This window comes from Candoia aspera, chromosome 6 (assembly GCF_035149785.1).
Source record: "Candoia aspera isolate rCanAsp1 chromosome 6, rCanAsp1.hap2, whole genome shotgun sequence".
NCBI lineage: Eukaryota > Metazoa > Chordata > Lepidosauria > Squamata > Boidae > Candoia > Candoia aspera.
Window position 1 is genome coordinate 57308681 of NC_086158.1, and position 490750 is coordinate 57799430.

At 39.1% G+C, this 490750-nt stretch overlaps 5 protein-coding genes and 1 long non-coding RNA gene across 6 annotated transcripts; 4 read left to right on the plus strand and 2 right to left on the minus strand.

Moving 5' to 3' along the window:
* Nucleotides 1–5291: 5291 nt before the first annotated feature.
* Nucleotides 5292–262137, minus strand: GFRA1 (GDNF family receptor alpha 1). The gene is made up of 9 exons (XM_063307209.1): nucleotides 261709–262137; nucleotides 260179–260481; nucleotides 258159–258242; nucleotides 105741–106080; nucleotides 63262–63371; nucleotides 55601–55735; nucleotides 50120–50298; nucleotides 8823–8876; nucleotides 5292–6748 (listed from the first exon to the last, which is right to left on the minus strand). Exons 1-9 carry the CDS (start codon nucleotides 261746–261748, stop codon nucleotides 6578–6580), a joined length of 1416 nt encoding a protein of 471 aa, XP_063163279.1. The 5' UTR covers nucleotides 261749–262137; the 3' UTR covers nucleotides 5292–6577.
* A 43198-nt stretch (nucleotides 262138–305335) lies between these two features.
* CCDC172 (coiled-coil domain containing 172) lies at nucleotides 305336–344094 on the plus strand. The gene is made up of 8 exons (XM_063306143.1): nucleotides 305336–305414; nucleotides 308747–308832; nucleotides 313081–313197; nucleotides 314006–314171; nucleotides 316009–316110; nucleotides 317717–317819; nucleotides 342084–342171; nucleotides 344023–344094. The coding sequence occupies exons 1-8, from the start codon at nucleotides 305336–305338 to the stop codon at nucleotides 344053–344055; spliced, it is 774 nt and encodes a 257-aa protein (XP_063162213.1). The 3' UTR covers nucleotides 344056–344094.
* Nucleotides 344095–417668: 73574 nt separating this feature from the next.
* LOC134500475 (pancreatic lipase-related protein 3-like) lies at nucleotides 417669–435130 on the plus strand. The gene is made up of 10 exons (XM_063307811.1): nucleotides 417669–417719; nucleotides 418490–418615; nucleotides 419143–419277; nucleotides 420766–420895; nucleotides 422214–422327; nucleotides 428954–429076; nucleotides 430712–430830; nucleotides 431666–431795; nucleotides 433091–433202; nucleotides 434959–435130. The coding sequence occupies exons 1-10, from the start codon at nucleotides 417669–417671 to the stop codon at nucleotides 435128–435130; spliced, it is 1212 nt and encodes a 403-aa protein (XP_063163881.1).
* A 16773-nt stretch (nucleotides 435131–451903) lies between these two features.
* LOC134499478 (inactive pancreatic lipase-related protein 1-like) lies at nucleotides 451904–470379 on the plus strand. The gene is made up of 13 exons (XM_063306144.1): nucleotides 451904–451917; nucleotides 452079–452127; nucleotides 453138–453292; nucleotides 455083–455208; nucleotides 456950–457084; nucleotides 457945–458053; nucleotides 459218–459337; nucleotides 459417–459536; nucleotides 464165–464283; nucleotides 465854–465983; nucleotides 467087–467198; nucleotides 468339–468506; nucleotides 470258–470379. Exons 2-13 carry the CDS (start codon nucleotides 452079–452081, stop codon nucleotides 470319–470321), a joined length of 1407 nt encoding a protein of 468 aa, XP_063162214.1. The 5' UTR covers nucleotides 451904–451917; the 3' UTR covers nucleotides 470322–470379.
* Nucleotides 470380–475481: 5102 nt separating this feature from the next.
* On the minus strand, nucleotides 475482–484781 carry SPMIP5 (sperm microtubule inner protein 5). The gene is made up of 5 exons (XM_063306171.1): nucleotides 484724–484781; nucleotides 482233–482454; nucleotides 479599–479785; nucleotides 477562–477653; nucleotides 475482–475642 (listed from the first exon to the last, which is right to left on the minus strand). Exons 1-5 carry the CDS (start codon nucleotides 484779–484781, stop codon nucleotides 475482–475484), a joined length of 720 nt encoding a protein of 239 aa, XP_063162241.1.
* Nucleotides 484782–488999: 4218 nt separating this feature from the next.
* Nucleotides 489000–489395, plus strand: LOC134500126 (uncharacterized). Its single transcript, XR_010068217.1, has 2 exons — nucleotides 489000–489066; nucleotides 489273–489395. It is a non-coding gene; the product is annotated as an uncharacterized LOC134500126 (long non-coding RNA).
* The last annotated feature ends 1355 nt before the right edge of the window (nucleotides 489396–490750 follow it).

Below are 490750 nucleotides of genomic sequence, written 5' to 3' on the forward strand. Positions count from 1 at the left end.
AGAGGGCAGATAATGATTGCTGAAAGCTAGACTCCAGTCTCATCAGAAGCTAACTAATAGGGTTGTGCAAAGAACCAGTTTTAAAGGGCAAAACGTGACTGCAGCATGGGTGGGCGCACACAAGCACCCCCTGAAAAGACCTTACAGCAAGTGTGCCTTTTTCTGAGCTCCCTGCCACATGATCTCAGGAAAAGACATGTTTGATTGAAGATGTTCCTGTCATGTGTTGTGGGCATTCCCACATACATTCTGAATAAGATTTTGCCTTTTAAATCGAGGTCCCTGAGCAGCCATACTGGGCAAAGTTGCTTGCCCTAAAAATATATTCAGTGCAGTTAATAGGAAATAGCTAAGGTACAAGCACAGTTCTAAAGTAAAGGGGAAATCTTGCATTTCAAGATTTTCAGTGAATCTGATCTGATCTATTTCATTTGATATTGATATTTGATATTTGATATTGATATCTATATTTGTATTTAAGAAGTATGGTTTTTTAGTGTATTTTAATCTGTATTTATTTTTAGTTTTATTGTAAACGACCCAGAGTCACTTCATGCAAGATGGTCAATGATGAAATTTGAAATATAAATAAATAAAACAAATAAAACAATTGGTTGAAAAAATAACCAAGATCTTTCATGATGTGGAGCTTTATATGGATGTAGTGAGAAGTCTGCTATGGCATTACCCTTCCCCAAAATGGGACTCTTTGCCGTGACAGAGGAGATGTCTGAGATATCCTTACTTCACAGTAACGAAGATCTGGAGATTCATGTTGTTCAATGAGAACTTAAGGAAAAAAAAAATTATTTGGATTGCCTAGCACTTAACAATCTCAGATATGCAGATGATACCACTTTGATGGCTGAAAGTGAAGAGGAACTGAGGAGCCTTATGATGAAGGTGAAAGAAGAAAGTGCAAAAGCTGGTTTGCAGCTAAACCTCAAAAAAACCAAGATTATGGCAACCAGCTTGATTGATAACTGGCAAATAGAGGGAGAAAATGTAGAAGCAGTGAAAGACTTTGTATTCCTAGGTGCAAAGATTACTGCAGATGCTGACTGCAGTCAAGAAATCAGAAGACGCTTAATCCTTGGAAGAAGAGCAATGACAAATCTCGATAAAATAGTTAAGAGCAGAGACATCACACTGACAACAAAGGCCCGCATAGTTAAAGCAATGGTGTTCCCTGTAGTAACATATGGCTGCGAGAGCTGGACCATAAGGAAGGCTGAGCGAAGGAAGATCAATGCTTTTGAACTGTGGTGTTGGAGGAAAATTCTGAGAGTGCCTTGGACTGCAAGAAGATCCAACCAGTCCATCCTCCAGGAAATAAAGCCAGACTGCTCACTTGAGGGAATGATATTAAAGGCAAAACTGAAATACTTTGGCCACATAATGAGAAGACAGGACACCCTGGAGAAAATGCTGATGCTAGGGAGAGTGGAAGGCAAAAGGAAGAGGGGCCGACCAAGGGCAAGATGGATGGATGATATTCTAGAGGTGACGGACTCGTCCCTGGGGGAGCTGGGGGTGTTGACGACCGACAGGAAGCTCTGGCGTGGGCTGGTCCATGAAGTCACGAAGAGTCGGAAGCGACTAAACGAATAAACAACAAAGCACTTAACATGCGGTTGGAGTAGAGAGAAATGGGCAAAGAAACAACAAAAACAGCTTACTTCAAACTAGTGATTCTGTTGACACTCTAAAGTGACATTGTCAATGATATTTTTTTAAAAAAAGATCTGCATTTATCCAGAGATAATAGTTAAAACCTGGTCTTTTTCTCCCTTTGCTTGTTTTACTAAGCAATTTAAGATGCAATCCCATTTCCGCTTACATGAGAGTAAGACCCACTAAATTTAATGGTATGTTTTGAGTAAACATATAGAAAACTGCTAAACTTCAGTTCTGAAGAAAATAGAAATATTATATCCTTACTGGGTTCAGCATAACAGACATTATTTCTGAACAGTAATAATAATAATGATAATAATAGTAAGTATTATTTAAATTTATATGCCACCTGACTCCCAGCAACTCTTATAGTTGATTTTAATATGCAGGGGTTCATTAGTGAAAGCACTTCTTAGGAATTTTATTATGCTTTTAAATCGAAGGCCAATTAAAACATAGGGGATCAGCATCCTTCAATTTGAATTACATAGAATCACAAGCAGAACAATCAATATAACATACACACTTCTACACATGAGCTGCAATGTTTACTTCTGAGTGGCAATCTATTTTTTTGCCTGCACAAGAGTATTTGGACCAATAATTTGGTCCAAGTGAAAGCGGTTCTTTTTTTTCCTCTCTCTACATATAAAGCAGAGGATCTGATCCACATCACCACTTAGTGTGCAGAATACAGGGTTCTGATCTGGATTGGGCCTTCTATACCTGTCCTGTAAAAATTATTTTTAAAAAGCTACCATTTATTTCATGTCTTTGGCAATGTTAATGATAAACCCAAAACTAATTTGACTTGCTCCAAATTAGAGTTGTAAGAAGCAAAAGGATTAAAATCACTAATCTGCATTACATTGAAATACCCTGAACTTTATTTTATATTAAAAATGATACAGCTGATATTCATGTTGTTAAATAATGGGTAAGTTGGGTTTCTGGGTGTACACTTGAGTAGAAAATGGTATATAAAGCTGGTTTTGAATGGAACTCATGTAATTCTTATACAATAGATACAAACTGTTTATATAATATATTTTGTGCTACTTCAGAAATACAAAGGGTGTACAAAACTCTTAAGGATTCTAATAGGCAAGTTTAAACCTTTCACTATGTTGTTTGTTTTTCTAAGAATCCTTATTTGTATCTCACAATGAAAAATATTTGTTTTTCATTTGTTGGCTTGGAGCAGCTGGGGAATTCCTTAAGAACAAGAAAAAAATAAAATTACCAATCACATCACAGTTATAAGATGCAAATTTTTGCATAATCTTAAATTGCCTGTGCTATAAAGTTATACTATAAATATGACAACAAGGAATTCAGAGGTTCAGTCACAGTACAGATATGCTATGCACATATACAGGAGGAGAACAAACCTTTAAAGGATATGAAGATTCAGGTAGATCTATAAAGTCGGGAACATTGCAGAGAAAAACAGGTCCTACATTTGGGTTGGAAAAATCAAAGGCATATGATATGGGGAACCATACTGGACAGAACTACATGCAAAAAGCATATAGACCACAAGCTGACCAGGAGCTAACAGTGGAAAGAAAAAGAAAAAAAGAACAACAAATACAATCCTAGGTTGCACCAGCAGGAGAACAGTGTCAATACTGTATAAGTATCCCATTCTGGACACCACATTTTAGAAGGACATTGACAAACCGGAGCATGTCCAGAGCAAAGCAACCAAGATCATAAGGGTTAGGGAGGAAAAACTTATGAGGAATGTTTGGATGCTCTGGGAACATTTAGCCTGGACAAGGGAATATTGTTAGCTGTCTTCAAATATATGAAGGGTGTTGGGGGAGCAAACAGGGCAGAATTATTCATAGCTGTTTCATAAGACAGGACAAGAAGCAATGGACTTAAAGTACAAGGAAAAAGATTTCAGCTGGGCATCAGCAAATGTTTCCTGATGGTAAGAACGGTTCAGCAATAGAACAGAGTATCTGGAGAAGTGCAGACTCTCCTTTGCTGAAGAAATTTAAAGAGAGGCTGGATGGCTATCTGTCACAGATGCTATAGGTGTGTTTTCCTGCATTGTATTGGGGTTGGGTTTAGATATCTTTTCCAACCTTTATGTTCTATAATTCTATGTACTGTCTTTGGAATTAAATTTAAATAATGAACTCTGTCTTATGTAGTCTTCTCCCAGTCTTGATTAAATAAAGAGCTACGCATTACTGCTCAATAGCCAATACTCCTTCACTTTAAAATCCACCAAGCCACCAAAGTTTATTAAGGCAAGTGGCTCCTATCTGATACCTGAAGGTTGAGTACTTTCTTTTAGAAAGTGAGTAAAATCCTTTTGCCTTTGACAGACCAATCAGGGACAAGACTGCAGCTCAGAATAATTGGATTGTGAGTGTTATTTCAAATTGAACTCTTTAAAGTAAGCAATAAGGATTCAGATCTTGCATCCCTTCTCTTATGCAGTCCCTCACCCATTTCAGTTAAAAAACAAAACAAAACAAAATTGTATAACTTGGTTGCAGCTGCACAGCATTATACGAATTATATCATTCAGATGCAAACCACTGCTTCTAATTCTGATTGTATTATTGCATCTGTGACATCATCTTCTACTGTCATACATTGTGCAAGCAAATGGAAGCAGGCCTATCCTATCCTTGTCTATCTGTTGCTTTCAAATTATAAGGAGCTAACATCATATGGATTGTGTTAAAGAACAGAACTCTGGCTTAGATTAAATTTTCTTTCTTTTAGAAGGATTCTTGGGTGTCAACTGATGGATCCTTTCCATCAACTTCAGGGCCATACTATAGTTTTTTACCACCCTGTATGTGGAGAAAGTGGCTACTACCATCATAACTGCACCACACATCCTGTTGTATTAAATGTAGTTTAAATGATTTAACATAACATGGAATGCCCTCAAGAAATGTCAGATGAAACCACAGCAAGAAATCCCATTTTCCAGTAATCCATCCATGAACATGGCAGATACAAAATTATCTTTTGTCATGGTCATATACATTTTTACTGGAAAATGGTACATGTCAAAAAAACACACACACACACCAAGTCAGGAATCACCTTTCCTACATGAAATATTCTTTGGCTATGGAGAATGTGTGTGTGTGTGTGTGTGTGTAGTGCTCCATGTGGAGGGTTGAGAACATCTGGACCAGCATTGTTGGGACTTTAGATAGCATTGATCAGTTCTTAAAACTGGTTTAGCAATGATTATATCAAATTCAATCTACAGTAGTGGATACCAATGCAAGGTAATTTTAATTTCACAAGAATATTTTTATTAACCCTTTCACTGACTCTTCATTCTTTGCACACATACCCCCATTGAGAGGATTAAATGCTTACCACATCTGATATATTGGCATGTGGAAAAATAAGTGGATAGGAAACTTCACATACAGGAAACTATTATGATCTGTTGAATTCTATGTGTTCACACCTTTATTGGATGCATCTCTGAAAATATAGAAATATGTTACAGCTTCTGCCTGTGCTTGTTTTCTGTATTAGGTCAAGAAAGTAAAAGCAAACAATTATACCGTACCTTTTATCTAAGAGTAAATATTAGTAGATAATGGTGTTTCTTTAAAATAATCAAGATTCAATACTTTTTATTCAATCAACAGTAAAATAACTAAACTTTATAATTATAGAAAGAAGATCAACAATGCTGAAGTTGAAATTCTTTAACAAAAGCAAGTTTCTATTTTTAAAAAATATATCCTCAGAAAGATAAACAAATTTTGGGTTACTGCAATATTCACAACAGTTGTTTCTTGTTAATGTAGTTTTTTAATATTTTTCATTAAGGCTAAATTAGCATAACCACAAAAATAAAAATAGCATTAGAAAGTTTAATATCACTTTATATTTCTGCAGAAGTTTTGAAGAAAATATGTGTATTATACTGCTATATGATTTACAATGGCTTCTCATTGTAGACTGCAAAACTACATACATATACAAACATGGAAGAGAATGCTAAAACAGCAAAATACTGATAGCCAAACATGAATAAGTTAAATTAAAAAAAAAAAAACTCTCAGGAAGACATTCGTCATCTGTCCATAGCCTGATCCACAATCATCTCAAAAGACATTTAACTTATTATTTTCCAATTTAAAAAGGCCCAAATCTACCAAGAGGTAATTTATGCAGGGTTTTCTTTGCCTGCTTTACAGCCTCTTATCTACCAAGGGAGCAGAAAAATCTTGTAAAGAACCCAGGCTTTCTACACATACATTTCAAACATTTCTAAACTGGGTCCCAACCTGTCAGGAATAAACAGACCATTAAACTATTAACCATTCTGGCAATATTTCTAACTGGAAACCGTGTTTTGTCCCCAGATTCTATCTGAGTAACACTGAAATACCTGAAACCTATCTACAAGCACCATATGATGGTGTACAGTAGTTCCCATTCATTACAATGGGCTTCGCAAAGGAGAACTTCCTGGGTAACAAATACAAATACAAAGAACTTTAAGAGTCTGGCTTCTTTCTTCTTGGTCCAATTTAAAGCAACAAGGGAAAAGAAAATGAGGAAGAGAGAAAAGAATAAAACCTGGATGATTTACATGCAAATTATTCATCTCTTTTCAAACACTGCCTGTTCAAAAGCCTTCCCTGTTTGGAATGTGGGTATCGCATCTAGTATATGCAGAGCTTCTAAGAACCTTTCCTTGAAAAAAGAAAATAATAATAACAATATAATATGATGACAATGACAACAACATTGATCCAGACCTATTTTTTAGCAGAGTGTTTCAACTTAATTCCTAGAACTATAAATTTAGATCAACAACAGAGGAGGATAGAGGACAGACAGATCAATTTCTTTTTTTTTCTTTTCCTTTCCTTTCTTTTTATGGGTCCTTTTGTTAAAGCAGATACAAGGTTCCTTCTGAACGAGGGCACCAGCAGAATGAGAATGCAACTGCCATCAGCAGCAGAAGCGTGCTTGACCTGATGCCTACACGAAGAGAAGACGAATGATCGGAAGAGATGTGACTAGTAGAACCTCCTGCCACACTTTCCTTCCCAATTGCATTCTGCAAGACAGAATAACTTTTTATTACCACATTTGTACTAGCACAGAATAATTACCACATTCATATTAGCACATCCTAGTATATTTTACTGTACCTGTCATTTCATTTATTCCCAGATCAGTATTCTGTCAGCCATAAAATCTGATCTGCTATGTTTAAAGGTCTTACTAAGAGCCACGTGATTACATGTTCTTCCAGATTACCAGCTAATTTACACTGCACAGGTGAAGGGCAAATATCATGTGACCTGAAAAATCATACTCTGCTTAATAATTAAAATATAATGGCTATGGCTGAAGGTGAATGGCTATTCTGGGCCTGGGTATACCCACCCCTCCTCAATATATATCCCTATATACAAATAATTAAAACTGTTTCAAATGACCTGAACAGGTGTACTTCAAAAATAATTGCTATGAACAATTAGGCCTATAGTCTTCACTCTTGTACACAAAACAAATGGCCATAGTTCCTTTATCCCATTGCACAGTCATATGCATAACATACATGCCCTTTGAAAATGGCTAGCAAGTTTAAGATGTGTGGACTTCAAGTCTCAGAATCCCCCACCCCCACCCCCCGGCATGTTGAGGTTGAGAAACCCAGCTGGAGAGAGTACCAGAGTCCCTCAACCACACCCTGGCATGTTATGCAGAATGATTGGTGGTTGCTAGTCCCACTGGTATGCGATTCTGGGTGGCAGGGAAAAGGAAGCTGATGAATCCAAAGATCACCACTTTGCAACCGTCTTAGATTAAGTCTGCAAGAACAGCATCACTTCCCAGCCTCGTGGTTGAAGTGAAGTAAAACTTGGCGGTTGAGACAGTCCAAATTATTTTGGACTTTTTTCCCAGCTCAAGGACAGGAGGAGTGCATCTTAATGCGGCTGTGAGGAAGTGCTCCATGCTGCTGCCTGACTGAAGGAAGAAAGGGGTGCAGCTTTTAAAGTATAGAGCAAGGAAGACCAATAGGCCTTCCCGGGGATAATGTCTGAAGAAAGAGGGTTGAGGAAAATACTTGCTGACGCTGAACTCCCAGTCCTAAATTGACAACTTATGTTGCTCTGTGGTAATGGCACTAGTAACTATACTTCACATTTGGCCTGCTCATATCACTGATCATAGATTAACCAGAGCTTTATGAATAAAATACATACATAATTTATCTCTGCCTCTAATGCATCTTCAGTAAATACTGTATTAAATTGCTATTCTATAGGCCACTTTTACCTGTTAGGATACTTAAAGTTGGAAAGAGCTCACGGTGACCCTTAGGGGAGAAAAGGAATACTTGCTGCACAACATATGCTACAGTGAATATTTGTTCCATTTTTCTCCTATTATATACTCAAATGAAGCAAGTTCAATCTAGACAATCTCAGTCTAAGTGCTACATTCATCTTCTCCAACTTAAAGGGAAAAGCAGAGGCAAAGACCATAAAGACATCTGAAATCACTATGGTTGTAGGACCTTACACTACAAAACCAAAGAATGAGGAATAGAATTTACATTCCCAAACTCAGAATAGGAAATTTCTAGTCAACATAATGAATTTATCTGAATTATTTTTATAACAAATGTTTTGATATAGGTAGTCCTCGACTTAAGACCACAATAGGGACCAGAAAGTTCATCATTAAGCAGTGTGGTCATTAAGCAAGGCTTCATGTGACTGCACCCAATTTTATGGCATTTTTTTACAGCAGCCATTAAGGGAATCATTGCAGTTGTTAAGTGAATCACGTGGTCCCCCATTGAGTTTGCTTGTCAGAACCTGGCTAGGTTTGGTTCTGCTTGTCAGAATTAGGCTAGGTTGCAAATGGCAATCACATGACTCTGGGACACTGCAACCATCATAAATACATGCTGACTGACAAGTGCCCAAGTTTTGATCACATGACTGTGGGGATGCTGCGATGGATACATGCGAGGACCAGTCATAAGCCACTCTTTTCAGTGCTACTGTAACTTCAAACAGTTGCTAAAGGAATGGTCGTAAGTCAAGGGCTACCTGTATGATTCAGAGTTATAGCTGTGTCAGAAACAATTGCTGCAATAAAGTGCAAGAACTTACCCCAGTCACACAGGGCTCTGTTATTACAGATTCATTGAAACTCTGCTTCGGTCCCTGTAGAAAAATGAAAACATTACTACAGACCTCTATTTTGCCTCTAATATTGGTGGAATACATCACTGAGCTGCATTAAAAGTTGAATAAACATTGCATCTCCAAACTATTTATCAGGAATAGATATACACACCCAGAGTTACCATAAAGATTGTCTATTCATTGTATTTCTCTGTACAACTACACAACCTCCTCTTAATAAAATAAATCCAATCAAATATTGGCTAATTTTGCCACTGGCCCAGTGGAAAAAGACTACAGTTTTCTTTCCTACAGTTACTAACATTTGTTTGAACAAAAATATATGGCAATACCTTTTGATTAAATGTACTTTCTAGAGATTTTTGCCACAAATCCCAAAGCAAAAAAACAAAACAAAACAAAACCAAAATATGAGAAAAATACATCCTAGCTAATATTCTATATTATTCAATAATTATTAAAATGGCGCAGGTATATACAGGCATCTAATGACAAATTTGGTATATGAAAGATGTTTCCCTTGAAAGAAGAAATCCTAATAGCTTCTGAGCTCTTTTTGTTCCAATCATATAACTTAAAAGCATCCTTTGGGCTAAAGCAACACAACTAAATATTTGTGCTTTTTGAAACACCACTGTATGAAATCACCATCTGGCCTTCTGTCATTTATATTGGTAAATAGGCTGTTCTTACATGCATCCAATTACTTTTTAGGACAAAAAAGGGAAATATCACAATAGCTGGGAGATTCCACAGTGTTTCTTTTCTTAGATAGCTAAGCTTATTTTATTTCCCTGCAGTTCATCTCATATTGCAGAACTTCCTTTCCATGATTATTTTAAGTTTGGGGCCTGGCCTTGGGATGGGCTGTTTTTCCTTTTGCAGAAATTCTTGCTTGATTATTCCTCCTACATGAACCTGGGAGTAGTAGATTTCACAGGTAACCTTATTAACTAATCTGATCTTAATTTACTGAAGGACTTTCTGTATTTCCCATTCTTGCTCCAAGATAATCATTAGAGTCCTTACTCCCAGTGTCCATACATCAGTCAGTAGCTTATTTATGATCTGGCTTTTTCAGTACCCTATTAGAGAAGTCTGAATAATACCTACTTAGTTGATTTTTTCTCTTTTTTTGCTACTAGTACAAGTATTTCTAGTCTGTTAAGTTTCTTAACTTGCTATACAATTGCTAGAGGGCCTGATGGTGACATGTTAAAGCATTCAATTTTAAAACCTCTTTGGATTTATTTGTTGTTTTGGATATTTTAGTCTTTAATATTTAAACTGTGGTTGTATTTAATTATATTCCATCATATAATTTGGTTAGAGACTTGTGGTACTAGTTGAGTGACAATCAACCAACCAATCAACCAAATAGATCAAGTGTTCTTTTCTTAACAGAATTAAATGGCTACCATGGCATTTAACTTTAGATCTGGAAACAGACCGAAGAATATTGGCATACAAAACAATGGAAGTTCTTAGGACAAAGGCAAAAAAAAAAATCCCACATAAGAAAACAGTTACTTTTCAATCTAAGACATAACAATGACCTCAGCAAATCCTTTTTCCTGTAAATAATAACACTTACATAAAGAGAATAAAGATACATCCTAATCTCTTTACTTCCTGAACATTTTCAGGAAGGGGAAAAAGTTAGCTTCTAAACTAAAATGTTACATGCCAAGCTTCAAATTGGACAAGTACATTTTACTGCTGACTTACAAAGCTGTAAAAAGCACTTATAATGGAAAAGCTGGCAATGACTATTGTACTAAAATGTAGCAGCCTATCCCTAAATCGCCAGTAATGGGGAAAAGTATAAAAGAGAAGATACAATAACCAGGAATTATATACTATGGGAAAAATCTTTTTTTTTTTGTCCCAATTATAGGAGATCCTGGACAAAGAGAACCTGAAACCTTTTGGGGGGAGATGGGTGGTAATAGAAATGTGAATAATAAATAAATAAATTTAATTCAAAGAAAAACTAGTATTCACATAGATATGGCTTTGCATATTAAGCAAATTCACTCATGTACTGATTAGAAGACTAAATATATTGTACATACATTCATTCACAGCAGATTTTGAAGATAAAGAACTATACAAATATACACACACACATACATATACTTACACAAGAGCCACTGTGGGTAGTGATTAAGATGCAGACTAGGAACTGTGAGACTCAGGTTCTAGTCCATCCTTAGATGCAGACAGGTTGGCTAGGTGACTTTGGGCCAATCACTCCCTTTCAACCCTAGATTGCAAGCTCAAAAATCATCTACTATATCTACCAACCTGCTCTAGACCAGTCTGGTAGAATACCAGTCTTCACGGCTGTCAATGAAGAGGCTTTCATCCTCCAGTGGACTGATTAAGGCTAACAATAACAACAATAATAATACACCTACAAACACTAAGAGAATGAGGGTATGTGGAAGAGAGGCTGAAGCACCATAACTTCTTAAATGAAAATAGTATCATTTTTAACATTTATATGTTGATGTTTAATTTTGATATCCCTATCTTTACTCTAAACGGAAGAAATAGGATGCAGTTTTTTTTTTTTTTTTTTAAAAGACTTACTACTAAGATTGGCTATTGGCTATTCCATAGGGCCTTGGGATTTGCTGTGAATGCAGAACCACCCTATTTTTGGCAACGGGCTAGGAACCAGGAGTCTGTGAGTTCTACTCCTGCCTTAGGCACAAAAGCCGGCTGGGTGACCTTGGGCCAGTCCCTCTCTCTCAGCCCAACTCACCTCAAAGGGTTGTTGTTGTGGGGAGAAGAGGAGGAGGAAGGAGTATTAGGTGTGTTCCCCACCTTGAGTTATTTATAAAAATAATAAAGGCGGGATAGAAAATAAGTAAGTAAGTAAGTAAGTAAGTAAGTAAGTAAGTAAGTAAGTAAGTGTCTTTCAACTGGGGTTATTCTTCTGGCACATCATATACTTAACTTGAAAAAAGTCTGAGATTGGAACTATGTTCTGGGATTGGAACTATGGAAGTCAATAAAATTATTAGATTACAATTGAAACACATAGGCATATTATTTATTAAATACATTAGAACCACAAACATAAAATGTGAGAATAGGTGAGTACAGTCAGTTGAACATCCTTTATCTGCACATTTCTGGGCAGCTCACATAGTGTCAGCCCCACCAGGTAGACCACACCAGGAAATCAATTCCACAGGAAGCCTAAAACCGCTTTTATTGAGACTGGCTAAAGATTGGTAACAGCTCTTGTACATCAAGGTCATCTTACTTATTTTCTTCACATAGCAAAGGGCTTGCCAGGAATGATTTAGTTCTATGTGAAATTATTATTTTATGTACTGTAAGAACTGCACTCAGGAGCATCTTATAACAATGATGTTTTCTGAAGCTCTGGATGTTTCCCACCCACTCTGCCAAAAAACAACTATTAAACACTTCCTATTCTTCCAGACTTCCATGCATTTCTATGTATTCAGTGGTTCTAACTCAAGTGATTGGTCATCTCTTGTTAGTTGCATACAGCTTAGCTTGACAAAGAGCCACCACATGTTATGGAGTGACTTGGGTGAGATAGTTGGTCATACAAATACATAAAATAATAAAAAATAAAATAAAATAAAATAAATCCTTGAGTTCTGGTTTTCCAATTCTTTGAACTTCTTCCTTCATCTTTCAGAAGATGATTATGAGTTAGTGACAGTAATGGGATAACAGTTTCTGATTAGCTATCACTCATACAGTAGGATTTTTTAAAGTTTCAGTTTTTCAATTGTAACAGTAAGGCAGTAAAGATTAAGTTCAATAGAATACACCCCACCTCCCAAAGAACATGCAAGAACAATGAAAAATCAAATCAAGTGTTGGTATAATTGGTAATTTCCAAAGACCCACTACAACTTGTCTTAAAGCAGCCTTCCTGGTCTGGCATTCCCAAGGGGAAAAAATTTCCACTCCAAAAATCTTAGCAGCAGATATGCTGATAGGGAATTTGGGAGAGTCCATAAATCTAAAGGGTGCCCAGGTTGCTAAAGACTGCCAGTAAATTTATAGATAATCAGTGATTTCTATTTATTTGATTTGTAGTCTCTCCAAATTTTTAGCACAGGCATTACTAAATGGCACAGAGACTAACAGCAGCTTTGCACTGATTGATCAGGATACATTTCCTAATGTGAAATCTAGTTACAAATCCTCTGAAAGCCATTTTTCCCCATCTTTTAATTAAAAGTTTTTACATTAAAAACAAACAAACTGGTTCCTGGATTGAAAATGGTAATGCTTTACATATAGCCTCTATGGTGAATGGATAATTAGTTAAGTATTATGAAACAAAATCAAACAATCGAAACCTAATTCCCTTAAAACTCTTCAATGTTGTTAGACAATGGAAACAAAGCAATAACTTTGTTAATACAATTCAGAAAATGCATTCATTAGGCTTTATCCACACAGGACAGAATTACTACTATATTAGTAGCAAAAAATGCAGCAAGGTCAGGAATACGTAAGGACAAAAAAACAATGAATATGCAAACTTGCAGGTAAACTAACAATCTCAGCCTGGCCAAGAAATATACAAGTTTTAACACAAAGGTCTGACACAGTGATCAGTAAAACTGATCTAGAACAGTGTTTCTCAGCTTTGGCAGCTTGAAGATGTGTGGACTGCAACTCCCAGAATTCTCCAGCCACCATGCTGGCTGGGAAATTCTGAGAGTTGAAGTCTGTTCTACCCAAAATTCTCAAATCTTGCACTAAATAAAATTAAAAATATTTCAAGTTTGAAATGTTCTTCATATCACTTATAACTTGAACATTACTTTTCCTCAATTCTGGGGTAAAATTGTCCCATGACAACTGGCCACGGAGAAATAACAACAATGGTTTTAATGTCATGAGTTTTTAATGGCAGATTTATATGGAAATTCAGTAAGTCAAGCTATTGTGCCTGCCGGTATTAAAGGTACTGCTATAGTAGTAGACTGAAAAGTTAGCAACCCTGCTACTTAAAAACTTAAAAAACCCAAAATGCAAGCATATTTTTTTTCTTTGGTCATCCTTTGGAAAGCTGCATCCTTGAAAAATTCATAGCCAATGACACTACATAATTCTATGTTCTTTTTTTGTTTTGATTAAAAAGATTTACTACACAACCAACCTGTTTTCTTAGCAGCAGGACACAAACAATAAACAGAAAAATGCATCTGAGTGCAAAAATGCAATCAGTTTAACTCTTCTGCTTTTACTAAACACCAGCTGCATCCATCAGACTTGTCAACAGTATATTCTTATTTGTCCAGCAATTCAACACCACACTACAATGTAAATTACTTTCAACTGAGAAAACAAGTAAACTACATATCAGATGCAAAGACCAATAAAAGAGAATTTGATTCAGAATAAAACAATCCTGAATTCAGAGCCACGAGGGCTAAGCACAGGGCTTTTTAAGCTGTGAAGGCCACCCACTTCAGTTTTTCAGTACTAAAAGGATCTGATCCCTCTTGGATATTGAATGAGCTCAGTTGCAGGGAAACAGTCCATAACTGGAGCATGTGAAAATTGTCTGTGGTCAATTTGCCTAAAAGTGTATCTACCTGCAACTCTCTTGGGAATAATTCCTTTTGAAGTCTTCAGTGTATGACTTGTTTTGAAGTAACATATTAAAAAAGCTGGATTGTAAGAATGCTTCGTAATTATAATTCAAGTCCCAAAAGTCATGTTTATTCAGAAGTGCCTCATTTATTTCAATGGGACTGACTTCAAAATGAGTATGCTTACAATTGTAGCTTTTCTTGGAAATAACACACACTGATTAATTTACAAGTCAAACTAACTGAGATCTGGATTTTACTGGCCTTCATCATAGCATATTTACATTAATTTTGGCTTATTACATAAAAGAGTAATGCGGACTCTCTTTAAAGTAATAACCAAGCAGCAATTCAAAGACTGTTGTATTACTTTAAACCAACAGTTGTTTTCTTATTTTCTTTCTTTTGCCTACTGTCCTGTTGCTATAGCAACAGGAGATTCCAGATGTTACAGAGCAAGTGAGGAAAGAGAAGTATGCAGTGGGGTACCTCAGGTTTCTGTCTTGGGCTCAGTACTCTTCAACATCGTCGTCAATGACTTAGATAAGAGAATACAAGGGATGCTCGTAACATTTGCAGATGACATAAAGTTGTTCAGTGGTGAGACATGCATGTTCTGCCCTTAGGCAGGAAAAGCCAGATGCACAGGTAGAAGATAGGCAGCACCTGGCTCAGCAGTAGTACTTGCAAGAAGGATCTGGTTGTCTGGTAGACCACTGAGTGAGCATGAGCCAGCACTGCGCTGTAGCAGCCACAAGAACTAAGGCCGTTTTGGACTGCATCAGTAGAGACATAGTATCAAGAGCACAGGAACTAATAATACTGTTCTATTTTCCTGGATATAGGTGGCCTGTTAATTTAGGTAATTGTGTATATTAATACAGTATAGCTACAAAAAAGTTGTTCAATTTTTACTGCAGTAAATTTATTATAATGCTCAGTAAAAAAAACAACTAATATTACCATTCATTTCTAAGACTCCTTGACGAACAAATAAAAAGATAAAGAGCACCTATGTTGTTTTTAATTCATTACTTCAGGATTAATGCAGGATATTGGGGGGGGGTTATGGTTGCAGATACAAGCTTAGAAGTGAGAACACAAGAAGTATTTTATGAATTAGGCAACAAGGAAAAAGTCATAATAAGAAGGAAGCACTTTTTGACTAGATACAGCATAACCTTTTCTATTATAACCAACACTGTTCTAACATTGCTGTGATTTTTTAAATTATTTCACTTGATAACACATTTCTATTTCACAGTCTTGCATTAATTTTGGTTCCTATTGGCTTCCACACCAAATCACTACTTTGCACTTAACAGTCTCTGATTAGTCCTTTCACCAATTTACATACATACACATTTTTATTACTAAAGCATTCCATCAGTCTCTATATACCCAAAGTTCTCTACTGCGTCTTTTGCTTTTCGGAAAGCATCCTCAGATAAGGTTTAAAACTGGTTACATTCACACCCATATTTTTAAAGCTTCAGTTCTTCAATATTAACCAATATTTTGTTTGAGAGACCATAAAGTTAGAAATATTTACAGCTAGGGGATGGGGCAAAAAGGTTGCATGTGGATCTTGGCTGCAAAGGTGCAACCCTTGGAGCAATGATGAATCACATCTCCTCTTTCCTCTGGGCAACTGATCAATGGAAAAGAACTGCTGGTTTTGACTGTCATTAGCTGAATTCCCAATATTAATGGCAGTTCAAAACAGTGATTTTCTGGGAGAAAAACAGTTTCCAAGGATTTTGATACAACTTTTGGAAACTAAATGGTCCCACCCCACCCTTATCCATCTCTAAGATTGAACAGAATCATGAGTACATCCCAACATCTGGTGACCAAGGAGCCTGAACCCACTTTTGCTTTAAAAAATATCTGTGTCAGATCAAGCAACATTGGTCTTTCTTTTCCTTCAACGGTTTGGCTGTAAATATTTCCCTAGATTTAGGGAGTTAATTATAATGCAGTATGTTATGGTCAATGCTAACACGCTTCTCTTGTGCCAGCACAACCTTAGTCTTTTTTCCCTTAAATATTTATTTATCAATTCAATATACTCCCCGGTTCAACATTTTGTTGTTATATGTTCGCCAGTTTATTTATTTATTTATTACATTTATATCACCACCCATCTCCCCCAATGGGGGACTCAGTTAAGTCTACTTTCATTTTTATCAACTTGCTTTTTCAAATGATTTCAAATAAACCCACCAAATATCATGCTGTCTAGTTTTAGTGGCCATTATCTTATATCTATCATAATATAACAAACAGCAATAATAATGCTTTGTCTCCAGCTGTCATTTGCACAAAGAAGGCACAGAAGAAAACCATAAAAATATTTATTCACAGGCTTTTGTTAGCATAACTCACACCTGGGGTGTTTTGCACTGATAATTAATTAATTAATTTTATCTTAAGTGCAATCAAAAAGACTTGAAAGTGCAACGTTCGTCTACGAAGTAATAAGTTTTATTAATTGAAAACACATGGAACAAAATAACATAAATACATGAATACTAACATGCATAGCACTAACCAATGGTGCCAATTCATATCTCAAAGGCTCTCTGAAAAAGCCCCATGTTCAATAGTTCACAGAAAGCCACCAGTGTAGGGCAGAGGCTTTTCCAAAGTGCAAGGCTCCACCTCCCTTAATTTTCAGAAATTGGGGAACCACTAGCAGGTTCTTCCAAGATGTCCACTGCCAGCCAGCACTAAGTGCCACATTCTGCATCAGTTTGGTCTTCGTCTGCTGCAATCTCAATAATTATTGGGTCCTAGTAGCTGCTACCTACATCTTTAAAATACACAGTAAATGCTTACAGAGGCATTTAATGTCATGTCTACTTTTGCCCTCTTCAAATAATCTTTTCTCACTGCTGGCATTGCTCTTTTTATACTTTACAGCTCTTTTCTTCCACTTTCCTTCTTTTCCACCTGTTTCTTTTCCATTAGTGTCATCCATTAATCTCTGCTTCCTTATGCTTCCTTTCCATCTATCTCAACATTCCCTGTCAAAAGAGTCAAATGTACTCTATAATCAGAAACCACCAAGCTTGTGCTCAGAATAAATTTATTTACTTTCTCTTAAAATATGCATTTCCGATGCTCTGGCATGAATTCATCTCCTTTTTGGTTACAGATTCCGATCTCAAATATAATTCACCCACAACATTAGTAAAATTTACCACTATTCTTTCAAGCTATCATCCCTTTACATAATTTGGATAGTCATAAAGTAATGTTTAGCAGGCTTTGTAATTTTCATATAATGAATCTGAACATCAGCCAGTGAAATCACATATAAGATATACTCAGCCCTTTTTCAATGAAAAGAAGAGTATACTGCAAATTAAAGTGCTGACAGGGAACAAGAGGGCTCTTGTATGACTTGATGGGCATATTGGCGTTCATTTTGTTTTGTTTTTTAATTTGAAAAAGATTAAAGTGTACATGTTTTAGGACCTGAATAGCTGTCCAGAAGAAGCCAGCGGTCTCTATGTAATGTGTTGTTGTTTATTCGTTTAGTCGCTTCTGACTCTTTGTGACTTCATGGACCAGCCCACGTCAGAGCTTCCTGTCGGTCGTCAACACCCCCAGCTCCCCCAGGGACGAGTCCGTCACCTCTAGAATATCATCCATCCACCTTGCCCTTGGTCGGCCCCTCTTCCTTTTGCCCTCCACTCTCCCTAGCATCAGCATCTTCTCCAGGGTGTCCTGTCTTCTCATTATGTGGCCAAAGTATTTCAGTTTTGCCTTTAGTATCATTCCCTCAAGTGAGCAGTCTGGCTTGATTTCCTGGAGGATGGACTGGTTTGATCTTCTTGCAGTCCAAGGCACTCTCAGAATTTTCCTCCAACACCACAGTTCAAAAGCATCGATCTTCCTTCTCTCAGCCTTCCTTATGGTCCAGCTCTCGCAGCCATATGTTACTACAGGGAACACCATTGCTTTAACTATGCGGACCTTTGTTGTCACTGTGATGTCTCTGCTCTTAACTATTTTATCGAGATTTGTCATTGCTCTTCTCCCAAGGATTAAGCATCTTCTGATTTCCTGACTGCAGTCAGCATCTGCAGTAATCTTCGCACCTAGAAATACAAAGTCTTCCACTGCTTCTACGTTTTCCTTCCTCTATTTGCCAGTTATCAATCAAGCTGGTTGCCATAATCTTGGTTTTTTTGAGGTTTAGCTGCAAGCCAGCTTTTGCACTTTCTTCTTTCACTTTCATCATAAGGCTCCTCAGTTCCTCTTCGCTTTCAGCCATCAAAGTTGTATCAACTGCATTTCTGAGATTGTTAATGTTTCTTCCAGCGATTTTAACTCCAGCCATGGATTCCTCAAGCCCAGCATGTCGCATGATGTGTTCTGCGTACAAGTTGCATAGGGAGGGTGAGAGTATACAGTCCTGCCGTACTCCTTCCCAAACTTAAACTAGTCCGTTGTTCCGTGGTCTGTTCTTACTGTTGCTGCTTGGTCATTATACAGATTCTTCAGGAGGCAGACAAGATGACTTGGTATCCCCATACCACTAAGAACTTGCGACAATTTGTTATGGTCCTCACAGTCAAAGGCTTTAGAATAGTCAATAAAACAGAAATAGATGTTTTTCTGAAACTCCCTGGCTTTTTCCATTATCCAGTGGATATTGGCAATTTGGTCCCTAGTTCCTCTGCCTTTTCTAAACCCAGCTTGTACATCTGGCAATTCTCGCTCCATGAATTGCTGAAGTCTACCTTGCAGGATCTTGAGCATTACCTTACTGGCATGTGAAATGAGTGCCACTGTTCAATAGTTTGAACATTCTTTAGTGTTTCCCTTTTTTGCTATGGGGATATAAGTTGATTTTTTCCAGTCTGATGGCCATTCTTGTGTTTTCCAAATTTGCTGGCATATAGCATGCATTACCTTGACAGCATCATCTTGCAAGATTTTGAACAGTTCAGCTGGGATGCCGTCGTCTCCTGCTGCCTTGTTATTAGCAATGCTTCTTAAGGCCCATTCAACCTCACTCTTCAGGATGTCTGGTGCTAGCTCACTGACCACACGTCAAAGCTATCCCCGATATTGTTATCCTTCCTATACAGGACGTCTGTATATTCTTGCCACCTTTTCTTGATCTCTTCTTCTTCTGTTAGGTCCTTGCCATCTTTGCTTTTGATCATACCCATTTTTGCCTGGAATTTACCTCCGATGTTTCTAATTTTTTGGAAGAGGTCTCTTGTCCTTCCTATTCTATTGTCTTCTTCCACTTCCGCACATTGCTTGTTTAAAAATAATTCCTTATCTCTTCTGGCTAACCTCTGGAATTTTGCATTAATTGGGCATATCTCCTCCTATCACTGTTGCCTTTTGTCTTCCTTCTTTCCTGGGCTACTTCTAGTGTCTCAGCAGACAGCCATTTTGCCTTCTTGGTTTTCTCTTTCTTTGGGATGCATTTTGTTGCCGCCTCCTGAACAATGCTGCCAACTTCTGTCCAGAGTTCTTCCGGGACCCTATCTACTAAGTCCAGTCCCTTAAATCGATTCTTCAGCTCCACTGCATATTCCTTAGGAATATTAGTGAGCTCATATCTAGCTGATCTGTGGGTCTTCCCTAATCTCTTTAGTCTGATCCTAAATTGTGAAGTAAGAAGTTTGTGATTGGAACTACAGTCAGCTCCAGGTCTTGTTTTTACCGAATGTATAGATGTCCGCCACCTTTGGCTGCAAAGGATGTAGTCAATCTGATTTCGGTGTTGTCCATCTGGTGAAGTCCATGTATAAAGCCGTCTCTTAGGTTGTTGGAAGAGAGTGTTTGTTATGCAGGGTGAGTTGTCTTGGCAAAATTCTATCAGCCTATGTCCTGCTTCGTTTTGTTCTCCCAGGCCATGCTTACCTGTAATTCCAGGTGTCAACTGACTGCCCACCTTAGCATTCCAGTCTCCCGTGATGAAAATAACAACTCTTTTAGGCGTGTTGTCCAGTAGGTGCTGCAGATCCTCATAGAACTGCTCTACTTCAGCTTCTTCAGCATCTGTGGTTGGGGCGTATATTTGGATCACTGTGATGTTAGATGGCTTGCCCTGAATTCGAATTGAGATCATTCTGTCGTTTTCTGGATTGTATCCAAGCACTGCTTTAGCCACTTGACTATTAATTATGAAGGCTACTCCATTTCTTCTGTGGTCCTCTTGTCCACAGTAGTAGATCTGGTGGTCATTTGATGTGAAGTGGCCCATTCCAGTCCATTTCAGTTCACTGACGCCCAAAATGTCTATCTTTAATCTTGACATCTCACTAATAACCACATCCAATTTGGCCTGGCTCATAGATCTTACATTCCAGATTCCAATGGTGTGTTGATCCTTAGAACATTGGATTCGCCGTTCACCACCAGCACCGTTGGCCGCTAGCCGTCCTTTCGGCTTTGAGCTAGCTGCGTCATCACGTCTGGGGCTAGTTGAACTCATCCTCTGTTCCTCCCCAGTAGCATTTTGACCATCTTCCGACCTGGGGGTCTCATCTTCCGATGGTATACCGACATATCTCTGGTTGTACTGATCCATTGAGTTTTCACAGCATGAATACTGGGGTGGGTTGCCATTACCTTCCCCAGGGATCGCATTGACTCTGACCTCTCTGTCATGACCTTCCTGTCTTGGGTGACCCTTCACAGTTTAGCTCATGGCATCATTGAGGTGCTCAAACTCCAGCACCACGACAAGGTAACGATCCTTTGCTGAAGCTATGTGATGTAAGTTTCTATTATAAGGCAAACTTTGAATTAACATGCTGAAACTGTGCTTAAGTCGATTCTCACATTAGGATATGCAGGCAAAAGTGTTAGTTACTAGTTCTTCCACTTGCTTCATTTCTTGGCATGCGCAAACAGGGTGCAAGCTTCAACTAACACTGGATTTCTAAGCCCATGAAAGAAATAGAAGTCACAGAGGAAGACTGTGATACACACAAACTTCTTACATGCTGATTATAGGCTAGTAAGGTTGGCTACTCTTCCTTCTTGGAGTACTGGAACACATCAACCTCATTTGGACTACAGCTTTACATTCATTTGCTCATATTTTCTTTGCAGAAGTCTGAGTTAAACCTTATTCGTGTGGCCAGTTATAACAGATTATCATTTTGCATTCTTCAGCTTTTTGCCTTTATTGATTCTAGTTTTGCTGTTTCTCTTTAAATCACTGTTTGTTTGTTTTCTCCTGTCACTGACCTAGGAAAGGAAGGTGATGCCATTCAATCTGCTTCAAATGGGTGTGGTGGGAATAGAATGGGGAACAAAAGCAAGAGAAGAATGGGTGCCTAAGTGGAACAGCGAGATTTTTAAAATATTGCTTCTAGTTATGGAATAATGGCACACTATTGGTGCTCTATTTGTCACAGGCAAATTTATTGGACCTGCACTGGGAGAACATGTTATGAAGTGCTCCAAATAGTCCAGTGGTGTTAGGGGTACAAACTGTCCATAATTGCAATTCATGGTGTTATGTAATATTTAAAGCTATCACTATGAGTACTGCCATCATGTGAATCCTTACTTTGTAATTGCCAGTAGACAAAACAAGGTGGTAAGGACTCTCTCTTGCCATCATGTCTAAAGGGCAGCCAAATCAGAGCTCTCCACTGATTAAGAAAAGAACCCCAAGTTCTATTTCCTTAGCATTCTCATGAAGAGCAAGAAAGACACTAGTAAGGGATGTTATTGTGCACATGTTTAGGTTTCTAAAATTCTACTGATTTCAGTAGATTCCCACTGAATCCTTTCAGCTGTGGTTAAAAAAGAGATGTTTCCACTAAACATAATTGTGTGGAATAATTATAATTGGGCTAGCATTGTACTACTGTCAGATTGTCATATGCAGATGGATTCCCAGGGTTCTCTATTAGGTTACAGATTTAAACATATTTATTAATACTGGGAAACCTCATTAAATACAATGGGTTTATTTCCATATATAAGATTGCACTGGAATGCCTTTTTAAAACCTACATTAGAGAAATATGTCATTACTTACTTTTTTGTAGTACAAACTTAGGAGAAGAGGCAATTAAGTAATATTGTAAAAATAAATATTAAGAAAGTTTTAAGTTTTTATCTAATAATTAAAATATGGCTTTGCTAAATGCCATCTTCTTGACAGTATATTATACCTTTACTCATTTATGTACCTGAATTATATTTGTTCCCCATTAATAATTTTGCATAATTAGATAATTAGAAGCATAATACAATCAATCTGGATCCTTAGTTTTGTAAAATATATGACAGATCCATTGGAAAAAATGTTTTAACTATTTTTTATTTTAAAAATGTGAGATTTCAGCTTCAGGGGGGAAAATGTGATAGCTTTTATTTCACAGAAGATAATAGAAACATTATACTATGAAAATAGCAGTACTTTATTTACCAGTATGAGAAATCGAGAATAAGAATTATTGGCCAGATCTTACTGGGAAGATAAAATAGTTAAAGAATTAAAATATAATATCCCAAGATCCAATAAATTAAGCAGTAGTATAAAAATAGAAAGCAGGGTCCTCAAGATAACATCTAAAAAGTAAACTCCTAAGTTTGATTATATACAGTTGGTATGCCCATTTGTTTTCTTGGAAACAATATCAAAGTGTTCTGCAATGCTTTCTTCAGAGATGCTTTTTCCTACCTCCCAATCCTGATCAAAACCATGGAATCTCCTGATGATTTCCCATACAAATATTAAACCTGCTTAGCTTTTTTGAGATCAACTGAAGTCAACTACAAGTTGACACCTGCTATGACATCAAAGCCCCCAAATGCCATCTCAATCAATTTAGGTTTTATCCACTGCCCAAGGCTAACACTAAGGGCTTTTGATTAACCTTGCCTGGGAAAAGTTCTAATACTTCAGTGGAGTATTAGTGTTGCCATTGCCTTAGAGTTATGGTGAAAAACACAGAACCTGGAGTTACATATGAACCCCCAGGTATAGCCTCCAGAATCTGTTCATCTGCCACTAATTTTTAGTAAAATAACTTGAAATTAAATGTATGATTTTGATAAATTTGAATAAGATGGATCAACATATGAATAAAATAAATAAAGTTTAAGGTTTTTTTTAATTGCACTTGCCCACTTTTTGCTATAACCACACTTTCTTGTCCTATTATACATTCTATGGAATTTCTACAGCTATTGACTAAAAAAAATTGGGCACCCATGGCATTAAGCAATTCCAACTTCACATTAAATAGCAAAAAGGCTAAAATCAAGTTCCCAGAAAATTCAAGGCATGTGCTTCACCATTCAGAGCTTTAGGTCCCACAGGACAAGTCAAATAAATTGCCTAAAAGGAAGACAATTACAATAGTGTGGAACACACTTATAAATCATTTATGTTGCACCTTTAATCTACAAGGTGCTGTGTAATATAACATAGTACTCTGCAACTCCTTTCTGAAAGTTTGATACAAAGTAGATTAAAATGGCATTGATAGAGGTAACAATGAAGGCAACTTTGAGGCCCCAGGAGGATGGGATGGTTTGGGCACCAATTAATTTATTAGAACAAATATATATATAATCTTATAATGCAGAGGAGGAATACAACAAACAGCATTTCAGGTTTCTATTGATTTTAAAGTCAGTGGACTAATGTGGGTGGCAGTCTGTATGCTCCAGGAGCTAAATAACAAAGTGGGGAGTGGGGGATGAGTTGGATTAATGCTAAAACCTCTTTTTCAGGTGAGGCAACTGATTAGAATATACTAGGACAAAGGTCAGTGGGGATAACATAAATATAATTTATTTCCAGTCAATGATTGTAAATGCACACTGAATATTATAGGCAAAGAATAAGACAGCTTAAAAGCTGAATAAAAATGTATTTATGTGGAGAACTTTAGCAGTACACTAATGGCTTTTATTAAGAGTGTATGTTAAACACTTCAGTTAAATGGCTGCACTTGACTTACTCTCTCATAAATGAGATCTGACTTCTGTAAAGGTTTTGGCATCCCGTGGAGATCGGACTAAGATGAAGTTCCTCTAGGTGGACTGGGTACACAATGAAGTGATTCTAACATATGGCTGGAAGCGTGTGCTTATAAACTTCTATTTTACACATTCACAGATATTTCAATGTTTATTGTTTGTTACTGTGGAAAGAAAACTGTGGTGTGATATTATACGTTGGCATGCATTACCATTCTCTCCCTTTTTAAAATGAAGGGCATACATTTCATGATGGTACTTAGAGCTTTTGCCTTCGTAGGATAAAAGAAAGGAAATATATTATTATGATACAACACCAGCTTTCAAGAGTACAGCCTGAAGAGCACAGCTATTGGTGTGTCATTCCCAGAGAATGGAAGAAAGATCCACGAAGGGCCTTTTTTAAATCATAAGGTTTCTTCTTTCTCCTTTCTCTTTGTGTGTGCGTGTGTGTGTGTGTGTGTGTGTGTGTGTGGGCAGAGACTTGTGCAAGCTTTTGGGCTTCACAATAGTTGTCAGCTACCTCAAATCTGCCCTGGCATTCATTAAATCAGACTTTCGTTAAATCAGACTTTCACCCAAGGTAATAAAGTTTAATAAATAAAATTATCACCTGAGTCAGGATGAGAGCAGCTTCAGACTTTCAAACATCCTAGAAATGTGGATTCCTTGTGATATCTGCTTTCACATTTCTTTCAAATGGGAGAGTGGATGAAGTTATAGGAAAGATCAATCGAAATGATCAAAGGACAGAAGCAGCCTCCCAGTGGAAAAAAATTACAGTGTTTGAAGGGGTTAGTTTAGAAAAAACTATAAAAGGGGAAAGTGAGGGATAGTCTTGAATTGCTATGCAGCTTCGTCCAGTCTTATGCATATTTATGTGGAACTGAGTTCAATGGAACCTTCTCCCATGGAAGTGGGAAGAAGACCAGGATCTATCAAGCTTGATAATCATGCAAGCCCTGCTTCAACCACTTGAACATACAAAACAAGAAACATGCTGTTGGGAAAGCAAATCCAGTTTTCTCACTGTCTCTTGCTGACATAAATTCTCATCTCAGACTGATGTAATACTGGAAGAGCAAACGTTAAAATGGGAGGACGAAACAGAACAATACTGTATACACAGAATTTGGTGGCAAAATCTGAAAAGATGGAAGTGATTAAGCAGAGAAGCCATCTGCTTAGGGAGAAATGATTTAGATATCCTTAGAAAGAAAGATTAATTGCCTCTTGTCACAAACATTTTGACTTAAGACCAATTTTCTCTATAATGCACAGTGAAGAAAATAAAAGTAGGAGAAATGTTCAGTGGAAAAGATTTCTGAAGTGGGAAGAGTCTTTGAGAGTTATTGGAACAATATCTGGGAGTCAAGCAATGAATGGCATGTACAAAGATGTGTGGTTAAAAAGCAGGATGATATAATGTGCATCATCATGGCATCATACAAATGAGATAAATTATATAATTTGCACCTAGCATGAAGAAAATTACAAAATTATATAATTTGCACAATGTGGGTGACAACCCTTGACTCCCATTTGTGGACCCCCTTGTGCATTTAATGATTGACAGGGATCCTGCAGTGACTGGAGTATTCAACTCTTGGATTAAATCTCCCCAAAAACATGTTTAAATCAGAGCTGCTAAGAGGAACTGAAACACTGAGAATCAGAGAACATGTACAGCTCTTGGAATCACGTAATCGTTATAGCCAGTTCCTAACAACCTGCCTCCCAAATATTCTCATAGTTTTATCATATATATTAAAATCCAGTTGAGTTACTTTTTTACCAAAATGCCTATAATGCCTCCCATATACAGTACATTCACGTCAGCAATCACAAAAATGTTTTAAAAATAAGGTTTTGGATCTTGTGCCTTTCCTCTGAAAAATACTGCCAGCTTTCAGTGGGAAGCAGGTCTAATCATACCATGGTGGTGGGATTTATCTAGGCCAGTTTTGTCCCTTTGTCAATGACAACTTCTCCCACCACCAAAGCAAATGCTGCACTAATCTGACTAGGTACCCCTCTCATTAGCCTTGCGTTGTGGTGCTGAATTGTGAGGATATAAAGCGTTCTGTAAAAGCCCAAGGCCAATTGTACATATGTTATGCATTTGAAACCTGAATCCTGTCATTCAAAACACCTAAAAAGGTGAGAAAGCCATTTCCACAATGTCTAAGGTTTAAAAACAAAAAAAGCATAAAAGGTGGCAGCCTGGAAAAAGGCAACTTTCTTTTAAGAATGGTGAAATTGAGTCCCCCAAAGGACAAGAGGACCAATTCCTCCCTACCCCTGAAAGATGCTAAAGTGAAGATACAGTATTGACTGACTAGAATTTGGATGTAACATATTCTGACATTGAGCATTTATCTTTTGTGGACTGAATGCAGCACTGAGATAATATTTAGACAATGTAAATAAAGGATACACCTACAGCAGTACATAGCTACAACAGATACTGTATCATTTATCTGGGCTAGTACTCTGAAACAAGTCAAAAGCTATTCAGTAGAAATTTTCATTTCTGAAAATCAGATGAGACGTACAACTGGCAGGTGAGACGTACAACTGGCAGAAGTAGAAGCCACTGAATATTTTTGTGTGTGTGTCTGAAGATGTTTTATTAATATCTTTCATAAATCTAAATTGCAAATACCCAAACTGTTCTTCTTCTTTTTTAATCTTTTCAATCATATCCGATTCTTGGAGACTGCCTGGACAAGTCTCTGCAGTTTTCTTGGCAAGATTTCTGGAAGTGGTTTGCCATTTCTTTCTTCCTGTCATGTTCGCCGTTTCAATGTCTTTGATACATCGTAACGTTTCGCATGTCATTAATTGGATGCGTGTTTCATCTCTGTGGGGAGGATGGGAACAGTTATCTTTTCGCTTTGCTTTGGAATGTATTTGTCTTATCTACTGAGCTCAAGGTTACTTTCCCAGGCTAGCAACTCTGACGATTGCTAGCACCTGTGCCGGGCGGGGCTGCTACGAGGGAGGCAGGATACGTTTGCACCAAGGGTTTAAGTTTGTATTTGGCGCGCTTTTGCTCATTCTCAGCTTTCTTTGTACTTGTCTTTAGTTCTCTAATAAATCAGATCTCATTTAGCAGCCTCTTGTGAGTCTGAGTATTTGGGCTAGGGCAATCATTACATAAAGCTGAGAATCTAAGATCCTAACCCCGCTGGCCCCTGTCCAGGAAAGACAAGTGTCTAACCCTGTGAGGGAGAGAGCCCGCGATGACCGAACCCGACATCATGATGATGGAAGAAGGGGAACCGGACTCGACCGTGAGGCAGTCTGGCCGACCGTCCCAAGGTGGGGAGCTGTCAGCCATCCGGGAAGAGGCGAGCTCCGCGTCGGAGAGTGAAGCCGGGGGGCTGAAAACGGCCCCGGAGACCACCGTGAATTCACCGGGCGAGCTGCTCACCTGGGATGAGACCCAAGGAGGTGCCACCGTAGCGGGGGGCCCATCCTGGAGGCAGAGATACCCACTATCCCCCAACGTGGTGCAGGTGCAGCCAACGGAGGGCTCACCCACTCCGGATCGAATCCGAGTACTGGAGTCCAAAATGGATTCGTTGGAGGCTATACTGAAAAAGCTGAGCTTGGATGTGACCTCGTTGCGAGAGGTCCGGGAGGAATCAAGCCCGAGGCATTCAACCCCTTCTTCCCAGGGGCAGTCCCCGGAACGGCGACGGGTGGTGCGGAGGCGCGAAGGGGACCAGTCGGTCCAGATGGAAATCGCAGCATCGCCAGGGCGATCGCCCCGGGGCCCCGTGCCGCCCCGAGCCAGGGAAGCACCAGCCGCAGCAGCACCAGTGGTGGGGCGCAGCCCGGCGGGAGGCGGCATGCGAGACTTCCCTGTCAAGTTTGATGGGGACCCGACCAAACTCTCGTTCTTCCTGACGAATGCGAAAACTTACATGGAAGAATGGGGGGCGTTTTTCCAATCGGAGAAGGCGAGAATCATCACCATTGCCACCAAACTGAAGGGGAGGGCGGCAGACTGGTATGTCCAGATGTGCCAGTCGGAAGCGCCTGAACTGGAAAGTTTCGATGAGTTCCTCTGGGCGTTGAAACAACACTTCGAGGACCCCTTAGCAAAAGAGAGAGCAAAGCGAGCTCTGAAGGAACTCAAGCAGGGGTTCAGATCGGTCGCAGATTATGCTTTGGAGTTTAAAGCGCTAGCTGGGAAGGTGGATGACTGGTCCCAAGCAACCATTATCGAGCTCTTCAAGGATGGCTTGAATACAGAGGTGCTGCGCTGGTCCCTGGGGAGAGACGACCCATATACGCTGTACGAATGGATCCTGCTGGCGGGGAGGGCTGAACATGCCCAGGAGATCTTTGCCCAGCGGAAGACCGCCAAGTCGGGGCGGGAGGTGAAACCCAGCCGCCCAGTGAGCACCGGGGGGAAACCGGGACAACGACCCTGGGACGAGGAGCGGGAGAAGCGGTACGCAAAAGGCTTGTGTTTGAGATGTGGTAAGGAGGGGCATCGAGTGGCAGCATGCCCGAAGGCAAAGGGGGAGGAACGGCCCGGCAAACCGTCGGCGAAGTCCCCTGCATTGCCGAAGAAGCAGAAAGCCGCGGTGGCTGAAGCCGAGGGAGACGATGTGATGTTCTACGACATTGAAGGGGAGACCGAAATCATGCAGCCGGCGGGAAACGCCAGCCACCTGCTCTAAAGGGCGCCGCTGGGCAGGTGGTAGAGGAAGGGCGCGAGCCTCCGTCGGTGACTGGCAGTTACCGCATTCTCACGGTGAAATTGAAATTGGGCTCCCAATCCAAGACTGTAGAAGTATGGGCCATGATTGATTCGGGGTGTTCCCGGTGTCTTATGCACCCCGACGTGGTAGCGGCTTTGGAGCTGCCCATTTTCCCTTTACAACGACCCATCGCTTTTACTCAATTGGATGGGTCCATGGCAGGGGGTAAACCGGTCACCCATTTTACAGGGCGCGTAGCCTTGCAACTGGGCAGCCACCAGGAAGGGTTGTCTTTTGTCGTGGCTCCTGTGGGGGGGCCCTTGGTGGTGTTGGGGGTACCCTGGTTGGTGCAGCAAAACCCCCAAATAAATTGGGTTTACCGAACTATCACGTTTAGGGATGGGTTTTATCAAGCGACCGAGGGGAAGGGTGCCCCAGAGGAGATGGTGGGGGTGGCGGCAGCTGCGACTCCGCCTTACCCGGTCCCTCTTCTGGAAGGCTTGCCGGCCGAGTACAGGATGTTTGCTGATGTATTCGGTGAAAAGGAAGCCGACCAGTTGCCCCCCCATCGAAAGACGGACTGTGCCATAGAACTGCTGCCCAACACCCAATTGCCCAAGCCAAAGATTTATTCCATGACACAAAAGGAACTGACTCTGTTGAGAGACTTTGTGGACAAAAATCTGGCGCGCGGATTCATTGAGCCGGCGAATTCACCGGTGGGGGCGCCGGTGCTTTTTCGCCCAAAAAAGGATGGGACATTGAGACTTTGTACCGATTTCCACGGATTAAACGCCGTCTCAATTTCCAACAAATATCCCTTGCCATTGATGAAGGACATGTTGTCACATCTGGCCAAGGGAAAGATCTTCTCTAAGCTTGATTTAAGAGAAGCCTACTATCGTGTACGAATCAAGGAGGGGGATGAGTGGAAAACTGCATTCAATTGCCCGTTGGGAGCTTTCCAGTATAAGGTGTTACCATTCGGTTTGGCTGGGGCCCCTGGGGTATTTATGCAATTAATCAATGAGGTACTGCATGAACATCTGTTTAAAGGGGTACTGGTGTATTTGGATGATGTATTGATTTATACGGAAACCATGGAAGAGCATGTGGCTCTGGTAAGGAAAGTATTGTGTAAACTCAGATCAGCTGAATTGTATGCCAAACTGTCTAAATGTGCCTTTCATCAGACCCGAATTGACTACTTGGGGTATAGAATTTCAGATAAAGGCATAGAAATGGACCCTGCCAAGGTGCAGGCTATCGTGGACTGGGAGAGTCCCCGCACCCGCAGGCAACTGCAAAGTTTCCTGGGGTTCAGCAACTACTACAGATTATTCATAAGGGGGTTCGCCGAGATTGCCTTGCCACTAACTGAACTGCTTCGAACAAAAGGGGTGGGAGATACTCGGAGAGTCAAGAATCCCGGGGCGCTGTTGCGCTGGACGCCTGCTTGTCAAACGGCGTTTGAGCGGCTAAAAGCAGCTTTTGTCAAAGAGCCCATTTTACAGCATCCTGATCCCTCAAAGCCTTTTGTAGTACAGGCAGATGCTCCGATTATTCCATTGGGGCATTGTTGATGCAACAAGACGGGACGGGATGCCTCAAGCCCTGTGCCTACTTATCCCGCAAATTCTCAGAAACTGAGAGACGTTGGCATGTCTGGGAAAAGGAGGCGTTTGCAGTAAAAGCCGCGTTGGAAGCTTGGCGGCATCTGTTAGAGGGGGCAAATCATCCCTTTGAAGTATGGACTGACCATAAAAACCTGGAGGCGCTTAGTGCCCCTCGAAAACTGAGCCCCAAACAGGTCCGTTGGGCTCAATTTTTCAATCGGTTCAATTTTCAATTGAAATTTATTCCGGGGAAAAAGAACTTCTTGGCTGATGCGTTGTCAAGGCAACCTCAGGACGCTGGGGCAGCGCCAGAAGTGGTTAGCACCCTATGGACGGCGCCCCAATTGGGCATGCAGGCTGTGACGCGAAGCCAAACGCGCGCGCAGCAGCCGCCCACCATGGACGCTGCCCAGCCAAGCACTTTGTCAATTCCCTCCCAGTTGCAACAAAAGTTTCTGAAAGAACTGAAAACGGATACTTGGTTGCTAGCGAATAAAGACAGTGTTACTTTTGACAGAGGCTTCGCTTGGAAATCTGACCGCCTCTATGTTCCTGAAAGCCTCAGAAAAGATGTGTTACTCCGTTCACACGATGACAAGCTCGCCGGTCACTTTGGGTTTGTAAAAACCTTGCACCTGGTTCGGAGGCAGTTTTGGTGGCCCACATTGCGTAAAGATGTCAAGGACTACATTGCCTCCTGCACTGTGTGTGCAATGTCTAAACGCAAGGTGGGCAAGCCCCAGGGGCTTCTACAGCCGGTGGCTACCCCTTCTTCCCCTTGGGAGGAAATCTCCATGGACTTCATTGTAGAACTGCCACCCAGCCAGCGCAAAACAGTCATTTGGGTGGTCAAAGATTATTTCTCTAAACAAGCTCACTTCATCCCTTGCGTGTCCATTCCGTCAGCACGGCAATTGGCCCGCCTGTTCCTGGTACACGTGTACAGGCTACACGGATGCCCCTCCCGCTTAATTTCGGACAGGGGCACACAATTTACCTCCCAATTTTGGCGGGCGTTCCTCAAGCTGTTAGGCACGAAGCAAGCCCTCTCCACGGCTTGGCATCCGCAAACGGACGGGGCCACTGAGGCTCTTAACTCTACTTTGGAGCAGTACCTTCGAGCTTTTGTAAATTATCAGCAGGACAATTGGGTAGACCTCCTACCGTTTGCTGAAGTGGCTTACAACAATGCAGTGCACCAAAGCACTGGCCAAACCCCGTTTCGGGTAGCCCAGGGTAAAGACTTTGTACCTATCCCTGATCTACCACAACCTCCGGCAGGATCAACTACTCCAGATGATTGGACGACACAACTGGCTGACTCCTGGCCAATGATTCAACAGGCATTAGCTGATGCACAAGCGGATTATAAACTGTATGCTGATCGAAAGCGGGCCCCCCACCCTCCATTCCAAGTCGGGGACTCGGTTTACCTTTCCACTAAGTTTCTCAAGTCCTCACAACCTTCAAAGAAACTTGCGCCTAAATTTGTTGGTCCTTTCCCGATTATAGCTCAAATTAACCCTGTAACTTTTAAACTTGACTTGCCTCATAACCTCAAACGCTTACACCCTGTTTTTCATTGCAGTTTGCTCAAACCGACTATTCCTTCTGACCGCTGGCATCGCCAACCTCCACCTCCAACCCCCATCATGATTGATGGTCAGCAACACTTTGAAGTTAAAGAAATTTTGGATTCTAGACGCCTTCGCAATACTTTACAATATTTAGTTCGTTGGAAACATTTCCCTCATCCAGAGTGGGTGGCTGCACCAGATGTGGCTTCCCCTATCCTGGTAGCCCGTTTTCACTCTGCTTATCCCACTAAGCCAGCTCCTTAGATGTATTTTTAGGGAGGCGGTATGTCATGTTCGCCGTTTCAATGTCTTTGATACATCGTAACGTTTCGCATGTCATTAATTGGATGCGTGTTTCATCTCTGTGGGGAGGATGGGAACAGTTATCTTTTCGCTTTGCTTTGGAATGTATTTGTCTTATCTACTGAGCTCAAGGTTACTTTCCCAGGCTAGCAACTCTGACGATTGCTAGCACCTGTGCCGGGCGGGGCTGCTACGAGGGAGGCGGGATACGTTTGCACCAAGGGTTTAAGTTTGTATTTGGCGCGCTTTTGCTCATTCTCAGCTTTCTTTGTACTTGTCTTTAGTTCTCTAATAAATCAGATCTCATTTAGCAGCCTCTTGTGAGTCTGAGTATTTGGGCTAGGGCAATCATTACACTTCCTAGGGAAGAAGTAAAATTAAATTTGGTCTTCATGGAAGTGTTATAAAGTCTGTGTGTGTGTGTGTGTGTGTTTGGATAGTGTAGTAGTTACCAGTAAGGGTCCTTGGGCTTCACCTGCCTAGCTCAAATATGAGAATGGCATGAACTAAGAGAGTCATGCCTGCTCAGACGTCACCCGGATTAACAAGGTCCATGTCAGATGTTGGGGAACCAGGACAATCTGATGGTAAGTGGGATACTGGAACAAACCACACATGGACGAGACAAGAAAACCTGGAATTGATGGAATGCTATTACAACAGCAGACCTAATGAGAGGGGATATATGAAACGCATGAGGGAACTATGGATGGACAGAAGACCTGCATCCACACTAACTGAGAAACAGCTAGTTACCCAATGCTTCAACATAGTGAAGAGGAAGCTGCTCTTACAACTTTCGATAGACCAACTATACATTATATCCCAGACTCAAGAGGACCCAGAAGAACAACTGGAGGTGCAGCCAATACCTGAAGTTGGAACATCACTGCCATTCCCTCCATTACAGAACACAGCAGCTGATATGAGGCAAAAGATCATGGATAAACTAGCTACAGTGAACTCTTGAGACTGATTACCAAGGCTCAGTGGAGAAGTACCATCAGATAGTATGCTAGAAGATGCCAACAGAGCCCTCATGACAATCTCTACTACCACTACAACTCAAACCAATGAACTAATATACGCTGCAGCCGCTATAATCCAGGAGATGCTTGGCTACATGATCAAGAAGAACAGGAGTACATATCCCACCTGGAAAATGAGGTTGGAGGCTAAGATCAAGGCAGATCAGAGAGAAGTTAGTCAGCTGGTGGAACTACAGAAGGGTGTAGAGATTAAGGATAAGACTTGGCTACTGAAAAAATACAAGGGCCTGACTCCATCTGATGCCCTAGAGACTGCTAAACAAAGGCTCACAGCACTGGCTACCAGGCTAAGGAGATACACTAGAGAAGCAGAGAGCAAGAAGATAAATGCCCTGTTCGCCAAAGAACCATCCAAGGTGTACTCCGAACTGCAGTGCAACAACATAGTAACAGTGGAGTCACCAACAGCAGAAACTGAACAGTACTGGAAGAACATAGGGGAGAAAGAGAAGACACATAACACCCGTGCAAAGTGGCTGAAGGACCTGAGAACAGACCACAGAAATCTCCCAGAGCAGGAACCAGTCACCATCACAGCAGCAGAGATCCAACAGCGAGTCAAGAACGTGAAGAGTTGGACAGCACCAAGACCGGACATGATCCACACCTACTGGCTAAAGAAACTGACAGCAGTGCATGAACATCTAGCAGGACAGATGAACCAACTGCTAGGAGCAGGCTCCCACCCAGACTGGCTAACACAAGGTAGGACAGTGTTGATCATGAAAGACCCCAACAAGGGAACAGCACCGGCCAACTACAGGCCAATAACCTGCCTCCCCACAACATGGAAAGTCCTATCAGGCATCATAGCCACCAACCTGCAGGACCATACAGGCCAGTACATGAGCACAGCTCAGAAGGGCATTGGGAACAACACCAGAGGCTCCAAACACCAGTTGTTCACAGATAGAGCAGTTGCCCAAGAGTCCACGTCTAGACAGACCAATCTAAGCACAGCCTGGATTGACTACCGGAATATTGTGGCATTGAGACATAGGAAAGCCTATGTCTCAATGCCACATACATGGACCTGTGAATGCCTGGCATTATACAAAGTCAACAGGACACTCAGGACCTTCATCAAGAACTCAATGGGACTGTGGAAGACAACACTGGAAGTCAACTCAAGGCAGCTTGCACAAGTGGCCATCAAGTGTGGCATATACCAAGGTGATGCACTGTCCCCACTGCTGTTCTGCATGGGCTTGAACCCCCTCAGTCAGATTATCACAAGAAGTGGATACGGATACAAGTTCAAGAGTGATACTACCATCAGCCACCTCTTCTATATGGATGACATCAAGCTGTATGCTAAGAGTGAAAGAGACATTGACTCACTGATTCACCTGACATGGATCTACAGTGAGGACACTGGGATGTCATTCAGACTGGAGAAGTGTGGCCATATGGTAGTAAAGAGAGGGAAGGTAGTTAAGACTGATGGGTTGGAACTACCGGCAGGCCACATAGCAGACATACAGACCACCTCCAAAAACCTTGGTATCCCACAAACACATGGGAACCACAATGAGAGGCAAGGAAGACAACAACAACCAAGTACCACCAAAGGATAAGACAGATCCTAAAGAGCCAGCTCAATGGGAAGAACAAGATCCATGCCATCAACATGTATGCCCTGCCAGTCATCAGATACCCTGCTGGTATAGTGAGCTGGCCAAAGGAGGACATGGAGGCTGCTGATGTGAAGACCTGGAAGCTCCTCACAATGTACAGAGGCTTCCACCCCAAGTCCAACACCCAGAGACTGTATACCAAACAGAAAGAGGGAGGCGGACTCTGGTGAGTGTCCAAGCCACTGTCCTGGATCAGACCCAGAGCATCCAGGAGTACATCAGTAAGATGGCACCTAAAGATGAGCTGTTGAAAGAATGCCTGAGGCAGGAGCAGACATGGAAGGAAGATCAAGCAGAGGAAGTGCCATGGCAAGAAAAGACCCTGCATGGGATGTACCATCAATAGATAGCTGAGGTGGCTGACATTAGGAAATCCTATGAGTGGCTGGAAAGGGCTGGAGTAAAAGACAGCACTGAGGCGCTGATCATAGCAGCACAAGAACAGGAACTAAGCACCAGATCCATAGAAGCAGGGGTCTACCACACTAGACAAGACCCAAGGTGCAGACTGTGCAGGGAGGCCTCAGAGACAGTCCAACACATAGTGGCAGGGTGTAAGATGCAGGCAGGAACAGCATACACTGAACAGCACAACCAAGTAGCTGGCATTCTGTACAGGAACATCTGCACAGTTTATGGGCTAGACCCTCCCAAGTCCAGATGAGAGATTCCACAGAAGGTTGTGGAGAATGACAGGGCTAAGATCCTGTGGGACTTCTAGATCCAGACAGACAGGCAGGTATTGGCCAATCAGCCGGATATTGTGGTAATAGACAAGGACCAGAAGATAGTGGTGGTGATAGATGTAGTGATGCCAAGTGACAGCAACATCAGGAAGAAGGAGTATGAGAAGCTGGAGAAGTACCAGGGCCTGAAGGAAGAATTAGAGAGGATGTGGAAAGTGAAGGCCAAAGTGGTCCCAGTGGTGGTAGGGGCACTTGGGGCTGTAACTCCCAAGCTGGGAGACTGGCTCCAACAGATCCCAGGAACAACATCAGAGCTCTCTGTCCAGAAGAGTACAGTGCTGGGAATAGCTAAGATACTGCGCAGAACCCTCAAACTTCCAGGCCTCTGGTAGAGGACCCAAAGTTGAGGAAGACACATACCACCCATAGGGGTGAAAAGGGAATTTTTGTTTGTTTCCCTTGAGCAATAAAAAAAAAATGCTGAAAGTTTCTGGAAAGCCCTAATGTACTTCATTTCCTGTGGTAAATTAAACTTACTATTTATGTTGTTCAAAGTATGCCAGACAGTTTGTAATTATTAAAAAGAGATACAGCTTAATTCACTCTGTACCTAGCTAAGTATGTTCTTATTTGAATTAACATTTCACCTTTCCAGTTCCAATGAAATAATAATTAAAGGAGTAATATAACCTACTCCCAAAATACTGTTTATCACCTGAATGAACTGACAATGTTTTACACATGAAATTAATGTTGGAAATATTGTAATAGTAATACGCTATTATTAAAAGTTGAATAATGGCTTGTATCTAATGAACTTCTTTCCATACATTTAGTCCTCCCTCTTTGTAATAGTTTTGTTCATGATTTAGCATATCCTGTACATACTATAAATGTTAGTATCCAGAAAAACTGATGAAAAGTAAGTCATAAATAGGAGGGTGCTGAAAAAAGGCTGCAGGTGTAGATGGTGTAACCTGAAACATATCAAAATATATTAATGTGATTTCCTATGGAGTGGCTATGTACCCTGTTTAAGACTGTCTGTTAAGACTGCATCAATGCCCACTGATTGGAAGAATGGCATTATTATTCCCTTATTCAAAGAATTAGGTAAGACCCATAGGTCAGTTAGTTTGTTAAGTGGATCCAGAAAGGTATTCAGCAGGATTTGGACTAAAAGCATACAAGAGGTGATGGACTTTTGGGAAATGCAATGTGGTTTTACATTGTACAGAGGATGTGTAGAACAGATATTTGGTTGCAGCATATGTTTGAGAAACATACTGCTATGAGAAAAGAACATTTATTGTGTATTTGTTGATTCAGAGAATGTGTGTGATAAAGTAAGATTTAATTCTATGTTTGAATTATGGAATGTTTGGAATACATATGGAGTTAAGGGTTGGTTGCTGAATATGATAAGAACTGTATATGATGGAAGTAAAACATGCATAAGAATAAATGGAATATTTTCTCAATTGTTCATAGAGTAAAACAAGGTTCAATGATGTCACATTGGTTTTTAATGTATTTATGGATGGGCTGATTATATATACAGAATTCTTGTGGTGACACTAGAAATATGTTGACTGGGGATGGCAATGTATGCATTGTTTTGTATGCAGATGATGCCATGTGGTTGGCTGAGAACCCCAATGATTTGCAGCAAATCTTATATTAGGGTTTCTCAACTAGGGTTCCATGGAACCATAGGGTTCCACAAGAGGTCACTAGGGGTTCCCTGGGAGATCACAATTTCTTTAAAAAATTGTTTCAAATTCAGGCAACTTCACATTAAAGAGGTAAGTTTCATTCTTTATTTTTAGTTTAAGAACACTATTAATGCATATATACAGGCCTACACATGAAACCAATTTAATAATTTTGTAACTTCTGGCCTATATTTGAGCCTGAATGTGCAGGGGCTCCCTGAGGCCTGAAAAATATTTCAAAGGTTGCTCCAGGGTCAAAAAGTTGAGAAAGGCTGTCTTAGATTATATGAGGCAATAAGTAGTACGGATCTGAAAATTAATATATCAAATCAGGTGGTTGACAGAGAAAACAGAGTGAGCAATTGCAATCAATGGCAAAACCCCAAAACAACTAGATGAATTTGTGTACTTTGGCAGAATATTTACAAAGATGGGGAAATGGATGGAAAATGTTAAGATGTATAAATCCTAGCAGAAAGGTATTGTGTAATATGCATTCTGTTGTGAGAAATGGATGTTTGTTAAAAGAAGCAAAAATGGCTTAAGAATGTACTTCAGTTCATTATGTTACATGAGAGTGAGAGTTAGGTATGTCAGGACAAACAAACAATAAGTTGAACAAAGTAGAATGTGTTATGTGATGATGTGTGTTTAGTAAAAAATAAAAGGTCAGAAATGAATAAATGCTCAATGTGGATGAAATACAAAAATGAGTGAGAGAAGAACGCTAAGGCGATTTGGTTCCACCAAGAAAATGAACAAAGACGGAATTACAAGAGAAACATATAAAGGAAGACTGAATAGACTGAGAAAAAGAAAAAGACCAAGAAATTAAAAAAGTGAGAAGTCAGTATTTAAGGAAAAGGGATATTTGAATCAATGTATGGATGGTTTACAAGGATAGAAAAGCATGGAGAGATACAGCAGATGGTGTTGGTGTAAATTAGTTTTGACTGTATTTCTCTCTATCCTTCTTATCTCATTCCTTTAGCATCTTTGGATTACTGTAGTATTTCTCACCCCTTTTCAGTTCACTGCATAATGTTGTTTACCTCAAAGGGAACAGAGTGATGGGCAACTATGTATGCTTAAAGGATATTAAACCATTAGAGGTTAAGAGTTGTATGGTGTAAAGTTAAAGTTTCATGCCGGAAACTGTAACTGGGTGGAGGATTATCCACTGCCATGAAAGTACTGACACATCAGTTTTGCACTTACTTGTATTTCTATTATTCATGTAGGAGAAGGCTGTAATAAAGTAGTTAAAACAAACAGACATTTAACTGAAATGCAACTTTTCTTTTTAGTAGGAATGATGTACAAAGTGCTCCAGGAGAAAAGTAACTACAACAATAAAGTATCACTGCTTTTTAGAACTGCTCAATAGCTTTTGGCAAAATGCTAGTTTATAAGTCATTACATTTGCTTTTAAGAAGACCAAATAAACAATTATTAAGTCATAAAACAAAACTGCATTATTCTTATTGGGGTAATCTGTTTTTACAGTTAGCTATAGCATGTTACAATTATTATAAAACAAGAAAGATGCTTAGACTATTAGAATCTCTCTTTTCTCACTCCTCTTAAAATATTGGTCACTAATACACTAATTCTACTGTTCTTAAATCCAAAAATTCACAAGTGAAAAAGTATTCTTACAAAAACATCCAAACTATAGATAATACATGTTATATGCAGTAGAGGTGAACTTGAATTAATGAGGTAAATTAAGATCTTCCTTAGGAGTATGACAAAAGCAAAATATAGAAAGCAATCTGATTGGGAGGTTGCATGGCAATCATACCTTTGGTATACATTCTATGACTTAATGTACAAAGTAATACACATATTTAAAACTCCAGTAATTAATTTATTGGCTTCCTGCTTTTATTGATTTTATTTGATTGGTACTTATGATCTGATTACCCTGAAAATAGATCAAAAGAATTCACAGGCTTTTTTTTTTTTGCTAACTTTCACCAAAATCAACAAAAGCGGAACACCGGAACAATGTATACACATAGCTTTTGAAAGTATTTGGCTACAGAAAAAATACTGGTCATATTGTGTTGCTATTTTTCCTGAGTAAAGATTCTTTATCATGAGCTTTACAGAAACAATTCCTTTTTGAGAAAAAAAATGGACACTTATGATTTCTCTGTAATAGTTTTTAACATATATGTTTAAATTAAACATATGTTTTAAGTGTGCATCAAACTTCTACATACAATGAGTATGCACAAAAATTCTAATTTTATACAATATTAATTTGTCATTTTCCAAACCTCCAAGAACAAAGTATAGAAAAGTAGATTTAATCTTAGAAAATCTGTAGACCTATGTGTTATCATACAGTAAATCCAAACCTTTTACTTGCTGCCTCTATCTCCATTTGTGGACTCTAGAATCTTTTCTGAGATTTGGTTATATGATTCTTGAAACTCACTGACACTGTTTCCTGCATTTTAAGCAGGAAACACACACACAATTATATAAATACTGTAAGCCTAACTCAGTTTTATAAAGAAGTTCATCCTAGAAAAATACAAACCTACCCACATATATCTCATGGCCTCATTCATTTTGATCATTTCTCACTGTCTTTGTCCTCTCAGAATTAGAGGTGCAACCCTTGACGACCAAAACACTGGTCATGCTTGATCTTGGCCAATACTATCTACTCCGCTTTGCTGCAGCTGTTGCCCTGTCTTTCCCACTACTTCCACCTGACCCTTTTAATTATCTATGTCAGGGGCTTGACCATTTATTTTCTAAATGAAAGACGTGTTCCGACAATCAAAAAGTGAGTGCCAGGGTTTTCAAGTAAACACCACTTTTTGACAAGTAACTTCAGACAATATATATATATATATATATATATATATATATATAATTCATTCTTCATTTCTCTCTCTCTCTCACACACAAACAGACACACATAGAAAGACAGAAAATGTTAAACAAAATCAACACTTATATCAGGTTTGCCAGAAACTGAAAGTGAGACTGTAATATTGCAAAAATATGGCCTTTTCTTCCTGGCAAAACCTCTGTTCTGTTCCCTAGTTATTTCTCGTCTAGAGACCTCAAGCTCATTCCTAAAATACCCTGGAAACAGAAAAGGAGACTACAACGTAGGCTAACAGAGCTCCTGTCAACATGCATATGAGCTCTAAGGGACATACACTTTTGCATCTGAATTTTTCTTTATTGCTGGGAAGAAAGAAAACAATTCTTGTGCAATAAACTGAAGGTAAGAATTTGATTAATTTGTATAAATGTCATGGAAATTGCCAAGTACCAACCTCCTGAGTAGTAAAGCACAGAGCATTAGGTAGCCTGCCAAACTGCCATGTCAGAATTAATTGCCCATCATAATATCAGCAAGCATAATACAGCCTAAGCCGTTATGGATGCATTTATTTCTCAGGCTTCTTGTAAGTGGTCTAATGAAAAACCAAGGAATAAAGGAGTTCACTAATTTGCATGATTCCTACTTTTGTATGCTGAAAAGCTGTCACCACTGGAACATAATGAAGTGTTCGAAGACAGGCTCACACATCAAGCCAAACCAAGATCCTTCTAAACTACAATGGCTAGGCTCTACGATCACCTAAGCCAAAACCTAATGAATGTCTAGAACGTATAAAGGCACTTCAAATTTATGTTGGAAATGTGAACAACAAGAAGGGACATTTTATCATGTTTGGTGGACATGTAAAAAAGCTAGAAATTTTTGGATTCAAATACACACATTGATTCAGACGATTTTAAAGATTAATATACAATTAATACAAAGGGGTTTTTCTTTTGGGCTTGATGGACAAACAGTTGGGAAAAGGGCATGGAACTTAGTTTTTAACTGCAGCAAGATTACTGTATGCCCAAAGATGGAAAGATTCAGCACTACACACAATGGAGGAATGGTTATTAAAGATGATGGAACTTGCTGAGATAGCTAAATTGATTTCTTTGATCAGAGAAAAGACAATTATCTACATTTATTGCTGACTGGGAACCCCTTATGGACTTTTTGCATAAAACAGAAAAAAATGAATTTATGATTTATGGTTTTGATGATTAGACAGGACAGATTATAGAAAGAAGAGAGTCATGTTGTAACCAAAGAGTAACAGGTAAATTTATAATTGTACTTATAACTGCTGTAAAGAAAATCAGAAGCTACTTCTTTGTATCTTTTTCTTTCTTTTGTATTTTTCTTTACTTTCCCCCCCTTTCTTGCACTTTTAGCTTCTCTTTGATTTCTTTCTCTATTTTCCTTATTTTTATTAGTTTGTATTAGTTTTTAATCTTCCTTTTTAAAAATCTTTAATACAATTATACAAACAAGCCAAAGCCAAATCAATCACACTGTGATTCTGCATGTTCTAGTATTGGACAGTGTTTCAAATCTGATCTCTACCAAGTGCTTCAGAGTACACAGGAGTTCAAATGTAGCACCTGTCTACAATACTTTAAAGTAGCTGCATACTTTTCTGGAATCACGCAGCCCTTCTGGAGGGCAGCCGTACAATCTTGAGAAAAGTCGTGACTAATTTAAGATGCTGAAGAGAACAGCTATCTTTCTCTTGCAATGTGCCTTTTGGAGACGGAATCTGAAATGCTTCATAACCGTCATAATAACGTTCACTAGAACTCTTATTTTGATTAAAACATTGAGCATTAATTAAATGGATCAGCTTGCTGAAAACTTGTACAGGAGACAACAGTTTCTCATATATTTGTTTATAGGTAATTTATTATTTCAGTTTTTATCCTGCTTTTCTACCCCCGAGTCCTCAAGGATGTTCAAATAAAAACTACATTTTAAAAAATTTAAAACCATAATTAAAATCATCATAACTCAATCCCCAAAGCTCCAGCTAAGTAGGAAAATCTTGGCCCCTTTTATTAACATGGGGAAGCTGCAACTGTGCGGATATTGCATAAATTCTGCCTGCATATATAGTATAATTCTTAATCCATCATAGTTTGCATGGTTACTTCATACCACAATATTGTATCTTGATCTGTTGTGTAAACAAGATGCTTAGGGACAACCCTAACTATACAAAACAAACAAATAACAAACAAATCCAAAACACCTATGTTTAATTGTTAAGAGTTGAACATTATATTAACTACACTTTGGTTCAACTGAAAGCAAAAGATTTTTCTTCAGGGTTCATGGGAACTAAGTGCAACTAACTTAGTTTGGATACTATCCATCATAGTGCTATGTCTACATGGGGCTATTAACAATTACCTAAATACTTGTTAGAAATGTAAGGCTCTGAAACTAATATTTTGTTGCTCACATCACATCCAAATGAAACATCACTGCACAGTTATATTCTATTATGAATTAAAATTACCTACTTATAATGTTTTAAAGTCTCAGTGAAACTGGAGCTAATGACATTTACCAGGTACTGGCTCTGTAAGCAAATGGAAAGCCATCCAGGATGGTCTTTATTATATCCTCAGGCCTATCACAGCTGAACAATTCATGTGAACCAAATAGTTCCCACAAATTTTGACAGCTACTTTTCCTCCATCAATACAGACATGAACCCTGAAGGAAACAGATTATCTAGACCCATTTCAGTCAGGTTTCAGGACAGAATTTAGTACAGTGACAGACTTGGTTGCACTTGTCAATGACCTGTGGCAGAACCGGGATGGTGGTGGTGCATCCATCATGCTGTTTGATCTCTCAGCAGCTTTTGATACCATCAATCACGGCATCCTTCTGAGCCAGCTCCAGGGATTGGGGACCGGGGGCACCATTTTAAAGGGGTTCTATTCCTTTCTCCAGAGTAGTTCCAGTTGGTGTTGGCTGTAGGGGTGAGAGATTGCTCCCTACGCCCTTCCTGTGTAGGGTGCTGCAGAGTTCTACTCTCTCTCTCCTCCTTTTCAACTTCTACATGATACCACTGGGTGAGATCATCTGCTGGCTTGGGGTTCAGTATGCTGATGATACCCAATTATATCTTTCTACTTGGGGCCAGCCAAAGGAGGCTGTTGATGTTCTGTCCCAATGCCTGGAGGTGTGTGGGTTTGGATGGGGAGGAATTGTCTTGGACTCAGTCCTACCACAACCGAATGGCTGTGGGTCTTTGAGCCACCCAGATCTAGGGATATTCCATCTTTGACCTTGGATGACATAACAATTCCCCCTTCAAGGTTGGTGTGCAATCTGGGGGTCTTTCTAGACTCACACCTCCTTCTCAATGAGCAGGTGGCAGCTGTGGCCAGGAAGGCCTTTGCACTGCTTCATCTGGTGTGCCAGTTGTACCCTTTCCTAGATCACGGTTTGAGTAGACAGCTCACGGCTTGACTACTGCAATGCGCTCTGCATGGGGCTGCAGAGTGGGCAATGATGGGTATGCTGCGGTATGCCCATGTAACACTGCTTCATGGCATACAGCTTGGTTACCTGAGGGACATGTCCCCATAGTATCTGCCCAGCTAACTTGATCTGGCAGGGTTGGTGTGCTCCGGGTTCCTTCAATTAAGCAATGCCACCTCTTGGGACCCTGGAAGTGCACCTTCTCTATGGCAGTGCCCGCCTTCTGGAATGAGGTTCCCCCAAGATCTGAATGGCCCCCAGCGTTGCTGATGTTTTGAAGGGACCTTCACATAGGCATTTGGTGGGGATGACTGAAGCCTCTTTTAAACCTAGGTTGCTTTCTTTTGTTTCTACTTGATTTGTTTTCCTGCCATCTCTATTCTTCTTTTTTGTTTCTTGTCATTTTTAATGTCTTCTTTTCATGTTTTTAATAATGGGTAAACTGCCCAGAAGTGGTGGTGGTGGTCATCATCATGCTGTATGGAACATTTCTCCTGCTTCTCCTTTAGGGAGAATCTGTTTAGAGCTGTCTGATGGGTTGAGCTAAAGCCAGCAAAGATGGGGCCAGAGCTCAAAATGAGTGGCAACACTGACTCCCCATGACTCTCCCCCCTCCCCCGGCATTCCATTCTCTTTCTCCCAAGCATTGTGCAGAAAAGGATAGATAGGTTTTATCAGAGATCAGAGATGGCATATTGCATATTGCATGGGGGCTCTGAAATTAGACTGTGGGTTTCATGGGGCCATAGGATCAAAAGTTGCCCACTCCTGACCTAAGAAACAATGCTGTTGATGTCAGGAAGTTAAGAAAAAGAAGGAAATACCTGAGTGGGCATGCATACTTCAACCAAGGTTGGCACAGAGAAGTCTTCAGACCATATTGCATTTGAAGTGAAATAACTGGAGATTGGGCCAAACTTCAAAATGGGTTCAAAAATAAAATAATTTGTTTCCCCAAATCTATTCTGAACAGAACTTGGATGGTGGGTATCCACAAATGTACATAACACATAGATATTTTCAGAACTGTAGTGATAACTGCAGCTGTGCAGCTGCTACATTTGGCATGAAATATAAAATTCAGTCTCCATAATATTACATATTTTAGGGCTTATTGTTTGGAAACTGATTTTTTTTATCATGTTCAGCACATATTTTTCCTATCATTTATTTATTTATCATATTTCTTCCCCACCCATCTTGTATTACAACGACTTCACATTTATATGTGAAGCATCACTTTTATCATATTGTTACTAAAAATCCAAATATTATTAGTCCAGCACAGAAACCTTCATACAATTGGGACTGGGTATGTTTTAGGCAACATAGTCCCAACAAATCCAGAAAGTAACAAATGGGGGGACTCTGTACAGTTGCAACTCACTTTTTGTGGGGCACAATGGACCCAAACACAGACACCCACATCCATTACCTGCTCTATCATTGACTTAAAATTTCCCCCACCCCTTTCCAATACCATTCTTACAGTCCATATAGGCATGCACAATAATAATGCTTTTGCATTTGCGTAGCAGGGACGTGGTGGCGCTGCGGGTTAAACCACTGAGCTGCTGAGCTTGCCGACCAGAAGGTCGGCGGTTCGAATCCGCGTGACGGGGTGAGCTCCTGTTGCTAGTCCCAGCTCCCGCCAACCTAGCAGTTCGAAAACATGCAAATGTGAGTAGATTAATAGGTACCGCTTCGGCGGGCAGGTAACGGTGTTCCGTTTAGCCATGCCGGCCATGGAAGTGTCTGCGGACAAACGCCGGCTCTTCATCTCTTGAAATGAAGATGAGCACCGCCCCCTAGAGTCGGACACGACTGGACTTAATGTCAAGGGAAATCTTTACCTTTACCTATTTGTGTAGCAGTTTTTAAAAAAGCTCTAATTGTTCAAATTTTTTAGAAGGTCAAATGCTCCCACATCTACAGGGGCAGACAGATGGATATGACAGAGCTCCATCTCTCACCTGTTTTCACTGCAAACACAGAAAGATGCATATCAACGGTTTTTACAGAATCCAGCTCTTACAATCACCTTTGTCTGAGCCCAAGTGCTGTAGTTAGAGAGTCAAAGCTGAGTAAAAGTACCCTAACATCCTTATTTGCCCAAATAGTGTCTCAGAGGACAAAAGACCTGTTTAACCAGGACATAGCTAACCTGCCAAAGGACTATCCCTGCAGAGAATGCAGCTGTGCCACTTGAATCTCAACATCTGTCTGCATCCTTGGTCAAGTACATGAAGCATATATTGGAATAGATCACACATCTTTGCATAAGACCAAGTCTTATTGCTCACTTATGGGAGAAATAATACTGTGGAACACTGCAGAGAAACACTTATCGATTGCGTGCCACAATTCATAAGGTGTATAATACAGTACCTATGCGCTTTCAGATATAATTACCTGGCATGGTGATTCAGAGTAAAGTGCAAATAAGTGTGGCTCCTCTTTGCTTCCTTAGAAAAGTATATGTGGAAAAATGGGAAGGCAGAAGAAGGATTAGTTTCCAAGAGAGGCCTTAAGCAGCAATCACAGTGGGCAGTGAAGCACTTAGCACTGAGTTCCCATCATGAGCCTTGCTGAAAATTGCAGGTGTTCAGAAGTGTGCCTGATGTTTGGAGATCATAAGCAGCTATATTAAACTCATGTGTTTATTAGTATTGTTATTATCAAACACAGTACAGGATTTCATCAGAAATTTGGCTTAACTTCAGCACAGGGCTCTGAGGTTCAGTCCTCAGCAGGTGTGAGGAAGCTTCATGGATTTGTAATTTGTAAGTGGGTGAACTTAAAGAGGAAACAGCAAGGGATGGAGGTGTTTTGCTGAAGTAAGAACAAGGGAGCAAACTGTGTATAGTCTGAAACAAAGGGTACAGTGTTCTGGATTAATCTCTCTTGTTTTACTTGCTATGATCAAAGGAGAACAGAGAAGTCAGAAAGTTGCCATTTCTATGAACTTTAATGCTGATAGTGGGGAGAGAGCAAAGAGGAGCAAAGAAAGGCAAGAGACGATATTCACTTGATTGCCTTACAGCAGTGTTTCTCAACCTCAACATCATTAAGATGTGTGGGCTTCAACTCCCAGAATTCCCCAGCTAGCATGCTTGAAATTGTTGAGGCTGAGAAACATTGCCTTACAGGATTGTTTCCCAACAATCAAAACAAGTGATGGGCAGAGGGTAGAGGTCTGCAATCTGAAAAGCTATGAGAGTAATACAAAATGGCCCCTACCCTCCTCCCTCAGCAATTTTGATTCTGTCCAGAGCTCCCAGTAGATCTGGGCTGCAAAAACCCGGACAATCGTTACAAGGCAGACCAGATCTGACAGCTTTCACATGGGCAGGATCAGCATTACCTGGAGGGAAGGAGAGACATTTGACAGGGAGACCTCCATGTTGTATATAATCTGTTATGCCTGATTTATGTCTATCTTTGAGGTATTTGTTTCATTTGCTTTTATAGCTTGAGAGTCTCTGAAAGTTACCCTAATCATGTTTATCTATTATAGAAGATGACTGTAAATGGCAAGGAGATTTAGGTGGCTTATTCCATTTTTCCCTGTAGTTGCTCTGTAGAAAGTGCTTGAGTACAGCTTTCACATCCCCAGAAGTGCACTCACCTCTACAGTCCTCACCTCCCCCTTGAATTTCTCAAGCGGTTTAGCTCAAGAATGTTATCTCTTTCTTTCAGAAGCGCTTTGCCAAGGCCAGCCACTTAACAGGCAGAGTGTGATGGAGGAGCTGCTACTATCTCACATAAACTTTTGATAACTATGGGGCAAGGAGGATAAACAATAAACATGCATCATTAGAGGGATGAATAATTGCAGGAGATTATATAAGCTTTCAGAAACCTACTTGGGGTGAGCCTCAATATAGGTCTATCCAGGAAGTTTCTTATAAACTAGCTGGATTAAACTGGGAAACATCCTTTACTGCATTTGATGAAGAGGGACTGCCATCTACCAAAGAATTATGAAATTTTGTCTTGTACTTACACACCTCTATTGCATTTTGCCATGCCTTGTTTTATTGCCTTGTCTGTAGATACTTCCTATCTACAGTACATTATATTTTGCAATTAAAGTTATTCTTTTTCTGTGCTATGTTTAATCAGTCCTTTCAGCTTTCACCTCTTTTAAGTGTTCATTGCATCTGAATCCATGAACCTCCTGCCCACATTTCAGCATAGCAGGACACTCTGAAGGAATTGGTTTTTCACCAAGTCCTTCATATTTAACTTGGGAAATGTTTAAACAATGTAAGTAGGGACATTTCTGTGGGGAAAAGAAGCCATAGCATCCTGCCTACATAAGTCGCTGATAGAAAAGGGACTATAAAATAACTAAGGTGCAATTTGTCAAGCTTACATTTATTTGTATTTGAACAACTGATGCAAGTATGTAAGTTGCAACATTTGTAAGGTGAAGTAGTCACACACTCATCGTTTGCCTCACCATCATTCCCCCCTGTAAAAGCCCAGACTTTCATGACTAACTCCTGACACTATTAGCAATCTGAAAGGGTTATTTCTCTTCCCCAAAAGATACATCAAGAATGCAGAACCACGGTTCCTCTTTTTAGAATAAATTACATCAAAACATTTAGAAAATTAGGTAAAGGTTTCTTAGTAGAAAAGATTTATACTTATCCCTTTGAATTTCCAGCTTTAGCTGACATAATGCAGTCATCAAGCTGGCACTTGTGTTTTACAGAATTTTTATCGCTGCTTTGCCCTTAAAATGCAAGCAATTTTTTCACTTGGCTTTACAGCAGCCATTTTCACCTAGAAAATGTTTCCCTTTTCAAAATAGCATCTCGCAGTAATAAAAATAAATTATATGTCATATTTTAACATTTTTGTGTCTACCTAGATTATACACGCTTCCAAGGTCAGTCTGACAAGCTATTCATATCATTCTAATCAGTCTGTGGGCATACTTTACAGAGAAGAATAAAACAGGTCCCAAGAGTTACAGTCTAAAATGTTGATACAAGAGAATCAACCGAGAAAGGGAAGGAGACTGAAGAGAACGTGCATCATAATTCCAACGTATATGTTTGGGTTGAAGAAAGTCAAGTAGTGAAAGTATACTGAACTGTCTTCAGTAAGAATACACTGAGCTGTTTTTGAAATGTAAGGTCCATTGTAATAAGTCTTGGGCGGTATAGAGGTGTTGCAATAAACCTTTCTGAGTATTGTGAAGGGAAGCCTTCAGGTCTGCAAATATTTTGTTTACCCCTTTCTAATATACACATACATTTAACCAGCTCATGGTTCACTTATATATTTTAAATGTATAAAGCAAAAATATGTGCTTACAATTTCTTGATACCTAAGAGAAATAAACTATGTGAAGTGATATTGAGCACCTCGCTGGGTGAGATCAAATCCATCATTCTATGTAACAGTCCTAGAAACCAGTAATCTGGCACTCTACTGGATTTTGTCAACAATCCACCATCTAATTTCTACTTACCATCTATCTGAACCATGCATTATTGATAGCATTCACACATGCCAGTAAAGCATAATGCACTTCGATTCTATTGTCACAGTGCAGTATGTAGACCCAGCCATTTTAGTACAACTTAGCATTATGAATTGTTTATGGTTTAATGTTATGTAAGGATCAATTATGTTTTTTTTTTAATGAATCATGTCTAAAACAATGGTAGAGCAAGAGTTAATAATCCAGCCACTGACTGACACTTAACCATAAAGATTGTTGAGTTCTTTTTTCCAAATTTGTTGCGGTTAACAACTCATCCTGCTGTCTGCTATTATAGCCATGGAAGCAGTTGATTCTAGTTCTATAAAATTATGACTGACTGGATTAACACAATCTTTTGGATGCATTGCTCCAACAATATATTGTAGATAGCATGAGAGAGAGAGATAGAAGCTTGAATTCTTAATATGCATGAACGTTTAGCAAAGGCACACCCTTCATCAGTTAGACAACCCCCCCCCCTTTTAAATAACTGTCAGATTGCAGTTATTTCTTACCTTGATGTTGGCACATGCTGGTAAGTCATTATTAGTAGGTATTTCATTGTTGGCATTCTCAGAGTCGTATGTCTTTGATCTGTCTGCTGTTGTAGTTAAAGCTGTGGTAGTTTGCACAGGTAGGAATGGTTGCCACACGTTCACATCTGTACCATTGCCAAAAGCCTGAATTGCATTTTCTGTAGAAAAAAAATGCACAGCAACTCTTAAATAAGCAAATAGCAAACTTTCTCTTTTTTTCTCCTCCCCCCCTTAACTTCTACATATTGAAGCAAATTGAAATAATTCTAGAAAATCAAATTCTGCAAAGACCAGAAACTTACTTAAAACTGATAAAAGAAAAACTCTTTGAGATTAACAGGAATGAAAGAACTACAATTTATAGTTTCTGAGTCAGAGATTATTTCCAGTTATACAAAAGCTGTAATTTTGATTGTAATGCCCATCTCCTTTCTAAACTAACCTGTTTACAACTATATGATTATAAGTTATAATTGTAAACAACTGTTTGTTTGTAGCAATGGTGTTACTGGGACAGGACTATGGAACAGAAAATCCCACTCAGTAAAATAAGCAGGTGGAACCCTAAATGTGATTCAGCACATTTCTAAAAAAAATTAAAGTCTTTTCAAGTCTTCAAACAAAATCTGCATAATTAGATGGAAGAATATGCTCATACTCAGCACTACACATGTAAAAGTTGAAAGGTGTAGTTTTTCATGGGATTAAATACTGCATTTATGGCAAGAGTAAATTGGTTGTTTTTTAAAAAAAAAAACCATACAAATGAATAGAAAAACAGATTTTAATCAGGTCCTTGGGGACTCAGCATGGATTTGGAAATTTCTTATTTCAAACTCATTGTATAAGAAATCAAAACAATTTCAGTGGAGACCTGAGCATGGTAGTTATTAATACATTTCTTCAACAGCATCTAACTCTTATTATAAATTATTTTACTTTTGCTTACCTTGAAAAGATTACCTTCATTTTAACTTAAAAAAAATTCTAATAAAAGTAGAAAATGATTCATAGATACAGACAGTTAATGAGAAAAAGAAGCCAGAAAAAACGTAAAGTTTTTCACGTCTTGCACATTTTAGGGAAAATTAAAAGATGATATCAGTGGGTTTATAGATAGTTAATCTGAACAAATAAACTAGCATGTCATTGTTCAAAATACTATTGTGCAAATCTCAGGGGCTTCATCCTATGCATGTTTCAGTATGCCTTTATTTAAAATATGATCCCATCTTTTTAGGATGGGAAGGGATGTTCTCTTTTGGGGAAAGAAGCATGTTTGCAAGAGATTCTAAATTAGAAAAAGAAAAAAAAGGAAGGGGAAAGCACCAGCACACAGATAACTATCGTACTTACCTGAAGGGGCAAGCAATCCTGAATTTGGATGACTCACCCAAATTAGGAGTAGATTGAAGAAAAATGTAAGCACAGAAGAAAAATCATGTACAAGGTCCCATCTTGTCCGCCTAAGCATATTAACTCCAGTTGAAACAAATCCTAGAAGTCCCCCCTCCAAAAAATGAGTGGATGTGACAAACTTGTACATATACAGTATCTATCTGTACCTGTCATTTCTGATCAACTGAATGAATACCCAGTACTTAGAATTAAGTGCTTGTTTCTTTGATTAATTGATCCTCTATCTGCTTATACCAATCATACTCTGTGTCATTTACAAACCTCTCACATATAAATTCCCCAACATTCCCTTTTCTCTTTCACAAAAAGAAAAAAAGAAAGGAAAGGAAAACAGGATGAAGTGAGAACAAGGGACAAGTATCCTGGAAAAGAAAAAAAATAGTAAGGAGGAACGAACTAGGTGGATATATGGGGAAGAGGTAACTGAACAGAAGGAAAGAATAAATTAGGGATTCAAAAAAGAGTTAAATTCAGCAGGCAAATAGTACCTCTCAAACAAGGGTAATCTTCAGGCTAATATTCAGAACATTCATACTAGTTCAACAGTGCTATCTGCAAACATCTGCATCTTCATCTATTCACCTGTTTTCAAAGTGTCTTCTATTCTCAGAATATAAGATGACCTCCTCCAACTTATGGCTAATTATTTGGAAAGAAAAACTTCCATTTCCTATCAGATTAGTAGCAAGTCAATGAGGACGTTAAACTAGAATTCCTATCTTTGGTCTCCAGTGTCAGTGCGCAGAGAATGATTCACTTCAGTAAGCATCTCTGCCTAGATGCTAGATCTCCTACATGTAATACCTCTACTGAGATTCTGAGCTAGTTGCCTGCGTATCTTCTGATTATTCTGAACGTATTCTTTGGCCCATTTTGTAAAAAATCCATTCAATTGTGTCTGATTCTTGGAAACTGCCTGGACAAGTCCCTGCAGTTTTCTTGGCAAGGTTTTTCAGAAGTGGTTTTCCACTTCCTCCTTCCTAGGGCCAAGAGAAAGTGACTGGCCCAAGATCACCCAGCTGGCTTTGTGCCTAAGGCAGGACTAGAACTTATGGTCTCCCGGTTTCTAGCCCATTTCCTTAACCACTACACCATACTGGCTCTATTTATATTCAAGTGGCCCAAGGCAACTTTAATCAAAAGAAGGAAAATGGCAGATGGCCCCATTCAGTGAGCCTTTGTGGGAAAGAAGAAGGGTAAATCCTTTGAGCAAGGATTTCTGCATCAATAAAATACTGTACCTGTGTTGAATTATTGATTCCCAATTAAAAATCCAAGACCATCTCAAATATACAAACATAACTGCATAATTTTTAATACAGTACATCCCTGTCACATATCAACTAAACTGTATTTTAAGATGTTTTCTTTTGGCACTATTATGCTTGAATCCATCAGGGTTGGTTTTCTGTTGCATGAACCAGACTAATATGATTTTTCAACTATTATTTCAAAAATGTGTGACTTTGCCTTATGTGTGAATAAGACATTATATATATTAAAGATAATTGTATCTTTTATTTAAAATAAAAGATTTTACAAAAGTCAATCCATTAACAAAAATGGTAATGGAACATTAATCCCTTTCAGTGAAATGCTATTAAAGCAGGGACACCTTTAATTTCTTTATGAGAAAAGGTCTCTTTGCCAGGGTAGCTATAATTTTTCCTCACACTGTCCTCTAATGTCATTGCTTTATCTTCATTAACACTTTTATTCTGAAAGCAAAAGAACAATAGAAAAGGAGTATTTCTTTTCAAAAAATAATGCAATAGCAACCAAGTTTCCAAAATATTAAAGCAATTAAGAATGTTCAGGGGGAACCTAAGCTTCTCAAAATCGGCAGACTTCTTTTTTAAAGAAATAGATATTTAACCAAATTTAGGTGGAAAATTCTAAAGCATGTTTCTAGCAGTCAATTAGCTTTTCACATTTAATGAAGATCTAAAATGCACAACTCAAGGCCATGGCTCCTCCGTAACATTTTTTTCCTTCCTGGAATTAATAGCTGAGTTTTAAAGTAATGTTAAATTATGGTCTAGCAGATTTAAGTTCATGGGCAATCTCTGCTCTGGCACAGACACAGAGAAACTTTGTAATGGGCAAAATGTTGGATAGATCATCACCACCTGTCAAATTGTTTCTTTCATGGTACAGAACAGAGGATGGATCACCTGCTATCTTACTTTCCATCTCTATTCTGCTGCTTATCTACGTAAATTGATTAAGGCCGGAACATATATCAGCCCTTTGGGCTGGCCATGCTAATTACAGTTATGTCTTCAGTGGCTCTAAAATGTTTGGTCCTTTTAATAGATATAGATACTGTATATAGATAATGTAAATTCCTGCCTGTTGTTCCTCCCTCCCTTGCTTTCCCCTGCCATTTATCCTATTTATTCAGGTAACGATTTTGATGTTTGCTGATGTTTAATGAATAAACATCGAGCTATATTTTTGCTAGCTGTACTGAGTGGTGCGTGGACTTGCTCTGATCTAGATACAGAGATAGACTGGGTGCAAACCTAATGGAAATTACCCACAGTAATTTTCCAACACAAACTGGCATTATGCAGCCACGCAGACAATCTTGGGTGTTCCAAGGTTTGCACATGTAACACCTTTGTTGCGTGAGCTGCATTGGGTCCCAGTTTGCTTCCAGGTCCAATTCAGGTGTTGGTCATCACCTTTAAAGCCCTACATGGCATGGGGCCAGGCTACCTGAGGGACTGTCTCATCCCTCTTATATCGACCCGCCCCACCCGGTCATGCAGGGAAGGCATGTTACGGGCCCCATCGATAAAAGAATTTCATCTAGCGGGGTCTCGGAAGCATGCTTTCTCTGCTGTAGCTCCCGCCCTTTGGAACTTCCTTCCCCCAGAGATGAGACAAGCCCCCTCGCGCCTGGACTTTCGCAAAAGATTGAAGACCTGGTTTTATCTGCAGGCTTGGAATGGGAGGGGGAATAATTACACCTGGGGATGGCTAGCGCCATAAAGTGATTCTGAGGGGCCTATTACACTCAAGGACTGATTAAGATCTTTTTGCCATGTAGATTTTATTATATTTGTACTTTTACTGTATTTTGTATTATAATGGTTTTGAATTTTAATCTTGTTTTATTGTAAGCTGCCCAGAATCCCCCTGTAGGGGAGAGATGGGCGATGAATAAATTTATAAATAAAATAAATAAAATTATAATTAGTTTAAACTACAGTTTGAGGAAACAATACAGGATCAGGAACTATTGTTTGTATCAAGTCAAATACAAGCAATGGTTTCTGATCCTACATTATTTCCTAAACCTGATTCAAATCTAATGCTAAATTTAGATTCAGCCAAACATTCAAATGTAATAGCTATACCAGAGAAGACCTGAATTCATGAGCCTGAGATAAAATGCTGATTTTAATTAGACTAAACATATTTTACCATGGTATACAAAGAAGCCTATTTTACATAGATGTTGTATATTCTATGTAAATAGGATATTGCTGAGCCCAAACAATGTCATACTAACAGGAAAACACATGTCAAGCTCATGTCACCATTTAAACCACAAATACTAAACATTTAAACAGAACATGTATTAGAATCTTCCTCTTTCGTATTAATTATCTAGGCTAGTTCAACTGTCTGCATGTGCTCTCTAAATACATGTAATTTTTGTGTTTGTTAACAAATGGTATGCACACCACTAGTATGATGCAGAAACAGCTTTGAGTTTTTGTTTTGTTTTGTTTTTTGAAAGATCATGGAGAGCAGATCTGAGATGATATCTAAATACAGCCATTTTAGCTTACTATAAAGGTTACAGTTCAGACTTGTTCAAAGAGAAGTACAACAAAGACATATTGTGGAGAGAGTGATTTAGACATTTTTTATCTTTAGACAGCATTTGCCTCCTTGGAATAGTGACTCTGAGAAAATAATCTTTGAATCTTTGTTATGTAAATAGGTACCACATTTGTAATTTCAGTGCACATGATTGCATTGGCCAGTCCTTAAAATATTTTTATAGAATATAAAAGTGGTACTCACTAAGGCATGAATTATCCTGGAAGAAATTCAGAAATTTCAGACATTCTTCTAGGTCATTACCGCTGTTGCTGCAATCACACCATGGCGCAACGCTGAGATTATTATAGTTCAAATAATTTGGTGTCATAACTGTGCCTATTGAAAAAAATCAAAAATAATATTTTATGTGACCATTTTTTAAAATCAGTCAATAAAACTTTATTGCATAAGTCCAAAGGGGCACTGAAGGATACACACAAAATATTTCAAGTACAGGTTCTATAAATGCTAGTTCCTACACACAAATAAAAACCAAAATAAATATAATATTAACACCACCAAATAAATGGAATATTTAAAATTTCTATTAAAACACATAGTGCTATGATAAATTAAAACTACCTTAGATAATAATTCTTACATAATAATGGCAGCCTAAAGAGACATCCTATAAGGTACTGGAAAAATAGTTGTTCAGGAATACTGCAATCCAAATATAAGGATATAAACAAATTTAGAATGGTATCAAAAGACATGAACAAAATAAAATGTTATGGGAAAGACATTCTATGTCAATAAGCCCATAAAATATTGAGGCTGGGCAATAGAAATCCAGTAATATCAGCTGTTTATACGATTTTCAATAACCTATTATTCTTTTTCCCAATTTATCATGATTAATTTATTAATTGTATATCCTATCTGTTACTAACATTATTGTTCAAGACAATGAAGAGAAATAGAAATGAGTATTATAGATGACAGAAGTAGAATAGGTTTACAGCACAAACATCATAAGCAAGCTTTCAGTCATACTCAGCTCAGAACACTGGAGGTGCGTGTGTGTGTGTGTGTGTGTGTGTGTAATATGACCTGATTGATTATGAGGGGCAGTATGAGTACAGCACAAATTGCTTTACTGCATCAGTGAAGAATGTCTGAATCTGCAGCCTGGCTAGTCTTCATATATTAAAGTACTATACTATTTTAGTTACAGAACTACATCTCAAAAAGAACATAATTTAGTCTGAAGCAATAATGTAATGAAATAACATTATAGATTTCATTTATTTTGTGGGCCTGAGGAACAACCAATTTGGTTAGATAATCTTAAATAAAAATTATGATGTGACAGGAAGCACTGTGTGAATGTAAAATATTATGAGCATTTTTACATGGCTGCTTCAGACTGGTCCAGTACAAGAAATAGCATCTGAGTTGAGAGTTGGAGAAGTATAAAAAGAAGGCAAAAATTGATGATTACTAACAAAAGTCCTTGTTTTGACCCTACAGGAGGAAAAAAGTAAACTTTATTTGCATCTTTGAAAGTACAGAACAAATAATTGACCCAGAATATCATATGAACATATGGGAATATTTCATAAATTTGGAGCAAGAATAAAGTAGCTTTCTCCAACATTATGCTGTCCAGATGTGATAGACTGTAACATCCAGCTGTTGGCCATGTTGGCTTGGAATTCTGGGAATTGTAGTCTAACAGAGAAATAACTTTCCTCAGAAGAGTTTAGCTACAGATAAATTGTTCATTATACATATTGGGATTAAAAAAAAGTAGCATAGTTAAACAGCAACTCTGGTGTAGTAATAGTAATTATGTAGTAATAGTAACATGGTTAAATACCTCTGATTAGAAAGAAATATAATAGTGTGAAATAGGAAATCAGGAAAAAAATCTGTGGAACACAAAATTTTCTGAGTTCTTAAAAAGCAAAAGCAAAAATATATTTCAGGGTTTGTGGCAAAATTACTGAGCCCTGTTGCCAATATGTTCATTAGCAACTTGTCTATTGGTTTGTGTCAGGCATAATTTCATTCACCAGGACCCTGGCCAAAATCAGATCATCCCCATGTGTAAAAGAACTGTATCACAATGAAACATAAAAATTAATAGTTGCCATGGTGTGGATGGGAGACAGGTTTATCTACAAATGGGCATAGGCATACTTACCAATTTCATGCTTTTGAATTGCTGTTAAGACTCTTTTGAATGAGATAGCAAACCTACTCTGGACCTATTTTCAAATTCTGACAAATAACTCTAGTGACGATAACTTCCTACTTTCTGTAGAAGCTTGGCAAACCTCAGTAACAGAGCTTTGATTTAATGAAATGCAGGCGGAAGGATGCAGACAAACAAACAACTATTACAAGCCCTATTAATCAAAGCTTGATGAAAGATAAATAGGAGGGAAAAATTGAAGGATGACCCTTATGCCACATGCACACCACAATCAGCGATAAAGAGGCTAATAAAGTTCTCCCATTCAAATGAACGCAGCTATAAGAGCTAAATATTTGGTGCTGGTACAGTATTTAAATCATGTAAATACCTGTATCAGAAATAATGATATTCCAGATGAAAACACAGAATGAAGTTGATGGAAACAAGAGAAGTGAGCTAGTAGGGGAAATGCTGCTAAGGGCAGTGTCAGGGCCAGCCTCGCTTCGCAATAAGACACAGACTCACTTAATGGGTATTAAGGATTTCTGGTTTATTGGAATGATAGCTGACAGAACGAAAAACGGGAACGGGGTAGGTAGTGTGGGAGTGCCCCTTTTATACCCTCCTGTGTTACCCCGGGCTTCCCCACCCCTCAATGCCTCGATCCCTCTTGATGGGACCCTTGATGGCTGCCTGGGCGTTTTCCCCGGTGTCTTCTTTGTCTCCCTGCGACGGTTGTGTCCTCCGGGGCACCATGTGCTTCTTATCTTCCTTCCTCTGACGTCTCTCCTTTCAGTTGCTTATGGGTCCATGGGTGTGGGTGCCTTTGGGTGCTTTGTTAATCCCTGGTTTGATTATCTCCTTCCCCTTTTCCTTAATGATCATGATCCACGTTGTGAGGCTCTTTGTGCCTTGCAACGAGGTCATGACAGGCAGATTCTTCACAGGAATGGAAGAGGCAAATGGATGTTAAATAAAAGAGGCGAGAACCATTAAAGTGAGGATATATCTTTTTTTAAAAAAATCATATCTCTAGAAAAGAAGAAATTGGAGGAGTTTCAAAGTGCTTGAACACCTGGTATAGCTCACCACAGTGATTTTATAGCCCATGTGGCAGGATGTGTTAAACAGTTCACTGTTCAACAAAATACAGAGTGGTATATCGCTGCTTAATCCACACATGATTTGATCAAACTGATTGTTGTGATTGTGACTGATAATTCAGATGACACATTTTCCAGATCACAATGTACGCTGGAACAAAGAATTAAGTGTCCACATACATACAAGGGTCAGTGAATATTTGACTAAATATGTGACAGACTATGATAGGATGCAGACTTCCTGCTCTTCCTCCTCACTGTGCAAATCCTTGCAAGAGATGCTTCGCAACATGTAGAAGCATATCCAAAGCATTTCTTTTCAAATCGCTGAAGTACCTATGCCCTTTTCCAGACTCTGCTAACAGAAGTGATCCTGGTTGAAGCTATTTTAATTATTCAAAGAGAGGTGCCTCATACTCAGTCCCACACTAACAGTATTATACTATGCCCCCAGGCCTGGGGGTCAGGAACACCAGGTTGAGCCTGTACATTGGTTATATTGATCTGTGATGAATGAATTTGTTTTTTACCACAGCTGCTGTTTCTATGTGTGCTGTTATTCCTGTTTTTATATTTTCTTTTACGACTGCTAGCTACCCAGAGTCATGAATTTGAGATGGGCAGCCATTTAAAATAAAATAAACAAATAAACAAACAACTATATGTGTAATCCAGTTGACATATACTGTACATTTGCTCACAAGGACAGATATTAAGCAGGAGTATTGTTTACTGGCATGTGGGGGTGTAAGAAAGCAAAGGAAAAGCTTCTGATTAACCTGGAATTTGTAGCAATATATACCAGCATTACATATTTTGTTATTAGTCTCTAACGTGACCAAATGAGAACAGGTTGGGCAGACTGTTCGCTTGTGGAGCCATTTTCTTTTTCTCTAGACCCCAGACATTCTCTAGACCCCAGACCCCAGACCTCCAACTGGAGTCAATATAGTTGCTTAAACATAGTTTAGTGCAATGGCCATAAGTTTAGCATAACTTTTGAAAGGTGGTGGTCACTGGCTTCTATCAACTATTCTCTGGTGACAACTGGCAAGGACACTTAGGAACATGGTTTTGAGAGATGGGCTTTTTTGTGGTAGTCCAGAACTTTTTTTCTGGGGAGAGAAGAAGCATGGTCCCTTCTGATTTAGAGGAATCTTATGAAATTTTTATTGTGGTTAATTTGCGGATGATTTGTATGGATAATTTGCCACTTAGTATTTTATGTGACTATATATTTTACATGGTGTTTTTTTTTGTTAACATTGGTTATTCTAAGCTATCTTGTGAGGATTGACTGATAAAATTAGAGGATACAGTATTGAAGAAAGAAAGAAATGCCAGCAAATCATGAGAACAGAGGATTTTGGCATGAATAATTGCTAGCATTTGAGCTGGAATACATAATATTGTATTCCATAATACAATGATTGTATTCCATAATACATTTGTTTCAAATGTGTCATTTCACTAAGTAGAAAGTACTTTGAAATGATATCTTCCCAAAAAGAATGTCCTTAACATGGGCAAAAACACACTATGACAAAAATGGGGCAGTTGCAATGCAGCCAAAGTATTAATATGTAACAGTACAATAATCAATTTAACTTAGTATTTAACTTAGTCTGATGGATGACCTGGTTTTCCAAAAACACAACTGAGAGAATGACTTTTTTAATAATTTTTTTTGAGGTCTGTAAATTTTTCAGAGTAATGAGAGTAGGCAAAGCAAAAACCCTTGTTTCCATCCTTGCTGTTAATAAGAAAGAAGAATGCACATTTTCCCTTCAGAATCATCTGTCTACTTCTGTTCTTTCCTCAGGATCTATTCTCCTAAACTTGAGACCAAAGGATGTTTTTGCAGTGGTGCTTCTAGCATCTGTGCAGTACCTATGGAAACATGAAAGGGCCTCTCTGCCAGTGCTACATTATTTTTAAGGTTAAATTGAAGAACAGTTCCAAGAAAATCTTCAGCAAAATCATTATATCTGGGACTACTTGCCAGCAGCTATTATTCTGAGCTACCCATCAGTACCAAACCTATTTCCTGCCAGCAGCTAGCATTTATACATCACTTCATTGGATCTGATGCCTAAGATGCCTAGTTCATTGTACAAGAGTCAATTTATTTTATCTGTAGCTAATTAAGCCATCTGTTTGCATTTGCCTTCATAAAAATCATTCATGAGATTCTTCAGAGCTATCATACATTCCCAGTCTTCCCCATGCTGTTACTTTGGCCCAAGAAGAAGACAACATTCAATGGTGTGACAGTATTTCTTTGATAGCTATTGGTTCTAGGGAAAAACATGCAAAAAGACATGTTGTTTGGTCAGGAAAACAGAAATGCCATTAACTGGAACATATTTGTATGCCTTCAGTGGATCCTTAAATGTCATACTTTCTGGCTTATGAGTATCAGATATTCTGAAATTTTTACTCTATCTCCTGTTGTCCACCAAAATCTGCCTCACTAACGTATCTTTATATGCCTCCTTTTGAACAAGTTTACCTTGTTTTACTCAACTTTTCCTCAGGTGGTATCTCATCAGAGGAGATTTGTTTAATATCTATAGGAATCTGAGTTGTTTTCTCACCTTCCAGAAGCAGTCAGAAATGTTTCATGACAAGTGCAGACTCTGAACTTGATACAAATCAAATATGTGGCCTTTATGTCACTTGCTTCTCATATTTCATTCACACACACACACATATTTTTATTCTGTCATCTGTTTTGCTCCAAACGTGCCCTTCCCCGTGATGGCTCTTTTTTACTCAGAAAGCCAAAACAATATCAAACCAAGGTCTTGCTCTGAACGACAGTCACTGAAGCAGAGGTGGCATTATAGAACTAAATATTCTGTAAGAAATGAATCTTAAAAAATGGTTTTGTCTTTGCTGGAAATATGCCAAACTGTTCAATAAAGGCAACAATAAGGGCAATAATGACTTTTTCCAGCAAAGTCATTTACAAGCAGAAGAATGGAAACAAAATGAGAGACAAATAATTTATTCTTCACCCCATTTATTAAGAAAACGGTTTGTTTACTCAAGGAGTAGAAGAAATAATTCTTATACCTATGTACAAATTAATCTAAATTGACTGGAGGAAATTCAGAAGCTTGCTATAAAAAGAGATGTAAGCTAATATTAGTTATGTGTATTCATGATGATTTTTTTTTCTATTTATACACAGAAAACAGAAAAGCTCTAACTGGGTACCACTCCTTCCAATCCAGATCCTCTTAGTTTGTGCAAGAAGACTAAAGGAAGATCATAATCACTTTCAGCCAAATATAAATACAGGCATCCCCATGACCAGGAATTCCAACTGTCCTAGATTTTTGCTGACAAAACAGTCTATAATTGCTTTCAGCCAGTCTCTCATGTGAGATGGAAGGAAGTTGTCTGCACACAATTAAGAGTTTTGAAGGCCTGTATAGTACTAACATCCATCGGAAAAACCCATAGCATGTTTTATTGTGCATTGCCATTGTAATGCTGAAAATAAAAGACTAGCTTTCATATACCACAATCAATGTTGCAATGAGAACTCCACTGTAGTTGACCCATTACATTGTGAGTTTTTGATGGATGTGGAAACTCCTAACATGATAAAGGCAAGTCACACCAAGAGTATTTGAAACCTATGCTGGTGAGAAGTCATCATTAGAACTGTCTTCCTAAATATAGAGGCCTTCCAAAAGTATGAACTTCAGGATTTTTAATCAGCATGGCCAAGGCTAAGAATTTGGGGAGCTTTAGTCTCTGTATCTGGATGTCATCCAATTTGGAGAAGGTGGTTTCACAAAGCAATGGGATGTTCTATGGCCTTGAGAGGAAGGTAAGACTGGTTCTATTGTATGAACCGATTGAGAGTTCCAGTCCCGTCTTAGGCATGAAAGCCGGCAGGGTGACCTTGGGCCAGTTACTCTCTCTCAGCCCAACCCACGTCACAGGGTTGTTTTGTGGGGAAAAGAGGAGGAGGAAGGAGTATTAGGTGTTCGTCGCCTTGAGTTATTTATAAAAATAATAAAGGCGGGATAGAAAATAAATAAATAAATGATACTCCTATATCTTAAAAACCAAGTAATCCAATTTTTCAAAGAAGATCCAGTTATATGATATCCCCTTGTTAGTTTATGTGACTGAACTGAATTAGCCACTTCCAAAGTAATAAGTTGCTAGGCTGTGACAAGATACCCTGAACTAATGTTGAATAAAAAACAATTCTTGCAAATAGTGTATGTATGTAGTGTCTTTCCTTCTTCCATCTGCAGCAGCCTTTCCAGTCCCAATCCATCCTTTTCCCTACCTGTGTTCATTTCAACCTTACCTTGTTTATGTTTGTGAGTACAATTTGGAGAATTAAGCTGACTTTCACTTTTAAAAAATAGCATGCTCTCTCTCTCTTTAGAAAAAAAAAAACTCTTAAAGCTCCTTTCATCTAGACATTGTTTCTACATAGCCAACACAGACTGATTATTTTCAATGGAGTCTTCAAGATATCTATGCATTTTGTTTTTCACATTTTTCTTTTCTCTCATGTTGATACCAGTTAACAAAGCACATTTTAAATAATAAAGAAAATGATCCTTTCCCAAAATAAGCCTTACCAATAAGCCCTGAGTAAGCAAGGAGGCAGTCAGCATAGTTCTCTTTCAGGCAGCTACTAACAGACCGTGACTCAGGCTGGCAGTTTGTGAAAAAATCTGCAAGGCGAGATCTGCAATGTGGTAAAAGAAAAAAGAGAGAGAGAAAGAAAAAAAGAAAAACATATATTTAAAACAACTATTGAACTTCCAGGTGATCTTACCTTTTGCACTTCCTTCTTTCTGTCAATATTTAATTCTTTTTTACGCACGTATACATTCAAACTGTTAAAGGGTTTCTTAGAAAGGAAAGGCACAGCGTTTATCTCAATACTGCATAGCAAAAAGAGTGTGAAGATATAAACAAATGTCGCTCTGAAAATGTACATTTTGATACCCAGCTATATTCCTGCTAAAAAGAAAGAACATTGAATCTAAGAACAGTATGTTCACAGTAAGAGTTTTTCAATCAGAGTTTGAAGTCTATCAGAAGGAAACCCATGTCAGTTCAAGCATATGGGTCAAGTGATCTTGCAATGTGTCATGTTCGCCGTTTCAATGTCTTTGATACATCGTAACGTTTCGCATGTCATTAGCTGGATGCGTGTTTCATCTTTCTCGGGAGGATGGGAGTAGTTATCTTTTGGCTTTGCTTTGGAATGTATTTACATTATCTACTGCGCTCAAGGTTACTTTCCCAGGCTAGCAACTCTGACGATTGCTAGCACCTGTGCCGGGCGGGGCTGTTACGAGGGAGGCGGGATACGTTTGCACCAAGGGTTTAAGTTTGTATTTGGCGCGCTTTTGCTCATTCTCAGCTTTCTCTGTATTTGCCTTTAGTTCCTTAATAAATCAGATTTCATAAAGCAGCCTCTTGTGAGTCTGAGTATTTGGGCTAGGGCAATCATTACATAAAGCTGAGAATCCTAAGATCCTAACTCCGCTGGCCCCTGTCCAGGAAAAGACAAGTTGTCTAACCCTGTGAGGGAGAGCGCCAGCGATGACCGAACCCGACATCATGAGGATGGAAGAAGGGGAACCGGACTCGACCGTGAGGCGGCCCGACCGACCGTCCCAGGGAGGGGAGCTGTCCGCCATCCTAGAAGAGGCGAGCTCCGAGTCGGAGGGTGAAGCCGAGGGTCTGAAAACCGCCCCGGAGACTACCGTGAACTCTCTGGGCGAGTTGGTCACCTGGGATGAGACCCAAGGGGATGCCACGGTGGCGGGGGGCCCATCCTGGAGGCAGAGATACCCATTATCCCCCAACGTGGTGCAGGTGCAGCCAACGGAGGGCTCCCCCACCCCGGATCGGATCCGAGTGCTGGAGTCAAAAATGGACTCGTTAGAAGCTATACTGAAACAGCTGAGCTTAGATGTGACCTCGTTGCGGGAAGTCCGGGAAGAATCAAGCCAACGGTATTCAACCCCTTCGTCCCATGTGCAGTCCCCGGAGCAGCGCCGGCCGGTGCGGAGGCGCGAAGGGGACCAGTCGGTCCAGATGGAAACCGCGGCATCGCCAGGGCGACCGCCCCGGGGCCCCGCGCCGGCGCGAGCCAGGGAAGCACAAACCCCTGCAGCACCGGCGGCGGGGCGCAGCCCGGCGGGAGGCGGGATGAGAGACTTCCCGGTCAAGTTTGATGGGGACCCGACCAAACTCTCATTTTTCTTGACGAATGCTAAAGCCTACATGGAGGAATGGGGGTCGCTTTTCCAATCGGAAAAGGCAAAGATCATTACCATTGCCACTAAACTGAAGGGAAGGCGGCAGACTGGTATGTCCAGATGTGCCAGTCGGAAGCGCCTGAACTGGAAAAATTCGATGAATTCCTCTGGGCATTGAAACAACACTTCGAGGATCCGTTGGCGAAAGAGAGGGCAAAGCGAGCCCTGAAGGAACTTAAGCAGGGGTTCAGATCCGTGGCGGATTATGCTTTGGAGTTTAAAGCGCTGGCTGGGAAGGTGGATGACTGGTCCCAAGCCACCATTATCGAGCTATTCAAGGATGGCCTGAATACAGAGGTGCTGCGCTGGTCCTTGGGGAGGGACGACCCATATACGCTGTACGAATGGATCCTGCTGGCGGGGAGGGCTGAACATGCCCATGAGATCTTCGCCCATCGAAAGACCGCCAAATCAGGGCGGGAGGTGAAGCCAAGCCGCCCATCGAGCACCGGGGGAAAACCAGGACAACGACCCTGGGACGAGGAGCGAGAGAAGCGGTATGCGAAAGGCCTGTGCCTAAGATGTGGTAAGGAGGGGCATCGAGTGGCGGCGTGCCCGAAGGCAAAGGGAGAGGAACGGCTCGGAAAACCGCCGGCGAAGTCCCCTGCCTTGCCGAGGAAGCAGAAAGCCGCGGTGGCTGAAACCGAGGGAGACGATGCGATGTTCTACGAGAAGGAGGGTGAGCCCGAAATCCTGCAGCCGGCGGGAAACGCCAGCCACCTGCTTTAAAGGGCGCCGCAGGGCAGGTGGTGGAAGAAGGGCGCGAGCCTTCATCGGTGAGTGGTAGTTACCGCATTCTCACGGTGAAATTGAAGTTGGGCTCCCAAACCAAGACTGTAGAAGTATGGGCCATGATTGATTCGGGGTGTTCCCGGTGTCTAATGCACCCCGATGTGGTAGCGGCTTTGGAGCTACCTACTTTCCCGTTACAGCGACCCATCGCCTTTACACAGCTGGATGGGTCCATGGCAGGGGGCAAACCGGTCACCCATTTCACAGGGCGGGTAGCCTTGCAGCTGGGCAGCCATCGGGAAGGTTTGTCCTTCGTCGTGGCTCCAGTAGGGGGTCCCTTGGTGGTGTTGGGGGTGCCCTGGTTGGTGCAGCAAAACCCCCAAATCAACTGGGTTTACCGGACTATCACGTTTAGGGATGGGTTCTACCAAGCGACTGAGGGGAAGGGTGCCCCAGAGGAGATGGTGGGGGTTGCGGCAGCTGCGACTCCGCATTGCCCGGCCCCTCCTCTGGAAGGCTTGCCGGCGGATTACAGGATGTTTGCTGATGTGTTCGGCGAAAAGGAAGCCGACCAGCTGCCTCCCCATAGAAAGACGGACTGTGCCATCGAGCTGCTTCCCAACACCCAATTGCCCAAGCCAAAGATTTATTCCATGACACAAAAGGAGTTGACTTTGTTGAGAGACTTTGTGGACAAAAATTTGGCGCGCGGATTCATCGAGCCGGCGAATTCACCGGTGGGGGCGCCAGTTCTTTTTCGCCCAAAAAAGGATGGGACATTGAGACTTTGTACCGATTTCCGCGGATTAAATGCCGTCTCAATTTCCAACAAATATCCCTTGCCATTGATCAAAGACATGTTGGCACATCTGGCTAAGGGAAAGATCTTCTCTAAACTTGACTTAAGAGAAGCATACTATCGTGTACGAATCAAGGAGGGGGATGAGTGGAAAACTGCATTCAATTGCCCGTTGGGAGCCTTCCAGTATAAAGTGTTACCTTTTGGGTTGGCTGGGGCCCCTGGGGTATTTATGCAATTGATCAATGAAGTACTGCATGAACATCTGTTTAAAGGGGTATTGGTGTATTTGGATGATGTATTGATTTATACTGAAACCATGGAAGAGCATGTGGCTCTGGTAAAAAGAGTATTGAGTAAACTCAGATCAGCTGAATTGTATGCCAAACTGTCTAAATGTGCATTTCACCAGACCCAAATTGACTACTTGGGGTATAGAATTTCAGATAAAGGCATAGAAATGGACCCTGCCAAGGTGCAGGCTATCATGGACTGGGAAAGTCCCCGCACCCGCAGGCAACTTCAAAGTTTCCTGGGGTTCAGCAACTACTACAGATTATTCATAAGGGGGTTCGCTGAAATTGCCTTGCCACTCACCGAACTGCTTCGAACCAAGGGTGTGGGAGATACTCGGAGAGTAAAGAATCCAGGGGCGCTGTTGCGCTGGACGCCTGCTTGTCAAACGGCGTTTGAGCGGCTAAAAGCAGCTTTTGTCAAAGAGCCCATTTTACAACATCCTGATCCCTCAAAACCTTTTGTGGTGCAGGCGGATGCCTCCGATTATTCCATTGGGGCATTGTTGATGCAACAAGACGGGACAGGGTGCCTCAAGCCATGTGCCTACTTGTCCCGCAAGTTCTCTGAGACTGAGAGACGTTGGCATGTATGGGAAAAGGAGGCATTTGCAGTGAAAGCCGCATTAGAAGCCTGGCGGCATCTGTTGGAGGGGGCGAATCATCCCTTTGAAGTATGGACTGATCACAAAAACTTAGAGGCTCTTAGTACCCCTCGAAAACTGAGCCCCAAACAGGTTCGGTGGGCTCAATTTTTCAATCGATTCAATTTTCAGTTGAAATTTATCCCGGGGAAAAGGAATTTCTTGGCTGATGCGTTGTCCAGGCAACCTCAGGACTCCGGGGCAGCGCCGGAAGTGGTCAGCACCCTGTGGACAGCGCCCCAATTGGGTATGCAGGCTGTGACGCGTAGCCAAACACGCGCGCAGCAGCCTCCCACTGCGGACGCCGCCCAGCCGAACGCTTTGTCAATTCCCTCCCAGTTGCAACAAAAGTTTCTAAAAGAACTGAAAACGGATACTTGGTTGCTTGCGAATAAAAACAATGTTACTTTTGACCGAGGCTTCGCTTGGAAATCTAATCGCCTCTATGTCCCTGAAAGCCTCAGAAAAGACGTGTTACTACGTTCACACGATGACAAACTGGCAGGTCACTTCGGGTTTGTAAAAACCCTGCACCTGGTTCGGAGACAGTTTTGGTGGCCCACATTACGTAAGGATGTTAAAGACTACATTGCCTCCTGCACTGTTTGTGCCATGTCTAAACGCAAGGTGGGTAAGCCCCAGGGACTGCTGCAGCCGGTGGCTGCCCCTTCTTGCCCCTGGGATGAAATCTCCATGGACTTTATTGTTGAGCTACCACCCAGTCAACGCAAAACAGTCATTTGGGTGGTCAAAGACTATTTCTCAAAACAAGCTCACTTCATCCCTTGCGTGTCCATTCCGTCGGCACGTCAGTTGGCCCGCCTATTTCTTGTACACGTGTACAGGCTACACGGATGTCCCTCACGTTTGATTTCGGACAGGGGCACACAATTTACTTCACAATTTTGGCGTGCGTTCCTGAAATTGTTAGGCACGAAGCAAGCCCTGTCCACAGCTTGGCATCCTCAAACGGACGGGGCCACAGAGGCTTTAAATTCTACTCTGGAGCAATACCTCCGGGCTTTTGTGAATTACCAGCAGGACAACTGGGTTGACCTCCTCCCTTTTGCTGAAGTAGCGTATAACAATGCAGTGCATCAAAGCACTGGCCAAACCCCATTTCGTGTGGCCCAAGGCAGAGACTTTGTCCCTATCCCTGATCTACCGCAACCTACCGGCGGATAGGCCACTCCGGATAATTGGGCAACGCAACTGGCAGACTCCTGGCCAATGATTCAAAAGGCACTAGCTGACGCACAATTGGATTATAAACAGTACGCTGATCGGAAGAGGGCCCCTCAGCCGGCATTTCAAGTAGGGGACTCGGTTTACCTTTCCACCAAGTTCATAAAGTCCTCACAACCTTCCAAGAAACTGGCTCCTAAATTTGTGGGTCCTTTCCCAATTACCGCTCAAATTAACCCTGTGACTTTTAAACTTGACTTGCCTCATAACCTCAAACGCTTACACCCTGTTTTTCATTGCAGTTTGCTCAAACCGACTATTCCTTCTGACCGCTGGCACCGCCAACCTCCACCTCCAACCCCCATCATGATTGACGGTCAGCAACACTTTGAAGTTAAAGAAATTTTGGACTCTAGACGCCTTCGCAATACTCTGCAATACTTCGTTCACTGGAAGCATTTCCCTCATCCAGAGTGGGTCGCTGCACCAGATGTGGCTTCCCCTGTTCTACTTGCCCGTTTCCACTCAGCTTATCCCACTAAACCGGGTCCCTAAGGGTATTTTTAGGGGGGCGGTATGTCATGTTCGCCGTTTCAATGTCTTTGATACATCGTAACGTTTCGCATGTCATTAGCTGGATGCGTGTTTCATCTTTCTCGGGAGGATGGGAGTAGTTATCTTTTGGCTTTGCTTTGGAATGTATTTACATTATCTACTGCGCTCAAGGTTACTTTCCCAGGCTAGCAACTCTGACGATTGCTAGCACCTGTGCCGGGCGGGGCTGTTACGAGGGAGGCGGGATACGTTTGCACCAAGGGTTTAAGTTTGTATTTGGCGCGCTTTTGCTCATTCTCAGCTTTCTCTGTATTTGCCTTTAGTTCCTTAATAAATCAGATTTCATAAAGCAGCCTCTTGTGAGTCTGAGTATTTGGGCTAGGGCAATCATTACACAATGTATGTGTGTCTTGTAATATCTTGCCCCCGGAGTTGAGACGGGTCTGCTTGCTCCCGGACTTCCGGAAGAAATTGAAGACCTGGTTCTGCTGCCTTGCTTGGGATGGGGAGAGTGATAGTACCATCTGGAGGTGGCTGGTGCCATAGCACCCCTTATTGATTATGGTTCCACCTCCGCTTGGATTTTATATTTATTTTCTTATTTATATTTTTAACTATAACTTAGGTGGATATGTTTTTACCTCTATTTTATTGTAAACCGCCCAGAGTCCCCCGTTGGGGGAGATGGGCAGTGATATAAATTTAATTAAATAAAATAAATAAAAATAAACTTAATTGTTAAGTGATTTTTTTCATTACCAGCTACTACAAATGGTTGTGTAACACTTTCACGTGCCACTTAAAACTCCTGCAAGAATTTTACATACAAAGAAGGTGCAGAATTGAATTAACATAGGTGCACTAGGATTCACTCAGATGATGGAATATAAAGATGCCATGGATTGAACGTGCATTCACTACAGCAGTGCTTAACAGAAGCACCAGCGCATAAATCCTGCAAGTGCCACTGTGACAATAATTAAAGAAAGGGATTCTTAAATCTGTGTTGAACAGTAATCCCTAATTATGTACAGGTAGTGCCAAGCCTACTGGGGATTAAATTCAGCATCATAATCCTGAAATTGTGGTTTTCATTATTAGAAGGAAGTCCATTCAAACTTACGGAGTTTCTAGGAGGATCTTTAATCAACATACTATATCATACAGTATTCTTCTATTGTTTAAAAATATATATCACCTTATTTTCTGAATCATCTCAAAATAGTTATCAATAGACAGTAAACATCAATCTAAAGCAAAAACAAAACCAGGAGCAGAAGAAACAGAAATAAATCAAACAAGCAGAATTATCCCCATGATACTGCAATAGTGACTGTTACTAAGTGTTAAATTATTTCTCCTGACCAGGAAGAGATGAAAAAATGTGTGAGTGGGAGTGCAGTCTGGAAAGGCAGTTGAAGTAAGGGTCTGATTGTGATAGAGGGAAGAAGATGAATAAGCAGCAAGATTTGCTCTGGCTTAGGGTTTTCTCCTAACCATTCTTTAAAGAAAATGCAGCAGTAATACCATGCCATATAAAAGCAGATGCTTTCAGATTTCTGGTTTATTAAATCTATTCAGTATGATCCTCAAGGACATATTTGCCTATATTCATATTGTATTAGAACAATATTTCTGATAGACTTCAAGGAAACTAGTGCAGGCTGGTCCCTTAAGTTTTACAAACTTTCTAAGTCCCACCATCAGGGTGTTCTACTGAATTCCATATATTAAAATTAGAAGAGAAGAAGGATTTCTGGTTTTCCTCAGGCAAGACAGAACCCCTGAGTGAAACAGGTGGAGAACTAAAGTGCTTTACTGAATATATTGGTGGTAGCAATGGATGGACGAATCTGCAAAAATGTAATGCACATAAAAGTCAACCGAAAGGAATCTATTCAACCAGAAAACCTAAAAATCACAATTTACATCACATCAAAGTAGTCCAACTAAGCAGAATAATACATATTTCATTATTTTTATAGTTTGCTGTTTCCCTTGGAATTGCATACTACAAAATATCAAAAAGAAGAAATAGGAGAATACTTATTCATAGACAGAAACTATATTGAGTTTGCTTGCATTATTGTTGCTTGTCCAATAGTACTGGGATTTATTTATTTATTTGTTTGTTCATTCATTCATTTTTTCTTTGCTATCCAGGATGGTGATGCATACTAATGCTCATGTATCTAAGCTGAAGCATGGTAAGAAAATAAATCTTGACCCTGCAAACAGGTTTCCTTTGTGTTGTGTTTAATCAACACTCATCAATATTTGTGGACATCACTACAGAGAAGGGTCTCTTTCTCTCTCTCTCTCGTGTGTTGGAGAAAGACAGACTATTCTTGCTTCAAGCTTCTACTTTAAAGGTTGTGACTGAAAAAGAAAAAAGTGAGGAAAAAAGCAAAATGAAATTGTAAGGAGGAAGAACTGGAGTCACCTCCATCTAAGTGCATGCTAAGGCAAGATTTCCCTTTTCCAGATCCATGCTGATATAACTTCAGCAAGACTTGTTGCTCAACTTTATTTTTTCCTTTGAGCACTGTTTCCAACAACTTGTCCCAAATAAATGTTGAGCTGAGTCGCCTATGATTTACTAGATGTCTCTTGACTTCCTTTTAAAATTGGTTGGATCCAGATTCCAGGAACACATAAAAGATATGCTTGTAACATTTCAGCAGATTTTATTATTTATTTATTTACTTAATTTATACACCACCCATGTCATTATAAAGACACTCTGGGTGGCTTACAAATAAAAAGTCATAAAAAACCATTATAAAAATACAAAAGATAGAAGAAGATAAAAGAGGAAAACTAAAAGGAGGTGAGAATATCTTCAAACCACCAAACATCCCCAAGCTATTGGCAGAGCCAGGTCTTGATGCTCTTCCTGAAGGCCAGAAGAGTGGGGGCCAACCTCACCTCAGGGGGCAAGACTTTCCACAGGGTGGGGGCAAGAGCAGAAAAGCCTCTCTCCCTTGACCCCGCCCATCAAAATTCTTTAGCCAACAGGGTCTGTAACATGCCCTTCTTGCCAGACTGGGTGGGACGGGTTGTTGTGATAGGGATGAGACGGTTCCTCAGGTAACATGGGCCCATGCCATGAAGGGCTTTAAAGGTCATAACCAACACTTTGAATTGGACCTGGAAGCACACCATCACCCAATGCAGCTCACGCAGCAGAGGTATTACATGCACAGCCCTAGAGGCACCCAAAACTGCCTGCGCAGCCACATTCTGCACCAGCTGCAGCTTTTGGATACTTTTCAAGGGTAGCCTCATGTAGAACACATTGCAGTAGTCTGTACTGGAGATGACCAGGGTGTGAGTGACTGAAAGAAGGGCTTTCTGATCCAGGAAAGGGGGCAACTGGCACACAACATGAAGTTGAGCAAAGGCCCTCCTAGCCACAACTGCCACTTGCTCTTTGAGCAGGAGTCATGAGTCCAGGGGGACCCCCAAATTGCACACCTGATCTGTCTGGGGCAGTGCAACCCCATCAAGTTCTAACAATGGTAGATTCCCAGATACAGAAGAGTGTATCTCATCTGGTTGTGTTTCCTGTCTGATCTACCTGGGAAGGTTGACATCCAAGGAGACGGACCACCGCAGCACTTTGCACATTTCACCTCCTTTTTAGGAACCTGAGATTCTCCCAAATTCTACAGAATTTAAATTTTTTGTTGTCCTCATTTCAAAAACAAGCAATACCGATTATATTTTTGTATACAAATTAGTATTCATTGAAACATGTAAGCAAAATAATCGAGACCTTTAATCCTCTTTTTATTTGGAATAGTTGAAAAACTCCTTGATGTTTGGAAATTATATGAAGCAATTATCATTATGGCCTTTTTAATGATCATTTAATTGAACTATGAGAAATTCAGTACATACTTCTTGTAAAGTGCATATTACATATTTGCAAAGGATCAAGGGCTCTGTGTTCAGCACATTATGAACCAGTTTGAGTGTTCTTTTCTTTATGACTCTGTTGACACAAACCTTGTTGACCTTAAGGTGATTCAACTACATACAAAAAGCACTGAACTTACTAAGTTAGAGGTATACTTGTAAACAAGCAAAAATGAAAGGAAAAATTATATTCTAGGTCAAGGTAGAGAAACACATGGCTCTCTTAATGTTGTTGAATTGCAACTTTCAGTTGACCCATCTGGAAGGTCACAGATTTTCCTCCCTGTAAAGGGAATGGAGAGATATGTCTGGGTATCATGCTCACGAATGAGAAAAACCTTCTAAAAGTCAGGTTGAATCTGTCTGGAAAGTGACTATTTAAGTGATTGGGTCAAAATGAGAACTTGATGAGCATTGAAGAGAAGAAGAGGTTGTATTATCTCTTATGGGGGTCGAGAGAAGAGAAGGAAAAAATGCATTAACAGCACAGCAAAAATAAAATACCATATCAAACAGGCATAAAAGTAAAAAAAAAAAGTGTTCTCCTGGAGGCAACAAGGTCTTTCACATTTTACTGCTATTGTACTAACGCCAATGGGAAGCAGCCATCCAGAGCAGAATCATAAGGCTGATCTTATCCACCATTTCAGAAATCTTGCTGAACAGTGTTACTTCTACACTGCCATTCCCAAGTAAGGCAGCTTTCTGTTTCTCAACATCCAGAGAAAATTAAGTACTAAAGCAAAATAAGCAGAACTCTCAGCATATAATGGGGGCTATAGGAAGCTGACCATCCATAATTTAAGAGATAACAACTCCCATTAGTAGGTGATCTCAATCCTAACAGAGGTTTGTTATTACAAGCTAGTTTTATAACCTATGGTTTGAGGGCTATTTACTTCAAGCAATATATAGTAATAGTAATTACAACTTATTAAGACTGATACAATGTGAAAAGTTGGATTATAAAGTCATTTTGTCTCATTTCATAATTTACCTCCAAATTTTCAAAACTTGCTTGTAACTCCCCCCCACCCCCAATCCAACTGATGCCTATAAAAACTTTCAGCCCCATAGTTTCTCCTGTATAGAATGTCTCTTCTTTATGAGAGGCCAGGGAAGCAGGCATTTTTCTTGAACTCAAATTTTACATTATATGATAATATAATATAACAGTTTCAGTAGTAAGGCAGAGAGAAATTTCTAAACAAAATGGGGAAATTAAAAATCCTAGCATTTCTCCTTGGAATTATGAGAGACACTTGTAACTGACTTTCACATTTCTCATTTTGGATTCAACTACATAAATAACAAGGCTGTAACATCAATCCTTTGGTTGACTACAACAGATAATGAAATCAGTTCAGGTACCACTTATCAAAGGGACGCAGTGGCGCTGCGGGTTAACCCGCTGAGCTGTCGATCGGAAGGTCGGCAGTTCGAAACCGCACGGCGGGGTGAGCTCCCGTTGCTAGTCCCAGCCCCTGCTCACCTAGCAGTTCGAAAACATGCAAATGTGAGTAGATCAATAGGTACCGCTTCGGCGGGAAGGTAACGGCGTTCCGTGTCGTCATGCTGGCCACATGACCCGGAAGTGTCTATGGACAATGCCGGCTCTAACAGCTTAGAAACGGAGATGAGCACCGCCCCCTAGAGTCGGACACGACTGGACTTTACGTCAAGGGAAACCTTTACCTTTACCTACCACTTATCAAGAGAGCTTTTACATAAGGGAACAATTCATCAAAACCAAAAAGAAATAAGAGTAAAATGTGAGGAAGGACAATTTCAAACTGTGAGCGTAAACTCAATGAATAAAAATGGTAACAGTAAAATAATAAACTGTGAAGGATCACTGAATCTTCTTCTTGTTAAGTAGATAATTCTCAATATCCAAACATCACTAACAATCTTTAGCAATCTTGCTTCCGTATTTAATGTTTCATTATTTATTTTATTGGATTTCTGATCAATGGCTATAATTAAGTTTTGATTTGATTTAAATACTTAGTGATCTGCTTTTTCTGATTAGAAAGTAAGAGTGGCCAGACAAGCTCGAGAGTGATAGACAGATGGCTAATCGAAAATCTCATCATCACCACTGGCACCCGCAAGTACAAAGAAAGCTCAAAACTGTTACCAGAAGAAATTTTAAAGTATTCTAGGAATGAAATAAAAATGTGAACACTTATTTCAAAGAGCTGGCACAAATGGCTTTTTAAAATTCCCCATCCAATTAATGGGCTGAAAAATAAGGCGTTTTCACAGAAATCTGCCAGGGAACAGAAAATCTTCAACAGATTTTGAAGGGATATGTTTTCTAAGCAGCAGGAGTAGCACTGCTACTGAAGTACTAATACTATGTAATAAGCCCAACAGGAGGCATTTTCTGATGAACTCAAAGTGGTGGAAATCATAGAAATGGACTCCATGTCACAACTGCTACCTAAGTATCCTGCACTGGGCCTGAACAGGACTTTGTCCCTTCCACTTCTACATACTCTCAAATCCCAGCTTTCCAAAAACAGTTAACACTGCAGATAGAGGAGCAGTGAACTGGAGACGCTAAGTTCAAAGGCCAGGTTCCCTGGTAATAGTATCTCATTGTGAGTTACCACCAAGAGGAATACTCTGAGTTCTAGGTGAGTCCATGAGGGGCTCAGCTGTGAGGAGCATCAACAAAGTTAGATTATTTACTGCAAAAGCTTGTGACCCCTGTGCCCTGTGTATAAAATCTTCACTTGTGCTTTGCTCCCTCTGGTTTATGAACCTTGCTTCCTCTTGGCCATGCTTTTCACTCTCTCCCCCTTGGATTCAGTCAAACTTTTAACTGTTGAGTTTTGGACCAGAATGAATCACTCTTTTGCCTAGTTATTTAGTGGGAAGTGACATGTGCTCTTGACCCTATCCACTTATCTCTCTCTTTGTCCACATCTCTCCCATCTTTTCCCAGAGAGTCTACAGAACAGAACAGGAACTAAAAACCGCAGTAACACTCCACTGATTAGAATTTCTCCACAATTCTTTCTCCTTCTCTAAAGAGATTTCATCGAACTGAATGAAAACTAGTAGGAAAAAAATGCATGAGAATCTCTCTCTGCACTACTTGCTGCCTCTAGCACATACTAAACAATTAACTTAATTGTTGTGTGCCACAAGGAGAACAAAGTTTCAGTGAAGTCCTGAGCTGACTTTATTTGTGGCACATGAAGAAACCTGCTTCAGATTCAGCAATGTCAGTGTCAGCACTAGACCATTCGAGCATTCACACAATGACAGTCAGGAGACCAGGATCCTTTAACTGTTTAATGAAGTGAAATGAGTAGGACAGAGGTAAAGCTGCGAATGGAGAATTCCCACTAAAACATACATTTAAAACTGCATTCCCTTGATTGCCTTCCTTTCCCACGAAAGTATGTCACCCCCCTTTCCCATCCATGTGGTATTGCTGATGTATCTTTACTGACTGGCCTTGATGTGAACCATCATAAATCTGTAGCCATAATAATGCAATTCACACTCCAACTCAACACCCCCTCCCATCCGGCGACAGAGAATCTACCCCATTGATAAGGAAGTGATGGAAGATGCTCCAATAAGGGGTTCTGTGAACCTTTTGATTGGAGGAATCTGACAGTCAGTTGTTGTTACTGCTCTGATCTGGGCCCTTATTTTTTAAAATCAGTTTTTTGTTTGTTTTTGGTTACTTGAAATGCCGGTAAAATTAAACATATTTTAGAAGGAGAAATACTATGATTTTGTTGAGTGATTCAGATAAAACCAGAATGAGCATATGTCGTCTGAAAGATGAATTTCACAAATATTTAAACACTCCTCAGACAAATCCCATCCAAAACTGAAGAAATACGTATTTGCAGTGCAATCATCTGAATGTGTATTCAGAAATAACAACTGAATTCGATTTGTCTAATTCCCCAGAAAGTGAGAACAGGATTGTAGTTTTGTGTTTATACCATCAGTATATCTGGCCTAATATGTACTTTTTCAACTGTAGGTATTATTGATTACTTAGAGAAAAACCCAAGGTATAGTAGGAAATACTTTTCATGTTGGTTTCACAAATTGGAGCATTTTGAACATGGATTTGTCATCATCAATGGAAGCTGGGATACTGGAAAAAGTGGTACCAGAGAAGAAAAAGTTGCAAACAGATTTATTACAATATTCTTCTAAAACTCTTTTCCAAATGCCTCCTTGAAGCAGCTGTTTTGAAAACAACTCCTTTCTATTTCTGCATGCAAGATGTGCAGCCTCTTCACTTCAGTAGCTGCTTTGATGATTCGTAAGAGGTACTTTATACATGCTCCTGAAACCCCTCTTTCAAAGGATTAATACAGCTGCCTGTTAGCTTCATGATTTTTTTAATTTTAATTTTATTTATGTTTGTATTTAAATATTTTATCTTAATATGTTTTACAGAAAGAAACACAAAATATAAAAATAGGAAAGAAATATACAAAAAGCTGCAAAAGTAAAACAGACAGACAAAAACAGAAAAGGGGAAAACTATCTATATATGTCAAATATTAATGAAACATCCAGCAGATTTCTGAATCTACCTTATGGGGGAAAATAAAATAAATAAAATAATTACAAAATATAATAAAAGCTCTGTCACAAAAACATATTAAGTCATTTTTTGATTAGTAGATAAAACTGCCTTTTTCAAAAACAAATACGTCCCATCTCTCTTAAATCCAATCCTTAATATCAGGAATATTACTACTTTTCCACCTTCTCAAAACACTAAGTTATTAGCTTTATGATGTTAAGTAAATAATTATGAGGAAAAAAGTCCTTTCTATGTTGGCTTAGTTCTAGAATTCTTGAAACAACTGAAGCAGTGAAATGGGCTATTTCTGCTATTTAAGATGGCAGGTGAAGGGCTGTCTTTGTATCTATGCTTTTAAAACACAAATATGATGTAATCAGCATCTGCACAGCTCCCTCCTTAGTTGCTGCCAAATCTTGAAGTCAAAGTTATTTTATTTTTATTTGTTATTCACTTGTTGCACAATTGGCTTTTTGATTTGGCTTTTTGTATTTTTAATCTAGTTGATTCCATCTTATATTGTTCTGTAACCCCCAATGAACTAAAAACAGGACAGAGAACCATAAATAATAATCCTTGCTCTTCCCCCAATGAAATTCACTTGACTTTCAGTGTGTTCTCCATATGAAAGTATTATATAGATGTTAAATAGCCACATAACATTTCGTCTTCACCACATTAGGCATATCACCTGGTTATATTTCAGGCATATTTAGGCAAGGAATCTGCCAAAAATGTGTTCTGAGCACTAAAATTAAATATGGCAAGGACAGATATTAGTCTACTTTGTCAGCAATGAGTCCAAAGGGAAATTGTTAATCTCAGAAACAAGTCTAAATCAAAATTATTTATAGTCAGCAGTGGAAAAATATTTTTATAAGAATGACCTTTAAGTGAAACCAAACAGCTTTGAGAACTACCGTGCAAATAATGAACTTGGATAATTTAATGAAGCACGAAAATGGCGATTTTCTGATGCTGTGATAGAAAACCTCAAGACCTTTTTAAATCATTTTTTTTAAGGCATGATAAAACATCTGGAAAGCATTCCACAGAAATAATAATTCTGTGTTAAATTTGTTTGGGGAGATTCTACTTCCTTGCATTAACTTTAAACATACAGTATATGTGATCCTGGTATCACTAATGAAAACACTACTCTAAAAGACCTCTGATTTTATTTTTAATTTTTTTTAACTCCTCTGAAGGTGTTGCTTAGAACCCAGAAATGTAACAATATGACAAATAGCTATGTAAGGCTATTTACCAAAGGCTACAAAGAACATTTTACTTCACTTTTCTTAATCATGTGCAATTTCATTTAGAAATTTAAGTTGTTGCAAAACAAGTTAACTAAGCTAACCAATGAGGATTGTGGGCTTTTATTATGCCAGTGTTGACTTTGCCATGCTGCAATGGCCATGCTGTGGCAACCACACCAAGCTTTAATTTTTTTAAAAAAACGTTTGTTGTTTCGTGCCATGAAAAACCACAGTGGGGAGAGAAGCAAGGGATTGGGAACATCCAGCAACCAATGAGTCTTAACTCAAGAGCGCCAAATCACATCTTTTGGAAAGATGGCAAAATCACATAGGGTGAAAAGATAATTGTACATTGGCTTTAAAATGCAGGACAAGCCAAAGAACTTGATGGTATGAATGGGGATGGACCATAAGGCAGAATGAGGCTTCAATGAAATTGCGCTCAGATTACCAAAGCTTTAGGAATGTCGGAAGTGATTTGAGATTAGGTGGAAGGTCTTGGTCAACTTGCACTCAATAAGCATGAAAACAACTTTGGGATCCTTGAATATGTGTCACTAATAACATAAACAAACAAACAAACATGCATATAGTATGAGATGAGTCAGAGTTATCATTGTGGTCTAGTTTGGGAGTATAAGGGATCAGCATTCCCTGATAAGGCAGCTGGGAAAATGAGATGGTCAGGATACTCCTTGGAGATGCTAGAGCATAACTCTGGATTTTCAGTGTTCAAAAAATGTATTTAGCATTCATGCTATGGTTCTTCTCCCTTAGAAAGCTGTTTTTCAAAAGCAAAAGGAGCTAAGGCTTAACTAGAAGGAAAGATCTTTAACTGACACCCTGTCTTAAACCCAACAAGTATGTGAATATGGTTGCTCAGAAATGAGTCAGAGAAAATAAAATTAGAGAAACATTTCTTTATGATTTTGGAGATCTTGCCATCTGATATTTGCTTTTTAAAAAAAATAAATTAAGAATTCACTTTAGAGCCAAGATTTTTTATCCTAGATTTATTTCTTTTCTTCTATCTAATACAATGTCACACAGTAGCTTATCAATTAGCCTGCTAATAACTGATCACTATATTTGTAAATAATATATATTCATAAAAAATAATTATGTCTGCATTAAGATGAAATTTAAGGTGTGTATTCTACTCTAGGGTCTGTTCATAGAATTTGATCCTGTTCAGAGAATCACATATGAATATGACACCCTGGTTGCCTTTTAATATTTCAGATTATTCAAATTATTCATTTTGTTTTGTTTTTGATATGTTATATGTTGCCTGGAGTTGTGGTATTGAAGTTGAACAGCCATATAAATTCTTTAAATAAATTAAATAAATAAATTTGCTGGAATTGTTATTTAAGTTCAACTCTCATACGGCCTTCATTCCACATAGTATCTATTGGCTGTTTCTATTGTAAACTTTCCAATAACAATGATGTGTACCATTCTAGCTGTTCTTATCCCAAGGTAGAGTGGTTCAAGAAGTTTTTAATGAGCTAAAATCTAGATCTTTCAAAGCTATTCTTTCCAACCTTTTTCCCTACCTCTGATGATACACATTATAAATAAAAAGTGGTAGGCACCTGTACAACCATGTGGATGCAGGTATTTTGAGATCTGAGACTACTTTCAGCCTTTTGTCATACTGTAAATATTTCCTATGTACATTGTTGGCATAAAAGGGGGCATGGTGGCTCAGTGGTTAAGATGCCAGGCTTGTCGACCAGAAGGTTGCGATTTCAGTAGTTCAAGATCCGAGTGCTGCATGGTGGAGTGAGCTCCCGCACTTGCCCCAGCTCTTGCCAACCTAGCAATATGAAAGCATGCAAATCCGAGTAGATAAATAGGTACCACTTCAGTGGGAAGGTAACAGTGTTCTGTGACTGTCGTGCTGGCCACATGACCACAGAAGTGTCTTCGGACAACGCTGGCTCTTTGGCCATGAAACGGAGATGAGCACCACCCCCTAGTGTTGGACACAACTAAATGGGAACCTTTACTTTTACATTGTTGGCACTCTTAGAATCAATTTGTGAGCTCTATACATTCAACTAAAATGAAGTGAATATTTTCTAAGCACAAAGTAGACAACAGCTTTATTTAGGATGCAGTTTTATCTGAGCGCTTCCACCTGACATTACTTCATTAATACACAACATAATACATAACTTGGTAAGTCATCAAAGTATCTAGAAATAGTTTAAGATTGCTCTGAACTGTTTTTGTAAAAAAATCTGATAAATTCTCTTGACTGAGATGATTTATTTCATGTTGAAAACTATAATTTCTATTATGATACACACTAAGATATACACATTTTAGAACCACAGTTTTTTTAAAGAAACATTGTACCATCTTCCAATTTTTGAAGAAAACCTGGCAGTAAAATGGATAGCTCTGACAACCATGGAAGTGTTTCTGTCATAATAGCAGCATTCCTAATAGACTATTTTGAAAGCAGAAGCTGACATTTAATTTACTCAATTAAAAATGGCAAGATGATAGTGGATGCGTTTATTCATAGAGTGCTACTGAACAATGAAAAAAGAAGACATACTGTAATGATTGCCCTAGCCCCAAATACTCAGACTCACAAGAGGATGCTAAATGAAATCTGATTTATTAGAGTACTAAAAGCAAATACAGAGAAAGCTGAGAATGAGCAAAAGCGCGCCAAATACAAACTTAAACCCTTGCTTCAAACGTATCCCGCCTCCCTCGTAACAGCCCCGCCCGGCACAGGTGCTAGCAATCGTCAGAGTTGCTAGCCTGGGAAAGTAACCTTGAGCGCAGTAGATAAGACAAACACATTCCAAAGCAAAGCCAAAATATAATCGTTCCCATCCTCCCTAGACAAATGAAACACGCATCCAATTAATGACATGCGAAACGTTACGATGCATCAAATACATTGAAACGGCGCACATGACATACCGCCCTCCTAAAATACCCCTAGGGACCTGGTTTCGAGGGATAAGCGGAGTGGAAACGGGCCACCAGAACCGGGGAAGCTACATCTGGTGCAGCGACCCACTCAGGATGAGGGAAATGCTTCCAACGAACTAAATATTGCAAAGTATTGCGAAGGCGTCTAGAGTCCAAAATTTCTTTAACTTCAAAGTGTTGCTGACCATCAATCATGATGGGGGTGGGAGGTGGAGGTTGCCGATGCCAGCGATCAGAAGGAATAGTCGGTTTGAGTAAGCTGCAATGGAAAACAGGGTGTAAGCGTTTAAGGTTATGAGGCAAATCAAGTTTAAAAGTCACAGGGTTAATCTGAGCGATAATTGGGAAAGGACCCACAAACTTAGGCGCAAGTTTCTTTGAAGGTTGTGACGACTTGATAAACTTGGTAGAAAGGTACACTGAGTCCCCAACTTGGAATGCAGGTTGGGGGGCCCGCTTCCGATCAGCATACAATTTATAATCCGCTTGAGCATCAGCCAATGCATTTTGAATCATTGGCCAAGAGTCAGCCAGTTGTGTTGACCAATCATCTGTAGTGACAGCACCTGCAGGAGGTTGTGGGAGATCAGTGATAGGGACAAAGTCTTTACCCTGAGCTACCCGAAACGGGGTCTGCCCAGTGCTTTGATGCACTGCATTGTTGTAAGCCACTTCAGCAAATGGTAGAAGGTCTACCCAATTGTCCTGCTGATAATTCACAAAAGCGCGTAGGTACTGCTCCAGAGTAGAGTTAACCGCCTCAGTGGCCCCGTCCGTTTGAGGATGCCAAGCCGTGGAGAGGGCTTGCTTCGTGCCTAACAGCTTGAGAAACGCCCGCCAAAACTGCGAGGTAAATTGTGTACCTCTGTCCGAAATCAAGCGGGAGGGACATCCGTGTAGCCTGTACACGTGTACAAGGAATAGGCGGGCTAATTGACGCGCTGACGGAATGGACACGCAGGGGATAAAGTGGGCTTGTTTGGAGAAATAATCTTTGACCACCCAAATGACCGTTTTGCGTTGGCTGGGTGGTAGCTCAACAATAAAATCCATGGAGATTTCTTCCCAAGGGGAAGAGGGGGCTGCTACCGGCTGCAGCAGCCCTTGGGGCTTGCCCACCTTGTGCTTGGACATTGCACAAACAGTGCAGGAAGCAATGTAGTCTTTGACATCTTTACGTAATGTGGGCCACCAAAATTGCCTCCGAATGAGGTGCAAGGTTTTTACAAACCCGAAGTGACCTGCGAGTTTGTCATCGTGTGAACGTGTTAACACATCTTTTCGGAGGCTTTCAGGAACGTAGAGGCGGTCGGACTTCCAAGCGAAGCCTCTGTCAAAAGTAACATTGTCTTTATTCGCAAGCAACCAAGTATCCGTTTTCAATTCTTTTAAAAACTTTTGTTGCAATTGGGAGGGAATTGACAAAGGGCTTGGCTGAGCAGCGCTTGTGGTGGGCGGTTGTTGTGCGCGCGTTTGGCTTCGCGTCACAGCTTGCATGCCCAATTGGGGCGCCGACCATAGGGTGCTTACCACATCTGGCGCCGCCCCAGAGTCTTGAGGTTGCCTTGACAAGGCATCAGCCAAGAAGTTCTTTTTCCCTGGAATAAATTTGAACTGAAAATTGAATCGATTGAAAAATTGAGCCCAACGAACCTGTTTAGGGCTCAGTTTTCGAGGGGTACTAAGTGCCTCCAAGTTTTTATGATCAGTCCATACCTCAAAGGGGTGATTAGCCCCTTCCAACAGATGCCGCCAAGCTTCTAATGCAGCTTTCACTGCAAATGCCTCCTTTTCCCAAACATGCCAACGCCTCTCAGTTTCAGAGAACTTGCGGGATAGATAAGCACAGGGCTTGAGGCATCCTGCCTCGTCTTTTTGCATCAACAATGCGCCAATAGAATAATCGGAGGCATCTGCCTGTACAACAAAAGGCTTTGAGGGATCAGGGTGTTGTAAAATGGGCTCTTTGACGAAAGCTGCTTTCAGCCGCTCAAACGCCGTTTGACAAGCAGGCGTCCACCTCAACAACGCTCCGGGATTCTTGACTCTCCTAGTATCCCCCACCCCTTTTGTTCGAAGCAGGTCCGTTAGGGGCAAGGCAATCTCAGCGAACCCCCTTATGAATAATCTGTAGTAGTTGCTGAACCCCAAGAAACTTTGAAGTTGCCTGCGGGTACGGGGACTCTCCCAGTCCATGATAGCCTGCACCTTGGCAGGGTCCATTTCTATACCTTTATCAGAAATCCTATACCCCAAGTAGTCAATTTGGGTCTGATGAAAGGCACATTTGGATAGCTTTGCATACAATTCAGCAGATCTGAGTTTACACAAGACTTTCTTTACCAGAGCTACATGCTCTTTCATGGTTTCCGTATAAATCAATACATCATCCAAATACACCAGTACACCTTTAAACAGATGTTCATGCAAAACTTCATTGATTAATTGCATAAATACCCCAGGGGCCCCAGCCAACCCAAACGGCAACACCTTATACTGGAAGGCTCCCAACGGGCAATTGAATGCAGTTTTCCACTCATCACCCTCCTTGATTCGTACCCGATAGTAGGCTTCTCTTAAATCCAGTTTAGAGAAGATCTTGCCTTTGGCCAGATGTGACAACATGTCCTTTATCAATGGCAAGGGATATTTGTTGGAAATTGAGACGGCATTTAATCCGCGGAAATCCGTACAAAGTCTCAATGTCCCATCCTTTTTTGGGCGGAAAAGAACCGGCGCCCCCACGGGTGAATTCGCCGGCTCAATGAATCCGCGCGCCAAATTTTTGTCCACAAATTCCCTCAACAGAGTCAGTTCCTTTTGCGTCATGGAATAAATTTTTGGTTTAGGCAATTGAGTGTTGGGAAGCAGTTCTATGGCACAGTCCGTCTTTCGATGGGGGGGCAACTGGTCAGCTTCCTTTTCACCGAATACATCAGCAAACATCCTGTACTCGGCCGGCAAGCCCTCCAGAGGAGAGGCCGGGTAAGGCGGAGTCGCAGCTGCCGCAACCCCCACCATCTCCTCTGGGGCACCCTTCCCCTCTGCCGCTTGATAAAACCCATCCCTAAATGTGATGGTCCGGTAGACCCAGTTTATTTGGGGGTTTTGCTGCACCAACCAGGGTACCCCCAACACCACCAATGGGCCCCCTACGGGAGCCACGACAAAAGACAACCCTTCCTGGTGACTGCCCAGTTGCAAGGCTACCCGCCCTGTAAAATGTGTGACCGGTTTGCCCCCTGCCATGGACACATCCAATTGAGTAAATGCGATGGGTCTTTGTAGGGGAAAAGTGGGGAGCTCCAAAGCCGCCACCACGTCGGGGTGCATCAGACACCGGGAACACCCCGAATCAATCATAGCCCATACTTCCACCGTCTTGACTTGGGAACCCAATTTCAATTTCACCATGAGTATGCGGTAAGTGCCACTCACCGCTGGAGGCTCGCGCCCGTCCTCTACCACCTGCCCAGCGGCGCCCTTTAGAGCAGGTGGCTGGCGTTTCCCGCCGGTTGCGGGATTTCGGTCTCCCCTTCAATTTCGTAGAACATCACATCGTCTCCCTCGGTCTCAGCCACCGCAGCTTTCTGTTTCCTCGGCAACGCAGGAGACTTCGCCGGCGGTTTTCCGGGCCGTTCCTCCACCTTTGCCTTCGGGCATGCTGCCACTCGATGCCCCTCCTTACCACATCTCAGGCACAATCCTTTGGCGTACCGCTTCTCACGCTCCTCGTCCCAGGGTCGTTGTCCCGGTTTTCCCCCGGTGGTCGATGTGCGGCTGGGCTTCATCTCCCGCCCCGACTTGGCGGTCTTCCGCTGGGCAAAGACCTCTTGGGCATGTTCAGCCCTTCCTGCTAGCAGGATCCACTCATACAGCGTGTATGGGTCGTCCCTCCCCAGGGACCAGCGCAGCACCTCGGTATTCAAGCCATCTTTGAAGAGCTCGATAATGGTTGCTTGGGACCAGTCATCCACCTTCCCAGCTAGCGCTTTAAACTCCAAAGCATAATCGGCCACTGATCGGGACCCCTGCTTGAGTTCCTTCAGGGCTCGCTTTGCTCTCTCCTTTGCTAAGGGGTCCTCAAAGTGTTGCTTCAACGCCCAGAGGAACTCCTCGAGATTTTCCAGTTCAGGCGCTTCCGACTGGCACATCTGGACATACCAGTCTGCCGCCCTCCCCTTCAGTTTGGTGGCAATGGTGATGATTCTTGCCTTTTCCGATTGGAAAACCGCCCCCCATTCCTCCATATAAGCTTTCGCATTCGTCAGGAAGAACGAGAGTTTGGTCAGGTCCCCATCAAACTTGACAGGGAAGTCTCGCATGCCGCCTCCCGCCGGGCTGCGCCCCACCACCGGTGCTGCTGCGGCTGGTGCTTCCCTGACTCGGAGCGGCACGGGGCCCCGGGGCGATCGCCCGGGCGATGCTGCGATTTCCATCTGGACCGACTGGTCCCCTTCGCGCCTCCGCACCACCCGTCGCCGTTCCGGGGTCAGCCCCTGGGAGGAAGGGGTTGAATGCCTCTGGCTGGATTCTTCCCGGAGCTCTCGCATCGAGGTTACATCCAAGCTCAGCTGTTTCAGAATAGCCTCCAACGAGTCCATTTTCGACTCCAGCACTCTGATTCGATCCGGAGTGGGTGAGCCCTCCGTTGGCTGCACCTGCACCACGTTGGGGGATAAGGGGTATCTCTGCCTCCAGGATGGGCCCCCCGCTGCTGTGGCATCTCCTCGGGTCTCATCCCAGGTGAGCAGCTCGCCCGGAGAATTTACAGTGGTCTCCGGGGCCGTTTTCAGCCCCCCGGCTTCGCTCTCCGACCCGGAGCTCGCCTCCTCTCTGATGGCGGACAGCTCCCCTCCTTGGGACGGTCGAGTCCGGTTCTCCTTCCTCCATCATCACGATTTCGGGTTCGGTCATCGCGGGCTCTCTCCCTAACAAGTTAGACGCTTGTCTTCCTTGGACAGGGGCCAGCGGAGTTAGGAACTGAGATTCTCAGCTTTATGTAATGATTGCCCTAGCCCCAAATACTCAGACTCACAAGAGGATGCTAAATGAAATCTGATTTATTAGAGTACTAAAAGCAAATACAGAGAAAGCTGAGAATGAGCAAAAGCGCGCCAAATACAAACTTAAACCCTTGCTTCAAACGTATCCCGCCTCCCTCGTAACAGCCCCGCCCGGCACAGGTGCTAGCAATCGTCAGAGTTGCTAGCCTGGGAAAGTAACCTTGAGCGCAGTAGATAAGACAAACACATTCCAAAGCAAAGCCAAAATATAATCGTTCCCATCCTCCCTAGACAAATGAAACACGCATCCAATTAATGACATGCGAAACGTTACGATGCATCAAATACATTGAAACGGCGCACATGACACATACTGGACAGCAACTGGCAACATCATTGAGAAGATTGACCACTAATGGGTTTCAGAATGTATGGATTTTAAAGGGTCTGGAATCTAAAACAGAACAAAAACACTGCACACAAACATAAACACCCACCCATCTCACAGACAAAACCAGCTCTAAATGCTCAGAGCCACTAAAATTAGGAAATCAGTGCATTATGAAATTTCTTTTATGTCACTTGCTTTAACACCTTAGAGAACTTAGCTTTGCAAAGCATAATCATCCATAACCTTCCGCTTAAAAATCTAGTGCAAACCTGCCTATTTTAGCACAAACAGAAATACGATAAAGCAAATGCAGCAGGGATATAAATATTTAACTTTCTCCTTTATGCAAATATGCATCTCATTCTTCCACTGAATAACATAAATATCATGTCCTATTTTTAGTTGTACTAAGATCTTCACTGAGCTGTTATAATATATGGACTGCCACAACCAAGTCATGAAACCCCCAAGTTTTTGGTTTTTTTAAAGAAAAGTATATTCATTGCACACACACCAGTCAGAGCAGGCAATACTGGACAGCTCCCCAGATTCTCTACGTTTCCCCAGGTACACAGCTGAACATTATTATTGTTAGTGTTGCATGTAATGCTTGGTTCATCATATGAGTGGACAAAACAAAAAACAAACTCGGTCTTCAGTTAGAGAAACTCATAGAACACTTTTTTATAGCATGTACACCTACGTAACTACTGAGACAGGAGCATTTCCAATCCTACCTGGGGAGTTTAAGAATTAGTCTTGGGACTTGTTACAAAGACAACCTATCTTTCATACAGAAAACAGTAATCTGATTTCTTCTTTCTTTATGTGGATATGAGAATTCCACAAAACGAAGTTAGGCAGCCTTGTTCAATACCATGAAGCTACTTTCAGATTACTGTCCTAGAGCACTCTACAGGTCACTGTGCACTTGCAGTAAATTCTGGATTTCACTTAGCTCTGAATCACAAAGATAATGATCAAAGTGCTCTACAATGAAAGAGGAGAATCTAATTAACTGGGGTCTCTTTATCTAACTTTCGGCTTGCTTCTGTGGCCTTTGTTTAATCGCTTGAGCATGTAAACCAATTAGAGTTTGAAATTAGCTAAACTGTTTATCTCAAGATACACCCAGATACCAACCACTGGTATGACGGATACTGCTCTTTAGATTGCCATGTTTCTTAGAAAAGGTAAAGTGCAATGAACCAGTAATGTCGTTAAACATTTTGTATAGCGGCCATTTAACTTATCCAAAAGAGTGCCACTGTCTACAAGAAGACTTAATTGGGTTTAAGATGGCACAACTGAGGTAAAAACAGCAAAGCTATAAGGTTTATAATAAACTTGGAAAATAACTTCAGCTGGCCAAATTATTTTGCAAAGCTGCATTTGCAGAGCTGCATACTTCTGTTTTGGACAATTTTGGTTCTAAGAACTTCCAGATTATTACACAAAATGCCACTGTAAAATTTTCTGAACAGTTTCACAAATACCTGTTTTGTCCAGTTCCTAAAAGCTTGAAGCCAAACCATGTGAGAAAATATTAGAAGGAACAAGGATGTGCAATTCCTAGTGATTACACTTTTGGCCTTCTTCCGTGTCTTGTCTCTCCATTCTGAAAGAACTCCATCAGTGGAGCCACCAGGCTTTTGATTTTCATGACCTTCACCAGAAGAACAGCAGCAGACTTAAGCAAATGGGAAAAGCTCTTTTATATTTAAATCCCGTATCTTCATATTTCTTTTTCAGATACAGCTCTGAAAATAATTTTACTGTATGGGCAATTATAAAAAAAAAAACAAGAAATGTCTGGATATTTGCCTCATTTTTGAGTTTGGAGATTGGTAATAAAAACAAAATAATCTTTAAATCCATTTCTTTTCATAAAGCAGGAAGATTTAATGAATTGTATCTTTGCAGATAAGACAGAGAAACGACAACATTTATTTATCTCTCACCTTTTCTCTGAGAACTCAAAGTGAGTTACATGGGGGGACCTCCTCAAAACTAGTGGTAGATGAGGAGGAAGAATATGACTTTCCCAGAGTTATCTAGTGACCACTGTGGCTCAGTTGGTCACATAGCATGGCAAGACCAAAAAAAAAAAAATGGCTGGAGAGGCCATGGGAAGTAATCAGAGGCACTCTTTGTTCAGGACACAAGTTATTCTAGAACCAGCACCAATATATCAAGCAAAATATATGGAGCCAATTCCCTTATATCAAACAAGTGCCAAAGGAATGATCTAACCTCCAGAACTGTGATATACTGTATATAATCCCACAGAAATCTCTTTTTAAACAAGGGTGTAGCTCAAGGAAACAGCACATGATTTGCATGGAGAAGGACCCTGATTCAGTCCAAGACAACTTTGGCCAATCAGTGTTGACAACAGTGAGTTAGATCACTCCATCATTTGAGTTAGTATGACAAAGCTTCCTATATTGATACATCAATGTTAGCAAACATCTTTGTTCCCTCCAAAGTTATTGGTATTTAAAGGAGCAAGCAGATATTTCTACATCTCACACTAAATCTATAAAATGGTACTTGAGCAAGCCAAAGTACTTGCCATACTCACAAGAGATGCCTGCAGGCTCCGACTGGTAGATAATTCATTCATAACTATGTGTTGAAATCATGAAAGGTGTTGTTGGTTTTGTGGGGAGGAATGCCTCTCATTGCATAGGATGACAACTTCCATCAACTTCCCCAGAAAATGGGGAAGTACAGAATAGAAGATGTGTAAGAGGATATGCAGCCTACAAAAATAACTTTTTTTTTTCCTACTGCACTTTCCTTAACTCATGGGAATAAGGAAGTATTTCTTCCTCATGAGCAATGGCTAGACTCCACAGCTTGTTGAGAAACTAAAAAAAGGACACTGTTACTAAATGTCTACATCTCCTCCTCTTCCCTTATGGCACACATAAAATCCAAGGAAGAACAAATAGTGAGATCAAATGTGGGTACATGAAAGGGAATGTTCTACAAGAAAACCTCTTGGCCTGACTACATTCTTGGCACATGGTAAATGCTCCAATAACGTGAAAATGGGAGTCTTTCAAAAAGAGGTAATGAAAGAGCTTCACACATGAAAGCTCACATTTCATTAAGAACCTGTAGGACACAGTTGTAGATTTATTCATCAGATGTTATCAAGTGTAATGGACCTTATGCTGAATAAATATATATATTTAAAATGTTTCAAAATATGCATGAACATTACAGCTGGTGTAATATTCTTTGATCTGTAGTATTAATAATTTATATTGCCTTTATAATGTACTAAGATGACTATCCTCTTTGTTTAATCTTACCTGTGATGTAGAAGGTCAATATATTTTTGATTTTGAATGGTCGAAGTCTTATTTTCTTGGGGATGGAAGACTGCAAATGATGGATAAACTGTAAATACTCATGACTAATTTATCTGTGTATTTTATTTTACCCACTGTATTCTTTCAATTATAAATCAATCAATAAAGTAAAATATTGTCTTTATTGTTAGATCAATCATTTCTTTGAGGTTAATTTGGAAACCATTGTTTAATCTATTGGATCATACAGGTTCAATATGCAGTTTTTTCTGTGCACCTATAAGGTTTTGTGTACATAGTAAAGAACAGGCAACAGAGTTTTTCTATTACTGGCCCTGAAAGAATTCAGTTGTGTTTCTTTGCCTTCTGCTAATTACAGAACTGGATTCTGTGTGTGGTTAGTAAGATCATGAATGTGGCTTCTAAGGCCAAAAGCCATGGTGTGAAAAAAGGGTTTCCTATATTTCCATAAAAGTCAGAAAAACTCTCCCAGTAATGATGTAATTAGAAAAGCTTATTGCATGGAAGCTTAGGGAGCACATCAAAGCTTCCACAGAGCTTGGGAATAGGGGTATATTGTGCTTTCCATAGCTAGCCAATGTAAATTTGCATCCTTATGGATGAGGGTCTCTGAACCGTTGCCACTAGAAAATTTATGCATTTTCAAAATAATACTGCAACTGATACTTATATATGTACAAATCTATGAGAATACTTCATTTTGGACATGGTTCTCCTTTGGGATTTTCATGGCAGATTTTTCAAATTCACACTGTGCACCTGCTTGTACTTTGCAGGAGACCTGTGCCAATAACATCTAGAAAGAACATTTGCATAATATCACTGAAATAGCATTATAAAATACATCACTTTTTTCTTTTAAAAAGTAATGTTTAAACTTTGCATTCTGAAAGTTGATTTTGGAAGTGGATTTTGTTTGCTTCTTTGGAGAAAAGGGAAGGTAGCTTATGCGACATTACGATATCCAGATACCTGCAGAGACTTATCTATAAGGACTATGATTATTTAAGTATAAAAACACATCTGGATTCTGAAACAAGCCAAGAAAAATAATATTTTTGGCTACTTCTACGTAAACTGCTGCCAAGCTTTTCTCTGACCATTATGTGTACAGCAGCTGTGGAGAACAAGATGCGAATGTGCTTTAATTACATTTTTATTTTTAAGAGATACTGAATAATTTTGTTGTACATGGTTCCCTGTTCTCTACAAATGTTTATTACACTACACAATTCCTAGTTTTTTCTACTTTTTAGATGTTTAGTTATACTGTATACTTCTGCAGTGATATTCTTTAAACATGATAATCTATACGGTTAGATAAATATAAATAAATAATCAACTAATGAAACATTTTCTCTTAATTCAAAAGCAAACCGTCAGCGAGAAAAGGCAAATAGAATAAGACAGATTTATGCCCTTCTTTGTCAAAACATGAAAAGTTCAGATCAAAATTGTAGCAAACTGGAATCATGTGATTAGTTCTTACAGTTTGGTAAATACTCTATTCCCTTAATCCCTAAAACTAGATTAAAGGGTACTTTGTGAAAAAGACCAAGATATGTTCCAAGCACTGAAAAAGGTCACTATGGAGGTGGTGCTGATACTATATATAGTGGTGATGCCTATGGTGGTATTATTAATATGATATTAATATGATAATGGTCAGACATTTTGAGAGATGTTCATGTCTTTTTCTTCTTTCTGGGTGCTGTTACCCCTGTTTTAAGACATCATAGAGGAGATCTGGCAAACAAAATTGGAAGAGAGATGATTTTTAAATACATTAGCTGAAAAAGGTGCTACCAGACTCCTCCTGATTTTTTCTGTTTTAAAAATGATTATTTCTTAATGGTACTTTTGTTGCTACTGGTGGAGATGACATTCTGAAAATGGCAGACAAGTACCCGCTGCTTGTTGGGTGACAGAGGGGAGGGTGGGTAAGTCTATTGCCTGATACTGTTGCGTGACCTGTTATTTGAGCCACAATCAAGGCTGGCTATGACCAAACAGATAATATTAAATCAGTTTAAACATTCAGTTACTATACAGGTAGCCCTCATTTAACAATGCTAGTTGGGACCAGAAATTCCATCATTAAGTGATGAGGTCATAAGTCAGAAAAATATGCTTAGCAATGGCAGTTCCAGAAGTCCTGTTAAGTGAAGACTGTGCAGGTCGTTAAATGACAATCTCATGTGACCATGAGTTCCAAGTTCCTGCAGCTTCCCCATTGACTTGTGGGAAGCTGGCAGGGAAGTTTGCAAATCACAACTGGGGACACTGTGACGGCCTTAAGTATGAGGTCTGGTCATAACTACTGCTCATTGAGCACCGCTGTAAATTTGAACAATCCCTGAACGAGTGTTTGTAAAACAAGGATCACCTGTAGTGCCTTCTCCCCAAGAAGAGCAGAGATTCTGGATGATAGGTTCCTACGCATCTGCTTTGTGGACTCTTGGAAATCTATAAAGGCATTGACAATATGATCACCTTTTGAGCAAAAAGAGCATCCATGGCAATGGATAATTTACTGCTACATTAATGTACTCACAAGACAGGAGTGAAAAGGCCATAGACTATATTTAGCAGAGATGGTTAATTCCATAACCAAGGAAATAAAGGGACAAGTAACAAGGAGAAGAAAAGTGAAAACGCAATGATGTAGGGGAAAAACAGAATGGGGAAAAAACTCAGCTTGTTCATGTTGCAGGAAGAGATGTGACAGTTAGACAGGCTTGAGGGGAAAACAGGACCTTCATCTCTTGGCATAAATATTGGGGTAGGCTTCTTGGCTAAAATCTTACCTGATAGGTATTCTGTGCAAGCACAAAACCTAGGGAAGGTGGGCAGAGGGTTCAGACTGATGAAAGCAGCAGAGCTTATGGTGCTACACTGCACCACTGCTTTCATCCATTCTGATAAAAGCAGCAAGATCCTGCAGATGCCATTGCAGAAAAGCCATATGTGTGATGCACAAGGATTACGATGAAGGATCAAGACATAATTAAGGAGCCATGCAAGTTAAATGGTTGATTCATTCTTTCACTTCAACAAGATCAAAAACAAATTTTATCTCACAACTTAAAAAAAAAGAGAAAGAAGGAAACCAATGTAGTTTTCTTTAATTAAAGACAAAAAAGTGATGTGCTAAAACTCATCCTAGATGTAGAAATTATTCAATATTTTGTATCAAATATGTTGCAATGATAATGTCTTAAATTTTGAACACTACATATAGCTAAAAATATATGATAGTGGCTGCCTGCAGGCTCATATGCTAAGAAATATAATACAAAAGGAAAAAGAAATGGGGGCATGGGGAAGAATAAAATGAAGGAATATCAGTTGAGTGTGTGCTCAGATTATTAAGCCCCAAGAGTCAAAGAAACAAGGTGGGTGACCTGAAAAACTGAATACATGCAAAACTTTCAGAGCAGAGAAGTCTCACCTTTCTGCTGCCATACATAATGAGATTCTGGGACAAGAGAGCAGCATGTTAAGAAAACATACAAGTGACTTGTTTCTCAGTCGATGAATCAATACACTCTTCTATGATATGCCTGTAAATAGGGAAATGTTACTGATAGTGAGAGATCTGTTCATTAGGATTATGGAAAGATAGCAAGGTGTATGACTGGCACGCTTAATGCATGATGACCTATTTGCCTGATGTGGATTTTTATATCCTGTATAAAAGGACTGGTAAATATGGCATAATGGCATCAATATGAATGAGAATGGGAGAAATAAATTCCCAAGGTGGAGACAATTACTTAGATAGATAGCTACTGAACTGAAGTGCAAAACCTCCCAACTTCATATTTGGAAGTGCTACCTGTTTCAACCTAGTGAAGTTTCAGGATGTTGATGAGACACATGGAGGAACAATTTAGATTCACATTGCTTCATTTGCAATGGAGGGAGGTTAGTATTAAAAAGGATGCAAATCAATCTTTAATTTATGGGGCAAAACCATTAAGAGTTTAGTACTTCACATATTTTAGTTACGGTGGTGCAAATGTTCCAGACTAAAGTGTGAATAAGGTTTGAACTTTGGAACCAATACTTAAATAAAATAGCAGCATTAAAAAAATAATTGAAGGGAAAACTTCTCATAGAAATGGAGTGGCCTATAAGTATAGTTTTTAAAACAATAATGCATTTAATACCTTAACATTATAATAATGCCAAGCTGTGTGAACTGGAGTGGCCAAGTCTACAGAGAAACAGGGATGTAGCATGCAGACCAGAAACCTGGTGGACCTACCCAGGTTTATTCCTGTAACCTGTAAAAGCCATTGTATAATTATCTGTCCTAACAGTGAGACACACGCTGAGACGAGGAGTAGTTCTCTAATGTTTATTACTGCTACATAAACAGAATCCTAAAAAACTGAATAAGCGTGGGAAAAACCCAGACATATAAACCCCAAAGGCTAAGGCGGGCCTGATCTGTGTCTCTTTGAATGGCTGCTTAATTCCTCAGTACTACGCATGCGCTTTACAGCCTGGATGGGAGCCCCCTGCTCGCCATCCTTACTCATGACATCACCCTCCCTCCAGATTCACATTCCATTTCAGCCCCCTCCCTTCCAGAGGCTTGATAAGAGTCTACGTCTCCTTCTAAGGTCCCATGGGAACTGGGCAACAATGGAAAGTCTTCAAAGGAAATCTCCTCCAAGGACAAATCAGTGCTGCTCTCCAGGTCTGATAATGCTTCTGGCCCAGGTGGCCGCTGCTGGAAAATAGCTAGATAATTAGAAGAGTCGTCCCCCCTCCCCCCTGGGAAATGCATGCCTGAGGTGGAGGGCTGTGGGCCCCCCCCTCCTCTGTAACTGGAGTCAAGGCTTCAGGCGGGGGTGGAAGGTGCAAACTTATGAATTCCTCTGCCTGCTCATCCAAGTGAGGAATCTCTGGTAGAGTGCGAGGCTTGGGTTTGTGAGGGAAAAGCTGATGGAATCGATGAACCAGTGCTGGAGCATGTACATCTCTGGCATTCTCCCACATGCGCTCTTCCTCAGGGTACCCTTTCCAGTGTATGAAATATTGGATGCCCCTTCCCCTCCTCCTAGAGTCCAGAATTTCCTCGACTTCGTATTCCTCCTGCCCCTCCACAATTACTGGAGGGGGGGGCAGTTGCGATCGTAAGGCACTTGGGGGAGGGTCTTTGGCTAGCAATGATCTGTGAAACACTGGATGGACTTTCATGGATGCTGGTAGCTGTAAATGATAAGCCACTGGATTTATCTGCTGTACCACAGTGAAAGGGCCCACAAACTTAGAGTCCAATTTCTTGGAGGGTTTGGTAGAGTTCAAAAACTTGGTAGAGAGCCACACTCTGTCTCCTACTGCAATCGCTGGCCCCTCTTGTCTGTGAGCATCTGCAGCTCTCTTGTAAGCACTCTTTGCCCTGTTCAGCTGCTCCTTTAACAACTCCTGTGCGGCTTGTTGCTCTTTAAGAAAATCAGCCGCGGCTGGAACAGCTCCCTGCTGGGAGGAGGTGGACAACACCCGAGGGTTAACCCTGTAGAGTGCCTGGAAAGGGGACATCTTGGTCGAGGATTGCACAGAGTTGTTATAAGTAAATCCTGCCATGGGGAGCAGGGCTGGCCAATTGTCTTGCTGATAAGTGGTGTAACACCTGAGATACTGCTGTAACCGTTGGTTAATTTTCTCGGCTTGCCTGTTACTAGCAGGATGATGTGATGATGACAGGTGGATCTGGACCCCTAATGACTGGAAAAGGGCCCTCCAGAACCTGGAAGTGAACTGTGGGCCTCTGTCACTCACCAAGTGATTCACCATGCCTCTATACCTAAAAACATGGTCCATGAACAACTGCACTGTGGCTTGTGCAGATGGGAGGCCCTTGCAAGGAATAAAATGTTCCATTTTAGTGAAAAGGTGCACCACCACTAGTATGGAAGTCAGCCCCTGGACCGGGGGTAAATCAGTGATGAAATCCATGGAGATTGTATCCCAAGGCCTACTGGGGGTGGGTAGGGGTTGCAAGAGTCCTGTGGGCTTCCCTGGGAGAGGCTTTGCTCATCTACAGGTATGACAAGAAGCAACGTAACCCTTTATGTCTGCAGTCATCTTAGGCCACCAGTAGTCTCTCAGAGCTCTATGGAGAGTTTTGAAAACACCTCTGTGGCCTGCCGTTTGATGGTCATGGCAAAGTCTCAGTACTGCTTCCCTCAATGAAGGGGGAATATATAATCGCCCACTATGCCAGAGGATTCCTGCCTCCACATTGAAGGGGGGGGCAGTGTCTTGCGGGACCCTCTGGAGGTCATCCATCCTGGCCCTGGCATATGGGTCCTGTTGCTGCTGAGCTCTGACTCTTGTAAATAGGTCCTCTGCTTGTCTGCCTGCTGCTAAAATCTCTGTCTGTTTCCCCCTCATAGACTGCTGAAAGTTGTGAGGTTGTAATATAGTAGCCTGTACCTCCTGGTGAGTAGCGGGGGTTGCCTGAAAGGATCGAGACAGGGCATCTGCCAAGCAGTTTTGCACCCCGGGCACATAAGAAATAACAAAAATGAAATGGGAGAAAAACTGGCTCCATCTGATTTGGTGTGGGGTGAGGGATCTGGTGTTTTGTAGAAGCTGTAAATTCTTGTGATCGGTGCAAACTTTCACAGGAAAGGTTGCAGCTTCTAGCCAGTGCCTCCACTCTTGGAATGCTGCTTTAATTGCCAGCAACTCCTTGTTAAAAACATCATAGTTTCTCTCTGCTGGTGAGAGCATGAGTGAAAAAAAGGCACACGGAAGCAATGTATTCTCGGTTTTGTTTGTATATTGCAATAACACCGCCCCAATGGCAATATCGGAAGCATCTGAATGCATTATGAATTGCTTTGTGGGATCAGGGTGTCTTAACAGCCACTGGGATGCAAAGAGTTGCTTAAATTCTTGGAAGGCTGCTTGCTCTCTCTCCCCCCAAATGAATTTTGATCCTTTCTTCAAAAGCTGTGTAAGGGGTCTAGCCCTGTCACTAAAATTCTTTATGAACCGCCTATAGAAATTGGAGAATCCTAGAAATCTTTGTACTTCTTTAACATTTCAGGGAGGTGGCCAAGAGAGAATTGCCTGGACCTTAGAAGGATCCATGGATATGCCTTCTGTTGATACCTTATAGCCCAGGAAATGTAATTCAGTTAAATCAAAGGCACACTTCTCTAGCTTGGCGAATAGCTTGTTCTCTCTCAGTCTTTGTAAGACATTACGTACATGGGTTACATGAGTTGTAGCATCCTCAGAGAAAATTAATATGTCATCTAGATAAATGACCAGATACTTATCTAGTAAATCAGAGAAAATTTGATTCATAAATCGGGAAAATATGGCTCCTGCATTAGACAAGCCAAAAGGCAAAACAAGGTACTCAAATTTACAAAACCTGGTGTCGAAGGCAGTTAGATATTCGTGGCCCTCTTTCATCTGGATCAGATTGTACGCATTCCTGAGATCCAACCTGGTAAAATTGCGTGATTTCTGTAATCGATCCAGCAGATCAGATAGTAGGGGCAGTGGATAAGTTTCTTTCTCTGTGAGTTTATTTAAAAAACTGAAATCGTGGACCACTCTCATGGGTGTCTCCTGGTTTGCATGTGCCAACGGGTCAGGCTTCTTTGGTACGAAGAAGGTAGGAGCAGACGCTGGGGAAGTAGATGGTCAGATGAACCCCTTTTGGAGATTAGAGTCCAAGTAATCCTTTAAGGTGGCTAGTTCCTTGGGAGACATGGGATATTGTTTCCTTGCTGGAATCCTGGCTCCTGGTATCAACTCAATGGTGCAATCACAGTCCCTATGGGGGGGTAGTGCTGTGGCCTCTTGTTCACTGAAAACGTCTGCGAAATCTGCATACTTGGCTGGCAACTGGACCCCCCCTGCTTCTGTGACTGCATTGGTTGCTGGAGAGCGGAGAGCGGCTTGAATCTTGTGGTGCTGGCATTCCTTAGCTGGGAAGGAGATTGCTCCCGTAGTCCAGTTCAGCAATGGGTTGTGGATCCTCAGCCAAGGCGTGCCTAGGATTACAGGCACATTAAGTGATGCAGTAACATAAAGCTGGATCCACTCAGTGTGGTCTCCCGTTGTCAGTTGCACCGGTTCTGTGAACCTTCTAATCGGCCCTGCCTTGAGGGGCTGGCCATCAATGGTCTCCACTTCTATGGGACATGGCAATTCTATGGTCGGGATGTTGAAGTCTTGTACGGTCTGCACATCAATAAAATTGGTTGAAGCTCTGGAATCCATGAGGGCCTCTAGCTTGACCTGGTGCTCTGGGTTGATGTGCATTATTACTGGTAAGTAGTAAAAGGATTGCCTGCAATCCTCGGAATGAGCCCTCCTTAATTGATTGATGATCTCCCTGCTGAGCTCTGTGGAGGGAGACCTATGGAGTTTCCCTGGTTGGAAGCAGAGGCGGAGATGGCTCTTGTTTCAGCTGCTTGCCCTGGGGCTCTTACTGAAGTTGCTTGGCTTCTCACTGGGCAAGCTCTCACCATGTGCCCCTGGGCTCCGCAGTAGAAACAGAGGGCTCTCTCTCTCCTTCTCTGCCTCTCAGCCTTGGAAATAAGCCTCCTGCTCGCCCCGATCTGCATCGGCTCCTCTGGTCCTGAGTGAGGAGATGCTACGGAGAGAGCTGGAAATCCTGGAAGCGTCCTGAGGCCCCTGCCTCTCCCTGGCTGCATCTGTCTGAGCTCTTCTAGCCTGGCATCTATGACCACAGACAACTGATATAAGGCTTCTAGGTTAGCTGGTGTTCCCTGGCGCGCTAATTCATTCTTAATTTCTTCATCCAGCCCCTGTTTGAATTGGTCTTTTAATGCACTCTCATTCCAGTCCAGATCTCCTGCTAACAGCTTGAAATCAGCAATGTAAATTCCCACCCTCTTGTTGCCTTGCTTGAGCTTCCGAATTTCCCGGCTGGCAGTGACCTCTCTGATCGGGTCGTCAAAGTGTGCTCGGAACACTGCCAGAAAATTCTGGTAGTCGTTGAGAATTGGGTCGTCGTTCTCCACCATGGGAATAGCCCATTCGGCTGCTGGTCCCTTTAGCAGACTTAGGATGAAGGTTACTCTGGTTCTGTCTGTGGGAAACTCTGCCGGTCTGCTGTCTAAAAACATTGTACACTGTGTGAGAAAGGTTCTCAACTGTCCTGCTTCTCCTCCAAACTTCTCTGGTAGACTGCCCTGGGATCTCAAGACTACTGGTGGAGCTGCTGCTTCTGGCACCAGTTGTGGGTTAATCAGAGCTGGTTGTTGTAACTGCTGTAGCATGGCAGCTTGTAATGTGTTGACCTGTAGATCTACCTGTTGTTGGTGTTGTTGTAGGGCTGCTGCCAATTGTTGGATGGCGAGCCGAATTTCTTGGTTTTCTGAAGACATTTTCCAAATGTCTCTCCTTTAATTTCTTTGTTCCTCCCTCTTTCGATGGGAGTAGGAGTTTGTTAGGATTGATGTCCAAACAGTGAGACACATGCTGAGACGAGGAGTAATTCTCTAATGTTTATTACTGCTACATAAACAGAATCCTAACAAACTGAATAAGCGTGGGAAAAACCCAGACATATAAACCCCAAAGGCTAAGGCGGGCCTGATCTGTGTCTCTTTGAATGGCTGCTTAATTCCTCAGTACTACGCATGTGCTTTACAGCCTGGATGGGAGCCCCCTGCTCGCCATCCTTACTCATGACATTATCCCTGCGTATCTACTGAGATTCAGGGAAGAGCGTATTGAAGTTAAGGTTGTGCTCAATACCAAAGTAGTACACAGTGAATAAATCTGACGACTGAAGAGGAATCAACTCCTATGTATAATCACAGTGGATAATATCTGGCCAAACAGTAACATAGTGCTGGTAACAATGTCCTAACGAAAACTCAATGTGAGATGAAATCAATGAAAGAAGCCAAGATGTAACTGTGGCACTGCTTTGTCCCTGCACATTGAGCAGGTTCACATATAATCAATCATAAGAGGCATTTCTAAATGCAATAAATTAAGAGTAAGTCAGACTAGAGGACTTCCTCATACGGAATGCCCTGGACTGATAGAACAGCTACTTATATTGTTTAATGTTTTTTTAAGAATAAAGAACAAAAATTGGTGAAAAACATTACTGAAGAGGAAAAAGAGCATCTCATTGATATTGTATTTTGTGCATTTTTAATTCAATGACAGTAATTTTTCATCAGATTGGCACTACATTTAAAAGAATATGTCACTTTATGGTGAGCTTTTGTTTAACAAGATCATGCTTCTAGTTCTCACTGGTAAATATCAGTATTTATTTGTGATATTACAAGAGAGGAATAACAGAATGTAAGAACTACTCATCTACCATGTTTTTAGTTCTGGCAGTAGTTCCTTTATGACCCACATTTTAAAAAGGTAGTCTTAACAGTGTGTGTGTATTGCTACAGAAAAAGTGTCAGTGAAATGCTAAAGGAAGATAAGTTAGGAGACTGTTTGCATGTCAGCATTTTCGAGTCCATTTTCTCTTAATGGATACTGGAAGCACACAGAGAGCCAGCAAAATAACTCTGGGATCTCAGCAATGGGCTTTTATATATTCCAAGTGTAAATTGTTCTATTTATTGTTTTAATATGTGTACCATCTACACAGATAATTATCTTTCCTAAAGACGGGGGATCCCAGTAGTTACCAAACATGCTTTTAAGAGTCCTTCAGTTGATTTATTTCCTTCAATTAGAAAACAAAATTAAACACAACTCTCAGTGTCCAAAGGAAGTGCCTAGAGGCCACTGGATATAATTATTTTCATTTAGCCCCTGCAACTTCTTAACAGACTTAGCATTTTTAGATCACAGCACTGGGACACTGGATGCATTTTTCCAACCTTTCTGAAGAGGAGGGAGAAGGCAGCAAAGGTAGTTAATGAATCTGGATGAACTTGAGCAGAGCAAACAAAGAAAAACAAGGTCACCAAAAGTTAGACTGAAAAACATCAGGCCGTTCTCTCCATCAACTGCCATTGTGAGAAGCCATTACACTGGACTGCCGTCAATGAGTATTCTGTCCTTGGGGCTCTCTGGGCCTGGCTGTCTGCTTGTAGATGTTTCATTACCCGACTAGGTAACATCGTCAGTGTGAATTTGTTTGTTCCTTTCCCCTCCTGCTTCCTTTTTCTTATTTGCCATGTCTTTTAGATCATTTAGCTATTTGCCTACTTACCTGTTAGCAGCTGCTGGAGTCTTGTATCTGAAGAGCAAAGGCAAAGTTCTTCAAATAATAAATTAAAGAAATAAGCAAAAAGAGTTATCTAAACAAGCAGCCTGAAAAGGGGATCTGGCTAATAATACAGAGCCTATTATCTTAAAAGTCTCTCTACCTGATCCAAGTAATGAAATTTTACATGCCATGCTCTAAACTTCCTCCTATTAAGTTCCAAGCAAACACCCAAAAATATAAATAAAGTCAGCCTTTATTTAGAGATAATAAATCACCATGTTTCCTATCATGAATGAAAGATGCATAAAATGAGGATTTCATGTATGCATGACTTATCAGGAGAATCCAATCAGATCTCATCTGACTGATGGCTTTTCCTTCCACTTATTGGAGTTTTTTTTTCTCCTGACATTTCTTCTAAAGAAAACAAAGGTAATATGCAAAATCACCAATCTTATGTGATGCTTTCCCCATTTATCGTAACAGGTTACGTAAATGAAAACTTCATATTGTACATTCTCTGCTCTCAATCTACATCACTGAACAAAAGATAAATGTAAACCGAAACAGAAAGTCAAAGAGGATTTTGGTAGAAAACTAGAAAAACAGAAGCACCAGTAGAAAATATAACCCTATTCAGCTGAGTGTGTGTGTTTCTAAAAGGGGAAAAAGCCATTTTCATATTCAAGTCCATCTAGTTCCAGTTTCAAACATAGTGGTTTCTGTGGAGTAAATCCAGCAAATTTATTTCCATACAATCAGTGTTGAAATGAGCAAGCTATGTTCACATGCTTGCTGAATTGTCTACCTTGATTTTCCTTCCTAGTCATCAGTGTTCCGGAAAGGTTTTTAGGAACCACATAATAATTTGTCTCCGCATCATTAAAGGAGACTAGTGGAGTTTTCTCTGCATATAAGGCCAAGATTAAGCTGAGCTCTAGTGGCGATAAGCAGCACTGATTATCAGTCTCTCAAAATACGAGAAGACATAATATTGCTGAAATTTGAAGATATTGTAGTCCTATCAATACAATAATTTAAACCACAGAAATATGAAATACAATTAGAAATAACACTGCCCTGAGGCTCTTCATATCGGAGTAGATGGATAGGGATTGGCATATGCTGATAAATTGACCTATAGGCTAAGAGCTGCAAAGTAAATAAGCCATTTTTCCATATTTCTTCAAATTAATATTCTCAATACTGGTAGCTCTCATTTAGCAAGGGCCTCGTTTAGAGACAGTTTACAGTTACAAAGGTGATGAAAAAAAGTAACTTTAGAACCAATCCTCACATTTACAGCCTTCACAGGTCTGTAAAGCAAATGAAAGCTGAAGTAAGATCATAAGCACAGTCGTGGTTTCACTTAGAGACCACTTCATTTAATGACCAAGTTGCCGGTCCCAATTGTGGTTGGTAAATGAGGACTACCTGTATTACTACCTGTATTTAGAATATAGCTTCCAGTCCACAAAGGATTTTCACTTCATGTTTCAGCTCCAGGGAAACTGCAAAAAATTAGTTCTGGGGCTGCAAGTTACCTATTTAACTGCAAAATGCTGTATTTGAAAAGTACTTTTGATGTGCAGGTTTAATCTAGATTATTATAGAAAGCAGGAAAAAAAGACGGAAAAGACAGAAAAGAATAATAATGATTCCAGAGTTACTGTAGCTACAAACAGCTCTTAAAACAGATGGAGAGAATGTCCAAATTACCACTAAATTAGAAAATACTAGACAGTCACCAGGAGTCAACACTGACTCAAAGCACAAAAACAACGAATAAGATATGGTAAACAAACCCTTTGATTTGGTAATCCTCTAACCATTAAGAACGGAGCTTATCTGCCTCTGTCCAAAGGTGTCTCACTGTAAAATATAAGTCAGCGTTGCAATTCCAGTTTTGGTAATCAGCCACCTGATATAACTTGTTTTGCACTTGCAAGTCATTACTTAATATTACAGCAACCAAGTGGTGCCCTAGCACGGAGACAATTACCAGAACAGCCAGACTGTCAAAGGTAAAACCTACAAGCAGAAGTTGGAATGGAAAGAGAGCTGCAACGGGTAACCTGCACAAAAATCCATTTTCATATTCCTGCTGCTTTCAAAAAATAGCAATAACATTTTTTTGACCAGGAAGCTGGAAAGTGCAATGATGGAGAACACAAGGCATAAAGTCAAGAAAGATGAGGGAAAGTGAGAAAATGAAATAGCATTCAGAAAGTTGGAACCCAAATGAATGAAGATAGCAGGAGTAATGATGGCACTTAAAAGAAATACATGCTGTAGTTTCAGATATGAGGCAATCTTGGTTAACCATTCAATTCCTATTTTCAACAATTGCAGAATGCACTAGCATTTTAGTTTAGTGCAAATAGCTACAGAGCTAGGAAGCATACAATCTGAACTCTTATTCAGAACTGTGTTAATCAGAATTATACATAAAGAAAAGTGGAACTTTCAAATGATTTAAATTAGAAACGAATGGAAATGATTTAAATGATTTAAAGAGCCTTACATCATAATCTGACCATTGTTGTGGTGACATAAGACCCATTTTGCTTATATTGAAATAATGGCGCTTGATTGGCACTATAAATCACTAGTGAGGAAATGGCCTCATTGTCAGAAGACCAAAAAAAAAGCACAAAAGATATGCTTTAACTTACTTCTATGTAATTGGAGTTGATTTGTTCCCAAGGTAGTTATTTTTTTTGACATTAAGGCTTATGCATGTTGATGTTTTTAGCCATTTGTGACACATTCAAGGCAACTGGCCTTAAACACTAAATAAATAAATAAACATAAAAGAGCCAGCTTACTGCAATATATAAATTATACTGTAGAGCAGAAGTCCCCAACCTTTTTGGCACCAGGGACCGGTTTTGTGGAAGACAATTTTTCCACGGACTGGGGGGGGGGAGAGATGGTTTTCCTTGGATTCACAAGGCACACGTCAGGCACTAGGACTGGCATGGAAACCAGCAGGTTCAGGCAAGGAGGTCCAGCCTGGTAACTGTTGGAGGCTTCGGCAGCAGCGTGGATGAAGCTTCGCTCGCTCACCTCCCGCCCCCCACTCACCTCCTGCTGTGCGGCCCGGGTTCCTAACAGGCCATGGACCGGGACTGGTCTGCAGCCTGGGGGTTGGGGACCCCTGCTGTATAGGAAATGGAGCATTTACAGCTCTAGCCTGGGCTTTCAAGAAGTATTGTGACTGGGAATTTTGGTCAATCCAAATATTTTTGGATGATCTGAGATTGGACTGATTCCACCACTGGGGATTTCTTTAAATACTATTTCACCACTCTCTTACAATACCAAGATTTCCTTGATTTTTTAAGGTCTGCTTCACTGATAATGAGTCATGTGTACCATATTTTGGAAATTAACCTTTTCCCCATTTAGTCTGTAATAGACCTTCTCTCTTCTTGCTTTCAGTATCAGGAGCCACACCAAGGTATGAATCCATAACCAATCACAATTTGTTCAGAAAAACTAATTATAATTGTACCAATTACCAAATTATTATTATTTTTTCTTCTTGACAAATATTTGTTGATTAAAAGTTACTGATTTATCTGCCAAGGACAGAAAAGATCACTTGTAGAATTATTTAGAAAAGAATAATACTTCATTTTCTTTCTTGTTATATACGTACACATATATAACAAGAATCAGGTATATATGTGTGTACACAAACACACACACACACACACAGAGTTCCCTGGGGTAAAAGATATTTCAGTGATATGCAAGTGTAACTGGATGTTTTTATTACTCTGTTAAAGATTACAGGTTTTCTCTCCCTACTGCCTGTTCCTTGGTGAAAATGTTATTCCCCAGCAGTGGTAATTTCAGCAGTTCCTTGCACCACCTCATTAATCACCCCAGTGTCATGTGTTATCTTACCTGCAGATGTAATTCGTCTTGCAAGTATCTTGTAAATTCAGGCAGTTTGGTTTCTCCCTGTCCTCGTATGAACACGCAGGAACAATAGTCTGCCGTCTTCTTTCTGTACATGCAATATCTCGGCAGGAACAGAAGAGCATCCCATAACTATGCTTGGGGGGAACTTTGTCAAAAAACTGCCTTAGGGCCTTGTGACACTTCCGTTTATTGCAGATTTCATTAGACACACTGTAGGTACAGGGTGTTATGTATGCCGATCGAAATTTCTTGCAGGTATCATCTAGGTTACAGGCTTTTGCAGCGTCCAAACAGTTGTTCCCTTTTGAAATGACAGGCTCCACTGCATTTAGAAGAAGAAAAAGTAGAAGAAAATATATTACTGCTGCAAGTTGAAATTTATATTATAGTTGTATTCAGAAGACATAACTCAAGGGGCTAATGATTATTGCATAAAATATAAGACATAAGGTAGCCTTTGAGAGGAAAAGTGCAAATACATATAGTTGTGATGCTCAAGCCACTAAGGGCCACTTCATAGAGTATCTTGGAATATAGATTATGGGTGCAGCAGAATATAGAAGGAAACCTTGGCTCAAAAGGATCTACCTAAACCATGTAAACAAAATGTTTGAAGCCAATTGAGATAGGCTATTCATATGATCTTGTTCACATTAGGATTTCCTATTCAGCCTTGCTGCACTCATGAGTATAACTTCATACTATAAGCTTACATGTGAACCTATTTCAGGAATTATTTGGTTCAGCCACCGTCTGTGCCACAGCATGATATTTGAGGACCAATCTCCAAACCTCAGCAAAAAACTGTGATTGGCAAAAGATAGTTGTATCATCCTACCAGATTTTAACATCACTACAGTCATGATTATATATTAAATCCCAAGTTTATTTTGTCTACAACAGTATGTGCAGAAATGCAAACTAAATCCAAGTATAATTTCCATATAATTCACAGGGCATATCATTATGCAATATAGGCATGGTAGACACTAATTACTATATGATTACAGAGTAATTACATGCCTATTTGTTTCTGGAAGGCAAATATTATGCAAAATGCCTTAAACTATGCTGCTTGCAATAAGCAGTTACCAAGATTCTAAGCTGTTACATGTCAAAACATAGATTTATCTTGGTATAATACTGCTAGAAGCATAACTCTGTGGCCTGCAGTTAAGAATGAAAGAGGGGAGTGAGGCCTCATCTGAGAGTCAGATTTTTATCATTTATACTCAGCCACTTATACTCAGCCACAAGGATGTGTAAGTCTCTCAGAAAGCAAAGCTTCAGAGAATAATCAAGTCCATCATACTGGTCTCTTCCAGTTACATTAAACAAGAACCAGGGTCTATTTTCCTCTCTTTAATATATATTTATTAAAGTTTATATGTTTTAAAAATAGTCAATATAAAAGTATTCACATTCAGGCATTATTGCTTTAACTTGAGGAGAAAGACGTCCATGCATTTGTGCACAGTGAGTGAATATTTTGCATATTTCACCAAATATTTTTTTTTTGCAATAGGGAACCTTAAACAGGACTCAAGATGAGGAAGCTGAGCATGATAACAGCATGTATGGGGATATGGGAGATCACATTTATAGGTTCAGGTGATAATAAAATCCCATAAGGCTATTAAACAAATAAAAGGAAATATTATTTGGTAAAAATAATATATACGTACAGGTAGTTCTCACCTAACAACTGTTCATATAACGACAAAGTTACAACAGCCTTGGAAAAAGTGCTTTACGACCTGTAGTCGCACTTACAACCATCTCCAACTATCATATCACCCCCATGGCCCGCAATCGCAATTTGGGTACTTGGCAGCTGGCTCCCATTTATGACCAGCTGCAACATCCTGCAGTCATGTGATCATGATTTGCAACCTTTTTTGCTGTTTTCTGGCAAAAAATGTCCATTGGGGAAGCTGGATTCACTTAACAACCACAGTGATTCACTTAATGAACCATGATTCACTTAACAGACATCATAACAATGGTCATAAAATCAGGTCCAGTCATGTGGTGACTCACTTAATGACCACAGTGCTTAACAAGTTTTACTATCCCTATTGTGGTCATTAAGTAAGGCCTACCTGTAATAGTGTTTTCACTGTCACAAATTCATGGAATTTTTAATACAAAAATCCAATATAGAAAACATAGGGAGTGCCACACCACATACTGTATATGCCTAAAAGCAAATATTACATCTTTTTCAAACTGTATGACTGCCAAGAGACACGAAGCTATCAAAAAGAGCACATGGCCTTTTTGAAGATGTTCTTTATGCATCAGCAAGTACCATTAATAGAAGTAATCTAGACTTAGGTTCTAAATTAATTTAATAATCCAGGATATCTGATATCTGTCATCTGAATCATGTTAAATATTCAGATTCCCATAAAATGTGATGAAGTCCCAGAAATGTTTTACTTCCACCAATACTGAACAATTATTGGAGCCTTGCAGGTGTTAATTCAACTTATATGTTGTGTTTAAAGTTGACTTAGAACCAAACAAATTAGTTTATTTGCTCTCAAAATAAGATTTGTAATACCTTGAAATAGATTTCCAAGATCAACTTCCCAGTCTCTTTCTGTTTGGCTAAAAAATTGAAACAGTTTGCAAAATTGTCCATGTTAATGCTTTTTTAGCTAAAATATAACCCTGCTATAACAGTGCTACAAGGGGACCATCCTCTGTATATTAGATTCTGTCCTTGTCAAGCTCGTTCAGCCAACATATTGCTTGTACATTTATGTCCATAAGCTCAGAGACTCATTTTCTGAAAAACATAACTGGTTCTTCTCCTGATTCTTCTGTATCTGTACTAAACTTCAATCAGTAAAGGCAATGTGTACGTTCCCATGAGTATCTGTTGGTGCACTGTAATGTATAAATTGGAAATAGGGCTAGCAGACATGGAGCTGGGATACCAGAGACTAATTCTTAACAAGCTTTCTCCAGTCTTAAGTGGAGCAATGACATAGGCTAGTTGCGCTACTGAGCCAACCCTGATTCTTCCATGGGATTAGAATGCTCCAGCTAAAGATTTTCCACTGATCTTCAGTGATAAAATCAGGAATTGAGAATCTTTGTTTCCTTCAATGTCAGTGAATTCCAACAGTCAAACTCAAATTGGTTATCAGGTGAGCGATAAGGGCACTCGTAATCCAACAATAGGATCCCCACCACTGATGTAAACATTGTTTTGTTTTTAAAGAAACAATGAAGCTTTTGTGCAAGACAGCTACAACAAATTAGCTGGCTGAAATCTATACAGAGACAGTGCCAGTCCTTGTGTCAGTTATTTTCATTCCAGAACAGAAAGTTCAGGTACAACAAGAACTGTAGCTCAAACAGTGACTGTAGAAACAAATACCTGTATTATTATTATTATTATTATTATTATTATTATTATTATTATTATTATTATTATTTCTCCTATAGTCTTCCACACCCCTCCAGCTTGGAACAATTATCACTAGGAAGTAGTCAAAAATCCTTGTGGATTGTCCTTTGAAGGAAACTAGCTAGGGAAAGTTCTTTCAAAAATCTAGTAATCAGGACAAGAAGCATAATATATACACTAGCTATTTTCCTCTAATGTTTAAACCAGAATGTCTTTATACTGTTATGGGGAAATTAACATCACATCTGGCACCTTACAAAAATATCTCCTTAAAAGAATTGCAAGTATATGAACCAGAAAAGTATTACTACATGTACTGCAATCCCTTTAGAGAATGTATGTTGTGATCTGCAAATTTATGATTAGTAGCAACTGAAATTTTACAAAACATTAAAGTATTTAATGTTCAGAACAATCACACCCCTTAATTTTCAGAATAGTCTGCAGATGCAAGTCCCATTAACTTTAGTTTGGAACATGCCTACACAATACTTTGAGGACCTTTCTGACAGTTATCAGGTGATTTATACCCTATTTTCTTCATAAATGAGATGAATTTTTCACTGAAGCAGATGTTCCGACTCAATGTTTATGAAAATCTATGTATCTTCTCCAGTTACACCTGTTATTTTGACTCCACATATGATCATTTGAGAATATTCAGATTAGATGGTTAATTTGTTAAAGACATTAGCAGATTTAGGACCAGTACATAACCATTTCCTCTGGTTTTATGTAAACATAATACTGCTAAGACAAGAATACTTAATCCTTAAGAAAACAGATACAATATAGCCAAAGGCACTTTATAATCCCAGTGATTTCAAATGGAAAGTTGAACATGTGACTAAATCTCTTTTCATTAGGAAAATAAAACAGCAACAATGGTATGTTTCTCTTTGCTGGATCATGTTTATAATATAGAAGAGCATTCTCCAACTTGGCACTCCCCAGATATGGTAGGGTATAACTCCCAGAGTTTTAAGCCTGCAGGAACACAGGCTTGTAATTTCAGAAGCTGCAGTCCCAACACAGCTAGAAAGTGCTAGTTTGTAGAAGGCTGAGCTAGGATCATAAATGTCAGGATTAGATGATGGTAGCTGAAGTTTTCTTCCAAAAAAACATGGATAAAGTCTCCCATTCTCCAAACTAAGCCTGGCCCGATTACAAAGGCCAAATGTTCCATCCCATAAGGCTTGGCTTGCTATGGGTTGAAAATCTGGCTAATAGCATGAGATAGAATTCATCATGACAACTGAGAGTTCATCTTAACCCATTCCTAATTATCAACATAATACAAATTTCCAGCATTTTGGTTGATGTGGAAGAATTCTGAAATATACTTCTTTTGGGGAGAGGAATGCACATAACAACTGGTACCCTCTACTAAGGGTAAACTCCCCACACCAAGAAGCAAGGGAGTATATAAAATAGATTAATACATCAGGCAAACTGGAGACTTCATAGAATAAAAAAAAATTAAATTAACAAAAACAAAACAAATCTTCAGTGGCACGTTAGACTAAAAAACATAACATAATTAGCCTTGGCTGGACATCAGTCACAAAGCTAAATCACAAAATAGACCTTTAGAACATTGGCATTTAGGTGCCCCACCCCCAGTTTGGAGTTGTGCATGCCTATATCTAATGAAATCAACAAATCAATCAATAAATAAATGATGTAACAGATATTTTCCCAGAATTAATAGAGAGGCAATAGAAATTCTGTAACATTCAAATAATTTAAGCAGGGAGGAAAGCTGTCAACTTATGTCTACATGGTGCCCAGTGACTGGTTGTGGGCACTGTACTCCATTGAACATGGGCAGTGTATGAACTCATGCATCCGCTGCCAAGTTCAGTTTCAGATTTACTTTGAAGAAGCTAGCAGCGTGGCTAATGAAACATCAGTGTATATTCACTTTCACACACAGAATTATCCTGAAGTAATTCATCAGTGACTAATGGCTGTGAATACCTGCATTCTATAATTAAATACCTCTATGAGGAGAAAATATTTTTGAAACCCCCAGACTGAACAAACGGTGTACCAAACAGTCAGCTCCTATCTACTTCAGCCTCTCTCTGTTAATGCAAAGGCCAGGATGTCATACCATGCTGGTTAAGATAAATCACCATTTAAAATCCATCTGTATGGACAAGATCAAGAGAAGGGCAGAAACATCAGTAATACGAATGTGTCCAGAACTCCTATATCAATTTAACCAGGTTTCAGGTAGCAGCATGGTAGCAAAATATCAGTGCATATTCACTGTTTCATGCTGTGTTAACTGGAAGTCATTACAGCACTGAATAATGTCCATGAAAACCTACATATTCTGAGTTGCTGGGTTGCTTCCCCTGCCATGTCTGCTCTGGGTCTGTCTTCAAAGGAGAAAATAGGGGATGAGAGAACAAAGAGGCTGGATTATCTGTTGTAACCCAAGGCTCAAGTCAGGAAATGGAGGTGGCAGCAGAACTAGATCCTGCAACATCTTTGAATTCTGCAGCTCCAATCAGTAATCTTAGATGCTGAACCTTAACTAGCACTACCACTGCCAAGTAGAGGTAGAGAGGGCTGAATGGCAGATGATACCAGACTGCAGGCTTGGGCTTCGTGGGAGAAACAAAGCCTCCCTCAGAATCAGAACTGTGAGGAACTGAGTGGGGTGACTGGGAAATCTCTCAGGCATTACAAAGGCTTACATTCATTTTAGCCAACCTTGTGCCCCTGCAGTTGCACCCTCTGCTTAAAAATCATTTTCATGGAAATACTGTTCTTCACTCAGGCTGTCATCACTCTTCTAACTCAGGGGTTTTCTCTAGCCTGTTAGTCTGTTTCTTGTGCACAGCTTTTGTTTGTTGGTTTTTGAAATTCTAAGCAGGGGAGGCACCAATCTGGCACATTTTGCAGCCCATTAATAGGAAACAGCCATTTCCACTGAGATTTTCCACAGACACCTCTCAGCTCAGTTTTCAGCAGATATGGCGCACTTAAAAGTATGAAGGGGTGGTGGCACAGCCCCACTAAGGGTAGTATTTTGTAATATCTGGACAGAAGTGCCAGGATTAAGAAAAAGGTGGGAGAACATCCTGCCACCACCTGGATAGTTGAGCAGGATCAGGCTGACTCCCTTTCATTGCACCAAGCTGTCTCTGAATATGTGGCTCACTGGATCTCCCTCTTACCACTCAGTTTGTCCCACACTTGCTTATAAACTGCTTGCTGTCTAATTTAGGTAACACCCCTGTTCTAGCCTGAACTATCTTCTTTCCAGTACAGTATTGCCTGACTTTAGACACAGGTACTGGCCTGAATAACTCTATGGCTATAGTGTCTCTTCACATATGTTTTACTAGATAGTAATTTTATTGTAGGGACCAGAAGGAGTCTCCTACTCCCAGGGCCGCAACTGGGGGGGGGGGGCAACCGGGGCATGTGCCCCAGGTGCTGCACTGGTGGGGCGCGAAAATGAGCGCTGAGGGGGTGCCAAAATGAGTGCTGGGGAGGCACCAAAATGGGTGCGGAATCCATGTTTGCCCCAGGTGACACAGACCCTAGTTGCGGCCCTCCCTACTCCTTCTGGTCCCTTGCACCTCTATGGGACAGAACATTCTCCTAGTATACATGGATGTGATGTTCATTTTCCATTTTTCACAAGGCTCTCATTAAAGAGAGAGTATTCCCAAGAGACTTAGAAAAATGACTAAACAAATGCTTAGAAAGATACCTGATCCAGAGTTAGGTAACTGTCTCATATGTTACTACATTGATGATCTGCTAATCCAGAGGGACATTAGAATGCTAAAATGTCTTCCTGTTGTGTAACTCTATACTAGAATTACAAATACATTATGTATTAGAAGAACTTTCTGTGCAATAAATTCATGTCACTGAGAGATCAACTCTGTGCATGCAATCTATAAACTGTGCAGAATTAGGAGCTGGATGGTTATTTTGGATGATTTCAGTATGACAAGTCTTGAATTTCTTTATCTGAATTATGTTAGAAATGAATTTCTTTATCTGAATTACCTTAGAAAACAGAATATAGTTAAGTGTTTTGGCATGTATTATGAATTTTATAATAAAATAAACAATAAATTTTATTATTTTATAATAAATAAATTTATCCCCTGTTCAGTACTATGTTGAAGTGTTTTTTTCAAAAGCCCCCTGAAGGGAAACTACATTCCAGTGTTATTTCAGGGAATATTGGTCCAATATATATAAAGGGTGCCTTTCATCTGTGGTCAATGTGTTTATGTACATATGTATGTATTCATTTAGCACAATTCATATGCACAATGCTTTAGAAGGAATAAAAGGTCCAGCCGCTGCCTCACAGTATTTATAATCTAATTGTGATATAAGTGAAAGAACAAAAGAAGTAGAGAGGGGTTAGACAAAGACATAAATAGGGAAGGAGATGTGATTGTTTCTCTCAAACCAACATGATATACATCTCATACTCTATAAATGTAGTTACTATGAGCGCTAGCTTATTCACATCTATCCATTTTGATCACTGATTGCTAGCACACTATCCTTACAGGCAAACAGTGTCAAGTACATTTAAATGCAATGGAGTAGGCACTGAATCTTTCTGCCTATAATTACTTTACCCATAATCTATGTCTTTTTTTTTTAAATGCCAACATACCAAGTACGACACAATTGAGATCTGGGCTAAAGTGATACTCAAGCCTGGACAAAGAAAGTATAATTAAACAGAGAGAGCTTTAGTGGGAAAATACTAAATTCTACAGATTCAAGCAATGACACAAAAGCAGTTCTGGTGAATTTGCTATTTCATGTAACTAGTGTTTTGTGGAACATTTGGAAACTTGCATTCTTCTTGGCATGCCAAGACAGATCCAAATTGGCAACACCATATCTATGCTGTATAAGTACAGATGTATAATGAGAAGATATAAAACATACAGTGTTTTACTGTATCTATTGTCTCTATACTATATCCTAAGCATGTGTCAGTACTCTGCATGGATTTCTGAACTGGGAGGTTACAGAAAGCAGTATGTTGGCTTGCAAAGTAATCCCTGGATCAGCAATCCTAGCTTATGTACAATAGCATCAGCAGTTTGGGCCCAAACTGAGCTTGTGCCATACTGGCCAGCATATGTCCAAACTGGCCAGTCCATCTTTACAATTATCAGACAATGCTGCATTTTACACAAGTGATAACTACTGTAAATCTATACCTTCTCTATATTACTAGAAGACATTACATGAAAGCGACAGACAAATGCTAAGGACCAATCTAAGGACTGATTTAGTAATGATAATGGAAGATGGAAAATTGCAATCTGGAATATACAAGGAATCAGTGGAGAATTTGGCATTTGGTAACATTCTGATTGAAAGGGTACAAGAAGTGATAATGGCCAAAAATTGGAAAGGACAATGCATCTTTATGCTGGGCAGGAATTTTGTCCTTCAGCAGGTCATTGAAGAATGTATGAAAGTCAGAAGTTTATTGTAAGTGTGTTGATTGAGAACAAGCATATGATAAAGTGAATAGACTTTTGCATGCATATGGAATTGAAGATTGGTTGTTGAATGTGGTAAGAGCTGTATATGGTAGAAATAAAGCACATATGAGTCTAAAAGGAAAGCTTAACAAAGGTATTTCCCATTGGTTGTTTAATATATTTATAGATAAATGTGTGAGAAATGCCTGTGGTAATGCTAAAGATATATGGTTGGGGATTTAATGTACACATACTTTGGTATGAAGATGCCATGTCAGGCTGAGAATCTGAGTGATGTGCTGCTAGTGTTAGATACCTTGAATATGTCATGCAGAGTATGCATCTGAAAATTACTCTATCAAAGACCAAGGTTTGAAAAGGGAGTGGAATTCTACATATATAATAGTTTAGTTTATGAACACGGGAAGAATGTTCACTAAAGATGGGATAGTGGCTGGAAAAATGTTAAAATGTGTCATTCTGGTAAAAAAGTACTATATAGTATGTCATATATTGTAAGGATGAAAGTTTGAAGAAACAAAAATAGCTTTATGCCCATCTTATTTTATGGAAGTGAGAATTGGGTATGTGAAGAGAAGCATAAAGGTGAATGCAGCAGGAATGGGCTATATAAAAGCATGAGTAGAAGAGATAAGGTCAAGAGTGAATGAGTGCTGAATGACCGTGGACTGAATACAAAAGAGAGTGACTGGTATGAAAGAAATACATTGAACTGGTTTGGTCATACAGACAGAATGAATGAGGCTCAAATCACAAAATAAATATAAAAGAAGAGTGAATGGGTCAAGAAGAAGGTGAAGAAAAGTCTTGGTTGAACAGAGTTAATGAAGTCCTCAAAACAAATAAACAAACAAGAAACACAAAATAGGTGATTAATGTCAAAAGACAATGAATGAATCAGTGTATGGACAAGGTGCCAGCATGCACAGCTTGGAAGGATAAAAAGTTATAGAGAGGTATAGTGATGGGGTTGGTGTAAACTAGTTGGTTTCCTTTCCTTTCCTTTCCTTTCCTTTTCTTTCTTCCTGGCTTAATTTATTTGACTTACTATTTCTTCTTCTTCTTCTGCACTTTGCATAACCCTGCTTACCCCAAAAGCAGTGTTATGCAAACAGTATTGTGTGTTGAGTATACATGAACATGATCCACAATGCAATAGGGGAAATGTAATGTCAAGCCAGGTGTGCTGTTGAAGACTCTGTTGCTGGATTGTGGAATCAAAAGGAAAGCTGATTTAGTACATACAAAATTCCAAAGACACACACACACACACACACACACACAGCATTTAACAGCCCCTTGCCAATTTACAGAGTATCATTCAGTACTCCTTTTTATTACTTTAGAAGTCAATTCGCAACTTGTTTCCTCTTTCCCTCGAACTTGATTAATTACCATGTTAACATAACTACTGTTCTCTTTCTTACAAATGGCCTCTCTCTAAAATGCTGCTCTTGCAAAATAAAACAGGAAAAAGCTTCTAGCTCTTTCTTTAGTACTGCAGCCCTGCCTAACCTTGCTATTTGTCAAATTTATGGTCTTTTCCAATAAAGCTTGTGTGAATATTATAGCAGATCAGATAAAATAAAGAAGTGGGGGGTGGCTCTTTAACTGATCCTTCTAGGTCTAGGGGAATTTTTCCCGCTTTTTTCTTTCCCCATCGGCTTGGTAAATATTACATTTAAATGTACGTGTTGGTATTTGATAACTCAATTTGTTGATCATGTACACTAGTTCAGAGAGATTGCATTGCTTACTGATTAATTTCTATTCCCTGGTTGTACCCCCCACCCCATGTCCAAAACCACATTAAGGCATTAATCTAAAAAGAAGCCTCCCCTTGAGCAACATTTTGAGAGTATAATAACCAAGTAGCAAATACCATAGGCTTTTCTCAAAGCTGCCATTCATTTCAATGGGACATTTGCTCAAGACTGAATGGTGTGAGCACAAGGCTAAATAGTTCGTAATGTTTTTAAAAATGCATACTAGTCAAATAAAAAAGGATTTATACTAGCTCTTCCTCTTATAGTATGGTCTTTAGAAAGTGCAAATAGTAGAGTCCTACCTAGCTACAAATGCATCATGAACAGAGATGCAAAAATCTGCTAAGCCCAGGATATTTCCTTACAAGGAGTCAAACCATTGATATATCTGGCCCACTACTAATTGGTTCAAGGTGGTAAGACGTCAAGCATGATGGATGGACTTTTTAAAAATTAGATCTTGGAGTCTACTGGGCAGAGCTAACTTTCACTTTACTCAGAGTCTAGGAAGACTAGGACAAGTTATAAAATACCCATGAATAAGTTGGAGGGTGGGGTGTATTATTATTTATTTTACTAAGATTATTTTAAACCCACCATTTAAAATGAATTAACCTCACAAAACAGTGTACTAGAGAAACGTAAGAAGTGAGGAAACTACAGATTAATCCACATGGTAACTTTTGCAAAAGGACATTAAGCAAACAAAACACAGCAAGTAGTTAAATAACAAGTCCCTCTTTTGGGGGAGATGGGCGGTAACAAAATTTGAATAATAAATAAATAAATATAAATAAATAAACAAGACATTGATTTCTTTTTTTAAGTTTTAAAGAAATATTTAAAGAAGAACTATGAGGAACTGTGTAGTTCTTGGGAAGGAAATTTCCTCAGATGTGAGCCCATCACTGAAATGACCATGTCACTGGTATCCACCTTTCTTATTTAAATTCTAATAGAATTTCAAAGCTAATCACAAAATCTGGCCAAAATGGAAATTAAAAAGTAGATTTTTGAAACATTTGAATGTGAACAGTAGTCTGTTTTCAAAACAGCATAGGAAGGATATAATTATCACGGAACAATACTCTCTGGAGAACATAAATTTGTGACCCAAATATTCTTGATGCTAGGGCCTTACTGGTCATTACTAGTGCTTATTTTATTTTAAAGAGAATCAAAACATAAGTTTGCCTCATCCTACAGAAGTGACTATCTGAGGTTTAGGAAGAATTGCCAACTTATATGAAGTTTTCTTTCTTTCTAATTAGGTTCATCACTACCCCAAGTGCAATGCTGTGATACACTCTATTGTCTAGATTACTTGGGTTAAGTTCGTATTTGGTAATATTCTTTTCAGCTTTGTAGCATGCAAATCTTAGCTCCTCCTTTAAAAAGTATTATTTGAGGCCTTATATTTATTGGAAAAAACCCAGCAAAGACTGAAATATGGAATGCCAGATCTCATCATTTTTCCAAAGAGCAATAAGCATGATACATGGTTTGTGGCCCTACATATCTTGTGGGGGAAGGCTAAGCAGAAAGAAAGTGACTGATCCAAGAATAGCTGGTGAGTAGAAATCACAACTTAATTGACCTAGCCCTACTTTACCACAATAGCTGGGAAAGGAGCAAGAAGAAAACCATGGGCTAGAGTCCATCTTTTTCTTTGTTTAACAGGACTAGATGACTCAAGGCTGCAGGGGCAAAGCAGTAATGTGACCCCTCCAAATGGAGTAGGACTGGGATTTGGGGAAAACAGTCATTTGCAGAAAACCTGAAGGTCCGGAGAACCCAGCCACAAAGCAATCCAAGAATTCCATGCAGTCATTCTGGTGGAACAATTTCTGGCATCACAAAAGAGGGAAATGAATAGAGAGGCCCAGATAAACTTTTGTGTGTGAACTTTCTCACACTCTTAAGTTTTTCTAGAAAATTTTACTTAATCAATAGGTTTTTCTGAGTAACTTTCCATGTATTTCAGCAATTAAGCAACAGGATTAATTGTTTGTGTGTCTTTAAAAAATGCTGATTTTCATATAACATCTCCCAAAGTACATTAAATTGTGAGGATACCCCTAGAGAAGAATGACAAAGAGCTGCAGATTTCATTCCCTGCTGCCAACTATTAAAAGGAAATCACAGTTCATTTTGTTGTTTTTGTTTCCAACAAATCTATATTATTTTTAATTCAAAACTGTACTTATTTGCTATAAATACATCATTCAGATAGCCTTTTTGAATGTTCAGTCCCAGGTCTGTACAATCTGGCATTTGTTATCCTGTAGACCACCAGACAAGAATGCTACGCAATACAGTTTTTGTAGGATATTCAGCTCCTGGATTTTTGTAACACATTTTGGCTTAGATCCAACAAAGCAGAAGGGTATGGGATGCCACATTCTTGCACAATCTAGCAGATGGTGCAGAACGCTGGAAGTGATCTGTAGATCAATGGCTCAGTCATCAGCAGCATCTGTGCCATGATTTGTTGTGATTATTACAGTGTATTTTTCCCATGCTGAACTGGGAAAGTTTAACTCGGGGAAGAAGTGGTGGGCTAGTTTGTTTTTTAAACACTATATAAGCTAGTGATTCTAAATATACAGGACATTACACTATTAAAAAGGAAATACTGGAAAATAATCAACGGTTTGCAAGTCATATGACCATTGATGCGAAGTGATTAATATTGCTGTTTCAGCAAATGCAATCATTACCTTTTTAATTAACCTCTTCAACCTTCTGAACCTTCTACTTTTGTTATACATTAGCCTTTCACAGTTTTGTAGTTGTTCACATTTGATTAGGGTAAAAAAAAACCAAATGAAAAATATTTTTCCAATTTGTAAAATAATCCTTGCGTCTTACAAATTAGAAGGCATTGTACATGTTTGAGAAGGAAGGGTGTTATAAATCAGATCTAGGACACATATTTTGAACTGTGGCTTTGTTCCCACCTCATTTTTATTTTGGCAGCTTACTGTTCGTTAATAGCTCTGGCTACGAGGATGCTGGCTTTTCAAAATTTCTCTCTCACCCTAATTATAATTACAATGTATAAATCACTCAATGATCAATTATACAAATCTTAGGTTCATGCATTATTTAACCTAGCATTTGAATCCACCCAACAGGAGCCCAGGAAATTCCAAAGGCTCTTTCTCTTTATATGCAGACAAGCATTTTGTGAGCATAGTAATTCCAAGTATAAAAATGCAAAAGACCAAATGTCTCCTTAAATATGAAAACATTTAAGGGAAGTGACATCATCAAAACTGAATATGGCTCTATCCCTATTACTGCCCTATTTAGTAAGTATAGGATTGTAATTCAGCCTTCATTATTGGTTTATTCAGTAAAATTCTGCAGTACTACTAATAAAGTAGGCTCAAAAGAAGAGTCTAAATAACATATTCAGTTTGTTGTACATTTGCTATAAATTTAATTTTATCACAGAATTCTAAAATATTCATCCATAATACATACAATAAAATGCATAAAATGCCAAAGAAAGAGAGTGATTCAATAATTGATCAGGATTCAACAGGAATTCAAGATAGCAATCAAAGAGAATATTTGTACCTCAGGGTTGAGCTGTGGAGTCCTTGGTGCCTTCTGAGCCTTGTTTTCTTGCAGATGTTTCATTGCCAGACTAGGCAATATCTTCAGTGCGAAAAGTAAGTACGTTTACTTTAGAGGTAAACAACATTTATATACCATTCAAAAAAGACAACAGAAAAGCTAAAAGACCAGAACACCTCCTCAATCAACACCCAGATATGCGAAGATTAACACCAGGATTAACACCAGATGAACAATCAAGAGTACACAATACCCTAATCAAGAAACAAGCAGCAAACAACCACCTAATCAAGGAACTACCAAGGAGGGAACAACACCTCCACCAACACGAGCAGGGCAAGCCACTGTATATAAACAGAGAGCAAACCCCACTCCCTTTTCACACTGAAGATGTTGCCTAGTCTGGCAATGAAACGTTTGCAAGAAAACAACAAGGCTCAGAGAGCACCAAGGACTCCATAATTCAAGATAGCCATTGATAGTACTGTAAAGTACTGGCAGTGGAAAAAAGCAGCACTACAGGATAATATAAAGTTCCTTTTATACAGATCAGTCTACACCAGTTTGACTTCACCAAGTTTGTCCAAATTCCACAATCCCTGAGTAGCATGGTCAGAGGAATGGGTTAGGAATTGACGTCCAATATATCTGGACTTAGATTTCCACCAGTGGTTGGGAAAGATTGAATAAGATGGTGGGCAAGGAGAGATGATTCGAGTGTAAGACCTCATTGGGGATCTGTTCCACTTGCCAGGAACTATAAACTATGTAGACAACTCTAGGATCTTGTTCCCCCCAGGCCTTTGCCCATGACTAATTAAGTTTGGGCTAATCAGGATATGTATTATAGTGCTAGAATTGTTGGGTGTGAGACATATAGAAGAAAGATGTGAAGCAAGACCCCAGTACAGTGGTATTTTTCATGCAAAATTTCTCAAGCCAAAGATATCTTGGGATAGAGCTAGGGAAGATAACATTTGTTTAAAATCTTGGAGAACTGCTACTAGGCAGGGAGGTAAACTTGAGGCTGCAATCCAAAACTTGGCAATCCAAACAGCCTAACAAAAACAAACAATGAGGGTTATCAAAATTGCGATTCAGCAAGGGCCACAGATAGTGCAATGTCAACATAAAGCAGCCACCTACATTTCTTCCTAGATTATGTTAAGATTATGTGCAATTTCTAGATCTGTGTGCTTTATTAAAATTGGCATTTGTGGCACACACATAGGCATGCAATATAACTAAGAATTGATTGTTAATGTAAAGTGCTGGATTAGTTACTCATAAGCATCACAGAAAGAAGCTGAGCAAGAGAACACCCAGCAGAATTTGAATACTTGCTTGCAGTTATCTGAATACTTGTTAAAATACCCCCAAGTACTTGGATGACAATTGCATTCATCCCTCTCCTGAAATGGAAAATCTGTTTCCTCTCACAGTGACCCAGAATCATAGCACTGAGCTAGCTCAGCTATGGCCAGTGGTTTTCTAAATACAGAGAGTAGGGATGAAAAAGCACAGGAATATCTCCTGGTATTTTGGAGAGGACTTGGGCAAGATGTCTTCAATGGGACCATCTCCATGGGATTTCTATCATAGCCCCAGGGTTATCCAAGGTGGTGGCAAAAAAACAAGATGAGAGGGGCAACTATGCAATTGAAGCCTGTCCTTTTCGAATGCACCTCAACTTCACACAGCCTTACAAAAGAGTGGGGCTTCAATTGTTCAATTCTACCTTTATATCCACTTGCTTCCCTTTTGCCAGATCAAGAATTAAAGGCTAAGGAAAGCTGCTACTGCTTTTTTCTTATTACCACTCTTATGATATTGAGGGCCTTTGAGCAGCAAGCAGAGCTAGGGGATAAGAGGTCAAAACGGAGCCCTTGCCTAGGTCTGCACGTTATCTAAGAAATGGGTAGTTCATTACTATGCTAGTAGCAATTCCTACAAAGCCTGTGGGAGGTAATAATACAGTATGAGTCACACCTACAATCATAAGCTTATAATACACTTATAGCTACTGCATGCTAAGATTTTAAAACACTCTCTTTCAAAGAGCATTAATATAAGATGGGGCAGATTCATGCTAACAGTCACAGCTGTGATTGCAGCTATGACAATGATTGTGACAATGACTGCAGTGAAACATGCACGGGTCAGAAATAGCAGTGGCAACCTTTGCAACAACCATTGCTAGTAACAGTTCTTTCTTTTTTTGTCTGCTAATTAAAAAAAAAAGAAGTGAGGGGAGGAACTCTCAATGTTGTTTTCAGAAAACAAATTTAAGGTGCCATTAACTGCTCTGTATTTGCATAATTTTTGTACATTAATTATTCCTTAATAACGAATCAAGAATAGAAAAGACAGAATGCAGAATACTTGTGCAGATTTGTAGCTTTTACTGCTGGCACATCAAGCCATATTAATGTTACATAGTAGAAGCCTACTGCAGGTAGCATCAGACCATCAATTTTCCCTATTTTCTATTTGACTTGCTAATTTTCCATTTGTTGCTTGAAAACAATGAATGTGATAAGGAAATCCACTATTCAAATCCGATGACAAACTAAACTTTGCTGGATTGCCTTAGGAAAGCCACATTCCCTCAGCTTTAGACTTTCCACCCTTACTGTAGGACACCAATCTATCATTCAGGTTGCTGGTAAGAATTACAATGAAATACAACACGTGAAGTTTTTTAAACTCTGCAAGGTACTACATAAATGGCTCTAAAAGTACACTGAGGTGCCTTTCCATTACTTGAGAAAACGTATCACATATTATCCACTAACTTTCTACCAGCATTTGCATGTCTTACAATTTCCCCATTTGTTTTCTCATGTTTAGTAAGCATTTTACCAAGCTACACATTCATCTGCTTGCTTTAACATTTCAGTTGCTTATGTATGTACAGCAATAGTTCACTCCATTTTTCCTGTCAGACACTACCAGGGACTTTAACAAATTGATTTTCTGATCCATATTCCTTGTTGCATCATATAGGGCAAGTCTCCTTGTCCCTGTGCAAGGAAAGCCCACTGTTTCCAGAGAAAGTGCCTGCATATCACTGTCTGTATCTCATCATTTAACCCATTACAGAGGCAGCCAGAAAATAGTTTTAGCGGCTTTTCTGGAAGTGGGGTTTTCCCACTAACCCCATTCCAGAAACTGTGTGTGGGCAATGCTGGACATACTGATGCACATGGAGAATGCAGCCTGAAATGAGGTGTTCCTTATTGACAAACCGGTGGTTCCAATTTGTGTTGTTGGTTTCCTGCAGGATTGCCCCCTTTCATATGATCTCTGACCTGTTCTCCACCCTTCAATCCTCTTTTGGCAGTGAGGGAGACTGGAACCTCAGGTTCTGCAGCCCAACCCATTTGTTTTTTTAAAAAAAGAGGTTGGTCTACCAGTGGACCCAAAGGGTGCAAAGCCGTGAAAATCACTAGACCTATGTTTCTCAGCCTTGGCCACTTGAAGATGTGTAGACTTCAACTTAAAGTTGCTGAGGTCAAGAAACACTGTTTTAGGCAGTAAAGAGGCAGTGTTGGTAATAAATATGACAGCTTTTAGAACGGGAGTAGTTATTTTTTAAGCTGCTTTAAAGGGTAAAGTAAGCATAGCAAAAATAAAGAAGTCTTCAGAAGATTTGCAACAAATGGTTCTAATAAACTACCACTGCATGTTCTTAACATGTTTAATTACTTAAAAATTTTGCTCAGCAACCTAATTGCTGTTGGTGTGGGCAAGTGAAACACATTCCCATGATTTGTGCCCTCTGATTCATCTAGCACTGAAATGGAGCCTTAGAAGGGGAAAATGAAAAGCCCAGCAGCCTTCATACAATGTCCCATGGGTAGCAGAAACAGAATCAAACTGTGGACATACTTTATGTGAATCAATGAACAGTAGTGAAACACGTCATTTACAAACCCTCATTTGGAAAACGCAGTCAGAGAAGTTCACATCTGTTACAAAAGCAGGCATGCATTTAATCTTCTCTCTCCACATTCATTCATTATTTTAAGAGCATTTTGATAAGCAACATTAATACTGTAAAAGAATGACTGCCACAGACTGGCAGCTTGCTGGATATGAGGAAAGGAGAAAGAAGCATTATTTCTTTCTTTAAGTCTCACCCTGTTAATTCTTGATAATAAGAGTAATAGCATAAAAGATGTATGTTTCCTTATTAATAGAGGGTTTTTGACAGTAAAAGGCTATCATTGAGATTTTTTTTTCCAAATGCATCATGTCTTAGTTTCTATGCTTTGCTATTGAAAATCTGCTGTCTCCACAGTACTTGGCCTAAAACGGCAACAGTTGCCAGAGTTTCAGAGATATATGTTGTGTTTATATTTGCAGCTGGGAACCAGAAAATGCAAAAACACTTTTCCACAGAGGAGTCCACTATTTCACAGAGTATTGCTCAAGAAATATTCCCTTCTACCCAGTTTGAAACTAGTTTAATACTAGCATTATGGAAAATAGATTGATTTAAATAATCTCAAGGTTGTACATGCCCCTTCACTGCATCATTCTTGTCTGTAGTGTGTGCAAATCAGTATAAATCCAATCTTTTGCTGTCCATGTTAGCCAGGCAGAATTCCAATTATTTTTTTTTAATGTAAGTCCATTTAAAATATGTATTTGTATTTATTTTTTGTTTGCAACTTTCCTTAAAATATGGAGCTTCCATATGCAAGTTCTTCAATTCTCTAAAGTTTAGATGTAAATTCCCAAAGCAACCTTTTTAATTAAAATTACTTTGATGTCATTCTTTATTAAGCAGAGTTAAGCTTTTTAATATACATTTCCCCAATATAAGCTCTCAAGCACTTTCACATTTGACTATTACCGCAGGAAGTTTTCAGAAACATACATTATTTTTCAGATGCATTTCCACAAACAAGTTGCAAAGCATGGTGAAAAGAAGCATTAGCAATCTAGTTCAATGCTGCTGTTTATGCCATAGCAGAATCTGTTCTGTAAAACCACAGAAATCCATATCTAAACAATTTTTAGCTCTTTAAGTATAAGCTGAACTTGGGTTTTTACTCCGTGTCTAAAACCTACAGTGCAAAAAGTGGAAATACACATGATCCTGCAGAAACTCTATGCAGACAGTACCAAAAGAAACAGTTACTTGAATACTATTTGCACTTATGCTCTCAAAGGCAAGGTATGACTAAGAATACTATTAAATGTGGCAGAGACTTTAAAGAACATGAATAATGATTAGCTATTCAGGTAGTTCACTGTGGAGAAGAAGGGCATCCAGAGTAGATTAGTGGATCAGTAAATATATAGAGTGTCAAAGCTCCACATATTTGACATTTGAAGAACAAAGCTATCCATCAATGTCCTGGATGCAGATCGATCAAACAGAATGCTGCTCCTGAAAACCTAATAGTATGATAATAATAATGTAGCCACAAAGCCTCTAGTCTATAATTGACTGCTTCCACTTCAGGCTAGCATGTCGAAAACAGTGACTAATGTTCACCTAAAGGTTCCACTTGCAGTGGATGACAATCAGTTCACCTCACACTATTCTAAGCAGAATGACTGTATGCGATAATGGACAATAGATGGAATAAAGGAGGAGAAAACCTATTTAGCAGGGCTATGCAGGGCTCCAGACTTGAAGGCAAAATGTGATTTGGAGCATGCATGGGCATAGCATGTTGGGAAGACCTTAAAGCAAAGATATCTGTTCCTGAGACTGCACATCAGCTACAGAGACAGGCCCTCAAGCCCAAGAGAAGGCACAGCTGCTAATAGATACTACATGCATGCTCATATGATCAATGAGTCACATTTTGCCCTTTGTAATCCCAATCTCTGCACAGCCCTTCAGTTGAAACATGGTTGTCCACAGAGAGGCCACTAGAAAAAAAATCTAAAATAAATTGATTTTTTAAACATGAATAGGAATTTATTTAAATACGAAACACAGTGCCTAGCTGCAAATGAAAACAAAGTTTCTCCCAGTGTAGCTAAAAGAAATAAATGTAAAAGTAAATGCTTACTAACGATGGAGTTCAAAACACTGATAAGGGAAGGAATTACTTTTGTTCATACTAGAGGAACATAGCCTGAATCCCCAAAGACATAATCCCCAGTTTGGGGTACAGTCTCTAAAGCCCCTCCCAAAGTTGCCACCAATCCTAATACAATACGATGCGATACGATGCAATAGTAATGTTACAACATATTAGCTACAGTAAAGGTAAAGGTAAAGGTTTCCCTTGACGTAAAGTCCAGTCGTGTCCGACTCTAGGGGGCGGTGCTCATCTCCATTTCTAAGCCGTTAGAGCTGGCGTTGTCCGTAGACACTTACGGGTCATGTGGCCAGCATGACGACACGGAACGCCGTTACCTTCCCGCCGAAGCGGTACCTATTGATCTACTCACATTTGCATGTTTTCGAACTGCTAGGTGAGCAGGAGCTGGGACTAGCAATGGGAACTCACCCCGCCGTGCGGTTTCGAACTGCCGACCTTCCGATCGACAGCTCAGCGGTTTAACCCGCAGCGCCACAGTACCTTTAATTAATCACTTGGCAATTAGACAGACTAACAAATGGAGCAAACAAATAAAGTTAATTCACTTTCAATTTGAATTAAGCTGAAACTCAATTCAGTTTAGGCATTGTCCTGTCTTCATTCTTAACTTCTTCACTATGCATGAAGCCAGTGAAGATGGTCAGTGAAAAAGTACAACTTCTGAACATGCCAGAGACCATCAATCAAGCTCTTGCTGCCTCCAAAGTCTTCCAAAACTATGCATGCTGTCCCAAACAGCCCCAATAAAAAAATTCGAGTACAAGCTCAGATGGGCTTCTGCAGTTGTTGAAGCAACTGGTCTGCCTTGGCAGTCTCTGTTGTCTTGCAGACAACACGGCAGCTTTTTCTGATGACTGAGTTCTCCAGCTGCTCTTTACTGCGTTCCCCATGGATGTCCACCTGCCAGACTGCATGGCCTGCTACGCTTCAGCCTTATGCTGTATGATTCCTTCGTATGAGGTCTCAACAGCACAGCTCCCAAATACTGATTCCTAAGAGATTAATTTGAGAGGTTTAAGTCCTTTTTTTCCCCTGATCCTCTGCATTTCTCCTAATTTAGGTTTCAAAAATGGGCAAAATATCAATAAAAGCAACCTCTGTGTCTCTGTTGGCCTGGGAACTTGTCACTTGAGTAAGGGGAATATACTGTAGGATCACACTGGATAGTACTTAATCAAGAATGCTTGATCTCCTTATCCATCATTCTATATAAAAAGAGGACAAATTATTACTCTGTACTTTGTGTTCAATAATTATTGTTTTTTGCTAACTGTCATTTGTTTTGGACTATCACAATATCATTTCCATCAATATCATGTATGAACAGAAGCCTGCCAAATAACAACCTTTTAAGTGCAGCCTTAACTTCTATAACTTGAAAGCTACAATCCACAAACCACTTACTCCAGAGTAATTAACTGAAATAAAGGAGCTGCTTCAAACTAAATGGTTTACTGATTGCAGCCAAATACCTGTCAAAATTAAAGGAGACTTTACGGATACAAGATAAAGCCACATTTTATTTTGCAATGCTAGTATAAACTGTTACTATAGAACAGCTCTTCTGAAACTTCTGGGAGTCAATTATAAGATTAAGAATCTCTGCGAGCTTTAGTGGAGCTATTCTGTCTTTATTGCCAGGGTCTGGCCCTTTATAATCTTAATTTGTATATTCTCAATACAGGAAAATGAGATAGGATTGATCATGTGGCTAAATGGTTTTCAGAACTGGGGCCTGAGTTTGTGAAGCAACCATGCTTACAAATTCTTGATGCCCCAAAGAAGGAATTTAAATAGCTTTGTTAGAGTCACTGAAGCTTTTTTTTTTTAATTATAATTAAAATGCCTGATATTCTCTAATGGACCATGAGTGTACACCAAATTGCTCTGTGGCCTTTGATATGTACTTAAAGGCAATTGACTAGTCTTACTGATGTATTTTTAAAGAGCTACTTATTGATTAATAACGCTTCCGTATTAATATAACCACTTTGTGGGAAACTGAGAAACATCAATAGTAGAAACCCACATTTACCCACAAATTAACTGTATGTAGAAATGCTGCTTCAAGCCAAATGGGGTGCATCCATTCTTTCCTTTACAAGAGATACTCAAAAACTAATAATAAAGTGGATAAAAGTAAAACTTGGACTTATTTGTCAATTGCCTAAAATGACTGCCTGCAATTCATAACTTTTTGCCCTAGTGGAGCCGAAGAATAATTGACATAAAGCATACGCTCTGACTTGCTTATATTTTTGACACACTAATAACTGTAATGCTTCACCTGATGACAGCATTTCGTACTTTTCAGAGCCCCAGAAGCTGCAACTGCTGATGAATATGAAATAAAACTTGTTCTTAAACATTGTATAGGGATTTTAGATGTGGAGGCATTAATGAATCCTACAAACCACAACGTTGCCATTTGGCTTATGCATGTTAAGAACAAATTTTTCACAAGAAAAGTTCACAAAACTAAAAGTACAAGCTCTGATTGTATGTATAGCCCTAACAGCCTCAAACAGTTCTAGGCCAAATGCAGATGTACAGTAGCTTACAAGAATAAAGCATTTCCAGCTGATAATTTCTCAGATATACTGAACAGGAAACTTTTTAATACAGTGGTGCATGCACAACCATCTGGATATTCAACTGAACATCATGCTATTTCCCTTAGCTTTAGGGAATAATATTATTTTAAGTGAAATGATTTAGTCATGGAAATAAAAATTGAAAATATTTTCAGGAAAACTGCTGCATATATATACTATGCAACTGATGCTTTGAAGATCCTTTTGATGTTTCTACATTCATATGCATAGTTCAGACCTGTAATGCTCTATAATATATTACTTGAAACAATACATATTTCATGTATAGGTTGTTCTTTCCAAACTGTTCTATTAGTGATTTTGTAACAATGAATCATGTTTGTCCTCCTAGAACTCTCAGCATGGTATCATTTGGGGTTGTTAGGCCAGGGTTAGCCTGGAGTGTCTGATATTAAGCTGGCTCCAATCTTTCCTAGCTGGCATATTCACTCAGTAACACAGTTCAATATCTGTTTCATCCTATGGCCCTTGGCTTTTCAATATTCATAAAAAACCTATACTTTTCAATATTCATAAAGATTCATAGAAAGCTTCAGACTAAAGCAGGATCATTATTTGGATGACACATAGTTTTCATTCATATTCCTGCCTAGGTGAAAACAGGTATCAAAAAGCTATTTTGAGGTGCATTTGGAAGAAAGGAAGCAGAAGATCCTTTATTTGGGGGCATTTGTGAAAGCAATTTAGCGGCTTTACCACAGGAACCCAGCTATACCCCTGATAAATTGCAATAAATCTTGACTCAGTTACTCATGTGCTGTAACATGCAAAATTGACTGTAATAGCATATAGACTTAACTGTAATTGTAGCTTATGTAAGCCACAACTGTGCAGAATGCAATACCCCAGGTGCTGAAAAATATTCAAATCACATTGCATCTATTTGTGCCAGCTACATTCACTTCCTAGCACAATTCAAAGTAGCAATATTAGCTGCAGTGATTTGTAACTCAAGCCCAATTCAGGCATTAGTTCTCACTACTCACATAGTAAGGAACAAGTCCCAGTCCTCTCCAAAGTTTCACTGGTGATCACAGTATCTGCAGGGTCAAAAATCTCTGCATGTACTTCCGTACAAGCCAGCACCCTGATAATGCACAGCTTGCATAGAAGCTAACATAGATTCATATGCATACATAAAGGCTTTCCTGGACTTCTTTACTGCATGTGAAGATGACCTTCCTAATTAAACATTACCAGATCATTCCAAGTCCATTATGTGTACTTCTGTATGTGTGTTAGCTGCTACATGAGACAGGCCATTATGTGAAGGACCTAGCCAGCATGGAAACCAATGCCAGTACAGTTGTGCATGCAGAGACTTTATCCTCTGCTCATGGAGTAAGTATTAATACCTGAATAGGGTTCAACAACTTGAAGAACTGCCATCACTCTTCCTTGCCCAGAATTAGGTCAAAGGTGAGACCCCTATTGATTTCTTTGATGTTGGTTACAACTAGAATAGCTAAGTCAGTGTTCCTCAAACTTGGCAACTAGAAGATGTGTGGACTTCATCTCCCAGACTCTCAACTCCCATGGCTGGCTGGGGAATTCTAGGAGCTGAAGTCCACACATCTTAAAGTAGCTAAGGTTGAGAAACACTGAGTAAAGGGAATATGGCATTCTCAGAAGTGGGAATTCTGCTCCCTAAGATATACATTTGGCTATACAAGTACTTGATCTCTTATATTAGTCTAGTTTTGGTTGCAAAGGTTTTTGGTCCATTATTCAGACTTCATTAGGGGAGGTTAATGGGAGCCCATGGAGTGTTCTTTGTTTATTAGATTTGTTTTTATTTCAATGGTCATTATAGGTTTTACATATTGATTGTTTTTTGCTTGTTATTTTGTATGGTGTTTTTATTTATTTTTAGCTTCCTAGAGTCACTGCGGTGAGATGGGCACCCATATAAATCTAATTAAATAAATCAAACAATAAGTTTGTGAACATTTAAATCATGAATGCTTTTACTGTTATTGTGCTCTTCTCTAGATTTTAAGTTTTGAATGTCTTTTTTGGACATTTCACTTGAAATGTACCAAATATATAAATAAATGCCATAATTTGCATTCATGCAAATCTTAACTCCAACTTTATCCAAGTTTTCTTTTTCTTTCTTTTTTCTCTATCTATTGTCTGCCTTTTTTAATTAAAGGCAACTACAAATGATTGTCAAAATTAATGGCAATTGATCAAAATCCCTTCATTAAACAATTATCAGTTTCATATAGGTCATGAATATATTACCTATCTGGGGGTTCTTATCCCATGTGCTATTTTGCAGATACCCATTTTAAATATGAATAAAATATATAAGGAGACCTCTTTGGACCTCAATAGATGGTAGTCTTTATCCCTTGGGGCAAGGTTAATACTCTTAAAATGAATGTATTTTGTAGAACGTTATATATTTTATGTGTAATCTCTCTACATAGTAAAGGTAAAGGTTTCCCTTGACATTAAGTCCAGTGGTGTCTGACTCTAGGGGGCGGTGCTCATCTCCGTTTCAAAGCCAAAGAGCCGGCGTTTGTCTGTAGACACTTCCATGGTCATGTGGCCGGCATGACTACACGGAACACCATTACCTGCCCGCCGAAGCGGTACCTATTAATCTACTCACATTTGCATGTTTTCAAACTGCTAGGTTGGCAGGAGCTGGGACTAGCAACGGGAGCTCACCCTGTCCCGTGGATTTGAATCGCTGACCTTCCGCTCGGCAAGCTCAGCAGCTCAGCGGTTTAACCCGCAGTGCCACCGCGTCCCTGTAAATCCCTCTACATACATCTGTAAAAAAAAAAAATGTACTACTACGTTTCATAATTTTTTTGTGGGGATATTCAGTTCTGAAGATATCTTTAAAAAACATGTTATCTATTAAATGGGAAGGATATTGGTTCCCAAATCTTGAATTATACAATTTTAGATATTTATTATAGTACTAAATTCTGGACAACTCTCCTTAGTGGAAATTTTCCTTCTTGGGCTCTTCTAGAATATTCATACATTATGCTTTTAATTGTATAGTCTTACAATAAAAATAAAAATATAATATATTCAACTTAGTTCCTCCTACAATTACATCAACTCAAAGATTTAGTTGATTTCTAGGAAATGGTGCTTTGATCCTTTTTTAATGTGAAATTGACAACATGGGGTTATCCAAAATTAACAAAAACCCTATTATATCAAGAAAATATTTGCTGAAATTCATAGTTGGATCAATTAATAGATTAAAATGATTAAATTTTATCATTTTCTACTATAAAGGCAAACATTATTTGCCTAATAAGGCTTAGTGGCAGTATTTACAATTACAACATCATTTGAAATCCCAATTTGGACTTGCAGCATTTTCAGCCTCAGAAATACCTGATCTACCACAAGTGATTATTTAAATCCTGTGGACCAAAAAACACACAATTACACTTTCCAAAATTCTGTTGGGGGTGAATTAATTTGATATGCAAACTTCAATGGTTGAAAGGACTAAAGAATTGGAGATTCTTAGTTTGTCTAGACAGTAAGAAGTGTTAACATTAAAACTAAAAACTGAACAGATCTTACATTAAATCTTATTCAAGAAAAACTAATGGCTTGACTAACTTGTCATGTTGTTGGAGATGCAGTAAGATAAATGTTTCATTTAAACATGTTGGTACAGTGTCCTGTAACTGTCCCATTTAGGAGGATGTTGCTAGATGTATTAATTCAACTTATATTCTCAGGAGTTAATATTCTTTTGAACTATATTCCTGTCCATGGAGATTAATATTTGGAGAAAGAAAGTGGATTCTCCATGTACTACTTACAATTAAAAGACTTACTCTTTTAACTTTGGAAAGATAAATATATGGCTTCAAATATACAATGAGCTGCAGAGTTGACATTATTAGCTATTTAGTACTGAATCACTTATTGACACAGATTAGTTATGGAAAATTATAATGAAATATGGTTATCATTCACTGAAATCCTTATATAGTATTTTTAATACTGTAAGTGTATGTATCTGTGAAGCTATTTATTTATGTATTTATTTGTTTAAACAATATTTATAATTCACCCAGTCCTATCAGACTCTGGGTCCCCAAAATGCATTAAAAACATATATACTATAAATGATAAAAAGTCACAGTTAAAAAACTGGTTTATCGAAGGGACCATTTAATTAAGTAGGTGGGCCAAACCACCTACTGAAAATAGTGCTGTTTTGGCCTGTTTTATAAATTCTTGTAAAGTAAGGGCCATTTTTGTACCTCTGTGGGAGAGTGTTCTATGAAACAGGAGTCCAAGCTGAGAAAGCCTGTTGCCAGGCCCATGAATCTCGTCTGGAGGGAGGATTCATAACAGGCCCTCTCTAAACGACTGAACCAGATATGCAGATTTGATTTTGGCAAGGTGGTGTCCGATATATGAAGGTGCTGCACCCTAATGACTTTACACATGTCAATCAGGACTCTTGAGTTGGGGCTGGAGGCCTATTGGCAACCACTATCTATTTTAAGAATAGATATAATTCTCTCTTAATGGAGTTGACCATCAGGGGTACAGCCACTGTATTTTGTATCAACTTTAGATTCTGAGTTTTCTCCAAAGGCAACCCCATGTGGAACACATTGCAGTAGTTTAGCATGTGGTAGTCAGGGCATGAGTTTGCTATATGACTTTACCATTGCCAGGGCTTCTTGGTTCAGACTGGGTTGTAAATGGCACTCCAGATGGTGTTGAACAAAGGCTATCCTATTTAAGCAAGAACTTATTTAAGCAAAAAACTATCCAAGTCATAAACCAGTTCCTTGGGGGGGGACACTACCCCATTCAGAGTAGCTACCAGAGTAGGTGTTCCAAGATTGCCCTTATTTCTATTGATGATAGGTAACTCCATCTTGGTAGGTTTTAATATGCTGTGTAGGCTTTTGTTTTTCATTTTCGCTTTCTTTCTCTCTAATTTTATATACTTTTTTCTATTTATGTTTTGTATTAATAAAAGCAAAAAAAAAAGATTGTGATAATGGGAGTAGCAGAATGTAGGGTGAATGGGTAGTAGAATAAAGGGCATTTTTCAAAAATCCTTTCTGATTTCTCCCCAAATCAAAATCAAATGCTTCAGCAAAACTCAGGGACTTTCTGAAGCAATTTATGCTAATAGTCTATACATTTCTTCTGCTAACAGATGGAGTACCTGTAGCCCTCCAGATGTGTTGAACTACAGTTTACAGCACCCCTCATATATTATGATGCTTGGAAATAGTAGGACTTGTAGTTCAGCAACTTCTGGAGAGCTCCAGGTTCTTCAATAGTGCTAAAGACCTTTGTTTTTATCTACATTCTAAAGCACCATGTGGTTGTCATGTTCTGCAGAGCTTGGGAAAAAATGTTACAAGGCTCAACTCATCTGGAGAACTACAGTTCTTGGACTAATTTTTTCTACAATCATACTTATTCTTATTTCAACAGTGATTCCTGCAGTTGTGATAGCAAATCATTAATAAGGGGAAATTTTGTTGTTGTTTATTCGTTTAGTCGCTTCCGACTCTTCGTGACTTCATGGACCAGCCCACGCCAGAGCTTCCTGTCGGTCGTCAACACCCCCAGCTCCCCCAGGGACGAGTCCGTCACCTCTAGAATATCATCCATCCACCTTGCCCTTGGTCGGCCCCTCTTCCTTTTGCCTTCCACTCTCCCTAGCATCAGCATCTTCTCCAGGGTGTCCTGTCTTCTCATTATGTGGCCAAAGTATTTCAGTTTTGCCTTTAATACCATTCCCTCAAGTGAGCAGTCTGGCTTTATTTCCTGGAGGATGGACTGGCTTGATCTTCTTGCAGTCCAAGGCACTCTCAGAATTTTCCTCCAACATCACAGTTCAAAAGCATTGATCTTCCTTCTCTCAGCCTTCCTTATGGTCCAGCTCTCGCAGCCATATGTTACTACGGGGAACACCATTGCTTTAACTATGCGGACCTTTGTTGTCAGTGTGATGTCTCTGCTCTTAACTATTTTATCGAGATTTGTCATTGCTCTTCTCCCAAGGATTAAGTGTCTTCTGATTTCCTGACTGCAGTCAGCATCTGCAGTAATCTTCGCACCTAGAAATACAAAGTCTTTCACTGCTTCTACATTTTCTTCCTCTATTTGCCAGTTATCAATCAAGCTGGTTGCCATAATCTTGGTTTTTTTGAGGTTTAGCTGCAAGCCAGCTTTTGCACTTTCTTCTTTCACCTTCATCATAAGGCTCCTCAGTTCCTCTTCGCTTTCAGCCATCAAAGTGGTATCATCTGCATATCTGAGATTGTTAATGTTTCTTCCAGCGACTTTAACTCCAGCCTTGGATTCCTCAAGCCCAGCATGTCGCATGATGTGTTCTGCGTGCAAGTTGAATAGGTAGGGTGAGAGTATACAGCCCTGCCGTACTCCTTTCCCAATCTTAAACCAGTCCGTTGTTCCGTGGTCTGTTCTTACTGTTGCTACTTGGTCGTTATACAGATTCTTCAGGAGGCAGACAAGATGACTTGGTATCCCCATACCACTAAGAACTTGCCACAATTTGTTATGGTCCACACAGTCAAAGGCTTTAGAATAGTCGATAAAACAGAAATAGATGTTTTTCTGAAACTCCCTGGCTTTTTCCATTATCCATCGGATATTGGCAATTTGGTCCCTAGTTCCTCTGCCTTTTCTAAACCCAGCTTGTACATCTGGCAATTCTTGCTCCATGAATTGCTGAAGTCTACCTTGCAGGATCTTGAGCATTACCTTACTGGCATGTGAAATGAGTGCCACTGTTCGATAGTTTGAACAAAGGGGAAATTACATCTTATATAAATGAGACGTAGATGGCAGCCAATCTTTCTGGCACAGAAGAGTAGGCTTACATCAGCCATTATCTGTCACCAGAAATAAAATTTAGAATTGATTATTCTTTTAGGACCAGGTTAGTCTATAATACCGTTGTATATAAAAAAAACGTTCCTAAGAAGGATATTTTCTCCTTTAACTAGCATACTGCTTGAGTAAACGTATTTGTATCTGCAACAAGATAAACTATGTACTATGTCACCTAAATTAATATGACATATGGTGCAAGGTCTGGTATGGTATTGCAAGCTGCCATAACATAGACAATTTTACACAGTTATGCTAGGCATTTCTAAGGAGGATTAGAAGCGTCATTAGCAGCATGAAGGATCATTTCAGCTACTAATATTAATAATATTAATATAGTACAAATGCAATTTACAACCCCTTTATCCCTGAGACACCAGCCACACTATTAGAAAAACTAGAGAACTGCCACCTTTAAACTTGAAATAGCTTTATTTTACACCTGATCTTTTAAACAGAAACTTTTATATAAGATGTTGCCCATCTTGCAAGAGGTTGGGATGGTAGGATTTTTCCTTTTCCTAAATTTATTTCTTATTTAGACGTACTGACTTCAGATTGTCTTACAGTTACTGGGTATTTTGAGTACTGTACAACTGGCAATTTAAACTTACATAGGCATGGGAAAATGGACTTGCCAATGAGGAACGACTGATTTCCTTTTTCAGGGTAGAAAGCAATAATTAGGAGACTCAGAGATGGCAACCTTTGGTCCTTTTGAAAGAAAAAAAGCACTGCAAAAGTCAAAAAAACGAGAAGAGAAGAGAAGAGAAGAGAAGAGAAGAGAAGAGAAGAGAAGAGAAGAGAAGAGAAGAGAAGAGAAACAAAACACAACAAACGTCAACTCCTATTTGCTCGCTACTATGTTCCAGTGAGGTATAGCTACCAAATGGGGAGATTAACTGGGATGTTAATTGGATTTTATTTTGTCATGTTAATGCACAAAGTAGCTGGAGCAATATGGGTTCTTTAATTCAAGGGGTATCTAGGCTTTAGGTGTGACCTATTTTGGCATAATGTCCATGAAAAGACTTCAAATCAAAGGAGCAGCAGGGCATTCTATAACATGGACTGTTTTTAGAAACAAAGAACTATCACTTTTACAAAATTGCTAAATCATACAGAAGCACAAGAATGCTGCTATTAACACACAATGGGAAGGTTCACTTGTAAAGCTAACCCATAATTTAAGGTTGAGAGCACAAATAGGCCCACACAGAATCCCAGGCTCGTATGTGCTCTGTCCCCATTCTTTCACTGTAATCAGGAAGGGAAATAAACCAGAATTTAGTTTCACTTAAGGTTTGTTGTTAGATATGAATCAGAATTTCAATTTACCCCACTCCACTGCTGAACAAGATAGCTTCAAACCTCAGATAGCTTTAATGATTTAATTTAGGAAGTAATTAGTGTTTATTTTTGGTTCGTAACAAATAAGAAACATGTTAAATAAAAGTTTTCCAAGGCGAGGACAAAGAAACCCGTATCAGACTGTGAATAACCACATGTTTTGCTTTATTCAGAAACACTAGGTAAATTAATATTTAAACTCTTTCTTACCCACATTTCAAACGCTTTTATAACAGGGGCAAGCAAAAAATGGTCCAAGGACTGCATATAAATCCAGAGGGAATTTCTAGATGCCTCGTTTCAACCTTAGAAAGGTATTTATTGCCTTTGAAGTGCAAAGCTAGGTATGGGAGCAGACAGTTCGGAAAACTTAGTAAACTGAAGTGGCTTGCATTTTCCCATCTCAAGCTGACTATACACTCTTAATTTTATAAAGCAGAATGCTGATTTTTGATATTTATGGTTCACAGTGCCAGCTACTGCCATTCAAGCTGGTTGGAAGCATCAGATGTGGAAATGAGATTTCAGGCATTTTAGTGCATAAATGGGAATAGATGCCAACAAGTAAAGTATACAAAATGGCAGACCTTGAACTGACAACATGAGGGACATCAGATAAAGAATATGGCCTGTGGTCTACCATTAGTTCTAGACGAAGACAGCAGGGATTGTCCTAAAGACGCCAACCATAGCAGCTATGGAAAACCTCTTTGAGCTGAAAGTCCAAAGACAGGGAGATGATTATGTGTATAAGGATGTTACAGGTGTAAGGTTTCATTAACATCTGCAGCAAATTGTGATGATGCCAAAATGATACATTAATGCAATGACACAAACACACAAACTACAAGTCATCCTTGTTTAGCGACTGCCTCAGATAGCAACCATTCACAGTTAGAATGGTGATAAAAAAGTGACCTTCCGGCCAATACCTGCATTTGCAACCTTCACAGGGTCTCTCTCTCAGTCACCTGTTTGCCATTACAGTCAATTGGTACCTGTTGTCCTGTGCCTGAGCTTTCCCCCTCCCCCCCTTGCAGAACAGAGAGATTGTTTGCTTTTCTCTGCAGTGCAGCCTGTGCCTAAGAAGTATTAACCACAAGTTAACCTCAGCTCTGTGACCTTAATTAGTTGATCAGAACCCTCCCACCTGCTAGCAACTGCTGCCTGAAATTGACAAGACCCTAATCAGTTTCCACTGAAGGTGTCATGAGTAATGATGGCGAGCAGGAGGGGGCCTCGATCCAGGGTGGAAAACGCATGCGTTTTCCACCCTGGATTGAGGCCCCCTCCTGCTCACCATCATTACTCATGACAGAAGGCTTTTGTTTGCCTCCTAGCAAACAAAGCACACTAGGTGAGCACACTAGGCAAACAGTCCGAGCCACTGCATTCCTTTCAGTATGTATTCCCCATTGTGTGCCTGCTTACTGTCTTGTAATCCTTTCTTCTCCAATGAATGAAAATACAAACATCAATTCTCTTCTTGCTAATCATCCCAGTGATATCCCAGGGTGAGCACTCCCAAGGAGAGGGGAGGGGGGGAAAAGGGCTATAAGATTTGCCCTTTTACCCGGCTTCCTCATGAGTCAAGTTCTGGAATCCTACCCCACTGTTCGGACTCACCTGGCTGTTTGGGATTTTATCCTTCTGATGCTGTAAAGCAAAGGAAAGCTGAAGTAAAATTGTAAGTAAGGTCCCGGTCATGTGATTTTTTTTCTTAATGACCGCTTCACTTAACTAAGTTACCAATCCCAATTGCGGTCACCAAACTAGTACTACCTGTATTACATACTTGCGTCCTGCCATCTGATGCAAGTACATATACTACAGCACTTGGATGATGACACTGTCATGCGTATATTGTCATTTGTCCCCCTTACCACTTGCGCAAACATGCATGTTAGCATGTAACAGTGAACAGATTACAAATAAGAAAATATGTTTGTGAACTTCGAAAGCTCGCCTTCTAAAAAGGCAGCATAGGTAGAGAATGAAACGGGGGGACTGCAAATTCAACAATCTAGATTACCAAGAAAATAGAGAGGAGGCTGGAAGTACAGGAGCTGCTAAAAGGCATACTGACAAAGATGTAGCAGAACAAATACTAGAAAGAAGCTAGGCAGTAGAAAAAGTGAGCTTACCAAGTAGACAAGGAGACAAGCTCTAGAAGAAGCAAGAGATGAATGAGAGATCATAAAGAAGTGAAAGTGAATGGAGTGATTTAAAAATAAAAAGTCTAATTAGCATTTTCATTTAGCATGGAAAATGAAGAATGCAGAAGCTGTAAGAGAACAGCATATTTTATTGTAAACCGCCCAGAGTCCCCCTTTTAGGGGGAGATGGGCGGTGATAGAAATGTGAATAATAAATAAATATAGCTCATACAGGAAAATAACCACAATATATTCATTTGGTAGATTAGTTCAAAGTGACTTACATGGGGATCTCTTTTCATTTTATCCCCACAAAAATCCTGTGAAGTAGGGTGAGTGAATGAGATTGACTAGCCCAAAGTAATCCTGTGGCCTTCCAAGTCTGAGGGTAAACTTAATCCTGAATCTCCCTGGTCCTAGTCCAAAGCCTTGTACCACACCAGCTCTTTCTTAACTGAAAAACAATTTTGCAATTCCTGCAAACGACACCACTCCCAACCAGTCCGAAGCCACTGGAATAGCTACAAACATATACACGAAATTCTTTAATGTAAATTTTGGTTTGAATTACATTTTCACTAGCCACTTTTTTTCATGAGAAATACGAAGCAGGCATTTGGATGTGATTTATTGGTTTATCTTCTTTTCTAAAATTATCTCTAATGCTCCCCGCACCCCCCCAGAACCAATGAAGCAGTTATACCAAGAAATGTACAGTGGTTATCTTTTGCAATAGTGACTGCTTCTGTTAGAACATCTGTTTCTCCCATCCACTCCTGTTTTTGAGAGACTAGGAAGATCTGAAGAGTAATTGTAACGAGTATAAGTTCTTAGGCAAAGTATTTGTCAAAAGGGGAGGTCTAATAATAAACTTTTAAAAAAGTGTTAGAAGCTTCACTACAGATGAAACTAAATTTGTGAATATACAGAGTGGGTAAGCAAAGTGGACTCTTATATTAAAAAATAAAATTAGTACCTGAGAAATTTTCCTTAATTTCAGAAACGTTATACTTCTGTGCCAAAAAAAAACCAAGTTAGGTTGATCTGCCTAGATTTTTCATGGCTTAAATGGATGCATGCTTTTTAAAAAACAATGCAAAAAATAATCTGTAAAGATAAGAGCAGGAACATTAAGCACAGAGAGAAAGCTTTTACTGACCAGAGAGGTAGGTAGAGTTACAGCAGTCATGTTGAGTAATACAAGTATGTCAAGAGCAGCTTAATGGCTTAAACTGCATCAGTATATTTAAAAAGCTTCAGCTCCCACTGATTCCCCTAGACAGTAAAAGGGAATAGAGTCCGACTGAAAGCTGCTATAGAAACTGGACAAAGGCAAAGCTGATACATAGCTGGGCAAAGACAAGAGCTATTTTATTCCTCCCAGCTTCAGTTTATGGACAACTACTGTACATGCATGGATCAAGCAATCAATGATTACTTATATTCCTATCACATCCATAGAGTGGTATGTGCAAATATGAACATTTGTGTAAGTATGAGGAATTCAACAATGTGTGAACTATGATTTTGCTTGATTTCTCTAATTTTCAATCTTAAGCTCAGTTTAGCCTGTTTCTACATTAGCCTGCCATTCAAAAATATCTTTATACATTTAAATCTGGAAAGATCCAGATTTCAGCAAGTTGATGCACTGAAGTTCACAGATATTTTCAGAAAGTACAAACTGGGTAAGTCTGGAACCAAAATGCAAACTGAATTTCTCACTCATCCCTAGGATGTATTTTATGAATTTCCCCATCAGCTACTTGCAAACTTTTTTTTCCAAACTAAAGTTTCCAATGTATGATTAGAAGTAGCGTTTGTCAACAATGAGGTTCATTACTCTTTTAATATCCATGCATTCTGTGCAAGCAATAAGTAGAAGTATAATAAAACCCTTCATAACAGTTGATTAGTAAATACAGCCTGCAGAAAGTCTAGCTCTCATTGCACTTTTCACATTAAAAATCCAAATGCACTGGGAGAGTTGGGATTTTAAACCCCCCCCATAGCTTTAACACAAAGAAACACATTAATAAGATACAATTTAGATTTGCATTTTTTAATAAGCAAGGGGATAAAAAAACTGGAACACTGAAGTGGTACACTACTTTTTTTGCAAACTGAAACTTCATGGGCATAGCAGTATTAAGAAAGATGATTGGAATAGAGAAAATAAATATTACTTTGAGAGAATGTAACTTGACATATTCTTACTGAAGTTCAAACACTACCTGTCTTAGTCACTGAGAAAGTGGAGATGGGGGGATAAAAAACTTTTTCCATCTGCAGTGTATCTTCTGAAGTCTATCTTCTTAGCAGCATGTTCTATTACTTGGGCCAAAGAGAGACAAAAGTAGTACTATGATAAGACAGAGAAGCTGAGTATGTATGCTGGCTACCAAAACCAGGGTTTTGTAAAAGAGTTTAGAAGTAAAACAAATAAAATATTAAAATATATAATAAAGCTTAGTAATTAAGCGTTAGCCCAACTAGGTAGACCAAACCAAGAGATCAACGTCACAAGAAGGCTACAGCTATTTTCCTTGAGATTGTCTATAATAGCAGAATGTTGCAAGTCTGATTTTGTTGTACACTCTCCCCCACCCTTCTTATACTCCAGTGAATTAGGGAGGTGTCTGTCTGAGTCACTTCTGAATGTTACCTTGTTGCTATGATCTTAAAAAATGTTTCAGCCATTTTTGCCTAGGTAAAGGTTTTTGCGTATTTCCATCAAGGCCATCTTCCTTCCTCTCTACATTAAGATACATAAAACTCAGTGATAAAAAAAGAAGCAGCTGAGAAGGTTAAAAAATGTTTAAACTACAAAGAAACATTTTAAATCCACACAGTAATTGATTAAAATGCCTGAGAGAAGAAAAATCTGGAGCGGAAAACTCAACGAAGTCAACAGTAGGTATAGCTCACCAGGGAGGGCATGCAAGGGTTGGGGGGCAACCACTGAAAAGGACTAGTCCTAGGTAACCAATACCATATCTCAGCATGGGTGGGTCCAGGCCTCCGCACATAATCTCAGGACACAGGTAAGAATATGCAGGTAGCGATTCTTGTTCAAAAACTGAAGTTCCCAAGATTTGGCAGCTGCACTACATATGGCCCTTTTGCCTTACTCTGTATATAAAACTTGATGTGGTCAGAGAAACAGATGGAGATTAGAAAAACTGATCAAAACCAACCCTGCAATGTACCCTCCTTGTCAACGATTCTCACATAAGTGATGTTGCCATGTTTTCTTCCTCTGATTCTGAAAACTTCAGAAGAGTACAAGAAAATATATTCCTTTATCCAGCACATCCAAGGCCTGCTGGAAGCTCTTCAGCTGTTATAGAGCCATTATTAGAGAAACAAGACTTAATTTCAAAGTCCTAACTTTCTTGCTTTAGAGAAGAAAGATAGCAACATGATGGGGCACTCCCTCTCAGGTGTGAGAGCCATGAGAGGGAGTACAGGTTACGGTTGAGAATGAATGTATGGAAAACTCACCTCCTGAGTGAGAGGCAGAAGGTGAGGAGTAGCGGATGGTGTGCCCCCTCTTGACTAGTGAGAGAAGCTGGGGGGGCACAGGGAATGAGTGGGTGGGCAATGGTGGGGCTATGACAGTGCTAAGAGCATGAGCTGGTGTGATCGAAGGGCCCACTATCGCACTGCAACCGATTGAGCGTGTGAGTGAGGGAGGGAGTGTTTGAATGGAGGAATCTCTATTTTCAATCAGGGATCTTCATAGTCCAAGATTGGGAGCTAATGGAGTGCAAGACTCTGGGGATTGTAGGGTGGGGCAGACGATCAAGGTGGAGACGGGCCAGGGACGTTATGAAGGGAGCCGGAGGGCAGGCCATCTATGGGGAAGACACCCCTGGTGGCGTGTTCTGACCTCCATGCTCAGACCCAGGTCCTGGTAAGCAGACCCACGGTGGCCCTGACCTTCGGCTGCTGCTTTGTAATGCCATGTCAGTTAACAAGGCCCCCCTCATTTGCAACTTGATCGCGGAGGAGGGGGCTGACCTGGTGTACATTACTGAAACCTGGCTGGGCCCGGAAGGAGGTGTCCCTCTTGCGGAAATGTGCCCAGCTGGGTTTTGAGTATGGCACCAGCTGAGACCTCAGGGTAAGGGAGGAGGGGTGGCTGTTGTCATCCAGGAATCTCTGGTGGCCTTCAAGGGCCATGCTCCACAAGTGACCATCTGTGAGACCGTTTTTCAAGTTGGGTTCCCGGGAACAGTTGGGGGTGTTGCTACTGTACCAGCCTCCCTGCTGTGTAGCAACCTCTCTGCCTGAGCTGCTGGAGGCTGTCTTGGGGTTGGTGGTGGAGTTCTCCAAACTTATGGTTCTGGGGGACTTCAATCTGCCATCCCTGGGATGGGCCTCGGAGGCAGCTCGGGAGTTCATGACCACCATGGTGGCCACGGACCTGATTCAGATTATTTGAGACCCAACTCAGGACAGTGGCCTCACACCGGGTTTAGTTTTCTTGTTGGAGCAGTGGCAACATGATCTGAGGGGAGCAGTACATCTTTCTCCTTTGTCATGGTCAGATCACGCCCTGCTGAGCCTGAGATTCTCTTATGCTGCCCCCCTCCACAGGGAGGCAAGACCCATTCGATTGGTCCACCCCTGGTGACTAATGGACCCAGTAGGGTTTCAGAGGGAGCTTGGCGTTATACCTGAGGATCTGTTGCATGGTCCAGTGGAGGCCCTGGCAGCTGCCTGGAATAGGGAGGCAGCCAAGGCCTTGGACATGATTGTGCCTATGCGGCCTCTCTTATCCCATCGAACCCAACACTCCCCGTGGTTTACAGAGGAGCTGAGGGTTCTGAAGAGGATTATGGTCACTCATGCCCTGGTCATCTCCCATATAGACTATTGTAATGCGCTCTACATGGGGCTACCCTTGAAGAATATCCAGAAGCTACAACTGGTCCAGAATGCAACTGCGCAGGAAATCTTGAGCGCCCCAAGGTTTGCACATGTAACATCTTTGTTGCGTGAGCTGCACTGGGTTCTGGTGTGATTCCAGGTCCAATTCAAGGTGTTGGTTATCACCTTTAAAGCCCTATATGGCATGGGATCAGGATATCCGAGGGACCATCTAATCCCTATTACATCGACCCGCCCCACCCGGTCATGCAGGGAGGGCATGTTACGGACCCCATCCATAAAAGAATTCCTTCTAGCGGGGTCCCGGAAGCATGCCTTCTCTGCAGTAGCTCCTGCCTTTTGGAACATCCTTCCCCCAGAGGTGAGACAGGCCCCCTCACTCCTGGACTTTCGAAAAAGATTAAAGACCTGGTTTTGGCAGCAAGCTTGGAACGGGAGGGAGAATAGCCATACCTGGGGATGGCTAGCGCCCTAGAGTGATTTTCAATGGACCTATTACACTCACGGACTGATAAGAACTCTCAGCCATCTAGACTGCATCACATTTTATTTTTAGTGTATTTATTGTATTTGTAACTGTTTTGATTTTAATTTCGTTTTTATTGTAAACTGCCCAGAGTCCCTCCTTGGGAGTGAGATGGGTGGTGATAAAGTTTGATAAATAAATAAAATAAATAAACATGATGACAAGATTCTTGAAGTTCTCAGATGGCTGCAGAAAACTGGATAAAGTTTCAGATTTGCTGTCCTTGTATCCTAAACTGACTCTAATCATGATCTCTGGTGATTAGCCCACTTGTCGGAAAAAAAAACAGAATACTTGCTATGTTTACATTTAATTATTTTTATTTATTTATCAAATTTGTATGGCCACTCATGTCACAAAAAAGTGACTCTGGGTGGTGCATAACACTTAATTAAAATATATATATAAAAACATTCATTAATAAAAACCATAAAAAGCACATAAACAAGAGAGAATGACGTTAGCCGCAGTTAAGGGAACCATCAATCTCCCCAGTCCCCTGGGACCCCAGGCCTGATGGTATAGCCAGGTCTTAGGTATTTGCAGAACATTAAGAGGATGGAGCTAATCTCACTTTGGGGGGAGAAGCTTCCAGAAGGTGGGCGCCATGGCAGAGAAGGCCCGCCTCCTGGGACCCACCAAGTGTAATTCTCTGACAGACTGGACCCACAGCATGCCTTCTCTGCCAGATCTGATGGGACGGGAAGATGTAATTGGGGAGAGGCAGTCCCTCAGATAACCCAGCCCCATGCTATGAACATAAAGGTGAAAGGTGAAAGGTGAAAACCAGCACCTTGTATTGGACCTGGAACCAAACTGGCAGGGCAGAGGCATAATGTGTGCCATTCTAGGAGCATAAATAACTGCCCACAGCCCTGCATTTTGCACCAGCTGAAGCTTCTGGATACTCTTCAAGGGCAGCCCCATGTAGAGTGCATTTCACAAGTTAAAACGGGAGATGTCAAGGGCATGAGTGAAAGTGAGCAGAGCCCCCCAATCCATGAACTGGCATACAACATGAAGCTGTGCAAAGACCCTCCTAGCCACTTGCTCTTTGAGCAGGAGCTGTGAGTCCAGGAGGACACCAAAGTTGCACACTGGGTCTGTCTGAGGCAGTGCCACCCCATCCAGCATCAAAGATGGCATAATCCTAGAACCAGAAAGCCCCAAAACCCAAAGCCACTCAGTCTTGCCAGGATTCAGCTGAAGCCTGTCGTTCCCCATCCAGACCCTCATAGCCTCCAGGTACCAGGGTAAGATGTTCACAGCATTGCTTAATTCACCAGGGGCAGAGATGTATAACTGGGTATCATCAGCGTACTGATGACACCTCACCCCATGGTAACAGATGAGCTCACCCAGCGGCCCATGTAGATATTAAATAGGAGAGAGGAGGGTACTAAACCCTGTGGCACACCACATAGTAGGGGCCAAGGGTGGTATTTCTTCTCCCCAACTACCACCTAATGGAACTGGCCCCGGAGAAAGGTGAACTAGCACAATACTGTACCACCTGCCCCCAATCCTCTGAGCCAATCCAGAAGGATACCATGGTTGATGGTATCAAAAGCCACAGAGAGGTCAAATAGAGCAAGAATGGATGGAAAATCTCCATCCTGCCCTCGCCAGAGATCATCCAAAAGCAGGACCAGTGCTGTTTCTGTCCCATACCAGGGTCTTAATCCCGATTGAAAATGATCCAGATAATCCACTTCTTCCAAGGTCCTCTGAAGCTGCTGCACAACTACCTTCTCAATCACCTTCCCCCAAAAGGGAGGTTAGATACTGGATGGAAATTGTTCAGTATAGTAGGGTCCAGTGATGGCTTCTTGAGGAGGGGGAAAAGCAAAGCCTTTTTAAGAGGCGAAGGAACAACTCCCTCACTCAAGGAAGAATCAATCATCGCTAGAGTCCACCCACACGACACCCCCTGGACTGCTTTAACCAGCCAGGAGGGGCATGAATCTAAAGAGCAGGTGGCTGAGCTCAGAGCCCTAAGGACTCTGTCTACTTCCTCAGGTCCAACTGCTTCAAACCATTCCCAGATAAGAGGGCAAGACTTCTCCCCAGGTATTTCCACCAGACCTGCAACAAGGCCGGCATCCAACTGAGAATGAATCTGAGTGAATTCCTCCAAGCCCCCCTTAACCAGGAGGGCTCATGTCACCTGAAACAGGGCCATGGGACAGCTATCTGCAGACACAATAAGAGCAGAGAAGTAATGATGCTTTGCCGCTCTTACTGCCACTAGGTAGGCCTTAATGGAAGCCCTAACCAGTGCACGGTCGGGTTTGTCCCTTGTTAAGCACCAGCAACGCTCTAGACATCTCTTTTCTTGCTTCATCTCCCTCTGTTCCTCCGTAAACCACGGGGAGTGCCAGGATCCCCAAGAGGGGAGAGGTCACATGGACACAATCTGATCCAAAGCCTCAGCCACCCCCTCATTCCAAGTGGCAACCAAGGCTTTGGATGGACCATGCAGCAGACCAGCAGGCATATTAGACACTGAACAACTATATATTAGTTGAGTAGATCTAGTGAACCAGCCTAAGTAATATTTTATGGTTCAGCATGTCATGTGAACCAGAAAATTGGGTTAGTTGAATAAACCATGGTTAAGTTAATAACATAGATTGCAAAAACAACCACTAGTTATTAAATTATAATCTACTGTTATCAAGCACAGTTTTGACTCTTTTGACAGAAAAGCTTCTTAGCTCAGGGCAAACAAAAGAAGCCTGCTGCCTGTTGAGGCCTGTCTTAATTGTTTAAAGTTCTTTCAAATGAAAACTAAATGGGGAAATGGCATGTTAACAAATAAAGCAAAGGGCCAACCTCTAGCATTGTTTTTATTTACTGTAATTTGGGGGAGGGGCACATAAGCCCTGTTGGCATTCTTATAAAATAAAACTGATAAATGGCTACAGATGGGGGTTTTGTTTGGAGGTGCGCTCACTCGCCTAAAAAGACAAATGTTAGGTCCAGAGAGCTTTGGGTATGTGTGTGAAGGCTAGAAGCAGTGATGAGCACAACTTCACTTTCCCATCAATGGGTGCTTTCTGACTAAACTCATAGTGGCTGCCATTTTGCAAATAACTAAGCTGTCCCTTGCAGGTATTTTGTGAGCAAGTTCATGATATACTTTCAAAATGCCAGAGATACCCTTCAACAGAAAAAGAAGAATCAGGCAATCTCTTTGCTAAGTAAGATGTATTGGCAAAGATAGGTATTCGTTAGGATTTGTCAGAATTCTCCTGACTATAAAATGTGCTAAATTTATTATACCTCAGTGCCACAAGTAGAAATTAGTTTAAGAAATAGTAATGATGAACTTCCCCAGTATGCACTGCTTATATCTGACCTTTTCCTCCATTCTTGACTTGTACATCTAATCAGAAAGTATAAAACTTTCATGTTCAGTATAGCTAAAAATGTAGTGTTGACATTAATTATAAGTGGCAGAAGTCACACTGCTACCCTGACCCTTGTTAGAATGCATCCTAATTTGTTCAGATAAACAAGCCAAGACACTGAATTATTCCAAACAGTATCATGGTTTGACACAATTTATTTATACTTACAATTCCATTTTCATCAAGATAATAAATAAGATAAGCCTCACAGAAGATTTCAGAATATCAGCTACAAGGAAAAATTATCATCATTATTTTCTTTGCTATAAATAACTTGAAGTCAGTAACTGTTTTCCACTTTTGCTGCAAAATAAAACTTTCCAAACTGATACTAACACACTTCCACTACAGGTGGTGGAAGAAGCAAGCAGGGAACATTTTTTAAACTATTTCTTTTCAAAACCATTAGCTCATTCTCATAAATTATAGTATTGGTCGATAAGCAAATGTACAAAAAAAAAAAAAGAACCCGCAAGTCACAAGTAATTTTTATTATATAAGAAACAATCTGTTAATTCATTGAATGACATGGGAAATCTTGGAAAAATGAAAACTTGTTGGGGGCTAGTCAAGAGAAACAAGAACTGCCCACATCTTTAACATTTTAACACTGTTTCTGTCCATGTTATGCTGCACAAGCCAGCTGATTTAATTGGCTACTATTCTCCCATTTTCAACCTCCACTTTACAATTAAAATTATGGGATAAGATCTAGATATGTTACTCTTATGATGTTTACTTAGCTATATTTGATGGAGTTATAAGGCTCTATTTGTGTTGAGTCCATCCCTCTGCTCAGTGCAAGAATCTAAATTAAAGCATCTAAGAGAGATGACTGTCTAGTCTCTGTCTAAACACATACAGTGAAGCCAAGTACCTCTCTGGATAATTGGTTCCAGTGTTGAACTGCTCTTACTGTTAGGAAGTTTCTTCTAACATTTCATCAGAACATGCCTTCCTATAACTTACTCCATGTCTTCTGTTCTGGAATGAGAGAAAACAGTTTTGACCTCTGATGTGACATTCTTCCAGGTATTTTAAGGATGTACCTTAAATACCCCTCTCTCTATCCCCAATTTCATTTCTCAGGGCTAAATATACCCAGCTCCTTAATCTTTCTTCATAGGACTTAGTTTCTACTGCCTTGATTCTCTTATTGCTGTTTTCTAAAATGTATCCAATTTCTCTAAATCCTTCTTAAAGCGTACTGTCCAGAACTGGACCCAGTATTCAAGGTGGCATCTGACCAAAGTAGAATAAAATAGATTGATTACTTCCCATTATTTGGAAATTATACTTCTATCAATGCTGCTAAAATTGCATTTATCTTTTTTACAGCCACATCATACTGCTGGATTCTATTCAGCTTCAACTATTATTCCAAATTCTTTTTTTCAAGAATCTGTCAAATGCTTTCCTGAAGTCAAGATACATCATGTCTACAACATTCCCATGCTCTAATAGAGAAGTTACGTGAACAAAAAATGAGGTGAGATTAATGGAGCCAGATTTGTTCTTGACAAATTCATGCTGATTTCTGGTAATTACTGCACAGTTTTCAAGGTGCTTGCAGACTGATCTCTTTAGGATCTGCTCTAGAATTTCTCCAGGTATGAATGCCAGACAGCTTGGTCTATAGTTTGCTGCATCTTTTACTCCATTTTTTTAAAATGGGAACATTTGTTCTTCTCCAATAATCTGGCACTTCACCAGTTTTCCAGGATTTTTTGAAGATAAAACATGAGGATTTTGGCCTGACCACTGGCTAGTTTCTTCAGTACCCTAGGATGCAATTTATCTGTCCTAGAGTTTTAAATTCAAAGTAAAGGGGTGACTATGTTTCTATCAGTTTCATACTTTAATTCTGCCCTTCCTCCCAAGCTTCATAATGTCCTGGTGGAACATACTTTTGCTGGAGAAGAATGAACCAAAATGGAATTGAACAGTTTGAGTGGAAGGAGGGGGAGCTCAGCAGAAATGGCGGGAAAAAGCTGCAGAGCTCAACCCAGAAGGAAGCCTAAAAAGAAAAAGGATCAGCTGATAGGTGGTGATCAAAGGGTGAGCTGATTGGCTCCTGCCTTGAAACAGCAGGAAGAAAAGAACGTAAAAGAACAGCCAGAGGAGGATTGGCTTGCCAAGTACAACCGTTCACTAGACTCTCCGGCCCAGCCTTGCCTCTCGCAAACGAAGGAATCTGAACATTCCCAGCCCGAGAAAAACAGAGAAGTTCCTGCCTGTCGATCCAGCCCATTGCCCGGCCCTGCCCTGTTTTGCCATCCCAATCTCCTGTTTTTGTCTCAAGGAAATATGGTTAGCCTCTGCTATATGCATCTTTTTTATTCCCAGATCTTTGCTAAGCTTTTCATGCAGCCAGGTAGCTTCTTTTGTTGCCCTCCATTTTTTCACCTCAGTGAAAAAGTGAGCAATTTTGTTTTAAGCATTTCTTTTCTTAGGAACTCCCATCAATATTTAGCTCCTTTTCCTATTAGCTTCTCCTGTCATGGGATCCTATTTATTGTTCTGAGTTTATTAAAATCCAATTTTCTGAAGTGCAAAATGTATGCTCAGTTATAGTTTTCTTTAAAATGGTAACTTCAGCATTACATGGTCCTTTCACCCAAGATGCCTGCTATTTTCATCTGCGTGACTAAGGGAGAGAAATGCATAGAATGAAGTCATTGTGCCTTCCTGCCCTTCTTCTCCCTGAAGAAGAAAGTTGTCAGGAATTTCCTGAAGGTGTCTGCTTGGCAGAGTTTCTCTCTGGGAAAGGGTCATCTAATTATCACTCCCCTTTTCATTACTATTTCATATCTTTTTCAAAGAGCTACATTTTTCTTTTGGGGCATGATCCACACCTTCTTCTTGGTTGATCTGATGATAGATGCCAACAACAGGTGAGGTTTTTTTCCCCCTTAATCTGTTTCTGTTATTTAAATCCAGATGCTATCTACTTCATTCATTTGGATTTCTGAGCAGAAATTGGTTATTTTTGACATATAGTTCAATCCTTCTTCCCTTTCTATTGTTTCTGTTCCCTTTCAAGAAATTGTATCCTTCAGTTGCTTATATTCCAATCATGGAATTCATCCCATCATATTTCTCCTATACCTAGTAATTCATACTTGCTTTTCTATACTAAGAGCACAAGTTCATCTTGTTTATTTGCCAAACTATAAGCAGATTCCATGTTGTAGGACTCTATTGGATCAGAACAGCAGAAGCCCCAGTAAGTAAGTAATTAATTAAACAAATTTATAGAGAATGAAGACCATTAACTTTATGAGCCAATATTCTCTCTAATTTTCTCCCTGACTTTTATTGAGTGGTTTAAGAGAACCCATGTCTGGAACACTTTTACTTTATACAATGCACAGGTATTTATCCAATGACTCTATTTCAGAGTTTTTGTTTATAATCCCCACAGGATGTAGTTTGAAATTCTCCTAATCAAGTTCACCATGCTTGGCCAAATATATTCTACCAGTCCTTGTGATAAGCTGTCCATCCTCTGCTAGGAGTCCATCATCTAAATAACTCAGACTATGATCTTAGAAGCTGAATCTTTCCTTTTGACATCATTCTGGATAGTTAGTTCAGTAATTAAGTTGCAATATTCTTCTTTCCCTTTCCAGTCCTCTTCAATGAACTGGAAGGATGGCTGAAAATATCACCTGAACCCCCAGGGTCTTGTGCTTTCTTTCAAGATGTTCAAAGTGAGAAGGTTTAGCTATTTACTGCATCATCATTTGTCTGTGCATATATTAGCTGAAAGGGATATTTGTCAGTGGGAAATATTCTGTGACATCTCTGATCTTTGCTTCTGGCCTATAGCACATATCATGAGCCAACAGGTCCAATTTAGAATATATTTCTTTTCAATTTCTTGTAATAATGAGTCATCAACAACCATAATTTTTTATTTTGTCCTCACAAGACCGAATTGAATCTTTTCTGGATCTAGAATCCCATCTTCTGTTCTGCAGTGGCTTTTTCTTTTCCTGCTAAAAATCATTTCTGAACTCTCACACTGCAGAATTCTTCTAAATCCCTTGCTTCTGGCTGTTCTCTCACCCAGTGGATTTGCTCCTCTACCTTCCTCATGGAGAATTGGTTCCAGTCTGTTGTGCTGTAATGCCTCCTTTATGGATCAATTATCTTATCATGTAAAGTGTGGTTATTCACTGGTCCAACTCCCTGACTTTTTTGGTGGCGGGGGGAACACAACTATGAGTTTGCATTTGCTGCAAATGCATGCCAGCTTGTTTTGAGGCAGAAAGACACATATACACCACTCAGATCTGTAGATCTTGACAATTCATTTTCACTTTTGCTTCTTAGGACACCACCAATTGAAAAAGCCTTTATTTCTTCTTGTTCTGTTCTCAGGTCTTCGTTTTAACCAAGTACAGATTTCTAACTAAGAGGGAAATATTTTAGCAGTAGTCTTTGTCCCTAGCAAGGAGTTAACATGACAAACTACTTCAAAATCTCTTTTTATCCTTTTTAAATATATTTTTAAAAATTGGTATACTACTCTTAATAGAAGAGTATCTTAATCTTTTCACAATAACAGATGCCCAGCAAAGTTCTCCAAGATATTATTCCATCTCCATTTTTTTTTGTTTTAAAAAGGCCATAATTTAGCTATGTTCTATTCTCATAATGTTCTTCCTTCCTTCCGTATGTTTGACATCTTGAACAGACATCTTGCGAAGGCTGCATTTATATCTACCTTCCCCAACCTGGCAACCTCTTGAGTTATTGTTATTGGAACTCCAGAATTCCCAGCCAGCATAAATTTTGGCCATGCCAGCTAGCAATCTTAAGACTTGCAATATAAATACATCAGGTTGGGAAATGCATTCTGGGCCAACTACCACTCTGTTGGCATTAAATAATTAAAAAGAGCTCCTTGGCATGTGAAAAAAGACTAGTAGACTGATGGGTTAATATAGTAAATATTTCATTCTATGCAAATATTTTAAAATATTATGAGGGATTGGGTTCAAAGGCTAATGCTACCTCCAGGCATATTTTGCTCATCAGATCACTGCAGGCCTCAATGATGTTGGAAGTGTTACAAGGATCTTATTTTCAAATAGATGAGCTGTGCAGGAATTATTTTTACCTAATCAACCATTCATCAAACTTAACCATCCTTGCTATTTCATCCCATATACAGTATACGGTTTCTTGAGCAAACATACTTATTATGGATATTAAATAGAAAATACACATTTCCATACATATGGGATTAAGTGTCATCCCTTATCTTTCTGGAAAAAGAATGAAAAATATAATAGAAAACATTAAGTGTAGCATGTATATTAAAAGTGATTAATGCCAGATCTATTTATTTTAAATATACAAGTAGTTGTGAAGATGCCTACCGTAACTATTGTACTCTGTCACAAGAAGGATCTCCGCAGAATTTCAGGATGAATTTAATTTGACAGTGATGTGGTATTAAATTCTGAAGCGAAGTTCCCATGAACATGTCTTCAACACAGCCCCAAAGTACAAACACCAGTGCTAAGCTATATATGTATGTGTATATGGTATGGTGTCCCTGACAGATGTGTGTGCGGTATAACACACAAACAAGCACACACACAAATATACAAATAAAAGCAAAAAGCACCATCATTTTTTCTATATTTCACATTACACTAAACAACTATAGTTATTTTAACTATTATCCACTGATTTAGCCAGAAACAATCCAGAACAAGTTTTGCAGATTAACAACATAATCACATATCACTTAGTTAATTCCTTGTTTATTTGCTTTTAGCTACCCTTGACTTGCATGTTACTGTACTGGTAAAGAACTTTGATGGGCAAAATAAATATATAAATAAGACATTAAAAAGAACCCACAGCTACAGCCAGTGTAATGGTATGTGGGAAAGACCTTGGGAGTCGGGGTGAAGAGATGCTGCCTAGGGAATGGTCAGATAAGAGAGGGCATAGCCTGCAGCTGGATGTGGGCAGAGCAAGAGGCTCAGAAGGGACCCTCCCTAGTTTCTTGGGCTGTAAAGGACATAGAAGGAGATTTGTACTTTCAGACTTGCAAGATTCTGTTAATGTAGCTTTATAACAAAGTAGAATTAGCTCATCTGGTCATGTTTCTTGTCTGGTCTACCTGAGAAGGCTGACAACCAAGCATCCCTACTCATGTACCATTGTAAACCATAATTTCAATCAGTAAGTAACACTAAGCCAAAAACTGGCCAGTGTAATGTTTAGTATATTGGACTTCAGAGATCAAAACTGTTATCCTAACTTTTTACAGAGTGGAAATAATGCAGAAATGTTACTTTATCCCAGGGGTTATTGATGCTTTTTAACTTATATCATTCTCCTCAAGAATGGTTACAATAGTAAATTCTAGGCTTGAAGTCCCCCACCAGATTTTTACCAAATAGTCATTTCAAAGAGTATTAATCCATTAGAGTTGATTTCTGCAAGATATACTAAATAGGTGATGCCATAAACTTTCTGTTGCAAGACTCCCTCTGCTCTGTCCATTCCATCTCTCCAAGACCCAGGCAGATGTGGTTATTAATGTTCCAAGTTTTTGGATGCTAGATAAGTCACTCCATTCTCCTTTTCCTACTATGAGATACTTTCATCCCTACAAACAAATCAATAAATTAATGAGACATTCTGATTCATATCCTAGAATTATATAACAAAGTCTATTCAGCCTCACCAAGTCAGGGCATACTTTGGCCAGAATTAAACACTTTTAAAGTTCATTAATCTGAGTTAAGTATATGTTTAGTGTCCTCATGTAGAATTCAAAGAGTCTGGGCAAAATATAAAACAAAGCAATATATATGGAGAAAATGTTACAGTACTGAGAAGCATTTCTTATTAGCTTTGTCCCTAATTCAACTAATACCAATTATGAGAAGAAAGCATCATAATTAGCTAAAAAACTGGCATAATTTAATAGTGGATCATTTATTTTTTATTTATGAACTATTTTTCATGATATCTGAAAACCTGTATTAGCATCAGTGGATTTGAAGGGAACCGTTTCATCTTTATCAGTACTTACCTTACGTTATCCTAATTATTTCTACTAGAATGCATTTTGGTTGTAAATGAAAATTCCAGCACAAACCCTCTTCCCAACATCCTTACCTCCAAAAGCAGATAAAATGGAACTTTAGGTAGACTAACTTCTAAGGTCTGACTGCTGTTTGAAATTGTACCATTAACATCTCAACAACATAACATCTTGAATCATATTGTGGGCCAGCTGTATCATATCTATTTCCTATTCACTAATTCAAAGCTTACACTTGATTTTTTTTTTTTCATATATGCATTCCATTTGACTGTAGATGCCACATGGCTACCTAGCAGTGCCAAATTTTATTAAAAGCATTATTCATGGCTCATCCTAAGTGAAACATCCTATAAGTACAGAACTGTGACTGGTAAGCACTGCTTGGATATGGAAATACTAAATGAGAGTAATATATCTTGGCAATGTCAATTTGATTAATGTAACAGAAGCAAATTTCAGGAAAAAAAGGAAATTACAGGTCATTAAGTGTAAATTCAAATTATATTATGGGTTTGAATGACTTTCTTCCTTTTTTTACAGGATTCTTTTTATTGTGGTGGTGGTGGTGATTTCATCTATATCTAATCTTTCATTGTATAATGCAAAACATTTTTCTTGCTTCATAGTTGAATAGTATTTTAGATTACATAAATGAAGCATGTTCTGCCAGTTTCCAAACATCTGCTGATATGAAAGAAAATGTGAACCTATGTAAAAGCTACTATAATTACCCCCACTATCATCATTTTAAAATCAGTATTATTATTCAGAAGAAATGGTTTAGCTCTTCAAGTTTGCTCAAAATTTAGAAGACATATTCCTTTCTTCAAATAAACTGTTACACAAAAAAGCAGATACGTGGCATGTCACAGCAATTCAGACTTGAAAAGCCAAATGGATAGACTTGAAAAGACAAAGGAAGGAAGGTTTGCCGGAAAAAACTGGGTTTTAAGGAAAATCTGGAAGCAGAAGAGAAGGCATCTGGCAAACGAAGGGAAGCTAGCTATTCCAGACACAGAAAATAAGCACCCAGGAAAACTATCAGAATAAAGTCAAATGAGCTTCAGAATATAACAGTTGGTTGGGGAGAACAAAGAAAAAATAAAATGATACTGGGCACATTTATGGAAAATGCTACAATTTACATATGAATAAAGGTCATGTTGAACACATCAATTTTCTCATACTTTCAGCAAATGCAGGAAAGATGCAGATGAACATTACTACAAATACCTATGCAATATGACAATGTTTAATGTTTATTGGTGTGAATAGTAATGAAATTAATCAGAGCTCGGAAAAATACATGCCAAACAGCTTCTTATTAGAGAATTTATTTCCTTGTTTGTTTTATTAGATTTTATTCTGCCTTTCTTCTAAGAGTTCAAGGTGGCTTGCATACAGATCTCCACAACAGCATTTAGAGAGACCGACTGGCCCAAAGCCATCCAATCAGCTTCCTTGACAGAAGATAGACTTGAATCTGAGTTTTTCCCATTCTAGTCTAAACACTGCACTACACTGGTTTTCTTTGCAGGTAAAAAATCCAGGTCCATACCATAAAAATAGGCATACTACAGGATAAGAATCCAGACCAATCCTTTTCAGTTAGGTGCTCCCTGGATATACTAAATTGCAATTCCGAACATTTCTAGCCAGCATGCTAGATGAAATGATGGGTGTTTTAGTCCAATATATTTGGCAGATATCGGGGAAGTATTGTATAGACCTTTTTACACTGTAGCTAAGTGGTTATGGATGATGGACTCAGCATCTTTAAGACTGCGTCTGTTCAGAAGAATGAACAAATATCATTCTTATTCATTTACATCATTCATATTAAATGATCCCAACGTAATACAATTGTGCTACAATTTAAGCAGACTAGATTACCCAGCATATCAAGCAAAACAATATGTTTGAAGTGACTGATACTGGCCACAATCACAACATCTGGACCATGTGCAAAGGTTTCAGGGTCATATCCAGGACCTTTCTCTCTTTATTTTCTTATGGACATGTGCTTAAGGCAACTTAAATTATTGTGACGCAGTAATACAGATGAAGCTTTCTATATGTTTATATCAAAACACATAAGCAGCATGTGAAAACGTAAATCTAATTCACAGAGGACTGATCTGTCTGATCTTTAACTAGGAAGTTACTGGCCCAAATCTTTTACTTGCCTTAAAATTAATTTTAGGTTAATTACTTTTTCTTACTCCTCCACTGCAGTACATTCAGTGTAAATACTTTAATTGAGTTGAATTATGTAAAGTGCTAAAGTTGTGTAAGTCAGTTCTGAAACTGTGTGGTATCGTGACACCCCGCAAATGAGAAATGAATTTTTGTAATCCTCCCATGAATAAAATTATTTCATTACTGTTATGGATCAGCAAGAAATAAATATTAAACATTTAATGTTTAAATTTTAGTCTGTATATCACAGGGGTGCTCAGACTTTGTAGTACAACAACTGTCCCCTTTGGGCCTATGCAGGTAAAGTGTCATGATCACCGTTGCGATGCTTGTGACATCGCAACGGCTCGCATGACAATACAGGGAAATGGGTCCCTGGCGGATTAAGGCAAAAGGCGACCATGAAACAAAAAGAAAGCAACACGTGCTGGAAACTAAGTAACAACCAAAGCCGGCGGCATGGAAGACAAAGATACAAAGTTGCCAAAAGGTAATTGACAAGACAACAGGAGAGGCGCGGCCGAGCTGTCAAAAGGGATTAAGAGCCTGATCGCCCGGCAATGAATCATTACCGTTCAGGAAGGCGATTGAGGTGACGCCCGGGGCACAGGGGGGCTAAACGACCTCTCACCTGACAAGGACGAAACCGGTGGGACTCGTGGGACGCACCTGGAATAAGGTGGGGTGGAGCGCTGACTGGCGCGGGCTATTTAAATCCCATTCCGGCGTGCTCCCCTCACTCTCAGCTTTTTAAAGGCATGCACTCTGTTTTCTCAATAAAGCCAGAACCTAAGCCTACGCTAGCATCTGTGTCTTTACTGGTTAGCAGGCAGAGCCTGACATAACGTGAGGATCAAACCCAGAGCTCCCACTTGCCCTGTGCAAGCCTGATCAGGTTTTGTAACCCTCCCCCGCCCATTTATTTACACTGTTCCTGATGTTCTGACCCACAACTTGAGAACCCTTGCCTGAAGTGCTCTGTGGAAATACCATTTTAAAGAAGTAGGGGGGAAATGAGTATTTCCTACTTAATAAGCAAAGATCGTACAAAAACTGGAAATAAATTTGCAAGTCTGAGTTAATACTGTTAACCCGTCCCACCGGGTCATGCAGAGAGGGCATGCCTCAGACCTCGTCTGTAAGAGAACTCCTGGCAGGGTCCAGGAGGTGGGCCTTCTCGGCAACAGCCCCTGCCCTTTGGAATAGCCTTCCCCCGGAAGTGAGATTGGCTCCCTCCCTCCTAGACTTTAGAAAAGAACTGAAGACCTGGTTCTATCATAATGCCTGGGGCGGGAGGGAGAGTAGCCATTCCTGGGGATGGCTAGTCTCTTAGAAGGACCCTGCTCTGCTTGCGAATCACACAGAACTATTAGCGATCGGGTTCTTATTATATTTATTTTATTATGTATTATAGCATTTTATAGTTTTATATTACTCTTATTTATGTAAACCTCCCAGAGTCCCTTTTGGGAGATGGGCGGTGATAAATTTGATAAATAAATAATAAAATACAAACTTCATTTTGGTTCTGGAAGTACCAACAAAAATGAGAGATAGATGAAGAGTATATTAGCAGTGTTCCAGTAATATTTCAAGAAGTTACTTATTTAATCAGAGTGTAAAATCTATACCAAATTCTGTCACATTCAGAAGCATCAATTAATCTAAAGTTTAATTAAGTATCTCATGAATAGGAACATATCACTGGAAGATTAGTGCACCTCTGGCCCTGGGAAGGGCACATCAATTAGAAATTGAACATTATCATCTCCTAAAGAGTTTAGAAAGTGGTTTCCTGATCAGTTTACTACTTGGTTGAAACTTATATTTGGTATAGGGGTGATAGATTCAAATACAATTTCACTTTTTTGTTTGCACCATACTGTACATAGTTTTTAGCTGAAACTACAAGCTGTATTCACTTTTTTACACACACACAGGCACATCGAACCCCCAACCCACGTTCTAATTATGATAATTATCATAGTGACCAGTGAATATCGTTGGATGTTTAAAAATAGCTTTGATGAAACAAGGCTGTGACAGTGTGTGTGCGTGTGTGTGTGCACATAGCCTGAGGTATTTTAGAGCCATACCCTACATAAAGTTGCTGTTCATAACTTCATTAGACTAAAAATGTAGTTCCATAATGGTTGTAGGACTGAGCAATGTGCAGAGGGAAAAGGAAGATAAATTAATATAGAATGCAAGGTCTGCTGTAATAAATGGTTGCAGGCAAATGAAACTGCAGTGGTGTCCCTTGAGAAGATCAGCATGTGTAGCTGTCACATCTGGAACTCACACTGATCTACGATTAAGGGAGGGTGTTTTCAAAGAAAAGATATAAATTATGAAGTGCTCTGAAACCAGAAGAAGATTGTTTACATAGTGAAGAGGTGGGAGAGTTTTTTTCTTTGAAAGAAAATCTGGTATGCAAATAAACTGCATGCGGAATGGCTTGGAGGATCCCTCGACTCAGACAGAAGTGATGTTCATAAGAACAAAGCCTTCTTACATCAGACAAAGTGCATGAAAGATTCAGCAGCAAGTTCCAGAATTGTCAGTAAAACAATTGCCAAAGAGTTGCTTGTTAACATTCAAAGTATTCCTTTCACAGGCTTCTATGCTATCCAAGCCTTACTGTTGTGATGAATGGTGAATGTTGCCCCTGGAATGTACCACCGAAGGGAGTGAATAAGAAAAAATAATATGATGAGTGGGAAACATTTAGCCAGCAAAAGGCTGCCTTTATGTGTAAATTATTTACTGTAGAACAGAACTCCAAGACATAAACTCTTATTTCACCAAGGGGAAACCATCCAAGCATTTAGAAGACTTGTCTCAAATGGCTGCAAAAAATTATACACAGGGAAAAAAGAGTCTATTTTTGTACCATACATGCAAATGAGTTTTACTCAATTCCTATGTAGCAAATATCTATAGAATTTTTATATTAGCTACACGTTCCCACTTGGTAAAAGAAAAAGCAGAAGAAAGGAAGCTCACCGGAAAAAATGAATGTAAAATGTGATAGCTGTAACTAATTTTTTTCCATTTTCAATTTCATTTAATATAGCTAGGCTATGTTGATTTTTAAAAATTCTTTATCTATAGTACCAGAATTGTGCTTCTTTAAACACATTGCTGAACAGTTCATGTGAAGCAAAGACTGAAATGCTAATTAAATTTATGCCTAAATAAAATATTACTTAGATCTATGACAATAACAAAAGTCTGGTTCCTGGAAATATATGCAAAAGGTTCAAACATCTAGAGGGAGTTAATTAAAAATAAGAAATAAGTTTGTTTTTTTTAAAAACTTGGTGTATTGAAACAAACAGTTCCTTGTGTTATAATTGAGCAAAAGGATAAATGAGCAATGAAAATAAGTAGGCATATACTCAATATAAAAGCAATACAACACCATACATGACTGCAAGACCAAGTTTTACCAAGATTAAGTAATTGGGTGTCTATGCAAAACTCTTTTTCTTTTTGGGGAAGTTCACTTTAGATGAGTTTATTGCCAATCAACTTTTTAAACCATTTCAGTTATTGAAGAAGAAACTGGATTGCCTAAAATTACAAAACGGCAGTACATTCCATTAAAACATCTGTTGATTTCACAATTTGGTCCAGATATATTTAGCAGCATTTGAGTATGAAGCATGGAATCCCAAAAAAAGCTGTTACTCTTCAGTGTTGTAAAAACAATGCTACTTCAGACTGACAATGTTTTATCACTGATGCATGCACTGTTTATAAAATGTTTCTCTATTGCTGTAATGGAAAATTTTTATCAGTTTTATTCTGTATGGTCAAGATTTAAAAATTACACAGAATGATTTCCCATGTGTAACATCATATGGTTTTGACATCCCTTCTTTTAGGGGTTTTTCTTTTTTCTTTGCCAATCAGTAGAAAAAGCAGGGTCTTAACCATTCTAAAAATGCCAGTTTTTAGATGAGAGCCTGCTTACAAGCCTACAAGTCTCATTCTACAAACTCCACTTGGGTTTTATCTTACTGCCTCTATAAAAAGTGTCCTCTTTTCATAGTTCCACAGAGCAACTACTGTATATCTTTCCTTCCCACGATAAACTCATTGTATTATCACTTTCTACAAAAGCTGGACATTAAAAATAGCATATACAGTATTACCTAACTGATTTCAGCCTCCCATGTAAATCTATCATTATGCTGTGATCTCATTACTTTCTTAGAAATATGGTATTTTTTGTGTTATGAGATCATGTAGGAAATATAAGGGAGGTTGCAAAGAAAGAAGAAAAAATAGATTTTAATATGCAAGTTTAGAACTAAGAATTATGACATATAAGCAAAATCCAGTAAAATTGACTCAATCAAAGGAAGAACATGAACTTCTCAGGTCAAAGCAATTTTTCTCTTTCACCATTGCATCCTCTCAGTATTGCCAAGTGGAGTTTTTCCAAATGGGTTAGATGTCTGGGGATCATACCCAGGTAGAAATCATATAGATCCAGGGTACCTCACTGCAGCATGTTGCTAGATATTTCAAAGACAAAAACAATACAATGCATCATGTCTCAGCCTCTATCGTTTCGGCAGTTCAACCAGCAGAGGTATCCACAGTGATGCTTGGCCAGATTAGTTGGATCAGCTTCAGTTTTAAGGCCTGATTATATGGATACAGTGATTATTAGAATTTTGCCAACCATGTGTTCCCTTGATGCTTGTCTCTCATTACTTATCAATTCCAGTAGGAAATGGGTGCTCGGCTGCATCCCAGAGGTTATAAAAACCTCTTGAATGGAAACTGCAGTGCCTATCATGCCTGGGAAATAAAATGGACCTAGAAGATCGAAGTTTAGTTTGTCAGCCAACTTTCCCCAAAGTGCAGTACTGATTAGATCTTGATAATTTTGGATGATATAGATTTTGATAATTTTGGATGACATAGATTTTCTAAATCTATTTCAGTTCTTGTTGATCCCAGAATTTGACAAAGAAACTGTACTAACTGCCCAGTTCACTGATTTTTGATAAGACAGAAAGAGGGGACTGCAACTCTCATCATGCAAGATGGGCGGTGACAAAATTTGAAATATAAATAAATATAAATAAACCCTATTAATTCTATGGACCTCTCAGCAGCATTCAGTACCATTGATTATGGTACTCTCCTGAAGAAGTTGTTCAACTTAAATACAGGTGGGACAGGCCAGAAGTGGTTCCACTCGTATCTGAGTGGCCATCTCCAGAAGGCTGAGAGATTTCTGTATGACCCCATGCTGCAGGGGTTCTACAATATCCCATTTATTCCCCAGGCACTTCAATGTCTACATAAATCTGCTGAGTGAAATTATTTGGAGATGCAGAGTAAAACATCAACAGTATGCTCATGCAATTCAGCTTTAACTCTCCTTTGTATCAGTTCTAAGTGAAGCAGAAGAACTGCTCAATCAGTGCATGGCTTTGGAAATGGACTGGAAGAAACCACCAAACTGAGGTTCAGTCTAGATGAAATACTAAACAGAGTTGGTTTATTTGTCCTGGTGAGTGATGTTTAATATCTTGTGGATAGGGTTACATCCCCCCTAAACAGTTATGTTTGTAGTTTGGAGGTGCCTCCAGATTTAAAGTCATCTTTGGAGGGCTGTTATCCTTAACCTAAGGTCAACTTTGAAGGGCCAGTTCATTACTGAAAGGCCTCTCATTGCTGTACTGGGAATAGTAACTCTCCAGGAATTTTATTCTCCTAGATCTTTCAATAACATGGTAAATTAATACATGGTAATTTCAATAACATGGTAATCAGACTGAAAAACTACAGGCATATCTCACTGCCATCCATCGCAAGATCTTTGCCCACGTTTTCCTGAACAGACTTGTCACTGTCTTGGACAGGAACTTCCGAAAGCTGCAGGCTTTCAGCCAGAACAGAGTACAGCAGACATGGTGTCTGCCATGAGGCAAGTCCAGGAGAAGTGCATCAAGCAGAACAAGCCTCTTTACTCTGTCTTCATTGAACTGACAAAGGCATTTGACACTGTAAAAGGGAGGCTCTCTGGATCATCCTGAGACATTATGGATGCCTGAGGAAATTTGTGAATTTGATTCAGCAACTCCATGACGGAATGATAGGATAGGTTATTTCCAACTGTGTATATCAGCTGCATTTGCCATTTTCAATGGAGTAAAACAGGGTTGTGTGCTAGCCCCAGTCCTGTTTACTCTGTTCTTCACTTGCATGTTGTCACATGCTGTCCAGGGTCTAAAGGAGGGAGTGTACATCAGGTATTGACTGGACAACTCTCTCTTTGACCTTTGATGCTTGAATGCATGGAGGAAGTGCCTCTGTACAGTCATTCAAGAAACCCTCTTTGCTGATGACTGTGCGCTCCTGGTACACAAAGACAGTGATCTACAGTTGATGCTGAACAAATTCTTAGACACTGCTATGCTCTTTGGCCTATCAGCCTGAACAAGACTGAAGTATTTTACTAGCCCATGCCAAATACCAACCACGCAGAACCCAAAATCACTGCTGACGATACTCAGCTAACAAATGTAAACAGCTTCAAATTTCTGTATGTATGTATGTATGTATTTATTATGTATTTATTTATTTGATTTATATACATCTCAAACCAATGACTCTGGGTGGCAAACAGTCATAAAAAAACAGTCAAACAAGTAAAACAGTACAAAAGAAATTTATTAATAGCAGCCAAGAGACATTAAAATCCATTGGTGTCAGCACAACCAGGAAACGTGGCCCTTCACACATGTTTGGGGCCCCAGGTCTGGGCACAAAGCCAAGGTCTTCTGAAAAGCCAAAAGGATAAGGGCCACCCAAATCTTAGGAAGGAGGATGTTCCAGAGAGTAAGCGCCACGGAAGAAAAGGCACGTCTCCTGGTCCCCTCCAGCCAACATTCCTTGGCTGATGGGACCCAGAGCATGCCCATCCTGCCAGACCAGATTGGACAGGTAGAAACAATTGGGAAAAGATTGTCTCTCAGGTAACCTGGTCCCAAGCCATGAAGGGCTTTAAAGGTGACAACCAGCACCTTGAATTGCATCCCGAAACACACTGGCAACCAATGCCGCTCCCAAAGCAGTGGTGTTACATGTGTTGAATACACTATTTACAACCCAGGCAGCTGCACCCTGTACCAGCTGAAGCTTCCAAATGCTTTTCAAGGGCAAATACTTGAGAACGACATCTTGAGCTAAGGGTCTTTGGACAAAGAAATTGACTCAGGAAGACCAGCCAGGCTCTGGAGCAGCTGCATACTAGAGCGCTCAACTAACACAACATCCACATCTCCAGAAAGCTGAAAGTCTACAGAGTTATGATTATCCCTTCTCTCCTATACAGATGTGAGTCCTGGGCTCTGTACCAATGACACATCAAACAACTAGAGAAATTTCACATGCGTGCTCTCTGCTCCATTCTTGGCATTCATTGGCAAGACTGTGTCTCCGACCTGGACATCTTGGATCACGCGGAGTCCACCGCTGATGATCAAAGCCCAGATGCGGTGGGTGGGACATGTCATCAGAATAAATGATCACCATATGCCTCACAGTTGCTCTATAGCATACTGGAGTCTGGGAAGAGACCTCAAGGTTGTCCATACAAGCGCTACAAAGACACTGTGAAAGAAACCCTATGCCACTGTGACATCCAGCCAAGGGAATTAGAAGCTACAGCTGCTGACAGAACCCCCTGGCAAGCCCTGTGCTGTGAAGCCTCGACTGGTTTGAAGACAGGCGCCAATAACTGATAGAAAACTGTGAGCAGCGTCATAGAATAACATCCACAGTTACTGCAAAAAGGACTTCCAATGCCCCCATTGTGCTAGACTCCGTGTTTCCAGACTGGGACTGCAGAGCCATCTCCATGTTCTCAGATGAACTGCACAACAGCATGTCTTCTTTGAACCCAAAGGACTACCATAGATACATGCTGTGCTGGCATTTTTAACTACCTTACTGGTACTTTTATTTCCTATTTTACTGTTCCATTGTTCATCTTACTATTTATTTATTTATTTTCTATCCCGCCTTTATTATTTTTATAAATAACTCAAGGTGGCGAACATACCTAGTACTCCTTCCTCCTCCTATTTTCCCCACAACAACAACCCTGTGAGGTGAGTTGGTCTGAGAGAGAGTGACTGGTCCAAGGTCACACAGCCAGCTTTCATGCCTAAGGTGGGACTAGAACTCACCATCTCCTGGTTTCTAGCCCATTGCCTTAACCACTGAACCAAACTGGCTCTCGTTCATTTTTTCTTGTACATCTATGTCTTATATCAATTTGTTTCAACTTATTGTTTCACCATTTTGAATGTGACTGCAAACCACTTCAAGATTTTTTAATGGGAAACAGTTTAAAAATGTTTTAAATAATACCATGAATAATCATAATATTCCATCACAGAAAGGTTCACCTTTTTTTTTTCCCCCCTGGAGCTTAAACTGTAATGAAAGCAAAGGTGCACACTGTTTGTTCCAAAGTGAATGTCTTACTTTTAAAATGTAAATTGTATATGACTTTAACAGTATGAATTTTGTCAAGTGGACCACAGAATAAATTTGCACATGGTTCAACCCAACATGAGCACATTAAATAGGATTTGGCATTAAAAAACCCTATACTAAATGGGAATTGAAAATTAATGCCCACATTCTCCCCAGAAGACTATTCAATTCGAGGCCTTAGGCATTAATTTAGCTGGAGGAGGAAGCCATGAGGGCAGCTGTTGGTAGCTGATTTGATTTGCGAATAAACAATAGCTTCATTTTAAGGGCCATTCACTTTTCCCCCATTCCAATGTATTATCAAAAACTACAAAAGGAAACAATAATTTAAAACATGAATACATATATGTGCTATTCTTTAAAAGAGGTTTCAAATCTAAAAGGTTGTTTTTTTAATTCCAGCATGGGTGGGAGAAAACATCCAACAAAACAATTTACAAACTATTAATTTTCTGCTACTAATAGTAAGAAGCCCTGTGGCTGCATCTTATACTTTACTGATACTGTACTTTTGTCTCCATATTAATGAAGAATTAAGGACCACAGGTCATTCTAATAAAATCTTTGTTCTTGTCAGCATGAATTACGTACCTTTATATGTTGTAGAAAACAGTGACAATATGATAATTAGCCTTTGATACATGTTGTTAAAGCTTATTAGAACAATCAGGTACATCATGTCCAAAGTGAGAGGCAAACCTTAAACAACTCCAGTAATTCATAAAAAATCAGAATAATCAAAAGCAGTTTCTACTTGCAGAGAAATATGATTTAACACTGAATTTTCAAGCAAAAATACAATTTTATTTAGAATGAGCCACGTTTCTCATGTTAATGTCCTTTCACTTTGTCTGGAGATCAATTTTTGGAGTCCTTCTGGGTCCTTTTTTTTGTTTGCTTTAACTTATCCAAATAATTTGATATTATCAGAAAACTTTCCAAATTTCCAAATAAACCAAATCATGATGAATTTAAAAAACTGGGATCCCATTGTAGATTTTTAGAGACTCCACCATTTACAGCTCTCACTCTGCAAAATCTATCTGCATTCTATTTTTAACCTTTTCTTGGGTTTCCTTCATATTAAACAAAGGGGGAGAAAGTTGGAAACTTCCTTGTGTATGTAATCATATACTGGTGCTTCTACAACATAGTAAGGTGTCATTCAAGATCTAACTCATTTTGGTAACTGCCTATCACAGCTTGTTTCAATGGAAATATTCTAAAATAGGCTTTTGAATTATGACACTACAGAATTGACAGATAATTAGACAGGTTGTGGAATCAAAGAAAATTGTTTCTTAGTTTTCTTTGATTCTAAATGTCCCAGGTGCTCAAATGTAAAATGAGATTCGAGGGCATACAGTAGTGGGAAATAATGAAAATAAAAAGAAAATACAAGGGAAGCTATTTCCTAGAAGGTTTTGACAGAAATAACATACAAAGAAGATCTTCAAAACCAGCCAATTTCTTTCATGTGTCATTAAGACTTATTTCCTCCTCTTGCTGGATATGCTCTTTGACCTGCCACTCAAAAGGAGCTTAGAAAATAATCAGCAATTTTAGACTAACTTTGTTGCAGGCACTGTATGGCCATCCTCATTTTAAAATGTGAAACGTTTTTTAATAAGTAAATTATGTTTGTAATTCAAAACCATCTCCATTTTAAACATTTAAATCAACCTTTAAATTGTAATTATATTCTTTATAAGATTTAATCTGATTTTAAAGGAAATTCTGAACTTAATACAAATTCTATGCTTAAACTGAAACATGACTGTTCAATGTACTCATTGAAGATTCCTTTCTGTGTTAAAAAAACATTTTTTTGCCATTTATACTAATATATGTATTGCTACGCCTTTGTTACTGAAAAAAAAAAAGCTTCATGTCATCCTGAGAGATCATCCTATGGCTCAGCAAGACATCTCACGTACCCCACATGGATGATTTTACTACTCTTTTAAGTCTTTCAACTAACTCAGCTCTGCGATGTATTCAGTACTGAAATTATGAATATTTATAACCTATTCAATCTAACTGCATGGTCATTAAAGTTCCTTCTCATAGAGAAATATTATTTTGCTCAGTAATTACCAGGCCATGTTTCTAGCAAGTAGGAATACATGAACCAGTTTAAAACTGATCCCTTACAGCGATGCATTGACTCTGCACTGGTGAGACCACCTTTGGAGTATAGTGTACAATACTGGGTACCTGTTTCCAGAAGGACATTTACATGTTAAAACAGATCCAGAGGATGGAAACAAACGAGGACTTAAGGATGTTCCCTAGGAAGACAAGCTGAAGAAACTTGGTATGTTCCGTCTGGAGGAATGACTGAAGTAATGTAAGTGTTTGGGTATCCAGAAATGTTGCCATATACAGAAGCTGTTTAGAAACTATTTCCCATTGTCAAGGGATCTAGGTCCAGAAGTAATGGATACAAGTTGCCATTATGTAGATTTATCTAAAATGTAAGGAAAAAATTCCTGATGGTACGATCTGTACAACCATGGGACATTCCGTTTCTGGAAGTTGTGGGTTCTTCACTCTGGAGTTTTTTAGGAAGACTCTGGAGAGCCACCTCTCATGGATAATTTAAATGGTTTTCACGTGCATTGCACAGGATTAGATTACGTGATCCTTGCATTTAACACTGGTGGGGAAAGTACAATGTGATAGAATTTTGCAAACACTGTCACAAAGATGATGAACTCCAGACTGAAAATATAAAGCAACACTGAAGGCAACATATGCTGACTATTTGGTAGGAAAAGGCTTTTCAGGTTACAGATGTTAATGCTGGGACAATGTTAGTAAGTCCAATAATCTTCATAGTTTTCTCATGCTTGGTGGTTCTTAAAACTTAAAAAGATGTGGAACTCTCAGAAGAATGGAAGGCTGTAGTGTGTTGTGAGGAGTTACAATATCTTTGTTATGTAGATTATGCTGAAATGGCTTTATTTGCTGAAGATTCTGTTTTAAGAGTTCTGAGCAAACTTTTAATGTTTTCAAGCATGGGGTCACTTATCACAGATTCAAGACAGCAGCTGCAGTCTTTCTTCCTCTCTCTCTCTAAGTTTTGCTACTCCTTCAACTGCAGTTAGTGGTTACAAAAATGGTTCAATTAAAATATACTACAATGGACTATGTGAACTATAGTAAGTCATGATAGTAAATCTGTTTGAACACCTATTGATGACTGACTGCTACTGCTGACTGATGGAGAAAAGAAAAAGACAAGACAAGGCTGCAATTCTCTGCCATCTCACCTATCATGAAAAGTCATTTCTCCAAATTATTAAAACAGCAGCTAACTTCCAAAGATACTTAAAAAGCTATTCAGATGACTGGTCCTGCAAAAATAGGAATTCATTCTTTTTCCAACTTTTAAAGGGGATGGTATGGTCCAGGTATCCCACTTTCTTCTACAATATTATCACCACCACCCTGAATTTAGCAATCTTCCATTTCTTTCTCTTCTTTATCTTTCACCCTAGAATTGTTATTCATGTTATCTGAGCAGTTTGTTCCCACTAATCCAATTAAAATAATTCTACTTTCTTTGCGATTGACTAAACTGCTGATAATTAACTCAACCCATTGAAAATCTTCAGCAAATAAAGCCATTTCAGCATAATCTACAAAACAAAGATATTATGACTCCTCATAACACACTACAGCCTTCCATTCTTCTGAGAGTTTTACATATTTTTAAGTCAGCCAACAGCTTTAAGGAAGAGGTTGGTTTGAAATAAAGGTATAGAAAACTAAGGTAGCTGTATTTGATAGATGAAATTCAGTGAACAGGTACAAGTGATATGGAAATGGTAGAAACTTAGAGCAAGTAGATGAATTTGTGTACCTTGGAAAAGAATTATAAATAAGGGAAAATGTACTTTGTTTCAAGGAATATTTATTGAAAGAAGTGAAAATAGCTGTATATAGGCTATATATCTTCTCACTTTCTATGATAGCGAGAGTTGCGTATGTCAGGAGAAATATAAAAGTAAGTTGAATGCAGTGGGAACAAGAAATAGGGTCAAAAATGAAAAGATGATGAATAAACGTGAATTAAATATCTAAGTGACAGTACAAAAGAACTATGTTGAGGTGCTTTTGTGACATAGAATGAATGACAGTCAAACTGCAAAATAAATATATGAAAGGAAGGTAAATCAGCTGAGGGAAGACTGAGAGAACCATGGTTAGATGGAGTTGATGAGGTCATCAAGAAGTGAGATGGAAAGACAAAGTATGAACAATGTATGACATGATCAAAACAAGGATATCTACATTGATAAAACATATAGGGAAGTATAATGAATAAACTAGATTCAGTCTTCCTTCTCTTCCTCTCATCACCAGACATTCTTCTTTTGCTTACTACTTACTTTTTTTTTCTATGCTTTGCATAGTGTGTTCCCCTCAGAAGGGGACAGGGTGATGGGTATATATTATATATCTACTCTTCCCAGTTACCAGTAATCATCTGAGGCCAGAAATGTATTCATTCACCCCTGCTCAGCATTTAGTACTACTTTTCCAGAGAATATAACCTCAAGATCTCTTGTTCATTTTGGCTGGCTCACTTCAGTTTGTTTCCCAGTGCACTGGCTGCTGCACTGAGTGCCAGGAACACCCCATCACAGAGAGGGAGAGAGAAATTTACCATTTTAAATATTTTATTTTTAAAAAAATCCTTTGGTGGAGGATTGCCCTGTGAAATATCAAAATGAGTGGCAGTCTCTCTGGCTGTTGGCCATTCTAATGTTGGTGGGGGCAGGGGAGAACAGTAAAAAAATGAAATGAACAAAGCACACATTCTTGCCCACAAGGAGTGCCAGAAGGCAGACTGCAGGGATGGTGGAACCAAAGCAGAGCAATTGTCCAGTGAGGTACCATGGTAGCCTTCCAAGTTGCTGCCAAACCACCTCAGTCCATACCAGTTTTTTTCTTAAACTGATTTAGATTTAAATTGCTATGTGGCAATACTGCTTTACAGAAGATGTAATTGAAAAAAAAATGGTGGACTGGGAAGATAATGTCTTATATTCAGTCTTATAATTTAAGAAAGAGAACAGCAGTAATTATGAATTGACGTAGCCAGATAACAGTCAAAGCACAACTGGGTATCCAAGGTGCATATTATTAGTTACATTTTACAAGAATGTGTATCTTAATCTACTCTGCCAGCCCAATTCCCTAAATTGATTTTTGAAATATGAGGAGGAGAATGTGAAAAGCAAGCTTTTAGGCTGATGGGTACCAAAATAAAGTCACTGAAGTTAATTGATGAAATAAGAGCAGAGGAATGAAAAACAGCAGGCCATAGTGAAAGACAAGAGGGAGGCAATTTAACCATTAACCAATTTCATGCATCACTCATATTATTTTAAATGTTTGTACTGATCAAATGGGTTGCAATTGATACCATAATGTTTGAAGAAATGTGATAATGAATGGCCCACTTTTCAGTATGTAAATGTCTGCTGGGTTGAAATTCAGGTCAGCAACCTACCATATATTTAATTTAAAAAATGAGAAGTGCTGAGCTCAAAAATAATTTAAAACTGGAATCTATCATTTCTGACCATGGATTCATAATCATATTGATGTCAACTGTAGTACTTCTCAATGGTAAGGGTTAAATAGTGACATTCTGGTTTTGTTTTAAATTATTATTATTCTACAGCTTCCAGGACTGAGCTATGGCAAGTGTGGAAATGCATTCTTAGGACAAAATTTGATAGATTCTAGATAAAAACTAACCTAAATAGTAAGATTACTTAAGTTACTTTTTTATCATCTGGATGACATGCCAATCGCTTTCTATGGGAGGGTTCACACACAAGTAAAACCATGGTTTATGTGGACAAGCAGAAAGGAGCCAACTTTCAGTTTTGCCACACACACCCTCCTCCTATCACACAAGCTTGAGAAAAAAACAAATTTCTGCTTACCTAGTCCATATAACAAACTAGAGTTTATATCACAAATCTGAAATAACTTCTAAAATCAGTTAAAGCAAAACAAAATCCAGATTTATTCCAGATGTACAGGAGGACAGGGGAAGAGCTGGACTCTTTTCCATTTGTAAAGTAGTAAAAAATACATTGCTTAAGAGTTATGTTGCCATGCAACCTTTAGCTTGACATTTACAAAAAAAATGCAAAATGAAAGAAGATGCTGTATACTGATATAGTTGTTTTTGTTCAATGCTTGTTGCATAGACCTTCTGCTACGCTTCTGCTTCCTTTATTACTAGGCATAAGCTGTTAACTAGTTATTCTTCAGCATTTAGGATAAGATGGAAGTCTTACCACTCTATTTTTCTCATCTTTTATCCTTAAAATACAAAGGTTTGCTATTTTTAGAGCAATAATAATTAATTCATTCAAAATCTCCTGATGACACTACAGCAATCTTTTCCTCCAACAATAATCCTGGAAACTATTTGCATCTATCATAGCCCCAAGAGCCAGCTTGGTGTAGTAGTATCATTCTAGCATCAGGCTAGAAACCAGTGCTGCCTTAGGCACAAAGCCAGCTGGGTGACCTTGGGCCAGTCACTTTCTCTCAGCCCTAGGAAGGAGGCAATGGCAAACCACTTCTGAAAAACCTTGCCAAGAAAACTGCAGGGACTAGTCCAGGCACCCTCTGAGAATTGGGCACGATTGAACAGCTCAAAACAATAAATCATAGCCCCATTCACATTCAAGGATTTGAAAGCAGAAAGAAACACTACTATTACTAGTTTCTGCTTTTTTTTTTCAATTAATAAACACCTTTCTACATTCTTGGCTAACAGACCAAAGTAAAGTAAAATAATTTTAAGCAATTAAAAACAGATTAAAGCAGCTAAAATTACTAGTATAACTCCATGGGCCTGGCTGGAAAATAAGTATTAATTCCTTTTCTGAAAGAAGATAGAATGATGGAGTGCATTCCATAGCTTGGGAGAGAAACAGGAGAAGACCCTCTTCCTCAGGGCCAATAATAAAGGCGGGCCAGAAAATTAATTAATTAATTAATTAATTAATTAGGGCTTTGAAGACAAGTGGCTTACCCTGCCAATACTCAAGTAGGCTCATACTAGGGTAGTGCAAAACCCTTAAAAGAAGTAGTTCCCAAAGTACGTTAGCCTTCCTTCCAAACCTAAAAGCAACAATATCCTTTGCAAGCTGCTTGTCCTGAGCTATTTCTACTTGTGTGTGCATGCACAGCCACTTTGCTTTGCTGGTGGTTTAAGTGGAAGAGTTATCTGAGACTGAAGATTGTGCAGGCCCCCTGGAAAAGCTTCTGAAGTGGCTGCATGAGCCTTGCAAAAGATGCAACTGATTTATCAGTTCAAAGAAAAGTGTTTCGCTAGAGCTGTCACATCTTGCAAAGCATCTCCTCTGAATGCCTTGCACAGCCCAAGTTCATACAAAGTTAGTCCATCGGATCGTCACGCAGCAAACAGTTTAGTTCTAGGCTGCTGAAAAGCTTCACTACACCGTTCAATGGTTATCACTTTGTGAGTTAAAACACAGAAGAGAAAAATTCTCAACCAATGTGTTTAGAATGGAAAGCCATCCTACCCCCGAAGTGGCTGACTTCCCCTCTCCCCAGTACACACACACTTTTGCAGAGAACAAGGAATTCCTTTGTGATTTTCCCCCTTCTCCAGAAGAAGGCTCATTCCTATTTTATTAACTTACACCATATCTGGCTGTACACAAACTTCCTCTCGTGTACTGTAAGAGGTCCGAACTATGTTCTCACAAACAGATAAGGATAGATCTACTGTACATTTTAATTGTCCCACTTCTGACTAGCATACCAGCGCTTATCGGATTTTTGTTGCTTTTCCCTTTCTCAGTTTCATCTCTTTCTCCTGAAAAATTCCATTTCTCAGAGTTTGGGGCCTTTTATACAACTAAATGCGTAGCTTTTTCCAAAGTTACGTATCTATAGATATATAGATAGATCTTTAGAACATCCTTCTAAAAAGGAACATACCAATCAAACTCAATACTGTAACCAGACCAATTCTTAATTAATGTTCCAAATACTGGTAAGTCACAAACAAGTCAGCAAAGTTTAATTCAACAACCCTACAATTCCTTGAGGAAACAGCACATTTTATCTTGTTCCCATAAGGACCCTAAAACCATCTTGCTACAATATTTATATTCTAATCTTTCTGCATTCACTTATAAAAGCTGATAATTAGGAAAGCATCTTTGATGGTCAGAAGCTGTGCACTATTTCTGTATGCATGGTGTGGATGAATCACTGGAAACACTAATCCTGTAAGAGTGTTAAAGGTCCCCTGAGACAGTAAGAGAAGATGTTAAATCTACCCGGTATTACGCTCTTCTCCACTAATCCTACAAAAATTCCTGTTAATTTCTCATGAAAAGGGGTTAATCATACATTCATTTCTGATTCAGGCATATTAGCTTACTTTAGCAAAACAACACTAATATTTCTCAATAGAAAGTGATACTGTTCCACTTCAGCATTTGATAAAATAATACTAACAACTGGGGGAGCTGGCCTGCATTATGACAGTTAGTAATGATTATCTTAAATTGTAACAGAGCATAAATATATTTTGACTATTTGGGTCTTAAATATTGTTTTATACCCTGAAGCTACTTTGTTTCCTCCATCTTCCTCTTAATGATAGCTTTAAAGAGTACTATGCCTGCCAAACCTGATCCAAGATATTGGCTTTCTTTGGCTGGATATTATTAAAGTAATAACTTGTGTAATAAAACATTGTTCTCTTCTTAAATACGTTTTAGTAATTAAATGAAAATAACTAGGCAACTTTGCAAAATACCACTCAGTTTGAATGATTTATGAACATGAATAACTACACATTTTAATATCCTTTTTGTATTTTATTGGTTATCATGAATACATTCCTTTGCATTATTTAAGAAAACATGCTTTGGAACTGTAGAAGCATAAAATAGATCTAATAGCCTGAATCCGAACATTTCCCAGTAGCATTTTATGGGGTCACTCAGCCACTGCTGTGGTGATATGAAGCCTGTTTTCATTAGTGATATACTGCCACAGCAGTGGCTAGGTGATGTTATAAATTGCTAGTGTGAAAATGCTTTAAGCCAGATCAGCTTTCATATGGTAGCAATAAGCAGCATCCTAAATTTTCAAGGGAGAGTCGCAGAACCTAGCCAATACAAAAGAAGGAGAGGAAAAATATCCTGTCTTCATCACAAAGCATTCAATGAACAAAAGTGGTACTTACTTTATCTACTTATTTATTTAATTTATATAGTGCCCAATTCTAATGGAAGCTTATCAAAATATAATGACTACAATAAAATCCAAGCTATCAATTAAAACCATAAAAACCAGCTGTATAAGATTCTAAAAGGCCCAGATCTGCTTTATACTACTTCCTAAACTATAAGACGAAGAGGGTCAGCTAATGCCAGCCACAAATTATTTAAGACAGGATCTACCAGAAGCACAACCTGCAAAAGTTCTAGGGGTGGGGGGAGAGCTATAGGTGATACTGCAGACATTTCAAATGATTATGTTTATTTGTGGCCATGCAAGTTTGAGCAGTTAAATTCAAAAGAACTGCTGTGGGTTTGGTGGTGGTGATTCTTCAGAGTCCTGGTTCTAAAGATAGTATTTGGACTCAGAGTAGCACAATATTTCACAGAGGGATAAATGAGCACAATTGAGCCCTCTCCCCATATGCATACACGTAACTGCACTCTTAATTTACTCAGTTTGGTTTGCCCCATTTAAGTTGTTCACCTTTCCCACATTGTGTTTTCTTTTGAACTATACATTTGGACTTTGATGTTGCCTCATTATATCATCCATCCAATGGGAGTTGGGAGGAATCTATTCCCCATCCCTAATTTAAACTACAAACTCTCTTCCATCTGGGTTGATCATTTGCTCTGTAAAAAACTGTATTAACAGAACTGCAAACATAGTAAGAATTAATGTTAGTGTTTCAACATCAAGCCATTGATTTGTGGGTTTAGAAACATAAACTGGAATGTACCTTAAATATAGGAAGAGTGCTGAGAAAACATAGCTAAGGAAATACTAACATTTACAGATATTTTGTTAGTTGTGACTAGTGTTTGAAATAAAATATTAAGGGCATCTTAATATTTGAGAAAAAATGGAAAATAAAAGCATTGCAATGCTATTAATCACATAGGAAATTGATGTGGGAACTGTGCCTAGTACAATATTGCACATTTTCTTGTAGCAAAGTTTTCTACCCTCTATTCTACTTTCTATTCTAAAGTTTTCCACTCTCAATAAAATGAATCCAGTTCTATTCAACACATAACAAATTTCCTGTGAACAAATGCAATATCCAACTTACAAAAAAAAAGTATTAGTTAATTCATTTGCTGCACCATCCAACAGGCCTTTGAAACCATTCTTCAGTTTAATAGCTTATGAATCTTAATTTTTTGAGAAACATTCTTTACTGTCTTAATTCTGATTTTGCAGTGTATTATGCATTACTGTCTTCTTAAAGGCTCCAAAATGAGCTGAAACACATTTTGTTTTAGCATTCTGAAATCAAACAAATAGGTTTAATTTAAGAAAATGTCTGTAGCTAAGGTCAGGCAAACAAATGGATTATATTTTCTTCCTCAGTCTATTACCAAGCCAATAAGTGTTAATCTCTTAGTGGAATGCCAACATAAAATACTACAATAGATTATCAAAGTGACTATTCAGAGCCATAAGTTATTCATCTGAAGGGTCATGCACTAGTCATAATATAAACTGAACTTTAAAAATATTTATGTAACATTTCAATATGTTTTTAAATTATTTATCTGCACAAATATTTAAAACAAAAATAATATTCTTAAAAATTGGAAGGGGTATATCCTTCACTCATACTCAAAAAATCCTTCTGTAAGTTGGTTTGAAAATGTAGGCTAAACATGTAATTATCAGTATTTCAATTCGTTTTAATTATTCTGTCAGTCAAATAAAATAAAAATAATGCATAAATGAATTTCTTGAAGCATCAGCCATGTTTCCCACATACTGAATGGCAGTTCATAATTTACTGGGTAACCAGTACATCTCCTCCTTGTAAGTCAAAAGTCTATATGAAGGACATTTTTATTTTATGTGTTAGATTTATATTTTGCCTTTCCTTCAGGAGCTCAAGGTTCTTCCTCTTCCAATGTTTTCCCTCCAACAACTCTGTAACATAGCTTAGGCTGACAAAAATAGTCATTGGCCCATCATGCCTGAGTGTGGGTTTGAAACAGTCTCTCTCCTAAACACGCCATTAATGATACATGCTAAATTAAAGAAAATGCATTTAATCATTCAACATACGTGGTTCATGTTTTCCCCAGCCTGTGATTAATCCAGCAACCTTTATTTTAACTTCAGCAACTCTTATGTCCTTCACAGTCCTAGTAATAATTTTATTCATTTTTCGTGTTAGAGATCAGGCATTGCTGAGGGAGAAAAGGACTTCCCAAACATATTTGGAAGAAAGATAAGCAAGGCTCAAGAAAATAAAGTTAACATTGTGCATATAAACCGTTTTTCTCTTAATTGTTTTGCTTGTTTTTTCCTTCTGAAAAGGAAAGTAGAATAGATGACTGATTATAGTATTCACTGTGGAGTGAGCCATCTCTTCAAGAAACATTTTGTAGCACACTTCAGAAAAAGAAATTGTAAATATTTATGGTAAGAAGTAATGATGGCTCAATTCACAAACTATTTGATCTGGTTCATGACCTGAGTAACAACAAATAATTTTCTACACTTTTATGGAACTGAAAAAGGCAACGATCACCATCTTGCAGAGTTTGGAATCTTAAATCCAAACCTATGCACACAACAGCACAAAAAATTGTTCCGAGAGAAGCCTATTGAACCAACTCAGTAAGGATGTGCAGTGCTTCAGAAATAATTAGGAATGTGCAAAGGAGAATAAACACTGAACATATATGCAACTTTTCAAAGCACCTATGTCTTGGGTTGCAGACAGATGCTAGCTCTGCATTCCCATATGCTTCAAACATTTTACAAATTACTTCTGAAGAATGCACAGCCCTAATACTCAGTACAAATCAGGGCTTATGGGACAGAATTGTAGCATATATCTCTGAATCACAATAATAACCTCTCAAAACACACTATAAAAATAACCAAGTATACCAACCAAATTAAAACATTACAAATGTGGAAAATTTTTGACTGTTTTAAAATATTGTTCTGGCTATACCTTGTTTCTGACCTTTTATTTCACATTCTCTTAAAGAGATATCATAGAATGCTATCCCAGAAAAAGAGATGCATAAAACATTTTTCATGGCTTATTTTTAATTAGAAACTTTCAATTTTCAAAATTCATAACATGGGAAGAGGAAAGGTTATGGGAAAGAAGAAGCAACTGTGATATCAGAAGAGTGCAGGAGATAACACTTTATGGAAATGGACTTAGACCATAGTTAACATATACACAGATATCTCTATTGTATATTGAGAAACAACCAATTTTCTATTTAGCATGTTGCATAATGGTACCCTTAAAGCCTTATGAATGTGATCTAGTAAAAAAAAAGAGCAACCCATTTGGGTAGACATTCCTCTTTGATTCTGCTTACATATTTTAGGAAAATAACAAGATTAGGATCAGAAGCCAAAAAATTTGGCTTAGCCTAGCAGGGAGCTATTGTGTATCCTGATACTTACTCCCTATCATACATTTGTCTGACAAGTACATGCAGAAGTTTGAGAGGCATTCTATATATTTTTTAAGAAAGCTGGGAGAGATTCCTGGTGTAAAGATTCCATCTATCTCCTAACATTTGAATAATTACAGAATATTTAATAAATACAGTATCTACTTATACTGTGGTTTAGTTATAAAAAGGAACAGGAGGAGACTCCTGCCTTTTACACTTTACCAGTCTGCAGATGGCTCCATGATGTTCTTTCTAGAAAGCAAGGGATTTTTTTTCCTCAAGGCATTTTCTGATGTGTACAATTCAACCGGTTTTAAATATCTGATTCCTGAATTGGTTCTGTCACAATGTTATCCTGAAATCCACTGGTTGCTTTGTCTTCCCCCTCATATTTACACAATTGCTTACATCAAATGCTTGAGGGGGAAAAAGAGAAGAGACATACTGCAACTATGAAAATATATATTTTGGGTCAATCATCCTGTCTGATACAATCTTAGTTTCTTATACACTATCCGTTGCCATGATGCCATCCATGCATCCAGAGCTTTTTTTTCTTGAATAGAAGGCAATGCATGCTCATTTACAGTAATCCATTTTATCTGCTCAGTTATTGTTTCTGAACAAATTTTAAATCTATTCAGACACTAACATCTTTACCAAAGCTTTTTTGGTTGTTTGAGGGGTGTAAACATTCAGGAAATGCCACCACATTATCTAAAGAAAAATCTAAGCATTCTATCTACTCCTTTTGTTATCAGGCACATTTCACATATATACAAGGTTGACAATAGAAAACTTACTTGTGGGGGGGAAAAAAGGCTGGGAAATAAATAATACCTAAACATTTCCATTGACTTTCTGGCAGACATTTAGTTCTACTTCCCATCCTGAATTTTCAGGTAGAATCTTAAAAGATCCTGTATTAGAAAAATATTAATCCGAACATATACACATACACATACATGTACACACACACACACACACACATATGCTATACGTCAAAAGCCTTTTGGGCACTGTAAGTAGCATTCTTTTAAAAGGAAGTAATACAATTCAGAGTTGTACCATCAGACCTGTGCAATAATTGGGAAGAAATTCTTTGGACCTCATACAACCATAGCAGTTCTCCCTATTCATTAAAGCAGCTAACTTTTTTCAGGCTACTATGGAAGTCTGAAAAAAGTTGTAACAATTGCATTAACTTTAAAAAACAGATGCCTTAAAATGATTTCATCTTTTCCAGACTGACACAGAAGCCTCAAAAAAATCGGGCTGTTTTAATGAGTAGCATGGAAGTATTCCATTTGTGCTCATATGAAGTTTGAAATGTCTTCCAAATCATGTTCAAGTATGCATAGCCTTAAGTATCATAGTCTTTAACAATATTTACCAAATGCTGATTTAGTAAACTAGAGGAGTAAGTATTTAGAAAACAGTGCTTAGAAAACAGAAACAAATAATATTTATGAATACAGTACATCCTTCGTTGAAATATTACAGGCAAAACCTAGGGAAGAAAAAAGGGTTTGTAATGTCACTCAGTTAGCAACTAAATGGAAACAATAAGGTTGGGGGGTTTGTGTGAAGTCATATCTTTGTAGAAAAGATTGTGCCTGTTCATAGATTTTTTTTTTTTAAAAAAATCATATTCTGCCTTAAAATAAATTAATCTTATGGTCAATCTAATCCAGTACTATTTATATTGGCTTGCTACAAGTAAAAATCTTGAGAGAGAGAGGTTAATCATAATCTGATGTGTTTTCTCCTAAGCTGCCTGAAGTTGGTGCCAGCTATTCAGCTGATATATGGAGTTCGGTGCTTCTGAGGCATCACTTAGGTGTAGTAACAGCTCAGTCACTTTGCTAAATATTTACTACACCATTGCCTCTCTGTCAGCTTCTACTGAAGTCCCATATTTCATATTGGTGGAGAAGATTTCACTTAGGTGTAAGCTTTGGTCATCAGGCTGATAAGGATCCTATTGCCACTGTGTAAACAAACCACAGCTTACAGCACCAGAGAAGAGAACCACCCGCTCACCATTTCACCGTAAGACTCAGAAAAAACAAGCTGAGAACATCCCTGCCTTAATGGCTACATAGATCCATTTTGTTCTAAATTGAAAATAGTTTACCTGCTGGAATTCTTGTATCTACTTTCATCTTAAATAAATCTTGCTAAAGAGAACTCCAATGAAAATCAATTTCAGACCAGGAACCTACCACTCTGCTCCCTTCTATTACTACATCTTGGATCCCACCTGTTTACCTACTTATCTGGATCTTAAAATACTGCCTCTGAAGCCTGTTTTCCTCTTGCTCTTCTCTGAAGCTTCTGAGCCCTTCTTAGACTAGGCAACTCATTCTGGCAGCCTGAACAACTGAAGGCTTAAACCCCCAGGCAGGTAGCATTGTGCCTCCTACAATTCTTTTAACTAATAAAAACTAAATCTCAGAAATTCTGAATCCTATCCTTATGTTTATCTCTCCATCTATCCCATTCTCAGTGTGAGAATACACTGCTTTACAAACCAGCAACAAACAGTATTAGAAAATATATAAACATATGTTTACAATTTCATGCCAAACTTTCACCAGCAGACTCAATTTGATCTAGTCTATTTAGTGCAAGTATTATTTTTAGGCCTCAGTTGATGATGTGATATTGCAAAACAGATGATATGACATGCATAGGAACTGAGCCCTGACATTCTATATTTCCCTGAATTGTGGGAGATTGCTCGGGATACTTCTTCGTTTTGAAAACAGCACTGAACCTATTTTAGAGACAACATGACATTCTTTTGTGTTTCCAGTCTTAAAATGGCAGGGAACGATGTTGACAATTTTCAGTAATTTTGGCAGAGGGGTTCCAGAAATTACAAAACTGAGGTTCAGTCAGGGAAATGACCGTGGACATGTTGACTACCTTGCTTTTGTGCCTCTTGTCCTGTTCAGACTATGAGGTGGCCAGACAGAATTATTATCAAAACTCTTTATTAAGAACAACTATTTACAGTATAAAGTCCTGGTGAATAATAAAGCAAGGCAGTTCTAATCAAGCCTACCCAGGCAATGACGGGTACAGGCAAGGATGCAGGGTCAGACTGTGGCAGAACCACATGGCAGAATTCAGCTAACTCTCTGATCAAAGCTGTCAGGATTGGTGAAGCTAGAGTGCATGGCAAAGCAGAAACTGGAGGCAAGGATCTGTGAGCTGGCACGCAGATAGGACTGGACTGACATGTGGAGGCTACTCAAGACTGAACTGGAACCACTGGGTAAGGCTTGGCTCTGGAGGCTAGGCTGGGCTGAACTGGATATTTTAGGCAAGGCTGAGAACTGGAAGCAAGGCTGAACTGGAGACTTGAGGCAAGACTTCAGGCTTGAAGCAAGACTGGACTGGACTGGAAATCCTAGGCAAGACTGAGAGCTTGAAGCACGACTGGACTGGATTGGAGTTCCTAGGCAAGGCTGAGAGTTTGAAGCACGACTAGACTGGACTGGAGATCCTGGGCAAGGCTGAGAGCTTGGAGCACAACTGGACTGGAGATTCTAGGTAAGGCCGGGGCTTGGAAGCAAGACTGGACTGGACTGGAGATCCTAGGCAAGGCTGGGGCTTGGAAGCAAGACTGGACTGGACTGCAGATCCTAGGCACGGCTGGGAGCTAGGAGCAAGGCTGGGTGCACACCTGGATCATGCTGAAACATGGCAACGAGGTCCGGAGCTAGACACGAGGCTGTGCTCGGCAGGGACGGCAAGAAAAGGAACCTCTGGAGCAGTTTGTGCAGAAGGCGGTTCTACGGAGGTAGAAGATGCTGGTGCTGGTTCCACTCTGGCTACAGGCAAGGCATCTGAGGCAGGTAAGGACTTTTCTACAATGGCTGTGAACTCGAAAGATTGGTTGTCTCTGGCAGCTTGCTCTTTGCATGTCTGCCTTTTATGCCAATTCCTTCCGCACCTTTTCTCTCCAGCAGACAATCGGGCTGCTTTCTGATTCACGCACTTCTCAGCTCTTCTGTCTTGCATGCTGATTGGAGAGTTCATATCCCCACCGGAGCTTGTCCAATCCTCGGTTGCCATTTCTCCCACTCTGCTGAGTCACTTCCTGGTTCTGCCTTTTCAAACCTCTCCTGATCAGTTTCAGTTTCCCCCTTTGACTCCGGATAAGTTTTGTTTTTGGAGTCAGATGCCGGCTGAAGCCTCACACCTCTATATATCTAAGCCAATACATATATACAAAGGGCTGCTTTCAGTTTGGCACATTGGGGGTGTTGGAAAGTAATTATTAGAAAGCTAAAGCAACATCATTTTAGAAGGGAAGTTAGTCTTGTCATTACAGAGAACAGAAGGATTAAGGAAAGAATGAAGAGAATGTTTATGCTTCTGGCAGAAGATAAGCTGTACCAATTAGAAAGTGAGAAATCAAGCTATACCTTATTAAGGAAAGTTAAACATGAGAACTTTAAGGGTAGACATACACCAATTTGTACCTATTTATAAAACAGCGCTGCACCCCTGACGAGGGACAGCCACACCAAATGCTTCTGCCTTAGGTGCTTAATAAAGCTTTGCACTCAGAATTACAGCATCTGGTGCTTTGACCTGAGCAAGAAACGAATGAAGGTGAAAATTCTCCCAACAGGGGCTATCAGTTACAAAAAACAAGAGCCAACAGGTTGCAGTAAAGTCTCAAGGGGGTTGCATGTGGTCCACAGACTGCAAGTTGCCAACCTCACTCCATTCAAGCTATCAGTGCATCTTGTTACCATTACTTGTAAATGTTGACAGCTGACTCCAATTGATTACCATAAGTTCCGTATCAAGATTAGCACAAATCATTAAAGCTACAATGTCCAAGAGTCAGGAGTATTATTTAGCCAGTTCAATCCAGTTTGTGTGAACTGGGTGTTAAACCGCTCTGCTGCATCTTCAAAAATGCCAGAAATAGGATATGCCAAACATCCTCCAGCCTAGAGAGGAAGAATCAACCCTTTTCCTCAGTTCTTTGACTGGGGCTGCTATTAGACACAGAGGAACCAGTCGAAGAGGGCAAAAATTCCTGCCTGGATTCTTGTCTAATTCAACTTCTTGTACTTTGGACAATTTAGACTGGCACGTTGTGCCACAATAGACTCCTGCCCATGTTATTATTTCACTGCTGCACAATGCTATTCTTATTGTTTGTAGTTAGCATGCCTGTTAATTTACATAATGAATATGGGTAATAAATATTTTAGTGTTGATTTCTAGTTCTCTGTATATCATGCAGTCTCCAGACATTTCCTTTTAAGTATGACAAGCATTAATGCTCTAGATGGCAAGTAAACGTCCATACTGCAATGACGGCCCTTTTTAAATGACACACAAAAAATATGAATAACAGGCTATAAATGCCTTGGTGAACAGACAGAATATACCTCCTGATGCTAATTCTATCAGGCAAGCTGGCAGCTGCATTCTGCCCTTCTTCCTCTGGCTGCAAAGTACCATTTAAGAATCGCTATATGTAAAGTGGACGACAACAGTACAGGCACATGGACATGAACAATACACATCAAAAGAAAATGATTCCCAATCACATTATCACAGAAAATGGAAAAAACCCTGGAGCTTTGGGCAACTATTGCCTTTTAAGAATCCTGACACAACTGGGATTCTTAAAAGCCTCCTTCAATTGTCAGCATGTCTTCCCAACACAATAAAGAATTCCAGTCCATTCCTATACACTTTTTCACAGTTCTTGGAGTAGCAGTGATTGCTACTGACCAGTTTAATATCGTCAACATTCATGTACCATGTTCTTCAGACAAACTAAGAAGAAGTATTGATGATATATGCTAGAAGGCACACACAAATAGTATCTTGGAAGTAATTCAGGGGATATTCATTCTTGGAACCAGCACTGCTCTCTCACCTTTATTTGCATTCATAAGTACCTTGATCCTCTATAGCTGTTAACATTTGTGCTGATTTCATCTCCCTTTACTGAAATTTTCCCAATTGTAATCCTTTCTTTTCAGTATTCATTAAAGCCGTTAGAAATACATCTCTCGGAATTCCCATATAGCATGGCCATGCTGCCTGGAGATTCTACAGATTCTACAGAATCTTAATACCTAGAAGATGCCCGGTTGAGAAACAATGCCACTGAATTTCCAAATCCACCTAAAAATCTTATTTCAAAGCCAGTTCTATTGACATCGTGGCAGATATAATACAAATTGCTACTATGGTTAGACATAATAAGGGGATTGCCTGGAGTGGTTGTTATGAAAGTGACCTATTCATGCCTATCATAAAAGGGTAGTGAGCTGTTAAGTTGTTAATTTATTATTACTTCATTCTGACTGCCAGAGATGAGACGAGGCCTTCTTTGTATCTCATGTGCCAATGTCATCTCAGTGCCCTTGAATACTATGCTCTTGAATTTAAGGCTGCCACTTAATGCCCATATACTAACTTTATACACCATAATTAAGTCTCAAAAGGAAGCACAAGAAATATATTACCATAGGAGAGAAAACATGTCCAGTCTTAAATTGTTACTCATATGAACAAATGCCATGGGATCAGAAAAACAGAAGCCTCATTCACATGCAAATTTAAGATGGCGTGTGGATTTGGGTTTGCCACGCGTGAACCCATTCATTATTGCTTAGTGTTATGTGTGAACCAAACCATTCTGGCTTGTTAAAAAAAAACCCTGTGGTTTTAAAAAAAAATCTAAGTGTTAAGAGAGAAAGAGCTGTTCAAAGCAGTATTTAAGCTTTCTCACACTTCTAAGCCACATGCCAAATGCAAGAAGTTACAGGTACTGTTGTGTTTAGAAGGCTGGCCAAAGGCTTATTGACCAAAAGCTGATTCAGAGGCGGTGCCTTATAAAATGATACTTCATATGCCTATTAGCACCTCCAGAGTGATTCTTGCCTTCAAATAATGTTTACTTCTTGATTTATAGTTACATTTCCCCTTTTCTTTTTGCAAAACAAAATGAATTCTTCCTATGGCAAATGGTTGCTCCAGCAATGACAAAATGTGTGTAAGTGCTTTCAAAACATACAAACCAAAAAAGAAAAGTTCACAGCAGAGAAACTGTTTTGTTGCCCATCCCTTTCAATTATAGTTATATGAGGTGTTGGAAGTAGCATTAGCAGCACATTTTCAGGCAGAAGTGTGATTGTTTTTTTTCCTGCAGCTGATGGTGTCGCTTCAGAGCTGTTCATTTTGGGCTCAGACAAAATGGGCTGTTTGCAGGAACACAATCTGCGAGCCACTAAGAATGGCTGGATCAATGTTATAAAAAGTACAATGAGAACTTCATACAAAGCTTCCACAGTTTCTTGAAAAGACAAGCATTAACACTAGCATAGCTTTAAGCTAGTTGTGGTTATTTATTTTAAAAGCCCTATTATCAGCAATCCACTGGTACAGGACATGGCCTTACAGACTTTTATTTCTGAATCCTCTGGGTTGTTCAGATCAGTGCAGGGTATATATGACACTGTATGCTAGCCTTCTCCAGCCATTTTTCTCCAGATGTACCAGAAGTACAATGCCCCAAATTCCTCACCAAAATTCCTATTCACAAAAGACAGTGGTTGGGAATAGATCAAAAACTATTTTAAATCATATCCAAATGGCTATTTATATAATTAACATAATGAATTAAATACATTAATTTTCTCCTTATATCACATTAAAAACTGCAAAGTGGCAACAGCTTTTAGAGGGTTTCTGGAAGTCAAATGCAGTGCCCAGATTAAAGTATACTGGCTTAAACAATGGTTTAAGACGCCGAATTCTGAAATTAGTCCTTGTTTAAACTTATTTAGTACATAATTTATATCTAATTTAGAACATAAGGTTTCCTGGGTTTGGATTTTATATGAAGCTGTTGTCCATGCTGAAAAACCGTACAATTGAAATGATGTCAAGCAATACTATGAGCAAGTGCTGTGCAATGGCAACCGTGTCTGTCATAGCTTACTTATGCAGTGTGCTAATTACAGTGATGTGAATGAGAAAAGAGGATTAACCTACAAGTGTTCCTTCTCATATGAAGAATATTCACACTCTATCAGTGTATTAATATTAAGGGTAATAACTTCTTTCCCTAATACAACAATTTTAGGACATTGTAAAAACATATTTTAATGAAGCATTATTCTCACTGCATTTCCAACACAATGATTTACCTATTCCTTTTTTCTACAAATGCAATGGGGAGCAGTAAGTCCAAAACACACTTTTTTTATTTAACAAGCCAAAGTCTAAAATCTATTGAAATCCGTGGTATGGATGTTAAGACAAGGCTTAATATTTTCAGACATCCATATTCTTTTGAACTATATACCTGACATGGAAATTTATATCTGGACAATGGAAATGAATTCTCCATAGCCTTCCTATTACTATTATTCTTCAACATTGGAAAGTATGGTCCCACTGCTCAGAAGACTGAAAACCTGATGTTACTTGCGACTTAAGAATGACTTGCTTATGGATATGTTATGTATGCTTGATTATAAAATACTGTTATCCTTTACTGAAAATAGTTTATAGCAAATGTTATGTGCTTATGTATGAGAAGCCTTACTATTGTGCTCTCTTTTTACTTTATTTTTTTCCCAGTTCTGTTTAATTAAATAAATAAGCCCCCCTCCCATTTTTTTTAAAGGAACCTGCACATCTTCACCATTTCCAGGCTGCTAAATCTTTCTTATGCAAACAGTAAAAAAAAAAGTAGCTTACAATTTAGCCAAACTTGTTTAAAACCGCAGCAACCTGTAGCACTTCAGGTATAGAACTGATGAAAAAGAATTTGAGAATTTCTTTATGTGTCTATTTTAACTTAACACCACAAATGGCAAAATATTCTGTTACACATTTGCAAAAATGATCAAAATACTATTAGCAAGGTTTTAGTAATTATAATTCTAAAATTCAGACATAAAATAAAACAGTCTAAGGGTACCTTAACATGTGAAAATATATATTGTTCTCCAATATTACTTGAATACAACTACAGAAGTTTTATTAATAAGGAACAAAACAGCAAAGAGAGAGAAAAGCATTACAGTATGTCAGATATAGACTCTGACAGTTTCTAATTATTGATGCATCACTAAACAAAGCTTTGCTAACAGCCAAATGAGTTATTGCACTTACGAAATGAAGGCATGTGGCACATCTGATTAGTCTTGCTTGTACGTTATGATATTATATAATTCTAGCAGGCCAAAGTCTCACTGTCTTTGGGAGGAGGGTGCGCTCCAGTTTTCCTATAGTGACATTAAAAGCTATATTGCTTCTCTTCCAATTATTAGTTGAAATCTTCATGCAAATAAAACACACTGAAAGCTCATATTCATGTTAGTTATCAACCTATCTATTTTCAAGTTTAACTGTAAACATTAAAGTTTGTTAGCAATGGCATACAGAGGAAATACAGTAGCATATTTTTGGCAAATAACTGAACTATAGAAGATTTTTTTTTCAAATGTATTTTTAAAATATTTTAAATTATGTTTATATATTTAAAATATATTTAAATGTTTTTAAAATACTAGATTCCATTTACTTTTCAGCTTTTGTTTCTTCTAATTTATATTTATTTGTTTGTTTAAAAAGTAAAACCTTAAAGAAGTTGAGCATGACTCCTGGTGACATGATAACTATGTCCTTGTATTTCTTGGCAATAATACAAAAGTGGCTGTCCTTGCCTTCCTGTGTTATGCTTTTTCCTAGTCTAGTCTGTAGTTCTGCAATTTCCTGGTGGTTGCCCATCCAAATACTAACCAGGTTCAGCTCTGCTTAGCTTATAGGAACAGCCCAGTTTGGCTAAGTAGAACCATCTAGCTGGACATTTATTAATACATATTAATTGCACTTATTACATAACATTTCAAATGAAAACAAAGCACATTAAGTACAATAAAAATTTAAATTCAATCATCAAATCAAAACATTTTTAAAAACAAAAGGGCTAGGCTCACACATAATATGATATCATAGTATGCTATCATAATTGAGAATATCATTGCTAGAATCATAACTGAGAATTCACACCATTAACACTAAACATAGGCTTCAAGTTGCTTATCTTTTAAGTTTCTTCGCCTCTACTAGAGACTCAGCTTTGCAAGTCCATTCCTGATTTCACAGAACAGCAAACTATGGAAGATGAACAGTCCCAATATCTAAGGATGCTTAATTATCATTAGCCAATGGCCTATAATTTCAGATCCAGCAGAAAAGCAAGCCTGAACTCTGATTCCCACACCAGTTGCTCAGATACTAATCTATCAGCCCGAAACAAACCAAAGTTGATGAGCAAGCTTGAATTCTGATACAGAAAAAAAATGGTTTAACATATCTGAACAAGTCAATAGCACAATCTCTTCCCATGTAGCTATGGCGCCTGTAGGTATTCCTACAGAACTTCATTTCCCCTTTGCACAAGAAGAATTGTGTAAATAAATAAAGGTGAATTGAGTTGTCTGCTCCTGCTTAATCAGATAGAACGGGAAATGTGAACAGGAAGAGCTCCCCATAGCATGTCTTCAGATTTATCAACAACATAGAGCAAAGGGTCTCATCAGAGAATCTATGGAGATTAACATACGGAAACATCTTATATACGGAATATCTTAAAATAGAGCAATTCCTTGCTCCATGCATCACTTGATCACATAAGACAATTCTAGGCAAACCTGGCCAGCTAACTGGAATCTGTAGAAAACCTCATTCTTGCAGGGTAATCCAGTATCAGCAAGAATCCAAACATTTTTTTACTTCTTTATATATAAATTCCAGGGTTTTTGTTATGCTTCAGTTTGCTTCCACTTCAACAAGCTTGCCACCAGTGAACGACATCAGAATCTCATGGCAATTTATCAGATTCTGTTTATGACATGGATATTGTTTTCCTGATGCTCCAGACAACTTATCTTTGTCATTCCATTTTATGTTCTATCAGAGAAAATATCAAATGACAGATGCACAGAGTGTAAGGTCAGAGCTAAATATACGTTATGATATTTATGTGATAGTACATCCAATGTGCACTTGTAAATATTTGTGAACAAAAATTAATTCATATGGCCCTGGTGTACTATGCTGTGTAGACACACACACACACACAAAATTAAAACTGTTAATTACACTTGCCATGACTGTCTATCTCAGAGATCTCTTATATGGTGCTTATTGAGATATTATTGTTATTGTTATATTTTTATCCTGCCTTTTTAAAATATAACTAAAGTAGCAAACATACCTAATCCTCCTGCCTCCTATTTTCCCAACAACAATAACCCTGTGAGTATATTGGACTGAGAGTGAGCATGGCTGGCTGGAGAATTCTGGGAGTTGAAGTCCACATATCTTAAAGTTGATAAGGTTGAGAAGCACTGGTCTACACACACAGAGAGAGTATATATAGTACATTAGTATATACTATGTTAGAGCTATACTAATGTCCTTGCTCCATATGGCTTTTTGTTTTGATTTTTCTTGTATGAATGACCATACCACTATCAGTGGATTTTCTGAATGCAAAAACCACCTACATGCATGCAGTTTCTCAGTGAGGGCAATGAAGCAAATTGGAATAGAATCTGTGGTCCAATCAGTAATAATTTATTACGTTTTTATAAGTAAAATTATTATGTTTTTGTAAGTAAAATGTCAACATGCATACACTAATATTCTGATATTTTGGTGGTGCCCAACCAAGGCTCATATGCCAAGCGTACCATTCATTTAATTGTCAGATCTGGCCACCTGCCTTAAATGGTGCTGTGGAATCTTCCACCAGCTCAGATATTCCATTGATCTCAGAAGCAATGGGAAGGAATCTAGACCTCCATGGAAGGAGAATAGTAGATTTGACACCCTTAGGAGGCCAGCTCATTGTTCTTCTGCATTCATTAAGCTATCCCAAATCCTTCCTTACATACACAGCTTTGTTTTACTCTCTCATAATACCTTTTTATTATTTTCTCTGAACACAGCCTTCATAATAAAGCCTTGAGTTATTTATAAAAATAATAAAGGCGAGATATAAAATAAAATAAAATAAATAAGTAATAACTACTAATCCCCCATAGCAGTGCATCTGAGGCTTCTGTAATAGCTTGCTTTGTTTTTGACAAGGCCCTGGGAAGTAATACAGAAAGACTGAAACCTTCTGTATAAAAAGATTCTGGGTAGCCCTCCATGACTGAAATGGCACAGCCATTCATGAGCTGTAAAAACTCAACAACAGCTCAAGCAGCTTTTTCCTTTCTCTCTTTGAATGAAGATCTGCTATAAACCTCCATGTCTCACAGCCTATTTATTCATGAGCCAAACTGCTCTTTCCGCAAGTGCAAAGACGGTTGGGAGCATTTGACTGGAAGAGACTCCAATAAATATACTCTATTAATGGAATTTGGCTGACGTTTTTATACAGTAGATTATGCCTGGCTAGTGGACAAGACTCCCAGAGCATGGGAAAAAATATCAGCAATCAATCAATCAATCAATAAATAAATAACCCAAGAATAAATGCATATATCTAGAAATGCCTTCATTACTAGTACAGCCAATCCCAACATTAGGCAGAAGTGAGGCAGCCATCTCAGACAGCTGATCTGAAATAACATAGCCAATGAATTGCTTAATTTGTCATCATTACATTTTTATACTCAGAGAGAGGGGTTGATGGAATTTTTCTGCCTCACAAGTATTTGGTTGTTGATGGGGCAAGGAAAAGCAACTTTTGTTCATGGGCCAGTCCTGATTATTGAATTCTTCCATCAGAACTTATTTGTTGTAGAGGTAATCTGTTTCATTCTTATGCAGTATCTGGCAATTGCTAACCTAAAAATATACATGTTATTACTGAGAAATTCTGCAAGCTTGCAATGCTAGGTTCATACATCTTTTATACCATGTGTTTGTTTGATCTTGGTTTCATATGTTGCATGAGCCTAGCCATAATGTTTTGTAGGTCAGGATAAACACAGTAATTATGGCTTACTCTGTAAACAATGGCAATAACCAACCATGGCTTAGCATAATCTTCAGACTTTTAAATTAATACTAGTTTGCTCTTATGCCTGCAAAATCATGCATTCTGAATAATGTTGCATCTTAAAATCAATACTGATCACACAAACATACATGCATCAACTAACCTCATTTGTCATACAGTCAACATAGAAACTGCAGACAAGATAGGGAAATCAAACTATTTTAGAGTTTTCTGTCAGCTGTGTATATATAAACCCACAAACCCTTTCCATACAATTTCCATACCAGTCTATGATTTTAAAAAATGTACAAGCAATCATGTTATTTTCATAATATCTTTCATCATGTCCAATCAACATGGCAAAGTACACTGAAGTGAGCTACAAGTTCATCAGCAGAGACCCTGCTACGACTATCCCACATACTGAGATACTCATAAAGAGATTCTGATCAGATTGCCTCCTAGAGAATAGGAGTTATGGAATGGCCTTTCTAGATATATTGACATTTTAGCTCCATTAAAATACCTTTTGATTCTTTATGACTTCTGAAATATCAATGTATGTTTAGAGCTTTTCTTTCTGGTTGCAGATTTCTGGATATTTGGAAACCATGCCTCTGATACTTATTCTCTATTTTTGTAAATTATTTCTTACCATTATTCTTCACTCTTATCCATACTTAATTGGGAGTTATAGCTGGTCTCATATTAATGGGTTTTTTAAATATGTCCTCGGGATAGCTTTGCATATATAACACCTCATCAGCTGAGTTCATTTATTAATTAATAACTAAGGTGATCAAGCAAATATGTAGTAAGAATCCTTATTATTCCTTAAATTAATTGTTTGCATTATCCTTAAACTGAGTGGGAAAATATCCTCCAAATTTTGCAAGGTGAGATTCTAAAAAAAGCTGCATAAGAGTCAAGCATTTATAAGTAGAAGAATGCTAGAATTGAAGCAGAACTTAAAAGCCACCAGAATTCCAATTCAAAAGCTTGTCATTAGGACATTTTTACTTCCAGAAAATTAAATTGCGGCCACTTCTTTGACTCTAAAGCATAGTTTAATATATAAATTGAATCTAAAACTTGTCTACTTATATCATTACAATTTAATCACTTTGGATGTTTCCTTCCCTACAGTGATGTATTAAAAAACTAACTGAATATATTCATAAAATATAGCAACAAATAAAAAGGCTTGTAAGTACAGAAGTTGTTGCAGTGTTTCTGAATTAGTCACACTGCAGTTTAAGCTATGCTTTTAAACCAATTAAATCAATTATAAGGAACAATATACATTCAAGCTGAATATTATCCAGCAGAGTTTATCTTTTGTTTGCAAAACTCTATCAAAGAAATTCATATGAGCCATTAAAAAAAAAAATCCTAGGTGAGGTAGTATTATTTTGTCTCCCGAGCCAGCATAGAGAAAAAGGGGAGGGGAAAGGGCTGAACAATGTTTTTAATCATGTAAAACACAAGAGGTGCAGGGAGAGATAGACTTTAAAATTCATTTGTTCCCTTATGGCCCAACGGGCAGAAGGCTGGTCCAGGGCGCTGTGATATCAATGTAATAATTTCTGGATAGCTGCCAGTATGAAGGTTAAAAAACGGTATTACAAGGCTTCTGCGATGACAGCCTACTGGGAGATATTTGTTGAAAACTGCTTTGCCTATCATTTAGTCAGCATAAAAGCACACAGTACTAGTTATATCTGAGCTGCATTGAGTGTGCACCTATAAATGATGCAGATCATAAGCTTCCAAAGCCCCCATACAGGTGCAATCACCATAAAAGCCTCATTTTCTTGTCCTTATTCTTTAACTCTCAGCTATATACATTTTCACCATATGCTGCTCAAATGAGTACATATAATTATAAAGGAAGTATGCACCTAAGATTTAAATTCTAGTTTCAAAAATTAAATCAAAATGTATTTGTTGACAACAGGTAATAAAGTTTTCAGCTGTTACAATGTGAATGCAGAGGCCTTCTATAGCCAGCAAATGTCAGCTAAGCTAACACATTTCTAACAATGTTTTTACTCTGTAGGAAATGGTAACACGTATTAGAAGTGCTAAATTGTAGTGTTTTAACTGCATTATATACGGCTGTATATATACATGGAAACATTTGGAAGTAATTGGTAGGAAATAAAAAGAATAAAAGACCTGCCATCTGATTTTCAACTGCTGTCTTTATGGATATTTCCTTGTACCATCCATTCAAAGTACTGAAGTTCACTGACTTAATTTCCTATGAATGGCTTTGGGAACTATTACAATGTTAATTGATTTTATGTAATAGTAACATACAAAATGAAAGCCTAACAGGCTTGTTTACTCAGAAGTAAGCCCTACTGAGTTGAATTCAACTTTATCTCAAAGATGATAGACAGACAGACAGACAGATAATACTCACATTTCTTGAAGGCTGGAGAATCTCACCTGTCAGTGCAACCTAGATATTCTGTTTCCTTGTGGTTTGGTTTGGTTTTTTTAATGAAGAAGTACTGTTACAGATAATCTTCTTCACAACATTGATTTTTAAGCTCTGATCAACACTACTGGCTTTAGGCTTTTCGATCTATATGAAAGTTCATTTTAAGAACATATAAAAGCACAAGACAATTATCTTTATTACAGAGTACCACTGTGTTACTATTTTTATGTGGGTCTTCTACTTTCCATGTAATCTTGAAAGTCTGAAAAATTCAATTGCCATTCCAGGAGAGATCAACTATTAATAACAATAAATAAGTAAATCTGGAATCATTTTACTTTGCTTTAATTATTGCTAACTTTTCATCCAGGCAACTCTCTCCCAAGATGTCTAATATTTTTAGTCAGTTTCAGAATGAAATGGGTCAGGGCAGAATTCATGACAGAATCAAGTTATATACATACATGCATACATACATACATACATACATACTGTACATACATACATACGTAACAAGGCTGAATAATGGTCCAATACAAATTCTTTAATAAGGCACAGACAGGATATCCACTAACTAAACTGAAATGAATAATGTCTTAAAATAGCAAACTTAAAATAGCAAAATTTTCCTTCCCATTTTTATGTTCCTCCACTGAGTTCTAAAACAGTCTTCCCCAACCTGAGTGCCCCTCCTATGTGGACTTGAATCCCAAGAATCCATCAGATACTATGAGCATTTCTGAAATTTCTAGAGGGCACTAGATTGGAAGAGTTCACTCTAAATGAACTCTTTTAGATGCAGGGGTGGATTCAGAGCACTCTTTTCGCAAATGGCAGGCATCCAGAAGGGGCACCTCCAAACAGTGGAGAAAATAGGTCCTAACAATTATCCTACTGCAGCTTCTTATTTCATTTTCCTTGCTTGCCTCATAACATTATTTAGATTGTCAAGTGCAAAGACTCTAAAGAAACTTAGTAAAAATCATCTTTTACCTAGCCAACCGTTTTGTGAACATCATGCCAACTACAAAGCCAACACATCCATCACAGGATTTATTCATGTATGTATGTATGATCCAGAGCCCTAAAGTTCCTGTGAGCAAATAAATATGCCCATGTATAGAGAGAGTTAACTGCAATATTCTATTCTTTCTTTCCCAATGAAATATGCTGCTATGTGCATTAACAAATTCCAAAGACAGATGAATATTGAAATCCCATTTTCAATTCTAGAATTGAATTGTACAAGAAATTAGCATAAGTTCTAATAGCAGTAGCAGTAGTACTAGCAGCAGTCTTTATTATGGTCACTGACCAGAATTTGGCAAGTTAACAAAATAATTAAAACAAATAGGTTTTCATTTTAAATAAAATTAACATAAAACAGGGTGCATCTAGTTTTACAGACAGTGTAACAAAATTTATCTACATTCAGGCAAACAAAATTGTACTGATCTGATAAAAGTAACTGTATGTAAAATAAATGAGAACTGTTTTGGTACTTTGTCAAATGGGAAGTTATAAAGCAGGCCCTACTATACCACTGAAACATGGTAATGCTAGTGCTTCAGAATTCAGTAATTTGGTTTAAATACTCTGTAAGCCAAAAAAGAGGACTTGACTGCTCAGGACACATTCTTAGTTATGGCAGATTGATCCAAGTCATAAAGCCTATTCATGTTGTCAGAGCAGTATGGAAGCTGCTGCCACATGCGTGTGTTCCAGAGTCTTTTTGGAGTGGGTAGTCTATTATTATTATTATTATTATTATTATTTAGTTGTTATAATATCTGGAGAAAAAGCAACCACACAGCTCAGACAACTGAAATGACTGCTTCTGGCACAAGCACTGCTTCTTTGCCAGAAAATTAAATGGGAAGCAACCACATTGATTATCATACCAATGCAAGTTCTTCCTAGAGTTCCTAGAAGTTCCCAGAGCAATATGGCATCCAGTTCTGTAGGAGGAGATCTCACAGTGTTCTGGAAATAAATCTGCATCTTACAGATGCAACTTGCTAGAAAAGAAAAAGCAGCTGCACTACTGTTGTCATAAGGCATGACGCATTAGCCTTTCCTCTCGACTATTCTTGAAGTGGATATGCACAGCTTTTGTTCAAAAGAGTTGTATGGGTTCACGTATGCTTACCGCTGAAGCTGCATGCACTCACACTAATATAGGAGTGCCCTCATGCATAGATTGATCCTGCTGATGTATCACAGCTATCAGCCTTGATAGCAATAGTGCACTGAAACTGAACATGACAGTCCCCCCATACGATCACAGGCCTGAAGTTTGCTATAAGGATTGGGGCATGTGAGAAGCAACAGAGATTATAATAAACCTAAAATAGCTCTTTGGGTCTCCGTGAAACAATGTAAGCTTGACAGAAATTCAAGATGCTTTCTTTTTAACTGGCTTGGAGACAAGATCTGTAATGGACTCAAACAAATCAATCTTGAGTGGCATACATTTAATATGCTTTTGATTATTGTTGCTGGTATGATGAAAGAGATTCAGCTTATCTATAACAAGAGCAAATGTATGCCCTTTCATAACTGAGGCTGAGATCTTTCTTCTGGAAATGATGACCGTGGTTTAAATTCTAATGTGATCACAGAACTTAGAGTGAAGGGAAGAAGCGATTTTTAACTGCATCACAGATGGCTTCGGAAAGGGCTGTCTCTAGAGACTGTTGCAATCAGTTTTGTAATGCTGTCGAATTGTGAGATTTGAGCAGGATTATTAAAATCAAACAAGCATGCCTAATAATGAAATAAGGCCTATGTCCCAAACGAAAATAGTGATAAAAATAATCTAGTTTTCCTGCTATGCTTACCCAGTCACATCAATATAAACAGACAGCTTGACAAAGTCTGCTATGGAAAACAGTGTTATTAACTACTGAAACAAAATACCTCCTTCCTTATCATTTCAACACATTATCTTTCCTTATCAGTTCAATACGTTATTTTTGGATTTGTTATAGTGTTGCCTTCGTGATAGGAGCACCAAGTTTGTGTTTTTTGTCTTCCATGTTATTAAAAAGTAGTTATGAGAAAAACTGTTTAACACTGACCTTGTACATTGCTGTTGTTAATAGTTCTTACAATATTTGTCCTGTTTATAGTGCTTGATAATATTCTCTCAAAGTAAAGAGATGAGCGGCTATATAAATATGATGAAATAAATAAACAAAGGCATTCATATATCTTTTCTAGAACAAATGACACGGGCCTAAGATATTTAAAGTATATTTTAAAGCTAACTTATAGAATCCCATCTTCACACTTAGCATCCAAATAACAACACACACGGAGCTACTGAACTCAGTTTATCTGTTCCTTCAGCTTGGTATCCAGAGCAAATGCCCAGTTTCTATAATCCTGTCCAAATGCCAGCCCTGGCTATTCCATTGGGCTTTAGTTAAAAGGCTGAACACTGTAATAGGATGAAATCCTTGACCATTCAATAGTGCAATAAATCTAACTAGGGGTTGATGAAATTTTCTACCTTGAAGTTCTATCAGAATTCATCCTTCCCATTGCAGCAGACATTTAATTCTTGATTTAGACCCAGAGTGTAATATTACCTCTCCAAATGCATACTCAGTTATGTATGCTATTTCCTGGCTTGCACCAAAACAATATTTTATTGTTTTATCTCACTACAGGCTATAGTTTGATATTCAGTGAAATATTGTCAGCAACGTGTAGTGTCAGGTACTTTTATAAAATCATGGTGTGCATATATATATATATATATATTGCACTGTGAATTTGCTGTACATTCATGCTATGGATACATTCATGCTATGGATAAAAAAATGTATTATATTGCACTAGAAAAGGGGCGCTGTGAATTTGCTGATTCCAAGAGATATATTTTGGTTCTTCCAATTGATTTTCATGAACTGATTCAAAAACAGAATTACTTATAAAAGGCCATCATGCTTAGAGGAGGGGAACTTCTTCTGAGGCAGACGGAGCCCAAAGTCTTAGTGACCCTCACCGTAATTAGGTTCACCAAAGAATGAGACTCCTCTTGGAGCTTACTTTATATGGTAATCAGAGTCCAGTGTTTTCCTTTTCTCTAGAAAGGCCATGGGGGTACTGCAAGGGGTTATTGGAAAACAAAACAAAAAAAGAACAACTCATATAGAACTTCTGCTGGAGCAGATGCTGACCCCATTACCCAAGGTGAAGTGGGAAGAGCACTAGGCAGGGTTAAGATTGGAAGGTATAGCACCAGCTGATTTGGGCTGGTTGCCCTTCCCCTCATCCTGGCCAGCACAGGTAATTCTCTCCCTTCCACCATATGCAATGTATGCACTGATTTTCCCACTGCTGTCACTTTCCTTGTCCAGTTGCAATCCCTTTAAGCTGAGATAAAGATGCTGTTCACATCTTATAACTAGCTCCATAACGAGCACTGTTTTTCTATATAGCCTTTAGTCTGCTCTCACTCCCACCCAGAGTTACCAACCAGGACTCCTGTGCATCCTACCTACTGCAATCCTTGAAATTTTCCTCTACCATAAATACTTACCCCTTAGTCTCAACCCCTGTCCTTACTGTTGGGTTAGTGGTGAAGGCCATTATGCAGAATACAAAAAAACACCCACAGAGCCACTCACGTGGTCCCTCTTCAGCCACGCCAATATCCCCAGAGCTAAAGACTCCTCTTCCTGCCTGCCTGGGTGTCCATTACCACACCCACCCACCCCCCACACACACTGACATTCATTTGAATGGCTACTGGGCTCTCCCTAGAAGACCTTGCAGGAGCTTCAGTTTTGCTTGCACCCACCTGCCTGCTAGAGCTTGCAACTGCTGGGCAGCAAAACAGTGCAGTTGCTTCTCTTAGCATGGAAAAAGGTTTCCCCAGCTGAACAAGAAGATGAGGAAAAAGAAGATAGGGGTGAAGGCTTAGTCATAAAAATATGTTTATGGCTTGTTTTTGGTTTATTTACTCTGTTTTAAATAAGTGGGAGTGGGGGCAGTAAAAGAAAGGAGGGGTGTTGTCACCACTGATTTGAACAGTTTTAGTGAACTGTATATATGTATTTTGAGAGCCAGTGTGGTGTAATGATTAAGGGTGCTGGATTAAGAGTGGGAAGACCCAAGACCTAGCCGTCACTCAGTGTTAGCCCTTTGAGGTAGTCCAGACAAGCAGCGCAACCAGGAGTAGTAGCAATATCTTTACTGTAAGATTACATTAACAGAATATTTTACATGCTGGCTGTCCATTCTGCAGCGCTCTCTCCTGTCTCCCAAGGTCATTCCCACATACCAATTGCATTTAGGCATGCCAGTGGGCTGGGAGACTTTGGGCCAGTGACTCTGTCTCAACGCTACATTGGGAAGCAAAAAAGGAAACAGCCCACACTGGACCAACATGGTAGATTACAGTTCACAGCCTCCACTGAAAAGGCCTTCATCTTGCAGTGGATTGATTTGGGCTGATGATGATGATGATGATGATGATGATGATAATAATAGTAATAATAATAATATAAATATTGCTAGTTTTCAATTGTTTGTTAAAGGTATTGTGATTAATAAAACACAACTGCCATTTGAAAACTTTACTCTTGATTATTCACAGTTATCTGTTTTCATTATGTTTTACTTCAGTCAACTTAACTGTACTAAAAGTACATGTGGCGGTCCACATATTCTTTAATGTTCAAATGGAGTCCTCATATTTGAAAAGCTTGCAACCACCAACACCGAAAGCCAATTATAAAATCAAGTTACTTCTGGCCCCTTTGTAGTGGAACCAGATCATCCTTACGGTTTCCAATAGAAGAGTTACTGACTAGAACAAGAGTTTACTTTTCCTTTAGGGGCGAGGATAGTAATAAGAGCTAAAAGTTTTATAACAGTCACTTGACTCAGATACCAAGTCATAAAAGTTATCTCTGGACAGGTTTTCCATACAACTGGAATTTGATTAATATAACCTATGACGGGGTGGTTGCTGTTAATATGTCAAAGACCATCCAGTAATATTTGGGCTCCAAAAAGCACTGCAAAGTCTGACTGTAGCCAACTCGGTTCTTCTTCATTACGATTTTATTCCATGCTTCTAAAAGGAGCTCAGAGCTATCTGCATGTCTCCCATCCCCATTTATACTCTCAATAATCCCATGAAGTAGAGACTGGCTCTATGTGCTCCAAAATGCCTCTTCTTCTTGTTTTTAATTTGTTTGTTTATGCAATGGGAAAAGACTCGAAAAAGGTGGCCAGACAACTGCAGGGAAGTCATTCACCAGAAGGCCACCTCCGCTGCTATTTTCTATGGTGATATCCTCATTATTTCTGACAATTTCAAAAACAGAAAATGTACCTGAATTAGGTCCTAATCAATCTGCATGCAGCCCCCTGAATCTCACCCAACCTCTTATGCCTGCACCCTCTTCCTTCTCTAAAAGAACAAGTAAACCTTACACAGTATGCAGCAGTGGTGCTTCAACAACAAGAAAAGGGAAGTGTGAAGAACTTTTTCTCTTCCTGCATTCAGCATCTGATTTGCTCAAGATGAATGGTCTTAAGAGGCTTTTGAGCTTGTGTAAAGCTACAAGTTCAAGCAGGCCTGGGAGGAAGAGAAATTCAGACCCATCACCTCTTAGTGCTTTGGAGGAAAATGGGATTGAAGCCAAAAGAAAAGCAGCTGTCTCATCCCTCTGTCTGTGCCAGTAACCTTTGGCTAGCAGCCCAAAGGATTTGTACTCAAATGTCCATCAAAGAGAAGAGGAAATTAGAGAACGACACACATAGATAGGTTTCTCTTGCAAAAACTGTCTGGCACCTTCAACTGAGCCACAATACAACTAAGAGATACAAGAAAAGGTATAGTACAAGAACTGGGAGTGACACAGGAGCTACTCTGTAAAAGAGACAATACATCAGGATCTTTGTTTTTCCCTGCACCCCACATGAATATAGACGAAGGAGGAGAAAAAGAGGAGGCTTAAAATCCATAGAATTATAGCTTTTCCATCTAAGCACAAAAAGATATTCAGAGTTTTACACAAAGTTGTAGTAAGATATGCTTTCCCGTTAGAAATGAAATCCAAGAATGCTTAATCCAGTAATGATGTACTAACATTAACATTAGCCCCAAATGGATCTTCTTGAACCTGTTACTTCATACCAGGGATCAGACAAAGGAGTTGGTGACAGTAGGTAGCAGATGACATATATCTGGTAACCAGGGAATAGCAATGATGGTGGCAGGTATTTTTTTGTGAGTGTTCTATCTCTTGGCTGAGTAAATGACAGATGTTATTAGCAGCTAGAAAAGCTGTAGCCTACACAAATTGGTGGTGGTGGTGGGGAACTGTACTGATAACAGCAGCAGCTAGAACTGGGGTGGTATGAAATGTTTTTTTTAAAAAGCACATAGGAAGGCTTTCATGAGCCAAACCAATAACTCATATATACATGACATAAAGTAATCATTGTAGAATACTCCATTAAAAGCCACATGTTTAAGGCTATTGTGTCTTCTTTCTTGAAGCCAATGATCTAGCTACCACTCCAATAAAGCTACTATGAAGGGGGAAAGTGACCAAGAATCAATCAAAATTTATTTATGATCCAAAACCAAACACAATTAAAGACTAGCATACCATACAATAATCTAAAAGGAAAATTTAAAACTGCGATAAAATCCTAAAGCGATTAGCAGCTACCAATTAATAGCATGAGGGAGGAACCAGATGGTTTCTAACAGCTATAGCTATTGATAAGAATTTTGCAATCTTCTTAGAGGTTTCTGAAGAGTGGTCACGCAGGAGAAAGGGAATGGCCTCCTGGTTGCAATGGCAATTAGAATAGTTAATAATAGGAAGCATTAAGTTTGATCACCATTGGATGTACAAAGTACATTTTAATAGCACATGTGAGACAGATTCTACCTTCAAGTCTGAACAGAAACAAGTTTGGCTTTCATATGGGAGACTTATAGATCTACCTGGACTTTAGAAGAAGGATAGGAAGAATATTGATGCTTTTGACCTTAGATGTTGTAGAAGAGTCCTGAGAATGTCAAGGACAGCCAAGAAAACAAACAAGTAAGTTCTCACTCAAGGCACAAATGACCAGGCTGAAATTATCCTACTTTGGACACATTATGTGAAGACCTAGCTCTCCAGAGAAGACTCTAATGCTAGGAAAGTTGTAAAGAAAGAAGAAGAGAGTGGCCAATAGCATGGTGGATGGACTCAATTACAGTGGTGATAGGTGTACTTTTGGAAGACCTGAAAGACCAGGTTAGGGACAGATCATCATGGAGAAAATCTATGTGGCTGCCAACAGTTGATACCAACTTGATGGCAATCAAGCAATCATTTAATCAATCAATCTATCAGTTGGTGCCATAATAAGTACTGCCCCAATTCAAGCCAGGGTACACAAGCAGGTTATTTAATGCTCCCGTCCAATTTTAGAAAATATGTATTGATTAATCGTGGAGCTTACTGCTTAACTAAGAACCTCAGGGTTCCTTTTGCTTAGCCCCTTTACTGTGTTTGTTGAGTTTTGGAATTTGGCTTATTGAGGGTACTGACAATATTCATCCTTTATCATATATACTGGAAGATGGTCTCTTTAGGAATGGACTGCTCTTTGAATCACTCAACTGATACCCATAATACTTGTTTGGACAGTGAATGAAAAGCTTCCTCCTGACATTTTAGTTCAGTTTTTCACCTGAACCGCTGTATATCAAAACAGCAACCTTGACAAACATTTCAAGGCTATTGCCTTTTATGGATCTAACCTAGCTTTCAGGTTTTTCAGCTTTTTGAAGTTCCACCATCTTTAATGTCCAGCTTAATGTCTTGCTCTTATCTGGATGCTTATATGTTGAGCAAAACTAATCTTCATTTCTTTGAAGGAACCCTTCATTTCTACGCATATTCTGACCCAATCATCCCTTTTCTGACTCAGTATCAATGCTGGGATTTAAGTGTAACAAATTTCTTTTATCAGGCATCCTTCATGGTGTTATAGATACAATCCCAGATATATTAGAAATCTTCTTTCAAAAAGCAGACATTTGTTGGGGCAAGACTGAAGCGTTAACATTGCTGAGATTTAAATATTAAATATCAATATTCAAACACCAGAGCTTATTTTTCTTTGTGCCCAGTTCATTTTTTCAAGGATGTAACTTCTCTGCCAGCTGGTCATAAGATTTTTTCTCTGATGGATGTGATCTTCTCTGTGATGGATATCTCAAAAACAAAACAGAAAGCCCTTCAATAGGATTGTCAGCTGAAGTTCACCAAGTGATTTAAACCCTTGGCAAGTGCCATAATACTGGTGCCGGAAGAGCAAATAAAAAACAAATGGCTATACAGCTTAACTTCTTCAGGGAAGCATAAAATATGGGCAAAATTGGCAATGCTGAGCACTAAGAAGACATCCTAATTTTAGTCTTAGATTTTGCATATGAAGTGCTCAACACAGCTGCATCTTACATTTCAAAAATTTTAAGTTATGTTTTAGGTAAATACAAACAACAATAGAAACATAAAAACATGTACTGCTAGTACTAATGGGATGATAATCAACAACTTAAAAGTGACATCTCATCTCCTAAAAGTAGAATACAGGTAGTAAAGCATGAAAATTTTAATCTGCTACAGTAACATTTGCCTGAAGTTCTAAGCATATAATTAGAATCCATCATAATTAAGTTTCCTTCCTTTATGCCCACAGATTTCTGTAAAGAAATATTTACTGAACACAGAAACACACACACTTGTCAGTTAGCAAAGGTTAAGCTGTTTTAATAGTAATAAAAAAAAATGAAAGCTTTAGTGTTCAAAGGTCACAGCTGTGAAATGACTAAATGTTGATTAATATGTAAACGTTTTAAATAAATAGTACGGTAAAAATTATTCAAATCAACTGCGGCCAGGATTATAACAAATGGAACAATTTTGTTTTGGGAAGAAAATTACTCGCTGGTTCTTTTTAACTCGAAGTGAGGGAGAAATTAACCAGGAATCCTGTCTGATGTATGGTGTTGTACATAATTTCAGCAACCATTGTCTAAGGGGACAAATTTTAGGCTGGTGTTTCAAGACAAAGAACAGGCTTCCAGTCTCACTGAAAGGAGCAAATGGTATTTTGCCAGCAGTGGCTATAAACAGCTGAGGCACCCCTTCAATTCTGTCAGCTCTTTGGGAAAATAACTTCAGAGATTCAGCCCCATTAGAGAAAGTGGCAGTGAGGTTTGATGATAGGTCTACAGCATGTTTGTCTCTTCCCCAGCATCATGTGGGGAAAGTAATAACATAAAGTAATCATGAGACAAAGGACTAAGATATGAAAACAAAACCATGGAATGCATTCCCAGTTATTACATGTGTGGCATTTTTTGATTCACACTGTTCTTGTTGAGTGATAAGAAACCATCCTTTTTTTAAATAGGAAAGCTTTCAGTTTCTTTCTGGTATGTGCATGATCTCATAACACTCCATACGTTGCAGAGCATATGAAAACAAGCAGTGTATCTAGTTAATTTCCTTCCTGTGAATTTCTTACTATTACTATTACTGAGAAAAACTTACACTCTCTGATAAGTTCAACTGGAATGCTATTACTATTACTACTAATCTATATCATTGTTCTTCCTATGTAAACTCCAAGTATCTGTTGTTTTTTCTTTCGTACAAGCTATCATTTGGAGCATTTTCAGTGATTGCTGAATGAATACAGGAGCTAACCATAGAGAAAAAGCCAGACTTTTGCTGCGCAGTTCAATGCTTTAGTGCAAGCTGATCACAGGATTAGAATGTCAGGCTAATAATCTGTAACTGATCTATTTCTGCATAAAGAACAATATTTAAGGCTTTCCACTTTAAACAGATATGAGTAGAATGCAGTCTGCCAGATCAGCATAACATCAAGCTGGAGTTTTTGGGTTTAAGCCAATTGTGTTCCATTTGTAGTCAATATCCATAAATCCTGGCTTATGGATTGCACTCTGTATCTTTTACAGTTAATAATTGATTGGCCAGGTTGTATATGGATTATCTTGATCTGGCTCAATTAAGGAGAGAAGAGGGAAAAACACAATCTAATCATCTTTTCCTTAGAGATCCGCATCATTTGTTTTTCATTTTCCTGTTCATTTCCATCAATGTTCTACAAACATTTCTTTAAGCAAGGTGCAGGCAACCTTTGTAGTTGTTGTCATTATCAAGGGCTACAGTCCCTTGGAGGTAATCTTTTAGGAGTTATATGGCAGCAGCAGAGAGAAGGCTGAACCTCCTCCTTACATACAGATACAGTTTATTTCCTTGCAATTCCTTCACTTTTCCTTCTGTTATTCAAGAATGTTTTTCCAGGAACCTACATCCTTGTCAGATGCTTCTGACAATCACCATCACACAGAAAACAGAATATAAATCAGAAGGCAGATACCTGTATACATAAATTCAGTGGCCTGATCTAAAAACTCTGTAGCTAGAATATGTTTCTAAAAGACTTTATGCTATTCTAACTACAATTCTATACAGTTGGGCCTCCAAGCTAATGCATGTACTTGTGCGCAGCTCTCCTGCTTTCATCATGGTATAAAATGTACAAGAAGGTAGTACTGGGGATACTTAAAACAAAGCCAAAGGCCATATTTAACATCCAAGGCATAGGTTGCCTGATTTTGCTCTAAGCTCTTAACTACAGAAGAATCACATGTTTAAAAACACCTGAAAGAGAAGCCTGCTCATATGTCTGTCCAAATGGATGGAGAGCTCAAAACAGGGAGAAAATGGACACAGTTCTGCCACCACCATATCCAGCCTCACAATTTTATATGGAGGACTGAAACAAAGTGATATTCATGTTGGCTATACCACACATACAGCTGTGCATGCAATTCAGGATTCTACTTGTTTTGGATAACACAGAGCTATAATCACATGGAAGCCAACACAAGTAGAGTTTTCCTTCAGACCCCATCTGAAAGCAAGTAGGCTGAAGAGAAGGAAGGGCTAGGCTTATGATGAGTCCTTCATGCATTCAAGCAAATACATCATCTGGAAAATCACTGATATAAGATAAACTGAATCTACATGAAAATCAGGACAGATTATTTCAATTAGATTATTTCAATTAGGTATAATACTAATATTAACTTACTGTAGTTATGTAGTTACACTGAAAAAGTGTATTATTTAGATCACTGTTTTTCAGTCTTGGCAACTTGAAGATGTGTGGACTTCAACTCCCAGAATTCCCCAGCCAGCCATTAGAAACTATATGGATAACTAATTGTCTGGAGTTCTCAGATACAAAAGTAAATGTTTTAAAACTGAGCAAGGAATTACAAAATATATATATAGAGAGAGAAGGTAAACAACTCTATTCTAGTTAAACTTATTTGAAATACAGCATCCAGTTCTGGCTGGATGTACCATAACAGGTACATCATAGGCAGGATTTCAAACTAAATAGGATCTGTTGGAAAAGGAAATGGCAACCACCTCCAATATTCTGCCAAGAAACCAAATGTATATTCACAAGTAAAACCAACAAGATAAAGGAGGATGAGCTCCCAGGTGGGAAGACATTCAGTGAGCTATTGAGAGCAGAGGACAAATATGAGTAGCACTGGTAGTTTTGTGTAGCTAGATAAAAACCAAAAGAATATCCAGCTGCTGATGTATTCAGAAGTAAAAGGGAAATTCAGTACTGTAAAGATATAGTACGTACCATTGTGGAATGTCATATTCATGAACCAAGGAAAACTTGACATTGTCAAAGCAGAAATGTCAAGATCAAAAACTGACATTCTAAGAATCAGTGAATTAAACTGGATTAGAATGGATCACCTCACATTAGAAGACCATTAGATTTTTTATATGGACAATGGAATCAGAGAAGATATGGAGCAGCCATCAAAAAGGGTGTCAAAATCCATGATAGGATACAAACCAAAAGAAGAGAATAATCTCAGTTTGAATCCAAGGCAAGGCAATCAGTGTTTTCATGATCCAGGTCCAACCACAAATACAGACAAGCAGAAGCAGAACAGTTCTATGGCAACATGTTGTCAATGTAACACCAGAAAAAATGTATTGATTATTGGAGAATGTTAAAGTTGAAATAAAATGTCTAAAATAATAAGAAAACTATAAAATGAAGCAGTGTTGTGGTAGGACGGACTGGACTAAACTTGTAGGCACCCTTTAAGTGCTTTTCCTCCCCTTTAAGCCTAACACACCTCAGCATAAGGAGGGTAGGGAGATGGTTGAAAGCCCTGGGTTTGGAACAGCTGGGTGTGATGTGGTGGTGTGTAGGAGAAACAGAAGACAGAAGGAAGCAAGGGTGAGAGCAGCACTCAAGGCTTGTAGCAAAGGTAGAGAAGGAGTAAGTGAGACTTTGTCCACTTACAGGAGAACTGGGTTCTAAAGACAGTAGTAGAATTGTTAGTAGTGTTAGTAATAGAAATAGTACAGTGATAGAATAGCTTAGTGACTACATGTATTAGTTAGAATAGACATAGTTAGAGTAGTGATAGAGATATAGATTACTTGGAAAGAATTGTATTAGTTCGTCACCTAGATAGGAAAGAAAACACTTTTATACTGTAACTAGTGGTTTTATAAGTAAAAGAACTCCCCCCCCCCAAACATACAAGGGGTGTAAGAAAGGTCTCTGTGTGCAGTGTCTCATTGTGAAAGTCTTGGTGAGTCTGAGTAAGCTACCCTTGGATATTGAACGAACGTGTGACAAGTGTATAACATGAAGCAGGAGACAAGACTAAGGTGAGCTCTTCCAAGAAAATTCTTGGAAGAGAATTTATAATACTTTCTTTCAACAAGGTAAAAGACCAAACTTCATGATATCACTGGATGGACAACACTAACTTTAAATTATATACTCTGTATATAATCAAATTATATATGCTATATACTCTGCAAACAAAGATGAAAAAAGACCTGGTGCTGATTAAGGCTTGGATCACTTAAAGTAAACAAATGCAGCAATCAACCAACAATATACAGCCTCAATAATATTCTACATGATTATGTGGTAACAGTGTGGTATGTGGCATTTTATTTATTTAGTCAATTTATATAGCCACCCTATCAACATATGATTCACGGTGGTGTACAATTGAGCAGCAACAGTACTACAAATTGTCAAAAATGTAATACATAAAATAATCATGCCAGAGGTGGTCCAACAATGAAAACCAAACAATCTGAGTGGTTTCACTATCTTAAAAGGCCTTACAGAGGCCATCCAGAATGTTGGGAAATGATGTTTATGTGTGTGAAGATGCAAAGAAATTTTAAGAATAACCAACTTTATATTCCCAGGCTCAAAAGTGCAGGGATGGTGACCACAATCAGAAGTAAAGAGTATGACACATCTGGATGAGACATTATTATGCAGAGTCATCACACTGACAATTAAGTTATGTATTGCCCAGGCTATGGTTTTTCCAGCTGTAACATATGGCTGTGAAAGCTGAAATACCAGAATGGCTGAACAAAGAAAAATTGATGCTTTTAAACAGTGTGCTAGAGAAAATTGGTCAGGATATCTTGGACCATGAGTTCTGGGCCATCAGTACTAGATGAAGTAGAACAAGTCTATTCACTGGAAGCATTCATAATAAAGCTTAAATATTTTTAACACATAGTATTCATTGGAGAAGACCCAAATCATACGCAATTGAAAAAGAGGCCATTGAGGACAGAAGCCTGAAGGAACAAAAAACTCAAACTGTTAGTGACACACAGTGCTGGTGAAGTGATGTCCATTGGATCATAAAGAGTTGAAAGTGACTGAACCACAAGGCAACAATGGTTTGCAAAGTTTGTGTGGTGTGCGTGTGTATGCATATATTGTGTGTCTGTATGTATGTGCGTACACACAGAGACACAAAGACATATATATAAAAATCCACAGTCAAACATCTGTTATATTACAAAAGGTTCTCTTTTATCATTTCACCAAAATGGAAACTGCAGGTACTAGGGTTTAAGAAAAGTACTGTGAGACAAGCAAAAACTGTTTCACACATTTGGAAATACATTTCCAGTCTTTTCTGCATCTCTTTGTGCTTATATCATCTCCCTGAGTACATACTTGGACAGTTATTTCCTTTTTCCAAGTAGTTCCCATACTTCCTCAACACCTGAATGAAATCTGGGAAAACACTTCCACTTTTTGTTTTAAAAATCATCAGGTTTAATAACAAAGCACAGTTTATACATGAATCAAACACAAATTCCAATTCCAAATGCAATTTATTCTTGGCAGAGCTTTCAGAGAAGTCTCAAAGGAATCTAAGTTCCTTTTCCTATGACTGGTGAAATTGAGCTAAAGGACGCATCTGAATAACTATTAAGCACACATTAATTTATTCATTCCAAATCTTTATTATTCACTGAGCAACTGACTTTTATTCATCAAACTACCTTAGTGTAATGCTTGTAATTTTTATAAGGGTGAACTTGTTATGTTCTACTTATTTAAATATTTATCTAACCATGTAACAGTTGTCTACTACAGCAATGACTAGTTTCCATAAAATACAACTGCTACTGCTGGTGTTGAAGTGAAACCCAATTCTAGGAAAGCTACTTGGAATTTGAATCAATGAAATATTTTATTTAAGATTGAACCTGCTGAATGACAATTCAACATTAGGTTTAAAACAAACTTTCAGTGGAATCCTTAGGACAATGAGATTTTATAAACTTGCCCATATGTAAGCATAAGCAGAGAAAACAATAAGCCCACCAACCCTATTTCTTCCATTTCCCTGCTTACACCCAGGTTAAAAGAGAGACATGAGTGCATTTAAAATCTCTTGCTTATCTTCTGCACAGTCAGGAACTCTTTAACGGGAAAAATAATTTCATGCAATCACCGTTTGTGACCTTCACAGCCGGTTTCTGACAAACAGAGTCAATGGAGAAGCCGGCAGTAAAATCGCAAGTCACGGTCACGTGATGTCTCGCTTAACCACATGTGATTTCCTTAATGACCGTGGCGGAAGTGATGTCATAAGTCTGGCACAGTCTTGTGATGTTTTCCCTTAGTGACCGCATCACTTAGTGACAGAGTTGCCAGTCCCAGTTGGGATTGTTGAGCGCGGACTACCTGTATCTCTCTGCTGCCAATAGGAGGTATAGTGGAAGAGGAGTGCTGAAGGAAAGATAGTGAAGTGAATGAAGAAGGAATCACTGCCCGCGTACACAGTGAACTTTCAGTGCTCTCAATCCTTATACAGACGGTCCATTTTACAGATGCTTTAGCATTTTGTTTTTTACTCTGCTTTTTAAATTTAATCCCAGAAATAAAACAAGAATTCCAACCATCCTTTCTGCTCAAGACTCTCTTTTTCCCCCTCTGGCTATTTTACCATTCAGACAATTGTATTCAGGCAGCAATGCAGTGGAACAAAAACTCCAGGAAGTGAAAGGTGACCATTAAGGAACTCTAAGTAATTAGAGGACTGGGGGGAAAGGGGGGAAGAGACGCTTTGTGCCTGAGCTGTCTTACCACTGGAAAGTTGGGCTGAAAGGTTTACCTTCAGACCTGAAGAGTTCTACTTACATCCCTGCCCCCCAAATCTCTGTGCACTGTCCATGCTGACAAGGCCTTGGAGTTCTAAGGGTACCAGGCTGACTACCTTTATTTTAAACCATTGGGAACCGTTTAGAAACCTTCTTACTGAGGCCATCAATAACACTGCAAAGTCATTGTTGCTAGAAATCAGATCATCTGTTTTAGCTCTTGTTTTAATTGTTCTCCATCCTAACCCTGATGCCACAACATCCATCAGTATCAAAACAGCACAGCGCCCTTACACCAGGCAGTCAAGCCCTGATTTTGGATCTGATGAGCTGCTTTCTGATCACAGAAGTTCATAGGACTGAAGAGTTAGGCAGCCTTCACCTTGTAAAATCAGTATTTTACAACAAAATTAAATCATCCCTATTTAAGTTCATTGGAAGCATGATGGCACTCAGTATAACCTAATTTTATTTCCATTTTTAGATCACAATTAAACATACATAAATTTTGAAACTAGAAATGTTATCAGGAGTTTATGGAAGTATCCCCCCTCCCCTTCTTTCACATCAGCAGATATATCTCAAACTGCTTTTAAAGTTGTGTCTCCTACTTTACAAATCAATATTTTCAGACTTCTCTAGGTAAATGCTCCTTGAGCTTTATTTATGAGTCCACTGGCTAATTTAATCATAAATATATATATTCCCAGTGGACAGCTCATAAGGTATATGACAGATCTTATTGAATGCTAACAGCTCCTAAACACAAATGCAAACATCTGCTGAGCCTGACTATATAATGTATAATTCTCTGGGTTGGGCTTTTATTTCAACTTACACTTTTAAAATAATATATAAAAGGATGTCAATAGCCATTACACCAAGACCTTGGTTCAAAAGCAGAGTCTAGCCAGACAGCCTCTGCAGGCCTGCAGTAATTAAAGATTAAACTATGAGACAGGATTCTTTGAATCTTTATTGCTGACTACACTGATTCCTAACAAATTCTTAGGAGAATTCTTGAGTGTCTCTAAAACTCAGATGAAAAAACCCACAATAAATATGATTTCATGTACAGAGATCTATCTTGTGTGCTTTAATAAGATGTTTTGCATCCCAAATCCTTCACAATTAGCATCATATTGTTTCCCATTCTATTTTGTGCCCATGATAGTCTCTTGGGGCTCCATGCACTCCCAACATCTGATATCCTCTGTGTCTAGATTACAAGGATCCCACAAGTAGACTTTTCCATAGGATCTCTGTTTTAGAAAAAGGAAGACAATAAATAAAAAAGTAGCAGAGAAGTGCCAAGGCATGGCACAACTCAGGAATATAGAACTGGTATGTAAGTAGCTTACCCATGAATAATATTCAAAAAAAGCTACAGTGGTACTTGGAAGTTTGTGAACCCATTGAAGTGAATATTTGTAGCTCAGGGCTGAACTGTGGAGTCCTTGGTGCTCTGAGCCTTGTTGTTTTCTTGCAGACATTTCATTGCCAGACTAGGCAACATCTTCAGTGCAAAGGTGGAGTGGGCCTTGCTCTCAGTTTATATATAGTGGCTTGCCCTGCTTGTGTTGGTGCGGGTGTTGTTCTCTCCTTGGGAGTTCTTTGATTGGGATGTTGTTTGCTGCTTGGTTGACTGAGTTAATAGTTCCTTGATTAGGATGTATTGTGCTGTTTGATGGTTCATCTGGTGTTAATCCTAGTGTTGATTTTTGCATATCTGGGTGTTGATTGCTGGCAAGGGAGTGTACTGGTCTTTTGGTTTTTCTATTGTCTCTTTTGAATGGTATGTAAATGTTGTTTATCTCTATGTGTCTGTTGATGGCTGCTTTGTCTGAGTGCCAGGCTTCCAGGAATTCTCTGGCATTTTTGGATTTGGCTTGGTTTAGGATGCTCACAGTTTCCCAGTTGAAACTATGGTTGAGTCTGTCCATGTGTTGTGAGATTAAGGAGTTCTCATTGTGTCTTCTGATTGCTAGTTGGTGTTCGTGGATGCGCTCTGCTAGTCTTCTGCCTGTCTGTCCTACATAGTGGCTGTTACGTCTTTGCACTGTATGTTGTAAATAACTGTTTTTTCTTCTTGGGCTATTGGGTCTTTTGGGTTACTTAGTATGTTTGAAGAGTTTTAGTTGGTTTATGTGCTACGGGGATGCCATGCGGTTGTAACAGTCTGTTGGTGGTTTCTGAGATGTTTCTGATGTATGGCAGTGTTATCCTTTTCATAGCTTCTGTTGGTTGGGTTGTAGTGGGTTGGGTGGTGATAAAGTTTTTGATAAAGTTCAGCAGGTATCTATTTTGCTGGAAGATGCTGTACAGATGATCTTTTTCCTTTTCCTGGTGTTCTTGGTTGCTGCAGTGTGTAAGTGCTCATCTGAATAATGTTCCTACACAGCTTCTCTTGTGGGAGGTTGGATTGTTACTTTGGTAATGGAGCATTTGGTTGGTGTGGGTAGCTTTCCTGTAGACTTGTATTTCTAACTTGCCATCATGTCCTCTACTGATTAGGATGTTCAGGAATGGTAGTGTGTTGTTGTTTTCTTCCTCCCTTGTGAATTTTATTCCATTGAAGATGTTGATGGTTTTGTGAGTTTCTTCCAGCTGTTTCTTTTGTATTATGACAAAAGTGTCATCTATGTACCAGATCCATACTTTGGGCTGTATGTGTGGAAGTGCTATTCTTTCCAGATGCTGCATTACAATCTCTGCTATAAGTCCTGAAATGGGTGATCCCATGGGTGTTCCTTTGATCTGTTGGTATATTTCTCCATCAAACTGAAAGTAGGTCATAAGGCAGAGGTTGATGAGGTCCATTATCCTGGGTATTTCTATTTTGGTGTATTTGGCTAGGTCAGGTGTGTTGTGCAGAACTGCAGCCATGGATTCTTTTCCTAGTGCTGGGTCTATGGATGTAAGGGTTTATGAACCCTTTTAAATTTTCAATATTCCTGCATAAATATGACATAAAACATGATCTCTTCTCCACACAAGTCCTAAAACTAGATAAAGAGAACCCAATTAAACAAATGAGCCAAAAACATTAGACTCGTTCAATCAATGAACAAGTCTAATGTTTTTGACTCATTTGTTTAATTGGGTTGTCTTTGGAAAAAATGATCCAAAGCTACATATCTGTGTGTGTCAAAAGTATGTGAACCTGTGGGATTATCAGTTCATTTGAATAGGAAATGAGAATCAGGTATTTCAATCAATAGGATGATAATCAGGTGTGAGTGTGGGAGGTCCTGCCTTATTTAAAGAACAGAATTTTTTGTATTTACTATCAAAGTCTGATGTTCACAACACAGGTATGTGGGAGTGTGTCATGGCTCAAACAAAGGAAATTTCTGAGGACCTACAAAAAACCCCTGTTAATGCTCACCAGGCTGAAAGGTCACAAAACTATTTCCAAAGAGTTTGGACTCCACCAGTCCACTGTCAGGCAGATCGTGTACAAATGTAAGCAATTCAAGACCATTGTTACCCTCCCCAGGAGTGGTTGGCCAACCAAGATCACACCAAGAGCAAGGCATGTAATACTCTGGGAGGTCTCAAAGACCCCCAGGGTACCATCTAAGGAACTAAAGGCCTCCCTTGCATTGGTGAATGTCAGTGTTCATAAGACCACCACCAGGATAACATTGAACAACAATGACGTGCATGGTAGAGTTGCAAGGAGAAAGCCACTACTCTCCAAATTGAACACTGCTGCCCATTTAGAGTTTGTGAAAGACCATGTGAATAAGCCAGAAGGCTATTGGAAGAATGTTCTGTGGACGGAGGAGACCAAAATAGAATTTTTTGACTTGGATGAAAAGTTATATTTGGTGAAAGGCAAACACTGCATTCCAGCATAAGAACCCCATCCCATCTGTGGAACATGGTGGTGGCAGTATCATGGTTTGGGCCTGCTTTTCTGCCTCTGGAACAGGGCAGCTTGCCATCATTGATGGAACTATGAATTCTGAACTGTATCAGCAAATTCTACAGGAAAATGTCAGGGTATATGTCCAAGAACTGACACTCAAAAAGTGGGTTATGTTATCATCTTTGGTGGAGTTGTGAGAAGGCTAAAAAATTCTGGGATCAAATGTGTGTTAATATCCAAAAGATCCTTAATGTGGACTTACAAAAAAAACCTGAACTGTTTCTCTTGGGACTGATGGAGAAACATCTTGAGAAACAACATGGGACTCTGCTTTTATACATGATTACAGCAGCAAGACTTTTATATGCACAAAGATGGAAAGATCCACAAATCGCTACAGTCGAAGAATGGATGATTAAATTAATGACACTGGCCCAAATGGCCCAATTAACAGCATTGATAAGAGAAAATGTATTTTTAATTGATATACAACTGTTATTGTTTTAAATCTTTTGTAAACTGCCCAGGGTCATTTTGAGTTGGCCGTCATAAAAATACAATAAATAAATAAGGGTTTTTATTATATTTGTAGATTTATATTTGTATAATGTATGTTTAATTGATATTCAACTGTTATGGTTTTAAATCTTTTGTAACCCACCCAGAGTCATTTTGAGATGGGCGGTATAAAAATAGAATGATTAAATAAATAAATAAACAACTAAAATACCATGTCTGGATTTGTTTCTATATGGCAACCACTTTTAGACTATTTGCTTGTGTCGGAAAAAAAGGAAGCTTTGATTTTGGGTTTTGATGATTAAATGGTCTGGCTTTATACAAATGATATTACTAAGGTTTAACTAACGATAAGAGATTACATTTGTAAAGGCATTTATATCTGTATTGGAGAAGGTAGGAAGTCACCTTCTTTTTTCTGTTTTCTGTCTAATCTTGCACTCTTATAGTTTTTCTTTTTTCTTTAGTTCTGTACTCTGCCTTTTCTATACCCTGTTTTGTATTTTAATTATACTTTGAAAAAGAAAAAGAAAACAACAAAAAAAGAGAAAAGTGGGTCATGCAGCAAGACAATGACCCAAAACACACAAATCATACCAAAGAATTGTTAAAGCAGAATAAAATTAATGCTTTGGAATGGTCAAGTCAAAGTCCTGACCTTGATCCTATAGAATGTGGAAATGGACAGTTCACGCACAGAAGCCCACCAACATCTCTGAGCTGAAGCTGTTCTGTAAGGAGGAATGGGCTAAAATTCCTCCAAGCCGATGTGCAGGACGATCAATAGTTATCTCAAATGTTTAGCTGCAGTTATTGCTGCCCAGCGAGAGCATACCAGTCATTGAAAGCAAAGGTACTTTTGCTACACAGAGATATGTAGCTTTAGATCATTTTCCTCAATAAATAAATGAACAAGAATGTTTTTGACTCATTTGTATCTAGTTTTAGGACTTGTGTGGAGAACAGATCACATTTTAGGTCATATTTATGCAAAAATACTGAAAATTCAAAAGGGCTCACGAACTTCTAAGCACCACTGTCTTTCTACAGATTCAAAATAAAGAAAGAGGGAGAATCTAGCCCACCAGATGGAGAATAAACCTTCCCTGGCATACAGGTCTGAGCTAGCATCCTCCAATAATTCAGCAGGTTGATCAGCAGTGTCAGTGAGAGCAATTTCTTCTAAATTATTTCTGTACACTTTAAATGGGAGAATTTCCTCATGGTCTTTGGAGAGATCCTTTGGTTGTGAGTTGTTCTCTCCTATATAATTATGTGGAAAATAAATGGACAGAAAATTGGGGGAAAGTGTGCTTGGTTAAAATGACCTTCAAGTATTTACCCACACAGGCACTTTGCTATTTATCCTAATTTGCACATGCAGTTAAGTCACATGTTAGATGCTATGGTTATACACTGAATTATAACCCTTCAGACTGCAGCTGAAGATATAACCCTTTTTCTGGATAGTTTTTTTTTTCTGTTTGTAAGAAAACTGTTTGTAATTTAGCACAAGATGGGGCAATTGGATCTGAACCATACCAGTTTAACATTGTATCATTTCTTTCCAATCTCATTATCTTGCATATGTAACCCTAACCTTTAAAAATCTCAGAAAGGAAATCTGTTTATACATAAATTTGCATATGTACAAATCACACCAGATCCAAACATGTGAACTATTTAAAAAAACATGAACAATACTCAAACTATTACCATGTATTTCCTTGTTTTAAATGTGTATTGGCTCAACATACTTGCACAATGATATTTCATTCTCGTCCACAAGAAAGTGGTAGAAGCGCCCTTGGTAAAATCACATATTGCTCTTGAGCTAGTTTATACTTTGCAATGTCACCTCTTTCCAAGCAATAGCTTTAAAATGCCATATTTACTACCATCCGACTGATTTCATGACTTCAAACAGTGAGGAATGTGATATACTGGCTAGCACTAAAAAATATCAAAAACTAGAAGTTACAGAAAACCTTGCCCCATGAAAGCAACAAAATGCTTCAGTGTTTAGACACAACATCCCAGAAGAGCAGGATGTGCTTCATCATTTCTTAACTGGGTCTATATTTTCAATTCTTTGATATGTTTTGGTACATAAAAGGCAGAATCAAATGAAAGAAACAGAAAATGTGATCCAAACCAGAAGGCACTCCACATAGATAAAGACAACATAAAGAATTATTTTTAAAAAATCAGGCTTTATCATATAGTAATAAAAATGTAGACATCTTTGGTTCATCTATTAATTAATCTTCACCAGCAGAAGATATTTAAGTGTATTACAGTCTCTGAAGAAGAAAACCTAATGCAAAATTTAAAATTCAGATATAACACATATGCCTTAAAGCCACAATTCTGAAAACACAATACCAGAATTGTGTTCAAATCCCACTTTCCTGGATAATTATTTTATTTAGATTGTAAATGTTAATTAACTCAGAACTATCCTTAGTGGTTATAAAATCCATGCTGTTCTACCTCAACAGGTTCAAATGTCCCTTGTTTGCAGTGCCACACTTATTAGTTCCTATAGTTAGAGATGCTGATTCTCTGCAGTGTTTTCTCAACTAACACACAGCCTTTAAATATGGATACTCAGGATATTTAAACGCCACACCTCCCTTCAGATGGATCTGGATTAGAAGCTTTCTGCAGAATATTACCTGCAGTCATTGAAAGGAGTCAACCTTTACTGTAAATATTTTTTAAAAGTGATTAATTCTTAGGCATAACAGGTTTAAAATTTAAAAAAAACAGTTTAATCAGTTGCCCCTAAAATAGATTGGATTCCTCACCCTCCTTGCCCCAATTCAAGTTGGAAACAGCTGTATCCTCTGAGGAGGTAATATCCATAGGCGTTGCCTTCCTGAAATCAGGGTGGTGATAACTCTATCTTGCACTCAGATTTTGGAACAAGTTATTTGTTTTTTTCAGGTCTACCTATAAAAGGGTATGTCTGCCACAGCCCACCAAAACTGGCATGGCAATTTATTGTATATAAACAAGCAGCAAACCCCACACTCACTCACATTGATAATGTTCCTTAGTTGGGTAACAAAATGTCTGCAAACAAACAACCAAGCTCAGTTCAACCCTGAGTTACATATATCTCTTCTATTGGATTCTGAAGTCTGCAATGAAATGTCTGAAAGGCTGAAATAATATTGTACTTAACTGCAACTTCTGCTTGTAGATGTTTTCTTGACATAGCTGTTTCACTAGTGATTACAATAAAATATAAAAATCCATGTATAAATAGACAAACATCCGTGGATAAATAGGACAAAAATAAATTACAGGTCATACTATTGCCAGGGCATTTAGTTTAATAATTCTAGTTGCCAAATAAAAGAATTTCCATTTACTAAATATTTTATCTCTTTGCAGCACTAAACACATTTGATACACAAAATAACCTGTGTATTTTATATCTTAACTAGCTTTCATATTTTCACTGCAGCAATAGGTTTAGGTTGACCAGTTCTGATTTTGGTAACTATGAATCAAATCAACTTCGTTAGTTATTTTACAGTTTGGAAAGTATAGGTAACAAATTGACACAAACTTATACAAATCAAAAGTTGTCTATGTAATTTATACTGATGAATAGCTTAGGCAAAACATAACACAGCTATAAACTTCCCATTCATCTCAAAATGAGTTTCAAACACAGCATGTTCTTTTCATGGAAGACAAATTGTATCAATAGTACAATGCAATATTAAATGCTGCCATTATATTTTTTATATGCAGCGCAGAGTATAACAACCTTGGTAAAGCTTTCTTTTCTTCCTCGATCTGCATTTTTCCCATTTATGTAAAGTATAAAATGTCATCATCTTCTATTCTATCATCTACACATACAAAGCATAAAAATGCCACCCTTCGTTTCTTATTTCAATTGATCTTTACATTTTCTACTGTTCAGTCAAGAAAAAAATGCAGAAAATATGCTTGTTTGAAATTTAACTATAGTATAAAATGTAACAAAACATGACAGATGTTCTGAAGTACATTTCAAATAGTAATGAGAGCTAGGAGGTTTGAAAAGTATGCCTCTGAAAAGATTTAAGTAAAAATTGCTGACAGAGATAACTTTGGTTTATTGAAGGCAACGGTTCTGCTATGCTGTGCCATGGATCAAATGATAGTTTACAATGGTTTTGGTGACTTGAAGTGACTTTGCAATTCTCTCTAGCAAGTCTCTCTTTTCTGATGCCCAGCCCTGAAGACAATGAACCAGGAAGCCCTCCAACTATGCCAAAGTCAAGCTTGTAACAGACAAACAAAGCAGCAGCCTGTCTGTGCAAACAGAAGCTTGAAAAGTTGGGTTTCATAGTTATTTACAATTGTTCCCCTGGACGGTGAGCATGTTCAGTTTTCAGCATGAACCACCATATGTTGTCTGGCTATCAAAGCACTAGTAGTTCATTAGGTTTAATTCTTCCAAAGAGCCAAACAAGAGTTCCATAGATAGTTAAACCAAAATATTTAACTGAACTAATCTTGTGGAATTTTCACATAACTGTGCTTAGGATTTTTTTCTCTCAGTATCTTTTCTTATATGGTATTTACAACTGCCAACTGATATTAAATCTCTGAAGTGCTGTAGATTTCATCTTTATGATGTACTTCTGATGTGCTTCAGTTGCCTAATAAAAGTAATAAAGGTGAGATAGAAAATAAAATAAACAAATAATAGCTCTCTGAGTAGAAAAACTGTGCACCCATTTTGAGAAATTAAAAAAAAGTTACTGGTGATAATAGCAACATTCATAGTCTAATAGTCCTAATAATTAATAATTGCAAAGTTATAATTTTATAATTATAATAACAATTAATTAATTATAATAAAAGAGCCAGTTTGGTGTAGTGGTTAAGACACTGGCCTAGAAACCAGGAGACTGTGAGTTCTAGGCTTCCCTTAGTCATGAAAGCCAGCTGAGTGACTTTGGGCCAGTCATTCTCTCTCAGCCCAACCCACCTCACAGGGTTGTTGTTGTAGGAAAAATAGGAGGAGGAAGAAGTATTAGGTATTTTCACCATCTTGAGTTACATATAAAAAAGGCAGAGTAATAATAGTAATAGTAATAATAATACTCGATAGGTGGACAAAAATGCCAATCTAGTCTAAACATGCAGCTGACTGTGAGATCAACCATAATAATACATATTTGTATATCACATGCATTACTATTTTGCATTTTATACTATGATGTGTTCTGGTACCATCTCTTGACTTTATGAATTTTGTGTGAATGGTAATTTCCCCCCTTCCCTCTCACCTTTTAAAATGTTTTTATATTGAATGTTCTAAATATTGTTGTTATTCTGATTGAATACAGTTTGCATTTTGATGTTTTAAAATAATTTAATTTACACTATATAGTGTGATGACTGGAATACTCAACTTCCCATTAAATCCAACTCATAAGTATTTACTTAGAATTGTAAAGTTCTGACACAGTTGACTCAATAAAATTCTGACTCATGCATCCAGATGAAATGCAGATTTCAGATGTATTGATGATGTGTACAGATGTTAGCAAAAAGTCGCTACTGAAAAAGTTCTCACACAGCTACCTGATAAAAGACACATAGGCACGTCAAAATCTCCTCCACCACCCCCCCCCTTTCCCTTAACAGTCCAGCATTCCACTCCTGGCTAGCTGGTATGATCTTGGATTTCTTCTCACTCTCAACAACTCCCCCCCCCCCCAATCCGGAGCTTGAGATTTGTTGCTTCAATGGCAGAGAACACAATCAACAGATCTAACAACTCTTTGACTGTGGGTTCTGACAACAATTCTCTTAATGGTGTGTAGCATTCAGTACAAAGAAAACATTGCGAATGAAAAATCCTGTGCTTTTCCCCCATTAAACATCTTCAGTGAATTCAAATTCCCCCCACTATCCATCTCAGGTATGCACCCCCCCCTCCTGCCAGTTAGTGTGAGAATCTGCAGCTGTGTTCAACAGCTCCTCACAAACAACCTTGGCATTGTAAGATAGTCCAAACAAGAGAATTTCACACTCCAACGATGTACCCCCTCCTGTGCCTTCTACTCACAAGAGTGATACATGTGTTAACTAATCCATGCATGCGAGTCCAATCAAATGTTCTGAGAACATTTCATCTTGGAGCATGATATATAGACTGATCTAAGACATTTGGACATAAAATAAGGATTTCAATTTAATTTAAATTTAGGCACCACCAACAAAACAGCTCGAAAAGCAGGGGTGTCACATAGGCATACCGTGGTATGTTCATCACTGCCCACACCACTGCATTCTGGACAAATTGAAGCTTCCAAATGGTCTTCAAGGGCGACCCCATATAGAGTGCATTGCAGTAGTCAAGCCATGAGGAGACTAGAGCATGAGTAACTGTCTGAAGGGCTTCCCAATCCAGGAAAAGGTATACCAAATGGGAATTGTACAAAGGCCTTCCTGGCCACAATTGCCATATGCTCACTGAGCTGGGGCTGCAAGTCCAGAAGATCACGAGACTGTGCACCACTCTTGCATGGCGAAGTCCAACTCCAGCCAAGATTAAAGGTAGAATATTCCCAGATCCAGGTGGTCCTAATTCCTACAGTTTTCATCAATGCCAATGCCAGAGCATTATCACAGGAAGCTGTTGTCTAAGATATATCATTACTGTTCCGAGAATCATTTCAGGTTATTTTAAAGTCAAAACAGAAGAGTTGGTAAATTCTATCAGTGCAAAAACTCCCATAAGATGTTTGCCTTGCTGAGCATGAGCTAAAATTGCTTTATAAGGAAGACATATATAATAGAAGCACATGCACACACACTCACACACTGCATACAAAATGACAACTCTTGCCTCTGCTCCTCTTTTTATGAGTACACATCTTAGTATCACATGCAAAGGCAACTCTCCAAAGCGATGGCTAGATCCATAAAATGATGTCAGCAGCTTCTCTCAATTTATGGTTGATACAGCTAAATTGTTTGCATCCAAAACTGCAGGTAATTCTTCTGAGGAAAAAAACCCTTACTACCATCAGCCACACACACTTTTAACGTTACTGATAGGTGGTATATATGTTATATATGTTTATGATATACGGCATGTTTATAAAAATGCCTATCTCTGCCTTTTTAAAAGGATTATGAGAACAAAGAGAAAACATAAAATGTTCCATTTGCACAAGTCACATCATGAAGGCTAAAGATGCCAAATAACAGCAGGATGAGGAATCAAGAACTTCTGAAGCCCCACGTCACTTTTCAGCATTACCAAAGATAGGAAGAAGAACCACTGACAGAATTTTCTGAAATAAGTCACTTGGAACATTTAGACACAGAATCAGGATTTGACTCACCATTCCTCAAGCCCATCCCTTTCCCTCCAAACTATGGTGCTTTATAGCTTTGACTAAGCCAGCAGTATTACATCTTTTTAAAATATGATATCCAAAAGTGCCTTGTTTTGTTTTAATGATATTAAGACAGAGTTACCATTTCAAGCACTGTGTATGGGAAAATAGCTTTACTGGGAGCAATGCATGCAGGAACCCTAATCTGGACACCAGTTTGTCTACAGCAGTATTTCTCAACCTTGGGAACTTTAAGATGTGTGGACTTCAACTCCCACAATTCTCCAGCCAGCCATTCTGGCTGGAGAATTGTGGGAGTTGAAGTCCACACATCTTAAAGTTCCCAAGGTTGAGAAACACTGGTCTACAGTATGGATAAATCATCTTCTACTCTCCAGGTTTTTAAATTAAAGCTTCCACAGTCTCTTATGAATGACCACACTAAGTAAGAGTGATGGAAGCTGAAGTCCAGAATATGTTAAATATACCATCTTGTCACTCTAATCTAAACTAATATTTTCTTACAGATACTTGATTACCTAGTTAAGCCTAATCTTTTTTTTCTTTTTTGCTTTATGGTCAAAAATATTGACCTCTTCCTCAGTATCAAACTAAGGCTGCAAATCTGTGCCTTATACTTGTACTTGAGAGTTAGTCCATAGCAGACATGCATAATATTGCCCTGTAAATCAGAGTCTTCTGTTTTTGAAACGGGCACAAACCAAGCCTTTTATAATTTTAAGTGGTCCAATAATCTATCCAAAATAGAGTGATAAATTATTTTGACTAAAATAACATACAGTAGCTGGGCTAATTTTGCTACATGCATATTTAAAAACAAGCAAGTTTATGATTAGATTTTAGGCTGGTGGCAAGTTTATTTACCACCTGTTCCACAACTAAAGACATATTTATCAAATTTATATTTTGAAAGTAAGCACCTGGCTATTCTCTCTTCAGTATTCTGAAAGTATACCACTCCATTAGTTGTACTCAAGTTTGCATTAACCCCATAAGTATTATGTCCAGCAATTGTGGCTTATCATGGTAAATCTTAAACCAAGTTATATCCTCGAAGTATGAAAAATCTGGATCGTTGTCAAACAGCACAGAGAGAGAACATGCAGATATTTTTTATGATCATATTAATAAAAGACAACATAAGCTCCAGTGTTCCTAACCTATTTCTCATGTTCCAAGTTCTCACAGAAGATGTCTTCCCATGGTGCTTTTGGCAGACAATGATTTGTTAAGATGACTTATCTTTCATAGCACCACATAGTCCCATATTCCCAGCTAAACCCTTCATCAGTGATTTATAGTTTTCTAGGAACATTTTTCAAAAGATCTCTGAACTCAGAAGGAGGCTCCAACTTCGAATTGGTATGCTAAAGGACGCCAATGAACAGATAGTAACTGATTCAAAGGAGATTAAAGGAAGATGGAAGGAGTATACTGAAATACTGTACAGTAGAGATACCAACATCCAAGGTACCTTAGAAGATATTCCCTACTTACAAGAACCTCTAGTACTGGAAGATGAAGTTATATCAGCAATCCAGTCATTACCAATTCCAGAGGCTACAGGAACTGATGCAATACCCACTGAAATATGGTAAGCCAGACAAGAAGAATCAGTCAAGTTTCTAACCAAGCTATGCCAGCAAACCTGGAGAATGATACAGTGATCAACCTATTGGAAGAGATCAATCTACATACCAATACCAAAAGAAGGAGACTTAACAGATTGTGCTAACTATCATACAATATCCTTAATTTGACATGCTAGCAAAGTAATTTTTAGGATTATACAATGCAGATTATGAAGCCATTTAGTGGCCTGCTAGAACCCCTGAAATGGAGCAGAGCTTAACACAGCTGAGAAGTTGACACAGAAAAAGAATATTATCTTAAATAGCTGCAATGAGCACATCAGAGAAACACAGGTTATTGATCTTACATACTTAGCCCTCCCAAGCATAAAGAATTATACGCTTAGACAGAGTAGGTTCAGAGTAAAAGTAAAAAGGGTCTTACTGACTTTATTGTTTGGTCCAGTTACATCCATGTTCAGTGGAAAAGATGAAATCTTTGTTCTTCTTTTGTCCCTAATAATATGTCCCATAATTCATCCTTAGCCCTACCGCTGCTAAGAGCTGCGTGGAACAAAGGGGCAAAATCCTTCAGCAAGGTCCGAGCACATGGCCCTGATGAATGGAGAGCAGAGCAGCATGCCTGATTCTTCAGTTGGTTGGAGGAGGAGGAAGAGAGAGAGAGGAAGTGGGAGTGGCAACAAACAGGTTCCTCAGAGTTGCATCGTGGGACAAACTCAACTTACATGCTAATGCATATGCTAATGAGGCATGCTGGATTTGCCAGGACCTCCAACAGATTAGAGCCCTACATGGAAAAAGATATGCCAGATGTTCAAGCTGGCTTTCGAAAAGGCTGAGTAACAGGAGACATTATTGCTGATGGATGCTGGATAATTGAGAAAGCCGAATACAAAAAGAGTCACTATGTGCTTCATCAATAATAGAAAGGCCTTTGATTGTGTTGATCATGTGAAGCTGCAGAATATGTTCAGAAAAATGGGAATCCCAGAACATCTCATTGTCCTCATGAGAAACTTATATACAGGTCAGGAAGCTGCGGTACAGACAGAGCATGGTGATTCCAGGTTGGCAAAGCAATGTGACAAGGCTGTATGCATTCCCCTTATTTATTTAGCCTATATGCTGAATATATATTAAGAAAGGCTGGATTGGAAGAAGATGAGCATGGTTTTAAAGTTAGAGGGCAAAACACCAATACCTGCACTATGCTGATGACACTACCCTGGTAGCCAAGAATGCAAAAGATCTGCAAACTCTAGTAATAAAAGTTAAGGAGCAAAGTGAAAAAATGGGACTAAATGCCTTACGGAAGCATTTCCAGCCATCATAAAAGCACAATGATTCACATACCATGCTAACCCATTCTGTGATTTGCTTCATTTTGACTTGTTGTGGTATCTGAACCACTCAGGTTGTTAAACACTGTTAAAGCATGGTTTCTTTCTTGGTCATCATACTAAGCCAAACATAAATTACATGATGGCTTTGTGTGATGTGTGAACAAATCTATATTACATACAGCTTTGCTATAGTTACCTCCTAGATTCTGGAATCATTCTTGATTCCTGAATCAACAGAGGGCCTAGGAGCACTTTCTATCAGTATCAACTCCCACAGTGAAATCCAAAGCTATAACATCAGTACATTTTATCATTTGAAAGGGGGGGGGAAGAAAACAAACGTTTGTCCTATTTGGTCTGCAGAAAATAATTTTAGCAACTTGTTAATCATAGCCTTTTAAATGAAGCATCTTAATTTCCTTCTCTTTACTAAGCTTTGGCACAGACACTGATTGCAGCCTGCATTCCCTCCTTTTCAATGGTTTTCTAAAAATCCCACTGAGCTTCGTTTTAGAGAAAAGATTGCTATTTACCAAATCAATTCCTTTTGCCTCAAGTCACTGTCCTGGGTATAGTTACTTATTGATTAGCTTTTTGATATGCCTTTTGCTTTGTTTTCCTCCCTCTGTGGTTGCATGCCTATATATACAATTTTCAGCTTATTTAAAACTCAGAATAGTAGATGGTATTTGCTTCACCTAATCCTAACCATATTTACTTTAAAGGTGCTTTACAATCCCAAACGTGTTTGGGACTGCAGTCTTAATTTTTTAACAAGTTTATTATTGTTTTGTTGGCTTTGAAAAGGGATTGATTTATAAAGTTCCACAGCCCATTACTTTTGGAGTTTTCTATAAATGAAATAAAAAGCAATCTACTCTCCTATTGATACCGTGAAGAATTTACAGGCTTAGGCTCCATTAGCATTAATGAAAGTCGCCTTCCTACTGTGAAGCTGTGACAGAGGCACTGGGGGACATAAACCAGTCAGTCAACTGTGACCAGGCCTGGCTTGCTATAAATTAGCCATGTAATGTCTAATTAAAACTCTTTAAAGTGACCATACACAATTGTCAGAGTACCTTAAATAAATACACACATACATACATACACGGGAGACAACATTTTTCACAAACATAGACCTGTCTAAACTATACATAAGTTATTTTAGTTACTTCTAAAAGATAAAGAGAAAAGAGGATAGTAAGTTATCAAAGAAAAGTAGTCCTGTGCTGATTTTTTTAAAACAGGTTCATTGCATTTTATAGAAAATAAATTGTTTTCTATTTTTTTCAGGAGAAGAACAAGCTCACAGTCTGGGAATATACCTTGATCCCCAGCTGGCAGCTATGATGAACATTTTTGTACAATAGTGACTAACGCACAGGTATGACCCTTCCTGCAGGTTGGATTTAGTAAAAGGTGTCCGTGCTTGGTAACCTCTCATCTTAGCTATCGCAATGTGCTTTACATTGAGGGCCTCTTGAAAAGTCCCAAAGGACGGAATTGGTGCAAAATGTGAGTGCTAGGCTGCTAACTGCTGCACAGTACTGGGGTCTATATGATACCTCTACTAGAAGATCTGCTCTGATTGCCAAGTGCTTACCAGGCACAATTTATGATGCCAGTATTGACTTTAATGCCCTAAATGGCTTAGAACCTGAGATACCAGCTCTCCAGTTACAAACCAGGAATAAAGAACAGCAGGAAAACCTTTTGGAAAATGTCCCAGTTGTTAAAATCTTATTTATCTGGCCAAGAGGAGATGGCCTTCTCCAAGCTTACAATGCACTTCTTTGTGAATTCTGTTTGGCTCACAGACACTCTCTTCCTTTGAAACAGCAACCAAACTTTTAAATGTTAATTCATGTTTACACTGTTTTTAAGCTATGTTTTTTCTTAAAAAATGGTTTTTGCATCTTACATTTTATTGAATATTAGTATCTTTAACTGTTCAAACTTAATAAACAGGTGGGATATAAATAAATCAAATAAATATTCATGACTCCCTATCTCCCAGTTGCATGTTCATCATCTTGCTTCTTCCCTCCCAATTTCTTACCTGAAACTAGCACAGAAAACCAGCCTTAAGAATCAAGTGGAAAATCTCTAAGATTAAAAAATGTCCCCGCAAACAAGCAGATTAACACAGACTAGAAGGATGTGCCTTGCAAATGATAAGCAATTTGCAGAAAAGGAAAATTGCACTTGTGTGCCCCATTAGCCAGGAAAGATTTCTTTTCCCCAGAAGCATATATTATAATGATCAGCAGCCTTCTATGCAGTTCCAGGAAATGGGGCATATATTTCCTTTTCCTAAAATATTTCATGCATAAATATGAGCAAGAAAAATCCAAGGAAACGGAGGTGTCATCATGTGAAATGTTTCTATATCATTAACAATGCATGAGACTCAACAGGGCTGTTTTGAAATGGGCAAAGTATATGGTCTGTGCAAATTTATAAAGTGAACTCCATCATTCAAGAGGAAACAGAAATACTTTGTCCAGATCATTTGGAGTAAACATGTTCAACAGGATCATGCCTGTTTTGTACAAAAAAGTAGTTAAGGAGTCATAAGAGAATGCAATATAGGAAGTGAAATGGCCATGTAGCATTAGTGCATTCAGTTTCACTCTCCTCTGTCACCTCCTGTGCTACATCCAATAGCCAGAAGCCATTTCTGTGCAGGTGCTGTCAGCTATTGGAAGTAGCTTCTGCACAAATGCTCAGCTGTACAGAAGCTCCTTCCAGCTTCTGCAAGTGCCAGAGGAAGAGAGTGAAACAGAGTGCATTAATGCAAAGTGAAGTGAAATGGCTCAATAAGACAAACTGCATGTCTTCTTCATGAGGAAGGAATCTGGGTTGGTTTCAAAGACCAAAGCACATAAGCTAACTCAAAGCTACCTCATGCAGGATTATTTGTTTTCCCTTCTGTTATTTCAAAAATGACAACTTAGTTACAACTTTTGGAAGTCTCTGGGAGCGCTAGCCAAGGTTTTGGGGGCCACATGCAATCTGAAAAATCAAGTTGTATGGTTCCGGCCTATGATGTCCACCAAGGTTTCATTTTATTCTTCAAAATACTTAACTTAGACCCTTTCTACTCTGGTGGCTTATATAGTTTTCATACTATTACCAAGCCACTGATGAAGTGATCTAAAGCCTTGGCTTTATGTTATTTTGGTACAAGGATTTTCTAGATAACTCTAGAAAATGTCCAAAGAAACTGTCCAAAGTTTGGGGGCTTAGAGTCATCTGTATGCTTATGCCACTCAACTCATTTCAGCTGACTTATTACAAATAGGTTTTAATCTCTCAGGTGCTGCTATTTCTTTTTTTTAACTGATTTTATGTTTGAATTTTAATGTTCTTTTTCTCTACATTATTGTTTCATTTGCATTTTATTCTCATTTTTCTTGAGTACAAATCTAAAGTTCATAAACTGAATCAAATTTTGGTATAAGAGCAGAAAATAAGCTGCCTGGAGGACAGAAATAAGCATAAAGGTGTGGAATAAAGTTGATAATAAATACGTGGATGCAACAGAACAGTATCAATGATAGTAATAACAACTCTATTTTTGTCACAAAAGAATATAGGTTCCGGATTTAACATCAGAACACATAATGATAGGCATATTTTTTTTATTCCAGGTTGAGTTTTGCAATGCTCATTTGAGAAGCTCTATGATATATCAAGGTAGTCATAATAAAAAGATGTAACACTAAAGATGGACACTGATAAACACAGCAGCAGAGTCACATAGATAGATTGCAATCTACATACCACATTTGATTTTATACCTGTATTTAAAAGGTTAGGCACTGTTGGCCAAATTGTAAGTATCAAAGGATGCTTAAATGAAAAGAAGGTCTACATGGTACAGAGATAAACACATCTTTTCACAGATCTAAATGCATATTAATTACATATTTGTAATTGTTTACATATCCAAAATAATAAAAAAAAATAACCATGCCAGGTACAGTAGTTTGGATACTCTTCTGGTCAGTTCTTTCCAACATCTCTTTTGGCAGAAATAATAGCTTCCAATTGCTTCTCATTCCTGGTTTTGGAATTTTGCCCTATGGTACAGAACTCTTCTAGCACAGATCTCTCTGTGGGAATGGAAAAGGCCATTCGAGAACCTTTGTAATGTTTTCTTTCCTGTAAAGGTTTTGGAATGGCCTTCGCAAAGGGACAACAGGACCCCAGAGCTCAGTTGTCAGTGTCTAAATCAGACTACAGCCTGATATTGGCGATTCTATGCAAAAATATCTAGACTAGTCATTTAGGTTAGATTTTTGTTGTTTATTCGTTTAGTCGCTTCCGACTCTTCGTGACTTCATGGACCAGCCCACGCCAGAGCTTCCTGTCAGTCGTCAACACCCCCAGCTTCCCCAGGGACGAATCCATCACCTCTAGAATATCATCCATCCATCTTGCCCTTGGTCGGCCCCTCTTTCTTTTGCCTTCCGCTCTCCCTAGCATCAGCATCTTCTCCAGGGTGTCCTGTCTTCTCATTATGCGGCCAAAGTATTTCAGTTTTGCCTTTAATATCATTCCCTCAAGTGAGCAGTCTGGCTTTATTTCCTGGAGTATGGACTGGTTTGATCTTCTTGCAGTCCAAGGCACTGGGATAGGTTGCCATTACCTTCCCCAGGGATTGCATTTAGTCTGACCTCTCTGTCATGACCTTCCCATCTTGGGTGGCCCTTCACGGTTTAGCTCATGGCATCATTGAGGTGCTCAAGCTCCAGCACCACGACAAGGTAATGATCCTTTGCTGAAGTTAGGTTAGATTACGTTGTAACTATATTTTAAGATTTTATTTCAGCTTATTTTAATTTTCTTATTTTCATTGTGGATATGCATTCTGAAAATGTGTCACGCTATGTTACATAAACCTTGTAGGTTGTGAGATACAGACATTACATTGGTTTGCCAGGTACATTAGACATCCTAGCTTGCGCAGATCAGCATGCGTATGCATGGGGTAAAACAGAGCTTCATCTGCATTTGTAGCACACTGGCCAAAATGTGCCAAAACTGACAGTACTGCTCTTATCATTAGCAGGGAATGCTCCATGTGACACTGATATAGCTATGCCTGGCAACCAAGCATATACTTTTTCTATCTTACTAAGAAGTGTTCTGTGAAATGCTTATCAAAGTCATGATAGGCAATAGAAGTTATCTATGGTCCCATATGGGGACAACAGCATATGGAAGACTGTGACTTGGAATGTAAACTGAGTAAATGATGCAGAGTAAGAATTAATAAATGTAATGAAAGAAAGGAAAATAAATATGCTGCATAACTGTGAAACTAAGAGAACACATAACAGATGTTAATGAAGGTGCTCTGATCTTACGGAGTGGAATTCCCATTAATGGTAATAGTGGAAAAAACAGAGAAGTTTTGGGAAAAATTTCCCCTGTATACAATTCAGGGGGAAAATATTCTGGTAGGTGACATGAATGGATGGGTAGGAATTAAGCCATTGAGAGACCCAAAAATGAATGAGACTGCTGACCCACTGTTGGCATATGTTGTTCTTACAGAGGATCCGCTCAGGAAATGTCTATTTCTTTCAAATATACAGTTTAAGCATGTCTAATATTTTATGTACACAGGACAAAGGAATGGATACAAACCTAAAAGCATGATTGATCTGTTTGTAATGAAATAGAATTAGCAAAGGGTACAAAGTTGAAGAGTTCTGAATATGGGACAATTATTTGGTAGCATCAGGAGAAAAAGTAGATGTATAAGAAAAGGCAAGAAATGAAAGAAATCAGAGGGAAAGTGGATTGACTGAGGAAGATAAAGTCTGAGTTTTGTAGGAAAAAGTGTAAGAGGATAGATTAATCTCCAAGAGAATGACTGGAAAGTAGGCATAAGTAAAGAGGATTTTTTTTTCAATGGTATGGCATAGCAGTTCGGTGTTCATGCTGCTTTTCTTGCTGGGAAATCCTTGTGAGGTCCAGCAGCCAGATGTGTAGACTATTTAGTCGTGACAAGTCACGTTGCCTGGGGTGCACCATGAGGAGGCTAGTCTACATTGCACCGAGTTGGGCTGAGAGAGAGTGACTGGCCCAAGGTCACCCAGTAAAGAAGATGTGGGAGATGATTGTAACAGAAGAGGACAGTTGCTGGAAATTGCCAAGGATGAAATCTCCCCTAAGTTCTTAAAAAAAAACAAAAACAGACAAGTCAAGAAGTTTAAAACAAGAATAGCCACCTACATCTGTAAAAATTAACAAAATTAATCCAACAAAAAATTAAGTAAGCACAATAGCACCCAAAAAGATAGTAACTGATTATTTTAGTAACAGCAGTACAATGGAAAATAAATTTTCCTAGAAGTAACGCTGGGTACAACCAGTGAGTTTTGTGAGATGTTAGAAAGCAAAGAGAGATTTAAGAATGAGAGCAGATAATTTAGAAGAAATATCCAAACATTTGTTGGAACATGATTACACACCACATTCCCATGTTGGGCAAGTGAAAAAAAAAAAAAATCAGAAAGATGAGAAATGTACTTGAGAAGTTTTCCACCAGACAGTTCAAAATACCACATTTTCTCTAGGGAAAACAGGAATCTTTCAAATTTAGTCCAGGTAATCCTTTTTGTGAGAATAACATTCAACAACAAATGATTGATTATGTGTCATCAAGTCATTTTCAACTCCTAGCAACCACATACAGGTAGACAGATTTTCTCCAAGACAACCTATCCCTAACCTATTCTTTCATGTCTCCCAATGGTGCACTCATCGCCTCTGTAACTGAGTCCATCCCCCTTGCTGCTGGTCATCTTCTTCTTTCTCCTTCTACCTTTCCCAACATGAGAGCCTCTTCCAGAGAGCTGGGTATTCGCATAATGTGTCCGAAGTAGGCTACTTTGAGCCTGGTCATTTGTGCCTCAAGTGAGAACTCTAGGTTGATTTGTTCAATGGTTTGTTCAATGGTTTGTTTTCTTGGCTGTACATGATATTCTCAGGAGTCTTCTCCAACCCCGAAGTTCAAAAGCATCAATACTTTTCTTCCACAAACAATATATATAGCTTTATTCAAGAATGCAACTTTTCTAAACCAAACCAGAAAGCCAGATTCTCTAGGAACCAGCTTGAAAAAAGGGGGAAACTAGGTATGTTTCTTGTCATTAGTACTGTCTTTTGAGTCCCTTTCTCTGTCAACTCAGAGCCCCCTTTTTTAGGCAGTGCTTGGATATCACTGACCTAAACTTTGGACTCTTTATCTAGCAAGTGATTGTCAGATAGGTATTTGAAGGAAAAATAATATATAGTGTCAGTAATGCATACACTAGAAAATGAACCTAGCTTCCTGGTGATGATGCAAAGACCTATTTTTAAATTCCAGCAAAAACTGAAAGCCTTGATGTGTTTACTCTTAATTGAATTATTAAATATAACCTAAACTGGCTGTTATTCATTTGTTTTTAAAGGAAATGGATTTCAGGGCTTCAGATGCTGAAATGAAATATATTAGATCAGTCTTCCCCACTCTGGTATATTCCAGATGTTCTGGATCAATCTAAGTTGATCAAGTCTAGCTTCTATTTTCACATCAAGATATCCCAGATAGCCTCCTGTTTGTTCTTCCCAAAAACTGATATTCAGAGTCGCATTGCCTATAATCCAGGAAAGGGGAGGGGGATATTGCAGGGTGTTAGATACTCTATAAAATTATTAAAATGTTCATCTGGCCTGGGCAAACATTATGAAATCATTGCTTTATTTCTTTCCTCTTCTTCCCTCAAGCCTAACAGAAGCTTTCCCCTCCTGAGTTCTTGACAGTGGGCAATTCAAAGCAGTTTGTGTTAATCCACACTTCTCCTCCAAACACATCCAAACTGCCCACCATTTCAACTCTAATATTGCAGAGAATATTACATTCCTAGTCATCTTCACAGTATCCTCTTCAATTTTGTTTTGTGAAGGTACAGCATTAACAATAGGAAGAAACATCTCACACATTGTCTGCCTTTGGGAACATTTCCTTAGAAACATATACAATTTGACCTCTCAAAGCTTCAAAGCAGCTTACTTCAACAGTTATCCAAAGATTTCCTGTTTTTCTGTCTCCTTCACATTTACACAGGCTAAAATTTTGAAATGAGTGTTAGAATAACAACAATAGTAGAAGCAACCATAATAGTGGTGGCAACCATTTTCTCACTCTGCTTTAATTAATAACTAGACTATAGCATTGCTATGACTTTTTCCGGGGGCATTTTCTTTGCTGTCCTTTGAAATTTTATTACACTGTAATATGAATGTACTGAATCCTCATTAGATTTCTAAAATGTAGCTTTTGGTAACTTTTTGGAATGGATACCACAGTATTTAGTTTAAAAGTTGTAATAAAGTAGAGCTGAATTTAATTGTGTGTTTTTGTGTGTCTTTATAAAGTTCTCCCCAAACACATATTTTTAGGTCACTCTGAAGCCTTGGCATACTGTTACTTTAGGACCATGTCCTTATTGACTGCCTGTTACCAATCAAAGACCATGTAAGAAATATGACAAACTCATGGCATCTCATAGCTATATGACAACATTTCTGTTGGGAAATGCCATCCCATAGCAGCAACCCTGGAGATAGACTGTGGCTTTAGTCTTGCCACTGGGCAGTTACACAGCATTGACCATGGAGTGATTCATAAGATTAACTGGGACTAGTTTAATATGTGCAGAAATATAAATTCCATCTCTGTGTGCATTAATTACAAAAATGGAATGTACCCAGGTGCCCATCTGAGTGTGTCTCCTCATCTATATTATAATTCAATTATACACAGACTAGATAGGAGTGGAAACATCATGTCAGTCTAATCATCTCCATGATGGAGATGTATTCTTTCTTTTTTCCCAAGCTTCCTTTCTTAAAAATAGTTCCATGCCTTTGTGTAACCTGAAGGAAAGATTCATGTGAATTATAGCTATAGAATATATTTATAAAATCCATAACTCTTCTAGCTCAGCAATAGTAATACAACCATCAATAATAATGATGACATTTCAACTGGTTCTATATCCAGTTATATAGATGGGGAAAAAAAGTACAACTGCTTTCTCAAATTTTCATATTGACAGATCTGTTCATTTAAATAGTTTTTCTGCCCTGCAAGATAGTGTCTATAATTACCAATATCCAAAATTAGCATTTCAACAGATCTCTTCTACAAAACCAGGATTTACAACCTTATGTTTGACTGATACAAACACATTATACACAGGCTAAAATTTTGAAATGAGTGTTAGAATAACAACAATAGTAGAAGCAACCATAATAGTGGTGGCAACCATTTTCTCACTCTGCTTTAATTAATAACTAAACTATAGCATTGCTAGTTTTGTTGAATGCTATCTATCTAGGCAAATATACTTAGACTTAAAAGCCAAAGGGCAGGTAACACATTTTATGCTCTTGTTCTTCAAAAGTATGAAGTTTTATAAAAACTGCCTTCAATAATAAGTTGTAGCTCTTCCAAGGATACTTCAGTAATCTCATCCTACCTGTCCACTTTATTTATTTTCTTCCCCTTCTCTTACTTTCCTCAACCTCGCCAAGCACAATCATAGCTTCTACTCCATCATCTGCTTCCATCATATACCTGAAATATCATTGCCTCGAGAGAGCAGTCAGCTTTTATTCAGTCTAGGAGTGATTGACTGGTTCTTCTAGTGGTCCATGATGTGCTCAGTAATTATCTTCAAACTCATCGTTTAAAGGTATATTATCTTCTTTCACTCTATTTCACTGTCCAGTTTTCACAACCATACATTACCACCATAAAGACCATTTCTTTAACTATTCTGGACTCTGTTGTCATTTAAGTGTCCTTATGGTAGTTTAAGTTAGTCATTTCCTCCATAGGATTGTTTTCCCTTTTACTTCTCAAGCAAACAAATGTGTCACATTCACTTCTTCACTGTCAACTGTAAGCACACTAAACATGAGGGCTGACAATGTCTTTGTCTTATTAATATTTAAAACTAACATAGATTTTTCACTTTCCATTTTTTATTTTTGTAATGAATTCTTCTTATATTCCTTAGTTTCAGTTAACAACTGGCATTGTCTATATACTTCAGTGTTCTGACCTCCAATTTTGAATCCAGATGTCGTCTTTTAAATCCTGCCACTGCTTATGATATATTTGCTGTACAAGTTAAACAGATAGAGGGACAATATGCAACGTTGTCTAATGGTTTCTTTATTCTGAACCATTCTCCTATAAATCATGTAATTGTTATGCCTGAAAAAGACTGCCCTGCATCAGAACAATAGTTAGAACCCCTATGCAAAGGAAGAGTGCATAACAATTCAAGCTACCCTTAAGAGCCTCTAGATTTCTAACATGCTCTGTGACTCTTTTGTTACCATAAATTCTCTACAAGAATTATACATCAAAACAGGCCTTCACATGATCTTGACACTTCCAACAATTGAATCAAGGCTACAGAATCAATGTACTTCATACAGTGAGGCCAAATTGGGCAAAAAAAATAAGCTGGACAATATGCAAAACATTATATAAAGTAGTAATATTCTCAGTATCTTCTGCAGTTGATCTACACAAGACATTTTCATTATATTCAAACAGTTCCACCATTTTTGCATACACATTCATGTAGATAAGGTAACATGCAAATCTGACAATCTTCACAAACTTTTCTTGAGTTTCTTCTGCCAGATAACAAGCTACCAGTACATCCAGCCAACCCTAACATCAACACATTTACCAAAATACTAAAGCACATTGACAGATTTAAGTATACTATCCCCGCAAAGTTTAGTTCAAGTAATGGAGTGTCTTCATAAGACAGATAATACATTTTTCCCTTCAGATTTTCCCTTTCACATGCAGAGGTGGTAAGGGAAAGGAAGGGCTGGAATACATACTCCTGATTCTCTTCTATGATTTGGCCTCACTGTATGAAGTACATTGATTCTGTAGTCTTGATTCAATTGTTGGAAGTGCCAAGATCATGTGAAGGCCTGTTTTCATGAATACAGATAAAGATTAAGAAAGAAGATAATTACATCTTTTCTTCCTTTCTTAAATCTCTCTCAGTGAGAATGGATCAGGGCTGAAAAGAAAAGTCAAGAGGTTATTTGAACCAAGGCAAGCTCTGCCTAGCAGGATAGTAGGCATAAGAGGGTACCAAAATCAGTCTGGCTGTCGGGGTTAAGGGGAAGAGACAATGCTGAGCCAGGAATGAAGCTCTAGTCTTTATTGTTTCTACCATGCAAACAGAATCTTGCCAAACTGATCAAAACTAGCAGGTTCTAAGGGAAAAGGTCCTGCCTGACCTTCTTGGCTGGGCGCCTAAGGTCTTCAACACTGTGTGTTTCACCCCCTGGAATGTGCCCCCCTCCTTCCTCGCCTGCAATCTCCATAGTATCACCTTCCCCCTCAGAAACACATTCCATCACATCAGCTGAGAATTGATCAAGTAGACTGGTCCTCCACTGGAGTGGACACAGGTCTGAAAAAAGGGAATGCCATGGGAATATACAAGATCTTTTGCAAGACACAGAAGACTGGAAGATAGCACTATAAAAATCAGGATGATACTGAATCAGGACTTTCAAGTGCATAAAAGAAGAAACTGAGCAATTACCCTTCATCTCAAAAGGACAAGGACAAGCTGATAAAAAAGTGTCAGTACAAATCGAGAAGTTACATACAAGCTGAAGAGCCAATTAATGCATAACAGGGTAAGTACAAAAGTTGACACGTCACCAAAAGTACAAACAGCTATTGAGTGGGAATTAGATAGTGTTATTATCTTCTAAAGAACTGATAGGAATTTCCTAGTTAGAATCGAAAGAATAAGGGATGAAAAGCAGGAGAAACATAATGCCAAGAAGAGCAATGAGATCAATGGAATTATCCATTACAGTAATGAAAAACACTTTGAGAAAACGTGAGTGCTTAATGAAGCCCCTAAACTTCAACACTAGGCGTTACACATGTGGGGAGGGGGGAAATTGTAGTGTCTCAAAACCCTAATAGAAAAATTGAATTTTGGGACAACAGGCAGCAATAGCATTCATGTAGATTGTGAGGGCAGAGATGCATCTTAGCTGCTCAAATTGTCTGATATCATCAGCTCTTTTAACAACCTGTCAGTTCTTCACATTTCTGCTCCTCAAATGGGCTATTTTCTGCCATTACACTTTTTTGTGTTGCATATCTTTCATGTTGCAGTTTTACTGGAAGAACAGTCTATACAGGACAATAATTTTGCAAATTTGAAAAAATTGCCTTTCATTCATTCGGCTTTAGCACTAAAATGCTTCAGAACAAGTAAATAACAGAAATTTTGTTAATGACTTATTTCAATAGCAATGATCCCCAGTAATTGCTTGAGTTTTAGCTACAGAGGACTCCCATATTGCTTACTTTAAGATGTTAGCAAAATGCTGACGTAGAAAACAAAAATGTTTCTGCAGCAAACTAAAGAACTGTGCATGAGATCTTTCTTCTAGAGCTTTTATTCAATAACAATATTCTTCCTTAAGTGAACTGAATCACAGCACAGTATATCTTATTTCTGTATACATTACCTTTTGGTAATGTTTGTATTTTAAGTGTTTAAAATACAAACACTTTGTCCCTAGTGTTTTCAACATATAGTCAATAATTTATGTATGCTATAAACTCTTTAAACAGAATAATTCTGGCAACTAAACATTAAATCGTACAATAAAAATATAAAAGGCAGAAAGTCAAATATTACAGAGTTACAATGATATAAAATCTATAAAACTGTAAACACATGACTATCTATGAGCTGTGATTTATACAGCTTTGCAAAAGAGATGCAGACTTTTCTGCTTTGAATTTAACCATCCCTTTCCCCCACTCTGAGTTGCACTATTTATGCATCCCCTGCTACTCAGTCTGCCTACAAACATATATCCCCAGTTCCTTCCTTCTCCATTTGGCTTAAAATAAAGAGATTGTTTGAATAAAAATAAATAAATGCATTGAAAGCATGCTTCAAAGTACCAGACTCTAACATCATCTTTATTTGCAAGAATGTCTTTGTACCCCACATAGGCCCCATAGGCATTCAAAGAAAATAAAAATTGTGGATGGCTACTTCTGAAGGCTTTGCCTGGAAATGTGCCCACCAAGTTAATTGAGAAGTGACAGGGAATATCCTGAGGTTACACGAAGCATCTCACCAGTTTGTAAATGTATATGACTGGCCATACCATCCACAGCAGCCATTTGTGAGAATGTCCACAATATGTTCTCAAAACTGCAAATGTGGCCATTGACTCCAAAAGGGTTAGTTTCTGCATGAACTTCCAAGCAGCCGGCTATCCTCAAAGTCCTCCAGAACTCATAAACTCGAGATCATTTATAAAAGGAATGGAAGTCATTCCAGAGAGGGTGGGCCAATATTCTTTGGTTATTGTGTACCTTGGTACTGTAATAAAGGATATAAAAGTAACCGTATTGTTATTGTTAAGAAGCTGTCCAGTTATGGGTATATTGACTCATGAAAGCACCTAGAATGGTGTTCTGTTTAAAAAGAATTTTTTAAATGTTCCCATACTTGTTTAATATATTCATGGATAATAAGATAGGAATGCTTGTGGTGATATTAGAGATGTGTTGGTTGGGGATGTGAATGTATTTTTGTATTGTTTTATTACATAATAGAATACAAATACTAGTCAAGTACAGTGGTATTTATACAATAGGAACTGGAAGCTATTAACATTGTAATGATTAAAATAAATTAAACCTTTCAAAATAGAAAATTTATATCAATGTTAAATATGTAAATGGAAAGTGGTCTAAATTGTACAATTAATAATGAATATAACACTGATAAAAAGTTGCAGAGTAACTTAAATGATTTTATAATATGAAAAGGTTTAAATCTTTGAGCTTAATGCTAAAGTCTCTACTGTATTGTTATTATTTATGTAATGACTGCCTACCCAGATCAACAATCAGACTCACATAGAATTCTATGGAAGTCTAATTTAATGATGAATAGTATGCAGAATCACAGGCAAAGCTGAGAATACCAAAAGCGCAGGATTTCTCCCAATTAAACCATAAGCAACCCCAGACCCCTTCCCCCAGCATCAATACAATTCCATTCCACTGCAGGTGTTCAAAATGGTTGCTGGCAATCTTCGGGTAATGACCTTGGCCAGGCAAGTTAGTCCAAACATGAATTCCTTCGCACTCACATCATCCAGCTTCCCGCCTGGTACGAACTAACAGCAGCAGCTCCCTCCTGTCCAGCAACACGTGTCAGCACCATCAGGCATGGGAACTTGTTATGATGTTTCAGGAACATTGGAACAGGAACCATGACAATTTATTTATTTTATTTGTTCTGTTATTTATTTGTTATTATTACTTAGTATTATTAATACTAAAAGAAAAAAGAGAGTAGCTTGGGAAAAGTAGATAGATATTCAGTCTCTAACTTTCCCCTTCTTTGTACTCCAACCAATTTGCAGTGTTTATAACCAATTAAACCCCCTTAAAAACCATACTGTATTTGCCTTGCTGCATGCTATGTATGGTAGCCATTCTTGCTTGAATTTGGTTCAGCTTCTGTTGTGGGTATACGCACTCCATTTATGGATATATTGACTCATGCAAGCACCCCAAATGGTGTTATATTTCAAAACTATATTAAGAATTTTTATTACAGTTTTACTAGCTGAGTGAACTGGCACAACATTTCTCTCAAAGTCCAGCAGCTTCCATCTGCCCTAGTGGCCAACTGCAACCAATCCCATTTCAAGAAAGGAGTCCCACAGACAGAGGAGTGTCTAGCAGCCTCACAGCTTGTTATAACGGCAACTTTGTACACATATGGCACCAAGCCATGGTTTGCTTACCCACAGTTTACTGCATAAACCATAGCTTCCTAGGTTCACCCAACTCACCAAACTACAGACCCTGGTCTCCAAACTGTAATGGCCAGGTTCTTACAAAACACTACACCAAAATGAAGGAAGTCCAATTATGGCCTAGCATGAACCTATCAATATATTTTCCACTTTCTTTCCGATCAAATTGAATATAATCTAAATTTCTGCAAATATTTTTTGTATAAAAATTTATCAAGGCTCTAATAAAAGAAATAAATCATCTCTGACCACAAGGTTATTTTGACTTGACATGCCATTTTACATGAGAGCATTTGTTCCATCACAAGGAGAGGGAGCTGCAGCTGCCAAAGCGAAGGAAAGGACGTGGAAAAGTTTTAAAAGAAATTGTCAGGCTGAGAGTGCCTGATATCACAAAGCCTTGAAAGAATGACTGAGAGACCAAACCTGACACAGAAATTCATAAAATACCCCAATTAGATCAGGAAGGAGTGCAAATAGGAAGCTGCTAAAGCAGTCAAGCAAAAAGACTTCCTTGGATGCAATCTGATTACAAAACAAAACAAAAAACAAGAAAAAACAGGAGTAGACGTCAGCTGTTGATCTCCCTACACAGAGTTCATAATTGCTCTCCACCCGGAACTAAATTTGGCTCCTCTATGTGAGAGGGGAATTTAATAACTGTACTTCAAATTCAAGGGAGTAGTAAACAGGAAGAGACTAACGAAAGTTGAAGACACGGATGTGGGTAACTGACCTTCTGATGCCCTGTTATGCTTGCTCACAAGAAACCGCATATGCTCCGGCAAGTGGGTTTGCAGCTGGGGAAGCTTTGCAAGTGGGGTGGGTGCTTCTCGCTCTCATAAGGATATGGTTAGAAACAAGGAACTTGCTTGCAGACAAAGGGGAAGTTAGAAAGTTCAAAAAGGGAAAGGTAAAAAGTTCAAAAGTGTACACGTGTCTCAAACTCATGGAAATAGGGAAGTGGTAGAAGCTGGCCATAACTGGCTTTCATCTGCTGATGCTAAAATGCTTATGTGTCAAATAATAAGAGGAAGATTGTGAGCCAAGCCTCCTAAAGGGGGGGGGGCAGCAATAGGGCAGGTGGGTTACGAGAAAAGGCTTGTATAAGCAGGAACGAAATTTAAGCAAGATTGTACGCCAAGCCTCCTAAGGGAGGGGCGGCAGAGAGGGAATAAAAGAGCTTGAGATGCTTAACCTGGTGCTCTCGGGACTTTGACCTACCTGCGAGTAGAGCAAAACCTGGGAGCCCAGCTTTGCAAAGACTGTAAATAAACTTCCTTCCTTCGAGCCAACGAACCGGGTGAGTGTATTTTGTTGGGTCTTTTCCCGCACTCTGACAATTGGCGAGCCAGCCAGGAGCCCGGAGTCCAGGACCGATCTCGAGGGGACCAGGAGGGGGTAAGTGGCCACCGCTTCCCATTGGTGAAGTGTCTCCACTCGGGACCCCTCGGGACCGCCGGCACTGGCGCCTTTCAAAAAGGACTCGAACGAAGGAATCAGTAGGACCCGACTGTGGAGGTGACGGGTGCCGAGATAACCGGTTGAATCAGTAGCTTGTGTCAGGGGACCGAGTGAGTATTGCCCAGTTGTAGGCCTTGACGAAGGACCGGAATAGGTGAGTTGTAAGGCTCAGAAAGTCGTGACTGACCGTGGAGCCCTTGTGTGGGTGGTTAAACAGTCGCAGTTCCTGCAGGTAGCCGTGAGAGTCCGGTGCCTCAGGTCGGCTGTAGTGTTCCCTTGGGGACGGGTTTAGAAGGAGTCAGACTTTAAAAATAGCCAGCGTCTGCTGGGAGTCTGATAAAATCTCACTGTAGGAAAGAGGGCTTAAAATTCGCATCCAGCGTGTGCTGGAGTCCTCGTAGCGAGACTGTATAGTGAGCGGTCAGTCATGGGAAAAGGACAGAGCAAACTACCTAGGAGGCTGGAGGCTGGGGTTCAGGGAACTCCCGGCTTTGAGTACAGGGGGACTCCGAGGGTGGATCCAGACGTTCCACTGGGTCAGGTCATAGATCAGTGGAACATGCCATGGCTAAAGAAGTATACAAAAGGTTTAGAAAAGTTAAAAATAATAAGTCTGTGTACAAAACAGTGGCCAAAATACCCATTGGTCGATTCCGACCGCCCTTACTTTTGGGATCCCAATGGGATGTCCAATGGGTATTGGATCACTCAGTTAAAGAATTATGTGGAAGGGCATGGTCTGACGGACCAGGTCCCTTATGTAGAAGTCTGGTAACATGTGTCTTGGGAAGGGCCAGACCCGCCCACAGGCATTTTTGTAAGTAAAGAGGACAGCAGCGATGAGGAATGCCTTTTTAAACTCGTCTCGATGCCATAGGTTGAGGTCGGACTTTAAAACTAGCCAGCGCTTGCTGGGAGGCCGGCCCAGTTTTGCCCCCGACAGTCAGAGGCTTAAAATTGCTGGAAAGCAAATCCAGCGTGGGCTGGAGTACTCTACCTTGGGTGTAAAACAATCCGAAGGTCGAGAGGAGGCTAGTGTTGATCAAGGATCAGGGTGAGAGAAGGCAGTAACCAAGATGGGTTGAGGGAAATATAGAGGATTTCTTAAAAGAAACAGAGAAAAACGTAAGCAGGAGGGCAGGATCAGGTTAGCAACAATAAGGGAGGTTATAGAACAAAGGGAACACAGCAGGACGCCGCCACTCAAAGATGAGGAAAGTATAGGTGTGGAAATGGCGGAGAAGAAGAGAACCGGTAGAAATTAATCCTGGGAGTCCTTCAGGACTGTCAGAATTTATATGAATATGTGAAAATGTTTTCTGTTTGTAGGTCTTTGTCTGGATATTGGTATGTATATTTGTTGAGGGAAATGGTGCAGAGTGTGTGTGCTCATGTGTGTGTGTGTGTGGCATGGGCATCTGTAGTGAGCAAGGAAAGAAAAAGTTAAGAGAGGAGGGTTACAGAGAGACGGAGAAAGGATGGCAAATGGAAGGAGGGGGAGAAATAGTATCTTCCGAGGTTATGAAGGAAATTCTGGAATAAGTGCATGAAGGAGGGCATTGGGGAACCAATTGTCTGGTTGAAGCAGTAAAAGGAAGTTTTGCTGCTTAACTATGTAAACCATAGCCCATAGTGTGTATTAAAAACGCTTCATTTGCTTAAAAGTCAACAAAAAGGCAGCAAGAAAGAAAAAGGGGGGCGACCGTTAGCCTCCTGGCCGTTTCAAAGGGCACAGGTAGATTATACTGAGCTGCCAGAAAAAGGGGGGTGCTGGCAGAGCCCATAAATAAACAGGGTATTTGCAGGGCAACCCCAGGAAGAAAAAAAAAGAAAGAAATGCCTTGTTTTTAGTTCAAGGTTTGCGGCCCCAAAGACGGGGAGGCAGGGGGAGTTCTCGGAAGATTGGGTCGAGGAGGTATTCCATAGAATAGAGGGCTCGAGAAACAGACAGGCGCGGAAAGGACCTGGAGAGACGCAGTTGAGTTAAATCACAATAGGGCAGTTGAGTGTGGATTGTCTCCAATAGGCATGGGAGCGGCTAGAGCTTCTGTATTCCTGCAGTGCTGTGATGAATTGCATGTGGCAACAGCCTGTTGAGGCATTGGTGTGCAGTTTTTTTAGAGTATTTGTTTGTCTGAATGTGCGCGTAGATATAAGGTTGAGAAATTGTTTTGAGTTGTGAAAAGAGAGTTGAGAGATTGTGTGAGCCTATTCCTTAGGAGGCTGCAGGTTCTGGCCATGCCTGCATCCACCATTTATTTTGAGTTTGTGTGTGTGTGTGGTGATTTGTGTGATTTAAATGCATATCATGGGAAAGTTGAAAGGTTTTTGTCAATCCTTTCCCATTTGTTTTGTTTTTTAATTGTTTGAGGAGTATGTGTGTCTCATTATTTGCCCAGTTTTACCCAAACTCCCCCCCTTCAGTCTGCCTCTCGCCTGCTTGTTACAGGCCTGAGGATTCAGATGAGGGGATGGAAGGGTGACAGAGGGGAGGGGCAATGCTTTTACAGAAGATCCTTTACTCCCCCATCTTTTTGGATTCTTCCTTTTATAATATCTTTACACACACGCAGGGACAATGCTTTAAGTTTCTCTTTCTGCAGCTGCCGCTGTAGAAGGAAATGATTACTCCTCTTGTGAAAGGGGGGAGAATGTGGGCAGTTTCAGAGAAGCAATGACTCAGAAGGGGGGGGCACCCCTTTGCTCTCACAGCTCCACTCTGCTCTGCCCCTGGCATTCCAGTTTTAGAAAAGTGTGTGTGTTTTTATAAATTTTATATGGATTAAATTTTAATCACTCCTCAACATAGCACATGATGATATAAAAACAGGAGAGGGAAAAAAATTGTGGACAATATATGGGTTTAGTAGAGCCTCCATGGACTGGTATGATTTATCTGAATTTTTGTTTTTGTTTTTGTTTTGACAATTTTGGTTATGGAAACAGTCCAAACATTAGATGGGCTCTTATGTCAATGCTTTCTTTTTGTGGTGATTGTTTTATAAGTTTTGATTTTAAGGAAGTTATTGGGAAATTAAATATTGACAAATAAAATATATAATATGGTTTTATTGAAAAAGATAAATGAAGTTGAAAATTAGAGGTTTTGGCTATAAAAGTTTTGACCCAATTCTGGGGGTTTTGGAAAAGACTTGTTGTTTAAGCATTGGGTCAGGTGACAAAGAGATGGCCAGTTTACTTATTTAGGGTGGTGTTTTGCTGGGGCAAGAAAATTAGTTTTATCCAAAGTAGTGTTTAGATATATCCCAAAACTATACCTACCAATCTAGTCACATGGGACAAACGCTATAGGGGATTGTGTGTCTAGAATATTTATTTGTCCTGAAATTTTTTTGAAAGCCAAACAGGTGTGTGTGAGAGATATGTGGTATGCCAAAAGGACAACCCAAAGACCAACCAGGTTCAACTACAGGGGAACCTCCAAAGAGGGTGGCCCAGGGGTGAACTGTTTCTTAAAATGGGTGAAAGGCTTTCTTTATAGGCTGAAAAGACACTTGGAGAGGCTAGGACCAAAGGCAGGATTAACATGGATGCAAGCCTTTGTAGTGACAATACTAAGTCTCTGGATTGTTCCTAAGAAAAGACTAGGAGTCAGTACATTTGAGATGGGTGACTCTATCTTGGAATTCTTAGTGGAGAAGTAGGAGACATGCATGTCATGGGGAAGAAATTTGTCTGCAAGTATTTAAAACAGTTATCTGCGCAAGTCTTGTCCTTGTCTCCCCTATCTACAGGAACACAGTGCCCTAACAGCAGGCACATCCTCTTAAGCCTGGAAATCGAGTTAAACCAGACGGAGGGCAGTCGGCAACTGAGTTGGGAGAAATCCTAAAGAAGACACTGGTGTTGCCAAGTATTGCTGGACACTGGACTGTGCAGCCCCAGGAAGACCAAGAAATAGGGCGCACCATGCGCCTGAACTTTTTTTAATATCTTGTGGTTTTGATGACCATAACTTCCCCGGACCTGGAAAAGAGAGTCACAGGGTTCAAGGGAAGCTTTGAAGATGTTGTTGTATTCAATGTGCCCCTGCATGTATTCAGATGGGGACAAGATTATGTGCCAGCTTAAAGTGGAGAAAGGAACATCGAATGTTGTGTGAATTTGAGACATTAAGGTACAAGAGAGAGAGGGAAGATAGACAGGGGTGGTTCGAGTCTCTGTTTAACACCTCCCCTTGGCTGACTACTCTAATTTCCACCTTGGTAGGGCCTTTAATCCTATTATTAATACTCCTTACTTTTGGGCCCTGTATTCTAAAAAGAATAATAATTTGTCCTTTGTAAAAAGGACAAATAGATACAGTACAGTTGATGGTATTGAGACAAGAATACGAACCTATAAGGCAAGACGAACAGTCTGAGAGGGATGCCGCGTTCCTGTTAGCTGAATTTGAAGCTAAGTGGCGTGAAAAGAAAAAGGGGGGAATTGTGAGAGGGGAATTTAATAACTGTACTTCAAATTCAAGGGAGTAGTAAACAGGAAGAGACTAACGAAAGTTGAAGACACGGATGTGGGTAACTGACCTTCTGATGCCCTGTTATGCTTGCTCACAAGAAACCACATATGCTCCGGCAAGTGGGTTTGCAGCTGGGGAAGCTTTGCAACTGGGGTGGGTGCTTCTCGCTCTCGTAAGGATATGGTTAGAAACAAGGAACTTGCTTGCAGACAAAGGGGAAGTTAGAAAGTTCAAAAAGGGAAAGGTAAAAAGTTCAAAAGTGTACACGTGTCTCAAACTCATGGAAATAGGGAAGTGGTAGAAGCTGGCCATAACTGGCTTTCATCTGCTGATGCTAAAATGCTTATGTGTCAAATAATAAGAGGAAGATTGTGAGCCAAGCCTCCTAAAGGGGGGGGGGCAGCAATAGGGCAGGTGGGTTACGAGAAAAGGCTTGTATAAGCAGGAACGAAATTTAAGCAAGATTGTACGCCAAGCCTCCTAAGGGAGGGGCGGCAGAGAGGGAATAAAAGAGCTTGAAATGCTTAACCTGGTGCTCTCGGGACTCTGACCTACCTGCGAGTAGAGCAAAACCTGGGAGCCCAGCTTTGCAAAGACTGTAAATAAACTTCCTTCCTTCGAGCCAACGAACCGAGTGAGTGTATTTTGTTGGGTCTTTTCCCGCACTCTGACATCTACAATAAGTAGCTGCAGTCAGAAATGTCAGTGGCACAAGTACTTCTACATATTTATCCTAGCTACTTGTGTAAAAATATTTGAAAGTGGGGGCCTGGCTTCCATGAGAAAAGGTGCTGCTGAGGTCAAAAGCATATTGCTGCAGCTTCCATTACCATAAGTTAAAAAAACAAAGTGCAAACAGTGCTCCAATATTAAGGCCACATTTATGATGTGTTGCAGTGAGAGGCAGCACAACCTTTACTGCCTTGCCTTGCATGATCTCAGCCTTTCGTACCCAAAATTAGTCTTTCCCAACCAGCACCCTCCATTCATTTCAGTTCCATCAACACCAGCCATCATGGGGAGTGAGGATGGTGAGGTAGCACTACACATTTGGGAGGCACTTGGTTGGGAAAGGACAACCCTCAATTTTATAATCAGTATAAGGTATCTCCTGCTCTGTTGTAGTCCAGACAGAAACTGTATGTTCTTCCCAGCCACTGCCTACCACACCTTCATTATCTAGCATTTCTGTAACTAAGCCACTATATTTTAATCACATTGTGATGTACTATTTCCTGGGTGGCTGCAAGCTTCCATATTTACCTACCCATTAAACCACTATTACATCAAACCCTAAGATTAACATAGCAAGAAGCTACTAGCAATTAAGTAGCTTAAGCATTTACCTCCCAATTAGAAATTTAATTTTTGTCATGAATTCTCATGTATCCTAATTCCCCTGGAGGCTTACAATTTGTGTAGGCAAGAGGTGTTTTCACAGAGTAGCTGCCACAGGAAGAGGCATGTTGCAGAGCAAAACATTATCCTCTCATGTGACCTTTATTTGCAAAAAAACACATTCTGGGCATCACGTGGGTCTGAAAGGAATCCTTAAGAAATAAAAATACAGGATGATCACAATTCAGTATTTTGCTTGGAATACAGCTACCAGATCTGCATTGCAAGAATCTGGGTAACCACTGTATGGAAGTAAACAGATGCAGAAAACTCTAATACTCTGTTCCCATCCAGTGATTGTCCAGATTTTTGTAGCCCAGATAATCTGCCTAGACAAAGTCAGCATAATAAGCAATTAGAGGTGATGGCAAGGAACAATTTTACCAGTTTGGTCTTTGATACTAAAGAGCCCCACCCTAATGGACATTTTGTGAATAACAACAAAGATCACTGACAGGCATTTTGTGTTGATGCCCTCAAAATTGCAAATGTTACAACCTACCCCAAATGATTACCTACCCCTTGGCACTACAAAATGGCTTGACCATTCTAGTAAAAATCAAGTTGGAGTCATCATTTTGCCCCACTGCAAGTCAACATAAGAAACATGGTAGGTAACCAAAATCTACAATGTACCATCTATCTATCTATCTATCTATCTATCTATCTATCTATCTATCTATCTATCTATCTATCTATATTTTTATCACCACCCATCTCCCCCATACAGGGGACCCTGGGCGATTCACAATAAAAACAATTTAAAATTTTTTAAAAATCATAAATAATACCAGTAATCAATAAATATAAAATACGATGAAATCCAAGTAACGGCAGATCTAATTCAGCCCATAAGGGAATAAGATCGGTCCCAGCAGGACTAGGGAACCAACCAGCCCCAAGAATGGCTCTTCCTCTCCCCACTCCAAGCATGGTAGCAAAACCAGGTCTTCAGCTGTTTTCTGAAGTCCAGGAGGGAGGGGCCCAACCTTACTTCTGGGGGAAGGATGTTCCAAAGGGCAGGAGCTGCTGAAGAGAAAGCCCGCTTCCTGGACCCCACCAGATGGAATTCTCTTATAGACGGGGTCCATAGCATGCCCTCTCTGCATGACCGGGTGGGACAGGTTGATGTAACAGGGATGAGACGGTCCCTCAGGTGACCTGGACCCATGCCATGTAGGGCTTTAAAGGTGATAACCAACACCGTGAATTGGACCCAGAAGCACTGGGACCCAGTGCACCTCGCAGAGCAAAGGAGTTATATGTGCTGATCTTGAAGCACCTAAAATTGCCCACACAGCTGCATTTTGGACCAGCTGTAGGTTCCGGATTCTCTTCAAGGGTAGCCCCATGTTGACCGCATTACAATAGTCTATATGGGAGATGACCAGGGCATGAGTGACCATTCAAAAGGCCTCTCGCTCCAGGAAGGGGCGTAACTGGCACACAACACAAAGTTGCGCAAAGGCCTTTTTGGCCATGACTGCCACCTGCTCTTCAAGCAGGAGTCATGAGTCCAAGAGGACCAGGTCTGTCTGGGGCAGTGCAACCCCATCCAGAACTAAAGATGGCAAATTCCTGGAAGCCGAGAGGCCATTAACCCACAGCCAATCTGTCTTACCAGGGTTCAACTGAAGTCTGTTGCTCCCCATTCAGACCCCAACAGCCCCCAGGCACCTGGAAAGGCAGCCACAGCATCACTTACTTCCCCCAGGATGGAGATCTATAGCTGAGTATCATCAGCATATTGATAATACCTCATCCCATGGAGATGGATGATCTTGCCCAGGGTTAACATGTAGATGTTAAAAAGGAGGGGACAAAGTACTGAACCCTGCAGCACCTCACAAAGGAGGGACCATGGGCCCGATCTCTCCTCTCCTATTAACACCAACTGGGACTGGCCCTGGAGAAAAGAGGTGAGTGCAAAACTACACCACCCACCGCCAACTCCCTGAGCCAACCCAAAAGGATACCATGGTCAATGTTATCGAAAGCTGCTGAGAGATCAAGAAGAGCCAGGATGGATGCACTGCCCCTACCCTGCTCCCGCCAGAGATCATCCATAAGTGCGACCAATGCTGTTTCTGTTGCATATCTGGGCCTGAAACTTGACTGAGAGGGTTCTAGATAATCCACTTCATCCAGGATCCTCTGGAGCTACAGTGCCACTACCTTTTCAACCACCTTCCCCATAAAGGGGAGCTGGGAGACTGGATGAAACTTATCTAGTACAGTAGGGTCCAATAATGGTTTCTTGAGGAGGGGGTGCACCAGGGCCTCCTTAAAGGCCGCCAGAAACACCCCCTCCCGCAAGGATGTATTTACCATCAACTGGGCTCAACCATATGTCACTTCCTTCATGGATCTAATTGACAGGTGGTGGCATTTAAGTCCAGAGGATCTTGTCCACTTCCTCAGGTCCAACAGGATCAAACTGTTCCCAGATAACTGGGTAAGTACGTTCCCCAGGAATCTCCACAGACCCTGTCTCACGCTTGGAGTCCAACTTAGAGCAAATCCAAGCAAGTTTATCTTGCAGATGCTCCAAAAATTCCTCAGCATGGCCCTGTAGACAGGGATTGGGTGATCCTAAACAGGGCCACTGGACGGCATTCTGCGGATGCAATAAGAGCGGAGAAATACTGATGTTTCGCCACTCTTACCACCACAAGGTAGGCCTTAATTGTGGCTCTAGCTTGTGTCCAGTCAGGTTCAGTCTTTCTCTTTCTCCAGCAGTGCTCTAGATGTCTCTTAATCCTCTTCAGAACTCTCAACTCCTCTGTGAACCACAGGGAGTGTCGGGTTCAATGGGATAAGAGAGGCCGCACAGGCGTGATCCTGTCCAAGGCCCCGGCCGCCTCCTTATTCCAGGCAGCAGCCAGGGCCTCTGCTGGATTGTGCAGCAGGTCCTCGGGTATAACCCCCAGCCCACTTGAAACCGCACTGGGTCCATTAGTCGCCGGGGGCAGGCCAATCGAATAGGTCCTGACTCCCTGGAGAGGGGGGTGGCATAGAAAAATCTCATGGTCACCAAGGCATGATCTGACCATGACAAAGGGGAAAGATGTAACTCTCCCCTCAGATCACATCACCACTGCTCTGACAAGAAAACTAAGTCTGGTGTGAGGCCACTGTCTCGAGTCAGGTCTCAAAGAATCTGAGTTAGGCCCATGGCCACCATGGTGGCCAGGAACTCCCAGGCTGCCTCCGAGGCCTGCCCCAGGGATGGCAGATTGAAGTTCCCCAGAACCATAAGCCTGGGGAACTCCACCGCCAACCCCAAGACAGCCTCCAGCAGCTCAGGCAGAGAGGTTGCTACACAGCAGGGAGGCTGGTACAGCAGCAACACTCCCAACTGCTCTCGGGCACCCAACTTGAAAAACAGGGTCTCACAACCAGCTACTTGTGGAGCAGAGCCCCTGAAGGCCACTAGAAATTCTCTGATGATAACTGCCACCCCTCCTCCCCTGCCCTGGCATCTCGGCTGGTGCCACACCCAAAACCCAACCAGGCACATCTCCAACAAAGCCACTCCTCCTTCAGGGCCCAGCCAGGTTTTGGTAATACACGCCAGGTCTGCCCCCAACAGAACCAGGCAACATGAGCAGTGATTATTAGTAAACATGAAGAGAAGGAAAAAGCTACCTGTACCACAGGTCCCTGTATTTCTGCAGACTTTGTGAACTACTCTAAGGTGAGGCAGGACTAATTATAGCCTCTTGAATTAGATTCTCAAAGTCAGCAGGACTTTTTTCCAATGCTCATACACAATAATGTGACTTTTAAAAAAAGTATTCATAGAAGAGAAGACACTTAAAAAGAAGTTCAAGGTATCTCACCTGCCTAGGAAAAGGAACTAAAGTATCTTCTTAAGATGATGTCACTAATTTTAAATAGCATCTCCATACTTGTATCGGTGATACACATACTAAACAACTTACTAGCTGGAATCCATTATCTAACGCAACGTAATGGCTTCCATAATACTTTAATCAATTATTGTTTCATAAAACAATTGCTTCCAGTTGATATTATTATTACTAGCACCAACAGCCTTTAGGATTTTTTACTTGTCAAGCATTCACAATGCAAATCCAAGGTATAAATGTATGCACTATATTACTAGAAGGATTATTAAATTGGAATGCTACATAAAAATTCTAATGTGCTATATGTCCAGGGTTCTTATTTTTTAAGAAGGGCATTATATAACTCTGCAATTAAAAGCTCAGCTCTGTCTCTGTGCCTGTTTATCAAAACAAATGTGCAACCATAGCATATTTCAAGAATAAATTTTTGACAATGAAAAATGGATACACATCTCCCTTCCAAATCAGGGTCCTGTACTCCAGTCCACAGCCAACTGTTATAATGCAACATTCTAGTCACAGATAAGGCTTACATATAATAGCTGATGCATATATCTTTATTGTAATTTACACCCAAATTTATAACCCACTATATCCGTGATGGATTGCTCAATTTTACCACTAGCACCACATGTCAACCCACTTGACATCGCCTCTGCTTTAGAGATGTGTGCAGATACATGGGCCTATGAGCTGGACCTTTAACATTTCATGCAGCATCAAGAAACTGCCTATGATATAGAGAACACTTCCTTCCATGCATAGACGTTTTGTTTCCAAACAAACATAGAGCATTATCCAGCTCTTTTCCACACTGACAACTATCCCTGGAGACAAACAAATTGCACACTTATACTTAATAAGCATTCATCTCAAACTTTACTATATTGCCATGTCTGTTAAAATTCCTGCAAATTTCACAGATTTGTAGTTCACGTTTGTGGCACCAGACATGCAAAGAGCAGAGTAGGTCAGTATCACATGACTTTGAATGTTAGCTAATTGTGTCAGAGTGTGGCATCAGTTTGTCATTTAAACAAAGCTGCAAGAAAACCCCCATTTATTATTATGCACTACATTTACATCTTACATGTTTTGTGCAAAATGTGTACATGTTCTGTATGAGTTTTGTACGCAACTATCTCAAATATATACATTTTACATGCAATTTCTCCAAATAAAAGTATTTTGTAAGCAATTTTGAAGCAAAGAAATATTTCAAGACAGATGTCCTGGACTGTTTGAATTAAATGACCATTTGTCAGATCTTGAAAAGAACTAAATGACCAATCTTTCCATAATCCCTACAAGTTTTGGTTTAGCTGAAGGAGCACTAGCATGCATGTGCCCTTGTTTATACCATCCTTCAGCTGAATCAAGCAGAATGTGTTAAGCTAATGATCAGCAGCAAAAGCAAATATAGTTTAAGTCAGTGTTTCTCAACTTCAGGACCTTTAAGAACTTCAACTCTCAGAATTCCCCAGCCAGCTTTCTGGGGAATACTGGGAGTTGAAGTCCACACATCTTAAAGTTCCCGAAGTTGAGAAACACTGGTTTAAGTAGACCAAGCCCCCTAGCATACTTGTTTGTAATTGGGAGCCTTGCTGGCACTCTTACATTTTCTTGTTTTTATTTACTGGCAATATTCAGAAGTTGCTAGTTCTGAAAAAAGCTGGGCAGAAGAGAAGGATTTAAGGACACTCTCTCCCTCCTTCCAAGCAATCTGAAGTCTTTCATGACAGGGGAATATGTGCCAAAGGAGAAATCACCTGGTTTTTTTTCTCTCCCAACTGTTACAGCCCTCCTGACTCAGTGATAATCAGCTGTAAAAGATCAATACAAATCCTGAGGTCCATGAGGTTTCTTCAGAATGCGAATGCGAAGTACTCTGCTAAAAAGAGTACCATAAGATCATACCACCGAAAAACAGCTGTAGTGCAACTACACACATGAGAAATTTGTGGCTGTCTTGTTAAAAAAAAGAGGGGGGACTCAAAACCAGGTATTATAGCCAATCTGTGACGTACTTAGGTGAAAATGTCTTCTATCATGAAGAATCTCTGGCTGAATACTATATATGCATTAAACACAGGATTTATTTCAGGGACTAATGTGATTTAGGAGTCAGCAAATATCAATCTCGTCTTTGTCAATGTATATGACACCAGTATGTATCATAGGGCTGTCCACATACAAGAAACCTGGATAGTTTTGAAAAGTGGATGTGAAGCGCATAGAACCAAACAATATGCAGCAGTTTTAAGAATGCACTGAAATTATACTTGCCAAAATCCCCAACTTTATCAAGCTTTTTAAATATTACTGCTCCCAAAAGTAATAAAAAGCATAGAATACTGAACAATGGGACAGTCCTGCAGTGCACAATATTTCAACCACCACCCACAAAGCACTTCTTGGCTTGGACAAGTGAGGCCCCTTCTTTACAACAACTAGAAAGACACTTTTTTACAATATAAGGTTAAATTCACACACATCCACACATGTGGTCCTTGTTACCAGATATCCCATTAATCATGGTTACATAGCAAGTACAGACAAACCTTATTATCCACAGTAAAGAGTAACACATATCCCTGTTTTTAGGCAGATTATTCGGTTTCGAGAATTTGGGAAAGTGTTTTGTTTATTTTGTGTGTTCAGAAAGTGGTGGATGGGCTTTAGTACATGTCTAAAGTATGTTTTTTCAAAGTCTTGTTATCCACAGTTATTCACCATTTAAGGCAAGATGCTTTCTTAAAATAATAGAATAATAGAATATAATATAAAGCATAGAACTTTGGAGAACATTTAATCTGACCTTCTGCCCAGAGCAGGAATTTGCACTATAGCATCCCATTACAACCAAAATCGACTTCTTTGTAATTTAAACCCAATGAGCAACTCTGACTAATTCTACCCCATTGTGGTGGATTTCAGCAGTGCTGCTGGTTATCAGGAAGGAGGGAGCATATTCCAAGAAGGCGGAAGAGGTAAGAGCAGACTTAGTCCAGGGAGCAGTTGTGGGAAAACCAAGAGATTTAGAATAGCACTGCCCTAGAGTTCTCCCAGGTTATTTCTCCTTAGGCTAGGTAGAATAGCTTTAGTCTGGCAAGATTCTATCTGTATGGTGTTAGCGAATAAAGAACTGAGATTTGGCTGGACTGATTCTTTGTTGTTCTTGGGCTGGGCCTGACATTCATCCTCTACATGACAGACCTTTTGATACCTCTCATGCCTCCCTGCAGTCTTCTTTTTTTCTGGGCTGAATACAGCCAGTATCTCCAACGGTTCCTCATGGATTTTTCCTTCCACCTTCCTTGTCATCTTGGTTGTACTTCTCTGGACAGGCTTCAATTTGCCAATGTCCTTCCTAAAATGCAGTGCCCAGAACTAGATGCAAAATTTTAGGAGGAGTCTGACAATACGAAAGAGAGAAGAACAAGTTTTTACCTTGCTCTTGCCACTGTATCTGTTGATGCAGACTAGGATTGCAATTGCTTTTTTGCAACATCTTCACATTGTTAATTCACATTCAGCTTGTGATTGTCCTAACAGCCAGGAACCATGCTGAGACAAGGAATAGGTCTCTAGTGTTTATTTACTGCTACATAACAGAGAATCCTAACAAACTGAAGAAGCGTGGGAAAACCCAGACATATAAACCCCAAAGACTAAGGCGGGCCCAATCTGTGTCTCTTTGAATGGCCACCTAATTCCTCAGTACTACGCATGCGCTTTACAGCCTGGATGGGGGCCCCCTGCTCGCCATCCTCACTCATGACAGTGATACACCAAGACAACCAGGTTATTCTTTGCATGTACTCTGCCTAGCATGCCCCCACACCCAGTTCTACACTCATGCCTTTGATTTTCCTTGCCCAAATGTAGAACTTACCAATCTTCCCTTCTGATATTCATCTTGCTGGTTTCTGCTCATTGTTCCAACTTGTCAAGATCTTTCTTAATCTTCTTACAGTCCTCTATGGTGTTTGCTTTCGCCCATCTTTCCATCATATGCAAATCTGATAATTCTATTTTCTAACTCCTTCTTCAATTCATTTACAAACAGGCTGAACAACAGATACTTTTCCTATGCTTATCAGTAGCAGTTCTTTAGTGGCCTTTCCTCCTTTACCTGGAGATGCTGGACAATTAACCTGAGACCTTCTCCAAACAAAGCACATGTTCTACTACTGAGCTACTCATTCAGCCACCAACACTGCTATGGTGACCTGCTTCAATTAAAACCTTTTATAATAAAGATAGGGCATATGATTCTTTATATAACAGCCTTGTTTCACTCTGTTGTAATATCCTCCAAACAGGAACACCAAAAGCCAGTAACTTGTATAGCTATGTCACACTAGCTTAACCCAATTTCATATAAGAGAAATGAGGGAAAGAAGAAAGTTATGTAAATATGGAAAGTGCCATGCTCATTTTGTCTGTGACTCTAGAAACATATAACCTGTTGTTTATTGAAGAATATGTGAAGCAAAAATGAACCATTAATTTTCACCAGTCCATTTCTTCTACAAAATACGCAGAGACAGTTACTGAGATTTTCCAACTTGCATCTAATAAATTATTCAGAAGCTTGCTCTCAACTCTGTAAAGAAAGCCATATGGAAGACACACAAAATTGTGGTCATATAAAACAGACCAACGTCTGACCTCAGTTATGCTCATATATAACCCTGACAAGGGAGAACATTGTATTAAGTATATTTAATATGCAAGGTAAACACTGACCAGATTTGGCAGAGAAGAAGATATAAACCGTGCTGCCTTAAGCAAGTTTACTAATCAAATCAGCAAAAAGCCAACATTTCAAATACAGTATTCTTTCTGGTTAGATGCCCGGTGAGCTGGAAAGAGTGGAGTACACAACAGATCAATAAATTAACACAGTAAGATTCTAATTAGGAGATAACTGTTGCTGTTCAATACTTCCAATGCATTAGAATTGTCACAGTATTGTCTAAATTAGAGAAACTTCTATGTACTTTTGAAAACTAATCCTACTACTGAACACATGGAAATACCAAGAGAAGAATACAGAATAGTTCCAGCTGCCTAAGTAGATCATGCTGATCACTGCTGCAGACAGTTATGAGATCTAACAAGATCTAACAACTTAAAAGAAAACAAAGAAAACACACTTGCCTTGTCAAAAGAAAAGGACAAAAAAGAAATCACAACTGAGCCAGAAAACAAGCTTACATTCAAATCAAGTTATCAATGAAAGGCAGATAAAAATTATTTCAAATTGATTTTAAAAGAACATTAAGAGCTTAGTTGCAAAGTTTGCACCAGACTATTCACATGAAATAGTAATATTACTTATTTGGAAAGCCTTCAAGAAACAATTTCTTCTCCAGGCCATTTATCCTGGCACTCTGATCCTCCTGTTTTCACCAAGGAACTGAGTAGAAAGTGCAAACAAGCAAGTTTGGCTGATACATTGAGTATACTTAATTACAAGAGAACTATGAGGTTTTGAAGGTGCCATACATTGCTTAATTGGATTTAACCTGAGAGTTTAAATATCTATTATAAATCCTTCTGATCCACCAGAAATACAACTTAAATATGGAAGCCCAAATAGTGGGTCCAGTTCCACTTTGCGCTGGAATAACACAAGGCTTTTCCAAGATAATATTGTGAGAGAATTATGACAGCAAAATGAAAAAAAGAACAAAAGATGAAATCCAGTACCCCTTATAGGGGAATAAATCTCAGGATTTATTTCTGACTACACAAGAAAAAAAATTAAGAAAAAATATTGTTTTCATTTAGTATGGAAAAAAACCCCACCCATTTCCTCCCCATCTAAACATGAGAATCATCTTATTTGCCCTGGTGTCAAATGAAAGAAATCTGCACCAGTTACATTAACAGCCAGATCTTGTATTGTAAACTCTAAAGGCAGAGGATCAGATTGCCACCTACAGGTATATTCAGTTTCTCTCTCCCCACCACCTTTTTAAAATTGTCTTGAGAAAGTCCATGAACAATGTAAAACAGCTGAAACATTATAGAAAGTATTTGTGGATGAGTCTTATCGTCCATTTTATACTAGAATGTCATCTAACAATAGCAATAGCAGAACAAAGATCATCTTTTCTCATAAATACAGCTGACATAGGACTTATTCCCACATAGGCATGTACATCAGTTGAGTCACAAATGAATGTTTGGCTGCTTTCACAGAAAACATTGTGAGTTGTCAGCAGGGTTGATGTCATATTCTGTTTCTTACTGTTGTTGGACTGTACTTTGTTTCACTCATCTGAGTAATCACTGTATATTACAGTAATTAAACAACGAACAGGAATATGCACTCATCTAGGCTATAGATTTTTAAATAGTCAAGTACTGATATCAGACCAATAAATTTGTATTACAACCCTGTATGTTTCTGCTCCAAGTCTCATAATAACCATAACAAAAGCAATAGGGAACAATAATAGTATAATGACAAAGACAATAGGGTTTCGTCTATAGGTTTACAGCTTTGGCCTAAACTTACTTGCCTAAACCACATCCTACAAAATGGGCCTTGCTTCAGATTAAACCTGCATAAGATCGAATTGCAGAATTAATAATAGAGTAAATTGTTACATTTTCTTTGGCATCTTGATTATAATGTTTCATTCCAACTCCAGAAGCAGTCTTATTAAAGATATAAAACCATAAGCAATGTATTACTCCATTTAAAATGCTGAATTCTGGCCACCCACAATTCTGTAGGAGAAACATAATCCATTTACCTGATACAATTGGTGCTAGCCTGAATATGTCCGTTAACCTGCTGTTCACTGGTTCATAGGGTGATTCTTCAAGCAAATCATTTCCTAAAAACAATTTTTATTTTTTTTATTATTTCATGCTTTTTAAAACATTTTCTGAAACTTCAACACTCCTAGGATCTGCAGACTATTCCCAATAACAAACATGGCAGTGCAACCAACTCCTTTCCACATCTATCTGGCCTCCTGTCTACCATATCATCTTCTTCAACCTCTTGTCTTTGGGTAAGAATCCTACAGAAGGTTCAGTTGAAGCACTTTTAACTCTTTCATACCTGTAGCTGTTAAAATAGGGAAACAAACTTCAAAGACCCATTATTACGAAGTTCAATCATTATTTTATAATAAGAGGATGAAACTTTATGTATGATGCCTTGACTTATACAAAACAAAGGTGGGACAGAAATCAGGTAAATAATACTAAGAAAAGGCAGAGTTTTTAAAAATGGGAGGGGTGTTATATTTATAGTATCCATTTTATAGAGATGTTAGAAGAAAAAAAGTATTTTGTTATCAACTTTTCCTGTAAACCAAATAGAACCAATCATGTGGGAAAAGTATCTTTCTTAGAGCAATATGAAGTGAGTGCCAGAAAACTAAGGAAAAAAGTTACATCTATGGGGAATAATTCCTTACTCAAAAAATCTTTAATTTGAAATTCTGTGGGAAATGTATAGGTGTTTGAAGAACGCTGTAAGAAAATTAACCTGTTTTAAAGATGAGATATGGTAGAGCAGCCTTCCTCATCCTGGGACGTGAACTTCACCATTTTGTTGGAAGCAATGGAGATTACAGGCTTGAGCCACTTGCCTTCTCTCAGCCTAACTTATCATATGACCCCATAACTACTCCCCTGAGGTTCTTAGGGGAAAAGGAGAATATAAGAAATAAAAATGCATACACACGCCTGGATGAAAAGCCCCAGGTAGGGTTGTAGAAGTTACCGTCGATAATCCACTAAAATTATTTAGTGTTGCACTACATAAAATATTGACTCAACTAAGCATCAGGGACGCGGTGGCACTGCGGGTTAAACCGCTGAGCTGTCGATCGGAAGGTCGGCGGTTTGAAACCGCGCGGCGGGGTGAGCTCCCGTTGTTAATCCCAGCTCCTGCACACCAAGCAGTTCGAAAACATGCAAATGTGAGTAGATTAATTGGTACCGCTTCGGCGGGAAGGTAACGGCGTTCCGTGAGTCATGCTGGCCACATGACCCGGAAGTGTCCTATGGACAACGCCGGCTCTAAAGGCTTAGAAACGGAGATGAGCACCGCCCCCTAGAGTCGGACTCGACTGGACTTTACGTCAAGGGAAACCTTTACCTTTACTAAGCATCACAGATATAAATAGACATTATTATAAGACATGTAAGGTCACAAGATTAGCAAAGCTGAACTTTAAATTCTCAAGCAAGAGCCGTGTTCTAGTGATCATCAGGGACCAATGATTTTAATTTTTCAATTGGTCCGATGTTAGCATGCTATTAAGGAAGCTCTCCCAAAGTATCCAGCTACTGCCACACCATAGAAAGGAGGCTGCTGTTATATATAATGCCTGGGTAACTTGGTTAGAGGGGAGGTTTGACTCCAGTTTGACCTCATGGGTGAAACATGGCCCCCTGGGATCTCCTGATGTTAGATCTCATTAACAAGTGCTGATGGTCCTCCTTGGGAGGAGGGGAAGATCCTAACTCAACTGCTTTGTAGATCTGTACTACTTAATCCCCTCTCTTTTGACTTGGTTTACAAAGGTCAGATGAGTCCCCCCTGGGGAAAATCTTTTAGTTTGCATTTTCAACAATAGGAAACAGCAGCAGCAACAGCTGCTCTGGCTGGGTGGCACCAGTGGTCCTCCCTCTGCAGTCAAAGAGCACAAAGAGAATTACAAGGTCAGCTGATGGAGGACCTGGGGGGCAGAGGATATTTCTTCCTAGCAATGGGGGAAGAGGCAGGGAAGGATATTGTTTAGGACAGCCACATACCCTGTAAGCTTTGGTACATGCTCCAGTAAATACGCAGGCAGTTTTTCTCCTTTTTCATGCCTCTTTTGCAGCGGCAATTATAGAGGGATTTCTGCTTGAGAGCCTCCATGGCGCTTTTGCACTCGTCCTTCGCCTCCAGGCCTGCTGCCCGGCTGAAGTTGCTCTCTTTGCCAGCTACACACTGCCTCAGTGTCCTGTATTTAGTGCTGCAGCCCTGCTCCCTGAGACACTGGTCGCTGGCTTTCACACAATCCAGATGGTCTCCTCCGAGCAGCCCACTCACTTCAGCAGAGAAGAGTACTTCTGCATTCAAAGAGAGCAAAAGAAAGCCTGTCAACCCTGTGACGCTGTTTCAACAGTCCAAGAGAACTCACACAGAGCTATAATGATTCAAGGGTTCAAGGGGGGAGAGGCTGGGAAAGCTTTGCTTTGATCACCTTTCTCAGGACAGCAAGGGCACCAAGGAGAACTTTGCAAATGGAAGGCTAACTTCTCTCCCGCCTCAGGAAATTCTTTAAAATTTAATGTTTAAACAACGTCATTGCCAAATCAATGCATCAGCTATGTAGGATAAAGTTAGCTCACCCATTACCCCCATTTTACAGCCAGTTTTTTTCCCAGCCAAAGAATTCATGAAGATTTTTTTTTTCCTTAGGAAAACCCAAATTTACTGAGATTAACTTTCAAAGTAGAGGAGCTGTCCCCTACATACCCTAACAACAGCACCAGGGGGTTAAATACTCATTTGCACAAAGGCATTGTTGTGATTTTAACTTCAGTCAGAAAAAAGGTCAAATGAGAACAATATTCTTAATTGTTAAGAATATGGTCAAATGAGGTCAAATGAGAACAATATTCTTAAGTATCCAGGAATCCTTAGCACTTCAGCCTCTTTAAAAAAGCTAGGCTTCTGGTCTGTTCCACTGGAAAGGTTTAAAAACTACCAGATTTTATTCTCATGTTCCTCTCCCTCCAGACCATATTAAGTTTTTTGCATAACCAATATCACTGTCTTAATTCTCTATTTCCTTTCTAATAAAAACAAACTGGCATGCTTGCACTCATACACTCCCCATATCTATTTGCAAACCACTGTAGATTTGAGGTACGCATCCTTTTTACTGCCACAGTTCAGAACAGGCAGGATGCAACTATACATTTTATAATGAGTATCCCACTTTCCTTCTTATAAAGATGCATTTATTGGAAAGTTTTACTTCCAACTTGCTGAAGCACAGTTTAAAGGCAAAAGGCAGCATCTTCTGCAAACAGCACCATCCTGTGTAAGTTCTACTCAGAAGTAAGCCCAACTAAATTCCAAGGAGACCTACAGCCAAGTGAGCAAGCACTGAATTACAACCTAAATCCCACCTCCGTGCTGCAAATGTTGGTCTAAAATTGACAGAGAACTTAACCGTGTCTTTCAAAGAGCAGACTGGCAATGGGCAATCAGCTACTCCTTAGATCTCATCAAGCCAAGAACGGTTGTGGGGAGCCACGTATCAAAGATTTAACGCACCGGGCACTTACCCATTAAGGGCAACACGAAGTAGAAGGTAGCCAGAGGCATCTTGCTCCTCGACAAACCCTTCTCCCCAGTGAACTTGCTTCAGTCGCTCCAGAAGGCGGTCTCAGCACCTCGATATTCCAAACCAGCGAGGTTCCAAAGCCCCCAAGTTCATATCCATTGAATTTACAAGGGAGAAAAAAAAAAAGAAATCCCCACCCTATCCTCCTCTCTCTTCCGTCCACCGGGAGTAACAGGAAGAGCAGCTGCTCTGCAAAAGGAGGGGGAGAGAAGAAAGGCGAAGATTTCTCACACGGAGGAGCTTACATCCCAGTATCCCGGAAAACAGAAGGGTCGATTTCTCAATAAGCGAGAGAGACCGAGAGCCAGCCTTTCACACTTCAAGCGCGTGAGCGCAATCCGGAGCTGGAGCTTCCCCAGCCTTTTTCGGGGAGGGGAGGGGAGGGGAGGGGAGGGGAGTTTCTCCCCCAGGAGGAACTCCAAGAAAGCGGCGAAAGCGGAGGGGGAGGGAAGAAAGGGACGGTGATCCAGACGCTCGTCCCCCAGTCCCGCTGCCAAGCGCACAACCCGTCCGCGCAACCCGCCGCCGATCTCCTTTACAGCCGCCTCCAAGTCTTCGTGGTGTCTGCGTGCGACCCCGGGTTAGCCCAATTGCTCCCTCTCCCTTTTCTAGAGGGTCTTTACACGTCCGCAAACCTGCAGTTTTTCAGGATTTGCGTGCAGTTAGCTTGGTCCGAGCTCGGTGCTCGGAGAAAGGCACTAGAAGGAAGCGAAGCCTCCGAAGCGAAGTCTCTTTGCCGTGCCGCCGGCGTTCCTGACGAGCTCGAGCGGCCCCCTCTATTGGAGGAAGAGGCACGCGGCGAGCCAAGCGGACGGGGCTCTCGAGCCCGCAGGAGAAGGCGCCCCGGCAGGTGCAGCTCTTGCGCGGCCAAGCCCGCGTTCCTCTGCCCACTTGCCCGGGAGCAAGCCCCACTGGACTTACGGGACTGGGCTGGAGAAGGCAACGCCGAGCGACACCTCGCGCCCCCTCCCCGCAAAAGTTTCCCTCAGCTCGGTTTGATTTCACCCCGTCGCCATCCAAAGCAAGGAGCCACGTAGAGAGATTCCTTCGCGAGTGGACGTGGGAGGGAGCTTTGTACCCACTCGCGACGACGGCAGTGCCTACGGGGGTGGGGAGATCGCTCAGAAAGAGCGGGTTTTTTCGCCAAAGCCAGACGAGAGAGAGAGAAATCAACTGAGCTTTAGTCATGGGCCAAAGTAGCTGCAGGTTTGGAGAAGTTGGTTTACTCTCAGGACTAATCCGCTTCTCAACACCCACCCTGGTCTAGACCCTCCCCAGCAGCAAGCGCTTTTGCGGGAAGCCCCTCCCTTTCGCTTTTTGCGACTGAGTGCGTCCCCTCCCTTCCCCCGTTTGCCAACGAAAGAAACTTTCGGGCGCCCTTCCCACGGACAGCGCGCGCGCGCTTCCAGGTGCGCACGAGTGCAAAGCAGCGCGCGTCGGTGAAAAACCCCTTGACCAGCGCTGCTACCCCCAGGAGAGAGGAGGGGCAGGCGCGGGGCTCGGTATTCCTGAGGCTTGAACTGTTTCAGAGGTAACCCCCCACTAGCTTCTATTGACTGTTGCTATCAAGCATTGGATAAATGTCACAGGCAGTTAAAACTATCCATTCAAGAGAAGAGGCATGCATAGCCTATTATCTTACGGGTTATATCATCGTAAACGATTAGGAATAGGGCTCTCACTGCAGATAGCTGTAGGACACTTTTTTCAGATTTGCAAAACATTAATAGAAGGGAACAGAGAGAGCAAGCTGTGAGAGTTCTACTCCCGCCTTAGGCCTGAAAGCCGGCTGGGTGACCTTGGGCCGGTCACTCCCTCTCAGCCCAACTCACCTGACAGGGTTGTTGTCATGGGGAAAAGAGGAGGAGGAAGGAGTATTAAGAATTTTTGCAGCCTTGAGTTATTTATAAAAATAATAAAGGTGGGATAGAAAATAAAATAAATTAAAAATTAAAAAATGCCTTTTATGAAAATGGAAGGGGACACACCCACCACCATCACATCTCTTTTTTCATATCCCAAGTTTAGTGACTAGGAGTACCATTTTTCCTAGGGCTGCAGCCTTAAACACGTTAATTTAATTAGCCTTTCCAACCAGATAGTTTCTAACTGCATAACTTAAATTCCCATAACCCCAGCTACCATTGCCCTCAATATCCAAGAAATCTGGAGAATAACAAGGTAGGGGATACAGAATTAAAAAGCTGGCCCTACTGAGCATAGTGGAATTTCCTTCTGAATTGCTTAGAGATGACTCTAAAACATGTCAAGTGAGCAAAGAGCTGGATGAATCCAACCGCGTAAACTTTCTATTGGGTGTTGCGATTGTGTGTGGAAAGTGGGCAGAATTTTCTGTTCATGACCATTCCCTTGCAAATTTTACCAGGCTTAGGGATGTTTGTGCAGGCATGTACTTCTTGTATCTGTTCAGATACTCACTAACCACTAAAGCCAAACACTAGTTCAGTATATCAATTTACACTTCACTCCTGAATAAACAAATCAAACATATGTTACAACTTCATGACAGATGGCTCTAGCAGGGAACTGTCAGCTATTTTCACATAGTTTCTACTTATGTAGAGAGCCCCCCCCCCAAATATCCTCAAAACCTAAGAAAAATGCAAATTAGATTTTAAAATCCCTGGTTTTATCTCTCTGCACACATACAACAAAACTCAAGTTAGCTTCTCAATATTTACAGACCTTTTGACATTTACTAAGGAGCAGGAAGAAAGAGTCAAGCTACAAACATCCTGGGAAATAGGGGGGGAAAAAACAATCCTAGGTACATTTCTCAGAAAGTGTACTGTGTTCAGGGGGACTTACTCCCACATGTGTCAGTATGGCTTGCCACAGATCGATGTCCTCATTTCAAATTTACTCAGATATAAATCCCCCTGAGTCCATTTCCAGTTTTCCCCCTGGAACACAAATTTTGGATTATGTCATAAATTGATCAGCAGAAAATGAATGCTAAAGGATAACTAGATGGCAAGGCTACAGTACCTTTGACATAAAAAAGCAGATACACATACACGTACATAAAAAAGCAGACACGCATACAATTATTTCTGGTGTTTCAGTGCAAAATGTAAAAGATGCTTGGGCTGTAGCCAAAGTAGATGGTCCACGACATTGCTTTGCTATTGCCTCTGGTGCCAGTATAGATTATTTAATGCCTGGAAACCCCAGATATGCTGGGAATCCAGACTCAGCATAGGCACTCTGCTCTCCAACAGTCTCTGATTTTAGCTGTGATTGGCTAATTGTATCCTGTCCTCTTAGCTGAGAACTGGGAGCAAGTTGAACTAATTTGATAAGCTCAGCAGCATGATAGGATTGTCCATATTATTTTCCAGTCTACCACACAACTATGCTTCACAGGAAGAAATCATGGGAGAGCACTTGTAAGAAGTCCCCTGTTCAAGCTTTGGCCATCCAGTAAGTGAAAGTATCAAATCAAAGAACTGTTACGGTCTGCACAGCTGTAATTGTATGAATGTATAGTGCCTTCAAGTCAGGGTTGACTCCTGGCAACTGCCTGGACAAGTCCCTGCAATTTTCTTGGCAAAGTTTTTCAAAAGTGGTTCAACTCAGTCTCCTGGTTTCTAGCCTGGTGCCTTAACCACTACACCAAACTGGCTCTCAATAATTAATTATTATGTAATTAGCTAAGTATAAAATGAAAGTTTAATTGTGATCATGGTAATTTATTATGTTTCCAAATGCCAGTTTACTGATTATATGTATCCCATGTTCCTTCAACTCAGGATGGCATGCATGAAGATATTCATTTTTATCCTCACAAAATAACATAGGTTAAAGGGGAAGATTAATGCTAAGAACAGTACTGCCATTTGAGATTTATGGCTAAGGAATGTTTGTCCTGTACTGTATTCCAGATCCAACTCTCTTATATTTCTCTGGTTTATGATACAATGAAAGCTTGAAATCTATTGGTTCAGCTAGATGCAGGCATGCTTAACTTTTCTGACTTTTGCCCATATACAGACTTTAGCATTTAAAACAAAATTCAGTATTGCTTTCTCTTCAGTAGGACTTACACCTCTATCAAAATATATTAAGTAAGTGGAACCATAAGAATATTAAGTCCAAAAATCCATTTACTGGAAGCAATCTTAGTGTGTCCATGTCGTTTAAATACTAATTATATGTAGACCCAAACTGCCCTTGTAGAGGTTTTATTTAAAAACCTGTGTGATGTGATTTGGCAACACTTGAATGATAAAACGATTTTTATTTTTTTAAAGTACAAATAGAACATATTTGTCTCCATACATTTAATAGGGTTTACATATGCAGTGTAAAGCTCTTCTCTCACTGCACAAATATAGTATTAATTAAGGAATGGCATTTTCTGAAGAATCACCATATGCAAAAACATCACAGAAAGGTTAAATAACTTCATATTAAAACGGAAAATTGATATTCAACTATCATAGAATGAAGAATTAAGATATAAGCTCTACAAAGAAACCTGAAAGCCAGTTTGTTTTATTTTTCTTTTAAATCAAGATAGGTAGAAGAATTATATGAAAGCTTCATTCATATATAATTAATGCCATTTGCATTCACAGTTGCACAGCACATTAATCCTAAAGAGTACTCTATACAGAGCAAGAAATGTGCATTATCCTTCTTCTAAGTTAGTTGGAATGTCTTTGGTCATGTCTAGCTAGAAGGTAACATTTAAATACTATACTAAATATTTTCCTCTAGACATATGTCTCAATACATTGTAATAAATGTCCAGCCATTTTTCTCCTGTGTTGGAATCTTTTAAATCCTTTGCATAGGCTAAAAGATACAACTGGTCAAAGGAAAAGGCATCAGGAGGGCACATTCAACAGAAGGGGCAAAAAAGGAGAAAGAAAAAAAGACAGAGATGTGATCAATACTGTAGAGGAGCAGTAGGAGAGCAGCTAAGAAAGAATCTAAAACACTGTAATGTTAGTCCAAACAAACACTTAGAACTCATCCTCCTCATGCACTTCCACAAATACACACACACACACACACACACACACACACACACACAGGATAGTATTCCTGCTTGTGACTGGTTAGTTTTGTTGTATTGCATTGCATCAAGCAATCCTGATTTCATATATTAAACTACAAGCATAGAGCCATTGCACTGCCAGGGATGTCAGTCCTGCCTACCCAATAATCTGACTATGTCACCTGATGTGCCCCCTGCAACCTGCCCCAAACAGAAGCCAAGTTTTAATTCACTGTTCACTCCCATGGTGATAGAAATTAGATTGCTTCCAGGCTCACTAAAAGGTAGGCAATGTGGCCTTCTGTAAACAGATACTCACTGTTCAGACCCTGACAGAATGACCACAGCACCCCGAGAGAGACCATGGCTGAAAGACCAGTAACAAAATGGGCATTCCGGCAGACTTAGATCTGTTTTAGTGAGAACTGGTTGTTGCTTTCGATAAAATCTCTCTATCCCACCTTCAGTTAGACACTTCTGAATTACTATTTTCTCAATGACTCACCAGCTACTGAATATGGAATCTCTGGAAACTCAATAAAATAACTTTACTGTCCTTTAGGGTAAGCTATATTATTAATAATAATAATGAGAGCCAGTCTGGTGTGGTGGTTAAGGCATCAGGCCAGAAACCGGGAGACGGTGAGTTCTAGTCCCGCCTTAGGCACAAAGCCAGCTGGGGGAACTTGGGCCAGTCACTCTCTCTCAGCGCTAGGAAGGATGCAGTGGCAAACTACTTCTGAAAATCCTACCAAGAAGACTACAGGGACTATTCCGGGCAGTCTCCAAGAATTGGACACGCATTAAGTTTTTCCTAAGAACCTAGGATGTCATAATGTATCGGTGTAGTATATGTGTGGATCCAAGCAGTATAGCCTTTTGTAATTGACAGATGGAAATTTTGTCAATGTGCAGATTTTCTAAATTTTTTTGGTATGGCACTGAGTGTGCTGGTAACCACAGGACCACCACTGCCGGTATATGCCATAATTTTTCAACTTCATTTTTCAGATCCTGATACTTTGTGACCTTCTCCAATTCTTCGTCTTCTATTCTACTATCCTCTGGTATTGCCACATCAATTATCCACACTTTCTTCTTTTCAACCACAGTTAAATCTGTTGTGTTACTCCAAATCAGTTGGTATTTGGAAATCCCACAGTATTTTAACCTGCTCATTTTCAACCACTTTTTCAACTATATGTTCTCACCAGTTTTTCATTATTGGTAAATGGTAATTTTTCAGTGAATCGTTTTGGCAACTGTGTTATGTCTTGTTTATAGTCAATTTGTGTGGTCTTCTTGCATGAGCTGAATATATGATCTGCTGTTTCTTCTGCTTCTTTGCACAATCTGCACTTTGAATCATTTGATGATTTTTCAATTCTGGCCTTGATTGCATTAGTTCAAAAGCTTGCTCTTGAGCAGCCAAAATCAAGGCTTCAGTTTCTTTTTTTAATGTTCCAGTTATAAGCCACTGCCAGGTTTTATCTTCATCCACTTTCCCCTCAATCTTTTGTAGAAATTGACCATGTAATGCTTTTCCTTGCCAGCGTTCTGTTCCTCTTTTTATTACATTATTTCAATATTCACGTTTTATTTCCTGTACATTCAGTAAGTTCCAATTTTTAACCTGCATCAGTGGTTGTTCTTGGCTGTCTTTTTCATAATCAGCCAATGCATGCTTTTCTTCTTAGAAGCTTTATTTGACTTGAAGTAAACCTCTGCCACCCTTTCTGCGAGGCAGCTATAATCTATCAATATCACTATGAGGATGTAATGCATAGTGAATAGTCAGTGAATTATTAGTGAATTATTACTATTATATTTTTATCCTGCCATGTATATGTACATGTACATGTATATGCATACATACATTCATACATACTTGGTCAACTCAAAGCGGCGAACATACCTAATACTCCTTCCTCCTCCTACTTTTCCCCCAACAACAACCATCTGTGAGGTGGGTGGGCTGAGAGAGAGCGACTGGCCCAAGGTCACCCAGCCAGCTTTCACGCCTGAGGCGGGACTAGAACTCACAGTCTTCTGGTTTCTAGGCCAGCACCTTAACCACTAGACCAAACTGGCTCTCTTTCTACATTCATGGGAATTAATTACTCTTCTCATCTCTGTTAGGTATGTTTCAACTTGTTGCTCACACTCCACTGTTTCTCATTTAAGTAATGCTACTTCAGCTATACCTTTGTGTTTTTTTGTGAAGACAATTAGAAAGAAAGTCCGACCTCCCTCCCTCCTCTTACTGGGAATGGGGTGGTAGTATCTCTAACATGCTACTTATTAGAAATGAACGTCTTCACTGTGGCTAAGGCTTGCTATTTCAGATTGGGTAAGGCAGGGCATGGGCCAACAACTTAACTCCCTGGGGTTTGACCACAACCCTAATTATTTCTGGACTACTAAGCCAAGCAGATGTCTCCATGAAGCAGAGGGAATAACTGATCATAACTTTGATCAACAAAGAGCCTAGTGGCACTGGCAGACAGCTAAGGGAATCAGGGGAAAGTGTGACTTCAGGTCTGGCCCTAGCAAGGCAGAGTGAAGCTGCTGCCTTAGGGAATCAGTGCTGGAAGGGTGAAAGGAGCAATAGCAAATTCTTGGGAGACATATCTAGATCTGTTCTCAGCTTTCCTTGTTACCCCTAACTCCTAAACTAGCTGCTGCCCTCAACTGCACAGAGGATGATATTTAAGATTGCCAGTGTTCAAGTAAGATTCAAATGCTAGTCAGTCAGGCAGTGATATTTTTTGAACTTGCCCAAAGTGTCTAAGAAGGGAAGGTATGTATGGTTAAATAACTGGATGAGGCCATTCATCTTTGCACATCTTATGAATATATTACAACAGAAAGGTGTCAGTGTTATCTTTTCCCTTCCTTTTTCCTGTGAGACCGTCTTCAAGGATTTAGCCAAGAAATGTTTGCACGTTGGGTCTCTAGAGTGAGAAGTTTATGTTCTGATTCTGTTTCCCTCAAATGATTATTGCTGTCAGCTTTACATTACCTCGTAGGATGGACTCATGAATTCCTCTAAACCAGTGTTTCTCAACCTTGGCAAGTTTAAGATGGGTGGACTTCAGCCCCCAGAATTCTGGCTGGGGAATTCTGGAAGTTGAAGTCCACCCATCTTAAACTTGCCAAGGTTGAGAAATACTGGTCTAAACCATGATTTATTTTAATTATGGCTCATTAAACAAGCCATAATGCCGGATCCTCATTCAAGACTATAGCTTACAAGTCATACAAGGGCTTACCAAATCTCAAAATCACTCAAGGATGAGTCTTAAATCTATGTATTCTTACAGGAATTGGGATGGTGAAAAATTCATTCAATGCAAACCCCACAATTCAAATTTCCCTTAATCAATGCACCAGCCAAAGCATAGTTATACTTTGATATTTGCAGTTTTCTGAATCTTGTAGCACAGTTCCCCAATCTAATAAAGAATGCCTGCATTGGCAAAAGTTGTGCACAACATACAAAAATCTATTATGTTATGGGAAATTACCTTCAATAGACTGTGTGTCTGTTAGGAAAAAGTCAGCATGAAAGTATGTATGTCAGGAAAAAGATTCAGAAAAATCATAAGCTATTGATGAAGTGAACAAAATAACATTAAGATTTGAACACAGAGAACTGAGCAAACCCTAAATTGCCAGGTTCAACTCCTGGTGCTTGTCCATTTTAGCTTCCTGTTTCAGTGTGAACACTTCTTTGTGAAGTCAACCCTTTTACTTATGTATAGGCAATGTATATATACCTTAAAATGAAGTCCCAATTGCATACTGCGTTCTCAAAAGTCCTGTACACTGACCTCACAAATATGCCTCTGCAGGTAATAGGGCATATTAGTTAGAAAAATTGAAAAAACTATCAATGACTACATATCCCAAATATAAGTTTCTGTGGAAACTTATATTGGTCGTTTAAGTAGCTTGTTTGCAAAACAGTTTAAAAGTAGTGATGAATAAGCTATCACAGCTGAGTTGTTCCACGGAGGAAAAAAATGCATCAAGAAAATAGCATTTTTTATATAAATATCATAGCATTTCATCTTCATCATTTCTGCTCTCAGCCAGGCCAAGGTGTTTCTGTGTGTTGATTGTGACAAGAGAGTAAATGGCCTCAGAAGGGGATGGAAAGGAAAACCATTGTTACTAAATGCTAGGGATAACCGGATACCTACACCACAAACTCCATCTTGGGACTCTCTTTGAGCTGCCTCTTGGGTGAAATGGATGAGGACTTTCTTCTCCTGGTTTTTGGTAATACCTTATTTGATGGAGAATTCTGAAGAACTCAAGGGCTTGCACATTTGTAGGACTATAGAATTATCCTGTCCATTTTGGGTTTTATACAAATCAGGGGAAAAATATATTTATAAAAGCATGACTATATTTCCTTACAGGCTGTTGCACATTGGCTTTATGCTATAAAATCCAGTCAAGGTATACAGATTTCCTGTAATAAACATATATCATTCTCTTCTACCATTCGTTAAATGTATTCTCTACAGTTATATTGTCCCTTTTTGTACCATATAAAGCAAGTTTAAAGCAAGCAGAAACAGAGTTAAAAAACACCCAAATGTGTCTGGCAACTCATGATTTGCCAGTATACTGTTGTGGAATAAACAGCATGAAAAGCAATTCATACACTATGTTTTGAAAACACACTTTGGACATAACAAGTCTGAATTTCCACCAATGCCAATTCATTTATTTAAATGTTATTTTGTCTTTTTATTTTTAATGTTGAAGGCAGTTTACAATAAAACAAGATCATGTAATGAAAATGCAAAAATAAAATTAGTGACATAGTCAAGCAGATAAGTACTATGTATGTATGCATTTTACATAATTTATAGACTGCCCCAGTCTAACCAACTCTGAGCATTGAACATGAACAAACCGAAAATTAGTATTCAAAATTATGTACCAGAAGATTAACATTCAGTATGTTGACAGATCAAATGTTTAGCAGAAAAGTAAAGATGACTTCACAGTTACATAAACAAATCACTTCCTCATTTAATTGAGACTAGGAGATCTAATCAAACACTTATACAAGTTGCATAAATAGGGCATAGTCAGCTAATATCTCTTGTTTTGCCTATTCAGTAACTGAATTCATACTCTGCACTAAACTATCATTTATTAAACCATGGCTTATTGCCTAAACTATAATTTATTAAGCCTCAGTGTCTGGGTTCAAGCATTACATTACATTATATTACATGAAGGTAAAACAAATGACATTCATTCTTTGCATGAACCTACTCAGTGGAAATGCTTGACAACCAAACTGAACTCAGCCCTCTGTTCCCACACCAAATACATATTGCGGGGGTGGGGCATCTCAGGAGATGTTTGCAAATTTGAAACTTAGTTTCCGTGTTTGTGTCTGTCTTATTGAACTGTAGAATCTGTTCAAATTTTATAGAAGTACCTGATGTATATCACCCCCACCTGGTGTGAGAGAAGAGAAAAATAAATATTAGGGTGTGTGTTTTTTTCAAATTTAAGCCACTTCAACATAAGCTACAGTAGTCATTCTTTGGTGTACTTCCATTTGCACTTTCTGGTTTAGTACTGGGAATATAACCTTGAACTGCAGTAATAGTTGGCCCAATGGCCAAGGCATCTGGGTATTATGGTCAATATATCAATGCTGAGTGAGGGATAGGCAGGACTACATGCAACCCATTATTGCAGAAAGATTCTGCCAGCTTCCTACACCATCTGTGCATACAACAAAAAGTAAAATAATTTCAATGTAAATGAGTTTTTACAATATTTCCATAGACTTGGAACCAGAATCTTTATTTTTATAGGAAAACGGGAATGTGTTCAGGACGTTGAAATAATGATTGGATGATCCTTTCCAAATACTTACTTTTCTGCTCCCTGTTTTGATCCCATAGTTATTTGATACCAACTTTACAATAAAGCACCAAACAATATAGTCATTGTATATTATGGGCCTATCATTTGAATTAATTGTTGAAAGGATGATTTAAAAAAAAAAGACTTGTTTTCTGCCCCAGAACAAATAGCAGAAGGCAGGACAGCCTGGTGGATAGACTTATTTTAGCCTCGTGGAAGCCCAAATCAATCTGTTAGTTTTTCTCCTGACAATCCCTGGCCTGATACGTTTCTGGTAGAAATACTACTGTTAGAAGCAGACTTCAGCTGAAGAACATTGTAGACATATCTTCTTGTCACAGCAGGCCCACTCAACTTTATTATAAGTAAATAAATGATGGACATTCAGAACAATATCAGGGGTAGGCCAATTCGGAGAGAAAAGGCAGTGGTGAACCACTTTTGTATTGTCACCAAGAAAACTGCATCATTGATTGTATCCCTGGAATCACAAGGAGTTGCATTGAGGGTGACTGTCTCTTTTACCAACAAGTATGTAATAGAGAAAGAGAGTGTATACAGTGTGTGTGTGTGTGTGCATGTGTGCATGTACAGTATATGTGTGCGTGCATATATAGTATGTGTGTCTGTGTGTGTGTGTATATATATAGTGTGTGTATATATATAGTATATATATACTGTATATATATCCTTAATAATATTCTGTGCCACCTCCTTTTCTCCCCAAGTCTAGTTGTACTAGATTTGAATCTTGAGGAAAGGTCACAGAGAACAAAAACTAAAGTTTTTTTTTTAATGAGAGCTCTAAAACAAGCAAGCTCCAAAATACGCCCCCATTAGTAACGAAAAGCTTCCAGAGGTTTGCATTCATTTAAGATTTCATTTTCATTACTTTGATTTCAGCTCCTCACTTGGTTAGTTTTAATAAATGTGGAAAGGAAAAACAATGTGGAAGACTCTCAGGTCACATTAGTTTAGCTAGCACAGGGTTTCTCAACCAGGGTTCTGCAAGAGGTCACTAGGGGTTCCCTGGGAGATTGCGATTTATTTAAAAAATTATTTCAAATTTGGCCAACTTCACAGTGTGAAGTAAGTTTCATGCTTTATTTTCAGTTTAAGAACACTGTTATATACAGGCCTACTCATGAAACAAATATAATAATTTTGTAACTTCTGGCCTATATTTGAGCCTGACTGTACAGAGATTCCCTGAGGCCTGAAAAATATTTCAAGGGTTCCTCCAGGGACAAAAGTTTGAGAAAGGCTGACCTAGCAGCAACAAATGTCTTCTCATGCTTAAAAGTAATCACAAGGACCACGATCTGGTTTGGTCTTTAGCCTAGGATTTGGGGAGTAAGAATCTTTTGCTCTGATGTTTTCCAGGTTGTCAAAGGAATGTCCAATATTCAGTCAATATTCAAATCCCCACAAAGATTTGTTCCTTTGTGTCTATATATTTGAAAAAGAAGTACTTAATTCTTGCTTGTACTCAAAAAGAGTAGCTATTGATTACATGTTTATGTCCAATACTCAATTACTTAGGATAAGACCACAGTACTGAGGGAAGAGTGTGCCTCCCGCCTCATCTTGAATGTCAGAGGCCTCCCACCCCAGTCCAGACTGCAAACTGGACTAAATGTCCCCTGGTGATGTGACTTGGTGGCTTGTAGAGAACTCAGAGCTACACAGAAAGACAAGTGCAGGGCTTCTGAATGATGGCAGAATTGTGAGTGACCATTGTTTCTATACATGTTGAGATAGGCCACATCCATGTAACTGTTTACATGTTTCTCCTTTCTGTGCTAGGGATCAAAGAAGAATATCTAAGAGGTTTGGATTTGTCAGGTAATCAATATATAATAGACTTACTATTCTCCCATTACTAGAGCTATTTGAATGGAAATGCTGTCCCATGCACTGCATAACTATATCACACATATCAATTTCTGACTGCAGCATAGAATCGGTTTTCCAACCTAGTCAAATCTTCATTAGTACAGTGGGGTGTGTTATAAAACCTCCCCTTGTCTTTTAGGTGGCATCTATCTACTAGTCCTTGATTTGTAGAAATATGAACAGCCTTTCTGGCTGCCATTGGCATAACTGCTGTGATGTCACAATGGAGCTCTGACATTTGTGCCTGTATATGTAACATTAGAACAGATTTGCTAATGGTATCAGGAGATGTAATATCATACCATCAAACATGATTTCTTAGTGTAAATTTATTATTTGATAGCCTAGGGCCCTAGACAAAGATGCTTAATGGTTTACAAAATAGATCGTCTATCACAGAAATTGAATAAATCTCAGATAAAACAATAAAATAGATATTAAAAAGCATAATAACTAGCATACTTATCTGAAGTTCACTTTGCTTTGCAAGCCAAATCCATTACAATGCATTTTGTTGCTGGGTATGGTGTAAAACAGTTAAATAGACTGGTAGCCCGACTTGATAGTAGCATGATACACTTTTGCCAAATTTTGCAAAGAACTTTTTCATCAGATCCACCCAAATAAAATAATGCAAAAGAACAGCTCTTTTAATCTTCACAAGGAAGACATTATGCTCAAACCTTGTTGAAACTGGGATTGAATCTGCGTAGGCATACAACTGCTTTTTTTGGACAGGGTCAACTATACTTGAAAGGTCCAGTTTGTAGTTTGGATAGGATCTCAGCTGGAATAGGGAATTTGGTGTCCTCCAGAAGCTGGAGTATGCTGGTTTAAAGTCTATTAAATAGTTAGATAACTTAGTCATGAAAATGTAATTCATATTCCTTCATTAAATCAAAACATACTCATGAAAAGATACCAATACACTTGTTAAAATAATGCAATTTATATTGGTTTTTAAGCTGATTATTACTTTGAAACAGAGGGTGAAAAAAGAGGAACCCTGTTCCTTCCTAGATTTTCTTATTGCCTGATAAGGCCTGATTACTCAAAGATGGGGAGGCAGAGCCGCCTAGCTGTAGTCCAAGGGATGTCCTGCTCTTACAACGAAAGAAATCAAGGAAGATTCTCATTGTCAGGTTTCCGACCACTGTATGTGCTTCCTTGGAAGTGTATGAAACAGGTATGAACAGAATGGGTGTAGCATGGACAAATTTCTTTTCCAAAGAATAATAATAAATGAATGTGTGTTTAAAAGTTTAAAAAACTGTAAAAGAAAAACTGAAAGATAGAAAATATTTTGGCATACTACCAAGACTATTAAGCCAAGGCTGAAACATTACTAGAACATCTATAACAAACAGTTGCTGACACATTTAGCATTCAAACACATTATTTGTTATGACCATAATTTTCAGTAAACTGAAATGTTTTAAAGGTTGAGAGAGGAGATCATATGTTTCAGGTTTTGGCTAAAAAGGGGATAGTCATTTAAATGTTCCCATCTACCAGGCAGTCATCATAAGCTATTCATCACTGCTTTTCCTCTTTTCTGCTTTACGGTAGCCCGATTTTTAGTTCCTCATCTGGACATTCTGCAAAATTATGCCGAAGCAGATCTTACCTACGGCATAAGATATGAGTTCCAGTAACTCTGCATTGTGTTGGACTGAAGAGAAAACAAGGAGTCAGCAGGAAATACGATTTGTCTAGGAAAATGGCTGTTTACTCACCGTTTAAATGGCTGAGCCAGAAGGACAAAAAGGGGGAATGATGCTGAAAGATTAATTGTAGTCACTGTAGTGAGTGTCTACACTTTCTGAGAAACTGGAACAAAATCTTTACTTTTGGTTCTGCAAAGATTAATTTCCTGTGTGTCTAATTTTATTTTTGACATGACATTTTCTGTCTAGTGTCATCTATCTTTGTAGCAATAATAACTCAGTGGAAAAGGACAATTTTCAATTCTGAAACACATGACTTCCAAGTAAAACTGGCATTCTGTGGTCTGGAGGGTGGGGGAGATTTTTTCCTGTGGCTGAAACCCATCAATCTGCAACATAATAATGAAATTTATGCAAAGTGCTACATTTTGATTTAGTGAAACATGATCATGCATGAGACAATACTTGCATCTTTTTGACTTCTTTCTCCTTTTCTATTGTTAGTTTAGCGACAATAAGTGTTGGTTAGTTATGATAATGCTTCAAAATATCTTTACTTAATGTCATTTAAACATGCACATATTGAGGAACAGCAAGGTTGTTGCTGTTGTAGTAATTCTCTAGCCTACACTGAGGTTACAGTAATTCTCTAGCCTACACTGAGTGCCACATAAGTGCTGTGGGTGGGTAAGTGGGTGGGTAAATTTTCTGTGTTAGCAGCCTGAGGAGGGAGAAACAGAATACAGCTGGGAAGGGAATGGGTAATATTTGCAGTAGGTCCCTCTTGCCATACTGGGCATGGAATACTCCTACCCTGATCCAGATGTGAAGAGATGGTTAATGAGAAAGCAGCAGAGTAAGAAATGGAGAATAGAAATAATTTGTTTGCTAATCTCCATACACTAGGGTTTGTCACTGTAGTGGCAGTGCAGAAGACCATTGTTATTGCGAGGAGTTTGAGTGTCATATTTTGACTTCTTCATATTAAGAAAATGCTAGAAACTTAAGAGTTCACTCTGAATCATAATGTTCATTCTGAGCTATATTAAACCTGCTTGTTTTTCACTCTTGCTTGAAAAGTGGGGAGGAATCTTCACATAGCTGTGGGAAGACCTTATGATTGTTTAGGGAAGCAATGGCTTATCTGTATAGTTCCCTGACATTCCAGGGTTTTGTTAGTTCACATGATGAGCAGGTGCACCATCTAGTCAAGGTCAGGTCCTGCAGTCTCAGTACCACGGAAACAGGGTCATGAGGTTTTAGTGCCAGAGTTTAATAAAAACCCTGGTATTGCCTCTTAAGCTTTGAGCTTGGCCACAGACCTAGTGCTGGGTGCTGTGTGCAAAATTGGCATTGGGGATTCTCCACCATCGTTCACTGGGGCTCCCAACAGCTGAAGTGAAATCGATTATCATCTGGCTTGGTATGCTTTCTTGTGTTTCTGTTTAATTTGCCTGCCACCGTTAAACAATAAAGCTTAACATCTCCTTACTTACCGGTGTGATCATTGTCTCTGGATCTAAAAGAATCAATTGTCTGGGCACCTGATCACTGCCTTGACACTTGGCAAAACAGTCATGATGAAGTTTGCCAATGAAATCTGGCATATCACAAAGCAATCATGCTTCTCTGGTCAATTCCAGTGTTGCTTTCTGTTCTTTAGTTGTGGTAGTCTTGTATCTCTGTGGATTGGTTAGAGATTACAAACAAACAACCTCTATTCAAATATCACCCCACATTACAGTTATGATTAACAGCCAGTAACCAGCTGTGGTTTTAAAGTGGGCTTTCAGGCATACACACATGCACGCATACATACCCATCACACTAGTTCTTCTCAGGGTAAGCAACTTTATGCAAAGCCCAGCAAAGGAGTAAGAAACATTGTGTCAAGAATAAAAAGATGGAAATATAGCTAAACCTAGTTTATAACAAATCGTTCACTGTATCTTTCCATACCTGACTCTCCTAACTCTTCTTACTTCCACAGCATCCATATGCTGCTTCACACATTGCCTTTTATTCTTTCTGAAGAAAATAATAAAAGACAGCTCTCTCTTTTTGAAGAACTTATCAGCTCCACCCAACCATGACTTTCTTGGTGTGGCACAGTCTGCCTACAAAAGTAATTGCACATTCATGTTCACAATCAATATGCCTCTTTCATCATTGAAAGCAGTGTTTATATATTTACCCAGATATAAATTAAACTACCAAGGGGTCATCACCAGCTGTCCCTGCTCAGTGTTGAACCATTCATACACTATTCCATTTATTTTAACACATGCTTTACTTCTATCACATACCACTCTTATTGCATTCAGCAATCAGCCTTCAGTTCCTACACAGAACACTTTATTCATTGTTTCCTGTTCGTATCTGATGCTAAGTCACCACCACCACTACCCCTTTATGGACTAAATATTATTTTATTGTAAACTCTTAAATGTCAGTCCATCATTGTAGTGGTCTATAAACACTAGATACACAAACACTCACATATGAAAATGATTATTTGCAAACAACACAGAGCTCATGGTGGCTTAATCATGAGGCAGAGTCAAGACATGCAGCACAGAGAAAGGCTAATCCTTCCTGTAATGTCTTTGTTCCTACCACCATAAAAGCGCAACATGTTTGTGAAAAACAAAACTGGCACAAGGGAGATACTAATGAAGGAATGGCTCTGCTTTGGGACGGCTTCTGCTCTCTACGCTGTTTTCCTGCTGAACTAATGGCTATTTATACCAGGCTCAGATAACACGTTGAACTATGATTAAGGTAAGCTTATCTAAAACAAGACAGGGCTCCAGAACATAGTTAAGGAGCCATGCCTCATCCATAGTTTGACTGAGCTATGGTCTAGGTTTGGAAAAAAGGATAAGCCAAGGCACACTGTGGCTTGGAATGACATAGAAAAGCAGTTCTAGTGTCATGTGTGCTCATGTGTTCAGCCAAAGCAATCTCACCCACCATGTTTGGTCATGTGCACTGCAGCAGAATCATTCCAATGCACTGCACTGCCATTTTAGTAAGCACTGCATTCAAATGATTAACATTATTTTATGCAAAGGTGCTCATCCTACTTGCCAGTCAATGAATAAAGACAAAGAACAGCTTATGATTCATCACCCTCACCCCACTTCATCAGGAACACTAACCATTCTCATAATTAGAGGTTCATAATGTTGCTAATTCACCTACGGCTAGCACAAAGAAGGTGAAAAATAATATCCTTAAGAATGTAAGGATCCAATGCATCCCATCTCTACCCAGAAGTAAGTGACTTTGAATAATTTGAGGTTGACTCCCAGATAAAGATGTATGCGGTTGCAGCCACAACTTATACTACCATAAAATTTATTGGAGTCTTCAGCCACTTGTCTACCCCAACAGCTAATACAGCTTGAAGCATTATTATGAATTGACAGAAGCATTCACTGACATACTCGGATGGATTTATGTGTGAAAGTAAAGTATTAAGTGTGCATCTTGCCACTGTGTAAACGGGTTTCTTGTCAAATCACTATTTAATCACTAAATAGATACCTATTTGGAATATGGTTTCTAGGAATAGAGTTATGAAACCAATCAAAGTAATGGATGAAATGACTTAAACAGATACTAGCAATAACCCTCAATGTTCAGTGTTAAGTACAAATATTTAGGTTAGTGATTGGGAAACAAATGGGAAGGGAAGAAAACATCACTAAAAAATCTTTCTGTAATGTTTTTCACTTTATAGCTGTTTTTTCTTACTTTGTGCTTTGTATCATTAACTTTCTAAAAATCTGTTAAAAGTTTAATTTAAAAAATAGATACAAGGTTGCATTTGTCAAGTCGTGGGAGGTAGGAGCCCATAATGGATCCTCAAGGAAAGTCAGGGAAGGGAAGTATTTCTTCCATTTATATTCCACTATTTCTCTAAGATGCTAAAAGCAAGTTCCATGGACTATTCATCATTTTAACCTCGCTAATCTGGGGTAGGAAATGTGATTGGCCCAAGCTCACCATTAACTATGCCCTAAGGTCAATGGGGACCTTAACCTAGGATTCCCCAGATCCAAGTCAACATTCTATTACGTGATTTAGGCTTATCATAACTAGAAAAATTAACAGCCTATTTTATTGCAGTTTAAGTCCCCACTTTCAATCACATCTAGAGCTTGATTTAATGTTTTGCCACTCAATTTCCAATTGTCAGGACTAGAAAAGGTTATTTGAATTTATTAGCTTTGCATTTTACAGTTTCACTTTAAGCTATTACATAACCAACAATACCCCTTTTTAGTGTAGTTATTTACCATAGTGCCACACAATACACAGCAAAACAATGTCATCTTCTGTGGTATTTTGAACCAATTTACAATATGTGCAAAAGTTTTATCAGTAAGTACAATTAATACTTCAAAAAATGTCAAAATAATATGCTTACTGCTGGATAAATGAGTGCCACTTCATGGCTAAATGTTCTTGTGGCATTAGTTCAACCCTCTCATCTAGAGTAAGTAGATTAAATGGAATAAAAAAAGGGTGCACAAGTTCTGAAAGGTAAAAATGTCACAAATTTCAAATGATTGATTACTGACTATTAGAGACATAAATTTCTGCTTTTGCAGAAAGGGAAGAAAAGTTTACTTCAGTATAGACATGAACCATTAAATCCCAATTGAAAATGTGATAATCTCCTAAGTAGAAAATTTTCCTTTTAAGTAAACCTGTTCCTAATTTTTTAAATACGACGATGTAATTTAATATTGGAAACTGCCCAGAGTCCCCCCTTTTCGGGGGGAGATGGGCGGTGATAGAAATTTGAATAATTAATAAATAAATAAATCCAAGGTATGTCTAACTACTGTAAGACTATATATCCGGGCTGCAAAAATCCAAACAACCACTAGACGGCAGCAGATATTTCTTTGCTGAAGTCTTGTGATTGTCCAGATTTTTGCAGAGATACCAGCTCCATGCAGTGGGCCTAATTTAGACAAAAAGACCATTAAGCCCTGTTCAACTCAGCTGCATTTATACTCACTTATACAACATTCCACTTTAAATTTTAAATAAACACATCTTAATCAATATTTTAGGGTGCAACCTATAAGATTGAAACACCTTTTGTGCGATATTGCAGCTATTGCTCTATGACTAGAGATACCATGGCTTTTTACAGAATTATAATGAAGCACGGGTTATTTTTCTCTGGAATTTAGATACGTCAATTATATAAGTAAAGAAGTCTCTACTAAATCAGAGATTGTGACTGTATTTGAATTTATGTAAGATTCACGCATTAGACACAGATATTTACAAGGCTGAAATCTGTTTGTTTACTAGCTCCTGGTGAATCAGGCCATGTGGGGATCCACATGGAGGTCCTCTTAACACTGATGAATAACAGTAGAGAGTGATTTTGGATAAAGTACTTCTTCATACAGCACATAGTTCAGGACTACAATTTGTTACTAAAGTGATGGTCTGTTCATTTGGCAAATAAGACAAATTGTATACTATTGATGGCTATTAATGACAACTGTATTAATTACCATACTACAGACAATATTCCTCTAAGTAACCCTTGGAAAGATATTATTTTACTCATGTGCTGTTTGTGGACTTCCCATAAGCATTCAGGGCAACTGAAAGGAACTCCCTACTACACATCATCCCTCTTACTTTTGAGTTTGCTTGCTTCACTGGGCTGTTGTTCAGTTGTTGGGCTTTGCCTCTTTGCATATATTCCAAGAACTAAATATTTAGGGCTGTACATGCTTTGATAATGATTTAGAAGAACTGCTTCAGAATATGCATGAGCATGAGACATATTGTCTTAGTAAAGCTTTTCTTTTTGGGCTGTGGCTGTCCTAATGAGAAGATGAAAGATATCGTGTTCATGCAAATTTTAAATAATTTCTTGAAATCTTTTTCAAAGTGTGTACCACCCTATAAATAAACCCTTAAATCAGGGAAGGGTTATTCACAATCATGCAAAACTAAAGGTTAATGCTGATAATCAGCCAAAACAAAACAGAACAAAACAAAGCCACCCACCAGGGTATTATGGCACATCTTTTTAGATGATGTGGGGGGGGTGGGTGGGTTGGGTTGCACAAATAAAGGACAAAATAAGCATATTAAGTCCTGTGAAATAAGCTATTCCCTAAAGTATAAAAAAGAGGGGCTGCCTTTAGCTTTAACTACTCTAGTAATTTGTTTCATCAGCAGCCATGCCCCCTGTGCTCTTCAGAGGCTTGTTTGTTTGTTTGTACTTCAAATTTAGTCACTGCCCATCTCACTCAAGGAGCTACTCTGAGCAGTGACTAATAAATAAATCATTAATAAGGCTGTGGCTCCCAGCTACAAAAATGTTCCCACTCATGCCTTAATTTCTAAATAATTTCTTCCAGGTTATTTTAAAGCAATAATTAAGGAGATGTTACATATTTATCATGATTTGGGGGTTAAAGAATTTTCTGACTTGTCAGTTGCAAAGTGTTAAGATTCTCAGGCCCATTTTTACAGCATGTTTAGTGAAAAACAGTGCCATAGGTATCTAAAATGGGTGTACAAATTGCATCTTTTTTTCTCCCTCTTTCCCCTTAAAGAAGAAAGGCTATGCTTCAAATTATCTTTTATTTCAAATAAATTGCATCACCAACATTACAGTCAAGACTGTCATCATTGTAGTTCATTGCTATAGTTCCTAAGAAAAATTTCAGCTCTGAATTTACTGCCAAAAAAAGTAGAAAAGGACAATGAAATAATTTACCAATAAGTCTAAAGTATAACTTTATATGATTTTTTTTCCTTTAACTTCACTGCTATTTATATTAATTGATAAAGTATGAAAACTGGATTCTATGTGCAGAAGGAGTGAGAAAGTGGGTTTTGTTGTTGTTTTGGTCTCTAAGTATTAGAAACAATCAATACAATATTAACATGCTGCTCCTTTTGGATACAGTTTTGTTTTGTTTTGAAGGATGACAGTTACTCTATACTTAAATTTCTTCTGCAGCAGATGAGGAAAAAGGCACTAACACTTGGTCATATGAGAAGGAAGGCTTCTCACCATCTTTTGAAGGGCCTGCAGTAAAACCCACCCTACACTGAATTCCATTGTAGGAGTTTCCTCTGCTCAGATGGCTACCTCCTAATATGGGAGTGATGCTAGAAGAATCTGTGCCATGTTAGAGACATTAAGGGGAAGCAAAACAATCCTGCTACCCCATTCTACTCTTTAATCATTTTACACAGACAACAAATGGGGAGCTGATGAAAGTTATTTTGAGACTCAATGTGGTGCTCTGTATATAAATGCAAAATTATTATAACTACATTTATAGTTTCAAAATGAACAACAACTTTACTATGCTCTTAAATCGTAACAAAAATTGTGTTACAAAAATAAAAGCGGAGTAACTTTAATAAAGTTGGAAAACGTCAACTGCTACACACTAGGTATAGGGTAGATCACTTCTATATCTGTTCGCATGGAGAAGATAGCAATATGCCAGATGCTAGATGCTAGCTACAAAAAAAGCAAAATTCTACAGCTAAGTAAGTTAATCTCTGGTCCCTGTCAGCAAGTTTAATAATCAGTATAAAATTCATCAAGTTTGGCTTAAACTGTTCTGCCACTCTACTGCTCAATTAGCTCTTTGGCCTTATCTAACCCTGAAAATAACAAATATTCTGGACATATGACCTCTATTTGTTGATAATTCTGTTCCACCTTTGTTGGATACAACAAAGATATTAGATATTAGAAAGAAAAACAGCCCAGATGGGTCCTCAGCAATGTTAATAAAAGAGCTTGCCAAATTTGGTCTTGGATTCTAATCAGCTTGGCTTCCAGACATAAGGCTACGTTTGGAACATGTCTAGGAGTCATAAGGAGTGAGCCTGATTGGATTTTTTTAAGAGGTCCAAAATTAGAATATAAGCCTAATTACGCTCCATTTAATAATTATACTGGAACAAATAATTTAATAGTGGATGGAATGAAGTTAGTGGGATCTGTATGGGATCTTAACTTTCTGCAGCACTTTTTTGCCATGGAGGAGACATAGTTGACTTGGACTGTCTTCCTTTTGGAATCTGGGAAGCAAATAATAGATGGTTGAAGTATTTATTCATTTATTTATACATTTCCTATGGCACCCATCTAACAGCAATAACTCTGGGCAGCGAATAAGAATTAAAACCAAAACAACTAGAACAACAATCCAAGTAACAAATGACTGAGGTCACAAAAAATAATTCCAGCTTACAATAAAAACAATATCAGCTTGCAGAGCTTGCTCAACCTCCTGGTCCAAAAACCTGAGGAAACAGTCAGGTCATTAGTGCCTTATGAAAGGCTAAAAGGGTTAGGACCATCCAAATCTTCGGATTATTTGTTTATACAATTATTTATACAACTCCCTATGACTCTGAGTGGCTTATAATTAAAAATTACAAAATTCAAAGAAGGAATTATGAATGACCACCAAAACAACATTTAACCAAAAAGAAACCCATCCAGCAGGGCTCACCATTCATTCTACCCCAGAGTCTGGGAGAATAACCAGGACTTTAACCAGAACCCAACATCAGGGTGGGAGCAGGATATATCTCGGGGATGATATCATTCCAGAGTGCAGGGCTGCGACAGGGAAGGCATACTTCCTGAGTACCACAAGATGACACTTCTTAATTTGCTGTATGGACTAAGAGCCATCTATGACTCTTAAAGCTGTTAAACAAAACCATTCTGTTCATTTGTTGGTGGTTAGTACCCAGCTATTCTTTCTTGCAGGATAGAAGAACGGTCTTAAGGTCTACTTGGGTCATTGAGTGAGTGGCAGGGTCATCAGCATAGCACAGTATAGATGCTTATCTGGTAGTCTGGGGATGTCATTGGCATACGGTGGTATAGATGGTTGCTTGCCTGCCAGCTTGGGTCATGGTAATCTAACACTTTTAGTTGTTTCATAAGATAGTTTATATATAAATTAAGCCAGAAAGAAGCCAAAATGCATCTGTCTAACTCCCTTGAAGGGCCAGTATTGACCAATCAGTTCAGATGCTGACTTTCTAGGCCTTTCAACGGGCAATCTGGGAAACTACAATAGAGTGCTGAGAGTAAGTAGTTACATTCAGATCTTACTATGATTTCAAAATAGGAGATTCTGGCCCTCAAGTTATGAAAATAGTCAAGAGCTGACAGTTTGCATTTGATGAAAATGTAACCTGGCCCAGATGGTCTCTCTAGGCAGCAGCATTCAGTATAGAAAAATCTTACCCATTTACCATTAGGGCTCAACATAAACTAGCTATATTGCAGGTTTTACCTAATGAGATTCTAGTAGACAGATTTGACTCAGCCATCACATATAGGAGACAATACTGAAAATGTGTCCATTTTAGCATTTAAGTTGTCCCCAGTGATTCTATGCCTTTTCCAATGATGTTTAATTTGACCCTGGGGTGCTAAATACAAGTTGATACACAACATGAAATGTCTAAAGTCCACTGCCATTGTGGCAACCTATTCTGTATGAAAGGGGAATTGAGAAATCTCAGCCCTCTCTTTGGGCCTACTACCCCTCAGACAATCTGATTTTAGAAAAACATGCATAGTAATTAACTGAAAATTACCAAGTATCTAAATTTCCTGCAGGAACAAGATATTAAACCCAGTAATGCATTCAATAAATGATAGATCTGTACTTCTGGTACCCCAGCCATCAATATTTCAAAATATCAGTGATAGCTTCTGTTACTTCTGTCTTTTAATAATTGTTTTTTGTTGGGTTTTGTCCCTGACCTCTCTAATTGATAAGGGACTTGAATTCCTGCATGGGGTTAAAAGATGATTATCTAAATCCTTTAAGGGTTCCACCTCTCATTCTTCTAGTGAGGAAAAATCATATTCTGGAAATTTACAGAGGAGTCATTATTAGTTACTATAAGTAGATGTGTATATACAAGGTAAAGTTGAGACAGACATATTTGTAAGTTAGATTTTTAAGAATAGGACTCTTGCGTTTCCTGTCCCACAATTTTGGAATGGACAGAGTTCTGAGTTTCAAGGCGGAAGAATTTTTACCTGCTGCACCCAGATCACAACTGATCCAATGGTCAATTGAGCTACTATGCCTTTATTCCAGTGATAGCTCTATGTAGTTCTCTAGCCATTTTTATCAAATGTCACAGAATACTTGATCTGCTCATCAAAAGTTGATCAAAGAACTAAATATCTGGGTAAGTGGAGACTGTGGTTCTTCTGGGGGCTAGTTCCTGTGAAGCATTAGCTTGGCAGTTACCATTTGGAAGAGATTTTTTAGTGGAATCCTCTGTCAGCTGAATTTGAGATTGGAGCTCACCAGTAAAGGGCAAGATTTTGTGATCTCCTTCATGCTTTCCTGAAGGCAGATATGTAGCTAGATCCACTGTCACTTGGTTCTCATTATCTGAAATATACTACATTAAAGTCTTAGAACTGACAGAAGTTTCATCCACTGCCATGATGGAAGATTATGGAGAAGGCATGGAGTCAGTAGAGCAGATTATTATATTGGCTGGGATTGGGTCTCTCTGTGGCAAAGTTCCCATGTCTGCCAGACTGACTACCATGTCTTCATTCTGCTGTACCAGTAATGGCACTGATTTAGCAGTTTTCTGTACCTTAATCCATAAATTATTTCTTTAAAGGTCTTGGAGAAGTGTTGCAATTTCTCTGAATTCTCTATAGTTAAGAAGTCTTTTTCACTTGGTATGGTTCAAGTTTCAAGCCTTTTCTTCATGGAAGCTATTGTATCATTACTATGAGAGGTAATGGTGTTGGCTGTATGCCCAGACACTACAGTTGAATTAGCCTTTATCTATATACACATTGAACAAAGATTGTCAAGCTAATCAAATCCCTATTCATCCAAAAAGTTTATTGGGTGATTTAGGGTTCTCCCTGACCTACCTTACAGGGCAATTATGAAGCTAAAATAAAGACAGAGAATAACCCTGCAGTCACCATTTTTAAACATTTTCGTTCACAGGTCAGTGATAAGCTAAAAAGTTTGGAGAGGCATACAAGGAGTTACAGTAAAGGTGGAATGATCAATAAGGAACAAAATGGAGTCTGAGGTATGGATAAAGAACTGGAGTAAGGGAAAGAATAGGAGTAGGCATGTGTGAATTGGTATATGAAGGATAAATGTGTCGATTTTTAAATGGATGAATCAATCTGGGTAGCATGTATTTTTGTGAGAGAGCAAGAGATAACACCTGCATAAATAAAACAGAGACAAAGTACAAACCTTAAGATAATTATCCATTCTTCTTCAACCTGGCATTGTCAGATGTATTCTCTAACAGTTTCCCTAATTCCCTTCCAACACTGCTCACAATAGCTGAGGATTAAGGGAACACTTTAATAAAGGATGTAGGCAGTAATACATTAGAAAATGTAGTTATGATAATTTGCATTTATTTATTATAATCTTATGATGGATACTATTTTAAAATAATAACCATCATAAGATTATAATCCTTTAGGTACTACTGAACAGTTTTAAAGCAGAACACAACTATATATATACTGTGTACAGGACAGATGTTTTCAACCATCAACTTATCATGTTCAGATTCAACACTTGATTCATCCACCCATTTCCCCAGCATCTTTTCCAAGTAATGGGGAAAATAAATTTGACATCAAGAAGGCTCAAAAGGAGACATGGTGGAAAGGTTAGCACCAGTGGCTCTATGGCATCCCCTTATGTTCCCAATATGACTATTCCTAGAACTAAAAAAACTTCCGATCGTGTATGATGGAAGGCTTTCTCTTCTCTTCTCTTCCCTACTCTTCTCTTCCCTTCTCTTCCCTTCTCTTTCAACAGGAAAACCTATTCTTCACATTTCAGGATGACTCTGATAAGATATTCAATTTGAAAATCAGATAACTCAGAATACTTAATAAGATTGCTTTACTTCTTATTATTTAAGGTGGAACGATGAAAAATGTTTAATATTAACATTCTTCCATTATGGTGTTAACATTTCCCTTTTTTTAAAAAAAAGTTACCTTTAAAGGTGTTTTAACATTCATTCAAATAATGATTAAAAACATCTCAGAAGTTCATTATGAGGCAGTCCCTAAGAAATGATGAAGCCAAAGAAATTTAAAAAATAGGAAGTACGTAAGTATGTTCCTTTAAAGAACAGAACAGTGGGAGCTACAAAAGCAACAAAAATACAATAATGTAAAATCAATTGTTATTCTATTGCTCAAATACATACTGATTTGGGAAAAAAACCAACAGTAGCCTTAAAAAGCTAGGCTAACCATACTTTAATTAAAAATATATATTCAAACTAATGAGCTTTCAAATTAGAATTGATTTCTTGCAAGGGATTAGCACACAAATTAATTTGAAAGGGAAAAGCATGCCAAAACCTTGAAAAACAAATCAGTCAGCTGAATGCTGAATAGGTACTCCAAATAATGTATGGCTTGGAGCATCTCAGAGTATCTTAATATAAATATAGAATCTCAAAAACTCATAATCTTTAAAATGTATATGAGATAGATATACAGATTCATTAAAATTAATACATTCCTTGACATGGATAGACACATTCATTAAAGCATATAATTCCAGTATTGCTGCTAAGGCCCCCAAATGAATGTGTGTTGCCGCTAAGAAAATTCAATACACCTGCTATATAAATGTTAAATGAAGTATTACATTACACATTTCAATGATTTTGCTTTTTTCTTCTTTATCTCTTTTTCTATACATGTAGTAAGATACATAATTATACAGAGAGAGAGAAATAATATGCAAATACTTGATAGTCTGCATGCAATCTGAAATAATTTAGTCTAGCATCAAAGATACTGCCTTATTTAAGACTGCTGGTCATCCATTTCAGTCTGGCACACAGGACAATGAAACAGGTGGCAGCTTTATCATGAGAAATTTCACAAATATATCCATAATCAATCAACACATTATGTTAACTGATAATGTAAAAACCATTAATGTAATACAGAAGTGCTTTTTAAAAATTAGAACAATCACTGTGTATCCTTCTAAATTTGTTGGTGGCAGTTCCTTTTTTAAAAAAAAAAACAACTGTGCACCAGGCCAGGGGGTAGAATTTAGAAATCAAGCAAGTAGAGGAGTGGGGGAAGGTTTAAGACACCAATCTGTATACTTCCTTTGCATTAATTATATATCAAAATCAGCTGCACATCATATGAGATGTAACAGGTAGTTTGACCTTAACTTTTCTTTTTTATTGTCTTTGTAAAACTTTCTGCTATGTATTAGCATAAAAATATATTAATCAATTGTGGAAACTGCTTTCTAAAAATTACACAGCTCCGGTGAGGTAGAAAAAAGAGACAGAGAAAAAATATTTATATTATCCTCACTGCTAATCCCACTACTGAATTCATATTTTTTTTATTTGAAGAAAGCCAAATGAGGAGATAGCAGGAATTGCTTGTATGTATGAATGATTGCATTTTTCTCTTCACTCCATGAACATTTATCTTGATGTATCAAGACAGTGCTAAAGAAATTGGCCACGGACTAGTTCTGATAGAATTTTTGAATATCCTATTTAATTCCACTGACAGAAACTTCAATAAACTATAAGCCGCATGTATTCTGCAACATGATTCATTCTTTTAATAGTACTTGTCATCTGTTCAGGGTTGACGTGCAAAGAATCAGGAGGCTAGGGCATATAGATCGACACTTCTAAGAAGATGCACCACTTCTTGGATGGTTAAAACATTTTAGTATTGAGAAGGCTTAGCTGGATTTCAGTGTACTCACTGCGTACATTGATGATGCAATTATGTCAGTAATTTAAGATATTTAACTTTTAAAAATATAATTAGCATCAAGAATACAAATGGAAAATATAATTAAATTAGAACAAAATACAGAAATTTCAAGTTTAAAAATAAGTATGTCCTCTCTTAGTAGAAAATATCAGGAGAAAACGCTAAACTGCGTTTTATGAAGTCTCTCTGTAGTTATAAAGCTATTTGAAATCCAGCCTTTTGTTTTCCATGAAATAAGAACAGGTAAGGAAATAACCTCTTAGGGAAGTGGGGGTTGAGTCTCCACTGAATGGTGAGTCACTTTGAGCAATATTGTTACGATCAAGCACTATCAAAGGAATTCCATATACCAGTGTTTCTCAACCTCCACAACGTTAAGATGTGTGGACTTCAACTCCCAGAATTCCCCAGCCAGCATCTTCCACACATCTTAAAGAAGTCCACACATTGCTGAGGTTGAGAAACCCCACCATACAGATAGTCCTCGCTTAATGACCACAATTGGGACCAGAATTTTGGTCACTAAGCAATGTGGTTGTTAAGCAAATCTGACCCGATTTTAAAACCATTTTTGCGGTGGCTGTTAAGCGAATCACATGGTTGTTAAGTGAACCATGTGGTTGTTAAGCAAATCACGGTTTCCCATTGATTTTGCTTGCCAGAAGCCAGCTGGGAAGGTTGAAAATGGCAATCACATGACTGCAGGACATTGTGATGATCATAAGTGTGAGGACCAGTCGTAAGTCAGGTTTTAGTGCCGTCGTAAGTCCGAACTGTCACTATATGAATGGTTGTTAAGCAAGGACTACCTGTATACTATTCACAGTGCACAACAAAACATTAAAGTGGTATATGCCAATCCTTCAAGTTTTTCAATTCTGTTACTAGTATCAGAGTCTGATTTCTAAGCCTGTAAAAATAGTTTCTAAGCAACTGGAGTATGATGAATAGGAACACTTTTGAGTCAACTTGCAATCAGAAATAAGGGCTATGGAAAGTCTGCCCAACATATTTCGTGGCCTGACCTTCAGCTGAGAAAAAGCCAGATCTGCTTGATGTTGGTCTGGGGTAGCTCATACCGTCTTTTTCTTGAATCTAGAATATTGAGAAAATAGGATCGTTACCCCTCTTCCATTATTTAGCATGAGAAAAAAATATAAATCTGTAATGGCATATATATATATCTTCAGCAAAGGATCATTACCTTGTCGTGGTGCTGGAGCTTGAGCACCTCAATGATGCCATGAGCTAAACCGTGAAGGGCCACCCAAGACGGGAAGGTCATGACAGAGAGGTCAGACTAAATGCGATCCCTGGGGAAGGTAATGGCAACCCACCTCAGTATTCTTGCCGTGAAAACTAAATGGATCAGTACAACCAGAGATATGCCGGTACACCATCGGAAGATGAGACCCCCAGGTCAGAAGATGGTCAAAATGCTACTGGGGAGGAACAGAGGATGAGCTCAACTAGCCCCAGACGTGATGACGCAGCTAGCTCAAAGCCGAAAGGACGGCTAGCGGCCGACGGTGCTGGTGGTGAACGGCGAATCCGATGTTCTAAGGATCAACACACCATCGGAACCTGGAATGTAAGATCTATGAGCCAGGGCAAATTGGATGTGGTTATTCGTGAGATGTCAAGATTAAAGATAGACATTTTGGGCGTCAGTGAACTGAAATGGACTGGAATGGGCCACTTCACATCAAATGACCACCAGATCTACTACTGTGGACAAGAGGACCACAGAAGAAATGGAGTAGCCTTCATAATTAATAGTCAAGTGGCTAAAGCAGTACTTGGATACAACCCAAAAAACAACAGAATGATCTCAATTCGAATTCAGGGCAAGCCATCTAACATCACAGTGATCCAAATATACGCCCCAACCACAAATGCTGAAGAAGCTGAAGTAGAGCAGTTCTATGAGATTAGGGAAGACCCACAGATCAGCTAGATATGAGCTCACTAATATTCCTAAGGAATATGCAGTGGAGGTGAAGAATAGATTTAAGGGACTGGACTTAGTAGACAGGGTCCCGGAAGAACTCTGGACAGAAGTTGACAGTATTGTTCAGGAGGCGGCAACAAAATACATCCCAAAGAAAGAGAAAACCAAGAAGGCAAAATGGCTGTCTGCTGAGACACTAGAAGTAGCCCAAGAAAGAAGGAGAGCAAAAGGCAACAGTGATAGGGGGAGATATGCCCAATTAAATGAAAAATTCCAGAGGTTAGCCAGAAGAGATAAGGAATTATTTTTAAACAAGCAATGCGCGGAAGTGGAAGAAGACAATAGAATAGGAAGGACAAGAGACCTCTTCCAGAAAATTAGAAACATTGGAGGTAAATTCCAGGCAAAAATGGGTATGATCAAAAACAAAGATGGCAAGGACCTAACAGAAGCAGAAGAGATCAAGAAAAGGTGGCAAGAATATACAGAAGACCTGTATAGGAAGGATAACAATATTGGGGATAGCTTTGACGGTGTGGTCAGTGAGCTAGAGCCAGACATTCTGAAGAGTGAGGTTGAGTGGGCCTTAAGAAGCATTGCTAATAACAAGGCAGCAGGAGATGACGGCATCCCAGCTGAACTGTTCAAAATCTTGCAAGATGATGCTGTCAAGGTAATGCATGCTATATGCCTGCAAATTTGGAAAACACAAGAATGGCCATCAGATTGGAAAAAATCAACTTATATCCCCATACCAAAAAAGAGAAACACTAAAGAATGTTCAAACTATCGAACAGTGGCACTCATTTCACATGCCAGTAAGGTAATGCTCAAGATCCTGCAAGGTAAACTTCAGCAGTTCATGGAGCGAGAATTGCCAGATGTACAAGCTGGGTTTAGAAAAGGCAGAGGAACTAGAGACCAAATTGCCAATATCCGCTGGATAATGGAAAAAGCCAGGGAGTTTCAGAAAAACATCTATTTCTGTTTTATTGACTATTCTAAAGCCTTTGACTGTGTGGACCATAACAAATTGTGGCAAGTTCTTAGCGGTATGGGGATACCAAGTCATCTTGTCTGCCTCCTGAAGAATCTGTATAACGACCAAGTAGCAACAGTAAGAACAGACCACAGAACAACGGGCTGGTTTAAGATTGGGAAAGGAGTACAGCAGGGCTGTATACTCTCACCCTACCTATTCAACTTGTATGCAGAACACATCATGCGACAAGCTGGGCTTGAGGAATCCAAGGCTGGAGTTAAAATCTCTGGAAGAAACATTAACAATCTCAGATATGCAGATGATACCACTTTGATGGCTGGAAGTGAAGAGGAACTGAGGAGCCTTATGATGAAGGTGAAAGAAGAAAATGCAAAAGCTGGCTTGCAGCTAAGCCTCAAAAAAACCAAGATTATGGCAACCAGCTTGATTGATAACTGGCAAATAGAGGGAGAAAATGTAGAAGCAGTGAAAGACTTTGTATTCCTAGGTGCAAAGATTACTGCAGATGCTGACTGCAGTCAGGAAATCAGAAGATGCTTAATCCTTGGGAGAAGAGCAATGACAAATCTCGATAAAATAGTTAAGAGCAGAGACATCACACTGACAACAAAGGCCCGCATAGTTAAAGCAATGGTGTTCCCTGTAGTAACATATGGCTGCGAGAGCTGGACCATAAGGAAGGCTGAGCGAAGGAAGATCGATGCTTTTGAACTGTGGTATTGGAGGAAAATTCTGAGAGTGCCTTGGACTGCAAGAAGATCCAACCAGTCCATCCTCCAGGAAATGAAGCCAGACTGCTCACTTGCGGGAATGATATTAAAGGCAAAACTGAAATACTTTGGCCACATAATGAGAAGACAGGACACCCTGGAGAAGATGCTGATGCTAGGGAGAGTGGAAGGCAAAAGGAAGAGGGGCCGACCAAGGGCAAGATGGATGGATGATATTCTAGAGGTGACGGACTCGTCCCTGGGGGAGCTGGGGGTGTTGATGACCGACAGGAAGCTCTGGCGTGGGCTGGTCCATGAAGTCACGAAGAGTCGGAAGCGACTAAACGAATAAACAACAACAATATATATATATATATATATATATATATATATATATATATATATATATATATATATATGCATATGCATATGCATATTCAAAATGGGATAAAATCTTCCAGGGGCATAGACCAAAATAAATACTCTTATTTTGAAAAGATTATTAAGCAGTATAAATATTATACAATAAATAAATAAGACGTAAGGAAAAACGGCTATTAGCTGAGCTATTTGTTAAGTGTTTCATATATACATTGCTCCCATCACTGCCCTCCTGAATGTTAAGAGAAAGAGGGAGACATCTGAGTCTCAGGAGATAAGCTCTTCCAGAGCAAGGAAGCTGCTACACAGAAGGATATCTTTCAAACTACTATAATCAGATTTTTTGAGTAGGGAGCACCTGCAATGTTCCCTCCTAACTATCATAAATTGGGTGGCAGAATCCATCTGAAGGAAACAGCCCCAAAAGTATAAAATTATTTTACTCTATTCCAAGCAGCTTCTATATTCTCTTTTCTTATTTCTGCTTTTCTTACATCCATTTTACGTTCATTCTATTGGGAGGGTAATCTTGAATCTAATACTTTTTTTCATACTGGACTTATACTTTGTCTTCCCGCAATCATTCCACTTTCACTCCTTTCCTTTTCTTTCATGCCTATTTTTTTCTCAACATCCACTGTTGACACTACCCCAAAATGCTCTGCTATTCAGAATATCTTATCACTTTATATACCTTGCTAATTTGCTCAGTCTTTCATCATAAGGAATTATATCAATCGCAACTTTAGGTTTACATAGTTTGGCCATGAGACCATATGAACTGACCTACTGTATGTTTAAACCATGTATTGAAAAAAACACAATTTTTTCCTAGGCAGATATCAGGATCCCTAAAATGGAATTTTAAAAGCTCCAGATAACTATAGGGAAATTTTAGAGAGCTTCTCATCTTCACTGAATACAGCCCTGTACAATCTCTAAGCTTATCTAACCAAGTTCTAGTACATCTCCTATCCTTGTCTTCTAAAAAAAATATTTTTTATAATGAAGAAGCCAAAAAAGTCTTCACGTGTAAGTGAAGGCTTCTCAGTGTGCTAATAGTAAATTTTTAAATACAAATCAGAATGTGTCATGCAGAATTAAATCTGACAGGCAAAACCCTTAAAGTTACAGTTCAGGTTTGAGCCTGAAAAGAATTACAAGCTGTATTGCAAATGAATAAAAACAGGGTTTATTTATTCCCAAACAGAAAATGATAGGTACACCTAGGAGTGGTCAAAGATCTTACACTTTCCTTGCTGGCTTATCATGGGTGCCCTAATGCCAGTACCCATCAGTTATCTGCCTATTGTGGGATGGTTCTGGTGGACTAGGTTCCAAATTACAGTTTGACCAGATTCTTTCTCTGGTAAAACTCAATGGTTATGTTCTGTACATCTGATTTTATACTTCAGTGCAGAGAAGTACTTCTGATGACAACCCCTTATCCATAGCAAGGATCCATCTTAGAAACATCTTCAACAAGCTAAGAGAAAAGATTCCTTAGAGGGAAGATTTATAAAAACTACTTGAAGCAAACATGGTCCAAATAACTGAAAGCTGACTTACAGGGCCCTAACAGCTGTTATAAATCAAATTAAAACACTAATTAGCTCATTATATTGGAGGTCTAGGACCTTGGTGCAGTCAAATGCTGCTCTTTGGCTCCTTGTCTTTTGATTGCCACCTTCCTTGTGGGAAGGAAAAACAAGAGAAAATAATAATTAAAAATAACAAATACAAGGACATTAAAAATTAACATTTAAGCTGTGAAATTCTGACAGAGGCATTCATATGCAATGCAAAAAAGTTAATGTAAACAATGTGTGAAGATCAAGATTTCTATATTCCTCCAAGTTTTTAAAGTAGAACCTGGAGACCGTTTGGAATATTTTCTTTAGAAAAGCTCTCCTGATAGCTACTCTACTGTCTTGTTCAGCGCCAAAAATGAACACTTCTACTCTCCTACCTGTTTTAAATTCTAATGTATTTTTATTTTTTTCTCTGTATCTGATGTTGCCATTTTTAGTTAATTTTATAACTAACAGTATTAAAGTTATTTAACTCCTGTTTCCATTTGCTTTAGTTTTTCATTATTGTTGTAATTATTTGAACCTGTTTTAATAGTCTGTATTAGGATTTGTTTCATGCTGCTGATTTAGATTTGAATTTTTAGAGATGTTTTCAAAATATGAAAGGAAGCCACCTTTGAAAAACAGCATATAAATTCTTTAGTAAATAAACATACTCAAATTCCAAGTTTTTCACCCACTAAAATGAGAACTGTATACCAGCAATATTTACTCACTGTTTCTTATTTAGTACATCTCAGGAAATGATGCCCAGACCTTCAAAGTGGTCCAGTGACAAAATAAAGATTTTGTTAACAAGTTGCAGCAAGTCTTGAATGGTTGTATTTCTTCTTTCCATCTTTTCCACTCCAACTTTCAAATGCCATTTGAAAACAAGCCAGCATCAGATATAAAACTTTGATCCTAAGTTTTTTCACTACCCATAGATGTTTCAGGAGTTGTGGTTACTTTCAACATTGGAAGCAGAAGTTGTTAATCATCTCAGTGATTTTCCACCACTGCTAGCTATGAAAGGTGCTTAGCTACTTGAGCACATTTCTTTAGAAGAAAGGAAGGTATGCAACAATGATCAGCCCCACAATTTGCAAAACCAGTACATACTCATATAATGTTTATTGTATGAAAGAAAGAGGTTACACGCAAGCAATTAGTATGCACAAATATTTGGATGAAAATTAGACAACTGATATGATTGGAAAAGAAAACATTTGTTGTTCACCATAATTTCCTTCTTTTTATTAGTTCCCCTTCCTCTCAAAAAGCAAAACAAAACAACTCTTTGGCAAGATAAGATAAAATAAGATTTATTTCCATGGATGTAATACAAGGAAGCAGAAGAGATAGTCCACGGCATTCAAATGCAGGATTCAGGCTCAGCCAAATTTATTATTTTGTTTGCGCAAAATATTTGATAAATAATACCTGCTTGTTTTATCTGTGATATTTTTTCTCAGAATTAATGTTTTGCTTACACATGGCATATGAGAAATATGCCAATGATTATTTCTCAAAACAAGAAACAAATGAAGACATGAGAAAATGAAATGTCTGAAATGAAGACATGAGAAAACAGTAATTGTTAAAACTTTCTGAAGAGAAGTAACAATCCAGCCAATGTTCAGTTAATTTTCCATGTGTTAACAAATACAGGTTTTCATATATTTATACTTTATAATATTACCTTCAGGCATTCAAATGCCATAATTGAATTAAAGCACAAGTCTCCATGTGGATAATCTGAGTCCAAAGATCGGTATGATTTCCAAAATATGAATTGGATTAATTCAAAAGTAATCCAACTTCTGCAGAAACAAATACTACTTTTTTGTAACTAAACTGAGGGCTTTGAAAAATGTTACCCATTGTAGATGCTGCAGGATCCTTTTCTTATCAAATCCAGTATAAACTAATAGAGTAAAATTGCTCTATTTTCTTGGATAGTAACTTGTAAAAACAAAATGCTACAGAAATATAATTTAAGAGACGACTTACTTGAATTTGCCCTATAAGGTCATAATTTCCTACAATTAAATGCCTTTCTGTTACATTTCATAGGAGGGGCAGTAAGAGTTCAGCAAAACTTCAGTTCTTTTCCTCAGAAGTTAATCCATGTGGAGATAAACTATATGCCTTCTGAAGATCATTTCTGCATTCTGCTGGCCCTTAATTAATTTCCCAAACAATTTTTTTTCTTTCTGAAAACTTTGCTGATATCTCTTTTTGAGATTCCATAAGCCCATTTGGTGGAGTTCAGTGCCACTAAAACATGTCATTAAATGCTTCTTATCCAATTCCTCACCACCCGCACTGACTTCACTTCACTTGTCTCTTGGCTCCATGCCTCATAACCTCAAGCCACCTGCTATCCACAGACAAAATATTGCCAGTTCGGGCATTCATTTGCCAGCCTTCCCAGGTGGACCAGACAGGAAACACGACCAAATGAGCTAATTCTACTTTGTTGTAAGGCTACATCAACAGAATCTTGCAAGTCTGAAAGTACAAATCTCCTGCTGTCTCTTTTACAGTTTGAGAAGTTAGAGAGGGTCCTGTCTGAGCCTCTTTCTCTGTCTATTATGTAGCTGTAGGCTATGCCCCCTCTTATCTAACCATTCCCTAGGCAGTATCTCTTTGCCCCATCTCTCTCTTTCTCATATACCATTACCAAATTTGATGTTATATCTAATGCCCAAAATTAATTCCAATTCTGCTGTATTCTGCCAATTAGCAGTCTAATGTTTCTTCCTTTCATCCTTTGCAAATGAGGTAATAGAATTTTCATAGGCTAATATTTTATTGTCATAAAAAGCAGGCTTCCAATATGCATATTTTTTTCTACAAAAGGAAATGTAGAAGAATTTAACTGGGAAAATAGTGTGAGAAACAGGCTCAGAACAGCCCAACCTTGACCTTGTTGTCTTTAAAAGGGGGCACTTAAGGTTTGGGACAGGCTTTCAAAGTTCCATTAATATACCCTACATCAGTACAGGAATATTCCTGGAATCTTATTCCTGAAATGGCTATTTCTTGGCCTGATCGAACTAATAGGGAAATCTCATTACTCTCTCATCACAGAAGCATTGAATCGTGCTTTTATACTTTACAGATGGCAACAGATGTCCTCAGAACAAGCATCAACAGCAAGTATACAGTATGTGTGTGTGTGTGTGTGTGTGTGTATCTGTGTATATGTTTGTGTGTGTGCATAGAATCCACATAGTGGCATGATATAACTAATACAGCAATTCGGTCAAGGCAGCTCCACAACTTGTTGCCAGCCAGTATTCTCCTGGAAGTCTAGTGGAAGAGCTGTTCACGCTATACATTAGGCAGCAAGGCAAATATAAGTATTTACAGTATGGTTTTTAAGGGGAAAAGGAACTGGCCAAAGAATTGAAATCAGAAACACATAAATTTTTTAAATGTCTCTAAATTTATTTTTTTTATTTTCTATCCCACCTTTATTATTTTTATAAATAACTCAAGTACTGTACATTTTTCACAGTACAACAAAGGGAAAGTTGGAAACTGATATTGATATAATGTTTTTAGTTCTTCAACAACAACAACAACAATAAATAGTGGAGATTTTGGCACTTAGCTCAGAGATTCAAATCCTTTCTCAAATTGTTTCTCATATTGTTTCTCACACTGTTAAAATAATTTAATGTACTTTCCTTTTTATGGTTAACTTGTCATCAACAATATACTGAGTACTAACTGTACAATTTCAGCATTACCCATTTCCATCACAACTGATGGGTGTAAGAACCATATCTGAACTATCCTGTTTTCTCTTCCCTTCCTTCTCATGCCTTTTCTTTTAGTGTCACTGATTTTCTTTAGGTTATAGATTATTAACATTATTAAAGTCCTATTATCAACAGGACTTTAGGATTCTGTAAGAAGCTCTTGCGATATTTTAGGCTGAAAGGGGGTGCATAAATACATGTTTCAGAAACCACATGCACTGAAATTTAAAAGTCCAAAATATTTCCCTTTCTATGTACTCAGTTCTATATAGGTACCTAGACCTGAGTGTGAAGCAGTATTATGCAGTAAGCAAACTAGATCAAAGAGTTAATAAGGTACATGGTTAATATGGCCATCTGTTAAATGTTATCTGTGTCACATATGCAGACCAGGGTTATCACATCTCAGCTTGGCAAATTATTGTACAGCCCAACCATTCAACAAACTGGCAGGGCAAAGGGAATAAGATGTCAAACTCTTTTTATAAGTACAGTTGTATGTATTGGTTCTGTTCAGATTTAGTGCAGTTAACAAACGGCAAACAAAGTAAGTGTTAAGAGTAATTGTTTCCAAGTAAAATTATAACCAATTTTTGGATGCTGACAAAAGCCGAGATATCTTACTACAAACAACTGCTTTCCTTTGTTAATAAATACATACACAGGGAGAGAGAGAGAGAGAGAGAGAGAGAGATTGCTGCAAAGCTGTTTACTCCCTAGCTAAATACTAAAGACTCTGATTCATTCCTATGCAAAATAAAGATGTATTTTCTAGTCAAGCTTTTGGGGAACTTAAGCTGTTCAAGTGTTAAATGTTTTGAGACCAAATATATTTTCTTTAAATGCCAGAAACATCAGTTTACTACTTAACTATGTCATACCATTTTCTCTAATCTTGAATCACTGAACAGCTCTTTAATATGGAAAAGCACAATGAGACAAGTTCCTCACTGACATTTCACATCAGTCACAGGGACTGCAATAGACATAAATTTTTATATAACTGACACTTTATTATTAAGGCACATCACATTTCCTATTTTCCCTGTTTTAGCTACTTATTAAACTTATTACTTGTTTCAGACATTACAGTAAGGCAGATGTGAAGACTTGGATGTGATCTCAGAGAACTCAAAGAGTTATCAACAAATAGTAAGTGTTAATATTATAGAATGGGAAAATTATTAATCAAATGTGTGGAGAGTAACCATTTAAATCGGTCTGAATGTATGTACATGAAATCAAATCAAATTTAGTTTTTGAAACTAAATTATGATTGCTGGATAATTTGGGGGGTCAGACCCCTGGCATACCACTCAAAGGGCAAGTATAGCCTGTGGTCCAGGAAATGTTGTACATCAATTTGTTTAGACAATCAGTGACTTCTTTGGTTTTCATTTAATGTGTGTTTCATGATCCCAGCCATTGTAAATTATAAACCATGGTTTATCAGTTAATATTTTATGTGAACATGGCAATTATGGTTTATTTAATAAAGCATGGTTAAATAAATATTGTTTAGCAGACTGTGTGAATACTAAGCATTTCCTTGAAAATAATTTCCACCTGATTTTAATGGTCATGGATTACATAAAGGCAGCAATTTCAAATAACCTAAAAGTGGTGTAAAAATATATATGGATCTAAAATCCCTGCAGTGTAGATACATTCACAAAAGAACTAGGAGAGAAAAGTAAATGGTAAAAGAAGACCAAGTGGAGCAGGGAAGTAAAAATGGTTTTTAGACCTGAAGTAAAGTTTCTTTGAGCTGAGCTTGATTTCTGTTGCCTTCATTGACTCGTCCATTTAGTTTTCTTTGCAACAAAATGGAAGTGGTTTATTAATGTTTTGTTTTGTTTTGTTTTCCCACTGTAGCCTATGGCCCTGATATTTCCTGATGTTTTCCCATCTAAGTACCAACCAGGTTTGATCTTGCTTATTTTTTGACATCAGCCAAAATGAACTAAATACTGTCACCTGCTGGGCTTTTAAAGCTTTTTAAACACATTACTCGACTACCAGAAGGCAGTCTCCTATCATTTTTGTCCATATTGAGACTCATTGGACATACATAGCCATTATAGTTACTATAAATCTTATTTATAGTTATTATAAATCTTAAATTCTACCAGGATTTGAACTCATATGCTACTGTGCTTCATAACACTTGTTTTCAGTTCATTATTTGATCTCCCTTGACTCAGAAAAAGCCTGGTTGGATATGAAGCAATGGTCCCTCAACACAAATATTCATTCATTCATTCATTTATCTAATTTATCCCCGCCCATCTCCTCCCATCGGAGGATATTTACTGGATTTATCCAAAACTCTGAGTTGGTATGCCCTAAGTCTTAACAAACATCCTTTGCCCTGTGAGAAAATTAATGTTGGTAATTTCCACATTAGTTTGCATGCAACACATTCTCAGTCAATCCCCAGGTCCAGATCAGAACAAGTGCACTTGCCATTCAATACCCCTAGCAAAAAACATAGCTTGATGTTTGTTTATTTAGGAAATATCAGGAAACTTCAAAAACAGGTAACTGGCAAAATCAGGACAAAAGGCAGGCAAAAGCAGGGAGAAAGAAACATAAAAAACATCAGGCGAGAGATAAAAGGACAGAGAACTTAATGAAAACAATCTATGCTATCTCTCTCATCTATATCTTATACACTGAATAGCACAGAACTTTTCAGTGCCACTGGAAATAATGCTGAGGAAAATTAACATAGACAGTCCCAAAGGAAATGGCCTTTGCTTATTCTACCTTTACCATTTTATGTACATAACAGCAGCAATACAGAGATGGAAAGTAAGACTCCAGGTGATGCCTCCAATATTCTGCAGCATTAAAGAAACATCTTGGTGGATGGGCATGTCCATCTCACAGGAGAGCCTTTAAAATTGTCCAATCTACAGGTAGTCCTTGTTTAGTGACTGCAAAATGGTTGCTAAGTGGTCACTAAGCAAACCACATGATGGGGGGGACATGAAGATTGCTGCTTGCTGCCATCTCATTCAGATAAAGTTATCTCTTGCAGCATCCTGTGCTTGACCCGTTTTTCCCCTTTTTTGCCCTCTCACAGGGAGTAGAGATTGCTTAAACAAGCTTTCTCTTCTGGAGCTGCTTCTCTCCACAGCACAACACTACCCTAAAAAGTGCTAATGGCAAATTAACAAGCTCAGCTTTTTGACCTTAATTAACCTTAATCAACCTTTTAATTAATTAATTGATTAATTGATTAATTAATTAATGTGACCGTGATGCTCAGTTACTCATGCCCTTGTGACCTCCTGTCTGGATTACTGCAATGTGCTCCACATGGGGCTGCCCTTGAAGAGCATTCAGAAGCTTCAGCTGGTGCAGAATGCAGCTGCACGGGTCATAAATGGAGTCGGGTATTCGACGCACATAACACCACTGCTACATGAGGTGTATTGGTTGCCAGTGTGCTTCCAGGTGCAATTCAAGGTGCTGTTTGTCACCTTTAAAGCCCTTCATGGCTTGGGACTGGGTTACCTAAGGGACCATCTTCTCCCAGTTATTTCTGCCCGTCCAATTCAATCTGGTAGGTTGGGCATGCTGCGGGTCCCATCAGCCAAGGAATGACAGTTGGCGGGGACTAGAAAGAGTGCCTTCTCAGCCGTAGCACCTGCCCTCTGTAATATCCTCCCTACAGAGATTAGGATGTCCCCAACCCTGTTGGCCTTTCGTAAGGCCGTGAAGACCTGGTTACGTGCCCCGGTCTGGGGCCCCGAACGTGTTAATGGTCCCATTTCTTGGTTATATTAACATCTATGCACTGCTTACATGGTGGCCATGTACATTTATTTTGTAATTTAATTGCTTTGAATGAAATTGTTTTGATTGTTTTATAGTTTTTATTGTTGTAAGCCACTCTGAGTCACTTGCTGAGAAGGGCAGCTAAAGAAATCGAATGAATGAATGAATGAATGAATGAATTGATTAGAACCCTCCTGCCTGGGCGGTTGCTGCCTGAAACTGACCAGACCTTGATCAATTTCACAGTGAAGGCTTTTGTCATAAATTTTTGTTGTCACATTGGTCAGAAAATGATTTTTTTATTACCATCATATTTGCGAAAGGTTGCTATACCAGGCAGTCGCTAAACGAGGACTTCCTGTAATGTTTTGCCTTCCTCTCTTTAGAAGGACCACAGTGTTCCAACCCAAAAACAATTTTGCTCATGAAAAGAGGAAATAGAGGAAATAGGAACAAGTTTGTTCTCTTACAATGCCCTTATTACAGACTTGGTGCATTGAATTAATAATTCCTCTTCTGAATCATAGTCATGCAAGATCAGACAAGGAGTTCACTTGCTTCCTTTTAGCAAAAAGTTCAATAAATATTTCTAGAAATGTTGCCAAATGTCTTGCAATTGCTATTTCTGTGAGACAATTAATTGTATAACAACCTGTTTTTTTCCCCTAAGCTGTTTTTGCTAATTCCTTTTTTTTAAATGCTTTTTGCTTAGTCTCTTAATTGTTTTAATACATATGGCAATTTAGTTTTGTCTTCTTTGATTCATTCTTTGACTGTAAATTTAACATTTAACAGGCTTGGATGGGAAAGAACAGGCTTTGGCTCAATCCTCCCCAGACTATGTGGCTCTGGTTTTAGTGCCCCTTGGATCCCAGAATAAGAGATTTTCCATCGTTGACTCTGAGCGGGGTTGCATTGCCCCACTCAGATTCAGTGAGCAATTTGGAAGCCTCCTGAACGAATAGCTCCTGCTTGAGGAACAGGTAGCAACTGTGGCCAGGGGGCCTTTGCACCGCTTCATCATGCGTGCCAGTTGACCTGTTTCTGGATTGGGGAGATCTGTTCACAGTTACTCACACCTTAGTCACCTCCCAGTTGTATAATTGCAACTCATTTTACATGGAGCTGCCCTTAAAGGCTATTGGGAAGCTAGAGCTGATCCAGAATGCAGAAGTGCGGGTAGTTATGGGTGCTTCTCACAATGCCCACTCGACACTATTCTGCAAGCTGTACTGGCTCCCAACTGGCTTCTGGGTGCAATTCAAGGTACTGCTTATCCCCTTTAAAACCCTACATGGCATAGGTCTGGTTACTTGTAGGACTGCCTCCTCCCTATCTGCTTGCCCCACACACTCTGAGGGACACTCCAGGACTCTTGACTGAAATAAGGCATCTTGTGGGACCCAGGAGGCAAGCCTTCTTGGTGACAAACCCTCTCTTATAGAATGACCTTCCTCCTCACATACAGCTGGGTCTGACCTTGCTGGCCTTTAGACCTGGCTCTTCCCCCAGGCCTTTGGGTCACAATGTGCCAGATCCCCGATTGAATGATGCTGTTATTGCTGTTTGGGTCACCATTTTGTTGTTGTATTATTGTCTCTTGATGTATGTAGTGCAGTTTTGAATACTTTTGGTTAGTTTTTTCCTTTTAGGAGCTGCCTGGTGTTACCTGGATTGAGTTGGGCAGCCATATAAGTATTTTAAATGAATAATAAATGGTCGCAAGAGAGAGAGAGAGTGCACATTGGATGGTACCACTTCAAACTGCAGGTGAGGAGAGAGACTTTGAATCCTCACCCTTGTCATAAAAAGCTCTCACTCCATACTACATTACATAACCAGGACAGAGACTTAGTTAGCTTTCTGTCATATGTTAGTTTAATTGATGCCAGGCCTTTGTTCATTAATCAGGGGAGAATTAATGTCACACCCACCCCTGCAGTCTGATGTGGTTTTGTCTAGATTTCTCTGTATGACCTCTGTGGAAAAGGCTTGTGTATTATAGCTCCACAGCAAGTCACTTGGTCTTTTCCTCTCCTCACACCCCCAAAGGCCTCAAAATGAACCTAGACTCCTTGTTCCAGCAAATCTTCCTCGTAGAACAGAAAGCAGAAGAAAAGCGGTGCCTGCTGCACCAAGGTCAGGGCCTGCCCTTGTTTAATTTAGGTCTTACCATCCTGTGACTTTAAAGCAGTGTTTCTCCGCCTAATTAATCCTTTCCCCACCCAATACTGCATTTTACTTTGCCTTGCTGTATTTCCTGCAACTGACTTTATTTATTTAAAACATTTCTACGCTGCTTCATGTTCCAAATTCTCAAAAAATGTAATCCTCAATTTAAATCAAATGTAAAGTTGGAACTTATTTAAAATAAATAGGAAACACTTGAATCTGCTTGTATTATATTTGGGTGTGTTCCTTGCCTATGGTATGGATTTAAGGTAGTTGTGGGACAGTCAAAATCATAAGCTACTTTTCGTTATGAAATAAGGTCTGAGCACTCATGGCTGCCAAAGGAAAACTGGAAAAAGCGAGTGTGTTCCTCAGGATTAGAAAAGTATGGTAAGACTTTTAACTGTGATGGGATTGAGTGACTTCAGAACATTTTAGGTATTAGGGAATTAAAGTTCAAAATTAATTAATGTTCATTTGGAAACACTAAATACAAGGTATTTAAGATTGTGCTTAAGGTTGCATATGCATTTTTTAAAAATTGTTAGTAGTAATTCATATTTTTATAGTAATTTTATTAAAAATTACAATTACAAAGATTAAAAACTAATGCAAACTAAAAAAAGAAAAAAATAGAAAGTGCAGAAAAGAAAAAAGAAAGAAAAATAGAAAAGGAAAAAATATGAATATAGTAAAGAAAAAGAAAAATATATAAAGAAATGACTTCCCCCTTCATCACAACAAGTATAAACAATGTTAGTAACTTATCACCTTCTCTTAAAATACAACTAATAATCTCATCTTCCCATATCTCATCTCTTATCTATAAACAAATCCTTAAAGCCTCATCATTTCAGTCCTGATCATCAAAAGTCCATTAAGAGTTCCCAGAAATAACAACATATCTGTTTTAACCTTGATCAAATAAGCTGACTCTATATTCCTTCCTTTTACTTTTAACTATCCTGATCTTTAGACCCTTCAAATAATGTCTGAGAACTTGATTTCTTTTCATTTTTTCTTTGTGCCTTCTTACAAAATTCTTCAAAGTTTTAACAAGCGTCTTTTGTAAATCCAATATAGGAAAATTATCTAAGTTTGTTATTTAAATATCCCTTTTAATTATTAAGACATCAGCATTTTCATTTGTATGTCCAGTGTAACATCTTTTTGAAGCCATTTAGTGGCCTGCTAGAACCACTGAAATGGAGCAGAGCTTAACACAGCTGAGAAGCTGACACAGAAAAAGAATATTATCTTAAGATAGCTTTAATGAGCACGCCAGAGAAACACAGGTTATTGATCTTACACATTCAGCCCTCCCAAGCATAAAGAATCACATGCTTAGACATAGTAGATTTAAAAGTAAGTGAAAGAATATCTTACTCATTTTTATTCTTGGTCCAGTTACATCCATGTTCGGTGAAAAAGATGAAATCTTTGTTCTTCTTTTGTCCCTATACATAATTCACCCTTAGCCCTACAGCTGCTAAGAGCTGCATGGAAGAAAGGGGGTATTCCAGGCACACCACATGGTGCCCAGAGATGGAGCAGCACACAACCGTGTGCTTCGCTCCCAGTGGAAGGAGGAGGAAGAGAGAGAGAGGAAGTGGGAGTGGCAACAAACAGCTTCCTCAATAGCACTGAGAGTTTGCATCCTAGAGCAACCATCCCTATGCTAATGAGGCATGCTGAATTTGCCAGGACTTCCAACACTTTTTCCATATTATTCTTGTAGCCTGTCATTTTTAAATCCACTTTCAGATCAGTCTTGATCTTGTCAGGTAAAACTTGTTCCTCTTTCATAACATTTTTAAATGTTAGAACACAGTCTATCTATAGAGACAAACTCAAATTTAACTTCTGGGTCCATTGTCCAAAAATATCCTTCAATATGTCCAATGTTAAAATACTTTGCTCCATTCTGTATTAGTAAGTCAAATTTAACTGTTCTTCCCCTTTAATTGTAATCTTTAGTTTCTTCTGATTCCCTCTAGTGTCCAACCTTCAAACATTTTTTTAAGTCCTCAAACTTGCAGTTAAAACTTCCTTTCACTAAGGAATGAAGGACACTCACCCAGTGCTGTCAAGCTTGTCAATCCAAAGGTTTCTAATAGTTGAAAAGCAGTTAACAAACAATTTCCAAAAGGTATTGAAAAAGGAAGTATGCAAATTTAGTGTTCTTTCAAAGGCACCGACCATGGTTTGATCAAGATGGCTATTCTCTCATCTCCCAGGGCTCTAAACCCACCAGAGACCTCTATCTTGCAGTGTCCTCCTGAGGAGCAATTGTATGGAGCACTTGTGGGCAATCTCAACTCCTCTCCTTGTCCAAAGAAGAATTACGAAGAGCTGGTCTACTTGCCATCCTTTCATTCCAACATGGTCGTCAGCTCTGCTTTTAGCAGAGCTGTCTTCAGTTTGGAAGTCAGTAGTAATTCATATTTTTCATGCATTCTCCTCTCGCTATTGTATCAGAGAAGAATTGGGCAGTGTATTGTAGCCCTGCCCTGATATTGTGGCCTTCCCAGCCCCTTCACACATGTTACACAGAATCATTATAAGAGGGGAAGCAAATGTACATAAAGCAGGCTTGCCGCTTCAGACTGGCCTCTGATATGAATGGAGAGAGGCCAAGAGTATGCAGAAGTGCCGCAGATTACTTCACCTGATTGTAAGAAGTTACTACTCAAAAAGCCCCACTCTGTGGTGGTGGTTGTTATTGGTACTCAGTTTCTTCAAGTTTGCCTTTAGCCATCTAATTAAACTTCCTCTATTTCAAAACCACAGATATTTTTTAGAATTGTCACAACACTGGTAACTTTAAATGCCCCTTTGAGACCAAGGAGTTGAATAAAAGAACAACATAGCAATAACAGTGAATTACAATATCATAACAATGTTGGGTATTGTTCAATTGCCAGATGGTATTTATTGCTTTCTGTATTAGGATTTGGAACTGATTTTAGAGAACTGGAAAAATGTTGTTGCTCCTTCCTTTTTTTTTTTTTAACCCTTCAAAAATTCTTGACTCATCAAAAGTACTATAGGTTTTTATTCCCTAGGTTGATCTTATTCCAAATGTAGGACAGCCTATTGGGTTCAGGAAAGGCTGTGTGATTTTTCTTAAAACTGATTAGTTATGATTTATTGACACTCATAATGAATCTGCTATCATAAGATAGCCTTCATTGATCAGATATCTTTGAGTTCAACTATTTCATGTTTATGAAAAAAGAAATTTTATAATCTGTTTCCAAAATATATTCTATGTATCAAATGTTCATTTTGTATTACAGTAAAACAGGAGATAAGCCAAAGTCATGAAAAAATTAAGCAAATTACACAACAACTTGGTGAAGAAAAACGAAAATTGGAAATTGAAGTAAGGGCAATTTTTTTATTAATGTTTTAGTATTATTTTAACACTTGATATCTTTTACTGTTTTGTGTTTTCTTTTTGTTGCATACCAACTTGTTTATTTTAATATAAAAGCAATATATAAATTCTGTAAATAAATAAATGGGTGAAATTTATAATGATACATATGTGTTATTACTGCAGAGCATATCCTGTTTTATAGTATTAGCAGTGTTCACCGGTAATATTGTAAAGGCAGAGAAGATACAAATGAACTGAAGATAAGCTCCTTCAATTTGCATGCTTGAATTCTGAAATTCTTGACATTTTCCTAGTCAAATTTAGGAAAAATATAATACCACACAGAGAGCAGGGGGGGGGAAGGGAGGGAGGAAAATTCTCTTATCCTTGGTGTTTATCGATATTAAATTCTGTTTAAATTTTGTCATGTTTCTTGATAGTGGTTGAATCTGGACATCAAGTTAAATCATAGTGTAAGATGACAAAAATGAGCCAGATAATGGATAACGTTATCCGTTAATTATGTTTTGGACAATAGCTGAAGTGTGAATAATTGCAATTAGAAACACAGTTTTCTGATCTCATCTTTATAGCCATTCTAGAAGGGGATAGGGTGAGCTTGCAACCCCGAGATTTGTTGTGATTTTTAAGTTATGGTTTGATGTGATGCCCATACATAAACACTGCACCCCTTATCACAGCTATCTTTTAGAAAACCCTAAGAAGTTCTCCTAAAGATATTCAGGAAAGTCATTCAGGAGTTCTTAGAGAAGAACAGAACTTTAGATAACTCCCAAATTTTCCTCACTTCAATTCCTTGCAAGTTAAGAAATTTGTTTTGATTGCATTAGCTTTCATTGGAGGGTTAAAACTTCATAAAAATCATTTTTCCAGGCCATCTCAGACCACCTTGAAAAAAAATTAGGAGAGATTCCAATTGCAAGAACTCAGGGGATTTTTTTTTTTAGGCTAGTCTGAGGCAGGCTTCAGAATTTTCCATCTCTGTAATTTCATTTCTGTGAACAGCATATTGTAAGCAAATCATATAGATATAAAAACTATAGCTGCTATCTAGTTGCTAAGGCTATTTAAAATCAATCTAACTCTTCCTTTTAATTAGTAGACTGTCCAGCTATATCTCATTTTTTAATATTGTGTCAGTAACTTTTTTGTTTAATGCTGAAGACTATAAATGAGCTAGGAAGATATAATATGGATATACAGAATCCACAGGGTTTATCAAAATAATGTGTTAGAATACAGTATGTGAACATTACACATTGAATTTTTCATGACCCCCAATTTAGCAGTAAACCAAGATCACAGAACAGGTATCCCATTGTCCTTTCTGCAAAATTACAGGAACTCTTTTGCCATTTTTGCCAGGGTTCACAATGACATTCATTCTGTTTCTGCTTGGAAACTAAATTATGACAATCATAATTCTATGTGTATATCACTGATTTGATATTGACTCATTCCGATTTACAGTTTGGTTTCCATGGCAGATACAGAAGGTTGTGAAAGTAGGGTAACAATTATTATGCATTACAAATGAGAAAAGTTAGAAAAGCATTCCTAAACCAATTATAACTTTAAACCCACATAAGTAATTACATAAAGGTCAATGCACATTAACTTACATGTTTGGCTAGTCTCAATTGATTTTTCAAAAGTCTGTGCATGCACTTACAATCCTGGAAAATCCAATATGCATTGCCTCTGCTGGATGAAATAAACACAGAACACCATTATAATTGTCAGCACTTACCAGTTTTGGGATAATGCAAAACCTTAACATGTGGTCTTCTAGTGTAGTGTGTATTAAGTTGACTGCAGTTCCACTCTAAATTCCAATTCCAGATTGCTCTACAAATACTTCTAATTTTCATGCATTTAAGACTTCATAAATAAATAGAAATATATAGAGAAAAAAAGCTCATGTGGCTGAACCTCAGAGTTAAAAAACACTGACATTTATTTGGTGAGACTGCTTTTGATCAAGGAAATATACATTTTTGGTATGTTCTTGTGAAAAACTAGGTAGCATGTAATTAGAACTTTGAATTATAGCATTTCACCTTTCAAGGTTCAGCGCTTTCTTTTCAAAAATGCTGCTCTCAAGAATATATTGTGTAGGTAGTTTAGGACACAGCTGATCTCGCCAGTATAATCCAATATAAATGTAGTCACTCCTTGGCCAGCATGTCCCATTTCTATAATGACCAGAGAAAGAAAGTCCTTCGCTAACAGTGAGTATAGCAATAGGCTGCACTGACGGGGAGGTGGGATGATCTGTTTCTTCTTGGCAGCGAGCTATTTCCAAGGCCCTTGCAATCAGTGATCTTGGATGTAAGGAGAAGCAGCCAACCTGAACCAAGAGTTTTGGAAGGCAAAAACAGCCAGATCTGCATCTCCAAGACTCTTCTGAAATGCAGAGGTTGTCCACCTGCAGGAGACTACCTATTTTAAAAGGGATGATTTATTTTGTTCGGTTGGAATGGAGGGTGCATTTCTGCTGCATGACCAGAAGAAAAGAAATTGAATGCTGAGAAAAGAAAAAAATATAACTTATATATGGTCTGATCATAGCTTGGAGTACTATGCCCAATTTGTTAGGGTAAATATGTTTGGCTTACCACACATCTCAAATCAAGGGTGTTGTCTCTAATCTGTTTTGCTCCTTTAACTAGATCATAACCTTCAATGTGGTTTAAACAATTAAACCATCAGTAAGAAAAGTGTGTAAGTGTGCACTAAGAGATATAACTGTTGGGGGAAGAAAAAAGGTAGCTAAGTTAATTATTCATCTTGCTCTTGTGAAATATAATTGTTTTTAGAAGCATTCAGTCATTAAACTTCTATCCTTTCAAATGTGCTTTTCTTATATTTGAACACAGCTAATTTCTACCCTGTTGAAAACAGTTGTAGAGAGACACAGAGATGACCTTGGAGAAACTATGCAGAAAAAAATGGTTACAAAAACAAACACATGCTTAAAGCTCAAGAAATAGAGAAGGCATTAGAGAGAAGCTCAGACTGGCTCCACTGTTATTCACTTGGGTGTAAGAAGGAGGGAAGGGAAAACACAGACTTTGAAGATTCTGTTACTATAGCCTATATCAATAGAGTAGAGTTCCAGTCAAACCTATGGAGTCTATTTCCTTATCTGGCCTACCTTGAAGGGCTGACAACAGTAAAGGAGTCGGGAAGACAAAATTCTCTTTTCATTGCTTTAACTTGGAGGGGCTTCTAGAATTCAATCCATTACCCACAGTCTGCTGAAGAAAATACTTGGTTTTTGGACCCATAAGGGATTACTTGTAAGGTATTCTATTATAGACTTCCCATTATTTTGACTTTTGATGGTAGGCTTCTTTTAGAAGAAAACTATTTGAGAGTTTTCATTAAACAGGCCATTTTACCCCAGTCAGTATCATTCGTATCATTTTTAAAATAGCAAATCTGACTAGTCTTAACTTGCCCCTATGCTCCTTCCTGAAATTTACAGTAGGAACCACAATGCATGTTATTGTCATGTTTCCTGTTCCAATGTTCCTGGAAAACATCGTAACGGGTTCCCATGCCATGCTGCTGACACGAGTTCTTGTACGGGAGGAGGCTGCTCCTGTTCCTTGTTCCAGGCTGCAATGCGAGGATTGAAGAATGAGGAATGCATGTTTGGGTTATGTCGCCTTGTCAAGGACGTTTCCCGCAGACCGGCAGAAACCGTTAGGGGCTCCTGGGGCATGGAATTGTGCTGACTTTGGGGGGAGGGACTGGGAGTTGCTTGGGGTTTTATTGGGAGACATCCCGCGCTTTTACTATTCTCAGCTTTCCTTGTGATCCTGCATACTATTCATTATTAAATCAGATATCCATGAAAGCCTTGTGTGAGTCTGATAGTGATTTTGAATAGGCAATCATTACAGTTATGTAAATAAATAATACAGTCTGAGCTTAGTTAAATCACACAACCTTAAATTCAGTATGCTTTGAGTCATCTAAATTTCAACCGAGAGTAGAGTAATAATGAATATACCTTGTGAAAAATTGACCACATACTATTAAGATTTTGCAACTTTTAAGAAAATTTAATGTCAATAATATCAGTTTTTAAAATCAGTTTCTATGCCAGTTTTTAAAATTGTACAAAGATCTTCATATGTATAACTTCTCTGTAACAACAAACCACAACAAAAAATACCGCTTGTATTTAGTTTCATAACTAATATGTTTTATGTCTTATAGGCTCAGTTGCTATCCGAGAAGCTCTTTAACTTGGAACTTTTCAAGAAACGGAAAGAGAGTTTAGAAAAACAGAAAGCTGATCTTATAAGGCAGAAGAATAGTAATCTTGAAGCATATGTATGTTTCCAGTGGTAGCATTTTAAATAAGTACTATTTAGCCTTTTTTAGAACCACCCTTAGCCCAAAAGTTTGGGGTTCTACTGATGCAACAATTAATGGGTTCCTAGACCATCAGTTAAAGATCACTGATTTCTCAACAACGGCAAAGTTTTCTTTAACAAAATCATATATTATCAATAACTGACAAATTGCTAGCATTGGTTGCCTAAGATAGGTATCTAGGTAGGTAGATAGATAGACCTGTGAGTAAATAACTTTATGTTATTCTTCTTAAGGAATTTAAGTTCTTGATTCAAATGATACAGGCTTTTAAAAGGAGGCATTGTTTCAAGAGAAATGCAATACATTCTATTTGCAGTTAAGAACATTGTGCTATTTACTTCCTTACTATTTCTATGCTGGCATTTTTTTCAGGGAATATGGTTGCTATCATTCTTGTAATATTAACAATCAAAAATATTTCTCATAAGGAAATATACTTTGAAACAAATTGTACTGAAATCAGTGGAGTTTATTTCTGAGCAAATGTAATTTGAGCCATGCAGCAAAAATAAGTGATTTTCCAATATTCACAGCCAAATGGGAATTTGCCATAGTGTACAAATATAAGATGAATAATTTTTATTATGCTCTTATAATGCAGACTGTTATGTTTATATTCCATTTCTTATATCAGTATAGTGGGTGTTATAGATAGTATTTTAATATATCACCTAATATTTACTTTCTACATGTACTATATATTAAAAATGCAGTTTAATGTTAATTGTCATTAACACAATCTTTTTTAATTTTATAACATAAGAATTATCTAAAGAGAAAAATTGCTGAAGAAGATGAAACATTTTTGAAGGAAATTAAAAATTTCAACAATGAATATGGGTTAATATTCAATCGGGAACTTTTAATTAAAAAAAGAGCCCAGGCTGAAATATGTGAACTAGAGGAGAAAGAAAGTCTTCTGAGAAAAGGTTCGCCTTCAGTTTAATTACTTGATCTCAGATTATCTGAGCATATAAATGTTTGTGCTAAAATTCTCTGACAAAACAATTTTTTTTTCTAGGCTTTAACATTCTTATTTAATATAACGATTTGCCTAAATAAAGAAGAGCAGGGAACTTTAATCATGGATTCTGACACTCTATTATATTTATGTTGGACATACCAGAAGCTAGATTTAAGCTACCTCCCAACCTTCCATTTGCTACTGCATCCTTAGTAAATTCTAGAATATGAAAATAATAGTTGTACGCAACAAGTGTTTTTTAATACTTCTAAACCTCAAAGTCAAAAGCTAGAGTCAGTGTGAACTCTAAGTAGCACAGATAGCAGTAGTTGATATACATGTCAAGTTGATCATTTTTCAGGATAGCATCACTGACATTCTTTCATTGCCTTCTCTGTGAGCACTGAGTATTAACCATGACAAGGATGGCAGCTGCAGCACACAATATTACTGATAGGATAACTGCAGCAGGCACAGACAGGAAAGCTTCATGACAGCAGTAGCATCTGGCAGCAAGTCAGAAAGGTCTGCCAGTTCATTGAGGATATGTGGACCCTGAAAACTTCCAGCTTTTCTCTTCTGCCATCTATAGCTTTACAGACTGCTACTTTGAATAAAGATGTCTAGATTTTAGAATCATTCCAACAGAAAATCATTAGCAACAAAGTTATACTCTGAAGAGAAGAATCAGCTCCCTGTAGCCCAAGGAAGGATTGGCAGACTATATCAGTTATCTGTTCCAAAGTGTAATCATTAAATAATAAACGTTATGGAAAAATGCAACATTGACTATACATTTTTAAAAATTTTGTTTGAATTATAAGGAGGAAAAATCACAGATCTAGCCATTACTGTTGAAACCATTTCTGAAGCACTTTGATCAACAAGTACTAATAGAATATGTGTGCACTATATTATGTCTTTTGGGATAAGAAACATTATTGTGCTAAGAAACACATAAAGCAAAAAGACAAGACAAAACCACATTAAACTACCAAATTTATCAAAATAAGTGTAAAGGCTGTATTAAAAGAATAATACTTTCTAAAAACAAAGTGAATGGGGGCAAATCTTAGTTTCATGGGTAGCGTGTACAACAGTTTGATAGCAACACAAGGTGTCCATCAAATGACTAACCAAGCAGGCACTAATTTTCATATCATTTCTTTTTTATATCAAGGTAATTAGCCAAATAAATCCATATTATTTCAAGCTCTTGTATGAGAAAATGTGAGTTTTAAAATGAACCAGGGAGAAGCAGCTGTAGTAAAAACTAATACTTCATAGGATTCAAACTGTGTTGTTAGCTCTCCAACACAGAATTGTATATTAACTAAAACTGCATCTGTACTACATCATTGCCGCTAAGCAAATTATATATATTGTTTTTCTTCTATTACCTTTTTTATTGTGAAAACAGCTTTTGAACAGTTATTGTTTTGTTGGTGATCATAAATATTTTATTTTTGTTCACTTTTAGGTCCAAATTAATCATTTATTTCTTAAATTAATATTACACTTTCCCATATAAATGGACCAAGTAGCTAGCAATAAAAATACACATAGAATAAGATATAATTCTGTTTAAACATTCATATATATGTTAGCAGGAAATCTTTCTATATGTGATTATTAGATGCAGGAGTATACTGTATATAATTCCTTGCAGAACTGGATCTTAGTAGTTTATATATATATATACAGTTCTATTTCAAATTATTTAGAAAGGACATGCCACAGAGTTTTGTAGTAAAGATTAAATCTTTAATAGATGTCTAACTTGAAAATTATTACTTTCTTAGAAATAGAATCAATGGAGCATGAAACAATTCAATTAAAAATATTTCATCTACAGAAGAATGAATTAAAGCAGGATTTATCTACTCTACAGAGGAAACTCAAAGGTATATTGCTTACCTGATGTTCAGCTGATTTAATGTTCAAGGATGATTTGAGAAATAGAGTTTGAAATTGAACTTCACTGGAAGACTTTTTATAAGAAAGCAGAAAATATCATCTATTCAATTACTTTAAAATGACTACAAATTAGGCTTTAAACAATAAAATAGCAAACATATCCTGCTCTTCTTGGCAATTTTAGCAAATATTATTGCTAAAGAGAGAATCCTTTTGTTTTTTCAAATGAAGCATAACTTCTCATTTCTTCTGAAAGTTACTACTACAAAATCTACAAAATAGGCTCTGGCTTTATGCCTTCTACTCTCATATTGTTAAATGTATTTCATCCTTTATTATCAATACATTTGATATATACTGTGTAAAATCAATTAGTTTTATAAGATTAATCATATGTTAATATAACTTATTTTAATCTTATAAACTAAGTGAAATGTATTTTAAGCTTGAATTATTGATTCATTTAGTTCAGTATCACGTCACACAAGTGGAAACTACCAGTGGCCCTCACCTGGCTGAACCACAAATCCCAGCATCCTTCACCATTGGCCATGCTTTCTATAAATACTAAGACTTGCTGTCATTGGTTTATTGTGGATGGAAAAGAGCAAAGGCAAAGGGGGTAACAAGTTCCATGAATTTCCTCCTGCTGGGCTGTACTGCTCACACCTCACTCTCCCAGGAAAGTTCACCCTAGTTAGCAGCTGGCGGCAATTCTCTACTACTAGACCTCTTCTGCGGTCACCTTCAGTATTCAATTCAGCTTGGGTAGGCTTTGCCTAGAGAGGCTTCATAGTAGTCCACATGTTCCCCACGTGGTCTACTACAGGGCCTTTTTGATGGCCTTACCTACTATACTACTCAAGCTGCAGGACCTCTTGCTGAGCCTCACCCAAACTGCTTCTGGCCTCACATTCCTAATCCATATACAAGCTTCTTCAAATGCTGCTGCTGTTGCTGCTTTACTGACCCTGGTTTGGGCTCATTCAAGTCCTACTGGGCTTTGCTGGCCTTGATGCTGTAACTGCTCCAACTGCTATAGCTTTAGACATGCTTAGCTGGCTGCTGTTTCCTTCTGTTTGCACCTGCTTAACTTTCAGCTCCAGAGCTTAAAGCAAAAAGCCTTTCCAAGTCTTATTCCAAAGACCAGCATTTCTTGTGTTTTCTCTAATCATTCTAAGCAATAAGAAAAACTCCCATGCCTGTCTCTCACTGCCCCCAGTTGGGCAGTAAATCCCTACTTTTATCTATGTGTGCTGTCAGTCAAGGCAGGTGGGGTCATTTACATCCAGCAGAAAAGAGAGGCCTGCAAAGTGTTCCTGTACCTCCTAACCCAGACCCTTCCCTTTTATGCTTGCCATTCAGGAGTCTGCATTCACTGTTGAGGTGACCAGAATTTCAGACCAAAAATCCGTACTCCCAATTTGATCTAGCTGGGCATTGAACCTGGGAACTGTGGCATGTGGAGACTGTACTCTACCATTGATCTGGAGTTGTTTTTTGAAGTATCAGTTGGCCCTATAGTAGTTTTTAATGTGTCTAGTTAGAATAAAAAGATAATAGTTTATTATAAACAGTGTCATTCCTTTGTAGATTTCGAAAAAGAAATAGTGGAAACTAAATCTATCACACAATGCTTAGAATCAGAAAAAATAACAATTTATGATAAACCTCAGACTTATCCAGAATATATAAGGTAAAGATGCTCTTTTATAATCTAATGAGTTGTATTTAATATTTCCTGTTTCTCAGCACAATGGATTCTTTTCTGCCAGTTTTTCTTTCTTGTCTTCACAAAGAGTTGAAATAGAAATAAAATTTTCTAAATATACCTTGCTTCAGTATTTGTGTATAGATAGGGAAAAAATAAGTGGATGACACATACATTACAAAGAAACTCTAAATGATTAGATCAGTTGCAGGTCTGTAAGCCTGTGATACAGCATGCACAACAACGCACTTTTGCATTATGTATTCTATTATGGTAAGTTAGCTTTCCTGGATGAAATAATCATCTTCTTTCTAAAGAATATACTTCCACTGGTGTATTTTTTACTGCAATGTCATTCAACATTCAGTGCAGTATAATTAGGAAAGTGCTGTTTACTTTTAGGTACAAAAGTGCTGAGGACCAAGGTTAGTTACTATTCTAGAATTTGTAATTAAACTGTTATGATGTGACTGAATAAAATGTTTTAAGCAGAATTAAGAAGCAAAGGATGTAAGCTTCAGAAATATTGAGATGTTTGTATGAAAGACTGAAAATGATGTTTCATTTTTCAAATTACTGAACATTATGCAAAATAAAGGTTTATGCATAAAATAGAAGTTTTGTAAACTATATGAAACTTAATCTTTTAACAATTTCACTTTCTATAATTTAAACTTTTTGAACTTTTTGAATAGAGTCGGGGGGAGATGGGCGGTGTTAGAAATTTGAGAAATAAATAAATAAATAAACAAACCCTACTGTATTATATTTTAAATCATGCATTTTATGTTTTCTTCCCCTTAATTTAAGATGGAAGCATCAGTGTATACTTTTTTATCCCATTCCTTCCAAAGTCAGTGTAGGTGTTAGCCTCTATTAATTATTGTATTGCTTAACAGAGTAAAGTAAGTGATGTTTGTATGACTGGCACATTAACCCTGTCAATTTATAGCTCTTGTTTCTCACAATTTCTACTGAATTTTTAAGTAGTATCCAAACACCATAGACATTGATACCATAGACAGAGGATTTTTAATTAAATTAAAACTAAAAGTGTACATCATTCAAAAAGTGAATAGTAGCTTTAACAAGGGGAATATATTAACTGAACTGTGAAATAGCCAATTAACCTAGCATTCAAATATTTTTGGCCTTCTTTCTCATAAATTGAGAACATAAGCAAGCCATCTTTTTGAATTATTTGTCCCAAGGCACTTGCATGTTTATTTCATCATAATCTTTTAATGTGTTATCAATTTATCTTAAAACAGATCACATTTTCACAACTGAAAGAATACGCAAAGAATTGTGTACGCTTTTATCATTTGCACAAGATCTAACCGGGTTCTGTTTTCTGGCTGTAGTGCAAACTCAAATATCAGGAGGGAAGGTGTCTTTATACCAAATCACATCAGTGTAGCTTGGAAATTAGTATATTTATTAAAATACTTACATATTTCAGAATCAAGTTCACCTGAGACCATGCACTATATAAAGCAAGAATTACAATATATATATTTTTTTAAAAATACAAATAAATCAATATATTAAAAGTGTCTGTGTATTGAAGCAGTATATAAGCCTGAGAAATAAAAAAGCAAAATATTCTACAGCCAGCACAAAAATAATTTCCAGAACTACAGTAATAAGTCAAAGCATAATGAATGAATTTTACAATTTTAAACCTTTTTAAAACAGATAAGAATTTAACATTCCAGCCATAAAGTATAGGAGAAATTCACATGGACCCATTGTCAGAACCCACAATCAAAGAGTTGTTAGATCTGTTGATTGTGTTCTCTGCCATTGAAGCAACAAATCTCAAGCTCCGGATTGGGGGGGCGGGGGGAGTTGTTGAGAGTGAGAAGAAATCCAAGGTCATACCAGCTAGCCAGGAGTGGAATGCTGGACTGTTAAGGGAAAAGGAGGGGAGTGTGGAGGAGGTTTTGACGTGCCTATGTGTCTTTTATCAGGTAGCTGTGTGAGAACTTTTTCAGTCATGGCTTTTTGCTTAACATCTGTACACATCATCAATAAATCTGAAATCTGCATTTCATCTGGATGCATGAGTCAGAATTTTATTGAGTCAACTGTGTCAGAACTTTACATAAAGCCACGACTAAAAATCATACAGCTTTACCCAGAGAATTCATCTCTGAGGAAAGCCAATGTTTCCCTGTTCCATTTGGCTGAAATGGAAGAAACCGAGCTGGCCAAGTCAGAGAGGCCGATGGCAGAGGAGGAAGCAGTGGCCGGGACCTCAATGACTACAAGAGCTCGAGGGAAAGTCAAGGAGAAGGGGGCCAAGCTGAAGGCTCAAAAGTTCCCAGCTGTCCGACCTCCCTCCCCAGATTCTGAGGAGCATGAGGGAAAGGAGCTCCTGCGTAAATCCAAGGCTGGACGTTTGGGGTGGGAGACGGAATGGAGCCAACACCAGCGAGATGGAAGTCTACTCATCAGGAAGTAAGGAGCCAAGACCTAATGACCAACTGGAGGCTAACGAGACTGGAGCATGAAATGCAGTCCATGGCAACTACAATAGCCAGCTTGAAAGAGTCGGTGGACAGCCTACTGAGTCATCTAACCCAATCAACACCAACCCCAGAGAGCGGTCAGTCAGCATCTGGGTCGGGGGATGAATCAGGAGAGTCAGAGCCTTCCCAAGAGAAGGGAGAAGAAGTGGCAGGGCCAGCTCCACCAACAGGTCAGCAGGCAAGGAGGCGAGTTCAGATCCAGCCAGCACCAAGACCAAGGCGACAATCCAGGAGCCTGAAAGCATTCCATGACCTGAAGGTGAAGTTCAGAGGGGACCCAAATGAGTTGGCGTGCTTCCTGGCGCATGTGAGTGGGTTTATGGAGGAATTTGGGGACACCTTTCATTCTGAGGGAGCAAGAGTTAGATATGTGTCCATGCATCTGGAAGCAGAAGCCTCCAAATGGTTGGTAGCTTTGCATGACACCAGGGCCCCAGAGCTGAAGAATTTCGATGGCTTTATGATGACTCTAAGCAACTGGTTTGAAGACCCTTTCACCCAGATAAAAGCTAAAGCCAGTCTACAGTTCCTGAGGCAAGGGAATAGGTCAGTGACGGAGTATGCTATGGAATTTAGAAGCCTAGCAGGGAATCTAATTGACTGGCCAGAGTCGCTTAAGGTGGAACTTCTCCAGAGTGGATTACAGCCTGACATCTTAGACCGATGCCTGGCCAGAGACGAACCAGAGACCTTAAAACAATGGACTTGTCTGGCTGGGATGGTGGAGGCTCAGCAAATTTGCTTAAAGAAGCAATGACAGATTCAAGCGCCTATCAAGAAACCAGCCCCGTGGGAGGGCACAGCCCCAAGGGCGTCGTTGAGAAGAACTTGGAATGAGGAAAAGGAACATCGATTGAAGGAAGGATTATGTTTTAAATATGGGCAAAGAGGCCATCGAGCTGTGGATTGTTCCAGCCAACCCCCCACCCCATCGCCAAAGTCAAAGCCCAAGCCAACCAAGACTCCTGTCGCTAAGGGAAAAGCAGCAGTGGCCAGCGCAGTGCTGCAGCTTGTCATCAGTTCAGAGGCCTCTGAGGTGGATTCCTCAGATGAAAACCAGTCACCGGCGGGAAACGACTAAGACCTGCTTTCATGGGTGCCACAAGGCAGGCTGGACAGAAGGGGCACGACAGAGCAGTGGTGAGTGGAGATAATGGCATGGTAGTGGTGGGGGTGCAGTTAAGGACTCTAAACAAAAAAATAGCACAGATTTAAGCACGCTGGTGGACTCGGTGTGCTAAATGTTTGATTCACCTTGCAATAGTAAATTGGCTGGGATTGAAAGTCCAGAAATTGAAGGACCCTATAGTGTTTAACCAACTGGATGGCTCTGAAGCTACTGGGGGCCCTGCAATGTTCTGTATTGCGGAAGTGGAAATGAGAGTAGGCACCCACCTAGAGATTCTCCAATTTATAATCGCAGCCATAGCTAATTATTCAATAATATTGGGAGTGCCTTGGCTGAAGGCTCACAACCCCCAAGTAGATTGGGTGGTCAGAAGCATTCAATTTAAAGATGGACTGTACATGGGAAAATTGGAGGAAGAAGCAAGGGAGGCTGTCGGGATATTGGCTGCAGTGTCAACAGAGGTGGAGAGGGTTGCAACAATTGATGAGGAATTAATTCCCGAACCCTACCGGGATTTAAAGGAGGTGTGTGGAGAGGCTGAATGTAATCAACTACCCCCCCCCCACATCGAAAGACAGAAATTGAACCAGGAGCGAAGCTCCCCAAACCCAAATGTATGCTATGTCTTTGAAAGACCAGAAAGTGCTACAGGAATTCATAGATGAGAATCTGGCAAGGGGATTTATTCGCCCAGCCAATTCTCCCTTGGCTGCACCGGTGCTTTTTCGAACAAAGAAAGATGGGTCTTTGAGATTATGCACCGATTACAGAGGCCTGAATGGCATTTGCAGTTCAAACCAGTATCCCTTGCCCCTAATAAAGGACTTATTGTCTCATTTGTCAAAGGGGAAGATCTTCACAAAGTTGGACCTAAGGGACACTTATTTCAGAGTGCGAATTCGAGAAGGGGATGAGTGGAAGACAGCTCTTAATTGCCTTTTGGGGAGCTATGAGTACCTGGTTCTCCCGTTTGGCTTGAAGGGGGGTCCTGGAGTATTCATGCAGTTGATAAATGAGGTGTTACATGAACATTTGTACAAAGGTTGTTTGGTGTATCTTGATGACATTTTAATCTATACAGAAAGTGAACAAGAGCACATCCAGCTGGGTGCACAAAGTGCTGGAAAAATTGAGAGATGCTAAGTTGTATGCTAAACTGTCTAAGTGTGAATTCCATAAGAACCAACTGGATTATTTGGAGTATAGGGTGTATGAAAAGGGCATCAAGATGGATCCCACCAAAGTCACAGATATGTTAGAATGGGCGGCCCCTAAAACAAACAATTGGGCAGGCAAATGTGTCTTGCACTTATTAATATTAATCTCCAGAATAGGGAGGTAGCAGAGGACTGGACAAGCAGCCTCTTTTCAGTTGCCAATCCCAAGCAGCACTCTGGTTTTCCAAGGAGCTACAAGAGGTGAAGCAACTGAAAACATGCCTAGAGCAAAAGTGGATAAAACAAAAGCTAGTATTACTGAGCATTGATACAAGCTCAGAGTCAAGCCAACTTAGTGGTGGTAAGAATGGCAACTCTTCTTCAGATTTATTGTGTTCACAAACTCCCAACCAGCAACCTTCTTTAGGATGACCCAGACTATTTGGAGGAAGTATGGGTGAAACTAGGTGCCTCCAAGCCATCTGGATTGTTTTTCTCTTGCAGATAAAGTAACTCATATTCACTTGGCTTGGATGCCACATGGGCAAGTCCAGGGTGGGGGGGGGGGTGAATGGGGAGGTATCCTGTCTTAAATCTGGGAATCTTGTGAACTTCTGAAACCCAAGGAAGTGGGTAGGAATCTCTGTAGTATAGGCTGCGCCACCCCAGGCTTAATTCTGATTAAAGCTAGATTCAGGAGTTGGTTAGTAAAGTGCATTGAACTTGCCACAACTTCTTATGGTCCACACAGTCAAAGGCTTTAGAATAGTCAATAAAACAGAAATAGATGTTTTTCTGAAACTCCCTGGCTTTTTCCATTATCCAGCAGATATTGGCAATTTGGTCCCTAGTTCCTCTGCCTTTTCTAAACCCAGCTTGTACATCTGGCAATTCTCGCTCCATGAATTGCTGAAGTCTACCTTGCAGGATCTTGAGCATTACCTTACTGGCATGTGAAATGAGTGCCACTGTTCGATAGTTGGAGCATTCTTTGTGGTTTCCCTTTTTTGGTATGGGGATATAAGTTGATTTTTTCCAGTCTGATGGCCATTCTTGTGTTTTCCAAATTTGCTGGCATGTAGCATGCATTACCTTGAAAGCATCATCTTGCAAGATTTTGAACAGTTCAGCTGGGATGCCGTCATCTCCCGCTGCCTTGTTATTAGCAATGCTTCTTAAGGCCCATTCAACCTCACCCTTCAGGATGTCTGGCTCTAGCTCACTGACCACACCATCAAAGCTATCCCCGATATTGTTATCCTTCCTATACAGGTCTTCTGTATATTCTTGCCACCTTTTCTTGATCTCTTCTTCTTCTGTTAGGTCCTTGCCATCTTTGTTTTTGATCATACCCATTTTTGCCTGGAATTTACCTCCAATGTTTCTAATTTTCTGCAAGAGGTCTCTTGTCCTTCCTATTCTATTGTCTTCTTCCACTTCCGCACACTGCTTGTTTAAAAATAATTCCTTATCTCTTCTGGCTAACCTCTGGAATTTTGCATTTAATTTTGCATATCTCCCCCTATCACTGTTGCCTTTTGCTTTCCTTCTTTCTTGGGCTACTTCTAGTGTCTCAGCAGACAGCCATTTTGCCTTCTTGGTTTTCTCTTTCTTTGGGATGTATTTTGTTGCCGCCTCCTGAACAATGTTGCGAACTTCTTTCCATAGTTCTTCCAGGACCCTATCTACTAAGTCCAGTCCCTTAAATCGATTCTTCAGCTCCACTGCATATTCCTTAGGAATATTAGTGAGCTCATATCTAGCTGATCTGTGGGTCTTCCCTAATCTCTTTAGTCTGATCCTAAATTGTGCAATAAGAAGTTCGTGATCGGAACTACAGTCAGCTCCAGGTCTTGTTTTTACCAACTGTATAGATGTCCGCCACCTTTGGCTGCAAAGGATGTAGTCAATCTGATTTCGGTGTTGTCCATCTGGGGAAGTCCATGTATAAAGCCATCTCTTAGGTTGTTGGAAGAGAGTGTTTGTTATGCAGAGTGAGTTGTCTTGGCAAAATTCTATCAGCCTATGTCCTGCTTCATTTTGTTCTCCCAGGCCGTGCTTACCTGTAATTCCAGGTGTCAACTGACTGCCCACCTTAGCATTCCAGTCTCCCGTGATGAAAATAACATCTCTTTTAGGCGTGTTGTCCAGTAGGTGCTGCAGATCCTCATAGAACTGCTCTACTTCAGCTTCTTCAGCATCTGTGGTTGGGGCGTATATTTGGATCACTGTGATGTTAGATGGCTTGCCCTGAATTTGAATTGAGATCATTCCATCGTTTTTTGGATTGTATCCAAGCACTGCTTTAGCCACTTGACTATTAATTATGAAGGCTACTCTATTTCTTCTGTGGTCCTCTTGTCCACAGTAGTAGATCTGGTGGCCATTCTGGTGGTGAAGTGGCCCATTCCAGTCCATTTCAGTTCACTGACGCCCAAAATGTCTATCTTTAATCTTGACATCTCACCAATAACCACATCCAATTTGCCCTGGCTCATAGATCTTACATTCCAGGTTCCAATGGTGTGTTGATCCGTAGAACATCGGATTCGCCGTTCACCACCAGCACCATCAGCCGCTAGCCATCCTTTCGGCTTTGAGCTAGCTGCGTCATCACGTCTGGGGCTAGTTGAGCTCATCCTCTGTTCCTCCCCAGTAGCATTTTGACCATCTTCTGACCTGGGGGTCTCATCTTCCGATGGTATACCGACATATCTCTGGTTGTACTGATCCATTTAGTTTTCATGGCAAGAATACTGGGGGTGGGTTGCCATTACCTTCCCCAGGGATTGCATTTAGTCTGACCTCTCTGTCATGACCTTCCTGTCTTGGGTGGCCCTTCACAGTTTAGCTCATGGCATCATTGAGGTGCACAAGCTCCAGCACCACAACAAGGTTACGATCCTTTGCTGAAGACTACATTATATAGTTCAACTTTTTTTAGATACAGTCACCACTGCATATCAGCCTAAGTTGTTAAAATGCATTCTGATCACTACTACCCATGTTTTCACAGATATTCCTGAATTCAGGAAGAAAAAATGTAATCTCGGTGCTTACCTGCAGCAAATCTTAGTAGACCTGTCTATAAGTTTGTTTCAGAGATTATTTGAAGGTGACTTGATTAATTCAACTAGTGATTTGAATTTTGGAACTAAATCTCCAGAGCTATGTGAAGCACTGAATCAAATCAGAACTTCCTAAAATGATTCAGAATCACTTTGGAGATTGGTGGGCATTTACATAAGCAGAAATCCACTTTTTCAAAATCAGTTTAAAAGTTCAAATTATGTTCCATTGATTTTTAAATTAAATAAAGCAGATCGAGGCTGATTCATACGTATTTTCTTAGAAAATATCTTTAGAAAGTATATAAGCACTGTAATAATATACTAGATGCTCTAGAATACTATAGTATATGCTCTAGATGTGAGGCAGATATATAGGATTCAATTCTACCCAGAAAGTGTAATTACAAATTCATCACAACAGAATTGCAAAGATTCCTACCATCTGATCCTCCAGATGTGTATTTAATAGAGCCATCCATTCTGAGCAGCTCCCTTTGGATTATCTTATATGAATGTAAACATGGTAGAGAATGGAGGTTGCTTACAATCATCACTACAATAGCATACATCCCTAAATGAGTACTTTTTTATGCCTGATCATATTCATTCCAAGTCTTCTATCATTTGTGGTCATATCACTGACCCATTCATTTAGTTTCCTTCAGTTCCTCAGAGTACCAAGAAGTTGATATGGATCTATAATATGGTCAGTAATGAAAGCTATTGAATTATGGTTTCAATCATTATTTTATTTCAATTTGGAACACAGGGGCCCAGCAGAATCACTATCCTTACCTGTAAAAAAATACCTAGACAACTTTGTAGACTGATTTATATATGAGGTCTAAGCAACCCTTACCCACACAGAAATTAATTTTCCAAAAAGTTGTAATTTGGACTATTATGAACACTGACCCCCAAATCACTTATCAATTTCTTAGGAAGGAAGGAAGGAAGGAAGGAAGGAAGGAAGGAAGGAAGGAAGGAAGGAAGTTCTTTTCTATTCATAGCATCTGGGCCAACAGTGTAGCTATGGCTGAGAAAACTATGTTTTTCAAGAATCCCTAAGACTTTCTGTTAATTTTCTAGAGAAATTGAAAAAGAAAAAAAATGTTTTTAATAGTAAAGTTGGAGAGCTGTTCCTGCTGTTAGTGCTCTGGCTGGGTTAACTTGATTTACCCTTTAGAGAGGAAAAGGGAGTTCTGAGAGAAGAAAACAACGGCCTTTTGGGAGGGAGGAAAGAAAAGTAGACTAGTGGGAATTTATTACATAGGACTTTAATCTGACTTCGAGAGAAATTTGGGAGTCTCTTCTATGAATCATTACAATTAGCTAAACTTACTTCTAGGTCAAAGCTTTGTGCAACATATTTAGAGATGAAAAAATCTTTGAATGATACCCCCTCACGTGCCAAGAATCATTACAAATGATTACATTAACATTAATTACATTTTTGCTATATACTTTAGTTCCACAAGGAATAAGTTTTCAGCTGATCTGTCAGCGTGATTAGGAATGCATAATGCTTGACAACCTAGCACTGAATGAAGAGGATGTGACATCAATAAACCTGACAAGCAGAAATTCAGCAGGAAAATAATTCAGTTCCAATCAGTTCATTGATTCTTTAAATTATTTCCAATGTTTAATTATTTGTTTTATTAGGCCAGTACACATTGTGGAATCTTTTGAGATTTTTAGTTCATGAACAACTAAGTTAATTAGTAAGGTAGCACTGAGTTTGGCCCAACCTGTGGTAGATGAATGGTCCAGTGTCCATTATCTTTACTCCCAGTGATAATTTGCAGCTTTTCAAAGGATATTTCTGTGATCTTTTGATCTTTTACAACCACCTTTTCTATTGTTTTTCCATTATATAAAACTATGTAAGTCAAATCTTAGAGGTTTACACATTAGTAACTATATCCCTAGTTTAAAAAAAATCACCTCGCATTTTTTTGCAAAAGCTTTTAGGATATAATCCTTTGCATAAATTCCATTAAAATCCATGACTTTTATTGGTGATTAACTAGAAATAAGATAGCATCAAATTGCATTTTTTCAAGACATTTCCTAGAGCAAAACACACATGTAGTAGATATATTCTGCACTTATGCTAATGAAGGAAAATAATATTAAGGATATAATAGAAGTCCTTAAAATGTTGAGAAAATAAAAGGGTTATAATATCAGCAATTATTTTACCCCAAAATGTTTTTAATTTCACACCAGTATGCACAAGCATTGCAGGAAAGGATCAGCTTTGTAGGGTCAACTATTCCGAAAGCAGTATTACAGTAACAAAATGCACTCCACTGATAACAAAAATCCACAAAGCCTGGAAACTAGAATGTAGCTTGCTTTTAAGAGGGCCATTACCCTTCTGGATTATATGGTCATGTGCCAGGACAAAATATTACCTTACTTCCTGCCCTGAAAAATCAATTGTTAGATTTCTGTTTGCTACAAATACATTTCATGATAATGTTAATAACATACACAGCTTCAAGATGTGAAAGCAAAGATAAAAGATGTCATAAAGCAGTTTTTTTCTAAGGAAAATATATTTGTTGAATATTAAGAGGTTTAGAATAAAGAAAGCTATTTTAATCAATAAACTACTTTTTACCTGCAGTATATCAGTGATACTGTAATGCCAATGTTTTGCTAGAAAATGAAGTTTACTTCAGGAAATAGCAGTCTAAACGAGCTGTTTTGATTTGCTAGTGTCCATTTTGAAACTCTATTATATTATTTGGTTTACTGACTTATATAACCCTACAATAGCATGTCATTTGTTCAATACAGTTCATGTTTTAAAACGACTTCCTTTTGTTTAGAGCAGCTCCATACAGGCTAGACATCTGCATTTCAAATTCTGGAAAGCCTATTCACACAATTTTTCATCAATTATTTAATTAATTAGCAATGTAAAATATATTGTAAAATGTTTCCAAAAAAACTTTTCCCATTCAGCCTTAGAACTGTTTGAAAAACAATCCGTTTCCATAATACAGTGTTGAATATAAACAATTTTCAAGGAGGATGGAAGATGAAGTTAGATCAGCACTCCAATCATTACCAAGTTGGAAGGCTACAGGAACTGACAGAATACCCACTAAAATATGACAAGCCACAGAATAAGAATCAGTAAACCAGTACAAGAATCAGTAAATCAGTTTTGTTTGTTTGTTTGTTTGTTTCAAATTTCTGTCACCACCCATCTCCCCCAAAGGGGGACTCTATATATATCCTCGTGTGGCGCAGAGTGGTAGGCGGCAATATTGCAACCGAAATTCTCACCACAACCCGAGTTTGATCCCAGCGGAAGCTGGATTCTCAGGTAGCTGGCTCAGGTAGACTCAGCCTTCCATCCTTCCAAGGTTGGTAAAATGAGTACCCAGCTTGCTGAGGAAGGTGACAACTGGGGAAGGCAATGGCAAACCACCCCACTCTATGGTGTGACAAGAAAACGTCACAAAAGCGGCATCCCCCCAAAGGGTCAGACATGACTCAGTGCTTGCACAGGGGACCTTTCACCTTTCACAAAGTTTCTAACCAAGCTATGCGAGCAAATCTGGAAAACAACACAGTGACCAACAGATTGGAAGAGGTTAATCTACATTCCAATACCAGAAAAGGAGACTTAACAGAGTGTGCAAACTATTGTATAATATTCTTAATTTCACATGGTAGCAAAGTAATTCTTAGGATCATCCAACACAGATTAGAGCCCTACATGGAAAAAGAGATGCCAGATGTTCAAGCTGGCTTTAGAAAAGCAGAGGAATATGAGACATCATTGCTGGTGCATGCTGGATAATTGAGAAAGTCTAAGAATACCAAAAAGAGTCACTATGTGCTTCATCAATAATAGAAAGGCCTTTGATTGTGTTGATCACATCAAGCTGTGGAATGTGCTCAGAAAAATGGGAATCTGAGCATATGTCATTTCCTCATGAGAAACTTATGGAACCCACAGTACTGACAGAACATGGTGAAACAGGCTGGTGCCAGGTTGGCAAAGGAGTGCAACAAGACTGTATACTCTCCCCTTATTTATTTAACCTATATGCTGAATATATATTAAGGGAAGCTGGATTGGAAGAAGATGAGCATGGTTTTAAAACTGGAGGAAGAAATATCAATAACCTGCGCTATGCTGATGACACTACCCTGTTAGCCAAAAATGCAAAGGATCTGCAAGCTCTAGTAATAAAAGTTAAGGAGCAAAGTGAAAAAATGGGACTAAAATTAAATTTAAAGAAGATGAAACTAATGGCAGCAGGTCGAGCAACCAGCCTTAGAATTGGCAATGATGATATTGAAGTGGTGGCTAGCTTCTGCCTTTTAGGATCAACCATCAACAGTAAAGGAACAAGCAGTCAGGAAATATGCCACAGATTAGTACTTGGTAGAGCAGCCATGAAGGACTTGGAAAAGATATTCAAATGCCATGATGTGTCTATACCTACAAAGATCAGAACTGTGCAAGCCATAGTATTCCCTGTGAAATGGAAATGTAAGTTGAACTTTAAAGAAGCAAGATGGGAAGAGTATTGACACCTTTGAACTTTGGTGTTAGAGAAGACTCCTGAGAATACTGTGGACAGCCAAGGAAACAAACCAATGAATCATCAAACAAATCAACCCAGAGTTCTCATTCAAGACACAACTGACCAGACTCTAATTATCTTACTTCATACACTTTATGCAAAGACCCAGCTCTCTGGAAAAGGCTATAATGCTGGCAAAGGTGGAAGGAAAGAAAAGAAGAAGGCAACTAGCAGCAAGGTGGATGGACTCAGTTATAGTGGAAATGGGTGCAATGTTGGAAGACCTGAAAAATCCTGTTATGGACAGATCATCATAGAGAAAATCTGTGTGGCTACTAGGAGTCGAAAACAACTTGATGGCATATAATCAATCAATCAAACATACATTTATATTAATATATTAAAATAACTAGAAAAGGCTGTAATCTGACCTTCCAAGGCAATAGGGGCATAACAGGCTTCCTCTCAGAGAGCCTCAGAATGGCACCTGGGATGCCTCCATGGAGGGCATTCTAGATCCTGGGCTGGGGAAGACACCAGTGAGAAAGCTTGAACACTACTCACTATTTCTCAGTATAGGAGAGACCCAGGGAGGGAGATCTGATCTGTGAGAGGGTAATTATAGACCATGATAATAATAGAATCAACCAGAAGATCTTCCAGATGATCCCAGTAGAACAAGCTGGATTCTGACCTGCCCGAAGTTGCATAGACCAACTGCTTTCAATAACAACCTATATAGAAGCAGGATATCAGGCAAAGCAGAAAACATCAGTTGCCTTTATAGATCTGAGTGCAGCATATGACACTGTGGAGACATGGATTGTTATATAAATTAATACAAGTAATCCCATGTCAAAAAACTATTAGACTTATTGATAATATGCTTCCGGAATAACTTTTTTTGTGGCAATGGGAGAGGATAGTCGTGTCCCTAAAATACTAAATAACGGCTTACCACAAGGCTCAGTTCTTACAGCCCTTTTCTTTAACATATACATAGCCAACATACCCTATACAACGTCCAGGAAGTTTGGCTATGTGGATGGCTGGGCTATAGCCACCCAACATAAATCTTTTGAGACAACTGAAGATCTTCTTTCTACTGACTAAGAAATACTGGATAAATATTTCCGTGGGTGGAGGTTACAGCCAGTCCAACCAAGACAGAAGTAACATACTTCCATCTCTGTAATAGATCAGCAGGCAGAAAGCTTAATGTAAGATTTAAGGGAAATCGACTTAACCACAACATGCACCCCAAGGACCTCAGGGTTACTTTAGATAGGACGCTTTCCTATAAAGAACATCTGATGAAGACTGCCACCAAACTGAGAAGCAGAAATAACTTCTTACATAAATTATGCAGCACTAGTTGGGGTTCGGCAGCGTACATACCGCAAGGGTCTGCACTCAGCTTGGTGTACTCAGCAGCAGAGTATTGTGCCCCAGTGTGGCGTAACAGTCCGCACAAAGTAGGATTGATGCACAGCTGCATGACTCAATGCGCATTGTCAGTGGGATAATACGATATCCAACTTACTGGCTGCCTGTTCTGAGTCATATACCACCTCCGGATGTAAGATGGAAAAATGCCGTCCTTCAAGAATACTGGAAGATTATTGATAACCCCCAGCTGCCAATATTGAGTGACATAACCTGCCTGGAATGAAATAGGCTGAGATCTAGACATCCAGCTGTTTCAACTGCTAAATCACTTGTAGAAGATGACTTAAACATCCACAGAATGTGGAAACAGAATTGGCTAGAAAATTGTCCTCCACAGTGTTGAAGCTCACCCTGCATCTCAGAGAAACCATCTGGATTTGATCAGCCCTGTGCGATATGGACATTGAACAGAATCCACATGGGCCATGGTAGATGTGCTGATGTCCTTTATAAGGGGGGCAAAATGACATCACCGAATTGTGACTGTGGGGCTGAAAAACAAACTATCCAACATATAGTGACAGAGTGCCAAAACAGAGCCTATAACGAAGATTTCACCAATTTCCTGGCTGTGACAGATGAAGCAAAAAATTATATTTGTAATCTAGAAATATGTCTATAATTTTATATTCTATATTTTATATCCTGTATTTTATCTCCTGTGTTTTTATTCTATTGAACTGCAATGTGAATGTGCCATACGATAAATAAATATAGACCATGGACTGTATTTTCTTATTAGAACTCCCCTTTCCCATTAGGTTGCTCTACTTATTACTTCAATTGCAAAGGACTCAATTAACATTCACCCCCCAGCCTTCTATCCTGTGTTCTGACATCCATGATTTACAGCTGTTTTCACATTCCTAAAATGTGTATGTTTATCTTACATTTTCAGACAGATAACTGTATGTCACATTTTGATTTAGAATTTTTGTTCTCTTTTCATTTTTTAAATAATTCCTTTCAAGAGACAGATTCTGCAGAAGGAATTGTTCTTTATGAGAGGTGAGCTTCTGCAGCATTTTTAAACCTAGAAATGGCATTGAAATACTATGTTGTTCTTATATGTCATTTGATTATTGAGGATTTTGTTTACTAGATTAATCTAAAATAAAGTTGGCTTTATAATGTTTTATTATTGCAAAATAAACCATATTAATGAAACCATAGAAGAACAAAGAACACTGTATTCACATAAATCATCAAGGAAATATTTCCACTAGAGCTTAACAAATCCTTCATATTAGTAGTAGGTTGCCTAAGGCCATGATTGTGTTGGTTCTAAGCAAATATTTTCAACTTAATTTAATGTTAATTTTATAAGGAGGAAATTTCCATCTCTGGAGTAATCCATGGGATACAGAATGAATTTCTGTAATGACAACCGCTCTTTGATTTCCTAAAACTTTTTATATCAATGCACAGTGGAACTATTATAGTCAGAGATGTGTCAGGGTTTCCATTATAGACTCCAGCTTCAGTGTTTATAATCCAAGAATAAAAACTTGCTCTAGGGTAAATTCTGTTATTGGAATTTCACTTGGGAATAATTTTCTTTATTCAGATGCATATGCAGGAAACTTAATTTAGAAAAGCTGTTGGTCCATTTGTCATTCCCCTGTAGATTTCAGTAGTAAAATTAGTTTCAGTGTAGCTACGTTTCACCTCTGAAATCTGACGATTCCATCTTCAGCCATTCTGAAAAGTTCTGATCTTTTCAGAACATGTCAGTACAAGTACTGGAAAGAACTCTGTCTTCGTAATGAAATTTCACATGTTTACCAGGGTATTACTAGTTAACAAAACAGAATACTCTTGGTAGAGCCTGAACTAACATTGTTCAGACTGACAAGTTATTAATTATAACATTACTCAAGTGTGCTCCTATAAACAGCATTCCTATTTACTTAAACATATTTGAATTTTCTTTCAGACTCCTATGTATAATCTTTGGCACTTGTTGTGCATTAATGCAGGCTTTGCTCACTCTAGCATTCAGTCAGACATGTTTGGTGGTCATGAAGATAGATGAAAGAACATCTGTTACAACCCTCAGAAACTGAACGGCACTTCACTAGCTTAGGAAGCAGACATCCGACTACTCAGTAACCATAGGAGTTCCCAATCGACTCATTTATCCTGAGTAAACTGTAAATTTCACTGAAAAACTTCCGATAAATAGAAATATGAGTGCACTGTTAAAAAGGCAAAAGGAATTCTGAGGATTAGTTAATGATATTCATAAGCTTCTTAAATGTGCTCGACTCAGCTTCATTTCCACTATAACACTTTTAAAAAGGGATATGGATAACTGATTCTGAGGAATCAAATATATGCAAAAGGGAAAATGAGTTGGAGCAACTAGTTTTAAGCTTCGAAATTAAATGATGATATTCTTGAGGCACAACAACAGTAAAACATTACAGTGGAAACAAACTCCTTAGGTGTGAACATAATCAAAAGCAAAGTAGATGTGTGTGAAGTTGATACGTTAATTGTGATTGCCTATTTTAAATGGATTTATTACTCTAAATCTATTTTTGGGATCTCAGCTGCAAGACATGAAGGCTGTATTGCCAATTTAGAAATATATGTGTAGCTCTTTGGATAGCTATGTTTCTTTCCACAATGGTGAGTCCTGAATTTGAAAAATTCAGGGGAAGGAGAAGCAGAAAAAGTCCCACCCATAGGGCCTAGCAGTTTATATTCTAATTCCTATTCAAACCCCTTTCAATCAAGACTCCCATCAGCAGGTGGCTCTGTGGGACATTATCCCACCTCCTGATCCAAAAGGAACCAAGACACTTCTAATTATGAACACACAACTCACCTTTACTTTTGAGCTTTCAGAACCAAAGGTTTAGGATGGCACCATTGCACTTTTTGATTAAATGCCGTACCCGAGTCTTGAGAGGCTTGCTTGAAGAATGCAGTCTCTCTCTCTGCTCTTTCTTTCTTTCTTTCACTGCCACCAAACAGCCAGGCATGCTCTTTTTCAAACCTAACACGTTTAAAACCCTAAGTGTATTCACACAATTCAACAATCTTAGTTGTCTTGCAAAAGTCTCATGGAGTGGTTTCCTTTCTCCTCCGCTTCACTCTTTGCTATCTGGAGTCTTGTTGCATCTCCCCTTCACTGCCTCTGATCCAAATCCAGATGGGCTGTTTATTTGTACTTACAGTCATGTCAGCTTTGCCAGCTGTCACACACTGGGCACTCCTTACTCTCTTACAGGACAAGACATCCTCTCTCCAGCTGACATGCTGGGTGATTCCCTTCACATGTGGAAACTACTAACCAATCCACTTCTCATGAATCCAAGCTGCAGGCAGGCATGCCAGCAGAGTACAAGCAGCATGGAGGGGGAGAACCTCATAACTGGAATGCTTTGTCTCTTACCTCCCTTTTCCCAATGATCTTTCTTTTCTTTTTTCATTTCCCAGTGATTTTTCCTCCTTTCTCCCTTACCTTGGAGTAATTTTCTCCCACTTCTTGTTTTGAGTGAACAAGTGACTCAAAGAGTGGCTGCCATTCTACCAATGTTGTGACCAATTCTAGACTACAACTGATCTCTATGGCTGGGGACAGAGAGTTTAAAAGTCAGTGAGGAAAGATCAGGTTGTGATGTAGCTTAGGCATCCTATGTGGAAGGAACTTGAGTGAACAGCAAGGTGTGCTAGGTGGGTCATCCCAGGAGAAAGAGGGCCTATACTTTATCACATGTCCCTTCTTCTAAGCCAGTTGCCTCTATTCTGGGCCCAGGTAGATGAATTGACAGATATCTTCTCTCCGATTGCTGCTAGTAAACTCCAGGCTTGTATGCAGTAAGATGTGGTGGATAAACATGCAGACCTGGTGTGCGTTACTGATGCCTCCTGGAGCAGCAATGGAGACGTACCCCTGTTGGAAATCTTCTCATCCAGATTTCAGGTCTTGCAGCAGCAGGTCAGGGAAAGGTAGTGATTATGGTCATCTGTGAAAATATTGCAGTGATTGCTCTGGAGGTGACTGGCTGCAAAGGCCTGTGTATTAAGTTGGGCATCAAAGCAAACTAGTCCTGACCACAGCTGACCAGCAGTAGCCATTCATGAGTTCCTGGACCTATGGTTCCAACACTAGATGGGCACATGTTGGATGTGGTATTCACTTCAGAGCAAATAAGTTATGGTCTAGATAAACATTAGGAGGGCATTAACATTCTGTCTTTTGTTTTGGCCAAGTCACTTTCTAATCACACTAAGATTGTATCCTCCCTGAACATCTGCAAGGATGGAGAAAATATTAGAATGCTGTGGCCCAAATACCTGCTGAATCCATAGGGCTTCCAAAGGGCGCTTGGGGATTTTCCAAACAATTGGGCAGGCAAATGTGTCTTGCACTTATTAATAATCTCCAGAATAGGGAGGTGGCAGAGGACTGGACAAGCAGCCTCTTTTCAGTTGCCAATCCCAAGCAGCACTCTGGTTTTCCAAGGAGCTACAAGAGGTGAAGCAACTGAAAACATGCCTAGAGCAAAAGTGGATAAAACAAAAGCTAGTATTACTGAGCATTGATACAAGCTCAGAGTCAAGCCAACTTAGTGGTGGTAAGAATGGCAACTCTTCTTCAGATTTATTGTGTTCACAAACTCCCAACCAGCAACCTTCTTTAGGATGACCCAGACTATTTGGAGGAAGTATGGGTGAAACTAGGTGCCTCCAAGCCATCTGGATTGTTTTTCTCTTGCAGATAAAGTAACTCATATTCACTTGGCTTGGATGCCACATGGGCAAGTCCAGGGGGGGGGGTTAATGGGGAGGTATCCTGTCTTAAATCTGGGAATCTTGTGAACTTCTGAAACCCAAGGAAGTGGGTAGGAATCTCTGTAGTATAGGCTGCGCCACCCCAGGCTTAATTCTGATTAAAGCTAGATTCAGGAGTTGGTTAGTAAAGTGCATTGAACTTGCCACAACTTCTTATGGTCCACACAGTCAAAGGCTTTAGAATAGTCAATAAAACAGAAATAGATGTTTTTCTGAAACTCCCTGGCTTTTTCCATTATCCAGCGGATATTGGCAATTTGGTCCCTAGTTCCTCTGCCTTTTCTAAACCCAGCTTGTACATCTGGCAATTCTCACTCCATGAATTGCTGAAGTCTACCTTGCAGGATCTTGAGCATTACCTTACTGGAATGTGAAATGAGTGCCACTGTTCGATAGTTTGAGCATTCTTTGTGGTTTCCCTTTTTTGGTATGGGGATATAAGTTGATTTTTTCCAGTCTGATGGCCATTCTTGTGTTTTCCAAATTTGCTGGCATGTAGCATGCATTACCTTGAAAGCATCATCTTGCAAGGTTTTGAACAGTTCAGCTGGGATGCCGTCGTCTCCCACTGCCTTGTTATTAGCAATGCTTCTTAAGGCCCATTCAACCTCACCCTTCAGGATGTCTGGCTCTAGCTCACTGACCACACCATCAAAGCTATCCCCGATATTGTTATCCTTCCTATACAGGTCTTCTGTATATTCTTGCCACCTTTTCTTGATCTCTTCTTCTTCTGTTAGGTCCTTGCCATCTTTGTTTTTGATCATACCCATTTTTGCCTGGAATTTACCTCCGATGTTTCTAATTTTCTGCAAGAGGTCTCTTGTCCTTCCTATTCTATTGTCTTCTTCCACTTCCGTGCACTGCTTGTTTAAAAATAATTCCTTATCTCTTCTGGCTAACCTCTGGAATTTTGCATTTAATTTTGCATATCTCCCCCTATCACTGTTGCCTTTTGCTTTCCTTCTTTCTTGGGCTACTTCTAGTGTCTCAGCAGACAGCCATTTTGCCTTCTTGGTTTTCTCTTTCTTTGGGATGTATTTTGTTGCCGCCTCCTGAACAATGTTGCGAACTTCTTTCCATAGTTCTTCCGGGACCCTATCTACTAAGTCCAGTCCCTTAAATCGATTCTTCAGCTCCACTGCATATTCCTTAGGAATATTAGTGAGCTCATATCTAGCTGATCTGTGGGTCTTCCCTAATCTCTTTAGTCTGATCCTAAATTGTGCAATAAGAAGTTCGTGATCAGAACTACAGTCAGCTCCAGGTCTTGTTTTTACCAACTGTATAGATGTCCGCCACCTTTGGCTGCAAAGGATGTAGTCAATCTGATTTCAGTGTTGTCCATCTGGTGAAGTCCATGTATAAAGCCATCTCTTAGGTTGTTGGAAGAGAGTGTTTGTTATGCATAGTGAGTTGTCTTGGCAAAATTCTATCAGCCTATGTCCTGCTTCGTTTTGTTCTCCCAGGCCATGCTTACCTGTAATTCCAGGTGTCATTTGACTGCCCACCTTAGCATTCCAGTCTCCTGTGATGAAAATAACATCTCTTTTAGGCATGTTGTCCAGTAGGTGCTGCAGATCCTCATAGAACTGCTCTACTTCAGCTTCTTCAGCATCTGTGGTTGGGGCGTATATTTGGATCACTGTGATGTTAGATGGCTTGCCCTGAATTTGAATTGAGATCATTCCATCGTTTTTTGGATTGTATCCAAGCACTGCTTTAGCCACTTGACTATTAATTATGAAGGCTACTCCATTTCCTCTTGTCCACAGTAGTAGATCTGGTGGTCATTTGATGTGAAGTGGCCCATTCCAGTCCATTTCAGTTCACTGACGCCCAAAATGTCTATCTTTAATCTTGACATCTCACCAATAACCACATCCAATTTGCCCTGGCTCATAGATGTTACATTCCAGGTTCCAATGGTGTGTTGATCCTTAGAACATCGGATTCGCCGTTCACCACCAGCACCATCAGCCGCTAGCCGTCCTTTCGGCTTTGAGCTAGCTGCGTCATCACGTCTGGGGCTAGTTGAACTCATCCTCTGTTCCTCCCCAGTAGCATTTTGACCATCTTCCGACCTGGGGGTCTCATCTTCCGATGGTATACTGACATATCTCTGGTTGTACTGATCCATTTAGTTTTCACGGCAAGAATACTGGGGTGGCTTGCCATTACCTTCCCCAGGGATTACATTTAGTCTGACCTCTCTGTCATGACCTTCCCGTCTTGGGTGGCCCTTCACGGTTTAACTCATGGCATCATTGAGGTGCTCAAGCTCCAGCACCATGACAAGGTAACGATCCTTTGCTGAAGAACAATATTAAGAGTCATGGTCAAATCTTAGGTAGGATTCACTTCTTCTGGTTTGTAAACCTGCCCTGATCAGAGGATTGTTTTCTTTACTTGTTGTTTATATTCAGAGTCTGTTATTGGGGAATATTAGTTTAGCTTCAAATACAATATAGGAATACAGAATAAATTTTTAAAATCAGTTTTAGTAAAGGTGATATATCTGCATTTGGGTACACGACTGGGAATCCCTAAGGCCAATAAACATGCATAGTGTTTGCGCATGTGTCCTAAGACAGCATTACTGGCAAAAGATAATAGTGGATAGCTGTGAAAAAAAGGATCAAACAGCTCATGGGGACCCTGCCATAGAGGAGAGCTAGAACATACTTATCTAGCTTCCACCGCTTTTTTATGACATTAAACTTGATTAATGAGACTCTGTGAATCCAGCTTCCTTAGTTGTGTGCTACAGTTAGGGGTTTGACCTTAATCTTGGAAAGTGGATAAGTATACTCTAGCCCTCATTTATTAGTGAGTAGATTACAGCAGGCTCTCTGTGAGCTGCTTGATCCTTTTTCTCACAATTGCCAGTAGGATATAGAGTGGCTTATAAAAACATCTACACTGGATAAAGGCATAATAAGAGTGAAGCTAGATTTTGAGTTAATGTTTCACTAAAATAGCTGCCTTTCATTCAGAACTGCATGCTACTATTATGCTCAACAGAATCTTTATGCATAGAAGTAACGTTCATGTGTTAAAGTATTGTTTTACATACAGAAAACTTGTAAATCTCATTAGATTTTACAGATATACGTATGTATATATAACCTGTCAGGCTCAGCCCAATGATGACAAAGAAGCAATCCAGCCAAAGTTCAGTTCTTTATTTGCTTATGCTGTATAGACAGAATCTTGCCAGACTAAAGCTACTCTACCTAACCTAAAGGGAAATAACCTGGGAGGCTCTAGGGTGGGGCTACTCAGAATCTCTTTTCTTCCCACATTCCAGCTCCGGACTGTGTTTTCTCTTATCTCACTCCCTCCTTGGAATATGCTCCCTCCTTCCTGAGGACCTGCTGCATTACTGTAGTCCATCACAAAATCTCAGCCCATACCCCATGTCCTAACCGATATACTGTCACCAAAATATAACCCTTTCTTAAATAAGCTCACTTAGCAATCACAAAATTGCCACAGTGACCCCAGAAATTGCTCCTCTATTATCATGAACAATTTTATAGTTAACTTTCATTCTGCAGTCTCCTGACAGGTATGACAGGGAGTGCAGTTTAACTTTATTGCCGCATATACTACGGGCCATTAAATGATCTGAAATAGCCTTTTCTTGGTCCAATAAGTATCTACTTAAGCAAATATAATGAGTAGTATCCTGCATGTGGATTCTTAGCTTTTAGACCTCTTTAATTTCTTGTAGAAGAGATGCCATAAATATTTATTTTTCTTACTCACTTCTTTTCAGTTTTCTGCTGCCTATATTGTTTAATTGTCATTTGTTCTTCAGTTCTAAACTCTGAGACAGGTTCAGAGGCTGCATTGAAGAACCCAGAATAAAATTAATATAATTCCCAAATTTTACTAGTTTTTTTAAAATCATGGTACCACTAAAATTTGGCCTATTTATTATAAGATTATGTATTAACTTGTCATTAATGGAACTAGTGTTACTCATTCAATTATTAATTTTTTAACTAATGTCTATGCTAATAAAACATTTCACATAATACGATATCCACAGTTAAATTTAAATATATGAGATATATATTTAAATTTCTTTTGAAGATTTAGTTCAAATGTATCTCATATGGAACCTGTATTATTAATCTGAGGAACGTTCCTGATGATCATCAACAAGTAAACTTCAGCATATAAGGAGTTTGCTCTTTACTAAAGTTGAGTTGGCTAGTCTGTAATGAAAAAAATAATTTTTTCTATATTTTATGGATGAATTTTATGTAACCTGCTTCTCAACCTGTTTCAAAAAAAGCAGGATTTTTTAATAAATAGCACTTTGCCTGCCACTACCAATAACTTGTTGTCATGTGCAACTCAAAAACCTTAAACACAGTTTATGACATATATTCACTGTGCCTCGCCTGAACTAAGACTGCATCAGCAATGTATTAGGAGTTATGAAAGAGGCATAAGATTATATCTTTAAAAGTTTGCCTTGAAAATGTTGTTCTCCTACTCCTACAGATTTCTGTATGTGAATTCAGTAATCCACTTTAAAATACTTGTTTCCTTGTTCTGCTTAAGTAAAGGCCATTGCATACATTTTTGTATTTTCTTGGTTGTATGACCATAACTTAAATTTATGTCATGGTGCTTCAAGGAAGGGTCTTCCAATAACTGACACATTTTCTCTATATTATTCACTGTATCTAATTTATTTATTAGATTTATATTCCCCCCTTTTCATTCAGGAGCATAAGTCAGTGTACATAGTGCTCTCACTTCCTATTTTTCTCTACAACCACCACCCTGTGAGGTAGGTTGCACTGAGAAAGACAATGACCCTTGAAGTTACTGACTAAGGTTCTATGTCTAATGAGAGAGTAGAATGTGGACCTCCTAGCTCCTAATCAGACACCTTCTCCATTATTCCACACTTGCTTAAGTTGCATCCAATAATACAAAAACATGTACAGGTAGTCCTCATTTACTGACTGCTCATTCAGTGACTGTTCTGAGTTACGAAGGTGCTAAAAAAGGAGATTTATGGCCAGTCCCCAAAGTTGCAGCCATCACAGTGATCATGATTTGGGTGCTTGGCAACTGGCATGCATTTACTATGGTTGCGGCGTCCCACAGTCATGTGATCACCATTTGCAACCTTTGCAGCCGGCTTTAGACAAGCAAAGTCAATGGAGAAGCCAGCAGGAAGTTGCAAGTCACAGTCACGTGACATCACACTTAACAACCATGGGTGATTTGCTTAATGATCGCAGTCGGAACTGACATTGTAAGTCAGCACAGTTATGTGATGTTTCACTTTACAACCGCATCACTTAGCAATGGAGTTGCTGGTCCCAATTGTGGTCAGTAAGTGAGGACTACCTTAATGTGATTATTTATATAAAATAAATAAATAATGTAATTAATTTCTATCCTGCCTTTCTGTTAAATGTGGTTTGCAAAGCTAGGATCAAGTTTGCAGTGAAGAGGAAGCTGACAACCTCACCATATCAGGTGGCATTTTATTTTTCTTTCCTAATATTGGCACAGGCTTAAAAAGCAATTGGAGACTTACAAAGAAGATGAAATGGAAAATGCCTGTGAGGCTCTTCAAATGGAAATTGAATTTCTGCAGATGGTACGCCCTTTTAACTTAACATGTATCATTATGGGGTGAGGTGGGGAAATGGATTTTATAATCTTGCACATAAAATTCTTTATAAACAGTATACTATCAGGCAGGTAGATCTACTTGCCCTACAGACTGTTACCTGTATTTCCCATTATACATCACTCCTTTTACTAGAAGCAGTATGCTGTTCAAAAGTAGTTGCTGGAAAGATAGGAAGACCGTTCTCCTGCTTGTGGGTGATCCTTAGGTATTAGGTTGGTTTTTGTTTTCCATTCCAAATGCCACTCCCTATTTACTTTACCTTTCAGCACTTTCCTGCAATTCATTGTTCAGGATAGACATTTGACACAGCCTGGAACATCTGAGCTCTTTAGCCCTTGCTAATTTAAAGGCTTGGAAATACACCTTTGTAAAACCACGAAAGAGCAGTCTAAACCATGGGCAGACCGCAATAAAAGTGAGAATGTCAGGCAATTATATTCATAGCAAAAAGCAACCTGATGTCACAATTAAAAGTCACACTTACTTTAGGTACAAAACTCAGTTACAAAATAGCATAGGATTTAGCTTTTAAAGCTATGGTTGCCAAATTACAGGATGGAGAAGTTGACAGCGTAGTAACTTGGGTAACTCCTTGTTCTTCCACTTTTACCATGCCTACTTTGCCTTCCCTATCTTAAGTCCTTCGACCATATTCTCGTACAACCTATCTAGCCCAAAGCAGCTTTATTCTCTTTCCCATGGGCTACTGTATAGCACATACTAATGCTATACAGTAGACAGAGGAAGAGGGCCTGACCAAGGGCAAGATAGATGGATGGTATTCTAGAGGTGACGGACTCATCCTTGGGGGAGCTGGGGGTGGTGAAGACTGACAGGAAGCTCTGGCGTGGGCTGGTCCATGAAGTCACAAAGAGTCAGAAGTGACTGAACAAATAAACAACAGACAGCTACAGCCTAATCTCATGTATACATTTCAGTTGCAACAGGAATGCTAGCTACAGCAACTGTAATACACACAAGGAGAAGCCCCTTATATACTGGCTGAAGATGCAAACATAGATGGGTGATACAGAAATGTTTTAAATAAATAGATAAAGCCATTGGAGTACATTACTTATTATATACGTTCAATATACAATTGCCATTTATTTCATTAGTAGAACATCTTATGGTATAATTGGGAGAAATCCCTCTCTTTGCAAAGCAAAATAATAGGAGGAACCCCCAACCCTCTCCCCCTTCAAGCTAAACACCGTTCCAGCTACTGGTTATTCATATATATATATATTTTTCCCCCTGCAGAATCTACTCTCCTCATAGTTGTTCCAGATCAGTGTTGCTCAACCTTAGCAACTTTAAGAGGTGTGGACTTCAAGTCCCAGAATTCTCCAGCCAGTCATGCTGGCTGGGGAATTCTAGGAGTTGAAGTCTTCACATCTTAACAACGCCAAGGTTGAGAAACACTGTTCTGGAATATAGACAGAACAAACACCTCCATCCAATCCACACTGACAGAAGAAAACGTGGTTTCCTTTTATGGGCTGTACATGAAATCAAAACCTTCCATCAAATGCTAACTGCAAGAAAGCAGTTATAATAAGATGATTTGCAGATCCCAGACTACTCCTTTGTCTGTTTCACAAATAATCTATCAGTAGTGATGGGGAGAAGGGCAAAGTCCCCCCACCTCTTTCTCCTTGAAATTCAGCCTGTCAGCACTCTGCAGAATTTATCAGGGGTTCAGGTTTACATTAGCAAATACCAAGTCAAATTAGTTTGGTTGTTGTTTATTTTATAGTAAGGAGCAGGGAACATTCTATTATTGATTCCTGTCTCTTTTTTTTCCCCTTGCAGGAATTGTTACAAAAAAAGTCTTCAGCCAAATAAGTAACATATTGTGGACTGATTCATATGTCACAGGAACAGATCTTTAGAAATCTTTAGATCTTTAGAGCATTTTAGAAAAATGCTGCTTTTGTAATCCTTTATAGTTAAATTTATCATACTCTGCTTTTCCTGCTAGCAGAGCAAGGAGTCTGTTTTTTCACAACTCATACTGAATCTTTGCTTCTGAATATTCATTACCATGGATGTCTAGCAACTGTAAACAAATCATTTTCCTTTCACACAGTGGGATTTTTCCTTGGCAATGTTCCCATTCCCATACTCATCAGTAAAAAACTGTCTGCATTCTGTTTTTACCAGCTCTGGCAGAAGCATACAATTCCATACAACATAGACCTTGTCATTATCTCCATTCAATGTCCTAATGTACAACATATTTGTGCTGTGCATATATTTTTTTTTAAAAAGCTGGAAAACAATAAATGAAGGTATTGCTTCTAAGACCGTATAACCTATTTTTAATAACTCTCAGGTGACATTTGAATGCTTGCTTTCTTTAAGATTAAATAACTTGTTTAGATAAAACTTTGAATTTCCCAACATCTCCAATGGTCATTTTACTTCCAGTTTTCATATATCAGTATTTATGTTGCTACTGTTTAAATGTTACTTAATCATTGTTATTATGAAATCAATTGTTTTACATGAATAGCCAATATTTACACAAATATGTATTTCATGGGGCTTTTAACCAATGCTCACAATTGGTGCTTCAGTTCATTTCACCAGCTTTAGATTTCCACACTTCCACAGTTCTGACATGTTGGATATTTGTAACGTAACGTAGAGTTGATCAAGTTGGCAGCATATAAATAATTGTAAAATTAATAATAAATAAATGAGTCAATGTGGCCAAGTTCTGTTATATCGTGTACAGCTTCTGCACTGCTATGAGCAGTAACTACTAATGATTATGCAGTGTTTTACTATGGTGGCCTTTTCTTTCTTTTGGTCTATGACCATAGTCTATCTAGTTGATGTGCAATTACAACTTTTAAAATATGTCTGAGGACAATTTGCTTCGGTAATTAAAGGTTATGTGATGTATGTATAAGTCAAAATTGTATAAGTCAAAGTTGGAAGTTGGCGTCTAACAGTTTAGGTTACAGTTTGTATTGAACCAATTCAGCTTTGTTTTCACAGTGCTTATCAACTCTGAAGGTACCTCTGTTTGACGAGAAGCTAGGTGTACAGGTTGAAAGGTAAAAGATTCATTAATCATGGTAAGTACATAAAATCAGCCCTGATAACTTCATTGAAGAACCCTCCTGTTGCATCTAGTCTAGCATCCTGTTTCCAACAAAGGCTAGATGCCTCCAGGAAGACCGCAAGCAATTCTGTGAGGGTTCTTTGTTTCCCAAGGACTGAACACACCACAGCAAATCTGTACACAATGCTTCATTGCAGCACACACCTTTCCCAAGAACAGGCTATTACTCTAGGACTTGCAAGTTGCTGTTGCCACATAAATATGTCTTTAATGCTCAGTTCAAACAAAAGTGTCAAATTAGCATACACACATCCTTTGCCTTTTTCCAAAAGTTCTTGCACTAGTTGGGTTGAGGTGCTGTCTTCGTGTGATTGTCTCTCTTCTACTTTGCTACTGAGCTCCCGGCAAAGCTCCAAGCTCGACTCCCACCAGGATATGCTGCTCACCATAACTTGTGGTCCTGGCAGTTGAATGATAGTCCTCATTCCTAATCCTAACATGCATAATATGGGGAAGAAAGCTTATCTATTCACAAATGGTAGACAGGGTCAAATAGGAAATACCAGTATATTAGGAAAAAAATGCATGGTTCCTTCCCATTACCTCTGCCCATCTCAGCAGAATACTCCAATTTATTTTCCTTTCCTTTTTTTTTTCTTCTGGGCTGGTGAGCATACTTTAACATACCCAACTTGATTTTGTATAAGGTTTATGGGGTTTATTTTAACAATGCCTGGGAAATCCACTCCAGATACTAGAGGCTGATGCCTTGTTTTAGAGCATGCTAATTTCTCATTTTTCTTTTTATTTAAAGGTCAGATGAAACATAAGGTCTGTTTTCAAATGAGATGTTTACAGGCACCATTTTGCCTCCTTCTGCTTGATAGCTTTGAAGATCATAACTGTGTAAAGGGATAAGAAATGAAATCCCAGTGCTATAAGCTAGGAAGTTGTATGCATTGCCAGAAATGTTTATTCTAGCTTGTATGTTTCCTACTGCAACTCTAGTCTGAAGAAGACCTGAAACAAAATAATAGAGCAGGCATTAAAAGAACACCTAGCAAATCCATTTATTCTCTGAGCAAGGTATTTCTAGAAATAACATAACAATGTTATTGGTAAATCCTATCCATTTTCATAATGTCCACATTCTGAATTTTTTATTTTTCATATAATACAATGTTCAAGCAAAAATGAATAGACTTTCAAAATCAGTGTATCCATGAATTTTATTTCTCAGACAAACAAAATTATGGTCCATATCAATCATAGTGAACTGAAGAAATAAATCATCAGTGAAGTAGAATAGAATTATGGTCCCAGCAAACATTTATGAGGGGAGCTTAATTGATCCAAGTGTATTGTACATACAGATGCTGAAATTAGCACCATTATCTTACCCATACAGAAATCTTAGGCTCATTTAATCTATTCGTGAACAAAGCATGGGTATGTCTGCATGTGCAATTTTTAAATCAAAGATGAATAATTCTTGAAATAACAAGAAGAGAAAGATGAATCTTATGTCATTTTAATTAGAATGCTAGAGTACAGAACATTTCCAAATTTGTATGAGTACATGGCATTATTAGCAATATACCAGATATCCTGAATAAAGTTAAATGTTTATAAATGAAACACAATATATTTGATTTTTTTAAAAAAAAAGATTAAGAACATCAATCATCTAAACAGATCTTTGCACATGAAGAAAATATTGAAAAGGTTTATTCTGGCAAGCAAAAGTGGTTAAGGAAAGATGCTGTTTCTATCACTTGTCAGATAAACAGTGGATGAAGATGGTCTCATTTTGGTCTTGTCTCCACTTTTTACTTCTTTCTTTTTAGAATGGTATAATTGATTGATTCCACTGGACACTAATGAAGTGGCTAGCTGTTTGGATGTGGAGGACGCTATAGATGAAATCAGATAACCTTCTGATACTTTCAGATGTAAAACTGCATTATTCTATTCTGTGTCAATCTCTAGATATCATTTGATTCCAGCTGATTTGAAACATTATTTCTTGGCTGGATTACATCAAGAGAATATGAGGGCTTTTTTAGTAGCATCATAGAAAATTTGCTTACTATACTCCAGTTCTAATTATCATTTCCTTATATTTATTAATGAGAATAATGTGGCTTTTACTGTTCTGAATGTATTATCAGCTCTGTTCTTAATCTTTTACTAACAAAAATGTTTACTGTTTGCTTTTTGTACAATACCATTAAAGACAACAAAGGAAGCCTTACTTATCACTATAGTAGGCCTAGGCAACTAATTTGACAAGGGGTTTAACCTGTGAGTAAAACACCCCTCTGGATCTGCTCCTCAGAGCTGTAAAGTAGCCACTTAGAAGCCTAACCAAGTTCATGTGTGATAGACAGACAGACAGGCAATAGACAGAAGATAGGCTGCTAGCATGAATAGCATAATAGAGAAGTTCAGCTTTGAAAATATTTTTCTAAAAACTTTGGAATTTTTTTTAACGATTTCTACACATGAAGCTTTCTTTTTCTCAGAGTTGCATTAGTAACATTTAGTGCCTTTCCTGGTTTCACAGATTGACCACCTATCTGATCTCAGACAGTGGCCATCAGTTCACACCATGGTTTTGGAATGCTTTATATCATTTATTGGATGTTAATTTTCATTTACCTTCATCTTATCATCCACAGTTTGAAGGGGCCCCTATGCTGTTCAGTATCATCAGTGACTTGTGTTAGGGAGCTGTAAGCATAAAGTTTGCAGGTGATACAAAACTAGGAGGGGTGACTAATACTTTAAATGGAGAAGAAAAATTTCAAAAATATCTAGACAGACTTAAGCAGTGGGCTGAAATGAATAGGATAGAATTTATCAGGGACAAATGTAAAGATCTGCATCTAAGTAGGAACAGTGGTAAGGCATAAATATAGGATGTCAGAGACCTGGCTTGCAGTATTACATGTGGGAGGAATCTAGGTGTCCTTGTTGACTGCAAGCTAGACATGAGTCAGCAATGGGATGCAGCTGTTAAAAAGGCAAATACTCTCTTGAGGCGCATTAATAAGAATATAGTGTCCAGATCACAGGAAGTAATCTTTCCATTTCACTCTACTCTGCTCTCCAAGTAGAGCATTGGGGAGAGGGAACAAGGGGACAAAGCAGTGTCACACCATCATGATGCAAGCTCTGTCCCCTTGTTAGCCCTTCAAGGCAATCCCAACAAGAAACACAACAATGAATACTAGCTCTATCTTTATTCTATGGTTATATTAACAGAATCTTGCAAGACTTTTACTCTCTGGAAAGCTAGGGAGGGTACCTTCTGAAACACTTGCCATACCTCCTCTCCTTCTGTGGACTAAGATATCTTTTACATGCTGGTTGTCCAGTTTGCGGTTCTTCCTCCTCTCTCCCAAGGTTATTCCCACACACCTTTTGTATATAATATTGCCCGCATATACCAAAGGAACAGAGGTTACATTGCACTGTTTTTATCATTTTGACAAAAGCATTAGATCCTGAGGATGCCTTTTTGTGTCTACTTCTAGGCACAAACCACAGTTCAAAAAGTACAGTGTCACTTGGAACTAGTTTAGAGGAGGCCTACAAGATGAGGAAAAGTCTAAAAACCAAACTGTATGAGGAAGAGTTAAAAGATCTTTGATCCTTACAGAAAAGATGGCAGACATGATAACAGTCTTCAAACATCTGAAGGATTGTCACACAGAAGGCAGAGTGAACATATTGTCTCTTGCGCCAGAGGGTAAAACTAGAATCCGTGCATTAAAACTTCAAGGGGGTGAAGGCTCAGGCTACACATCAAGAGGAACCTCCTGACTGTAGAAGCTGTCAGCAAGTGGAACAAATGAAATGGTGGGTTCTCATAAAAGAAAGCGATAACATTGGAAAAAGTTGGATGGAGCCGGGCAGCATCAAACTCAAATAAATAGAATAAAATAACCATTAAGGGAGGTGAAACCGCAATTCAGTCCTGGAAAAGTGAAAAATGTGAAAAAGAAACTCAAACCCACCTTGATTCTGTTCAGTATCAGATAGGGCAGAGAGAAACTCTGATAGTCTTTCAAAATTCCCTTCAAGATAGGCTGGAGAGTCCTAACCTAACTTGTTGGAATTATCCAAACTGGGGAACAGCAATGCAAAAAAATATAAAAGACCTATAGGATCATCTACAGGATTGAAAAGTTCCTATAAAGATTCCTCATCTACTTGAATTCTTGCATTCCTACTGGGAGACCTCAAATCCTCTTTAATGTACAGGACAGCATCACTTTTTCACATTACAAGCAATATACAATAAGTACCTTGTAAGACTTTGCAAATATGTTGCACATTAAAAAAAATACGAGCAATGTGCAAAGAGCAAACAAACAATTATAGTTTCCAAATTATCAAATTGATGAGAAAATAAAGTATGCTCCCAACATTTGGATAGTATGACATTTATGGATTCTTGTGCATTTATAGATCTAAAAAATTTACACATACATTTTTCTTGAAACTGCTTAAAATTTCCCCAAACTCTTTTTTTTATCCACTTAAATTTTACTTCATAGTAACTAATATTTTTATTTAATAACTATCAGGCTCAGAGCAGCAAAAATGCTAATTGTTTGCTCTCATAAGCTGTGAAATCATATCCAAGGAACCATGTCAGGTTTTTACAGACAGGACACAGACAGCCCCATCCTAAAAAACCTGCCATCATAATTGCCATCCACAAATTAAAGAAATCAAATTGAATTCAACCTCTGTATAAGTTCAGAAATATTTAAATATGTCTGACTCTCTGTTAGAGTGAAAAGAGTGATTCTGCACCATCTGGTGGTTAGAACTATTATAATGGTAAAAAATAGATTAGTAAGATCCTTTGCTATACTGGTCCGAAGTTGTTCAACTGAGCCAATGCGGTTCTGTAAATTCTTTATTTACTGGTAACATCTGTTCAAAGTGGATGTATTCTTGTTAAAAATATTGCACCCTAATAGTTTTATGTTTCTGAACATTCTTCATTAGCAACCAAACATTTCTATAGATGTTACTTAGATATTACTAGAATATGAATTCTAGTAACATCTAGAATTCAGGACTGTTATTCTCTCTGGGAAGAGCAGGTGCAATGCCTTAAGGTGCCAACCTACACTGTGGATTCACTGTTTTGTAGGCAAGAATTCAGCTTCACCTAGGACAGGCTGAATACCACAAATAAATATTTTGGTATAATGTTACTGAATAAAATTCAGTTTCTGTACCTTTTTAGAGGAACTTTATCCTGTTAAGAAGCAGTAAAAAATAAAAAATAAAAATTACCCACCTGATGCTTCTCAGTCCGTGACTATATACCTGAAACTTCGTATTTCAGTTTATAAGCATGCCATTCAAGATGGAATTCTCTCTACTGAGTTGCCCCATTCTGAGACATAGAAAAAAAGGGACAAACAAAATGCCAAGGAATAAAGATATTTTTCTCTTTATCGGCCCCAAGTAGCTAAAATTATTAAGAATAGTTTCTAACCTCCAGTCTCTTTTAGTGGCGATTCATAGGCCTTCTGCTAGAAATCTGTAGTCTGTGGAAGAGAATAAAGACAACAAAAGACTAGCATTTAACTCTTCAGATAAATCTTCCATCTATTACAGAATTCTTCCCATTAAACTTTAAAAGATTACTAATGATTCTGAATGCCTTTGGTTGTAGAGGCACTGAAGCTCCAACTGGTTTCAGATGTAAAAGGTCTTTTAAAAAGTAGGGCAATAGCAGTTTTGATATGAAATGGTGAAGCAAACTCTCCTTGAAGAAATGGAAGGAAGTCACGGCTTCATTGTTTACAGAATTCACTTTAAGAATCCACTTATCCATGAGGTCTTCTACAGCAGCAAGAATAGACAAAGATGTAATAAAGCATGAGACAGAAATCCAAAGCAGACAGACTATATTGACAGACACAAGTAAAAATTTTAAACTAGAAATAACCTGAATAACAAATAAACAAAAATGCAATTGTTACACTCAAGTGCTATATTCAAGTTTATATCTGGAGTGGCATGTAACATTGCCTATACCTCCTAATTGACTGGATCTAGGCAATGGCATGTTGGCGTGCAAGATATCGTAGTCTGTAAATTAATTATTCTAGCTTGCATACAATAGTGTCTGCATGCTTGGAATAAAACCCATATGGCATACTGGCCCAAATGTGCCAAAACTGGCCAGTACCCTTCTTATTGATCATAGGGAATGCTGTATGTAACACTGGTATGACTAAGATTTGAAACATACTCTACATTTTCTTTATCTTAGTAAAAAGCATTATGTGAATGCTACAACTGACCAAAGCCATGTGGGTGGGCAGAGGCCCATTGTGTAACACCATGGCATATGGAAGATTGTGATTATTAAGAGGAGTAAATGGCAAAAAGAATTAAATGAAAGAATTAAAAATAGGTATGTGTATGTCTATGGCAAACTAAGGCAAAGGAGAAGGATGTAATAGGACTCAGTGAAAGTCGTCTGATCTTGTGGAGTTGATGAATACATGCAGGGAAGTGAAGATACTACAGGTTTAATTATGAATGAAATGGCTAAAATATATATCAGATAGTATAAATTGGTGTCATTAGGATGTTATGGACATGAATTAAATAGGAATCCATAGGCTGGGGATAGTTTCACATTATACTCCAGTGAATAGTGATAATGCAATGAGTTTGGGGAGAAATTGCACAACATTCAGAATTAATGCAACCTGGAGGGAAAAATTCTCTTCTAGGAGGCATGAATGGGTGGGAATGAGACAAGCACATGAAATAGGCCATTCATGGATCCCCAAAAACTGAATGAGAGAGGTGACAGTTTTTGTTAGAAAAAGGCCTGTTTTTTTAAATATAGGCTAGAATAGCCTTTTTTAAGTATTCTAGCAAAGAAAGAAATATACATCTAAAAGCCTAATTTATTTATTTATAATGAATGTTTAAAAGAATTTGTGAATTATATAATGTACCTAAGGTAGGCGAGATCACTTTTTGGTAGAGGGAAAAATGGAAGGAAGAAATAGAAGTAAAAGAAATGAGAGTGAAAGTAGAATAGCTCCAAGAAGAGACGCTGTAAGTCCTGTATGAAAAAAAAATTAGAAGATAGGTTACTGTCCCAACAGAATGAATAGAAAGTGGAGAGATTATGGAAGGTACTTGGAACAGAGTGTCATGGAAATATGTGGGGTTATCTTAATGGGAAGTATGAAAAAGGATGCTTGGTGGAATGATGGCATGAAGAAGTTTGTGGATGAGAAAAATGCATGTAAGACAATGAATGTTGGAAAGAATAAGGGTGAAATAAATATTCTATAGTGCATATAGACAGAAAAAGGAAGTTGCAGGGTTCTAGTCAAAAAGTGCAAAGAACACTGTCTATTAAAAGAGGCAGAGTGATTTTGATGGAAATAGTGGTTTGGAAGTGTGTGAAAAGAACCAGATCAGGGGCTTCCAGCAAAGTGAATGGAATTAAAAATGTCAGTAAAGGAATTATCTCAGGCGAACCTGAAGAAAGGATACCTAAAAGGGGAATTTTACAGATTTGTGTGGAAATGAGAGTGATATCAAAGAGATATAGAAATCAATCAAAGCAAATATTTGTAGCTCAGGGTTGAACCGTGGAGTCCTTGGTGGTCTCTGAGCCTTGTTTTCTTGCCGATGTTTCATTGCCAGACTAGGCAACATCTTCAGTGCAAAGAGGGAGTGGGCCTTGCTCTCAGTTTCTATATGGATACGGAAATATTGTAAAGTCAGTATTCAAGAAAATTGATCAAAAGAAAGTCCTAAATATTGTGAGCACTGAAAAATGGAAGGTTACAGGTGTAGATAAGGGCAAGATGGATGGATGATATTCTAGAGGTGACGGACTCATCCCTGGGGGAGCTGGGGGTGTTGACGACCGACAGGAAGCTCTGGCGTGGGCTGGTCCATGAAGTCACAAAGAGTCGGAAGCGACTAAACGAATAAACAACAACAGGTGTAGATGGTGCAGCAGGAGAAATGTTAAAATATGGATGGGGTTTGCTTATGATGTGGTTGTGTGATTCATATAACATGTGCGAATGAAAACTGCATCTGTACCTGATAATCAGATGAATTCTGTTATCATTCCTCTATGCAAAGAGAAAAGTAGAAACAATGAATGCAAAAATTACTAAGTGGTAAGTTTGTTAGATACTATACAGTATATCTGGAAGATGTTTGGAAGAATTATGATGAAAGAGTACAAGAGGTGACAATGAGCAAAATTTGAAATGTGTAGTATGTTGGAATTATCAGGGGTCAACTCAGCATTGTCTCATAAGCATAAGGGAGTCTTTCTAGTAACACATCTCTATTGTGCTTGTGGGATGTCACATGGGTCACCTGATTTCCACTTCCTCCTCCTTCTTGGGTTTGGGGATTAACAATCTCCATTACCTCTAGGGCACACCTGCAAGCAGGAGGTGCTGCAGAATGCAGCTCTTGTCCTCTCGTATCGCTTGCATGCAGACTTTCTATTTCTATAGAAAGTGTCTACAAAGAACCAATGATGAATAAGTGCTTTCTACTGTGAAGCTACTTGTATGCAGATCTACTGAATAAATGTAAGCTACCTTTTTTTTTTCTTCTAACTATTGTGTAAAGACTGAATTATTTTCTGAACATAATTAAGCTTAATGTGCAAGTTTTGGTTCATGCTTCTACTTTGCAAGATTGTTGTTACCTGCTTGGAGTTCTTTTATTAACCTTTAAAAACTCCATCATAGTACTATATGGTTTTCAGTTGAGCAGAAGGGATGCAGAATGAAGTTTTGCTCTTCAGCAAGTTGCTGAGGCATGTATGAATGTGAGAAAGAAAAATATTGTATGTTTGCATATTTAGAGAAAGTGTATGATATAGTGAATAGGCTCAAGTTATGGAATGTTTTGCATCAAGTTCAAGGTTGGTTCCTGAATGTATTAAGAGAGGTATATAATGGAAGTAAAACAGGGAGTAGAATAAAGTGGAACACTCAGAGAATGTTTCAGAGCAAGGCAAGAATATGTTGGATAAGATAAGGAATTACTGTGGCAGTGTTACAAATGTGTTGGCCAGAGTGTTAATCTGTGTACTTTTGTATATATGTAGGTAAATGTATACATCTTTGAATGCAGATTATGCTGTGTTATTAGTTGAGAACCTGGATCATTTGGATCATTTTATCAATAAATAAATGAACAACTATAATGTTTTTGGCTCATTTCTTTGATTGAGTTATCTTTATATAGCTTTAGGACTTGTGTGGAGAACAGATCGCATCCTATTTATGCAGAAATACTGAAAATTCAAAAGGGTTCACAGACTTTTAAGCACCATTGTATATCCACTTATTCAGACATAGATCTGACTGAACACAACAGAACTTACTTTTGGGCAGACACACACAAAAATTGCATTATAAATCTCCACAAGGAAAAAAAAACAAGAAGAAACTAATGTCTCGGTGGGTGAGATTCTTAAAGACAAATTTACAGCAAGTAGAAACTCGTAAGGAGAGACTTTTATTGGTACATAGTCCTTCCTGCCTTAGTATTTCATAAGGATCTTACAACAGCATTTACAAAAGCTTATTCAAGTGTATTACTCTGCTCATAATAAGTGTGATCTTTCCCAAACTGTGGTAGGAGAACAAGATAGAGAACCCAAGAGATAACATTTAACTGACAACCTGCAGAATGTTACCATCTTAAAGTGCTATCAATGTGCTGTCCATGTAATCAGTCAAGATGGATGTCACATTTTTCAAGATAAACTCCAATGCAATGCTGTTAGCATAATCTCCATCTAAAAGGATATACATTTATCATAGCCTTCAGGATATCAAAAGAACCATAGCTCTAGCATCCCAAATGAAATGCCCTACTTTCACTAATGACAGGTTGCATTTAGAATAAATATATGCACTGGAGTTTCTGACGGAAATTGACAAGGACCTTGGCTTGGCTATTAAGGCTGAAATTAATATTCTCCAGCAGAAGGCAGGGTTATTTGCATTTGGCTCTGTGTTGGTTTTTGTTTGCCAGAGCAATTCAGTCACCTTCAGACCATACTTATTGTGAGCAGGAAGATCACTAAACACAGTAGCTACATTATTGAATGTTTTGCAAAAGTTTAAGCTATCATTTATTTTAGCCACTCTTTGGCCTGGTGCTTACATAACATTCATTTATAAAATATGGTTTATATTTTATAATGGCTAGGTTGACATGTAACAGCAAGCCAAAACCAAATGAAATTATATTTTAGCTCAGAACCCAGCAAGGTGAATAAATATGCATAGTATTATAACCATATTATAGTGTGTATGTGGGTGTGAATACACACACACACACACACACACCCCTTCAAGTCAGTGTTGACTCATGGGCAAGTGCCTGGACTAGTCTTCTTGGCAAGATTTTCAGAAATGGTTTGCCTTTTTCCTAGGTCTGGAAGAGATGACTCCCAACTGGTTTGTGACTAAGGAAGGACTAGAACTCACAGTCTCCCAGTTTCTAGCATAGTGCCTTAACCTCTGCACCAAACTGGCTTTCATAGACTCAACAGGAATATTAAACAGTGATCAAATTAGGGCTACCAGATCTGGGTTGAAAATTCTAATTCTTTGCTCCCTTCAAGTGGTCATCCACAGCTTTGTAGCCCAGATCTAAATATCCTAATATAATCATGTAAAAGAACCCTGGATTTCTGACAAAAAGACAAAAAGAAAATTCAACTGCAGGAAATATTCAAACTGGATAGAAAATAAAGAATAACATTTTGTCAACAAAGAAGGACATAGTGGAAACAAATAAAGTCCCCCAAAATCACTGAAAAAGCAGCAAATCATCCTTATATATTTCATTCTGGACATTTTGAATATTTTATAAATACTCTGTACATTATGAAACTGGTACAAATTACATTGATTATAAAACCTTTAAGCACAATGACAAATTCTTAAAAAAAAATACTGTTATAATTTTAACAAGTCCAATGTTTTCTCCAAAAATTGGGCTGTTAAACTCTACCATTTAATGGACCCCTGAATATTCAACATACAGACAGAGACACACAAATAGATATGTTTGTATTCTCGCGTTTATTTATATGTCATGTCAAACAAATGACATGGTAATTTATACATTTAATTATTTGGTGTATATCTTGACTACAAATCGAAGACTACACAGCCATGAGGACTACACAATCTGAAGTGAAATACTGTATATATGTACAGGGCTGAATATTTATGCAGACTTCAGGTAATGCTTTCTCAAATGAAATTTTACTTACAAAAATATCCAAAGGCAAGTAAACAATGCAGCTTGAATGAATGGATGTGTAACTGACCAGAACTGTCTAAAAGAGAACATCTCATGGGATTTTCTGTATGGACAGGAAATTGCAATTCAAACCTGAATATCTTGGTATAATATACGAATTCCTCAGAGGTTATAGAGAGCCATCCAAATATAAAAGATAGCCTTTAATTGAGAACTTGATAACTCTGACTCAAGGTCATAGAATGATGCCAGTTTTAATATCAACAAACACAGAAAGTGGTTAAGTAAAGAGTGTTATTTTCAAGGATTACATAGGCAAGGATGCAATGTAGCTACTTCTTCATAAATTACAACCTGTAATACAGACAGCTATTTACTGTTCTATGCTTGAGTCCCAAGTCAAAAATGTTTAAATATTTTATCTTTAAAGGTGTAATCCTATGGTGCTTAAATCATGAGACAGATTAGATTACCCTTTCAGGGAAGAGAGAATCAAATGTTAAGAATTGGATGTTGGGATCATATTGTCTTTGCAGAGAATCATAATGTAATAGAACAGAACCAACATAAAATGTAACATACATACAAAATAACTGAATTCATCTCTATATTTGACTATAGAATGCTTTTACTTGGTTTGTTTCTGAATTATTTATTTCAATTTATATCCTATCTTCTATTTATAGAGCACTTGAGGGAACAACGATATGTGTGTATGTGTGAGTATGTTTATATGTTAAAATCCAGTAAAAACAGCTACATTTATAATTAAAGGAAAGGTTAATTTCTGACTCATTTCCTGAAGGCAGAAAAGTGGGAGTTGAGGGAGTTCATGCCACAGATTAGGAGCAAAAAAGAGGATTTTTACTAGATAAGCAACAAAGTGTCCTATGAAAATCATATCAGGTTCATATCGAAATAAGTGGTCTCTCAAATAGTTAGCTTGAGCTGTTTACGGGGTTAAAGACATTAAACCCAACATCTTGAATGGGGCTAGAAATCAAAGCAGATCTTGCAACATGAACATCATGTGATTCTGATACCCTGCACTGGTTAACAGCCTAACTCATATATTGAATGAATTGAAGTTTTCAGACAATTTTAAAGGTACAGGGCATTGCAAGGATGACTGTTAATAAATCCAATCAGCTCAGAACTGGCAGGAGCTGTGCATTTTACAGAACAATTATTGATATTGATATGGTGTACATATCAGATGGAAAATCTGAAACAATTAAGTCCAAGTCAGGTTTGACTTCTGGTGACTTTATGTCCATGAGTAGGTAGTTTTCTTGGAAATAATATGGAAGAGATTTGCCATTGCTTCCTTTCAATTTGTGCTTTTCCATTTCCCATCTAGCCTACAATTCTGCTATTTCCTGGTGGTTTCCTACCCAAGTACTAACTACATCTGATCCTGATTAACTTCTTGAGATCAGCCAAGGCTAGCTAGCCAAACCTAGTACTCAGTGAGAGTACCTCAAAAGCAGAGCGTTCTAAGAAGCCCAAAGATACTGTTGACATTGAGAACAGACACTGACTCTTTCCAATAGATTTTGCACTGACTAAGATGAGGTGCTGCCTCAGTGAGCTTGCTCCTTTTCTAGTTGCTGCTGAGCTCTAGGCCAAGCTCCAAACTCTGCTTTTAAGCACTGTTGCTTTGGAGAGCTCCAGCTGAGCTCCCAAGCCAAGAACCAGGCAGGAATCCCACCAGGATATGCTGCTTACCATAGCTTGTGGTCCTGGCAGTTGACTGATAGCCCTCTTGCTGGCCTGTAATCGTCTCCAAATGTCACCTCCCACTCCCCCGTCTGCTTGCCCTTTTCTTATCTCCTGCTCTCCTACATCCCCCCACACATTCTGTCTTAGCATTTGCTTTTGTAAGCTAAGGGCCTGGGTGGGATGCAGCTGCCTCTGGACCTCGGCACATTCCTGAAAACTCCGGGGTGTGTCTCAATTAGCCAACCTCATGGATGCTTGTAAGTGAAACTGTGAGTAAATGAGCCCATCTCTCTAGTTTCTTGGACTGAGCCTTATGGAAGTGGGAGTGGGAGTGGGAAGCAGTTCTGCTGGGCTGCAGCTGCTTTTCCCAAGCTCAGACAGCAACCCCAGCTTCACGTCCTCACACAGTTACTACAACCAGTCTCAGGGGCTGATGGAGAACAAGAAGGAGAATCCTGTAATATGGGTACCTGTTTCCAAATTCTGAGAAGGAGATTAGTCCTAAAACATGCAATCCTTATATTATACTGAAGCTTCTGTAACCTCTAAATAGAGTCATATGTAGGGGTTATTTAACATAACAAAGCATACCAAAAATGAATCCTTCTAATCATGATGGTAATTATTTTTTTAATGATCTGGACAGGAAAATACTAGGCATCGTGATTACCAAAATGGCCTCTAGTTGGCAATCTTATCTTTCAAACTGAGGCTGAGTAATTTAAGTTGCCTTAATTTCTCATGCTGCAATGAGTAAGATTCTCTTGAGCTTTTGTCTAAGCCTTCAGTTGAGCTTGTAGCTCAGTTGATAGGAAACTGTGCTCAGTGCCAGCTGGTTTAAGAGACCTGTGGGCAAAGCTTCTCCAAAGCATTTTTGCCACCCCAGGCTAAAGCCAAATGCTTCCCACCCCCATTCTGCTTACAGAAAGTTACCAGACTGGAAGTGAAATCTTATTCCAGTATTGATGATTAACCTCCTTTACCATATTTAAAGCATAGGCTAGTTTTTGCAAGATAGCCCATGTGGAATACACAGCTGTGATTTCCAATAAAGGAAAATACTACTGTTCATTCATTTGTTTGTTTGTTTTAATGGTGCTAGCCATCAAAGAAGATTTGAGAAAAAGTGAGACTTGTAAGAGGAAAAATAAATCTTTCTCCTTTAGTACCACAATCCAGGTTATTCTTTTGGGTTTACTTTTGAGTAAAACAAAGAATCAGAGCTGTACACAATTATTTAAATAATATGTGATTGTAAAGCAGATTGATAAAGCAGATGCCTTTTCAAGACATCTGTCTACTGTTCAATATCAAAACTCTTCTAGTAATTGAACTCTAACTAGAAGTGAGTTGACCTTCTAGCAATAGAGAAGTGTAGCTAGAAGTGCTGAGGGAGGGCTTTTCCAAGCACTGTTAAAGGTTCTATTTTATTAATGAAATATCAAATCAAATCTTTATTACACTCATAGAACAGTATAAGGAAGGTGGGAAACAGTCATTAAAAAACGTAAAGGATATATCAAGAATAAAAATCAGAATCTAAAAAATTATGAAAAGCTTGAAGATATAAAAGATATATGACTTAAAAACTAAAAGTATATATAAAAAGCAAGAATCTAAAAGAAGTGGTAGGAGCATTAGATGGGTGTAGAGAAGCATAAAAGGTTCGTATGTGGAAGACCGTAGCTATCAATCAAGTTACAAAGCACTCTAATAAGTGTACTAGGTGCTCATTAAATCAGGTTTACAGCACAAGTCATCATCTGACAAATTCTGAGCACTACTGCACAGAACCTGCAACACTGTATGTTGTAGGGACTTCCGGTGGGGACATGGCAGACTAAGCATCTGTGCCCACGGGATTAGCGGGTGAAGCTGACAACGCAGCAAAGTTTTTCGGGCTCAGGCAGGTTTTCCTGAAGCCCAGAAACATTCTCCAGATAAAGGAAAACACTTGGAATCACCTCAGCTGTCCTCTGGACAGCTGCTTGCAGCCAGAAGACCGCAAACAGCATTTTGTGTTCCACTGGTAAGAGCTAGCCAGGAGGCGGTGTCGTCATCATTTTCCAAGCCGCCGCCCTGTAGCCTTAAAGGGATACTAAGACTGGGCACCCCATTTCTAAATCACCAAATTTATTTTTTTTAAAGTATGCGTACCCTAAGAGAGGCTTTCTACAGAAAGAAGAAGCTGGCTCTCTTGGTGTTTATCATTATTTTTGGGATTACTTTTTTAAAAAAATGCTTTTTTAAATTTTGGAATTCATTTTCCTTCCAAATATAAAGGAGGATTGAAAGTAAACAATTGTCTTCTGTTATTGTTTTTGTACTAAATTTGAAGAAATTAGCATTTTCCTACATGTTGAATCGTCTGATTTGAACCTTCAGTTCTACTTTCCCTGGGGAACTGTCTGCTTATCTCACTTAGTGTAAACTTACTCAGGGACTTTTCCATATCTTCAGCTTTCACTGATAAGCTCCTAGGGGGTACCATAATCTACTGCGTAAGATATGGAAGTTCTTAAACAGATTTTTTCTGACTTCCACAAATATTTTAAACAGATTCTTTCTGACTCCTACCAAGCTTTTATGCAAGATGTTCAGGACATCGTGGAAAATATGAGGTCTAAAATGTGTCATCTGGTTGGGGATGTAGTGGATGAAATTTAGGAATTCAACAGTGATAGAAATGATTTTTCTAAGAGTGAGATTGGGATTTCTATTGAGATGCTGGATGAAGATCAGAGAATGGAGTTGGAGAAATTTAAGGGAGAGAGAGATCTACAAGCAGTGAGTGAAATGGACTTTCTGGTGGCATGCCATGAAAAAGAATGGGTCATTATGTGTGGGAGGTTTTCTGAAGAGAACTTGGAATTTTTGAGGAGGGCAGTTGGGCTGTTCAATTTTTTTCAAGAAAAATGCTCTGTGCACATTGTGGGGATATGTAAATGTTCTGGTTTATTCTGAAATGGGATAAGGGTTAAAGAATGTTTACCTGGATTGTTTTTAGGATTTGACTGATGTTATTTGTTTTTAAGGATTTGGATTAAGAATATTAGGGTATTAAAAAATGTTTATTTGGATGGTTTTAAGGATTTGATTTAAGACTACTGTTTTGAATTGTTTTTGTTTTTGGGGTTTATTAAGATTATTGAATCTGTTGTACTATTAAGTATAATGGCAGATAATTTATGTGCTTTTTAGTTTGATTTTTATTATAGTAGAAGAAATGTATAGAATAGTAGTAGGAAGGGAATAATTAAATAAGTGTTATCTTTTCGGGGAGGAAAGGTGTTTAGGAGATTATATGAATTTTTTTTTCTTTTTTATTATAAGGGGAGGGAGTAACTGTACTTAGTGATTTTTTAATGTGCCAAAGTGGAATGATTTTTAGAAATTATGTGGTTTTGACTTAATATAGAGTAAGAGATTGATTATGGAAAATTTTTGTATATCCTGGCTGTTAAAATGTGTCAGAATGTCACATCTTTCTGTAATTTCAAAAAAAAAAAAATCTCTTGTGTTTTCACACTTTTTTAGTTCTTTTTTCTTTGTAGTTTTTTTTGTTTTTTCATAGCTTTTATCTTTGCCACTTCAAGTAATTTGTCTTGAAACTTAATAAAATTCTTTAAAAAACACTGTATGTTGTAGCAGGGTTGGTATCTGAAAGCAACAGGGTGGTTTAAAAGTGTCCTCCTGCGGTGAGATGAGGCTGGTACAAATGTCTCTGTATTACAGGCATTGGAGAAGCACATGCTCTGTTGTTTCTGTGTGTCCAGAATCACAGGGGCATTGTGTCTCCCAGTAAGGAACCTTCATGTATCAGTCTTCAAGGACAGTGCAGGAGAGAGCATGACATCCTGCCAGAGTAAAGGCCCTCTGGTGTTTAGGTACTTAGAGTTTAGTTAGGTATGCCATAGGTGAGGCAGAGTACCTGTTGGATTCACTGGCAATAAAGGTTGGGGACCTGGCTAGATCCAGTGGAGGCTCTGTGGCTGCTATACACTGTTTAATAAGCACTTTGGCTTGATTGCATCCCAAGCTGAGTAAAAGACCTGGAAAGAAGCCCAGGGATGAGATTTCAATTGTCACTGCCTGTTTCCATGTGGATGGAAAATCATCACTCATAGTTAATGGGGCCAGGCCAAGGGGAAAAAAAGGATGGTCTGAGCCAATAGTTGAGTATGGTCACCCACATTCTAGCCTCCACTTTCATGAAGCCTATCTCTAGTTACAGGATGGCATTAGAGACACAATTAGGGACTTGAAGGGTTGATCTTAAAAATTTGGATTGTACAAGTTCTAATGGTAAAAAGTTGGAGAAGGGGCCCAACTGAGCATCGTAGAGAAGTTGTGTTATTGGCTTGTCTTCAAATAATTTGAGAGCTGCAGTTATGCAGTGGCCACCCCTTGTTTTAAGAATGGCAGTTGAGCTCCTCTGTGCAGTTTCAGCAACATAATCCCTGTGGGTTTAGTATTGGATACATAAGCCTGGTCAGTGATAGCAAGAGCTTTTTTGGCATTAACACAGGCGTAAGGGAGAAGGACCCTAGAGACAATTATATTGTCAATAGCACCCATTCTGGAGCCAGATAGGTAGGTGAATTCAGCTGGATGGTCACTTTCAAGGGCACCATTTAAAATGTGGAGACTTAGCCTGAAGGCTGTTCAAGCCAGGCAGAGGCCTGCAAAGTTTCATTTCTGATCTTTTGAGCAATGGATGAGGAGAAATCCTTCAGCCTCAGGGTTGGGAGGGGGACACTTGTGCTGTGCATAGAGGGTGTGGTCATTGGGGCCCAATCTAGCATTAAGGTCCCCTCCAGGACTACAAATACATTTGAATTAACAATATAATTAATTGTTAATTCAAATGTATTTGTAGTCCAGGAGGGGCATAATTCTCCAGTTCAGCCCACAAGACTCTGATTTGGAGCTTCTGCCTCACTGGGGGCATGAAAGCATTTATTACCAACAGGGCACAGTGGTTGAATTGGATTAACACTGCCATGCCATACAACTTGAATGGGGAGGAGGGGTGTGATATAATTCTATAGCATTAACAATACGATGAAAGCATTGATGCCAAAAGAGGGAATGTGTGGCAGTCCACATGACAATCTTTGAGTGAGATGGGTGGTGACTAAATGTGAAATATAAATAAATAAATATCCCCAAAAGCACCAGCCAGTACTAAAATCTGCAGCTCAGCAGCAAGTAGAGGGTTCTATAGTCACCACCTCTGACCAAAAGTTTGTATAAAGTCTTTGGGAAGAAATACAACTTTCTTTCAGTGGGAATAAAGAGGGGTCGGGTTTTAATTTAGGTGAGCATGGAAAGGGGAATGAGTCACAGCAAGAGTCACAGTTTTGTTCTTGGATGACTTCAAGCTTAAAAAGCGACAAATGGCATTTCAGAATTATCTACATATTAAACTTACTTGTTAGAGCTGATAACTTTACCAATAAAAACTCTCAGCAGCTTACAAAACTTTTTTGTAAGGAGGTGTTAAAAATACATCATGTATATATAAAAAAAGACACCCCCCCCAAGTTACAATTGCAGTTACAGCAGTTGCATCCTCAGAGCCCTTTGGAATAGCCAGCATTTAATAGGATGTTAGAATTTAAACAAGGAGGAAGTTATTTCACAATGTAACCATTTATTTCATAGAGTTTACCTATTTGTAATATGTATACTGTAAACATTTAACATTTTAAAACCAGTAAAAAACTGAATGATACTAAAAAAGAAAACCTAATCTTATAGGTATATAGTTATAATTAAATATGAATGTAGTTCTCAAGACTATTATATATGGTCTGAGCAATAGGGTTAGTTTCCCCAAATTTGACTTCTTTATATTATGTACTTTTCATAGCCATGAGTTGCCAATACTTTCATCACATTAGCAGTTAACTGGAGACAACATAAACTGCAATGTGGCATAGATATCATTGGGTGGCAGTATAAACTTGTTTTCTGGATTTTCTGCATTAACTTGCAAATTTTAAGAGTTCTGCTAAATATAAATTGAGAAAAAAGCCCAGCTCTGACAAAACTAAATGAACAGAAGTTTCACCCAACCAGAATATGCTCACAGTCTTCACACTCTGATATACTCCTGTATATGAACAGATACTATCAATTATATGATATATCCAAAGGATGGAGTGGGGAGGTTGATTAAAGGCTGAACTCTTTTTATGAATACTTTCTCTCCCTAGATCTGATTTCATTTATCTTTCAGGTTGCTCCCCCACCTCTCATTACAGTCCTGATCAATCCAGGCCCTGTCACAAAGTTCTTCCTAGACAGGGTAGCCAAATACTGAAGGCAGATACTGAAACAAGTAGTGTAATATGGGTAGAATTCAGTGTGACACAAGAACTGCCCTGTGCCACTAAGAAAGCCTATAGCCTTTTGGTACATGTGTGTCCTAACAGCCAGGAACCACACTGAGACAAGGAATAGGTCTCTGGTGTTTTATTACTGCTACATAGACAGAAAATCCTAACAAACTGAAGAAGCGTGGGAAAACCCAGACAGATAAACCCCAAAAGTCAAGGCGGGTCTGATTTGTGTCTTTGAATGGCTGCTTAACTCCTCAGTACTACGCATGCGTTTTCCCCCCTGGATAGAGGCCCCTTCCAGCTCGCCATCAGTACTTATGACATCACCCTCCCCTCCAGATTCACATTCCATTTCAGCCCCCTCCCTTCCAGAGGTCTCATAAGAGTCCATCTCCCCCTCTAAGCTCCCATGGGAACTGGGCAACGATGGAAATTCTTCAAAGGAAACCTCCTCCAAGGACGAATCAGTGCTGCTCTCCAGGTCTGATAATGCTTCTGGCCCAGGTGGCTGCTGCTGGAAAATAGCTAGATAATTAGAAGATTCTTCCCCCCTCCCACATGGGAAATGCAAGCCCGAGGTGGAGGGCTGCAGCTGTCCCTCCTCCTCTCACTCTGGCCTCAGAGCCTCAGGCGGGGGTGGAGGTTGCCAACTTACGAACTCCTCTGCTTGGGATTCCTCTGCTTGCTCAGTCAAGTGAGGAATCTCTGGTAGAGTGCGAGACTTGGGTTTGTGAGGGAAAAGCTGATGGAATTGATGAACCAGCATTGGTGCATGTACATCTCTGGCATTCTCCCATGTGCGCTCTTCCTTAAGGTACCCTTTCCAGTGTATTAAATATTGGATGCCCCTTCCCCTCCTCCTAGAGTCCAGAATTTCCTCGACTTCATATTCCTCCTCCCTCTCCACAATTACTGGGGGGGGGGGGCAGTTGTGATCGCAAGGTACTTGGGGGAGGGTCCTTGGCTAGCAAGGCTCTGTGAAAGACTGGATGGATTTTCATGGATGCTGGCAGCTTTAAATGATAAGCCACTGGATTTATCTGCTGTACTACAGTGAAAGGGCCCACAAACTTAGAGTCCAACTTCTTGGAGGGCCTGGTAGAGGTCAAAAACTTGGTAGAGAGCCATACATTGTCTCCTACCAAAATCACTGGCCCCTCTTGTCTGTGAGCATCTGCAGCTCTCTTGTAAGCACTCTTTGCTCTGTTCGGCTGCTCCTTTAACAACTCCTGTGCGGCTTGTTGCTCTTTAAGAAAATCAGCCACAGCTGGGACAGTTCCCTGCTGGGAGGAGGTGGGCAACACCCGAGGGTTAACCCCGTAGAGTGCTTGGAAAGGAGACATCTTGGTAGAGGATTGCACAGAGTTCTTATAAGTAAATTCTGCCATGGGGAGCAGGGCTGGCCAATTGTCTTGCTGATAAGTAGTGTAACACCTGAGATACTGCTGTAACCGTTGGTTAATTTTCTCAGCTTGCCCGTTACTAGCTGGATGATGTGATGATGATAGATGAATCTGGACCCCTAATGACTGGAAAAGGGCCCTCCAGAACCTGGAAGTGAACTGAGGGCCTCTGTCACTCACCAAGTGATTTATCATGCCTCTATACCTAAAAACATGGTCCATAAACAACTGCACTGTGGCTTGTGCAGATGGGAGGCCCTTGCAAGAAATAAAATGTGCCATTTTAGTGAAAAGGCCCACCACCACTAGTATGCAAGTCAGCCCCTGGACCGGGGGTAAATCAGTGATGAAATCCATGGAGATTGTATCCCAAGGCCTACTGGGGGTGGGTAGGGGTTGCAAGAGTCCTGTGGGCTTCCCTGGGAGAGGCTTGGCTCATCTACAGGTATGACAAGAAGCAACGTAACCCTTTATGTCTGCAGTCATCTTAGGCCACCAGTAGTCTCTCAGAGCTCTATGGAGAGTCTTGAAAACACCTCCGTGGCCTGCCATTTGATGGTCATGGCAAAGTCTCAGTACTTCTTCCCTCAATGAGGGGGGAATGTATAATCACCCGCTATGCCAGAAGATTCCTGTCTCCACATTAAATGGGGAGGCAGTGTCTTGTGGGCCCCTCTGGAGGTCACCCATCCTGGCCCTGGCATATGGGTCCTGTTGTTGCTGAGCTCTGACTCTTGTAAATAGGTCCTCTGCTTGTCTGCCTGCTGCTAAAACCTCTGTCTGGTTCCCCCTCATAGACTGCTGAAAGTTGTGAGGTTGTAATATAGTAGCCTGTACCTCCTGGTGAGTAGCGGGGGTTACCTGAATGGATCGAGACAGAGCATCTGCCAAACAGTTCTGCACCCCAGGAACATAGGAAATAACAAAATTGAAACGGGAGAAAAACTGGCTCCATCTGATTTGGCGTGGGGTGAGGGATCTGGTGTTTTGTAGAAGCTGTAAATTCTTGTGATCAGTGCAAACTTTCACAGGAAAGGTTGCACCATCTAGCCAGTGCCTCCACTCTTGAAATGCTGCTTTAATTGCTAGCAACTCCTTGTTAAAAACATCATAGTTTCTCTCTGCTGGTGAGAGCGTGCGGGAGAAAAATGCACAAGGGAGCAATGTATTCTCTGTTTTGTTTGTATATTGCAATAAAACTGCACCAATAGCAATATCTGAAGCATCTGAATGCAGTATGAATTGCTTCGTGGGATCAGGGTGCTTTAAAAGCGGCTGGGATGCAAAGAGCTGCTTAAATTCTTGGAAGGCTGCTTGCTCGCTCTCCCCCCAAATGAATTTTGACCCTTTCTTCAAAAGCTGTGTGAGGGGTTTAGCCCTGTCACTAAATTTATTTATGAATCTCCTGTAAAGATTGCAGAACCCTAGAAATTTTTGTACCTCTTTCACATTTTGGGGGGGGGTTGCCAAGAGATAATTGCCTGGACCTTAGAAGGATCCATGGATATGCCTTCAGTTGATATTTTATAGCCCAGGAAATGTAATTCAGTTAAATCGAAGGCACACTTCTCTAGCTTGGCGAACAGCTTGTTCTCTCTCAGTCTTTGTAAGACATTACGTACATGGGTTACATGAGTTGTAGCATCCTCAGAGAAAATTAATATGTCATCTAGATAAATGACCAGATACTTATCTAGTAAATCAGAGAAAATTTGATTCATAAATCGGGAAAATATGGCTCCTGCATTAGACAAGCCAAAGGGCAAAACAAGGTACTCAAATTTACCAATCCTGGTATCGAAGGCAGTCAGATATTCATGCCCCTGTTTCATCCGGATCAGATTGTACGCATTCCTGAGGTCCAACCTAGTAAAAATGCGTGCTTTCTGTAAGCGATCCAGCAGATCAGATATTAGGGGGAGTGGGTAATTTTCTTTGACCGTGACTTTATTGAGGGAAATGAAATCATGCACCACTCTCATGGGTGCCTCCTGGTTTGCCGGTGCCAATGGGTCAGGCTTCTTTGGTACGAAGAAGGTAGGAGCAGACGCTGGGGAAGTAGATGGTTGGATAAACCCCTTTTGGAGATTAGAATCCAAGTAATCCTTTAAGGTGGCTAGTTCCTTGGGGGACATGGGATATTGTTTCCTTGCTGGAATCTTGGCTCCTGGTATCAACTCAATGGTGCAATCACAGTCCCTATTGGGGGGGGGGGTAATGCCGTGGCCTCTTGTTCGCTGAAAATGTCTGCGAAATCTGCATACTTGGCTGGCAACTGGACCCCCCCTGTTTCTGTGACTGCGTTGGTTGCTGGAGACAGGAGAGCGGCTTGAACCTTGTGGTGCTGGCATTCCTTAGCTGGGAAGGAGATTGCTCCCATAGTCCAGTTCAACAATGGGTTATGGATCTTCAGCCAAGGTGTGCCCAGGACTATAGGCACATTAAGTGATGCAGTAACATAAAGTTGGATCCACTCAGTGTGGTCTCCCATTGTCAGTTGCACCGGTTCTGTGAACCTTCTAATCGGCCCTGCCTTGAGTGGCTGGCCCTCAATGGTCCCAACTTTTGGGACATGGCAATTCTATGGTTGGGATGTTGAGGTCTTGTACAGTCTGTACATCAATAAAATTGGTGGAAGCTCTGGAATCCATGAGGGCCTCTAGCTTGACCTGGTGCTCTGGGTTGACGTGCATTATGACTGGTAAGTAGTAAAAGGATTGCCTGGAATCCTTGGAATGAGCCCTCCTTAATTGATTGATGGTCTCCCTGCTGAGCTCTGTGGAGGGAGACCGACGGAGTTTCCCTGGTTGGAAGTTGAGTTGGAGGTGGCTCTTGGTTCTGCTGCTTGCCCTGGGGCTCTTACGGAATTTGCTTGGCTTCTCACTGGGCAAGCTCTCACCATGTGCCCCTGGACTCTACAGTAGAAACAGAGGGCTCTCTCTTTCCTTCTCTGTCTCTCAGCCTCAGAAATAAGCCTCCTGCTCACCCTGATCTGCATCGGCTCCTCTGGTCCTGAGCAAAGAGAAGGTGCGGAGAGAGCTGGAAATCCTGGAAGCTCTCTGAGGCCCCTGTTTGTCCTTGGCTGCATCTGTCTGAGATCTTCTAGCCTGGCGTCTATGACCACAGACAGTTGATATAAACCTTCTAGGGTAGCTGGTGTTCCCTGGTGCACTAATTCATTTTTAATTTCTTCATCCAGCCCCTGTTTGAATTGGTCTTTCAAGGCACTCTCATTCCAGTCCAGATCTCCTGCTAACAGCTTGAAATCAGCAATGTAGATTCCCACTCTCTTGTTGCCTTGCTTGAGCTTCCGAATTTCCCGGCTGGCAGTGACCTCTCTGATCGGGTCGTCAAAGTGTGCTCGGAACCCTGCCAGAAAATTCTGGTAGTCGTTGAGAATTGGGTCGTCGTTCTCCACCATGGGAATAGCCCATTTGGCTGCTGGGCCCTTTAGCAGACTTAAAATGAAGGTGACTCTGGTTCTGTCTATGGGAAACTGCCAGTCTGCTGTCGAAAAACATTGTGCACTGTGTGAGAAAGGTTCTCAACTGTCCTGCTTCTCCTCCAAACTTCTCTGGTAGACTGCCCTGGGATCTCAAGACTACCAGCGGAGCTGCTGCTGCTGCTGCTGGCACCAGTTGTGGGTTAATCAAAGCTGGTTGTTGTAACTGCTGTAGCATGGCTGCTTGTAATGTGTTGATCTGGAGATCTACTTGTTGTTGATGTTGTTGCAATGCTGCTGCCAGTTGTTGGATGGCCTGCCGAATTTCCTGGTTTTCCGAAGACATTTTCCCAAATGTCTCTTCCTTTTTTTTTTTTTGTTGCTCCCTCTTTCAATGGGAATAGAGAGTTTGTTAGGATTGATGTCCTAACAGCCAGGAACTACGCTGACCCAAGGAATAGGTCTCTAGTGTTTTATTACTGCTACATAGACAGAAAATCCTAACAAACTGAAGAAGCGTGAGAAAAACCCAGACAGATAAACCCCAAAGTTAAGGCGGGTCTGATCTGTGTCTCTTTGAATGGCTGCTTAACTCCTCAGTACTACGCATGCGTTTTCCCCCCTGGATAGAGGCCCCCTCCTGCTCACCATCAGTACTCATGACAATGTGGGTGAGATTTTCACTATGGTTTATTCATGGAATGTGGAAGTGCTCTGAAACTGTCTTAAAACAATGTTATCCCTCAGCCCCATATTGGCTTCCTAATCTCTAGCATTCAGATGTCAAGGATTCCCTGAATGAATACTCCATAGCTGGATTTCTCGACTAGGGTTCTGTGGAACCCTAGGGTTACGTGAGAGGTCAATAGGGGTTCCCTGGGAGTTCATGATTTATTGAAAAAAATATTTCAAATTCTGGCAAGTTCACACTAACGAGGTAAGTTTCATTTTTTATTTTTAGTTTAAGAACACTGTTAGTGCATATATACAGGCCTACTCATGAAACAAATTTTGTAATTTTGTAACTTGTAGCCTATTTTGAGTGTGCAGGGGTTCCCTGAGGCCTGAAAAAAATTTCCAGGGTTCCTCCAGGGTCAAAAGATTGAAAAAAGCTGCTCCATAGTAACCACTGTTTGCTGATATAGCAACTATTAAAACTGGTCTGCTTCCTGGTAATAATAACCTGTAATATCTGAATGCAGTTGGGAACATGAATGGATGCCAGAGAACTAGTATGAAAGTGTAGACCTTGAAATAAGAAATTCAAAACAATTGTCCCAAAGCCTTTACTTTCTCTTATAAATGTTCTTTCCATAAAATCCAATTCTGCCTTGGAATGTATAGTTGTAGCTGATCTCTCCATACGAATGTTATGTACCTTCTAATTATAGCCATTTTACTTCTACTTTGTTATAACACAACAACATAACTGGCCAGTGTTATGTAGAGTAATGTGGTTACAAAGATTTGATTGTGCAGGGGCTTAAGACAGTTCACATATTTTAAATATGAAGGGTTTAACAGCCTCATTAATTTCAATGGTATATACTTCTGATTTTCACAACACATTAAAAATAACTGCTCATTTAACATGGTACGTACTTCTGTCATTAGTTTATAAAACATGTGGGTGAGTTTCAACAATACTTGTGCTGGTTTTATGTACCTACTTACATATTGCTGCATTTTAATTCCAGCTGGAAAGATGAAAAAAGAGTTGCTGAAGTAGGAATGATTTTAGGTCTACAATATCTGGGCTACAGAGTTAGAGTTTTCTACATCTCTATGCTGCAATCTAACATTCTCTGGGATTTTCGCAGCCCAGATTCTAGTAACAACTTTTATTTTTTCTTGTTTAAAAATGAGTACTTTAAAAAATACTTTATTCTTTCAGGTTTTTTTGTGGGTCCATTCTCTCTCTGTGCTGTCTTGGCCTGAATTTCTTTCTTATGTACTTGTATTTCTAAATACATGTCAGGCAGTGCTTTTTGAACAGAAAAGCAAAAATGTAAAGCAAAAGTGGACTTAACATATTTAAAAGTTTTAATAGGCTCTCCAACTCTATATGCATATGACTCATGTGCATTCATATCTGAGGCCAAAAACTAGTCTAAAGGGTCCTTTAACTGATGTATTAAAAATGGGGAAGAAGAAACTTATATAAGTATTAACTTCTTCATATTTAATTTCACATGACAGCAAATAAGTGAGCATGAGGAAGCAGTCATTTATCTTGCAAAAAGAGGAAGAACAGTACTTACCAAATGTAGATTGGAAGGCAGTGCTAGGGAATTGCACTTCTTGGACAGGTACTTCAACAAATGGATTCTTATTGCTTGGGGAAAATGAGTACAAGTGGGTATGCACATAGCACCTGTTGGGAGTTCCTTAAAGCAGCTATGTCTTTTTCCCACAACCGGTGGGAAAAGGCATGTTTGGTTTAAGATATATCCCAAAGGTGCTATGTACATGCCCATGCAAACTCCCAATCATATTTTGCCCTGCATGGTGTGTGCAGCAGTTAGGAGAATCTGGATGGCTGTTTATAGCTATAGCCTTGGGAAATATGCCTTACCTCTGTTGCCTCCTGATTGATGCATCAAGAGCAACTACAAAGGAGATACAAAGGAGAAGATTGGTAAATGAAATGGAAGTGTTACTACCTAAAAGGTCTTGGCAGGGTGGGGATGGGCATCAACAAGGGCTGTTTTTTTTATTTTGGAGAAAGGAAAGCAAACATTCCTTTACAAGTTGCAGAGACACTTGTTCTCACACAAACACAATAACTAAAATGTTTGAAATGGTCAAGAAAAATGGGAAGCTGAATACTTGATATGAAGAATTAATATATACTTCTCTGTAGCAAATAGAGGTGCTATTGATGTACAATGTCATTGTGGACTTTAAAAAGCACAAGAAAGCAGTATGAGGAGACAGGTCATCAGGAAAATTGATAGATAGTTTTGTAAAAATCAGAGGATGCTGTTCTTGCAGTAAAAGGTGCTCTTGTATTTCACACTGTTAAGCATCACAATAGTTTTGGGTCTATGAATTGCATATCTGTCTTGCTGAAGAAGATATTTCTTGATTCTGAAATAGCCTGAACATTTTCAAGTGCTCAAACCAAGACAGAAATAATTGTAAGGTCTGTACTTGCACCACTTTCTGTTGATACTGCTTAAAATGTTTGAAAAAAATCACGTAATTTACTGAAATGTTGCTACAGGTCAAAGCAGTCATGGTTCAGGGAAACTATTTCCAGTCACTGTTCAGTAAGGTTCAACCGCTAATACAGTTGCTCTGTGCATAAGGGAATTTTTGAACTAAAGAGTTCGTTGGGGAAGTGCATTGCATTTATAGCCATTACATTTAATACAAACTTGGAAGACTTAGAATAAGGAAAATAGAAATAATGTGTTTGCCAAATTGATATGTTGCACAAGAGGATATCAATCAGTGTAGGTTGCAGGGTTGTATAGATTGCAAATGACCTGCTTTGATGATGTTTCACCTTGTGGGGGTATGTTGTACCACCTTTATCCAACAAAGCACAGTTTGATATAGTGGTTAAGGCAACAGGCTAGAAACCAGGAATCTGAGAGTTCTAGTCCCTCCTTAGGCATGAAAGCCAGCTGGGTGACCTTGGGCCAGTCTCTCTCTCTCTCAGCCCAACTCACCTCACAGGGTGGTTGTTGTGGGGAAAATAGGAGGAGGAGGGAGTATTAGTTATTTATAAAAAGCAATAAAGGCAGGATACAAAATAAATAAATAAATAAAATAAAGCACATAGCTGTGCCTTGACAAGTCATTGTGGGACTGATTTGCCTTAGTGGGTTGATCTGTTTTATGAACAGTTCATTCTTCAGGAATTCCATTTGGTTTCTAATCTCTTTTCATTTGTATTAATAAGTGGTAGCACCTAGTTAACCTTATGTGGAAGCTAAGCAGAGTTGGTTAGTACTTAGATGGGACACTACCAGGTACAATATATTAGGACTGAAGGCTAGTTTGAGAACTTGGGGGAAAAAATCCCAGAAGAAGACAGTGGCAAACCATTTTTACTGCTCCCTGGAAAACTGCAGGGTTGCATCTAGGCATTACCAGGAGTCAAGCTTTACTTAGGGGCGTATTATTATTATTATTATTATTATTATTATTATTATTATTATTATTATACTTTTTTGCCTTTACAGCACATATATTTTTCCATCAGGCTTTTGATTATCAACACATGCTTCCATTGGTTTTAATTTACGTCTTTTTTTTTTTTTTGTACTCTGCATTTTGTTGATTGTTAGTTATTTTTGAGTGGTCAAAGGTTTGAGTGGTCAAATAAATCACAACAATTACTAATAATAACAGTGTTGCCATATTTCAACTTTCAAAAAGGGAAACTCTGGAAAAGTTCTTTTTTAATGCAACATGGATTATAATTACAGTGTAAATACAAGAATATAACATGCAAAAATTATTCATTTTTGTCCCCTTTCTCCAGCAACATCCTGTCTTTCAAACCCCAAAGGGATATACGCAACAGAACAAAATGTTAGTAATTGGGCAGTGGCATATGCTTCCTAGTGAAACTACAAATGGCTCATTAAATCAGTTCTGATTCCTTCCTTTGGTCACTCCCAACAGAGCTAAATGGCTTGAAACAGTGTTTGTCACTGGGGGAACAATCTTCCTTTAGGCCCAGCTAAAAATGCATCTCAGTAGTAACAGACAATTAAAGCTAACTGGTATTTCTTTGCCATGAAGATGTATTATGTGTACATAAAAATGCTACAGCATACTATAATTGCAAATGTTTTTTTAACTGATTCTAAATCAATAGCATTTTTAATTTTTAATTTTTATTTTTGCCATATAGACAGACATACTAGCTTTGGGGGAATCATTTTCTTTTAAGTACCTAATAGATCCTGCATTAATTTCAGGGATGAAAAATAAACTATAGATGCCTGAATGTATGAATGAATATGAATGAATGAAGATACCTTGTACTGTATGTATTAAGTCTACTATTAGGCAGGATGAAGCTGCCACCTTGATTTGGTTAATAATGACCTTAGGGATTCTATATGTGATTTATAAATTGGATTTTAGTGGTGCTTTTTGTTTGTTTGTTTCTTCTTGTTTGTTAGTTGCCTTAAATACCCTGGGCCTTGAAAGGCAGAATAATACGAGGGATGTGCAAAACCTACCATTTGGAGAACAGCACATTCTAAAGAATGCCAGAATATTTTGTTTCTCCTTTTGACTATACCAATCTGCCCATTCTGGGATGAGCTGCCTGTTTTCAGAAGTTAGTCTGAACCGGAACCACTTGCAGATTAATATGTTTTGCATGTACCTACAGGTATACTGTATGTTAAATAAATAACTGAACAGAGCATGTGCTCCGTGGTCTGCCCTTCATTTCCAAAGCTTAAGCAGAATCATCAAGCATTTTGTCTAGAAAATCTCTCAGAGGACTCAAGATTCAAGACTCCCTCAGATTCTGAGAGTTTCCCAAGTTCAGCCTATCTTAACTGGTCCACCTCTCCACGCAAGGTCAACCAGCTTAAATTTCATCAGGTATGATTAATCCATGACTGATCTTTCACTGCAAAATTAGATCAAGAATATTCCCTTTAGTACAGCACTAGATGACATGGATGAGTCTGTAATGTTTTGAGATAGCTCAGTGGTAATTATAATAGCCATGAAATCCTGAACTGGAGTGATGGTATCAGTTTAGAGATTAAAGTCTCACTAACAACAGTCCTGGAATTCTTCAAGACCAGTCCAGATCCTGCTTCTGCAGCTTATGGAAGAGGAAGTTTGGGCAGTAGGGCAGGTGGGTATACCAACAAGATTCCTATTATGTCTCTTGACCCAAGATACAAATCTTCACAGCAAGCTCCCGTATGGGCTACCTTCCTGATAAGACAAATAGTATTCCAACCTTCCCCCCTGCCTCAACTTCTGTGATTGCTACACTAGATACCTGCCCAGTACAGCAGAGTCAGCTCTGGCCTCCCTAGCTCACCCAGCCTTGTCCTAGTGATGAGAACAGATCAGCCCTTGATATGGCAATTGAAGACTGGCTGATGTAGGAGCAGGGCAGAGCAAAAAGCTATCTGCCATTTCACATTTCTAGTCCTTTAGAGACCTGATCCCATCTCTAGTCCTTTAGAGACCTGATTTCCACAATCCTGCAGATAATAGCAGCCCGGATCTCACCAAGATACATCTTACCCTTTAGAACAGATAACCTGTAAAAAATGAATACTCATTTTGCCTAACCTACAATAATTTACCCTGTCACCAGGTGATAGGGTGGAAAACCTGAAAGACCTAAGCTGAGCAAATATCTTAATAAAGGGCTAATGTCCAAATCCTTTTTTCACCAAACTTCATAAGTTAATTCTGTGATACTTTCTCGCACCAAGAATGTCCCAGGAGGATTGGCCATGCTTTCTCCACTGGACTCTTATACATAATCACCCTTTGTCTGTCACCCAGAGAGTGGGATTTTCTAAAGTAGGTTCCCCAAATGTCTCTCAGAATTGGTAACCTAAATGGCAACATGCTTTGAAGTCCCCCCTTTGAGAATGACCCCTTTGAGAATGGCAGCAGTCCACTTTCATAGGTATATGACGTCTTATAGTTCTCCCCAGATAGTGTCAGGATATAGAGGAAAGAACCACGCTGAGACCAGACGCTGAAGCTCTAGTGTTTATTGTTCTACTCTACTAGACAGAATCCTGTTAAACTGAAAGACACTAGCAAACTCTACTAGAAATAACCCCAGAGACCTAAGGCAGGTCTTTTCTGGTCTTCTTGGCTGGGAGCCCAAGAGATTCAATATTGCGCGTGCACTTTTCCCCCGGGAGAGGGCCCCCTCTTCTTCACCAGCAATCTCCATAACAGCTGACAATTGCCTGTTTTTCTACCTGGATTTTGCTAACTCTGTCTCAAACCTATCACCAAACTTAGCTATGAGATCTGTCGAACAGCAAGGCACAAGTGTTGCCTAAGAGACTCACCATGCTTGTGGAGATCCAATTGCCACTTCTCTATCCATCTAATGAGGATGCTACCTCATTACCCATATTGACGATTCAATGGCTAGCCCAATTGTCTTCTAAACATGAAAGAATTAATTAGCTTCATGGTCAATTTTGCCTCAGGCTGGCTCTGCTTTGATATATTTTACATTACTATGAAGGATGTAACACTGCTTAAAGTTGTTTATATGTGTGGCAGCTGCTTATTATATGGTTCAGGCTTACTGTATATAGCTCATCTTCTGTAAACTGCCAGCAGAAAGGTACAGTTATCTAAGAAAATGTCATGCCTCTCATACAGGGTTGGGTTTATAAGGGTCCCTTGCTAATTAAGTGATGATGTATTTGAGATGCATATTTGATCATCTGAGAAAGCAGGCTGGCTTAGACTGATCAGTTTGTGCAAAATCTATCAATAAATAAAATGGCTTGTGGGTGACACCTGATTTTGCTCACACAAAGCAATACCATTATTTTCTAGGAGCCCAATGAATGCCAAGCTCTCTATACAGGGCAAACAAGTTCAGCTGTGTTGATGAAATGAAACACTCTAGTTTCAGAAAACACTTTGCTTTCTTTGTATCATTCTTAAATGTAATAGAACACAAAATGTATCTGCCAAATAATTGCAAAGTTCTTGAAATAGTAGCCATTTACCCAACATTTCCCAGATTAAGAAGTTTGTTATGACAGACTGGGCTTTGTTAGTACCTCTTTTCTCTTGTACACTAAGAAAAGTACAGTAAGGGATGGAAGACTAATAATGGTGTCTGTGCAAAGACCAAATCACTTTTCCTCTCTATTGAGGAATGCATGAGATATGCATTCAGATGGATAGGCATGGGGAAGGTGTGCAAAGGAAAGACATAATATTAAGAATAATGATGACCCTTCCTCAGTGCAATGCAGTTGATTGCCAAAGGTTGAAGACAATATAAAAAGGAACTAATTGGTTAACTCAGAATTAATTAAAACAGCTCATGATAGATTATCATACAATTAAGAGAGTCTGGGAAAAATGGAGGTCAATCTCTCACAGAATCTCTTCTCTCTCCTATGAATTGAATAACCAGTGATCACAACGGATGCTCTGAGTAGAGTGAGAGAGAGTAATTTGATTGCAAGGCTTATTCTGAGTTGAAGAAGACCTCTCAGTCACTGAATCCAATCCTCTTCCTACCTTACTTCTCCCTTACTTCTCAACTATGGTATTTATGGAAGTGACATTTTTTCTTTTTTTTCCTGGCATGCTGAATACTGTAATCATCTGCCAAAGATAACATTACACTGAAACAATAATACTACACACATGTAATTAAAAGTTTTATTGAATTTAGTGGGATTTACTTCTAAATAAGTAAGCTATGCTGTGACTGAACTTTCCAATCTGATGTTATTCGATTAGCACAATCTAACTCCATGTTCATTAAACCATTCTTCATCTATTCTTGAGATAACATTCTAGCCGTGTTTAGAAAACTAAGTTCTACTTTTAGTCTACTGGTTAAGGTGCTGGGCTAGAAACCAGGAGACTGAGAGTTCTAGTCCCGCCTTAGGCATGAAAGCCGGCTGGGTGACCTTGGGCCAGTCACTCTCTCTCAGTCCAACTCACCTCACAGGGTTGTTGTTGGGGGGAAAGTAGGAGGAAGAAGGAGTATTAGGTATGTTTGCTGCCTCGAGTTATTTATAAAAAATAATAAAGGCGGGATAAAAATTTTAAAAAATTAAATTTAAAAAAGATGGAGGATGCATCATAGCAATTGTGAGATCATGGCAGAATTTGTTTCTTTGTTTGTAGGTTTATTGGGTTTGTATGGCTGTCCATCTCACGTAAGTGACTGAGTGGCTTATAACAGTTAAAAACAAAATTGCAATAAAACCCAATATACAGACATTAAAAAAAATCAATAACTACTTTAAAACAAAAATAAGCATGGTCAGCAGCAAAATCCATCCTGGCATCAAGCTCAACAAAGCCATTGTAAAAGCTCCCCACCAGTGCTGCACCTCCAGCCATTGTGCAGGGCCACTGTTGTACAGATTACAGGACAAAGCCTTCCTACATATAGTTTGTACTCATTTTTCTGCAGAACAAGGAAATCAGTTAGTATAATTCTGCTTTCCGTATTTCACAAACAGGAAACTTAATCCAGAGACAAAGATCTGCAAAGAAATCAAGTTGTTCATTGATCATACAATAGGGGGTTTTCGTCATTTTTCTAAAAATATATTAGAGATGATGTACGAGATGATAGTAATAGTCACAAATACAGTAATGGAAATTTCTTTCCATAAGATAGATGAAAACACATTATGAGAGCAAGTCATGATGATTTTAAGATTTTTAAGTTTTTCGTAATTGCAGTTTACTACTACTGCAAGGAGTTCATAATAGCCATGGGAATTTACTCATCAGCACAATCTTGAGTGTTGCAGTCTAATCTCCTAAATGATTTTCCATATTAATTGTTTACCTGCTGCACTATCCAATCAAATACAGGTCAGGAAATAATCATTCAGATAAGTCAAAAGGCAGTTCTGTCTTCATCTTTCTGTTCTCATGCATCCATCTACAACATCAATTCCAAGAGATCACGGCAGCATTACCTGGTAATTCTGGGATTTGCTGCTTCATCCTCATCAGAAGAATGCCAGATTAGAAAAGGCTGGATTTGGCTTCCCATATATGGCAGACTGTCAAAAACATTCTTCCATGTTTCTCATGAATGTTTGTTACTCAATGGTTTCCAGTAAACAACAATACAGTTGACAGTATTTTTTTCTTAATCACTAGGAAAAACTCTACATATTTCCTAACAAGAAACAGATTAGCTATTGTTAAGCACTTGGATTACTATCAAAGAACAGATTGTTACAGCAACTTAAAAATGCTTAAATATATAAATCATGCCTACTGTTATCATTTTATTTCCAAAGAACTTGAAATACAGAAAGAGATTATCAGCATATATCTTTTCCTGACTTAATTTAGGTAACATCTGCTATACATCAATTAACAATTACAGCCTCTCATTTCAGAACAAACTGCATAACACCCACACAGCATATACATGGCTGTTTTGTTGGTGGTGACTATCTCCTGATAGTAGAAATCTGCTGTTTTATCTTCATGTTATATGTGATTGGAGGTGTTAAAGCCACCTTCCCCCTATCTATAACAATGAAATATTGGAACATGGTAAACAGGACATACAGATTATTCTAAATTGATATAGATTACTCCTAAGTGGTACTTGATGTTGATAAAAGGCAAATATGGGCACCTTTTACATTAGCAACAACACTCACCACCTTAATATGACAAATAGAGAAAATTGGACCTGCAAAACCAAACATTCAGGGTTCTTCATAAGAGCTGGCACTTGACAACTAAGGTTATTATTAATTTATAATACAATGATATTTACAACACAGCAGTGTTTTTTTTTTCTGTGGAGCAACCTTGTTTTCTAGATTTTTAATGTCTTATCCTTTGTTGTTATTGTATTCCTGAGATCTATAATATTTTTGGATGCTCAAAGCGGAACACTATTTGTTTTGTTTACATGTTCATTTATGGCCCTCCAGCTTCTGTTTCTAAAGGAAATTATAAACTGCACTGTTGTGGATTAGAAAGCTGATACAGTTAATTTATATTTGGAAGCAGTGCAAAACTTCTGTGTTGTTGGAGCTGAGCTGGCTTATTTGTGGCTTTATTTGAAGTAAACATTCTCTTTTTCCAAATCACTAAAATAAATAAGACTGAATATATTTAGGCCTCCTGATAAGAATTCTAATGTGGTAAATATTTTAGAATGTCAAATAGGATTGTTTCACGGCCCGTGGCAGGATTACTGAAATCTGTTGAAGCATGGGAAGGAGCGCAACCTAATGGGGGCCTGAGAAACTAAAAGGTGGCAGACTGATGTGCAAGTGATATACCATAAGCAAAGGAAAAATTGAAACCATTGTTCAACCCAAAAATAAGTTTGAGAATATCTATACAGGTTTATTTGCCTACATAGGAAATAATCAATTCTTGTATGTTCTTGCAAAATTGCTGAGCCACGATGGCTGCACAAAGGATCTGAGAGTGGTAAGCCAGCTATTGCCAGATGCTGCTACAACCTAGACATGCCATAACTGGGCTGCAAAATTCAGGATGATCACTAGGTGGCATCTAAGATACACAAAACTAACTTTTTGCTGGTGGTCTGAAATTTTGCAGTCCAAATATAGTAGCCCTGTGGTATGCCTACTTCTATCTTTGTCTGAAGCCTTCCTTACAGCAAAAGCTACTCCTCTGGCTACCTTATCCACAATGTCTAACTCTGAAGACTCCTCAGAACAAACTATTTATGCCCTGTCATGTGAGCCCCAGTGCCTCACTCCCAGGGTAAAACCTGTTGTGGCCAAAACCTGGCTCAACTAAAGCAACCAAATCACTCTGAAAATACAACATAATTTTATTTGCATGCATACAAACAATAATGCATAGGCTGACCGTACATCCCATTTTGAATGGGACAGTCCTGTTTTTTTAACATTTCCAGACCGTCTCATCATTTTAATATAAATGTCCACTTTGTCCCGTTTTCTTAAAAACCTTACTTAAAAATTTGAAAGTTCCTGCGAGCCTGTCAGAATGCAGTCTGACTTTGAGTGGAAGGAGGAGGAGCTCAGCAGAAACGGAGGGAAAAAAGCCATAGAGCTCAACCCAGCGGGAAACCTAAAAAGAGAAAAACAGGATCAGCTGATAGGCAGTGATCAAAGGGCGAGCTGATTGGCTACTGCCTTGAAACAGCGGGAGGAAAAGAACATAAAAGCACAGCCAGAGGAGGAACGGCTTGTTGGGCACAACCGTTCACTAGGCTCTCCAGCCCAGCCTTGCTTCTCGCAAATGAAGGAATCTGAAGATTCCCAGCCCGAGAAAACCGGAGAAGTTCCTGCCTGCCAATCCAGCTCATCACCCAGCCTTGCTCTGTTTTGCCATCCCAATGTCCTGTTTTTGTCTCAAGGAAATACGGTCAGCCTAATAATGCAGCATATACAGGACCCCCAGCAAAGCTTTGATACTTTGCTGAGTGGCCAAGAGCAAAAGCAGAACCATGGCTTACATATATACCTTTGGCCCACTACACTGCAAAGACAAGTCGAAGAAAAAAGCAGACACAGTGGAGATTACAGCGTGACATTGGAGTATTTGAGATAAACCCATCCGTGTGACCTTATTATTATTCATCCCTTCCTACTAGGTCAGCATACTAGCCATACTATCTCTGAGATAGGGTCAGTGAATAGAGTTTGGTTTCCTGGGTCACAGGTTCTGTCTTCTCCCTGTCACCACTCAGAGTCACTTCAGCTTGCTGTGAATGTTTTCTTACAAGGGCACTTTCAGCAGTTCATGGGGAGGGGGAGCATCCCAGAGGTTTGATAGTGAATGCAGCTTACATGTGTGTGTGGGGGGGATTACCTTTTACAAACCTCAATTTAGGTGGCCATTTCAGAGCAACACAGGCGATGTGGAAGTCCTGGTCCTGTTGCTCTTTCTGATCCACAGACCAAAGCAGACAAGAGTAAGCAACTCCACTGAGCCAATAGGAATGACTATAACCCAGTGTTTCTCAACCTCGGCAACTTTATGAGACTCTAGAAGTGTGTATGTGTGAAAGAGAAAGCAGACAATTCTTCCTTTCTTCTTATAAAATATGCAGTCTGTCAAAAACTACAACATATATTTCTTTTCTTTTATTCGCAGAGAGGCAGTGGCAGCTGACTGATAGTTGGTGGGAAAATAAATACTGTTGTCAGAGACATTAAGGCACACCTAGCAGAAATGGGAGTCGGAGCAGCTGATGTTGTTTATAGCCCCAAGAACATGTGTTGTTAAATTAGACCTCTGGTTCCTGAGTACAGAGATAAGTTAACTCTGAAACTGGTGTTTAAAGGCTTTTTATCATTTCAGTTTAATTAACATTCACACCAGCCACCCTGTCATGTCTGCAAGTGTAAGTCAAAGCCCCAAAGTGTCAAATAGCCCTCTGAGTTTCCCAACATTGAATTATTTTCAGAATGGGATGAGATACTTGACAAGGGCAGTGGATATGATTGCTGCATGCATGTAGTTTCAAGAAGTTTCCTTCTATATTTTCATTTATCCTTAAGGAAGACCTAACATTGCTGCTCAGGAATTGTCATTATGAAGTTCATTCAGGTTACCCAGACAGTTTTTACAAGAGTTATGGAAAACTGCTGGGGAAGCCATCTGCCCATATCCAGGCTCTTAGAGAGCTACTTCCAAACGCAGAAATGTCTAACAATTTAACTAAAAGACAGATGCTGAATTAATGGAGACAATTACCACTTTTATTGAATATGAATAGGTAAAATATGTACAGAATAGCAGAGGGCTAAATTATTAGCAGGGGTAAATAAAATCCCACATTCCAGTAGTTAATCTTGACCTATGAGAACAGTGTGTTGATTATGAAGTTGTATGTTGCTACAACTACCACAGTAACTCCTGCTAGGGTATAAATATATAAATACACGTGGCTCTGTGATATCTGATTAGCATTTTGGTCCTAAAATTCTTTTGGGAATCACAGAATTAGTGGCACAAGGATACTCTGAGCATACAGTGGTCATTGAATATTCAGTGGTATAGTAATAATAGCAAATGATTGAATTATGAACAAGAGTTTTTAACCTCATAGCAAAGTTGTTTTAAGTCTCTCAGTAGCTCCTTCCAGAAGTGTACTTTGTCCATTTGTGCCCCCTCTACCATTGGTTTGAGCATTCTGTCTTTCAGCTCATTTCTTCCTAAACCTGGTAAGGCTGACAGTTCCTTAGATCTTATTTGTTGTCTTTTTCTGAACAGAGATGGCCATAAATCAGATTAGCTCTAGAGACCAATTAAAGTGGGGCTCAAGAGGCTTCTTATTAAAATATTAACTAACTTTTGCTTTACAAAAATATTTCATGCATACAATTAGTGCAATTCATTATGGAACTGCAACGTTACATCCTATAAAGTTAGTTTTCTAGAAGTTTCTAAATGTTCATTGAAAAACTGATGGCAACAGTGTCTGCAGGGGAGGTAAAAAAAAAGTCAAGATACCAGCCATGAAAGACCTGTCCTTTTTTACATCCATCAACACACATAAAAAGTGGTGGAGCTTCAATAGTGAGGTTGCGACTACCATCTTGACATTTTTGTCTCTCCCAAATAGTCTTAGTGATGATTATGATCAGAAGTCTCACAAGTGATTTACTGTGTTCAAAATAATTTCCAAATAATCCTATGATTTGTTCCCAAAACAGAATCAGTATTATTGGCCATCTGGTGAAGCCAACATGCCAGCAGTGGATTTACCATAGATTTCCAGACCTAACATACAGTATTACTACTTATGTATTTGCACTATCCAAGCATGTACATAGTTATAAAAACAAGGAGAAGGAACAAGCTTCCACTTGTCTTTTTCCCTCTTTCTGAATAAAAAATGCTCCCTAAAGCATAAGCAGATTGGATGCTGATAACACTGGCAACGAGCTGGGCTTGTTCAGCAAGAGGAACTCACTGGTTGGTATGGAGATCTCAGCTTTATGTATTCAGCTATGATCTAGAATTATACCAATTAAAACTTGGGCTGGAACAAGCATTCTGCTAGCAAATGTTTGGTGAGGTTCAATGAGTTGATGTTGGGATGAAAAACCCTTACAAAGTTCAGGGGGATTGGTGATAAATTGGTAAGGTAGAGAAGTTTTATCTGGATGGATTACTTACATTACTTACAACATAAGAAAGTAGCTGAGTGTTCTTCCTCTATCTATCTATCTATCTATCTATCTATCTATCTATCTATCTATCTATCTATCTATCTATCTATCTATCTATCATCTATCCATCCATCCATCCATCCATCCATCCATCCATCTATCTATCCACATGTATCCATGCTGTATGATATTTCCAAAAAGACTGAACTGTTGCTGAGTGTAGCACCTTGCTCTTTTTTTTAAAGACTTAGCTATCTCCTTCAATTAAGCACTCAATATACCTGGAAGTCTTGTACCTCTGTGGAAACTCCACTACAGAGATTCTAGTTCTACCTTCACTGAAGAATGAAGATCCAAACAAACTAAGATTTAGCACATCTCCCTTTAAATTCATACTGCTCCCACCCTGGCCCTCTTTAAACAAGCTGTTAAAATGTGGCTTTAATCCCAGGCCTCTATTAGAGTAGGTGATGGACCTCCTGTGTGGTATTTTGATCTTTTAAAGGGTTGTTGTTTTTTCAGATTTTCTCTTTCTGGCAGTGTAATTCTTCGTTTCTAATCTTTTGTTTTTGTACACAACAAAAACAACAAAATCTTTTGTTTTAATTCTGTAAATTGCCCAGAACTGGGATGGCCTATAAATCCCATAAACCAATGAGCAATGAGATATAAATAACCTTATTGATGAAGAGAATTAAAATTAATTAAAAGTTGCATCCAAATATTCTGAATAAATTAACTAGGAATTAGCATGCAAAATGAAGACATGTATTTGCCTTCAAAGAACAAATTCTTTAATCTGTTTCTATGTCATGTTCACTGTTTCAACGTGTAGTATACATCGTAACGTTTCACATGCCATGGCACTGACATGCGTTTCTGTTTGGGAAGGAGCTGCTGTGAAACCTTGTACCAAGCTCTGTATCCGTGTTCATTACAAGGAACGTGTTTGGGTTATGTTCTCTGTTCAAGGACTTTTCCCGCAGACCATCAGAAACCATTAGGAGCACCTGGGATTGTGAACTTGGGAAGATTCTATGGGGGGAGGGATCTCATTTGCACCGAGGGTTTTTAGTTTGCATTTGGCATGCTTTTATCATTCTCAGCGTTCTTTGTGATCCTGCATAATATTCTTTAATAAATCAGATATCTTTGAATTCCTGCTCATGAGTCTGAGAGTGTGTTAGAATAGGCAATCATAACATAAAGCTGAGAATCACCAAAGTTGTACCGTTAGCTCCTACCAAGATTAGTTTCTTGTGAGGGAAAATAGTTAACAATGGCTGAGTCCAAGCTCACGACCGGGGGACTTGAGGAGCTGGCTATCTTGATGCCCTAGTCGACGGTCAAGAGCGGAGAACTGAGCCTCACCCCAGAACCTTCAGATTTCCGGCAGGATTCGAGTTCCAGCCCTGAGGTGGAGGGATCTGATGATGGGGGAGAACCAGAGCAACCGGCACCCAGCGAATCGCCCACAGAGTTGATCACCTGGGATGAAATGGGAGAATCCCAGCCAGGGACGTCCCAGGCGTCCTGGAAGTATCGGTTCCTGCTGACCCCAGACGTAGAATCTACCATGGTATCAACAGAGAGACAGCCTAACACACGAGGGAGGGAGGAATCTCAAACCCCTGAAAGGCTAAGAGTGGTGGAGGCCAAAATAGAATCGATGGAGTACATATTAAGAAACCTGTCTCTATCATTGGGGGGGGGGGGCAGGGGAGACATGAAGGAGATCCCAGCTTCACGCAACCATCCCCCATCCTCCCACCTGGACCACTGGCAGAGCGGGGCCGTAGACGGCTCCGGGATGAATCTCTACCCCGCAGAGCTCAACCACCAGTGTCCCCACCCCGAGGAGGGAGAACTACTGTAACCTGGGGCCCAACCACTCAAGCAGCCGCCGATTCTGCTCCAACAGGAGTGGGGGTGAGAGACTTTTCTGTCAAGTTTGATGGGGATCCAACCAAGTTATCTTTCTTTCTAACCAATGCTAAAAGTTACATGAGGCAGTTTGGAGCATACTTCCCTTCCAAAGAGGCTAAGATAACTGCCATTGCCACCAAGTTGAAGGGTCGAGCGGCTGACTGGTATGTTCAGTTAAGTGTGGCTGACTCCCCTGAACTTGAGTATTTCAAGGACTTCATGTGGGTGTTAAAGCTGCATTTTGAGGATCCTCTAGCAAGAACTAAGAAGGCGCTGAAGGATCTTACCCAGGGCCAACTGTCTGTAGCTGATTATGCCCTGGAGATTAAGGCTTTAGCTGGGAAAATCCCCCACTGGTCTCAGTCAACCTTAATAGAACAGTTTAAAGAGGGACTCAATCGGGACATTGGTGGGCGTTGCGTAGAGACGACCCAGAGTCATTGTACGAATGGATCTGTCCGCTGGCAAGGCTGAGCATGCCCAGCATACATTCATGCGAACCAGATGACCTGAAAAACCACCAGCCACCATGAGGGGACCTCGAAGTGCTGCAACTGCTGCCCGGCCAGGCTATAGAGCCTGGGAAGAGGAGAGAGGTCAGCGCTATGCGAGGGGTCAGTGTCTCCGATGCGGAAAGGAAGGGCATCGAGCAGCTGATTGCCCAAAAGCCAAGGCTGGAGATTGAGCGGGCAAGCTGCTGGCCAAATCGCCCCCCCCCCCCACGGTGGATGACAGCAGCCAAGGGCACAGCCGATGCTGAGGAAGTATTCTACTTCCCAGGAGAGGATGAAGATGACTCTAAGGAGCCGGCGTGAAATGCCAGCCACCTCCATGAAGAGCGCCTGCAGGCAGGTGGAGGAGGATGGGCGTGATGATGCTATGGTGAGTGCTGCCTGTCCCACTTTAGCAGTAAAAGTGAAATTGGGCTCCCGCACAAAGACTGCAGAGGTCTGGGCTTTAGTTGACTCTGGGTGTTCCAGGTGTCTAATTCACCCTGATCTGGTTGCTGCTTTGGACCTGCCTAGCTTCCCCCTCCAGCAGCCTTTGATCTTCACACAGTTGGATGGTTCAACGGCAAGGGGGGGGGGTGGCAACCCATTTCACTGGAACTGTTGCAATGCAAATGGGCAGCCACCATGAAACTTTAAAATTCATAGTAGCACCTGTTGGCAATCCCTTGGTAATTCTGGGTATCCCCTGGTTGACCTATCGAAGCCCATATATAAACTGGGAACACAGAACTGTGACTTTTAAAGATGGGTTTTACCAAGCTCCTACAGCGGAGAGAGCTTCATGTGCGGGGGTTGGAAGGGCTGCAATCACCACACCGTGCCCTAGCTTGGCACATTTAGAAGTCTTGCCCGATCGATACCAAGACTTTGCAGATGTTTTTGGAGAAATGGAAGCAGATCAGCTACCCCCGCATTGGAAAATTGACTGTGCAATAGAGTTGGTTCCCAACACTCAATTGCCCAAGCCAAAAATTTATCCAATGACTCAGAAGGAGCTTGAGGCATTACGGGACTTTATTGACAAAAATCTGTCAAGGGGGTTTATTGAACCTGCAAATTCCCCAGTTGGGGCCCCTGTGCTATTCTGGGAAAAGAAAGATGGCACGCTTCAACTCTGTACAGACTATCGGGGGTTAAATACCATCTCAATTTGCAACAAGTACCCTCTTCCGCTCATGAAGGACATGTTAGCTCACTTGTCTAAGGGCAAGATTTTCTCCAAGCTCGATCTTCATGAAGCCTATTTCCGCATCCACATAGAAGCTGGAGATGAGTGGAAAACTGCTTTTAATTGCCCACTGGGTTCATTTCAGCACAAAGTCCTCCCTTTTGGGTTGGCAGGGGTGCCCAGAGTCTTCATGCAATTGATTAATGAAGTGTTACATGATCATTTGTTTAAAGGGGTCCTGGTTTATTTAGATGATGTTCTCATTTACACTGAAACTGAGGAGGAACACGAACGCCTCCTCAAACAGGTGTCAAGCAAGCTTAGAAATGCCAAACTCTATGCCAAACTTTCCAAATGTGAGTTTCACAAAACCCAACTTGACTATCTGGGCTATAGGGTGTTTGACAAGGGCATTGAAATGGACCCTGCAAAAATTCAGGCGATTTTAAGTTGGGAACATCCCTGAACCCAGAGGCAATTGCAAAGTTTCCTCAGGTTCAGTAATTACTATCACCAATTTATCCAGGGGTTCGCTGAAATTGCTTTGCCCCTCACTGATTTACTCCATACCAAGGGCTTGGTGGAGACACACAAAGTGAAAAACCCTGGGGCAGTGCTGAATTGGACGCCTGAATGCCAGGCAGCATTTGAGAAGTTGAAAACCCTCTTCACTGCTGAGCCTATTCTACAGTACCCCGATCCTGAACGCCCCTTTGTGGTCCAAGTTGATGCTTCTGACTCCTCAGTTGGGGCTCTATTGTTACAGAGAGATTCTGAAAATCACTTAAAACCCTGAGCTTATCTGTCCAGAAAATTTTGTGAAACCGAACACTGGTGGCATGTTTGGGAAAAGGAGGCTTTTGCTGTAAAAGCCACTTTGGAAGCCTGGCGTCACCTCCTTGAAGGCACTAAATCCCCTTTCGAGGTTTGGACCGATCACAGGAATTTGGAAGCCCTCCACAACCCCTGGCGTCTCAGTCCTAAACAAATTTGCTGGACTCAATTTTTCAGTCGCTTTAACTTCCAGTTAAAATTTATTCCAGGAAAGAAAAACTTTCTGGCCAATGCTTTGTCACGTTTACCTCAGGACCTTGACCACATGGTGGATGTGGTTGGGACTGTTCTCTCTGAACCACAACTGGGCTTAGTTGCTGTCACTCGGAGCCAGACCCGTGCACAGGCAACCCCGCCCCCAGCCCAGTCTGGGAAGCGGAAAGTGCAAGTTCCTTGCCAATTACAGAAAGACTTTCTCCAGGCACTGAAATCTGACACTTGGTTGCTGGCTAATAAAGACACTGTTTCTTTTGAAAACGGTCTGGCATGGGTGCAACACCGCCTTTATGTACCCGAAACTTTAAGACCTGACATTTTACAGCATTCCCATGATGATGAACTTGCTGGGCATTTTGGTTTTGTTAAAACATTACATTTGGTTCATCGTCAATTCTGGTGGCCTACCTTAAGACGCGATGTGAAAGACTATGTGGCTTCCTGTCCTGTTTGTACTATGTCAAAACGTAAGGGGGGGAAACCACAGGGCCTTCTGCAGCCTGTGGCCAGCCTGTCCCATCCCTGGGACGAGATTTCTATGGATTTTATTGTGGATTTTTCTCCCAGTCAGAAGAAAACTGTCATTTGGGTTGTAAAATATTTTTTTTCCAAACAGGCACATTTCATTCCATGTGCATCCATCCCGTCAGCCCTGTCAGCCCCAAAGAATATCTTCGAATTCCTGCTCATGAGTCTGATAGTGTTTTAGAATAGGCAATCATTACATTCAGAATAAGATGATAGATCAATGATAAATAGAGATAGATGTTGGATAATATAGTTTATGACCTAATTCATCTTTCTTCCTTCATGAGTTGAAGAAAAAATGTATCCATGAAGTTGATTGTCACACCATTAATGAGGGGTAAAATAATTTTTACTTTATTAGAACTTTATTAGAACAGATATGCTCAGAAGGCAATACCAAGTTGCTATGTACATTTAACATCACCATGAAATATAAACTCTATTTTTAGGATCTAAAAGAGATTTTTTTCCCCTGCCATTTCATCTTATTAATATTTTATACTGGGATAGAAATTACAGTTGGATCGCTGCCTTCCCATCTGTTCCAAAGTTACTGTATTGGAAAGGAACACTGAAATCTTTACTTATATCTCTTATAGATAACATTTAAATTTAGCTAGAAAGAGTCTGAAAATAATACTGTATCTTTGGCCAGACCTGGGTGAAAAGAGTAATGTCTCACCTGATGATTTTGTTTTGTGAACTTCTTTAAAAAGATCTCAGAATCGGTATCTGGCTTTTCCTTTGCTATACTAGAACTACCCATGATTATGACAAAAGATCATTTGATTAATTCTCTATAGGCACCCATGGTCATTTTGCATATCTTCTCAAACTATACATCCTAAGTTGACATACTGGGCAGAACAGAAGTGTGCCTATGAACTAATCAGCAGTTTATTTGCCATGCCAAGATAATGGACATTTTTCATATAAATTACTCTAATAATGATAAGGAACACTGCTGTAATGAATTAAAAATGAATTAAGTATTCAGAAATCTCCTACCGCATAGTTTTTCTAGGGCCATCTGCATAGTAACAAGATTTGGAAGGTTGAGGATATCTAAGTATGATATAAGAACAATGATGTTCTATGCTTACTTACATAGAAGTAAGTTTTCCATTGAAAACTGAGGTCCGGGAAAGTGCACATATAATTATCCTAAACCCCATTCTTCTCAGAGAGATTTACACACATGCAATGGTGGTATCTGCAGAGCATAAGAGCTGATAAATCCTGCACAGGATAACATTTACTGGATGAAATAAGTTTATAGAAATACAGAGGATGGAGTTAGTTGGTTTGTTTTTTTTTAATTTTTGCCATATTTATGACATTAATGAAGTTTAATTGCCTTTTCAGCTGTAACCCAAGGTCTAAATGGATCACATGCAGCAGGGGATGTTTACTATTCTCTCTAATTTAGTTGATTTACTGATTTTATAATTTTAAACAAGGCCGATTTGTTTAACTGATAACTATTCTGGATTAGCTGGGGTAGTCATGGTTTGGGAAGGAGTCTCCCCCCATCCCAAATTATCCCATGTGAAATCTTGTTTTCCAGTGGGGTAGAGAGGCCCAAACCACATGGGAAAAATGGGAGAAAATCTGGGCACCAAGCACTCCCTAGCTGACAAGCATGCCAAACCCTTTAGTGTAGCAACAGCAATCTGACCTCAGGCTAAATCTTCCTGCACATTTTCCCTAACCCATTTTGCAAACATGGAGCATTGTTCTGACTTCTTCCCAGACAAGACACCTATATCAAGCCAAACATAGTCATAACTGGAAGGAGCAGCACCAAACACTGACCAATGGGCCTCATCCCTTGATGAGGTAGAAACCCTTCAGTGCTCTTTAGTTACAAATAGTGTACCTGGTTCTCTGCGCAATACTCATATCTGGCAGGTGCATACACCACTACCAGTACTCTGCCCTCTTCCCTTCAGCCCTTTTAAACTCTCCTTTTCTGCCAAGCTCGTATCTGCTAATCTTAACCATTCCCTCAGCTTATTCTCCTTGACACTTGACTGGCTTCAATCCAGCTTCAGAACAATGTAACCAATTCCTACAGTGGTACTTAAAAGTTTGTGAGCCTGTTTGAATTTTCAATATTTCTGCATGCATATGACCTAAAATGTGATCTGTTCTCCACACAAGTCCTAAAACTAGATAAAGAGGACCCAATTAAACAAGTGAGTCAAAAACATTGTACTTGTTTAGTTATTTATCTAGAAATGGTGCAGAATGCACAATATGGGTGAATGAACCTCCGTTGTGCATGTGACATCTCTGCTCCACAGGCTGCATTGGTTTCCAGTGTGCTTCTGGGTGTAATTCAAGGTGCGGGTTGTCACCTATACAGTAAAGCCTTGAAAAGGCATAGTGCCAGATTACTTGCAGGACCACCTCTCACCTGGTGTTTCTACCCATCCCACTTAGATCCAGCATGAGAGAAGCATGCCATGGGTCCTGTCAGCCAAAAAATGTCATATGTGCACTCAAGAAGCATGCCTTTTCTGTTGCTGCACCTGCCCTTTGGAACACCATTTCCCCACGCCACTGACTATTGGGAAGGCTATCAAGACATGGATGTGTCCCTGGGCAAAAGGGTCAGATTGTTAGTTAGACCCCGGAAAGGGGTTATTATTATTATCTGCGTTTGTTTGGCTCCTTGGCTGTTGTTTATGTTTTATATTATGTTGTTTGCATTGTTTTTAAATATTGTAAACTGCTCAGAGTTGCTATCATGAGGTGGTTATATAAATCAGATCTATTTATCAATTTGTCCATGAGTGGAGTATGCAGTTTTGATCTAATTCTGTGCCATCGCTAAAGGAGACATTGAAACAAGACAAGATTTGGTTCAGTTATTACTGGAACAACATTCTGACCTCTTCTCACTTTCTATACTCTACTGCAATGGTAAACAACCTTTTTGGGCAGCGGACAGATTTGGCACTTAAGAGCACGTTGTACATACTCATATATACTGGCTAACATGAAATGGATTGCCTGTTCACAAACTCGCTATTGTATTAGGCATGGTCAGTCAGAAAGCACTCTCATTTATCCAGTGACAAACTGGTGAGTTACACCCTGATATCCCCCCTCCCCAAATCCTCCTTTTTATTCCATTGTTTCTCTCCTGGGCAGATGTGCACACTCCCAAATAAAGCGCAGCCACTTGCAGCCACTCACTTTTTTTTAAATTAATCCAATTTGTATGCCACCTGACTCCCAACATCTCTGGGCAATTCACCACACTCTATTCTTGTGCCATACTTGGGAAAATGACAGTAGGACCTGCTGCAGCTGCACAGCCACAACGGGAAAGTTGAGTAACTGTCAGGAGTTTTCCTATTTCCCTGAATGTTCATTGATTAAATCCTCAAGCTAGTCTTGCCCATTGCATCATCTTTGAAAAACATGCCATATGAGAAGGAATGGTATATAATCAGCCATCTGCACAAAGACCATGGACCAGTATTCACCTCCATCTCAGGGTAAGCACAAAGCATTTTCCTTTTCCAAAAGGCATGTATGTGATTCCAGCTGTGCCCCCTTGAACTGTACTGAAACAGATTTTAAGACCTTGAGTGGACCAAGCAGAAAATGCCAAGAAGCTAGAGCTGCCTTCCCAAGTAAACAACATTTCAGGGAATATTTACTTCCCTACCTTGCGCATCTGCCAAAGTGAGTTCTGGCCACAATACAACTATCAGTCGTTCAGGTGGTAATGAACAAATACCTTAGTTTCAGGAAAAATCCACAATAAGCCATATTGTTCTTTCTTTTAATTTAAGCAATTAAATACATAGTTTTCACCACTAGAGGGCTTCTTTGTCAAGGCTTTTGTTGGTAGAATGAAAGAAACAGGAATGTTACTCATCACTTGCTTCATTGTACGTCATTCATGCCCTTCATTCTAAAGCCTGATGATTCATTGGATAAAATGAATATTTGCTCATTCCATTTGCAGAAGGCAATATAAGGAGACTTCTTGTTTACAGAAAACTTATCTATGGCACCTGAAAATTGATTGTATAGTCACATTATTATTGTTTTCATTTATTATGTTTTGGTTATTATATTTCACACAAAAATATTATTTTAAATAGGCTGTGTACAGATAGGGCTACCCCATGTGAGCTGAAAAATGCAGATAATCACAGCACAGGTTCAGAGATTTTTGCATATCTCTGTTGACTTCTACCTTCAGTCAGATTTTTGTAGCCCAGATGTGGAAGCCCTACAATACCTAGACATATATAATGAAGAAACAGGAAAAAAAGATTGTTCAGAAGTTTTGAAAGAAAAAGACATAACCACCAGCAAACGCGTAGATCTGGCTCTACCATTAAGCAAAGTTGTAATGTTGCTCACACAAGATTTGAGTTTAGTTTAAAAGTACTGATCAATGTATTGTCTGACTATATATTCTTCACTAAATGGTTATTTGTGTCTGATCCATCATAAATATATGACGATTTCTCCGTTTGATGAGTAGGAAAGAGTATTGAACTATCACTGCTATATAATATGTAAAAAATACATGAAGATACAGTCTTAGGCTTCAGAATATTTGAGGCCCTAGAAAACTGTAGATGACAGCCTCAGACATCTATCAAACCAGAAATGCATCTGGTGTCATAGGATTAATATAATGGATCTATTAATGTTTAGGTAAATAAATATATCATTATCATAATAGGGATATATAGATTATATTATAATTGTTTTATTTTACAGTTGCCTATATATAATTGTACTCATTTGATGTAGTTCAATTTTATTTGTTATTTTGCTTAATTTTATGTTGCTGGTCATTGATTGAATAAACATTAAATCAATCAATATGCATCTGGTGTTAATTTTGACATATACACATCTAAGTCTTCAGAATTTTCAGTAAGAATGAAGAAATAAGGAATTCCAGGGAAGAAATGGCGGTCTGAACTCAGCTCTGCAAAAAGCAGAGCCGACAATTGCTGCGGAATGAAGAACAGCTCTTTGATAATTCCTCTCTGGACACGGAGAGGACTCAAGATCACCCACAAGCACTCCAGACAGCTGCTCCTCACAAGGAGACCACAAGATAGCATTCTCCGGCAGGTTTAGAGCTCTGGAAGATGAGGGGACAGCCACCTTGTTCAAACCACGATCCGGGCCTTCCTTTGAATCGACCTCTGAATTGACAAGTTTTTCAGCACTGGGTGAGTTTCCTTCAATCCTTAAGGAAAAAGGTTTTAACTATAAGCTTAAGAACTTAAAAACTTTTTTGGGGAAATAAACAGCAAAAGGGTGATTAAAACTTTGATTTTATAAAGCTACAAATGAACTAAGGGTCCAAATAAATTTGAAATAAGAAGTTTGAATTAATTAAAAAGAATCTTTATATGCTTTTGAAAATGGAAAATGGGAAAATGCTTTTGTTTTGAATTTTAAAAAACTTAAGATTTTAAATATCATTATATGCACAAAGATGGAAAGATTCAGCACTACCCACCATGGAGGAATGGCTAGTGAAATTGATAGATCTTGCTGAGATGAATAAACTGACTTGTTTGATTAGAGAAAAGACAATATCTACCTTTATTGGTGACTGGAAATCCCTTATGGACTTTTTGCATAAAAACAAAAAAAAAAGAACTTGTGATTTATGGGTTTGATTATTGGACAGGATAGATTATAGAAAGAAGAGAGTCATGATGTAACTTTAGAGAGAGAGGTTAAAATATAATTGTATTTATAACCGCTGTGAAGAATATCGGAAGCCACTCCTTATGTCTTTATATTTTGCCTTTTATCTTGCTTTTTCATTTTCTATTTTCTTCTATTTTCATTTCTTATTGTACTTCTAGCATTTCATGCAATTTCCTTCTTTATTTTTCTCTTTTTCTCTTCTAATTTAGTTTGTTGTAGTTATTGTTCTTAAAGCTTTCAATAAAAATTATATATATAAAAACATAAAGATTTTAAAAATTGGACACTAGAGGGAACTAGAGGGAACTAAAGATTATAATTAAAGGAGAACACTTAAACTTGACTTACAGAATGAAGAAAAATATTTTAACACTGGACATATTAAATAATATTTTTGAACAATCGACCAAGAAGTTAATTTTAATAGTAGCCTCTATAGCCTCTATAGATAGACTGTGTCTAAAAGATGTTATGGAAGAGGAACAGGTTCTACCTTACAATATCAAGACTGATATGGAAAAAGATTTTATACTTGACATACAAAAGAAACTGGCTGACATCTTAATAATTATGAGGAATAAATGAACAACAAACCAAGAAAGTGACCTGGAAAGTTTTCCTATATCAGATTTACAAAAGAGGCTTGTTAAAGTTTTGAAGAATTTTGTGAAAAGGGACAGAGAAAAATGAAAAGAAATCAAGTTCTACAACATTATTTGAAGGGACTGAAGATTAAGATTGTTAGAAGTAAAAAAAAAAGATGGTTTATTTGATCAAGGTTAAAATAGATATGTTGTTATCTCTGGTAACTCTTAATGGACTTTTGCTGACATCAGGACTGAATGATGAGGCTTTGTGGATTTGTTTATAGATAAGAGATGGGATATGGGAAGAGGAGATCATTTGTTGTATTTTAAGGGAAGGTAATAAGTTATTAAACTTGTTTATACTTGTTGTGATGAAGGTGGGAAGTAACTTCTTTATACGTTATATTTCTTTTCCTTTTCTTTACTATATTATTTTTTTCTTTCTTTTCTATTTCTATTTCTTTTTCTATTTTTCTATTTTTTCTTTCTTTTCCACACGTTCTATTTTTCTTTTTATTCTTTTATTTTTTTAATTAGTAAACTTTTGTATTAGTTTTTATTGTTGTGATTATAATCTTTAATGAAATTACTATAAAAAAGGAATGAAGAAAATAAGTTGAATTCATGTATAGGAAGGACTCATTCAATGCACAAAAGGGGAAAAAATGAACTTTGAAGGTTTTGTTCTTGGTCTTATGTTCATTACTGAAGAAAGAAAAGATTCTGGAACTGTTTGAACTATTATCTGTCTGAAGCTGGAACAGGTTTTCCCTGACAAGGTGGTTCCTATCTATTTCACAAGGAGCTCATTAACTAACCCTTATTATATTTACATGCATATGCACAATGGTGAGTCAATATTTACATAACTGGAGCTTGTGTTTGTATATATGTTGTAATTAAATAGGTGTGGTAAAAGAGTTCTGAAATTTATGAACTTTTGCATAATCCATAAACCTGCTCAGAAACTCCAGAAGCGGTCACAAAATTCTTGTATCACAGTTTTCTAATGTACCAACAAGATACCGAAATGGAAGTGGTAATTTTTTTCCCCAACTCCCTTCATCCTCAATAGTGAGGTAATATGGCCAGTTGACTGTCTTGGACTTTGGAATCTGGTATTAGTTCATGAAATCCACATAAGAAACATGTTATTTGCAGCTAGACTGCACATCAAACAAACAATAGAATGATAATACTGTAAATAGTACAAGTCCTGTATAGGTTCCTTATAATATTTTGAATAGCTTTTTCTAGATACTTCTTTTTTAAAAATTGAGGCATCTTATTGGTTATATTTTTAAGAAGCTCATAATGTTCCAATGTTTTGAATAAAATCCTGTTAAATTAGTAGTGAGACTAATTTAATTTCAACTAACCTTCAGTTCTGAGTACCGCTTCTCTTTTTTCACATTGCTAGTTGAATTTAATGAGAGCCAGTTTGGCCTAGTGGTTAAGGCATCAGGCTAGAAACCAGGAGACCATGAGTTCTAGTCCTGCCTTAGGCACAAAGCCAGATCGATGACTCTGGGCCAGTCACTTTCTCTCAGCCCTAGGAAGCAGGCAATGGCAAACCACTTCTGAAAAACCTTGCCAAGAAAACTGCAGGGACTTGTCCAGGCAGTCGCCAGGAGTCAAGAATGACTCAAACACACACACACACGTGCACACACACACACAAATTTAATTTCAGAATTCCCAAACTGGAAGTGAGGAACTAGTAGAGTGGAAAATAATTATATCTTTCAAATAGTTAAGTCAATTCTATTCATGTATTCCACCAACTCAATATATAATAAACTATAAAAATGGTATTCGTATGCAGCATTGAGGGACCATTTTGTTGCCAATTCTAGTTGCAGTTGATAATGAGACACAACTTAAACTCTGTAAATATTTTTTTTAAAATCTTCATCTCCCCTCTTTGTTTTGACTAATATAAATATGCAAGTCCCCCCTTTTCTGACTTTTAACTAGAATTTAAGAGTTAAATACTGATTTTTAACATTAGAACTTGGGCCATTGAACTGTTAGCAGTGAAGGCCTTTCTCCCCCTCAAATACCTTTCACAAAGGGAAGTGTGACATTGGAAGAACTTTCAGAGACCATGCTGCTGTTTGAAGTCATTTTCTATTTGAAGAGTTGTCCAGTCTAAGCCCACTTTTAAAATAAAGAATAAAAAAGCCAGCATGGGAGGAATTAAAATTCCCCTTTCACCATTAGCTCCTGGAGATGAGGCTGAGCAAGCATACAAGTCACTTGGTCACAAATTTCTTCATGATTATAGGATCCTTTGCATTTATAGTATATTAACATAATATCAAATATTTTTAGATTCATTCAGATTTTATGCAAATTTGGGTACCTGGTGATTATATTCTCTTTTGAGGATTGATGATTCAGAAGTGGCCAGCCAATATCTTATAGCAACAATAATCTTGATGGGGAATTTACTTTTAGCAAGGAGAAATGATGCAACTCTCCCTGCTCATTCAGGTGCCTATAACTGTGGTTATATTGTAATGCAGCTGTGCCTGTAAGGAAGCCATAATGGTATCAAACTGGTGCCATGTCTATCACGCCAACGTTTTACAAAGGACCCAACATAGATACTTCCGTCATGATATCTGACACAAATGTCACAGATATTATGATGTACATTGTATCTGCCCACTTCCTCCCCCGCCGCCTATACAGATGCCTGAGTTTTAAGGTGCTAGTTAATCATGTTCATGTAACTAATACCACATCAAATTGTGTCCTTAAAAATTCTTACATGTTTACAGATGTACAAATTCATATATTGAAGGTCAGACATGAAGTGATTGTGATTCTCCTTTATTCTATGTAATAATTTTTTTCAGATACCTGGATTTGACAAAACTGTTTCCATTGTTGTAACATGAAAGAGGTATTCACGTATGAACAAATCACCCTTGCAACACATTTATGTAAAACAGTTATTAATTCATTCATGATGGAAGTTGGGTAACTTGAATAGCCTATATTTCTCAAGGGCTTTCTTATATTCATTCATTCATTCATTCATTCATTCATTCATTCATTCATTTATTTAATTTTTATCCCGCCTTTATTAGTTTTATAAATAACTCAAGGCGGCAAACATACCTAATACTCCCTCCTCCTCCTATTTTCCACACAACAGCAACCCTGTGAGGTGAGTTGGGCTGAGAGAGAGTGAGAGAGAGCGACTGGCCCAAGGTCACCCAGCTTCATATTTCTATGAAGCCAGATGTTCCAGAGAGATACGTTGGTTGGTACCATTTGCCATAATGCATGCAACTGAGGACTATTCCAATGTCAGTGTATGTACTGCCTGCATCCTAAATTTTCCTTTACTTGCCTATGATTTCAGGAGGTGCTTGCAAAATTTTAGATCCAGATTCAGTACAGCAATAAGCAACATAGTTTTAGACTGAAGACCAGGAATGCCTTAACACTGGATGGGGGTACCCTTATTCTGAAACTTGCAACATGAAACAGCCCTAGTTTAAGCCCTGAGCATCATGAACATCCCAGAACTCATTTGATTGAAATTGTTCATGTCAACATCTTTTTTAGTCTTCCCAACTGAATGGAATGTTGGGAAGAAATTATGTCAAGGGGGTCAGGACTCTGCTTGCCTGTCTGTCCATTAGGAGGATAACTGTCAGATCCGCCCAATCAAAGGTTTTACAGAAACTCTTATTGGAGCATCTACCATCATTTCCTTCTCCGAGGAATGGAATCCGTGTCGACAGATGGGAGGGGGTGTGAAGTTGGAGTGTGAAGTGGTTTATTATGGCTATGGAGGATGTCAAGGACACGGGGTTGAGATATACCAGGAACACCACCTGGATGGAAGGGGGGGTGACATGGTTTCATGGGAAAGGGGACTAACTAAGGGAATATAGTTTTTAAGTTGGGTTTGAGCGGGAAATCTTTATTCGCAGCTTGCCTTCTGTATCGTTCATTACACTTCATTAAAACAGTTAAAGGAATCCCAGTCTCCTGACTGTGATTGTGTGAATGTTCGAATGATCAGGTGCTGACAATAACTCTCTGAAAACTGAATTCCACAAGACCAAATTTGGAGGCAGAAGGCTTCAAAAATGGGCAAGATCCAGCCAGAATCTGTAGAGGAAAACCAGAAAAAAAAGTTCATTCCTATCAGGAAAGCACTGGGTAGTGGCTCAGAATGTTGCCAGCTCCTCCATTCTAAACTTCCTTCTCCCTTATTTCCTGGTCACATGACTTTACTTTGGAGGGGGGGATGTTTTAGAGGAAAGGGACATGTATGTACATTTTCACTCATGCTCAGTTAAAAAATAATAATTTTTAAAAGTTAAATAAGTAAAATCTTTTTATTCCATGAAAATGTATTCTTGTAGTTATGAGAGTGTTAACATTTAAGTGTGAGTTTAAATGGCACATGGCTAATGGATAAATTGTTTTGGTGCAAAAACTGTTGCCAAACATGAAATCATGATGGTGGGAGAGAGAAGAACGGTTATTTGTATAGTTCATGACTGAAGTAATATGTCAGGACCTTGATGGTACCAGTGTTAAGATCGTTACTCGCCATCTTGAATTTTCCATTTTCCATTTTGTATTTTTATATTATATATATATATATATATATTTATATTGTTTATTTTAACAATATGCTATTTTTCTATTTTGAACTGCCTGTCAACCACCCAGAGTCATTGTAATACGAGATGGGTGGTAAAGACATGTGACAAACAAACAAATAAATGGGAACCTACAAGCCTGTTCAATCCAAGAGAATTGACATGCATCACTGATTCAATAGATATGCGTCACTGGTGCTATATTTAAAAGTAAGAAATGGTGAAACTTCAGTGGGAGTTAGTTAAACAGAGTAAGAGACAAAGAAAACAGAGACAAGGAGATACTGCCAGCAGGAGAAACATGAATCCAAATCTTGCAAACTTCCAGGCCAGCCCACACAGACAAAACGGGTTCATTAACATTCATGAACAGAATACTCACCCACCTGTTGGAATCTCCACACAGATCACTTCCCTAAAAAGTCATCTCACCTCTTCTGAGAAGTGTGCCCAGCAAAGTAAGGGAGGAATAGCACAGTATTAACAGAATATTCTGAATGGAAGATTTCACAGTATTCAGGAAGCTTAGAATGGTAAGTGGCTAATAATACATACAGTAGGGATGGGAGGGCAGGATGGACAATTGACTGTACAAGGATAGTAATGCAACTGGTAAGCAAGAAGCTATTATTCAGCATCGGGACTTGGGGGAAAGAAAGATTGGGGATACTTTTATAATGTCTTTCCAAAAGGAAATGCCAGAAACCATGCATTCTTAGAAGGAAAAAGAAATGTGGAATATCCTCCAGAGATACAGGGACGGTCCCCTACATTCTCCTAGGGGTAGATGAAGCTTGTCAAGTTCCCTTTCTTCCATATGCATGTTTTTAAAACTCAGAATCTTCCCATCTTTCCATATAGATGTTAAAGATGAGAAACCTTCAGGAAAAAAATATGGCAGAGATAATTCAGAACCTCAAATAGTTATGAATTCATAATCATTTGAATCTGGTTTTTAAAAGCTAAGCACTCAGAGAATTCTGTCTTGATTGATCAAATCTGTCTGCTTTCTATTATCTCTACAACTTTTAGAGCACTACCCTCTTTGTGAAAAAACCTGACAATGCCGCTACATTTTATTTATTTATTTATACACACACACACACACACACACACACACACACACACAGTACAATTAAAAAGATAAAAACAAATATAAACTAAAAAAAGAAAAGAATAAAAAGAAAAAATAGAAAGTGCAGTAAATAAAAAATAGAAGGAAAAATAGGAAAGAAAGAAAAAATAAGAATATAGTAAAGAAAAAGAAAAAAATGTAAAGAAATGACTTCCCCCTTCATCACAAGTATAAACAATTTTAGTAACTTATCACCTTCTCTTAAAATACAACAAATGATATCTTCTTCCCATATCCCATCTGTTACCTATAAACAAATCCTTAAAGCCTCATTGTTCAGTCCTGATCAGCAAAAGTACACTAAGGGTTACCAGAAATAACAGCATATCTATTTTAACCTGATCAAATAAACCAACTTTATATATATATATTACTTCTAACAATCTTAATCTTCAGTCCCTTCAAATAATGTCCTAGAACTTGATTTCTTTTCATTTCTTTGTCCCTTCTCACTAAATTCTTCAAAGATTTAATAAGTCTCTTTTGCAAATCCAATATAGAAAGGTTATCAAGGTTACACTTTTGGTTTGTGATTTGCATATCCCTTTTAATTATTAAGACATCTGCCAGTTCCATTTGTATATCCAGTGTAGCATCTTTTTCCATATCATTCTTGTAGCCTGTCATTTTAAAATCCAGTTTCAGATCAGTCTCAGTCTTGTCTTGTAAAACTTGTTCTTCTTCCATAAGCATCTTTTAAAGTCTATCTATAGAGGCAGACACTGTTAAAACTAATTTCTGGGTCCAGTGTTCAAAAATATAATCTAATGTTAAAGTATTATGCTCCATTCTATATTAGTAAGCCAAATTTAAGTGTTCTTCTCTTTTAACTGTAATCTTTAGTTCCTTCTGGTTCCCTCTAGTTTCCACTCTTCAAAGTCTTATCCCATCATGGTTTTTAAAAAAAAATTCAAAACAAAATCAAAAAATAAATGCCCATGGGAAGGATTCTTCTTATTAATTTCAAAATCTTATTGCAAAGCCATCTGGACTCTTAGTCTGTTCAGAACTTTACAAAATCAAAGTTCTAATCATCCTTTTGCTGTTTATTAAAAGAACGTAAAATAAACCTCTAATCATCCTTTTGCTGTTTATTAAAAAGAAACGTTTCTCCAAAAAGGTAATATATATTGATCCGGTTTTACTCCCTTCCCTTTAACAAAAACATATTCCAAAAATTCACCCCATATAGCATGAAAGTCGTTCCTTTTCACCAAACCCCTTTTATATTTTAATTCACATGTCAATTTATCATTAATAGCAATATTCCATACTTCTTTAAACCAATCTTCAAGCTCATACTCATAATCCACTTTCCATTTTTAACTATTATTAATCTTAAGGCAGTAACAAATATTATTATCATCTCTTTCTTTTGCCACTCTAATTTCATATTTCCAAAATTTAACAATAATGCAATTTTTGGACTTACCTGCAAATTAATAGATAGTATTTCATTAATCTCGGCAAAAACCTTTTCCCATATTTTTTAAATCTTTTCACATTCCCACCATAAATGTAAGTAAGTCCCAATTTCTTTTTTACACCTCCAACAATTTTTTGAATTATTGCTATTACAGTCGTTTAGCATTATTGGAGTCACAGACCATTTCCAAACTGTCTTATAGCAATTCTCTTTAATTCTAATAGACATATTTTTCATAATTCTTTGTGTCCAAATTTTTGACCATTCCTCTTCTGTAATATTAATGCCTAAATCACTCTCCCAACTAAATTTCATTCCTTGTTGCGCTAAATTACATTCTATCAGTTTTTTATAAATTTTACTTACTAACCCTTTTGTTACGCTGTCTGTACTGTTCTGCTTTAACTGTATTATTAATTCCTCAAATTTTGTTAATTGTCTACATTTCCCATATTGTTTTACCCAATTCTTAGTCCATGACTCCAATTGCAATATATTGCAAGATATGAATAAAAGGTATGGAGTGAGCTGGAGTATCAAGATTGAAGGATTGGTTAAGTAAAGTTTCTAGCAGAGAGAATATAAAGGGAATATTTGGACAGAGTAAAATATCTTGGTATAATATACTGTATTGCAATTGGAGTCATGGACAAATGCATTCTGAGCATTGTTACATGGAGTAGAAAGGAATAGGATCTGAAACAGCTATTTACAGAGCTGGAAGGGGAAAAAAATCAGTACCTTTGAATGAAAGATTTTAGATTATGTTACATCAATTTTTTTATTTGACTTTGCTTCAAAATTCGTATGAGTTCATATGAGAAGCAAACTTGAAAGAGTTATGCAGATAGAACCATGGGCCTTTAATTTGCTTCTTTCTATTTAGATATCCCACATATGCACTGAAGAAAATAATTTTGTAAAACAAAACTTTATTCCAAAGACCCAAATGGACAACCAGATATACAAATGAGAAAATAATCTGAATAACATTTCTTGTTTGTTATTTACAAAAATGCTAAGAGATGCTGGTCATCAAGTGCAGTGCCAAGAATGGATGATTTCAGTGATTGCTGTAATAGTACAAGAATTAAATTTTATGATCGTATGATTGATTGATTGATTGATTTTTATGTCCTGTCGAGTTGGTGTCAACATGTAGCAACTACATGGATAGATTTTCTCCATTATGATCTCACCCTAACCTGGTCCTTCAGGTCTTCCAATGGTGCACTCATCCCTACTGTAACTGAGTCCATCCACCTTGCTGTTGGTCATCCTCTTCTTCTCTTCCTTTCCACCTTTCCCAGCATTAGAGCCTTCTAATGGTCTTCACATAATGTGTCTGAATAATTTGAGCTTCGTCATTTGTAATTCAAGTGAGAACTCTGGGTTGATTAGTTCAATAATTTGTGTGATGGTTGCCTTATTCCCAAAGAGACACAGACTCAGTCAGGGCTAAGGATTTCTGGTTTATTAGGAATAGAATGCATACACGGAGAAAGACGGGAATGAGCACATGGCGTGCGAGGTAGCCGGTAAATACCCGCGGTGTGGACCTGATCCTTCTCCACCCCCCATTGTCCCAAAGTCCTGCTCTGGAGTCTTGATGGGCGATCAGGGTGCGATTCCGGAGTTTCGATGGGCGATCGGGGGGATTAGCGCTGATTGCCTCTGTCCTCTTCCTGTGTCCGGCGCAGGTGTGTCCCCTGGGGTAATGCAGAGATGTCAGGGAGATAGGATGATGGCTTCTCGGGTCAGGGCAAAGGTATGGCTCCTTTGTCCTTTATTTGTATTTGTCTTTCAGTGCTTAAGGGATTAGCACTGATTCTCTCCTCCTTCCTTCCCTTACCCGGAAAGGCATGTTCCCCGTTGTGATGTATGTATACATTGCAACGGGGGACATGATAATTTGTTTGTTTTCTTTGCTGTTGATTGTATTCTCAGGAGTCTTCCCCAACACAAAATTCAGAAGTGTCAATACTCTTTCTTTCCTGCTTCTTCAAAGTCCAACTTTCGATTCCATAGAACATTACAGGGAATACCATTGCTTGCATTATTCTGATCTCTGTAGGCATAGATACATCACAGCATCTGAATATCTTTTCCAAGGCCTTCATGGTTGCTCTACCAAATGCTAGTCTGTGGCATATTTCTTGACTGCTTGTTCCTTTATTATTACTGGTAGGTATTATTGCTACCTACCACTTCAATATTTTCATTGCCAATTCTAAGGCTGGTTGTTCTACCTGTTTTCATTAGTTTGGTCTTCTTTATATTTAATTTTAGTCCCATTTTTACACAGTCGTTCTTGACTATTATTACTACAGTTTGCAGATCTTTTGCATTTTTGGCTATCAGAGTAGTGTTATCAGCATAGCGCAGGTTATTGATGTTTTTTCCCCAATTTTAAAACCATGCTCATCTTCTTCCAATCAAGCTTCCCTTAATATATGTTCAGCATATAGGTTAAAAGGGAGCTAGTTTGGTGTAGCGGTTAAGGGACCAGGCTAGAAACTGGCAGACTGTGAGTTCTAGTCCTGCCTTAGGCACAAAGCCAGCTGGGTGACCTTGGGCCAGCCACTCTCTCTCTCAGTCCTAGAAAGCAGGCAATGGCAAACCATTCTGCAATCTTGCCAAAAAAAAATGTAGGGATTAGTTCAGGCAGTCACCACAGGTTAACACTGATGGGTAGACTAGAGAGAGAGAGAGAAAAAAAAAACAGGAGTATACAGCCTTGTCTCAGTCCTTTGCTCACCTGGAACCAGTTGCTTTCAACATGTTCTGTCTGTACTGCAGCTTCCTGACCTATATATAGATTTTGCATGAGAACAACTGGGCATTTAATGGAAATAAATACTTTGACTTATTTTTTGAATAAATAAAAGTATGATTCCATTGCATAATAGTTACAGAACTTTTTAACTGAGCCCTTTCATTATTTTATAAATGTTTTCCTTAGTACTTGTTTGTTTGTTTGTTTATTGGACTTATATGGCTACCCATCTTTTATATACAACCCTGAGTGGCTTATAAAAACAACAGTGAAAACATAAAAAGAGCAGTAAAACCAGCACCCAAATAGACAAAAACAACTTGTGGCATCCCAAACAACATTCTCTGAATGTTGACATTTACATTTCCTAGGCTCCAGTCCCTAGCCCAATATGTGAAGAAAGAGCCAGCTCTTCAAGGCCATCCAGATAGCTAGAGGGGTGGGGCCCTACCAGATCTTGGGAGGAGGTTGTTCCCCAAGGCAGGGGCTGCAACAGATAAAGTGTGCCTCAGGTCATATGACACACCAAATGTGTAATATTTCAACTCCTATACAGAATTTACTAAAACTTTTTCCAATATAAATGTGTTATTTAATATTATTAATTACAGTACATTTACTGACTGCTGAATCCCTAATGAATCTTGGTGGTGTACAGATAAGATGCTTAATAAGACAATATACAATAAATAGAAAGTATACAGATACTAATGAAAAACATTTTTAAAAAGTTAAATTAACCAAAGCAAACTATTAACAAACCAAGAAAGGATTAAGACCCAAATGCCCTCTAGAAGATGTCTGCTTTGAACAGCTTTCAGAAGATAATCAGGGTGGAACCAACTGGATGCCCACTTGGAGGCCACTCCAAAGAACCATGTCAGCTAGTGAAAAAGCAGCACCATTAGACTTCAGCCTCCCTTACCTCCCTAAAGTGGGGCACTACCTATACTTTTTCCTGTCCAGGCTGTTTCCAGTGGGAAAATGTGATCCTGCAGATAACTAGGTCCCAAGCCATGTAGGGCTTTGTAGGTTAGTACCAGCACTTTAAATTGCACCTGGAAGCCTATTGTCAACCACTGCAAGACTTCAGCACTGGTATAATGTGTTCCCACCAGTCAGAACATAGACTACAGCACTCTCAATCAACTGCAGCTTCTAAACGATGAAACACAGCCCCATGCAGAGCATGTTGCAGTAGTTTAAGCACATGGTGACCAGGGCATGAGTCACTGTAACAAGATCTTTCTACTTCACGTAGGGTCGCAACTGGTGCGACCAGTTTCCAGCCAAAATTGGAAAAAGGTACTCATAGCTACAGACTCCACCTGCTGTTACTAGGAGGTGCCATGAATCCAAAAGAACCCTGAACCTGCTTCTTTAGGGGTAGTGCCATACTGTCAAAAAACATCATAGGAGCAGACAGAGAACCCCAATGGCTAAAGAGTAACTCTGCCTTATTAGGATTCATTTTAAGCCTGTCTGCCCCCATTCAGACTCTCACAGCCTCCAAACACCAGGATAAGACTTCAGTGGCATCACCAGCCTGGACTGGGGTAATGATATAGAGCTGGGTATCATCAGCAAACTGATGATACCAAGTCCCAAATCTTCACATGACTTTTCCTAGCAGCTTCATGTAAATGTTAAATAAGAGGGGAGAAAGAACCAATTGCGCCAATCTCTTCTCCCCATCATCATCAGCTGGAACCAAAGGAAGGAGCCAATACAGTTCCCTGAATCTCTAACCCCTACAAGTGGTCCAGAAGGATATCTGATCAATGGTATCAAAGGCTGCTAAGAAGTCCAGAAGGACAAGGACGGATGCATTTCCTTCATGCATGTCCAGTCAAAGGTCATCCACTAGATCATGTCTATCCCATGTCTGGGTCTGAACCCTGACACACAGTGTCCAGATAATCCATTTCCTCTAGAATAATTGATTACCCACCATTGTCCCAATAGCCTTCTCCCCAAAGGGAAGGTTGAAAAATGGGCAATATTAGTCCAATACCTCTTGGTCTAGGTAGAGCCTCTTAAGAAGTGAGTGCACTGCAGCTACCTTCAAGAACACCAATAGAGTCTTTTCTTGCAATGAGCAATTAGCAATCTCCCTGATCCAGGAAATTACCTCCAGCTACCTGATGGAGCCAAGAGGGGCAGGGAGCCAGCCCTTATGTGGCAGAGGATACCTTAGAGAGTACCCTGTCACAGAGGTCACAAATCAAAAGAAATCCCAAGCAACTAAGCAAGATGATGACCCAGTCATTATCCAGGACCTTACCCACATGGAGTTAAACAAATCTAGGTAACTTTGTTAATGAAATATTGACCAGCAACTGGGTGGGAACTCTTGATGTTGGCTTTTTCCTAACAGTGAATTGACAACCTGAAATACAACTGCAGGATGATAACTCACTGACACAACAAGACAGGAGAAATAATGGTACTTCACCTCTCTTATGGCCAAAAAATTGGCCTGAATGTGGGAATGTAGTTATGCTTAGTCAGATTTACTCCTTGACCACCTTCGCCAGCACTCTAGACATCACTTCTCATTTCATCTCCCACAGACTCCCAAGAATCACCTGAGATTGGCCAACAGAGAGAAGCTTCTTGGAGGCAATTTTCTCAAGGCTCAGTATATTGGTCCCCCAGCCCAGCAGGATTGAGTCACAGGTTCCTTTGGATTCAGAAGCAATAACCACAAGTATGAGCATTTAAAGCTTTATTTCCAAGACACCATTTCAAAGTTAAGGAAGATCTGCTTCCTGAGGTTTTTGGATTGACAATAAGAAAGATCATCCTGTGGCAGAAAGCTGGAAAGCGTTTGGCCTGAGAGATCAGAAAAATCACACACCAGGCATTTCTATAAAAATAAATGTATTTACAGAAAGCACAAAAACATATTTTACAAGCTGTGCATTCACACACGCACTCAGAGAGAACGGGAGAAACCTGTGTAGAAAGAAGGAAACTGAAACTAAAACAAGTCCAGGCAAGGTTCCTCCCCCAGGCAATGCAGCTATTAACACCCAAACTGAGGACAATTAAATTCGACCTCTTCACCCTGCTGATACTTAAGGAAGTACTCAATTACCATGGTGACATTAATTTCTGTAGCAGAAAACAATATGCCAATGCTCCCCTTTTTATGCTACAGAATGAGATGCAGACCAATTTGGCTTTGTTAACTCTTTGCTTTCTAGAATGCCAGCCTAAGCTTGACTCAGCAAATTGAATTAAAATCCCAGAAGTGGATTTCCTGTCACTGACATCTGTTCCCCAGTCAGAATCAGCAAAACCCTGCAATTTCTCTGTTCCATAGGCATTTAGCTTCAGGCAATAATCCTTTGTTCCTTGCAAATACCTTATTAAACTCTTCAATGTTGCTTTTCCAGTAGATGTAGGCTTCTCTACCTGTCTACTTAAAATGGCCACAGAATTTGAGATATTTGGGCAAGAGTGATTTGCAATGTAGAGTAAACTTCCAATTGCAGATCTATATTTCTCTGCCTCAGTTAATTGAGTTTCTCCTATGCCTTTCTGAAAATCTGGTATCGTGGGAGTAGAGACTGGTTTACAGTCTTGCATGTTAAAATACTCTAGGAGCTTTTGAATTTTACTACGTTGGCTTAACAGAAAACTACCATCCTTCTCCCTGTATATTTCCAAGCCTAGGTAATTTGTTACTGTTCCAAGGCTTTTTAATGTGAAATGGCTTTTCATGTAGGCTTCAAAATCAAGCCTTTGTTTTTCTGTTGATGTGAACAGCAGCAAATCATCAACATAAATGCACAGATACAGCCTTGTTTGTCTTTCTTCATATATACACATGGATCTGCTTTTCCTTTTTCAAAACCAAAAAACTGCAGTTTTTCATCTAATTTTTGGTTCCAGGATCTAGCAGCCTGTTTTAATCCATAGATTGACTTCTGCAGTTCACAGGCCAAATTCTCCCCTTTTTCATAGCCAGGGGGTTGCTGCATGTATAATTTGTGGTCTAAATCACCATAGAGAAATGCAGTTTGAATGTCATAGTGATGAACTGACATTCCTTTCAGTGCAGCAATTTTTAACAGTAATCTAACTGATTCACTTTTAGTAACTGGTGCAAAAGTCTTGTCAAAGTCTAAATCTTTCCTTTGAGTGAATCCTTTTCCAACCAGCCTTGCTTTATATTTTGGGATTTTTCCATCAGCATCCCTTTTCAGTTTGAAAACCCACCTACAACCCAGACAGAGTTCATTGGGAGGTAGATTTACCAGTTTCCATGTTTTATTTTCTTTCAAAGATGCTAACTCCTGCATGGCAGAATGCCAATTTTGTGCAATCTCAGGTGGTAAAGCATTCACTTGTTCTAAGGACTCAGGTTCTGTGAATATGTGAAAAGCCTTTACTGTTTCAGCCTGAAAACGTGATGGAGGAACGCCTTTATTACTCCTTTGAGATCTAATACAGGGCTTAAGTTTTGACTCCTATCACTTTCCTGAGAAGCATCTGTCTCATCAGACAGATCTTCAGTTTGCTTTTCTGGCTTAATCTCCTCACTAGGCAAAAAATCACTATCAACAAGTCCTTGCTATTCTGTTGTTAGATCATCTGGAGAGCTAGAATTTAATTTCCCCCAGTTTTGTTCAGCAAAAGAAGCGTTTTTGCTAATTATTAATTTCTCTCCCATTATGAACCTGTAGCTCCTTTGGCTTTCTTCATAGCCAACAAAGATGGCTTTCTTTGTTGTGGGGCCTCCTTTCCTTCTCTGTTGTTTTGGAATATGAATCCATGCAGTGCTACCAAACACTCTAAGATGGTTTACCTTTGGTTTCACACCATAAAACACATGGAATGGAATGTCCTGGATCACAAAGTTATACAATCTGTTTTGTACATAACAAGTAGTAGATATTGATTCTGCCCGATATCTGAACGATAACCTGGAATCTTTAAGCACACATTCCATCACATTTTGCAAGGTTCTGCCCTTTCTTTCAGCAACACCATTTCGCTGAGGAGTGTAAGGGTTAGAAAGAATTTGTTCTATCCCCTTTTCCACCAGGAACCTTCTGAATTTGTGAGAAAGGTACTCTCCTCCTCTATCACATTGGAGTGCAGATACAGGGCTTGGGAATTTTCCATTTGCCCATGTCACAAAACTTTTAAATTTCTCAAATGCCTCATCTTTATGTTTTAAGATGTAGATAAATGTGTATCTTGAGAAATCATCAATGATGGTCATTGCATACCTTGCTTGTCCAAAACTTGGAGCAAAAGGACCAATAATGTCAGAGTGTACAATTTCCAAAGGTCTAGTTGTAACTCTGTCACTGTGCTTACTCACAGGAGCTTTTAGTGTTTTGCATTCTTTGCAAACTACACAGTCTAAGTATTTATCACAGGGTTTTATCTTTAGGTCAGCACACAGCTGTGGCATTTGTGCTATATACCTGAAATTAGCATGACCAAATCTCCTGTGCATCAGGTGTACACATTGGTCATGATATGGAGTGTTGCCAACTGCAGCCTTGCAGCTTGGCTTCCTTGCATTTTGCACAATGTACAAGGAGTCTTTTAACATACCAGTAGCACACAATTTTCCATGTTTACGTATTTCACAACCATTTTTCTTAAATGTTATGATATACCCTGTTGCAGCCAATTGTGCCACAGATAAAAGGTTTGACTGTAGATTTGGAACATACAACACACCTTTCACAGTTTCTCCCAAGCAGGATAAATACAAGTCACCTTGTCCCATAATTTTGATCACAGACCCATCAGCCAAAGATACACTTTGTCTTTCAGTTTTACACAGTGACACAAAAGAGCTTTTACAATTACATAAATGACAATTGGCCCCAGAATCTAACACCCATACATCAGAATTACCCTTCTCAGCAACCTGTGCAATTTGGGTTGTCTGAAGAGCCTTCTTCTGTGTTGCCCTTGTGTTCTTCTTCTCTGTCTTTCTACTCTTGGGTCTCAAGGCACAGTCTTTCTGCAAATGTCCAGCTGAACCACAAGTGAAGCATCGCTGGCTGGCTAGTGCTGTAGCCTCAGCTTCTTTTCCCTTCTTTTCCCTTGTTTTCTGGTATTGCAGCTTTCCAGAAGAGATGGGGGGGGGGGATCTTTCCTCTCTCTTCTCCCATTCAGCGAGTAAGCACTGTGTTACATATGATGGGGTGAGGTCTGCTTCAGGCATAGCCTCCAGGGTAGAAATCAGTGTGTCCCACATTTCATTCAATGAGGACAGCAGGATATAGGATTTTGTGAGAGGTGTAAATTCCATTCCTCTCTCCTGCAACTCAACAAACAGTTGCTGAATATGCTGCAGGTGCTCAGGAAGGCTATCTCCTTCTGCAAGGTAGGCTTTGTACAGATTTTTTGTCAGGGTAACTTTACTCCCTGCTGTTGCCTTTACATACAAGTCTCTCAAAGCATCCCACAATTTCTTTGCAGACTGCATACCATGCACATGCACTAGCTGATTGTCCTGAACTCCCAGGATAATGGTGGCTCTAGCCCACTCATCCTGTCTAAGCCATTCAGCACTGGGATTTTGGGGGGTGTGCTCACCAATTGGCAGCCAAAGATTCTCTCTGTGAAGATACATTTCCATCTTCAGGGCCCAATTCAAGTAGTTGGTCTCTGATAGGTGCTCAAGAGGCATCACTGAGGGCTGGGAGGTAGGCATGGCTTCTTCCTTCTTTTGCAAGTCACCTCAGCTTTTCTAGCCACCTTTGTCTTGCAGACCAGCCATGGCTAGAAAATCTCCAGGCAGCTCCAAAGAAAATTTTCACAGGTCTTGGTTACCTGCCTTTAAAATGTGCATGAGGTGTGAAGCTGCTCTCTCTGCTCTCTCTGGGGGTTCACTGGGTTTCTTACTGGGTTTACTGGGCCCATAACCTGTGGCAGAATGCTGAAAAGTGTTTGGCTCGAGAGATCAGAAAAATCACACACCAGGCATTTCTATAAAAATAAATGTATTTACAGAAAGCACAAAAACATATTTTACAAGCTGTGCATTCACACGCGCGCTCAGAGAGAATGGGAGGAAGCTATGTAGAAAGAAGGAAACTGAAACTGAAACTAAAACAAGTCCAGGGAAGGTTCCTCCCCCAGGCAATGCAGCTATTAACACCCAAACTGAGGACAATTAAATTCGACCTCTTCACCCTGCCAATACTTAAAGAAGTACTCAATTACCATGGTGACATTAATTTCTGAAGCAGAAAACAATATACCAATGCATCCTACTCTACCCGATGTTCCACCAAGGGTAAAACAAAGCATAACTTAAGTATAACCCTTTAGTGACTCAAATAAATGTTTATTTAATTCTACATTACATACTCAATAATTACATGTGAATATAAAGTTCTACAAACCATGCACCTAAAGGAAAGAGGTATACATCACCATCCAATTCCTTCTCCCCAATCTTCTAATACCACGCCAGCACCACACCAGGTCATCCCAGAATGCCAATAGCAAACCAGGCCTTCACCAGATTCACCTGCCAGATTGTCAGGAAATCCTCCAAGCACCATCGGAAACCATTTGGATCCATGAAATATCTGGGGCAAGCTATTTAAATAGGCCCAGCCTGATGGATGTCTGCATCTGGACCAGGAAATGATCCAACCATGGCAAAGGATCAGTAGTAATATCCCACATATCCAGATCTCATGCTCCTTTTTTGAAGGAAAGGCAAGGTCCAAAGTGCGTTCTACATGTGTTGGGCTCAAGAACACCTGAGACAAGGCCATGGTTACCGTGGAAGCCATTAACTCCTGGGCCCAACTCAACCTCAAATATGGAGATTGAAGTCCCCCAACATCAAAAGGCAAGGGTCTGTCACCACCAGTCCAGCAACTAGGTCAGAGGCCAAGGGAAGGACCCTGTCAGGTATCAAAGAAGCCAATACACCAATAGGATTCCCTAACTTGTCTCTTCAGCCCAACTTAACACATAAGCACTCTCACCTTGCCACTGCTCGAACAGAAACATTGATCACTGTAAGGTCCCACCCCACTCAAATCCTGGTCTCTAGGCTGAAGAGACCCAAAACCCAGCCAGGCAGATTTCAGCAGCCATGGTATCACCAGTATCACCTAGCCAGATCTTAGTAATACACAGCAGGTCTCCCTGCTCATCCATCTCTAAATCATGGATTTGGTCTTAATGCAGACATTCAACAGAACACTCCAAGGCCAGGGACACAGTTGGCCATATATTTTGACAAAATTCAAGAAGATTGAATTTTGTTCAGTTGATCAGTTTATATTATTTAATAAAACATCAGAATTAAATCCCTTTAGCATAACTATTGTTTGCAATTATACTAGGCATGTTTTTTCAATGACAACTCTGTTCAATGAGACTTATGTACGCAGTAGTGCAATCCTTAGAAAAATTATGGAGTGATAGTTAAAATCTAAAACTTCTAATGTAAGTCATAACTTAACAAAAGTTGACAATTTCAAGATTTTGTACAAATTACTTTGTCTCAACTCAACAAAATGAATTGCTTTAATTGTGGGCACATAGTATACAAAATTCTTCATGGAGGAAATCTATCCATGGGGTCACTAAGAGTCAACACTGACTTGATGGCATATAACCAACCAATCAATCAATCAATCATGTATAAAATATAACCAACCCCTGTAATTTCCACTTTCTCCAAGGAGATATTGTACAATGCCTAGAGTGCTGAACAAGAATTTAGTAGCTGTATGGTACAACATGTGCTTTTTGTGCAGTTGAATAAAGATAGGATGTAATCAATAATTCTGAACCTGATTTTTAAGTTCATACATGTGTTATTCGCTTTATCTTGTTGCCATTCAGTTGTCTCAAGTGGCATAGCAATTTTAAAGATATTATTCCTATCTTATGGAAGTTTATCATGAGGATTACAGACTGTGGACTGACAGTGACAGAGGAGCCACAGTTTGTTCTATATAGTTGTGTTTACAAGACTCCACTCAGAAATTGTTACAAAGGACATTAATGTTACTATTGTTTAATATTTAAATGCACTGTCCTGAATGCTATTAATATTAATATAAATGATCATATGTTTTAATTCTGCATGAATAATTATTATGTACTTTTGAAGTTGTTTACAGAAACCAAATGTAAAGTCAAACAAACAAATCTGGTTTAGCTACATTTCTTTGGAGACTGAATTATGTGGTATTCATTTGAATATAATTTTTCTCATCCACTATAAATATGTACTCTAAAGGAAGTCCCTTGTAGTTTAAAGGAATATCCTCTATAGTAACAACGTTTCTGGGAGTTTATATACCTAACTTTAACAGGGTTAAAGACCTGGCTGTGCCATCTCACTTGGGGCGGGAAGGCGGGTAGTCAATCCTGGGGGTGGCTAGTGCCTTAAAATGGTTCCCATGTACTTATGAATTTAAATCAGAACTTTTAATATTGTCATCCTGGATGCTATTTTATATTTATATTTATTGATATTGATATTTAAGATAGCTTGTTTTTATTGTATCTGAATCTCTTTTTAGCTTTACTATACACTGCCCAGAGTTCCTCTTTTGAGGGAGATGGGCGGTGATGAAATTTGATAGATAAATAAACAGATAAATAAATAACTTCAGCCAGATAGAACAAGACAAAGTGTAGTTGGAAAGTAGGTATGATATACTGTAGATAATTTCTTACCAGTTCATACCTGTTGTAACTTAAACCAAAGATGGGCACTTCATGGCTATAACACCATAATGTAGGCAAATATGTAGACAAAGTTCCAGAAAAAGCAGTTATGCGTTCACTAAAATCAATGAGATAGGCTCACAGAACTCAGCTGAATGAGATACCAGGTCAGATAACTTTCTCTCATCACTAAAATTACACTGTTTAAGGAAATGCTTGAAGAAAATGAATTGCTTAGAAATTAAGTGCTAATGGGCTTTACAGAGACTTAATGTATTTATTTAAATTTATTATAGATTAATCTAATTTGGACTGTTGTCTACTTCCTTCTTGGCACAGCAGAAGGTAAGGCAATATATCATGCATTATATCTTGCCTCAGAACAATTTCATGTTAAAATAGCTTAATAAGGAAGTAGATAATAATACCCTTTATTGTTCACATTTTATATTGATTAATATAAATTAATTTAATTAATTCATGCATTCAATTCTTTATCAGCTGTACCAGCAAGTAAATACAGCCACTGAACATAATGATGATATATATGCATTGTAAGGCTTTAATATGTGTGCATTTCTGACTGTATATCATGTCATTCATGAAGTGTGTGTGTGTTTGATTACTGTCTATAATTTGAATGGCAAAGCTCTTCAATTTTTAGAGACCTCAGGTCTTTTCTAGATTTGTGTTTGCTGAAAATGTTGTATTTCCCCAATGATTGAGTCAAAGTTGATGTCATTTACTTGAAAAGCACGAAATGAACATTGATGTAGCTATGACTTAGCTCCATTATATTTTAAATTTCCAGTGCTTCAGAATTTTTCTCTTAACTAGCTGATGACCTCTTATAAGTCTGATGAATCCTTCCTCCTCTTCAAGTCTGTGGACTATATAGAATGAGACATAAACATATTGGATCAGAGCCTTATTTTAGAGGAGCAACACGATGATACAGGTAGTCTTTGTTTAGTGACCACAATTGGTTTTGGTGATTTGGTCATTAAGCAAAATGGTTACTAAGTGAAATTCATGACTGTGACTGTGCTTACAATTTTACTTCAGCTTTACTTTGCTTGACAGCATGAGAAGGATACCAGCCCAAACAGCCGGGTGAGCCCAAATGGCAGGGAAGTTTTCTGGAACTCAACTCATGAGGAATCTGGGTAAAAGGGCAAATCTTAGAGCCCTTTTTCCCTACTTCCCCACCCTTGGGAATGCTCACCGTGGTGCTGGGATAATTAGCAAGAAGGAAATTAATGTTTGAATTTATATTCATTGTAGAGGAAGGGATTACAAGAGAGTCGGCAAGCACACAATGGGGAATACACAACAAAAGGAATGTGCTAGCACCAGCTGTTTTGTTTGCTGCTTAGGAGGCAAACAAAAGCCTTCAGTGTAAAACTGATTAGGGTATTTATGACCGTTGCAGCATCCCATGGTCACATGATTGCCATTTGGGCACTTCGCAGCCCGCACGCATTTACGGCCTACAGCGTCCCACGGTCAAGTGATTACCATTTGTGTGCTTCGCAACTGGCTTGTGACAGACTTAATAGAGAAGGCAGAGGTAAAATTCTAAGCTGTAGTCATGTGATGTTTCACTTAATGACCATGGCGCTTTGCTTAACGACTGAAGGGGAAGAGAGGTCAGAAGCCTGTCACAGTTACGTGATGTTTTGCTTAATGACTGTGGCACTTAGCGATGGAGTTACTGGTCCCAATTGTGGTCACTAAGCAAGGACTACCTATAACTGACTGTAATGGTGAATACATGACTGAAAGAGATGCTGCAAAGGTCATAAATGCATGCGTTGGTCACAAAATTACTTTTTTATCACCATTATAATTGTGAATGGTCACTGTCTGAGGTAGTTGCTAAAAGAGGACTACCTGTAGTTGGTTTAATTTATCTGGAAGGCAGTATGTCAGGGAAGGCTGGTATGCACTTTTAAAATATAGACTGAGCTGTCCTAAAATTATCTACAGAGATGTATTTATACTTACAAATGCTCACTGAAAAAATATGAATGTAACAAATTGTTTTCAGAATTTGCCTTGTGTACCCCCTAGCCAATGAAGTCTGTTATGAAAGAATAGGCTGCTTTTCTAATAAACCTCCTTGGTCAGGAATACCTGGGAGACATCTGTTCGGCTTACCTGCATCTCCAGAAAGTATGAATATCTCTTTCTCGCTTTTCACAAAAGAAACTGGAAATCTGTCACAAGTGAGATTATTATAATTGTTGTTATTTCTGCTGCTGCTGTTTTATTATCTGATTATGATTCATTTGTAGTACTTGCATATATCTTTTCTTTTCTTTCTTTCTATAGCATCAAGAAACAAAGGAGGGTTTATTTTTCAAGCCCTGGCTAATTAGATGGATAAAAACGCATACTGCTAGTTGTAGATAAATGCAATTATAGATCTTGTTATTTAACCAGTGGTTGCCTGAATTAGTATTAATAAAAGCACCCAGTTACCCAAAATATCAAAATTGGCTAAGAATATTTGCAGTTCAAAATCAGAAACACAACCAATTTTCTAACAGATTGGCTGCAAAAGATCATCAGATCACTTACGATCTGATGATCTTTTCTTACCATCTGGATAACAGCAGTGGAGTGACAGGCATGTTCCATATGTCAGTCAGAGAGACTGTGAAGCTAATTGATAAGTTGTCAGCTGGAAGAGGCCAGAAACACCTGTTTGTAATGGAGTCTGTGACCCAAGATACAGTAGATGTAGCCAAAAGAAAATATATGTTACTTCAGACTTTAAGAAGAAGCTTTTGGCAACTGCCTAGCCTCAGGAATGAATGGGGCAAGACATTTGAGCCCACTTATATCCATTTATTTATTTATTTTTAAATAGAGATTAGTTAAGTTAGGCTTTGTAAGAATATTAGGACCCAAGAAAATGTGGCACATTCTTTGCTTTGACAATCATAGAAATTTGAATTAATTTGTTATATCATTGTCTTTAAATTCCATGCAGAAAATATTATACAGTAAAACTTCAACTCTCCAAAATTCTTACTTCTCCCCATTGAGGAAAACTCGCTTTGTTATCCATGGATTTACAAGCACTGGAAAATATGGCTGGGTTGTAGAGCTGTGTTTGGTATGAGATTTCTTATTCTGTGGAAGATACTAGAAAATGAGGGGAAAACATTAATATGCCTCTTTTGCCTAATAAATATATGGCTTAAGTCATGGGTTGGCAACAAAGAGTCCATGGGCATCAGGGGACTGCTGATATTCCAAACAGGTCCTTTGCCCTCCAATGTATTTTTTGTTTTGTTTTAAAATAATAATATATATTTATAATACCACCCCTGGAACAGTTGTTGGGTTTTGTTTTTATCTTTTCTGTTTGCAACTGGACTGTTTTTATTTTCACAAGTCATAAGATACCTGTAGGCATATCTTACAGATCAGTTACTTCCTACTTGTAAAGCACCATGATATGTATTATATATGCTAATGTGCAGGAAATTGGTAGGTTAGCCTGGTCTGCATGGCTTGGACTGAATTACAAATCCCTATGGAACTTAAGAACTCAGTGATCAGCTATTTTTTAAAGCATCCATTCTGTTGGTATTAATCATCCAAATGTAATTTTTTTAATGTATCACTCTGATGCTATAGCTTCTGGTGGATGTGGAAGACATTAACTGTTTTGTTGTTGACTGGGAAGATGGAGCTAAGTGCACATACTTCATTGCTGGCAGCAATATCCGTGTTCTTGGAGCAGTGATAGTTTATTTTATCAGTACCATGATGGTAAGATTTTAAGCTAAACACATTATGAAACATCAAAGATTCTGATACTACCTACAGAAATCACACATTATCAATCTATTTACCAGTATATCTATTTTTATTGTACAAAATAAACTTTAAAGTATTGTAGATAGAAAAATAAGAATATTTAGATTAAGCTGTCAACCTTTGTACACATGCACCTTTTAAGATTCTCATATGAAGTTGTTATGTTCAAATCTAGAATAAATAAAATAAATAGAATAAAATGGATGCTAATTTTTTAAATGTTTCCCCACAGTTTTACAATACTTTTCTTTTTCTTTTCTAAAAATCTTCTAGGCAACATTTAAGCACTAAAATTTCTCAGGAATGTTTATGTAAAAATAATAAACCAATAAATAGTAGCAATAACATCAACACTCCAAGACAAAATCCCAGTTCCAGTTAAAATCTGGAGCAAAACAATCAGATAAATCCTTTAGGGGAATGTGTAGCTTATTAAACTGGTTTGAGGGCTTTTTAAATTTTTAAATTATTTATTTATTTATCAAATTTGTTACCGCCCAACTCCTTCCACCAGAGGAGATGGGCAGTGACAAATTTATATTTTTAAAAAGTGGTTTATGATGCTGCCTGTTGCATCTTAAGGAATTCTGTAAATGGGCTGCTATAGGAAAGACCAACCTAGCAGTTCTCAAATGAGACAACTGGGAAGGTCCTTTGTCCCTGATCTTTAAGTAAATCAAGATTCTTGAAATTCTTATGAATTGCTATCAAGTTCCAGTTGCAGTAATGATAATGATAATGATAACACTGTTATTGTTTCCATAATGTAGTGCAGAGATAATCAGGTATGCAATAAAAATTAAGCAAAATTAATAAACAAATTTTGAGATTCTATAAAATCAGGTTAATAGCTATTAAAATATTTGTTGCAGGAACATCTTCATGTAATGACAGTATGAAAAAATTATCTATCACACTCATCTGTGGCATTTCCATGTCTTTTGAAGCCTTATGGGTGAACATAACAGAAACAGTATTACTTCTTGAGAAACAGTATTTCACACAATATAAAAAAGATGTAGTATTCTTCTGAAATATTAATATAACTTCCATCCAGCCTAACATTGTGATCAAACACTTGAGCACTGATTCACTTTCATATAAACAGTATATTACAAAGTCCCACTGAAATTATTCTAGATCTTATAAATTATATAATTTGGGAGTACTATATTGAGATTTCCTATAATTTTAATAGTTGAAAATATTTGGTCAGAATATTCTGTTTAAACCATGGGTTCAAAGTCTGTCTAACAGGTAGCTGATGTATATTTTGAAGCTGAGAAGGTGTAGAGAACTGTGGTCAATGTAATCAACATCATTATGAGTCCTAAAAATAGATCAGTTTTATTACAACACATGCAAAATTCTGCTCCATCTGCAAAATGCAACAAATGCTGATTTACTTGCTAATCATTCTCCCCTTTATTGAATTACTAGAAAATCTACCAGTATTGTCCTTCCAACATCCACCTCATTGGCCACAGTCTTGGTGCTCATACTGCTGGAGAGGCAGGAAGACGACTTCAAAGTGTTGGCAAAAAATCTCCAGGCATTGGAAGAATAAGTGGTATGCTATCCTATCTTATCACACGTTGCAATCTTGATTGAAAGAGAGAAAGGCTTGAAGTGGAAGTCAATCAATTTGAGGAAGATATGGAACTAAACCAGGTTAAAGGTAAAATAAGTTGTTTCTGATGAGCCTCAGTCTTCCTGTGACATTCATTAAGCATCCTGCTTCAGAAATGCTGCTCATGTTTTCATAATCACATAATCTATTCCATATATATATATATATATGAAGACAGCATCAATTGCAGGCAACATGCCCAATTTAAAAAGGCAGCATGCATTATTTATCTCCTTTTTTCTCTCCTAGTTTTAGGCAAGTTGGAGATTGTCCTCTTTCCACCCATTCCCATCCACCCAATAAGCTCAGGAAAGAAGCCAGCAAGATAGACTAACAACATTCCAATTTTCACTGAACAAATCAATTGGAAGAACAACAAATTGGTGTAACATCTTCCTGTGCTGACATAAAAACCTGGACATTTCTAGCCAGGGATATTGAGCTGGCCCTGGACAACATATGCATATTCTGTTACCATTCCATCTCCATCATTCTCTGTTTCCTTGCCTTTCTCTTCTTTTGTCTATAGTTTCTATACTAGACATTCTGAACTGGCACTATTTAACTTTTTTTTTCCTTTTTTTTTTTACATTTGGGGATGCAACAGAGCAAGTTGCAGTTGCAGCTGGCTTTTTTTTTCCCTAGATGGCTTCCAGAGAAGGAAGAGGTAGACAATAAATATAGATGGTGCAAAATTTGGGTGCCCTCCATGTTGAAGAGTGATAAACTGCAGTCAACCTGATCTACCAATATCACTGCAGCTACAGTATGATTTCAAAGTTCAGTAGTATAATTCTCTGTAGTTTTACATGGTTATTTTAACTGCAGCAAGCACTACTTATGTATGAAAATCATCACTGTTTTATTCGGTGCAATGTGGACTAGCCTCCTCATGGTGCACCCCGGGCAACATGACTTGTCACGGCTAAATAGTCTACACATCTGGCTGCTGGACCTTACAAGGATTTCCCAGCAAGAAAAAGCAGCATGAACACCGAACTGCTATGCCATACGATTAAAAAAAAAATGTTTTTTTCATAATCATATATAAAGTATCAGCACGTTTTGGTGATTTCACATCTTTTTTCATATGTTTAATGGGATTTATTGCAGTATGATGGACTTCTTTTATACACTTTTGTAGATTCATTATTACCAGGCTATTTGTAAGACTGTTTATCATCACATAGACCTGCATTTTTAATCCAAAAGGAAAAAAAAATCCAATTTCTTGTGGGATTATTTTCTCTCTATTTAGGTTTAGACCCAGCAAGGATTGGTTTTGAAGGATTCCCTGAGATGGTCCGGCTGGATCCTTCTGATGCTGAATTTGTGGATGTCATACATAGCAATGCTGCCCAATTTCCTCTAGGTAAATGGCCAGACACAACTGAATCTTGTGACAGAAGCAATATGTCATGCGCTGCCTGCCTCTGAATAATACTCAGACACTGGTTCGTGGATCAGGCTCTGATTTATTCACAGCGCAGTTACAGCATTGGAAGAAAAAAGCTGAGAGTGACAGGAGCGCGCCGGTGCGGGGTTTAAATACCCCGCGCCGGTCAGCGCCCCCTCACTCGCGGTCACGTCACCCCCCTTTGTCCAATACGTTGCCCTGCCGGTGGGTGAGGGGTTCCGGGATCGCCCATCATCAGGTTTTCTATTCCTCTGGTGATTGCTGTCAGCTGGGCGATCTCCGTTGTATTGGCGCTGATGGCTTGGGTGTGCTCTGCGATCCGTTTAGTTATTGTTTGTTGGCCGTTAGTCGTTGTGGGTTGATGGCTACTTATCTTGAGCCCCTTCACCTATTTCCTTGCTATTGTCATGTGTGCCATTGCGCTGATGACTTCAGCTCAACGGCACTCATGACATACTGCCCCCTTTCCGAATAGTGCTCCCCCCCGGTTTTCTGGTTTTTTTTTTTTCGGTGGAGCTGTCAAACGGCACTTTTTTTTTTTTTTTTTTGAAATTCCCGCCGGAGTAGTTGTCGCCCCTCCCTTTGCTCCTCCCTCTACCACGTGCCTTCCCAGGGTGTGTCCCTGGTGCGCATGCTCGGGTCCTATCCTGGCGTGCGCATGCTCCAGCCACACCCTGTTTGTTTGGCTCAGTTCGGCGAGGAGAGAGGCGTGGCTGGTCGGGTGCTTATCAGCTCCAGGTAGGGCCCTTCTTTTTTTTCCATTTAAAGTGCGTCGCCTTTGTTGTATCTCCTGGGCGTTGCCCCCAGGTTGCCCTGTTGACTTGCTTGCCACTCCCCCGCGGCCGGGGGGGCGGGGGGAGGGTGCTGGCGAACGCTTGTCACCACCTCGTGGGCCCGGGGCGGGGGGAGTGAGTCCCGGGGGGGGAGGTCCACCCAAGTCGCGGGCTTGGGGGGGCCCTTTCCCTTGGGGCACGGGAGGCGGGGGGGCCTGCGGGGGGGGGTTTGGCTTGCTGACCTTGGTTGTGGTTTGTCGGGGTATGCCCGGTGAAATGCTCTGGTCAGGTCAGGCGCGTTAACGTTGTGCGCCGCCACCCATTCCGGGTGGGGGAAGTGTTTCCACCTGACCAGATAGTGTAGAGTTCCTCGTTGCTTGCGGGAGTCGAGGATGTCCCTTATTTTGAAGTGGTGTTGCCCGTCGATCATCACCGGTGCGGGCTGTGGCGTGCTTGGGTGCCATCAGGAGGTGGTTGCCGGTTTCAGGAGGCTGGTGTGGAACACCGGGTGGAGTCTCCGTAGGTTGTGTGGCAGGTCCAAGCGTATTGCTACCGGGTTCACTATTTGCGTGACTCGGAACGGCCCGATGTACTTAGGCCCCAGTTTTTTCGAGGGTTGGGTTGACTTTAGGAACTTGGTGGATAGGTAGGCCATATCCCCCGCTTGGAACGTCGGTTGTTGGCGCCGGTGCTTGTCGGCCTGCTCTTTGTAGGCTGCCTGTGCATCCTTCAGCGCCGCCGTGATTACTGGCCATGCTTCCGCGATCTTCCGTCCCCAGTCGCTAGCGTCCACCTGGGGTTCCGGGGGTTGAGGTAGCTCCGGTATGGGGATGAAGTCGCGCCCCGAGACTACTTCAAACGGAGTTTTCCCCGTGCTCGTGTGGACGGCGTTGTTGTATGCGACTTCGGCGAACGGGAGCAGTTCAGCCCAGTCGTCTTGGTGGTAGTTAGTATATGATCGTATGAATTGCTCTAAGGTGGCATTAAGAACCTCTGTGGCTCCGTCCGTCTGGGGGTGCCAAGCCGTAGATAGGGCCTGTTGGGTCCCCGTCAGCTTTAGGAAGGCCCGCCAGAATTTGGAGGTGAACTGTGTGCCCCTGTCAGTCACCACACGTGCGGGACATCCGTGTAGCCTGTACACGTGGATGAGGAAGAGTTTGGCTAGCTGTTGTGAGGATGGGACCGACGTGCAGGGGATGAAGTGGGCCTGCTTTGAGAAGTAGTCCTTCACCACCCAAATGGCCGTTTTCTTCTGGCTGGGTGGGAGGTCCACTATAAAATCCATAGAGATTTCCTCCCATGGGCGGGAGGGTTCTGCCACCCGTTGTAATAGCCCCGCGGGTTTGCCTGGTGCCCGTTTGGCCCTAGCGCACGTTGGGCAGGACGCTACGTAGGCTTTTACGTCTCACCTGAGCGCGGGCCACCAGAATTGACGCCGTGTTAGGTGTAGGGTCTTGAGGAACCCAAAGTGTCCCGCTTGTTTGGCGTCGTGTGACCTATGCAAGATCGCCTGGCGTTGCGAGTCCGGGACGTAGATTCTGCCTTCCCCCCATGCCAGGTCCTGTGCCATTGTTACCTTGTCGGGGTTTGCCAGGAACCAGGGGTCGGTTTTGAGGGCGGCGGCGAGGTCCGTGCGCATTCCCCCTGGTAGTTGCGGTTGGCTTCTTCCGGTCGCGGGTTGTCCCGCCGTCGGCTGCGCCGTAGAGTCGAGCTGCCTCCGCGCGCCGCTTCGGGTGGTCACGGCCATCCCCAGTTGCGAGGCGGATAGGACCGTCCCAATGGTGTCTGGGGCGGGCTCTTCGTCTTGGGGCAGTCGGGAGAGGGCGTCGGCCAGGAAGTTCTTTTTGCCCGGCATGAACTTCAGCTGGAAATTAAAGCGGCTGAAGAATTGAGCCCATCGGACCTGTTTTGGGCTAAGGCGTCTAGGCGTTCGTAGGGCCTCGAGGTTCCGGTGGTCAGTCCAGACCTCGAATGGTTGGGTGGCTCCCTCGAGTAGGTGTCGCCATGTCTCTAGCGCTGATTTCACCGCGAAGGCTTCTTTCTCCCAGACGTGCCATCGCCTTTCTGTCTCGGAGAACTTCCTTGACAGGTAGGCGCATGGTTTCAGGAGTCCCGTGGGGTCTTTCTGTAGCAGGATGGCTCCCAGGGAGAAGTCTGAGGCATCGGCTTGGACCACGAACGGCCGTTCTGGGTCCGGGTGCGCGAGGATTGGCTCCGTAGTGAACAGCGCTTTCAGCTTGTTGAATGCGGTCTGGCACGCGGGAGTCCAATTCAGCACTGTGCCTGGGTTCTTGGCGCGTCGGGTGTCCCCCACCCCTTTGGTTTTGAGGAGGTCCGTTAGGGGGAGGGCTATCTCTGCGAACCCCCGGGCGAATGACCTGTAAAAATTCGCAAATCCGAGGAAGCTCTGTAGTTGGCGTCTGTTGCGGGGGCGCTCCCAGTTTAGCACCGCTTCGACTTTTGCGGGGTCCATTTCGATGCCATCCCCGGAGATTCGGTACCCCAGGTAGTCTAGGCGCTCTTTGTGAAACTCGCACTTTGTAGGCTTGGCATAGAGCTGCGCCCTTCTGAGCTTGTCGAGGACTTGCCTGACTAGGGTCACATGTTCCTCGTGCGTTTTTGTGTAAATAAGGACATCGTCGATGTAGACCAGGACCCCTTTGAACAGATGTTCATGCAGTACCTCATTGATGAGCTGCATGAACACCCCAGGGGCCCCCGCGAGTCCGAAGGGCAGTACTTTGTACTGGAAGGCGCCTAGGGGGCAGTTGAACGCCGTCTTCCATTCGTCCCCCTCCCTGATTCGGATGCAATAGTACGCCTCGCGAAGGTCCAGTTTGGAAAAGACTTTGCCCGTGGACAGGTGGGCGAGCATGTCCTTCACCAGGGGTAAGGGGTATTTGTTGGACAGGGAAGCCGCGTTTAGGCCCCGGTAGTCGGTGCAGAGCCGTAGGGTGCCGTCTTTCTTCTCCCGGAATAAGACGGGGGCTCCGACCGGTGAGCATGCTGGCTCTATGAATCCCCTGTCTAGGTTTTTATCGATGAACTCCCGGAGGGTTGCCATCTCCTTCGGGGTCATCGAGTAGATCTTTGGTCTAGGTAAGGGGACGTCGGGCAGTAGGTCGATCCGGCAATCCGTCTTGCGGTGGGGGGGTAGTTGGTCAGCTTCTGCCTCTCCGAAGACCTCGGAGAAGTCGGCGTATTGTTCCGGTAGGTCTGCTGTGGTAGCGGCGTTGTCTTGTGTGGTCGCCTCTGCTCGTCCTACAGTGGGGTTGGTTCTGCCCGCTGGAACTGGTGCTCGATACTCGCCGTCGCCGAATGTGAAGGTGCGGGTCTCCCAGTTGATCCGCGGGTTGTTTGTCGCGAGCCATGGCATCCCCAGGACTGCAATGGGCCGTCCGATGTGCGTGACGACGAACGATGTGCGCTCGGTGTGAGTGCCCATTTGCAGGGTGACCGGCTCGGTTTGTAGCGTGGCTGGTTTCCCTCCCGCTGTGGAGCCGTCCAGCTGGTGGAATGCCAGCGGCATGGGGAGGGGGAAGCAGCGGAGGTCGAGTTTGGCGACTAGGTCGGGGTGGATGAGGTTTTTTGAGCACCCCGAGTCCACTAGTGCCGCGGCCGTGGTGGCTCTGTTGCCGGCAGAGAGTTTGATTGCTGCCATTATTACGGGGCTTTCGTCGTTCCGTCGAGGTGGTCCGCGCTGCTGTCCCACCGCCTGCCTCGCCACGCGTTTCAGGGCAGGCGGGGAGCTTTTCCCACCGGCTGGTCGGGGTCTGCGTTATCCTCTTCCCCCCAGTAAGCGTCCCAGCCTTCCTCTGGTGTCGCTGTGGCCACGGTCATTCGGCGGTGAGGGGGCGGCCCCAGGTTGGGTGGTTTGGGGCTAATTTTCGGGGTGGGTTTGGGCACACTGGTCGGCGGTCGGTTGGCGAAGCAATCCACCGTCTTGTGCCCTAATTTGCCACACCTCCCGCAGGGCTCCCGGTTGAATTTCTTTTTTGGGTATATGGGGCCGGCCATCCCCACGTGTGGTGCGGGTACCTTTTTTCCGGCATAGTTTGTGTCTTCCGTGGTTGTCATGAGGAAGGTGCGGTGCGCGTGTTCGGCTTTCCCCGCGAGGTGGATCCACCCGTGTAGCGTTTCTGGGTCGTCGCGGTAGAGGGCCCATTGGAGAACGTCGCGGTTGAGCCCCCTTTTGAACATTTCCAGCAGGGTGGTCTCGGACCAGTCGCTGACCTTCCCCGCGAGGGCTTTGAACTCCAGGGCGTAGTCAGGGACCATGCGTGTGCCCTGTTTAAGTCTTTGGAGTGCGCTTTTCGCCCTTACTTTGGCTAGGGGGTCTTCGAAGTAGTTTTTCATCTCATTGATGAAAGCAGGGAAGGTGGCGAGGGCGGGGGAGCTGGACTCGTACAGTTGGACGTACCAGTCCGCCGCCCTGTCTTGGAGTTTGATCGCCACGGCGGCGATCTTGTCGGCCTCGGAGTCGTAGGAGTGTCCATGCCTCCCCATGAACTCCCTAGCGTTCGTGACGAAAAACGAGAGTTTCGTGGGGGTCCCATCGAAGAAGATGGGGAAGTCCTTTGGGGCCCGGGCGTTTTGCGCGGCCCTGCCTCTCGCTTCCCGGTCTGTGGTGTCGTCCGCCTGTGCCATCTGCTGACCCTCCGCTGGCCCGTGGGGGTTCAGTGCTTCGCTCGGGGTGTGGGCCTGTGCGGGGACGTCGTTGGGTGGCGCGGGGGGCATAAGCGACTGGAGCATGGTCCGGAGTTCCGTCAGTTGAGCCCGCATGGCCGCGAGTTCAGCTCGTGCCTCCTCGTCCACAGCCCGCGCCGCCGCTGGGGCCGGTTCCGTTGGCGCGTCCTCGGGGGTGGGTTGCCGGCGGGGTTCATCGTCCCTCTGCCGCAGGTCCGCTTCCTCCGCCGTCTGCTGGGTGTCTCCATCGTCCTCCTCCGTGTTGACCGCCGTTGGGCTGTCACTCCACGCCCGTTGCTGGGGTGCGATGTGGGGCGCGGGGTCCTCTGCTGGTTTCGGAAGTCGTGCTGCTCCCTCCCGCGGTCGGGTTGCCTCCGTCGCCATCTCCCCTTGGGGTTGGAGCTGAGGCTCGGGTCGGGTGGGGTGGGCGTCCATGGCTCCGGGAGTCCGCGGTGCCTCTGGCCTTGGTCGGTCCTCCTCTGTCTCTTGCCGCGCGGCTCGCCCTCCTTGCCCGCGCCGCTCCGGCCTCATCTTGCTGGTCTTCTCGCCGTCTACTCCTCCCGCGGCTCGTTGTCGTCCGGTGGGGCTCGGCGAGGCTGAGTTTATGACTCTCAGCTTTATGTCATGCGCTGCCTGCCTCTGAATAATACTCAGACACTGGTTCGTGGATCAGGCTCTGATTTATTCACAGCGCAGTTACAGCGTCGGAAGAAAAAAGCTGAGAGTGACAGGAGCGCGCCGGTGCGGGGTTTAAATACCCCGCGCCGGTCAGCGCCCCCTCACTCGCGGTCACGTCACCCCCCTTTGTCCAATACGTTGCCCTGCCGGTGGGTGAGGGGTTCCGGGATCGCCCATCATCAGGTTTTCTATTCCTCTGGTGATTGCTGTCAGCTGGGCGATCTCCGTTGTATTGGCGCTGATGGCTTGGGTGTGCTCCGTGATCCGTTTAGTTATTGTTTGTTGGCCGTTAGTCGTTGTGGGTTGATGGCTACTTATCTTGAGCCCCTTCACCTATTTCCTTGCTATTGTCATGTGTGCCATTGCGCTGATGACTTCAGCTCAACGGCACTCATGACACAATAACAGTAATCAATCATGTAACATACTCTGAATTTATTACAGGATATGGGATGCTTCAGGCCACTGGTGATATAGACTTTTATCCCAATGGTGGAAAGATTATGGTCGGGTGTAATGACGTAATTACACCAGTGAGACAACATGATCAGGAAGGCCTTCCTAAAGGTAACCCTGTCCTCATTTTCAGCATTTACATTCGCATGATCTACTTGTGATCAAATACTTCTAATCCAGACAGAGTCTGTTAGGACTGGGTGGATGTATTGCTCTGTCCTCAGACCATCAGGATTGGGTCACAGATTCTTTTGGATTGGGAAGCAATGAGCACACCAATATGAGTACTTAAGGCTTTATTCCAAGGCAGTACGAGAAAATACGGCCTTGGAATAATAACAGTGTAATGTTCAGAACTACTGAAGATACACAGAACAAAAGAAAGAAGAAAAGACAGACCTTCTGCCCTTCTGCTAATAAGGGAACTCCAAAGAGATAACAGAGAGTAGACCGCCTTCAAAGCCACCGAATATGCAGCAACTTTCCAGTGAGGTTTCCATCTCATGGGGGTTTCTGACCAGCTAATATGGACTCCAAACCATAATTAATAACACCAATTTTCAATAGCTTTATCTCACTTGGTTCTGCCAAGTACAAGGAAGAAAAGTTTACCTTATTCTTGGAATGCTTTGCCTACTCCTGCCAACAATGAGACCATTCCAAGGTTAAGGAGTATTTATTTATACTAGGTGGTTTTATATCAAAGATGACAAAGATAATCTCCCTCTACATGGTGTTTCATACCAAGGACAGAACAAAACTAATAAAATAAATGCTTAATTCTGTAATACTCAGTCATTAAATGAGAGTATAACATTCTGTGCACCATGCACCTAAGAGAGAGAGGTACACACCACTATCCAATTCCGTCTTTCAATCTGCTGGTAAAACCACTGGATATTCTCACCTTAAAGGCCGGGCCTCACTGCCAATTAGTAAGAGTATTTATTTGAGGAACATTGAAAAACAAAACAAAATGGACACAAATCCACAGCAAACTGGGACGAACATCATTTGAATCAATAATCTTCTAAAAACAAATAATCTTTTTGTGCCGTGAGCCTGCACTCTTTAAAATATTATTTTGTCTGCCAAGGGATTCAGGAGATGAGCTACAAAATTATCCAAGGGGGCAATTGTAGAAATGTTGACTATTCTGAGGGAGGGGGAATTATGTTTTATAGAAGCTTTAAGCCTATCACACCAATTTTATTTCATTTTTCACTGAAAATCAAACTGCTATTACTCAGCAGTTTGATGGCATTTTGGTGTGGCAATCTTGAGAGGCTCTGGGGGCTCAACAAAGGGCGTGATAGGGCCACATTCAGCCCACAATGCAGCATATAATTTTCACCAAACAAATTGTCTCAACCTTCTACCCAGTTCCCAACCAATAGCTACCATAATATCCATTATGTTTCCTTCTCCCACTAATGTATTCATGCTCACAGTAATGCACTCACTGGATTTATATTCCACCTGCTCTCTGTGAACTCAAGGTGCTGTACGCATCAGTCCCTTTGCTACTTTTATTCTCACAAAAATAACCCTGTGAAGTAGGCTGGGCTGAAAGGCAGTAAATGAGATGGAGCTTGACATTTTAATAAAAACAAAGTCACTCACAGGAGACAAAGTAGAACAAACTTGCATTGCGCTTAAAGTTCTGCATCTGGTTTCATCCTGAACGGAATCAGGCTTCTACTATATTACAAGCAATGATGGAGTTATCAAGATTTCTTTTGGCAGAGATTTGTTCTGTTGGAAACTGCCATCACTCACGAAGTCACGAGTACTACAGATACAGCATTCTCTACCCCAGTGGATTCCTTGCCTATCCCTGCAAATCATACAAATCTTTTCAAGCGGTAAGCATGATATTCTGCCCTGGTTCAATCCAATCAGCTTCTCTAAATAGATACATTTGAAGTATAAGCATGGCAGTATACACTGGAATCCATTTGTTCCCCTGCTATCCAACAAAATGTATTAGATCATTAGTATAGTTCAATATGGCTAAAGAACAAATCCACATTTTTAAGGAAAAACAAATCAGTAAACTCTGAGCTTTTGTTTTCAGTATCAGGCCTCAAATATGTGAGATACTACAAAGTGTTGAATATGTTCACACAATACATTTTTATCACCGTCAAATAACCACCAGTTCCAGGCTTGAGTAGGAAATTCCTCATTGAGTTACTCTCTTCCTCCACATTATTATCTCCTTGCAGTTGCTGTTTCTTCTGTTACTTCCAAAGAGCTGGACTAAGTAAGGGTCCTTGCTGCAAAAGTAAAAGGATTAGTAACAAGCCAAGGAGAAGCTGGTGGATAGCAGTGGATATCCTATCAAAAAGTAGGTGTTGGCAGGTGCCACCACCACCTTCACATATCCAGGATATAGTATCAAACTATTTGTGCAAACCAGCTTTCTAGCACCTCTCATCTTAGAAATTAAACCTTCACTTTAATCTTTCACTGTTGGTTGAGTGGTTAGTGGGTAGGGGGAGGCATCAATAATAGTGAATAAAGTCAAAACAACCAAGACAGCCAACAGAACTGAAATAATCACATCTGCTATTTGCAATTTGAAGTGCTAAGACAGGATAGCAGTGGATACTTGATACAATAAAGGAATGTAGAATAATGGAAAGAGTGAAAAGCCTTGAAAAAGCCTTTGAAACCAATCCATTCATTTTATCCTAGGGTAATTGCTTTCCATGTCCCAAGGGAGGCTGCCCAGTAATGGGTCACTATGCTGATCAGTCCCGTGATAAATTGAAGAAAACCAATCAAAGCTACTATCTAAACACAGGACGTAGGGAGCCCTTCACCAGTGAGTGTTGTGAAGTATGTGTGAGATACTCATGTATGAGTGAAACTGCAAAGGAATCTACTAATTTAGGATTGGTTTTGGCTGTCAGTACAGTGGCCACATTTCTGAAATTTAAAGCTGCACGTAGAGCTATAACTTTCCAGGCAAAATATACTATTTTCTATGTGTAGCCAGGGAATGGAATTTCCATGCACACTCGTGCTGACAGGATAGCAGGCAATGTGACATGTCTTCTTGCCTGGATGTCTTCATGGAAATCTCACTTCTGTATTTGGCATTGTAAGGAATATATGACTAAATTCACAGCCAATCTCTTTTGACCAAACTGGAAATGTTAACTACACTAAATGATTAAAGATTGCACTGAAGCAATCACTCTTCCTGTCTGGTCATACATACAAAGATAGCATACTGTACATATATTGTAGGCTACAGTTCTAAGCCCATAAACTTGTAAAGACAAACTGCCAAGATTTATCTTCCAAGAAAAATTTTGATCCTGTTAACGCTTCAAGAACGAGCAGTTAATCTTTTGATGTACAGGGATGAGTAAATCTTGTTTATGGAGAAGAGTACAAAAATAAAACAAAAATAGTGTATTTTGCCGATATGAGCTCCTTCTTCAAAAGAAACAGTCTGGAACAATCTTCCTGGTGGCCTTTGTTGAAATCTCATCTGACGCCAATATTGTATCCTTTTCAAAATTGGGCAACACCTCGTTATTTCCCAAGGTAGTTTGAAATTGAAGTCAAGGGGGAAAGGTGGGAAGAATATTTAGGCTTTATAATGTTTTTATGGTGCTGAATATCTGATTTTTGTTTAAATTGTGCATAAATCCACATTTGAATAAGGCATGATGGTTTTTTTAAATATTTGAATATTACATATTTAAATTCTTGTTTTCTTATTCCAACCCATTTTAAACTGTTATAGTTGGGGCTGAGGAATGGTTTTAAACTGAGTTTGTGTGCTTAGGGTTACCATCGGTCTGTTAACAGTTAAGACAAAAGTAGGAAACATCTTTTGAAACTATTTTCCCTCTAAAATAATCTTTCAGATGCCACATGCTGGTAGTGGGCTGGGGAAATTAAAACCCTGTAAATATTAATATTTATCAAAATGTCTTAAGATTCTTTAAAATTCCAAGCTTTTAAATGAATAAAAGTTTTTTTTTTCAATTTCTTATTTTAATTTCATTAAAAAGATGAATATCCTTGCCTAATTGTAGTTCATGCCTAGACATTTTTTATTTTATCTAACTGCTGTATTCATAAGATACATACTGTATTACTTAGGTTGGCGGTATAATATTTCTGTCAAACTAAATGGAATGGAACGTGTGAAAGGACAAGTAAATATAGTTTTCCACAGTAAAGATGGAGATGTAAAGAAATATCCGATTGTGAGGTACATTTCATGCTTTCTTGAAGTGGCAGGTTTTCGGTATTGCTAATTTTAGGAATAATTAGATCAATAATCCAATTAATAGTTTTTCATATTCATCATGTATAGGGCACTTCCAAAGACTTCTGCACATCTTAACTCCTAATCCAGGGGTTAAGTCTGTTTTCTAAAAGAACATATTAAAAAGGTGATTACATACATCATATATGATGCAAAAAATGAAAAAGGTGGAAAATGAAGAAGTTAGGCAATACTGTCCTTTTTTCAAAAATGAAATGTTTTCAAAAGTTTGCAATTTCTGCTTTAATACCCCACAAAATGGGTTACAGAATCAGCTTTCAGGGTGGAGAGAATGGGAATGGAATAGCTTTCATGGTGAACTGTGCTGTCTTGTAGGTGCAAAAATAATTGTTTAAGTCCAAGGAGCCTTTAATTGTGTATCATAATTAATAGACTGCTCTTGTAGCTCTTTGACTTGCATTTAGTTTTAGGGAATTCCAAGTATCACTTGACTGTCCAATTGCCATGGTACATCCAGTAATTCTGTAGAGATTAGATCTGCATCTGCCTGTCCTTTCTTTAGATGGTTTTTCCATGGTTCTTTCTCACCATGGAAAATCCATTAAAGAAGTAAGGTTATAGTAGCTGCAGAATATCTCTGAACAATAGTAATGAGAACTGTCCATTTGGAAGCATCCTCAGTTCAAAATAGAAACTAAAGATTAGTTGAATTACTTCTCTTAGGTATTATGAGTACAGGTTAGTCCTAGTAATTGGGAACAAGGTGAAATATCACAAAATAATGAGTAAGCTTTCAAATTCTTTAATAGGTGAAGGAAAAAAGGAAAGAAGAAAAATGGTACAAAAATATATATAACTATATCTATCACAGTGCCAGAACATGCTTTTATTAAATGAATCAAGCCAATAAGCAAGCCCTATAATATGGGGAAAAAAATGACAAAATGACCTAGAGTGCATTAAAAATACAATGAACAACAGAGTATTATAACCTACTTCATCAGATGTGTAATGTGACTAGAAAGTTTAGCAGTCATCTGTATAGTGGAGAGGGAAAAGATTTACAATGCAGAATAACAAAATAATAAAAGATTAAGAAAAGCTGTTTTAAATCAAATTAGAGTTGCCCCAAGTAAGCAAATGAATAGGTTAGTAGAATAGTAATAAAGATAAAAAGTGAACTAATCTTCTGCAAATTGTTGCAGTGAAGAATTACAGGCTTTGTACACAAGTTCCCAGAATATATTACAATGCCAGTATGTCCTTTGTTTGTTGGTTTGTTTTGTGCCTCAAGTCAGTGTTGACTCCTGGATAAGTCCCTGCAATTTTTCTTGGGAAGATTTTCAGAAGTGGTTTGCCATTGCCTCATTTCTAGGGCTAAGAGAGAGTGACTGGACCAAGGTCACTCAGCTGGCTTTGTGCCTAAGGTGGGACTAGAACTCAGAGTCTCCAAGTTTCTAGCCTGGTGCTTTAACCACTACACCAAACTGCCTCTCCTATGTCCTCTTTTAGAAGTGCTTTAATAACCGTATAATTGTAAGAGTAATTCACAGTGCTATTATAGAATTGGTAGATTATTTTTAATAACCTCTGTTGCTCATCTAACTTGGAATAGGATTGAGATGAATTGTGAATGAGCAATATTAATTTCACAGAATAATTGATTGTGAAATTGGCAAACACAAATCTTCAAATGTTGTACTGATGCTCTGTAATTTCTTCATTCACATATTTACAGAGGCTGCCTTAACCAAGAACAAATCTATTCAAAGCTCACAGATGTAGAAATTAATCCAGAAAATGCTTCAAGAATTGAGTTTGTTTGGTACAAGCAATTCTTTACTTTCTTTTGGGCTACACTAGGACCAGAAAAAATAAATCTGATCCGTGGGCAGGATGGATGTGTGTAAGTATAGCCATTCTGATACTTAATTTTCATAGTTTATATCAAGTTCTTTTGATACTGCAGGAAGTAATCATTTCTATCTGAGCAAGGGTAGGACTTGTGCAAGGATGGATTTGAAGTCCACTGATTGTGGCAGGAGGGAGTTATTGATCTATTATTCTGAACCGATAGAGCGAGTACATAGCAAGAACTACATGCCTCCTTGCTACATATGCAGTGGGACTTCTTTTCAATGTATTTATTTATCTGTTGGCTGGTTTTGTTCAAGGTGGGCTATGGCAATTACAAAAATATTAGTCCATAAATAAAGAAGCAACAGAAATCAGAAGCAACAACACCAAGACAAAACAAAACAAGAACAACCTCTATGTTGTAGTGCAGGGTTTCTCAACCAGGGTTCAACGAGAGGTCACTCAGGGTTCCCTGGGAGATCACAATTTATTTAAAAAATTATTTCAAATTCAGGCAACTTCACATTAAAGAGGTAAGTTTCATTCTTTATTTTTTGTTAAGAACACTGCTAATGCATATCTACAGGCCCACACATGAAATAAATATAATAATTTTGTAACTTCTGGCCTAGATTTGAGCCTGAATGCGCAGGGGTTCCCCGGGGCCTGAAAAATATTTCAAGGGCTCCTCCAGGGTCAAAAAATTGAGAAAGGCTGGTGTAGTGGCTTCCATTTGCTTAGAATGCACTTCCAATAGCTCCCCCTTTGTCGCCTCCCAAAACATTTCTAGAGCTTTGAATATGGGAGGATGGCTCAGAAAGTCCAAAATGAATGGTTCAGAGAGCCATGTGTACTACTGATAAAGTATCCTACAGCTTCTATCATAAAAACATCCTGAACAGTTCATAACATTGTCACTGTCACCTATAAACTTTTATTCCTTTTATCCAGTCAAAAATCTTAACCTTTGAGCCTTTTATACATTTATACAGTCAAAACATATCTTAAGAGGTGGAAAAGAGAAGCTAACTAACAAATGTAGGATTTACTGACAGAGGATTTTTCTCCTCCCCTTCTTCCAGGACTTCCCTTTGTGGCCATGGAAGGGTAAAAAGTGGAGTTCCTCAAATGCTTACACCTTGTTGAACATAAAAGGAGGCATAGTCATAAACTGTAAGAGTAATGAGAAACAGTTTCTTTGTGTGCCCACCGTAAGAGCTTGATGGTTTGAAATATGACTCATTCGAACAAATCTTCTGTCATTTTTTTTCATCATTTCAGCTCTGTACACCATCATCATAATTATATAAAGCAGTGTTAAATATTTTCAGCATCAATTTCTGTCTCAAAAGAAAGGTCCACATAGTTAAAGCAATGGTGTTCCCCGTAGTAACATATGGCTGCGAGAGCTGGACCATAAGGAAGGCTGAGAGAAGGAAGATCGATGCTTTGGAACTGTGGTGTTGGAGGAAAATTCTGAGTGCCTTGGACTGCAAGAAGATCAAACCAGTCCATCCTCCAGGAAATAAAGCCAGACTGCTCACTTGAGGGAATGATATTCAAGGCAAAACTGAAATACTTTGGCCCCACAATGAGAAGACAGGACACCCTGGAGAAGATGCTGATGCTAGGGAGAGTGGAAGGCAAAAGGAAGAGGGGCCGACCAAGGGCAAGGTGGATGGATGATATTCTAGAGGTGACAGATTCAACCTTGGGGGAGCTGGGGGTGTTGACGACCGACAGGAAGCTCTGGCGTGGGCTGGCCCATGAAGTCACGAGAGTCAGAAGTGATTGAATGAATAAACACATAGTCTAATTGCCAGTGTTGTGATGAATATGTGCTGCATGGCCATATTTCTTAGGAGCTAGCCCAGGGAATTCAAAACATAATAGATTAAGATAAAAAAATAAGATAAGATAAGATAAGATAAGATAAGATAAGATAAGATAAGATAAGATAAGATAAACTTCTCAGCCCTCATCGGATCACCATAAAATGTTTAATGCAAACTTGTCACCTAAAGATGGTTGGATTTAGTTGCCTGGCTAGTCCACATGAGGCTGGACCTTACGGGGAAAATACTTCTAAAGGCGTCTTCTAATCTTTAGCAATATATAAATCACATGTCTTTTGAGATTTCCTTCATCCTGGCTTCATGATGCTCATAATTACCAGCAAACAATACTCTGAGTGTACAGTGGCTGGCAACCAGGGTTTCTTTTCTTAGTACCATAATATCTGTAAGTCAGATACAGACAATGGACTTGTATTTGGATGAAGTAAAAACACAATTAGGAAGCCTTAAAAAACAACAACAGAGCATCCTTACTTGTCAAGATACATCTCTTTAAATTGGCTTTTATATTCTACACAGAGATTCCAAGACTTCATGTGCTCTGATGAATTTATGTTTATAGGGTGGAATGTGAGCAGAAAGACTTTGCATCTCTGTCTTTCTTCTCAGCTGTTTGGTTTAAAAAACTATTTCTACTACCCTGCTTGATACTAAAGAATTTATTTAGATCAGTTCCTGGGTTTTTATCAATTTTCTTCATTTTGGTAGGTATAGCAGAGAGGACATTGGAGATTTGGATTCACAGCTCCTTCCACCTGTCCCCAGGCCTGTTCCCATGCTTTCTTTTTAAGTCTTTTCAACAGCAGACTTTCCTGATACAAAAAATTATGAGTCTTTAAAGAAATTTTCCAACACCAGAGTCCCTCCACTAATACTGGACCCTCTCTGTAATCTGGAAAGGGCAAATTCAGTGAATCCTATGGACAGCTTTCTAAAGCCGTAGGATTCTCATCTTAGTGTTTATTGTGATTTGATATTTTAAGATACTTTGCTTTAGATGCTATGGAGATACACCTTTTTTCTTGTTCATTTAAGCTTACAAACTAGAGAACCTACAGCTATTACAGGTAGTCCTCACTTAACAACCGTTCATTTAGTGATGGTTTGGACTTATGACAGTACTGACAAAACCAACTTATGACTGGTCCTCACACTTACAACAACCACAGCATCCTCGCAGTCACGTGATTGCCATTTTCAACCTTCTCAGCTGGCTTCTGGCAAGCAAAATCAATGGGGAACCATTTGATTCACTTAACAACCACTTGATTTGCTTAATGCCCATAGTGATTTACTTAACAACCACCACAGATAATGTCGTAAAGTCGGATTGGATTAAATTAATGACTGCTTTGCTTAGCGACCAAAATTCTGGTCCCAATTGTCATAAAGTGAGGACTACCTGTAGTTTTGTCTGGGCTACATATTAGAAGCCTCCTAGTGGTTGATAGCAAACATAACAACTTACAAGAAATAATTTGCTTTCACATTTTGTTATTGTTATCTGATATATTGCACTGCCTTGTTGGCTTTTCATAGAAAGTCCTAATAGAAAATAAATACCTCTCTTTATAATAGGACAATATATTCTGATTACTAATCAAACAAACATCCCCAACTATGGAAAGATGTGTATATGTATGCATGAATGGGAAAAAGAAGTGTTTGCTTGTAAATGTGCAGTGAAGGCCTACCTCTTAGAATTGCTCGTCACTGAAAGAAGGCATGGCATTTTTCCGAGATAAAAATAAATGGCATTTAAAAATCAATAAAGGAATTGCAACTATTGCATAGAGCAGTCTGCTTGTTTATTTTACTACTGTACTATGAAAATCATTTTTGAATCAAAAATTCTGCAAAATGCTATAGGTGACTGAGGAATTCCTTTTAATTAATATATTTCCGTATAGCTACTAAAAATGCAGTAATAATGAAAGCACTTCAAAAATGAGTATTTCACTCCTGACTCACTTATTAATTATGTTATGAGATAGGACTCGCTTTTGAGTGAACATTAGGATCGCATTGGAGCAGACAGAACAATCCTTCCATCCTAAACTGGGTGACTCTCTAAAGCTACATTTGAAGTTCTGCTGGTTCACACCAGTGAATGCATGCTGTTTAGATGCAATTGTTGTTACTACTACTCTTTTGCTTTCATTTCTTTCTTTGTCCAAGGAACTAGGAGGTTTTGAATCTTATAGACCCATTCCTAGCCTGTCCCACCTAGGGAACCATTAATAATTGAAGACCAGGAGCAGATCTTTCTGCCATCTCACAGGGCAGGCTTTCAATAATGGATCTCCCCTTCTGATCACAGGAAGAAAGTCTTTAATACCTTATGGCTCTTCCTGGTACTTTATAATAGTTCCCTGAGTTTAATGTAAAACGAATAAAAGGTTGATTTACCAATCAGTAGTATTCCATTATTGCAAATGTTATATTGTTTTGACTGATAAACCTGTAGGGATATTTAGCACTGGGACAAATGACAACTAATCCAGTAACCCTATGCATATACTGATTTCTCCCTCAAAGTGTAGAAGGAAACCTTCAACCTTGGATAGAAGATTGATCTTTAGATGTCCCTTCTGTGGAATCTTCAGCAGGCCTCACCTTCTCAACAGCAGTGCTTTGATAATGGAAAGAAGGAAAAGAGGGTAGATCAGAGGATCCAGCTCAGTCCCTGAGTAGAAGAAGAAGTTCTGAATCTGCAAGATGCAAGGCTCCCCAAGCCCCTTCATGTGTTCTCAAGCCAGCTTCTAAACTTCTCTAGCCCTGCATCTGATTACATTAGTTCTCTCCAATAAGTTTCAATGTGAAGAACTGCACTGATCTGAAAAGCGAAAAACACAGAGGAGATTAATACAGAAATGTTTCACTGCCCCCCTTTTGGCATTGTCTGTCTCTCACTGGGAATATTTCATATTCATTTGAGCTCCTACCATAGTTGCTGCTGGTAATATTAGGTAGGCTTTTCCTGCCTATTTTTCATTCAAAGCCATTTCCAGAGCTGATACTGCTGACAGTGTGATGACTGGCTAATCCTTACCTGTCTACATGTTCCATAATATTATTCTCTTTTATGTTTACACCTTTCTGCTATTTTGAGGTTTGGGGTTATTTATATACAAAGTTACTTTACAATTTTATCTTATGTTGTTACTTTTTAAGTCTTTGCTACCATCCTGATACAGTATTTTAGGATGAAGAACAGATTTAAAATACTTTCAATACCCAAGTCACTCACAAGTTTGTGTCTATACCAGAACTACACAAAGGAGCAGAACTGTGCTATGCCACAGGGCTCAGTATTCTCTTCCCTCCTTTTAACATCTACATGAAACTGCTGGGCAAGATCATCCATCTTCACTGGATGAGGTATCATCAATATGCTGAAGATACTAAGCTATACATCTCCATCCTGGGGGAAGTAAGTGATGCTGTGGCTACCCTTTCCAGGTGCCTGGAGGATGTTGGGACCCGGATGGGGAACAACAGGCTTCAACTGAACCCTGGTAAGACGGAGTGGCTGTGGGTTAATGGCCCCTCGGCTCCCAGGAATTTGCCATCCTTAGTTCTGGATGAGGTCGCACTGCCCCCAACAGACCTGGTGCATAACTTGGGGGTCCTCTTGGACTCATGACTCCTGCTTGAAGAGCAGGTGGCAGTCGTAGCCAGAAGGGCCTTTGTGCAACTTCATGTTCTGGAGTGAGAGGCCCTTTGAATGGTCACTCATGCCCTGGTCATCTTCCATATAGACTATTGTAATGCACTCTACATGGGGCTACCCTTGAAGAGTATCCAGAAACTTCAGCTAGTACAGAATGTGGCCGCATGGGCGATTTTAGGTGCTTCAAGATCAGCACATATAACCCCTTTGCTCCACAAGCTGCAATGGGTGCCAGTTTGCTTCTGGGTCCAATTCAAGGTGTTGGTTATCACCTTTAAAGCCCTACATGGCATGGGTCCAGGTTACTTAAGGGACTGTCTCGTCCCCATTACATCAACCCATCCCACCCGGTCATGCAGAGAGGGCATGCTGTGGACGCAGTCTATAAGAGAATTCCATCTGGTGAGGTCCAGGAGGTGGGCCTTCTCTGCAGCAGCTCCCACCCTCTGGAACATCCTTCCCCTGGAGGTGAGGTTGGCTCCCTCCCTCCTGGACTTCAGAAAACAATTGAAGACCTGGTTTTGCCATCATGCTTGGAGTGGGGAGAGGAAGAACCATTCTTGGGGCTGGTTGGTTCCCTAGTCCTGCCCGGGACCAGTCTTATTGCCTTATGGGCTGAATTAGATCTGACGTTACTTGGATTTGACTGTATTTTATATATTTATTGATTACTGGTATTATTTCTGATTTTTTAAAATTTTAAATTGTTTTTATTGTGAACCGCCCAGGGTCCCCTGTGTGGGGGAGACAGGTGGTGATAAAAATATGATAAATAAATAAATAAATAAATATGGTGTCACTGTAGAGAATAGAACAATTACAGGCTTATTAGACAACCTCTGTGAATTACAACAATCCTGAAACTCCAGACAGCCCATGCTCCTCTTCCTGCTTAGCAATGCAACTCATAAGGAAGCATTCAATAAGTGAGTATTTCTCAGGGCAGGGCCACATTCTCTGCTTGGCCCATCATCAACATGGGCCACCTACTGATGTGGGCAGGAACAGATTATGTCATCCACCCTCGATTCCCAGGCCCTCACAAACAACTCCCCTGCCTGTGTCAAGAACTCCTCTTCAAAACTGTTGCTTTCCTTGGTACAAAATTTCCATGCGGGTTAAACCGCTGAGCTGTCGATCGGAAGGTCGGCGGTTCGAAACCGCGCGGCGGGGTGAGCTCCCGTTGCTCGTCCCAGCTCCTGCTCACCTAGCAGTTCGAAAACATGCAAATGTGAGTAGATCAATAGGTACTGCTTCGGCGGGAAGGTAACGGCGTTCCGAGTCGTCATGCTGGCCACATGACCCGTAAGTGTCTACGGACAACGCCAGCTCTAACGGCTTAGAAACGGAGATGAGCACCGCCCCCTAGAGTCGGACACGACTGGACTTTACGTCAAGGGAAACCTTTACCTTTACCTACAGTGGAATGTAGGAATGAAGGAACAAGCATCCCCTTAGCTTAATCATTATTGGATCAAAGCAATAATGGTGCTATAAAGGTGGACGGAAAAGAAAACATTTGCATTAATGTCAAAAGAGAGGACCTGGGAAGATAATGTGAAGCCATCCATTTCTGCAAGCATCTGGGAAAGCAAAGCGATTAGAGGAGAGGAAATATTTTCTAAAAGGAGAACGCAGCCACTGGGACACCCACCCACACAGGGACCAGCTAGCAGCGTATGCCTTCCCTGCATGGATGGGAAGGGCAAGAAGCAGAGTAACAAACAAGCAGTGCCTATGACGGCCACAATCTGGGCTGAGCACCCGCCCAGTCCTCTTGCCAAACCACTGTAATCCAGATTGGAATTTCTGAAGTTGGCTCAGCTGGAAGAAAAGTGCTCTCTCTTTTGCTTATCATTTTATTCACTTTAATAGTTTGATAGCAAAAGATAGGTAAAGATGAGTTACACAGATGCTGAATATCCTTTACACAGAAGTTCAAGACTTTTATTTCAAATGATCTTTCATTACTGCACACAAAGATTAAACATTAAAATAATTTCTAGTTCATCATTGATATGTTGGTCATGGGCAAGTACTTGCTGCAAATGCTCCTTTCTTCAAAGCAGGAAAGGCTGCTTACCATGATTTCAGTAACTGAAATAGGGTGCTACTTTTTATGTTATCTATAAGCATAAAGATCTGCCAAGTTGTATGTCGGAGATGTGAATTCATCAGGAACCCTTGTTAAAGGATGCACTCGGGAAATGAACAAAGGACTAGAAGGATACTAAGTAATTAAAGTACTGAACAGAAAGGAGAAACAGACATGGGGATAGTAGAAGGCAGTATGGAAAGAATCTCCCTTTATCTAGCTCTCATCATTTGCCCTACAGGTCAAAAGACTCATAGATTCAGACAATGCAGCCTCCAGCACTATTTCACAACCATCATCTGTTGTCTGGAAACACATAGAATGCAGATAATAATTTCAGGTCTTGCAAATCTCCAACTTGCCCAGCATTTCAAGGTTTTTTCATCTGTTGCCAATATACTATTTGTGCTCATTGCCCTGCAACAGTTATGCATTCAGTTACTTCAGCTTTTTGAATAGCCTGTGATACGATTTTTAAAAATCATGCCACATTACTTCATTTTAAATGTACCTGTAACAGCCAAGTATTTGAAAATGTGCATAATTCTCCAGGGACAGATTGGATAAAGCCCACTCCTCAGCCCACCCCACTCCAGAGGTGGGGATAAGCCGGGTGATTTTTTAAACTACATAATGCATAAAATACTCTTATTCTGGGGCTGTTGCCATAGGAGCAACAGCTTCTTGAATGAGTCAAATGGGTTAATAAGTTTACAAATAGATTCTGGACCCTAGGCCTTTAAGGTCTTTTGAATCGTAGAATCACAGGTTTGGAAGGAACTTCGGAGGTCTTCTAGACAAACCCTCTGCCCAGGGCAGGAAATCCTCATACCATCCTGGATAAATGATGCTCCTTTAAAAAAAACAAAACCTTCTAATGATGGAGCACCCACCACTTCAAGAGGCAGGCTGTTCCATTGCTTAATGGCTCTCACAATCAGGAAGTTTCTCCTTATCTCAAGTTTGGATCTTGTTGCAGAATGCTTGGAAAGCCTTTAGCCCAGGAGAGGTCAAAAAAGTCACACACCAAGCATTTCTATAAAAATAATTTATTTACAGAAAACAAAAACAAAAGCAAAACATTTAAAGGACCTAGCTCCCTTTTTGGAGCAAGCCTTGCTGAGCTACATTTCCAGCAGAGAGAAAAAGAAGAAGTGAAGAACAAGTCCGGGCAGGTCCTCCCCCCAGGCTATTTTGCATGACGCACGTGAGAGGAGACAATCACTTGCAACCTTTCACCCGGCCAAATGATTAGGTATAATAGTAGCTTAATCTGTTAGTAGGGAAACCTTAACACTCCCCTTTTTACACTACAGATTAAGATGCAAACCAATCTTCTCTGACTTTATATGTCTTTCCATTCACATTACCATTATCTCCCCTTTGGTTTAACAGAAAGCTACCATTCTTCTTCCTGTGTTTTTCCAAACCTAGGTAATTGGTCACAACTCCAAGGCTTTTTAATATGAAATGGCTTTTCATGCAGGCTTCAAAATCAAGCCTTTGTTTTTCTGTTGATGTGAATAGCAGCAAATCATCAACATAAATGCACAGATACATACAGCCTTGTTTGTCCTTCTTCATATATACACAGGGATCTGCTTTTCCTTTTTCAAAACCAAAATTCTGCAGTTTTTCATCTACTTTTTGGTTCCAGGATCTAGCAGCTTGTTTTAACCCATAGATTGACTTCTGCAGTTCACAGACTAGATTCTCCCCTTTTTCATAGCCAGGGGGTTGCTGCATGTATAATCTGTGGTCTAAATCACCATAGAGAAATGCAGTTTGAATGTCATAGTGGTTAACTGACATTCCCTTGAGTGCAGCAACTTTTAACAGTAATCTAATTGATTCACCTTTAGTAACTGGTGCAAAAGTCTTGTCAAAGTCTAAATCTTTCCTTTGAGTGAACCCTTTTGCAACCAACCTTGCTTTATATTTTTGGATTTTGCCATCAGCATCCCTTTTCAGTTTGAAAACCCACCTACAACCCAGACAGCGTTCATTGGAAGGTAGATTTACCAGTTTCCATGTTTTATTTTCTTTCAAGGATGCTAATTCCTGTTGCATGGCAGAATGCCAATTTTGTGCAATCTCAGGTGGTAAAGCATTCACTTGTTCTAAAGACTCAGGTTCTGTGAATATGTGAAAAGCCTTTACTGTTTCAGCCTGAAAACGTGATGGAGGAACGCCTTTATTACTCCTCTGAGATCTGCGAGGTAATACAGGGCTTAAATTTTGACTCCTATCACTTTCCTGAGAAGCATCTATCTCATCAGACAGATCTTCAATTTGCTTTTCTGGTTTAATGTCCTCATCAGGCAAAAGATCACCATCAGCAAGTCCTTGCTGTTCTCTTGTGGTGGTCAGTTCAACTGGAGAGCTAGAATTTAATCTCCCCCAGTTTTGTTCAGCAAAAGAAGTGCTTTTGCTAATTATTAATTTCTCTCCCATTATGAACCTGTAGCTCCTCTGGCTTTGTTCATAGCCAACAAAGATGGCTTTCTTTGTTGTGGGGCCTCCTTTCCTTCTCTGCTGTTTTGGAATGTGAACCCATGCAGTGCTACCAAACACTCTAAGATGGCTTACCTTTGGTTTCACACCATAAAACAAATGGAATGGAGTGTCCTGAATCATAGAGTTATACAACCTGTTCTGAACATAACAAGCAGTCGATAAAGCTTCTCCCCAGAACTTAAAACATAATCGTGAATCTTTTAACATGCATTCCATCGCATTTTGCAAGGTTCTGCCCTTTCTTTCAGCAACACCATTTTGCTGAGGGGTGTACGGGTTAGAAAGAATTTGTTCTATCCCTTTTTCCACTAGGAACCTTCTGAATTTGTGAGAAAGGTATTCTCCTCCTCTATCACATTGGAGTGCAGATACAGGCCTAGGGAATTTTCCATTTGCCCATGTCACAAAACTTTTAAATTTCTCAAATGCCTCATCTTTATGTTTTAAGATGTAGATAAATGTGTATCTTGAGAAATCATCAATGATGGTCATTGCATACCTTGCTTGTCCAAGACTTGGAGCAAAAGGACCAATAATGTCAGAGTGTACAATTTCCAAAGGTCTAGTTGTAACTCTGTCACTGTGCTTACTCACAGGAGCTTTTAGTGTTTTGCATTCTTTGCAAACTACACAATCTAAGTATTTATCACAGGGTTTTATCTTTAGGTCAGCACACAGCTGTGGCATTTGTGCTATATACTTGTAATTAGCATGACCAAGTCTCCTGTGCATCAGGTGTACACATTGGTCATGATATGGTGTGTTGCCAACTGCAGCCTTGCAGCTTGGCTTCCTTGCATTTTGCACAATGTACAAGGAGTCTTTTAACATACCAGTAGCACACAATTTCCCATTTTTACATATCTCACAACCATTTTTCTTAAATGTTATGATATACCCTGTTGCAGCCAATTGTGCCACAGATAAAAGGTTTGATTGTAAATTTGGCACATACAACACACCTTTTACAGTTTCTCCTAAGCAGGATAAATACAAGTCACCTTGTCCCATAATTTTGGTGACAGACCCATCAGCCAAAGATACACTTTGTCTTTCAGTTTTAGACAGTGACACAAAAGAGCTTTTACAATTACATAAATGACAACTGGCCCCAGAATCTAACACCCATACATCAGAATTACCCTTCTCAGCAACCTGTGCAATTTGGGTTGTCTGAAGAGCCTTCTTCTGTGTTGCCCTTGTGTTCTTCTGCTCTGTCTTTCTACTCTTGGGTCTCATGGCACAGTCTCTTTGCAAATGTCCAGCTGAACCACAAGTGAAGCATCTCTGGCTTGCTAGCGCTGTGGCCTCAGGTTCCTTTCCCTTCTTTTCCCTCATTTTCTGGTCTTGCAGCTTTCCAGAAGAGATGGGGGGGGATCTTTCCTCTCTCTTCTCCCATTCAGCGAGTAAGCGCTGTGTAACATACGATGGGGTGAGGTCTGCTTCAGGCATAGCCTCCAGGGTACAAATCAGCGTGTCCCACGTTTCATTTAGTGAGGACAGGAGGATATAGGATTTTGTGAGAGGTGTAAATTCCATTCCTCTCTCCTGCAACTCAACAAACAGCTGCTGAATATAATGCAGGTGCTCAGGAAGGCTTTCTCCTTCTGCAAGGTAGGCTCTGTACAGCTTTTTCGTCAGAGTAACTTTACTCCCTGCTGTTGCCTTTACATATAAGTCTCCCAAAGCGTCCCAAAGTTGCTTTGCAGACTGCATGCCTCGCACGTGGACTAGCTGATTGTCCTCAACTCCCAAGATAATGGTGGCTCTAGCCCGCTCATCCTGTCTCAGCCATTCAGCATTGGGATTTTGGGGGGTTTGCTCACCAATTGGCAGCCAAAGATTCTCTCTGCGAAGATACATCTCCATCTTCAGGGCCCAATTCAAATAGTTGGTCTCTGATAGGCGCTCCAGAGGCATCGCTGAGGGCTGGGAGGTAGCCATGGCTTCTTCCTTCTTTTGCAAGTCACCTCAGCTAGCTTCTAAGTCCTGCAGACCGGCAGTTGCTGGAAAATCTCCAGGTGGCTCCAAAGAAAATCTTCACAGGTCTTTGCTACCTGCCTTTAAATTGTGCATGAGGTGTGGAGTTGATCTCTCTTTTCTCTCTGGGTTTTACTGGGCTGTTTTACTGGGCCCATAACCTGTTGCAGAATGCTTGGAAAGCCTTTAGCCCAGGAGAGGTCAAAAAAGTCACACACCAAGCATTTCTATAAAAATAATTTATTTACAGAAAACAAAAACAAAAGCAAAACATTTAAAGGACCTAGCTCCCTTTTTGGAGCAAGCCTTGCTGAGCTACATTTCCAGCAGAGAGAAAAAGAAGAAGTGAAGAACAAGTCCGGGCAGGTCCTCCCCCCAGGCTATTTTGCATGACGCACGTGAGAGGAGACAATCACTTGCAACCTTTCACCCGGCCAAATGATTAGGTATAATAGTAGCTTAATCTGTTAGTAGGGAAACCTTAACAGATCTCTCACTGTAAAGCTTCCACCCACTGGTTCTTATCTTACCCTAGGTGCTATGTAGAATAAATCCACATCCTCTTCCCTGTGACATCCCTTCATTTATTGGAAGACTGCTATCATGTCTCCCCTTAGCCTCCTCTTCTTTAAGCTAAACATACCATGCTCTTTTAACCAGTGTTTGTGGGATTTAGCCTCCGAGCCCCTTACCATCTTTATCATCCTCTGCACTCTTTCCAGTTGCTCAGCATCCTTACTGTTTTGTGACAATCAGAGCTGGGCACAATATCCCAGGTGTGGTCTGACCAGTGCAGCATAGAGCGATATTCTCACTTCCTGTGATCTTGACACTATATCTATTGATGCAGCCCAAAACCGCATAGGCTGTTTTGGAAGCTGTGACATATTGCTGTCTCATGCTTAATCTGTGGTAAGTACTACTTTCTTGTCCCCGTGCTCTGGGTTTTTCCTGCCTAACTGCAGAACCTTACATTTGTCACCACTGAACAACATTTGTTGGATAGGAGCCAATGTTCATGTCTATCAAGATCTTTTTGAATCTTTAGCTTGTATTTTGGAGTGTTAGCAATTGATCCCAGCTTTGTGTCATCCACAAATTTCATGACCATCCCTTCTATTCCCTCATCTAGGTCATTTATGAAGATGTTGAAGAGTACTGGGCCCAGGACCAAACCCAGAGGTACCCCACTGCACACTTCCCTCCATGTGGACATAGACCCATTAAGGACCATGCATTGGCTATGGTTGTTCAGCCAAATATGAATCCATCTAGTAGTGGACCATCCATCCCACAGTATTCCAGTTTTTCAAGAAGGAGGCTGAAACCTAAGTACACTATACTTCACTGAAACCTAAGTACACTATATCAACAACATTCCCTTGGTCCACCAACCGAGTCACATCATCCAAAAAACAAACGAACAACCCAATAAGGTTTGTCTGGCACAACCTGTTTTTTTTAGCAAACCCATGCTGGTTTATGGTAATCATCTTGTTCATTTCTAAGTGCTTGCAAATCCATTGCTTGATTATTTTTTCTAGGATTTTCCCTGGTATTGATGTTTAGCACCATCTGTTACTAAACAGATGGTACAAGACCCTGAATGCTCTCCACAATCAGCTAATGACTTTCAGACAACCTTGGCAGCTTCATATTTGTGTACAGGTGATGCCCTTTTATGTTTTCACACATATAATGTGCAGAGAAATATAGTTATAGGTGTACTGCTTTTATTGTATGAACTTTTACTAAACTTCAGTGATGAAATAAAAGCCTTTGAAGAAAGAAGTCTTTGATGTGCATTGACCAATTTATTTCACATTTAATTAACAATTTAATAGATTATGAGTATGTCTTTTTTTTTTGTATACTGCCTCTGTATATGAAAGTTATACTGTATAGACAACATTACATCAGACATATCCAATTTTACTCAATTTGCAAAGTTCAGTAGAATGCATATGCAGGTAAACATCCACAGGATTGTCCCTATGATTGCTTTTAAAATAACTTTTCTCAGTTAAACCCATAGGTGCCTATTCCTCACCACAAAACCAAAATGATGAAAAATGTATCATAAAGTCACAGTACAAGTTTTGCCCTTTCATGCTTTCACATGCAAGTACATAATTGGTAAAGTTTGGTTCATGATATCATAATGCATATTTCTTTATTTGTCCACACCTTCTGTAGAACCTATGATGTTCAGCTTTTCGAATAGCTTTAGGAGAGGGCTACCACACCTGGAGAATTATAGAGTATAAGTTAAAATTTGAGCACATCAAGCCTGGATCTATCTCTCTTCATTTCTGAGTGATCATAGTGCCAGTATTATTTTCACACAATTGCTTTTTGTTGGGCCCACCTTAGTGAATGCAGCACATCAATGCCTGTATTTAGAGCATTTTCTAATGCACCAAATACAGTGTTTTAATTGTGGGAAGAGTCAGCAGAATTGGAAATGTCACATATTATGCTGTGAGCACATGCCAAAGGCACCTATAGCATTATAGCTAGGAAGGGCAGGAAGTCATGCTGCCATTCCAAATGGCTTTCGGGCAGCAAAGCCTCAGAAGGTTATTTTCTCAGAAGAGGCCAATGATTCTTCTGTGGCAGGATAAGCAACTGTGATTAGAAAAAAATGTTCTTTACAGCATCATATATTTCAAGGTCAAATGTTTTTTTCTAACAGGTGAAGGCCAAAGGAATGTAGGCATTTAGTGGGGGGGGGGGAAGGTCCTACAATCTGGCCTGTATGCTTTCTGAGCAGAGTATATAAGAGCCAGAATATTAGGCACCAGTCACGAGGGGGGTTCTTTTAGGTCTACAGATGAAGTCCACTCATCTTCAAGTTGCCAAGTTTGAAAATCTTGTCCACAGATTTAGTCTACAGAGTCTTTGCTGTTGGTGAAAGGAGTGACTGGACAAGCAGAGGACCCCAAGAAGGTTGACAGCTGCAGTGTGGGAAGAGGAGTGAGAAAAATCTGTAGTTGGCTGACAAAGGCTCCAGGTAAAGCTGCTGGAAGGAGAGGCTGCCCAAACAAGGAACAAAATCAGCCTTGTTAGCAAGGCAGCTCTGCACTGAGTACTATTGCAAAGGTTGCTAGATTGGTTTAGAAAGAAACAGTGAGCCTTTTCTCTTTCTTCCCCTCCACTCCGCTCTGCCCCTCTTGGGTAGAGTAGTTCAAGGCTTTTCTCCCAGGAAAGTGAAAGGAAGGCTAGCTACTTTTTAAAAGAGGAGCTTGATCGTTCTGTTAAATTAGGCTTAGGCTTAAGGATTCACACAGGCACTCACTTAGAATAGGAACAGGCCAGTGTACTGGAACACCAGCAACAAGAGTTGTTTATGGTATTAATTTGAATATCATAACGAACGTCACTTTAATTAACATCTCAGCTCCATGTGTGTCTGGATTGGTTACTATCCTTACCCACCCTCCCCCACTTACCTTCTTCTCCATTTAGGTGCTGGGTTACAGCCTTAACATTTAATAGGATTACAGTTGTGCAAGTGTGCAGTGAAAACTAACATGGAAAATGATGGCAATAAGAATTTCCTGTCTGAAAACCTATTCCTCCCTCCAGATGGGTGGGGAAGTCGCAAGATATGGTTTAAAATAATCTCTAGCAGTAAAACTGAAGTTGTGTGTTGTCTGTAGATTGGAGGGCACATCTTGACAGAGTAAGGAAGCTGTATCAACAGCAACAACATGCACTAAATCAGTGTTTCTCAACCTCAGCAACTTGAAGATGTGTGGGCTTTAACTCCCAGAATTCCCCAGCCAGCATGAATTCTAGGAGTTTGAGTCCACAAATCTTAAATCACATAATCACATAATTAAATAACATAATCAGTTATGTTATAATCGGCACTTAGAAATGAACAGGATGATTACCAGAAACCAGCATGGGTTTGCTAAAAAAAAGAGAACAGATTGTGCCAGACAAACCTTATTGTTTTCTTTGATGGTGTGAATAGGTTAGTGGAACAAGGGAATGTTGTGGTTGTAGTGTACTGGCTTCAAATTTTAGAATCTTCATTGAGAAAGTATGAACCGGCAAGTGTTGAGATCCAATAAAAACATTTCAGCTAGATTCATAATTAGATTATTAAACTGTATATTAAAGAGAGTTGCTTTTTTTCCTTTTCATACACAAACTATTTTCCACTGGTAGTCTAAGTACTTAGTGATCAAAGAATGCGATGTAAAGAATTTCATTGCTTTAAAATTATTATATAGGGAAATAAGGCTTCAAGAATAACTTTTAACTGAGCATTTGCTCTAGAAGCACCATCAAAAACACCTCAATGATACCAATCGAAGTGAATATTTGTAGCTCAGAGTTGAACTGTGGAGTCCTTGATGCTCTCTGAGCCCTGTTGTTTTCTTGCAGACGTTTCATTGCCAGACTAGGCAACATCTTCAGTGCCTACTCATCACTTAAGATGTTGTCTAGTCTGGCAATGAAACGTCTGCAAGCAAACAAGGCTCAGAGAGCACCAGGACTCCAAACTTCAGTGATTTGCTCACCTACTTTCCATTTTCAATATATGATAGCAAGCTTTGTGTATTTATGATAACCTTAATCTGAGTCATACGCTGTATTTGTCTTTATATGCCTGTTTACTTTCACAAATAACCCTCAAGGACTTTATAAAAGGGCCATGCATGTTTAGCTTAACCTTTGTCTAGAAGTTCAAGCAAAGTCTATGAGGTAAGTCACATCTTATTTCATCAGGTAAAATTCTTCAGTTAATACATTTTCATTATATGCTATAGCTACCTTGGACATAGATGTAAATTAAAAATTAATATAAATTAATCCTAACACCCATTAATCTGTTTTCTTTCTGTTTCTTTTAAAAAACATTTTAGATGCATACCTTGTGGACCATTCCACTGTTACTGTTCCATATAGTTAGAGGTGAGATCTGATTGTTCTATGTAATAACTCCAAACTGATGTTGGTTTACCCATGTTTTGTATTGGGAGCTGAAGTGTCAGTACCAGAGAACTGTATTGTGAAGTGTCAAGACTGAAGATGAATGGTCTTGGGATTTCAAGTTTCCTTTCCTGTATCAGTATTGAGAACAAATACAGGTAGTCTGTTTGCTTAGCAACAGTCTGAAGTTATGACAGCCTTGGAATGGGTGCTTTATGGCCTGTAAAGCACTTCCGAGCACTGCAAAATCTCACATCACCACCCCTGTGGTCATATGATTGCCTTTCAGGCACTTGGCAACTGGCTTGCATTTATGACGGGTTGCGGCGTCCCACAGTCATGTGATCACGTTTTGCGAATTTTTTTGCCATTTTCCAGCAAAAAAAAACACCCATTGGGGAAACTGGATTCACTTAATGACCTCCAGAAATATGGTCATAAAATTGGATCTGGTCATGTGGTGACTTGACTTATGACCGCAATGACTTACGATGGAAATTCCAGTCCCAATTGTGATCATAAGTCGAGGACCACCTGTACTATCAAACTGCCACTTCTTTCTTAGGGTTTATGCACTCCCAGAATAGTTATCCATGGCATTTTATTATCTATGTACCAGGAGAAGCAGGTAAAATCTAGCAGAAGTAGATAACCAGAGATACGCTTCTTGCATTTGACATAAAACTGATTTCCATGCAGCAAAAATTAATCTACCTATCAATGTGATGTATAGAGCTGAGAACCTAACTCCTTTCCATACAGTGGTTTATATATTGCTTTCTGAAGAAATCAAGGTTAGACTAAATCTTACTGTCTTCAGAAGAGTTCCCAAATGACAAGGAAAACATGCAGAAAACGAATGACTTTGTAGTTTGATAAAAGAAATGGATATGCCACTGTAATAACTACCAGGGAAGATGTGCTGTAGAAGGTAAAATATGAACTTTTGCTTCAGTCATTCATGCCCTAATTATCTGACACATATATAACAGGCAGAGAAGTCTGCTTTCCCCGCCTGGGCTGCTTCACAGATGACATACCATGGGCTGGAACGGTGGAACGGCCCATTTCACGACTCCCTTGGGCACCTGAGAAAATAAATACACGCTTCCTTCTCTATACTAAAAAGAACCCTAACAACTTTCAGGTAAGATCTACCCTCCCCTAAAATTTAACTATTTTAGAAGGTTTTATTGTCTTCCCACGAAATAGAAGGGACAATATAAATAATGACTAAAGGGAAATGTTTGTATGTAATTTCTTAAAAAAAACTGACTTCTATTCCAAAGCCATAGATGTATCTCTATTAGATATTCCAATTCCATTTTTATTGCTTTAATATACAAAAGGGGGGCGTGGCGGCTCAATGGTTAAGATGCCAGGCTTGTTGACTGGAAGGTCGCAAATTTGGCGGTTCGAGATCTGAGTGCCACATGGTGGAGTGAGCTCCTGCATTCGCCTCAGCTCTTGCCAACCTAGCAATTCAAAAGCGTGCAAATCTGAGAAGATAAATAGGTACTGCTTCAGCGGGAAGGTAACAGCATTGCATGACTCTCATGCTGGCCACATGATGCGGAAGTGTCCTTAGACAACACTGGCTCTTCAGCCATGGAAACGGAGATGAGCACCACCCACTAGTGTGTCATTAGACACAACTAAATGGGAATCTTTACCTTATCTAATATACAAAAAAGGTATATTTGGAGGAGAGAGGAAAAAAGGAAAAAATATTGTTAAAAAGAAAGAGAAAATAAAAGGGAAACAATAAAAATGTATGATGTTACATATAGGAAATCATTCAACTTAATTTTTAAATATATAATTAAATCTTAATGCATAGAATAATTATATTCTTACCATTATATCAGTAAAGAGTCAGTTCATAAACAGAAAATAAACACATATTGGCAATCCAAGTGTGTACATCTGGGTTACATTGTGTTTCCAATATTTAAGAGTAATGTTTTCTGCTGACTTCCCATGGTTGCTAAACCCATAGTTCTTCAAATAGTGATGGGTTCCACATTTTGAGTGTATACTTCAAAAGTACAATCACATCTGCCTAGAACCTACATGGGGGGCTGCCCTTGAAAGCAATCCAGCAGCTTCAACTGGTCTAGAATGCAGATGTTACCTTGCTGGTTGTCCAATACCTGAAAAGCAGAATAAGGTCAATTTTGGGGCAGCTGTATTGGTTACCAACATGCTTCTCAGTCCAAGGCAAGATACTGGTTATTACCTATAAAACTCTTTCTGGATTGCGTCCTCATTACCTCCTGAGCCAGCTGACTCAGGTGGAACCTACACATCAAATCTCTGCAGGCCAAAAAGGAAGACTGAGAATTCCTCTTCCATAAAAAGTCAATGGGAAAGGAGTGAGGAAGGTGGCCTTCTAGGTGGTAGTCCCCTCGCTGTGGAATGGCTTGTCCCCTGAGGTGAAGATGGCCCTTTTCTATTGACTTTCTGAAAGGCACTCAAGACCCTGCTATACCACTGGGTCTTTGGAGGAGAACTACATGGCTTCTGGAATTACTGCAGTCCCTATACTGTCAGTGGCCATAGGAGGTATCTCTATTTTCTTCTTCTAATGAACTAGAGTGTTGTGTGTGAACATTTTTCTGCTTTCCTCTCAGGTCGTATCTGTTTGCATTCATGTATGTGTGCAATGAAAACCTCAGGGCAGAATTGCCTTGTACAATAATTAGCATTAGGTGGGTTGTATTCCAGTTTCATAATGGACCTAAAATGTGATTAAAATCTCCATCCATACATAACTATCTGATGCAAGAAATATGAATATTCACAAGGTGCTGATGAGTGAAGTGAAATTGTTTCAGTCATGACAATGCTTAAATTGATGTTTAAGAGCAGAGAAGCAAATAAATGCTCTCTCTCTTTCTCTAGCTAATATTTATGTAGATTTTTATATTTCCACAGGAAATCACTGCAATCAGTCCAGAAACAATTGGCTACTCCAACTTCAATACCAGCAAGATAACCCGCTTTATCACCCATGGATTCATAGACAAGGGGGAAGAAAGATGGCTGTCAGATATGTGCAAGGTACAGTAAAATAAAACATTTACAATACGCAATAATTTTGAAATCTCTTAACACCCAGACAGGTAACTCTGAAAAGTATCATTGCCTTGTGTAATCGATCTGCCTGCTATAACTGTGAACCGCCCAGGGTCCCCCATGTGGGAGAGATGGGCGGTGATAAAAACCTGATAGATAAATAAATAAATAAATAAATAAATAAAAACAGTTAAAAAAGAAAAGAAAATACAGGCAGTCCTCATTTAACAATGCTAACTGGGACCAGAAACTGCATCATTAAGCGACATGGTCATAAGTCATAAAACCACATGGCCGCACCACTTAGCACCAGTAGTTCTAGCAGTCCTGGTTGCCATTGTTAAGTGAGGAGCTCACTTGACCATGACTTCTGATTTCCTCTTGGCTTCTTCATTGACTTTGCTTGTGGGAAGCCGGCAGGGAAGGTTGCAAATCACAATCATGTGACTGTGGGACACTGTGATGGACATAAGTATGAGGTCCGCTCATAACTACCACTAGTTCATCGCCATTGCAGGTTCAAATGGTCACTGAATGAGTGGTTGTTAAACCACTGTAAGAGGACCACCTGTAAGAACCTGCATTTAAGAATGAATTTCAGAAGTTAGTTTGCCACAATAATCAAACTGCAGGGTTTAAAAGTCAGTGCAGCCAAGATCAATGAAACCATACTAAGATGCCTCTGATCCTTTAATTCCTAAAACATAAAATAATTTTCACACAAGGAGGTGTAGATTTCTGTTAGAGAAACTCCAACCTGTTATTTGACTCCCTTATGCAATATGACAAGTGGACCCCACAAAATTTTGCATTGTGAATTGCTTCTGTTCAGAGTTCCAAGAAGCCAGCCATGATATTTCTCAGGATACTCTATTCCATTCCCCTTCCTTTGTTCTCCCTCTCCAAGAGACTTTTAGTATGGCATTGTCACTCAGAATGCTCATTCCTCACTGGACTGATTATACCCATAGGTTTTTATTTCTAAATATTTTTGAGGTATATGAAAGTCTTGATGATACTTGCTTTTGGTGTATGGGGAGGTGCCATTCTGACTATGGCATGTCAGTCCTTCAGCTGCCCCAAGCAACATAAAGGAATGCAATGATGAAAAATGATAACTGGCTGTAGTATAGATCCATGATAAATGGCAAAGGAGCACATCCAACACATTCTCTTCCAAGCCAATGTCCACCAGACAAGTATCAGGCTATAATTCCCAGCATTCCTAGCAGAAGTAGCCCCAAAAGACTCACTGCTTGATTCAAGGGTATTGCTACCAGCACCCCATGCCTGAAGCTGCCTTTCCATTTCTGCATCTGACTCACATGTGGGGTTGCTGCATCAACATCACTCCTTCCATGTACTATTCTTGTCCAAATCCCCCTCCTCCCTACCAGTCTTTAGAGAGAAGTCTAAGCAGCAAGGAGAAAAACAAGGTACATATAAGGGCAGGGAAAACATGGAAAGGGCAGAGGAGATCATGGTGACAGCACAGGGCCTAGTCCAATCTTCTGCCCTTTCCTAATTGCCACTTAAAGTGGCAATTTTATCTTGCCTACCAGCAGTATGTCTACTGACATCTGGATAATTTGAGGAGTTATAACTATACTCCCAAATGTCAGGAAAGGAAAATCTTAAGAAAAGCTGTTTATAGGACCTAGAGAGAATTCAGGGTGTGTGGTGGCCCCATCGTTTCCCTCAATTTTATTTTTATGTCTGTTTGCAGAGAATGTTTCAAGTGGAAGATGTGAACTGCATTTGCATAGACTGGACCAAAGGTGCCAGGTGTCCCTATACCCAGGCAGCTAACAACATCCGTGTGATGGGGAGTGAAGTGGCATATTTTGTAAATGTCCTTAAGGTAAATGAGTTTTCAGTCATTAATTCATGGTTTTGAATCTTATAAGTACTGGAAGGCTATAATAAGTTGCTATCTAGGGCTAAACAACAATATTGATCCTATTTCAAGAACTATTTGATATGAAATAGAACTAAATTGTCAAAATTCAATTATTAGCTTCCAGGAACATACATTGTTGGAGAGAATAAAGGGTTATAACATTTACCACAAATTCATACTGACATTTATTTTGGCAGGAAACAATCCTGTATTCAACTGTGAATATAAAGTGTTGGAATTACACCAGGAGCCCTTGTTAGAGGATACGCTCTTGAACATAAGCATCTTTGGGCTCGAACTAAAATGCAACTACCTGTATGACAATTTGGCAGAGATGGGTTGATAGTTTGCATTTTGGTGACACTGCAAGCAGATAATGACAAATCCAATAATAATTTTATCAACTTGATCATAGCCTATCTTAATAGCTTTCTATAAACCTTCTCTTGGATTTCTGTTCTTAAGCAAGCTCTGAGTTAAAATCTAAACTGGCATAAAAGGGCAGTGATAGGAACCCCAGAGATATGAAAGTAGAATTCTTCTTTGTCCATTTGACTCTACAACTCTTCGAGTTCTGTACCAAGTGTACGTGCTAATGTTTCTTTCAACTGGATCTATGCTCAATTCAGCATCTGCAGTTGCCATTGTTTGAGCACTTCATCTTAGAGCTAGCTCACAGTCAGTTATGGTTTTGTGAAACTGCTGCCATCTATATAGCTTAGGAAAGGTAATAAACATGATTTGAGTCGCAAGTCACAGGACTAGCACTTACAGAGCAACCAATGTATATGATGTTCCTTTGCAACTGTTCTTACCATTAGGAGAAATATGGATACTCTCCATCCCTGGTACATTTCATTGGCCATAGCCTTGGGGCACATGCAGCTGCTGAGCTGGGAAGAAGAATAAAAGGAATTGGAAGAATCACTGGTAGGCTGATGTAATACAGCACCTATTAATATGAAAGCAAGGATTGCTGAATCTGAATCTAAACTGGCATGTACTCTGAAGCAACTAATGTAGATGATTTTACCAAAATGAGAAAGTGAATGTGAAAATGAGGATATGTTTAACATATGCAATGTTATATATCTTTATATCTTTCTATGTTTTCTGTAGAATGGCACCTATGAGCTTAGTAGTATGATTCCAATAGAAGAGAATATCTGTAGCTCAGGGTTGATCTGTGGAGTCCTTGGTGCTCTCTGAGCCTGGTTGTTTGCTTGCAGACGTTTCATTACCCAACTAGGTAACATCATCAGCGCACTTGTTGCTTTCTTATATATCCTTGCTCTGGAAACTCCCTTTTGGACAAATCTGCCACAAAAATCCTTATTTACCATCTGCTGAGAAATTAACAGCTGAAGTCTTGTGTTGCTTCCACACTAGCCCTTTTGTCTTGCTTGGTATATTTCTTAACCTTTTTTTAGACAGAATCTAGACTTTGGGGGAAATGAGTAAATCTATTTTCAATACATGACAGTTTCACATGTAGTGTCATAAATACGTACTGCTCTGGTTCTTTCCAACTTGTGTTTATTTGCACATTTATTTGGAAATGCAATCTATTTTTGTATTGAGCATTTTCTTATTTTGGGTGCAGTATTATATAGTCTATGAATTTTTTAATACACTTTCCATATCAGACAAAATTATTGTTTTCCATTTTAGCCAACAACTGCATTTAAAAAGTTGGAAAGTTTTCTAAATAACTTGTATCAATTACTGTTTTTGCTCTGTAGAAATGAACTTTAATTACTGATTTCCTGTCATAGCATTTTCTTTTCATTTGCATTTGGGGAAACAAACATGTTGATTATATAAAAATGAAATGGTGGAAATCCCTAGAGCTGCTCTTAATGGCCAATCGGCCCTTCAGGGCTTTCTAGCTTCAAGCATTTGTGAAATCCTGAACTGATTTCAAATAATACTATTAGGGGCATTCTTTGGCATCTGTGGGTGACAGGAATTAGAATTGATCAAATCTGCCAAGAATATGCTATTATTTCACTTAAGTATAAATCACTATGGTTACTCTAGAAACCTTCAGCAACTTCTCTTTAAATCATATATTTAACATTTATGCCATTACAGGACTAGACCCTGCTCAACCTTATTTTCAAGGCACTCCACCTGAGATCAGACTGGACAAAAGTGATGCTGAGTTTGTTGATGTGATTCATACTGATTCAGCACCATTAATTCCACATCTAGGTAAGCTGACTATAGGACATATGCAAGAGATACGCATGAACCTGATCAAACATAACCTTATTTCTTATGAAATTTCTAGGGTTTGGGATGAGTCAAGCTGTTGGACATCTTGATTTTTATCCAAATGGAGGAGAATACATGCCAGGATGTAAGAAAAATCCTCTTTCACAAATAGTGGATATTGATGGCATTTGGGAAGGTAGGTATCACAGTGATCTCTGCAAAGAAATATTCAAATGTAGTAAAGTAATACAAATCTCACTCCACTGAATCAACCATGCAATAGACTAGGACAGAGTCCCAAGCAGTTGCTCTCCTGTTGCGCTGGGACCACCAGAATTTCTAGCCAAAATGGCTATTGTAGAAATTTGGAGAGTTCCAATTTCCACCCATGACATGGTGAGGCAGCATCAAGGTATCCGCATCTCCAGAATAATAAATCACAAAACATGATTTTCTAAAGGTATAGTAAAGACAATAAAGAAACTTGACTACTTTCTTTATAAGAAAGGGTAAATAGTCTAAAGTTTTCTATTTAGTAAAAGCATGAGTGAGGGATGAGGAGAGGAAGAAACATGAAACATAGACAGATACACATTCAAAAGCATTATAACAGGTTTTTAAAATTATGCATGGTATAGAGACAACTAGAAAGCAACAGGAGTAGACTCTGCAGCTGATTAGCAATGGATTTTGCTTAAGGTATTCTTTCCAAGGATATTTTTAGAGAACTTCTCATAAATGGTGTGCTTTCTCAGTCACCAAATGGCCAGTGAGTATATGTAAATGTTCTTTCTTTCTACAATAATTACTCCAGCAACTTGCAGCTTTTGTATGGGAAGATGTCATGATGGAGAATTCTCTTTTTCCCAAAAAAACATGAAAAAATCACCCATCCAATTATTCTAGCCATAAATATGGTGGATAATTATAAAGGGCCTTTTATGCCAAGTTCTAGTAAATTCAAGACAAAGGAGAGTTCTTCTTTATCTCATCTTTTTTTTTACACTGCCTTCAAAAGATGGCAATGACCAACAGCTTAGAAAACTTTAATCAACTTCATCAAGGACAGATTAATAACATCTATAAGTCATCACAGCTAGATGTTTTGCCCAGTGGGCTCACATCAGTAGCTGGCCCTCAATTGCTATAAAGCCTTGGTGCCTTCTCAATGAATTGGAAGGTCAGCCCATAACTTTTGGCATGAAATCAACTGTACTGCAGCTTAGTGGGTACCCATGTTCCAGACTGCATGGCCTGCTGGAGCAGAAGGCACCCCAGACTGAGACTCTCCTTGACACCCTGCTGTCCCAGCAAAATCCTTAACAACACTAGATTCATTCTTAACAATTGGTCTTAATAATGAATAAACCTTTAATTCTCTTCCATTGAAATTCAAATATAATGAGAAAATTAAACATATGATGAGGTGTTTAAACCTGTTTTTTTGATTTCTGGATTACCTAACTTTTTATCCCTTGTGCCATTTATCTTCTAATGCAATTTATAACAAAATGGCTTTCTTCAGAAAAGTTCATTTGGACAGAAGAATGGAGCAAGATGTCAAATAAGTTTTGCTTCAGTGAGAAGTTTTTAGATTGCCTCCTATGGGCTGTAATGTCTGTGGAAAGCCAAGGAACAGGAACTTTTGCAGTTCTGTTGTAGTCTTGTTTGCAGTTCTTTCATATTTCATTCCAAGTTAACTTTTTTGCATGTATTTATAAAAATAATTATTTTTCAAAATATTTTTTCCTGCAGAGGAATGGTGCATCTGAAACTGCTAATATAAATTTCAAAATTCTCAACATATACATCTACATACACAAAATTTAATTTAATTAATATTTATTTGCATATTTATTTACTTGTCTTCATAACTAACAACATACTAAATTGTATGGTTTTATTTCAGAATTTGCTATTCTTTTCCAGTCTTAGTTCTCAGCTTAAACTATAAACCAAGAGAATACTTCAGCCATATGATACTCCATATACTGTACAGTTATAAAACCAGTCTGCCTTCTGCCCCTTATTTAAATATTCCTAATATTATTTTCATTAGATGTTTATCCCACTTTCATTAAAAGCCTGCAGAAATAACAATGGTTTAATCCATACCTTAAACTAGAAAACAAAACAGCCCAGCAGATTTTTAGAGCATCACCTCTATGTTTTGGAACAAGTTGCTTAATCTCATGATGAAATGACGAGGTCAAGGCTTCTGAAACCAGTTTTACATCTTGGAAAAAAATTACGCACCTTGTCAGGTTGTAAAGTAATCCTAAACTGCTAAAGGCTTGAAACAGTAATAGATGCACTCAAGACTGATTCCAGCAAACGGTCAACAGCATAGCTTGAACTAGGTAAGCTCCAACCATACTTTGTGACTGATGTTTTTAATTTACTTGTAAGCCTCCCAGAAAAATCCAGTCACTGACGAAGTACAATAAAATAAAGCAAATAAATAATAAATACATTGCTGTGAAATGACTACAATTACTAAATAGTTTTTCAAATCCAGAAGAAGGCATTGTAGTTAGCTAGCCTATTGCTAAGTAACAAATGTATACCTGCCAATTTATCTGGTTCTGAAGTAAAGACCTGGTTGTTGCCATTTTTTTTTTACTCAACCCCACAGCGCACATTCACCATCCCTAAGTGACTGGCTCGCACAAAACCAGTAGCTGGGGCTCCTGAATGCAACCATGGACGCAGCCTTCTCCAAGGCCAAAGCGCTGCAGTAGATTCCATAACTGGATTTTGTAATGTGCATGCACGTCTCTTCAGTATTTTGCTGTCCACCAGTTTGCTGACACTCATTATCAGCAGCCAAACTCCCTGAAAAAAAGCTTGTGTTAACTGTTCCGACTGTCAGTGTCTTGAGCAGACTGGACTTAAAACTCTTTGGCACTAAGAAGCTTTTAAAGTGTTTTCCATTTCCAAGTTCGTCCTAGTTTGATAGTTCCTATATGCTACCTTACATTATTAGACTTCTGGAGCTACCCCGTTTTAGAAACTTTTGACTTTTTTACTATGTTGCCCAATCCAGAATGGATGGCATAATAATTAAGATAGTTTTGTCTTAACAATTCTACACCGACCGACTGTCCTCGATTGGCCAGAACAGTCCTGATTTGGAGGGTCATTGTGTCTGAAAAATGCCCCAGGAAATCTCAGTGTGCTCATGAACAATCAGAGAGGACAAGCAATATAGTCAGCAGACCAGCGCATGGGTTGGGTTGTATATTATGAATCCCACCATGGAATTCAGAGCATAAATTTCCAAAAGACATCTGTGTTTCCTTTTTCATATGGCTTTGCAAATCCCTGCTCTTAGCAGGACATGAGAAACTGAACATATTTTCACAACGGCTTTCCTTGTAATTCTATTGAAGCAAGTGCAAGAATAAGGTTTTGCTTATTTTTTTAATGTATTAATCAAATTTGTATAGCTGCCCACCTCACAGAAAAGTGACTCTGGGCAGCTTACAACAATCCAATAAAACAACGCATACATACGCAATCAGTATAAAAACCAATATTAAAAGATAAATATGATTTTTTAAAAAATGCAAATCCTAGGCAAGAGGGAATAAGGATAGCTAACTCAGCAATGAAACCACCTAAGCATGTTTCCGGTTCCCTGGGAGCCCCAGGCCTGGTGACATAACAGTACAATAAAATGGCCGTTTATGATAAGGAAAGCCCTTGGCTGAAATTCTTAAGCTCTCTCAAATCTCAGTCCACGCTATAGCTTCTAGCACCTTGGGCTAACAGTTTCAGATTTATATTTTGACTGTCTTTCCCCACTCTCTCCCTGACAACTTCTCCATTATGTGGTGAGAAAGTTCATGGACACAGCACACTCAGCCAATTGAGGAGCCTCCTGCAGCACGCTTTATTCCCAGGCACAACCCAACCCACGTGCTGGTCTGCTGTCTATATTGCTTGTCCTCTCTGATTGTTCATGAGCACACTGAGATTTCCTGGGGCATTTTTCAGACACAATGACCCCCCAAATCAGGACTGTTCTGGCCAATCAAGGACAGTCGGTCGGTGTAGAATTGTTAAGAGAAAACTATCTTAATTATTATGCCATCCATTCTGGATTGGACAACATCGTAAAAAAGTCAAAAGTTTCTAAAACAGGGTAGCTCCAGAAGTCTAATATTTAGATACAGTAACCATGCCATTTATTGTTCACTATAGTGGTTAAGGCTCCAGGCCAGAAACCAGGAGACCGGGAGTTCTAGTCCCGCCTTAGGCATGAAAGCCAGCTGGGTGACCTTGGGCCAGTCACTCTCTCTCAGCCCTAGGAAGATGAAGGCAATGGCAAACCACTTCTGAAAAACCTTGCCAAGAAAACTGCAGGGACTTGTCCAGGCAGTCTCCGAGAACTAGACATGACTGAACGGATAAAAAGAAAAAATATATAAATAGCTGCCATTACTACTAAAACAGAGGCCACCTAAAAGGACACTTTAATACATCCAAGATGGGGCCCCGTCACTCAGGCTGTCTCTTTTAATTTATGAAATACCAATTTCAAGAATGCTTCTCATTTAAACCACTACTTTCAGTAACTGCTACCGATCTTTTGCCTGAACTTCTCCCAACCAAAGTATTATGTATGTCCAACCTCTCAAGGAAAGGTTTTTAAGAGATGTTTCAACATTTGGCAAAGTGAATAAAGTGATGAAAAAAGGTAAGATATTGGCCTTGCTCCAGAAATAAGAACGTAAGTGTTTGTTTAATCTTCTTCAAAGCACTTAGTACGAATAGTCAAGAACTAAACTATAGTATCTAACAGCACTTTCTGCTCCACAGGAACTCGTGACTTTGTGGCCTGTAACCATCTGCGGAGCTATAAGTATTATTCGGATAGCATTATTTTTCCAGATGGATTTTTGGGTTACCCTTGTGCTGCGTACAACTTATTTGAAACAGTATGTTATTTGCATCTTGCATAAATATTAACAGCAAGAGTGTAGTGTTTGGGGTTTTTTTCTTTGTTGGTGCATACAAGGGAGGAAGAAAATCATGGGACTGTCAGTGTACAAGAGCTCCTGTTCACATAATATCCCCACCACCTTTCCCTCCTCCATTCCTTATGGGTGTTGCTTAATTAGTGATTTTCTTTTTTTTTTTAGCAAAATATAATTTATAATTATAGCTAAAATGGCAAACTGCAATTTGTACCTGCTTTCAAACCAAATGCATAATTACATTTTTAATCCTAATTTTGCAGTTATCGGGCAACTTATGGGGCAACTTATGATTTGTCCAAATGGATGCATTGCAGACCATGTAAGACAATCAGCTATTTGGCAGAGTGAATGACAGGTGGTGCAAGCATGCACACTTGAGCCTCAGAAGTGTAGTGTCAAGTTATATGAACATTAAGATCATTTTTATTTTTAGGGCAGTGCAGCAATCTGGATTCAGACAATGGAAAGATGATTTGGAGCATGTGGGGGCATGCACATTGCACCTATCAGTACCCCCTCAAATCAAATTTTCTTTTTCACCATGTGGCCTTCAGAAAAATGCAACTTCTTTGAGAAGTAGCTAACAGATGTTAAGTGCATCCCTTTCGCATTCAGATCTTTGCACATTCTTAGTCCAGGAATGAATTAACTGAAAACTAATTGAACTGGAAACAGAATGTGGAGGAGCCAGCTGATGAGAGCTGTAGACAGTTCTTCAATAACCACCCAATAGTTTTGGCACTATTTTTGATAAGGGACTGTAGGCTTCATCAAAATTTTAAGTGTTAGCACAATTCAACTCTGTCATGTTATTTTTGTCAGGACCTAGGAGAAGACCAACATAACAGAGCTCTGCAGAGCTCTGCATTCAAAGGGCAAAATGTGATTTGGACATGCATGGGTATGCACATTGCACCAACTGGGAACATCTCAAACCAAGTACATCTTTTTCCAGAATCAGCTGCACAGGGTAGCCACACAAACACATAAGAAATTGCAACTGATTTAAGGTGTTCTTGATAGGTTCCATGTGCTTGCTCATAATGCTTTGAATCACATTTTGCCCTTTGAATCCAGAGCTCTGCATAGCTGTAATACATACTACGCCTTTGTTTATATTAATAGCTTATAAACAATGTCAAATCTGAACAAAATATAAACTTGGTGACAAGAGACATTCCCAATTCATATGTATAGATGAAGAAAATCAAGGTTTAGAGAAGATGAATTGTATTGCATTTGAACTTTCAGGATACATTTAAGGTCTGTAAGGTGGAAAAGGAATGTGCTTAATGTTCCTCTATGATTTTTTTTTAAATAGACACGCTGTACATTTCTTGATAATGTGGCATAAAATCTACTGTTTTGAACAAGGAAAAATATTACTCATTCAGATAAAGGACAGGGCAAAGGAAAAGAGCAGCACCACATGATTAGCTATGGTTTTCCATTAGTGCAACCAGTATAAAGGAAATGAATAGGGTAATGGAAATATTTGGGTATTTTCCTCTCTCTATGTTTTTATTAGGACAGCTGTTTCCCATGTCCAAAAGGTGGATGTCCTCCAATGGGTCACTATGCAATTGAATTTAAAGACAAAATCACTTCTGGATTTACTAAACTTTATTTGAATACTGCAGATGCCAAAAATTTTACCAGTAAGTATGGGGCTGGGAATTGGGGACAATTAATGCTTGTCTTCTTGTAACCCTGGGTTTGTGCATGCATATGCTTGTGTATATACACACAAACACACACAAGCACATTCACCACTGTGGGAGGAGAAAAAGCAGATTACCTGCCAGATATCTAACCAGGATTGCTTCGGGTTGTAATTAGGATAAAAATGAGGTGGGGAGAGAAAGAGAGATTGTGTTCCTAGGAGAGAAGGTGAAGGTCTAGTAGTGGCTCTTCCCTAAAAGGAATGAAAACTACCCAAGTTATATGGTTATTCTAGAAAACAGATCACTAAACATCAGTGAGAAATCTGTAAAGTGCATTTGTAGGAAGCAGTTATGGATGGACTGTTGAATGGCCTGCCTATGCAATGGATGGGGTTCCTATGCAATGGAGGCAGTTATGGATGGACTGCCTATGCAGTTACTATAGTAGATAGAAGCACTATGCCTTCTACAGATGCATGAAGCATGATACCTTGTAACTAGGGAGGCTGCACCCTTCCTAGCCTCAGGTTCACCTAAAAGATGAACGCAAACAGTGGGGCCAGGATGCCTGTCTTTAAACTTCATAATAGCCCACAATGCTGAGAGAAAATTTATCAGCCTCATGGAACAACATACAGGTTCTGATTTTAATGTTCCATTACCTGCATTTTTGAACCCTGAGTGTGATTTGGAATGATACTATCTGAAACTGAAGAGATGATGATGATGATGATGACGACGACTGATGTTATACTGCAGGTTCTCTACCTCTACACTACATTTTATGTTATTTTGTGACATTATTGGTGGGGAGTGCAAGATTATGAGCAGATTTCATACACACACATCCATTTCGTAGATGAAATTGCAAAAAAAAATACATAGACTTTGGAAAACTATTTTGTTGCATGTGAATAATAGAACAGGATATCCTTCTGATTAAAGCTAGTTGATATTTGGGGTCTTCAGATGGCATTTAGTTCCATAAAGAACCTCAGAGTGCAGCTTATTTTGTGAGTTTATTATAAACAGTCAATTTTAATAGTAATAGGAACTTGCTTGGCTAAAACCAAATTCTCATTAATGGTGGTGTCTAGGTTGGAGGTACAAATTATCAGTCACACTGTCTGGAAGCAGCAGCATCCGGGGGTACATAAATATTGCCCTGTATGGGAGTGGAGGGAACACAAAGCAATATCAAATTTTCAAGTAAGTTTTGAGAAATATCACATCTAAAAGTAGAAATTTCCACTTGGTATTATATAGAACTTTGCAGGTCGAGTTTGTTATGTATTTCAATAGCTCTTTCATTTTCAAATGATATGTTGATCTCTTATAAGAGTCTTTGCCATGAGATGCCCTTCAAACAGGTTGAGATTACTGTTCCTGTAATATATGGTATTCTAGGTGGCTGGAAATCTCAGGAGCTATAACCCAGTAGATCTGAAAGGTGTATGTTTGAGGATTTATCTCATAAATTATTTTAAGCACATTCCATCTGCATCTTAGCATCTTCATGTTTATGACTCATTTTCTTGAAAAGGATTTTGTAAATTACATTTTCCAAATTATTGTGATTTTAAGTTTCCACTTGTCATTTGCTGTGACTGTTTGAATTACAAGTTGTGTTATAATTAGACAAATATGTCACTTGCTACCTGATTAATATTTAGCTCAGCCAATAACATATTATAGTTCCAGAAAGTAGATTTACTAGCCAGGATATATTAAATGGTTCTGACAGCTAATTATTTTCATTTAGACTGCATTTAATCTGACTCTTGCAGGATATCAAGGGGGGAAAACTTGCTTCAATATATTCATATGCAAATCTATACACTACTAAATAAATTTTTGGATCCTGTATTCATGTATTTGTAATCTTTCAGATTTTCTTCTTTCAGATGCATTATATTTTACACAAGCCATTTGGGCTATCATCTTTTTGGTAAACATCACAGAAACTATAACCTGAATGAATACATCAATTATGAAAAAGTCTTGGTTAAATTAAACATCTCTCTGACAAAGCATGGAATATTAATACTGCTGAACATCACTTAAATCTATTTTTTTAATGTTGATTGGGTATGCTGAAACCAGGCACTACATATACTAGTTTTATGGATTTAGAAATTGATGTTGGACCAATAATTAAAATAAAATTCCTTTGGGACAATGATATCATAAATCCAACTTTTCCCAAACTGAGAGCAGCAAAGATCCAGGTGCAGACTGAAAAAAATGGATACATGTATGTATAAGTATAAAAAATAAGGAAACGACTTCATCTGTTTTATGGTGTTTTGTTTTGATTTGTTTTGTTTTTTGTTTTGTTTTGTTTTGAAGGGGGAAGCTCAGACCTGGTGAGGTTTATACCAAGCTAATAGATGTAGAACTTAAGGTTGGAATTGTCACCAAGGTTAAATTTCTTTGGAACAACAATATCATAAACCCAACTTTGCCCAGACTGGGAGCAGCAAAGATTACAGTAGAAGATGGAGAAAATGGGAATGTGTATGTATACACTCACTATTTCAAAACAAGTAATAAAACAAAAAATAGCTACCAGTTATAAATTAAACTTATAAATAAAACTTATAAAACTTATATTGTCTGTGTTCTACATGTGTGGGCCCAACAGTTTTACATAATTGCTTTGCATTTCAGCTTATTTGGGAAGAATGCTAATGAATTGTATGTTTTCAGATATAATCATTTTAAAGCCATGTTAATATTTTAATGGGACATCTGGTTAAACTATACAGCTCTAGAAAGGGAGGAACTGTTTTATTCATAGCCAGTACAGGTTCCCATTTGAAGAACAGAGAAGAACAGCATTTAAACACATTCATACTAACAATATATATTTGTTTTCTTTTTGCTGTCATAAAATTTTGAATAAGTAATGCTCAAACTCTGCTGCTACTTCTTTGAAATAAAGGGGAAATACTGTGTAGATAGAAAAAGTCAGTGTACATTAGTACAATATTTGTTGCTTTTTTAGCATAGAGAGAATGGGGGGGCAGGATAGAAATGAGTAACAGTGCATGATTTGGAAATGTGAATAAACACTTTTTAACACTATCACAATATTTAACTAGGAATGATCCACTCAAGTTACATAAAAGGCAAGTGTTTACACAATGCATAGTTGAAGCTCTCAGCTATCATGATGGACACTAATTTAAACTGGTTTTAAAAGAAGATTCTACAAATTTGTTGAGAGAAGGGCAATCAATGACTACTTGTTTTGATTACAGCACAACCCCTCATATATAATAAGCAGCATACTATAAATAGCAGATCCTATGCAACAACTGCAGAAGGCAGCCATGTCCTGGTGGGACTGTCACAAATGCATCTGTTTGACCGCAGAGTAGGACAGAGTGCTGGAGTAGATTGGCCTTTAGCCTGATCCAGCAGACTCTTTATCATCTTACAAAAGACTGTCTGTATCTGGGTAGGGATGCACAGGAGTGTTATCTAGCCAGTACAGTCCAATTCTTATGAAATTCCTTCTCTTTCTCAAGGAAAAGACAGATACCCAGCAGGTTCAGGTGGAATGGAGAGTTCATGACAGTAGGCACCATGGCTGCAGCAGGGCTCAGCTGTTTGACTCCATGCTCTCACTGTCCCAGTTCTGCCCAATGGCTGCCTGTGCCAGCTGCTTTTTCTGCAGCCATGGTGCCTACTGGCATGCATGTGGCTTGGGAATGAGGCTCATCCTATTCTTCACTGGAGAATGAGAGTCCAACACTGGAGAAGGTAGAGGAGGAGGAGGCAGGGCAGAACTGGTTATTGCCACTGGAACCAGTTGTTGCCTAATTTAGATATTTAAATGAATGGTCCTTTCTTACTGTCTTTCCCAGAGCTAAACTCCTTTATATTGGATTAGACAAAATTGTGTGTAAAGCAGATCCACTGAAATCAATGGGAAAAAAGGTCTGACTGATTACAATCCATCTTAAGCAATAAGTTTTACTCCTACATCAAAAGAGACAGAGTTGTAGCCACAAATTTCTTCTTAGAATATTGGAAATGGGCATTTTTCTCTTACTGGGCGCATCTAATAAATTTAAAAGTACAAAATTACAAAAACAATGGTACAAAAATAATGGTATACATGGAAAATATAAAATGCATCAAAAGTGAGTTTGAATTAATTACATTTCCTGAGAGTCTGTGATACAAATGTTTAAAGTTCATGTTAATGCAACAGTAATATCAAAGCATATACATTGATGCATGCTTTTTTAACTCTTTAGATTCAATTTCTGTGGCAGTGAAACTGTGAGAGAAGATGTGCTGCAAACACTCACATCATGCTGATCTTGAAATGAGGAGCAGCTTTTCTGCAAATCTTAATAAAACAGTAACATTTCAAGCACCTTGTGTATTCTTGTGCTAAAGTGATTGTAAGTGATGGTACAGGTATGTGTGTCCAAGTGCACATGTGTATCTCATATGCTTCCTATCACAGCATGAACAGTGCTCTCATTGCAAGTGAAAATGCTGAATAAATCCCAGCAGCCACTTAATATATTGCATTGGCATTATCATTACCCATCAATCTCACACAGCAAGATTTTGATCTTTTTCCATCCAGAATGTGCAGTTATTCATGTCTTCAAAGAAGAGCAGTAAATGGGATGTAAGTGGAATGTATATACACATCATTATAATTTAGGCTGTGCAGAGATCTAGATTTAGCAAGGAAAATGTGATTTAAAGTGTATACAGTGTATGCTGGAAATGCCTTAAACAAAATATGCCTTTTCCTGAGATGGCACAGCAGCTGCTTGATCCTATGTATAACTGCTTTAGGATGCTATTCTTGGAATTATATTTTTCCCTTTGAATCTAGATATCTGCATAGCCTTAATATTATCTTCAGGTGTAACAATGTCTGAAGGCACAAACACCTCTGAAGCCTTTTCAGGAAATAAGGCCTTCCAGTGTAAGATTGTCTGGGGAGAGGCAGACTTTAATTCTGAAGGTATAGGAGCATTTTTCCTTCATGCCCTTGCTCTATTATGCCAAAGGATAGGCTTGCTATTAATCCAATAGGAAAATGACATACATAACTTTAGGAACATTAGGTAATTGGTGCCTATGTACCTGAGTAAAGTTGGAGCTTATCCAGAAATTTTATCAGCACATGGGGCTGGTCCAAGACAAAAGACCCATCAGGTACTGGGTGAAAGTGAACTGAATCAGCAATCACATCTTTGCTTAATAGTGGTGCTAGAAGAGCATCCTCCACTGAACCTAAAGGGCGAAGGCAAAAGAATAGCTAAGGAAGTTCAAGGTAGGCCACATTTCAATCTTTCTGAGATGAGGTCCTCAGGCTTAGTGCTGGCCCTGTGCACTCAAACAGAAGACAAACTGCATGATAAAAAATATGTGGCATGTACTTAGGATGTTATGCTTTTATTCTTCCATGGACTTCTAAGTATTTTCTGGCTCTATGAGAAAAAAATATATAATCAATAATATTAGTCTCATGCCATAGTCTTATCTGGAAGAGCTATTCTTACTGAATACTAGGATACAAATAGCACATGAATCTACTTTGGTTTGGTTCCAAGCTCTACCCTTTCTGCTCATTCTGGCTCTAACTCAGCAACCTTCCTATTCTTGGTCTTTAATTTGCAAACAGTCTTTGGATGTTGGTAATGGAATCAAGTAGAGTTTTTAAAAAAGATAATGTTCTCTTCTATGAAGGATCTGAAACAGGGAGGGGTAAGCAACCTCTGCTTGCTCCACACTTACAACCGCTTTGTACGACTGCTAACATCAGTGCATTCATAGTTAACAATGGGTTACCATCAAACACCCTCTTTTAATCATGAAGTGAAGCGCCAATCACTTTGGTGAGTAGTGTTTAAGCAAACTACATTTTATAGCTATCCCATCAAATGCAAAGTTAAATGAACACCAAATTACTGTCCATTTTCCTGGCTTTCAGAGCTAATGGACATATTTTTGTGACCTTTTTCAATGCTTACAGTTTTAAAATAGTAGCAACAAAAAGAACTGTTTGAAATGCAAGTGGCTGTAAACCATATATTATTTGTAAATACAGCATATTCTGAAATCATTCATTTCAGTGTCTCACTAAGGCCTAATTGGTATATATTTTGGTTGACATATATTGTTCTCTTGTAAAGGTGTCAACTTCCTCAGTAACAAAAGGACTGCAGTTTGTGATATATAAATTATGCTCCTCACCATATAATTATGGTATCAATTAGGATGCTATTTGCAACAAAATATGCTCAAAGTGCATGTAAGATTGATGGGTCTTTTCAGATTTTAACACTATGCTATTCATAGCAAGGTTTTTGATCAGCATCATATCAATTAAGAGACGTTTGACTTGTGAAACTGATGTAGCCTGTTCAATACAGTTTGGCAGCAAAATCCAGCTTTTGCTATCAACATTTGAAAACACCCTGACACTTCTATAATGAAGCACAGTGCTGGGGTAGTTTAGACCAAAATCTGTAACACATCTCTTTGGTGCAGGGCTATATTTTCTAGGATTTAACATCCCAGGAATAGTAAAAGGGAGCAAAAAAAAGAAAAAAGAAAAAACTTATTAACAGAGGACTTTACCATCTCTATATTGTTAGGTAGAATCATAAAATTAAATAGGTTACCAATTTTGACAATATGATCTAAAAGTAAAGCTTCTATCACCTTTAAACCAAACAGTTCTGGCTTGTAAACACTGAACCAGTTTTGGTCCCTCATAGCAAGCTGAAAAAGGGGACATTATTTTCCCCTAATAATGCATCTCCTTCCATCACACACAAAGTAATAATGGCAAGAAGTCTGTCATTAGCTATAGTTTCCAATTTGTTTTGAGCTATCCTATGGCTAACAGATCTCAACCCACAATTAGAACCACAACTAGTGGTTTAATATGTTGGCTTGTTACAAAGTTCTTAGTCAATTTAGCTGAAACCATAAACTATGGTTAATTAAAAGCTTTCTGATTTAATGGGTCTGGAAACAGTCAAAACCCTGTTTCTAAGCCCTGTTTACTGAGCTATCATATGTGCATCCAAATAAAACCAGTGCTTTTGTGAACCTGCTTCTCTTTCATCTATATGCTTTTCACAACGCTGTTCTCTTGCTGAACATATAAGTTATAATGCATATATTACATCAATAATATACTAATTTACACATTCCTCAGTACTATATTATCAATTTGCAGCTGGGAGATCCTGAGTTGGATCATTTCTTCTATATAGAAAATGGTGGTCAATGAGTACCTCAGGGACTAGCTGAAATTATCTCCAGTCTGGTAGCATTTTTGGGAGTTTGTTTTTTTAAATGTACGAATGCAGTTCCAAACTTCCAGCCTGAAGAACTGCGGTCCACAAAATGTAGTCTAATATTTCAGCACATCTGAACCACTCAGCAATACCTCTCTCACACACAAACACCTTTTTCTGACGAAGACAGACTGGAATAGTCCCAGTGTGGGTCTTACCTGCACAAAGCTTCTCTGGAGCACTACCCATCTACTCAGAAGGAATTTGAAGGGTGCATTTGTAATGCAAAACACTGTTAATAATTATAGTTTGCAGCATAGCAGATGCCATCTAATCTACCTCCCTTTTCTGACGACAGACCATACAAATTATAGGCTGAGAAGGAAAATTTAAGTGTAAAGGTTAACAGTTTAACTGAAAGATTCAGAAACTGAAATGCTCGACAAGGTACCATGCAATCAAATGAAGAAAAAAAAACCACCCTTCTGAGTGTAATTAAGTTAGGCACTTATTTATTATTATGCTAACATCCTTCCACAAAACTTTTAACATAGCTTTTCTCACCCCTGGTGTTCTCTAAGCAAGCCAAAATACAATTCCCCCTCCTTCTACAGCTCAACCAACCACTCTGCCAGGGGATGACTGGAGTTAGAGTTTTATTCACCTGGGGGACACAAGATTGGGGAAGATTGTTTTATCATAACCCATCACCCCAAAGGGGTGTCCTCCAGAAGTGTGGATTTTAGCTACTAGAATGGGGGGAGGGAGGATTACTAAGAATTCTGGGAATTCAAGCCCACACATTGAGGGCACTTGGGTTGCAGAGGTTAATTAATGGGTGATTGGCAGGGGGCTGACTGAGGGCTATTTAACAAGAAGAGTTACTGTATTATCCCCTTGAAGTTAGATTGGGGAAAAAAAGACCTAGATTTTTATGTGCACAAAACAATTTTTGAATCTGGTCCCAATACCTACCAGAAATGCCTCAGTGTGTGCTTTGCATGCATCTCCCACTTTATATCTACAATAAGTATGGTTGGTGAACTTCAGAGTGTTAATCAAAAATCAAAGAAGCGTCTAAGTCTGAAATCTGACCATTATCTAGAAGGACTGCTGGCAGAAATATAAGAAATTGGGGTTTGTAGGGTCAGCTGCAGAACAGCAATTAACTAGATGATTTTAATATGTACATAAATATTATTTCATATAAAGCACTTCAAGCAATTATGACATAATTATCCAATCTCTATCAAAACAGCAAAGTACTTCCAAATGGCAAAATATTATATAAACTGCTCAAATATTAAAGTTTTTATATAAAAAAAACCCTGCCTGCCCAATATTTACACCTTAAGAGCAAAGCACCTGATAAGTGCTTTGTCTGTGACAAAATTCAACAGCAGGATAATAAACTATTTCCTTAAATATAGAATTATCTCAATATGCAGTAATTCTGGAACAGTCCCTTGCGTAGGTAACTTCACCAAGGAGTTTTGTTTGTTAAGAGTAAATAAATATCAGTGCAATTATGGAGAACTTTTAAGAGCTAAAATCAGTCCCACTGAAAGTCTGGTAAACAATGAACAAACAAACATCACTTCTGCCTTGTTAGATACTATTATCATCTTCTGCTATAAACTCACAGCTGTTTTCTTTTAAAACAGATTGGAATTTCATCGTATGTGAAAATGACCTCCTTTCTTCTTGGCTTCCATTTACCATGGTTACCACCAGGAAAATTGGGACAATATTGTCAATTATTTTTAAAACAATTCTTACTATTTTATTCTTTATTTCAAAGTTTCAACTAATCTATTTGGGAGTGGTGGATGTCCCACCTTTGCAGAATTCCAATCTCAATGTTTGAAATCACTTCAGAATTCCTTACTTGTTGATATCTTCTAATTTTTATGCTTCCTTTAACCCAAAGGGACCTGCATTTTCTCCACATACCTTCAAACCCTCTTCTTCACTGAAATCATTCATCTCCTCCAACTAATGTAAATGAGTTCTCAGTTTATATGCCAAGTTATGGCTCCATCCTGGCACAGTAACTCCTTTACAGTGGAGTTGATAAGAAATATAGCATACTTTTAAATACTTGTACACGTCCACATGATTGATCAAACAGAGAAAGCTTTTAAGTAGGCCCCATCCCAGACATTAATGTTCACTTTAATTGTCTAGTGGTACAGTTCAAATATTATGCAATTAAGGCTTTCTTGTCTTCTTTGATTTGCTCTGGAACTTTTTCTGCTTTGCGCTTCTTAGCAAGATAAACCCCATAGCTCACATCTGGATGGCTGCATACAGAGCAACTTCTGCTTACATTTCCAAATGTCTTTCCAAGGCCAGAGCGTTCATCTGCAGAACACAAATATTTCTTTTAATATTCAAATCCTTGCAACAAGTGCAGTAAGCTGACCTTTAACTTGCATGTTCTCTAGGATGAACACACTTGGTAGAATGGCTTCAAGTCATAGGATTAACACATTAAACATTACAGCAATAAGAAAGCAGTTACTACATGGCATCATGTTCTATAGTGAGATGCTGGGGAATTCTGGGAGCTGAAGTTCACACATCTTAAGGCTCTAAGATTGAGAAACACTGTTCTACTGGAACTTCTTGGTAAATGATTAGGTCTTCTGGCCCTGAAATAGATTTTTGAAATAGAATCCAAGGTACCGCACAGCCCTAGATTTTAGCTTCTCTAAAAGGATTCTGCATCCTCAAAAGCTGAAAGAATGAAGGTCATTCAAGTAGGTGCAGCCTTCTTACCACAATTCCACAGTGGTTTGAAAAACTGACTTGCTGAAATATGTTTACCAATCTGGTGTCTGACTGCACTAAATTAAACTAATCAATTTGGAGTCCTCCTGATATTAAACACACCTTCACCTACATCTCAACAAGCTCAGCCAGTGGCCATTCAGCGGATGGAAGCTGTTCATCAACTCCTTAAAGAATACTGAAGGACAAATACAGAAATTCTAATGGTGAAAGGGTGATCCCTCCATATCGGGGGGAAAAGAGGAATTTTCATTACTCGTGTCTTTGGTGTCAGCTGCAACGTTCTAAACCCTGTGTATGGATGTCTATGCTGCCAGATATATTTCATAATCAATTTTGCTACTTATGCAAATCTGAAGATAAAAAAACAATTTCTATGTCTTGCAGGTATAGTTCTAATTTATTATGTCAAGCTAGCTAGTTTCACTTTTGTTTCAATACATTCAACCACTTTAGCCACTGGCAGAAACATTTCATCTGCTATTTTATGCTTTTATTATCTTGCAGAGTTATAATATTGTTGCTTTTTGTCACTGCTCTGTTTTAAGCTTAACATACTTGAATGTTAAACATGCTGGTTACAAATTTAAGTCAACCAACTCCTTTAGCAAGTTTGTAGTACAGCTTGTAGACTACTTCAAACCAACGTACGTATTAGCTTTTTCTACTGCATACTGTCAGTTGTTCACCTCTACTTTCCAGCTGCTTTATATTGGTTAGAGTTGCAGGAGTCTTGAAGGCCAAAAGGTGCTTTCGAGCATGCAGAGAGACTCATGTCTCTAACTCCAGGATCTTTCCCTGGGATTCTGCTTCAGCTGCAGGAGGGGCTACCATGCAATCTTAGAAAAGGCTGCAGTTACTTTAAGGAATTAGCAATAGATCAGTGTTTCTCAAACGTGGCAACTTTAAGAGGTGTGGGCCAACTCCCAGAACTCCCCAGCCAGCCATGCTGGCTACGGAATTCTGGGAGTTGAAGTCACATCTTCAACTTTTGATGTCCACACATTTACAACTTTCTATTGTGAACCGCCCAGGGTCCCCCGAGTGGGGGAGATGGGTGGTAGTAAAAATATGACAAATCAATCAATCAATCAATCAATCAATCAATCTTACAGTTGCCAAGTTTGACAAACACTGCAATCGATGCTACATAAGCATTTCTGCAGGCTCTCAAAACCTTTTTATGTCTTCTAGGTACTCACTAGTCTAGCCGGTATAAACTTGTGCTGATCTGGATGATGGATGTTGTGCTCCAACTTCAATATCTGGAGTGCCCAGGCTGGAGAAAGTTGCACTAAACCATGCTTGAAATCACAAAGCAGTACAGAACATGGAAAAGCACTGCCCCTATTTTTCCTCCAAACTGGGAGTTGGGACAGATTTGTCTATTAAGAAAATTGAGTTTGGACATTCAACTTTTGGCCAAACTCAATTTGGACATTCAACTTTTGGCCAATCATGGTTTCAAAGAATAAAATCTGAACCCTTACGTGGAATATGGCCAGTGTATTTGGGCATCATTCCTTCAGGCCTATAGAATCTCTGGTGTGGGTGTGATCCTTTGGTTATAGGCACTTCTTTCCTAAAATGGAAAAGAATAGAATGTGTATCAATATCATAGCAGTTCTTGCCATTTTCCACCTTTTCTGGCTCTTGTTATGCACCCTGTTGGGTTAGGATCCTGCTGGGCAAACCCTTATCACAATCTTCCTAATAGTTTTTTCCTCATGCTAACTACCCACTTTATTTAAAAAAAAAAAAATCCAAATTCACATAAGGTTGTCATCCTTTAATCCTTATAGAGCCTTTATGCTTTTAACAGTTATCTGGCAGGTATAATCACCCATGCTGAGACAAAATAACTCTACACCTACTGAATTACTTGCCTTAATATAAATAATAACACACACTTCTTTGGCTAGGCTTGGTTGCCAGTAACGTTTGGTTTTCTTACTACTGCTGTAAGAAAAGCAGGTGCATTCCTTTGATATCCATTGTTTTGCAAAGACATTTTCCTGGGGGAGTGGGGAGAGGGCTCCCTGCATGGGTGTGTATGCCTTTGGAGTGTCCTCTCTCTCCAGATGCAGTTCCATGTCACAAGGCTCAAGCTGATGCGAGTTTGATAAAAGCATCTGCATCTTTATGTATGTGTGTTTCTTTAAACAAGCATTACAATGGGGGAGAAGGCTAGGCAGTGAAGGAAGGAAGAGGAGGGAGGAATGCCAAGGGCCAGTAAAGCTGATTTTATTGGAGCTCAACCCTCCGGTTTCTGAAATAAGTATCTTTCTCAATGGCACTCTAAAAACAAGAATACAGAAAAAAGCACCAATACATAAAACAGCTTACATGTATCACATTATTATTAATAATAATAATATTCTGCCACTTGGATTTTACTCTTTTATTTTTACTCTTATTTTTATATCTATTTATTAAGAGTAATGATATATTTACTGTATATATTGTATTTTATAGTGTATGTTTGTTGTTTTAACTGATTATTTATTGTAAACTGCCCAGAGTCCCCCAATGGGAGGAGATGGACGGGGACAAATTTAATAAATAAATAAAATAAAATGGGCAATCCTCCTTACATATGCCTTGACTCAGCAAGTGTATGAAATCGGATAGCCTCAAGTTGATGATAAAGTCAAATAAGTATGTATTTTTTAAAAAATATGATCTTATAACTGTTGTTTTTAGAGTGCCCCACTAAAAGGAAACTGAATCCAACAATGGATTAAGTTAGAACATTAAGTAACCAATAATGTGAACATATTTACAAACCCTTTACAGCCTGGGTCGCCAGGGTGACAATTAATTTGTCAACATTTGTTCCTTGTTGCCAGCAAGCCTCCTGCCTTAGTTTTCTTTTAAAAAAATATTAAAAAAGAATTATGAAACAAAGCACCAACCTCAGACATCACCTATATCTCCAACAATTGAATTCATACTGAGGCAAAGGTAACAATAACAAAAATTGCAGCTATACATTCCTAGGTTGGCCTGAAACACCTCTAAGAACTCAGATATTAAGAGAGGCTTAGAGGCAGGATTCTATATATTGATTTTATTATTTAGTTATGGCTTTGAGTCAGTCTTGACTGCTGGTGACCGCCTGGACAAGTTTCTAAAGTTTTTTTGGCAACAGTTTTGGAAGCGGTTTGCCACTGCCTTCTTTCTAGGACTGTGAGGGAATGTGAGAATGAGACTGCCCAGAGTCACCCATCTGGGTTCATGCCAAATGTAGGACTAGAACTCACAGTCTCTTGGTTTCTAGCCTGGTGCCTTAACCACTACACAAAACTGGTTCTCATGATAATAATAGACCATTACAAAAGACCAATTCATGGTCAATTTTTTTGTGGCTTTAAAGATACATTACTGTATGCAATTCACATATTTATTAAAATTCTATTTCCAAACTTGATTTCTGATCCTTTATCAAATACTGTTATGTAATTTGGCATCAGAATTATTTCTCTCAAGGCAGTGCACACCATTTAAAGACCTCAATGTCAACATACATTGGATCTTTCCCAGCAGGATCTTGTTTGCCTCTCTCCAATGAGTTCTTAAAATCTTGATAGCAGTTTTCTGCCATCACGTGATAGCGTACTCCATGACCAAACTCTGTGACCTTGGATCTAGGCACAAAGCCCGTCCAGCCTGGAATGGGTGGTTCAAGTAGGCTTCTTCTCGTCTCCACAGTTCCTGCAAAATGATCATAAGGAGTATTATTGAAAAGCTAATGGAGGCTGACATGGATTACAAATGGTGTAGGGAAAAGAATGTAAACCAGGTCCGACATGAACAATAGTGGAAAGTCCAGAAGGAAGCTGATGCAAGTTTTGGTTTTATTCCCTAGCATTTCAATCAATCTTCCCTTAAGTAGCTTGCTAAGAACCTACCATGCAGCACCCTATGGTGGCTCATCCCTTCCCCAACACCCCCAGATGGCTTCCGAGGCACAATTTTTTCCACACAGAGAAGAAAAGCAGCAGATTAAAATTTACTTACTAGGTACCAAAAGGAAGCATCAGAAGGTTTGCAGGAATTCTAAGGTTTGCAGAACCCAAAATAATTCTGTATAACAATCTTCCCAGGACTCCAGTTCTCTGGACTTGAAGTCCCAGTATTTTCAGCAAAAGGCAAGTTCTTGTCACCTTCAGGACTATCTCCTCTGAATAGAATCTGCCTGTACAACTCAGAGGGGCCAAGCAGGAAGACTGTGGATTCTCTTTCCCCAAGATGTGAAAGGAACACAAGCCCCAAAGCCCTCCAGCTCCTGCAGTCTCAAATAGTATTTTCCCTGGGGCTAGGATGATTCCTTTTCTCTTGTCATTCTGGAAGGTCATGAAAGTTTTATGGATGTGAGCTGCCTAGCCTTGTTACAAGTAACTGGCACACAACTTGCTATAAGTAAACAAATACTGGCTGGGGAAATTTGTGGGGGTGTCTACATATTTGAAGACTGCTAGCATGGGGAAGGCTGCTGTACAGAAGATGACCTTGACAGAAATATTTATTTATTTTCTATCCCACCTTTATTATTTTTATAAATAACTCAAGGTGGGGAACATACCTATTACTCCTTCCTCCTCCTCTTTTCCCCACAACAACCACCCTGTGAGGTGAGTTGGGCTGAGAGAGAGTGCCTGGCCCAAGATCACCCAGCCGGAAATATGCAGGAATTGTTACCTAGGCAAAAGGGCTGAAACATTTTTTAAGATAACATTCAGAAGTGGCTCAGGCAGACACCTCCCTAATTCACTGAAGTATAAGAAAGAGGAGGAGGTATAGTACAATCAGACATGGAAGATTTTGTTGTTATAGCCAATCTCAAGAAAAGTAGTTTTAGCCTTTCTGTGCATTCAGTTTCCTGGTCGGGTCTACCTAGTGAGGCTAACATCTGCTAGAGGGACTTCCTTCTCTCAAAACAGTCAAAAAACTAAGTATGCCTCCTGGCCACAAAATATTCACTGACTGATGACTGATAACAGTAAAAGTAGAAAACCTGATGGGAGAGGAAACAGAGTGAAATTCTCTGAACAGTCACTCACCCTGAAATTATGCCCCATTTATAAAAATCAAAGAATAAATGTAATAGAAATCTCCACTGTGGACAATTAATTCTAAATTTGCAGTGTACTTTTCCTAATCCTCCAGCTGAGATTTTTGGAGGAGATGAAGCAAGTTCATGTACCTATAGATAGAATTGCAGACAGAAGCCAATTTTTGTTGCTCCTTATCTGTAATAGCAAGGCTATTAAACCTTTTCTCATGCTTTATGCTTCCAGTCTTGCACATGATTTAGAAAAAAAAAGAAACCAAAGGACCTGACATGGGAGAAATGCTCCTCCTACCTCTCTCCCAATGAGACAATTGCTGTTATACTGTTAATCACTACAATTCATCAAAACAGACATAATATAACTTTTCCCTCCCATCCACTACCTAGGTCAGTTGTGGGTAACAGCCATGACTTCACTTCAGCAAAGTAACAACAACAACAACAAAAGCCTACAGGATTTGGCATCTGTAATGATAAAACACTGACCTTTGTCATTCTTTTTCCAGAGAAAATCAACACAGCCTTAAGCCTCAACATTTGGAAGGAGGAAAATGAACAAAGAGCACTCATTTTTTTGCCACTGTTTCTTGCAGCAAAAAGGACTTTCCTACTTAAGCCTCTAGAAAGCAAAATTCTAATTAGCATGAATAAAGAAGGAAATACATCCAAAAGCCAAGAGCCCAAATGTGATTTCCCCATGCTCTCCTAGAAAGGAACCAGAAATAAAGCTGAGTTTGGGAAATATGAGTACTTTGGGGAAGACAATCAATGCTATCGTAGACACAAAATTGTTAGCACATTGGTCTTCAACTGAGAATATGCCAATCAGATGTAGAGTAGATGACATCAGTGGCAGCATTAGCACTGAGCTTCCTTTAAGGCAAAGGACACTTCCATTGGCAGATATTTCAGACTGCTTTCCCTTCCTGGTCCTTCACAAACCATTATGAAGCCAACCTTCAATCGCCATAATTATCGTCATAATTTCTGCATAATTTCTGCAATTGTTTGCCAACAATGTTGAAGTATGATGGCATTTAGAGGGATTTAAGTAAATTCAAGTTATTATAAATTATGCATACTGTACCCAGCACATAGGGATGATGTTTGTAATTATAGTCATCAAGTACATTTAATACTTCTTCATTAGCGCAAAGAGGTGGTAGCTGTGGCGCGGTGGCTGCTGTGTGCCTCAGATCAGCTACCTGGTCACCCTTTCTGTCTGTAATATCACGAAAAGTGTTAACACACCACACGGAATCATTTCCAAAGCTAGTTCCAACACGATAGAATCTGAGAGGGATGTATCCTAGAAAAAGCAAAGGCATGTCTTCAGGCACCATTCAGAAACCTTCAAAACAGGATAGCCTAGGCTTTCCATTAGTCAAGTGTTTACATATCTAGGACTATTTCACAAACCATAGAATTATATAATCTAAAATTGGAAGGGACCTTAGGATATCACCTAACCTAGTATTTCCCAACCTTGGACTTTAACTCCCAGAACTCTTAGCAATGGCCATTATAGCCAGAGAATTCTGGAAGCTGAAATCCACACATCTCAAAGTTGCCTGGTTGGGAAACAGTGATCTAATCCAACCCTTAAAGCAGAAATCTACTACTATTGCTTCTTTAACCAATGGCCATCCATCCTCTGTTTAAGGAGTTTGTACCTCCTGAAGCAGCTGCTTCCTTATAACCTCATTAGTTTATTATACTGTCCATCACGAAACCAACTTTTTATTACATGCATCCACAAAAAGTATGCCAGACAGATTATTTGTTGGGTCATAAAACACAGAATTTTAGCTTTAGGGATCTCTCTCTCCCTTAACATAATTTTGCCATATCTTGCCAGGTGATTAATATATATTTAAATTATAATTTAACTGCCCAGAGTTTCTCTTTGAGCGAGATGGGTGGTAACTGAATTTGAAATATAAAATAAAAATATATTCATAACATTTGCCCACTACATTTCTCTCACCCATCCCCATAGTATAAATTATTATTCTTGGCCTAAGTAAATCTTTGCCTTGAACTCTGGTGCATGCAGTATGCAAAGCTGTCCCACAAACGCTACGGGACCCCTACTTATGGGGAGAGGTGGGTTGGCAGCAGGAGCTACTTAAAATAGAGCTAGAGAAGGGAAAGGAAGGAACATGGGGCTTTCTATATTCACCCTGCACTACAGATAAGAAAATAATGAAAAGTAAAGCAAGAGAGTTAAATTTCACCTTGAATCTTCATATAGTTTCTGAGCAAAGAAAGAGGACAAAGAAGGATGTGATATTGACGGTATCTCCAGAAGATATATTCAAGAGTAGTCTTTCCCAAACAAATTATCTCCAGATGTATTGGCACTACCTCTACAATAATTGCAGGTCAGGGTGGCTAAGAATCCTGGGATACAGAGTGTCAATTCATCTGGAGGACATCAACTTAGGCACTGCTACCCCAGAACTATTTCTTAACAGAGACTGATTACCTCAAATGTCCCTAACATTCATCCACAAGCTGAGCATTTAAAAAAACTCTGGGTACAGGTGGGGGATGGACCCCACTTTTAATCCAGCACAGCAACAACATATTCCAATGCAAGCTAGAATGTCAGATTATCAAATTAACTAGAGCACATAAAAGGCTCAAGTGCCATAGCTAAATCATGACACATACAAAGCAGCAATGAGAATCTTTAGTTTGATAAGTGCAGTAACTCCAGATCCATTCCAAACATCTATGAGTGAACCAAGGCTAGCTAACAGCTTTGCCTATCAATAGATAGTGAAATTGGGATCTAATTATAGTATCAGTCCCATAGGTATGTTTTTTGCCCTTGTAGTTACTAGCGTAAGTATCAACAAAATCCGTTCCTACTTTGCCCACCTGTCACATTTCAGCTAGGCTCACACATAACTATTAAAAAGGTAGTGTTATTTTCAAGGAATTTTAAGATGCTAAATGGGTACCTTAAGATTTTGTAAAGTTAGGGACACTCTTTTTACTACTTTCAATTGGCCAGAAGGCCAATAAATGCTAACCCCACTTATTCCAATGAGGTTATAACATAATTTCCCACCAGCATGCTGGCTTTTCATGTATCCACTGACTGCAAAAGGAGTTGCAATCCCTTGCTCTACATGGATCATCACAACATTTTAGATATTGTCTAACTGCTAAAAAAGTTATATTGTAATGATAGAGCAGAGGTAAGCAACCAGATGCCCCAGACATCTCTTTTGGTATGTGAGAAGCTGCCATGCTACAAAGTGAAGTTTCATTCTCCGTATCATTATTTCCAAGAGTGTATATTGACTGATTAGGTTCATAGCCAAGATTAGGTGCTACTGGTTATATGCAATGTCCTTTCACAGCATATGAAGCTTTCTATTTAGCTTTAGAAGGCTAATAAAAGCTATAATCTTGTTTGTTATTGGTACACCAGTGTATTAAGCAGTAACTGCAGTAGAACAAAGTGACCCAGCTGAGAAACTCATTCCTTGGCTTCCTCTTTATCAGGACATTGCAATCCTTGTCAAGTTAGTGGCTGAGAAATAGCTAAAGCTGTAAGTTGTTACCTGTGTATCCTGGTATCAACGGATTACGTTCATCTACTTGCCGCCGAAATGCTGTCATGCTTTTTCCAGCTGTGACAGAAAGCAAATGCTCACCATGGCATCCATACTTTAATATGCAAAAGCCTATGAAAGGCCAGTTTGCTTAAAACATATCGACTTCCAGTTTGCCAGACCCTTCAGTCCCTAACTTCAGCATGGTAATGTCATGAAGACCATCCACCTGGGTATAGGCTCCAAATATGAGGAAGAAGCCTTTCAAAGCAGACTCAAAACAGCTTAGGAAGATCTGTAAATGTCAGGGATAAGCAGAACCCCTCCCAAGAACCACAGTAACAAGGACCTATTATTCTTCATACAATTAGTAGTATTTCTACATTTTCTTAAGGACACAGGCACCCTCAAGTCAAGCTTGGTTCCTGTTGACTGCATCCATGTTGCTCTTTTGGCAGCATTACAGAAGTGACTTGCTATCACCTTCTTACAGGATATTTTTCAACTGCCCAGTGAAACTTACAGCCCTGGGATTTCTAGAGATTTTTTTCTGCATTCAAGCACTAAGAACACTGACTTGATCAGCTTGCAAGGTCAGCCAAGGTCAGCTAGGAACCACCCAGACCCAGCCCATAGAAACAACAACCCAACCTTCCAGTTTGTTCCACGCTATCTGGTAGTCAGTCATTTCCTGCTTTTAAATGTGGTTAAGTGTTAAGTAGGCGGTGGCACATAGCTCCTGATAAGCAAATTCTCCTCGACTTCACCATTTTAAAAGCTAGTGAAGCTCTTCAGAGGCACTCCTGTCACCCGTATATCCCAACAGAAGCCCGTCAGTTGTCCAGGTTTCATTGGCTTCTACTGCTTTTATATAACTTTCTTTGTGCAGAATATCAGGAGAGAGAAACGGTGAGAAAAAACGGGGCTTGAGGTCGACTCTAAGGAGCGCATTTCCGCAAAAGCAAACTTACGAGTCAGAGACAGAAAAAGCCAGCAGAGAAAGAAAAACAACTAACACCGTCGGTTAATACGTGTTGTAAACGGAGAAGCGGTAGTGCGACCCCCGCCCCGTTTGAGTTTTGGAAGGAACCCAGGAGGAATGAGGGGAAGCGTTTACCACGATAGTATCTGCCAATCACGCGCTCCACCGTCGCTTCTCTCCCACCCCTCCCAGGAGAGGTCAATATAGCCGGCTTCATCCCAAGCATTATGACGTCAGTCTGCACGATCTTTACAACGGCGGGAGGGAGACTTCCGGAGCGTATTAATAATCTTCGGACAGAGGCAGTGTAACTGCAGGGGGTGAGCAAAGGGCTCGGGCAGAAGGCGAGAGGAAGAAACGCGCTTCTTTTCACTGGGTTGAAATTGGCCGCGTGCTTTTTGGTGCCCGAACGATCCCCAAACGGTGATCCTAAGCAAGGAGGAAAATAGCAATACTGTCTTCGCAGACATACTCGTGCCCCTGGATTTGAATCTGGATTTTCCAAAGTGTACTCATCACTATACCACAAAGACTTTCTAAGATCATAAACTAGTCTACATCCCAGACCTGGATTAAAGGCGATGTTTCATTAAAGACTGAAACAGGAAAAATTCGGTTTTTCAAGGATCTAGTATTTCTGCACATCAGTATATTCAGCGCGGCACCATCAAATTGTGTGGGATTTTAGACCCATAATTCTTGGTCAGCTTGAAGCCCCCCATTATTTGGAAAGCATCAGATTAGACAGCAGGCATCATGATTGATAAACTACCATGTTGCTTACTAGTTGGTAAGGACCATTAAACATCACGGGGATTACTTCTGTGAAAACATGCATGGGATTTTGCTGCTCTGATTTCAAAAGCATTGCAATTTTCGGGAATGTTGGAGGTAATTTGAAAGAGTTCCCAAGGGAAGTCCTCTGGAGAGCAGAGATACTAAGGAACAGCTTATAAGAATAGGGGTTTTGATTCTGAGTTCAGAGTGGTTTTTTTTCTTAACTGTACAATTTCTTATATAAGTTATTTCACAGGATTTAGTATATTTCAAAAATAAATTTTAGCATATTGTTAGAATATCTGATTCCAAACATTTAATAATCAAATATTAGACAAAGGACACTGAAAAAGATCTGAAAATACTTGCAAACTTAAAGAACAGTCTAAGCGCCACTGTACTGAAAATAACTTTTACACAAGAAGCCATAAAAAACAACACAAAACATGACTTCCAACATGGATTTACTAATTTATTTGAAATTTTGAACAGTGTATTCAGATGTAAATGTAACAAGCTATAATCTTCAGAACCTTAAGAATCTGGAACAAGGAGGGCGGTCAAAGAAATCACAAGGACTGGATGTGTTTATAATCTGTTTTAGGAGTTATCCAAGCATAGATGTATACATTAGCCTTATGCTCAACAACCTATACAAAATGTGCCCTGGATTTTTTTTTTTTCATAAATATTTCAGTTTGCTACAATAATTACATGACCTGACTGAAAATTAGAACTTGTAATATGTTGAAATATTTACTCATCTGGAAGCAGAACACAGATAAATGGTTGATCTCTTTTAGCAAGACCAGATTTGATTGCCGAGATTTTTAATTTCCAGATTTGCTTTTAAGATTTTGCCCAGGCAGAAACTTCTACTGAAAGCAGAGGAAATCTTGCTGCCAAGGGTGCAAGTAGAACAAGTTTCCCTTCTGCCCTACTAAATAATTTTTTGTCTTATATTCTGCCTTTCCTCCAGGAACTAAAGTGGTGCACATGAGACCCCCTCCTCCATTTTTTTTTCCTTAACAAATCTGTGAGATCAGCTGGACTGTGAAAAAGCATTTGGCCCCAAGTCATCCAACACATTTCTGTGGCTGAGGATGGACTTGAATCTGCATCATATCACACCTAGTCAGCATCTTGCCCATCTGCAAGAAACCTGCAGCAGGCAATACAACATATAATTTGTGGAAACTTTATAGTTTCCTACTTGAGTTTTGATCACTTCTACCAACTTAAGACAGGATAAATTCTACCTATAAGTAAGCATTTATTTACCATTTATTTTAAACATAGCATAGTGCTTCATAGTAAAGCATGTAGTTGTCACAGCATCACATATTCTATTTCTAAAATGTTCCATTAAACATCTATCCTATTTCCACTATTATTCTGGGAAGTGGGGGTGGAACCTGAGTGGCAGAGAGAACATGCCCAGCAAAATTATGCTCAGTTTAGGGCAGTGGTGACAGCATGGAGGAAAAACATTTTCCAAAAATCTGAATCTCATGATGTCAATAGCATTCTATGTTGTATGCGTGTGTGTATACATATATGTTCCAAAAATTGTTGTGGAAAGTTGTATATAACTAAGATAACAGTAGCAGAAGCCCCAAAAGAGCAGATCAGTCAATATACTTGTACTTCTATTGGCAGGATTATAGGCTGAAGTGGTTTGTTGGCCGCACTACAGATTTCACAAGCATTGCAGCCTCCATGAGTTAGCTCCCTTCATCGGCTGCAGGCACACTAAGCAAAGCACGTTGAGGCATTAATCAGATCAGAACCTTACATGCCTTCATCCAAAGGAAATATTTTCATGTAAGCTCTGCACTGCTAAGCAACTGATAACTTTGAGATTAATATAATTAACTTTCAAAAATGGAACAAATCTTTATGCAGAAATTAAAGAACCTCTGGTCTGTCACAGGCCAGAAATTTTAACATCTTGCATCACAGGGATGCAGATCCTTGATAATGCAGGATTACAGTACTTTAAACCTGGAATGGTTATTTTGTTAGCTTGATTCGTGACAGATTAGTACAGATGCAGACAATGCATGCACTTTTGTTTACGGAAAATCAAAGGGTAAGTTTATAGAATACAAAAAGTGAATCTTGTTTCTATCAAGTTTTCTGTACCAGGGATATAACCCATTAAAAAAAAGTAACATAAAATCAAATAAGGACACTTCAAAAAACATATGCTAGAAAGGAGGGGGGTTGCAGGAATTCACTTTAAATTTGCTTGACTGTGTAAAAAGAGGGAATTGACTTGTTAAGAGTGATTAACCTATGGCTTTGAAGAGCAATTTAAATTGGGGACTGGTGATTCTGATCAGCCTTCCTGAGAGTCAGAACCAGAGAAGGGTATTTATGCAAAGAAAAGAAAAAGCAAGAATATAGAAGATCTGAAATGACTGAAGGTTGTGGAAATAACGGGAGTATCTTTCTGACACAAACTGACAATTCTCCAGTTTCTTTGAGGGGAAAAAAGTGCTGATAGCTTAGAAATCCCTACAGTATGAAATGTCTGCCTTCCTGCAACAAACCTACTCTGAAGTAGGCCAATGGAAGGCAGTTGTATCCAGTTTTTCTCATGTCAGTCATAAGCACTGTAGTCCTAAACCCATTTATCTGGGAGTAAGCCCTGCTGACTTGGGGGCATATTTCTGAGGTACAGTAATGTGTTACAATTTGCATCTCCATTATGTAATGGGGCTTTGCACTTAGAAAATATGAAATGTTTTGCACCTCCTGCCAGCACCATTTTCTTTTTACTAGTGCTTAAAGTAGTCTGACCTTTTCAAGCTTCTGCTTGAGCCTGAAAAAAAAGGTGTTGCAGCTTCAAAGAATCACTCATTAAAGTTAATGTGACTTTTAAAGCAGCAGCAGTTTCTATCAAGCTGTGGTAATGAATAGCAGGCAAGTCTTGCTCTGTATGATTTTTCTAACCTTGTTATCTTAATTCTAATTCTTAAACCAGCACTCTGTTGATGTTACGATGACATAACAAGTAGAAACATAGTAATAGTATTCCAAGGCAATCGTGGGACTAGGAAAAAAAATTGGAAATATGTATCTTCATGGGATGTAGCCTTACAGTGGGATGTTGTGACTCCCAGACAACTGGGTTTCCACAACTTGGGATACAGATTTCATAATACAGAAGTAGCATCTAATGTGATTTTATATTGAGCTGATTCCTGACTTGACACGCTTTCTGCAGACAGGGGATGGTACAGGCCTGTACAACCTTCAACTCACCTGCCATTACTGGGGCCCCTTCCTTTCTGATGCTTCACTGTGGTAGTTTTGTCTTGCAAGAGAGATAATTAAAATAAAACATATGCCTTGAAACTGGAGTTCATTTGGTGTGATAACGTAACTGATCATCTAGTCTCTATAGAGTAGGTATTATCCAAAGCAGAACACAGATGCATAGCATCAAGGAGGCCTGTACCTGTTAAAGCAAAAAGAATGAAAAATCCAGCAGTGTGTCTGCAAGCTATTATTTGTGTAGCAAGGAGAATAATGTGGCACTGTCTGACACCCCACTCCCATTATAAGATCATCTTTGTGCATTACATCTCTTGTCATCTTTAAAAGCCTGTAATTACTGAAGTCACTGCAGAAACTGTATTATTTAAAATTAAACACTGATGCAAATCAACAGGGATAAAGATCATTTTGTACAAGAAAATACCACTTTGAGAAAGAAAACATCTGTACAATATTTAAATATTGTATATACATAAAATAATTCTTGTTCATAATTCATTCCATGGAGTTGCTTATTTGAAAGCTACAGAAGGGCATTCTCTCACTCATACAGAGGGGGAAAAAAAGCCTTTTAAAAACAGAGTCAGGATGAAAGGAAAAATGCCAGCATGCATACTTTATAATTATTCCAGTAGAGTAATTATTTGAGGAACAAGCTAGATACTGTAATTAAAATGACCCAATCTATTCCTCTGATAGTAAATCAAAGCTTATCCTACCAGGGAATATTATTTATAAGATATAATGCAAAGGAACCTTTACATTCTTACAGAAAATCAAAATGTTTGCATGGTGCAAACTTGGTTCCTAAATTATTTAAGTGCTTAATAAATCTGGGATTTTAAGGAAAAAAAAAATGATTCTATGGCTTTTTGCTCATGCATAGCTAATAGGAAAAAAGATCCAGCTCAACAATTAGCTTTCAGGCATCTTGAAAGCATAATGAATTTCAGTGGATGACAATGTGTTTTCTCAGTGTTGTGGAAAAAAAG

Excerpts from the sequence above, each read along its gene's own strand:
- LOC134500475 (XM_063307811.1), top strand. The coding sequence starts at position 417,669 with ATGAATATCTCTTTCTCGCTTTTCACAAAAGAAACTGGAAATCTGTCA. Across the intron at positions 422,328-428,953 it reads TGCTGCCCAATTTCCTCTAG|GATATGGGATGCTTCAGGCC; the intron begins GTAAATGGCCAG and ends AATTTATTACAG. Across the intron at positions 430,831-431,665 it reads CATACAAATCTTTTCAAGCG|GGTAATTGCTTTCCATGTCC; the intron begins GTAAGCATGATA and ends ATTTTATCCTAG.
- GFRA1 (XM_063307209.1), bottom strand. The coding sequence starts at position 261,748 with ATGCCTCTGGCTACCTTCTACTTCGTGTTGCCCTTAATGG. Across the intron at positions 63,372-105,740 it reads AAGACGAATTACATCTGCAG|ATCTCGCCTTGCAGATTTTT; the intron begins GTAAGATAACAC and ends ACCACATTGCAG. Across the intron at positions 8,877-50,119 it reads CAGCATGTGCCAACATCAAG|GGACCGAAGCAGAGTTTCAA; the intron begins GTAAGAAATAAC and ends ATTTTTCTACAG.
- LOC134499478 (XM_063306144.1), top strand. The coding sequence starts at position 452,079 with ATGCATACCTTGTGGACCATTCCACTGTTACTGTTCCATATAGTTAGA. Across the intron at positions 464,284-465,853 it reads CGTACAACTTATTTGAAACA|GACAGCTGTTTCCCATGTCC; the intron begins GTATGTTATTTG and ends TGTTTTTATTAG. Across the intron at positions 465,984-467,086 it reads AGATGCCAAAAATTTTACCA|GTTGGAGGTACAAATTATCA; the intron begins GTAAGTATGGGG and ends GGTGGTGTCTAG.
- CCDC172 (XM_063306143.1), top strand. The coding sequence starts at position 305,336 with ATGAACCTAGACTCCTTGTTCCAGCAAATCTTCCTCGTAGAACAGAAA. Across the intron at positions 305,415-308,746 it reads GCGGTGCCTGCTGCACCAAG|TAAAACAGGAGATAAGCCAA; the intron begins GTCAGGGCCTGC and ends TTTGTATTACAG. Across the intron at positions 313,198-314,005 it reads ATAGTAATCTTGAAGCATAT|AATTATCTAAAGAGAAAAAT; the intron begins GTATGTTTCCAG and ends TTATAACATAAG.
- SPMIP5 (XM_063306171.1), bottom strand. The coding sequence starts at position 484,781 with ATGACAGCATTTCGGCGGCAAGTAGATGAACGTAATCCGTTGATACCA. Across the intron at positions 479,786-482,232 it reads ACATCATCCCTATGTGCTGG|GAACTGTGGAGACGAGAAGA; the intron begins GTACAGTATGCA and ends ATCATTTTGCAG. Across the intron at positions 477,654-479,598 it reads CCTGCTGGGAAAGATCCAAT|GAAAGAAGTGCCTATAACCA; the intron begins GTATGTTGACAT and ends TTTCCATTTTAG.